The sequence below is a fragment of the Desmodus rotundus genome, chromosome 12 (assembly GCF_022682495.2).
Source record: "Desmodus rotundus isolate HL8 chromosome 12, HLdesRot8A.1, whole genome shotgun sequence".
Classification (NCBI taxonomy): Eukaryota; Metazoa; Chordata; class Mammalia; order Chiroptera; family Phyllostomidae; genus Desmodus; species Desmodus rotundus.
Genome location: NC_071398.1, coordinates 66,276,170 through 66,852,885, shown reverse-complemented (window position 1 = coordinate 66,852,885; position 576,716 = coordinate 66,276,170). Strand labels below are relative to the sequence as shown.

Sequence of the window (576,716 nt, the reverse complement as noted above, 5' to 3'; positions counted from 1 at the left end):
TATTCCATTAATATGCATTCTTTATTAACTCTTCCATATTTGGTTTCATTCTGTCATTCCTGCTTGACTTTTTAAGTTGTATGTTAACATATTACTTTTCAGTATTTAAAAAAGTTATTTAATATAAGCATTAACATTGAAGCTATACATTTTCCTCTAAGTACTTATTTAGCTATATTCCAATATTTTTGATGGATAGTATTGTCATTTTCCTTCAGTTCTACTTAGTTTCTGAGTTCTCTCATGATATCATTGCCAACTTATGTGGTATTTAAAAGTTAGTTTTTAATGTTTTTTCCTTGTGTCATTGATTTCTAAGTTATTTGAATGGTGGCTATAGCACAAAATCTATATTGCACTCCTTCTTAGAAATTATTGAGACTTGCTTATGGATTAGTATATAATCAGTTTTTAAAAACACATTTTATGTGTGCTTTAAAAAAACAGAAAATCTACTTAGATTTGTAGAGAAAATCCAACAGTATTTAACATGTTTAATCTAGGGTGGATGGACGGATAACAAGGTAAGTGAGGATCCATGGTTTTAAAACTGAACATTTTATTATAATTTTATAAAATTATAAAGTATTCAGTTTTAAATCATGGGTAATGTTACACGAAACCAACAAATGTGATCCTTAGTCAGTGTGTCAGACAGGCAGAAAGGAGGTAAAGGGGCAGGCCCCTGACCTTGAGACAGGATAATGAAAGAGCCAGAAGTTTGCAATATGGGTGGCAAGGGTTAAGGTGTGATGGACACTTGTGTGTAGCACCACCCTGACGTCAGACCTTCATGCACAATTACGATCAGCGCTTACCATGTCTTCTTAAGAGAACTTTCCTCCAGAGTCAGAAAAGCACTCTCTCCTCCTAGGCCCCCTGACTTACCTTTCCTCTAAACTCCCTTCCTCTAGTGTCTAGAATAATTTTCACTTAGCAATTAATGACTTTGTTCAATCCATCAGCACTGGTCCGAATTACATCAATCTTTTGGGCATTCAACAAAATCGGACCTGAATGAAAATAGCCTACCAAAAGAAATTTGCAGTCTGCAGAGCGGAGGAGACAAAAAGGATGGAACAAAGGACAAAGCAAAGGTTGAGGCTGACACATAGGAGAACCTTTGGAAGAAGAAACTTCAGGTCAGTTTCAGTTTATATTGGCATGGTATGAAAATGGTCCTTTTTAACCCCAAAGGAAATGTGACTCAGAGCTAGTTGTCAAAGAAGAAATTATTCTTATTCATTATACAGGGGTCATATTCTTGGTTTTCTTATTTATTCTTTGCCCTCAGTTTATGTTGAAAAGATTTTTCTTCTATGGGCCAAAGACTCATAATAATTTATCATTTTTCTCTTTAGCGTATTTTTTACCAAGGATTAAATGACACCTCCAGAGATATGGATTTGAAACCTAAGAGTAGACAGAAGCCTCGGTGCTTTATGGGAATAACTAGGGACCTTTAATCACCATAGAACTAAGGGTTAGAAAAACAGTAAGACGTGATGTCTCTTCCATGTTGGCAACCTTGAGATGTCAGCATTACCAAACAGATTCCATTCAGTCTACACTGAGCTTTTCAAATAGCTACAGTATAGGGAGCCATACAGGATGTGTGTCAGGAGAACCTTGGCTTCCATTTCCTTGGGGCTCCAAGTTCGCAGAGTCTAATTCATCTTCGACTTTGACCACTGTTTCTCATGGCTCTGCCATCCAACAGGACTGAGCTGTGTTTTGTGTTCATCTCTGTCCTTTGGACACTGAAGTGTCCACCTCATCACTGCCAGCTTGACTGGAGACGTCTCCACTGCCTTCGGAATGCCAGTGTGCATTCTGTGCACGTGGGGGTAATAAAAAGACCCATCGCTGTCGGTTGGTCGAGTTATATCTTGTCACCTAGCACAAAATGGAACCTCGAGCGCGTGAGAAACTGGGCTGCTAAACACTGGTGAACACCAGACAAGGCGCGGTGTGGGGTGCTAGAACAAAGAACAAGCACAGGAAGGTGCTGTAGATGTGGGAGCAGGCAGCAGCGAGCCATGGGGGAGCTCGAGAAGACTGTTGGGCTTGGCAGAGGTTTAAGTTAGCTTTAGGACAACTCGGAAGGCACACCTTGCCGGCTTCTCAAAATTTACTTACAACTTGGTCAGTGGAAAGAACCTCAGAGACTTCAGTTTCAGTCCCAATTTCATCATTTAGTGGGCCTGTGATGTTAAGTAAAGATTTCTGTGGAATTCTCTGCTTCCATATCTTAAAACTGGGAGAATAGAATCAACCCAGCTTACCTCACAGGATTGTCTTAAGAGTTCACTAAGATCACGTAAGTGAAGGGGCTTTGGAAACCGAAAATCATGTGCAAGAGGACCATGGTTTTGGACAGTTTATTTGTGGTTGATTCCTCAGGCTTTGTTCCTTTTTAAAGAGGTATCTTTGATAGGGAAATGGTTATATTGCTTGAGCATTGCAGAGTAAGAAATAACTGAAGAAGAGCTGTGAAACTCAATAAAAGGATGTAAACAGAAAGCGAAGAAAATGTGTTCAATGCGAGTGTCGTTTTGAATTTACTGCGTTGTGGCCTAGCATATGATCCTTGGTTCTTGTTCCACTTCGTCTTCTTGCCTATAGTTACCTGGAAAAGAGAGCTGAATTTATGAACTCTGTTCGCATATTTGTGCGTTTCTACCTTTGGGCCATCAGTTTTAGCTGCATGCATTTTGAAGTTCTGTAATTAGTTGTACATATATTTAGGTTTATTATATATTTTTGGTTAATTGACCCATTTATCATTATGAAATTTTCCTCTGTCTTTTGATAATTATCCTCTGCCTGAAATCTACTTTGTCTCACATTACTATAGCCAGCTCAGCTTTCTAATGATTAGGATTTGCATTGTGTATGTATTTATATTCCTTTTACTTTGAACCTATATGTGTCTTTATTTAAAGTGCGACTCTAATAAATGCATAGAGGTGGGTCTTGCTTGTTTCTCCAGGCTAACAGTCTGGAGAAACACTCTTTTGTTGGACTATATAGTTCACGCACACTTTGTGTAGTGGCGTGATTCAGTTTAGAGCTAGTTTACTATAGTGTTTTATTTGCTTTATCCCCTGCCTTTTTTCATTCACCGAGCAATTTCCACTGTATCATTTTCTATCATATATTGGCTTTTTATTTATATCTTTTTATTTTTAATGCTTGAACTAAGATTTAGCTTTATATAATAGTCTATTTTGAAGTAATATTATATCATTTCATATATAATGTAAGAACCTATGATAATATATATCTTGGTCCCTTTTCATCTTTGTACAATTACTGTTATGCATTATACAGGGAGGGGCAAAAACAGGCTCACAGCTGTATGTGAAACAGTTTATCCTTGCATATTATTTATTAGTCATTGTATTGCATTATATGAACAACTCTAAAGCTACTTCTGCCCACCCTGTATGTATGTATTGTATACGTGTATATATGTAAATAAATGTGTGCATGTATATATTAAAGCCCTAGAATATGTATTTTCTCTAATTAGTCAATTACCTTTTAAAGCAGTCAGGAATGAGCAATATAAAATTATTTTAGATTTACCTACATCTTTTACCATTCGGTAAATCTGTATGTGGTGCGTAGATTTGAGTTTCCATTTAATATCATCTGCTTCTCCCTAAAGAACTAACTTCCTGTAATATTTATTATAGTGTAGGCCTACTGGCCACAAATTCTCTCAGCTTTATTATGCATGTATTTTTTCACCTGCATTTTATTTATTTTTTCCCACCTGCATTTTTAAAGAATATTTTCACTAGATGTGGAATTCTGGGGTTTAACCACTTTAAAGATGTCTTCCTATTGCCTTTTGGCTTTCATTGTTTCTTTTAAGAATTTAGCAGCCATTCCTATTGTGTTGTCCTGTTTTTGAAGTTTGTTTTTTTTTTCCATGGTGGTGGGGGGACATGCTTTTAACATTTTTTCTGTTGGTCTAGCTGTGGTTTCCTTTGTATTTTTGTTCCTTGGGGATTATTAGATTTCTTAGATTTGTGGGCTTACAGTTCTCATAAAATCTGAAAAACAGCCGGTCATTATTTACATACATACATATATATTTTGCCCCAAACTCCCCTCTCCTTCTCTTCTCACCAGAATGACTAAAATTTTCAGATAGAATAACTGAAAATCTCTTTTACTGGTGGTAATAATGTAAATTGGTACAACCATGTAGGGAAAACTGGTTTCAATTATCTACTAATGCTGACATACACACCTAATTACACAAAAGTCACAGCATGTCCATATATACACCGGAAGACATGTGCAGGAATGTAAAATCCCAAATTTGGAAGTAAATAAATATAGCACAATTAATTATTATATACTATCATTACCAATACATCCAGCAATGAAAATAAACTACTACATGCAACAACATAAACAAATACTACAAAAATGATGTTGAGCCAAAGAAACCAAAAAGAAAAGAATCAAACAGTGTGAATCCTTTATATGCAGTATGAAGACAGACAAACTAAGCTACGGTGCTAGGAATCCGGGTAGCAGGAGGACGGTGAGGGCAGCGGGCACAGGAACGCTTCGTGAGTGTGTTCGCTTCGTGAAACCCCTGTAAGCTGTACTTGTGGCTGTGTATTCCTGTATGTTCTGCAGTGCACTTTTGATATGCATGTCATAGAATAATAAAAAAGGTAAAAAAAAGAAAAACTAAAATAATTAAAATTAAGACGTTAAACAAGAAATGATTGATTTCTGCTGTTCTTTGCTGATAATTCAATATTACTTTGGAAATAAAAATTATAAAAATCAAAACAGCATTAAATGATTATAATGCATAGTTCATTTTTTTCCTGTTCCTCTTCATTTTGCCTTTTTATTAATGATGTGGAAAGAAATTAAAAAATATTTGGTTCGTTTAGGCACCAAATTCTAGAGTGAGAAGACAATAAAATTTGCTCAACTTTATACATCCTGTCATCTCTGGATGGACTTTGTCCATTCTCCAAGTCCAAAATGTTTTCCCTATTTTTTAACACAGATGTAACTGGAATTTTTATTTATGCTGAAAAAGATGCAGGCAGAAGCTCGTCCAGTGGTGTGGTGCAGAGGCAAAACTGCTTCTCCCCCTCCTTCTCCCTGCCCCGACCCCACCCACCATATGCTTTGGCAGGGCCAAGGGGAACGTGGTGCTGACTGTGGAGAGAGAATATGAAGGAAATGGGGAAAAAAGAAGTTTTGTGTTTGGTAAATCAAACATATGGATAATGGAGATCTTTGAGGGATGGTGAACTCATGAGTGCTGTCTGCTGGGACTTTCAAATATCTCTTTAACGAATTCCCATATGGACACGAAACCACTTTAAATCTGTGCTCAAAATTAATTTTTAAGTGTATCGAAACTACTTTATTCTGGGTGATATACGAATGCTTTAGAGAAAGCTTAATACAGGAAGTTTCTACATTAACTGGAAAGTGATACAAAGGGGGCAAACTAATTGTTCAAGACAAAATATGAGAATGGGAGTGAAAGGCTACTTACTGCCTCTTACCTTCTGAGCAGAGAAGAAAACCAGAAAAAGAAGATGCTAACACTCTTTCTTATGGGAGTTTCCCCCTGTTAGCTGGGAAAGAAGAAAATGGGCAGAGAAGGAAGGCAAGAATACTAAGGAATTCCAGGGCTCGGCATGAACGGGGCCCATGAAACAGCTCTCACTGGTGAGCCAAAACTCACTGCTCTTGGGTATTAAAACAACTTTGATCCAAACTCACCCCAAGCTATTCTAAAGTCCCTAAGACATCATACACCACAGGAGAGCTGAGACAAGGATTTTATTCAAGCCGTTGTTGGAGGTTTAGAATGCCAATTACTTTATGCCCTCAGCTCCTAAAATCAATTGTTTATAAATATAGAACATGCAAGAATCAAAGTATCAGCTATAAAAATGGAAGTAAGTGCCTAATAACTCCTATAGGACAAGATTCCCAGGCAACTCTAACTTGGAAAACAAAGGTGGGACCTCAGGACCAAATAGCTTCCTGCTACTTCAGTTGGATCTTGAGACTTATCTTGGCAAGAAGTAGGTCTGAAAGATGGATCTGAGTCAAATTCCCCAGGAAGATTATAGACCCACCTTTAAAAACCCAGTCACAAAATTCAGAATGTGAGAAATTGCTGCTGGACTCCAGGCAAATGCCATTGGGTACTTAAGCATGGCGGCGGGATGAAGGAGAGAGCCCCATGCCCTTCCTGACCATTGGGTTCTCTGGGAAGCAGGCACTGAGATGGAGTGAGGAGTAAAGGTGCGCGGGGAAGTGAAAGTTATGAAACAAAAAGGGAGGCTGGGTTGGTGAGGGAGTTATCAAAGCACAATGCACACCTTACAAAAGTCTGTACTGGACCAACAGGGAGATGTGTGACAAAGGTTGGCCATCACGCTACTTTGAGCAGAGATGGCTAGGGCCTTATACCACCAACTTGTTCAGTCATTGCCTGGGTGCCATTCTGAGGGGTCTCAGCCCCTGGTAACCATATCCTTCTCAGATTGCTTTATTGCAGCTGTCTGGTCACAGTTACAGTTGGGCATAGGAGTGTCACCTGAATCACCTGAGCTTCACTCATATGCCATTCTTCCCTGTCCCCATTGTGTTACAACAATCCTACCTCATCCTGCTGATTAGGGCCAAGTAGCCCCTACTGTTCTTGCTCCTGGTCCCTGAACAAAGGATCCCCAAGTGTTCAGGTAGCAGCTGTAGGTTGCACTTCCTTTGGGGACCAGGACATTTGATCCTGCAGAGCCCAGGGTTGCAGGGGTGGGAAGCACAAAGTGGCTGCTTGGTGGTGGTAAGTGAGGGCCCGTGGTTCATGGACCCATGTAAACTTCTGGTTGGGGCCAGAGTACCATGGAGGCGCCCTGGTCCAGCAGCAGTATCTTTTGTAGGTCATTCCACTGCTCTGCCAGGCTGGTAGTTTCCAGGTAGTACAGTATGTGAAAGGCCAGTAGAACCATGGTCACAGACCCATACCAACCCTTCCTTGGGTGGAGAGGGTGTTCCCCAGTCAGGCCCTATAATGTGGGGGATTCATGCCTATGGACTAAGCATTGTGTAAGCTCTATATAGTAATGTTTGTTGCACCAACCAAGCCCCCCAGAATAGATGTCTATTACTGCTGGCTCTTTTAAGATAGGAGGGACCTGATTTTTCTTTGCTGAATTGGACTGTCTTAATCCTGAGCTACTATTTGAAACTGTCTATTATCTGATTTTCAAATTTTCTTGAAGTGGCTGGTTGGTTTCTTTGAAGAATAGTGGTAATCTGAGGTCCCAACATTGCTCTCTTTTGCTGACAAGGTAGAAATTTAGAGGCAGGTGTAACTAAATTGGACTTTGTAGATGGCTGTTTGCACTGATTCATGCATTGCCTTTATCTTTGCCACCATGGCCACTTTGTTTGTGTGCCTACCACAAACAGCACCAGGGTGGCTGCTGACCAAGTCTGCCTGACATCGGCAGGCCAAATCTTTTTGCCTACTTTGTTGGTTAGAGCCTCTTCTAATGGCTGTTAACACAGAACAGTGATCACACTCATGTCCACTTGCACATGTCCATTCATACTCCTCAGCCTCAAGCCTCCTTGTTTTAATCTTTGTCCAGTCTTCTTTCTTTCAGGCCCCTGGATAGCTGATCAGGCTACGCACCACTGCTGATTAGTCCATATAATTATAACTTAGGGACACCTTTCCTCCCACCAAAGCAGATGACTGGTGCATCATTTAAGCTCAGTCTGTTGTTTTCTGTGTCCTTCACTGGTGCCTGAGGAGATAGTTGGTTGATCTTGTCTTGAGCCTGGGCCTCTTAATGCTGGTATTTGCTGAGGTGCAACTGCTTGAACATAACCTTTTTAGAGCATGATGCTGCGCTCCACAGTTCCTACCACAGCTTTGGATAATGTTTCCTGTCACTCATTCTACCCCCAGCCTCTTCTGATTTGGGGGCACCTTGAGAGGCCAAAGAATTGCATCTGACTTCACTACACCATGTGTAAGTGTGAAGGGCCCTTTTAAGCTGTCCACTGGCCTACCCACCTGGACATCTTTCTCACATATTTCCGAGCCACTCTCTGGGCATCACCATTTTTCTCTGTGTTATTGTGCTAAATACAGCTCTTTTCCACAGGGCTTACAAAATACTCTCTGCCTGTGCCCTGCGAAGTATAGAACTGAGCCCTCCTCCCTCTGCAAACCTCTGAGATTTCCCCACAAATATATGTGGATGTTTCCCTACCATGTCTTCCCTCAAGGTTCAGCTGTGCAAGGAAGGGTAAACAGGTGAGAACTCTGACTCCTGCTTCTCCCTCTCTCTTCTCCAGCCAAGCACTATTGGAAAAAACTTCCCTTTCTCTATATATTATTGATCATAATAAAAGTGAGTATTCCAAGATTTATTTTTGAACTATACAGGTAGCTTTGGGGATTAAGAATCTCTTTGTTCTCAAAGCCTGACTCTCAAGATTATTCACTCCCCATGGACTAGACAAGAGCCGGCTTTGAGGTTGGGAGCAGAAGAATGAACTATTCGGTTTGCATCTCTGCTTTAACAATGTGGCTGGGAAAGGAACTAACCAACTGCAATAAAGTGGAAAAGATAAAAATCACAATAGTTGTGATATTGTGAGTTACAAGAAATATGTAGTTGGTCTTCCTCCACAAGACCTGGTTTACAGCTCCAAATACCCTTGGAATTCCCGAAGTGTTGAGAGCAGTAATAGTGTCTTCTGTTATGTCAACGAACACATGGACATTTTGGGAGAGTGGAGCCTGTGGAGAAGGACATGAAAGCTCCAAACCTTTTCCCCATAACTTTCCCTGCGCATCTCTTCCATCTGGCTGTTCTGAGATATATTCATTTACAGTAATGTAGTAATATGTTTCTCTGCGTTCTGTGAGCTGCTCTAGCACATTAGTTGAACCCAAGGAGGAGGTTGTGGGAACCTCTGATTTAAGCCAGTTGGTCAGAAGTACAAGTAACAACCTGGACTTGTGACTGCCGTCTGAAATTGGGGCGGTGGGCAGCCTTATAAGAGTGAACTCTTAACCTGTGGAATTTGAAGCTGTCTCTGGTTAGGCAGTGTCTCAATTGAGTAGAATTGTCTGACACCCTGCTGGTGTTTGAGAATTGCTGATTGGTGTGGGGAAAACCCCATAATCATGTTGGAAATTCAGTCTCAGAATACCAAAAGAATAGTATTTTATCTCCTACTTAGCCAATAATTTACAGTTTTCCTCTTCTGACATACAGTAGCACCCCCACCAAAGTCCATGGGGAATTTGTTCCAAAAGTCCCAGGGGATGCCTGAAACCAGGGATTCTATGGAGCCCTATATAGACTATGTTTTTCCGATATGTACTTATCTATGATAAAGTTTATTTAAAATTTTTTTCTGGATGATGAAAAACTGCCAGATGGATCCCTTGCTTTGCTTAATCCCTGGATCATTTGGACACCTGCTGCCTCTGCTGGTACTTGCCACTGGGAGTCCTCTGGCCAAGAGGACTGCCAAGGTCCATTTGTCACAGCATGGCCCATTATCATCCAAGCTCAGTGCAGGTGCCTGTGCTAAAACATAACTACTGGCATTGCCCATAAGGCTCCTGTTAAGCTAGAAAACATTTATGGAATCTGTTCCCAACATTTTATTATTTAAAAAAATTCTGTTTAGATCTATTGGTTGCCCTTTGTCCACAATTTGCCAGTCTCTCTGCTAAGAACTCATTTTGCAATCTCAGTCTGGCTGCATTCTCTGGGGCCACGAGGGAGGATAAAGTGAGTGAGCTGAAGAAAATCAGCCCTACCTTGCCTTTCCTGCTCTGACCTTACAGTTCAGTTCTAGCACCTAGACTCCCAATACCTACTATGACCCAGTAGGTATTGGGCTCTGATACCCAATACCTACTATGTGTCCCGATCCAGGGGCAGGTGGGTAAGCACAGGAGTCACTTGTGGCTTTGCTGCCATGTGCCTTTGGGGATGCTTGAGAGGCCCCTTATGTTCACTTTATATTTTTACAGTGCTTTTACACCCATTGCCTCACTCGGCTCTCAGAATAGTCTTATTGAAATCTACCTATTTTATATTTCAAATTTATTTTTAATGGAACTGGGCCTGGAACAAAGGTCTTATAACTCCAGTATCAGTGTTTTTTATTTTTAAGCAACATTTATTTTCTCCCATAACATAAACCTGTTCTGTAATCTCACTATTTCAATGACAACCATTGCTAATATTTAGGAATTTCTAATCTATGTGTATAACTTTTTACATCGTCGAGGCCATTCTGTATATAAAACTTGGCATCCTGAAAGTTTACATTGAATGGTTTGGAAGGTTTTCTTTTCTTTTTTCTTTTTCTTTTTCACATTGTCACATGTTGATTTTCATCCTCGTGTTAAATTGATCTTAAGACTAAGCTATACATTTCAAATCCCTTTAAAACAAAACAAGAGGGCAGAGATGGGGGCAACAGAATCCCCGAGGTGTAGCAGAGACAGTTCCATATCTCTGCCGTGAACTATTGAGGCAGCACATTCCCGAGTCAGGCCCCTTGCCCCAGGCATTATACAGACCAGAGCAGAGTTTGTAAGTGGGCACCTGGGACTCCTTGGTTCAGGCACAGTCTTATTCTGTTCCTGGACTAGGCTAAATTCAGATCTCACAGTCGTCCGTGCAGACAAAGATCTGTAGCAGAACCCACACGGCTACTCTAGGGCAGCGAATGGTGCGGTACATGAGACAACTACGTACAGCAGAGAACACCCCCCCCCCCATCCCAAGCCTAAAAGTCTCCATATCCTTTGTCCCTGAATTCCCACTGTTGGTCATTCTTTTAAATTAGGGAATTAAAGACCTTTGTTTTAATGCAAATGTATCTTTTGGGTAAACCATTACTCACTTGGAGTTACCACTGGGATTAATGCCTAGTGCATAATGAAGACCTAGCTCATTATAGCAGGCCAGGTCTAAGGTTCTATGACCAGGACCTGGATACCTAGACGTAGAAGAAGGGATGGTAGGGAACAAAGTGTGGGTACTGCAGGGAGGCTCTGCTGGGAAGCCATGACCACATGAACACACTGGGTACCCAGAAGTGCTGGAAGAAGAGGGCAGGGACACTGAGAACAGCCTTCACCATTGAGAATCTTGAGGAATAAAGACACAGTTCACAGACCAGTGAAGAGCCAGGCTATTTCATGCTTAGAAAAACTAAGTTACTGGCTATGTATTCTCGACCTCATAACAGTTCCATCTGTGGGTGAAACAGAAAGCTTTCCTTGGGAGCAGCAGTAAGGTTCAGCCATGGCCCAGGGCCCAGACCACTGGGCAGAGGTCCTTCCTGTTGGGAGAGTCACATTCTCCTGTTATTTGTGACAGCCGCAGGACCCACAGGCTGCCTGCAATGTGCAGACTGCATAATTCAGCATGAACGTTGCCAACAATTTTTGGCCTCAGCTTTTTAACTGGTTTTCATTTAGCAACCATTTCAAATTTTTCCAGGACACTTCATGTTTTAATGAAGAAAAATTAAGTGACCTTTAGTCAACTTGGCAAAAGAGAGGGTGGGTGACAGTGGTCCAGAATAGTAATTAATAAGGCCTACTATTACCATTAAAACCCCCAGAGCAGACATTGGCAGTTTATTCCCATGTAGTTGGAAAGAGGAGAACGTTCTGTCCTTGGAGATGACAGTTGTTCATACTCATCAAGTCATGAAGCTATGCAACCATTCGCGAATGTAGAAGCAAGGCTTCTGATGGTGACAAAGGGAGCAGCGTAGCCACTGAGTGAATTAAGGCCCCAAACTGGGGTTTAATCCCCACTCCTGTGCAACACAGCTTCCACCACAGGCTCTCATGGGGTACATAAATATTGGGTAGGACTGGCCACATAATCAAGTACATGAATGAACTGTAAATTGGTTCGACATACCTCATTACATTGTTGACCCAACCATGACCTTCTAACCACAGGTAGCGCTACCCAAACCTCCTGCCCACCATAATTCTAAGAGAAAATGTGTACCAGCCTTTTGGGAAATTAGCTTTCCAGTCACATGTAGGGATTTATTCGCTATCCTAGAAGAAGGTTCCACAAGACAACAGAATCTTCACAAGCTGACAACATGGTTGTCCTATTCTTGTCATGGGCCTTCCATCCCAGGGCAGTGACCATCACAGGATGCCCACAGGTCTGTGGTAGGGGCCTGATCTTGCATGAGAAGAAAACATTCAGCCATCTTTCAGCTTTTGCCCCTCAAGACTCCAGTGAGGACATGTCCCCCTGCCCTCTCCACCTGATTCATCAGGTGTACAACGGATATATGGTCCAGTTCCCACTCAAGTGAGAGCGTGGGGGCCACCACAAAGGATGGCTCACCTTTTGCTCCATTACACGCATCTGCCGGAAATGGACTTTTTGGCACATGGCATAGTTTTGCTCTCTACATTCAACCTCTTTAATTCCAACTCAGATACTGTGGTCCAATTCACTTGGTAGTTTCACTTTGAAGAAAAACAAAGCAGGAGCTTTTAAGTTTCTTTACAATTCTATGTTTATAACCTAGTGTTCTCAACTGCTTTGCAAAGATGTATGAAGTATTTTGATCACATGTGATAAAGCAAGTATTATTAAAGACTGTGAAGATATCAAGCCCCATATGCCTAACAGAGAGGATCGCCTTGAACCAGATAGTAAGCATTCGAAAATTATGTTAATGATACTTGGTTAACATGACCTAGAAATAAGTTTGATGAATTAAAACTAAGTTGAGGGTGGCATAGGTAAATGAGGTACTGATCTCCTCCCACAACCACATCAAGATTAGAACTAAACTACAGAAAAAACACCATTCAGAACTGTCTGAAATCTAGCTAGATGGAATTCCTACAACTAGATAATTAAAGAAGAAACCCACATTGAGAATGGTAGGAGGGGTGGAGACTCAGAATGGGCTGGTCCCACACCCACATGTGGTGGATAAAAATGGAGAGGGATAACACTAGAACAAGGGGTCCCAGCCCCACACTAGGCCACCCCAGTCCAGGTTTCCAGTGTCGGGGAAGAGAAGTCCCCATAACTTCTGACTGTAAAAACCAGCGGGATTGGGGCTGAAGGAGGTGGAGATGATCTGAAATCCCAGACAGTTCTTTTTAGAGGGCCTGTGCACAGACTTACTCTGGACTCCCTCTCTCTGAGCTCCAGTGCTTGAAAGGTACCAGAGACATATGGTGGGGAAGTGAATTATCTGGGATGAGGGCAAAAGCTGGGAGGAGAGTTTCCTCCCAGACAGAAGGACAGGCAGAGGCCATTGTTCCTTTGATGAGCCCTCCCCACCACAGAGCCAGCAGGCAGGTGTCATATCTGAGACTCCATCAGCTTAGTTCACACTATTTGCCTTTGCACCACCCTGGTGATTCCCTGAAGCCCCATCCCACCAAACTCTCAGGCCCACACAAGCTGTTTCCAGTGGCTTTCCCATATTAATGGCCTGTCTTGGCTTATGCTTCAGACTTCCTAAAATGTCTCAAACACACAGCAGCTGGCCTCTGTGTGACCCATACCTCTTGATAAGTGGCCCCAGCCCTGGCACTAGCAGAGCTGGTTTTGGTTCACAGGTTGGCCTTGCCTGGGAGCCTCCAAACCCAACACAAGTAGAAGCCATCTGCAGATCATTTTTTTTAGCTCATGCCAGCGGGGCCTGGGAAGAACGCAGCTGGTGGCTGACCTTGGCCTGAACCTCTCAGGAGGCCCTACAGCCAGCACACCCAGTGGACAGCTACAGAGCACACTAAAGCACCATCACCCAACCACCTCCACAAATAACACACACAAGGGGCAAACTGAAGTAAGTCTTGCTCTGTAAAGTGGGCCCCTGCACAGCTGATCCTCTGTGGTGGTCAGAGGTTGGTCATGGCAGCCAGTCCTGCAGCTAATTGGCCTGGGGATAAATCCTTCCCATTGATGTGCTGAGAGCAATCAAAGCTCACCTACAAGAGGAGGGTGTACACAGCCCACACGGGGGGTTGCACCTCAAGGACCCCAGCTTGGCTGATGGGGGAAGAGGCCATGCTACTAGACCTTACGGAGCATCTACTACCTTACACCACTCTACCAAGCCTGGGAGATGTAGCAGCAATACCTAATAGATAGAAACAAATACAGGGATGCTGCCAAAATGAGAAGACAAAGAAACATGTCCCAAATGAAAGAACAAAACTCCAGAAAAAGAACTAAACAAAGTGGAGACAAGCAATCTACTACATGCAGTCATTGGTTATAAGAATGCTCAGTGAACTTAGTGAGAACCTAAACAGCATTATAAAAGACCAATCAGAAATGAAGGATACACTAACTGAAATGAAGAATAATTTATAGGGAATAAACAGTGGAGTAGATGAAGCCTAGGATCAAATCAGTGATTTGGAATATAAAGAAACACAAAGCACCCAATCAGAACAGCAAAAAGAAAAAATGATTTTTGAAAATGGGGATAGTATAAGGAGCCTCTGAGACAACTTTAAGCACACGAACATTTGCATCACTGGAGTGCTGGAAGGGGAAGAGAGAGAGCAAGTCTAGGAAGTGTAGAGAGCCCTAAACAAGATGTACCCAAAGAGGCCCACACCAAGACACATCATAAGTAAAATGCCAAAGGTTAAAGGCAAAGAGAAAAATCTTAAAAGCAGCAAAAAAAAAAGCAGTTGGTTACCTACCTACAAGGGAGCTCCCATAAGAATGTCAGATAATTTTTCAACAGAAACCATGGAGGCCAGATGGGATTGACAAGAAACAGTCAAAGCAGTGAAAAGCAAGGACCCATATGCAAGATCACTCCACCCAGCAATGCTGTCATTTGGAATAGAAGGACAAATACCAAGCTTCCCAGACAAGAAAAAGCTAAAGGAATTTATCACCATCAAACCAGTATTATATGAAATATTAAAGGGTCTTAAGAAGAAGGAGAAGAAAAACAGATAAAAATATGAACAATAAATACATATCTATCAACAATTGAATCTAAAAAACAAAATAAGCTGATCAGAAGCAGACTCAGATACAGAGAACATTTTGACAGCTGCCAGACGGGGGGAGGGCCTGAGGGGGACGGGTGGAAATGTGAAGAGGTTGAGAAGTACAAATTGATTGTTGCAGATAGTCATGGGGATGTAAAGTGCAGCTTAGGGAATACTGGCAGTGATATTCTGATAACTACGTGTGGTGTCAGATGGGTGCAAGATTCATCAAGATGATCACTTAGTAAGTTACTAATGTCTGTTCACTGGGGTGTACACCTGAAACTAATATAATAATGTATGTCAACTGTAACTGAAAAATTAAAAAAAGTGATTTAAATAAATAAAAATAAAATGTTTATCAAGGGGGAAAAAGCTGCAAGACTTATTCGCTGGGGTATTTGAGACACTGCTATGCGGCCTATGTCCTCAGTTTGGCTCAAATAAACTCTTACCAAAACAAATTTTTTTAACTAGCTTTAGTGTGTAAAAACTTATGCTACTATGATGGTTATTGTCAGAAACCAAATATTTGAGGTTCTCCCTCCGAGCACATAGAAAACTTTGACAAGTAAAATTTTAGACTAATGTTACTTCTGGGGAGGATTTTTAAGAGCTGGGTGCGGTATGTCACCTCTGCTTGTCCCTTTCTCATGGGTGAAAAGCAATGCTCCAGGTAGAGGCTCCTCCATCATTCTTGTCCTGCAGTGAGTATGATGCCAAGAGCACCAGCCAACACATGATAGGTATGTGTGAGAAAAAGAAATAAATATTTGTTGGTGTAGGTCATTGGATTTTGAAGATGTTACTACCGCATCACCGGACTTGTCCTGACTGGCACAGCTACTTAAATTGTATTTTGTAGGTATGAGTGCAGAACAGATAGGAAAAAGAGGCAGAGCATCTGGGTTTGGGTTTTGTTGGCATCATAAGACAGTGTACTTGCAATGAAGAACACATGTTGGTCTGCCCACTCCCCCGTTGGCTTAGCAGCTAACTCAAAGAATCACTTAAGCTAAGCTGGCTGTGACAATGACGGAAGAGGAGGAGTGATTTAGCAGGATTTATTGCTTCCTGGTGTTATTGTTATGGTCTGATATTGAGTAGCTTTGTGTGTGTGGGAGAGAAAGAAGGAACAGAATGTTGGATTGCATTAAATGTTGGATCACATTTAATATATTTTATTATGCAAAAAGCACAACCATCTATAGCACCAAAAATATTTATTGAGCATTATGTAAAAGACAATAATGTAGAAAATGGTTAATACTTATTTTAAAGGTTCCTATACCACAGAAGAGTATAAAGAAGAAAATGCAGTTAGTCAAAACCCACCATCCAGAGGTAACCCTGCTTACATGTCAGTGAACGTCCTTCCACACATCTCTCTATACATATATACAAGTGTGCAAAGATGTTTTACATAAATGGGAATGTGCTATTCAAGTCACATCCATTTAATTGAATCCGATATGCACAGTTCTAGGAACTGAGAAGCAGGTAGAGCAACCCCTCTCTGTCCTGAAGCTCACTGTTGAGGTGAAAAGATAGACATTCAACAAGAATTTTCAAGGGAAGTTAGTATTGTAATGTGAAAAGTCCAGGGTGCTGTGCATATTGCAAGGGTTTTACTTAACCTAAGGTATAAGGGATGATTTCCTGAGGAAGTGATTATGTTATAAAATGATTTTTATTTTATTCCACTTGTCAACATGACTCTACAGTATAATTTCAGAGGTGGCATAATATTTTATTGTATGAAATCATGTATGTACTCTAATTTGTTTGCAATTCCTTGTTAGTGGGCATTCAGTTAGTGTCCTTTTTTTATTTCTTATATACAGTGCTGCGATGGAAGTCTTTCTGTACGCATTTTTCCCTTATATTTCTTTAGGCTAAAGAGAGAGAAATGAGAGCATTAGATTAGAAGTCATACAGATTTTCTATTTATGTTGTACATATGTATATGTACATATACACATTATATATGTATTATACATTGCTAAATTATATAAACACATGTGCATATAAATGTCTACACATTATAAACATCAAATATAGATATTGTTTTACTGCCTACAGAAACGTACCAATCTATATTCTCAACATTAATGCTTAGGAATGACAATTTCCCAATTTCTGGGAAACTGAAGAAATCTAATTCATTAAATTGTTCTGTAAAGTTTGCCAGCATTATAGATGGGAAAACTTACATTTTGTTTGCATTTCCTTAATCATCATGAGGCTAAATATTGAATGTGTTGAACAGAATGGAGATACCCTAATTAGACACACATAAGCCAGAGAGTGGGATGTAAACTTAGGAAAATTCAGGGGGCTTCGGCATTAGTAAAGTTTGTAGGAGCACAATGGTATGAGGTGCACTGAGACCTCTTCTCTACGGAAGAGGACGGGTTGTCGCATCTTAAACCCTCCATTACTAAGAAAGAGGCACAGTGTTTGGTAGTCTGCTTTCACATCAGAGTGTAGTGTGTATCATCCTTGGGAGTAATGTCAACCCAGCGATTTTAGCCAGTGTGCTGTGGCGCATTGGTGTGCTGCAACAGTTTTTGAAACATGCAGTTCCTGACCTCTTTTCCCTTGGACGTCAAATAAAAAAAATAAAAACAGCCAAGCAACAATAGCCATCCAGTGTGAATGAATCAAAATTATACCTATTTTTTGTCTGATCGGTAAAAAATATATTTTTTGGTGTGTTGCAGAATTTTAGTAATCAGTTTATGTGTGCCATGAGGTTTCAAAGGTTGGAAAGTGTTGTTTTAACCCATTTATAAGATGACTCAGAAGGATATTAGTTTTGCATATGGCCCAGAGTAAGAAAAGTCTCCGTAGCAGGTCTTCTTGAAGCTTGGGCCATAAGGCCCAGCAGAGACAATAGTGCTAGAGGCACTTCAGGTAAAGGTCAGGGCACTGGATAAAGATGCCGTGGGCAGCCTCCAGTCATGTGCCCTGGGGGATCTTCAGGGCAGACCCTAGAATTCTCAAATCATGCCTGTGCAACAGACATCACCACTATTTGATAAACAGCTATGGACCTTGATAGAGACTGAGAGCTTGACCATGGGACAGCAAGGAACTATGTGACCAGAACTTTTTTGCCATTATCTAGGTGTCTTCAGATCCACCAAGTAGTCAAGAGAGAGCAACAACACTCCACCGTGCAGTGGAATGGAGCCCCCAGCAGTGGGCCCCAGAGGGTCGAGAAGGCGCACGTAAATTGCACAAACAAATGGTTCAACGCTCCCAAGGCCCCAGGACTCCTCTCTCTTGACTCTGGCCTCGTGGTGGTGGTGATGCCGATCTTTGCAACCAGTACAAAAAGGAGGGAAGGTCTCAGGCTCACCGGTGAGTTGGTACAACACAGAAATGTGGTCACACCACAGCTGCCCTCAGTGGGTGTCTCAAAAGTAGTGGTGAAGGAAGCCGGCCCCGCATTCACAACCGCAGGGTCTACACTTGGTGGTTGAACTTGTATGGAAGAAGGGGTGGCCTGAGGTTTAGCTTTCATGGACTCTGGAGCTGTGTGACAAGCGGCGTCAGTGGTTGGTCCAGAGTCTGAAAGGAGCAAAATTTAAAAATACGAGATCTGGAATTCTGGGGAAGAGGCATGCGCTTGGGCGTATGGGATTGGGCTACAGGAGCAATTCTGGGCAGCAATGTCTCCTAGGATGTGAAGCGTAAGTCCTGAAGGTTTGGAGGGGAAGGCGGTAAAGGAGGGAATTTTACTCTCAGCAGCCTCTCTCACCAATAGATCTTTCGGCACTGGCTTGAATTTCCTTGTTGCTCAGGGTTGACTGACTCAGAAAGCATTCTCTCAAAGCACCACTGGAGGAAAGAAGAGCTTCAGCTCACTTCTTCCCCTCTTCCCAAGGCTGTTTTGGCCCCTCTTCCCAAGGCTTCTGTCCCCAGGGCATTCTCCCAAGGCATTTCTAACAGTTTTAAGATAGTTGCTAAAATGCATCTTCTTTGTGGTTTCTGTGATTTCTAGAGGGTTGATTTAGGGGCAAAAACCAGTCTCTTTCTAGCCCACCATCTACCTGAATCACTGTCCTCAGTTTCCACAGCAATGAGACAGGGGTTAAAGAAAGTGCATAGGAAAAAAGTTAAAGAAAAGAAAGAAAGCTGGGAGGGCTATGGGGAAAAGAAAAGGATGCTGAAAGAATAGAGAGAATACATATAGTTCCAGGAATTTCCCTGTATTTGTGGTTCAAGTTCAAGTCATTGCCTGACTTCATTGGAACAAATTAGGTCCAGTTTCCCAAATCCAGTCTCCATGGCCATATGAATGACAAGTAATCACCAGATCATTTCTTCCACAACCACTGGGGCATTAATCTTGAAATCCTAAGCTAGACTCAGAAATGTGTGAAATAGTGGGGGAGGGGATGTTGTCTGCACGATTTCAAGGTCTGAGATTTCCCAGAAGGTACAGAATGTGCTCTTTCTATTATTCCCATGACTTGAAGCTGATACTTTCAGGTATTTTTTGATAAATAGAGCTCTGGTTGTTGTCATAAAATTAAATATTTTAACTATTTTGCTTTCTTCTTTATCCTTTCCTATATACAGCCTTGGGAGCTCACACCAGGCAAGTGTTTTGATTTCACTGTTAGTGTGTAGGATTTCATTGTTGTCATTACTGTGTTTATCACATTCCTCTGGTTTATGGGGCATTAGCATTCCACCAAAAAAAATATAAATTCTGAAATGCAAGGTAAATCAGTGGGCTAGATATCCTAGAAGCCCCTCTGCTCACCCCAGCACACATGGGAGGCCTCTCCCATCTGGCCAAACCTAGCAGCTGAAAATCACCCCTGGGGCTTCCCACTCCTGTCAATCACAGCATCCTGCTGTGAACACCATGCAGCCCTTCCTCTCCCACCGGCCCTCGGGCTGGCAGAACAAGTAACCACATGGGCTCTGGTCCACACTGCTAAGGCCCGTGACATTCCTGGAGATAGCAATGAATCAGTGCACGTCACCGCTACAGCATCTCTGCTCTGCCCAGAGTCCTTCATCCCAGAGGGTCCCCAAATATTTTGCAAGCCGATACCTTGTCCAAGCTGTGAATAAGCCTCTAACTTCATCCACCACGGGAACCCAGGCACAGCACCTTGGTAGTGGAATGCAGCAGCTGTTCTGCAGCCGCACCACAATCCCATGGACCTCCGTTTGGGCCAGGAAGCCAAGAGGAATACCATATCCAATTGAAAGGACAGGGGGGAATTTCAGGAGGTAAAATTCACTGAGCTAAACTTGGAAGCTGGCCAGGACACCTGGTGAACACCCTTCCTTTCTCTCCCCAGAAAGCAGGGGTCCTTCTGACCACCAACGGCCTGACTCTAAGCTCTATCCACTGCCCCCCAGACACCCAGCAGTGTGTCTAAGACTAATTCTAAACTCTAAATAACATGAGGGAGTAACAGTAAATAGTGTGAAAACTAAGGGCATATCACCTCACACCTGCCGAGCTTAGCTAATGTCACCTTAGAAGGAATAGAAACAGTACTAAGGTACACAGAGAAGGCATGAAAAACAACCAGAGCATCTAGTATTACTTCCTGCCTGACATTAGAGGGACACACAAATCTAAGGAAGTACCCAGCGTTTATGGATTGTAGTCTGAAAGGTGGTCACAGGGCCATGCTCTAAGCTTTGAAGACTCCATTCAAATGAAATATTAAGTAATTCACCACACCAATGATTTCAGCTAAAAGCAATAAGGTAAGTCTTTATGGGTGAACTGTTCAAAGACATGTTCAATTAAACAACGATAAAAGCATTATTACTGCTACTATCATAATACTAATAGCGATAATACTAAATGATATTACTATGTGCGAAGTACTCTATGCAGCACTTCACATGAATGAGTAGTCCTCCCAATAACTCTCTAAAATAAGTCTTATCAATCCCCATTTTACATGCGTGTAAACTGAAGAACCAAGAAGTTAGGTACTTTGGCCAGGGTGACACAGACAAAAAGTGGTGTCCCCAGGATGTGACCTCAAGCAGTCCAACCCCCACCACTATGCATGCTGTCACCCTACCCTGCACTGTCCTCCCTGCGGTACCCCATGTGAATTTAAAAAGAGCCAGATGACATCGCAAGAATGAGACACTGTGGTCCCAGAGAGGTACCATATACAGAATGCAGACATGAAGTCAGTTTTAGTTGGGAACGTGTAGGGGCAATTATTCCCTCCAAAACCTTTATGGAACATCCACGAAGTGCCCGGTGCTGGGCTAGAAACAATGGTGAGTAAGACGGACATGGCGCTGGGTTTGCTGGCACTTGCAGGTCAGCAGACATCCATAACGACCCCCACTTCCTTCGGCAACGTTCTTCTGAGGCCCCTTTAAGGCAAACTTGCCATAATACCTAAAAAGCAACTTCTAGAATGGAATTTTCAACTGTTTGGAATTGCCTACTCAGTTATTCACTTGGGGACCATGAATTACTTGTATCTCAATCAAAGTACATATACGTATACTTCAAAGAATATCTTGGAGGGAAATAAAAAGTAATATACGGGAAAGTACTTTAGGAGCACTTACTGGCTGGCATGGGAACAATATAATTTATATACAGGATACATCATTGCTTGATGGATTTGTAACCTCTTCCAAATGACACATGCCTTTTGTGATGATTAATTTTAAGTGCCAAGTTTGGTACCCAGATATTTGGTCAAACATTATTCTCCATGTCTGTGAAAGTATCTTCCCGATGAAATTCACAGTTAAATCAGCAGACTTTGGGTAAGGCAGATTGCCCTCCGTAACATGAGAAGGCTTCATTCACTCAGTTTAAGACCTTCATAGACAAAGATCGACACCCCCAAGGAAGAAGGAAGTTTGCCAGCAGGCTGCCTTTAGTCTGGAGCTCCAACATCCGCTCTCGCCTGGGTCTCCAGCCTGCTGGCTTACCTTGGATAGTTTGGGCTTGCCAACCCGTACAGTGATGTGAGCCAGTTCCTTAAAATAAATCTGTTTCTCTCTCCACACACACTGCACACGCGGTGCACACACAAGTGCACACCCTGCTGGTTCTGTTTCCATGGAGAAGCCTGGCTAGTACATCATTTAACGGCCTCTAACCATCCTCCCTTCTGCCTCTCCCTCCAAAAACCTTTGCGTGCGAGTTTCAGGCAGCAGAGCGAGCTGACCAAGAATACATCCTCAGTCAGGAGGCCTTACTGAATGAATACGTCTTAAATGACTGAACTGGGGCCACTGCGGAGTTTTGCAAGTCAGCCGTTAGGACTCTGAGATGCGGTAGAAGGCGCAGGCAGTGTGAGAAACAACCCAGGGACCACTAGTGGAAGCAAGTCCTAGGAGGACTAGGAATCTCAAGTCCTACCTCAGGGCTGTGCAAGTGTCAGAGGCAGGCCTGGGGCATGGACCCAGTCTGGAGAGAGCAGCTGCAAGTCTGGAATGTGGCTGATGGGTTAGGAATGGAATATGGGTGGAAAAGGGGAAGTAAGTCTGACTCCTGGGTTCAGGGCCTCAGTGGGTAAATGATGCTCTTTACTGAGATGGGAGCACTGGGGAGAAACAATGAATAATATTCTGGGGGAAATCATGAATGCTATTTTGAACACATCAGTTTGAAGTGAGAATATCAAGCAGCACATTGTATTTGTCTGAGCTCAGGGAAGAGGTCAAAGCCAGAGGTAAGAAGTTAGAAATCCTTAGTTACCAGTTTTCACTCAAAATCACGGGTTGGAGATGATCACCTGTGCTTCTCAACACCAGCTGCACATTAAAAAAATGCTCTGAAGAGGATCGAGGAACTATTGTCACCCTGGGGCCCATCCAGAGTCAAGAAATCAGAATCTCTGATCTAAGGCACTGGGTTGATTGTCTGTTTATTTAAGTTCTCCCCATGATCCCGCTGAGCAACCAGGGTTGAGAACACCAGGAAAAAGAAGGCAGTAGGTCCAAATATGTTTGGAGCCGGGGCAGCGGGGGGAGGGGGGAGAACCTTATAAGAATAAAGGTTGAGATTCTCGAGGTGAAAATTTGAAATTATGTTTGGGATATTTCAAAGACACTAACAAACCCAGAGAATGTTTAAGAAATAAAATATTTTAGACTTTGGAAAGTGCCTCCTTCCCTGGCTATTCTGTGAACTCCTTCACCTCCTTACCCTCTCATACGTTTCTCCCAAGGCTCTGCTCTCTACCCCTTCTATCCTCCCTCTGCAGACAATCCCTGGGATGGACATCCACACTCTTGCAAATATCCAAGGCCAATACCAGCTTTGGATCTCCAGGCCAGATCTTCCCCCGATCTCTGGAATCACATGTCCAGTTGCTACTAGACTTCTCCATCTGGATATTTTCCAGCAGTCAAACACTGATCATAGCTTCTCCCAACAATGCACCCGCCACCCTTGCTGCCACCGCTGCCATCTCCCTTCCTTGGCTGTGGCTTTTGCATCCGGGTATCCACCCGAGACAAAGATGTAGAGCTGCGGGCATCAATCCAGACCTCTTCCTCTCCCTCACCTGCATAACTAATCAGCCCAAAGTTATATTCATTTTCCTCTAAACTCTCTCTTTCCCTCTTGTTTTACATCTCCTTTTGAATTTATTGTGAATTTGTATGATAATTTATAAGAAAAAACACATTTCTATTTGTTATTTTTTTCTCTTGAGAAATGCTTATTTATATAAATTTCAATGTTAGAAAATATGTGACCATCAATTTCATTGATTAGAGTGGGCACTTAGAATGTTGTTGATTGCCTGCCTTTCCCATTGTTTTCATAGGAAACCTTTTGCCTCTTTTCAGCCCTCTCTTTCCCACCTCTAACTTAGGTCCCCATTATTTTTCTCCTTCATCACTCTTGCTCCAGCCTTGCCCCATTCTGCCGCATCCTTGACAGGGCCACCAGAACACCTAAAGGAAGGCTCTGATGCCTCGGTCAGAACCCTTCAGTCACACCTCAGTGCCCGGAAGGCCACATGGAAACCCCTGCCTGTAGTATCGCCTCCCCCTTGGCCGCCTCCTTGTTCTGCCTGGTTTTTCACCCATTCACTACGCTGTCCAGACTCACATTTTCAGCCTCAGACGTAGTGAATTAGTTGTGCTGCTCCAGGGTTGTCCTCTACCTCTGTAGCCTCTGAGGCTTAGCACGTAGTGGCCTCTGCCAGAACGGCTCCTACTTTTTTACAGCGAGCCAGGCTCTCACGATCGGCTCCCTGTGAAACCTTCTGGACTCCTCCCGGGGCCGCCTCCTCCCAACTTGCTGTAATATATTTTATGGATCTACATCAAAATAATTACCCTTATGATGTATATTATGTCTGTATCTATTCTTTTTCTCTTAAAGAGGGCCTCCAAGTTACATATGCTTTAGGCACCACAAAATATTTGTAGCCAAATCCGCTAGCAGTGGTATCTTGTACATATCAGATGCTCAGTACATATTTGTTGGGTATTAGATGAATTAATCAAATTATAACTTCTCTTTTATTGGAAGAGAGAACTCAGTATGGCCTAGTAAAAACGTGGAACTAGAGAAATATGGATTTGGGTTAGGACTCTATCACTTCCTGGCTGTGTGATGATTTGGAGAAGGTTTGTTAGCTTTAGTTGTACAATGAGGGGAACGATAATGCTTAACATATAGAAATAGTCTTAACATTCTGCCCGACATACTTCGAAGATGCAGTAAATGTTAGAACTTACTTACATTGGAAAAGGTTTAAACAAATAGCCAAATATTTTATACAGAATGTTTATATTTCTAAGATGGGTATTAACTATCATGATATAATATTTCTAATATATAAAAATGAGAATGATTTTTTAAACTCTGTCTTTATATTCCTCATTAGAAAGCAGTTACCTGGTAGGGCTGTGGCTTTCTCACAGTTAATCCTAATGGTAGCACTTTGCATACCACGAAAGCTTAATACATACTAACTGATGGCAGCGATCAGCCTAGAGAGAACTATGGTAAAAAATCAACCCATACAGACTTACTCCAGTACCAGCCACCCACACTCCATGTTTCAAATGGATAATTGCATTTAATAGCTGTTAGAATTTGTTCTGTCATCGTTAATTGTGTTTGTTCAGTTTCTGCCACAAATACTACTTCACTGAAATACATGTCCAAACAAATTATTTCCCTGAACCTAGCAGCTTAAGTTGTCTAATGTGTAAGACTGACTATTTGCAATGCAGGATTCCAAAGACATCAAATTGTGTGGAGTCACTGAGTAGAGCACAGCTTCCCACCATTTCCGGTTATGGGGCGTGTGTGTGCCGACACCTGTGTCATTTCCTGTGTGTGTCTTGACAGGAAGAGTATTCAGAAGCACTTGTGTAGACAGAGGCCTGATCTCCCATGAGTTAGTGGCCAGTTTTCACGTTTCTGCCCAGTCGGGTGTGGCCACTTGGACCACCTGCTGCCAGGCTGTGTGTGAATGGTTGGCCTCAGTGGGCACCTGACTGTTCTAGATTCTGAACTAGTCCTGTGTATGCGTATGTGGCCAGCTCTGTCCCTTGTATTCCTGCTTTCACCTTGTGGACCCTTTCACTGCTCACACCAGCTTCTCTTGAAAGCTACATCTTGAGGTATTGAGCTTTTCGTACTATATCCCTCACTAAATGTACACATTTACACAATTTAGCCATTCTTCATCTGTATTTATCCTTCAAGAAGTAACTTGGATCATGGCCAGTCCTCAGGGAAGAATCCAAGAAACTTTTCTTCCCATTCATTCATTCATTCATCATACCAAAGATAAAAACTCTCTTTTCTTGGAATTTACTTCATCTGTTAGGATTTCCATGCATTCCCCATATAGCCAATAATTTATTCACGAGCATTTTCTGCTGCCACCACATGTCAGGCACTGTGTAAGACTCTTGAGTGTCTAAAAATTAATATCCCATTTATGCTCTGAGAAGTGTTTCAATTATTAAAGATACAGACATGTATAAAAATAACTGTACTGCAATTGGAAAACAAACAACTGAGTGACTGATGCTAATTATTTCCTTCAAGGTTTATGTGAGGAAAGTGTATATTTGGACAACTGAGATCACTCCTGCCGATATTCATTTTTTCATTTTCATTCTGTGCATGGGATGGTCCCAGGCAGGGCACAGGGGAGAAAAAGGAAGCAGCCAGACCAGGCCTATACCTGATAAAATCACCCCACCAACCCTACTGTTCCCACTAAAAGAGGGCACAACTTCCCAAACACTTTGCATGGTACATGTCTCCTTAACTTAGAAGGTCTTGACCACAGTCTCATTGGACATGCACCTGCCCTCTCTCCTATCCCCACTCCTCCTCACCCGGTCAAGCTGCTCTTGCAGTACGTGACCATGCCTGGCCTGGAGCACTTACCACGTCGCTTACAGACCTGTGGTCACGGGTCAGCAAAGGAGCAAAAGGGGAAACGCTCTGAGGCTTGGTCCCAAAGGTAGGATTTCTCCCTTCTGTACCTCAAACTTTCATGAATTCATTTATTAAAAGGCTCGGATAAATTGTCCTTTGCAAGTCAATCCAGTCTTAACTCACTTTCAAAGACAATTCCAACAAACATCTCAAAGGCATCAGGAGCCACATGTGTCTGCAGAGATTACCCACAACTTAAGATCAGTGACAAGCGCACACAGAGCCACACTGCCAGCTTCAGGGCTGCATCCAGGCTAGGCGCAGTAGTACTAATGCAGAACTTTGAAACACACTCCCTGTTCCTTGGGGGAAATGCCAGTTCCTCTTGGAAGAGGGAAGTCAGCTGTCAAATGCCCTAGCAGCATGAATATTCTTACTTCAGACAACTCTGGCAAAATGACACATGCCGGAAAGGTGGAACTGATTTTAGACTATATTTACTATATCGAAGGAACTCTCTGCTCCTTGAAAAACATCGTACCATAAATATTTGTGATTCATCAACCAAGGGCTTGGGACACCCTAGTATGTGGTGGTCATGATTCTATGGCCAGGTGTATCTTGAAAATTTATGAGTGAGAAAGACACTGGAAAAGATGCAAAAGAGAAAACTCCCTTCTTAAATGATGGACACAAAGAAATTTCCACATTGAATCTCCATTGACCGTGTGCAGACAGGCTGGCTGGGGCACCTGGTGAAACCGGTCAGCCCTGCAGCCAGCCGTGTGTCCAATAGCACAGAGAGACCGCGGTTGCTCCCACGGCAGTTTTCACAGGACCCACTTGGACGCCTCACAGAATCGTCCAGTCAGGCAAACCCCAGCATAGTGAGCAACTTCTCTCTTACCCTCTTACATTATTAACCAGTGTTAATAATGTATGTAGCACGGATAGCGATCCCACGGCAGGAATGTGCAGAGAGGACAGAGGGGTGAACAGACAGGAGAGCAGTTCTGTGCGGCAGGACAGGTGCTGGAATAGAGCTGGGGGGTGATGATGCAGGAGGGCAGGGAGAAGAGACCAGTGACACCAGAAGCCCACAGAAAAGCCTCAAAGGCAATGTTCTCAAAAGAAAGATGTAAGCTTTTCGGGAAGATTAAGGAGCACAGAAAGGCCTGGTGAAAATTTCTAGTCGCATATAGCATAGAAATGACGGCAGATAAAACAGGACAGATTTTAGGTTAAACCATAAGAAGTAGCTTCTAGTCAACCATTTCTGGCCTACAATAACTTTGATTCTGAGAAAGAAAGATCTGGTAGGGCCATGCTATAGGCTTTAGACTGTATCCTACGGGAAATGGGGAGCAAACTGAGGGGTTTTTTAAGTCAGAAAAACATGCATGGAATTGTTTTATAGTAAGACTGCTCTGGAGGAAATTTGGCACAGGGACTGGAGTAGGAAGAAGCTGGTGCCAGGAAGGCCCATAATGAGGTAAGGACAGCCTGAGAAAGAACAGGAAGGAGACAGAGAGTCAGTTAATGGGGCCAGAGTAACAGTCCCGTCCTCTCCCCTGCTTTATGTTACGAGGAACTAACTTCTTTCTTGGTCTCCGTTGCTGACTAGCTTCCACATAGGTTGGGCTAAGGAGAGGCACTGGAGGAAGACTGGAGAATGAGAGGGGAGAGGAAGCTGGGGCCATTGTTCTTCGGGCCCTGGGAGGGACAGTGGCCTCCTGCTTTTGTTAAATGTGCCTGTCCTGCTTCTCAGCTCTTCTGTTATCTAGTTAAGCTGTGTCCTGAATTACATTCCCTCTGCTAGGTATATGTGAAGTGGTGTCTGTTTTCCTGACTGGACAAGTAGGAGACTTGATACAAAAGAGAACGTTAATACCAAGGAGAATGTCCAAGAATTAATGACCACGGGCACGGAGGTAAAGGAGAAGGCGGCAGTAAGAACAGCCCTGATTTTCGTAGTAGTGAGACCCAGTATGAAAAACAGGGCTAGCAAATACTCACTGAGAGTGGGAATGTGCAAGGAACCATTCCAAATGCTTTACATGTAGTAATTCATTTAGTCCTTATGATAACTCTATGAGGTAGAAGCTTAATAATATACAATTTTATACGTCATAAAAAACCAAGGCCTAAAGACTAAGTAATTTATTTATGATCTTGAATTAGTAAATGGCAGATGGCATAGCGGTCAATAACCTAAAAAAAGAGGATGGAGATAAAAGGGATCAGACAGTGAATTCATATCTGAGCATGTGGTGTATGAGGTACTTGCTGAACCCCTAAGTCTGGATCTTCTGTGGTTATAAATATAGTCTGTTATTCGAGAGGCAGATTAAAGTTGGAGGTATGAGCCATTGTCGTATACCTAAGCACTGAAGCTATAGAATGTCAGGTAGAAAAAGATGCCCCCAAAAGGCCTAAAACTTTAGCAGTGAATATTGTGTAAATGAGGCAGAGGAACTGGCCGATGCTTTCAAACGCAGAGGCTGTGGACAAGATGACCGTCAATAAGATGCTTCCCAAATCACCACGCTATGCTGCTCTGATGTAGTCCCCAAATTTCCCTGTTGCATCACTAACTTTTCACCACTTAATAAATTACAGTGGGAGTTTCTTGGCTGCACTGACTGTGTATATTTCTACCAGTCAATCAAACAACAAGTATTTACTAAGCTCTTGGTAAATGGCTAGCTATATATTAAGTCCTAAAGGGGATTGGAGAGAAACCTGAGACACTATCTCTTCCCTGAAGAACTTCACACAGGCAGATTTGTCAGATATTCTGGACCCCTTGCCTATGACTTCACTTGAAGCACCACACACACTGAGAGGCTCAGCCAATAGTCATAGGTTTTAAATGACAAGGAGGTAACGGAAATTCTTACACACTTTTAAAAACTCTCAGTTTGACAATAATTTAGGGTATTTTAAAGATGTCTAAAACTTCTTATGTAGCCTTAAGAAACGTCTTTGTTGCTAAAGGATATAAGTCATAAGATGAGGTCATTCATTTAACATTGATAGAGTGTTCCCCACATTAAGACAATGGGATAGAACCTATGGATACAAAAAGGGGTAAAACTTAGTTCCTGCCTTATTGATGTCTCCTGAGAATGACACAGAATAAAAGCAATGTTTATGAGGCAGGATGTAAAGTGCTGCAATGGGCTGCTTATTAGCTGCTGCTGGAAGGAACCCCAGAAAGCCCCTCACTCAGCCTGGGAGGGGGATAGCAGGACCGCATGCAAGACAAGGTGGAGCTGAAGCTAAGTGTTGGGAGACAAGTAAGAATTCCCTGGAGAAGAGGGTAAGAGAGAAGGAAACACGCTCGTGGCATGAAGGTGTGAGAGCGTGTTGGTTGCTCAGGAGCTGTGCGTAAGTCAGAGCAGCTAGAGAGAAAGGAGAGTGCAGGATGTCACAAGTGGCAAGTCTGGAAAGTTTTGGGGAGATCACAACTGAAGGTCCAAGTTAGTCATGCGGAGGGGCTTTCATTCCGTCCCCACAGCAGAGAGATGAGCCGCTGAGGGATTTTAATTGGGGGGAAATGAAACAATGATTCCTAATAAAATCATTTCGGTGGTGTACGGAGAATGTATTTGCTGGAGGTTGTACAAGGTAGGAGGAAGTGGATTGTGAGACCAAGGCAGCACTTACGAGGCAGTTGCAGAGATTCAGGCAAGAAATTATGACTGTAATGTCCTCAAATCAGCCAAGAATCCCGTTATGATGACCTTTGGTTCAGAGGTGTAAACAGGAGGAATTTATTGTCTCTATCTTTCTTTTTTAATGATTATTATTTGATGTAGGTTATAACCCTTCCTGGAACAGTTCACTAAGACCCCCAGAAAGAGGCAGCTATTAAAATTAAGCTGAGTGAGATGGAAAGTGGGGCTGTAAAAACTCCACCGCAGCCACCTGGAAACAGAAAACGTTAGGTTTGTGAGTCCTGGCAGGCGGCATGGGAAGGAACCCGGTGCTTGCAGGGAAAGAAAAGGGACCCTGAGCTGCATTCTTTTTATTTGGAGTTTTCCATTTTAACCTTAAAGTGAGAGGAGTTAGGAGAGTATGGAAAGGGTCAACATCTGCCTTTCCTAATTCTAGGAATAAAAACTTTAAAACTCCTTTGTAGTCAGTAAAGGCACTGCATGATCATGGAGTTGGAAACAAAATTTCAAAGCCAATACTGTTAAAATATATTTTTTGACAAGGTAAAATCATGACTCTCAGGCAAATATAAAATGAGCATTTGTCAAAGATTTTATTTAGGTCATTAATTAATGGGGGAACCAGCAGGATCTAAAATCGGTCTTAAGCTTATTTGAGAAGTTGAGTACCTATAAGCAATTTAATAAAGTGATGAGTTATGTTTCTGATCCAAGGTGGTTGAGGAGTAAGTGGAAGCTACACTAACCTCCTCCCAAGACCAATCTGGAATTACAACTAAATTGCACAGAAATCATCCAGAATAACCAACTGAGCAAGCACTACCTGGAGAGAAGCCTTGTTAACCATGGACAGACAGAGGAAACCACTTCACCACAAGACTGGTAGGAAGTGCAGAGGAGGCGTGAGAGGGCTGGCTGTGCTCCCACAGGTGGCAACTGAAGTTCCAGAGGGATATTTCAGTAGCCAGGGGGTTCCCCCTGAGAAATGTGGGGTCTAAATCCCAAGCTAGGCTTCCCAGCCTACAGCACCAGAGCTGGGAAGGAACCCAGATAACATCCAGCTATGAAAGGAAGCAAGGGTTCCCTTGGCCAGGGGGAGATGGCTGGAGACACAGAGAGCATATTAAAGGGCCAACACACAAAATTTCATTTGTAGCCACTTACCCTGGACTCCAACAGAGGGAGGACAGAGTGGACTAGTGACACTTGAGGAGAGCCTGGGGTTGGTGGCCCTGGGGAGAGAATGGAAGGAACAGTGACCAGGATCCCTGTGCTGAGTCATTTTCCATAGGGAAGGAGCCATCTGTCTAAGGCAGACCACTCCTCTCCTGAATGGCATAAGCCTGAGGGGAAGTGACAGCCCTGCCTGCAGGAATTACTCTTCCTCACCCTGTGGTGCTTAAGCCAGGCCCCTGATCACAGCTTGATTAGATTAGCAGCTGATTGGTTTAACAGCTGATTAATTTATCAGCTAAGGTGGAAAATGCAAAGCAGCCAAAATGGGAAGTAGCACCCCAAATGAAAGAACAAGAAAATTCTCCAGAAGAACTAGCTGAAATGGAGGCCAGCAATTTATCAGATAGAGAGCTTAGAGTAATGATTATATGGATACTCAACAGCATGAGAAGATAGAAACCATAGGAAAGGACTAGTCAGAAATAAAAATGCAATATCTGAAATAAGTAATACACTGGAAGTAATAAACAGTAGGTTAGATGAAGCAGAGGATTGAATCAGTGTTTGGGGAGACAAGGTAGAAAAATAACTCCCAGGTAGAGCCACGAAAAAAGAATTTAAAAAGATAAGGAGAGCTTAAGAAACATTTTGGACAACACGAAGTATAACAACATCCATATCACAGGAATACCAGAAGAGGGTGAGCAAAGGATTGAAAACCAAATTTAAGAAATAATGACCAAAAACTTCCTTAATCTGGTGAAGGAAAAAGTCAAGTCTAGGAAGCTCAGAGAATCCCAAACAAGTTGGACTCAAAAGAGGCCTACACCAAGACACATCATAATTAAAATGATAAGACTTAAAGACAAGGAAAGAATCCTAAAAGCCATAAAAGAAAAGCAGGTAGTAACCTACAAGGAGCACCAATTAGACTGGCATCTGATTACTCAATAGAAACATTTCAGGCCAGAAGGGTGTGGCATGAAATATTCACGGTGATGCAAGTACTTACAACCAAGGCTACTTTACCCAGCAAAACTATCATTTAAAATGGAAGGAGAAATAAGGAGTTTCCCAGACAACAAAAACCATAAGAAGTTTGTTAACCCAAAAGCACTACTGCAACAAATGTTAAAGGGCTTGCTTTAAGAAGAAGAAAAAGAAAAAGCACTTGATAAAAACAATGAAGTGGCACTACATATGTATCTATCAACAAGCACCTTAAATGTAAATGCCTTAAATGCTCTGACCAAAAGACATAGGGCAGCTGAATGGATAAGAAAACAAGACCCATATATATGCTGCCTCCAAGAGACCCATGTCAGATCAAAAGATACACACAAACTAAAAGTAAAGGGTTGGAAAAAGATATTTCATGCGAATGGAAAAGAAACAATAGCTTGGGTAACAGTACTTATATCCAACAAAAGAGACTTTAAACCAAGGCTGTAATAAGAGACAAAGAAGGACACTACATAATGATAAAGGGAATAATCCAACAAGAGGATGTAACCCTAGTAAACATTTATGCATCTAACATAGGAACACCTAAATATGTAAAGTGAATCTTGACAGACATAAAAGGGAGACATTTCTGTTGAGAAATATAGTCATAGTTGGGGATTTTAACACCCCATTGACTTCAATGAATAGATCTTTCAGGCAGAAAATCAACAAGGAGACAATGGCCTTAAATGACACACTAGATCAAATGGATTTAATGGATATCTTCAGAGCATTTTACCACAAAGCAGCAGAATATACATACTTTTCAATGGCACATAGAACGTTTTCTAGGATAGACCACATGTTAGGACACAAAACAAGTCTCAATAAATTTAAGGAGATTGAAATCATATCAAGCAGCTTCTCTGATCACAATGCTGTGAAACTAGAAATCAGTCACAAGAAGTACACTGGAAAGCAGCAAAGACATGGAAGCTTAATAACATGTTATTAAACAATGAATGGGTCAACAATGAGATCAAGGAAGAAATCAAAAGATACTTTGAAACAAATGGCAATAAGGACACAGCAAACCAAGTCTGTGGAACACTGGAAAAGCAATCCTAAGAGGAAGATTTATAGCATTACAGGCCTATCTCAAAAAAGAAGAAAAACCTCAAATAATGATCTGAATTCACACTTAAAGGAACTTGAAAAAGAACAACAAAGCCCAAAGTGAGTAAAAGGAAGGAAATGATAAAGATCAAAGCAGAAATAAATGAAATAGAGTCTAAAAAATGATACAAAAGATCAGTGAATCCAAAAACTAGTTCTTTGAAAAGATAAACAAGATTGACAAACCTGTAACCAGACTCATCAAGAAAAGAAGAGAAAGGACCCAAATAAGTAAAATCAGAAATGAAAGAGAAATACAACTGACACCAGAGAAATACAAAGGATTGTAAGAAAATATTATGAACAACTATATGCCAGCAAAGTGGACAACCTGGATGAAATGGATAAATTCCTATAAACATATAATCTTCCCAAATTAAATCAGGAGGAATCAGAGAATCTGTGTAGACAGATTACACCTAATGAAATTGAAGCAATAATCAAAAAACTACCAACAAACAAAGCCCTGGACCAGATGGCTTCACAGTTGAATTTTACCAAACATTCCGAGAAGAAGTAATAACTTTCCTTCTCAAACTATTTCATAAAATTCAAGAGGAGGGAAGGCTCCCAAATTCATTTTACAAGGCCAACATTATCCTAATTCCAAAACCAGCTAAAGATACTAGAAAGAAACAAAATTACAGGCTAATATCCCTGATGAATATAGATGCTAAAGTCATCAACACAATATTAGCAAACTGAATACAGTAATGCATCAAAAAGATCATACACCATGATCAAGTGGGATTTATTCTGGGAATGCAAGATTGATACAACATTTGCAAATCAATAAATGTGATTCACCACATAAACAAAGTAAAGGATAAAAACCACATGATCATATCAATAGATACAGAAAAAGCATTTGATAAAATCCAACAGCCATTTATGATTTAAAAAACTCTGAGCAAAGCGGGAATAGAGGGAACATACCTGAATGTAGTAAAAGCCATATATGACAGATCCACAGCCAACATCATACTCAATGGGCAAAAACTACAGGTACTTCCTTTAAGATTGGGAATAAGACAGGGATGTCCCCTTTCACCTCTCTTATTCAACATAGTACTGGAAGTCCTAGCCACAGCAATCAGACAAGACGAAGAAATAAAAGGCATCCAAATTGGAAAGGAGGAAATAAAACTGTCTTTATTTGCAAATGACATGCTACTGTACATAGAGAACCCCAAAGATTCCACCAAGAAACTGCTAGAACAGATAAGTAAATTCAGCAAAGTAGCAGGATACAAAATTAATATCCAGAAATTAATTTGTTTTTATATGCCAATAATGAACTAACAGAAAGGGAAATTAAGAAAACAATCTCATTCACAATTGCTTCGAAAGAATAAAATACCTAGGAATAAACCTAACCAAGGATGTAACAGACCTTTGAAGAAGATACAAATAAGTGGAAACACATAATATGTTCATGGATGGGAAGAATTAACATCATTAAAATGTCCATACTGCCCAAAGCAATCTGTAGATTCAACACAATTCCTATCAAGATTCCAATGACGTATTTCACAGAACTAGGACAAATATTTCAAAAATTTATATGGAACCACAAAAGGCCCCACGTAGGAACAGCAATCTAAACAAAAGAAGAACAAAGGTGGAGGAATCACACTACCTAATATTCAAACTATACTACAAGGCCATAGTAATCCAAACAGCCTGGTACTGGCATAAAACAGACATGTAGATCAATGGAACAGAATAAAAAGCCCAGAAATAAACCCACACCTTTATTGTCAATTAATATTTGACAGAGGAAGCAAGCACATATAATGGGCTAAAGATAGTTTATTCAATAAATGGTGTTGGGAACATTGGTACAGATACATGCAGAAAAATGAACTAGACCACCTTCTTACACCACACACAAGAATAAATTCAAAATGGATCAAAGACTTAAAATATTAGACCCAAAACCATAAAAATCCTAAAAGAAAACATAGGCAGCAAAACCTTGGACATTGCTCATAGAAATTTTTTATCAGATATATCTCCCCAAGCAAGGGAAGTAAAAGAAAAAAATAAACGGGACTATGTGAAACTAAAAAGTTTTTCACAGTAAAGGAAATCATCATCAAAATAAAAAGACAACCCACAGAATGGAGTACATATCCACTGATACATCTGACAAAGGATTAATATCCAAAATTTATAAAGTACTTAGAAAAAGAAAAAAAAAAAAACCCGAACAACCCAATTAAAAAACAGGCAAAGGAGCTGAGTAGACACTTCTCCAAAGAGGATATTCAGATGGCAAATATACATATGAAATATGCTCAAATCACTAATCATCAGAGAAATGCAAATTAAAACCACAATGAGATACCATCTCACACCTGTCAGCATGGCTATCATCAATGAATCAATACACACGAAGTGTTGGCAAGGATGTGGAGAAAGGGGAACCCTTTTGCACTGTTGGTGGGAATGCAGACTGGTGCAGTCACTGTGGAAAGCAGCATAACTCGAAAAATTAAAAATGGATCTGCCTTTTGATCCAGCGATCCCACTTCTGGGAATATATCCAAAGGAACGCAAAACACTAATTCGAAAGAACATAAGCACCCCTATATTCCCTGCAGCGTTATTTATAATCACCAAGATATGGAAGCAGCCCAAGTGTCCATCAGTCGATGAGTGGATAAAACAACTGTGGGATATTTACACAATGGAATTTTACTTGGCCATAAAAAAGAAGAAAATTTTACCCTTTGCAACAGTATGGATGGACCTGGAGAACATTATGCTAAGTGAAATAAGCCAGTCAGACAAATACCATATGATTTCACTCATGTGATATCTAATGAACAAACTGAACTAACAAGCAAAACAGAGACAGACTCGTAGATGGAGAGCAGATGACAGCTAGTGTGGTAGGAGAGAAATTAGGGGGTGAGGAGGTTGGGCAAAAAGGAAAAAGGACTCATGGACATGGACAACAGTGGGGTGATTGCTGGGGAAGGGGTATATGGGGACTAAATACAAAAAAGAAAAAATACAAAAAAAAAAAACCCCAAGGGGAAAAAAAAGTGATGAATTACATACAAAATGGGTTATTGTCCAAAAGGTCTATAAACATTTTGGTTGTATGTTCCATGAGATAGTAATTATTTGCATCTTTACTTGGACAAATATTTCCATGGTCACCTTTGCTCCTAAAGACTTGTAAAATATACAGTCAATAGAAAGTCACACCCAGCACGGCCGTGAGAGAACATCCTGTAATTAGAGGCCTGTTTCCAATTGTTGGGTATTTTTTCTGACCATAGATAGAGCTTTTGGTAAGAAAGGAACTTTATATCTAGCATGCAGGAAACTATGGGAACAAAATGAAGTTTGGACATAAAAAATTATTGTCACACCAGTAGAAAAATGGGTTAAAACCGACAAGTCCAAATAGAAGAGATAAAAATGACAAATTGACATACTAAAACAGTTCCTCTAACAAGGAGTTTAAGAAATGCTAATAAGGTATCCGATTTCCCAAACAAGTTAGTAACATAGGTTTAAGTGATGATATACAATGTTAACAAAACCTAGGGAAATAAACATTTCCATAATCCGTATATTGGAGTATAAATTGAGAGTATAGCCTCCTGGCTCATAGTCCAGTCCTTAGGGTTCTTGTTCATTGTATATTGTGCTACAAATCCCTGCTCGAGAGTAGAAAAATGGCAAGGATAGAACCCAGGGAACTTGCACTCCTCTCCTACAACATGCAGCTTGTTCTGCGGCTGCCATTGTATTACCCCCAAGTCCATAAGGCAGAGCGGTCCCCAGAGCACCATTGTTGGCTCCCACCAAAGAAAAGTTGTTTAGCTGCACAGCTCTGGGGAGCCGGTGCTGAAAATGCTCACAGAAGGGGAGAAGTTTGCCTCGCCTTGGAATTAGGAGGCTGGTGCCCTCTCCTTGGGTCCGTCACTTTGTTTTGTGCCCTTTTGCCTTATGGCAGCCCCACTCCCCAGTTCTGTCTCCCTTCTCACCCTAGTCTCTTCTCATATCCCTCCCGCCCCTACCCCTCACACACACAAATACACACGCACATGGGTCATTCTCTCCTAGCAGCCCTTTTCTAGCAGATCTGAGCCATTCATTCCCATGCTGTTTCCTGATTTGTGTTGGTACTTGCAAGGGTGTTTGCATTTCAAAAGAAAACTTCTGTTTCACACATATCGGGCAATATGTAACTCAAGGCTCTGCTGTTAGAACCCCAAACTTTCGTTGGATGGGAAGGAAAAAACAGATCAGACTGACAGAGGAAGTCAGTGCTTTGATGGGGCCAAACACACGCGGGCTGTATTTTCAGATATATGTGGCACAGTTGAGGAACTCGAAATTGAATCATTTTGTCTTTAGGGTACTTGGCTCCTGGGCCTTCGTGACCAGACTTTAACATCAGGCAAACACCATTCGTTAAGCATAACTAAGGAGGGCTTACTGTTTTCTGTGATCACGTTGAATCCTCAGTACACTCAGATGAATGAAGGCTCATGTACGTGGTCCTTGGAACTCAGAATGCTATGAAATCTAGTATCAGTGAATTCTAAATAATACTATAAGAAGAAACATAGCAAAGATAACATTTATTAAATGCTTCCGTACGTTCTGGATACCATTCTAAATACTTTACATGTGTTTACATGTGTCATCCCCAGCTTGGACCACAGAAAAACAACACTATAAGGCATATACTATTACTATTCCCATTTTACAGAAAACTAAAGTTAAGAAACTTGCCCCAAATCATCACACAACTGGTAGATGGCAACGCATTCTATCATTAATAGAAATCTGTCTACCTACCTACCTACCTACTGAGGCCAACAGGTGGAGGAAGGTGTTCCTGTCTGGTGGTGCAAGGGAATCTGCAGATAATAGTGTTACCCTAATGGTGATTAGTAGACTCACAATTCAGTGCTCACAGAAGAAGCATTTCTGCTTTATTTTGTCTCCCTCTCACCCAGCTGTTTAGTGCAAATTTGTTGCCATTGCCGTGTTTACTCTGCCCCTTTGCCAACAAATGCAGTTTGGAGGTGAGTGATTCTGTTTGAAGTGACAGCGCCCAGGGTTGCCCTTTGCAGGAGCACTGCTGGCATCAGCTCTGAGCCTCCGGTGTACCTGCAGAGCTCCAGGCAGAGCTGAGCAGTGCGAGCACCAGCAGTCTTGCCCCCAGACTGTCCAGGGGCAGCATCTGAGAAGTGCGATCCGGCAGTTGGCAAACCTTCCACGAGCATCCCAGCAGAATCCCCAGCAATAAATCGTGGCCCTCTGACAAGTCCAAAGACTGCCAGACTGGCTCAGAGTAGGCCGAGACAAATACTCCTGACTCTTTCAGACTGTAAAAAGGGAAACTCTGATGTCATTGGCAGACAGGCTCTGGCAAGAGAGGACCAGTTGTGGCGGTTGGTGCTTCCCATTGTTACGTAGTTGCAATCTGTTCTGTTCCTAAGTTCGGAGTATCTTGAAGCAACGTGCACAAGCTAGTCATGTGGGTTTCCACTGTCTTCAAAGTCAAGAACCTGGAAGAATTGCTTGTGTTAGGTGAGCTTTGAGCATTGGTCCTTGCTTCTTTTCCAGAAAAATTTTTTTTTTCCCCAGAGCAGCTTGCTACAATTTCTTCAAGAGAATAGCTAGTTTAGCCTGTGAATTTTTTAATTTGTAAAGGTATTAATGGTTAAAGGACAGGGAAAGGGAGAAACAGAGAGGTAGGGTAGTTTTACAAATGAGTTTTCATGGCTTCCAGGTGTTTCAGGATCAAAGTGATTGCATTGTTTTCATGCATTGAAACAAATGCAAGTTTAATTTCTGTGATGATTTTCTCCTTCAGTTTGTCTCATGCCACCAAGCACCAAAGGAGATCAGAGATAGCTGGGACACCAGCGATTCTTGTGGAACAGGAAGGAATAAAGAAATTCTGATCTAGAGCGATGGGGGGCAAAATGGGGACAACTGTAGTTAAACAATTTTTTAAAAAGAGAAAGAAATTCTGATTTGGATACTGGAGTGGTCCAGAGAAGGAGATCCTAGATTCTCTGTAAATCATCAAGAAGGAAAGAGAGGATCACCCATCCTGAATGATTTAGACATTCATTTGAATCAGATTTTCTCTCCAGATAAATCCCAAGGTTTTTGTTCTGCAATTCTAAGTCTCCTGTTGCCGGTTTGCTTGTCTGTTTCTTTCACTGTAGCAAAGCTTCATGCCTTCTAGTCTTCTGTTCTCATTTCCACGTGAAAACTATTACTCTACAAAGCTGAGTAATCTTACATTTCACATTCACCAAAGTATCCCTACCCCTTTTTATAATGTATATCTCCCTGAAGGTTCTTTTTATTTCCTGTAACTTGCCAGAAAGAAGAAGAAAGAAGCATTGGCTTTCTCTAAGCTTAGTGTCATATGAATTCACCTGAATTTGAAACAGTGACCATGATAATTCATACTTTCGTACCGCCCTAGAAAGAAGAGACCTTGTGTTAGTTTATATGCTAACACAAGAATGCCTTAAACAACTCTGTATACTTAAGAAATCAACTGACGATGGTGACATCCTTAAATTGCGTATCAAAATCAATAAAATCTAAGACCAGCATTTCCTATCTACTAACATTAGCATTTTTACACTAAATCAACATTTTTACACTAACTGCCCTGTTTTCTGAAGTTAGAGAGCAAAGTGCTCTAGTTAGTCAGAGGTACTATTTAAAAGAAATCGTATTATATGCTATCTGGATCATCGATTTTCAAGAAATTGCAGTACAACAGAATGCTCTTAATAGCAGCACTAGACTGAAAAATCTAATTTTTATTGTTATGGCAAAGGTAACTTGGGATCTTTTAGTATCTCAAAGTCGTTATGATGAATTTAGCTAGCATCTCGCTCTGGCTAGTGGGTAGAAAATCTTCTAGTCAGTCAGAAGACCAGAGGTCAGACCTAGCTTGGCCAACTAGCAACACTACCGGGTAAGCTCTGCCCCTTCTGGGCCTTCACTTCCTGAGCTGTAAAACAAGAGGGTTAGACTAGACATCCCTTAGGTCCTCTCTAGCTCTAAGAGTCTCTGCCTATGTTACCATCATATACTGGGAGATGTGATTGTTTAATAAGTTTCCAGCTAATGGAATGCCATGCTACCTAAACACTACTTTAAAACCCAAAGATCATAACGTATGTAACCTCTTAAAAATAAATCATTAACAATAATAATAGAAAAACATCTACAAACTTGAAAGCCAAAATGCTTTGAAACATGTCTTGAATCAAAGACTGTGTCTACACAATATCCAGATTTCCTGTTTGGGGAGGGGGAGGAAATTGTGTTCAACATCTAGTGTTTACACACACAATTGAAAATTAAATTTACCAGCATCCAAGGAAACCCAGGTTGCGGAAGGCATTGAACGAGAGATGCTGTTACGATCATCCCTGGAGAAGCAGAAGATCAGTCTAGATGCCCATTCGGATGAGTTATGATGGTAATTAAGCAAAAGACTGAAGCAGTCAGACTGCAGAGGATCTTAGGGATCACCAAACCCAGCCCTGGCTGTAACAGATTTTGGTGGCTGCTGTCTACAAAGGTAGAGCTTTCATTCGTTTTATTTAATAAGCATATAAACAGAAAGTATCATTCTAGTGCTTTACATATACTAAACCATTCTTATGGTAACCGTATACACCAACACTACTGTGATCTCCTTTGTACACATGAGAAAACTGAGGCGCCAAAATATTTAGCCACTTGCCAAGGTCACAGAGTTAGTAAGTGGCAGAGTTCAAACTTGAACACAGTACTAGAGTTTAGCTTATGACCACGGTAATGTGTTCTGACAGAGGGAAAACAGTCTGCAGTAACTTCCCAACAGACTTCAGTGCTAAGAGGCTGTGAAAATGTCTTGAGGCCACTGATGGCCATGACCTTTACCCCAGGAGTTAACAACAGACAGGGGTCAATTAAGCGTATGAATCGACCATTGTTCACCAAAAAACAAAGTGAATAAGTAAAATGGGTAGCTCCATGTTAGAAATATCATGTATTAAGTCAGAAAAAGAAAAACTAATTGTAATATTGCAAAAGATAATTTTTAAATAAGAAGAAAATAATAAGACACAGAGAATAGTTCTAGCAGGATCCAAAGAGAGTATAGACAGTATAATATAGTTATTTCCTAGAAACCTTTTTTTATCCCAGACCTGGTCTGTCCAAGACACAGCACAGAAACTAGAGGCTCAGCTGGTGTAAGTTCACACGGGGAAGAGCACAAGGTGAGAGAAGGGCCACAGAGTGACCTGCAGCTCTGCTCTTTCTAAATGTGGGCCTTCCACAGGTCTCCCGAGCCCCCTGGACCTCTGTGTCCACAGCTTTGTCCTCAGGGACAATGGCATTAGCCGTCACGAGCATCTACCTCACAGCTGTGCACTCCGAGGACAACGGTGCTCACCCTGCTTCCACTAGAAGTAGTCCGAGGCTCTGCCTTACCCGCAAATGGATCAGAGATAACTTGTACAGGGTCTGCATCGACATTTACTCGGTCAATAAAAGCTTCACACAAATATGAGGTGATAATTACAATAATGGAATTACTGAACTTCTTCTCAAATAAGCTTAACAACAACTCCTTTTCTGTTTATCTTGGAGGCCACTACAGTAATAACCCAGATCACGTCAGCCTTTTGTGGGACGATGTTGTTCAGTTCCCCACCCTCAAACACATCTTCACCAAGCTGTTCTCTTTTCCCCTCAACCCTGGTAAAGCCAGCTGCGTGCAGAACTGGTAAGCTCAGGAAAAGTGACTGTACTTCTGTGGCTACATTATTGATTGTCCAAAGATCCTGCATTTGCTGGCCAACCAGCATATTTGTATGATGCTCTACAATGTGAAAAAACAGAATTCTGAAATATATGATTCCATTTTGATAACATAGGAATTTTTTAAAACAGGTAAAATATAGTGAATTTTACCTTTTACTGTATTTTATCTTTGAAGAATGCAATGTCTGGAGAGGTTAAGTGATTTTCCCAGACTGTTTTATGTCATCTCAGTCTGACTGACTTGGCATGGAAAACCTCCCCCACCAAACCCATCAAACCCCCTGCTCCCCAAGGACAGCAAGGGCAGGGCAACGCAGAGCCAACGTGACGAAATGAAAGTCCCCAGGTGCCAGAAAGGATGAGAGAATTTCTTGATTTTCTTAAATCAAAGAAGTGGTGCCCATGCAGAGGGGCTCACAGGGAAAGTCGTGGGGAGATGCCCACAGAGGAGGGGAGTCCAGGAGTCTGGCCCCGGAGGGGGTGCAGCAAGGAAGTTCTAAATTCCCTTGGAACTGTAGGTAGAAAATATATGAGAACTGAAAATCCAGGCTTACATAGTACGTGGGTATGAGGTTCGTGGGTCCCTTTGGCTAGTTACCCAAAACTGAAAAAGTGACCTGAAAACCTGAGTCCAGGGAAATCATAAGGCCCCCACACATTAGTATATCAGAGTATTCCCACATGCCCAGACACACACAACTCCAAGAGAAAACGTTTTGTGCTGAAGATGATGCTAAAGTATAACAATTACGTGAAACAGCATTCCGGAGAGACCGCAGACACTACAAGAGGGAGCACCTGCGCACCAAGAGCTAGAGATAATACAACCACCTGAGAGAAACCGTGTCTACAGTGTTTACACATATAAAGAAATAAACGTAGAAGCGGGATATATTTAAAGGAAAGAAAGAAAAGGTAGATTTGAGAAATAAGCAAATGGAATTCTATAAATGAAAAATATAGTCACTGGTATGAAAAGCTGAATATATGGTTTAAATAACAACTAGATACAGCTAAAGATATAGTGAATTAGAAAGCAAATCTAAAATCTAACGCGATTGGATCACATAACTACTAAAAGACAAAAGTCATGAAATCGATTTTAAGAAACAGGTTAAATGCTGTTTCCTAGAGACAAAGTTAAAGCAAATCTAAAAATAATATTGCTATGATACAGAAACTCATCAAGGAAGGAGTAATGGAATGGAAAATATAAAAGAGAACAAAAAGAAAGAATTGAAATTTTGTTTTGTTATCTGAGTTCCCAAAGAAGAAAAGAAGAGAGAATGAAGAGAAAACTTTGGAGAAGATCATCAATATGATTTTTCCGAATTGAAGAAAGCTGTGATTCCATAGATTGTAGAAGCACACGGAGTTTTGAACAAGATAAAAAAATAAATAAATCCACATCTAGACGTGTTTCTGTAGTGAAACTTCAGAGCATTAAAACCCTCAAAAGGTATCAGAGAGAAACAACAGGTCACTTACACAGGGGCCGCAGCAGAATGTGCCTCAGCAGCAGTAGGTGCAAGCTGGAAGTGTAACAAAAATCTTAAAGGGACTGAGGAAAGTCGGTGCACCAGGAATTCTGTAAGTAGCTCAGACATCCTTAAAGAATGACAAAAATGACTGTATTTACTACTCTAAGACCCATGTTAAGAAAATTATGGAAAGATATACATTAGCAAAATGAAAATTTAGGGTGGAAGGAAAGAAAGAGTAGAAAAACAAGATGTAAAAATAAATACAGAAATTAGTAAACATGCTGTTAAATATAAATATTTGTTGCCTATTTAAAAAATGATAATGACCATAGGGGTCAGGTTTAAATCAATTCCCAATTAAAATTTTAGGCAATAATAATACAAAAGAGTGAAACTGTACTGAATCCTTCTGTCGTTTAGAAACAGATAAAGATATTGGTTAACTTTAATATGCACTTTAAAAGTGTCCTGGCATGAATGTGTCAAATACATGTATCCATTCTGCCGTTGCTAGACATTTAGGTTGTTTCCAGGTTGGAGCTGCTAGGAATAACACCGCTATCCACATCCTTGTGCATTTCTTTGGTACACGTATTACACTATATGGCGGTGGAAATAAATAAAATGCAGCAATTCACAACAAATTGATCTCATAAGTAAGAATATATGCTGTATGATCCCATTTTTTAAAAAAGTGCTAAAATCAGCCAACCTAGTTTATTGTTTTGTTGGAAGTTACAACAGTGGTTATCTTGGCGGGGGAAGGAAGAGGTAGTGACTGGGAGGGACTTCAAGGGGTGGTAAAGAGAGCTACTGAAAGACTAAAGTTATGCAATTGATTTTAAGAAACTAGCTACATGCTGTTTACAAGAGGCACAGTTAAATACACAGATGGTTCAAAACTAAGGATAGGATATATATTTGCTTTCTATTGTCATTGTAACAAATTACCACTTAGTTTCCTTTAAACTTAGTGACTTAAAGGAGAACAACTGTATTATCTGACAGTTTGGTAGGTTAGGAGTCCAAGGTGGGTCTCATCTAGCTAAAATAGAGCTGTGAGCAGGGCTACACCCCTTTCTTGAGGCCCCTGGCCTCTGCCAGCTTCTAGAGGCTGCCCACGTTCCTTGGGTTGTGCCCACCTTTCCCACCCTCAAAGAGAGCAACATGGATTTAGCACTTTTCATATCCCATCTTTCTGACCTTACGTACTTCTGTCATTACATCTCTTTCAACTCTCTTCTTTGGCCTCCCCTTTCTGCTTTGAAAGATCATTGTAATTACATTACCCAGGATAATCTCCCTATTTCAAGGTCATCTGGTTAGCAACCTCCACTCCATCTGCCCCCTTAGTTTCCCTTTGCAGGGTCCTATAACACACGCACAGGTTCCAGGCATTAGGACGTGGACATCTTTGGGGGATCGTTACTCTGCCTGCCACAGATGTACCTGGCAAAGAGTCACCAGCGAAAGCTGGTGTAGTGGTAGTGATATCCGGCATAGTAGTATTTGTCAAAGTACATTAGCAGAGAAAGGGATAAACTACTTAGTGATAAAATCTGCCAAGAAGAGGTACAAACCTAATTGGTACGATAAGAATTAAAGCCAGGACTTGGGCCCTCATTTTGTGCCTGCTGGTCCACCCTTCCCACTAACAAACCCGCTGAAGAACACAGACCACTAGAAGGTTCTACTTGAAGCCCACTGTTCAAGTGCTGGTAAGTTTCTTGCCCCAAATGAAAATAATAATTATGACCTAGACCACAGGGCTATTGTAAGAAATACCTTAGGTTTGAGGCGTACTGCAGCTATCATATAAATGTTAAATAAAAATAATATTTCCTGTATCCTTACTAGGGTTGGGCAAATCCAGATGTATATTGTACTTTTCACATATTTCAAAATATTTTCAAATGTTTTGGTTTGGGTTCAATAAAAACCTCAAGAACATTTTGCCAAGTGCTTTTTCCATTAATTATTCAATCCATTTGTATTTCAAGGGAAATTCAGTCCACATGTTTCTAATTCATTTAGCACTAACTCATCAAAATATTGTTTCTTCCAATGCTATTTTCTGTCCAAAAGGCTTTTCAAGCCATCTCCTCCTTTTTTATTTCTTAGAAACAAAAAGATACAGTTTCCCCAAGGCAAACCCTAGTAAACTGCCAGAAAGTTTACTAAACATTGCATGTAGAACTCTTTGAGTTTGAAAGTCTTCTGTCAATCTGTCTTGGTCCTTGTCACCTCTCTCAGCTACTCTCTGGCTTCCTTGCCTTTTCCTTTCCTTTGACCAGGGTGGCTTTGCTCACACTGACCCGCTGCAGATCCGGGATTTCTGTCACCAAGGTCCACAGGCCTGCAGACACCTTAATCCTCTTATTAAACCCCTGCCCCTTAATAAAAACTGTCCAAGGCTGGGGCCAGTGAGAAAACGCATTTGTACTGCCTTCCCAAATACTCTCATGGGATCTGTGGCTAGTCCTAAAAATAGGTACATTAAAAAAATCTGTCCCTAGCCCAGTGTTGATTGGATCGTTGTTGCGTACACCAAAACAGTGCAGGTTCTGTCCCTGGTTGGGGCACATGTGGGAGGCAACCGATCAAAGTTTCTCTCTCACATCACTGTCTCTCTCTCTCTCTCTCTCTCTCTCTCTCTCTCTCTCTCTCTCTCTCTGTCTAAAAATCAGTAAAACATACCTTTGGTCCCTGACTGGTGTGGCTCACTGGGTTGGTGTCATCCCACAAACTGAAAGGTCACTGGCTCACTCCCAGTCAGGGCACATGCCTGGGTTGCAGGCCAGGCCCGCGTGTGGGGGAGTGCGAGAGGCAGTTGATTGGTCTGGTACACTGATGTTTCTCTCCCTCTCTTTCTCCCTCCCTCCCTCTTTCTCTAAAAAGTAAATAAATAAAATCTTTTTTTAAAAAAAGCAAAAAACATGTCCTCAGGTGAGAATTAAAACCAAAACGCTTTTTAAGTGTGTACTTGTGTGTGATGTCTTATTCGTGATTAAAGTTGTCTTAACTCGAGAGTGCCCAAAGTGTGAGGCACTCACTAGTGTGTTCATTGTGAATGCTCCAGAAACAGCACGTGCTTCAGGGAGCATGCTTGCCAGAAGAGTTTTAACCTGAATCTAATCATGAGGAGATTGTGGAACATTCTACAAGACAACTTCTCTGGACCCTTCAAACATGCCAATGTTATAAAAGACAAATGAACGCCCTCAGGGAACTCTTCTAGAGTAAAGGAAATTAAAGAGACCCGATAACTAAGTGTAACATGTCACACTTGGTTGGATTCTGCAGTTTAGAAAAATATAAGACAATTATAAAACAATTGGAGAAATTTGAATATGTTGCATCTCTTGGGTATGAAATATAGTTATATCAACGTGTTCATATATACATACACAGATATGGTATACACATATGTACATTTTGTGTCTATATGAATATACATGCAAGAGAGTAAATATAGGAAATGTTAACACTTGGTAAATCTACATAGACCTACCCACACACAGACACCCACCCCCATGACGATATGTGTATATACACCCTTGCACATACACCCATACACACCCATGTACCCACACGCACACACAGAGGAAGTGTCAGTAGAACCCTCTCTGCAAATTTGGACAAATCCATTGCAAACCAGAATTCAGTTTGCCCTTCCTGAAAGCATAAATGTTTAGATCTTTGAGGTTAACTTTCACAACACGATGGCAAGTTTAATATGCAGAAACATTAGCTATTGATAATAATGTTGCAAATAAGTACCACTGCTGTGTGTATGAGCAGACTTTGTAAAAGGAATACCCAGTGGTTCATGGAGTGATGGGCTTTTGAAAATCTAAGGGCCACCTAGTTTTCATCAGATGTGCAGAAAAAGCTTTAAGAGATTTTCAAAGTGCCTTAAGTACTAATTGAGTATTTTGTTTATTAAGAGAAGCCTCCAGCCCATCATTGCTAATAATGCCTGTGGCACTTTATACCAAGAAATTCACAGTAGCCAGAAGTCCTGCAATAAAAGGGAAGTCTTTTCATCAGTTACACACACTAGGTGTTAACATGTGTAGAGGCTGCTCCTTGAGAAGCTCAGCACACTGGAAAGATATTTAAATGATCGCTGTATGAGCCAGGAAAAGGAAAGAAAGATAGAGGAAAGCTAGCTGGCCGAGCGGTGACTGGGCTCATGCACTTGAAAGATTGCAGCAGGCGGCCCCCCAGAGGACGGAAGGAGAACTGACCACGCCTTCCAACTAGCCTCAACAACGCGACTCTTGTTTTGGAAGGGGATTTGGGACATCACTGGTTTATGGGACACAATTGTACACCAGGTGGTCCTAGTTAGGTGAGAGATTTTGTGTAAAAATAATCCTGCTTTGGCTTTATTCAGCACAATAAAGCCACTAAGACGTTTTCCCAGATGAAGTATTTCTACAGACACATTCAAAATGTTAATCCCCGTTTTTATATGCATTTTTCATGACTCCTAAGAAGTTTACCAGGTTGGGAAATTTGCAAAAATTGGTCCCTTGACAAAGTCCTGGGATGCATTTCACCACAACAGATTTATTTTCGCATGAGCCCAGAGTACTTTCATAACATCCCTGACTGTGGACATCACACAGAGGATCAGATGCTGTTATCCTAACCTCCCAGATGAAGGCCAGGGGCTCACAGAGACCTTTAAAGGTTATCAAATTCTGAGCCAGTGTTGTGCCTTTGTCCAGAATGTTATCTATGCCGAAAACTGTAATGCAGATTTCTATTAATGAAACCAGTAGTGGGCAGTTTTATTATACAAGTACAAAATAAAACAATGCACATTATGCCAAAGATGAATACGTGAATAACACTATCGTACAGTTCTTGCTGTGTGGAACAGTCAGCTGAGCCCCCAGCATTTTTGAAGTGTCTGCAGAATCTTCACTGAAAGAGAAAAACATGAATTCAGGAGAGCTTTGCTCTTTCACAGCTTGCTATAATAGAAAGAATTCAGACTTGGATTTGAATTCTAAAGTCACCATTATTATTTATGTGACCTTGAGAAATGTCATTTAGTCTCTGAGCTTTACCCCCTTCCTCACCTGTGAGATGTTCTGCACTGTGACCTCGCTGTTTTTATGCAGAGTGAGACATCTTTTGGTTGCTCCCATTTAATTAAATTAATTAATCCTTATCCTAACACAGTAGAGTTCACCTACCTGTCCTGGCCTAGAATAGAAATGCATACTCTCTTCTCTATTTCAAGTGCCCGTCACCCCATGAGTATATATGAGTATTTTAGGTGCAGCCAAAGAATGAAACTACAGCTTTGTCCATGTCCTATACCACATTAGTAAAAGTGTCAGGCAACAGTACATATGATTAATGCTGTTGAAATAGGCAGGAAATTATTCAGGTGGATTCAATCAACCCAGCCAAACATATAGGTAGCTTATTAAAATTTAGACAAAAGTCTACAGGCACTTAATACATAACGATGACTCTAGGCCTAAATTAAGAGCACTCCCCGCCCCCCCCCCCCCCCCGAGCCCCCCAGCCCCTCCAACTCACTGCCTGGAAGCCACCACTCTTCTTACAGCTAGAATTATTGACCTGAATTTCAGCTTTTTTTTTCCTCTCTGAAAGTAAGACACGTGACCTTTCTAAGCCCCCAACCCAAAGCCCTTGCTGAAACACTGTGCTATTGAGTTTGCCCTTGAGGCTGTCTCTTAGCCAAGCAAAGGCAATGTGAAATTGACGTGCTGCTTATTCTCAGCGACACCCTCAGACCTCTGAGCTCCCACGCTGATGGGGGTTTCGGAGAAAAAGAGGCACAATGTGGATGTAATGGGGCAGGGGAAGGTAGTTCTCTAGACAAAGGATCGTGCACCTGGCTCACAGGGGTGAAACTACACCTTAGGTATTTAAAGCCGTCATTGAACACAACACAAGGTGAAGTGCTTTTCGAAGTGAAACATATCTGGGTTACTATTTTTGCAGCAGGAAGTACGACTTCTTTCCTTCCTGCTCTTTAGGGTCACGACACCTAAGTTTAGGAGAGACAGGTCTTCTTTGGTGACTTACCCCAGCCTGAAATTCCCTCAGTTACCATGAAGCCATTCACGCCGTTTAATATCAGCCCAGAAAGATTGTAACGTGGCAGTAAAAGTTCTGTTTCACGCCCCAGTTCCACGACTTACCAGCCATGGGACCCTACTGATAATAAAATGACCTGTCTGCAGAGAGTGCCTCCCATTGAAAGAATAGCAGGTGTGTTTGTGGTATATAGATACATATGACTAACGATCTTAGCCAGAAAAGTAACCACAAGACCAATAGCAGCGGTATTAATTGACACATCTATTGTAGACTCTGGGTAAGTGTGAGGGAGAGACGCAACCCAGTGCTGTGGGAAATGCAAACGCGTTCCAGTCCCAGTTCTGCTATTAGAACTGCCTAGGTCTCCATTGTTCTCATCAGTAAAATGATATCAGACTAGATCAGCATTTTCCAGAGTGTGCTCCTTGGAGCAGTTTGTATGTGTTTTGCATTCCTACCCTTATTCCCACCTCCACAAACATGATCAATCTGTGGTGAAGTTCAGTTGAAAACAATCTTCTGTACCAATTTATCTTGTGAACATTCAAAAGGGGTCTTTATTATTTAGCATTTCCCAGAATTACTGTCCCACCAAATTATCTCTGGACCAGAAGGGAACAAGTATGTAACCAGCAGCATACTGTTATCTGTCCTAGAGTGAGACTTTCTAAACTGAGTTTACTGTAGCATTATTTGGTGGCTCGATTTTCTGAGAGCAGAAAATGGGCAGCTTCAGCCTACTGCATTAGCTATTTTCTCCTCAGTTAATAGCAAGTTCTACCCTCCAGGCTGCCATTTGGCTGCAGAGGGCTCCCTGAGTCATTCACCAATTGTCTCCACTAAAAATAGGGCGTGTCATGTGGACCGACCAGCAGCAACAGGGAGCGCGACCTTATTTAACTTTGCACACTTGCCCCGTAAGCTGCTTTCTCCTGGGTGTCTTTGAGAAGCCCAGCGAGACCTAGAAACTAATCTGGGTAGGACAGATATGACTCATTTTCAAGAAAGGCAGGAAAAGGCTTTTCAAAAGAGAAAGAAGCACCACCTCTCCCTATACAAGGCTTGTAGGAAATGGTGGGAGGGGAAGTCAGGTTGTCCAGGGAATATTTTTCTTACCGATGTGTTTTGTTTTGTTTTCAAACTCTGAAGGAGTTGATACGGCAGAAGCCAAATGCAACTCCTTCATAAGACAGGGTGGTGGCCCCAGAGGTGCGGAAGAAGGGGGACTTTAGACCTCGCTGTCATATCTAAACTTCTGCCCCAGTTTTACTGACTTGTTGAGTGGCTGTGGTCCAGTCACCTACTTCAGTGTGTTCTTGTGAGCACGCTCACAGTGCGATTTTAAAGTATGAAAGTAGCACAAGCTCAGCCTACAAACTTTAGGAAAAAATAACATAATACCACCATCTGAGCACTGGGATTATTTTGCGCATGTCTCTCTAGTCAGCTATAAATGTGTCATTTGTTTATGTAATTGTAACTCATGTATAAAAAATTTTTCATTCAACTTATTTCATTTATATTATTTTATAAGCTTTCCCCTAGGATGTTACCAAACCTCACATCATTTTTTAATGACTATCTAAAATGTTTTCACTTTATTTACTTAACTATTTCTTTATTGCAGGAATTTTAGTTGCTTTAGATTTAAATTACTCTGCAATAAACATCTTAGTGAAATTGTCTTTTTCTGGATAACTTTAAGATAAATTCATGGGTATGAAATCACTGAACTATTTAGGGACCTTGAGATAAAACACAAAATTGCACCCTGAACTGGTTGGGTCATTGTGTTCTCATCAGTGTTAATAGCACTTAGTTCTTAACATTTACCAAAAAAAAAAAAAAAAGTGTTTTTACTAACCTAAAAGTATCTTTGTATTTATTGTCATTTCTTTATTAACTTTGGAAATCAGGCCCAAACCCTTTCACTGTAAAAACGGAGTTCTCCGACAAGCATGCTTTCTCCTTAACAGTATTTTAATAATTTGCAAGTTGGTAGACCCAGTGCTCTGACCCGGAGGTCAAAGTCAGGCCTCAAGTTACAGGGCCATCAATCAAGGAAAGCTCCGCTCCAGGTTGCAGCCCTGCCCCCTGCCAGAAGAGAAACAGAAATCCTTCTTTTCAAAGATTGCCCTGGGTTCCCAGCTCGGCTTTACACAACCACTATTTTCCTGAGGTTGGTGTCTCTCTCTGCACTTGTTATAACCCTTCAGTTCTGTGTGCTAACTTTCAGGGCAAATCTATTTGGGACCAGATAATGCGATCGGCCTTGTAGATTCAAAAATGAGTAAGACACAGGCTTGCTTGGCAAGTTTAAATCCAGCACAGTGCTTCTCAAACCTGGCTGAGATATACTCATCTGGGTAACTTTTGAAATAGAAGTTTCCTGGATTCACCTCAGACCTACCCTGTCTGGAGTCTCAGGCTTCCGCATTTCTAACGAGCGCCCTGAGGTAAGCCGGGCCCAGGCACCAAGAGCCTAGAGTCGGCTTCTGGGCGGTGTTCTCAGGACGACAAAGTTACGATTTAGGAAGCAAGAACGTAAACAAGCAATTGACTGGGGAAGGATAAGTGAAGTGAAGGAGGAAGTGAGCTTAACCCTGGAGGAGCAACTGATCCCATCAGAAAGAAGAGCAGATTACACAAAGCCTATCAAACACTGTTACTTTCCAGAGAAAACATCCCCTTCAAGATAAAGTATCAAGGCAAAGGTGGTACTTCTTACTCTGCTCTAGTACAAAGAGCCCTGGGCTTACCTTTTACCTAATTTACTGAAATTGCCTGCCTTTGATGGCTTCCCTCCACCTACAGTCCAGCCTCCTGAAGTATATGTAAGTGGGCTCCCCATTGCCACCAAATAAACCCCACCTTCTTTACCTGACAGTCTAGGTCCTTGTCAGCTCTCCCCAGACTACCTTCCCCTCTTACAATGACGAAATCAGTGCGAGTGTTCCTGGGTAAGTTTTCCTTCACAAACGGTGCACCCTGCATTCCGGCCCCTCAGTCTAAGCCTCAGTTTCTAAAGGTGCCCACAGACTGCCATCCCGATGCACACCATTGTTAGTGTCATCCTGGCCACCAGGAATGCCACCTCCCATCTCTCCAAGCCAAGTGTCTCTCGGCCATCCCCCTTTTAATTTTTCCTACCGCTGTTAGCTGTCATGGATTATTTCTCTGTGCTGTGGGCTCTAATGAAAGTCTTACATGCACAGTTTTACAAACACATCATGAGTTAGTTATGCCCGTTTTTTCAGAAAAGGCAAATAAAGGTTAGTGAGATTAAATAGAATATGCGAGTTTACCTAGCTAACGGGGCAGAGGATGGAACCAAACCCAAATTTAATAACAAAGCCCAAACCGTAATGATAATTCTTCTTTGCTACCCCATCCCCTAAGATGTCCCATTGCTTGTGATTTGAGAATCACCACGTTCTACCTGTGTCGCAGCTAATTCTAAATGAATCGGGCTCCATCTTTGGGAAGCATTTTCTCAAAGGCAGAGATTCTAACAGGAGATTAGTACTTAGTATTCCCTGAAATGCTTAAGTTCTGTCTTTCAATAAGTTCTTGGCGAATGTATGGAAACACAGATTAATATAGTCATAGTCTCACTAAAGAACTCTTGCTATGCAATATAATAATTAACTTTTTCTATAGAGTATCATTATTATATGCCTTGTTTATTATACTGACTCAGACACTAGATGTTTACCCTCAAAATATGTCCAAGCCCACAGGCAGAGTCTCAGACCAGAGTCAGCTTGCAAGCGCTTGTTCGTCTTACCCCTCAACACCAGCATTATGAAAGGTCCCACTGGATTAGCACTTAAAATGTCATACATTTAAAGCACTTGAACAATTTTTTAAAAGGGGTCTTGGCTATGATACCACATACATTATATTAATAAATAGGAAAATAACTCTATAACCACATGTGAATATTATCTACTACCAACACTGCAATGAAATTTTTTTAAAAGAAATACATTCTCTCTTCCAAATTAAGGACCCACATTTCACCTTCTGCAGGTCAGATGCAGGCCTTCAAAGGTGTAAGACAGTAGAATCCCCCGGCATTTCAGGGTCATCTCATCCTCAGTGTGATCACCGACCCCGTGTTCTCCCGAGCGCAAAGTTCTGAAGTGCTTTTGAATTTTGTGTAGTGTGTCTCTGAACCTTAAATGTTACATTTCTTTTGTAAGAAAATAATTGAGAGGGTCCATTAAAAAAACAAGAGTCAGACATCAAAGGCAAAGAAAATTACATCAGTACAAGGGTTTCTTACAAAGAGAACACTGCTGGGGCCACGAAGGGGTTAACCCTGAGTCACTCCCCTACCACCTCGCCTAGCAGCCTCCCAGATACCATTCAGCTGTTGAAAAGTATCTGTCAACAAAACTATTACTGTCTTTCCTGGGATCAACACTATGTCCTGGACCCTCAAGGTCAGCAGAGCGGCCTTCGGAGCAAGGAGAGGCGACAGGCAGAAAGCTAGGAAGACCAGTGAAACCCCAAGTGATGCTGGCAGGTGGAGGGCCTTCCCCAAATGCTGCAAATTCTCGAGGAAAAGATAGGGCCCAGAGGGTGGAGGCTGCCCAGCAAGATCAACACTATTTCCCCACCCTCAGGCCCTTCTCTGGAGCAGCCTCAGTCCTGGTCTCCTTCTGTCTCTCTTCTCTCTCCGTGCCCCACCTCATACCTCCGTTCACAGTTAGGAAGGAGAGCTGTCCGGAGCCGCAAATGGCGGGACTTACGATAACGAACGTATTGGCTGCTCATTACAGAACAGTCACTACCCATCCAGTGCTGTGTTACACCCTTTCTATAAGTCATCTTCATGCAAAAAATAAAAATAATACAAAATAAAAAACACCCTCTAAGGTAGGTTCTGTCAGTTTACAGATGAGGAAATCAGAGAGGTTAAGTAAAAAGTTGTTAAGCTAATAGAGAGTGGAGTCAGAATCTGAACCAAATCCTAACCCAAGTCCATACATTTAGTGAGTATGCTTTCTGCCTTTTTAAAATTCTCTTCCACTGTGGGAGGCTCTAACACAGGCACCTGCGGTGTCCTGGGATTGCTCACAAGGCAGATGTGCGTCACTGGAAAGTTGCAATCCAGAGAGGCCTTCCAAGTCCGCGCATGGCTGCTGGGGGATGTCAGTTATACAGTTTCTCTGACAGGCCGTCTCTCAGTGGTCCTCGAAATCCTGAAAAATGTGCCACGTTTGACTTCATGATCTGTCTAAATAAATTTAGGTGGAAATATTCATTAATGCTGTTAATATCAAAAATTGGAGGGGGATTACCTTCTGTTTTAAAATCAGGGTATTGGTTGCATTATGGAATACATTGGAATACGAGGTCTGTCCAGAAGGTATCCAGCCATGTAATACAAAAAAATAGACACATTTATTGAAGAAGATGCAGGATAAAAGAAACATTGTACATGGGACAACGACTTCACAGTGGGCACCTTGGGACCTCACACAGTTCTCCCAATCGCCATCAGCTGCCCCATCGTATTTTCCTGAATCTCATTGGTGGTCTGAAATCTCTTCCCTTTCAAAGGTGATTTTAGTTTGGGGAAAAGCCAGAAATCACAGGCTCCAAATCTATAGAGGGCCTGAGTCACCTGGGTGATTTGATATTTTGCCAAAAAAACTCTGCATGGGACGTGATGCATGAGCAGGCGTGTTGTCGTGATCAAACTGCCAGTCACCAGTTGCCCATGGCTGCGGCCTCCTGGATCATCCGAATAGTCTCTGCAGAGGAGTGTTCAAGCTTAGTGCAAAGTTTGACGCAGATCCGTTGCTCTGCTCGCTCAGTCATTTTGAACGCACAGCCACACAGTACACGTGCTCACCCAGTGGCACCTACCGCCCCCACTGACTAGTACACTGAAGTCATCACTGGTCATACGTGCACATTCCAGTCCACTCTCCTTGGCTGCCAAGTCATGTCAAGGTCACACAAACTGTTCTCATTATATTAACATTAGCTGGATTTTTTCTGGACAGACCTCATACTATAAATTTATTAAAAACAAAATTATGGAAAAAACAGATTGTTATGGAAATACATTCATGATATATTGTGATCAAAAGCGTTTAAAAATAGCATATAAATACAATTACATTTAAATGCATATGTGTATCTTGTATTTATATGATATATACGTACTAATAAAAATGGGTGGATGTAGAATTTATGACTGTAGAATCCTAAAGTCTCTTGGTTGGAGGACTGTTGGAGCGTTGTGGCCCATCCCAACATCCAGATGGAACAGACCCAGCCTCTGATCCAGGGCTTTTCCCGTCAGGGAGTTTGTTAACACCTGCTTCGCCCAGCTTCAGGGAATGTACGGTGCGTATAGTTTACGGAATCTCCTGTCTGCACAACACAGGCCTTTGTCACCGGCTTTCATAGACAAGGAGGGCAAATTTGATTCTTAGAAATGGTTCACTACTAGGAAGCCAATTTATTCTGTAACTTTTTCTTCAGGGGGAAGATGTCATATAAATCCAACGAAGTATAATGCTTATGAACTAATTTGAGCTGCTCCCAGTCACTAGCAATAAAAGTTCCAACATCTATAACCAACATCAGAATCTGTAACTAGTTCTGATAACTGCCTCCAAAAAGCTTTATTTGTTTGTATCAGTGGCATATCTGGGAAATCCTGCCGGTGGAGGTCAGGCTCCACAGGAGAAAAAGAAGGCAAAAGCGTGACACTCACTGTGTTGTACGGGAACCCCAAGCTGAGCCGCTTCTTCAGGGTGCCCTTGAATTTTCTAAGCTGTGCTCTTGCCTTACGGCCTGTGTGTTTCCAAGCTCTGTGGCGGGGCTTCGGCCAAAGTCAGGAGGTTTTCCTAAAACTGCCTATCCATGTGATGAGACAGAATTTAATTTGGAGTAGCAAGTTACCCATAGAGAGAAAGTGTGTGTGTGTGTTTGGGGAGAGGGGGTGTCAGTGCATGTAATTAATTGACTCATTCATTCATCTCCGTGCCAAGACTTCGGCTCGTTGCTAAGCAACAGAGCACAAGACCAACAGCTCCTCACTGCGTGGAGGTCCCAGTCCAGCGGGATCAGCACTGCGCCGGCGAAGGCCTAGAGGATGGGATGATACATCCAGGGCAAAAGGAGGTCATGTTCGTATTCCAGAAAGAGTAAAGACTGTGTAAAAGAGCAGTAACCTGAAGTAACAGCAGCATAAGCAGAAGTTCGGCCTCGTTGGGAGAGAGGAGCTAGTCAGCTAAGTAAAGATCAGATTATGACAATTCTTCTAGGCCAAACTTGACATCTGGATTTTATGTTCAAGCAAGACAAAACTAATTGGCAAAACAGTGTAATATAGTGGTTAAGACCCTCAATTTCAAAATCAGTTTCTGGGTTTGAAAACTATTTCTACCCTTACTATTATCTTGAACCACATAAAAGTACCAATATTCAACCACTTCTGACCTTCCAAATGGCAATTTTATATGGTTCAACCTAATAAAAAATAGAAGAATTGGTTCTTGTCTCTGAAGAACTCAGCTGCAGCCTGCCGAGGTCCCATTCGTTACAGCAGGGAGTGAGAGAGCCCATGAGGAGTCTAGCCAAGGACAGGGGTGGTCTGCTGACTCCTGGGAGCAGATGGCACCTGCCGTGGCTGCAGCACAGGGCAGGTGGGCCACATGCGGGGAAGTGCTGACCTCCAACTTCCACTCGGTGTCCCCAAGCCCCTCTGCTGCAGTGCCTGCCTGCGTCTCCTCTCCCTGGTTTGGTCAGACAATGTGTGACTCACAGGCCCCACTGCTACGACACCTCTCAGCCATCTGACCTTGCCGGAGGAATCTCTGGCAAACAAGGCCCAGGGCACACACTCTTTTTTCTTTCTCTTGCTCATCTGCTCCCTTTCTTTGGCTCAGGAGTCTGCCTCTCTGGTAAGGCAGGGATGAGCTCTCTGAATTGTGTTTATTTGTTGGCGCTCTGGTGTGAAAGCGCTCCCCGTCAACTGCATATTAATCTTGTCAGCAGTCTGTATCTGTTTTCCTCTGCCTCCCTCCCCTGGCCTAATTTATGGCTTTCCTTTCCCTGCTCCCTATTGTCGCAATGGCAGGGAACGCTCTGTCGTGGGTGCTCAGGCCTCAGACAGGAGCGAGCCCCGTCCTTATCAGATGAGCTGCGGAGTGATGCAAAATCCTGCAATTTGTGTGGCAGGGCTAAAATTAGACCGGGCCTGTCCGTTCACCGACGTCCTACCACGTGCTACATGCTGCACTGAGCCCTCCCGGCAGACAGCAGAGCCGGGAAAGCTGGTCCCCGTTTCCTAGCAGAGAAGGCGCATGGGACAGCGGGCAAACGACGCAGCCAGCATGTACACTTTAACCGCTGAACCCCAGATATTTATAGCACAGACCTGAGTTCAGACAAGATGGGCTTAACGTCCAGGTCCAGTCCTTTCCATTTGTGTGAGTTCTCAGGTGTCTGTTTGCAGTGAACATGTCAGTTACTCTTCTCTAAACCTAAGTTTCTTTATTTTAAAAACCAGTGTAACGGTATCTACTCCATAGAGTAGTTATGTGAATTACATGATAGAATGTACCTTAGCTCTTGTTGAATATAATATGTGGCAAATACTATGCACTCAATTTATGAGATACATTTTTATGTATTGCTATTTAAAAGGAGAAGGGAGGGAGAAGAAAGGGAAGGAAAAGAAACTCATAAATGGTGAACTTGTATAATTAGGGAAGAGTTCATGATAACATTTTTGAAGCCCTGCCAATTAACCTTGAACCATATGTTAATACTGGTCCTTATATAATGAGACCCTTAGCAACAAGGGGTACGTTTGAAATCTTGATAAAACCTTAAATTAAGTGAGGCTGCCTCACCCTGACACCACCTTTGGAATAAGACTGGGACTCAGACATTTCATGGACTAAATCCTCAGGTGCTGTCTTTAAAAGACTGTGTACCCTGACCTGGAATTTCTTTGTGAAGTTAAGTGGCCAAAATGAGCTGTCATGAGCTAAATCTGATTCCACGCCAGAATTATGGCTGCTCTTATTTTCAAGGTCAACCTGGGGCTATTTTTCTAGTCCTCCTCTATGGCAGAGGTCATCATCACAGCCCTGAATTAGACTCGGCCTACTGTGAGTGCTTTGGTTTTGTTGTAGCAAAAGAGTAGCCCAATGTGTTACAGAATAAAACCTCACACCTAAGCCCCTTCCAGAAAACTGGTGTTCCATCCCCGCCAAGTAGCAATTCCAAGCTGAGGTTCATGATTATTCTGTGGAATGCCCCTTTATCTCAGTGTTTTTTGTGAACTTCTTACAGACCATATGCCTTGAATTCTGATATGCCTTGAATTTGATACTTCTCAATTTAGAAAGTTTAAAAAGTCTCCCTGTACGCGGTGGACAGAGGGAGTGAGACAGATGGCTAAGCTTTGCATAACCTGCCTCTCCCTGGCCTTTCAGATTGTTGTCCCTCTTGCTTTGCATGCTCGCCACCCCCAGCTGGCTAACGTCCACTCATCCTTCAGGTCTCAGAGGTATTTTGGTTGGGGAAGCCTATGCTGACCCACTCGGTCCTCCTGAGCGCCCTCTGCTTGACTGCACTTTATCTTAATTTCTCATTCGTCTCTTTCCCCAGTGGTGGCAGGACCCTGCATGTCATATTCATTGCGTTCTGCTGCCTGGCCTTTGCCGTGTACTCACTGAGGACAAGAGGGGGGAGAAGGATCCAGTGTGACTGGATACACAGTGACCTGGCCTAGGCAAAAGCAAAGGCAACAACTTCTTCACGTTCTGGGCCTGGAATGCTAACACCACGTGGCGGTGCCCTGCATGCAGGAGAAGCCCCCGGATCAGGATTCGGAGCGTGGGCCCCATTGGCGGTGAAGTGAGGGGCTTTTGAAGTTTATTTCTTTGTTGTACGTTTAGCACTAATCTTAGGTTGCTCCTAACTTGCATTGTAGCTTATCTCCAATCCTGAGACTACAAGTCTTATTTTGATTTCTTGCCAAGATTTTAGTCTCAAAAATTATCATTCTTTTTTGATCCAGTTTCCACTATGGCTAGGACTTTTGACACAGACAAATAAGATATATGATAATATGATATGTAATTTTTTGGATGCTGTTGGAAAGGAGCATTTGAGAAATAAATGCCCGGAAATAGATACAATTAAGAAACACTCAAACTCAAAATTCAATCAGTGTCCCTCTCTCTCTGTCTCTCTCTCACGTGCACAGAATACACTCAGACACTCGCAGTCAGAGTGGCAATGGACTGGCATCACAGGAAGGACCGAGAGAGGCAGACATCTAGTTTCAAACTTACTAACTTCATGCTTCTGAGCAAATTACTTGATCGCACAGGGTCTGGATTCCATCATCTATAAAATTGGGGTAATTCCCTGGCCAGATGGCTCAGTTAGTTAAAGCATCATCCTGAACACCAAGGCTACAAGTTCAATCCCCAGTCAGGGCACGTACAAGAATCAACTAATGAATGCATGAATAAGTGGGACAACAAATCAATGTCCCTTTCCCTCCTTCCCACCCCCCCATTAATAAATACAAAAAAAAGTAAAATTTTTAAAAAATTGGGGTCATAATCAATTTTTTAAAAACTGGTGGCCTTTTCATCACACCTAGCCAAACACACAGCAACACTGTCTCTTCCAAACTCTCAGCTCCAGGGATTGTTGGCCTGCCTAAGTCTCCCTGAGCCATAGAGACGGATAGTCTGCCCCTTTCCTCCTCTCAGCCAAGGCCGCTAGAGTCCTCGGAGAGCTGGGCCCTGTTTTCTGAGAACCTCCCTCCTAATTTCCTATACCCTCCAGGAGGAACCTGTCAGGCTCAGTTGATTTTAATCTATCCTGCTGCATATCTGTCTATATAAATATTTACAAAGGTGAAACTGTACAAATTTGAACCCCACTCTTTTATTTAACATGGCAAAAACATCCTGCATCTTTAAAAGTTTTTGGTAAATTTTATTTTTATGATAGCATAATATTTCACCCCACGAAGGCTCAAAATGTACTCAGTGTTTCTCTGATGCTGAATATCCAGGTGGTTCCCACCCTTTCATTTACTTCTGATATACTTAACCAAATAGTGTGCTCACCTAGGAAAAGGAGGGAAGTTCTGTGAGGGGCTTGTCCCTGGCCAGGCCTCGGTCTCCCTGCTCCCAGCCCTCGCAGGTCCCTGAAGAATGTGTGGCCCAGATGTCTGATCGCAGCCCACAGATACAAGGACAGACAGACGAGGTGTTGTATAGCGTTTCTTTCTGCTCAGAGTATGATGAGAAAAGCAGAGGAAGTGTCTGTCCCCCCAGTGAAAGCGCCGAGACTTTCCCCTGAGGACGGCAACCCCCACCCAGGTCCAAACAGGTCAGTCCCTTTAGGCGTTGAGCACGTGTGCCTTTCTGGTCCCTCCCCACCCCTGCGTCCCTTAGCTTACGCTGTTCCTCTCTGTCTGAGGCCCCCTTCTCTCCACTCCCTACCTACCCCTTCTTGAGGTTCCCCCCGCTTTTTATGCAGCTCCTTGACTCTCTTTCTAGTGTGCTAGTCCTCACCTTAATCTGGCTTCTTCAAACTCTTAGGAAAAGCAGAAAATCAAAACTTTGTACGCAGTTGTCCTATGCAATCTTCATATAGGATTCTCTTACCTCTCGACCTAGTTTACAAGCACCTTCTGGTAAAGAAGGTCACCTTAACTTTTTTATAAATCCTGCAGCTACCGTGGTATGATGTGATAACTGAGGAGTCTGTAGGTTGCAAAGACCAAGTGTGCTGGTGGGTCTGAAGATGTGTGAGAATAAGGACATATTAATCCAGGGACATACAAGTGGGAAACCAATCCCGGAAGATAAGGGTGTCAGAAGGAGGAGGAGAGGCAGGAGCTCTGCAAGGCTCTGCAAGCGGGGAGGTGAGTAGACAGGCGCAGTTAGAGATATTTGGTATCAGGTAGCAGGAAACTGAGGAAATACACCAAGTATTTCCTTGGCCATGGCCAATAGGGGGCATTGGGATGTCAGGCCCTAGCAACCTGGTGGATGATGGCAGCATGGGGCCAGGCTGAGCTTCAGTCCAGAAACTGCCTAAGAAGTACCCCGGCTTACTTGGGGACAGTACCTCAACAGAACCTTTCCCACTAGAGGTTAGAGATTCCTCATTTTGAAAAGCGAGAACTACTGCCTGTCCAGGGAGCTCAGCTGGTTAGAGTGTCAACCCAAACACCAAGGTTGCAGGTTCAATCCCTGGTCAGGGTACTTACAAGAAGCAACCAGTGAATGCATCAATGAGTGGAACGACAAGTTGATGTCTTTTTCTCTCTTGCTCTCTCTCAAATGAATTTCAAAAAAATTTTTAAAAGAGGGAGAGTCACTAAGGCAAGTTCTAGTATCTGCTTTGGCCCAGGCCAGAATTTATCACAAGTATGGAGCGAGGTCTCACCTACAGAGGAGCCCTTAGTAGGAAATGTTACATTTAGGGAGTTTCCATGGAAGGGAGGGGTAGGCAAGCCACTGTTGCTATTCACATACTAGGTACTCAATAAATTATTATTGCCTGATTAACAAATAAGTATTTCTGCTGTTTTCCTCTTCTTCTCCCTCTTCTTCTTTTTTTTTTTTTTTTGTAGTTGTAGTTATTGTTGACATGATGATGGGGACTGTTTCCCCAGAGCCTTGAAATCCCGATGGAGGGGACAGTTAAGAATGGATGTAGGAGTGGGAGGGGGGCGGGAAGGATGACAAAAGAGAGGTCCTTAAGTAGAGCTAAAACCCCAGGCTCCAATTGCCTTCCTGTTGGGACCCGTAGACACCACAGCAAGAAAAGCAGTGCCACAGACAGGAATGTGGCAAGCTGGCTTTTGAGACCGCCAGGAGGGGCTAACCTTCTGAATGTGGATGCTAAAATAATATTGGCATTAACTCGCTAGACTTGACACAGTAATACCAAGCTCCTGTGCCCCAGCCCGGTGCTTCTAACCCAGCCACAGAGTCTCTGCCGAGAACAAGAGGGCCGTGAAATAAACACAAATGCGTACGTTCCAAGCAGGAGAGGGTTTCCCAAGGAACACAGCTGACTCAGGTACTAAGTGGTGAGTGCCCTGAGCCTACCGCCCTGCCACAAGAGCCAAGGGTCATTTGGTGAAGTGAAGAGACCCCCAAATTAAAATAATTAAATAAGTCAAGCAGGCCACAGTCACCCGGTGTGATTTGCTGCCACCAGGGAAATCCAAGTCAGACACTGTACCGGAGTCTGGAGACAACGGGGTCATTTCAAGACCATTCCTTGCATTCGTCTCAGGTCAAAAGAGGATAAAGACCAGAGTAATGAGGCTGAAGTTTCAGAACACGATGTGATTACGACAGTGCTCGCCCTGCCATGTGCAACCCTGGCGGCTGGCACTGGGCGCCATGAGATTCCCTCCCCAGGCATGCGGGTCCTTCACCACGTGAGAGACTGATGGGGACGTCCCCACAGAGTGACCTAGTACTCTGTGTCCTCATTAAGTCAGGATGGAGTGCAGTAGGCCCCTTCCCATCAGCAGAAAGGAAGGCTCATCCAGCCGCCAGGGCAGCTGCAAGGCACTGAATGGGGCAAAACAAGGAGGTCCGATGTGTGATTTAAAATAGCCTCCTTTCAAATTCCTTGAACAAATTAGGAGTGGTTCTGGCCCAGATCTCTCTCTGCCAGGAGCAGTAGAGGGAGACAATTAAAAAAATGAAGCCTGCTAATCCTACCCAGAACTGCCCAAGACTACTTTGGGCCGGGACACACATGCTCAGCCTTCAGAGATGCATGCGGGTGCATTTTGTTAATCCTCATCACTGCGTGTCAGGGATAGCTGATCTCTGACTAAAAATAGTGTGAGGACAGCCATACCAGCCATTTGGGGCTGAACTGAGGACACAGTGGAAAACTTGACAACAGCACAGTAGAACCTTCCTGGCTCAAGGCCACAGGCTCAAGGGCAAGAGTGCTGGGTTCATTCGCTGGGGAAGCTTGATTGACAGGCTCGCCTCCCATGAGTGAGGTTCAATGGTTGTAATCTTCTCATATTATTGGGCACCTTCTGAGTGCAGGGCAAAGTGCTGGGAACGGGGGATGTAATGGTATAAGGCATGGTTCTCCCCTGGAGAAAGCTTACAGCCGAGTGATATTTAAGAAGGATATGAAACATAAAACAAAAACAATTCTGCTTCACTTCACTGACTTCGGTCTGAAACTGTCTCCAGCACCCACAGTAACAGAGAAGGATATCGAAACTGTAAGAGCAGAGGTTCGAGTCCATTCTTAGCACGGATACGATTCTTCGGTTGGAGAGAGAAAGGGGCAGAAAGAGGCCTTAAGGTCACATTTCCCAGTTTATTCAAATACTTACATGTAGTTAGTGTCAGGTATGCTGGTACTTCTTTCTGTATGCCAAGGAAATGCCTGCCACCAGACATTAACTTTTTAAATGATAGAATCGGTTAATCTCAGGGGTTTTCTGCTACATGATTATCACGTGCCTACTGTAATCCTGACACCATGCCATGAATCTTTCTGAAGATCGCCTTAACACTCGTTACAGTGGTCTTGCCCAGAGTGTTTTTAGTAGAAGAGTACTTCTCCGGAAAATTGCTACATGTTCTCCAGAAAGCCACGTGCTCTGTGCTTTTAGAGCACAAGGTTTCCGGGGGCACCCCGTCTCCTTCAGAGTTCCCCGCATGACTGACAGTGAGCACGGCATTCGCTTCACTTCTTAGAATGCGCGATGCTGGGTTCTTGGACAAAGCATCTGCTGGCACTTTCACCCCTCTTACTGGATTCAGGCTGTAAGTGTGATAACAACCTACGTGAACAAGTTCAAATTCAATTAAATGAAAACATGGCGCATTTCGGCTCAAACATCATAGGTGAGCTGTACTGACGAGTGCGCGCGACTCCATCTTCGTGATGTCGGGTTGCTGACAGCGTTTAGCCTCAGCCCTGCCTGAATGCATGAACCCTTGTCTGGGCCCCACCACCCCGGCCCCCTATTTTGGCCTGTGAGAGCTCACCTATGAAAAGCACTTAAAATGGCTCCTGGCACATTGTAAGTGCTTCGGAGGTGTCGGCCGTCACGACTGTCATGAGTGCTGTCCTTGTTTTGATGGTCTTCTCACTGGAGAAGAGGACTGGATATCCCACCCCCCTGCCCGCACAGGTGCTTGTGGCTGTCACTTCTGCCCTGTGCCGATCCCGGAAGGGGCCCAGAGTGATTCACTTTTCCCTAAAGAGGAATCCCTTATATTAGATATGGCTGCTTACTCATTCATCTTGTGGACAAAAAATTCCTAAACAAGGGAGGCTTGGAAACAAGGACCTAACTTCACGTCGTCAGCCCCTCAGTGAAACCTTTCCTAATTTGCCCACGTAAAGTTCATCCGAAATAAATACCACTTCCAGTGTGGTCCTGTGGCCCTCACCTCATTAAAGCCTTTGCCCCACTGTGCTGGAGTCTTCATATACTTTGTTGTTCCCCCCAACCTGTGAGCTTCTTATGGGCAGGAACTGTGCTGGCTCATTTCTGTATGCCCTTCCTTTCTGCACTGTGGAGGAGGGCAAAACATCACTTCCTGAACTTTCACAACAGAAGGAATTAAGCGTAAGTATAAGAGTACATGGGAGCTCCCCAAATCAAGAGCCAACAGAATTTACCAGTATTAATGAAAACCTGAGAAACCAGGAACTATTATGCACCGCTGTGGAAACTACAATATATCCTGGTACAAAGCATTTTGGAGGGTAATTGGGAAATCTATGTCAAAAGCTGCAGATGCTCCTTGATCCTGTTATTCTGCATCCAACCATTTAATCCAAGGACATAAGGGATCTTCAGCATGGATAGAGAATTCATGGGAATGATGACAAGATAAGATGGAGTGAAAAATGCAGTCTCCCCATTGGTGAGCTCCCAGAATCATATGCACATGTAAGTTATGACTCCGAGGCTAAAGTTTTGTTAAAATTGTGGTAAACAACTATTGGAGTTTGGTAGAAGAAACTCCCATCATTCTGTGTAGAGAAATAAGCCCCATGTTGGTGGGCCGCTCAGTCTTTTCTTTTACGCTTCCATGTTGGTGCTGAGGTGGGTGTTGACAGCTGCATTAGAAGCAGAGGTCTGTAAGATCCAGTTGCTTTTGAATGTCTGGCAAACGAATGGACCGCCCTTCCAAAGAGATCAACCCAAGCCCTGGCTGGCACATGCAGTTCAACCATCAAGTGAGTGAATTAACCAGACCTTCAACTTTAGGTTAGCCATCTCGCTGGTAAACTCGGATCAGCCACCCAACCATTCATTGCTCTGTGATTGCCTGTCATAGAGGCACTGGAAAATGATAATGTTTATTCACCTGGGGCCAATTAAATCATGGTGTCCCATAAGTGTAGTGATGGGGTAAGTTTCCAGGTAAGAGGCATCAACGATACGTATTAAAATTCACTTTACTTACCATGCTTCTCAAATATTAAAAGGCACAGAGGGGCCAAGATGATCAGTTCTATATGCTTGTTGCCTGGACAAAAGGCGAATTTACAGCTCTGAATAATGTCAAATTGTATTTGCCTGTCATCAAAATTGGCCCCGGAGGAAGGCGCACATCAGAAGGTGTCAGCACCCCACCTCAGAGGACTGCCAGCTGCCCGGGATGAAGAGAGAAGATGAAAACTCCTCCAAGAACAGTGCTTTCCACTTTCTTTGGTGTTCCATCTGGAAAACCTCAAAACATTTGACAAATTTAATTATATATCTATAATTATGTTTTGCACTAGGTTCCTTACAAAAAAGGAAATGAACGTTTATTGAGTGCTTCCCTTATGCTGTTTGACATAGCTAACAGGATGCTAACATGGAACTTGATGCGCAGAGCCCAAGAAACAACTGATTCCAATTTGCACAGTTGGCAAAGCAGAGGTTAAAACCTAGGTTGAGTCATCTAGGACTCAATCACTCACCTACATCAAGGATTAAAAAGTTAAGAGGTATATGTTTGAAGAGCTTGTCTTTGGAGAGAGCAGTACTGTGTGTCTCCTACCCTGCTCTCTAAGGGAGAGGGGGATGGGAGTACCACCTCTGAAACCCAAATCTAGAGAGAGGGATTTTGAAGAAAACAAAACAAGATCTTAATATAATTCCTACGAACTTTGGGGGACATAATGGTATGGTGTTTGAGCTACATCTGAGGAATACAACTGAACAGAAAGCCTGGCTGAAACAGTAGACGGTGTAGCAGGGGAACTGACTACGCTGCCAGAATCAGGGCAAAGGCTCCGGGTGTTCCTGTGAACCAGATTGGCAAGAACCGCCTGGAAGGGCCAGAGGACCTCAACAGCAGGGAAGCTGGAGGTAGACCACCGGGTGCCTGGTGGCTGCACAAGAAGTCAACTGCTAATACACAGGAAGGAACTTGAAACGAGAGAACCCTAGCAATGGCTGCAGGTGGGGTCACCAAAAAATTTCTAGGAGCACCTAGAAGAGGAAGAATCAGCTAAATATCTGCCAGGTCCAGACACTTCTGACTCCAGACCACCCCAGATTTTCCATTTCCCCTACCTCTGCCTTGCGAAAATCAGAAGCCCTAATTAGAAAGTAAGAAGGCTAATAAGGAAAAAGAAAAGTAGCCTATGGTACCAAAGAAAGTGTGACCACACACTTTCTGTGCAAAGAGGAACTAGATGCAGAAGAGTAGAAGCATCAAGTTTAAATAAGGTTTGGCTGTGATTATTATATGGATTATTATATGTGATTATCTACATCTTTAAATTCCTGAATTGAAACTATCTTTGTGACTTTAAAGATGTAGCATGTATGTTACCTGAGAGCGACCAGGAAAGTAATGGGATATGATAGGGTGAAAAATGCCCCTCACAAGGACGTTCACACCCTAATCCCCAGAACTAGTGCATGTGTTATCCTAAGTAGCAAAAAGGACTTTGTATGTGTAAGTTAAAAATCTTGAAATGGGAAGATTGCCCTAGAGTTTCCAGGTTGGCCCAATGCAATCATAAGGGTCCTTACAAGGGGAAGGAAGGCGGGGGGAGGGGGGGTGTCACAGATACAGAAGGCAAAGTGATCAGGGAAGCAGAGGGATAGAGGAGACATGAGGAGATGCTGACTTTGAACTAGAGGGTGGGACTGTGAGCCAAGGAACTCAGGCAGCCTCTGGGAGTCATGAAAAAGTAAGGAAACAGATTTTCCCTTAGAGCTTAAAAGGAACACAGCCCTGCTGACCCATTTTAGGACTTCTAACCTCCAGAAGTATAACATACTCAAAGTGTTCAAAGCCATCAAGGCTGAGGTAATTTATGACAGCAGCCACAGCCAACTAATGTGTGGTATTGGTTCACGTTTCCGTGGAGGGGAAAGGGGAAGCTGTCTCACTGATTAAAATTAAAGGGACAGCAAGAAACAAGGGGCAGGGGGGAAGGTCACGTTATGATTTTATATCTCACAAGGCAAGCTTGTTCATGGTTATACTTTGTTATCTTAACTAATAATCACAATAATTTTATGATGAGCTATTATAATCCCCTTTTAGATCGAAGAAACTGAACATCAGAGGTTAAGAAACTTGCCTAAGGTGACACAGTAGGCAAGTGAGGCCAGAGCAGGAAAGGAGCCGGAACCGGTGACAGGGCAGCTGGCACGGCCCTCTCCTCTCCTGGGCTGCACCTCCTGCTCCTTTTTCGTGGCTCCACGGCCTCTCTATGTGCTCTCATGTCCAGTGGGTCCTAAACGAAGCACCTTCCATACATTGTGTGCCCCTGAATGTTCGAGTTCCCCAAGATTCAAAGCCTGGCTTCTCCTAGTTAACCAACCTCCTTGATACCCTGGAGCTGATGGTGTCCCAAGTCGAGCTCCTGTTGTGACCACTCATGGCTGGGCTGCATTTGCCAGGATGCCTCCCTGATTCGATCTTTCTGAAAAGAACTGACCAGTTAGGAATCAGGCCGCCATGTGGACCTACTTCCTCAGACTTCTAATTGAACCCTGCCCCCATTTTCCCAGTCTTCCCTTGGGATTACCTTAGGCTGGTCTGCTCATCTCATTGCTTAACCCTGCGGTTGCCACAGGTCGTGAATTTAACCTGTCCTGTCCAGAATGAAGCTCAGAGATAAAAAGAAAAGACTGAAAAAAAATGAACAGTATCAGTGTACCTTGTTGAAAATTGGGGGAGTGATGGCTGTGTTCACGATCCTGGTTGTCGTGACGGTTTCATGGTTGAATTCATACACAAAAACTTTAAAAATGGGACACTTTAAATATGTGCTCTTATTTTGTAAACTATACCTCAATGAAGCTGAAAAAATGAAAAAAGGAATATATTCCATGGTACGTTCAACACTGGTCCTCCTGTTTCCTCCTTTCCCGGCAGGTGCCCCGCCCTTAGGACTGGCAGCGAGGTCCCAGCTGTGCGCTGGCTCTCCTCCCAGCCTTTCCCACTGCAGAGACCCTGCAGCGGGCCCTAGCTCCCTTCAGCTCCAGCAGCAGGGACTGGGCCAGGAACAAATTGAACACTCCTCAGCACGCTGCTATGCATATAAAATAAAAATCGATCAAAACATCATCACAGAAATTTCCAAAAGCTGTAATGAATTACTGTAAACATTATAAATAGTTGTTAAAATCAAGTAAATCTTGTTAATTCGCAATTTGTAAATTAGCCATTCTGCACATCGGTTTTCAGGGAATTGTCTTTTGGTAAATTGACACAGAGCTGCCTGACATCACCATCTTTCCTTCCTCGAGGGAAACAGATGGGCTAAAGGGCATTGCTCTTGCATAACAAACCTAAAAACGTGTGTGCCTAGGGGACAGACTGTGCCTGTGTAAAGGAGAAGAGAATATATAATTGTTTGCAACATTCTCTTAGAAATTATGCTTTTTGATTTTTTGAAGTTTATGTCTTTAAAGCTGTGGCTAGAGAGCCAGACAAAGTATAGAAATTCACAATTCAACAGAATAGTATGAGTTCGGGCCCAAGCTAAATGTAAAGACATTAAAATGTCTTTAGAATTATGACCAGAAGTGGACAAGAAGATAAAAAGAATTCAGAATTCAAATACACATCAAATAAATTAATTAATCGAAAACAGTGTGGGTGGGGTTTTAGAATTCTGTCTACCTAAATCAGGTAATAAACTTTGAGTTTGGTTACAGGAGATCTAGGGGAAAGGCTATGTTACAGGAGACGAAATCTGTTTCATCTAAGGATAGGTTCTTGGAGTCCCCGTTTGAGTCGCGGGCCCTGAAGGAGGCCCAGCAGTCCGTCCTTGCCCGTGGAGGGATCACTGCCATGGACTAGTGCAGAGGTCCACGTCCTGGTCTCATTTCTACTTGAAAAGCAACTGTAACTTACTCTCGTATGTTTCCACCCAATCAGTGTGAATCTCCCAAGGTGGTAAAACGATGTCTTGTAGTTTGTTCTTGATCATCTTGGGTACCAGTGGAATTTTCCTAGATATTTACAGCCCCAAGTCCTGTATTCTTGCCTTGGATCTGACCCAAAATGAGACCTCGGCTTGCATAAGATAGAGAAACTGTTCTTCATCGTAATGAAGGTGCCTTTTCAATCTTAGGGACAATTAGAATTTAAGGTAGAAATGGTGAAGTTAATCAACACATATTAGAATATTTTAAATTATGTTTAGGAATATGTATTCTAAAGTAGTAACATTTTTAACAATAAATGTCCACACTGTCATCGACAGTTTACAAAAGCAAATGCCAGTCTTGTTAAACTTTTCACAAAATGGTAGATTAAAGATAAATCAAGCTATGGTATTACTTTATTATTCTGCCAGGAGATTTTTGGGACTAATACAGCTAACAACCTTGTAAATCTAATTAAAGAAATAGCTATAGATCGAGAAAAGGTCATACAATTATCATGAAAATGAAAAACCAGCAATTTCATACAATTATCATGAAAATGAAAAACCAGTAGGCACGCATAAGCTGTCTTATTCACATCCTCCAACAGGGTGTTCAGAAAAAATTCACAGTAGCATAATGTAACAGAGTGGCATGCTGACCCAGAAAGCCAATGGACCACTGTTATTACCCAACCGATTTGGTAAATACCTTGTAATATTAAAAAAAATGCTGAAATGAAACCACAGCTAGTGATTTCACAAGTTGAAAAGGCTGATGTGACAACAACCACAAAGGCCTGAACTTTGAAGTTTGTCAATGGGAGCGCTTACACAGCAGAAGTTAGCAAAAACGGTGGCTGCTTAAAGAAAGTAGTTTGCTGGAGTCCGCTGCAAAGTCATCTACTGAAGTGCCACGAGCGTTCCGTATCTCCTTCACGAATCCTGCGGCAAAGAGCCTTCTATCACTCAACTGTAGCTGTGATTTTAACATGTGTGTACATGCCAAGAAAGCAGGCATAGATCAATAGGCAGAAGCAATTTCATTATCTTGAAATCCCGTTATACAGCTCCATTCCTACATGAATAAATCAAAAGAAAAAATCTCAAACAATAGGGAAAAACAGTAAGTGATTGCAAAAATATTAGAAATAAAATTAGAAACAAGAACACCTTGAGTCTGCTTCTGAAAATATTCAGAAAGCATCTTCAAACAGTACACGAAGCTTCAGTTGAGGAATGCTTCGACAGACTGTCATCATTACTAGCCACAGCTTCAAGTACAGGAGTGAGAAAAGGTACGTTTTCATCATAGTTACTATTAGAAAGATAGAAAATCATTCTAACATGAACTTGCTAAGAAAACGTTTGGCCTGTCCTCTGACCTTCGTCAATAGTGTGTACCTGTTCGGTGGCACCAATGAGCAGCGTTGCCTCGAGCGTCACCTTAACAGCTGACATCTGCGAGAATGGGCTATTCTTACAATATAATGTCAGACTTTTAAATGTAACCACCAACATTGTTTCTTATCATTTAGAATTAGTATTTATACTTATTAAAATCAAATCCAGAGTAATTTGCGCATATTTTATAACAATTGTTCTTGTGCATACAGAAAAAGGAAAATGTAAGCGAAATAAATTGCCACCCATGACTTCCTGAGTCCAGCTCCTCTACATCACTTTTTGTTCACATCTTCCCAGGCAATATCGTCTTCTGTGCCATCAAGACTATGTATATGCAGCCCTGGAGCATTGTCCCATAGACTGAAAGGTTGCAGGTTCGATTCCAAGTCAGGACACATACGTAGGTTGCAGGCATGAAACATCCGTTTGTCAGAAAACTCCCTGCTGACTGAACAGAAGAGCATCGCGGTACACTCTTTTAAGAACTACTGCATATGTGTGCCCTTTCACATATATAAAACCCTCGCCCGAGGACATACTTTCAGTTCTTGTTTTTAGAGAGGAAGGGAATGGGAGGGGGAAAGAGAGAGAGATCAATGTGAGAGAGAAACATCGATCAGCGCCTCCCATATGCACCCCGATCAGGGATTGAACCCACAACCTTTTGGAGTATGGGACAATCTTTTCCAAGGATCTGGCAACATCTCCTCCTTCCAGTACTTGCAAAGTGAGAGGCAACTTTTTGTACATATCTTCCTAACAAATATAATGCTCTTTTCATCTTCTTGTGGGCATAAACCAATAATAGTGTAAATGATACATTATAATAATTTTAGAAATTTTTCAATTTATTCTTATCCCAAAAGTCAATTTTATGATGGCAACATTTTGACTTAAGCCTTGATTATAACCAGATTTTTGTTTTAACTCCTGAGCATTTGGCATTTTATCAAAACGTGTGTTTGGCACAGCTCTGTCTTTTAGGGACACTCCTATTAGCCACTTCCCGCACTCTCTTTTCTTTATTCCTAAAAATAACATCACTAGGTTAAGGTCCTACCCGCCCCCCTCAACTCCCCTCACCCCAGCCTCAAGGGTGAGCATGATGGGTCTTGAGAAGCCCCATCCCCCTTGCCAGTGATGGGTTCAGAAATTTAAATAGTCCCTAATTCTAGCCAATGAAAAATGAGAAAGGATTGGCTGCAACTTTGGGGAAATTTTTTTCTTTTGTCTTAAAAGAAAGCCAGAGGAGGTCTTTTCTTCTCTCTGCCACTCGGTATGAAAAGGAAAGTAGACCCAACCACTACCAGCAGCCATTTCATTGCCGTGAAAGAAGCTGGAGTTAAAACCGCCAAGGCCCGTCATTCAGGGGAGGAGAATGCCCAGGATTGGTGCTGACAACACTGAGCCATTGGATGAACCAACTTGGAAATCCGCTCCAGCATTCGGCTTGCATTTATGTGAGCCGATGTATTTTCTTAAACAATCCGCAGATCTTAAGGTCCTGTGCCTGAACACATTCTAATCAACCTAAACCCGTTATTTTTGATTGGTCAGAATGAAACTTTGGACTCAGTCCCTTCCTGGATTCCCAGACACTAGGGAAAAATTGAAATTATCAGCAAGACAAATCAAAAATTTATCTGAGGCTTTCTCTGGTTTTAGCAAAATGAGATCTAGCAGACATCTGGTTTGCTGAATTCTGCCATCAGTATTTTTGTCTTGGCTCTGCCAATGGGATGATTTGATTCAATATAGCAAATTAGTCACCCAGGGTGATAGGCTTGGCCTACGCATGCTTTGAATTTGAGAAGCTGACTTTATCTTCGCCTCGGCGGAACCCTTGTTTGCATTCTGCTGCAAGTCGTTGTGGCTCTGACTCTAGCGATGCCTGTGTAGCGTAAACACTTGTCTGAGGTGATGCTGACTTAACAGCTTTCAGATTTAAAAGCTTTAAGTTTTTCCTTGGAAAAATTAGCTTTTACTTTCTGATTATATTTGAGGCAAACATTTTTATGATTGGAAGAATTTTTGGTTCTCTTGTTTCTTTTCCTGCGTTCTTGGTTTCTCTCTCTTGTCATTTCCTAAAGCAAACAGTCACTGATTTTCAGCTACGAGTCAGACCTTCATTGGGTGAAGGTGATTAAGACCCATTACCTGCCCTCCAAGCCCTCAGGCCTAGAGGAGAGTGCCGTGCCCCGCAGCAGAAGGGCGTGAGCCCCGTGCGGCAGCGGGGAGGGCGCAACAATTCTTCCTGACCCCCTCTGTAAGTGCACTTTCCATAAGTCCCTTAACTCCAGCTTTAAGGTGCTGTGACAAATATTGTGACTGAGGGCTTACTTAAATATTGTCCCCCGTCTCACACCATTTTCATTAAACGGAGCTCAGTTTCTTTTAGACAATCTCAAAAATGGCTTCTGCAAAAGAAATGACATGAACACTTAATAGGGATTTTGATTCCGTCTTGAAAAAGATCTCCCGGGCTGTCTTTGGTCTTCTTCCAGAGGTTGGGAGGGTGGGGGGTGTGGAGGATGGAAATAAAGTAGAAAGTGGTCTGAGAAATCTGAAACTCCGAGTCTTTGTGCTTCCTAAATCAATCTCATAGAAATGGACCTCTCCACTTGATGGACTCTCCCGTGTCCTTTTCCCTGCTCTCTCCTCACAGGTGAAAACAATGAGAGGCAAGTTCCTCCTCTCTCTTAATGTAGGCAAAGACAATGTCTGATTTTCTTCTGCCCTATTTTCAAAGTTTCAGCCACTGAAATAAAGATGCAACATCTCACTTTCTGTTCTGTATAAAAGTGCACAAAAGCAAATTACTCTTGCTGGTAAAACCTTATTATTTTGACAGTCATAATGGAGTGACACTCTTGTTTTAATAAGAACCATATATCTTGTCCTGGTAAATGCCCTGGCCTCCCAAATCCTTTGAGCTTTAACATCAACTCATTCTTAGTTGCTCTTGTAAAATGAGTGCTATGCTTTATGCTGCCTCACCTCCTATTATGTGTACCTGTCCCTAATTGCAGTAACATTTTCTAGCTAGGAGGGAGCAGTCTGTCCAATACGCAAGCTTTCCTAGCCTGATGGTGGTGACCACCTCACACAAGGGGACCCATTGCTTGCTTTGGAAAGGTGTGACAATCTGCTGATCCAGCATAAGCGTGTGTATAGGAAGCAGGAAGGAGTGAGCATAGGTTGCAGATCGCCCTGGTGGGTACAGAAGACCAGATTGATCAGGGGCTTTGGATGCTGGAGAGGGTGTATCCTTATAGCTTCTGACCTCCTGGGACTAAGATGACCTTCTGAACCGAGAAGCAAATCGCGAGTTCCCCTAACTGCGTAGAGGATGAGAAGAAGAAGAAGAAGAAAAAAAAAAAAAGAACACAGCCAACATGAATAAATCCTGCACTATGTGACAAGGACAGTATTAGACATTTTCATGTCTTTTTAACCTTCGGGGACTCCAAGGGATCCAAAATGCCTCCTAGCTAGTGTGACTGGCAGAACTGCGAATCAACCCAGAGCCTTCTGCCACCAGACCTACCTCTCAATCGGCCTTCCGAAAGTGCAGCTCTCTGTGCTTCCCCTTCTCCTGAACCTCGGGCAGCCCTGCTTTTCCAGACCCTGCAAGTGTGGAGCCGATGACATAATCACGCGGTGGTGTCCGCGGGACTCTTACAGGGGGATTAGCTATTATCTACAAATCGGGGACTAGTACTGTTTTATCAGCTTGGGAGTGTTTTCAATTAATTTGTAATTAAATAAAGGAAGCAATTTGCTGGGTCTTGAAGGAGTCAGGGCCGAGGAAGGCTTATCTCATCAGCCTTCAGCTGTGCATTCCCCCGCTGGCCGCTCAGTGTTTAGATCACAGCAGAGATAATACGATCTGACCTATAGGAGTAATTCAATCAAACATCAATATTTTCCTTCCTTTAACCCACGGTGCTGGGATGACTGGAGAAATCTGCCTGCCGTGGCCGCCAGCACGAGCCCCTCAGGAGCTACACCTTTGGCCTTACTGTTCTCTCAGCTATTCCCGCCAAAAAGCCTGACCACGTCAGAAGTGACGGAACCAGTTTTGTCTGGAGGGAAGACTAGTGGCCTTCATGGGTTCAAGCGTGCTTTAAATATCCCTAGATCTAGATTTTTTACATACTGTGTTGGTCTCTTTCCAGCTGTGGTCTGATACAATCCCTTCCCAATCATCTTGCGAAGTAGGCGCTGATATTCCCATTTTACTGGATGAGCAAATTTGGGTTAGTTGGTGGCTGAGCCAGTAACAGTACCTAGTTCTGGAGCACAGTTAGGGCCCAGAGTTCCTCCACCTCCCCGCTCATCCCAGGCTTATGCAGGCTGTGAAAAGGGAAGATGTGGCTGGTTCATCCACATAGCCAGAGGCTATGTGGCCATTTCATTATAGGCCTTCCTTTTATTTATAGTATCTTAGTCATCATCCAGGCATCTGCAGGACCTGGCACAGATATTTCAGTAAATATATGCTAAATAATAAAAATAATAATGGCAACAAGAACAACAAATTCAAACCTCATTGCTTACCAGGTTCCAGGGTGAGCAATAAATGTTTAACTCATGAAAGCCTCCTAAAAATGCTATGAGGTAGATGTCTATTTTTATACCTATGTTACATGTGATGAAATATAGTGACAAAGGAGTTCATCAATGTATCCAAGGTTATACTGTTGGGATGGAATTGGATCTCAAAGGCAGGAAAGAAGCATTTGTCTGTAACAGAGGTCTCTGAAGTGGAGTATTACTAGAAGTATTACAATTTATCATTATATTTATTATTTATCTAAAAGGTATTATATTGATTATCTTTAAAATCCCCACTAGTAGTAGAGATATTTTTTGACCTTGGCTCCTACAGTTCTGGTGTCAGTTATGAGATGTGAAGATTCTTCCCACATACCAAATAATTCTTCGAAGCCTAGGTGTCCTACAATCCAACCCACTTCTAACACTGTCTACCTGGAGACAGCATACGATCCCAGAGACTAAAGGTTCACTCAGTCCCACAAGACCACACCCCTCCTCACCCTCACAAGTAAGTCCAGGTTATACCTGTGCTCTGACCTTCTGGTTCTAACTAGCCCCTCCTTGGGTTTGATTAATTCACTAGAGCAGCTCAGAGAACTCAGAGAAATATCTCACTTACTGGATTATGCTTTATTATAAGAACATATAGCTCAGGAACAGCAAGATGGAAGAGATGCACAGGGCAGGGTATGGGGAGAGGGTGCAGAGCTTCCCTGCGCTCCCCTAGCATGCTGCTCCCCCAGATCGGCATGTGTTCGCCAACCTGGAAGCTCTCAGAGCCCTGTCCTTTCAGATTCTCGTGGAGATGTTTTTACCTAGGCACGATTGATGAAGTCATTGGCCACTGGTATTGAAATCCATATTCAGCCCCTCTCCCCTCCCCAGGTAGGAGTGGGGCCCTCCAATCGCATGGTTGGTCCCACTGGCAACCAGCCCTCATCCTTCAGAGGTTTTCAAAAGTCACCTTATTAACATAACAAGTTTTGCCCACTTCAGGATGCTGTTCAAACTGTTTGAAAGTTTCTCTGATGTCCGGCGAAAAGGAATGCTCTTCTCTTTTTAACTCCCATGAGAGTTGACCTATGCTCCTTCTTGGGACATATTTCACCTTCTATGGGGGCTATTGATGTGTCAGGCTAATTTTACTTACCTTGGAGTCTGTGCATCACTCACATTTATATTCCTTAGACTTCCTATCACAATGCCTGGCTCATGGTGGGAAGCCAAGTAATGAATAAATGATCCCGAGATGTCTGGAGACCTCCTTCTGCCAAAGGGGTGTTTAAAGTTGATGGCATTTCCTAGCGGAGGTAGTCGAGCTGCAGTGTTTCTCTTTCCCCAGCTGCTGGCTTATGTGGTACTAAGTCCCCAGCTGGGGACAGCTGTGCCAGTTGGTACCAGCTGAGCATCCAGCTACATCCATAGAATGAAAACGCCTGGCCAGGGGTGGGGCTCGTCTTCCTGACTACTAACTTTGCCTTAAGTCACTTAACCCTGGGAAGTCTACCCATATTTCTCAGGCTTCTGGGTGGGCTTTGGGGCATTAGTACCACTTGTTAGCTACAGTCTGCAGAAGTGCTTTGGTCTTGTTTCCTTTGTTCCCTCAGTAAGGGAGGTCCTGGGTCTCTGGGCCCTTGGATTTTCTGGATTCTCTGCAGACAGGTTGGTGTCATGAAGAGTACAATGGGAACTCCCATTATAGCAAAGAATTATTGCTTGTCTAGTTAAACTCTGCCCTGTTCTGAAAGAATTTTAGGAAGGCTACAGAAGGCATCTAATACAAATGTGCTTTTAAAGTGAGAACATTTTGGGGAGGGGAAAAACATGTAGAACCAACTACAGTGACTAATGTGGATGATGATCGATCTAGAACATGAAGTCCGTGAGGTCTTGTGGATTTGCTGCAGGTGCGTGCAGATCTGACTCTGGCCTTCCTAGAAACCTGAGAAAAACAAGGGCAAGGTGATCAATTACAGAAATCACACGTCTGTAAGATAAGAGCAAACCTGTTGCTTAAGAGGAGCACCTCTCCAAGAAGATGCCCTAAGAAGTTTTCTTCTGCTCACTCTCTGAAATATCATGCATGATGTAGACAGCAGTGCCCTTAAGAATGTTGAGCCACAATAGCAGAGGCTGGGCCTGGTCTGAATCTGATGGAAGGCAGAGTCTCCACATTATAGGGGGATGCTGTGGAGACCAGCTGTGTCCTCCTGCTCCTTACAACTCCAGCCCAACAGACATTTCTAGGGCTGCTGCTCAGTGGCAGCCAGGGGTAAAGGAGCCAGACAACAGCAGAATGTCCTGACACCTAGCAAGGCTGTGGCCCTGGCCCAAAGACAAGAGGAGCTCGGTGAAAAGCTCGGCTACCACTGGAACCAGAAACCCAGTGAGATTCAAAGGTACACCTGGAACCGGTGAGGTCGGGAAGTCTTCTGAGAACCGGTGAACTTCTTTTGTAGTTACTGCAGACATTACTCATGTTGATGCTGAGACCCTAAAGGTTATTCTGGGGACCCACAACTACAGCCTCAACAGAGCACTCTGGCCTTTTCTCCAGACGGAGGCGCATTCTCGTCACACAGAGGAACAGGGGTCTCCTTGGTGAGGGAAAAACAAACTGACAGTCGTTGTTATTCTTTGAAGCATATTCGGAAGTCTCCAAGTGGTAGGAACTAGCATAAAATTAGGAAAGGAAATTACGTTATGAATTACTTTCCCAGAGAGGAACTGATAGCTCTCTTTAATGATTAAGAGTGGAGACCACTGCGTAAAGAACAAAAAAGTTGGTAGCGTTATGTGATACTTAGTATGCGCCAGCACCTGTACCAAGGGTCGGTTGTGCAGTCCTAGGAAATGCGTAGCTCTGCAACCGTGAGTGATGGGAGATAGGTTCGGGCTTAGTATAAGGAGATTTTTTTAAATAATTGAAGCTGCAGAAGGGCTCTTTTAGAAGGTGGAGCTGTCTGGGTAAAGGCTGTCAGCCACGGGTCAGGAAGTCATGCATCAGTGAAAAACTCAGCCTGCATACCGTTCAAGGTCCTTTTCCAGTATGATGTTCAGTGAGTCTCTGAAAAGTGTGATGCTCCTACCCAGTTGTCAAAGGGACATTGGTTACCATCTATACTTTCTCTTCCTTAGTTGATGGGCTTGTGCTACCCCAGACACACTCCCTGAATGGACTCAGTGTCATGAAACCAAGAGCTGGGAACCAGAGGACAGGACAGAAATAACGGGTGTATGTGTGGGTGGAATCTATATCTTTCAAGGGTGGACAGAATAAGACCGTCTCTTAATACAGCCATAGTGTCATTACTTCCCCCAACAAACACTGAGCGCCTGTGTCATACATAAACTGGGTGATGGTGGACAAAGAATGGGATGTGTATCAGTGTTGGAAAGCTCACAGTCTAGCAGGGGCAGTGGAGAAGCTCGGCCAAAGCCATCGGGGCCATACAGCTGGGTCTGGGGTAAGGCTATGACTTCACATAGCCTTCCCGTGGATACTCACATGATGCTCCACATTCAAGAATCTCATTCGTGTTAGCAAAACCCACTTTCTCTTTTCAAAGAGAAAGAGGGAACAGGAAGCACAGGGTCCCTGGCCCGGCCTTTGTGGCCGGAGCAGTGTGAAGGAGGCAGAGTGGTGAGAAATGAGGCCAGAGAGACGACTGGGCCAGATTGCAGGAACCTTGCAAGACTTTCATCCTGAATGAGATCAGCAACCACTGGAGGGGTTCGAGCAGAGCAGAACTCCCTAGACTGTATTACTGAAGGATGCCTCTGTGGCATCTGCGACCACTGCTTTGTGTATTCACTGTAAGCAGGTAAGGGTAGGAGCAGCGAGTGTGGTCAGTAATGGCTTGGGATAAGTCTGATGAGACTCGGGGAGGTTAGGGTGGCCCTCGTTAAGAAAGAGCACAAAGGACTGGGCATGCAAATGACCAGGGTGGCTTCAAGAAAACTGGCCTGGTAGTGGGGATGGGAGGGAGAAAGGCATTCAAGCTGGGAACCCGGAGATGGTGTTTCTTGAAGGTGGGCCATAAAGCGCCTGCATTTCAATCACTAGTGGAGGTTGTTAAAATACAGATTCCTGGGTTTCTGACCAGATACACAGAATGAGAATCTTGCCACAGCCTTTGTGAGGTCCTTACGAGTTTTTTCTTTGGAATGAAAAGTTTGGGAATCACAAAGAATGGAAGTCCTTAAAACCAAAATCCACAGAGTACCTATTGATGTAAATTTCAAGTCCAAAGAGAACGGATAGGTGAGCATCAGAGTTTTTTTCCCCTCTAAAGTAATAGTATTTACTGGTAATGCTAGAATCTGCCATTTTGGCTTGTACATTAAGTGCTCCATACAGTGCGAAGTGATGTACCTCTGTGTCGGGGAAAGTTATGTCTAGGAAAATGCTCTGGTAGTCACCACCCCAACCCCACTCTTACCACTCTCAAGATGAGTGGGCCCTAAGAGGAGGCCTTAGCTTGCTGCATGGGGCCTTGGGTAGGGAGCTGCCGATCAGATGCTGAGAAGGTGGGCAGTGCTCTGTGTAAGAACAGGGTGGAGAGAAACCCGGGGATGGTCCGTGGTTGCGCTGGAGCCTCAGCTGAGAGTAGGAGCCAGGGAGGCAAGGGAGACACGGCCCTAAGGGGGGCTGGAGAATGAGGAAAGAAGAAGCCGCAAGGGCCCAGAGGGGAACTCTCAGGAATTGGCCGAGATGTTTAAATAGGATTTCACGAAGCGTCGTCAAATAGTCTGTGCTGTAAACTCTCTTCCCCACCACCTCCGCCGGTATGTTTTTACCATTGTCGCCTATTGGATCTGTTTTGAGGATGCAGTGACGTGCCAGGTTCTGCTGTGAGGGGGCACAAGAACGGGCTGCACCCCCACCAACTAGTTACACTAACAGCAGTGTCACAGGGATCGCCAACTCTGCCACCCAAGGCTGTCCTGCTCGCCTGTACACCCTCTCCCACATGAGTCCCTTGTGGCTGTTACACGATCTGTGTGGTGATTTTATGTATCGTCTTGGTGTTTTCCAGGCAGAGGATCTGGAATTAGAGTGACCTTTTGCCCACAGCAGCTGCTGATTTATCACAGGATCTGTTAGAGTCCCGTCCAGATGTTGATGTTCCTGACATGAAACCATTTAATTTGAAATTGGCTCAGCTGGAAAATTAGGTTAAGAGTTTTTATAGTCGCAGTACAAGGCAGAAATTTTACCCTTTTCTATAAACCCAAGGTGCCAGTGGTACATACCAACCACAATGCAAAGACATTTCAGTTCTGGATGGGGTCGTGTTACACTGTACCTGGAGAAAAGCTAAAAGGTGGGAGGAAAATCCAGTTGTTCTTACCTGGGGAGGCACCAAAGAATGGCTGCCAGAAGTTGTAAAGAGACTGCAGATGTGTGGGGGCCTCGGCTGAGCTCAGGTAAGAAAAGGGGGCATCCCCCAGCATGGAGAGGGAGCACGTACGTACATTTGCTGCTTGGCCCTGCCCTGCGCACCAGGACCGCTGCTGCTGGCCACGGCCTGCCAGGTCACACTTTCCATCAGGAGGTGGTCTGGGCGCCTGTCAGAGTCCCTGACCTGTTCCGTGCTGTGTAAAAGTTTCAGAGCCCTCACCTTGTCCTGGAGCCCCGCCAGGAGAAGCTGGGTGGCAGCGGCGGCTGCTGTGAGGAGCAGTTAACTGCGCCGGATGGAGACATTACTCAAGTTTCTGTTCGCCATCAGAGAGCCAGGCCTCTGAGGGGAAACAGAGACCCCGGTGGAAGCCACCTAGCTGTGGCTGGTGAGGGCCCTCCCTCCTTGGTGGTGTGTGCCACACTCCAGGCAGAGCCGGGGCTCAGGGGTGGGGGGGCTCAAGGAGCCACAGCCCCCTGGCTTGGTGCTTTAAGAGAAACACAAACAAGCCGGGACACCTTCGGGGAGGAGCCTCAGACCTCATGAGAGGATGGACAGAGGTAGCTGCAGAAGAGAAGCCCTGGCTGAGATTCAGGACAGGCGAGGGGTGAAGGGTAAAGGATGTGATAAATCATTTCAAATACCAGTGATATAAAAAGACAGCCTGACTTGTTCTGTGGGCCAAGGGGGAAGTCAGGGTTCAGCAAACAGAAGCCACAGAGAGGTAGATTCTTAGGAAAATTTTAAAAAATAGTAATAAGGCCATTCCCTGTCTCTAGAACTGGTTGGATTCCTTCTCAAACAAATGTGCCAATCAGGAGCCACTTCAAGCATTGGATGGGGGTTGTTTTTTCAAATACCTTTAAAGCCCCTCAAATCTATAATCCTAGACTCAGGTCTAGTCTTAAAATGTTGTCTGCTTTTATGTGAAACTTCCTATGCCTCACTCCAGTCACTTGATAAATTAACGATAAATAAAACTCTTCACTGGAATATTGAGAGAATGCGAAAGGCACCATGTATTCAAAGTTTCAAATCTTCCAGAATTACAATTAATGTTTAAATGCAAAATATGTATTTTTCAGTTGATTTCATCCAGGGAAGAGTTAGGCAAATTCTGTAAACAAAGAACTGGATACCACGGCTATTTTGAAATATTCACCACAATTCTACAGCCAAGGAAAAGTCAAGTTCCTGGTTTTTTCTCCCTTAAATTTTTTGCATCTGGATTTATTTTTGCTGGGATAGAGGCCCACTTCCTAACCCACAGTTCTTTACAGTAACAAGCCCATAGCCTGCACCCAGGACAAGTGACTTCATCCTGGTCATCCCAGCTAGTGAGTCAGAGGTTCTTATCACACAGGGGTTGACTCTACCAGAAACTGCCACTCCTCTCGGCTATTGCAGAGTCGAGCTGCATCGTCACCCACTAAAGCACTACGATGCACATGTTGACGGTAGGGGGCCTCACTCATCATCCTGATGCACCATCCGCACTTGGCCAACACCTGCATTTGGTGGAGACACATCTGAGTAGTTCAGCTGGATTTTTTTGCTTTTTCATTTGCATGTTCGGGTATCTTGTAGACCCAGACTCAGTCAATACTTGGAGAGAAAACTTGGCACAAAAAATTCAGAATGACAATGCTAGGATAACTGTCTAAAAAGAGTAAAGATTTTTCATTTATGATCATTGTGTTCGAGAAGACACTGGAAATGTTTTTTAAATAAGTCAGCAAATGATGACCAGGCAACAGAAAATACTGCACCAGACTCCGATCTCTTGCACAAATCAGGCAACAGATGGTAAATTAGGAAACCATAAAAATGGTCCAAAGGAAGATGAATTATAAATAAGTTTGGTGGGTATTTGGAAATCAGGAATGCACAAAGATTAGCAGAAAACAATCAGCTTATATTTTTGAAGGCTAATGAAGAATGGAGAGGAATCCAGGAATTTGGCTAAAAACAAATACTATGAGACCGACCTGGGAACAGAGGAAAGGGATTGTGAACAACATTATTCATTAGAGCACGGCCCTGTGACTGCTGGGGATGGACAAGCCCCACCCACCCTGCAGGCCTCGGGGAGGCTCCTGAAAAGGGAGAGGGCGGCAGGGCACCGTGAATGCATCTCGCTGAGAGTGAGATTCTTGGGCTTGAGAATTACATTGGTATCATAGTCGTGCAGCTCTACTCAGAGCAAGGAAATTGAACATTATTTCTTCTTCACTTTTCCCATCTCCTTGCCCTCCCTACCCTATCTCCTTAGGAAGATTCTCTATGTACCCTCTCTCTCCTGGTCTGGAAGATGGGAACCTTCGTACTGGTTTCTTCCAGAACCTGCCTTACCAACTGCACACTCTGGGCTTGTTCCTTCATCTGTAAAACAGCGGCGTTGAATAATGTTACGTTGATAATAGCATCCAAATATAAGATGTTGAAATTCAGAAGAACTAAGCAATAATAACATGAAGAAGCAGCATTTGAATTTTTAAGTGAATTTGCTGAGTGACGTTTCTGACTGAAAGACAAGGGCTGCCTAGGATGTGAGTGCCATCATTAGGACCAGGCATCAGGCTGGGCAGTAATGCACAACGAGACAGGGGCAAAGTATTAGACCCAGTGTTCTTTAAGAAAGATGAGTGGAACATGCAGATGGTACCACGCTAGGAGAAGCAGACCCCAGTGTGGGCAGGCAGTGCACACATGAATGACATTAAGAGATTATAGCAATATGGGTGGAAAATAATGAGATGGGATTCAACATTGAAAAATGCAAAGTAATGCATTTGGGAGCAAGTAACCAGAAACACATGAGTTTGCAGTGTTTTGTGGCGAGAGAATTAGCCGGAGACAGAATCATCGTGCCGGTGCACGGAAGATGGATGTTCTCTGCACCCCGAGGAGAGGCCGCACTTGGAATTCTGCGTCGAAGCGTCTCCCTTTGAAAGTAAGGGATGAGAAAGAAAAATGAAGAAGAGGTCAGGAAAGTGCAAACCTAATAATTAGGTAATTGAATATGGTTGATGTAAGGTGAAGATTTTACAATTTCATAGAATGGGTTGGCTGGTATTAGGCTGTGATACAAACATAGAACATTGTGAGTCCCACTTTCTAAACTGTTGTGGAATCAAAGAAATAAGGAGAGGGTCTTAGAAACCTACTTCATCCCTCCCCCGTTTTTTCAAATAAACCAAGACTCAAACAGTTCAAAAAAGGGTGCAGTTGATTAAAGTAATGTCCCAAGCAATAGAAGTAAATATGAAACCTCAGAGCCTCTTGGTTATTAAGCCCTTAACCCAGTAATCTCTGAATGTGGCACCACTTTTGATGTCCTCTTGTCTTTGAGCAACAGTCTGTCTTTGCTCTGGCCCCTTTCCCTCAGGTCCCTCCCCCGTCTTCCTCTCTCTGATGAGGATGCTTTCGCCCCCCTCCCCCACTTCTCCACCTATAACACGTACCCCTCCTTCATCTCCCAGGGGAGGTCTGGGAGAAAGTCACCTTCGCCTTCGGAAATTTCTCTCCTTTGATCAGAATTCATTTGCCCTCCTGTCTTTTCTCTTGGGCCTTTTAATTTTAAAATTTACTAAGGCAATGATCGTATTGTATTGCAAGCCCATACGTCTACATCTGGTGGGAGGGCCGTGACTCAGGAATCTTTGCGTCCCCATGGTTTGTCACAAGACCTGGCAGAAACAAAGAACTTTTCATTGAATGTTAAGTGAGTGAAATGTTCCGTTTTCTCTCTGTCACTCACTTCCTAAACTTCTATACGTCTCAAGGCAGAGAGGGATTTGGGGAAGTGATGCCTGTGGTGTCTTTATACCGTCATGTGCTGGGGTTAAAGGGCGACATCACTGGCCCCCTGAGACACTTGACACTTTATCAGAGCAGCAGTTCTTTGCAGAAGCCAGGTCTACCCGGCCCCTCAGAATGGAGGCACTGTCACAGCCGCACACTCGACTGGCCGGGCCTGTCGTTCCGCTTCCACTCCCGTGCGCTTGGCGCACCACTGCATGCCGCAGTCTAGTGCCCCACCAAAGCGGCACTCCTGGTGAGATAGGGGGAGCTGCTGGACAGCGAGAGTAACTGGCATTCTTTTACTGTCCTTTGTATCGTGAATCTCAAGGTCATGATTGACAATTTGATTCCAAAGCTCCTTTCTCATGTGACATCTTCAGCGAGCCATTTTTTATGGAGAGCACTCCGAGATATGTTGAGCTTCCTGGCTCATGATCGTGCCCCTGCTCCTTGTAGTGATAGAAACAGCCAATGCTTACCCTGAGTCGGACACTATTGCAATTCTTTGTGTGTTAGCTCACTTAATGCTCACAACTGGGTTAGACATAATTATTATCCCCACTTTACAGATGACAAAATTGAGGTATAGAGAGCTAAGAAATTTGCCTGTGATCAGACAGCTAATACGTGGCAGAAGCAGAGTTCAGGCCCACGCCTTCTGACTCCGGTGCTCTGAATCTCGGGCTAAGATCCCACTCCCTGTCGCTGTCATCCACGTTGACCTCTGGGTGCAACTGAATGAGTCCACGCCCTTACAGAGTGCAAACCCTTGAACAGCCAACACCCTTCTGAGGCCTCGCTTCTCTGAATCTTCCAAGTTTTCAACAATTCTTCAAAGGACAAGGTCTAAGATTCTTTTACTTTCTTGACGATTGGCCTCTGTGCCACCTTTGTGATTTTGTGTCCTGGATGAGTTCAGGTCGCAGAAGTTGCCCAGCTACCCTGATGTGGTTCGACACCACTAAGGAGAGCAAACTCTCACCTCTCTCTGGAAACACGTCAGATTTCTGTGTGTGTTTGAGGTACCCAGACTGAGCCGTTGGCCCACGTGTAACTAATGATGGTGATAACGCAAATCCAAGCTCTGCAAAGCCTGGGTTTGAAGACTATTTCATGAGATCCTTTTATAAGTGACAAGAACAATTAATAAGTAAAGACTGGCCTCAGCTAAAAACGTGCCCACTTTGGCAAATCTGCAAATATGGTGTGGGCCTCACCCATTTCCTACGCCCCATGTTCACAGTCAGGACCCTTCACTGCCCGGCTGGCAGCTGCAGCCCCCTTCCAAGGAGGGATCGTGAGGCAACACCAGTGACAGGCTAGGAAGCGAGCTTTAGTCAGAGGAGCTGTTTGTGTTGTTCCCATTAGAAGCAGGACGGGACAGAAGACAAGAGAAGGGAAGAAGACGTGTGTACAGCCAAATGGACGCTTGGAAACATAGCTCTCTCGTTCCATTGGAAACACTCAGTTAAGAAGAGCAGACCACGGGAGGCCATCACCTGGACAAAGCAGTCGGGCCTCCACCTGAACGGGAATTTCCTCACTTGACAGATGGGGATTGAGTGTCTGTTAGCTCACATTTTTCCTCTAATTACTAATTATACCAGAGAAAGGGGCTTTATGGCTGGAGTCCTGGAAATGTGAAATTTGATCAGCAGAGATTTGCAGTAAAGATTGAAGATTGATGTGTGACGTCAGACAGCTGGCAAAGGGGCCCATCGAGCCAAGAGGCCAGCAGCTGCTCACGGCGGATTTGAGAGGGTTGGGGGAGGACCCAGGAAGGTGGGGGATCAGCAAAGGATCTGGGAGGAGAGAAGATGAACCATGTTAACAATTTTGCTTCCCCCTCCTCCTCTTTCTTTCATTTCAGATAAGAACATATTAAGCCTCTGAGTTTGAGGCAGTAGCCAACAGGTGGCAAGGCCTCTCTCCCTGCATAGAAGGCAGCTGCTGGAAGTGGGGAAGGGTGCCAGGAAGAGGGAGCTTCAGGTGGGAATCTGCACTGAGCAATTAACCTTCATCATGAAATGCACCCCACTCCACTCCCACCACTCACAAAGGAAACCACAGCCCCAAGGGTCATACACTCAGAGTGTTCCCTGGAGCCGTGATGCTAAAAGGGTGGGTAGTCGGGGACCAGCTGCAGCATTGTCCACTGCCCTTCCGGTTGGTGATGCAGATTCCTGGCCCTCACCCCAGGCCTCCAATCTCTGCCAGTGGGGTGGTCCACCTCAACAGTTACTTCCTGTCACATCATCCCATTTATTTTCTTCTTCACACATAAACCCCTATCCTTTTTATGTATATCTTTTTATTTCTTATTCTTGTTTATTCTATTACAGTTGTCCCAATTTTTCCCCCTTTTCCCTCCTCCACGCAGCCCTCCCACCTTATCTATTTTTTCTCTGTCTTACCCATGCTGGCATATGTTCCAAAGTAGCAGGGACTAACTGCTCAGAACAGTATCGTACACATAGAAGGGGCTTAATAAATATGTGTTGGGTGAATGAGTAGGCGAATTGGAGAGAGAGAGGAGAAAGGAAGGAGATTTGGAATGCCTGCGCTGGTGAATAAGCCAAGCTGAGCCTCATTCCTGTGCTTTAGGGTCCACAGGCAGTGAGTCAGGGTGCAGCCAACGGAGAGGGAGGCTGCTCCCCACTGGGGGTAAAACAACAACAGTGAGAGACTGAGGATGTTCTGCAAGCAATGAGCCCTTAATGAACTCACACACAGCAGTCTCAGGCAGGGGAGCATCTCGCCACAGCCAAACCCATAGACCCCACCATCACCCAGGTAGAGAGTATGGCCCACCCCCATGTACCTTTTAATTCAGAAAAGCCTTTAATGCACACCTGTCCTTAACCTGACCATCAGACGTCAATCCGAGGCCAGCATTCTCGCCCCTAACTCGAGGGGCACAGAAGTTAAGGTCCTAAGAGTAATGACAACATGCTGCAGGTCACAAAACAGGAAGGGCAGGAAAAAGCCCCTCTGCCTCATAAGCCAACAGTATCTTCCAACTCAACTGCTTTCTCCATATTCTTTGATGCTTATCTCGAAGCCGGGATGCTTTTCAAATGGGCGAGGAGGGGAGATGCTGGCATTACACTATTTTGAGTTACGCACATTTTCATATTGTATTAATCTGCTTGTGACTATTTTTTCTGCTTTTATACAAAAAGTTGTTAATACTGACAGTGCTGTCGATGGAGATGACGGGAGCACTCACAAACGCAGCGTATTAAATGGAACAGCTTTCTTCTGTGAGCATTCTTACATAAGCATTTCTTTCTTGAGCATTTTCTAAGAAAATGCTTTCTTAGAACCGTGTCCATTAGATAAGTCTTTAAAATCCCCGCTACCATTTCATGAAGATTGTCTCCTGTTTGAGATCTTACATACCGTGTGAGTTAGAGAATCGTAGGATGCAAGATCTAGCTCTGCAGAATCGTGTGATCTAAGCTCTCCCCTCCTTACCACGTCACAATCAAGGAAGGAGAGGCCGAGGGTCTCACAGGGTCTGGGACACAGTGGGGCCAGCATTCCATTTCTTGCTTGCAAGACTTCCTGGGAACCCTAGTGCCCCTCATAAATTTGAGTGCTGTGGCAGGGCCTTGCTGGCGTCACATGATCTTTGTCCTTCCCCCCTACTGACTGATTGGACACCATAACCCTGAGGCTTTTGACTGCCTTCGAAATGTCTGCACTTTGCCACTTTACTTGCATGCCCTTGATGCTCAGGGCAGCTGTGCCCATACAGAGGCCACCAGTGCTGTGGCAGGCACAGGTTCATGAGGACGAGGAGGGAACCCTCACTGGGAACAGCGTTTAGAGCTACCCGAGCAGCTGAGTAAGAAAGGCCTCCCACTGTAATGGTGGGAGAAGGAGGTCCCGGCCTCGCTTTGGGGGAGGTGGGGGTGATGCCATCTCCTTCGGCACTGCCCAGGTCGCCCCCACCACAGCTCTGAGAGCCATCGCTTCTGCCAGCTGTGGCAGTCCCAGCATCAGCATGAGCCAGGAGAGAAGAGCGGCTGTGAGTGGGTCTTCTGCCCCCATTTGCCAAGGGAAGAAAGATTCCCTGGCATAGGGCAGAGAAGCCATCCAAAGTCCTAAGACTAACGTGGCATCATTTTTCTGGTGGGGCTTGAGAGCTTTGGAATTCATGGAGAGGCTGGGCTCCCAGGTCCACTGGTTTCTGTATCTGCTCTCAATATATTTCTGAGACTCAAAGATGATAGAGCAACTATGTCTGTCTTTCCCCCTTCCACGCAGGGCCCTCCTCGTTCCTCAGCATTAGCTCATTGATAAGTACCGCTAGGATGCCCTGCCAGGCTGCCCTGTGTCGTCTCCCAGAGGCAGCTGAGGGTCCTTCCTTTATGCTCCTGTTGCACCCCGCACACCCCTTAGTGACAGTCCCGTCCCGTGGGGTTCTAGTTATTTACTTTAAAAGTCTGCTCCTTCAGTAGGCTGTGCTCCTCTCCAGGGCACGGGGCTGGGGCGTTTTTTCTTTTCTTAATCTTTGTAGATCCTTCCCCTCCCCATTCGTCTGCCATCTGCCCCACCGCAAGTCCAGTTTTAAAGACTGGCACATCAAAGATCCTGGAAGAACAGAGAAGAGAAAACAAAAGGGACAGTTGAGGGGATTACCCAAGTCACTCGGCAATTCAGCATCAGAGCGCTGACACCCAGCGCAGTGCCCGGCTCCAAACGAGGCTGTCGTCATGCTTATTTCACTGTCCACGATGAGTGACATGTAGTTTTAAGAATGATTTTACTACGAAAGAAATGAAGAACATACAGCCCAGGCCAGATAATTCTTAAGTATGATTAGACGACAGCTTACAGGCTCCATCTATGCTTTAAATCAGGATCATTTTCAGGTCTAATGGGAATTACATGGTGGCTTTGGCTTCACAGGGCAGGAACTCGAGCTAATCAGCCTCGGGAATGCCACCATCTGAGATGCCAAGGCAGAAACAAAAGAATGCAATCGATTAAGAGTCTCCCTTCAAGAACGTTCCAAGGCTGGGAGGCTGCTGAGATGAGATGGGACTGGAATCCTAGCCACAGGCTTAATTGCTTTGGAAGAGGCCACAGCTGTTGCTGCTGGAAGAACAGGGTAAAATCCTGTTTTCTTACTTTTAACGTTTTGCCGACCTTGTTTCCAGGCTGCCTGGTACCCATGCCTGTCCTAAATGGCTTTGCCTTTAGTGTCCCATGTCTTATTTTTGCTTTTCATTATATCTCCAGAACTTGATTCAGGTAGTATCTAAAATATGGCACATGCTCAATAAATATCTGTTTGATTAATGAATTAAGCCACCAAAGTAGAGCTTCAGTAGGAAATGATAGCTCTCTGTCACACAAGAGAGATGCCCCTTCCCTTTTTCAACTACGATTCCCCTTGGCCATTTCACTAGAATGTAGGAACACGAAGAAAGGAGAAATGGTGTGAAAAACATTTTAATTTTGTCCACGCTATGACTATGTCTACTCGTATTTTCCCATTTATATTCCACAACCAAATCAACATTGGGGGGGCAGGTAGGGGCACTGTTTTATTTTGTTCTGTTTTTGCGACTACAATGACAACCAATTTCTGAATAATTAATGACTTGCCACACATCTGCAACCTCCTCTGGCCTTTGGCATAGCTGAAGTGACCTAAGGCCTCGCGGAAGAGCGGCACCAATGGACTTTGCCAGAAGCTGGGCCCCTGGGGTAAGAACCAGAGACTTATTGGCTTAAGTGGTGTTAAGCAGCGCCTAAGAGCGGAAAATGAAAGGAAATAGAATCCCCTCAGAGAATCAAGTATAGCTAGGCCTCGTCCTAAAATAAAGAGGCCAAACAGGCCTGGGTGGCAGAGGCTTAATCCTCAAACCTGTTCGACCCTTCGATTTCACTTCAGTTTCCAAACACTTGTTTCTACCTTCTAGCTGTAACCTTAGACCCAAACATGTTTGAAGACTTTAAGCAATCTAGGTCTGTTCACTTTATCTTGGAGAGTAAGTGGGCATTCTGTATGAATTTCACAAATATGAGCAATGGAAAAGCCCAGCGAGTTAATCCCATGACTAACCACCATCAGTCCTTCTTATGTCTCCCAAATTAGAATTTCTTCTAGTATCCCCTTATTTTTCAAAGTCACAACCTTAGGGCTGCACATAGATATTTTTTTTAACATTTTACTTACTACAGCCAAGGGGTTACTCTATTCCTAGGAGTATGTTTAGGTTCTTTCCACATTCTACGTATTGTTTTTCCTTTGTTCGTGAGCCTTGGATCATTAGGAACTTAGTGTTTCTAAACCCATTGATAGCTAACTCATTGGTCACTTGGTGTACCCGTTGATGTCCACCAAGCAATGTAATATATCTTATTAAGTGTGATTTGCCTGTTTGCTAAGGATATGCAAACCAGAATACTAGAAGGTTCGACATTCAAAAAGTATGACATCTGAGTGGGTTTCTGCAAAATTTCTCTCCTGCTCTTCCTACCCTTCCTCTGCACTTGCAGCAATAACTTAGAGTCTATTTTGTCCAATCTACCTCAAGTTATTTACTAAAATGTGGGTGTGGTATTTTAGGTTTAAAGCCACCATTCAGAACCTAGCGCGAAGACACAGCTGCAGGCGGGTATCTACCAGGTGTGCGGAGAACTGTGTCAGCTCGTCGCCCAGGGCCGGGGTCTCCGCAGACGGGAGGAAGTGCTGTTCGGCAGAACAGTCCGGGAAGCGAGGTCGAAGCAGATTGAAGTAAACTACTCCTAAAGCCTTGATTCTCCTCTCTTTTGAAGGCGGGAATAAATTTGGTTTCCTGCATCCAGGTGGTCCTCAGATGTTCTAAATTAAAACGTAGTGAGAATGGGTTTTTCATAACTCTGCCCTGACCAGTCTCCCAGGGTCTTAGACCCTGCGCTGTGTTTCCGCGCAGTCCACCCAATGGAACTACAGAGTCAAGCGGCACCGTGGAAGCACAATTTCTTTCCCCTTGTTGGAAATAGGCCAAGATTGTGAATGTTAATCACCCAATTCTTGTAAAAGGTACCTCGGGGCCTTTAATAAGCACGAACGGCCGGAGTCTCAGTTTTACACTTCATCTGTGGGGCTTTGCCAGAGGGAGGTGGCAGCTCTAAACCAGTATTTACACAATACCCCAGACCAGAAGTAGAAAGTCAGAGCCTGCAGTTGTTGATCTCGGAGACTTGCAACTTGATGAGAGATGGGCTTTGAGCAATGGTTTTCCATGGCTTTTGAGGTCAAGTCTAAAAATCAAAGATTTCAGCCAACAAATCCCTGTCTTTAAATATCTTCCCTGCCAGCTCCATGGTCTTTACCCCCATAGGGCTGCTGCCGAGGATTGGGGCTTCCCAGCTGAGCTCCCGTCTCAGGAACATCAGCTTCCTTTCCTTTCGCTCTCTGCCTACCTGGAACACACTGATGGCAACAAGTTTGGGTCTTTATCTCTCTAACTTACATTATTGCAGGTGGGGGAATGATAGGGGTACAGCCTCTACAGATAAACAGAATAAATATGGATTTTAACTTCGTTCTACTTAATTGTGTATCTCAAACAAGGAGGTTAAGCTTGCGGAACTTAAATTTTGTCATCTATAAAATGCATCTGAAGTATACAATCATATAATTATTACTAGGATCAATTGACAAAAACTTAGTGGTGGGCTTTGTAAATTACAAAGTATGCTATAACTGTAAGCTATTAATATTAAAGCCATTTATTATTGTTGCTTATTATGCAGAGGACTTCTAGAAGGGTATATTTTTAAGGGAGGAATTCTAACATTCTAACATTCTAACATAATAACAATTTCTATGGTTATTATGTCCAAGGAAAGAACAGGGACCACTGTTGCCCCTGCAGCGCTCAGAGGAACAGGGGACACCACTGTCTTCACTCCAGGGGAGCATTTAGAGGAAGAAGTAAAATACTCTTGTGTTGTTGGTGAAGTGATGGCAAAAACATTATTTATGCATTATAATAAACATTTTAAAATAATTTTATTCACCAAAAAGATGGCCACAAATTATTAATTCCCTTTAACAAAGAATAATCAAAGTCAGCAAAAATTTTCTTCATGAACCACAGATTTTTCCTACTGTATTGAGTTTTAAATGGGAGTTTAGCAGATTGGTTAATATTAATGCTAAAAAAAAGCAATGCAACCCTAAGGTTTTTCTTTTTAAATACAGCTTTATTGAGGTATAATTAATATACAAAAACCTATATAGATTAAATGTATACAATTTGATGACTTTGGACATCTGTGTACAACTTTGGCAAATAAGTGGTGGAAAATAAGGGGAAGAGGTTTGAACTGAGTTTTTCAATAAAAAGACAGAATGGTTGCAGATGGTGAGCAGTCCTGGGGCTAACTCCCTAGGCTTTCATCACTGATATTTGTGAAGTTTGTACCAAACGTACGTTTTCCCTCTAAAGGTAAAACTGACCAATATATATTGGTTTTGTTTCCATTAACAGTAGTTTTTGAGCAGTACCTCTTAGAAAATGTCTAGTATTTTGTTATCCCGTGTTTTATAACTTCTTCATTTTTTGATGAACTCCCTAACTTAACACGCTCCTGCAAGTCACTCTGCAGAGAGTTTTCACCAGGCCTACAAAAACGACGTGCACACCACTCGGTCTGTTTTGGCCTCATGTTCACCTGTGCCGCTTGCTCCTCCTCCTCCTACCAATTTCTACTTCTCTTTCCAGTTGTATTTTCATCACACATCTGAATAAAAGTGAGCATTTCTCTATAAAACATTCTCTATAATCAGCCATAGTAAAACAAAGTCATGAAGAACTGGAAATTAGTGTGGAAAACTTTGAGCAGCAAGATGAGGCTTGGACCACAGGGGATGCCAGGGGGAGATGCTGAGGTACGACTAGAATGTAGGTGTATTTGAAGAAAGAACTTTTAGGGGATTCCTTTGAATTAGATGTGATATATGATTGAAAGAGAAGAAAGAAACATAACCCCCTGAGGTTTTTCCCTGAGAAAACCGCAACAAAATTTTTGAGATGAGGAAGAATGTAGGAGGAGTAAGTTTGGAGGGCAGTCCAAAATTTAAGAGCTCTGCTTTGAGCAAGTCGAGCTCAGAATCCCCACTGGCATTTGCATAGAGAAATCTGTTGTTCAGGGAGCAGCCTGAGCTCCAGCTACAAACTTGGGAGTCACCAGCGTGGAGATGGCTTTCGTGGCCAAGACACTAGGATGAGATTTTCCCTAAGACTGAATATAGTCAGAGAAAAAATCTAAGGACTGAGCTGCGGAAACCCTAACCAAAAACAAAAGTGAAAAAAAAAACCCACATAAAATGAGTGACTAGACAGAAACCAGAGTAATCAAAGCATAAATAATAAATAAATAAATAAATAAGTCCCAGGAGCTGAAAGAAGTCTTCCAAAAGATACCGTGTCAGATATGCTGAAAGTGAGTGAGATGTGGTTTGAGAAGAACCCACTTAACCTGCACTGTGAGGTCACCGCTGAACTTAGACAAGGCTTTTTGATGGAGTGTTGGGGCAGAAAGCCCAGCTCGAGTTGGTTCAGAGTCTGTGGGGAGAGTAGGTGGAGCCCGTGAATTAAGGTAACTCTTTGAGGAGCTTTCCCATAACAGCAGCCGAGCCAGAAGGCAACGGAAGGCCAAGGCAGGGTTTTGTTTTGTTTTTAACAACACAATACTGTAATGTAGCCTTTTTGCAATACTGTATACAGCTGATGTGAATAGTTCAATAGAAAGGAAAAAGTTGATGATCTAGGAAAAATATGAAAGATTCAGGAGAGATGCTCTATTAGCTTGCTAGGGCTGCCATAACAAAGTAGCACAGACCCAAATGGCTGAAACAACAGAAATTTATTTCCTCAAAGTTCTGGAGGCCAGAAGTCGGAGATCAAGGTGTCAGCTGGGTCGGTTTCTGCTGAGAATCTCTGTTGTTGGCTTGTAAATGGTCACCTTCTTCTACTCTCTTCACATGATCTTCCCTCCGTGCCCGTCTGTGTCCCGATCTCCTCTTATAAGGACACCAGTCATATGGATTCGGCTCCATCCATATGACATCACTTAACCTTAGTTACCTTTCTGAAGACCTAATTTCCAAATATGGTCACTTTCTGAGGTACTGGTGGTTAATACTTCAACATATGAATTTTGGAGAGTCACAATTCAAGCCATAGCAGATGCTCTTGGATAGGGAAGAGGGGATGAACTCAAGAGCCTGTGTGAAAGGTCTTAGCACGTTCCTAACAAGAGGATGGAAGGGAGAAAATATGAGAACAGAGTACATGGTTTCCTAGGTTTAGTGTTTTCCCAGGTGAGCGGCCAACAGGGAGTTTGGAGGAGGTGTTGGAGGTTTGAGAAGAAAGGAAAAGAGGTAAAGAGTCAACTGGGAGAGTGGGAGAGTGGCCGGTAAGGGAAGTAGAGTAGACTTCCCGGGCCCACTAGCGCCCACCTAGAGGGAGTGGCTGCGGCTTTAATATGAGACCAATCCATAAGGTTATGTGGTTTTTCTCTCCAGCATTTTCAGCTGCTTGAGAATCATAGGGAGTAGACAGCGATTTGGGTTTAATTAGAGTTGTGGTTTTACCAGATGTATATATGGTGGAGGGAGGGATGGATGAGAGAGTTGAGTATGTGTTCAAGGTGTTGGTTACAATGATGAAGCATGGAATCAAAGGCAGTAGGGGGAACAGTGAGATGAGGAAGGATGACTGTTAGTGAAAATGGCGTAGAAGCAATACATTGTAACTTCCTGTGGAGCTGGGCAACAGTTGGAAACAGGAGAGCTGATAGAATGTGTTGAAAAGATAGGATAGGAAGTGCTAGTCATGGAAGGGAATCTTGAAACGACATCAGGAGCAGCTGGGAATGACTGAACTGCGAGGACAACTGGTTTAGTAAGAGTAGGAGTCAAAGAACAGCTTGTTTAGGGCATTAATTGCCCTGAAGAAGTTGAAAATGTCATGAATTATTACAGAGTGTTTTTAAAGGGTTGAGGGGCGCATCAGCAAGGTGCTAAAATAGTCAAGGAATACAGAGGAGTGACCTAGAGTCTGTAGCTACTGAAACAAGAAAGGACCTTGGACAGTAGAGCCTGAGAGCAGGAACTGACCGTGAGCTTGGTGCGGGAGGGGGAGGAAGGGGGAGAGGAGGGTATGGGAGAGCCTGTGAAGGGTAGCGAGCGAAGAGTACAAGAGTACGGAACACCCCAGGCACAGACACGTCCTCTGGGAAGCCAGAGAGGAGAGTGAAGGGGTTGAGGATAAGAGGATTTTTGCTGAGTACAGACAGTGTTCCGGGGGGTGTGGTGACTGCGCCTGGCACTGGGTCAGTCTAGGAGGGGAAGAGAGTCTGGTGACCAGGAGTGGCCTGGGCGTCCTGGGCCTCCTGACTGTCGGAGGTCCAGGGGTGTGGGCCCAGAAGGGGCAGGTCCGGACAGTCTCTAACACGGAGGTGGGCTGTGGCTGTGTTTGGGGTGGAATGTGGGGGAATGCTTGACAAGTGCTTCTGGAGTTTAATCCACTTTCAAATATTAGTCTGTCAGTAGAGAATCCTTTCTGATTCTCTCCCTAAAGAAAGGAGTGCACATCTATAGAGCCCAAAATGGCCCAAATCAAGAGTTAATTTTTCTAAAACCCTTGGCTCCCATAGATTCTAGAACCTGCAATTGAGCAACTATAGCTATTTAGCATACCCTGTGGGGGGTTCAGAAACACTAATGAGTCTTTTTTGCTTTCACTGAGTTTATATTTTAGCAGGATATACAAGAACACAAAATAAGCATCTAAGTACTTGCACTTTCCCCCTTTTGGGGGGCCGGGGTGACAGGCACTGGAGTGGCTCGGAGGATGTAGCCTCGAGTGGATAGTCAGGCCATGGACAGTTAAGAGAATTGTAGGTGCGTACTCTGAATGCAGGTATTTGAATGATGTTCCCACATTGTCCCAAGTGTGCAGTGTTTAACAATGCACTGCATGCAAATACATAATGAATGAGCATGCTTCTTGTGCCCCCCTCAAGCCCCAGGAAACAGACTGGTGTGGCGTGATCACTCACCTGCAGTCACTTTGGGGACACACTCCTGCACTTCTCTGGAACTCACAGAAGATACTGGAAGTGTCAGAACTGAAACTCAAGATAGGAGCCTTGACTGTTTAGCACCAATAAAGGCAGCTCATCTCTGCCCTCACTCACCCCTCCCCAAGCCGGGTCCGTGGAAGGTGCTGTGTACTTCATGCAAATGCCCACGTCAGCCGCTCTTCGTGGAGCACCCCTGTCTGTGTGAGCGATGGGCAGAAATGCTACCCTCTCCCTCCCAGCAGGCTGACCCATCCCTCAGCACCGCTGGTGTGGGGCTGCCCCCTGGAGGTCTGAGAGAGCCTGTTCCTTAAACACAAGCCTGAGGGTCTGACAACACTAGAGGCATTTGAGATGTTGAAGCTGCGGCAGATTAACTGATGGTCAAGTCTAGATCATCCCTTTCTTGGTGGCACTTACAGAACATCTACTGCAGATGAGACAATGAACTCAGCATTCATTATCCACAAGTGGTTTGCTTCCTGACCACAGTAACTAACCTGTTAATCCCAATATACCTGAATTGAGGAAATAAAGTATCCAAAGTAGCTTCTCAACTTTCTGGTGCTGTAACAATGATTGCATTTAAATCCGGCAATCCTCTGACCTTTCTGTTCTCAGGCAAATGCTGCTGTCACCAAGTAACAGTCTGTACATAATCAATTTCCATTCCTTATCACTGCCCCCCCCCCCCGACTACTCACAGTGGGGTCAAGCGGTGCATGATCCTGGCAGGGTACCTGCTGAGCATCAGGAACGAGCTTGTGAGGCAGAGAGAGCGAATGTTGTTGAGTGTGACCAGGAGAGGTTATCTCACCACGGTGGACGACCTGTGCAGTTTGGGGATGGGGGGAGTTCTCCTCATCCCAGCTTCTTTCTGTTGATAGACACAGGAGTCAGTCAAGCGCACTATAAAGAGGTGATCACAGTATGTTATTAATTAGGGGGAAAAGAAGATTACAAAGCCATCTGATAACATCTTAGTAAATAAAAATATGTGTCTACACCTAGAAAAGCCGTTATGTTGGAGTAGTGGTGATTTTCTCTGGTTCGTAGGATGACGACTGATTTTTATTTTCCCCAAGAAAATCAATTAAAAGTAAGAAAATAAAAAGAAAGCACAACACTCTTAGAGTCCTAGGAGGCAGATTCCAGTTCTTCTCCATCGGCGAATTTAAAATCAAAACACGCACTGAAGCAAAGGGAAGAACGAGGCGCTGGCCTGTAACTGGTGTGTGTGAGGTTCCTGCTCCCCTGCAGAGAAAAAAAAAATGATTAAAGCTTTGTTATCATTTCTTTTTTAAGCAACAAGCATATTCTTGAAGCAGTTTTGAAATACCTAAAATTTTATTTGTTTTTTAAGATGTAAGTTCCTGGACTCAATTTCATATTGACTAAGCTGAAAGTTGTCCAAACTCCTTTGAAAAAGACATGGAAGGATGAGGGCCGTACCACTTTCGGAGGGAGGTTTTCCTTCTCAGTGGAGCTAAATGGTATTTCCAAAATATCTGGCTGGATCTTAAAAGTCACTCATGACAGGTGATAATGAATTGCATATTGAGTTTTGCCAGAAATTTTAATGGCATTGGCATACAGAGACACAGCATCACCAAAGTGTGTATGTGCAGGGGACTGGAACACAGACAGAGGGCTCCATAAATTAAATGTGATGTTGCATAGCCCTTTTTAACTAAACAAAGTAGGTGTGGAAATTATTTTAAGTTAAAATTTATTTCTGCGCAAAATAAAAACCAGTCCCTGTGTGTATAAATGGGACAAGAAAGCAGAATTTAAGATCATGTGTAGGCCTAATTGGACTTCAAAAGAAAAAAAATAGACATTTTCGTATTAAAAGGAAAAACTTAAGCATTGTAATTTTAAATATTTTAAGTATGGTCTATATACAAAACAATAATGACCCTAATGACAACAACAATTACACGCACCGTCAAATGGGAACGTTGCCAGTGGGTAGCTTTGAATTGGATAAATTGATCTGTGCGTCTCATTTTAAACTTAACGTAGTTGTCTCTATTAAAAGGCCAGACTCTTTCAACCACTGCTAATATGACCGGAGAGAGAAGAAACTGAGGGTAGGTGAGGAACTTCATTGATTTGGAGTGAAATTAAACCCTCACATTTCAGACAATCGCAATTTGTTTGAAATATCAGCTTTGTTCTACCCTCTGGAGCAGAAGTGACAAACCAACTGACCGTGGATCAAATTAGGCCCAAAGCAGCTTTACTTTGGTCGACACTCTGCATTTTGTTTTATTTTGTATTGGTCTTGCTGTGGTCGTGGTTGTGCTCCTATTTTTAAGACTTTTTAAATGCCCCAACAAGAGTCATACTCCGCATCAGCTTATCTACAGACCAGCTATCGTCCTTGCAGACTGGCTCACACATTTGTAGTAACTGTTTGGCTTCTGTGGGCATTTTTATTAGTTTGTTTTATTTTGGTTTTGTTTTGATCTCTACCCCAGAGCAGTTCTTTTCTTACACTGGGACCAGCCTTGCTTCCCGCAAACCGGAATAGGGTAAAGGTTAGCGGCAAGTTGCAAGTGTGAAGGTTAGCCTCTTTTAGAAAACGTCCACCTCACAGGCACACACACGTGTCCATGTGCATGTGAGCCTGTGTGCATTCCTGTGCACACGTAGATGATGTGTACACATTAAAAATGCGTTTCTCACTGTGACTGTAGTCCAAAAAGTCCGGAAAACACTACCGTAGAGTATTTCAGAAGGATTAAGATCTTCATTAAGATTGCATTCAATCTACACATTTCACAAAAAGTAATTTATTCCGCGAATTATATTCCACAAGTGCAGATTATATGCATTCTACAAATAGTTATTTTCTACTCTGTGTGCTAAGAATTTTTCAAATTCTTCTGCCTTCAAGGAGCTTGCGTTGGTAATGTTTAGCATATACTCTTAAAAGATTTAATCGCTTACAACATCCTTTAGTTCTTTAGTCTTCCCTGGTTCAAGTTCTACCCACTTCCTATTCACCTTCCCTATCCACTCTTTCTTGATCACCCTGGCTGAAAGTGAAGAATTCCTTCTCTTACTGCCAGCCTCAGTGACTGCAGAGAGAAGATTCAGCAATTATATATGACTTTGTGGCATTTCATCTGTTGTTTTGATGAATGAGTTTAGTGGTGTTGATGAGCACAAATGAAAACCTAAGTATTGACAGCATTTTCCTACCCTTACCTGCCGAGGAGGCTCCTTTGTTGCATTGCGATATCATCGGTCCTTTAACGTGCCAAGGACAGACACAAGCCAAGGTGCAGAACATAAAAAGCAGAGAGAATGCTGTGGGCCATGCTGTGTAAGGAAAGGTGTTATTACATCCTGAGAATACAAGAAAACATCCACACAGTGGGGGCAAAGAGGGTGAGAAAGAGGGGCTTAAGTAGGAGAACCAGGTGATCTAGAGTTTGGTAGAGAGAGACAAATAAAGGAGGGTTTAAGAATTTGTCTCTCCTTTGGCTACCTACTCAAGAGACCTTCAGTCAAATGCTTTATGGAGTCATTTTGGGGGTCTGAGGACACTGCCCTGAGCCTCTAGGCACCTGAATTTACTTGGATTACAACTACATTATTTAATACTTCTCAGGACAGCACTGAGCCTTCCCAATCAGATTGTGACTTGTGAAGAAGTTGTTTTAGAGTCTTTTTCCTTACCCCTGGCTCTGAGCTTGAAGGACTCTCTGAAGGGCCTTTCCCCCTCTCCGCAGTGAGGACTCAGTGCATTGGAAGGCAGTTCTCAAGCTATGCAAAGTTCAGGGTTTGGGCATTTTGTCACCTTTGAAATCATTAGAAGAAAGGCATCACACCTGTGCACTTGTTGTATAACGTGCCCGTAAGGATTTAGATTCGAGAGATGTCCTGCCGCAGCAGGCACTCCACCCTTTCCTATCCCGCAGTATGTCAAAGAAAACGAATAGATTTGCATTTGCGATCAATAAATCCAAAAGTCCTCTTATGATTCTGTCCAATTCTCTGACCTCACCCTTGAAGGTCTATAACTGCATCTTGCGTGGCATCAGACAGAATCACGCCGGGAACAAGGCCCTTCCACTGCTCCCTGCATTAACAGTGGCACGTCCCACAGTCATGCTAACTGTGCAGTCCCATGGACACACAGCTGAGTGTACACAACAGCATTCAACGTCTCAACTAATCACCACGTGTAGCCTACCCGCTCAGGAACAGCTTTTCACCCTGTCCGTGCAACGCCATGTGGGAAAATCTCAGAGAGACACACTTATTTCCACGCCTAAGGAAACTGTTCTCCCGTCGACAGCATCCGACGCTTGGCGTTTCTGTCTTGAAGCCCTCTTCTGTGATGCCCTTTATCAACGTGAGCATCAGCTAAATCCATTGTAATCGTTTGTTGTTCAAATGATGTTTCTTGCAGGATATCTTTTTATATGAACTGACACCTCTGGACAATTAACTTCCATTTCTATAAGCTGCTTTCATTATGCAGCATGAGCCAGTCACCGGGATAATAATGGGCTTTCCTTTGATGTACCTCAGTCCGCACATCTGCTTCTGCTCCTCTACCAGATGTTCGTATTTATTTATATTCCCTGCTTAAGTTTTTGAGATACTTCTGCCCTGGGGAAAGACGTATTAGTACAATAAACTGTATTACACAGAATGTCAAAATAATTAGTGTGTTCACAAAATTAAACACAACCACCTCAATCAACAAAAAACTGATATGATTCTAGATTTTTCTTAAATGCACACTTAAAATGAGCTCTTAAATCTTTTCTCAATTTATATTTTAGGCTTTAGGAGTATTAAAGTATCCTTTGGCACAATGCAAAGTGGTCTGTTAAAAAATGTTTCATTTCTGCAAATTGTCTAACATGATCAACCCAGTTGTATTTATCTGTGATCATCTAGTGCCTATAACTATATCTGAACCACCTCTAAGATTATTTCCATAGCAAATAATTCTAGTCGTTTATATGTATTGAGCACTTACCGTGTGTCAGGCACATGATGTGTATTTTACAAACATCTCGCTGGGCCCTCACAACAACCCGTGAGGCAGTGCCTTTATAGTCCCCTCGTGCACATGAGGAAACTGAGGCTCCGTGAGGGTACAGATCTGGTAAATGACAGAGCAAGAAACCAAGCCTGGAATTGCCGAGCTCTCTCCGAACGTCTGTGCCCCACCTCTTCGATATCAAATGGATGATTTTACCTGTAAATCAGACATATGGTAATACACGTCACACAGCAGGAAATAAATACCTGCCACACCTCCACGTATGGACTTGCTTTCGGTTAATTTGTGGAATTTCAGGTAGAGGGAGGCGAGCTGGTGGAGAGCTAGATAGGAAATGGCCAGGAGCTGTCCCCCAGGGTGCAGTTTCTCAAGCCTGGACACACTCACTCTGGGGACAAAGTGGTACTTTTCCCGGAGTATTAGTTTTTCCTTAAGAATAAATAGTTTAAAACAATAATTTTATTAAACAAACTTGGATATATTATGGAATGAATTTAAAAATCCATTGAATTTTTTAAAGTAGGAGTTCTAGAAGCTTCCCCCTCCTGGGAGCCGGGCGCATCCTTCCCCCTGTGTTCAGGGCGCACTGACCCACAGGGGTAGGTGCAGAGACGCCCTGGAAAAGTCTTCGGCAGATGCCGCTGGGTGGGGCATTTCACTCTGGCCACAGTTTGGAAAATGGGTGTGAAAGAAGCAAGACCAGAGGCAGAGAGAAAGTTAGAAAACCTCATAATAAGGGCAAAACACAGGTGAAGGATAAAAAGCAGCACACTTGGCTGTTCCGCACACACGTGCACACACCCTGCAAAATCAAGATGTAAAAGATTTAAAGGGCACGCATCCAAATATCTCCTCCCACTCCCACCCCCCTCTCTTCTTCACATTAAACATTGGCCACATCGGCATGTGCTGGGCCTGGTTCGCTCATTCCACCTGCCCGACACGGCAGAGCCCCTGCAGCAATGACCCTGGCTATGGCTAAACATTTGCACGCCCCGGGGCAGTTTGCCATGGTCGTTTGGTTACAGTCAGTCGGGTTTCTGGGCAGCTCCTGAAGAAGCCCGAGGTGTCTGTACAGGGGCACTCTCTGTAGTCAGGGGCTGTGTTTGGAGAAGGAGGGCTCCAGGGAGGGAAGGAATGTTGTGTTTTTTCTTCCCCTCTTTCAGCTGACAATTGTCGCTTCAGGATGTAGTGACTTCCACTGGTGCAAGAGATTTATTACTGACTTCCTGGAGAAAGCAGTTTTCTCTCAAGTCTGAACATTTAGACAGGGGCATCCAAAAAAGTCACCAGTTTTCGGCTTTTGTTATTTAGAGGGGAAGAGAAATTTCAGACTGCCCAGTTTCCCCTCTGCCGAGGAATGAGCAGTGATGTGCTCCCCAAAACTACAAGGCAGAGAGGGCCCGGGCCCCTGTGCTCTTCTCTGCAACGAGAGCACAGGGCCACCACTTCAACAACTGTCCCTCTAACGACAAACTAACGCAAATTCTTTAGCGACTGGAATCCATTGCAGCAAAGGCACGATGACACCACGTACATGTCCTACCCTCCCTGACATCCCAATGGTGGCTCCACAGGTGTGCTTTTATTTTGTAAGGGTTTGCTGAAGAGGGGTCAGGGGCTGTCAGCACCCCCTAAGACCCTTTTCTCAGTCGGCCTTCCTTCCTGGGGCAATTTCATCCATTCCCATAGCGCTCCTTATCACTCATCGGAGACAGCCCACCAAGGCGTATTCACATCCATGTCACCCTGCCGAGCACCGACCCGCACAGCAACCACCTGAAAGACTTTGGATTTCAAACTCCGCAAGTCAAAGCCTGAGCTCATCTTCTTCACCCCAACCCTGTTCATTCTGGAGTGTTCTGTATCCCAGTGACCAGCACTGACTTTCTCAAACCAGAAACCCTGAGCTCCCTACGTCTCTCTTTCTCAACCCCCCCGTCATTCAGTCAGCCACCAGTTCCGGGTGGTTCAGAGTCGTCGACACTTCTAGGAGCAGCTGTTGGGTTGACTTCCCTTCATCCCACCTCCAACACCACCCTCTGGTCTGTCTGCCTCAGTCTTTGTCTCGCTCTAATCCCCTGCTCCTGTCTCCGCAGTGCTGCCCGAGGGAACATTCCAAAAAGCATGCCTAGTCCTTCCATTCCCTTAAAAACAACAACGACGACAACAAAACTTCCCTGATATATAACCTGAGGAGAAAGTTTAAATACCATTTTTTAAATGTTTGTTTATTTTTTTAGAGAGAGGACAAGGGAAGGAGAAAGAGAGGGGAGACACAGTGATGTGAGAGAGGGACATCGATCAGTTGCCTCTTGTACATGTCCTGACCAGGACCAGAGCTGCGACTCAGGCGTGTGACCTGACTGGGAGACAAACGTGACCTTTCACTTTTCAGGACAAGCCCAACCCACTGAGCACACCGGTCAGGACACTTCTCAAGACACCTTATGAGCCGGCCATTTACCTCTCCCCTTTCACATGCAGAACTTTACATTTATCCCAAATGCAGAATACTGAGGCATCTCCAGTTTCCTGAAGTCCTGTCCCTTGCCCTTAAGCCTTTGCACATGCCCTTCCTTTGCCTAGATCAGTCTTCACCGGCTCCCTGGCGGCTAAACTGAAGCATTCTGTGCTGTACTCACGGCCCGGGTCTAGGGCAGCGCCCGTGTGTGGCCCCGAGAGCCAGCCCTGATCAGATCCCCACTGCGGGTGCCTCTCTCGCCTCACCCTAGTCCAGCCCTCCGTGTCCCCAGCGTCATCCTGATCCCTGCCCTCTTCTCCCCTCAGAGTGGGTTCGCTGCCTACCCTGCGTCCTCCGTCTGTGACCACTGTTTCCCTCTACTGTGGCATTTTTTTCTGCTGTATTGCAATTGGCTTTTTACTTCTTTTTCTTCCCCATTAAACTATAATATCTTTGAAGGCAGGAATCTTTAATTAACTGTCCTTGTCATGGTGCTTGATACCTCGTGGGCAATTAATGTGTATTGCAGAAATGAATATACTTTCCCTTCTGCACGATTCTACATACCTCTAGAATCCAAGAAAGTTTGACTTGGGAGGGACCCCGTTAATCATCAGGTTGGACCCCTCATTTTAAAAATGAAGAAACTGAGGTCAAGAAGGTTAGGGCAAGACTGTGTCTCAGAGTGACATGAGCTGGAACAGCATCTTAGTACCTTATTTTTAGTAGATATCAGCTGCCAGTGTAATGAAACTTAAGCTATTCACCAATGATATTTAATATTCAAGCCAAATAACGTAATACGTCAATCAAAATGATTTTATAACTCCTTATAAAAGAAAACAAATCAGGTTTTTATGAGATATTTTTCACAAGTTGGTATGTAAGTGCCCACCACCACCAGACCACCCACATTTCACAGTTGAAACAACTGGGAAAGTGCCAGAAAGAGTAAGTAGAAATGCAACTGTAAAGAAGAGTGTTTACTAATTTGTGATACTACGTAGCTAAGCAAGACCTTTCCCTCAACTTCTACAGAGCAAGGGACAGGTGGGATCGCCAGTGTCTTGGTCGCTTCTCCTCTGTAAAGTCCTTAGAGCCAGGACTATTGGAAGGAGTGGGGTTGCCATGAGGGTGCAGTCAAGGTAAGGAGTTTTGTACATAGTACTTACTTAGGTATGTGGAAATACACGTATTATATTAAGAATTAGATCTTTCATGTTTGGGTCCCTGAAGTAAATATACTAAAAACCATTTAATAAAATGATAATTCACTAGGCTTTGAATTTATCCAACTCCCAACAAAATCAAATTTCAATCTATTCATTTCGTACTTATGGGAAAAGATAGTGATAAGAATAGGGGAAGAAATGCATGGGAAATACTTTTTAATGATAAAACAGAATGCCGGAGGGGAGAGAAAGAATGCTGAATTGAGTGCCCCCTCCAGGTGCCATGCTGGCAGGTAGCAAAGCCAGAATGAAAATTGCCTTATCAGCCGCTCTGCTTGGAAATCTGGAAGGCACGGAGCCCCCGAGGTGTGGTCGACCAAAAGTAGAAGACGGCTGGCATTCTATCTTATGCAAAGGTGACTTGGAATAAAATGAGCTCAGAATTCTGATGTTTAGGATATGCTGGCAAAAACATTGTTTTGACCGCCGATAATATGATTTGGAGGAAACCAATTAAGGGCTTTAAGAGATTTTTATTTACTGACGATCCTCCAGTCCTATTCCTCACTCTCACCTGTGCCTGTCTGTCTACGGACACTTGACTATTTCCCAGAGGTGTGCTGCTAAATATTTAATGACCAGTTTTCTGGTGGCAGCGGGGAGAATGGTGATTTGTAGCATTTGCCAATTTCTGTGGTGTAAATACTCCCCTGGTGGCCAATTATAGTTACCAAGGTGACGTCACAAGATGTGCCGGATCACCTCTTCAAAGCCAGTCGGAGCCAGCTCCAGCATGCTGCTGCTGGAAACCCTGAGACTCCTTGATCTAAAGAGAATTCTTCCTGCCACTCCTGCCAGAGCAGGTTTTAGACTTCCCCTGCACCTAACACAAATTCTTCTGCGTTTGTCTTGATTAGTTCGGTTATGCTGTATAACAAATTAGCCCTGAAATCCAGTGGCTTTAAAACCGCAAAGGTTTCTATTTCCTTCATGATACGTGTCCAGCATAGGTCCATGCGGGGAGGGCACTCGCTTAGCAAAGTGACTCAGATCCCAGACTGATGGAGCCTCACCCTCTGGAAAGTGCTGGCGGCAGGGAGGGCGAGCCCAGAGATTTGCATGTGGCTTTGTTCACCATTTCAGCTCACATTTCATTAGTCAGGACGAGTCTTGTGGCCCCACGTCAAAGCAAGAGATCCGGCAAGTGTGGGGGAGCAGAAGGAATGTTGAGTGAGCGGTCTCATCCCGCAGGGGTCATTTCGGCAGGCAAGTTCGTTTCCTAACTGTTTGGGCATAACAAGGGACCGAGCAGGGTTGAGGAGAGATAAAAGACCTGACTCTGCCCGCCTTAGGAAAGCAGCAGCTCAGCAAAAGCTTCCAACGGCAATGTTTTTAACTTACACTCAATATTAGGGTGCCAAACCAGTCGTTCTTCTCTGGCTTAGAAGGAGATTTTTAGCTCAACAGAAATCCCAGGAAGGCTTTTCTCTGGTCCTCTTTGCCACACTTGGGCGATGCAACAAGTTGTTATGAACTTGCTTGTCCAAAAACAATAAACTAGTAATTTGAAGTTTTTCTGCCTGAGTCTCAAGCCCAGAGCCCACTTCCAGGAGCGTCGCACATTCCTGGGGGCCACGGCCCTCGGAGTCCAAGTGCCTTTGAGACAGGGGATGTCTAAGACCGGGGTGACTGTGGGCTCCCAGGGACTTTTGCCAGCAGCACAGCATTTCATTTCAATTCAACAAATGCGTACTTTGTGCCCAGGGAGGGCCAGGTGTGCCGGCTAGTCTATTCTGAAAGCCTCTATTCTGAAGGCAAAACTGTGAGTCCAGGGCTCGGGAAGTGTGCTGAGATCGGTAGCAGAAGCGTATGACTGCAACCCTAACTCAGCCCCTCATTGATTACAGGCCCCGGACAGCCCTCTCAACCCCTCTCATCTCCCCTTCCTGTCTGCGCACAGAAGGCATCGGACTAGTTTCTACACTTCCTTTGTGAAGCCTTTAGGGCTCCATTTGCCTTAGAGGAGAGACGCTGGGGGTCAGGGCCCCAGGACCCCGTTCTCACTCCCAGCCAGAGCAGATGTACGGAATTTTTCACGTATGAGATTTTAGAGCAGATTTATGTTTTGGTTTTTCAGAGGGGTGCCATTGCCTCAAAAGAGCTGCTTTTAAGAAAAGGTTTCTAATACTTTTTTTTTTTTTAAGTTTTAAAACCACTGGACTAATCTGACTACCCTGGGAGAGGTGGAGAAGAGAATATGGGACTTCCTGTCCCAGCAAGGAAGGCTGCCCTGGCTCAGATGCCAGCACTGGGACACTGCCCTTCCTCCCAGAGACTGAGCCGGGCTGCCAGCCCTCCACACTGCCCAGGCTTCTAGACTTGCAGCCCAAGACAAGTCTCCCCACCCAGCCCAGCTGGCATGTTGCACAAACGCCCAGGCTAAGTAAGCAGCGGGCTGAGTTACGCGGGTGGCAGGACTTCCCTGAAACCAAGGCAGAGAGGACCGCAGTCTGCATGGAGAACATGTGGTTTGGAATATTTCCACAGAATATTAAATCATACAAGAATTTTCACTCATCTTCATCGTGGAGGTCACAACATGACTCCCCTCTAATGAATTCTTTATATTGGCAGCTCTTGTGTTTTTCTCCCTTCCTCCCCTGGTTCCTTCCTCATTTCCACCTCTACCTCCTCCCCGCCTTGCTGTGAGCAGCCCTCGCTCCTTTTGTCTCTGTTCGGGAACATGTGGTAATACTTTTCCTTGATTTAGGCCTTGCGTTTGGTCTACACCTGGGTAGGCCTTCAAGTATCGGCCCAGCAGGCGGGGCAGCGAGGTCGTGCTGCAGAAGTCCTCCGTGTGCATACCGCGCGCACTCCTTGCGGGCATGCCGGCCTCTCCTCCCTCTCCCAGCCATGCAGGGCCCTCCACATGTGGCTCCCACAGATAGGCTGGTGGACTGTGCAAGGTTCTCAGGATGCAGTTTCAGAACGTGATATCCCTCCCCAGGATGTTCCTCTTCATCTTCATGAAGCAGAGAGTTAACTTCAAAAAGCCTGCAGCCTCAAAAGGGAAAGAACAAAGAAAGGGACAGGGAGAGAGTGAGAGAGAGAGAATTAGAGGAAAGGACTCGTTTGTACTGGAAACGCTTCCTGTGGCAAACACTATCGTCACACTCTGGACAAGTCAATATCATTTCCAACTTATAAGTCAGAAAATGAGGCCCAGAGAAGTCAAGTGATGTGCTCAAGGTCACAGAGCCAAGTGGCAGAACCGAGATTGAAGGGCAGATCATATTCGCGCCCAGTGCTCTCTCTGATTACCAAGCCATGGTTTTTGGTTTGGTTTTTGGAGCTGCCCACAGTACCATAACGATAAATAAACCCAGGGACTGTGCCAGGTGCCCTAGAGACATTCCTTCCTTTTTACAGTAGCCCAGCAAGGTGGCTTCTACAGAAATGGAGCTCAGAAAGGTTGAGTTGCCGAAGGTCACATAGCCAAATGCAGACATGATCTTGATGCTTTCTGCCCCAAATCTATCAGTCACTTTTGAAGACTCTCAAGGATAAAAGCTCTCTGGAGCTTTCCATGCTTTCAAATACAGCATCCTCAGCTTCACACACCAGGCACATTGCGATCTAGTCCCTGCCCACCTTTCTTTCTGCCCCCCTAGGGACACCAATCTCTCCTGCCATACAGAACCCTGGGAACCCTAAGTTCTGTTCCCTCTTCCCATCGTCAGGTACCTTTAGCTTTCTACTGCTCGGCTGCGGCCCCTCTTCTGGGCAGCACCCCACCCCCACATGTCCCACCCAAAAATCGTTGTAACTCCCAGTCTTCTTGCTCTTGCAGAACCTAATGAATATCTAAAGCGAAGCACTGACCACATCGTGGTATAACTGTGGAGTCAGCTGTTGCCACCACCAGATCCTACGCTCCTTGAAGGTATAGAACAAACTTAGTATAACCTTACATACCCAAAGCTCACCATAACATCAAAACAAAGGAGGGCTCCAGAAGTTTGTTCAATGAATGAAAGAATGAGAAAACTAGAAAAGGAAAGGAAAGGGAAAGAATGAGGGTAGTAAGGAGAGACATTAAGAACTGAGCCCAGGTCTTTCTGATTCCAAAATAGACGAGACTCCAACATCTGCTACTTCACCCAAGACGCTCCCCACTCTAGTAGCGATGTGACTCTACTCTCGTTCTCCCTTCCCCCTTCACTCGGGCACTGAGATCCCGGTCCTGTGCTTCGGCTCTGACGGCAGCCCACCTGCTCTGCTCATATCACCAAGTCGCTCCCTTCTAGGGTGTTCCACAAGACTTCTCTCCTCTCTGTTTTTCTCATTAAATCCTCACAAGTCAATAGAGTTCATTTAACAAAAGCAAACAAAAAATAGAGTCTGAAATTGCTAAAGGACAATTACTAAAGGGCTCACAAATGCCCTCTTCAAATAAAGATTTAGGGGTTAATGGGATTTGCATCCAAAAAATGACCCAATAGAACTTTTGCCCTTCAGATTATTTTATGGAATATAGTTTTACATAGTCTGTAGAATCTACCTTGCAAAAAAAGAGTCAATCTGTTACATTTTAATAATAAACTGCCCCCTTTAAATCAGTTTCACTGCATATTTAAAGAATGTCTGTGCAGGATGCACAGACACACACAGCAGTGTGATTATGGCCAGAGGGAAGGGCGGAGCAGGGGCTGGATGGAGGTGGGCAAAGTGGGGAGAAATTCGGACATCTGTAATAGTGTCAACAATAAAAATAAAAAGTTAAAAAAGTATGTATTATGGCAGGTTTATAGATATAAATATGTAAAATGAAGAAAATAAAAATAACCCATCCTCATACCATTCAGAGACAATCACTGTTATTTTGCCTTGTATCCTTCCCTTTTATCTATGCATATGTAATTAGACAAGAATGGCTAGTTTTTACGCCATAAGTGCCGTGAGCTTGCACCATTCGATGCATTTTATATGGATAGATTGGCCTTGTTATTATCTCCACTTAACACGCGGGGCAGCTGAGCTGAGACACACACAGATCTAGCAGAGCTGGGATTTGAACAAAGCAGCCTAACTCCTGAGGCTGTGCTGTTAACCCCTTAGTCCCTATGATATACTGCTTTGCAGACACATAAACCTGGATCAGACTGTGTAAACTGTGTTGGTAACTTGCTTTTTGTAGTAAATATACCTTGAACAGTTTTCGTGTACTTCAACACTCTCCTGAAACATCATTTTAATAAGTGTGCAGTATTTCATCATATTGATGTGCCCTTATTAATCCATCCATTTCCTGTTGATAGAAATTTAGATTATTTTCCAGCCTGCTATAATCACACTGTGAGGAACAACATTAGAACTGATTTTTATTCACAACTTAGAATTGAAATCACTTGGCCAAAAGATTTTTAAAAAATTACACATATCCACCATCCACACTCTCCTCTCCAATGTAGCTCAGATGTGAATGGAATGTGTCTCAGTTGTTCTTTGGAGATGTCCAGCAGAACGGCTTGCGGTCGGAGGCTTTTCTGCCTAGTTCTTCCCTGTTCTTAGAGCTGATCAGGATAAACGGAGAAAACGCCTCCTAAGCCAGGCATGTGTTGTTCTCAAAGGTTGTCCAGATAATTCTCCTTGGACCGCAGCCACCACCTGCTGCCTGGGCGCAGGCCTCCCTCAGCCTCTCTCCTCTGTCAACGCCACATCAGAATGAGTTATCATTTGCAGGTCAGCAGTTGGTCTCACCAACGTAGGGGCCCTTCCCATTCGGAATTCCTACCACAGGAATTGGAACTGCAACAGGGAGGAGGAGGCTCAGAAAGTTCTCCACGGAGTGTGCAGAAGAGAGTAAAGCCACTCCTTAGATGTCAGAGAACCTCACTTCGGATAGTTGGAAAAAAGGAGAAACAAAACAGCAAAGTACGGCTTCAGTGTTTATTAGCACAGCGAGGATAGCGGGCAAACCCTTCGAAAGCTAACGAAAATGGGGAAAAAAGGAATTTAGAAAATAACACATGACACAGCACCTTTAAAAAGAGCTCAGCAAATACAGCTGAGGTGGCTGGTATCCTGTTAATTCTCTGCCAGACCACCCTGTCGTAAGTTTCGGAGCCTCCTCATCTGGACACCACACGTGGAATGATGAGTAATTCTCCGACACATTCATTCAAGCGTGTTTTATTGAGTCCCTAAAACTAACTAATTTACCAAGCACTTTATAGTTTATAGAACTCTGTTCATCCACATTATCACATTTTATCCCCCCAACAGCACGGGGGGTAGTTATTGTTGCTTGCTGTTTGTGCGTTAACCAGGCTGACAAACACTGAGTAGCTCACCCAACGCACACACAGTGCGATGCTTCCTTTTATGTGTCAGCTTGGCGGGGTCAGATATTTGGTTAAACATTATTTCTGGATGTGCCTGTGAGGGTGTTTCTGGAAGAGATTAGCATTTGAATTGGTAGACTGAGTGAGGCAGATCACTCTCCTCAATGTGGGTGGGCCTCTTCCAATCTGCTGAGCGCTTGAATGGAACAAAACAGCAGAAGAAGGACCGATTTGCCCTGTCTGCCTGACGGAGCTGGGACTCTGGTCTCCTGCTCTCAGGACACCATTTTGTCCGGTTCTTAGACCTTCAGACTTGGACTGGAACTACACATGGTGGATCGTGGGGTTTCTCAGCCTCCATAGTCATTGGCTCCGAGAGCCAATCCTTATAATAAATATGTGTGTCCGATTGTTTCTGTTTCTCGGGAGAACCCTGGCTGATGCGCATAGCCAGAGCAGGAATTTGAACATGGGCCTCCTGAGACTCCACATCCTCTGGCAGCCAGTAAATGCAAGACCCTTCCAGAAAGGCGGACATGAAACACCAGGGTCATTAGGAGAGTGTGTAAAAGTCCAAGGGGGAGGAAGTGGCCTTTCTGTGCTTGGGACCAAGGCTCCAGCAGTCAAGAAGCATACAGAAAGCTCCGGGTCTACTGTGTGCCCAATACTTACCTAGGCACATTGGAAACAAAAAGAGAAGTAGAATATGTCTGGGATATTCTTCCTCTAAGCCTGTACCCTATTAACATACATGAAACAATATGGAAAAGGAAGTTGTTAGTGTTGGCCAGAATATTTAACGAAGCTTTCCTGGAGGAAGCAAGGCTTGATCTAAGAAAACTTGGATAGGAGAAGGGATCATTTCAATGGAGGACTGTAATGATCAAAAGCAGGGAAATAACGACTACCTGTGATGTTTTGGGGGGATGAGGAAGAAGGTGGGAAGACCTATTCAAAGACAAGCATATGTATGAAAAAGAAGTACATGTATAAAAAAAAGAAGAAGAAAAGAGGGCGGGTGGAATGAGACCAGATTATAAGACCTAGAAAGCAAACAAAACCCACCCCTTTCACAAAGATTTGCTGAGTGTATCATTCTGAGCACTAGGGATGAATAAATGTTAGTAAAACATGGCATCTTCTCTTTAGAAGTGTGTTGCTCCTAGTCTTGGGAATTCGGATTCTATACTATAGGCAATAGGAGTTATGAAAGGTTTTTGAGTAGGGGGATGACAACATGAAAGTTTCTCTTTAGATTTGTATCATTTCTTAACCGGGAAACAGAGGAGAAATGGGAAGGCAACAGAAATGTCACAAACCCACCCATGGTGGCAGAGTGATTCTTGTGATAGTCCTCAGGGCCAGCACTATTTTCAAAAAGAAATCTGTATGAAAGAGCTCTGGTGTGAGTGGTAGGCACTAGCTTTCATGGAGAGAACCCAATGTACAGGACACACAAGGAAGCAGGGTGAGGGGCAGGACAAGCTGTGGGGGGGGAGGGTCCCAACACGAGAAGGAGGCATTGTTATCCAGAATCTGGACAAGGCAAGAGCCCAGGAATGGGGAAATAAGACAGAAACCCTGATACTAGAATCAGGGAACAGGGCAGACATCAGAACCAGGGACAAGGCAAAAGATTGGTGTTGGAATTGGAGACAGAGTCAGACATCCCAGGAGCAGGACTGTCCATCACGGCTGAGCCTGCGGGTAGAGGCCGACGGGTTAGAAAGCCTAACGGGATTCAGACTGGGGGGGGGGGTGCAAACCCATCCTGAGGCACATCTCTAAAATTGTCTAAGGGAAACCTCTAGAATCTGGTTTAACACCAACTACCTGTATTTATTTTAACATACTCTTTGTGCTAATCACACTGGTCTCATCAATTTACCCCCTCCCAGCCTACCCCAACTGACCTACATACCACACGCACACACCCCTGCCCACAGACTTTTCCTTTTTGAGGTGTTGCCTGCGCTAACTCTCTTACCTGTAATAACTGCTCTTTTCATCCAAGTCCATTCCAGCTTTTCTCTGAAATTGCTAGGGTTTGAGGGTTCCTTTCTCTGAGCAGAAGACAGCTTCGCCTGGTCCTCCCATTGATCAGTCTTTACTGTCATAGCTTGGAGAACATTTTATAGGCTTCAATGTCCCTCACTCATTTTTGTTACTTCCTATTTGGTGATTTGGAAAATACCCATTGCTTCTCCTTTGCTGGGCTGATGAAGGGAAAGGACTCTTTCTTTCCTAACATTGAATCAGCTTCAACAGCAGAGAAATAGCATAAAGGTGCCAATGGGTGTGAGTGGTGGATAGAGGAGATAGACTATGAGAGGTTTCCATCTAATACAGCACTTGAACCGGGAGCATTCGTGCCTAGGACAAAATGATAGGGAAAACAGCCATGGGTGTTTTATATGTGTGAGTTGGTGTTTAACAGAGATTGTCAGCATACACATTTTACAAGTTACTGATGAAATCTATTTATAAGGATGATAATAACAATGATGATGATGATGAAAATGAAAACCATAATGGCTACCATTTTTTGATGTTTAGATGTGTCAAGCTCTATGAGAATGTTGATTTTATGGAAGCTTCTTATACGCAGCTGTTGGTACCATGGACTACATGGTATTCTTCAGAGTATAGGTGGGAATAATTGCAGAAGCGAGAGTCAGTAGTTTTGACTACTGTTTTGGTGACCAGTACCCCTCTGCTGACTCACAAAGCAGTCTCCTTGTTGTAACTACCGATAATAGTTTGCATTTTTATTTAATCATAGTCATGGCGACAACATGCAGTGCATCGGGAGGGATGAGTAGCTCTTGGTTCCAGAGCCACACATTTTGTGCCGGACATTTTAGCGGAACGTAATAGTCCGAGTGGCTGCAACACCAGGCTGCAGCACACGTATTTAGTTCAGCTTGAACCCCAATCAGTAGGTGTAGGTTGTGTGAAGTACATGCCATCTGCCACCTTAAGGCTCCAATGAGAATGAAAAAGGTGGGTAGAGTAGAAAGCAAATTCTACTTTACCTACAACTGGGAACGCTCTGGGTTTTAACCTAACGGGTTTGGAAAATATCTCTCCCTTTTCCTTTCCTGGGTTGCTGAATAGAATTTAATAAGTATAAAACTATTCTTATTATACTTGTGGTTTTCAAGCAGATTATTTTAAGAACAGACCCTTCTACCTTAGCATTTCGCTGGGCATTGGAAATGTAACTCATTGAGAAAAGTCGGGTATTTTTTGGCTGAGGGAGTTTGACGGGAAGTTGAATATAAAGATCTTCCATTGCTCCATATTGTCACTGGATATAAATGCAGGGAGTAGAGAGGGCTGCAGTTATAAACGGACCCTGGATCAAGCCAGATTTGACTTCCCTTACTGAACCAAAGAAAATCTGAACAAGCTCCCAGACATCTTTCCATCTGGTTGCCACAACTAGCCTTTCTGTTCTGAAAATCTAAGCCCTGGTACCTTCCTCCTCTTGATCTTCATGCTTCCCTCTTCTGCTCTCTCCCACTTCAAGATGCTCCAGGAATGCAATGCACAGAGTCGTTATACTGCCATCAGCCCACGCCATATGTTTCCATCCACCAAACGCCTCCTAAATATTTCTTAGTGCATCGTTCATCTCCCAAAGGCAGCGTAGGGCCCCGTACATCAGGAAGACAGAGTAAATCCAGGGTGTGGTTCCATTCGAGTCTGCATTTTATATCTACACCGTTCACCCAGCAAGCGATTTTGTACAGTCTGTTCCTATTAATGTAAGACCTTTGACCAGAGGATTTCCCATGCTCTGCACATGTTCTCAGTGTCCCTCTCATGCGGTAGACGATGTGTTTGATGGCCATGATGGTTATTCCACGCTTGGAAGATTTATCGGTCTCACTCTTGGAGGATCCTTCTGTTGTGTTTTTGGCTTACCCTATTTTTCAAAGTCCTTGGGGCTGGAGGTTAGAGTAAAGGACGTTAACTTTGGCTCTTCCTGAGAATATCCCCATGGTCATATTTTGCCACCTTATATGGGTTCTCTTTCTTATATCAAGTGTTTATATCATTGCAAAGGTTTAGTTCATTTTGAGCATATACAAGCAAAAAATAAATATCAATTTAAGAAAAATAAATTCATAAAACATATTCACATAAAAATGATCCTTCCTAAAAGATATAAATACACATGAGGCTGTGTATGGTAAAACAATTACCACACATCCACCAACTGTTCAGACAGGAATCCTTAAGTGTGGCGGGTAATTAATTTAAAATGAAAGAGGTTACACCATCATCTCATTGTTTCATTTGGAAAGCTGCCTTATCTAGGATAGACGTTATTTGAATGAACCTAGATTATAAAGTTTATGCTTCTGACAGTATAGTATGATACACTAAATACAATGACCAACCTTCTCCTTTAAAAGACTAAAATTCTGACTATAATTGTTTGAAAATATGCTATCAAGCTGTCAAGAATGTAAGAGAATCCTTAAAGACCAAAAACAAAGTAAAGGCAGGAGACCGGAAAGGTAAGGAAGCACCAAAGTGACCGCGAACTTGTCCTTTAACAGTCACGTGAGGAATAGAGTGACTGGAGATAAACCCCAGAGAAGTGCACCATGGATGGCATAGAGAGCCCAAATGTGTGCACGCATAAATCCCACTCCACGGAGGGGGACATGAAGAAATTTGCCTGTCCTAGCCTTGGAAGAGGGTGACAACTAAATCTCCTGAGACTTCAAAACCATAAGACCATCCTCACAAGTTTGTAGGTTTGTGATTCACAAAACTTCAAATCGAGAATTAGCATACAATTAGATGTGAGATAGAGATGCCTTCAATCCAGGCCTGAAATACTTCATTACTATAAATTCAAAGAAAAGAACAATAACAAAATGCACAAGGAAGCAATGCCCTATGAGCGAGACCAGAAACAACAAAGGTATATTCAGGCACACTTAATACTTCAAATGGTAGAATTGTCAGGAAGAATATGCAATAAGTATGTCTATTATCTTAAAAGAAATAGAAGCAAGTATTTAATAGATCAAGGAATAAGGCACTAAAAATATGACATTGAAAAAAATCACATACGTGTACCAGGGCTGAAATTAAAGAAGAAAGAAAGAAATGTTAAACAGCAAGATAGGCATGGGGGGAGAGAGACCTAATGAAATAGAAGATAAATATGAATGAATTACAGAAAATTCAGTTTGGAGAAACAGAAGATATGAAAAATAGAACAAGTAATAAGTGTGAGGACAGAATGAGAAAATCAAGCATACACCTGGAGTTTCCAATGAAACGATAAAAGATGCGAAACACAGCCACTGAGAAAATCCGTAGCTAGATATCGGTACCTCGTAGTGAAACTATGGAAAACCACAGAGCGGCAGAAGAGCCTGATGAAATCAGAGAGAGCGCGATGGCGACATGCAGAGGAGCAACAAACAACTTACTGTGGACAACCATGGGAGCCAGATAATTGGAGAGTGATTTCTTCAACGTTGTGTGAGAGAGTGTCAGCTTTGAACTGTGTGCCAAATGAAATTCTTTCAAGAACTTAATAACATGAAGCCTTTTTCATACAAATGAAATCTAAAATATTTTATTTCCAACAGACTATCACTAAACTAAGTTATACGGTTGAGCTGAAAAAAAAAGGGGAAATTATACAAGAGGAAAGGTTTGAAATTAAAGAGAAAATGATGAGCAAAGAATAATGCAAATAGTGGAAAAATACTTGTTTCTTTTGGGGGGCAGGAAGGAGACTGATAATTTAAGTATACATGTTAAAGTTTCCAAGGTAACCTTTAATAGAATGTAAATGGAACATATAACTTACAAACTAGTAGAAGGTAAAAATGAAAAAATAAACAAAAGCCTCAAAATTTTGTTGAAAAAACAGTCAAATCACAAGAAAGAAGAAAACAACCCAGATATCTGAAGAAGCAGGAAAAAGTACAAAATAATATGGTAGAATCAAGCCAAATAAATTGATAATGATGATGAGTGTAAATGTGCTCTAAAATTTAAGACAAAGACTTTGAGACTGAATTGTAAAACTAATTATTTGCTACTAAAGGATACAAAAAGGTTGAGAAGGATGAAAATAGATAAACCAGTTGGACACTATTCAAAAGGAAAGGCTGAGTAGCCTTATTATCATAAATAATAGACTTGAAGGTAAAAATCATTCTTCAGAAGAGAATCACTACTCAACGATAGAAAATTTCTTATCTCTAATAATGTGATAATTATGAACTTGTATGAATCGAATGACACAACTTCAACAGACAAGGCAAAACTTGGTACTAAGTATAAATATATAAATCTACCTTCAAGGGAAGAGGCTTTAAGATCTTTCTAAATAATTGATAGATTAACTGGGCAAAAGATCTATACACATATTTTTAAAAAATTAATAATACAAGATCAGCCTTATATCTATTCATAGGACATTGCTTAAACAATTGAGGAATACTCATTCATTTTAAGTACATAAAACATTTCCAAAAATTTCACACACACATGGATATTAAGTGTGGGTCAATAAATTTCAAATAATAAACATTGTGTAGAGCAAATTAACCATAATACAGTTAAGTTAAAAATGAATATTGAAGAGATAAGTAGAAAAAATCCGCATATTTGGAAATATAAAATCACATTTCTAATAGCTTATGGGTCAAAAAGAAATTGCCATGGAAATTAGAAAATATAAGGTAGTAATAATAAAGTACTACTTATCAAAACTTGTGGTATAAGGCTAAAATAATAATCAGAGGGTAATAGGAGAGATTAAATGATTATATTAGCAAAGAAAAAAGGCTAAAATTAATGTACTAAGCATCCAACTTTATAAATTTGAGAACAGAATACAACATAGAAAATAGAAAGAAATAACAAAGATAAGAACAAAAATAAAATAAAATACAAAAAAAAGCATACAATAGACAGGATCAAAAAACCCAAAGTTACTCTTAGAAAACACTAATACAATTGGCAAATCTCTGGAAAAAATTATTCAAGAGAAAAAGAAAGAAGGCATACATCCACAGCCTTTAGAAAGAAGGAGTGGATATAATTACATTCCTTCAGAGATAAAAGTGGTAATGGGAGGCCGGTAAAACAACTTTATGTCATTAATTTTAAAACAAAAAAATGGAAAAATTTTAGAAAACTTTAACTGGTTTAACTAACTCAAAAATAACTAAAAAGTCTAAAGAATATTAAAACCATTAAGGAAATAAATTTAGTAGTTGTATATTTTTTTTACCTAAAGCAACCAACCAAACAAACCACCTGACCCACGCAGTGTTGTGGGTGGTCTCTTCCAAATAATCCAGGAACTGATCACTACAATGTGAGACGAACTCATCAGCAAACAAAAAAAGAGGAAATACTGCCTGATTCATTCTGTAGGCTAGTAACACCGTTGTGGTCAAAACAAAGCCAAGACAGTGTGAAAAACACAATTACAACTGAAATTTCTTCATGGACAGACATAATTTTAGCTTTCCTTAAGCAGTGAGAAGGATTGGGTTGAATTTAACTTAAAAAGTTGAAATATTTACTAAACGTAACAATATATAAAAATGCCAAGGAATTTTATCTTCAGTTAACAGCAGAGAAAGTCACTAAAAGCTGAGGCCCTGTGAAGTTTTGCATCCGGAGAGATTCTCTATGTGTATGGGAGAGTAACTCAAGGCCTCCTTCCCTGACAAATCAGGTGAATAGACCATGCAGGGCCTCCTCTCTGGTGCTCCATACAAATTCATATGTTTGTAGCCATCATAAGGTGTAGACAAAGCACCTTAGTAATAACCTCACCGTTCTTCAAGGAATTCTATAATCAAATAGGCGGAAGAGCTTTAGAATGTGCCATGCAAATGGCCGGTAGTAATACGGTTATCAAATGTCCCAGGCACTTTTCTGCTGGAGTGTGTTTTGATGAGATGAAAAACCCCAGAGGTCAAGGGTTTGAGGGAAGAGGGAAATGCACGGTTGATAGAAGGTAGTCTTGGAAGTGGGGGGATGGAGGGTAGTGGGAGAAAAAGCAGAGATGTGAAAATAGACTGCTTTGTAAAAACAGACTGTTTGGAGTGGTGTCGATCCTTGGTAGTACCAAATAACTAAAGGAAGAAATTAAACTGAAATGAATTCTAAGCCATATGACAGTAGAGATGGCATCACCATGTTCTGAGCTTAAGGCCTGCCATATAATAATAGACAATAAACGTAGTCGAATAAGTTTTTTTGGTAACTTTTCTGTAAACCTACAACTACTTTAAAATAAAAAGGTTATTTAAAAAATATCAGTGAACTTATATTAAGGGCATAGTATATGTCGTGAACTGTTCCGAGCAGTTATATCTACTAAATATTCAATATTTTAACCTTCACCACCACCCTAGAGAGTAAAGATGATTGTCTTCGTCTCAAAAAGAAACCAAAGCAAGGGGGTTAAGTAATTTGCGTGAGGTTGTCACACAGCCAGCAAGGAGGTGGGACAAGGAAGTGAACCCAGGAGAAAGAATTTTGTCTTCTTAATATAAGATGGTCTCTGGAAGCGCCTCTCGGCCCTGTGATTTGATGCTCTGATTTTTAATAAGTCTCTGTTGTGTTGAGAAATGAGTATATGGCAAATTGTGGACTTGGGAAACTATGATAATAAATAAATTAATAGGGTTTCAAACTTCTACTTGAGTCAAGGGGGAGGGAGAAGAGATTATGAGTATAAATGTGAGTAACTCAAGCTTTATAAAAACAATCTCAATAAAATGAGGAATTTACTTAGCGGGATAAATTGGCAATGACCATTACCCAAAAGTATAGTGAGGAAAATGGCCACACTCTAAAGGATTAAGACGGCTGGCTCAGGTGAAGTGCATAGTGTTATGCAAAAATAATCATAAAAGTTTTAAAATGTGAATGATGGATGAATTGTATAACTTGATTGCGAACAAAAATAGAAGCCTAGAGACTGTAGCCAGCCAAAGGGGGACAAACCCGCGGGAGAATGGGAAGGTGCTGCGTGCACAGAAAAAAAAGTGAGGCCCAACAATCAAATCATAGACAAAGAATGAGGTTTTGTTTTCCTTAATATAGTAGAGAGTTGAAATATAAGAAGGAGTCAGTGAAGCCATTATTTTGGTAGGTGAGGTTAGAAGCAGTTGGCTCCCACGAAGGAAATGGTGGAAGACCTGAATAGATTCATTCAGAAATGCAACAAGGCGGAAAAAGCAGCCTCTTACTTGACCTTTAGAAGCAGTGTTTGTTCCGCTGATTGACTTGTGTCGTGGCTGAACGTGCTTTAATTTTGAATATTTTCTTATCATCTTCCTTTTCTTCCTTAATGTCTGACTCCAAGTGCATTTTCCCTCCTCCTATTCTTTGCTTACATCCATTATGTCAGCCATAAGGTGGAACTTTATGGCACTTTTCCGAGAATGCGTAGTCAGAAGGTGACAGAAGCGGAGTGGGGGCCTTTTCGTTAATACTGCAGCCCCCCCTCCTTTCTCAGACTTCACATCTTCACAAAACACGAAGTACATTTCAATAAGACAGTTTCTTCCCTGTTATATTTTTACTAGAAAGAATCTTTAGGTTTCACTGAAATCCTCTCAAATTTTTAAAACATAAAAGATGCCAATGTTATAAATATTTTTATACTTCACATAAAAGCCAATGCTTATGGATATCTTTAAAAAAATATGTCAAATAAAATGCACATAGTAAAACTTTGGTGTAATAGGTCTGATTTTCAAAGAATTCACTGCATATCAAAGTATTAGAAAATGTAATTTTAAAACCAATTTGCTCTTGTTAAATTAATCTATCTTCCTTCTTTTTTAATTTATTGGTTTTTGGTGGTGGGAGAAACATTGATTTGTTGTTCCACTTATTTATGCGTTCATTGGTTGATTCTAAAGATTAGCCTATTAGGCCCTGACCAATGTGGCTCCTTTGGTTGGAGCGTCATCTGGAAACTGAAAGGTTATATGTGGGTTTGATTCCCGGTCCCAGCACATAGGAGGCAACCAACCACTGTTTCTCTCTCACATCAGTGTTTCTCTCTCTCCCTTCCTCTCTCCCTTTCTCTTTCTGAAAGCAATTTTAAAAAATCCTCAAGTGAGGATTAGAAAAATAATTTAAAAATTGCATATTGGGGTTCTCCAGAGAAACAGAACCAATAGGCTGTACAGATATAGAGAAAGATTTATTTTGAGGGATTGACTCACGAGACTGTAGACCAAGAAGTCCCCCACTCTGCTGTCTGCAAACTGCAGGCCCAGGAAAGCCAGGGGTGTAGCTCCAGTCAAAACCCCAAGGCCTTAAAAGTTTTTTAAAAGATGAAAAAAAAAAAAACCAAACCCAAGGCCTGAGAACCAAGGGAGGCAGCTGTGTAAGTCCCAGGCTGCGTCCAAAGGACTGAGTGAGAACCAGGAGCTCTGATGTCCAAGAGTAGAAGAACGCGGATGTCCCAGGTCAGCCAGAGGACATTTGAAGGGCAGAAGAAACCTGAGAAAGCCATTTAAATGTTAATGGATGGTTTTCAGAGTACAGTCTTTCACCTCATTGGTTAAGTTTATTCCTAGGTGTTTTATTCTTTTTGGTGCAATTGTAGATAGGATTGTTTTCCTTGTATATAGAAATGCAACAGATTTCTGTATATTAATTTTATGTTCTGAAACTTTACTGAATTTTTTTTTTTTGGTAATGTCTTTCATTTGGTATCAGGGTAATGCTGGCCTCATAAAATGAGTGTGGAAGCATACCTTTCTCTTCAATTTTTTTGAATAATGTGAGAAGGATAGATGTTAACTCTTTTTAAATGTTTGGTAGAGTTCTGCTGTGAAGCTGTCTGGTCCTGGACCTTTGTGGGGAGTTTTTTGAATTCTGATTCAGTTTAATTGCTAGTAATTGATCTACTTAGATTTCTGTTTCTTCATGATTCAGTTTTATAAGTTTTCTTTTTTTTTTTTTAGGAATTTATCCATTTCTTCTAGATTGACCAATTTGTTGGTATGTAACTGTTCATAGTAGTCTCTAATGATTTTTGTATTTCTATAGTATCAGTTGTAACTTCTCTTTCATTTATGATTTTACTTATTTGGGCCCTCTATTTTTTCTTCATGAATCTGGCTAAGGGATTAGCAATTTTGTTTATCTTTTCAAGAACTGGCTCTTAGTTTAATTGACCTTTTCTGTAGTATTTTTGTCTGTATTTCATTTATTCCTGGGCTGATTGTTATTATTTTCTTCCTTATACTAACTTTGGCCTTTATTGACTTCTTCTAATTCCTTTCGGTATAAAATTTTGTGTTTGAGATTTTTCTTGTTTCTTGAAGTAGGCTTGACTCTCATGAATGAAGTCTCTCTTGGGACTGCTTTCGCTGCATCTCAGAGATGTTGGCACATTCTGTCTTAATATGCATTTGTCTCAAGGTATTTTTTAATTTCCTCTCTGTTGACCCATTGGTGGTATAATAGCATGTTGTTTAGTCTCTATATGTTTGTGTTTTTTCCAGTTTTTTTTCTCGTCATTGATTTCTAGTTTCATCCTGATGTGGTCAGAAACGGTGCTTGATATGATATCAGTCTTCTTAAATTTGTTGATACTTCTTTTGTGACCTAATGTGTGGTCTATTCTGTAAAACGTTCTATGTGCATTTGAAAATAATATGTACTCTGCCGATTGGGGGGTGGAATTTCTGGAAATGCCTGTTAAACCATCTGATCAAATGTGTCATTTAAGGCTACTGTTTCTTGTTGTTTTCTGTCTGGATAATCTACCCATTGATGTAAATAGTGTATTAAAGTCCCCTACTATTATTGTATTGCTGTCAATTTCTCTTTTTATATATGTTAATATTTGCTTTATGTATTAGGTGTTTATAGTTGGGGCACAAAAATATTTACAAATGTTATACCTCTTGTTGATATGGATAAACACATAATCTACGAGTTTGAAATATGCAAGGAAAGGAAGTAGATTAGTCCCACTGAACAATATCCCTTTTCAGAAAGTAGAACACTATAGAATCCTGCAGGTAGTCTTAATTTGGGCTCGTTAATGCCAGAATATTTCATAAAAATTGGAAGGCAGCGAAAGCAAAATTAATTCATGGACACATGAACTGGAATACATCTGATAGAAAAAAGTAAGCATTTTTATTTGCACTTAATATTTACAATGTCATAGTCAGACACAAACTTCCTGGGAAGTCATTCTGACACCTTCCTAGTGGTGCCCTGCATCTTTAAAGACATTTTGGTCGTCAGAGGGTCAGGCTGGGAAAGAGGAAGAGAGAGGTCGAGGAAGGAGTAAGAAGAGTAGCAGACACCACTCTCTGTCGTGCCAGGTTACTGGTTCCTCAAAGCCCCGTTACCCGTCATCTTTTCTCCCCAAAAGATTGCCCCACGGTCTGGCATAACGTGCTTTGGTGGAGGTTCACCTCAACAATAGCTTTTGAACCTTGTACACAGTTAAAAGAAAGTCATCATTTAACATAGCACAATTTATAAGAAACAGACATCTGATAAAACATTAAGAAATCAAACATTTATCTAAGCATTTAGAGAAATGGCTTATCATAAGTTATGGATTTTGAAATAGTCCCCAAAGGATTTAAGACAAATCCCTATACTGAAGACATTTAAAATTAGATTCAAAGAAAAACTTGAGTGAGAGAACACCAGAGTGAAAACTCCCACACTAACAAATATGAAACAGATGAATTTTAGCTTTTTCTATTTTTAATATGTACAACTGTTATTTTTTCTGATTTGTTAAAAAAGTGGACTTGGTATTCTAAACTCTTGGCCACCAATAACATAAAATAACATAAAAATTAAATCAACAGCACTTAATAATGGTTCCAGAGACCCACAGACATGTGACAGGAAGTTCAAGGCCAAAACTATAAACTGCAAATATTACTTTTATCATTGACAGAAACAGAGGGTAGCTAGGGAAGTTCTTCTTTAGAAAGTGATACACTCCCAGGCTCCCCACAGTTCACGGGGGAGCATGAGCTGCAAGCGCTGCAGCCGATTTTAATTGCCATGGTGATGCATAGGGAGAGATGTGATATCTGGAGTAACTGGCTTCTAAACAATGAGGGGCTTTAAAGATTAAAGTCAACACTTTAAATTGCACTCACAACGGAATAGGAAGCTAATGCTGACCGTAGAATGCAGGTGTAATATTCTCCATATGTTTTGGACCTTGTAGCTGAAAGAGATCAAGCTGTCTGCATCACCTACAATAAACATTCAAGGACAGCGCATTATGACATTTTATTTTGAAGGTTAGAAACACAAAAATCCTGACGGTAAATAGCACAAACATACGGTGAAAGGTGTTCTTAGATGTAGGACGCCAATCTAAGAAATCACACTGAACAGCTGTGAGGCCTTCTCAGACAAAGGCAAGCGGATTGCTGCAGCTAAATGTACTTTGAGTACTTGAAATCTTGGCCTAGAAGTGAATTGGTCCAGTCAATTGGTCCACATCAATAACTCCTGATGTTACCTGATAATAGTAGAAATCTGGATGCATCAATCGCTGGCTAGACCTTTTCAGGTATGAGAAATAAGGCCTTAAACAGCACACCTGCATAAGAGTTCACCAAACACAATTAAGAGTAAAGTAAAAACTTGAAAGAAACCTAATTCAGTAATCATAGTATACTAAAGAACACAGCGCACCCCTAACAGTAGACAGTCCTTGGTGAGCTAAACAACATTAAATGCAAAATCTTACTGGAACAGCAAAGTCAAACAGACGAGGAATAAGCCTACCAACGTGAAAGAAAATTCTCCAAATAGTATAGTTTTGTTTTAGCCAGTGACATATGGGAAAATTTATGTAGTAAAGTATATGCTTATAAAGTTTCAACTTATATTTAGTGAGGGAAACAATTTATTATACCAAAAAAGCATAAATGTATGACAGATGGTAATGCTTTTTTTCCCTATTCTTGGCAGGGTCTCTTTTTAGCTGAATGGCACTCACTTCTTAAAACTATGACCATTGTCATTCACACCTATTTTCTGAGATTAAACAGACCAATTCTATGATGAAACCGCCTATAAATTTGGTTACTGTATAATGTCTTCCCATTTTGTACCATAAATTATCGAGTACCACTTTCCCTAGTATAATGAAAAAGGCCAAACCTGGGCAAAAAGCATTATGTAATAAAATCCTTATTTTAAATTCTCTAAATCAATTTTTGAAAACCTTCTATGTTTAAATTTATTCTAGTAGGACCTTACAAAGGAAATTCTAAAAGATTATACTGGAAATATACTTTTCTATCCTGAATCTTTAGTTTTGGCTTTTAAAATGTTCTATTCCTTTAAATCACTTGCTAAATTATAATTTATGTATATAGGTGCCTAGGTGATAGGCCTTGGTTCATCCTCTGAAAAATAGGCAACATTTTTAATAAGTGTGATATAAGCAGACTAGTTTATTGTATTACTTTATTATGCAAACTACTTATTCAAATAACATATTTACTTACTTGATAAAGAGTTTAAAGAATGTACCGAATAAGATGGAAGGCCAGGTGAAGGGTACAATCGGGGGGGGGGGGTAGTACTGGACACCCATCTCCCGAAAGGCACAGATTAGATCTGTGAGTCTGTCACAGTAGGAGTCAGCACTGAGCCCTACTTGAAAGTGACAAGGTTGTTTTCTGAGATGTATTAAGCTGATTCTCAAATGATAACAATCAAAAATGTTAGGTCATGTAGAGTAACTAGCTGCTATAACAAATCTCAATCTTTCAGCAACTAAAGAGAATAAAAGTTTATTTCTCATCCAATTAAAAATCCCAAGCAAATGCCTTTGGTGCAGAAAGCAGGATGCAGCTTGGCGGAAAGGGTTCTCTATGCCACAGAAATCAGACAGGGACCCAAGGCTTTCAGTGTCCCAGTGTCCGGACAGATGGGGAAGAGCATGGACAATGCCTGGGAGGTGTTGTCATAGGCCAGCCTTGGTTGTAGCCATATAGCTGCTCTGTCCCACCAGCCAGAATTCAGTCACATGTTCACATGTGAGGATAAGGAAGGTTGAAAAATGTCTGACTCTCATCATAGGAGGAAAGAAAATCAAATAATTATGAAACAGCTAGTCAGTTCTTGCCACAATGTCCCATTTTATTGCTATCAAAATTGGGGTTGGAGGGTTGTCACTTATAAGATGTAATTAGTGGCACTTTCTCTACAAGATAAAATAACACTTAATTTTCCTTTTTTTCCTTATTCTATTTTTTCTTCTTTGTTTCTCTTTCTTATCTGCAACCTATTTTATTAATCATCTGCTAGTGATTTGGCTGAACTGACTATACATAATATGTTTATTTTGAAATATACATTTGCATTCAAGAAGAAAATTAGTAACATAGTATGACATACCGGTACATAAACATCTAGTTAAATTTTTTTATAAAACATAACTGGAAGGCCAAGAAATTTTTTACTGCTTTTCTAATAAAAATGCAGGACTTCTTTCCCAAACAGTTTAAACCTATGAGAATAATTATGGTCAAAATTCAGAATGATGTAATCACTGATTACTTATTTTTGTCTGTAAGGGATTAATCTTTGTGTGCAAGCTGTAATCCAAAGACAATTTTCATCTTACAAAGAAAAGTTTAGTGAAGAACAAAATTTGGGAGAAAACCCTACGATAATGAATGGGTGGCAGTCTTTGCTGTGGAGACCCTCAGGAAAACCTGTTCCTAGGACCCTCCCTCTGGCTTCACCATGCATCAGAAATTTTCTTCTCAAATTTGTCTCATTGCAATAAAACATAAAAGTGAGCCTAGCCCCAAAGGGGGCATCTGTTACTTTGGAAGGCCTGAAACAGAGGTCGGTGGTGGTGTAGAGGTTCAGCACCCGGGGTTTGGGACTCGGATAATAACTGGATTCTGATCCGGCGCCCTCAGTCATACCCTGTGGGGCTTGGAATAAGGTTGTTGTAAGAATTATTCGATATGGCTGTGTTGTACGGGATGTAACCGGTGCTCAAGAAATGAGAGCTGTTGTTTCTAGAATTATTAGTACTAACATCCTTTTGGGGACTGTCTGGCCAGGGTATTTGATATTTGGGAGTGCCTGGTGGGAACAGGAAGTCTCTGCTTACCAGGGCTACAGGGCAGTTAAAAGAACTGGGTCCGATTAGGCAGAGTAGAAGATTTAGAAAGACGCTAACCTCCTCTGCAGTTACGTAAAGATCTCATAGAGGAGTGATTGGACCCTGGGAGGCAGAACCTAGGCTAAAGCAGAGGCTGGAGGTTGGGGAGGCAAATGTGGCTTCACCAAAAGAAGCATTGTGGGCAGAGGAGAGCAGATAAGGAAACGCAAGGGCTGCCTCCTGACGGGTCAGTTTTCGATTCTAGGTTTCCCAGGATCGGGTGGAGAGGTCGTGGACAAGATTCCAGGGGGTTGAGTTTCTAGACGATGCCTCGGACCAGAGAAGGCAGAGGGTCCAAGTGAGTAAAGAAAGTAGCCTGACCAACGCGCGTCCTCTCTCCTCCACTGGCCCAGGTCTCCTGCTGCAAAACCCTGAGATTTAACCAGAGGGCTGGGGGTCCCAGTTTGGAATTATCCCGCGGTTGCTATGGCGACTGAAGCGGTGGACCGGAAGAGTCTGACCTGGCTTGGGGGAGGGGAGATCCGTTCGTTCAGGAGCTAGGCGTGGCTTCGGTTACTATGGCAGCGGGGACGCTTAGTCCGGGCCTGATCCCAATTTAGAGGCCAATGCTCTTCTGTCCTTTTCATGGCACCCAAGAAAGAGAAAGGTGGGTCCACGAGCACCAATTCTAAGCCATGGGAACCGTCGCTCATCGCTGCACCCTTCAATCAGGTGAGCCCGGAGCCCTGTAAGTCCTCTCTACCCCCGGCAATGCCCGGTCCGGGTCAGACTCCGCAGGCCCCGCCGCGGGGCTCGCACGCCCTTCCAGACGCCGCAGCTGACCCCTCGGAAAACCTGTCCTTGATACCTCTCCCCCGGGGCCTGGTCGTTCAGCTCGCAAAACGACCCAGAGTCCCATCCGCAGGGAGTGCTTGACAGTGTTGAGCGTTGAGGAAGAAAGAAGGGGGCTCCCAGGGGAGTCAGCGAGGTTTCAAACGGTTTCAAACGGCGGCGTGTGGTGGGGAAGAGAGGAGCTGTTGCTGACACTTGGGGTCCGTCAGCGAAGTCGTCCAGGTGGCACTCCACAGTTGTCCGGGAGTTGTCTTTATGAGCCGTTCACTTCCTCCTGGTATCTCCTGGAGGACGTAGACCCTGTCAAATCACCTGTTGCCTGGTTTATTAAGGTTTTAATAAATGCTGGGTGAAAACAGGTATGGAGTGCCTAAGATAGCGGTATTTAATGCAAGTGAGCCTTCTGCAAATAGGAAACAATGACTTTCTTCTGTGACGCGCTGATACCACGACATCAAAGTTTTGATGTAGGAGATCAGAGTGATCGGGGTTGGCCGCTAGACTCATAGATGCCACCGGGACACCAGGCAGTCTATAACCCATCCACCATGTGGCCGCATCCCAGAACTGACCAGCCCCCCACCCCTCCAGTGAGCTGGGCAACCCACTAGCTCTAGTCACCTGCCGCTGGGAATCCACTTCAACACTGAATTGTTCGTAAGTCCAGGATAGCATTTGGAAGGAGGAAGGTTGGTTTTGGGAATCCCAGCCTGCCATTCCAACTTATTTTTTCTCCAACTGGAAAAAATATTTTTTATTTGGGGGGTGTGTGCACTAGAGAGTTAGTACCTAAAGACTCGTGACGGCTCTTGAGACACTTCTACCTATTTGTTCCTACTTTGCACTATAATGGTTTCATTCTCTATGGACAGTAATTCTGTCTGATACGTAGTCCCACCCGATGAAGGCTTTCATGGAAGTAGTTAAGACAACTGCTGATGCTGACATGACATCGTGTAATTGTTAGTCACTTCTCTAACTCCAGGAATGGAGGGTGTCAACTCAGTAACTCCCCTTTATAGTCTCAAATTCTCAAAGATGTTTTCCAAAACACTCTGTGAAAGCACTCTCCTTTGCTTTTATAAGTCAGCACTAGCCAAAATAATTTTCCCCCATTTTTCTTTGAGATTGTATAGGCCAAGTTTGGGCTTGGAGCGAACATTTCTGCTTGAGTTATAAACTGCCGCACGGCGGAGTTTGATGGAGGTGCTGACACCGCATCAGCTTCAGTGTTGCAAATGTGCAGCTATAATTTTCCTGGTTGAATGGAAAACCTAAAGGCACTATTTTTCCTTATGGCTTGAAAACCTGAAATAATATTCAGCCTTCTTCCTCCTGCTCAAACAATATAATTTCAATAAATCTTATATATTAATAGAAAGAATCTGAACTCAAATAAGATGCAGTTTTAACTACAAAGAGTGAACGCTTCAATTTGTTGGGATCCCTGGGTTTGTGCTGCAGGGGAGGACAACTGCCCTCCACGTCGGTTCTTTTTTTTTTTTTTTCATCTTGGTTTCACGTCTGACCCAAGAGGAAAATTCCCAGATTTACCCAGCCGGCCAATGCCCAGAGGCATGCCCTAACCACCAGAGCAAGAGACTCTGGATGGGGGTTAAAGATGACTGTAGATGTGTGAATTCCTTACCCACAGGACTTAGAAAAGTGCTTTGCACATGGTGGGTGCTCAAAACAATATTATTGCTTCAGTTCCCAGGAAGTTTCTTTTCATATAGTTGCTACTCACATGTAAATTGTGCTCCAGTATGTGTGTGCTACTGAGTGTGTGTGTGTGTGTTGGGGGTAGAAGAGAGGGAGTTCCTACCTCCCAGTCCTCCATGAGCCAGTTTTTAGAATTAACTGATCAAGTAATTCGAATCAGGATTCATTTTGAACTCATGTTCCTATCGAGTTGCACTGGAGTTTAAAGAAAATCAGTAAGTTCACAATTTGCTTTTAGTGATTTTACCTTGTGTTACTATTTTGTCCTTCCAGACGGGAATAATTGCCCATTTTTTAGTATATTTTAGTTGGTTCTAAAACATTAAGTGGTAGCCAATAATACAAGTCTGTCTGTTCCTAAGCACTAAATGATCGTAGACTAGAGGTCAGGAAGATTAATGGGGGCTGGGGGAGTCAGGAAGTGCGTGGTGAAGTCACTGCCTTTAGCTGGGTCCTAAAGAATGGGAGGGATTTGAGCAGGGAGAATGAAGGGGATGATTATTTTAAGTAAGGAGACTAATATGGTCCTTAAACAAATCTGGCACTTAAATTGAGAAAGAAAAAAAATGTAGATCAGACCGCTTCTCGGTGTACAGTGCCCCTAAACTCTGTCAGTGAGTGGTCATCTACTCACTTGGCTATGCGTATACCATCTGCCAAAAGATCTAGCTTATTCATGTATGTGAAATATCACACCTCCAGTTAGATGAAGAGAAAATATTTAGATACTTTGGCAATAAGATTATCAAAATAGATCTTAGTGTGGGTTTGTATGTGACTTGCACGTTCTATTTATGATCTCCAGCAAGCAGCATTAGAAAGTTAAAGATGCTTAAGTGTCCTATAAATTAAAATCTTTTTATGCAGCTTTCAAGGTATCCTCTGATGGCCACAGTGAGAGGAAGAGATGGAGACATTTAGGTCTAAGAGTTTTTTATAGCGGTAAAATATACACAAAATAATTTTTACCACTTCAAACATTTTAAAGCATACTAAGTACGTTCACATTGTGGGTGACCATCACCCCCGTCATCTCTAGAACGCATCTACCCTGACGCAACTATTCCCATTAAATGATTCCCCATACCTCCCTCCCCTCAGCCCCTGGCAGCCAGCGTCCTGAGCGCTCGGCTCCTCCAGGGACAGCGCGTGCGTGTAGCCGCACAGTGTTCGTCTCCCTGGGACTGGCTTATTTCCTTCAGCACGACGTCCTGAAAGTTTAGTCACGCTGTAGCATGTATTCGAATTTTTTGTTTTTAATGCCGGATAATATTCCATCTTGTGTATAGACCACAATTTATTTCTTCATTTATCGTCCGTCGATGGACACATGGATTGCTTCCAACCCTTGGTTTTTGTGTTTTCCCAGTGTTTCCATGGGGAGCGGAGGGGCCGAAGCTTCCCGGTCTGCACTTTTCTCCAGCTTGATTCACAAGTCACGCTGCCGTTACCCTGAGCGTACAAAATATCTCTTTGAGTCCCTGCTTCCAGTTTCATGGATGTATATCCAGAAGTGGAACTGCTGGATCATATAGTAATTCTATGTTTAATTTTTTGAGGACCTGCCATGCCATTTTTCACAGTGGCTGTACCATTTTATATTTTGACCAGCGATGCACAAAGGTTCCAATTTCTTCATATCCTTATGAACATTTTTAATATTCTGGGTTTCTGCATACTATATTATATATAACAGCCATCCTAATGAGTGCGAAGGGGTATTTAATTATGGTTTTGATTTGCAGTCTTTAATTATTAGTGATAATCATCTTTTGATGTTTTTCTTGGCCATTTGTATATCTTCTTTTGCCCTTTTTAAATTAAAAAAAATTGGTTTTTATTGTCGAATATAGGAGTTCTTTATATATTCTGGAAATTACTTGCCTATCAGGCATATGATTTGAAAATATTTTCTCCTGTTCTATAGGTTACCTTTTCATTCCATTAGCAGTCCTTTCATGTATAATTTTTTATTTTGATTGAGTTTAATTTATCTAATTTTTCTTTTGTTGCCTGTGCATTTGGTGCCATTGCCCAACCCAGTGTCGTTAAGCTTTTCTCCTATGTTCTCTTCTGAGAGTTTTATAGTTCTATGCCTTACATCTAGATGTTTGGTCCATTTTGAGTTGTTTATCGTATGTGATGTGAGGCGAGGGTTCAACTTTATTTTTTGCATGTGGATATCCACCTTTCCCAGCACCAACCGTTGAAAAGACTCCTTTCTCCATTGCATGGAGAAAAGGTGGGGCAAGGGAGATTAAAAGTGCCATGAATTTTTCTTCCATATCAAACGTGGCTTTTTCTTGACTAGGCGTTTGCTCGGTTGCTTTAGAGCACTGACTGCTTTCAAAGCTCCTATAGAGTTATTTTAGTCAGTCTTTAGTTCTTCTAATATTCCCATGGGGGCCAGAAGGCCCAGAGCTTCCTAGTCTGGCATCTTGCTGGTGTCACTGTGGTCCAAGAGATTTTGTAATCAACTCTGATTTTCCATTTCTTCCAGGCCTATTGTATGACAGGTAATGCTCGGTCAGGGGAGATTAGTAGAAGCTTTGTTTGTGACAATTTAAAACTTCTCTCTAGAATTATTCAAACAACATACGTATACTTTCTAGGAGCTTACAGATTGCCCAAGGTCTGTCCCTAAATAACGTCACATGGCTTCAAAATAAGTGAGCTCTATGTTTGTACTGGACTTTTGTGTTACGGTCAGAACTTACACGCCATCACGGGCGAGGGGGACCTCACAATGTTATCTACGTTAAGTGACAGCAATGACAGCAGCATGGAGCGTATTCAGAAGACAGACACAAATCCTTTTTTTTCTTTAAGATATCATTGGCTTTTGTCCTCAGATGTCTTCTTCAGAATTCCAGGGTTCCCCAAAGTTTTGTTTGGTCGATTTAGATATAACACAGGTTGAGTCTGGTTGGGGATTTTGCTAATTTTAGTGTTAAATGTTTTCATATTGTAAGATTATCTGAGGATAGTTATTTCTTTTCATTTGTTTTTAGTCTAAGGTCTTATCTTCATTTGTAGCAAAAAGGCAGCCATAACTTGTGAGACCAACCACTGGCATAGCAATTATTCTCTTTCCTTACTGTGACCCACCACAGGAAACATTAAAAAGAAACAGAAAAAAAGTTCATGACAATCCACACACCCTTTAACTTCCCCAGCCTCACTATTCCAACGCACTAATTTCACTTTGTAATGATGATTTCAGGTCCCTAAGGGACTGGACACTCTTTACTTCTTGATTAAGCCTTCAAATCTTCTTTAACATAAATGTGTACATATTTGAAATATTATAAATCAAACTATAATATGTGAGGGGAAATCTATTATATAAGGTCTTTACTGAGACTCATGAGGTCTTCTAATTTCTTTATTTTTATTATCAATGTGTTTCCTCTTTTTCAAAAATAATAATAATATTTGCATCAAAGACACAAATCGATGTTGTACCTAGCAGGGCTTCCCTTTACACAGCTCAGTGGTGCCGATTCCCAGGGCATCTGGGCCAGCTTGTCCCTCTTGTGAAACTGAGGATCCACGTACTTCAAGGTCTGGCCCAAAGGCATGGAGTGGTTTTGGGAAAGGCCATAGATTTTCTCACTAGTCCCTCCTTCTTCCTTAACAGAACTATTAAGTTATGATATAGCAATGATAGCATTTTTTATAAATCTTGCCATAAAACAAAATTTTATATATCTAATCTTGTATCAATCCCCAAAACAATGTTAATAGATAGGGATTATTAGAGTAGAACAAGTTATTTAAGGACTGTCTATAAAAAAGCTATTTATTAGTACTTTTTAAGAAAATATTTATTTGCTTATTTCTTAGAGAGATAGGAAAGGAAGAAGAGAGAGAGGGAGAGAGACATCGATTTGAGAGAAACATCGATCGCTTGCCTCTCAAGTGCACCCCATCCACATGTACCCCATTCAGGGACCAACCCACATCCTAGGCATGTGCCCTGACCAGGAATCCAACCAGCGACCTCCAGCCCCCTGGACAATGCCCAGCCAGCTGAGCCACACTGGCATGGGCCGATTGGTACTTAAATTGCAGATCAAAGTGTTGTTGAAAACCAGTAAATAAATACGGAAGTGTGCTTACTTTACCTGAAACTAGACTTCACCCTTGTACCTGTCATCCTCTGGCTCTCATAGGCGGTATTTAGGAGAGACAGGCCATAGCATTTTCTTTTTATATTCAACTTTTTGGCTTCTTTCTGCAATCACTTAAGCAAGACAAATAGAAACATTTGATTTTTAATTGAATTTATTGGGGTGACATTCGTTCACAAAGCCATACAGTTTTCAAATATGTTGGAGTGTCCTGGTTAGAACAAGAAATTTTTCCTATCTCCAGAAATAGTTCAGAAAAGTGATTTCCACTACCTGGAAGTGTGGCTACATGTTCTGGTCTGGCCTGCCAAAACTGGGCTCATCAAAGTCTCGGACCGCCTCTGCCTTCCAGCTTCCGGGGGTCAGGCACACGTTTCTCAGAGTCGCGGAAGCTCATCTGTGAGTCAAAGGTCACCTGTGAATCATTCAGTCGGCCTCGAAGTCCTCTGGAATTTTTCCTTTATTGTTTTCTCATTTCTGTCTCTTCTCTGTTCCCATGTCTTGCCTGCACTGTAGCCCAGGCCTCCGTTTTTTGATCCCTGAAATTTTACCTGCGTCCCGTAACTATCCTCACTATAGAATCATCTACTCCTGTGTATCAAAGCAATGGCCAGCTCATCTTTCTGAAACACTGCTCACACCGTGCTCACTCCCAGCTCACAGACTCCCAGTGACCACCTGCAGTCTCAAACTGCAATCATCTGGCTGCTTCACCTTCTTTAGTCCGGCCCTATCCAAGCATCAGATTGAATTGCCACAGGCAGTCGCCTCACTGGGGCACAGACACAGGAAGGCTGCTAGCGAAAGTCCCGTGCTGGGACCTAGCACAGCTGTCTGCTGAAGTCTGATTCAGAACTGAACAAAGGGGGACCTGGAGCTCCGTTCTTACCTTCTCGGAGCCCGGTTCTCCCCCGTCAGATGCAGATATTACGATCCCCCTCAAAGGCTTGCTGTGAAGATTCAAACCTCGTCACAGCAGATGCAGAGGGTAACTGTGACCGTGTCCTGAAGGGAGCTGTGCAGACACCATTTCTCTTCTCAGACGGTCCTCTGCCAGCCAGGCAAGTGACAGTTCTTTAAAAGACTTCATGGTTTCTCCTTATACTTCACTTGAGGGATAATATCTTTCTTTTATTAAAAGCAGCTTAGCGACAATAGCTGAGTTGTGCACATTTGAAATAGAGTTTCCTTGGACTTCTTGAACAAAGCCTGTAATTCTTATGAAGGTTTGGAAATTGGATAAGGGTTCAAGATAGGTATTGCTGAAATGTTAATGTCCCAAACCTCTTAAATAAATAAAGTTATAAAATATATAGATACTAGGATGATGATAAACTGAGTCTAAGTAGGTCTTTATGGGGAAAATGTTCAACTGAATTGAAGTGCTTGAACCATTATAAATGTAGTTTATCAAAAAGGGAAATACATTTTATTGGACAGAGCCCTTGAACAATTTTTGCGAGGCAGTGAAGGATTTTTCGACTTTTTTGATCTTGAACAGTAAGCTATTTCTCATGTTAATGTGTATTTAAGACTTACTGGAAATACTTATAATATGAGCTGAAGACTGATGTCTGGCAGCAAGTGCATTTCTGAACCTGGGTTGGTTTCTATTACTGTATTTTCTGAAATATGCTTTCATTGATATTTACAAAACAAATTGCCAGTTCACACAAAGGTTGTTTTAATAAAAGCCAATGAAAACAACTGAGTTGCTAGGAAGAATGTTAAGAGGGAAATGGACTTTTCTTAACCTCATGTTATAATTTCTCTTTTTGGACAAAAGTGTATTATTTGAATGAGTTTGGAACCAAACAGAATTAGTATGTCAAAATATCTACCTAGACGTTATATGTGATCATTTTTATTGAAAACGAAACATATTAAATGTAAGTAAAATGTGAGCGTTGCCAATACAAGTTTGGCAACGTCGGAGGAAAATGTTAGGTAAGAAATGATGAGTGCTGCGCGTGTTTCAACCCCAGCTCTAGAAGCCGTCATTGGCTCCCAGTCACTCAAAAGACAAAGTCCAAGATGTTCTGCTTGGCTTTATGGCCCTGCCTAATTTGGCCTTTTTCTGCCCATCCATCTTTATCTCGGTCTACTCCAATTGAATAATCTCTGTGGTATCCCCAAACACACACTGACTGTACCCACAACGTTTCCTGGCCCGAAGCTCTCCCAGGCTCCACCTGACTCCTCATTAAAGTCCTCCCCTGTATCTTCCAAGAAAGGAGCTCAGGTCACACCATTCTGAGCCTCCCTGACTTGTCTCCTTCCTAAACTACTTCAGCGATTGTTCTCTTTAGCACCGTCCTCCTTTGGGCTGTGGTCCAACAATTGCTGAGTTGTCTACTATACCTCTGCAACTTCCTAGAGGGAAGCAAAGTTTAATACTTCTAACTCTCTCCCTCCTGGTCAGAACACCCAATAGTGATAAGCACGTAGTGGCCCACTGAGTTAAATGCACTGACTGTCTTTTACCCTCCCAGCCTGTTTTTTACCCTCCTGGCCTGTTTTCTCTTGAGCTGCAGACTTAGTCCCACCCCATCGGTCCTCGGAACTTAAATTGAAGAAAATCCCAAAACCTTAGTTTCTGCATCCAGAAAAAAGGCATAGTGGTCACACCTCCTGGACCTGTATTTTAAAGGTTGTTGAGAGGATTTAAGGCATCTGACACATAGTATCTCAGGCTTCACACCTCCAAACCCAAGCCCCAGATTCTCGCCTTCACACCTGCTCTTCGCCAAGTCTTCACCTTCTCATTGAACGGTGTCGCCAGTCACCCAGCAAGTCACTGGGACCCATAACATTGCATTCACTGTGTTTCCTCCTTTTCTGCACCCCATTATCAAGTTTTAGCTAATCTTGTTGGTTCCATCTAAAGTCTGTGCTTCTTGGCACCACCCCTATTGCTACACCCTAATCCAGGCCTCTGCCATCTCTTGCCTAAACTACAAGTAGCTCAAGAGCTTCAGAACTGAGTCTCTTTCTCCCATTCTTGCTGCCTAGTGTCTGGTCACCATGCAGCAGCCAGAGTGGTTATTTTAATGCACGCGACTTAGAGTAAACTCCAAGTGCTCATCATGCTTTTCAGGCCCCGTGTGCGCTGGCCTCTGCCAACCGCTCGGACTTCATCTCGAATCTCCCAGGGCTCACCCTTTCCCTCAGTCCTTTGTAACCACGCTGGCCTTTTGGCTGATCTTCAAATCTGCCAGAAAGCGCATTGCCACGTTAGAGCCTTTGTTCTTGCTGTGCCCTCTGCCCAGAATGACCCTCCCCAAGGTAGTTGCTCTCTCCCTTCCTAAATGATCCTGTTCAAAATACCCCCTTCCCTGACCACTCTATTTAAACTACACCATCCCCCACCGTCCACTTACCCCGATTGGGTGCCTGATCTTCTACTTTACATTTATCTCATCATTGCCTCTTCCCCTCCGTGTGAGGAAGCTGCGGGAGGGCAGGGATGTACCTGGCTCACAGATCGATTGCCAGCACCTGGCACAGGGAGGGGCTCAGATAACACTGCTGGAGGGAGGACTAGTAGGCACTCAATGAGGAGGAGCTCTTAGTACTTAGAATCACTAATTAGCATTATTACCACATTTTTGGAATGGTATGAAAATCAAATAAAGTACATGAGAGAATGTGGGACACCATCTGGCCTGATATAAAGGTTTATAATAATGACAATTACTCTTTTATATGTCATAAGGTTGCTACACATTCTTCAACCTCAACATGGTCAAAACAGTACTACCCTGCTCACTGAAGCTAGAAATCATCCTTGAAACTTCTCTTCTATTACGAAATTGACCAGAGATTGCTATTACTTCTACCTCTCTAATTTAGTTTCTTTTTTTCACATCCCATAATTTCTAATACCAACAGCCTTCTGTTGAATACCTTCAACAGAAGGATGAATACCTTCATCCAGGGGTGGGAAATGGTTGGGGGGACTGGGATTCGGTGAAGACAGCTGTGTATGTGCGGAATAGGACAGAGGGGGAGGGGAGGAAGGAACTGAACACGGAGCAGGAGGGATGGGGGCATTGAAGGCACAAAGTGGTAAAAGAGGTCAAAGCAGCGTGGGCCATGTTTTCTAGTCCAAAAGGGAAGGGATCAGAATCTCTTCCTCAGCCCAAGAAAAAGGACCCAGTTATTAAGACGGGTGAAGAATGTATCAAGGTGGAAATGTGAAAGGGGGAGGAAGCTACACGAGAAAGTCTTGCTCTTCTCAGGGGGCAGAGAAGCCACTGCGCAGACGGAAAGTGGATGAGGAGGAGACACAGACGGAGGACTCCTTCCACTGTTACTCAAGTGGCATCTGCCCGTGAGACTTCCTAAGACCCAGGGAGAGACGCTGTCTGGTCAGATGCCTGTCACCTTACATTATGACTATTCATACCTCTCTTTCCCCTACTGGATGGTGGGTCTTTTCAGAGCAGACTTCTTTCCAATACTCGTTTAAAATGCAGAAGAGCACAGAGGGTAATGTAACAAGTACATTTGTGAAAATGTGAACTTTTTTTCATTAATGTTTAACAATTGCTCATTTAAAAAGTATATAAACACCATAAAAAATTGAAGAACACTGTTCTCATCTCGTTCTGTGTCGCATTCGTTTCTCCCCCTTCCCAGAGGCAAACGCTGTCACGAATTCCATGATTCCACGCACGTCCTCTCGGCTCTAGGTACTGGCCGGCCAAACCCCGCGTGGTGCTTTCCATAAAATATAGACACGTTTTTGTTTCATTTTCACCAGTGACTTTATTGACTGGATATTTCAAGTGTGTCAGCTATCTCCCACATGCTATAATGGTGATCGTTCTCAATTAATGTCTTGATTTGATTGCTATCAATTTCAACTGGTGGTCTACCCAACTGTGGAGCATCGTCCAGCAAGAAATTTCTAGCACGAAACTTCACAGACCACTTTTGACATGTTCATAAGTCACAGGACCTTCTCTGTACATCTTTTTTTGTGCATCAGTTGCATTTTTACCTTTCTTGAAATAATAAAGCATACTATGCAGAAAATGTTGTGTATTTTCTTCCATCTTCAACGTTAAAATGGCTACACAAAAATTCACCAATTTTGATGTTTTTTTTTAAATGCACGCTGCTGATATGACGGCTGTCACCATACAATCTAACAAAATTGTTTCAAATGAAGTTAAAGACAACTAAGAGCCACTAGAGCCATCTTACAGAAAAAACCAGACTAACCTGTTGGCCAACCCCCTGTCTGTTCATCCACATCCATGAACAATGCATTGCTTCCTGTGTGATTTCTGAAACGTACACAAAGGTGCTACGATCACACTTACCAATTCTGCAGTTTGTCTTTTTCATTCAGACTTAGTTTTGGGGGTCTACCCACGGTGAGGTGAGCAGATGTAGTTCATGTCCTTTCGTTGCCCTTATCCTAGTCATCTTTGCATTCTCCATTTCTAGGGTAGCACATACAACATAGACACGCACATAGTAAACATTAATTATTAGTGGATAAATTGGGGCAAACAATATAATAGAAACGGATACTTTGTACAGTGCTTTGTAGCTATGAAATACTTTCACCTATAATGTTTTCACTTTTATTCGTGGATTTTCTTCTGCAAGCTGGTGCTGTTTAAGGATAGCTATTATGCCTCATGCCTATGTATTCTATTTCTGAGCCCATTTCAATGTTTGGAACATAGTAGCTCCTCAGTAAATACTGGTTTGAATGAATGAATGACTCTCTGCCGTAAGTATTATTTGCTAAGGTCCAGATTCTGAATACTTGTGTTCCCAAGATCGTGTGGTTGGAATCAGGACTGATAATCAGGTTTCCTGATACGAAATCCAGTGCTCTTTCCATGGCACCATTGAAAGAGCTACTGTAAGGACTGTATTCGGGAACCAATGGGAGAAGGGTAATTGTGTTAATTACTGCCCTGATGTAACCAATAAATAGACTCCACGTAGTTGTTTAATTGGAGAAAATTAATAACCACAACCAGACCTAGGGCTTGAAATATATCATAACCATAAACGTGGAATACTCTGTCACGTGGTTCTGACATGAGGGTCCCCCTGTGAAGGGGACACATGAACCACATGAGCCATGAGGGTGTTCAGGACTGCAGGAGTGACGGGAGGAGCGGGAGGCAGTTTCCCACAAAAGGACCTGCTCTTGCTGAGGCCCTTCCAGTTCCTTTTGAGGACATATGCCACTCCTGGCCTGGCTACAGTGACACTGTCCCTCCTGGCTCTCCTCTCTCTCGCCTTCTCTTTGCCTCCTGAGAACCACCCCCCCCCCCCCGAAACAGTGACAGTTCAGAGGAAAGCTGAGGAAAAGGACAAGCACCCTCAGAAAGATTACAGGGTCTGCCCCAGCCACCCCCCGCCCGCCCTCCAATCTGCCCTCCTGCTAGGGTTGGTTGCTCTGAATCCGCACTTTTACCCTTCACTTGCGGATCTGGGGGCCTTCTCCCAGCTTCCTCTCTCGGAGGCAGGCCTCACTGCCTCTTGCCTCCTTGGAACAACCCTGGGTGCTGAGCATCTGGAAGAGTCAGGATGGCTGCACGGAACCAGCTCTGGAGAGCATCCCGTCCCAACTCCCTGAAGGGCCCGTCAGAGCAACTGATAAGAAGTAGCCCGCACAGGAAAAGTTCTTTTTTTTATTGTTGACACTATTACAGATGTCCCCCATTTCTCTCCCCTTTGCCCGCCTTCACCACACTGCTGTCTGTGTCCCTGGGCTATGCTTATACTTCTTCGGCTAATCTCTCCACCTTCTTTTAATTTGAAGTAAGTTTGTTTGCTTTCAAACACCCTTAGTCGTTTGTGTGTATTCTTTACCACGTGTTACACCATAGATCTTTAACTGCAGTAATTTAATAAATGCTTGTTGAGTTAAAGTGCTCCTTTTCTTGTTGAACTGAAGCGGGGTACAGATTTCCCTTCACACTGCTTGCTCTGTGTGCTCTCAAAGTCTTTCTGAGGCACCGCAGGGGGTGTTTGGAGACACCCCCCCACACTCCCTACTGGCATGACCCACACTGGGGGCTCTAGGTGAGCTGACACTGCCCGGTCATCCTTGGATACCCATTCGTTCCCGCACCCTAATTTGGAGGCCGTGGCTTTAGACCTAAAAAAATCAGATGAGGCCGTCAGACAGCTGTTTGTCCTGCGTCCAGGTAATAGAGACCATACAGGAGATGCAATTGGATACCAAAATACCGACATTTCTTGGACATTTTACTGCATTTGCGGGAGACAGGATAGAGTACTTGTAATCAGGAGAGTCCTGTATGCTTGTGGTCGTCAGAAGAATCCCTGCGTATTCTGCACTCGGTCATCACGGTGCAGACACGAAACTCTGCCAGTCGCTGTGTAGCAAACCCAGGATTAGTGAGGACACCTGTGTAAATTGCAAGAAAAACGAACTGTCCATGAGACATAATTAACCCAGCAGCGGCTATGAGGATGGAGGGCTCATTAGAAAGAGTACTGGTTGATTATTTTGTTTCTCCTGGGTAGGCCTAGTGCCAGGCTGTACAAATTCATGGACCACCCCGCAATACTTAGTGGGTAAATGACATTTAAATTAGAGAAAGGAAGGTAGAAAAAAGTCTACAGTAGAGTAACTAGTGAGATAATATTGAGACTTGAAAATAGATCTTAATTTTAGTGTTGAAGATAGTAACGCAACCCTTGAGGGGACTGGAGGAAGGCACAAGAGGGTCTCATGTTTGAGAAAGGACTTGATGAAAGGTTGTAGCCTTTAATATCTGATGATGAAAAGAGATCTTTCTTTCGGGTGAGCCCCTGATTCCAATTTTACATTTGTGGAGCAATTAGCAGGACTCCGCTTGGCTTTGCTTGGTCTCCTCTGTTCGAAGAATGCCTCTGATATGTAATATTTGTTTGAAAACCCAAAGAAGCTTGTTTCCTTTTGAGGTTTGCCTTACTTTTTATGTTCTGAAGTTCATTTTGGACCTCAGATTTTGCTCCCAGCAATAAAACTGGTTGGATTGTACTAACATAATGGAGCCCATAATTTTAGCCAACTCTTGGGGGTGGGGAGATAGTTAAGGTGTGTCGTGGTTTCTGTGGTTTCTCTGTGGAGTAGAATTCCCTACAAAGCTTTTCCATGTGGTGTTTTAATAGCTGTCTTAAAACTCTCTGATGCATGGAGCAAAACTGAATTAGGCTCGTGTGCTGGGTTGGTGGGTTGGGCCAAGGACTCTGAAAAGCGAAAAGAAAAACAAACAGCCTAAGCTCAGAGGTTAACCTGTCCAAAGGAGACCCTCAGGACATCTCCAAATGCAAAATTAAAGAAGTAATCACCTGTTTTGACCCATTTCGCAGAACATTCTAAGGGAAATTAGAATATTTTTGCATATATTAATACTTTACTTTTGTATGGAGCTTTCATTTTTTTAACTTTAACTTTTTATTTTTAATTATATTTTATTGATTATGTTATTACAGTTGTCCCAGGTTTTTTCCCTGTGCCCCTTCCACCCACCATGCTCCCTCCCTCAGGCAATCCCCCCACCATTGTTCATGTCCTTGGGTCATGCGTCTAAGTTCGTTGGCTCCCCCATTTCCTATGCTGTACTTTGCATCCTCATGGCTATTCTGTAACTACCTATTTGTACTAGTTAGTCCCCTCCTCTTTACCCATCCCCCCACCCCCCGTCCGACAACCATCAAAACGCTCTCCGTATCCATAACTCTGTCTCTGTTCTTGTTTTCTTAGTTTGTTTTTTAGATTCATATGTTGATAGATATGTATTTATTGCCATTTTATTGTTCATAGTTTTGATCTTCTTTTTCGTAATTAAGTCCCTTTAACATTTCATTAATAATGGTTGGGTGATGATGAACTCCTTTAGTTATTTTTTTCTTGTCTAGGAAGCTCATTTCTGACTGGGTCTTTTTTATGCTGCTGAGGTCCTCACTAAGTTCCTTGAGCATCCTTACAACCAGTGTTTTGACCTCTGCATCTGATAGATAGCTTCTCTCCCTTTCACTTGGTTCTTTTTCTGGAGTTTTGATCTGTTCTCGGGCCGTGTCATTCGTCTTCTCATTTTGGCAGCCTCCCTGTGTTTGTTTCTATGCATTAGGCAGAGCTGCTGTGACTCCCCGTCTTGGTAGTGTGGCCTAATGTAGTAGGTGTCCTGTAGGGTCCAGTGGCACAGCCTCCCCTATCACCCAAGCTGCATACTTGAGGTGTGCCCTTCGTGTGGACTGAGTACATTCTCCTCTTGTAGTTGAGCCTTGATTGCTGTTCCAGGTTAATGGGAAGGATTTACCCAGGCCGTCCAGCTGTAAGGACTGGCTGTGACCACTGACCACCAACCTCCGCCCTCCATGGAGGATCAGCTGTGCAGGGGCAGGGTGGTGGTGCTCTGATGTGGTCTGTAGCTGTCTACTGGGTGCACAGGCTCTGGGGTCTCTTGGGTGGTGCAGGCCAAGGTCATCCCTCACCTGTGTTCTGCCTGGGGCCACCCTGCATGAGCTATAAGGCAGTCTGAGATGGCTGCTACTTGTGCTGGGCTTGGAGATTCCCAGAAGAAGCCAAGCTGTGAATCTAGGCTGGCTACTGCTAGTGCCAGGCCTGGGGCCACTTAGCAAGAGGTGCAGGGGATGAAGGCTCGCTGAGGCTGGCTGTTGCTGGTTTGGTAGGATTTAGGAAGTTGTGAAGCATGAGCCAGTCAGTGATGGTTGTTCTATATGTTAGTTGTAATTTTGATGTGGTTTTGCAAGGGGCCGAGTTGTGTTTACCTATGCTGCCATCTTGACTGGAAGACTCTGCATGGAGCTTTCAATTTACAAAATGAATCTATGTATGTTTGCTAACTAGAGCCCTGCAAACCCATTGGAAGGTTGTATTATTACATCCACTTTTATAAACGAGAAAACTAAGTCACCACGATAGCTCCAAGTTTATCTGGGTAAGAAACTACAGAGGCAGAATTGGATATCACTTCAGAGTTCTTCATCTTTACACCCAAACTCCAATAATTTTAACTAGTGGCCACATTTTATATTTGTGAAGACAAGGAAAGCCAGCGGGGAGTGTGCGCATGCACAGTAACGACGCTTGCAGACTGCCGAGTCCTCGCTGGTGGCCATCAGACTCTGCCACTTGTCTACGCATCGGAGGATGCACTCTTTCTTCAGTTCAGATGCTCACCGAGTCCCAGACGTGGTTCCTTCCAAAGTCCTGAGTGCGGCTGACAAAATGCCACATGCCTTGTTTGCATTCCTGTCCTGAGCGTGTGTAAAAATTCTCTTTACTGTGTAGTTGGGGCTGCTAAGGCCAAGAAACATCTATTGAATGCTGCGACAGGCCCGGCACACGGGGAGTCGGAGCTTGTCTAGGTGGTGTGATGCCGAGGAGCCTTTTCCGCCGGCCCCGCCCACTGCCCACCAGGGTGTCCCTTTGAGTTACACAGCTTGGAGGGAAAAACACTTTTAAAGTTTTTACTTTTTAACTTTACTAACACTTGGGTGTGTATTTATTTATCCAGTTACCACTAGGGCTCTGGGCTGAATAGGAGGGGAAGATAGTAAACTGTACTCGGTCCAAGAGAAGGGGACGGTGGACTCTGGAAAGTCCTGTGAGGCGTCCTGGGGGGCGAGCATAGCAAGCTGCAGGCCGGGAAGAGGGGTGCGCTAAGGCTCTCCATCAGAAGTGAACTTCACCCGCTTTGCTTTTGTTTTTAAGAACTAGCCCTGCCTGGCATCTGTATTTTAGATCTGGATCTATAAAATTAACCAGATTGATTCTCACAACCCAGACAACAAACACCTGATCCACGTCCTTTATCCCAAAGCCAAGTAAACAGGTCCCCTGTCCTCCGTGCGGCAGCCTCAGAGCTCGCGCCGCTCAGTCAGCCCTGCGCTTCTCCTCCGGCTCTGATAGACACCCCTTCGCAGCGCCATAGGTGGGTGTCTGCACAGACCTGTGCCAGGTGCAAAATGACTTAAACGTCCCTCCTGCCACACGCGCACGTCCGCTCCCAGAGCGCTGCACGTTAGGTTCCTGTGGAATCGTAGACGTCCCGGGCTCAGCATCTCTGCCCTCTCTTCCAAACACCTAAAGTATTTTAGAAATATGTCAGTTAACAAGTTTATCAATATCAAAGAGAAAATTATTTTACAAATTGACTGTTATTCAAAGTAATGTTTGCTTTTTCATGACGCACCTGTTGATATTCTATGTCAAGTTTTTCTCGATTCACCCAGAAAAGCGCTCCACACTTGACCCAGCTGTATGAAACAACCCTGTTTGGACTAACAAGACCCGAGCTGCCCTCCCCCCACCAGTGATATCCATGACAAGGGCTATGACTATTGTTAGCTATGGTGCTCAGAAAGGCTTTCTTTGTCATTTTGCATAACAGTCGCAGGAGCTAGGTACTGTCAATATCCTCATTTGTACACAAAGAACAGAGAAGTTAAGTAACTTGCCCCAGGACACACAGCTGGTGAGCTAAGAATCAAATCCAGGCAGTCTATCTCCTAAACCCAGACTCTCAATCACTATGCCTTAGTAACCTGTGCTTTTCCAAAGGGCCACCAGATTATGAGGGGGCCTTGTCACCGGTGGCCATGGTGCTCAGACTCCGTGTGGGGAGGGAGAGCCTTGCAGTGCATGGGCCCTGCCCCTCCCACAGCAGCCTCTCTTCTACCTTGTCACCTGCTTTTCCCAGAGCCCATTTTGAAGGGTAGTCTTTCAGGCTGGGTCACACCGGAAACTTCCCCAGCAAATTCAAACAGCGCACTGCTGCACGCTGTCTGTGGGGGAGGGGTGCCGCAGGCAGAGAGCACCTGCTTGGCCCTCAGGGTCTTCTCAGAGGCAGTGTCTCAGACACACGGGCCTTCCCGGGGTGGGGGCTGCAACGTGCTGGTGAATGTTGAACAGCCTGTTCTCTCTAGCGGAGCGCTCTGATTTGGGAGTTTAAATGCCCCACCATGGCAAGTTCAGCCCCTGGACCCGCCCTAGACACTAGACCCTAGACCTCAACCACTCATTTTTTGTGTGGCTCCACTCTGGCTCCTTTCCCACACTGCCCTGATATTCTTCCACCATAAAACCAAGCTCATATGAATTTCAGAAGCACCTTGAAAGAGAAAGGAATCATAGAATCTGCAGCCTGCAGGCCATAGGTGGGAAGGAAGAGGGAGGAGCCACCAAAGTCTGTCTTGCTGGGGGAGGGGAGAAAAAGGAAGGAGGAAAGAGATGAGAGGAGGAATGGTTTTCTAGGCGATGCGTGTGTGTCTGTGTGCCTTTGGCTTTTCCACTAGGATCTGCTGCCTTCCCTTAGCGTCCGGTTACTCGCCCGAGTCCCTCCCAGGAAGCCTAGCAGAGGCAAGGGTGCAGGGCCTAACCCCCCAGGGCCTTGTCACTGACTCCTGGTAACAACATGTCAGAGCAGATACAGTCTGTTCTCCTGAAGGACTTCAGGGCTGTGGCCTGTGCACCCCGCACAGTTTGCTGATCTGCTACATTCTAGCACTTTACTATTCCCAGGGTCAAAACCCTCAGTGTCCAAGCTTATGCTCTGTTGCTTTCAGATATCAATCAAGAGATATTTAGCAGAGAGCCCTGCTAGGCACCATAAGGTGCAAAAGCATATAAAACATAATTTCTGGCCTAAAGAGCTTATGATTTAGTTCAGAAAATGGGACGGCCATGTGAGCCAGTTCCTCAGTACTGAGTATTTACCACAGAACGATGATAACGTGTCAGACTGCAGCAGTCCTCCCTTACCGGGAGTCCTGCTTTCTGTGGTTTCCGTTACCCACGGGCATCTGTGGTCCAAAAATAGGAAATGGAAAATTCCAGAAATAAGCAATTCCTAAGCTTTAAATTGCGTGCCATTCCGAGTGGTGCCATGAAATTCTGTGTTGCCGCACGCTTCCCTGCCTGGGACATGAATCCTTCCCTGGCCAGTGCGTCCACGCTGGGCGCGCCACCTGCCCGTGAGCCGATTGAGGAGGAGCTGTCTGGGTTCAGATTGACAGCCCCGGGATCCCAGTGCTTGTGTCCAATTACCTTATTTTATTTAATAACAGCCCAAAGCCGTTCCCATAATCTTTATTGTAGTGTAGTATTACACCGTTCTGTTTTATTATTGTCATTGGTGATGTCTTACTGTGCCCGATTTACACGTTAAACCTTACCACAGGTGTGTGTGCACGGGGAAGACATACTGCATACAGGGTGTGATCTGTGCACAGTTTCACACCCCCCCGGGGGTAAGGAGGGTCTAAGGTATAGGCTCTATAATGAGTTGTGATGAGTCCGTAATTAGAGGAGAATCTATAATAAGAACTTGTTTAGTAAAGACAGTAAAAGGAATTAAACAATGGCATATCCTGGTCATTTGTATTGGTCTGGTTATTACATAACAAGGTGTACTCATTTTTAAACTTCTATTTCCAATTTATTTTACAGTTAGAATTCCTCTTTAACAAATACAATTATAACAGCAGCCAGTTCTAATAAAAATGTAATAAATACTTCAGTGTAATAAAAATACTTTTTCTGCTGGCCAACAGCCCACACTGACACCCCTTTTCCGATGGAGATCCAAGAGTCCTTTTGAAGGATAAACCCTGTATGAGAAAGACATTCGCGAACCCCTGTCTGTGGGGCAGCAAATCCACTCAACACAAAGCCCATCCTCTCAGCAGAGCGTCGATGACAAAAAGTCCAGGCTTGCCTAGCTGCACAGTGTTAGATGGCTCTCAATGAAACAGGACTTCTTCAATGCATTGATTTTACTTGAGGCTTCACTCCATCTCCTTTCTCCAAAGAGAGGTGCTGACCACCGTGGGTCAGCTCATCAGGCCCAGGCCGGTCCCGAGCAGAGGACTGTGGGACTCCCGTCTCCACCCGCTGGGGCGGAGGCAGCCGGGCAGCTCCTGTCCTGCCGTTGCTGTCCCCGAACCAGCTGGTACTGGTACTACGAGAAGGAAGCAGTCTTGATCCCATCACCCAAAGCTCCTTGTCAGTGGTTTTTGAAAGGGCTTCTGTAATGATATTAGAAAATAGGAATGCCTAAATGAAATTTGGAGAATCTGCAACATATGAAAAATAGTGATAAACCTGGCCTGCCTCTGTCTCTGGGACGGGCTTACACGAGACAGCCAGGCTCTGCGCGTTTACAGGAATACTTCCTGGCCTTAGGAGACTAGTATGTAAGTGTTTGGCTTCAGACGCCCTCCTGTCAGGCTTCAAATTAGGTGAGACTGGTAAAGTAAATAAAAGGTAATGGATTGTGTCCATACATGACTTCATTCCGTCCTCGGAATGACTTTATCAATACCGACGAGAGGGCAAGACTCGGCAGTAACCGAGGACAGCAGACGCCTCCCGGCCCTGGAGACCGACTATTTCCTGAGTGTCTGAGGTGCGCCAGACTAAAGCCCTCTTCCTTCACCCTTGGACACAGCCAGTGCGGTTCCCCTCCAACGACCAATGTTTTCTTTCTCCAGGCTTATGCTACTCATTACGCCCAAACTTTCTGAACCATCTTCAACAAATTCGCCCACGGGCAGGAGCCCTGCAGGGCTCAGGCGTGTGAGGAATCCAGTGTCCACACCCTGCCTTTGTGTCTCCTCCACAGTCAACCTTTGTTTTCCCCAAACTACGTTTCTCTTGCTGCCCGGCGAACTCAAATTTTAGGACTTCATTGTGTAAATGTACCCTAGTTTTTGGATCCACTCATTTGCTGATGGGCACTTAGGTTGCTTCCAGTACTTGGCTATTGTAAATCGTGCTGCTATGAACATTGGGGTGCATAGGTTCTTTTGGATGGGTGTTTCAGGGCTCTTAGGGTATAACCCCAGCAGCGGAATTGCTGGGTTTACAGGAACTACTATAAAGGACCCATGGACAAAATCAAGGGGGAGGGTGGAGGTGGGGGAGGGAGATGGGTTCAGCTGGGGTGGGGTGGAGGAATGGGGAGAAAATGCAGACAACTGTAATTGAATAACAATAAAAATTTTAAAAAAATTTAGGACTTCAACTGCGTGTTCATGGGGTATGAACAGAGGGGTATTTTTAATAATCCTTTGCCAAAATCTACTTTGTGTCCAATGTTTTTCCAAAGATGTTTCTATTTTTGCAACTGCTGCCAGTTAGTGGAGATTTGGACCCTACGTCTACCGTGAACAACTGAGAGAAAGCGTCAGAAATTACATTTGCAGAGCGTCCTTTCATTAGACACAGAAAACCACTTGCTCTTCCTGGAGCAAACAGCCTGCGTTCCCTGGCGTCCCGCTGCCCCCTAGTGCAGCAGGCCGGTGAGCGCGTCCTCCTCCGCAGACGGTCGTTTGCAGTGCTCTGTCCCGGCAGTCGTCCTGGCCAGGTGGTGAGACGCTAATTCAGCACTCCAGCAGAGTCCTGCAGGGGTCAGATAAATCCGATGTCTGCAGCAGGAGTTTGATGGGCTAGAGAGCGCAGGTGGGAAACCGAGCCTCAGCAGACGTCTTCGTATCCCTTCCAATGGACAGATGGGGTCTAGCTCCCCGGCAGGGCTCAGAAAGAGCTCTGGACCCGAACACACCTAGACCTGCTCTAACCCAGGGGAAGTGCCGCACGGTGACCGCCATGTGTCAGAGGACCAGGTCTTGTATTAACAAGGGTTCTAGGGCAAAGTAACAGGATGACTAGGCTTTGAGAGAAGGAACCTTGGGAAATTCCCTTAACCTCTCAGAGTCTTTGTAAAGCTATCATATATAAAAAAGCAATCTTATGGTGTTTTAAGGATTTAATACATAATCTGTTTCTGAAGGTTTATACACTTCGGTACGTGATATAAATCTTCATCTATTACGTTTACTGTGGCTGAAGTAGCCATTAGATGCAATTTAAGGATTACAGAAAGGCATTCTGACCCCGACGGCTTGCTCTCAAAATTGTTCTGAAATGATCACAAAATTGCAAGCCAGTATGTGGTCTCCATGCGGTTTTTGCCAAAATGACTTTTAACAAGATTTTTAACTTCGTAGGGTCTCTGTTTTTCCATCTATAAAGTATTAATGCACCTATTTAAAGAGATTACTTAGGGATTTAATGAGATAACATATGCCTGGCACATGGCATTTTTCAATAATTGTTAGTTCCTTCCTCCTCTCTTCCTTTTCTTTCCGGTCTGAAATAGTCAACACCTGCCTTCGACACCAGACACGGATGGGGAGATGCTGGACTAGGATGCCCTTTTTCTGAATCGTCTTCAAAAGAGCTGAGAGCAGCCCTTTCCGGTCACCGTTAACGTTCACATATTGGCAAGGAATTTGCAGTAGGGCGTGGGGTTAGAGAGAGAAGTGGTCGTTGAAGTCCTCAGTGTCCGGACGTGTGTGGAGGTATTGCCCGTTCGAAAACCACGTGCACTTCATTGTGAGAACGAAGGAGATTTTCCCCCCTTCAGTGACGATCACGGTTGGGCACGCGGCTGCGGGCAGACAAGAGAAAAGCTTCCAACGCGGGAAAGTTCACCGTGACGATGGAATGTTTTTCTAAAGCATACCTTTTAAATACTACACCTACTTTTCAGAATCAAAATATTTAAAAAGCAGATGCTCAGTCTTCCTAGGGTGAATTTGCAAACGACAACAATAAATAAAACAAGAACAGGTTTTAAATTCACCATAACAGAGGGAAACAGAGCCACACCCACACGCAAGAGCACCCTCGGTCAGTAAAATATCCATTTTTGTGCTTTTACGTGCGGTTGTTATTTGGTGATAGCATTGAAAATTGGTGGGTTTTGTTAGGTTGTGGGGGAGTTTCCCTGGAGAGAAGTCAGAGGCGTTTGGTGACAGTGACTGCATGGTGGTAAGGAAGCACTGGCGCTACGGTCTTTTCTCCTGCACACCCCAGTTCTGTCACTGCCCTGATAGTGACGCGGGCAGAAGCCAGAGAGAACCACGTAAAATTATGTATTTCATTAAATTTGGGTGACATCTTGTCAAATCATCTTAGACATTGTTTTAGAATCCACCAAGGGGGTGGATTCTAAATCTCTAGAGGGAAGCAGCTATTGCCCTGCTCAACCCCTTTATTTTATAAAAGGGGAAACTGAGGCCTAGAGAGCTCCCGTGGCTGGAGTGCCCCCCTCGTTACTACCTCTCTTGTCTAATGTCTGTATCATGTCTGCTCGGTCCGTCTCCCCAGAGACTGTTGGAGTTCAAAAGCACTAGACCCGGTTTGCAGGTTGGATCTATAGTAGGTAGTCCAGTAAATTCCATTCTTAATCTCCTCCACAGAGTTGCTCCTTCCTAGCAGAAATTATAATTGTAACAGAGAGAAAGGAATTACGGAATAAGAATATTATCTTTAGTAACATTTCTTTTAATTATTTGATGCAAAATTTCATGTCCAAATTTCATATTTTAGCCTATTTCTTGGGAGTGGAAAGAACTCATTTGTGAATTAACAATCAGATTCTCTTTTTGCATTAGGAGAAAAAGATGTATTCTAGTAGTTCTGTGCTTTACAAAAACTTCAAGGATTGTATTTTTTACCTATTATAAAATCCCATTTGGCAACCAGTCAGCACTACCCAACATTTAGCAAATATTTCTTGAGCTCCTACTGTGTTCCTAGCACTATTTAGACTCTTAGGTGTATCAGGGAACAAAACAAAGATTTCTGCTTTTGTGATTATATCTTAATGTATATTTTGCAACATATGAATGAACTATTGATTTTCTACACCAAATTATTCTTGGACAGCATTCTAGTGAAAGGGCATCATTTTTAAAAACTGCCTTCCTTAAACATGAAAGGCCTACTTTCTCAAGAAAATAGCTTTTTGGTCAAGCTGCTTTGAAATTTGGCACAATACTGCCGCCTGGCGGCTACTTGAATCAGGAACCCACATAGGATCAACTTTTTCAGGCAAGGTTCACAGGGAAAATTATCCTATTTTTCAGTAGAAGCCTTTGACACACAGTGACCTAGCCAGGAGTATTAGAAGTGTAATTCCTTATGGTTTTGTAACAGAACGACTGGAAGGGCTCCATCGCTTTTGTTGTTGGAAACCAGGTTGAGGACGATCTTCTCATTCGAGCCCTCACGCTCGCAGTCCAGGTGCCGCAGCGGAAGCTCTTCAGTCTGATATCGTGGAAAGACGTTCTCCGCCAGGTACTGTCCCTCCCGCTCCCAAGCCCCTTGAAGATTTTTTTTCTTAAAATAATAAGATAAAATAATATATAAAACTATCCTATTCTTGGGGGACTTGGTAAATTTTGGTGGATTTTTTTAAACACTTAGCTAGACTAATTTGAATCGTTTAATCTGAAAGAATTATATTTTGTCCTCAAATTTTGCTCATTCAATATTCATTCACTCAACCAAAATTTCTGAAGCCATGTCAGGCTCCATGGGGAATTATTTCACGAAAGATTCAACAAAATAAAAGACAAAACTATTTGATGTCCCAGGGCAGCCTGACTAGGAAGAGAACGTAAGTCTACTGAGAACCGTAGCTGTCAGAGGTCAGAGGGGCAGATGACCCAGCCGAGTCCTGTCAGGTGGCACCTGCTTGTGCAGTAGTGGGAGCCGACCACAGTGACTCAAGCATTTCACCCTATCGATGACTAGCGCTTCCTTGCCGGGTTCCCCAACCCCTCCAGTCACCTAGGTGCTTGAAAGTTACATACACCTGAGTATTCTTGATGCACGCCCTTCCTTCTCCGTAGAGATCAACTTACTTTTCTTACAGATTGATGAAGCAAACGCACTCTTTGGAACCACCTCTAAAAAGGCAAAGAACGTCGTGGGCAGTAGCGCTCCCTTATATTACGAGGTGAGTGTCTTTATTGAAGAAATTTTTGTTTTAGAAAATGTAATCCGTTCTTTAAGAGCAAAGTCCCGTTTCTCATTGGAGCTGTTTGTTCCTGATGATGGGCACTTAAAAAACCTGCCCCCCCTTGTAATTAAGTTCCTCTCTAGGAGTCAAATTGTCCTAGATTGTCTCTACCACCAGTGCATCTAAAGGAAGAGCATAAATCAGAAGTTTTTATATGCAAGACTGCTTGGTCGGGCTTTTTCATGGTAGTTGTTGACTGTGTGATAGTATGAAAGGGGGTCGTATTATTAGTGTATTAAAAAGTATTACTTTTACCAGAGAAACAGTGTAAAAGTGCCCCCAAAGTGTTTCCTGGACAAGACGGAGCCGCAGCTGAAATAATTTTCTGTCTGTCTGTGAACTTGGTGCACATTCCACACCCTACTTTCGTCAGTGAGAAAATGACGGTGATGTTCAGGTCGACGGTCCCTTCCACTTCTGGCAGGTGCCTAGCGCCACAGGCTGGGGTGGCGGATGGTGGGTTTGTGCACAGGACTGGGAGCGCCATGCTCATACGGGAGGACTTCCTTCACCCCAGCTTGTTAAAGGGAACCTAACTTACAGCTTACAAGAAACTATAAAAAGTCCAGGGATTAATTAGAATATCACTTACAATTTGTCAGGACTGTTTTATGGCTGTGCAGACCAAAAACATAAGGATTTTCGGATCTTTATAAGACGAACTTGTCTGCACTTTATCTCGGTGATGACTAATAAAGTTTCTGTACGTCTCGGGTCTTGGATGATTTCATACCGGCCTCTGTAGTGTTGCCCGCGTACTTACTCCCTGAACAAGTTCCATTGGATCTACTTATGATGGACAATACTGTGGGTTTTATAGCACTAACTCTTGCTACTCTATCTTTGAAAACTCATCTGTGCTGCTAGTTAAATAACATGCCTACCGTCTTTTGTTATAATGTTCGGAGTGTGTGTGCTCCAGTTGATGCATTAGGTGATACCTGGATTTAAATTATTGGAAGTTTTCTTCTGAAGTAGCCATAGAAACCCATGTCCAGTTTGCAGGCCTGGGATCACTTAGTCCCCCAATGGACTCCTTCTTCTTCAAAATGCTCAGCAAAAATCAGAGATGATGACAGGCCAAATTTGAGGTCTGATCTGGACAGGCATTTTGACTTAAATGTGGGATAGCCAGTGTTCAAATTCAGAATTCAGGTTAAACAAAGAAGAAGAAGCCATTTCTCTCCAGTATGTGCTGTGACTCTGGGTTGCCTGTCCTTCCCTCGGGGGAAGTCCGTTTCACACCGGGCTCTGCCACATTCTTCCAGTGGAGCTTCTGGGCGGTCAGCCTCCCACACCCCTTGCATCCCCCTTCTGTTTAGAATGGTCCCAGAAGAAAAGGGAAGGCAGGATGAGCGGCACCACCAAAACTGGACCGTGGGTGCAGCAAATGTGCATTAACATCAATCACTGGGGCAAAAACGTGTAAAAACAAAATCAAATTCAGGCTCTTGGGCAGACCAGTCAAAGATAGAATGCAGATCTGGAGGAGAGGGGCACATCTGCGATCTCAGCCCCTCCACACGTAGGACCTGGTCAGGACCTCTGTCGCCTGACACCGCATCCCAGATGAATTGAAAAGCTGTGGGTGGTGCCTCCTGCGGGCCCTGAGGTAGCTGTGAGTGGTGACCTTGACGGAGGCCCAGAAGCTAAGCTTTTCTGAGATCTCTGGACTTGGAAGGCATGTGCACAGTCTGCTCCTGAGTTTGTTTCTGCTTCGAGTCGCCCATGGTCTGCAGTAAGCTGCCACAGGTGGACTCCTCGGGAGCCTGTTTAGGAAGTCTTGTATTTTCTTTCTCAAAGGAAACTGCAAGGGGAAAGAAAGATGCCCTAACAAAGTCGCTTATGTTACATGGGAAGTTCATAGCGTTGTTTCCTTTTAGACCTCCACTTCGACGAGAGAGCTCAAACTAGATGTCGTAAAATCCATGCACTTCCATTTACTTCTGCTTGCAGAGACCCTCGTTGGCCTAGATCTGAACCTAGCCGTTCTTACTTTAAACACAGCTCTAACCAGTTCGGCTTTCTGCTAGCCTAGCCTGCAGCCAATTAGGAGGAATAGCGAATTAGAGTGAAACTCCACTATAGTGCAGTTCATCCACGAGTAGTAAAACAGCGTCAGAACCACATTACTTACTTCCAGTAACGACGTGAAATGAAATGTCTGGGCCGGCAAAGAGCACATTCCTAAATGGTTTGCTCAGGCTTTCGCTCGGACGGCTCGGTGCTGTGTACACACAGCCTCCTTCCTGAAATTGGGTAGTTTCCCCGTAAACTCGAGAATTTCGTCCAGCCATGATATTGTATATATGAGAGTCTTTATTTACAAATCAGAGTTCTTTGAAAACCTGCCTAGATTCGTGCGAATGTAATTCCATGGAGACACTGCTATAGCCCGTTCATTCACTTTCTCTTTTTGGAAACCACGTTTTGCTCTTGCAAGAACTACCCTAGGGACTCGCGGGGAAATAAAAAGAGAATAATCATCTTTAGTCCCAGGAATGTTAACTATTTCTTTATTATATTATTATTATTATTTGATGAGAATGAAGATAGTGATGATCTCAGGCACTGGCATTACATATAAGTACAACTTCTGGCATGTAATCCTTTTTGAGGACGTGCACATGTATGAAAATGGACACAGATATAGCCTGTATCACATAGTGATCAGTTTCACCCGATAGCGGTATTTTACCACATACAGAACAAGAATACTCTTGTCCAAGCACTAGAGTCAGACACCGTCTGGGTGATGGAGGGGGGGATATGAATATTATAAAGACTGTAAGCTCAAGAAGGTTAAGGACTAGTTAAGAAAAAATAAAAGGAAAAAATATAAGCCTGCTACATAGTAGGTATTCAACCAATGTTTGTTAAATGAGTGAATAGCCCAGTGCAGCAAATAGCCCGTGAAGTCCTGGGGGGCAGATGGAGTGCCACAGGCATTCCAGGGCAGGTGAGATCACTGTTGGGGGGGGCACGCGTGCGGGAGAGCTGTGCGCAGAAGGCAGCATTGCGAGGGCGGGGAAAGGGGTCCTGATCATTTTGATCTTTTAAATACATTATCCCAACTAACCCAGAAACACTTGTAAAAGGAAATACAAATATCTTCATTTTACAGATGGGGAAATGGGAGCAAGAGAAGGTAGAAAGTCTGCTAATTAGAAAATGGAAGAACTTGGATTTAACCGGAGTTACATACATTGCCTCAAGTTTTTCCACTTCACCACAAACCCAATACTATTTCACTGGCCTCAAAGCTATTCAGCCCTGGAGGGGTGGGTCTGGGCACTCCGATGTGGGAGGGGCATTCTATCGGGCTAGGACATGGCAGTGGGAGAATGATGGGTACGTGCTAAACCATAGTTACGTGGTACAAATATACTAAATAGCAAAGGTAAATGCTGTGCCTATCTTAATTTTAACTTTAAAATCCTGGAGGGGGAGACCTGAGAAAACATTTCAAACACTGGCAAAAATACACGCTGTAAGATTCATGCCTGGAACATAAATGTGTTTGCTGAGTATACACGAGTGTCTGTCTGTCTGTCTGTCTGTGTTTCATGGCCCACACGCAGAATCTGACCCGCTCGTGGCAGGTGTACTCAGTCCGACCGAAACTGAAACAGGGAAATACCAACGGCCGTTCAGAGCCAACTGCAGCGGCCCCCGTGGGAAATGCCTGCGTGCACTGCACACGCACGCCTGTGATTGAATCTGACACCCAGCAGATGAGCCTTATGAGAGAGACGTACAGATCTGGGACTTGGACATTGTGGTTTTGATAAATCAGAAGGAAAAGAAACTGCCAACTCGGTAGGGCTTTGTTTATCCCATTTACCTGGAATCGAATTCAGCTTTCTCAAAAGCTTTAGGTTCCACTCCACGGTTGTCTTATTTCATGGCGGTGACATTGTGCCTCCCTATCTGGAAGCCCTCCATCCACACACGGACCAGTGTGTGCCTGCCTGTTTGTGACTTATTCAGAACAGACAGATTAGGTCACCACAAAAACAAAAAACTGAAAGCCTGAAGAAACGAAAAGGGCCTGTGGTGTAGAGGTTTTATGCCCCAGTCGGTGGTCACTCATTAAGAAAAAGTAAAGCACCTGAACAGTCCTGAAGATCATGTGACATAGCGCAGTTTCCAAATGCAAATCAGTACTCATCTTCCTCAGTACTTCTGCCAGTAAAACATAAAACTCTGTTTCTAACTGACATACTTTAATTAAAGTATTTCTATGGGCCTTTCTATTGAGAGATCATTAAGTGTGAAAAGCTTTTTCCATTATTAGGTTTGAGAATAATGGATCAAACGCAGTTAAAGAAAGACATAGGAGGCACAGTTAATAGCATCAGATGTAATTAGTTTCACCGCATCTCTGAGACACTTGGCTAGTACATTGGATTAGAATCCCCAGATGTAATAGTTCCATTTTTGGTCTCTCTTCATGGGTGTGTGGACATATTTCTCAGCTCTTTCCCTAACATGTATTCATAATAACCCACAAGTCAGAACACAGAATTGATTATAATCTGCTTGCTGCCCCTTTCCAGATTACTAATATAAAACTTATTCCTTAAACAGTGCCTTAAATTAAAAGCCTATTCAATAAAATTGTAAGCCCTTATTTTGGGGGGTGGCCGTTGTCAAAATGAGAAAGGAGAAACTCGTGCCTCAGAGATAGAAACAAATGATATGGGAAAACATTTAAGAGGTTTGAAGTTATTAAAATGGCAGATCTACTGGGAACAGCAGGAGCAATATGTCACGGAAGAAACGAAGGAAAAGGGAGACAGGAAGCATTCTCTGGCCTTTTCAATCCTGCGTTTTAAAACAAAACAAAAAAAATTCAGGACGAATTGGAAGGTAGCCAACCTAATGCCGTTATTTCATAGAGCTTGGGGACACACCAGGAAATTACAGGCCAGTTAGTTTAACTTCACTTGTGGGGAAAGTATTAAAAACTGCTGCAGGAGATCAAGTCAAAGGATGCTTAGGAAAGCACAGCTTGATTAAGGCAAGCCTGGCCGACGTGGTTTGGGGAAAGGGAAGGTCATGTCTTAGGAACTTGTTGAAATTCTTTGAAGCTATTATGGCCCGTACAGTCTTCAAAGAGTACAGCGAGGCCCAGGATCTGTGTGTCTTTTTCGTGCGCACCAACCCTTCAGGGATGCTTGCAGAACATGGCCCACATCAGGGCCTGGGTGCTCCGGGGTGAGAAACTACTATCAAAATAGCAGAAAAGAACCTCTGAAGGAACATTTATAAAGCTGGAACCAATTAATACAACTTGATATTTATAAATGTAAAATAATGACTTGGAACAAAATTTAGGAATATTGAGCTAGTACAAAGAAGTGCTACACTGGGACTGTAAAAACAATGTAGGGGTTATTGTTCCAAAATCAGCGCTTTGGAGGCATTTCTCACCCAAAGAAGGGAAGGTGAGACATCAGAGCAGGAGAAGCGGGTATAGGGTTCAAGGTTATGAAGGATGGCGGCCGAGTGAACAGATGGGAAAAGAGCAGTCTAACATGTTAATGCCCTGAGCCTCCAGGGCTCTGGAGGAGGACAGAGCCGCCTGGCAGAGAAGGCCAAGTCCGGGCTAGCAACTGAGGGGGCAGAAGGTCAGGGCTCTGTTGCTTTGGGAGTGGGCTCCCGGGGCCCGAATGTTTGTCTCTCAGATCTGAAACTTGGAGTTCTGTTTTCAAAGAGAAGCACAACTCAGGCAGAGGCATTCAGAGACACCCCAATGTTGCCCCCAGCTCTTTTCTGCCCCGGGGCACAGGCAGCTGGCCAGGAGGTGGGGGGTAGTCCCTGGGGAGCACTGGTATCCCAAGCTAAGGAGCCTGGGATTCAGCAGCAGGAAATGCGAGGACTGGGGTGCTGACTAGGACACGGGGTCAACGTGAGAACTGCTGGGCAAGCAGGAAGCTAGTCCAGAGTTCCAGGACACAGGTATCAGTGGAGAAGCAGAGACAGCAATGAAGCCAGGCTCAGCCAATGAGGAGCAGCCGCCAGGCGAGATGCTAGTGGTCAAAGGCACTGACCCCAACCAGACTGCCCGGGCTCTTCCCCCGATTCTGCTACTTGCCAGCTGTGGAACCTCGGACAGGTAGCAGAACCCTGCTGCTCCTCAGTGTGCTCTTTGTGAAGTCAGTATTGCTGATAGCACCTCCCTTAGAAAGCTGAGTGATGATTAAATGAGATAGTAAATACAAAGTACTTAGCCTGCTACCTGGCATAGAGTACGTGTCCAATTAAGTTTAACTATTGTTAATGAATATTATTAAATAATTAATATTGAAATAATGGTTAATGTTATCGTTTTAAAAATTCTATTCAGTTATGGTAAATGTTGGAGTTTTTTCATGGAAGCATGAAAGAACTAGAAACTTCTATGATTGGGTTTTTTATTGTTGATTTTTACTGTGGTAAAAACATAAAATTTACCATCTTAACTATTTCTAAGTGTACAGTTAGTAGTGTTAAATACATTCACATTGTTGGACAATCAGCCAGTCTCTGCAACTTTTCATCTTACAAACCGAAACGCTACGCTCAGGAAAACAACAGCTCCCCCTCCCTGCCTTCCGCCCCTGCCCCCCACTGTCCTACTCCCCGTTCCTATGACCTGGACAACTCTGGATGCCTCATGTAAGCGGAATCACAAAACATCTGTCTTTTTATGGCTGGCTTTTATTACTTCACATGTCTCCAAGATGCATCCATATCGTAGCATGTGTCCGAACGTCCTTCCTTTTCAAGGCTGAGTAGTATTCCATCACACGCTCAGTCCACATTTTGTCTGCCCATTCAACCACTGATGGGCACATGGGTTGTGAACAGTGTTGCCATGAATATGGCTGCAAATTATGAGCAGATTTTTCACTAAGTGAAATATAATTAATAAAGATAAGCTAACAGTTAAGTGAGTCAGGGAAGAATGAAAGGAAAATCAATGGTCAAGGGTGTCTGGACTACTCCACTATGCTAGTCTTCATGACCGTGGTGGAGACTGACATACATTCTTTTCTCTTATGTCGTTAATGAGTAAGTATGACTGAGTACAAGGGATGAACAGTAGTAGTAGTAACCACTTCTAAAATAAATAATTATAATAACAAAATCTCACATTTAGACAGCAAGATGGACTTCACATCCACTTTCCCATTACATCCTCACACCCTCATGTGAGGCAGGCAGAACAGCTGGTAGTATCTCTGCGGTGTCAGTGGGGAAGCGGAAACCTAGCAACCCAGCAGTGGTTCCGTCACCAGCCTCAGCGGAGATGGCCCTCAGCCCTCCTGGTGGTCCAGGGCTGGCTCTCTACCTCAGAAGGCAGGCCTCCGTCATCAGGAAGTCAGCCCTGTCCATTCATTCATTTCTCACAAGATAGTTTCAGATGATTTATGGATAAAAATGTCTATTTTGTTAAATATACATTTAATTTAAATTATGCACATTAAAAATAAAATTGGAATCCTAACTTGCAGTCTCCCTTTGTGGCTTAGGATAGGGCTAAATTATTTTTTAAAACTTGGTTTGCGGTCAATGTAGAGGAAAATATTAGGTTCTAGTACAGGTGATACATAGCTTTGACTAAGCCAAGAGATAATCACTAGGGAATGCTTTATTTTTATGCATTCCACAAATATTTGACTACTTGTCTGTTATGTACCAAATCTATGGTTGAATTTATCTTGGTGGATAAAACAGATTTCCCCACTATCACGGAGTTTACATTTGAATGGGGAAGGCAGGCAAAGAGCAAAAATTAAACATGATAATTGTTTTATTTTATTTATTTTATTTATTTATTTATTTTTAATTTTAATTTTTTATTGTTATTCCATTACAGTTGTGTGCCTTTTCTCCCCATCCCTCCACCCCACCCCAGCCAAACCCCCCTCCCTCCCCCACCTCCACCCTCCCCCTTGATTTTGTCCAAGGGGACAGTGAGGAGAGGGGATTACAGGAACTACTATAAAGGACACATGATAATTGTTTTAAATCAGAGAAAATTATAGGGGAAAATGCTTTAGACTAAGGATTTGGAGGTAAACTGAAAGACCAAAAGAGCCAACCAGAAAGCGGGGGGGGGGGGAATATTCAGGCAGAGGAAACAGAGTGTGGCAAGAGCCCCGGGGCAGGGGGGGTGAGATGCCATCCTGGTGGAAGAGCGTGAAAAGGCCCCGGGTGCCGGGACGCAGAGCACAAGGAGAGAGAGGCGGGCAGAGGCCAGCTCTGTAGGGATTGGTGTGTGTCCACTAAGAAAAAGTTTACATTTTCACTTCACAGGAAATGGGAAGCCATTAGGGCTTTTGAAGGGGAGACTGACACAATCTGAGTTTATACATTTTTTTTCTTGCTGCTGAATGAAGAATAAATTGGGATGTTGGCAGGAGTCAAACGTGGAAGTGAGGAGACCAGTTTAGGAGGCCATTGGAGCGTCCAGCTTCCAAGTATGTTCAGGAAGAAGAATCGGCAGAATGATGCTGATGTGAGGGGTGAGGACTGAGGGAGAAGAAGGTATCAGGAGTGACTCCAAAGTTCTGGCCTGAGACACTGAGAGAACGTGTTACAGAACTGAAGGGTGCTCTACTCAGAAATGAGATATGGCTATTACAAGGTGGTCTTATTTACTTTCAGCAAGTAGAGGACACAGGCATTCATATCCAAAGCTCTGCCTCTCCCAAGGGAGGCTTGGCCCTTTGCTTATGGACAGTGTGGACAATCACAGGTTGGTTTCAGTTGGCTGCACTTGTTAGGTGGGCCGCTCTAAAGCTCATCCTGTTTACGGCTGGCCTACAAAACACTGCTGCATTGTAATGTTTATCAAGACTAGGATTTAGTAAGAATGGACCAGACCTCGAGACCCTTATTCTACCTAACAAAAACATTTTGGATGTAGGGGAGACTGGTGGAGATTAAATTCGAAGGAACTTTGGAAGTACAGTTAAATTAAGTTTAAGTACAGTTAAGTACTTTGGGATCAGTTAAATCTGATGTTGAGCGATGTATAAGAGGAGATGTCAAAAAGGAAGTCAGATTTTTTTAGGATTTCTCATTTTTTTGTATCCTTCTGTGCCTGGCTCAGTGCTGGTACATAATAAGTATCAAAGAAGTATTTGTTGTCTGAAAGGGTTAATTTATTCTGGGAGGACTAGTGAGAGTTACTGGTCAAGACTACAGGCAGCAGACAGTGACCGTTTCAACACTACTAGTTCAATAGTACTTCCTGGGACTAGTAGTTTTCGTCCCTTCCATTCTTCCTTTATTGGTTCCATATTCTACACAGTGGTTTTCTAACTGTGGCTGAAAACCCATTGTTTTACAATGAAATTTAATTGGTTGCAGCTGTGTGTATGTGTGTGGTTTGTGATGTAAACTTTTTTTTTTTTTTGCTATAAATATAGGTCCAAAAGAGCTGGAAAAACCAATGCCCTATAATCCTCTAAATCTATTTGGTGTTATCTTCCCATTGCATTTCTCCTCTTTCAGTCGCTCACCCAACCCTGGACGAGGGGATCCGGAGACCCTCACCCCAGCTCGCCCACCCTCAGCAGACATTTCCTGAGTGTGTGGCACGTGCCGGGAGTCTAGTTAGACTGGGCATCTCTGCCCTCAAGAGCTCATAGTCGATAATTTTATAAACAATATGTTTGCTTCCTGCTACTTTATGACATTTTAATACCTTATAGCAAGTTTGATACAGAAGTTGTATATTTAACTCCCAGTTATAACTGAGTCTGTTCTTCATTGAGCCCTGGGGCTGACCTCACTCATCGTTCATAACTTGCAGCCGAAGGGGTAGCGGTCCCCAGACAGGGCGTGTTGGAAGGAAGAGCACGGGAGGGCCGAACACTCCACACAGCAGTCAGAGATGCGACAAAGGCGTGGACGGCCTTGTTTCCTTAGGCAGAAAGTGTAGCTGAAATGGAAATATGGCAACAGTTTTCATGCCTCTTCATGTTTTTAATGTGGTCTCTATTTCTGAAATTCTAACACCTCAGTCTTTGGTTGCAAGGAGAGGAAGAAGAAACACCAGACTAAACCTGGGGGACTTGACCTTCAGAAACTCATTTCTGTTTATGGAAGAGCTACCGCGCATAGTGACTACTTACTAAATAGTAACGTGAATGACTGAATTTCAGGCAGAGGCTTATGTATTAAAACCCATCCATTCTTCTATTTCACAAACATGATGGGCCCAAAACAACAACATCGAACTTATTAGTGGCATCATAATATAAGTTCACTGAAGTACAGTCTCTCTATGGCTTTAAGAAATATATAAAAATATATCATTACAAGTTTAGTAGTTTGAGACGTAGGAAGCAAATACTACAAAAATACTTACCCAGAAAAAAGTGAAATTGTTCAATAAACCCCTTCTTTTAGAATTTCGTATTTCAGCTTCCTGCTCAGTTTGAATCACCATGCCCATAACCGTGGGACACCCGTAGAACTCCGTGGGCGAGCAAGGCCAGCAGGCTGCCCTGTACTGCGCCGAACCCTCCATGACTAATGAGTTTATCATTATGCTGATTTCCCTTTCTCAAGGATTTTTATGAAAAAACAAAATCACTTCAGCTTATTCATTCATCAGGAAATGTATAATTAGATCATATTTATCAGAAGGAACATGTCGTTATTTGTTATTTTCAAGCCTTAGTTTCATTTATGTCTGGAGCTGAGAGAAGCAGGGCAGTCTGAACACGCCCCGCAGCCGCGGGCCACTGCCGACAGTGTGTGGCCTTTCCGAGGAGCCAGTCTCGTATCGCATTCTCCAAGATTCACTTTACGAATGTGATTGAGGGAAAGAAAGAAAGAAAAAAACAAAAAAGGATGGCTCCTATCTGAATGTAATGCAAGGGGCAAATATATTACTTTTTGAAGCTAATAAAATTTCAAGGATGACAGCAAATTTCTGATTTGCTTTTCCTCCAGTAAAATGTCTGCTTTGAATTACCCAGAAAAAATTCTTCTTCCTGCCAACTTGTTTCAATTCCCTGTGCAAACCCGTCCACAGAACATTGTCAGGGGGTTCCTGTGGAGGTGCGTTTGGGAATCGTCAGTCACTGGAGGAACACACACGTTTTCTCCCTCTTTTGGAGCAGGCCGAGGAAAGTGGATTGGATAGTGAGGTTCGTGCATGGTGCTTGCCCTTTCTTTCCTGAAAGCGGAGACAAGTATTAGTCACCCGATGGGAAAGAGTCTTTCGGTCTCACCCCGGGCTAGTGTCCCGCTTTATGTGTGCAGGCCCGCCCTGTGTGTAGGCGGAGCCGACAATGGCTGTGTGATGTGATTTAAGAGGTGCTGGAAATCCTGCCTGTCCAAAAATAGCCTCCACACCCCGCCGATTGAGTTCAGGCACAGTGTCCATAAAACCCTGGTTTAAATGAAATGAGACTGCATTTTTCAGAATGTTAACCCATTATATCCACTACCCTCTCAGCACACGTCTATTTGGCAGAGATAGAAGCGGGACCTTGAAGGCCTGCCTGTGCGGACGGGGAGAGTGGAGAAGCTGTTGGCAAGGCCCAAGGCGTAAGGTGGCGATGCAAGTCACGGAAGCAATTCTGCGTAACCACGAGTGAGCCTGTTGAAACTAAACCACTTCCATATTCATCAGCCAGCCAGCCACTCTTTTTCTGAACCGTGTTTTATGGAACATGACATGTTCTCAAACAGGCGATACTCTTCACTGGGGCCCTTAAAGAAAACAAGAATAACAACATCAACTTACATTGGCAAGGTTCTTCTAGGAATACAAAATACTTTCATGCACCATGTCCGCCTGGCGAGGCTGACTTCCCCACCCCACTATTCCCCATCCCACTCTTCTCAGGGTCCCCGAGAGCTGACTGCCTGCCCACCGCCTGCAGCTGAGGCGCGGCCCCTGCAGTCAAGGAGTGGGCAGTTAAGTGCCACCTGCTTAACAATTCATCTAAACCGAAGGGCGAGTCCCGCCAGTCTTCTCCGGTGGAATTGCTGAGGAAGTGTTTCCCTTCTCTGAAAGTTTCTGAAAGAACTGATCCAAACCCAGGCTTCTGCGGGCGTGCATTTATTCAGCCTCAGAAATTCAGGTTAGGTGTTATCAGTCATTCCCTGGGCAAAAAAAATCCCCCACCTAGAATACTGACTGCCTTGCACAAAGCTGTAAAACACAACAAGAACAAAAAATTTAGATGGGAAAAGTAAAAATGTGAACTGGCAGAAAGTAACTTGAATATTTCCCAGAAGGCTTTGGGAGCCAGGGATGTTTGACCGGTGACAGGAAGTAGGGCTAGCCCTGACCAGGCTTTATGCAGCAACTGTGCCGTCCAAGATTTCTGCATCGTGGCTCACCGCCCATTACTCTATCCCTGAGCACCCCCACCCCCACTCCTGTAGCCATTCAGATGAGCCTCGGTTTCACAGGGACTCTAGCTCATTCCTTTTTAGCCACCGGAGCACTAATTCACTTTACACTCCTTTTGCCACAAGTGCAAAGTACACCAAGTTGAACAGAATTCTGTAAAATTAAGACTTAGATGTTTTCATCTACCAGCCAAAGAGCCCTGTTCAAATGCTATTTCTTTTATGAAATCTTGGAATTCCCTAGAGAAACTCCGTCTTGCTGTGTTATGTTGTGGTGGTTTGTGTCTGCCTCCCCGTCCTTCACAGCGCAGGGCGTGGGCTCCAGGGCCGTGTGTTACTCATCGCGAAAGCCCCAGGGCTCTGGGCTAGCAGGCCCAAGCTGTCCCGGTCCCGTTTCCCATCAGTTAAAAAATAATTGAGCATTTGTTCCATGTACATTGTGTGTATACACAGCAAGAGAGAGAGAAAAACGTACAGGAGTACAAACATATTACCAATGTCATAGAGCATCCTCCAAAAATAAAAACTAGAAAGGACAAAATAAGGGTAAGTATAATCAGGAGTTCTGATGTTTCCCCCATCCTGGTGGGCAGTCCTGTGCATGCCAGGGCTGAACAACGAAGACCTAAGTCATTGATTTCAGCATATAGGAGACACAGGGTGAACGTTTGTGAAACGGGCAAAAGAGTGAATGAAACCTCTCCTATCCATACAGTCTTTTTGGCACATTCAGCACATCCCACGACACCAGTCACTTTTCCAGCTGGTGAACCGGCACTTCTGCTTTCCCAGCCGTGGAGCTCACTGGCTTGACGGGAGCAGGGCTGGCTGGATGTCACCTGCCCGTCACAGGGTGCCCTTCACGAGGGACACCCGCACAAAGTTTGTGAAGGTCTGTGTGTTTGTGTGCTGATGTTTTTCATTTGGCACGGATTTGACGGGTAGTCTACCATGTGATGGGTAATCACAAAGTTAAGTCCAGCCTTCACCCTGGGAAACATATGGAAATGAGCGACTCTGTTAGCATAGGGTGACAAAGAAGCTTTAAGCGGTGCAACAAGGACACAGAGCGGTGCCTAAAGCTTTCTGAAGTTTTTAGGGAATGGTTTTAGGGAAATGGCTTGAAAGCTGAATGGGAAATTTATGAAGTAATGAAGGAGGGAGAGATCTAGGCAAAGAACTCAGCCGTGGCAAAATCAGGCAGACGCGAGATGGCACAGCATGACCAAGGAACTCCCAATGGTGGGCATCCTCAAGTGTAGGCAGGAAAGTGGAAGGAGCATCCAGGGCTGAGCCTGGACAGGTGCATCGAGGGCAGGTCCTAAAGGGCTTGGTCTGCCCTGCTTAGGGGCGAACAGCTTGGTCCTTTGGGTTTTGGAGCCATTGAGGAATGCAGAGCTGGAAAGTAATATGAGTGGCATGGGATTCAAATCCGTGTGCAGGAAGAATTCTGTTCATTGCTGTATAGCATTTCTATTGTATATATAATTTACTACCTGTTTTGTTATAAAAATAAGAGATGTTCATTTTAGAAAATTTGGGAACTATAGAAAGAGTATAGCCCATATACTAGGAGGAACTTAAGTGTCTATAAAATATTCCGCCATTCAGAGATGTATTCAATATGCTTTTAAAAAATAAGAATTATATATTATATATGCTGTCACGTCATTTCTACAATATTATTATGTTAGCCTTTTTCTAAATCCATGTCCAGTGTCTATATAATAGAAAACATGGCCCTATCCAGTAATTCACTTGGCCACTCCCACTTCGGTAAATTAAGACTGTTTACCAATTGTTATAACCCTGATTATTTCCTTATGAAAAAATTCCAGAAACGGAATTACTCAGTCAAAGTATATAAACCTTTTTAAAGCTCTTGACACATATTGTCAAAATGCACCGGAGACCCCTTGTGCCGATCTGCATCCCTCTTGATGCTTCGGATGTGACCACGCCCTCTCCAACTTTGTGTTTGTTATCTTTGTCGATCTGATAAGCAAAAATTGTAAGCTTGTAACATTTTTATTGGCTGTGTTTTCTGAGCATGGAATTGATTACAGTGAAGCGATCATATAATTTTGTTTGCGGATTCCTCCTCGTAATGGGTGGGGATGCTTTATTGTCTAAATTCGGCCTGGGAAATATCATCCGCTTTAAGTGATTTCAGGTATCAGGCGCTGTGAGCAACACAAAAAGGAGGAAGCCGTCAGGTCCCTGCACAGACTCTGGGAGGGCGGCAGGCCGGGGCACCTGAGCCAGAATGCCAGTGAGCGAACACCTGGCTAGCCGGTGGGTGGGGCCTTGGTGGAAGTGGCAGTGAGGCCGGGGCCCTGGGACCCAGGGACCCGGGACCAGCTGTCCCAGTTCAGGAAACCCGGGAAGGTTGATATGAAAGGCTCTTCCGGTGTGAGCCCTCTCAGCTTCTGGCCTCTTCGTGGCCCCTTGTGCCCACGGCACACTGCCAATCACCTGGAAGGCTCACTAAAAGTGCCAGTACCGCATCTCAGCCACGGTGATGGGGATCGGGGCATCTCAGGGGAGTCCAGGAACAAGCACCCAGGTACTTGTGAGCCTGCACTTTGAGAAACAGAGTCACACGTGTACCCACCCACATGCTGCTCAGGGGGCAAGCCAAGGGGTCATCCTCCTTCAGGATGAGCTGTCCTCTGCGCCCCCTCGCCACCCACCCAGACCCGGACTGTGGCTCCTTCTGTTCTCACCCCTTCTCACTCCCTCCGGGCCCAGGGTTCATTCATTCATTCATCATTTCTTTCACTGTTGAGCACTTATGCTAGGCACTGTTCTGGGTGCCGGAGCGACAGACACGAACCTGCCCTCAAGGGACCCTGTCCTGGGGTCCCTTCTCCAGTTTGCTGAGTTCTCCCAAAGTGACAGTGGTCTGCGAAGGATCACAAAGTGCTCATGGTTTGCTCGTTCGCCTGCTCTTCAAAGTAGAAGGTGCTGCCTGCACACCCACATCTTCGTCTATGGCCGCTGGGGAAATTAGAATACCTCCCGGTAACCACACCTGCCTCTAGAGCTAGGAGCAAATGCCAATCAAAGCTGGAGGGGGAGGAGCAGAGCCTATGCTCTGTAATACTGTTCAAAGGTTTGAGGTTTGCTGTGGGTCACCAAGACATCCAAAAAAGCCTGAGATTTTGCCGCACATGAGCAGACTCTTATCTGTTTTGAACTCTCTGTGTCTCTTTACTGTCAATAGAAAATCTGAATTCCTATAATATGTCATTCAAGCCCCTGGTGGCCTCACCCCTGGTTACCTCTCCAGTGTTAACTGTCCCTCAATCCTCCCCCCACCACCATTCCTGTCTCCCAGTCCCCCACCCTGTGCCTCCAACCACTTTCCAATTTCAGGAATATGCCACTGTGTCTGGCCTCAATCCCTCAGCCAGGGAGGCTGCCTTTCCTCTCTCTTTCCTCTGCCCCCACCCTGTTTCACACCACCTGGCCTCCACCAGGAACACTGCTGTGGGTGCTTCGAGCCCCACTCGGCAGTAACACCTGCAGCAGACTGTGGCGGGCTCTCCCAGATTGGATGGGGCGCCCCCCAGGCACACCAGCATTGGGCAGGGCACAGGGGTCTGCAGGGGCTGCTCTTCACACATTGTGGTTGGCCTGCCCCCTCACCGGGAGCTGGCTGTGGGCAGGGGCTGTGGCCGTTGTCTCTGACACTCTAGTGTGGGGAATGCAGTGGGTGCTCTGTGCAAGTCGGATGAGTGAATGGCACAGGGGACCTTACACTGCGGGCCCCACAAATTCATAGCCAGGAATGGCTCCGTCTCAGCAGCTGGGTGGAGAAAGGAGAGCATCCCCTGGATCATGCCACAAGGGCAGCCCAGCTGCACAACGCGTCTCAGAGGGGGATGCACCACCTGGACAGTGCAGCCCAGAGGGCCAGCCCCCTCAGGCTGACCCCAGCCCACCAGAAAGTGCCAGCGTGGGTGAGGTACAGCAGCAGGGGTCCAGGCATGAGAAAATCTGCAATCAAGCAGCGTAAAACTTGGTTCACAATGGCTGACCGATTTAATTCATATTAGGGTGACCCTCTATTGGTCACCCTAGTGTCAGTATGTAAATGACCTTTTCCATAGTTCTTAAACTCAAGGGTATTTAAGGATCCTTAGAATGCTTGTTAAAACTTTGTCCTCCTAGGCCCTCACCTCCAGAGGTTGGTTTGGGGGAGATCCCAGGCAATCTGTATCTCTTACTGGGGTCCAGGGTGCTGGGGCAGGTGGTCCACAGGGCACACCAGAGAAGCACGCGTGGGAGACGATCCGGCATCGTGTGCCCGTGAAGGGCTTTCCCGGTAGCAGCCAGGAGGTGCCAATATCCTGTGCATCGATCCCCTTTACAGTCAAAGGGTCAGAGATACGGGAAGGACAGGGAGACTCGGACAACAGGCCCTCTTCATGGGACAGGTTGGGAGTAGGCTGAAAATGAGGAGGCAACAACAGCCTTGCGGAACACCACCCACAAGCGAGCTAGAGAAACCCTGCAACTTTCTCATAATTGTGGAAGAACCGAGCATTTGAGGAAAAGGAGACGGCTGACACCCTGCGTATGGCAGGTCCTCAAATGATGTCGTTTCATCCAGTGTAGTTTCGTTATGATGCCGTTGAGGAAAAAAAATTTCCAGCCAGGGCCAGGTCTGCGTGGAGCATGTATGTTCTCCCTGTGTCTGTGCGGCTTTTCTCCAGGTGCTCCACTTTCCTTCCACATCCCAAAGGTGTGTGCGGGAGGTGTGTCAGCGCAGCTCAGCCGTGCCAGTCGGAGGGAGTGTGGGTGGCTGTGGGTGCACCCCCCGATGGGAGGGGCAGGCTGCCCAGGGCTGGTGCCTCCTGGAGTCTCAGTGACTGCACTGGACTGAGGCAGGATTTTAGGAGAACGATCTAGGATCGAAGGAGGAGAAGACCAGAAAATGGAGGTGGCCGCCAGCTAGAGTTGCTCAGTTCTAAGATACTTGCTCAGGCCAGGGCACAAGAGACAGAGGGAGCGATAAGGGAGGTAAATTTCTACCTCTACCCTCTTGGGGATCTCTATGGCTGTGCCTAAAAATTAAAATGGCACGGGACAGATTAATAGGAGAGGAGTGTACATGTTTATGTAAGTTCCGCGTGATGCTGGAGCCCTTATAAGAAAATGAAGACCCCTAAGGAAATGGCAAAATCTATAGGCCTTGATATTAGGTTGAACAGAGAGAGGGAACGTGGAAAAGTCATCTGTATTTTGCCGTGTATAATGTGCAGCCACATTTTTAGCCCAAACTTTCAGGGAAAAAATCATTCATTTTAATTTTTCAATTCAATTTTTTATTTATGTATATGTAGAAACAAAACTGATTATCATATTCCAGGGCATTGTTTTACATATGGATATCATAATTGCTTTCTAGAGTTACACTTTTAATGCATAAGCATAAATAAAAGAATTAAAAAACATTTATATAAATATGGAATTAGTACTACCCATGTGTAATGAGCAACCTTATTTTTCCCTCAAAAATGTGAGCAAAAAAATGCACATTATATGTGGCAAAATATGGTAACTTACGTTGAGAGGCTAAAAGAAGAATTATTTTAACAAGGTCTGTTTGTATAAAACTCTCTTAGCTCGTCCTTGATGATGATAACATTAATTTCCTCTGGCATGGGGGGGGTATTCTCACATGGACATTTTTACCTCCTGTTTTCATGAAGGCACAGGGAGATGAAAACGTCGTTCTTGCCCTGGCCGGTGTGGCTCAGTTGGCTGGCGCATCGTCCTGTAACCGGGAGGTTGTGAGGTGGATTCAGGTCAGGGCACTTACCCGGATTGCAGGTCCAGTCCCTGATCTGGGCACGCACTGGAGGCAGCCAACTGGTGCTTCTCTCTCGCATCCGTATTTCCGTCCTTCCCTCTCTCCCTTCCTCGCACTGTAAAGGCTATGAAAAAAGATGTCCTTCGGTGAGGATAAGAAAAAAAAATGCCCTCCGCATCTGCTGTTTTTTAAGTGCTTTTAGCTCTAAATAATCCTTATGCCAAAGTGTCATATTTGCAGGAAGTCCATTCTGCCACCTGTCACAGCTATTAACATTGAATGTTCTGAGTCTAGGTCCTCACAAGGTCGCAGGAGAAAGAAGTTCAGCCATTTAGAGTCGAGGCATAAAGTAAGGACAAAGTCAGTAAGTGTGGCAAGAGTATTTAAACACAAAAATTTGAGCTGAACGCTCTCCATCCCTCCAGCTGAGACGAGGATTGGGTATGGAGACTGGGCAGGGGCTGGGGCATTGGATGGGAGCTCAGTAGCTTCGCTAAAGGGTGGAAAGGCTATTACTGCAAGGCAAGGGAATAGGGCAATGAGGAGCAGGACTCTGGAACCAGGTAGCTGGGTTCAAATCGCATCTCTACTACCTGCTTTGTGGTCACCGGGCCTCATTTCTTTATATAAAACGGGGTGATAAAGAGCACGCACCTCGAAGGGAAGGTGAGAGTTAAGTGAGCTAGAATGTGGAAAGGCGATCCTTAGGTCAGTTTAGTGTGGTGGTTGGAACGCCGCCGTCCGGTACAGCGTGTGCTCTGTGACCTTCTGTGCCTCACGTAGACTGAGAACCTCCCCCGACCTGCACTCTGCTCCCGGAGCTTCGCAACTGTGGCTGTGAACGTTTGCAACCCCCTTCCAGCCAAACAGCCAGTACCTCCAAGGACACCGTTCTAACACTTAATGAATGAGCGACTGTGCTGAGTATCGACATATGCTGGGGATCCTGTGAGGGGATTTAGAAGATGAGTCCAAAAAAATTAAATTAAAAAAAAAAGAAGATGAGTCAAATCAGGGTCTGAACTTCTGAGCTCCTAAAGGAGACAAACCCTGTACTCAAATGATTCCAATAGGAAAGAGTTAAACCCCTTAGGCAAGATTTTCAAAAGTTGTTGGGTTGTTCAGTTGCAGTGTTCACCAGCTAACAGAACTGAGAAGGGCTTCAGAGGAGTGGGAACATGTTGGGACTCAGGAAAAGATCTGAATTAAGGGAAAAGGTGGTAAGAAAAGAGATTGCCGTGATAGAGTTGTGTGTCGCTGTCGCACACCTAAAGCTAAGACACATCTGAACTTTCCGTATAATTCTTCCGTATATTATCACGTTCTGCTTTATGTGCCTTTATGGATTTTCAGGTATGTACAAAAGCTAAAATGCTACTTAATAAAAAGGGAAGCTTTGCTTTTTCCTTCTTTGGAAGAATAATCCCAACAAATGTTTCTCAAATAGAGGCCTGTCCTTTTTGACATGTGCGTGTTAGATGCTCAAAATGCACATCTCCTTTGGGGAAACTCATGATATTTCAAATTAGACACGTCTGTTAAAGCATGGATCTGTTCTACCTTCCATGTATTTGTTATTGTTGCTTCTGAAACTTCCTTACAGCCCCAAAGAGGTCTTAATCCCTGTCAAATGTTATTATGTTACCAACTTTTATGTAGTCTTGAAAGGGGTTGTTTATTTAGTTTCAGTGACTCCTTGTTACTGCCAAATATTATTTCATTTCAGCACAGATGTAAGAGGTCCAATGACTGGAATTATTTTACAGCCCTGACATTGTCGAGAGATGGATACCAGTTTAATTATGGACAGCTGAAAACGATCTAGGAGTCACCTGCTCTGGGTATTTATCATCATTACGAAGTTCTCACCAAGCTGCGGTCTGGGCACTTTTTATAACGTTCCATTTGCGTTAGACACACAGTGTGGTCTGCACGGGGCCTGTATCCTCGGCCGCCTTCAGATTCGTACACAGACAGCTTAATGTCGCTGCATTACTCTCCTTTCCTCAGCTCCAAGCGAGAAAACGCGTTTCAGTCACTCCCATTCTTTGTCTTCCCTCTTTTTCTGTCTCCATTGCCTTCTCTCGCTGCTACCTTCCCCGCCCAGCTGTTTCTCCGATATGCCTCATTGGAAATTATTCATTACGCAGAGAAGGGGAATTGCATAGACTGGACGTAAAAGACCAGGTAATGCAGAGACTGCAGTATTGCTGGCACTCTGCATATAAATGCAGAAGGAGCGACGGACGGACAAGAGTGGATGGGACAGGAAAGGGAGGCTGTGGAACTGCAGGACACTCTTCACAGAATTCCTCCATCTCACCTTTTGGAAGAAACTAAGAATAGCAAAATTCCTCCTTCTCTACCCCTCCCATGATACACTGCACCATTAAAAAAACGTTTTTACATTTTCTCTTTTTGTCTCTGCTTTTCCTAAGTGGACCCTGGTCTCTCCTTGGTAGAGTGGAGAAAGGGTTAGGGGAAAGAAGCCGTGGCTACCACCCCCTGCCCGCCCAGGCGCCCTTGCTCCAGCCCTTTTCTCTTCCCCTGACCTGGGCTGTCAGGCCTGCGGGAGCGCCTCGTCTGCCCTGGCTGGAAGGCTCATCGTAGTGAGTAAGAGCTCATTGTAGTGAGGGTTTCGGTCCTGTGTTGTTCACCGTACTGAGTCATCTTATGTGTTGTTCCATTCGCTTCTCAAAAGTCTTGTGAGACCAGCACTGCTCATGTCTCTCTGTAGACCAGTGGCTCTCAGCCAGGGGTGAGTTTGTCCCCCAGGAACATTTGTCAGGGTCTGGAGGTGCCATTGGTGTACAGAGCTGTAGAAGCCAGGGGTGCGCCAAACATCCTGTGATGCACAGGAAAAGCTCCTACAACAGGGAATTAGCTGACTCAAAACGTCAGTCGAGCCACTGCTGGAAACCCTGCCGTGGGCGGAAAAGCTGAGGTTTGCAGGGAGTAAGCAGCCTGCCCAGGCGACCCGGGGAGGAGACTGGGATACAGATGCAGCCGTGCGTTTGCGTGATGTTGCACAGAAGTGGTCCTGGCATTGGAGCTGCTGCATCACCCCTGCAGCCCAGCAGCTACGGATCCCCAGCACGAGTCTTTCCACGTGAGGGGTCCTTCTCAGTCGTTTTTAATCCGGCCTTCCGGCCTTTTCATCCAGTGTGCAGAGTCAGGCTCGTCTGCAGCAGGCCCTGTACTCGGAACTCTGAAAGCTGTATAAGGTACCCTCACTGGGGCACTAGTTCCTCTGATGTCTGTAGGCCGTGAGCAGACACGGCCCATACAGCGGCCAAATACGTACATAAATAAGGTTCTGCCCAAGAAACAAACTCGGAAGGTGGCACATCTAGTCACGCGGTTTACTTCGATGAATAAATTATACATATTTAATCTGACACGTGCTTAACAACAAACATAATACCTTGTATTCCTCAGGATAATTAGGTAGAAATGCTAGTCGGCGTTATTACTTTGAAGGTGCTGATCACAAATGTTAATATTCTTCTTCCCTTTTTAGTAATTTCTCAATATCCACGAGCTCAGTTTTGGTGGTGTTTTTATATGCCGAATATCTTTTAGTAATCTTAACCATCCCCACAAGCAGCCGCACACGTAAACGCACATACTCCTGTGCACACCTGCACATACAGACACGTGCACAGGTGTGCGCGTGCACACAGTCACACACCTGCGGGTCAGAAGCATTTTGTTCAGCCTTGTGCTCGTCTGGACTGAGTCACGGTTACAGACTTTGCTTCCATTCGCTGGCATCTTTACATATCCGAACCAACCCTGAGTCATGGACCCAAGGTAATGGGGTAAATATGAGCTCATAATTTGTGCATTAATACAGCTACTGTGCAAACGCCATGGACCCCACCCTCCCCCAAGGAGGGCCCTGAAACCAACCGGTTAATTTTAGGAGACTGGTACTATTTGGGGCTTCTGAAGGGAAAGTCTTCCTTCAGCCCATCCCTCTCCATCACCTTTCCCTTCTCTGCCTCACACAACCACACCTTCCCCTCTCTTCCATCACCTGTTCCAGGCAAAAGAAATGCAGATCCAAAGTCTTTACTCTTCCTCAGAACGCACCTGGGATAAATGAACAGCAAATCGAGCAGTGTCCAAGCTGTTCCATGTGCCTCCTTTGTAATCCGAACGGGGAACCTGGGCCCCTCCGGGAAGGCCGCCTGTCTATCTTACTACCGATCCATCATGCACACACACACATGCACACAAACATATGTGTTTGTGTGTACAAATGTATACACACACTTGCACATGCACACTCACTTGGTTTCTAGTCTGTGGAGCAATTCTAAATTTAGTCCAGGCAGATGCCATGCTTACTGCAACAATGTGGGGAGGAACCGCACAGAGGAGGGATGGGCGAGGGGAAGGGAGGCACCCGTGTCTGCGGGTGGGCCTGACACCCAGGCAAGGAAAGAATTTGGCTTCTTCGGCCTCTTTTTGTTGGACCAGATCATTAGCTGGTGAGTATGGCCTAAGTCTTTGAGCCAAGTAAGTGATAAAGACGGAAATATATTTTTACTTCTTAGTGTGCTCAGAATCATGAACTTCCTAACAGAAGAAGGACATCCACCCCCAAAATGAGATCTTCACAGTGGGGCCTCTGCTGCACTCTTTGAAGCTCGATTTCCTCCTACCAGTCTCTCCCGGTAGAGCACGCCTCCGGAAGCTCGGCCTGGGCCATCCGGCCCTGGCAGGCCCTCGGCGTGGCCTGAGCGGGGCCAGGAGACTCACACAGGGCTGGCCGGGCAGCAGTTTTTCTCCATTTTAATGAGTCTCACTTGCCCATAAGACTCTTTTTTTTCTTAAGTTTCTGACTCATGCCAGGCTAATTTATTTGTTTTTGTGGCTTGATGAACACCAGGGTTTTAACCCACTTAGGACTGTTTTTCTGCCTGGTTCTACAAGCTTGGGTTTTTGTCTGATTACTCCCCAACCCTGACCAGCTCACTGCTCCCATTTTCTCTTGCAGACTTCACCCTCCTTACATCTACAGCCCCTGTCGGTTTGCCTCCCCAAACACACACGCACACAGACACACAGATACACACACAGAGACACACAGATACATCACACAGACTCACAGGTACACACAGAGACTCACAGACACACAGAGAGACACAGATGCATCACACAGACTCACAGATGCACACACAGACTCACAGATGCATCACACAGACTCACAGATACACACACAGACTCACAGGCACACACACAGAGACACAGATACACACAGATACACACACAGAGACACAGATACACACACAGACTCACAGGTACACACACAGACTCACACACACACACACACACACACAGAGACACAGATACACATACGTGCAGACTCATAGATACATCACACAGACACAGATACACACACAGACTCACAGGTACACACACAGACTCACAGGTACACACACACAGACACATATACACACAGAGAGAGACACAGATACATCACACAGACTGACAGATACAGAGACACAGATACACGCACAGACTCACAGGTACACACACACAGACACATATACACACAGAGAGAGACACAGATACATCACACAGACTGACAGATACAGAGACACAGATACACACACAGACTCACAGGTACACACACAGACACATATACACACAGAGAGAGACACAGATACATCACACAGACTCACAGATACACACACAGAGACACAGATACACACACAGACTCACAGGTACACACACAGACTCACACACAGAGACACAGATACACACACGTGCAGACTCACAGATACATCACACAGACACAGATACACAGAGACACACCGATGCACACATACACATTGACTAGATACTAAACGAGTAATGCTAACTATGCTGGAAGGTTAAAAATTTGGTTATTATTTCAATTAATACAAGTAAGGCAAAGGAGGGGAATCCTTTCTGAAATGTTGCGTGAAATCTATTTTCTCTTAAATTCTGTCTCTTCTGTAGTTCTTTTGTTTTCGTTCCTCAAAGACTTAGGCTTCAAACAAAGGTCCTCTAAGGATTTGTTTTTCATCTGAGTCCAAACTACTAGCTCCTGATTGGGTGACAGTGTGGATTATGAAGTGTGAGAAGAAAGAATTTTCAGTAGAAATTATGTTTCTGCCTCTCCTGGGGATGACCTAAATACCATACAAATTGTCAGTCTCAGATTCTGAGTTGAGCAAGCCTTTCATTTCCATTAATGAGCCCAAGGTTCACTCTGCCGACCGCTTTGGGGGGGACACAGAAAGAAAAGGCCTGTGTGGGAGTCGCAGAGCGACCCTGGGGAAGGACACCTTGCGCTGCTTTTGCCGTGGCTGACCGGGCCTGCCGAGGGCGTGCCCGCCTTCCGGTGGCTGTGGTGCCGGCTCAGAGTCTGTCTGCTCTGGCCGCCCTCAGGCTGTTCGGGCAGGCAGGACCGTCCTGTCCCTTGTCAGTGCTGCCTCATGCTGCCACCACTCTGACCCTGTGTCCCCGTGTCAAGAGAACTGGTTCCCCGCTTTTCCAGCAACACTCCCCTGCACTGATCTCCCCCTTTCGCTGCAGGGTACCACCGTGGCTTCGATGCCACACCAGGCTTTTGGTTTAAACCCAGCTCCCTACAGACGGTTTAGATGAACCAGAGAAAACCTTTATGGCCAGCAAATACCTTTCTCTTGGGACGTTTTGTTGTGCTTTCGGTGCATTTAACACAGTGAGGTAACACTCAAAGACTCATAGAGACAGGGGGATAGAGAGCAACTCCAGAGACATCCCATCCATCACCACGACACCAGGCAGGCTTCACCGAAACCAGCCCAGACGTAGGTAACTACTCTGTTTTCACAGGTCATCAGGAAAACAGGCTCCTCGCCACCCCTGGGTGACCCATCCCAGTGCTGACTTCCCTTCAATGCCGTCATTGTGTTTGTGTCTTGGAGGAACACCCCTGCTAGGCCCCCGTGAGCCTTAAAAACCCAAATTTGTGTATTTTGAGCCGGATGGCACAACGCAGCCTGATTGTCAGCGCACTCTTCAGCTGGTTTTGAAAGGGCCATTTTAAACCAAACACATCTACCCATGGGCTGGACCCAATCCAACAGCTTCCATTTCCCGGTAAACGTGCGACTGTTCGTTCCCTTAGGGTTCTCTTCCCCCTTGAATCTGGTCCTCGTTAGCTGGTGAGGTTGTGCAGGTGGACCTTTATGTTTTCCCGCTCCCAGAAGCCACGGCCATCACGTCCCTCCCCCTAAGTCGTGTTGCAGAAGGACTGCTATAAAAGCAAGTAGCTCCGTGTTCACGGAGGGCGTTTGCCTGGATGCACACAAAGCCTTCTGATGCCGGGTTTGGTCCTTCGGCTTCAAAGGAGCCCTTTCCCCGGCTTTGCCCTTCTGTGATGCATCGCAGGAAACCCTGCTAGAGTCTCGAAGAGGCCCGGTTACATTTTGGCCTGTGCTACTCTACGGAGCCTTCTGTAGTTAGAAGCAAATCAGCCATCTCCCTTTCTTTCAGCTGTTTCCCTTGGCCAAGTGGAAAGTCGTAAGGAACCAGCTTGGTCAGGAAAGCGCTGAGCGAGCGCTGGTACGAATCTCAGACAGACGCAGCTCGATGAGTTGCAGTGTGCGCTGTCATTGTCTGGGACGCAGGGGCTGAAATTGACACCATATGCGCCAGGAGGAGTAATTGCTCCAAGGGGGGAGAAAGGCAACATGTCAGAACATTTTAGTAACACCTCATTCATCCTGGGGTTATAAATAAACCTGGTGCTCGCTTAAAAACAAAAGTCAGAAAATGCTTTGACTAGACTACTTTTGTGACAGTGCTTCCGCTGGAGGTGAGCTTTCCTAGGGAGACAACGTGAATAAGAGAAACACGTAGCAACATTTTATGGTCTATTTTACGTGATTTTATTTTTTTTGCAGTAAATAAAGTGGTTATAGAGCTCCAAGGAAAAGGGCCCAGATGTTCGAGCGTTGTGTGACATTTAGGGGAAACGAGCTGTAAAAAGTGGAGTCACAAAGCAGGCTGTCAGTGCCACACATCTGGACAGTACAGCCGTGTGTTCCCAGTGGCTGTCGTCACCCCGAGAAAACTCAATAACCTCATTTCACCCCAATTAGGCTGCACACCGACAGGATCCGCACGAAGCTGCAGGGGGGAGGGGCCGGACTCTCAGATGGTGCCTCCGTGTCAAGCATCTTTTATCTTTCATCTGCCGCTGGACACTAAGAAATAAATGACCGCTCACATAGCCATTTCCATGATGATAACCCCCACCGAGTTTGTGATGCGCTGATGAGTCAGAGGTTGACAGCTGGGACTGTGTGCCACGCTGCACAACGGGCCTTCTGTGGCACCACACTGCCCGTCTGTCACCCTGTCACAGAGCCCCGCCCACCTTCCCCTGCCCACTTTGGAGGGTCTGACCCTAGCACCCTTGCGCGAAGCCCCCCTGCCTTATTGGGAAAAGAAGTTAATTTCCAGACAACCCAATTTATTTAGAGTAGAGAATAAATGCCCCTCTCTGTGGGGCTAGGCCATTTTTCCCCTAATTTTTTTGGCCAGCAGTGAGGCACCTTTGCAGTAAGACAAATATTACAAAACCAAATACCATTTCATCTTTTCATCACTGACAGGCTGTGCCAATGGTTGTAAAATGCCACCTTTCCTAATAATTGTGTTTCTCCGTAGGTGTTACTAGCAGCAAAAGCAATTATGGACAATGGAGAGAAATTAACCTTACCACTGATAGGGAAACTCTTGAAGTTTCAACTTCTCCAGATTAAATTTAAGGACCAACAGCGGCGGGAAAACGAAAAGAAGGTACCGTACCCTGGTGGGTTCCCTAAAGACCGCGAGCAGCGGGTGCAGCGGGCTGGGTTGCTCCAAGACGGTTCCTCTCCTCGCCAGCCTGCCACGGAGTGCTGCCCAGCAGCTAGCCCTTCGTCTCGGCTTCTTGGGGGAAAGGCTATCTATCCAAGGCTCCGCTGGAGTAACTATATTTTCTCAAAGACAAACACATTAAAAATAAGTTCCCTCGTGTAGAAATATGACAATATTCAGGGCCTGTGCCTGAGGTTACTTGTACAGCAGTCTATTTATATGCTAGCAACAAAGAAGGGGACTGAGGAGAGACAGCGAGTCAGAAGTGAATGTAAAAGCTGGGAAACCCCACAAAGTCAAGGTCCTATTTGAAATAGTTTACATGATATTCACTAGGAGTGCTGATTAAAATAATGGGCTGCATCTGCACCTTCGTCATAATCTATTTCAGCAGCAATCCATCGCGTCTATTTCCATAGAAAATCGCGTCTATTACACACTGAGGATTTCTTCATGTGTAGACTTTTCACTTAATTAGCCTATGGAAATCAATCTGTGTGTTTTCCAAAGATTCAGATTTTCATCTGAAAAATACTTTAAAGTACTTTTAGCAAGGCGATGCCAACTTAAATCCATTTGCTATTACCATTACTCAAAATGAGAGACATTTTTCTTCTTTTTCAAGTCATGCTGAAGTATTTTGGGAAAGTCAAATGCTCCTGTGTGTCCATGTGTAACATGTGCGTGTGTGCCTGTGCGTGTTGGAAATGCATTCACATGTAAGTTGTTCCTTCGTGCCCCTAAGGGGAAGAGGTAAACCCAATTCTTGGAGGAAGAGAGAGAAAGTGATCATGTCCCGATCACACCTTCTTCACTTCGGTAAGACCCCCAAGTCTGGCTTTCCTGTCTGAGTTGGTGTCTTGGCGGGATCATTGTAAGAACAAACTAATAATGCCACCTTATATTTGCAATACCGGGCTTTATGCTTTTCAAAGAGGTTTCCCACGGAGCACCTTATTGACGCGGCAGGTATTGTCCCCAGAGGAAAATTCCACTCGTGCGAACACGGGCGATGCTACAGTTTTCCATCTGTTGAAGCACTTTCCCTCCTGTGCGGGAGACTCGCACCTTCAACACTCAGGGCCGCTGAGACTTGGCAGAAGAAAAATTGGAAAATTGGAAACTATAGAAATATCTTTTCTTGCCCTTTTAAATTCCAGCATCACATGGGACTCTGAATTAGGAAATGTAGTCTGTGAGTCCTGGAAAATCCCCGAACCTTCTGCTGGCTTTGTGCTTCCTCACGGCGCCGACAAGTAGACCTAAGAGGCCAACGACTGTCAGGGCACTTACCGGCCTGCCGCCTATTCTAAGTCAGGGATTGTCCGTAAGAGGTTTTAGGTTCAAGGTCACAGGTTTCAAGGAACAATAAGTGGAATATCCTGGAAGCTCCAAGGAAAGTTTTTAAACTAGCAATGAGCAACAGTATGAAAATATTTCTTCACTGTTTTGCTCAGCATTTCTTTGGAATGTGAACTGTAATAATACAGTTATAATATTCTGAAGATATAGAAATAATCTTGATTTGTTGAAAATTGAAGAGTCCTAAGGAACTGGGGCTTGCATTTAGGTTTATTTCTATATCACATGTAATATATAAGTAGTATTTGCTACAAGAACTCTGTGCAGCAGAGAGCCAGCAATTGCACGGACTAGTTTGATGTCTTCGTTAGGTCAGGTTCCCAAACACCAACCCCAAGCCCCTGTGTTGCAACCTTGTGAGTAAGTGATGAGACCCAACTGGAATGGGGTGCTTTCCAGAAGATGCTCTGGGTAAAAGCAAGGCTAAGGGAATTGTTTGGGGGGTGATGTAATCTGTGTTCATTTCAGCAACGCTGCCCAACCGGCCAGTCGGAACAATCAGCGTTGAAGCTGGTCAGCCAGGGAGTTTGGCAGAAAGCGAAATAAGTATAAAGTATGTGAAACTGACACCATACCGTGCATTAGAACTTTAAAAAAGAAAAGAGGACTTTACCCAATCTCCTTCTCTTTTCTAAACCAAGGGTAAGATTCTGAAATTCCTGCAAGGGGAGAACCTGTCCCTTCAGCATTTTAACATCAACATGAAATCTTTGTGGATTTTTTTTTCAAATGCTAATTACAGTGCCTACATCTGTACATTTTCTGAATTGTATTTTTTTAGATGAATGCTTAAAAAATAGCCACAGCAGTAATTATAGCAAATACTAGGGAGAAGCTGTGGACAAAAATTAATATAATTCAGACCCTGTTCTTTTTCAAAGAAACAAATAAAATGTATCACTATATTTTGATCCTGTTTTATTAAAACTTTTTTTGAAAGTAAATGGTAAACAACATCGTTTCAATTGCCAAATGCAGTAAAAACATCATTTTTTAGATTCCACTAATTTTAATAATTTATAACACTTTAGTCTGGGCTATGCTTAACAGTGCATTTGCTTTGACCACAAGGAAGTTAGCTGGCTAAAGAATATTATAAAAAATACTACACGAGGAGATATTTCTTAGAAGAACCGTTTTGACTTTAGCACATGAATTTCTGGAAGGCAAATGCCTGCCTCTAATTGCAAACAAATTGAATATATTTGAAAACTTTATCTATTTGGAAATACCTTATTAATTACTTCTAAATATGCATATTACGGAGAAAATATACTATATTTCTTTAAACATATTTTAGCATTGCAGAACTTCTGAAAATGACCCGTTTACAATTAATCTCAAATTAGATTTTATTGTATCTTAAAATCTGAATGAGAGTGTTTTACTTAAAAATGAATTTTTCTTACACACATCATTATCTCAGCATTTATTCCGCATTTTTAGTTCTTCATGATCAATCTGTTGTTAATTAACATTTATTGAAACAAACATTTAGAGGAACAATGTAGCAGGCACGTGTTCATTAGAATTTTAAAATAATTTACTTGGTTTCTATTCTGATCCCTGTTTTCATTTAGCCATTATCTGAATATTATAGCATCATTTACATGTTTCCTTCTTTTTAACCCTAACTTTTATGTTATATGTTAATTGTAAACATTTATTTAAAACCAAAATACTTCATTTGTTCATTTGTTTATTTTGATTCATTTCAATCAAAATATTTAAACTATATTAAGAATTCAACTAGAAGAAAATATTTAATCATCTGTAATAGATGAAAATGGCTGTAATACAAAAAAATTAACAATTTAAATAATCGGTCGAACTAAATCCAGTTTTTTGTGCCTCTGAGTTTAGTCAGATTCAGAATATTTGAATAGAGTTTTGGAAAAGATACAAATATATTCTAGTTGTGCTTTTAATGTGTGAATTCAAGTAACCAGTCCCTATTTTCTTGGATATTTTTAGCATGTCTTTTGTGGGAAAGCAGAACAGTTCTTTCTGGCTTACATGCTTAGTACAAGTTGCCTTATTTTACGAGGTACTTGAATTGAAGAGAAGGAAGGTATGCGTTAAAAGCTCTGGGGAGATAGTATTGGTTAACTTTTCTTAAAATGACTCAAAATTAAAAGCACCTGAATTTGACAAGCTGTCCTAAAGGAACCAGGGCCAAGTCAGGCCTGTTCCGTAGGAGCCACAAAGAGAAATCAGGGTGACGTTCACACACGTTTCCCAGCTTACTCCAGTTGAAACCCCGAAACACTGGAAGCTGGCCAGTGTACTGTGTGTGTGTGTGTGTGTGTGTGTGTGTGTGTGTGTGTAAAGAAAGCCATAGGGACGTACCAGGAAATTACAGGCTGGTTAGTTTTGATTCAGTTGTGGTTAAAATCTTCGGACACTATTTTAAGAAATCAAGCAGAGGAAGAGCAGGAACTTAGTCGAGAGGGACCCATGTGGTTTCAGGAAAGGAACAACTTGCCTCACCGACTGGATGGAATTCTTTAAGGCTACATTATCGAAATGAGGTTACCGCCAACGAAACCGTTGGATCTACAGAACTACCAAATTCAACAGCTCGGGGTAAATAATGAATGCCTCCCTGCCTGGCAAATCCGTAAAATAAAATAGTGCTTTCCTAATTGGGATGCTTTTAATTAATGAAAACTTTTTAGGACTTCATGAAAAATGTGCAGAAACACATTTAAACTTGAATAGTATTTTACAATACAAATAGATACAATTACAGCAGCTAATAATAATAATTAGCTACCATTATTGATTGATTGGTGCTATACTAAGCTCTTTATATATATGCTATATCATTTAACATGTAAAATGAATTTATGAGGTACAGAGTATTATTCCCAGTTTGCAGATGGGGAAACTGAGGGTGTGAAAAGTTAGGTCACGTTCCCAGGGCTGAATAGCTGCTCAGACGTGGAGCTGGAATTCAAACCTGAAACTGTCAGACTCTAAAGACCACGTTCCTAACCACAGTACCTGCCCACCCCCCCAGTGTGTCTCAGTATCTGCGCTCAATGGCCCTCTCGGCTCCAAACCCGCAGAGCGCCTGCCCAGAGGTGTTTTCCCTGTGAGAGCAAAGCTTTGCAAGTGATTCACCAACAGCCGGCTGGTCCCACTAATTAATTACAAGCATACAGCATCCCAAGGTTAGTGCAGAGACAGGTCACGGAAAGTAACGAAGCTCACCAAAGATAAAGACCACTGAGCAACCAACCACCAATTTCCGAGGAATCCTGACTTCATTTCCAGTCCTGCCCACTGCCCAGAAATGACCTGGTGTCTGGGGGAATCTCTTAGAGCTAGACTTCCTAAGATTTCTCCAAATTTCCTTGCCCCTTCTCCCTGTCATTCTGGCCATTGAGGTAGAACAGCAATTTTCAACTTGTGTGCCGCAAGAATTTTTAAAACGTGTAGTACATGACTATTTAGTCAGGGGCACTGACCTCTTTCCCCTTAGTCTGACAAATGATATAATGACACCAGCCAGCACAACAATGGCCATGTGATGTGACTGAAACAAAATCATACCCATCTTTTGTCAGATTGACAAAACAATATTTTTGGGTATGCCACAGAATTTTAGTGATTAGTTTATGTGTGCCACGAGATGGGAAAGGTTGAAATCCACTGAGGTAGACTAACTTGGCTGAACCGGTGCTAAAGCCCCTGAATGACAGAGGACCCTGCTGGAGACAGACAGCGCACCCGCCGCCTCAACACCGCGCAGCAGGGCACGCTGCACTCTGGTTCTGCGGGTGAGGACCGCACCCTGGAGACAGCCTGGCGGCGCCCCAGGGCCTTCTGCAGGGTTCTCAGCATCACATCATGTGGTCGAGTGAACCTAATAAAGTCCTAGGTTTGTGTTTTCTCCACCACACAGCTGCTGTCTAGAAAAGCAAGCTCCTAACTCAGTCCCACCCATTATTTTCCTTATTTAAATTATATTTGATTGATTTTGCTCTTACAGTTGACCTGACTTTCCCCATTGCCCCCCTCCACCCAGCACCCCCCACTCCTTCAGGCAATCCCCCCACCATTGTTCATATCCATGGGTATAAGTTCTTATAATTTCCTATACTGTACTTTATATCCCCATGGCTATTCTGTAACTACCTATTTGTACTTCTTAATCCCCCCACCTCTTCCCCTACTCACCCAAACGCCCCTCCCATCTGGCAACCATCAAAGCATTCTATCCATGAGTCTGTCTCTGTTCTTCTTCTTGGCTTAGTTTGTTTTTTCGATTCAGCTGTTGATACATATGTGTTTGTTGTCACTTTATTGTTCACAGTTTTGATCTTTTTCTTAACTAAGTCCCTTTAACATTTCATATAATAATGTTTTGGTGATGATGAACTCCTTCAGCTTTTTCATGTCTGGGAAGCTCTTTGTCTGTCCTTAGATTCTAAATGACAGCTTTGCTGGACAGAGTAATCTAGGTTGCAGGTCCTTGCTTTTCATTACTTTGAATATTCCTTGCCTATCCCTTCTAGCCTGCAAAGTTTCTTTTGAGAAATAAGCTGACAGTCTTATGGGAACGCCTTTGTAAGTGACTAACTGCTTTTCTCTTGCTACTTTTAAGATTCTCTCTTTATCTTTAACCTTTGGCATTTTAAGTATGACGTGTCGTGTAGTTGAGCTTTGATTACTGTTGGCAGGTCAATGGGAGGGATTTACCCAGGCCAGTCAGCTGTAAGGACTGGCTTTGACCAATGACCATCAACTTCTGCCCTCTGTGGAGGATCAGCTGTGCAGGGACAGGGTGGTGGTGCTCCAACGTGGTCTGTAGCTGCCCACTGGATATACAGGCCATGGGGTTTCCCAGGTAGTGCAGACCAAGGTCAGCCTTCACCTGTGTTTTGCCCAGGGCCACCCTGCCTGGGCTATAAAGCAATCTGAGATGGCTGCTACTTGTGCTGGGCTTGGAGATTCCTAGGTGAAGCCAAGCTGTGAATCTAGGCTGGCTGCTGCTAGTGCCAGGCCTGGGGACACTTAGCCAGAGGTATTGGGGACTGGGAGCTCACTGTGGGCAGCTGTTGCTTGTTTGAGAGGATTTAGGAAGTTGTGAAGCATGAGCCAAGATGAGTCATTCATATAGAAAAGTCTCTGTTAACAGCTTGGGTGGGCCCATAAGTTGGGTGGAATGGAGTCTCTAGGAATCTCCAGGGTGGGGCAAACAGTGTTAGCCAGGTTGATGGAGTCTCAGATATGGCACCTGCCTGCCAGCTCTGTGGTTCTGTAGGGGGAGGGTTCAGAAAAGGGACAATGGCCTCTGTCCCCTAGCTCTCGCATTGGTGTCAGACACTTCAGTTCCTCCCTGTATGCCATTGGTGCCTTTTAAGGTGCTACCCCAGTGCTGGAGCCCAGAGGGAGTGAGTCTGAATAGGTGAGTCCATGTGTGGGTTCTTTAAGAGGAACTGCTTGGAACTCCAGAAGTTTCTTCCACTGACTCAATCCTGGCTGGGTTTTGCAGCCAGAAGTTATGGGGACTTATCTTCTTGGCACTGGAACCTGGAGCCTAGTGTGGGGCAGGGACTCCTTGCTTCCGAGACATCCCTCCTGAATATTTGTCCACCACATGTGGATGTGGGACCAGCCCATTCTGTGTCTCCATCCCTCCTTCCATTCCGGATGAATGTGGTTTCTTTAATTCCACAGTTATCAGATTCCATTCAAGTCAATTTCTGATGGTTTTGAGTGATGGTTGTTCTACAATTTAGTTGTAATTTTGATGTGGTTGGGCAAGGAAACAAGCATGTTTACCTATGCCGCCATCTTGACTGGAAGTCCCCTTTATATTTTTTATTTGTCAGGGAAGTGAGGAGAGCAGAGCAGAGGAGAAAGAATAAATATAAAATATAGAAAAGGTAAAACAAAATGTTCATAATACCATAAGCCTATCAACAATTTGGTGTAGTTCTTTGTCCTTTCTGTGGATTTGTTTCCTTACAGGACTGCAATCATTGTAAAAAAAATGTTATTAAAAGAATTTTTACTCCTTGCGACAGATTTACATCTATTATGTGATTGTCTGCTGACTACCGTAATTCCTCTATTGTTGAACATTTTGGTTATTTCCATATTTTTTTCATGAAAACAATCTTGTGAAGTATAACTTTATAATATAAAATTCTCCATATTTTGGATCATTTCCCCAGAATAGGTTTATAGAAATTGATTAATTGGCCCCGAGATGTCCCCATAACCTTATGCTTTCAATGTAGGTTCTAGCACCATTTAGACCTTGCTCTCCATTAAAATAAAAATAGCCGCTGGTCAAATGAACTTGTAAATCACTGTGTTAAGTCTTAAGACTTAATAGCACTTTAGCTGCTTATAGATGGGGAGCTTTGGGAAAATAAGTGTGTTTTAATCTGCTATCTTTCAAACTTATCTGGCGCCATGTATTTCTTTCAGCCCACGCACTGTTCTCTCACCTGTGACTGGTAGCCTAGGTTGTTTGCCAGACAGAGAAATATTGTGAAAGAGAACCGGAGCAGCGCTCAGGAGACAGACCCCGCGTTTCATGAGCCAAGTACTAACGGAATGGCTGAGGCACATGACCGCCTTGAGCGTGGTTTTCAGTCTGTGTCCCTAACGATGTCGTGTGGGGGTCTCATGAGAGAACACATAAAACACAAAATTGCACACAGACACGGAGAGGCACTGTAACTAAAATAATAAGGTGGAGTAGAGCTGCTTACCACTTGTCCCACTGACCTTTACCTCCGTTCACTGTGAGGAGTAACAGAATGGGCACCCACTACAGTATTTGAAGGAATATCAGGACATTTGAATTTTGACATCAAGGAGCCATTTAGAAATAAAATACACTTTAAAATATTTGAAGTATCAAAATAATTAGGTTGCCGTGTTTCAGACAGGGAGAATTTGTATTTTTCCCTTTGAAAAGTGAGACTAACAAGGTTACAGAATCTAAATAGGTATCATTTGATACTCAGCTGAGTATGTGAAATGCTGACAGTATTTTTGGTTTTGCTGAGACAAGAGCCCCACATCTAGCTTGACTGGTTAGGAAATCTCTGCCTGCCCAAGGCCTTCTCACAGTCGGAGACTCCCAGATGCTTTTTGTGCACAATGCATCTTAGATGAAATGTACTCTGTAATGAACTGGACTCTCCCTTCATGTGCTGGGCAGTATGTGGTCCCCAAACATGGTAGAAAGAGGGGCCTTTTGGATACATCCCTCCTAAATTTTTGTTTAAAATTGGCAAGAGTTGCCTCTGAGTTCTTTAAGTTGCTTGAGCAGATCGGCACCGAATAAATAGGAGCACAAGTGCTACATTATCCAGAAATAAAACAGGCCAAAGAGGAAGTTGGGATAAACAAATTCTAGTTTATGATTTAGGAGGGGGCCGACTTTTGAATATTCAGCTAATCAGGTTCACTTCGCCCTTTCCTGCCCCCAAATCCCAAAATGTAAGCCCATGTGGGGAGGGGCTTATTCAGAACGAGAGAATAGAGGAATGGAGAAGAAGATGGGAGGTAATTTTTTTTGTGCTTGGGGCTTGGTAGAAAAGGATATTTTTTACCTTTGGACCAAAGTAGAATTCTAAAGGTCAAGCAGTCAATCATGGTCCAGAACCGAAAGGTCAAAGAGACTGGTTCAGCTAAGTATGGAGGGCGGGAGGAGTGAGGGACAGGAGGGAAGGAGGTGGACCACCACTCGAGTCAGCCATGGGGAAGCAGAAGGCACTGGGGAGGGCAAAGAACACGTTCAGAAATCTGCCCGGACTTCTCTGCCTGGCTCTGGCTCCCGGGCGAACCCAGGTGCTTGCCTCTGTGCCTGTTTCCTACCACACAGCAGCGGTCCCAGCCTTTTTGGCACCAGGACCAGTTTCATGGAAGATGAACCCAGGGGTGGGAGGATGGTTTTGGGATGACTCAGTTGCATTGCATTCGAGCTCACCCCTGCTGTGCAGCCCGCAGACTGGGGACCCTGCCATACAGTGTCTGCGCCAGGCCCTCTCGCAGTGGGACGATCCCGATGCTACCACCCAGTGCGGGCACAGGTGCTCTCCCCGGGGCCTTCTTCACACAGGAAGACTCCTTGAAATCCTACCCGCTGCAGGCGCAGGCATCACCGTTCAATGGCAAACACAGAACACTTAAGTCATGTAGAGAGAGCAATAACAATTATGTAAAACAGATGCACAAACATAATTTGAAAGAATGCATTAAATATCATCTTTCACTCTTCTTCTTTGGATGGTGGAATTATGGTGGTTTTTTTAAGTTTTCTATGTTTTCCCAAATTTTCAAGAATGATTATTTTTATAATTTAAAAACAAAGTTACTTAAAGAAGTGAATCAGCATTTGCAAGTATTTTAAAAATACTTTTGTGAAAGAAGGGAGGTAAATATTTCAGTTATTGGAAATTAGTTTAAAAGATGCTTTTCTCCAGTCTACCACAGGGGGAGAGAGGAGAGAGGGAGATCGGGCGCAGAGCAGTAAGAGTAGCTGAGTGAGTGGTGGGCTGCAGAGAAACTCAGCAGCATCCCGCAGAGGGGTGGTTCAGCTACTGGGAAGCCAGGCATGCTAGGGAAGGGAGGCAGACAGGCATGGGGAGGGAGGTGAGAGCGCATCACAGACAGAGACTAACAGGAGAACCATAGACATACATGAGTTTAGGGTTTGCATAAACCACAGCTGTGTGTCCGAGGGCAAACTGTGTGTCCTAATGGATGCAATGGGAATAAAATTCCCCGTTGTAGGTTGCTTGGTGAGAACAAATGAGAGATGGTGATGTCTCGAAAGCACACGACACAGCTAGTCTCTGCTAACTTTCTGCTCGTTTTGAAGTTTTGGTTGTGATCAGCCTTGCTCGTTCCAGGATCCCAAGAGGAGGCGGGACAGGCTCCTTCCCCTCCTGGGCTCACTCTGTTCGCTGGGTGCCAGAGCAGCATGTCTTCCGTTCTCCTTGTCTCTGATGCCTTACAACAGAGGCTTTCAAATTTGATTTCATGACCTCAGGAAAATACGGAGGCCGTCTGTGTTGTTGCTACAATAATTTATTTAGTTATTTTTGTTTCCAATTTTGTTGAATGTGGAAAAAATAATATGTGCGTATTCTGGACCTTGGGCATGGGCACCTTGTGATCAGTACTGCTGCATCATTTCAGTGAGCGTAATGCATACGTAATGCATGCATCCGTATTCACAATGCAACCGAAGTGAAAGTGCAATTACATTATGAAATAACGTACAAACAGTTCAGCAACTGGCCCTGACCTGTGCCCCTCAGTTAGCTGGGCGTCGTCCTACAAAGCGAGAGGTTGCTGGTTCGATTCCCTGTCAGGGCACATGCCTAGATCGTGGGCTCAGTCTCTGGTTGGGGTGCATATGAGAGGCAACTAATTGATGTTTCTGTCCCTCTCTCCCTTTCTTCTCCTCTCTCTAACAATAGATAAGTAACATCTTTTAAAAAAAGGTTTCAGAAATTGTTTGAAAAGAGAAATGGTGAGAAAATTGGGTCTTTACGTGGTACTTGGCAATCTGAGCATGCCTCTGAGCAGCGTGTAAAGAATTAGCATTGCCAACTGATACTTGGTTGTTCTCGTCTTTGGATGTGTCAATTAGCAGCCACTGATTAAGTCTATACATTTTTAAGTAGCATTATAATAAAAATAACTTGTTGGTGCTAGGTTCCCAAAAGTATCTTTTAACCTTTAAAAATAGTCTGTACACTACTTAAACTATGAAAACTTTATCAAGGAGATTTTAGACAAGCTGCTTTTTATTTTTCACATCCTAACATTGTTTTGTTAAGAACCCACCTATCTCTAACAGTCAGAGAGTACCCTCGGGTTAGGCTACTGATGTACCCAAGTTCCTGCCTCCACAGTGTGCTCAGAATCCCCCCTGCCCCCTCCCGCCGCCCAAGGTGCTGTGCTGGGCCGCGCCTGGCTCTCCTGCAGGATGAGTTCCCTTCCAGGAGGTTGTGTATGTGAGCAGTCTGGCATCCACCCCTCCCCTCCTGCTTAGATGGGCCTCATCACCACGCAGGCTCAGCCTGGGATCTCCACTGCCCTGGCCTGCGGATGGAACAGAGGAGTAAACAAGCCCCGGAGTGAAATAAACAGGGAATTCACCTGGCAGTAGAAAAGCCATTGCTTGCTCACTGTATGATTGTATTCTCTCTTTCCAGGTGAAAGAAGACAGATTTAAGATAGAAAAGGATAAAGGGAAGGCAAAAACTCCCAAGGAGAAGAAGGCCTTGAGTGCCAACGCTGCCAAAGGAAAAGGAAAGGATCAGCCCGAGGCGAGCGCAGCAGTGAAAAAGACAACCCAGCTGAAACGGCGGGGAGAAGAGGATGAGACCAAAGTTTACATCGGTCAGTGCGGTGCGCCTCCTGTGGGCTTCCCTTCACTTCTTGCTGTATCACCCACAAAGTACCTGGAGAAGTCATTCCAATAACTAGGCTTAATCTTCCCCAGCCTTTTCACTCGGTATAAAACCACCGATCACATGCTACCCACGACCCCCTAGTAGAAAAATATTTCTATTTTTGCAGTTCACTGATGTTTTCAGCGCATATTCATTTAGCACCTGTCTCGTTATGGGCGCGCTGACACAGTACACAAAAACGGTGAAGCAATGAGCTGGCTGTGGCACCAGGGAGCTTCCTCTCTTCTTGGGAACATTTTTAAAAGTTGCACGTAATTATAAGGCAATGTAAAAAGGTGATTATTGTCATGAGTGAAATTCAGTAGCAATAAAAGGAGACCAGTTGACGTGGGACTCGTGCAGACTACGCAGCTTCCTGACCCCAGTTTCTCCCACTACCAGTTTGTCTCAGAGCTGCCAGGCTCTTCTTTCCTTTGAGATTGTTGATGTAAAAATGACTTATATGAGGCAGCTATGCGTAATTCATTGCCGCTTCCCACGAACGCAAGCGGGGCTCCCCGTTACTGGCTGCGTCGCGTCGAAATGAAATGACAGGCCGTCCGAGGCTCTACCAGGCACTCCCCTTCTGGGCGCGAAGTGCCCTGGATGCGCTAGACTCGGGGGCAAGTACGTCATGGATGCCACACGCGATGTCAACGCTGATGTGTTTAGTGATAGAGTAACAACCATTACTTGAGAATTAAAAGGGTGCGCATCTGCCGCCCTCTTTGACAACTGATCTTAGCAGGCCACTGTGGGATTTAAGGGGTTCAGGTGCCAGCTACTCTTCATAATCGCCGCATGACCCCTCCTGAGCATTCGCACCTTAGTGGCATAAACACACAGGATACTTTGGTAGGGAGCATGCCCATATTCAATATTTCCCTCTCCTGTAAACACCTCGACTTATAAAATTCTGCAAAGCTGCGGCTACTCGTAATTCAGGAGTAAATCCAGATGTTGCTCAAAAGAGATTAGAAGCAAAAAGAAAAAAAAAATTACAGCCTAAACATTTTTTTTTCTTATATGAAAACCCAAGCACACATTTTCCATGACCACAGGCCCCGTGTATGTTTGTCCTCCTATTACGCCCGTCTCATTTGCGAAAGTGATTTAATATTTTGTAAAATGGCCACAGCCTTCTTACTGGAAGGGCAGTAATGAAAACCAGTCAACACGGCTGCATTCCAGTCAACTGGACTGCTTTTGGCAAGCCAGACGGATTATAAACGCATGCATAATGTATACAGCCATTGAACTGGCTGAGTGCAACCTGTTCTCTTTTAAAGTGACGACCCCTCTTCTTTATGGTATTTTGCACAGACGATGAGCCAGATGATGGTGCCCAACATTACATTATAGTCGTGGGCTTCAACAGTCCTCAGCTATTAGCGATTATGACTGAGCTTGGCATCCCCATAAGCAGCGTGATTAAAATATCTTCCGAGAATTACGAACCTCTGCAGACACACCTGGCAGCCGTTAGCCAGCAGCAGGAAGTTTTTCTTCAGCCAGAAGGTATGCAGTCTGCTACACAACTTACTGAGTCCTTCAGTATTACCCACGGTCCTTAAAGTACAAATACAGTTTTCTGTCCAAAACGTAGTCATACAATACGTACGTTATTAAATCCTTTCGAGACTTTGATTCGCTTTTCATTCCGCTTGCCCTAGCCAGGTGTTGTAAATTTCGCAAATTAAAATCACATTCTGTGTGTCTGTCCCTGTGTAGAACACAGAACGTAGACTGCAGGTCAGAAGACCCTGTCGTCCACCTACATTTCTCATGAACATTCGACCTGTGGCTTTTCCCTAAAGCGTGGGGTGGGTAGATCAACTATGGAGATAATCCATTTTTTCAGAAACCACAGTAACCGAGTGGCCCAAGGGGGAGCATAGCCTTGGACGCTCACTCTGCTTTGCTCCTGGTTTATCATGACTGGTCAGAAAGGGCGCCTTATCTTCTGGGCCCGAAGGCAGCAGGCTGCGGGATGAAGTCCCCACCACACCACCATCCAGCCGCTGGAGACTGGAGGTCTTTGTCCACGGGCGCCGGGCTGGACCAGCTCGGCGGAGGGAACACAGTGCTGCCTCGTGCTTCAGGTGATAGGACTGCGGTTTGGTGTGCAAGCCTGTGTGACCTACAAGTTCAAGCTCTCTCTGCCATCCGCTGTTACTTTTATTGTTATTTATTAATAATATCATTTGCACAGTGTTTTGTAACTCATGCAGCCACATCCCGATTCCTATAACACTTCATTCTTAAAGTTCCTGTCCCAAGTAAGAAACTGCTACCAGCATTAATAGTAATAGCCATCATTTATTGGGCACGTGCCTCGACACCAGGCTCAGTACTAAGGGCTTTACTGTAATGGTGCATGCGCGTTTTCACAGCCACCCTCAGCAATGCATTTAATTTCCATGTTACCAAAGAAGACTCTCAGCCCAGACGCAGCTATTAAGTAAGAGTAGAGATTCAAACCCATGTACTTCTACCTCAACGATAGTTGTAACGTTTAGTAGCTTATCATTGAAGCCAGTGGGAAAATGCTGCATAAACTTCATGGTCTCTCTATAAAAATTATTTAATATATTAAAATAAATAATAGGAAAATAGTCTTTACAGTAGACTAGTGAGATCTGGGTAGTAGAACCTACTTAACTATTGATGTGATAAACATACATATTTCAAAGTGTCAAGTGTAACTTTATGGGAAACTGTCATTGTTTTACAGTCAGAGCACAAATGTCCAGAGCAGCCAGTAGCTATTTGAATGTGACTGAGGTTAACAGAAGCATAAATCAGTGACCCAGTTTCCTCTGAGTCATGTGGGAAAGGAGAACTCAATCAACTGGCTTGCTAACCAGTTATGCAGCAAATAGACACCAAGCTGGTCCAAAAGTGATTTGGCAGCAAACCTGTTCCTATACAGGTGCAACGTAAGAGTGATGACACACTGAATATATTAGCTCCCAAAATATGTAACCTTATCATAATCTTTCTGGGCCTTGACTGTGAAGTGAAGGGGTTGGGACCAGCTCATGTTTAATACCAATTTCAGGCATAAAATCTTCTGATTTCATAATCATATAGTCCGGGTCCCAAGTTTTCTCAAAACTACATACTTTAATTTGCATTTCCTGGTACCGTGTTAGACATCTTGTAATGCATATGACTCACCATGTCCGCTTAGAGTGGGAAGAAATACAGCACGCTCTCATTTTGTAGTATAAACCTGTTGCTATTATTAGATATAGAAGCTGAGAAATTGAAGAAAGAGAATGCCATGAAAGAACTTGCCATTTTCTGGAAGTACTTGGAACCAATCCTGAATAATGAGAAACCTGAAACAAATCTCTTTGATGTTGCTCGGCTGGAACACGTGGTGAAGGCAGCCGCCTTTCCTTCCAACTGGTCGGACGGCAAGATGCTGGTCAGTGCCCGCAGTAACTGCAGCTGGGGGCGTGCGTGTGGGACACTGGGGTTCTGTCGTCTTCCCCATTCATTCCTTCCACAGATATTCATTGACCACTGACTGGAGATCAGGGTTTCTGCCAGGCTCCCTTCTCCTCAAGACGATCACATTGAATGCCCAGTAACGGTTATAGCCTGATTCTATAGCTCTTAGTACTTGAGTTCCTGACAGAGAATAAGCTGTATATGAAGATAAAGGATGATAATTCTTTTATTTGGTGACGTGCGGCTTTCTTTCTACCTTAATGTTCTAGGCAGTAAAGTCTTTATATTAATTGGGAAAATAGTAAATTTTACAGTTTGTCAAATTACATTCTTTCTTTTTTATATGTTAGTTCAAAACATTTTTTCTAGGACCTTGCTTTTATTGCCAAAACTGTATTTTTAATATATTTGGCCAACAGGGCTGTCCCAATAGGATGACTTGACCCCAGCCCAGCAATCAGCGGGCATTTTCTAAGCGCACTCATTGGCCCCGGCTACTGAGGTGCTTGCAGAGGCAAGACCAAGCATGGAACAGAGGGGCAGCGCTCAAGGCACCCCACTCGTAGGTGCTCTGTTAGGGGAAACACACCCTAAGTTGCCTATCAATTCAGAAAAAAGTAGACGTGGGATGCTTTGAAAAGTAGCAGATGCTAGCTAGCTACATGAGGGTGTTCTTAAAAACTACTTATCCCGAGTACTGGGAAGATACCCAAGCATCCCTGTTACAAAGCAACCTCTCAGGTCTCTTTCTGGTTTACCACCTTCCCCCACAAACAGAGGCCGCAGGAGTGTTGGATCCCCTGCAGGGCGATGCACTTCAGCATCAGGGGAACTCAACTGAAAGCCCGGTCCTGGGAGGGACCCCATCAAGTGAGTGCTCTGAAGGGAGCTGGGCAGTCAGGGCAGAGGAGGTGCATGAGTGTCTGTGGACAGTGGCTGTGGACAGCTGCCTAGAAAAAGAAAAAAACACTGAGGGCAGTGAGCCAGAGGATATGCTGCCCATGGCCGTGGGTTGGAGCATGACATTTTTTCATTGTAAGAGTCCCTGACTCTCTCACCTTAGATAGATGTGCGCCTGGTAAAGTAAGTGACAAACACGGAGGAGGGAGGCCCAGATTGGAACCTCCGAAGATGGGCAGGACTTGGGTGAGCAGCGATGCACAGATCGGTTTGAGTTAGAAAGACTGCCAACAAAAGGCATGAGCTACCACCATGTAGAAACAGAACCCTTAAGTCTGATACCTTGCCAACGGTAAGAATATATATGAGATTTGTCCTACGCTTGAAAAATGGAGCTGACCATAGAAAAGCTGTCGCCGAGGGCAGAATTTGTTCTAGGCAGAACTGGTCCCTCCAGACTCCTTCGACTCAGCTTCTTTCCACCCCTTCCTCTGGATGTCTTTATCTCTCCGGTGTTGTCTTTACTCTTCTGCCTTCGAAACCTGAATTCTCAGAAAGGAATCCACTGCCATCCGTCCTTTAAAGCTTCATGTAAAATTGGGTCAAAATGGTTCCCTATCCCAAAGACACTGGCATTCCAAGTAAAGGAGCACAACGACTATCCCGTCCTATGGTGTTGGAATTCCAGATTACACACGGCAAGTGTGAGCTGTGTCTGAGCAAGGGGCCGTCTCCCTAGGATCCTGAAATCCTACCTCAAAGCCACCTTTCTGCCTCTCCAATAGACCGGCTCTTCTCCTAAGTATGTAAAATCTATGCCTAACAGGAACCCACATCCACAAATCTATGTTTTAGGGAAATGATTCTCCTCTCCTCTGGGCCAAGGGCCGGCTGCATACCCCGTCAGGAACTTGTGTACATTTTTGGTTCGGCGGGGCATAGGAAATGCAGCCATGTAACTCCTAAACCATAATTCAGAGGAGGCAACAAAAAGGGTCTCGAAGGCAGCCTCAACCCAAGTACATTTTGCTGCTGCTCTAGCTAGGGCTCTCTTCTGTGTGTCCTGTCTGATCCCCAGGCATAGGCTGGGGAGAGTTGAAATGTATTGCTCGCAAGGTATGGTACGTCTCACTGCATCATCAGCACGTGAATGTGAACAGCAGGGTGTACAATCGCACCTTCCTAAGACCCCGCACCATTCCCAGCATTCTCCTTGCTGCGCCCTTGTTCACAGTTTTCAGTTCATCAAAAGATTTCAATCACTCCATTTTTAAAGTGGGTATGCCTATATTTTCCTTTTAAAAATGCAAAGAACAGTTTCAATGACAACTATCAGAAAGTTTATTTAATGTTGAAAAGATATGATCAGCTTAGTTGAAATACTGGTTCTGGTGGAACAGTCCTGACTTTGGAACTAAAGGATTAACATCTAGGCTGTGTAGTGGGAACATGCATGTAACTGTCAGGAATGAAAACAGACACCTGTCCGAGGGGCCGCTTGCGGCCATGGTGCCCAACTGGACACACTAATCTTCCATCAGCCAATTTTCAAGTATCTATTCAGCATCTTCTTATTGCCAGGGCTGTGGTCTCTAGTCTTTTAGAGCCCCGGCATGCCTCTACAGGGCGAGTGAGGGAGGAAAGCCTGGAAAAGCAGGTCAGTAGTTGAGTTGGGCTCCACAAGAAAAGGCCATTGGATTTAATATGGAAGACCAAAGTTCATTTGAAACTAGGATCGCTTACGAAACAGCAAAGTAATAAATCTACTTCCAGTAGTAGACTAGATACGGGGTGTCGCACTCTCAGCTATGTCTGTAAGTTGATAATGGCCTTGTTTCCGAGGCAGGAGCCAGCCAAGGAGTCTTCTTCCTCTCTGGAAGAAGGAAAGCATTAGTACCTTTGGCTGCAAACAGGCAGGCTGTATTTCTGCTGAACCAAGGTAACGAAAGCTTTACATCAAATACATGCCCATCACGAAGTGCTAACTGCTCGTGTTAGACATCTGCAACATCTCAAGTTAAGACCTTGGTTGCTGAAATAATTTGCTGGCTTTTAGCATATGATTTGCTGTTTGATTTAAAAATAAGTTAACTAGTTAAGCTAAGGGATCATTGGGCAGAAGTTTTACTATATTTCTTAAACTACAAACAAACAAAAACATGTTTCAATGCCAGACATTGGGCAAAGAACACCAGGTGGAAGCTTACCCACAGAAAGCTCAGTGTCGGAGTAGGCACATGGAGGCCAGCCCGCCAGCTATGAAGATGGACAGAGTGAGGCCCTTCCCTGGACTCTGGGTGGAAGGAGACTCACTGGCCCCTCAGAAGCCATCTCACACTGCCTCACCTCCTCAACTCACATAGAGGATGAGCCTATGTAATCCTCCTTTGCTTTTAAGCCGACAGGCCTGGCAATAACAGTGCCTCTCTACTGCTAGAAATGAAAGCCCAGGTAACAGAAGAATCTGATTTATAGCTTACTTGCCAGATCATAAAACTTGTGGGTATTATAGGAGCAGTAGTCTTTTGAGATTTCTTAGGGTTTTTTCCCCTTAAGTTAGCTCAGGTGGAAGAAAGAAGGAGCAGCAGGGAGGAAAGGAGGGAATACTGACTGCCTGTATACTGCAGCGTACTTGCGTGAATGGTATTAAAGCTGAGCGGGTGCTTCCTATTGTGCTTCTTGCACAGCCAACCAAGAAATCATCTGTAGCTGGTCTTGGGCCGAGAAATCGAAATTACCTCTCTAATGTGTTGTTGTAGGAATTGAGATACCTAGAAAACAAGCCACACTGCTGAAACTAAGGAATGGGGCGCTTTTCACGTAGTTGAAGCGTTCGTTAGGCTCTTACATTATTAGGTAGGCCTAAGGCCCTCCAAAGGCTGGTGAACAAGAAGAGCAAGAAGGGTTCAACAAACAAAGACTCGGTCACCACAGCAGGGATTCCGTGGTTACAGAAGTGCTTCCCTGTAAGAAGTGATAGGCTTAACAGTGAGATGTCCCCTCTCACCTGTCAGAATGGCTATCATCAATGAACCAACAAACATCCAGTGCTGGCGAGGATGTGGAGAAAAGGGAGCCCTCGCGCACTGCTGGTAGGAGTGCAGACTTGTGCGGCCACTGTAGAAACCAATATGGAGCTTCCTCAAAAAATTAAAAATGGAACTGCCTTATGACCAGCAATTGGACTTCTGGGTATATATCTAAAGAAACCCAAAATGCTAAAAAAAAAGAATGATATCTTAGCCATTTGTGACAGCATGGACGGACCTAAGGGTATTCTGCTCAGTGAAATAGGTCGGTCAGTCAAACGCAAATACCATATGATTTCACTTATGTGTGGAAACTACAGAACAAAACAAACAAAATAGAAATAGACTCATAGACACAGAGAACACACTGATGGTTGCCAGAGGGGTGGGGGATGGGGGTCCGGGTGGAAAAGGTGAAGGGGTTAAGAAGTTTGCATTAGCCCTGTCTGGGTTACTCAGTCGGTTTGAGCATCGCCCCCATACGCCAAGGTTGCAGGTTCCATCCCCAGTCAGGGCACACACATGAAGCAACCAGTGAGTGCGTGAGTAAGTGGAACAACAAATCGATGTTTCCCTCTCTCTCTCTCTTTCTCTCAAATCAATTTTTAAAAAGTACAAATTGGTATTCACAAAATAGTCATGGGGATGTAAAGTACAGCTTCTGGAATATAGTCAATAATATTGGAATAACTATGTAGGGTGCCAGGTGGGCACTGGAAATATCTGGCTGAACACTTTGTAAAGTATTTGATTGTCTAACCACTATGCTGTACACCTGAAACTAATACAAAATAATAATGAATGTAAATGTAATTGAAAAAGAAAATATTTTAAAGTCATAGGTTTAGCTGTTAAGGTAAATACACACCATATATCTGATTCCACCAATATGAAACTAATTAATTTTCATTAATTCTGTCACCTGTAGCTGGAATTGGGCACCGGCATTTTTGAAAATATTGCCTGTCTGATGTACGACAGCCTGGATTGGAAGAGGCAGCACGAGCACTATTTGGAAAGCATGCAGCTCATTAACGTCCCACAAATGGTTAGTGAGAAGCCTACCTTAGAAGCCCTGGTGACTTCTGAGGTAGGCATGTGCTCGAATGTCTTTCGTGGACTGAATGATTAACCAAACAACTTAATTTTCACATTTATGAAACATATGAAGAAAAGCCTCATATAAGTAGTTTGTAGCAAGGTCATTATTCTGCCTGCTGGGATTTAGTAAGTGAGGATGGGAACGAGGAAAGGCCCCCAGGGACAGTGGGGAAGGGCACCGATGTGGTGGGGGCTTTACAAAGCTCCCAATTTCCTGCCACGCGAGGGGGTGCCACGGTTCCAGCCCACTGTGCGAGAAGTGATGTCTGGGACAGGGAGGGCCCTCGGGAAGTTCCCCGAGAGTCTGTCAGCTCCTACCACGGGCTCGCCCTGTGCAGGGTCCTGGAGGTGACGAGCAAGACTCATCCCCGCCCTCCTCCCTGAGGCTAACTTTCAAAGGGGACAACGGGTCAAGTTCAGGTCGAGAGCAGTTTCCACACCGCAGGATGAGCGGATGAGCGCTGGGAGAACAGTCAGTCAGCTCGGAGGCGGGAGCAACAGGACCTGGCCCCTGTGCGGGTCCGGGAGGAGCAGGCGGGGCGCAGGGGGTCAGGGCACCCTTGCCAGGCGTGGAAAGCGGTGTGGCGAAGGCCGAGGAGGAACGGCCAAGGGGAAAGCCTGCTGGGGCCAAGGAGCCAATGGGTATTCCCAGGAAGGGGGCGAAGGTGTGCGAAGACACGGAGGGCAAAGAAAGGGTGCTGGGGCCACGCCAGGATGCACGTGGTCCGTGCTCCCGTGCCACGTGGGCACCGCGCGGAGCAACCTTAGGCCCTGACCTCCTGCGGAGTCAGCTTCCCGCGAAGGTGGCAGGAACCACTGAGGTTCCACGAGGGAGAAGGGCGTGATTCCGGGTCACCGGGCGGGGGGCGGGGGACCCTCTGGACTCGGGGCGCCCCCGCCCCATCGCAGTCCCCGAGGCCTGCCTGAGCCCATTGGACCAGCACATGAGGAAGGCGGCTCCGGGCCGGCCCTCTCAGGTGTGTGTGTAATTCCTCTTCTTTCAGACGCCACAGTCGGCGGCTCTCGGCGCAGCGAAGAAGAAAGCACCAAACGGGGACCCGCAGGCGCCGCCCTCAGGCACGTGTGACACCCGCCGGGCCGGGCTGGGCTCCGGGAAGAGTGGCTGCCCTCGGGGGGCCTTCCGCACCCCGCCTCGGGGCCTGCAGTCACCGCTGCGGGGTCGCAGTGTGGACTGGAGGGTGAGCGTTAGGGAAAGGATGGGGACTGCATCCTGACTGAGCCCCGAGGTTTTGTCTCCTCTGCAGTGGCCTCCGTCACCGCCACTGAGGCCGACATGCGCTATTACAATGACTTGCTGAGTCCGATTCCAGAAGAATTCGTCTCTGTGCCCCTGATTCTGCACTGCATGCTGGAGCAGGTAGGGGGGTACCCTCGCGCTAGTCACTTCGTCTCTCTCTGCGTCCGTGGTCTTAAAAACTATTTAAAATTACATACATAACACCGGAATGCATTCTCCTGTACAAAGATCAGACCATTTTAGAGAAAACTTAAGTTTTCTTTGATCGTCACCTGCAGTGCCCTGCCTTTTGCTGCGCTCTGGAATAGCTTCTGTAACGTTCCCTGAAGTTTTAGCAAACAAGTCCTTAAAACCGCCTTCTGTATTTTAATGAAGAGAAAGAGGAGTGGGACAGGCGGGAGGCTTAGTTAATGGTCTTTAACGATCCTTTAAAATTTCTTTTATTCCTATAGAGACTTAAGAGTTTTCTATTCCTGAGGCCAGCTGTAGTCATTAGTAATTTTTTTTAGAAATATGTCCATTTTATTTGTGCTTTGAATATCATGCAAAGTTCTGTATTCGCTTCTATGCATTTCTAAGTCTCCTTCCTGCCCGTTCGTGTCCCTTTTCAATGACGGATGTCACGCCCTCTCTTTTCGGTACCACAGTGGCCGGCGTATCTATTGTATTGGCCTTTTCAGAGAACCAGCATTAGCTTCATCGATCAACTCCTTTTTACTTTTTATTTTACTACCTTTTTCATGTATCTGTATAATTTCCTTCTGCTTTCTTTGGGCTTAGTTTGTATTTCATTTTGACTGAAACCTTATTTACTTTTAGTCTGTTTTGCTTCCCATAAGGGTGCACGTTGCCATCTATTTCTTTGGCTACATCCTGACACTTTCAGTATATTCCATTCTAAATCTTCTATTTTTATTGCCATTTTTACAGCTAAGTTTACTGCGTTAAGGTTAGTAAGCCGGGTATGCATGTCACAACAAGTGCTTTTTTAATTTCCTGGCTTACGGAGGGGCCTGGTATACACACTCACTTCTTGTCAATGTTCTGTATGTACTATTTAACAATTTCTTATTAGTCAACTCCTTTAATCCTTCGAACAACCCTATGAAACAGGAACTAGTTTTACTCCTTAACTTTACGGATAAGGAAACTGAGGCATCAAAAGGTTAAGTAACTTGTCCAGGTAGTAAGTGGTAGAAGCCGCTTTTGAAACTAGTCGGCATGAGTGGAAAGGTGTTTCGAGAGCCTTGCTTTGCCGCCTTCCTCCCGCGGTTCCTGATAAGCAGTCTGATGTCAGTTCCATACTGTCTCCTTTGTAGATGGTCAGGTTTTCTTCCTGGCAGCTCTTAGAATTTTCTCTTTGTAATTGGTAACACAAGGCTATGTCTAGCTATGGCTTTGTTTGATTTATCATTGTCTTCAAGATATAAAAAATCATAACCTGGTTTCTGATCACATTCCGAGTGAAATCAAAAGTCCTGACACTGGTCCATGAAGACACTGCAGCTGTGGTTGTGGGCCCCGCGTGTCATCGCATTTCTTGTTCCCACCCAGCCCCTCCCCCAACACACGCTCGCTGCCCCCTATGCACAGAAGCCTTCTGGGTTTTCCTCATCCACACTACCTAACTCCACCCAGTTCTTCACTCCTCCTTCTCCTCTTGGCCAGTCTGGCTCCCGCCTGCCTGCCTGGTGGATTTTCCTTGTCGCTCTGTGCCCAGTGGAAGTGGCAGCCCTTAACTGGGCTTCCTCTGATGGCTTGGTCTAAGGAAGGCGTTCTCTACGGCATCACCTCGTGCTGTTTTCTGGTCAACAACCACTCTTTTAAAGAAACACCTACTTGCTTTGTGTCTCACCTTTGTCCTATGACTGGGAATGTACGTTCCATGCACGCAGGGACTTAACTAGTCCTGCGTATTGTTGTGTGCTCAGCACGCACTGCCAACACCCAAACCACAGTAGACACGGAATATTTATTTGCTGAAATAAATTGTATTTTAAAATATTATTTCTCCTACTGGTTTATCCTTATTGTCATTAGATGGATGTTAGAATTTCTGGTTTTTCCTTCTTGTCTTTTGATTTTTCTTTCAATTTTATCATTTGGGGAATTCCAGCTTAACTTCCAACTAATTCATTCTTCAGTGGAGTCCAGTCTGCTATTGAGGTTTTGTTTCAAAAGTAATGTTTTTAATTTACAAATTCTCTAATTTCTTTTTTTAACTACCTGTTGTTGTTCTTACATCATGCACATAACACATTCCTTTATCTCTCTGAGTATTAAAATATTTAAAGTTCTTTTCAGATATATCACCTCTGGTACCCCCAGTACACATTTGTATGTCTGTTGACTGCTTTAATTTTCTACCCAATTAGGTAATAAGCACACTCGTGTTTGCCTTTAATTGCCCCATAAGGTTTTTGGGAGACCAATAATTTTATGTATCAATAAAGTTATAAAGGCTTAAACACCCGATACAGCTTGCAGCATCATCATTTTATTTATCTTCGTTTTCCTTATATTATTCAACTAAACTCAAAGCAACAAACATTTATTAGCCATCTCCTATATTCCAGCACCAAGGGAGCTCAGTGCCAGACACATAGAAGGCCCCCAATAGTAGTTACACGCTGGCTGAATAAATGCTCAGTGATGATAGGGTGGGAAAATGGAAGTGTAAGAGGAATGCGATGGGATTTTACAGGACAGGGTATTAGAGTTTCACATGTCAGACATGGAACAGTCTTTTAAAATATATATTTTATTGATTATTCTATTACAGTTGTCCCATTTTTTCTCCCCTTTGTTCCCCTCTACCCCGTGCCCCCTTTCCACCAACATTCCTGCATCTTGTTCATGTCCATGGGTCATACATGTAAGTTCTTTGGCTTCTTTATTTTCCATACTATTCTTTTTTTTTTTTTTTTTAGTTTTTTTCCCACTCATCTCTTCTCAGGTCTCTCTCTCTTTTTTTTTTTTAATTTTTATTGTTATTCAATTACAGTTGTATGCCTTCTCTCCCCATCCCTCCACCCCACCCCAGCTGAACCCACCTCCCTCCCCCACCTTCACCCTCCCCCTTGCTTTTGTCCATGTGTCCTTTATAGTAGTTCCTGTACTCCCCTCTTCCCACTGTCCCCCCCCCCGGCTATTGTTAGATTGTTCTTAACTTCAATGTCTCTGGTTATATTTTATTTGCTTTTTTCTTCTATTGATTATGTTCCAGTTAAAGGTGAGATCATATGGTATTTGTCCCTCACCGCCTGGCTTATTTCACTTAGCATAATGCTCTCCAGTTCCATCCATGCTGTCACAAAGGGTATAAGGTCCTTCTTTCTCTCTGCTGCGTAGAATTCCATTGTGTAAATATACCATAGTTTTTGGATCCACTCGTTTGCTGATGGGCACTTAGGTTGCTTCCAGTACTTGGCTATTGTAAATTGTGCTGCTATGAACATTGGGGTGCACAGGTTCTTTTGGATGGGTGTTTCAGGTTTCTTAGGGTATAATTCTAGCAGCGGAATTGCTGGGTCAAAGGGCAGTTCCATTTTTAGTTTTCTGAGGAAATTCCATACTGTTTTCCACAGTGGCCTCACCAGTCTGCATTCCCACCAACAGTGCACTAGGGTTCCCTTTTCTCCGCATCCTCTCCAACATTTGTTTGTGGATTTGTTTATGTTGACCACTCTAATAACTAGTGTGAGATGGTACCTCATTGTGGTTTTAATTTGCATCTCTCTGATGGCTAGTGATGCTGAGCATCTTTTCATATGTCTCTGGGCCCTCTGTATGTCTTCCTTGGAGAAGTGTCTGTTCAAGTCCTTTGCCCATTTTTTAATTGGGTTGTTTGTCTTCCTGGAGTGGAGTCGTGGGAGTTCTTTATATATTTTGGAGATCAGGCCCTTGTCTGAGGTATCATTAGCAAATATGTTTTCCCATACTGTTGGTTCTCTTTGTAATTTGGTGCTGTTTTCTTTAGCCATGCAGAAGCTTTTTATTTTGATGAGGTCCCATTTGTTTATTCTTTCCTTTATGTCCCTTGCTTTAAGGGATGTGTCTGTGAGGATGTTGCTGCATGGAATGTCTGAGATTTTCCTGCCAATGTTTTCCTCAAGGACTTTTATGGTGTTACAACTTATATTTAAGTCTTTTATCCATCTTGAGTTTATTTTCGTGCATGGCGTAAGTTGGTGATCAAGTTTCATTTTTTTGCATGAAGCTGTCTTTCCATACTATTCTTAACCTCCCCCTGTCTATTTTGTACCTACCATTGATGCTTCTTAGTCCCTGTACCTTTCCCCCCTCCCCCTCCCTGCTGATAACCCTCCACGTGATCTCCATTTCTGTGATTCTATTCCTGTTCTAATTGTTTGTTTAGTTCATTTTTGGTTTTGGTTTTGTTTTTTTAGATTCAGTTGTGGGTTTGTTGTCATTTTACTGTTTGTATCTTTTATCTTCTTTTTCTTAGATAAGTCCCTTTAACATTTCATGTAATAAGGGCTTGGTGATAATGAACTCCTTTAACTTGACCTTATCTGAGAAGCACTTTATCTGCCCTTCCATTCTAAATGAAAGCTTTGCTGGATAGAGTAATCTTGGATGTAGGTCCTTGCCTTTCATGATTTCAAATACTTCTTTCCAGCCCCTTCTTGCCTGCAAGGTTTCTTTTGAGAAATCAGCTGACAATCTTATGGTCACTTCTTTGTAGGTAACTGTCTCCTTTTCTCTTGCTGCTTTCAAGATTCTCTCCTTATCTTTCATCTTGGCTAATGTAATTATGATGTGCCTTGGTGTGTCCTCCTTGGGTCCAACTTCTTTGGGACTCTCTGAGCTTCCTGGGCTTCCTAGGAGTCTATTTCCTTTGCCAGATTGAGGAAGTTCTCCTTTATTATGTTTTCAATTTTTTGTTCTTCCTCCTCTCTTTCTGGCACCCCTATGATTCAGATGTTGGAATGTTTAAAATTCTCCCAGAGGTTCCTAAGCCTCTCCTTGTGTTTTTGAATTCTTGTTTCTTCATTCTGTTCTGATTGAATGTTTATTTCTTCCTTCTGGTCCAAACCATTGATTTGAGTCCCAGTTTCCTTCCTGTCACTCTTGGCTTTCTGTACATTTTCCTTTATTTCACTTCATAGCTTTCACTTTTTCCTCTATTTTGCGATCATACGCAACCAATTCTGTGAGCATCCTGATTACCAGTGTTTTGAACTCTGCATCTGATAGGTTGGCTTTCGCTGCATTGCTTAGTTGTATTTTTTCTGGAGCTTTGATCTGTTCTTTCATTTGGGCCATATATTTTTTGTCTTGTCGTACCTGTTACGTTGTAAGGGGCAGACCCTTAGGTGTTCACCAGGGCAGGGTAACCCACTTGGCTGTGTTGTGATGCTGTCTGTGGGGAAGGAGTCAGAGAGGGAACAATGACACTTGCTCCACCCTCTGCTGGTTTTCAGTCACTTCCCCAACTACCCACAAGCAAATTGGGCCTTTCTGATGCTGATTCCCAGGTGGGTGGGTTTGTGTACATTCTAGGACCCTGTAGTTCTCTCCAAAGAACTCTCCTCTGAGGCTGGGAGTTTCTTCCACCACCACAACCCCCATAGGTGTTTTCAGTCAGAGGTTTGAGGCTTTATTTCCCCACACTGGAGCCCTGGGTTGTGTAGTCTGTGTCACTCCCCAGTTGTTCCTCCCGGTTTATTTGCACGTGAATGTGGGACTGTCCCCTCTGCCAGCCACCGCCTTGCCTCCAGTGCTCTCCGCCCAGCTGCCCATCTCCGCCCCTCCCACTGGTCTGGATGAATGTTTCTTCTTTAACTCCTTGGTTGTCAGACTTATATACAGTTGAATTTTCTGGTACTTCTGGGTTTTTTTTGTTTTTAAATTTGTTGTCCTTCTTTTGGTTGTGTGAGGAGGCACAGTGTATCTACCTATACCTCCATCTTGGCTAGAAAAGATGGAACAGTTTTGAATGGTCTTTTGTGATTGGAGTGGGTCCAAGAGCTGGATGAAAAGTAGAAAGTAGAGGCGTGAGTTACTTTTCTGAAAATAAGGAGTTGGCAGAAGGTGGAGGATGAGACTATTTTGTTGTCAGTCTACAGCAGTAGTTCTCAACAGAGGGTGATTTGTCTCACAAAGACATTTGGCAACGTCTGGAGATATTTTGGTTATCACAGCTTGAGGGGTTCTCCTGGCATCAAGTAAGCAGAGGCCAGGGGTGGTGCTACACTTCCTGTAGTGCACGAAATAGCCCCACGACCACTGGTGTAGTTCACGGTGTCTTCAGTTTGAAGGCTGGGGAGCCCTGCAGAGGGGTGTGCAGTCACAGAGGATGACCGTGGGGTCTGAGGGGAAGAGAAAGGCTGTATGTGAGGTGCTTATCTTGATTATATTTCAACTTCTTTTGTTTACCAAGTACGTTGAACGAGGCATGTAATCTTTCTGACCCTCACTCTCCATGTGCAGCGGACTATTACCCTTTACCGACTTCACCTTTTCTATCTTAAAGGAAGATTGAGGACGTGACCTAACCCCAGTTCCTCCCACTCAGTAGCCTGGGGCCTGAGCCAGTCACCTAACTTCACTCCTGCTGGTTTCTCTCTCTGTAAGATGGAAACCAATACCTACTCCACCCACAGCATTGCTGTGGGGCTTAAATGAGACAGTGTATGTGAGGATGTAGCAAATGGTGCCGGGCATGTGGTTGGCATGCAGTAAGTACTTATTGAACCTGAGGGTGTGCAAGCATTCTTTTTTTTTAAGCAAAAGAGTAAGTCATTAAGAAAAACTATATTGTTATTTTGATTTCTATCATAGTAAATTTTCTTCTTTACCATTTGTATTTTGTTGTCCTAATACGTGTATTAAAGTTATACCTACTCTAATGCATGGATTGCAAACACTTTTCCCTTTTTTTGGTGGTCACTGGTCATGACACTGCCACTTCATAGGAACACTGCATTTCATTGGTGGAAACTGCCGTGTTTTTACTAAGAACAGTGGAGATGCATGAATATCAATACAGAGCTGACCATTAAACCACTTCCTCCCAACGCTTTACCTCAACAGGTTGTGGCAACGGAAAAAGACCTTGTGCCACCCAGTCTGGTGGAGCCACCCCCCAGAGCAGACGGGCTGGACCACAGAATCGCAGCGCACATTGTGTCCCTCCTGCCCTCGCTCTGTCTCACCGAGGGGGAGAAAAAGGTCAGATGGTGGGAGGTGGCCAGAGTGCTCGCGTGTTGCGAGAAAGTGTGGGTTCTCTCTTTAAATCGATACTATCTCAATTTGAATAGAATCTCCATAAAATATTTTTATGTGAAGAAGAAAGCAAAAGCAAAGCAGCTCCCAAAGGCCCGCTGCTGCTGAACTACCATGACGCGCTTGCCCATAAGAAGTACGCACTGAAGGTAATAATAACCCGTTACCTTGAGGATGGCTGACACAAGAAAGCCCGTTTGCAATTGTTCACTTAAAGAAATCTTAATTTGATAGCTTTACCATTGCTGACGGTAATGTACAAAATGAATACCTATTTGCAGAGTGAGATCTCAGAAAGTGGAAATGGATAAGGGAGAAAGTATATCAGCAAAGAAAACTTTCCTAATTATAGTGGTCCAATAAACCATTAAATTGATTGTGACTACACCACATTTTCATTAAAACTTTATAGTGATTTGCCTTAAATATCTGCTAATATGAAAAAACTAGTGGAGGCCACAAAAGACTCTCAGGAGGGAGAGATGAATATATATGAGACTTTGGCTGTTTGTCACCGCGAATGAAGAATCTGTCATTTCTATGCACCAGGAACCTCTGGCAAAGTGAGAACTAGCTTTTTTGACCCTCAGCAAAATACCAATAGTTTGTCTTCCCCAATTACCAGTGATTTCCCCTGTTCCCAAATAATGAGAGGGCAGGTATTATGTTTTGCCTTCTCCATATGCATGAGGCGCTTGACAGCTGACTCGAATGTCTTCCGTCATGCTGCTCTTTTTCATCAGGACCAAAAGGATTTTGACCCAGTTCAAATTGAGCAGGAGATGCAGGCCAAGCTGCCACTGTGGGAATTCCTTGAGTTCCCTCTGCCCCCACCTTGGAACAGCACTAAACGTCTGGCTGCAATTCATGAGCTCATGCACTTTTGTACAAATGGTGAGTGCGTTGCCTTGTCTTAGCTTCCATTCATTCATCTATGGTCGTGTGTGCCCCTTAAGATTACACCCAAAAGAATTTTGATGGTTGAAAGACCTTTCGGAGGCTGAGGGTGGTGGGTATTTTGGTTGACTAAAATGTTCTTATCTTGACTCATGCTATTAGCCATACGATGATAGCTGCAATGCTTCACCTTCACCTTGCTGTACTGGCTGTTCTCTCCACTGTGCTTCCTGCTCCCCGTCCCCCGATGCCATACCCCCTCACTGACGTCACTGGTGATGGGGTGGTAACCCTCCCCTAGTTAGGGGGGTAGGTGAGTGAGAGAGCCCCTGCCAGTGCTGCTGAGAGCATGTTGATTCCAGGTAAGCTCTTCTCCCGACAAGAAGGGCCATTTTAAGCTCTTAGAGGACGGTGCAAAGAAGTGCCATTAAGAATATTAAAATCAGCTTCTCATTGCAGAATTCACTGGAATTTTATGTGCCAGACAGTCATTCCCTAGAACCAATTCTATTCGCACTTTGAGGCAGTGGGCAGATGCATTCTTACTTGTAGGAAGGAATAAGAAATTACACAGACGTCTTTATTTGACAGGAAAGTATTTGGCCTAGAAAAGAAAACAGCATGTACAGATTCTTCCTTCTCTTTCTTTTCCAACTCTAAGCAAATTACAAAATACTTTATATGGACTTACATAATTAGTTGTTAATACCTACCTCCTACCCCTATACCTTAGACTTCAGAAGTTCAAGAACTAAATCTTTTCTTTGAGGCTCAGGCACCTATGAGAAAGCCTAATACATAGAAAACAAAAATGAAGAGCAAGTGAGGGAGTGAGTGGACAGATAGTTACACTTATGGGTAAAGGAATAAATATGCAAATGAATAGAGCTCTCGGAAAGCTGGTAACCTTTGAAGTGCAATTATGGAAAGTACAGCACCAGCCAAGTAGGTGGAAAGAGGCCTTTCCTGAGTGTTTACGAAGAGGAAAGCCATTGAACACAACAGCATATGTTAGACACGAGTGAGTGATTTTTCGGTTTTAAATTGCAATAGCAGCAAGGGTGCTTTTGTTCAAAAAGGCTAAGCTTTAACCATGTTCAACCAATAGGGTACCCTGGAAAGTCCACGTGAATTCCTCTGGACACATAATATTTATTAAGCTATGAAGTAGTTCGGGAGCATTATCTTGACAAATTACATCTCGATTGTGTAGCTTTCTTATTATTTGGTACCTTGGTGGTAGATCGTGGAGCCCATGTTGGTCAGGGCAATGCTCGTCCTGGTGTGCGCCTCCCTCGTCCTTCTGGTGGGCACACCCCCGGCTGCCCCTGTCAGCCTGTCCCCAGCGGTAAGACGAGCACCTTGTAGCGCAGGTCCTGCTTTCTTACAGAGCCCCTGAGCTGGAACGAAGTAGAAAGAGCCTTCAAAGTGTTTACTTTTGAGAGCCTGAAACTCTCTGAGGTCGATGAAGAAGGGAAACTAAAGCCTTCTAAGAAAATGTGTGGGACCGAGTCCGAGACGATCAACATACCGTGGGACAACCCTGCCAGGTTTGCTAAGCAAATAAGGCAACAGCGCATGACCAAACTGAGCAGCCGAGAGGCCAGACACCAAACAGGTACACTGCCTGGAGGGAGCAGAAGACATTCTTGTACTTTGTGCTTGTCGATATTTCTAGTATTGTAGCTCATGAATCCTCTTTACACTGATTAGATACTACTGAAGCCAAAGACAGAATTTTATTTATGGATCAGAGTTTGTCAACATCTGTGCAAGATAATGAGCCAAATAAAGACCCTTCAGATCCCGGTCAGCCTGATGCTGACAATACGAAGAATTCTGACCCAGATAACGAGAAACCGTTAGACCCTGAGGACAGAGAGCTGTCAGAGCAGCAGGGGGCCAGCTTGGAGACGCAGCTGCCTACGGAGTCTCCGGGTAAGCAAGCGTGCGCGAGCGTGCGCAGATGCTGTGAAGTATGTATGAGAAGCCAAAAAAGTGGTTCATGATGCATTATTTAAATTCCTCTCTCTTTCTATTGAAAAATCGTTTAATGTGGAAGTTACTTGGGTAGTTAAACTTTGTTGCTGACTGCTGCTCTTCAGTAAATCCTCTTTATTTCAACCCTTGTTTTTCAAAATATCCTAAAGCCTCTTAGTCCACTCTTACCTTAGTAAATGTAGTGCATTTTTAAATACTTAAACATATAATTATGAATTACATAATTACAACTTAATTAAACATAATCCAAATTTTTACCATTAGCATTTCTCAGGGTTATCGTGATTATGGGGAAAATTTGTTTCAGAGCGACTTGCAAGAACATGATGAACTGCCCAGCCCTTTATTCAGAGTCACCGCTCCATGAACGCTGATTCGTCCCTCTCCTCCTTAGGGCTCGGGTGATTACCCTCCTTCTAGAATATAACATCATGAACGTTGTCATATTCGGAGGTAGGAAAGTACAGAAAAATATTAGGCTAAGTTTTTTTTCGGCTATTGTACAAATAGCTGCCAGATTAATTACTTCAAATACAGCTCTATTATTTCCCTGTTCATACCACGCGGCGGCTCCCTACGCCCCGCAGAATTGAACCCGGCTCCTTGGGCTGCTTTATACACTTCTCCCGTGGTACCAAATTACTCCTCCGAAACCCTTCCCACTTTTCCCTTTTGCTCACTCATCCCATGCTCTACTCAAACAGAATTGAGGCCCTATTTTCTCTACACAGCCTGATTTTTTCAATTTGGGGGCCTTTCCCCCACAAAATCCTCCACCTAGAGTTCTCTTTTGATTACGTTCAGGTTTCAACAGCACCTCCCTGAAGCTTTGTTGGATGTGTCCACCTGGAAATGCCTCCTTAGCATTTCCGTGGTCACGATTAGTCTGCAGCTCCTCTATGGCATCAGCTGTCACTTCCTACCGTTTGTTACAGTTGTTCATGTGCCTGCGTCCAAGCCTCTGTAACACTATCGCTTCTTAAAGGTCATAAGTAAGTTTATCTTAAAAACATTAACCAGCCCTGGCCAGTGTGGCTCAGTTGGTTGGAGCGTCATCCAGTAGACCAGGAGTCGCAAGTTCATTTCCTTTTCAGGGCATGTGCCTGGGTTGTGGGTTCAGTCCCTGGTCGGGAAAAGTGCAGGATGCAACCAATATCTATTTCTCTCTCTCTCTCCCTCCCCTCCCCCTCCCTTTCTCTCTGGGATAAAAGAAGATTAACCATATACTAGAACATAAACAAAGTCTCAACACATTTCCACAGTATCACAACTGCAGAATATATGCTGAGACCTCAGTAAAATTATGGAATTAGAAAATTAGAAAAAAAAGAGAAAATCCCCAAATTTTTAAATTATGACATGTACTTCTATATAACATCTACATTAAAGAAAAAGCCACAATAGAAATTAGGAAATATTTTGAACTGAATGATAATTAAAATACTGAATATCAAAATTTGTATAATGCAGTTATACTCAGAGATTTAAATAAATATATTTTAATGATATATTTAAATAAATACATTTTTAAAAGATAGCTAAAAGTTAATTAGCTAAACATTAAACATCAACCTCAAATAGTTAACAATTAAAATAAATTCAAATAAAGTAGAAGGAAGAAAATAAATCCATGACATAGAAAATATAGATGCAATAAGGAAGAACAAAAAACACAAAAGTTTGGTTCTTTGAAAAGACTTAAAATTGATATTTTATAAAAGGCTGATCACAAAAAAGAAAAGCATGTATAACCATACTAGGAATAAAACTATAACAGAAATAAAGAAACTGACATCCCTTTAATTCTACAGAAATTTATAAAAGAGTAAGAGGATATGAACAGCCCAACTCCACTAAATCTAAAAGTGAAATGAGAATGTTATGAGAAAAGTGTATCTTACCAAGAATGACTCAAAAAGAAATAGGAAACGTGAATAGTCTTGTCATCATTTAAATAAGTTAAATCAATAATTAAAAATGTTCTCAAATAGGACATGCCAAACCCAAATGAGCTCCTTTACTAGTAATAAAACTTAAAAAAATAATTTTAATCTTAATGAAAATAATTCCAGGAAATAAAAAGAGGCATTCTCCCCTACTTTTTTTTTTATGAAGCTAGCATCAACCTTATAATACAATCATTAAGATGGTACAACAACAATAAAAAAATCAAACTTACTCATGAACATAAATGCAAAAATCCTGAATAAAGTGTAGGTAAACTGATCTGGCAAAAGGGTAGTGCCACATCACAAACAATTTGTGTTTTTATAACAGGAGTAGAAGCAAAAACATACATTGTAAAAATACATAATTTGTCAGTATAACTTACTAATTAGCACATTAATGAGAAAAATAACAATCATCTCAATAAACGCAGGAAAAGCACTTAAAATTCTGTAGCAATTTATGAAAACCTTTTTAGCAAACTAGCAATAGGAGGAAAATTACTCTACACTTTAAAGATTTTTTAAATTACAACAAACATTATATATCAAGATGAAAGGTTGAAAGATTTTTCTTGAGATCAGGGGCTATCCACAATAAACACATGTATTTAATATCACATTGGAGATGCTAGCTAACTCAGTAACGCAAGAAAAAGAGGTAAAAGTATAAATACTGTGTTTGTAGAAACCCAAAGTAACCCCCACACAAAAACCAGGATTCGTATGGAAACTTACTAAGGACGGCGTGGTTGTGGAAGGGCACGCAGAAGACATCTGCTGTGCTGGGGCTGTTCTGTATGGTTATTCATTCTCCTGAGTGTTTATGTTCTGTACACGCTTCTGTGTGTGTTATGTTTCGTAAACTTTTTAGCATTAGGAAAGTAAGTGGCCACTGCCACAAGAGAACAGGTGTTATAGGTCAGTGTTGACTGAATGGTCAACTGCACATGTTCATTCACCTAGACGAGGGCAGAAGAGGAAGTCATCAATGGAGTAAAATTGGGGGAAATTACTTGAGTACGGCTCTGCTATATTCTGAGCACTATGCTAAGGTGTTTTACATCTGTTAACTAATACTCTATACAAACATCAAGCCTATGAGAAAAGATACTATTATCCCAGTTCTAGAGACAAGGAAATGAAGCCACAGAGGGGTTAAGTAACTTGTGCAACAGAGGGCTGATTCCAAACCAAAGCTTTCCTCGCAGTGACTTACGGCTTTCTCGGTTCTGGAAATTCCTTGTGATGCACCTGATGGTTTGCCATGTCCATAGTCTCTTCTTCGTGCTGATGCTTGTCCTGATCTTGTTACCTTGGGGTCTTCCTTCCTTTCTTCCCATCAGGGTCGATTCCCTATTTCTCCTTTCTAACTATGCTTATCTGTTAGCCCAGCTCACAAAAAAATTAAGCCAAATAAGTTAATCAGGGATGTTATGGCATTAGTTCATCCTAGGGGAATATAAGCATGTGGCAGATAAGTCACTTTGAATTAGTATGAGCCAGAATAAGCCAAGAGAGATATAAGACCTCAGGGTTTTTTTCTTTGTTTTGTTTGTTTTGTTTTGCTTCCCCACCCCGCCTCTTTGGAGCAACTGGTATATAATTTTCCTCAGGCAACTTTTGCCACCTGGTGGTCAAACCATGTAAATTGGCATTCTGGATCCTGGTGGAAAGTAGACAGTTACGGCAACTTCCTAAAGTATTGGGGCTGAAAATTATCAGTGTATCTCGAGGCTGAGCGATCCTGAGAGCTGAACCCATGACTTGTAAGGGACTCTACATGGTATGTGTTGGCCCACCTCAAGGAACTGTTCCATTTGAATGGGGGAGGGCAATGGAAGCTTAGTGCCTTTCTGTGGCTGTTGTGTATGAGAGAACTTTTTGTTGTTATGATCTTGCATTTTTCCCTCAACTATGAATCACACTCCCAAAGCAGCCACTTTAAATCTTTTTAAACACAGCAGAAATTGTTCATGTATTTCCTGCACAACTATCTTAGCACCAAATACATATAAAAACCTGTTCCTGGACATGAAGGGCTGAATATTTGTGCTTTTCTTAACCAAACACTGGGTTTCCATCTGAGACTGGTTTTGAACTTGACAGGGCCTATTGGATATTTATGAAAAACCTGAGAGTTGATAACCGTGAGGCTATAGGTTTAGATGTGCCCTTTGTGCTTGTTGGGTGTTTTTTTAATAAAGTAACTGCTTTGCAGAGGGATCTTGTTATCTCTAAAGTAAAACAGATTAGGAAAGCTGTTTTTCAAAGGGATGGGAACGCATCCATTTCCAGATGTGTCAAAAACTACTGAATCACACTGTCAAAGGGTTATGCAGTTGAAGGCAGAAATCAAAAAGAAAGAAGAAATGATTTTTGCTCTATTATGAAATAAAGAGTTCAGATTAGTTTGAGAACGTCCTTTCATTTGACCAAATAACTGATGCACAGTTTTTCTAAGAACATGTTTTCTAAACGCAAGACTTTCTCTGCTGGATCCTTAATCACAGAAGGGAATATCAAATCTCCCGGAAATCTGGCAGACCGCAGAAGAGAGTAATTTTTATTCCACAGATTTCATATCAATTGCTTCAAGGACACATGGGACATCATGGTCTAGTCCGAGTTAGAGTTGGCCTGAGTTTTCTCTTGAGTGGATGTATTTAAATGAATACTGAACTGAACTGACTTTATAGTTGTACTCTACACCCGAATGGAACATTCGTTCTGGCACCGCCAGCGGCCCAGGGCAAAATGGAGCTAGTAGGGACAATGTGAGTAGCTATGCTCCTAGCAGAAGGAAGAACATCGTCGCCTCCTTGTTAGACATATCGACTCCCTCCGGAAGCCCAGATACGGTTCTCTTTGCCACAGATCGTATGCTTACCCCAGACTAAGCTTTTGTTGTAGGGTTTCTTCCACATTTCTGTTCGCTGTACATACATTGCCAGTTTCACTATATGACATAGATTCAATTCAATTATATATATATTTGCTGAGTTCCTACCATGCGCTGGGCACTCGGGGTATACGTAGGGAGAATATGATGAAGTTCTTACTCCCTGGGAATTCACATGGGAGGCGGCGAGACAGACAGAAACAGACAGTGTCAGGCAATGACAAGCGTTCTGGTTAAACATAAAGCAAGGTATGAGGCAGGGGCTTTGGAGGAGGTAACGCTGGGCAACAACACGAATGAAGTAAGAGTGTGAAACAGACGAATATTTCAAAGCAAAACACACCAGACAGAGAAGAGCGCGTGCAAAACCCTCCAGACCCAGGGAGCCGGCCAGTGAGCCTGGAGGGGAATGAACAGGAGGGAGGGGAAGGAGATGCGTTTGGAGAGAGAAGCTGGAGCCCATTCGTAAATTACTTTATAGGCATTAATTTTCTAATATTCTAAGGGTGATAAAACGTCAAGTTGGCCCAGTGACTGAGCAGCACCACAATCATCTCATCAGACTCATATCCTGTTCCATTTCTTTAGTCAGACTTGGAATATGCCACATACTCTGTCCATCTCTCTATTAGAGAGTCACAATCACAGGAGCATATCACAAATTCTGAGATGCTCACAGTAAAGATGCTTGTTTGTCCATGTTAAACTAGTTCATCATGGAACTCTTTTTTTCTACGTGACATTTGTAGCTGTAGGAATTACGGAAGCATGGTGATGCAGAAATCAGCAGCATGAATCTGTCCTTTCCCTGCCCCTTGTAGGGCTTTTTGCTCCGTAGCCAAGGATCACGTGTCAATCCCAGCCATCGTATAAGGGCACTCTGGGCACGAGGAGGGCTAGTGTGCGTGGTCCCTAGGGTCCGTCGTATGGTTCCGTGGAGTCCAGCTACCCATTCATTTACTCATGTAACTAACCCTTGTTAAACTCCATCTATAAATCTACAGGTGCTCACTAAAAGGTTTTTATATGCATGAATGATTAATGAACGGAAGAAGAGGTTGCAGGTCAGGGGAACTGTGGTGCTTTCTAACTGGAGGTGCATTTACCTGGTAGTTCGCCTTTCCATACCCCCCGCGCCCCGACCTAATCTGTCACTCACAGGGTAGGACGCACCGAAGTCTGAAAGGGCTCTGTGATCGTCGTCAGCCTGACAAGACAGGCAGTGTGTACGAAGCATCGACATCATTTAATCAGCAAATATTTGCAACTTGTAGAGGCAAAGGTGCATGGACATGATGATACAGTCTGAAGTCCGCGTACCTGATGTGAGTTAGGGACGTACAGGAAACGGGGTTCTTTTCAAAGGGTTTCAGTATAACTTTTCTAGATAGACACTGATTTAGAGTTATTGACACAAACACCTTTTGGGAGGCATGAAACATGCCTTTCAGGAATCACCTTTTCAGCACAGAAACATAGATCCTATGAGCAACAAAAAGGCACAGCCCTGACAAAGGCAAGAACAAAGCCCAAACGCAACTGGATGTTGGTGTCTTTGATTTACAGAGCAGACCACGAACAATGAGATCAAAGACGAAACAGTCACAAAGGCTGATTCTCTTGAAAAGGTAAGAAATTATTTTCCTAAAAGTGTAGAGACAAGTAAGCTTATAGGAGAAAACCGTGACCCAGAATAAGAAACATATATTTAAAAAAAAAAAAAAAGATGCTTGGCAGGAGAATGCAGATGCCAGAGAAGGAGAGAGATTATTCAGACAGCCCAGACCAGCTCCAGCTGGAGAGAAAGGAGTTAACTTCCAAGCCCCATGCTCCTCTCTAGACAGTGTGGCTTGGCAGCCTCACAAACACCTGCTGACCATACAGCCGTGTAGAACTAATACTGTCTTGAAGTGAGTTCAGAAAACCTGCCTGTAATTGCTAACAGGATTCCAAAGAGTATAACCTAACAATAAAAATATTTAGATTATGTTGCCCATAAAAAAAAAGGCAAAGGCATACTCTTCCTGGCAGCAGGTCTCCTAAAATGTTGCCATATGGAATTATGCATATGCAGATCCCCCAATTAGGCGGAGTGCATGCTGGCTAGTCGAGGAAGTCCAAGAGGGCCCCGTCCACAAATTACGGCTGAAATTGGATTCCTATGATTTTTCAGAAACCCAGGAAGACGGCTGTGGAAGCGGAGTTGGAGGACATACAGAAGACGCAGCGGCGCAGTTTGATGGACTGGAGCTTCACGGAGCATTTTAAACCGAAAGTCCTGCGGCAGGTGTGAATGGCCTGTGGTTTAGAACAGTTCTCCCCGAGTCACTCTCACCTCTAATTAGATCGATATCCCCCTTTACTTCAGCCACAAAATGCATTTATTCTCAGATCGAGCTGCACATGCCCAGGAAACCTCCAAAACAGTTTAAAATGTACTTTCCAAAAGGATGTCTCTATCAAATATTTGAAGGAAAAGAGAAATGTACGTGCCTGGTGCACATATTTTCTTTAGAAAAAGAAAGTAAGGCGTTCTTGGGAAGCAGCCTCATTTCCCCCGTATTGCCTGTCAGTTCTGTTCAGTTCTCTCTGACTTTCAGAGTATTTTCTGAGTCAATGAACAGGGCAGTGGAGCCTGCAATAGTAAACATTTGTTGAGCACCTGCCATATGCCGGACGATGGTTAATAAGTATTTTAGCTCATTTAATCCTCTCAATAATTCTCCGAGGTGGAAACTATTTAAATGGTAGGAAACTGAGGCACCTCGACCGGTAGTAACTCGTCTGTGGTCACGTGGCTGGTAAGTGGGAGCAGCAGGGTGTGAACTGGAGAAATCCGCCCTCGACCTCGTGTGCTTAGCCCCTATGGTAACAGTAGCCCCAAAGCGGACTCCTTCGGTTGCTGTTACATTCTACGCAAAAAGCCAGTACTCTTTTTTTGTTGCCTGTTTAATTTCAACTTTACTTTTATCAAAGTTTTACATCCATATTTTTAAAGCCAGAAAGTTTTATAAAGAATCCTATGAAAAATAGCAGGCCCCTTCCATTCCCACACCTACATTCCCAGACGTAAAAATCTTCAAGCTATTTACCTTTTTCTTTTGTTACTTCACTCAGCTATCTCTAAATAACAAGTGTATTTTGTTTAGTTTCTGTTTTAGTTCGGGGCATTAGCATCAACTGACTCCCTGTTGAAAGAACAGCTCGGCCCACCTCGCCCAACACACCGCCCACCCGCCGCCCGTGCGCACTGTCTCGTAGGCCCCTAGCACTAGCTGAACACCAGCACTTCCCTCGTCTTTCCCTGACACCGCTAACTTGGCCGGAGTTTTTGGTCGGATCTATATCAGTATTTATTTTATCTCAATTGTACACTTGTTATTTACAGTTGAACTGGGTAGTTTTGTATGGTTGCTACATTTCCTTTTCTGACACAATTTCTATTTTTCCTGGAGTTCATTTTCCCATTTTTTTTTCATGTGTTTACTATGCATTTATCGCTACTCATCCCCAAACCCTCTACCAAAGAGTAAATCTCCTATAATACATTCACACCTAACAGGTATGCTGTCAGTTTTACTGTCGAAGCGATGTCTCTCCCATATGCTCGGAACTCCTGCTCGCCCTCCAGGCCTGCCGTGCGGCTGTGCTCTGCGAGCTCCCTTCATTGCGCCGCCCCGGCCCCATCCTCTGCCTCTCCTTCCAGCTAGATACCCTGTTTCCCGCATCCCAAGTTGTCCTGTTTCTTGGGCTACTCTCTTTCTAGGAGACCACCTCTTCCAGTTGCTTCTTTAGTTAAGATATGTAGCAGGTAAATTATTGGGGCACTGGATGTTTGAGAACATCTCAATTCTACCCTTACATTTGACGGACAGTTCGGCGTTATGTGAAATGCTAAGATAAAAAGTATTCTCCCTCAAAACTTTGAAGGTAGTCCTCAGTGGTATTCTAGCTTCCCGAATTCTTCTTCAGAAAATTCATTGAAATTCTGATCCCAAGTCAGTGGTTCGAGTCGGTTGTTTTCCTTCTCTGTGGAAGGTTGTAAGATTGTCTCTTGGTTCCGATGGTCTGGATGTCCTGTTGGTGTCCCTTGGTGTGGTCCTGTTCCCAAGGATTGCACTGGTGAGCCCACATTCTGGGAAGTGTTCTATAACCCTTTCTCTGACAGTCTTCCCCCTTCATTTGTTCCACTCTTTCTTCCTGTAACTACTGTGATTCTGGTGCTGGACTTCGTGAACCGAACCTGCAATTTCATTATCTTTTCCTTCCTGGTTTCCAACACTTTGTCTTTTCGTTCTGGGGATATGGCTCAGCTTTCATCTAGGTCTCCTACTGAGTCTTCCAGCTCTGGTATCATCATTTTAATTTGCTAAAGTTCTATTTATACTTTTATATTACCTTTTTATAGCATCCTGTTCACGTTCCCCAAAACCATATCTCCTCTTATCTCTATGAGGATATTAAAGTCCTTTGAAGTCTTAGTGTTTTATTCCTGCATTGTCTCATTTTCCTCAAATTTGGGGGGGGGGGTTGGATTTATTTTTTGTCTCTACTTTTCACATCAGAGAGCAATATCTCATGATTTCTGCCTCTTTGTTCATATGAATCACGAGACATTAAGAGATGCCAGGAAGTGCTGCATGAGCCTGGGGGTGAGTTGTCAAGAACTGGACTTCACTGTGGGAGACTGGGCCACGTGCTTTCCTTGAGAGACCCATCAATATAAAAAAGTGCTAAAAAAACATAGGCAATTTTTATATTGATTATGTATTGAAATGATAATATTTTTAAATGTCTACTGTAAAATTTAATATTACATGTGGCTCCCATTTGTGGCTCGTCTTACATTTCTACTGACCAATGCTGAATTGGACTTTACATAATTCCTTTTTTCTGTAGTATATCGCTCCGTCAGCGGTGCCTAGGGCCCCTCTTCTTAGAATCCACCGGGTCACCTTCTGGAGGTAAGTCCTCCCTTCTTCTGTTCAGGAGGTAGATGGGCAGGCACCTGAGGCTGCTCAGAGCTGTCAAGGGCTTCTGGGAGCCCAAAGGCCTTCTTAAAAAGACTTTAAACTGCTCTTCCTCTTTTCAGTGCCACTTTCAGAGGTACGCAGTGCTGCCATTTTCTGAGCCTTTCTGCATTTGTACACGCACATAAGGTTGCTTCTGGTCTCTCCTAAAATTAATATGAGGGTTTGCCTTTCTGTTTTCTCCTGAGTGAGTTACCACTTATCCCTCTGGTTTCCAGCTTCTCAAATGTTGTGGCCTTTGTCTCCAATCCCATGGCCTTCCACTTTGTGATATTAAAAACAAATAATCCTACTGGGTCTTTTTTAGTGAGGTGTTAGGGCACGCGTGTGTTTAAGCTCCCATCTTTAACTGGAAGTTCATTTCAGACCTCACTGCATTTCAGCTGGGCTCTGACCTCGCCCTCCATGAACTGCACTCCCAAGGTCACCAATAATTGTCCTGCCACGTGAACAGACACTCACCTTTCTTTGCCTTTTCAACCTTTCGACAGCATCACAGAGCACTTTCTCGTGAAAACAGTCTCCACTCTTGGTTTCCAAGACACTGTACTGTATTGCTCATTTGGAATTTTGGTAAATGTCCCTCCACCTAACATGTAAATATTGAAGTCTTCAAGTCTCAGCTCCGAACTGTCTTCTTTCTTCTGTAAAGCTCCTTGTAATGGTTTCATTTATTATATATGACTTCATGCTAATGGCTCCTAAAATTTTATCTTCAAAACTATTTCTCTCTCAGTGGACTGGTGGTTGCCAGCGTGGACCAGGGGGAAGTGAGAGAGGTAAAGGGGTGAAGTACAAACTGGTAGTACAAAATACTCCTGGGATATACAGTGCAGCACAGGTTACTGGAGATAGCAGGGGGAAACTTTGAAAGTATGATTGTGTACTGCTGTGCTGTACAACTGACATCAGTACAAAGTAATATTGCGAGTAAATTTTTACTGCATTATTGGGGTGGTGTTGGTTAATAAAATAATACAGATTTCAGGTGTACAGTTCTATAATACATCTGTGCATTGTATTGTGTGGTCATACCCCAAGTCAAGTCCCCTTCCATCTTCTTTATCCCCCTTGGACCCTCTCATTCCTCCCTGCCCTTCCCACTTTCCTTTCCATAATCCCCATCCCAACGCCCCATACTGTCTTTATGAGTTTGTTTGTTTGTTTTTTCTTAATCCTTTTAGACCCAGACCCACAACCCCCTCCCCTCTGACAGCTGTCAGTCTGCTCTCTTTCTGAGAGTCTGTTTCTATTTTGTTTGTTAGTTTGTTTTGTTTATTAGATTCTACATGTGAGTGAAATCATATGGTACTTGTCTTTCTCCGACTGGCTTATTTCACTTAGCATAGCGTTCTCTAGGACCATCCATGCTGCCACAAGGGTAAGATTTCCTTCTTTTTTATGGCCTAGTAGCATTCCATTGTATAACTGTACCACAATTACTTTATCCACTCATCTGTGATGGGCACTTGGGCTGCTTCCAAATCTTGACTGCAATGAACATAAGGATGCATTTATTCTTTCAAATTAGTGTTTCTGGTTTCTTCGGGTATATTCCCAGATGTGGAATCGCTGGGTCATAAGGCAATTCCATTTTTAATTTTTTGAGGTAACTCCATACTGCTTTCCACAGCGGCTGCACCGGTCTGCATTCCCACCCACAGTGCGTGAGGGTTCCCTTTTCTCTGCATCCTCGCCAGCACTTGCTCTTTGTTGATCTATTGACAATGGCCATTCTGACAGGTGTGAGGTGGTATCTCATTGTGGTTTTAAGTTGCGTTTCTCTGATTAGTGATGTTGAGCATTTTTTCATATGCCTGTTGGCCATCTTTATGTCCTCTTTGGAGAAATGTCTACTCAGGTCCTTTACCCATTTTTTAATTGGATTGAAATCATTGTTGGTTGTATAAGTTGAGTCGTATAAGTTCTTTATGTATTTTGGATATTAAACCCTTATCAGATGTATCATTGATGAATACATCCTCCCATTTATTGGGTTATCTTTTCATTTTATTGATGGTTTTCTTTGCTGTGCAAAAACATTTTAGTTTGATGTAGTCCCATTTGTTTATTTTTTCTTTTGTTTCCCTTGCTCAAGGCAATATACCAGAAAACATACTGCTACGAGAAATATCCGATATTGTACTGCCTTTATTTTCTTCTAGGATTTTTATGGATTTAATTCTAACATTTAAGTCTTTAATCCATTTTGAGTTTATTCTTGCGTGTGGTGTAAAAAGGTGGTCCAGTTTCACTTTTTGCATGCATCTGTCCAATTTTTCAGACACCATTTATTGAATAGACTATCTTTACCCCAATGTATGTTTTTGCCTCCTTTGTCAGATATTAATTGACCATAAAGGCATGGGTTTGTTTCTGGGCTCTCTGTTCTGTTCCATTGATCTATGTGTCTATTCTTATGCCAGCACCAGGCTGTTTTGATTAGTATGGGCTTGTAGTACAGTTTGATATCAGGTAGTGTGATTCTTCCCACTTGGTTCTTCTTTCTTAAGATTGCTGTGGCTATTTGGAGTCTTTTGTGGTTCTATATACATTTTTGGCATATTCTAGTTCTCTGAAATATACTGTTGGCATCTTGATGGTAATTGTATTGAATGTGTAGATTGCTTTGGTTAGTATGGACATTTCAATGGTATATCTTCCTAACCATGAATATGGTATATGATTCTACTTCTTTGTATCTACTTCTTTGTATCTTCTTACATTTTTTTCTTCAGTGTCTTATAATTTTTCAACCACAAGTCTTTTACATCCTTGGTTAAATTTATTCCTAGCTATTTTTTGAAGCCATTGTGAATGGGATTCTTTTCTTAGTTTCTTTTTCTGATAGTTCATTACTGGTGTATAAAAATGCAACTGAGCCCTGGTCAGTGTGGCTCAGTTGGTTGGAGCATCGTCCAGTAGACTGAAGGGTTGTGGGTTGGATTCTCAGTCAGGGCACAGATCTACTTTGTGTCTCATTTGGGGCATGTAAGAGAAGGCAGCCAGTCATCAATATTTCTCTCTCTCTCTCCCCGCCTCACCGCCCCCCTCTCTAAAAGCAATGAAAAATGTCCTTGGGTGAGTATAAAAAAAGAATCCTCTAAAAACCTGCAACTGATTCCTGATTTTTTTTTTATCCTGCTACTTTACTGAATTCATTTATGAGTTTTAGTAGTTTGTTTGTTTGTTTGTTTTTAGAGAGAAGGGAAGGGAGGGGAAAAAGAGAGGGAGAGAAACATTGATAGGAGAGAGAAACATCAATTGGTTGCCTCTCATATGGGCCCTAACTGGGGACTGAACCCCAAACCTAGGCATATGCCCTGACCGGGAATCAAATCTGCAACCTCATAGTGTGTAGGACAGTGTTCCACCCAACCCAGTCACCTGGCCAGGGCACAGTAGGAACTCTTTTCATGGGCCATCGGCAAGGTTGGTACAAAAATCCATAAACGTGATATACCACACAAATCCAATGAAGGATAAAAGTGAGTAGAAAATGGCACCATTAACCAAAAGGCCAAGAGTCATTCTTTACTTGAGCTTTTCCTTTGCCTCACATGGCTGACCCATCACCAGGCTTTGAGCAGTGCACCTCAAAAGACAGCTTCAAGCTCTTCATAAGCTGCACTGCTGCTCCTTGAAGCCAACTACCATCTTCTCTCATCAACCTGCTTCCACGCTTGCCCTGCTCTGCATATCAGATGCCCCATCAACCTCGCCTCCTGGGAACACCTCTCAGAGCTTCCGAATGATACAAAAATCTGAATCAGATTTTAGAGGGCAACCTTATGTATCTTTCATTTTCGTTTTCCTAGACCCTACACAGTGCCAGGCACATAGTAGGTGTTTATTTTTAAAGAAAGAATTAACTAATCAGTTAGTGAGACCCACAGTACTAATCAGAATAATAGGGAAAAGCCAAAGTCTGAACAAGGAGAAGGAAGATGTGATATGAAAACGAAACATTGACCGTGAGCTGCTGTGGCTCAGAGGCCCAGTGCTGTGGGAAAATGCAGATCACAGAGCTCTTTAATGGGAGGAGCGGTACATGTTCATCAGCAGTGAACACACTGTTTGTTTGGGGGATTGAAGTCAAAGGAATCTGCCTTTCCAAAAAATTTAAGTAATGGATAGTGCCCTACATTAAAAAAAAATCAGTGTGAAAATACTGACTACTTGTGTATTTTTTATGACAGCAAAAGTAAAACAGTTTTTTCCTAAAGTAATATGCAATTAATTCCATGCCTTTGCATCATCCAAACAGCAGAGAACTGAAAGCTGCCTATGCCAGATCGGCACTGAAAATGAAAACAAACGAAACCCCACAGCTGTCTGTTTTCTAGGGACATAATTCCCCGTGTTGATTGGCAGGAAAAGGAAGCAGGCCCACTGCACCCCTCGACCGGGGGCTGTCATCGCAGTGTGTGCCGCGGGCAGAACGTTTTGGGAAAGACCAGGGTTAGGAGCCAGGTAGAAACAACATGTATCAGAAAGACCGCTCACCTTGTTTCTCCGTAGCACAGCCCGGTGTAGTAGAGGGCGGTCTGTGGAGCCCTGAACAGTAGTAACATTTAGAGTCAAAAACGGCTGTGAGCCCAGGCGCAGGGACTCAGGAACTCTGTGTCCTTGGACAAATCTCTTATCTTTCCTCGCCCCCAATTTATGCTAGAAAATGAAAAAATAACCATACCTATTTATCTGGGGTTTTTAAAGGGTGATAAAATGAGAAGATCTATTCTATATGAAGGCATAGAAACTATTAAATCTGTTCAGCTTAATTATTAGCTCTCAGCCTTAATGAAAAACACTTGAGCAAATGCCTCTGTGTTTAGAGCCTAGTATTTGTTTTTCTATAAGAACTACCAAAATGCTCCAAAAATATCTACCACTTACGCTCTCGCCTCGACTAACAGTGTGGAGATAAGGGGGGAAAGAGCAGGGGACAGAGAAATGCTCTACAAGGAGGCCCTTCTCTTGGGGTAAAATAGCACAGCAATGCAATTATTTTTTATTTTCAGGTTCTCCAAGAAGCCAATCAGCAATACAAGTGCATCGATTCCTATTACCACACCCAAGACAACTCCTTACTTTTAGTCTTTCACAACCCAATGAACATGCAACGCCTGCACTGTGAGCCTTGGAGTATCGCTCTTCACTCCAATGTTGGATTCAGGTAACCAGCGTAGCTAGTTGGGTTATCTTAGTTCCGTTAGGTTGTTAGTTACTTGCTTGGATTTTATTTCCTTAGCCTCAGCTGCGGGGTTCAGCCCACCACGTGCATGTGTGTGGTACTGTAGGTTCAGCTCAGCTCGTTGTGTTGAGTATCTGAAGCGAGTCGGGCACTGGGGTAAGTGCTGAAACGATACCCCTAAAGAAGACGTCATTCCTGGGCCCCCTGAGTCTGGTGGAAATGTTTCTACCTGGGATTGGATTTATTTAGACCGCAGTAAAACCGCCTCTGAAAGATTCCAAGTAAGGGCTACAGAGCATGACACTGTGCTTGCTGCTCTGGGACAGCTCCACTTGGTCTGGGCAAGACTCACGAGTAGCGCAAGTGAGTGGCCTGTCTGCACAGCGGCCAGGTTCCCAGCACAGCGAAACCTCTAGGAATCAGCGCTATGTTGTCTCCCGAGTCCCTTAGTTATTTCTTTAGTGTGCTAAAACTTTGCTGCCTCTTTTTATTAACAACAAGGGCATTTTGTTACTTTTAGTGCTGGTTAATGTATGTCCAGTATTTGTTATTTGCATAGTGTTGTTTTAGTCAGAAGGGATACAGAAAGAGAGAGAGAATGGACTCACAGAGTCACTGGGGAGACAGGTTGTGTGCGGGTGCACGCACGCACACACACACACACAGGAGTACGCCTTCCGAAGCTGTAAAATTGTTTTTAGTTAAGGCACACAGTAGGTGTACTGAGCTAACATCTTGAACAATTAACCTGTGTTTTTCTATGTTTTATCTTCTGTTGCCCATAACAATACATTTTGTTTATCCTCAAATCTTTTTCGCTGACTGGGACTCCCAGTGCAACCTGGAGAAGGCGTCCCTCGTTGCCTCAAACGTTTAATGTTTAGCCGTCAAGTGTGTGTTTGCTGTGGGGTTTGTGTCCGTGCTGCCTGTCAGCCCCTCCTGTTCCTGCTTTGCTGTGAGCTCTCCATCGCGATTGGTTGTTCAGTCATATCAAATGGTTTTCCGGCATCAGAATAGGTGTTCATATATTTTTCCTTTAATCTATGAAGGTGCTGAATTTCATTAATACCTATTCTATTGTTCAGCCAACTTTGTATTCCTGGGAAAAGTATAATTTGTTATATTACCTTTTTAATAAATTGCTGCATTTGCTTTGCTAATATACTGATTAGAATATTTGCATCTATATTCATGGGCAAGATTCAGCTATAATTTTTCCGTCTTCAAATGTTCTCATCTGGCTTGGGGAATGTTCTCCCTTTTTTTTTTTTAATTTTCTGAAAGCATTTATGCAAGACTAAGATATATGTCGGCATTTGGTAAAACCTGCAGATAAAGATATCTAGACCTGGGAAGATGTACAATTATTGATTCCATTTCTGTCGTGGTTGCTAGACTCTCCGGTTTTTCCATTTATTTTTGAATTAGGTTTGATAATTTATATTTTTCTAGGAATTTTACCATTTCACCAGTACTCGAAGTTATTGGCATAAAATTGATTATGACATTCTTTTGCATCTATTTGTATTTCTTTTAACTCCTAATGGTCTTAATCTGTGATTTCTCTATATTTTCCTGAATCAATCCTGCCAAAGATTTACCAATTTTGTTAATATTTTTAAAAAATCAACTTCTGTTTTTGATCCTTTTTCCTTTCATTTAATTACGATCTCATCTTCATTATCCTTATTATTTTTTCTCTTTTAATTTCTTTGGATTATTCTAATGTCCTTTAACTAACTTCTTAAAAGTTTATGTCAAGAATTTGAGTTGGATTTTGTTTTGGGTTTTTTGTTGTTGTTGTTTGTTTTATAAACGTTTAAGACAAAACCTCTTTATAAATACCACCTCAGCAGCACTACAAAATATCTACTGACAGTGTTTTTACTGTCTTTTACTTCTAGTTTCCATTGTATTTTCCTATTTAACCCATGAATTACATAGAAATGTGGGTTTTGATTTCAGATTTTGGCTGTGCATTGCATTTGTTATATAGTTTATCATTTGAAGACGCCATAGTCAGGTAACATGTTCTGTGGACTCTGAGTTTGCTGAGATTTGCTGTATTGTTCAGTAGGTGGTCCATTTGTATAAATGCTCCATTTCACATAAGAAAGTATATCATCCAGTTTCTGACTTTTGAAAACTTGGTCAATGGATGAGAAAAATTATTTTTGTAAAACTCACAATGTGATGGTAAATTTATCAATTTCTTCCTATAATTTTATAAGTATTTAACATCATGCATGTTTGAGTTTATGTACCAAACAATGCAAAAATAGAATTGTTATGTCTTTCTGATTGAGCTTTTATCATTATGCAATATTTCTCTTTACCTCTACAATTCCGTTTGCTTTCAAAGTAATTTTGTTTGGTATCGTTATATCTGTGCAGACTTCATCATATGTATTTTGTCTGATAGTGATAAACTACATAAACCTTTTTATTTAATATTTTATCTGGTATATCCTTTTCTATCCATTTACTTTTTGTCTATCCAGGGTCCATCCATGTCATCACAAATGACAGTATTTCATCTTTTCTTATGACTGAGCAGTATTCCATACTATATGTGGCCCACATCTTTGTCCAGTGCTCTGTAAAAGGACACCTTGGTTGTCTCCATGTCTTGGACACCGTAAATAATGCTGCAATGACCTCAGGGGTTAAAATGGCAATTATCAACTAGAGAGGTAATGACAAGTGTTGGAGAGGTTATGGAGAAAAAGGAATCCCCATTTGCTGTTGTTGGGAGTGTCTACCGGTACAGCCACTATGGAAAACAGTATGGAGGTTCCTCAGAAAAACTAAAAATAGAGTTACCATATGACCCAGCAATCCCTCTTCTGGGTATCTACCCGAAAAATTCAAAAATGCTTATTCACAAAGATATATTATTACTTGCTTTAAAAGCCAGGGTTTGTGTAACTTAATATATAGTACCATTTTATCTTCCCTTCTTCCTAAAGTAAGGGCTTTAAAAGTTCCAGTGGTGAGGATCTTTGCTAATAAAATCAGGTTTGTTTATTAAAAATATTTGCATTTTAACCTTACTCATTAACGATAATTTTGCTCAGGCTATAGTTCTTGATTGACAGTTAAATTCTTTTAAGGACATTGAAAAATATCATCCCACTGTCTTCTGAATGACTTCGAAGCCTTTAAGACGTAGACATCAGAGAAACCACTAACGAAAAGACAGCCTCCTGAACGGGAGAAGATTCTCACCAATGATACATCTGGTAGGAGGTTAATAGTCAAAATTTATAAAGAACTTACACAACTTAACACCAAAACTCCCCAAACAATCCAACCACAAAATGGGCAGAGGATCTAAAGAGACATTTCTCCAAGGAGGACATACAGATGGACGATAGACATATGGAAAGATGCTCACAGTCACTAGTCATCAGAGAAATGCAAATTAAAACCACAATGAGATGTCACCTCCCACCTGTCAAATGGCCATCGTCAATAGATCAACAAACAACAAATGCTGATGAGGATGTGGAGAAAAGGGAACCCTCGTGTCCAATTATTGGGATTGCAAATTGGTGCAGCCACTATGAAAACAGTATAGGACATCCTCAAAAAATTAAAAATAGAACTACCCTTTGACCCAGCAATTCCACCTTTCCATATTTATCAGAAGAAACTTAAAACACTAATTCAAAAAGACATATGCATCCCTGTGTTCAGTGCAGCGTTATTTACAATAGCCAAGATATGGAAGCAGCCTAAGTGCCCATCAACAGATGGTTGGATAAAGAAGATGTGGTACATATGTACAACAGAGCATTACGTGGCCATAAAAAAGAACGAGATCTTTTGTGACAACACAGATGGACCTAGAGGGAGTTATGCTAAGCGAAATAGGTCAGAGAAAGACAAATACTATATTACAGATTGCAAATGAGTGTTGCCAGATGGGAGGGATGTTGGGGCCTGGGTGAAGAGGTGAAGGGATTGAGAAGTACAACTTGGTAGTTACGGACTCATCATGGTATAGGAAGTGTAGCATAGGGAATATATGGTGTCAGGTGGATACTAGAATTACCCGGAGGATCACTTCATAAATTATATAATTGTTCAACCAGCATGCTGCTGTACACCTGAAACTAATATAAAATAATACTGAACGCCAGCGGTAATTGAACAATAAAAAGGAAAAAAGAAAACACATGTCAACATCATCATTAATGGGAAATGGTACAAGCATGCTCTGTAAATTAGATACAGGACAGAGAGAACCATTATCAGCACTTTGATGCAACATTTAGTGAAGGTCTAATTCAGCAAAATAAATTCATAAAAATACTTTAAAGGTGTAAGATTGAAAAGGAAGGGAGGAAAATGTCATTTTGACAGTTGAGGTTATTATCTACACAGGAAAGTTTCAAAACAGTGTACTAAAATATGAATTAATGGAAGGAGTTGCCTGCAGACCGTGTTTCCTAACTGCACATTTGTGCACCACAAGAAATGGTTAGAGACGGTCTTGCTTAAAGAAGGAAAAGATAGCACTGACGGGAGAAGCAAAAGCGGTAGGAAAGCCAAGCCCTAGGCTTTCTTACGTGCCCTCACCGAAGGAAAGCCGTACCTTTGCCATTCCTCGTCCAGGGAAAAATGGGAGCCATGCTTTGCTTCAGGTTTCACGAATGAAGCAGTAAAACCCAGTATATTGATTTATCACCTAGATTTTATAACTTAGTAAGAGAGCTAAGTAACTTATATCTATACAGTTTCTATCTCTCACTGTTCCATAAGATGTATTCCATGATTTACTTCTCAGTGGTTTTTGTAATATTCTTCCAAATGCTTTTTTTATGACCCGATTCTTCAGTGCAGCATGGGTGTGGGTTCAGGTTAAGAACCAGACTTGTGCAGTGCACTCGGCTTCAATCCCATTCTGTGTTCACTCAGCCACAGAACAGAATGCAGAACAGGAAACAGAGCATGGCCGGCACCTTCCTCTCGTCAAGAGGCTGAGCAGCTACCCCCATGCACTGCTTTCTTGCTTCCCTCATCCACACAGTTGTGCGTGGCCGGGGAACCCCGGTACTGGGGCTCCCCTTCACCCAGAGAAGCCACAGCCTCAGTTTCCCACCAAGACTGTATGCCAACTCTCAGCTGCCTCATTGAGATGCATGCCCACATCTGGGCTGCACAGCACAGCACAAAGCAGAACATTCCCGGTTCATCTCCACTCTGTAGTTTCCAAACAAATAAGCAGTACTGTCAGACGTTGGCCTGCAAGGTTGTTTTCCAAGGTCCTGTTGCTAACCCTTTGCTCACACTTGTAGAAGCTTACATAACGGCGTATTATCTTGTGAAAGGTGAGAACACTCCACATGGAAAGCCTTTCGGAGTTAGTGGTTTTCTAGGGGCTGAAGGGCAGGGCCCAACAGGAGAGGTGGGATTGGGAAAGGAGGGAGAATCAGTTGTTTACAGCCTTTCCGGTTCTTCCACAGTTCATCCTCCATTCAGGTTTTCTACTTCTTTTTCCATTGCTTTTGGTAATTTATATTTTTCCCTGGGGCCATGCATGACTTTTAGATTTTCCAGTCTATTGGGATGAAGTTGAACAAAGTATTCTCATAATAAACATCCATCTCTGCAATATGTATTAATGCCTGTCTTCATGATTATACCCTTGGCTGTCTCTCCTTTCTCTTCTGCGTGTGCACCGTGTGTGCAAATATATTCTTGAAGCCATATTTTTAGAAGCATCCCTCTTTAATGGATTGCAACTTTCATCAACATGAGAAAACGTCCCTCTGTGTTCCCTTTAATGCTTTTCATTTAGAATTTAACCATGTTTGGTATTAACAATGTTGGAAATTCTCTTTTATATAAGAATCTACTGATATAACTTTCTCAATCATTTTACATGTCAACTAGGGATTGTTTTACTATATTAAAGAAAAATTGACTGAAGTAATTAAACTAATAAGAGGATTATTTTCCTCCTGTAGCAAGAAATCTGGAGGTGGGCAGTGTGTCTCGGGGACAGCGCAGCTCTCCGCAGAGGTCAAGGCCTGAGACGTCTTCTGGTTTCCTAGCCAGCCATTTGCCCCCCTCCCCCGCCCTATTTTTCTGCATCGTTTTGATTTGTGGATATATGTCTTTTAAACATCAGCTTGAATTTATTCAGCCACTCTGAGAGCCTCTGTGTTTTAAAAGATTGTAATAGTAATTACAACATTATTAAAGAACTTTAAATTTTAAATAATTAAATCTGTTCACCTTTATTTTTATTGATAACGTGTTTGACCTTGTTCTTACCATTTAATTATATAAATATATTTCCATTATAGGATTAATCCCTTTTATTCTTTCTGTTAGTTTATTCTTAGCTTGTGATTTTTTTAAAGTTATACATTCTATTTATATTCTTCTAGAGGTTGCACTTAACCTTCTTCAATCACATATTTAAACTTTTTATATTATAGTCAGAGCTAATGAGTATTAATATCATTTTGCAGAAAAATTTTTAAATTTTAACATATTTTCACTTACTCCCAACACGTCTTCTACCTACCATTTTGAAATTTTCTAGAAATTTTGTTTCCAATTGTAAAGTAGTAGTTTTCATCACAAATAAATAGCATAAATAGTTATTTACATTTAATTATAAATTGTACTTTTTTCTCAGCCCTCTTTTTTATATCCCATGTTGTCTTCTTTATTGGATTGATTTTTTTAATGCAGCTGGGATACATTTGTGGATAATTCTTTCAAAAAGTATCTGGGTGGCAGACTTTCTAAATCACGGCATGCCAAAATATCTTTATTCTCTCATCTTATTTGAATACTGATTCCGTTGTATACGTGTGTCTGTGTTTCCCAACCACCCATCAGTAGTAAGGATTCTGGGGTTTGGGTGAAATGCAGATTCATTGAAAGGTTCTACGCAGAAGAGAGACACACTCTAACTTAATGAAAAGGGTCTCTCTAGTTGCTGTGTTGGAAATAGATTGTCGGGTGTCAAGAGTAGGGACAGGGAAACCAGTTGGAAGGGTATTGCCTCGATCCTAGCGAGAGGTGATAGTGGCTCAGACCAGGAAGACAGATAGTAGTAAAGGAAGTGAGAGCGATCACATTTGGAATACATGTTTTTAAAAATTATTTGGATTGTTTGACAGCAGAAGGAGTGTAATAAAATGAGACTGGTCAAGGGTAATTTCCTGTTCAAGTGGAAGTGTAGACTTGCCATCAGCTCAGATGCGAAGCTCAGGGCTTAGAAGGGCATTCTGCAGTGGAAGATCAGGAGTTCTTTTGGGACGCGTTGAGTCTGCGGTGTCTTTTACCCTCCAGAGGACGATGTTGAGTACCAATAATTTATAGTCTCCAGTGCTCAGTTTAGTTCTTAAAAGGGATCAAGGATTAAGGAAAATTGTGAAGCAATCTAAGAGTAGAATCCATCTAGCTTTACTTTCCAAACTTTAGGCCTTCTTTTTACACAATTGACAATAACCTTATCGTCAAACATAAGTATTTCAACTTATTTCTTAGTTTAATATAATTACAGTAATCAGTATAAATAGGATGAATGGATTTGGGAACAGAGATGGCTGAGGCCTGGTAAGCAACAGCTTTCTGATGGGACCATGAACATAGGAGCGCCACAGGGCATGGTCCTCAGGGTGCGGGTGCTCACAAAGCCAGTAAATTTTATAGCAAGACTGGAGCATTTCAGTTAATCCAGCAAGTCAATTAGCTGATGGCCAATTAAAAGAGTTTCTATGGTGCCCTGGCCATGTGGCTAGGTCAGTTGGAGCGTCATCCCATCATCCCATCCACCAAAAGGTTGCAGGTTTGATTCCCAGTCAGGACACACACTAGCATGTGGATTTGATCCCTGGTCAGGGCACAGATGAGAGGCAACCAATCGATCTCTCTCTCCATCTCTCTCTCTCTGTCTCTCACTCCCTCACCCTCTCCACCCTCCCTGCCTCTCTCTCTAAAATCAATAAACATACACTCGGGTGAGGATATTTTTTTTAAAAAAGGAGGGTTTTTTTACAGTATAAAATTTCCCTAAAAAGAGATTGTACCATAAAAACTCACCAACTCGTGAGGAAATGAATAGACAGATTGTGTACACATTGTATTTGTGTTAATAAAACCATAAAATTCTGCCAAAAAAACCTCTCGCCAACTCACAGTGTTTAGAGTGACTTTTTCTCCAAACTGTCGTCCACACTTGGTGTTATCAAATGTTTTAATCCTCGACTTGGGTCTTTAATTGTGGATGAGGTTTGCATTTTCCATATTCTCCCTGGGTCTTCGTGTTTGACTACTTCCTACAAAATACGCCCAGGATGTTTCTGAGTCTCTTACACTTGTTACATGGCAACTTAGGGTCAGTTCATTTTGAAAAGTTCATTTGCTCCATCAGTATCTTACGTATTTATTGACTTTAACTAATAATAACTCAATTGCCACTTGCTCTTCTTTTCTTTTTTAAGGAATTTTTTGGAACTTGTTTCAGAATCCATCCAAGACTGGATCGTAAAAGAAGAAGCTATCTATCAGGAATCTAAAATGGCCCAGGAAATCTCTAGGGCCAAGGGCGAGCTGGAACTGAAATCTCCTGGTAGTGTCAAAATTGTTTCTCCTAGGAAAACGTATTCTGTTCAAAAGTCTGAAAGTAAGTAAGCTGTTGAACTTACACAAGTCCGAAGACATTCTCTTACTTCTTAATTGAAATAAGACTGAGTATATTAGCATTAAAAGCATTGCCTACTAAACTTCCGTGACTCTTCACTTCCTCTAAAATAGAATAGCTGCATTGCACATATGATGGGATCATACTACATGGAATGTTGACCCCACTCCCTGCCGGGTCTGGAAGCTTAGATTTGTTGTGTAGATCAAATGTGATGTTAGGGAAATGCCAAATGTCTTTATTTTGGTAGGATTAACAGGTTCAGCTATCTAGGATTTGTTGACAATATACGAGATCAATTCAGTCGGGTTTTCTCCATTTGAATAATCATAGATTCCAAAAGTGAGGTTAAAACCAGACTCCCTTAGAAGAGCAAACAGAAGAGTCCCAAGCCTAACTGGGGGTCGGAATCTGAAATTACAGGGAAAGGGACTCTTGAGAGCCTGTGGCAGGGACTTGACAGGGTGGTGGATCAAGCATATCCTTGTTTTTGTTGTTGATTTCCATGGCTTTGATGCGTCAGGGGAAAGGAGAGGAGGGTGACCAAGAGGAAAGATTCTTGATTCAATATAACAGTGAGGTAATTAGTCTAGAAGATAAGCATATTTCACTGGGTTTGTGCAAAGAGAATGGACTCCATGTTGATAATATTCATTATGTCCAATGGCCAAAGTTGAGAGTGATTTCTTATAAACAAGCAAAGCTACCTAATTTCCAAAGCTTTTGCAACCTCATTAATTACCAGAGGAATTTGTGCTTCGTTTGACTGTAAAATAAAACTTAGCAGACCAAGTCGATGATCAATCATTAGTCTCTGTCCACCAAAATGGTTATACAATAAATCTCCTCATTAGCTGGGCCTTCCCCCGATGGGGCTCAGCAGGAGGGCACTAAGTATAATAATGGAGCAATGGATGGGACAATATAAAAAAGAGAGGTAGGGCCACCCTCTCCCGGTTGTTTCTGGACCCGGTTGTTCTGGAACAACAGCCAAGGTTGTTTTCTTGCCTATTAGCAAGAAAAAAATTGTGGATTGACCACTTTTTCTTTATTCTGAGGCTGAACAGAGCTAGAAGCCAAGAAAAATCCAGAAAATGGCCAATTTGGGGTGGAATACACCCTGTAGGTATTGCATTTAATTTGAGTACTCTTAGGTCAGGAAAGATGTGAACCTTCCAAACAGAATGGCTACAATGACAAGAGAAGGCCTCCAGTATGGAAGGAAACTTTAGATTTGTCCTCTGTGGTCTCAAGGGGTTAAACTAGGATTAATTAGTTCAAGTTCTAGGGAGAGAGTCCAGTTCAATAAAAGCTTTCAAGTCTCAACATTCAGAGAATGGAACACGCTGCCTCCAGTGGCAGTGAGCTGCTCACTCCAGAGGGGCTCAGGCCCACCAAAGGCTGGGGAGGCGCCAAGGAAGAACGCAGAGAGGAATGAATGGGGAGCTGAGCTGACAGCCTGCGATACCCCCCACGACCCAGACATTTGGTCCTTCGTACAACTTTATTTTTGGAATTACTAAGAGGATTAATTTTCTCTGGTTACAGGTAACAAAATCCTGAGCAAACCAGAGACAACAGATCAGGAAAAGGAAGAAGAGAAGGAGAAAATGTCTTTCATTTTAAAAGGCTCTCTCAAGGTAAAAATCCAAGGAAAGACAGGCGACAGTCATCACAGGTTCACAATATTTGGGGTGATCATTTGTGTGGTGTCAGAGGAAATGATCTTTTTGCTAAACGTTCAGTAATCATCGAATCTGTAGTGGAAGGACAGTCTCTCCACCAAGCTGCCTCCTCTCCCGGACGATAAGCCTTCAAAGGAAGCCGTGTCATTCACTTTTATGTAACCAAACTGCAGGGCAGTGCCCCATGCAAATTTGGCCCGCTCTCTGTTTCTGTGGCAGGTGTTAGTTTTTGTTTGTATGCTTTTAATTGGAATTTTTAGTATAAGAAAACATACGCTTTTTATAATAAATCAAAATTACCCTGACTCCCCTAAACCCTTGAGATAAGAAATATTTACAATTCCCTATTTTCTATGCTCATGCAGCATGCACGCACAGACATAAAGGAGGTTTTCAGTTGTTCGGTTTTGGTTTAGATTTGGTATGGCGTTTTTGACCCTGCCATGTGCTTTTTTCTCTTAGCAACATACCATGAGTATCACTTTCAGACAATATGTAGAGATCTAACTTATTTTCATAGCAATGTTAGTCTATAATTTGGATGTACCCTAACTTATTAAATAATTGCCTTATTAGTAAATATCATTTATGTTTCTATGTAAAAATAGTTAACTTTTATGTAGTCAAACAATCATTTTTGGCCAAAATTTAAACGACACAAAAGACATTTTGACAAATACCCCACTGCTTGGTGGGGTGTAAATGAGCACGTCCACTTTGGAAAACTGGACGTATCTGCTAAAGCTAAACATACGATTTCTCCTTAACCTAACAGCTCCACCCCTAAGTGTACACCTGATAGAAAAGAATGCATGTGTGCACCAAGACACAGGGACAAAGTCCTCCTTCCAACATTCTGTTATCTGTTTGCTTTTTCAATTGTTTCATTGACTATGCTGTTACAGTTGACTTGGTTTTTCCCTCTTTGCCCCCTCCACCCAGCAACCCCAACTCCCTCAGGCAATCTCCCCACCATTGTTCATGTCCCTGGGTCATGCGTATAAGTTCTTTGGCTCCTCCATTTCCTACACTGTGCTCTACATCCCCATGGCTATTTGTACTTCTTGATCCCCTCACCTCTTCACCATTCCCCTACACCCCCTTCCCATCTGGCAACCATCCAAATGCTCTCTGTATCCATGAGTCTGTCTCTGTTCTTCTTGTTTGCTTACTGTGTTTTTTAGATTTAGTTGTTGATAGATATGTATTTATTGCCATTTTATTGTGCATAGTGTTGATCCTTCTCTTTTTCTTAAATAAGCCCCTTTAACATTTCATATAATAATGGTTTGGTGATGATGAACTCCTTTAGCTTTTTCTTGTCTGGGAAACTCTTCATCTGCTCTTCAATTCTAAATGATAGCTTTGCTGGATACAGCAATCTTGGCTGTAGGTCCCTGCTTTTCATGACTTTGAATATTTCTTACCAATCCCTTTAAGCCTGCAAAGTTTCTTTTGAGAAATCAGCTGACTGTCTTATGGGAACTCCCCTATAGGTAATACATTTCTTTTCTTTTGCTGATTTTAAGATTCTCTCTTTATCTTTAAACTTTGTTATTTTAATTATGATGTGTCTTGGAGTGGGCCTCTTTGTATCCATCTTGTTTGGGATTCTCTGTGCTTCCTGGACTTGCATGTCTATTTCCTTCACCAAATTAGAGAAGTTTTCTTTCATTATTTTTTTCAAATGGGTTTCTAATTTCTTGCTCTTTTTCTTTTCCTTCTGGCACCCCTACAATGCAAATGTTAGAATGCTTGAAGTTGTCCCAGAGGCTGTTTATACTATCCTCATTTTTGGGGGGGGGGATTTTTTCTTCTCGTTATTCTGATTGGTGGTTTTTTGCTTCCTTATGTTCCAAATCATTGATTTGATTCTCAGCTTAATCCACTCTACTGTTGTTTACCTGTAAATTGTTCTTTATTTAACTTAGTACATCCTTCATTTCTGACTGGATATTTTTTATGCTGCTGAGGTCCTCACTAAGTTCCTTGAGCATCCTTATAACCAGTTTTTTGCACTCTGCATCTGATAGATTGTTTATCTCCATTTCGTTTAGCTCTTTTTCTGGAGTCTTGATCTGTTCTTTCATTTGGGCCATGTTTCCTTGTCTCCTCATTTTGGCAGCCTCCCTGTGTCTGTTTCTATGTATTAGGTAGAGCTGCTTTGACTCTGTGTCATTGTAGTGTGGCCCAGTGTAGTAGGCATCCTGTACCTGCTACAGTGGCACGGTCTGCCCTATCACCCAAGCTGGGTGCTCCAGGTGCACCCTTCATGTGGGCTGAGTACACCCTCCTCTTGTAGTTGAGCCTTGGTTGCTATTTGCAGATCAATGGGAGGGATTTACGTGAGCCAAGTCAGCTGCAAGGATTGGCTGCAATCTCTGACCATCAACTTCTGCCCTCCATGGAAGATCAGCTGTGCAGGGGCGGGATGGTGGTGCTCTGATGTGGTCTGTAGCTGTCCATTGGGTGTCCTGGCCCTGGGGTTTCCTGGGTGGTACAGGCCAAGGTCAGCCTCCACCTCTGTTTTCCCTGTAAAGCAATCTGTGATGGTTGCTACTTGTGCTGGGCTTGGAGATTCCCAGGCAGACCCAAGCTGTGAACCTAAGCTGTCTGCTGCTACTGCAGGGCCTGGGGCTCACTGAAGCCAGCTGTTGCTTGTTTAACAGGATTTAGGAAGTTGTGAAACAGGAGCCAAGACCAGCCATTCATATGGAAAAGCAGTCTGTGTGGGTCTGTAAATTGGGTGGGGTGGAGTCTCTGGGGAATCTTCAAGGTGGGTCAAACTGTTTTAGCTAGATTGTTGGAATCTCAGATGTGGTTCTAGATTGCCGGCTCTGTAGTTTTGTGAGGGGAGAGTTTAGAAAAGGGATGATGGCCTCTGGTCTCTTTGATGCCAGACACTTCAGTTTCTCCCAGTGTGCTGGTGCCTTTCTAGCTGCTACTCCAGTCTGGAACTCAGAGGCAGTGAGTCTGAGTAGGTGAGTCGGTGTGTGGGTTCTTTAAGAGGAACTGCATGGGGCTCCAGCAGTTTCTTCTACTGATTCAATCCCTGCTGGTTTTTGCAGCCAGAAGTGGGGACTTATCTTCCTGGCACTGAAACACTGAGCTGGGCTCCTGGTGTGAGATTGAGACTTCTCGCTCCCTAGATATCCCTCCTGAATATTTATCTACCACACGTGGGTGTGGGACCAGCCCATTCTGTGTTTGCACCCTTCCTACCAGTCTGAACGGATGTGGTTTCTTTAATTCTGAAGTTGTCAGAATTCCATTCACCTCGACTTCTGATGGTTTTGAGTGATGGTGATTCTATATTTTAGTTGTAATTTTGATGTGGTTTTTGTAAAGAGGTGAGCCATATCTGCCTATGCCTTGACCGGAGGTATGTAGCATTATTTTTAATTCTCCCAAGTCAGAAATACTCAAATATTTATCCTCCTAGTGTGTTTAGTCACGTGGTGAAGTACTATGCAGCTCTGGAAATGAATGACCTATGGAGATATACAGATGAATCTCACAAACATTGTGTTAAGCAAAAGAAGAGAGTCAAAAGAATATGTGCATTATGTATAATTTTATTTACATAAAGTTTCAAAGCAGCCAAAGTAACCTGAAGTTTTACAAGTTAGGATAGTGTTTGCCCTCGGGGCAGTGGATGGGAAGCTGGAGATGGTCCGATTCTTGACCTGGTGGTGGTACCAGGTAGTGTTTTCTTGGTGGAGATTCAACACTCTCCACGTAGGTTTTATGCCCTTTTTGTATGGATGTTATAGCTTACAAAAAGAGTTTTTAATCATGTCACCTTTGTCCTGACTGGCATGGGCCAGTGGGTTGGGTGTCGTCCCACAAACCGAAAGGTCACTGGTTCAATTCCCAGTCAGGGCACATGCTTGGGTTTCAAGCCAGATCCCCAGTTGAGGGCGTGTGAGAGGCAACCAGTCAATGTTTCTCTCACACATTGATGTTTCTCTCCTTCTCTTTCTCTCTCCCTTCCCCTCTCTCTAAAAATAAATAAAGTGTTAAAAAAAACTTTTAAAAAATTCAGTAAGTAAATCTGTCACCTTTTTATGGTTTCAGGACTTTCATGTTTTGGGCTCCGCCCTGAGATTACATGCTAACTTTCCTGTACTCAGAATATCTTCATAGACACACTTTTCATATTCAGATACCTAATCTTTGAGATTCATTTTTTATAGTATGATATAAGTGTCTTTCTTTGCTATATAGTACTTGATTTTGTGCCTTGACCCCCAAAACCTAAAATACTTACTATCTGGCCCTTGAAAGGAAAGGTTGGGATGCAAACATTCCATTTCTATTTTACTCTTGGTTTCTCTATGAATTCAACTTATATCTATAATTTAATGAAGTCTAAACTTAGTGAAATACCTCTACTTTCTTCCGGCACAAGGAACTATTAAAATTATTTAAAATTTGGTTTTACTCTCCCAATTTTTTAAAGTTTTATCTTGATTTTTCTTCCCCCAAATTACACATTATTATTGTCAATATTTTATATAGTCAGTGTTATTTAGAGTTATCCCATACTGATCATTTGTTTGGTTGAGCATTTTTCTCACATCTTATGCCTTTAGGACTTCCTGTAGTAGGAATTTTTTTCCTATAAAACCTCAGTTTTCATTTATCTGGAAAATGGCTTTATTTTACTCTTACTCATTAAGCATGATTTTCTTTAATAAAGTTCTTGGCTGGCTCTTTTATGTACTCTTTTTTTTTTTAAGATTTTACTTATTTTAAGAGAGAGGGGAAGGGAGGGAGAAAGAGAAGGAGAGAAACAGCGATGTGGGGTTGCCTCTCGCTCCCCCCATACTGGGACCTGGCCCGCAACCCGGGCATGTGCCCCGACTGGGAATTGAACCAGAGACCCTTTGCGTCACAGTTTGGTGCTCAATCCACTGAGCCACACCAGTCAGGGCTTTTATGCTCTCTTAATACCCTCAAGGTATTGTTCCACATTTTTCTGGCTGACTTTATAGCTGTTAATAAATTAATTGCCAAACTAATGTGTTATTCCTTTACAGACATAACTGTCTTTTCTCTGTAGTTGTTTAAAACACTCAGTGGTGTTCTGGTAAATGTTCTGTAAGACCAAGATGTGTGTATGTGTGTGTATGAGTTTATTCTAAATTTTACTGATACATAGTATGTATAGCACACAACTGACAAGTAATAAAGCACACAATGCTCCTTGGTGTAAATTCCATTTAGTTGCTTGATTCTCATAGAGATTGACTTTTACTAAGCTCTTGTGTCCTTAGCCAACCTACAGTACAATCAACACACAGTATAGTTCTAATATGAACGTTGATTAATGTTTTTATTGACATGAACAAGGCAAAAGTGCACAACAAAGGGATATAGCTCACTGATTTATCAATGACATAAGCGACTTCTTACCTGAATCAGGTAATAGTTGTTTTTTTTTAATTAATTAATTTATTTATTTTTATAAATTATTTTATTGTTGTTCAATTACAGTTGTCTGCATTTACCCCCCATCACTCCCCTCTCACCCCAGCCACCCCCACCTCCCTCCCCTGCTTCAACCCCCTTGGTTTTGTCCATGTGTCCTTTATAGTTGTTCCTGAAAACCCTTCCCCCACTTCCCCCCATTATCCCTACCCACCTCCCCTCTATTTATTGTCAGATTGTTCTTAATTTCAACATCTCGTTATATTTTTCTTGCTTATTTGTTTTGTTGATTACGTTCCAGTTAAAGGTGAGATCATATGGTACTTGTCCCTCACTACCTGGCTTATTTCACTTAGCACAATGCTCTCCAGTTCCATCCATGCTGTCGCAAAGGGTAGGAGCTTCTTCTTTCTTCCTGCTGCGTAGTATTTCATTGTGTAAATGTATCAGGTAATAGTTTTAAATATTGGAAAAATATTTCCTCAATTTTTTGTGCGAGCTACAATGTAATAGCTCCAAACGTGACTCACTTTCAAATTTAATCTGAATTATTAATTTGTTCTCCATCACTTTCTTAGATAATCAATAGTCAGTCCCTGACTCGTAGCATTTACTGATACCTGTAGTGTAGATACTGCCACATGGCTGCTTTCAGCTACCACTATGATCTCACTGAATAGAGTTGGAAGCACATCATTATATTGTATTTCTATGATATAGATACAATGGACAGAACCTCAAGAGCATAGATAATAGTGAAATGTAGCAAAATAATTAGGAAGGTGGTAAGTTTTAAGTATTTATTGCCTGTGTTTTAATATATTCTTTAATTGTGTGTTTATGAAGTGTAATTTTTAATAATGGCGGCAGCTAGCAACCAGCTTGCAAAATTCCTGAAAATTTTAATAATAAAAATTTTCACATCCGTATGAGCTGGGTCCAGAACACCGCTGTTACTTTCTGCTTTTGATTCCTGGCCTTTCTGAAGGTTAGAGTTAGTGTCTTCCATCCGCTCTGTGAACTGGCTTTGCTGTTCGCTCTTGCAAAACTGCCCTTTGAAAACTTCTATTCAGTTTCCAAGCCGGCTTTCAGACTCATCTTGTTATTTTGATATGCTCTTGTTTCTTACACTTTTGGTGCCTCCTTTTCTTTATTTAAGCATATTAAAATATTTATCTTATATTTGATAATTTTAGTATCTGTAGGCTTTGCAGATATAATTTCAGTTTGTTTCTTCTTCAGGTTCTTGCTTTTGTCTTATTTTGTCATGTTGAGTGATTTTCATTTGTAAGCTGATACCAACCCCCAACCAACATTTTCAGTGTAAAGTTTTCAGGTCATGTACATCTTGACCACACATCTGTGTGGCATCCGGCTTGCAGTTAGGAGTTCTCAGGGGAGCTTCCTCCCCGAACCCCCACCCACATTAACTCAGGGCCAGGGAAGCAGGCTAAAATCCATAGTCTTCCTCTATGGGGCAAGATTTTTTCTAGTTCATCCAATTAAGGGGTCATTTTTAAAAAATACCTCATCTATTCAGAGGTCTCTGATCTGATCTCCCAGATTATGTCTCTAGTCCTCATAACCCTTGGAAAACCAAGTTCTAAGCTGCAAGGATGGGGAGATGCCCATGGGAAACTGCTCTCTTCGGTGCTCACCTCCCTCACTGAATTAGTGCTTCCACATATCTTTTACTGGGCTGCCAGCCCTGCTCTGCATTACAATGAGGATTTTTATATTTTACCCATGATTTAAAATGTATTTTGCCAGGAATGTTTCTTTGGACATCTGGTCTACCATATTCCTGATTAACCATGTTTAGCACCTAAATTGGGGATTAGACTAATGTTGAAAAGTATAGGAGGCAGGGAGACCAGCTAAGGGGCTGATGCAGCAGTTCAGGCCAGAGATAAAGAGACCTGAACTAAAGGCAATTGCAACAGAGAGTGTGAGAAGCTGAAGAGAGATCTCGGAAGAGAATTGGCAGGGTTTAATACACAGAAGTTGGGGGAGGGAAAGAGACTCCGAATGATACTGAGGTTTCTAGTTCAGTATTTTGATTTGTCAGATATCACTTACAAAAATCATGTTAAATATTCTCCAGAATGGGCCTGAATGGGATATAATTTCTTTCAAAGTCCTGTTCCAACTTGTAATGTGTTCACAGGCCTGGAAAGAAGAACAAGACCCACTGGCAGAAGAGGAACGCTTAAAGGAAGACAAAAAAGCAGAGAAGAAGAGTAAGGAAAGCAGTAAAAGGAAAGGCAAAGAAAAGGTAGAGAGAGAGGAGAGTGGAAAAGTGAAGAAAAAATCTGTTTTCCAGGAGAAACCTAGAGAAGAGCAAATAAAGTTCTCAGAAACGTCAGAGGAGCCCCTCCCGGAGCCGGAAGCTGAGAGAGTGTACCCGGTAAAGTCAGCTTCCGAAAAAGCTTTATTGGGTGGTTGGTAACGGTTTGGGGGAAAAGCCAGCTTCCGTGGAAACATTCGGTGCCCAGTCTTTACTGCCACCACCAAAAGCCTTGGGGTTTCTACTCATCCAGTTGGCCTCAGACCCATACTCCACCCTCAGCTGCCTGGGCCCTTCTTTGTAGCCAGTCTCCAGACCAGAGCGCCCTCGGGCTAGATTTTCCTGGTGTCAGGAAGCTGGGTTACTGAGGGCAGGAAAGATGGAAATTTGATACAAAAACACTTACAGGTTTATGTAAATAAGTAACTGGGACAGGTCAAAGGTTGGCTTTATCTGCCTCAGAGGACAGGGCCTGAGTACTTTCAGTTGCCTCTCCGTAGGCACCTGTGGTTTTTGCTCCTGTGCTTTTGTAACAACTTCCCTTCGCCCACCTGTCCCTCAAGCAGTTTTATGAGTAAAACCTCATGGGGGAAAAAGAAACACAAGCAGGCTTCGTCCTTCCTAGCTACCCCTCCAAGACCGTTGTTTCAAGCTTTAGCACACAGCAGAGTCACTTGGCACTCTATTAGCAACACTTAGTAAAAAAAAAGTCTTTAACGTTTTCCTGTGTTAAAGTGAAAATACTGCTCCATGTATCAGTTCGCTTTAAACGGAAAATTAACAGCCAACGACAGCGAAATTGATTTCTTCTCACACTGCCTTGGCAGTGGCGCAGTGATTTGATTTTTCTCTGGGTTCGAGCGTGCCCCAGTGAGCAGTTTAAAATCATGGGCCGCCTTTAACTCCGGCTGCCATGGTAACATGACAGGGGGTGCCGAAGAGAACACAGGCACCGGTCTCTGAGTCTGCGGTGACAGACAGACCATTCGGCAGAAACCAAGCTTATAGCAACCGTAAGCGATTCAGGCCGATGACACCAAGCTTTTTGCCGTTTGTCAATTCCAGTTCCACACTCAAAGCATGATGTTTTCTCTTCTAGTTTCGTGGATACAATATGGGAAATATACCCATCCAAATCTCAGGGACAAATTATTACCTGTATCCTTCGGATGGAGGACAGATTGAAGTAGAAAAGACAACATTTGAAAAAGGTACATTTTGAAAGCAGCCAGCTGATGGCTTGGAAGCTCTTTAACCACTTCAGATCCCCCTGGGCCTCTGAACTCCTGAGTGTGCTCGGTGAGAGTGGTAGCGCGCCCCCTACGACTCGTTTACGCACCACCCTGGACACTGTCGACGCCACATTCTGTTGTCATCCTCTCTGCAAAGTCCAGGCCACGCCCCCCACCACACCCCGCCCCGAGAGGTTAGCTGGGACACACAAGCAGAAAGTTCCAGTTGTTAAAATGTGAAAATATTTCCGCGTCATTGGGAAATAGTATAATAGTAACTATGATAACCAAATAGTTAATCATGTTAATTACAACACATAGTGTTTGTTGTCCCGGAAGCCAAGCACATGCTGGGCGTTTAGAGCAGATTTCCTGTGTAGACTCTGGAGCACAGGGCCTGGGGCCTGCTGCCCATACCCAGTGATTTAGCGATAGAGAAGCTGCCCCTGGATTCAGGGGCCTTTAAGAGAGAGGGGCAGGTGAGCTGAGGAGGACCCAGTCTGGAAAACCTTAAGAAAGTGCTTCATCCTTCTCAGGGAAGTACAGCTGTGGCCTCAGGGAACCTGTCAGAGGCACCTCACAGGGCTGACCTTTTCACTGTGCTTTGGACATCCCTCAGGGGCGTTGGAGGACCTGGGCTGTACTTGAAGGTTGTTGTCTGGTGGGGAGCAGTGGTCTCTGAGAGCTGTGGAGAGGTCCGTCTGGAAGGATGTGAGCAGGACCCTGTTTAATGTCCACAAGATTATGCACCCCAGCAAGGGTCCACATGGGCTCCTCCCACCCCCACACTCCGCCCCAGACACCAGCCAGCCCCTTCTCACTCCCTAGCCTTCCCTCTACCTCCTTCCCCCTCTCTGAAACCTTTCTTCTTCCTTCCCTCCTTCCTTCCTTCCTTCCCTTCTTCCCTCCTTCCTTCCCTCCCTTCCTTCCTTCCTCCCCTCCCTTCCTTCCTTCCTTCCTTGCTTCCTTGCTTCCTTCCTTTCCTTCCTTTCCTTCTTTCATCTAACGACTCAATTTAATGGAAATCGTTGCAAGAGTTAGATGCTATTCCCCGTGTGAAACCATGACCCGCGTGGCCACATCGCTAGGCAGTAACTGCCACTATCACATAAAGGGTCACACCAATGATTTTTAAAGCAAAAGTCCTGCAAATTATTCACGTTATTTAAAGAATGGTTTGTGGTACACGTCAAATGCCAGACTGTATTATTATATAAGGTTTGTTTATTTAAAGCGGGAAAGAGATTTTTATTAATATATAATTATGCATGTTTGTTTATACTATCATATGTGTTAGTACTTAATATTTTGATATCATCTCTGGTATAGTGTATAATTACTAGTAATTAAAATGCAGCACAGAATCACATAACTGAGAAAAACACTGGACTCAAGTTTTGTAACGGTATTTGCCGTAGTATTTTCGATAATTCTTTCTAACTCTTACCAAGATTTGCATATGCATGCAATGTGTATGTTTCAGATGGTGCACAGTAAATACAGTGTTTTTATCCTAATTCTATCAGTTTTGAGAGATGACAGTTCAATCAAACTGGATTTAAAAAAGAAGAAAAAAGCCAAGAGAAGAGACAAACAATGAGTCAGAACACTAGAAGAGAGAATGTATTGTTAGGAAAACTGTTACTAACAATAATAACTACTGTAACTAATGTTGATAAGGTGCAAAACCCTTTCACAATGCCTATATCCTGTGATTAAAGTCGAGAGCTGCTATACGTTAATCTCCGCTGATTTACCTTCTCTGCTGGGACTTGATTTGAGATGTGAATACAGAGGCTGCAAATGCCTCCCTGATCCACCTGCCCCTTATTCCCGACTCCACCATCACTGTATTCCTTTAGGCATCTTTCTAGAAAAATGGTGACATCCCTAGGCATTCCTATTTCCTGGTGTGGATTCTGTGCTGCGTTATTTCGATGTCTTGTCAAGGAGCTTAATGGAGCATCATATCAGCTCATCTTCTATCCCATGATCCTTCCCCAGGCTCAACTTTTGTCAAAGTGAAAGTGAAAAAGGACAAACACAATTTTATAATTCATTTAAAAGACCCTAAGAAAATTGTGAAAAAGGAAAAAGAAGAAGAGGATTATTCTTCAGAAGACGAAGAAGGAGAAAGAGAGGGAGAACAAAATATTGAAACAGGTAGGCAGAGGCATGTCTGTGGCAGTGAGTGTTCACACGTAAGTGGTGTGTCCCACCACCTGACAAAAATGCACACGTGTCCCTCAGGTAGCATGTGATTTTCCCATGTGCTGACTGAAGCGTTCTGCCATTCTGGTTATATACATTTTTCCTAATGTAATGTGTATATACATTATATACGTAGTCCGTCTATTGGGGGCTACTTACTTGATTTTGTCCCCTCTGGACACCCAGCTTTTGATCCCAGTTGTCATAGGGAGCCTGGCCATCTGTATCTAGCAAGACTGAGTTGGCCATGTCCGTTCTGGCCTGAGCTGCGTTTTATGCACTTGTATTAGGTACGCAGTAATTGACTCCTCCTGAAGGTTTAACTTCTCTCCAATATTCATTGCAAAGGAAGGGTTCCTATCTATGTTCTCTCCATTACTTAGTTATCCCTGTAGTATCAAATTTCTTAAGTTGTAAGGACAAGAGAAAAATCCTAAATTTGGCCATGTGAGTCTCTACCTGCCGGTAGATGAGGCTCCGGAGTGGGAGTCCATTGATTGGACAGCATGAAACTTCCTGGTAATACCATCGAACATCGCTAGGCAACACCTGAAGGGGCAATTAATTGCTTCTTGCCCAATGTGATGTGGGTTATACCTGAGAAGGAGATGAGTGAATTAATAAATGTTTTACACTCAAGTTAGTAATAAGAACAATAACTAAATCTTGCTAACAAATTTAGTTGTGGTCACAGTATTTTTTCAAACTCAAGAACACAATGTTTGACAAGTTTGAATATACCCAAGCACTTAAAACAGAAATTTTTAAATTACTTTTCCTTGTTTTCCTTTATATAAAAATATAGGATTTATTACAAAATGTTAGGAAATACAGGAATATTTAAAGACGATAACAATGGACAATAACTCTACCACTCCGGTGGTAAGCACTACTCGTGATGCGTTTCTTTATCATCATGAGTGTTTTTATTAATTAAATATTCTTTGAAAACAAGCTTTTTAAATGATTTTGTATTAATTCATTGGCATACTATAATGTACTTAATCATATTCATGTTTTTACATATCTAGCTGATCTCCACTTTGCACTGAGTTTTGCTTACATTTCTTTTTTAATAAAATGGAAATGTCCTTGATTTGATTTTGTTTTTCAGAAGAGTCAAATGCGGAGCATAAAGCTGTCAGCAAGTTTGGATCCTTTTCCGCCACCTTGGAAAATGGAATCTGCCTCTCAATAAGTTACTACGGACCTAGTGGAACCGTGCCAGGTGACAAAGCCACAACAGAAAGGACGCGTGTCCCGTTACCCAGGGAGCCCGCCCATCCCCAGTCTGCTCACGTGTGGACAAACCCGTTCTGATTTAACGCCCTTCATTTCCTGAAGGGCGGGCATGCATGTCAGTATGTATGTGTGTGTGTGTGTACGTGTGTGTGTACACATACATGCATATGTAATCTTTCATACGTAGAAAATAACAGTTCTTTGGGAAAGCTTTCATTCTGTAGAATCTTACGATTACACTGACACACAGGATCGCATACACACACATATATCTTCTGGTCGTCTTCGTTAACTAGCCTGCGAAAACAAGTCCGATGGTGCCAAAGAAAGCATGATTTGCCAAGGAATCCTTTTGGTCTTCTACAGAATAACATTTTTATGAATCCTGCGATTATACAACTACTTGGTGTGCTTTAGAACATTAGTCTTAAAGGAGATATTCATTGGACATCTTGAAAGATTTCTTTACCCCACTTTTAACAAACAAATTCTCCAACTGGAAGCTATTTGCTTACAAACCACAGAATAATATGTCTCTTTACCAAGAACTAATTAGGAAATCTTGTGGGTTTCCATGCATTTTATAGAAATCTAACCACAACAGATTTAAAATCAAAAGACAATCCCTGTGCTGTGTAGCCTGGGCAGCGTGTGGATCGCGGGGATTCAGGGACCCCCCTACTGGGGCCTCCAGTTCTGCAGAGGCCCACGCCCACGGGCGGTCGCAGTCCTGTGTCTTACTTTGTGCCAAACGCTGTAGTACTGTAGTGAGCTCGACAGTCCACTGAATTTGTGGGTATTTTGTTTTGGGGGGGGTTTGTCTTTTAGCTTTGTATTTGATTTGTTTTTAAACTGGCACTTGGAGAAGTCATTTGGTGCCTAACAGATTATGTATTAAAATTCATTATCACACATAGTCACTAAAAAATCCTATCCCCTCTGAACATAGGTTGTCATGATTTTAAATGAAAATATTTACATTCTATCGACTAGCTGCTATTTCCTGATTTTCTTATTCTTTATTTAATCTTTAATAAGTTAATAAGCAATCATTTCATCTGAAACAAATGTTGCTAATTTCAGGTTATAAGTACTGCATTGGAAACTGTTTCTAGTGTGGATAATAAGTAATGGTTTACTTGATGTGTATTTAAAAAGTTGGAGGCATTAGTCTTTGTAAAACATATATTATACATTCCTTAAAGATGCATATAATACTAATATTTGAGAACTTTTACACACTAATGGCTAAGCAGATTTCCAGTTCAGTTCTCTGCCCTTCATTGACTGTACACGGTCCTCTAGAGCTTATTCACCTCGCCAAACCGAAGCTTCATGCGCACTGATCCGTCACTGCCCACTTACCTCTCCCCACAGCCCCTGGCAGCCACCGTTCCACTGCGGTGAAATTAGACTACTTTAGACACTTTATATAAGAGGAATAGTGCCGCATTTGTTTTTCTGTGACTGTTTTATTTCAGCATAATGTCCTCAAGGATCATCCGTGTTGCCACATATTGCAGAGTTTTCTTCTTTCTAAAAACTGAATCATATGTCTGTAGCACATTTTATGTATCTAACCATCTGTCGATGGATATTTAGGTTGTTTCCACATCTTGGCTTCCCTGTTCTTTTCGTGCCTTTTAGCTCCTCGAATGAACTATGCTTCCCCTTATCTATTACACACCACTCGTGCTGTGCCTCTTGCTCACACCACTTTGCCCTGCTAGGCACGCCACCGCTTTCAGCAATTACACTTCCTCTCACGCTGCACGTCTCTCGGCTTACAGGCTACTTGCTGTGAGAAGTGCTTCCCAGATCCAGCGGCAGTAGCTTGGGTTTTTGTGAACCCAACTAGCTAGTGTGAATTGGGTTTTTGGAGGTGAGAATTGCACAGGCAAAGGATCGAAGGCAGGGAATTCTAGACGCCTGGAATAGTGTGCACGAAGTTTAGTAGTTTAAAAGCACAACACCTTTATGGAAAGGCAGCCTGTGCCACACAGCCTGGGTGTAGCTTGCAGGGAGGCGTTTTGTGTTAGGTGACCTTTCTTTGGGTTCCTATGGTGCTCTGTACCTCCCCTGGCACAGACTTAACACACAGCGTTGGACCAGAGGGCTTCTTCATCCGAACTGCCCATTGCACTATAAGCTCCTTGTAGTCTCACTCATTATTGGCTACTCAATTCATGGTACATAGTAGTAGCTACTCAATAAATATTTACCAAATAAGTAAATGAATGGGACGAGAGGGAGGAGTTTCCAGCGGCCTGTGACTGGTTGCCATTCACTTATTTACAAGCTGTAGTTCGTATGGGTCAGGCACCTTGCTGGCATGGAGCCACTAAGATGAATAAAACCATGCAACCACTACTCAAAAGAATTCTATGCCTAGTGGGAAAAGAAAACAGAGAGAAAGAACTGCCATTTCTAAGTGGTAGAAATTACATATAAACAGAGTACTGGGAACAGCTAGAAAATACTTCAGACAGAAGGTAGAGCATCTGAGATGGAATTTTAGGGAGGACTGGGAATTATCCAGACAAAGCAACAAGGAAAGGGAATTCTAGACAGTAAGAAGCATTTGTATAAATACTCAATTATGTAAAAGCATGGCGTCTGTACAGACAAGTAAGAAGTTGAGTGACTGGAGCGAAAGAAGGTGAACTCTGTGTGCCCTGTGTAAGTAGTGAGTGGCAGAGGTCTTTAAGTAAGGGACAGGAAGTGACATGATCGGCTTTTATTTTAGGAACAACTTTAGTAACCATTCAGAAGGTACCCTGAAGTGGTGGTATTGGAGGTGCCATGATACCAGTTAGGAAACCACTGCAGAAAGTTAGCAAAAGAAAATGAGAATCTGAGCTCAGATGCTAGGATTAGATCGGAGAGGCATGATTTGAGAGAAATCTCTGAGGGCTTGGCGACTGGTTGGATGTATTGAGTGAGTCAAAAAGAGGAAATGCAAATGATGTCAATGTCTAGCATGGAAACCAGGTGCATGATTGGTCATGGCGTGAACTGAGAGTGAGCACGTGAGAACGTAAGCCTGGCTGGGGAGAGGAGTTTGAAATGTCTCCAGCATCTCCTCCAGGGGGAGATGTCTGAAAGCAGTTGGAAATACGGATCGGGGGGCTGAGAAAAGCAAGGTCATGCCTTGACATGTACATTTTGAGATGTCATGAGCTTGTAGGTGACAGTTGGAGCCCCAGGCGTGAAGGAGATCACCCAGATCTGATACAGCTCGTGCAAGGGCTCAGCCTGGGCTGTGCGTTGCAGTCACCTGTGACGTTTCGCAAATATAAACACCTGGGCCTCCTTCCCAGAGAGTCTGCTTCAGTAGGTTAAGGTGGAGACCTGAGCATGTGCTGTTTGTTTGTTTGTCTGTTTGTCTGTGTCCATGAGTAGTTATCATGGACAGCCAGAGTCAAGGACATCTGTTGTATAAGGATAAGGGGAACCCCCTGGCACCTAGCAACATCTAACAGCTTGACAAAAGAGGAAGACTCAGGAGAGGAGACTAAGGGGAAAGGAGGTCCAGGTGGGAGTGTCGGCCTGCAGCCCAGAGGGGAACACAGCTCGAGATGCAAAGCGCTCAGAGGCTCCGACGTGACGGCCCCACAGATCAGCTCTCCTTGTAGAATTCTGACCATTTCTTAAAGCCCAGATAGAATTGATTTTCTACAAGAAAACTTCTTTTATCATCTCAGCTAGAAATTATCTCTTTTCTGAATTTCCTTGTCTGTATCCCTTGTATTCATGTTTGATATGTTCTTGTATTGAAGCTATTTGAGTACAGATCTTATTTTGACTATTTCAGCTCCATAAGGTATTTTATATTTTATATATTTTTTATTTTTTCCCACTGCTCTGAATAGTTTGTATATAAGAGTCTCTTAATAAATACAGCTCAGTTAAATGAAGAGACAGTTACTGCTCTGTCCTTGGGAGTTTGCAATCTAGATGCGAAGGAGAGAACATTCAAAATAACGACTCCATCAAATACATCATTACATTAAGTACCTCAGATGTTTTCTCTACAATCCTGATTTTCAAATCAAATACATTTCACCTGACATCCGTCCAACTGATAAATCATATTCAGCAAGGTGAAAATTGTTGCCAACTTGTATAAATGTTTGAGATGTAAATTTTATTTAACAAACATATCAAGTATGGATGTCTAATCTCCTCGGTTTCTCCTTACAGAGGATAAGGACCCTAATTTGGAAGCCATGTTGAATATCCCATCAGCGCTTCTTCCGACAGTAATTCCTGTTATAGCGCCTGTTCCTCAAGCCAAAGGGAAAGGGAAAACAAAAGGCAAAGAAAAACCCAAAGAATCTCTTAAAGAGGAGGAACACCCAAAGGAAGAAGAAAAAAAGGTGACTGGACCTTGCCATGGATTCTAAACTCCACTTTTCAATGTCGGCTCTTTAAAAATCACAGGTTCTATCAGCAGGGTTATTATAGCACCTACATTTTATTGTACAGATGCCTTAACATTCCTTGAAGCTTCAGTTATGAGTAAACAGGAGTAGGATTCCCATGCCAGGAGACATATTGTCATAGACAGACTGTCTCAGGTCACTCAATCTAACCGCAGAATGACTAATTCCACCTGGTCTTTCCTTCCCGGGTTCTTGGGTGGTCTTTGCTTTTGGCTGGTAGAGTTCTACCATTCCTGATTTTAAATAATGTATTCAGTTCCATAGAGATAAACGATTAGAAGAGGAGAATCTCTAAATAGTGGGAACATTTCCATCTGACATACTTGGACTCAGATATTGATGAGCTAAGAATTAGCAAGATGAAGGGCCACCCACTTCTGGCGAGAGAGGAGCCCACCCTGTCTCTCCATCCCTTCACCAAACACACACACACACACACACACACACTGTGCCTTAGCCATTTTCCTAGTGGGAAAACAGATCAAATCAGGTTCCAAAAGAAGGAAAAGAGGAAACCACTGGCCCCCTTTCCCCTCTCGGCATTTACTGCTGCAGTTCTGCAGGGGGCACTGTGGCCACATACAAATTTATTAGAGGAGTTGTGTTAGCAAGTGATCAGGAGCTTGGATTTCAGACCCCGGCCATTTAAAAATCATGGAGTCTGAATGTTACTTAGCCCCTTCTCCATATGTACGTGGCTACACTAGGTAAGCTTTCTCAAGCTAGGGCATTTGACCCTTGTTAAGTGAAACTGTTCAAGTGTTGAACAGAATAATCCCAGGCAATCCGGTAGTTTGGCTGAAAGCAATTTGATGGTAAACCAATTGGTTCACCCAACATTTTTTAAACTGGTTTTGTGTGTGATGATGGAGGACGTGTCTTTGAGCATTATTATTCCCTCTTCAGAATTTTATAAGGTTTTTCCTCTTCATTTTGCTTTGTGTTTTTAATTGACTTTCAGCTAACCAGATTTTATTCTCTGTTAGTAACAAAGACAGAACAACCTAAATGGTCAGAAATAAAAGACTGGTTAGAATAAACTGAAAATCCAGCGATGGGGGATCAGTTGGAATGATTTCAGAGGCGAACGAAAGAGAGCCAAGCGGGAAAACGGAGATGGTTATCATTAGGGACTGGCCACGGGCTCCACAGCGACTTTCTTTCTGGAGCCCACATAACCGAGCATGGTGTGCAGGCCTCACTAGCATAAAGTTAACTAGTGTTTTTAAGTAGACACACCCAAACCCTCATCAGTTTATAAATAACTGTTTAATTGTTATTTTCTTTAATTTTTAATTAATACAAAAGCAACGTGCACTCATTAGCATAAGGTATCCCAATAGCGTAATGTCTGCAGCCTTCAGACGGCAAGAGTCCTTTGCACAAGAGGGTGGGGGACATGAGGCTGCCCTCACACCTCCCTGCACATGCAGACAGAGCATCTTTCAAGGCCTCATTCAAGCCCCAAATCCTCCAGGATGTTTTCCTAATTACTGTCATAAACTTTGATAGCCCCCTTTTCTGAGGGGAGATGTGCCCACCGCGTGGCCCTGCTCTCTGACTGCGTCACGTGGCCGTGTGCCCTTCCACTAGCAGGGCATAAACTGCAGCAAGGGCGCAGCCGTTTTTACGGGCTCCCTCGCAGGGCCCGCTACTCCTGGGCAAGTCATATCCGATGCCCTCGCCAAGTGCTTGCTCAGGCATAGTACATCAATAACTCATTCATGAAGGGTGAGCAGTTACTCACACATTAAATTATTTACAGGAGGAAGTAGAACCAGAACCTGTTGTACAAGAGACTGTTTTTGTTCCCACCTTCCAAAACCTCAACGTGTCCTGCCCCAATGGGCTCCTGGTGACCTTCATTGGGCATGAGTCGACAGGTGAGTGCGACCTGGGGTCGGGCAGGGGCAGGGGGCAAAAAGTCATATTGAAAATAGTCAAGTCACCGTTGACATGGTGTACTTTCCTGACAATTAAACATACTTGTTGTCAATAATGAACACAATAGGCTAGTAATAATAATAGTAACCACTTTTTGAGCGCTTACCTCTGGGCTAGGCACTTACTTAATAACTTACCGTATATGACAAAACACAACTGCTGTAAGCTAAGTCCTAGTAATTCCTTTTTACAAAATGAAGAAATTGAGGCTTCAGGAGGTTCAGTGACTTGCCCAAGACCCTCAAGTCCTAAGTGGCAGAAATCTTTCCTGGGTGACTGTGGACGAGTCATGGCCCGTGTCCCCCCGAATTTCTTCATTTATAAAACAATGTCATATACTACACAGGCTGCTAATAAGTATTAAGTGAGAAAATACTTTCTAATCTGGAACGTAGTGTTCCAGCCTTAGGTTTTTGTCTTTGGTCGGTGGTGGTAGTAGTGACTGTTTGTCCAGCAGAAGCAAATGGTTGAGCACAGGAACCTGATTCAAGTCCCAGCTCTGCCACTTACTGGCTGTGCGACCTTGGAGAAGTTACAACCCTTCCCAAACTCCCTCCTTTCATCTGAAACTCTGGGAAATACAGGTGCCTGCCTTAAAGGGTTGTTGACGTGGGCTAATAAATGAAATACACACACAAAGCATTTAACATGTGGAAATATCTCAATAAATGTGTCTTATTTCTGCCACTTGAGGAGGTATCATAAAAGGCCTTCAATCCAAAATAATTTCCCACCAACTTGATCTAGCCCTTGAAATTCTACCATCACAGGTTAATAAACTACTTTATAAATTGAGAAGAGGAAATTATTCAATGAACAGAAACCTGGCAGCTACAGTGTGCCATGAAGTCTCAATAATACTACTTTCCTTTGAATGTAATATGTACTTTTCTCCTTGATTGCCACTTTAAGAGCAGCACCCTGAGAAAAATCTGGATTTGGTTGGAGATGCAGGGATTACATGAACTCTGAAGGATGATGCGTGATTTAGGAAGGGCAGGCCTGAGAGAGTGACTTCCCTGGGGCTCTGGGCAACCAGGGGACACTAGGGCAGCAATGGGGGCAGCAGGGGGTGAGAGCTTTCTCGCAGCCTTTCCAAAGGGAGCATCTGAAACAGCATACGTCGGCTGCTTTCCTCTGCCCGCCCTGAGGTGTCCTGGCCTTCATTAGAGAGGGTGGCTTACACACGGAGAAGGTGCCTAGGAAGTGCGTGCTTGCAGGGACCTTACTTACCACATCTGACTGTGGCAAAGGCAGCCAAGAGCCAGGACCGGGGCTGTCAGTCATAGGTGGGAACGGCCCAATTGCTCACATGTAGACCAAAGAATGAAAGGGAGCTGAGCAGGAGGATAAAATCCCGGCCACCCTGCATTGCCCGGTTCATAGTAAGGCTTTTTTTTTTCCTTTAAGATAAATATGTCATCGATGAGGAACCCACTCGGGACCTAATGATCCGACAGAGCTACCCCCAGAGGGGGAAGCACTACGAGTTCTACAGACCGCTGATGCCCCCGGCAGAGCAGGAGGCCTCGAGAGTCATCACCAGTCAGGGCACTGTGGTCAAGTACATGCTGGATGGATCCACACAGGTGAGGGCGCAAGTGGGAGAAATTACTCTTTCCTGCTGCGAAGTGAAATACAGAAGTGATGGGTAAGGAACAGTATTGTGATGGAGAAGAGGATAAGCTCATTTGAAAATGGAATGACGGTTGAAAATGACAGGTAAAAATAGCATAGTTAGAAGAAACACGTCGCGTCTATGCCATACAGGACGCAGACACACTTACCGTGTACGTATGACCCACGACTGCTTACTGAGCACCGGTTACCTCCTCTCCCTCTCAAAGCACCTTAAGCAATAGAAAAATACTTCTAAATAATAAATTCGCGACAGTACTAAAGAACAACAAACTGGATCTCCAGTGGACCAGAAGATTAGGAGAGTTCCTAGGAAATTCAAGTCAGATGAGATCCAACCGATGGAGAAACAAATGCAGAGTCTAAAACGTATTCTTAAAAACCCGCAGCGAAATTAAAACTGGGAGTTTTAACGCAGCCGTTTCACAGATGGAGCTCTGCGCTCAGAAATCAGGGTGGTGCCCCGGTGACTCACTACTACCTGGGGGTGGGAACCCGAAACTGTTCTACCGGGTGCCATGTGCCTGCTCCATCCCTCCCAGCTGTCACAGGGCAGGGGCTCCTCTGTGCAGACTGCGTGCCAGGAGTGGGTCGGAGTTCTGGGTGAGAGACAGGACCATGCACCCGAGAACCATCAGCTCGGGAGAGAAACCAACCCCAGGAAAGCAAAGCACAACATCCAATAAATTAAATGAATGGCATCTCAAAGTAAGAGTAAATAGCTTAACTAAAAAAACTTGAAAGTAAGTGAAAGTAATATACGCAGAGACTTGAGAGGTTCCCAGTCCATAAAATAACAGTTTTTAAAAGTTGCCATGGGAAAAAAATCAAGAGTTGTTAGAGACTAAAAATGGAGGACGGGGAAGGAGAGGAAGGTAGGAGACATGGAGAAGAGGTCTCTGTGATAGGATTCCCATAGGAAGAAAATAGTGACAATAATGAAAGAAATAAGCTGGTGAATGTTCCTAGGGCTTAAAAAGTAAAATAGTTCAGGTTAAACAGGACAACTAAGTGCCAATCAGGAGAGATACTAACTGTTGACAGATTACCGTATTTTTCAGACTATAAGACGCCCCCCCCCACCATATTTGGGAGGGAAATGGGGGTGTGTCTTATAGTCTGAATGCAGCTTACCTGGCTCGCTGGACAGGGGCAGGAGAGGCGGCATTAGAGCAGGGTTTTTTCCCTATTTTTCTCCTCTAAAACCTAGGTGCATCTTATGGTTCAGTGTGTCTTATAGTCCAAAAACCACGGTATTTCAATGTGTCTAGTACAGCTTTAGGACTGTGTAGGTAGGCACCCCCAAAAGCTTCCTGAGGAAACCAGTTACCTACAAAAGAATTAAGATAGATATTGGACTTCTTAGTAGCCACACTGGCGGTTCGTGTCCTGTTCATTGGGAGTCTATAAATACTGATCCTGGGTAGACTGTATATTGACAATGCCTCTAGATACTGTACATACTAGGTAGATACTGATAGAAACTAAAGATTTAAGTGTGTGATACAGTTTTAAATGTAGTCATTAGAAAAACTGAAACAGTGGATAATTTCCCAGTTACCACAGGGGAAGGGTGAATGAGGAAAAAACATAAAACAAGTCAATCTAATTAAGAAACAGGAAATGAGAACAAATAGCGTAGAAGGTAAATGGAAAAAGTGATATTTTTATGCTGGTTTTTAAGCTTTTGCCTCTGAGCTCCAAGTCGACCCTTTTGTCCTACACTTTATGATGCTGAGTCTGGAAGTGTGCAAAGGCACTTCTTTGGTCCTTTTTAACGTATTTCAGTTTAGTGCACCATGTTCATTGTTAACCAGGCTCTTCCCTGCTTCTGAGAACGCTGGGCTTGTGCTTGTCCTTCAGATCCTGTTTGCAGACGGCGCCGTGAGCAGCAGTCCGGACTCTGGGCCCGTGCGTACTCCTGCAGACGTACCCGCCAGCCGCCCCAGTGGAGACCTGATGGACTCCGTCGCTCAGCAAAAACCAGAGAGAGTGCCGTCGGAGACTGTCCTCACAAAGAAAGGTAACCACCACCGAAGGAAGCCTCTCTGCAGTGGAGCTCAGAGATCACGTGCTTAATAAGGGTTCGACGTCGTCATTATTGCTCGTCTTTTATGAAGCAAGAATAAGGAACATGTTCTTGCGTCATTGTGTACGCCCGTGCAGCCTTAGCTCTGTAAACCTATTTTCGTCCAGCCCTCCATTAAATCAGCTAATGCTCATTTCAGTCCTGTGAAGTATGCATATTTTAATAATCCCAATTTATAGGTGAGGAAATTGAGACAAAGAGACGTTAAGAAACCTACTTGAGGCCTCTCAGCTAGTAAGTGGTAGAGCTGGGACTTGAGTCTGAGCAGCTGCCCCCTAACACACTCTCTTTCATACATTACGCATTTAGCCCAGTTTCTCACAGGCCTGTCATGATCTGAGGCGGAGACTTGGTCTTTTCTGCCAGTTTCACAGAGAAGTCTCACCACAGTGCCCTGTCGCCTCGTGTGGAAGCAAAGTGCCTTCCTTTCTTGCTAACTCACAATTCCGTAAGGTAGATTTTCCTTCGGTAGTAGCAGGAGGCCCCTGGTGGAGAGAACGGAAGCATTCCCCACAGCTTTCCAAGCTCCCCAGCTCCGGGCTCCCTCCCTTGCCGCCTCCAGGACTGGGCGTGCTGGTGGTGGTGTAGCCCCTTGTCGAATTGCCCAAACTGGCTCCAGAGGGCTCCTGCTTCCAGCATTGTGTGCCCAATTTCTTTATGGCCCTTCCATCAGGGGTGATGTGTTTACTTCTTCTTTTTTAACTAACAGACTTTTTAAAGGCAAGCTTAATTTTACAGAAAAAAAAAAAGAGCTGAAAGCACAGTACAGAGAATTCCCATATACTTCCTCTCTTCCTGGCTCCGCTGTCCCTGTGTCTAAGGTTTTGAAAGTGTTACATTTGTTAAAATTGATGAACCAATATTGATACATTGTTATGAAGTCAAGTTCACTTTTTGTGTGTGCAGTTCTGTGAGTTCTCACAAAAGCGTAATGTCACGAACCCACCTAGAGTATCACACAGAAAGAACAGTTTTGTCACCTTAACTAGCCCCTGTGCTCCACTTACTCATTCTTCTCTTCTCCCCCACCCTGAACCACCCCCAATCTTGTTCCTTCAGTTTTGCCTCTTCCAGAAGGTCATGCAATGGGAACCCTGTATGTAGTCTATACCCTTTTCAGATTGGCTTGCTTCACTCAGTGACTACAGTTAAGATTCCCCCATAGCTTTTCATGGCTCGATAGCACGTTTATTTTAACTAATAAAATAACACTCCGCTGCGTAGGTGTGCGGCAGCTCGCTGACCCACTCACCGCTTGAGGGATGTACAGAGCGAGGCAAAAGTAATTTTGCAGGTGTCCGCATGGAAACTAACACAACACGGCAGAAACAGTACCACAAGAATAAACTCTGCGTTTCTCGTACGCACAACTGCAGACCTACTTTGGCCGCACCCTGTATCAGTTGCTTCTAGTTGTTTTTTGGGGGGAGAGCATGATATGGTAGATTTATCGTTAATATTTAAAAAACCTCCCATTGTTTTCCATACCGGTTGGACCAATTTACATGGCCACCAACAGTCTTTACGGGCCCTCTTTTCTTGGTTGGTTCCAGTTTTTTGGCAATTGTCACGAAGCTGCTTTTAAACATTTGTCTGCGGGTTTTTGTGTGAATATGTTTTCAGTTCATTTAAATAAATACCTGAGAGCAAATTCCATGTATAAGTCCAGCATGTAAGAAAGGCCAGACTGCCTTTCAAAGTGGCTGTACCACTTTTGCCTTCCCACCAGCAATGGATGAGAGTTCCTGTTGCCCCACCTCCTTGGCAGCATTTGAGGATGTCAGCTGTTGTGGGTTTTAGCCGTTCCCATGGGTGTGTAGCAGTATCTCATTGTTGTTTTAACGTTAATCCTAAATGATATGCTTATTTACCACCTACATATCATCTTCGGTGAGGTGTCTGTTGATACATTTTGCCCATTTTTAAATTGCTCTCTTAGATGCATCCACTTTTAGGGGTTGTATTTCACCAGTGCTTTCAAAACCTGCCGTGAAAGGACCAACCCTACCCAACACCCCAGGCGCATTCCTAGCCTTTCCTCTTTAATTCATTCAGGGGCTGGCTTTGTTCATCTTAGATACTGCCCACACCAGTATCCCCTGGGACGGGACCCTGTCCTTGGGGGGACGGCCTGTTGGGAAATTGTGAGGTCTGTGGACACCTCCATTTACCTGTTCATTTCAGTTGCTCTTCTACGTCTGTGCGTGTAGACTGGCTTTTGGCTCTACTTTTGGTAGTTCAGTTGGAGTTTGAGGGTTTGAGGGTTTGCCTAGTTTTTCTACAAATGTAATTTTACAACTCTGCAATGACTTTTTACTCTAGGATTTTGGGGGCTCTATCTTGCCTATTTTGTTATAGTGATACCAGATGTTGTTTAATACTTTGCCAGCATGACTTTTCCACACTTCACTTTACTTTCTATGGTTTGTGTTTAACTGCATCTCCTGTGAGCAGCATACAGGTAGATATTTTAAAAATTCACTCTGACAAAGTTATCTCTTAACTGGAGGTTTTAGTGTATTTCTTGTATAACAGATATTTTCTGAATATGTCTTTATGTTGTTCTCATTCTTGAAAGATAATTTCAGTAGGTATAGAATTCTAGGTTTACAGGTCTTTTCTTTTTACACATTGACCATGATTCTCCATATTCTTCTTACGTTCTGTGTTGTTGTGGAAAAGTTGGCAGTCGGTCTGCTTGTTGCTTTGAAGATAATCTTAGTGCTTTCAAAATAGTTTCATTAAAATCTCAGTATAATTTAAGTTGTAGATTTCTTTTTATTTACCCAAGTAAGAATACATTGGTCTTCTTGAATCTGCAGATTATTATTTTTCATTGATTCTGAAAAGTTCTCAATAATTATCTCTTCAAATAATGTTTCTGATCCTTTTTTTCTCTTCTAAAATTCCATTTAAACATATATGAGAGTTTTTAAACCTTTCCTTCATTGCTTTTACCACTTTGGCTCTCTGAGCTTCATTCTAAGTAATTTGTGTAGGTCTATCCATCTTGTCTTCTTTTAGTGCTCTAGAAATACATGCGTGTCCAAAATGAATCTCACAGCAATGGAAAGTCTTAGCTGGATGTATCTGTCTCCTTTGGTTCCCACCATTGGTTGAGTCTTCTTCTTAGGCCAAGATTCATGCCCTAATACCTATTTCATGGTATGAAACTGAAGCATCTTTCTGGTTAACAATCCTTTTCTCTCTTTGCTTGCAAATTGTTTCTGGGTCTAAGTTTACTTTGATGGAGGCTTGGTAACACTGGCAAATCTTACCTATAGATTACTCACTGTTGTTCATACAAATAAACTAAATAAATCTATCCTGATAGAGAATTAGAAGCATTATTCACAGAGTTTCGTGAGGATGTCTTCAGTTATGTTTTCCTGTTCCACGTGGGTGGTGGCAGGGATGGGGGGTATGTATCAGGTGATTATCAACATAGTAATTAAACTGTGCAAGTCCTCTGCCCTGATGAGAGGCCAAGGAAATACCCGGTTGGTAAGGTTCTTCAGATTCAGGACTGAAGAAAGATGGTTTCTATCTATGACTTAAAAAGTGACAAACTTGGGGGAATGGAAGGTTAAAAATCTAGTCAAATGCTAGAGTCCAGTAAGTCAAAAGGAGTCCAAAAGTTTGACAGATACATGAGAAGAAAAAGTAGGCTTTAAAACCACAGCCCAGCCATGGCCAGGTAGTTTAGTTGCTTGAAGCATTGTCCCGTACACCAAAAACCTGTGGGTTTGATCCCCTGTCAGGGCACATACCTAGGTTGTGGGTTTGATCCCCAGTCAGGGCTCATACAGGAGGCAACCGATTGATGTTTCAATATTTCCCTGTCTCTCTCTCTCTCTCTCTCCCTCCCCACCCCCTTCCTCTCTGTCTAAAATCAATAAACATATCCTCAGGTAAGGATTTAAAATAAAATGTAATAAAATAAAAACCATAGTACAAAACCAAAAATCTGGGATCCAGGGAAATACAGGCAAGACTCAGAGGTGTACAGAAATTGGCCAGAATAGGTATTATGTCATAGAGAGTGAACTGTCTATACGAATGTGTACGTTTGGAAGGAAGTGATGAGAATCCAGCCAAGGTTCAGGTGCCAAGATTAAGATACTCATAACCTGGTATTTTTATCATTAGAGAAATAATATACTTGATGAATACTGCTTACAATTTTTATGCAACAGTGTCTTTACACTGAGTCAAAACAGCGAGCGATTTATATAATTGATATTATAGTTATATTGTTGTGTTTGATTCTGCTTGAACTTCCACAGGCAAAAGTCACAAAAATCAGTCAACAGCGTTACATAAGAATGAAATCCATGAGCCTCCCATAGACGTAGTTCAGACGACGGCTCCCGTGGAGATTCACGCAGGCACCTGGTTCACAACCACACCGGGAGGAGACCGGATAGGCACCAGAGGGTCAGCAAGGATGGTAGACTTGGCCCCGTTTTTGTCCTTTCAGTCCACGGACCCTGTCACCGGAACGGTATGGCCAACTACTGTGTATTGCACAATTTCTTAAGTCACTGGAATTCAGAAACAGCACATAGAAGAGCGCTGGGCAAATAATAAATTTCCGATAACAATTTTTAAGCAGTCAGTAGTGGGTTGGTGGATGGATGGGTGAATGGATGGATCCATCCCCCCAAAACTGAAAGCGTTTTGTGGCTTATTTGACCAGCATAGAATATCATGAAATACTACTCTTTGAAATGAAAGACAGGTCACGAATTTTCAGTGCTACTCTAGGACATGTATGATTAATGATGTCATATGTTTCCTTGTGTTGAATGCATTTGTGTACACATCTTACCCCCTGGAAATAAGGGCTGTGCCTTATTCCTGTTGCTTTGTGTGCACCTGATGTGAGTGGCAGGAATTTGCTTATGATCTCGACTTCAAAGAACTTACAGTATATGTAAGGAGATTCTCCCGTAAAAACTCAAGAACACCACAGAGCAATTGTACGAAAGATTTTATTTGTGGCATAAAACTAAGTGACAAATGAGTGGTATAGAAAATAGTGGTTTTGTTAGGACGTGAAATTGAAACTCTGGGAGTGAATAACAACACCTTCTATATGCCAGACTCTCTGTTAGGGATTTTGCATACATTATCTCATTGGTCCTTCTACCAATGAATAATGTCACACAGATGAGGAAATTGGGTCTCTCAAGTTACGTGACGTGGTCAAGAGCACACCGTGGGAGGCAGGATTAGAGCCAATTGTTGGTGACTGAACACAGAACCCTTTCCATTCCTCAGCTGGTCTTCTAACCTCTTAGTGGGGCTTTGATGAGTACGACTTATAATATTCATCCCTCTGAGTCCCCCCTCTGAGTCCAAACAAAACAAAGGATTTCCTAAGTGCCTTATTATCTGTTTTCTGGACTGCCTACCCATTTGTAACCATTTGTAACATGATGCGCGTCAGAAGCAAAATGTCTGCTGCCGTTGAGATCAATTACGTCATCTAACCAAATGTGTTTTCCTTTCTTCTTCCGTCTGTTTCTGAGATAATGTCATAATCTCTTAGTTTGTTTGCTAGTTAAGTGTTTTTGTGAGTCTCAAAGTATGTATTATCTCAGGAAGGCTTCTGGGTCACCTCAGGTAACTCACTTTAATTTAGTCACTGATGTAGTTATTTGGTTCAAAATGCCAAATTTATTAAGATTTCTTAATTAATAACTTTCCACTTCTCTCATTGATACCTGTCGCCATTATGGAAGCATGAACCAACCTCCAAGACTCTGGATTCAGGCATGAATTAAATATCAGACACCTGGCACAGTACTCATGACAGTGACAATGACAATGATGGTATTTCCCGAGCACTCCCTGTGTGCCAGGCCCTGTTCTCCGTGCTTTTCACGTACTAACTCATTTAATTCTCACAACAAGCTATTGTTTCCATTCTATAGATGAGGCCACTAAACTACCGAGAGGTTAAGAAGTTTTTCCAGGATCACACAGCAAGTGGTACAGTTAGAATGCGGACCCCGGGGTTGCATCCCCGATCCCACATGCCGAGCCACCTATGCAAATGAGGGCCAAGGAACTAACATGATCACATGAAACAAAATTGAAAATGGAGTTTTTCACAACACCTGCCATGAAGCGTCAGGTTTTAGAGGAGTGGGCCCTGCCCTTGCGGTGAGGCAGACCTGGGTGTGTGCCCCAGGTGCACACCTTCCCGGATGGATGGCCATGGACAAGTTTCTCACCTGGGCTTCCTTATTCATAAAGAGGAGATGATGGCCATCACCTGAAATAATTGGGAAAATTAATACCAGACTCAGCTCTATCAGGTGTTCAGTACATATTCTTGCTATTGTGTTCTTACCACCCCTAGGAATGACTATCCCACCCTATAATGACCAGAAAATGTCGATGTTATGAGACGTTGCGAAATGCTTGAGTAATTCTAATTAATAACATGTAAGTATCTATGAGGTCTGTCCAGAAGGTATCTAGCCCTGTCATGTGAAAGATGAAGACATTTATTGAAGAAGATACAAGATATAAGAGACACTGTACATAGGACAATGATGCCTCTGTCCCCTTTAAAGCAGGCGCTTTGGGACCTCACACAGTTCTCCTAGTCGCCATCAGCTCCCTATCATATTTTCCTGAATCTCATCGACAGTTTGAAATCTCTTCCCTTTCAAAGGTGATTTTAGATTAGGGAAAACCCAGAAGTCACAGGCCCCAAATCTGGGCTGTAGGGGAGCCGCGTCACCTGGGTGATTTGAGGTTTTGCCAAAATACTCTGCACGAGACGTGATGCGTGAGGCAAGATGCAGGCACGTTGTCATGACGAAGCTGCCAATCGTCAGTCGCCCACAGCTGCAGCCTTCGGAATCATCCACATAGTCTCTGCAGAGGGAGGTTCAAGCTTACCACAAAATTTGATGCAGATTTGTGGCTCTACTCGCTCAGTCATTTTGAATGTGATGGCCACGCAGTACACATGCTCACTCATTGACATCTACCACCCCCACTGACTAGTACAGTGAGGTCGACATTGTCCACACATGTGCACTCCAGTCCACTCTCCTTGGCTGCCAGGTTACATCCATGCCGCGCAAACTGTTCTCTTATATTAACAATGGCTGGGCTTTTTCTCTTGCATACTAGATAAAGAGCTAGTATTAATCATTGCTAACTCAGTGGCTGAATAAGTGCTTACCAGTGCTTTCATTTAATCATATAACATCCCTGAAGAAGACACTAATGTTGGCTCCATTTTGCAGATGAAGAAACTAGATCACAGAGAGGTTAAGCAACTTGCCTAAGTCGCCAAGCCATCTGTGAAGGCAGGATTTGAACTTGGGTAGCTTAACTCCAGAGTGCATGCTCTTAGTCACTACTTTCTACAGCGGTATGTGTCTTGATACACACCTGGCTGAGAGTGCCAATGACAAGAACCTAAACTAACGATCAGCCCACATTTCTCTCTTAAGTATAGTGATTTTGACCTCTGTAAAAATAAGAAGGTAATTATCACCTGCTCTCAATAGCCCTAGACATGTGAGTCAAAAGTAGCTAGCAAGCTCAATGTCGTATCCATCTGGCTCTTCGGTGAATAATGTGGCCCTTTCCGTTAGGACAGTATAAGCTCTGCGATACTCAGTGGTTAAACTGTGCATCATATAATTTGCAATATTCTTGTTGCTGGTTGGGCTGTCTGGAGGCAAACATGAGATGGAGTTTTGGGTGCAAGATGTTTATTAGGGATACCATCCATGAATGGAAGGGGGAGGAAGAGGGAGAAGCTGAGCTGCGGTGCAGACCTGACCCGACAAAGCCCCGGTCAACCTGCAGGAGCCCAGGAGCCAGGGTCTCCGGTCTCAGTGTCCCAAGTCTGGTGACAGGAGCCCCTGCCTCGCTCACTCACTGGACACGGCTGCCCTGGAACGAGGTGTCAGGCAAAGCATTTCTCTGCCACTCAGGCAGACGCTGAAGGAGCTGAGGTCTGGTTGCTGGCTGCTCCCCACAGCTGGGGAGCAAATCCTTTCTTGAAGGGACACCTGGGCCACGCATCTCCATGTCTGACACGCACACACTCCCCTGGGGGGTTACAGCTTTGCTGGTCAGCCATTAGTACAGTACATACTTAAGGCCTGATTGTTCTTTCAGATCGAAGCACTTGCCAGTACGAACTAAATTTTTCCTGTGACTCCTACTGGATTCCACATACTTGAAACCCTTCAGTATGCTTTGTCCCCTGTGGGGTGAAGGCTGAAGTCCTTAATGTGGCTTCAGGCCCTCCCCAGTTTTGTCCCTCGCCTTCCAGCCCGGCCTCCCACCACTCTCCCCACTGCGCCCTGGCCTCCTCGGCATCCGGCACGCCGTTCACCTGCGCTGCTGCTCTCCACCTCCATGGACACCAACCCACGCCCTGGCATTACTTCCTCGGAGGGGGGCCAGGCTGCCCCACAGTGCTCACTGTGGACACAGTGGTCCCTCCAGTGGCTCCATCAGCAACTTCTTCATGACCGTCCTTCCCTTGGTCGGTAACCACTAGAGAATGGGGAAGTCAGCTTTGGTCCCGGTCATCATGGCATCCCTAGCACTTCTCACAGTTCGCAACACAGAGGTAGCCCTCTGGAAACCTGCGTTCAGCAGACTTGCCTTGGGACCGACCCGGAAATCCTGGGCTGACAGAGTGGCTGTCTGTTGGCTTCCTGTCTTGGGTGACACAGTTTTCCCCTTTTCGGACCATCTCTCCATTTTCCACAGTAATCCACGCCACTAGAGCAGAAGGGATTATGGGTTAAAACTGACAGACTACCAGCACACAGTTGGCTTTCACCTCCACTGCATTTCCAGCTTTAGGGAAGGACACAAGTCAGGAAAGCAGTGTGTTCAGTGCAGCAGCCTCCCCCACCGGGAGGCCCAGCAACAACCCCCAGGCCCAGGCAGGGCGCGTGGGGCATGTGGGGCTGTCACAGGCAGGACCGTACGAGTGCACGGATCAGCCCAACTCAGAGAAGCCACTGCCTCTGTGCCCCACAACCTGCATGCTCTGTACTGATGGCACGAAGCTGACTCCTGTTCACCAGCCCACATAGCCCACCAGGCAGCCTCTGCAGGCCACGGTCACCTTAAACCTCTAGCTTCCAAGGATCCACGACGATGCTTCGCAGGAGCATCAGACAGCCAGACAGCCTTAATCCAACCCCAGCCCTGGCACCAAGTTTCTTGACATCTCTATGCCTAAATTTCCTCGTTCACAAAACAGGGGTGTCGTTGCCCATCTCCCAGGGTTGTAAAGGTTGGATCAGACCAAGCAGATGCAAAGAAACTTTCACCCGTAACCAGGAAGCAGACTCCGATGGTATTCCATGGAGTATGAAATAAGCACCCTTGGGCTCAACCACCTGACCGGACGGTCACGCTCCGCCTTTGTGTGTCCAGGTCATGACAACTCGAGAGGACAAAGTGGTCATTGTCGAAAAGAAGGACGGCACTCGGATAGTGGATCACGCCGACGGCACCAGAATCACGACCTTTTATCAAGCGTACGCAGATTGCATCACTCCTCCTCATGAAAAGAGTAAGTTTTCTTCGAGTGCGTGACGTTCTATGTCTTTAGAATAAGGTAGGTAGAGGGTAACAGCGCTAGTTGGTGCATGGACAGTAATAGTGGCTTCTCCACTTTCACCACTGAAACCTATGGTCTGAATTGGCAGCAACTGTAAGTTAGTAATCATGACTCAGCAGTCCTGGACATTAGCTCTCAGACCCATATTTTTTTTATTCTCAAGGAATGAAATTTGCATAGAATAGGTGGCCTTAGATAGCTCCCCTTCGATTCTGAGCCCCACTATCAGAAGGGTGGTCTGAGAGAAGGGCAGGCTGCAGCTGCTAAATAATGGGCACCTGTTCGAGGAGTTAAGGGCCTGCCAGAATTCCTGACCTAAATTTGAATGAGATTTTTAGAGAAAAATTTCTCCCTGGCTCCCTTTTCTTTCATTCCAGCATTTGTTTAGTGCATTAAATGTTTCATTACCAAACTAAGTGCAACAAAATTGGCTAGTGAGTGGGGAAAAAGGAATTCGCATATCACTCTAAGAGGCACTTGGGAGGGCAATTGAAAAATACTAGGGAACGAGACAGGTACCTGCTGTGTGATGCACCGGCCCCCTTCCGGGTAGATCTGTAAGACATCACACACTTGTGCAGGGAAACAGGTGCGGGGCGCCACTTGCAATGCTGAGTAAATATGAAAATGGTGGGAAAGCATAAACGTCCATCGACAGCAGAACAGGAAAATAAAACGTGGTCGATACTTACAAGTGGACACTATGTGGCCGTTACAAGGGAAGAAGTACACATGCCTATGTACACATGCACATGTATGTCAAGATGGCTGAAGGTCTCAAAACAAGGCTCAGTGTACAAAAACTGGTACAGAATGGTGCGCAGTAGTAATATATAATCTGTGCCAATTTAAAGCACGCAAAATACGATACGTTGTTTTTAGTACTCATTTATATAAGCGTGTACAAATGGATTGCCAGAGAAGGCAGTAAACCCAGAATAAATTCATAGGTACATATTAAACACATTGAAGTAAATGTAGCAGAATAGTAACAAGCAGAAATTTTGATTGGTGAGTATATGAGTAGTTAAATTATACTTTATGCTTTTCCAGATATTTTCTGTTTCTCAAAATAAAAAGGGTAGTGAGAACGAAACAGCACACTACAGTAAGTCAGAAAGGTTCTCCGGAAGGACTGCTCCGTGTTGACGGGGTGGGGGGGTGGTGCACAGTGCACCCCGGCCTGTGGAGTGAGCACTCAGCACTGGGTCTGGACTGCCCGTCCAGCAGCAGGGAGACAGGAGCAAAGTCAGCAGGCAGCGCGTTTGCCAACGGGCGTCCTCTCAGCTCTGCTTGCTGTGCCTTTGCCCACAGCCAAAGGTCCTCACACCGTCACCAGGCAGGTGAAATGCATGCGGATAGAAAGCTCACACTATGCCACTGTCATCACCAACTGCGAGGACAGTAGCTGCTGCGCCACCTTTGGGGACGGGACGTCTATTATTGCAAAGCCGCAGGGCACATACCAGGTAGGTCTTGGGCGGAAGATGGGGACTGCCGAAGGTAAGGGTCCGTGGGACTACGGAAACCCACTCCTCTGGGCAGCGCACTCGCCTGCCAAGTGGCCGGCTGTTTCTCATCTCATCCAATCATAGAACAGGCTTCTCAATCTCGTTTTATGTATTCACCTTTTGACAGCCCGCTGCAGAAAAACATTGTCCTGCTTGTCATGCGGTGCTTCGGTATTTTCAGATCAAGGCGACAAAACAAGGCACCGTGGGCGTTAGAAGCACTCAGGTGGCCTGGCCTGTGCCCACCACCCAGCTTCACCTCCTGCCACCTTTACTCTCATTCTCACTCCACCGTCCTGCCCACCTCCAGCCCAGCCCCACTCTACTAATACCCTCACAGGACAGGAGGGACGGAATGGCCCTGGGAGGGCAGCTTGCCCAGCTGAAGCAATGCTTCATCCTTGGAGGGTTGAGAGAGCTCTGTTAGCACTCCCCTCCCTCCTTGTGTCAAACACGGCCACCTGGCATCAGCCTGCAGTCCCTCTAGTCTTAGAAGGACTTGTCTTCCACTTGCTGGAGAAGGGACACAAGTGCCAGGATGTCACATAAGGCCACAGGATACTGAGAGCTCAAAGGCAGAAGACGGTGGACAAAGACCTCAGTGACAAGCATTTGTTACTGTGACAGCTGCTGAAGCCAGTTTATCCCTCTCGTCTCTCCTGATAACGTTGCCTCGACCCCTGTTCATGCAGTGTGGAGTGCTACGGGGCAAGGAAGGTGTGCAAGTGAGAAATGCTTTGGAGAAGGGGGTGCAGTGTTTCTGGGCAGCACTCAGAGTGTGCATTTCAGGCAGACAGGCGGCATTCGTATTCCAGTGCCGCGCGTCCTGCCAGATGTCATACGCGTCTCCTAAGACTCTGAGATGCGGCCAGCGCTTAGCTTACTGTTAGCACAGCCCCAAACACTAATGGTTCCACCCACTAGGGCCCAGGAATTTTAGCACCAGTGACGGCTACCACAGAGGGGAGAGACAAAACAGGAAAGAGCTCCAGCGTGGAGACACTCAGTGTCTGCCACCTTGTGTAGCCACTTGTCCCTTCCAGGTTGGCCCAATCTCCTGAAACAGTTCAAGAAAAGATTGGAAGGCCGATCGCTCCTGGTTGGAAAATGCACAGACTTAGTTCCCAACAGAAGAAGAAAAACCTCAACATAAGTGTATCAACACCTGTTTTATAATTTTCTAGTTGTACAGAGCTGGAAAAGTGGCGTTCACAAATGCCTTCCGCCTGTCCTGTTTGGTCGGTCTCAGCACCGGAGTAGTGTCAGTGGGCTGGGCTGCAGGAAGTGTGTAAGAGAGGGAGGTAGGGCTTGGTACTGGCCACTGCTGTGCCTTGGCAGCAGCAGGAACATCATTCAAAACATTGAAGAGGAGGTAGGTACAACAATTATTATTGTCCATGATTATGATGTGTCACAAGTAGGTTTCCCACGAGCGGAATGAGGACAAAGGAGAGCTTCTAAATGCATTTGTCCCAAAGGCTTTTGACCCTCCTGGAGGTGGGGCCAAGTGTGCTTACTTCAGTTAAAATATGTTTCATTATTTTATAGTAAATATCTGAAATAAAAAGGCACAAGGCAGTTACTTGAAAGAAATATTAAAGTGAATTGATAAAATAATTTTATCCCGGGTTTATCTTGGGTTTTCTTCCTGAGAACACAGTTTGTGGCAGAGATCTGTGGATAATTTTTTTCCTAAAATGATTTTCCAAATCCCTCAAATCGAACAAGGAATTTTAAGGAATTTATCTCCTTCTGACACCCTTCCAGGTGTTACCTCCAAACACAGGCTGTCTTTATATCGATAAGGACTGTTCAGCCATATATTGCCATGAATCGAGCAGTGAAATATACCATCCTTTCCAAAGGCGTGAGCAGCTGAGAGCTTGCACGTACATCATGAAGCACACGTCGGAGGTTGTCTGTGAGGTCCTGGATCCCCAGGGAAACACCTTTCAGGTGAGGTGCATCATTGGTACGGAGAGAGAGGCTGTGCCTTTGCTTGCCTGATACTTCACACGACAGACCCTCCCTGTAGCTTTTTACCTTCGCTGCTCTGGGGTGAGTTATCTGCCTCCTGCCAAAACTGTGGCAAACGGTAATGACTGTCAACATCTTTGATTCTCAAGTTCACTTCCATAGGTGACAGCAAGCCCAGCTATTGGGATGGTAGGAACGCAAAAGCCAAATAATTAATTAGAGTAGAAGGGGAGGAGAGAAGAAACAGTGCTGAGCATCTATAAATAATGCTGACGCAAAAGAATAGTGGGAGAATGTCGGTGACCAGGTTAAAGTGGGACATCAGGCGAGTGTGCTTGGCTAGGCAGAGACTCCGTGGTGAGAATTTGTTGCTGAGGGCTCTGGCGGGGTGGAAGACGGGGAGGAGGGGAGCCCGGAGAGGTGCTCAGCTGCACGGGGTAGAGCTCTACCTTCTGCTTCCCTGTCCCTCACAACCACAGCTACCCTCCTGCCTCTGGGCCAGGCATTGGCAAATCACAGCCATTTGTTTATATGGGCTCGTGAGCTAAAAATGGTTTTTACATTTTTAAATGGGTGGGAAAAAAGTGAAAAAGAGAGGACAACACGTATTTCACAACACATAAAACTGACAGGAAAGTCCACTGTGACGTAAAGCTTCACTGGAGCGCAGCCCTGCCCACGGGTTCGCACGTTGTCCCTGGCTGCCTGGCGTGCAATGGCAGAGGCGAGCTGTCACGACGGGGACCGATGGCCCACAAACCCTCAAGTTCTTACTCTCTGGCCCTTGGGAAAAAAAAAGTTGGCCAGCCTCTCCTCTAGGCACTTACCTTTTTTTTTTTTCTTTAACTCCTCACCCAAGGGGGCAAGGGGGTTGTGAAGCTAATTTTTAGATTTGGAACCGTACCCCAAGTCCCCAACTTTGTTCTGGTATGTAGGCAAGCCCTGTCCAGCTTACTTTTCTGTACTAATCAAATAAGGCTCTTTGCAGCACGAGTTCAGGCTGCTCACAAATGTCAGTCTGCAACGAATTGAAACCCTCCAGGTTGAACCACGTGGCTCATCCAGGCCAAGCGTTCTTCTAGGCTTTCAGGCTCTTCTTGGCCATCCTCTGCAGTGGTCTTCCAGCCTGGACCGCACTGCTTCCCGGAGAAACCCAGGCCATATCCGGACGGTGGGAATGGCGAGCGCCTTTCTTCCCGTGTCGATGCCAAATTGGTTTTCCTAGGCCGTCCGTCCATGAGTCAACCCTGTGTTTGTGCTGCATCATGTAAACCTCTTCCATGCTGTCCCTCTTTCAGTACCTCTAGGCAAATGTCACGTGAGCAGCCTTTCCTCCAGGTTGAAATTCCCAGTTCCTTGAACTAATCCTCAGAAGGTTTGGACCCCCTGCCATCCTAGTCCCCTTCCTTGGGGTATTCTGGACTTTTTCCAGTTTGTTTTCACAGTCTAGGTGTGGCTCGTGAGGGGGGAGGGGATGTGCACGAACAGGTTTGCATTTTGAAGCGATCTATACTTAGCGATACCTTACAAGTAAGTGGCTGTCCCTGATTTTCTAAGAATACCAAAAGCCACCTGCTTTCTCAAATGGAATCAGCAGAAATGTAAGCTCTATGGCATTTTTTTTTTTTTACTTGCTTATATACTTTGTCCCTTAGGTCATGGCTGATGGTAGCGTATCAACTATGCTACCTGAAAATGGTTTGGAAGATGACTTGAATGCAATCCCTGAAGGCTACGACAGCTTATCATCTGCTCACCTTCAAAAGAATCACCTGCAAATCTATGGTGAACACGTCCCCAGGTAATAGGGTCAAAATAATACCAGGACTTTTAATTCCGAGTTCAAGGAGCATTTTAACTGAATTCTTCAAGTGATTAGGTTTTTATTTCTTCAAATAGGTTTTTTGTTGTCTATGCCGATGGATCAGGAGTGGAGCTCCTTCGAGACAGTGACATAGAAGAATACCTGTCCTTGGCGTGTGGGGGACCAACCACGGTGGTTCTGCAGGAGCCCGTGCAGGAGCAGCCAGGTAGGGAGGCTGGGCATCTGGAGCTCACTGGGTCCCCTCACCACCCCTCGTCCTCTTGACCTGGCCACGCCCGAGTCTTCTCCATTTTTTTCCCCTTTGCTCGCTTTTCAATCCTACTTCCCACCTGGCCCTGTCAGCCCGTTTATGCAGTTATTTGTGCTTACACCAAGTTTTGTCTGAGCATCAACCTGTGTAAACTGCAGACGAGTCCCTCTCCTACCTGTAAAGTAGGTTTGTATGTGTTTAAGTATGTTAGGTATGTACCTCGGTTCCTATTTAAATGCTTGTTTACCAAATTCACTTATTAGGTTGAGTAGTTTTTTGGTGGAATCTATAGGATTTTCTATGTACACTATCATGTCATCTGCAAACAATGACAGTTTTGCCTCCTCCTTCCCAATTTGGATGCCTTTTATTTCCCCGTCTGATTGCTGTGGCTAGGACTTCCAATACTATGTTGACTAGGAGTGGTGAAAGCGGACATCCTTGCCTTGTTCCTGATCTTAGTGGGAAAACTCTAAGTTTTTGCCTGTTGAGTATGATGTTGGCTGTAGGTGTGTCATATATGGCCTTTATTCTGTTGAGGAATGCTTCCTCTGTTCCCACTTTGCTGAGTGTTATTATCATAAATGGGTGCTGTACCTCATCAAATGTTTTTTCAGTATCTATTGCTATGATTATGTGATTTTTGTCTTTCTAAACGCTTGTTTAATCTTGGTAGGAAAAGAGAATGAAAAGTGAGATATCTCGGATAAGTTCATTTTTTCGTCATTTTGAAGGTGTTGCCTTAATGAATTTAATAAGAAGAGTACATTTTTTGTGCGAGTTAAGGAGCCAACCTGGAATATAGGATAAGTTTTATGATGTATTCATTGGACATTTATATTATTTTAATCAATTTCAAAGAAATCTTTATGTCACTAAAGGTTAGAGATGCATGTTCCATTGAGTAAGAACCGTCAGCATATCTACTCTGTGTATTTAAACATAGACATAAACTTGCATATTATCTGTATGCCGGACTGGTACGCTAGATCTGCATTCATGTGTGTGTGTTGTCAATTTTTCTCTGGTTGGTGGGATATATTTTGTGCTCACTTATGCATACGCCTGCATCTCTGTGCACTTACGTGCTCTAATGTGTCAGCGCACACACACCAGATGAAATAGGCCTTGCTCTTCGTGAACAGAAGAGCAGGGCACTCTCACTGGTTGTACAGTGCATGTGTGAAGCTGGGTGAGAATAAGAATTCAAACTGCGTTAACGAGCATCTACTTGAAAGCCCACCATGCGCCAGACACTGGCTGGGGGCTAGGGACACGGTGGTGAGATACGAGAGTGTGCATGGGCCCTGCTCTCAGAGAGCTTAATGTTGAATGAGAGAGAGATGCATAAATTATACAGTCACACAAATAACCATATGATTATAAGTTGGCGTGAGGTCTACAAAGGAAAGGAAAACTAGAAGGCTTCCCTGAAGACACTGGAGCCAAGAGCTGGTGGATAAGTGGGAATTAGTTAAGGCAGGAGGGAGAGCTCTCTTGGAAGAAAGAATGAAAAGCAGGAAGCATGAAGCACTGGAGAAGGTGGATCAGGGCGGGGCGGAGGAGGGGCTGGGGGAGACCATCGCACCTGAAGCACAGAAGGGAGAATGGTGCAAGTTGAGGCAGGGGTGAGAAAATGTTAAGGACTCAGTGTTATCCTGTGAGTAACAGGAAGTCAACAGAGAGTTTAAATCACAGTTGAACGTAATCAGCCGCCCTGACTGCTGGGAAGCTCCACTCACAGAGCAGACCTGGGTGGAAAAGCCAGTCCTCGCGCAGTCCAGAGCAGGATCTCTCCAAGGCAAATGATCTAAGGAGGTGGGGACAGCGGCGAGGGAAGAAGAGGATGAGCTCCGGAGCCTTTCGTGGTGGGCCGGACAGGGCAAGGACGTGCTTTCTGGAGGACAGAGAGACGTCAGCGAATACTTTCAGGTGGTGTCAGCCCAGTCTCTAGTGTTACAGTGACCAAAAGCCTCCCCTTTCTTTTTAGCTCTTCAGGCCCTTTAGCATAATCGCTGGGTCTCGCTTTTCAAAAAGTGCTTGTCGAGTTTAGTGAATACTCACTGAAATTTTCAGAATATTTTTGATAGAGAAATCACTTTCTGATAACTCTCTTTGAACCAGGCACCCTCAGCATCACTGTCCTTCACCCTTTTCATGAAGCATCGCCTTGGCTAATGAAGAAAGAATTGGACACGATCGTCCCTCCCAATCTGCAGTCGCGGACGTGGGAGACCTTTCCCGCAGTGGAGGTAGAAGGTGTCTTGCTGAAAAGTCACCACAGTTGCACATCCATCCACTCGTGAACCAGAGTCTCAGATCTCCTGTATAGCCACATATTTTCATTCTTGTGTAAATTACGAGTGGGCTTAGGGAATCTTATATATGAAGACCTTAACATTGTAGATTTTAGATACACCTGACTAGCGAATCTGTTTTGGTTCTTTTATCCCACATTGCAGGCTTGAACATCTTCTTGTGATACAAACACACCCACCCTGAGTGACCTTTGCTGTCATGGAGTCACTGACACCACGCAGAACAGAACTCTTCCCTTCTCTTGTTCCTCATGTGCTAGTTTCAGCACACAGTTTGGGCCTTTCACTCTTTCTTTTGTCTTAACTTCTTAATTCACAAATTGAGCTCATAAGAATAATCGAAAGAATTGGTTATACACAGGGATTTGCAACTATTGTATAAAATAATTAACATTAGAGAAGCCCCACCTACAGTTTTTTTTTAAAGAATGAAAGAAAATATCTTGAGTAAGAATCATAACATCCCAAATCTTGAAAGATTTGCCATTTCATTTTGCATAAAGAAATTTATGTAATATGTCCAGAATATCGCATGATGTTAAATTATTAGTTAGTGAAGGTAGTGATGAGATGATCAGGGAGTGATACTGGTGTTAAGCGAGGAAGCTGATGTTTGAATTATGATGATTTTTGCTTTCCTACGCAATTTTGTAACAGCAGGGGTACATTGTTATCTTAAGTGTAATGAACACTTAAGGTAACAAAGACCTCCTAGCCCTGTATTTTAGTTTGGCGACTATAATCAATGGGGTGAATGAAGAAGGTCTGAATCCTAGTCCCAACTATACCACCTATTAAGGAGGGATTTGGGACAAGTCACATGGGACCCCTACTTCCTTATCTAAAATATGGAAATGCCGCGCCAAATGGCTCACTAGTAAGGTAATATATCCAAGTTGAAAGTACTGCATAATGACAAATAATATGTCACATGGGAGATTAATAAAGGAAGTTCAGTCTCTTCCTCTGCAACTCCTGTAGCTATGACCACGCCCAGTGGGAGTGGCCCAGCCCAGCCAGGCCCCCAGGGGTTATCACTGACCTGGCACTGGACACTGAGGAGCAATTTAAAATGAAGCACATCAGACACACTGCAGGACACGGGGCCTCAAACCACACCACTCCCGAGAACACAGAGGACGGAGTCCACTCAAAGGCAGGTACTCCTGCTCGAGAGATCCTGGGAAGACTCTGGAGACACGCTCGGTCTCGTGTGAGCTCCAAGTCCACTCAGCTCGATGGGCGATTTCTCTCTCAAAGAATCTTTCTAGGTCAAAATATGCACGGGACCAGAAAGTTGATGGCTGTTTAATTCCCAGCGTCTCGGGCTCCCTGTGGGCATCAAAGGACCGTCACATGCACGCGGCATGAGCTGGGCTGCAGCTACATGGCCACAGCATAGTGCTGCGTAGCACACGCCCTCCAGGGTCTCAGAATGTCCAGGCTCTCGGTCACACGCATGAAGGGGAAAGCCCGCCCAGTTCTGTTACCATTTTGTCTCGTATTTGCGAAAGTTTTCCAGAGCACGCATCGCTTATTTTTTTCACCGCTGCATTCCCTAACAAGTTGTTCCTGTCCTAGTGTCTACATGAAAAGCTCTCAGTTAAAAAAAACTCAGGCTGCTTTGGCCGTGGTTTTGCTTTGTTTTGTTAACAGAAGAAAACTCCAGGACCTCCGTTCGGCACTCATATTTGGAAGGGCTTTTACAATGGGGCCAAACAGCTAGTGAGCGCCCCAGCCCCTCTACTCAAGAGCCCCAGCGTGCTGCAGATACGCCAGTTCATCCAGCACGAGGTCATAACGAATGAGGGGAGACTGAAGCTACAGACCTCCCTTAAGGTAATGGACTCCCGCGAACCTTACCCAGAAGAATCGGGAGCAGGGCGACCCATCCCCTTGGTTTCTTGAGGAGCCTGAATTGGATAATGTAACCAATATCTATGTAATGTAACCCACGAGTGCCAGTCTTCCAGAGGGTAGGAAGTGGAGCGGTAGAAAATACTGCATGATTCCCATGAGGTATTGGAATATTGAGACCCCAAGGACGTTGAGAAAATAAGTAACTTTGATTGTTATAGAGTCATGCTTCCTCATTATACAGAAAACTAGCCTAGTGACCTCTGGGAAAAGGTAGAACCGCACATTAATCTGAAACGTGTCCATGGAAGAAAAATATTGTAGGCTTCTTAAAATGGCCTAAGAACTTGTCCGGATTTACTTAATTGTGTAATCATATCTGTAACAACTCACTGGCTAACTTGTTAACTCCTTCAGGACAGGGACCAAATGTGGTCTGACTGTGCTTATGTGCTCAGCACCTGGCAGAGAGCAGGGGACCATTACTTGTGGAAATAGATCAAATGAAGGTGGGAAAAGTAAAGTATATTCCCCTTGGAAGCAAAGGCATGCTTAAGCACCTTACATTCAGTAATAAAATCATAAAGACTGTCCCTGGAAAGGGCTCTAGAAATCTTCTAACCCAACTCTGTCCATTTTCTTGATGAGGACACTGGGGCACAGAGTTAGCGACCAGGCCTCTCTGAAGTCCTCAGACAGTTCTAATATCCTGTGGCCCTTCAGGCTGTGCTTGGGAGTTTTCAGGTCTTTGCTTGCTAGAATATTAAAGAAAAGGCTTTCCAGATTGCCTGACCAGGCACTGTGGCTGTTGACCCTCGCGAACTTATATATTCTTAATCTTCCTGTGATATTCCAAGTTGATGTTGACTGATTGGGTGTCTCTGTGCCTTATTTCTCATTTTTATTGATCTCTTTTCTTCTGCTGATTTAGGATTACATCAACCATATCCTGAAGAAAGAAGATGAGGTGCGGGACATGGCGGTGAAGGACTCCAGAACGGAGGAGGAGAGGGGCAGTGCTGCGGACCTGCTCAAGCTGGTGATGGTGAGGCGGGAGCGCGCCCACGCCGGCGTCTGGGCTGTCGTGTCAGTGCTGGGTGCTCCCGGACACAAACGGTCAGGGAGTGGCTCCTGCCACTTCTGGGAAGCGTTTTCTCCCTCCTTATAATTTCTTCTTTCTGTGGAAATTGGATTCCTTATACGTTGAATTTTCCAAATTTTGTTAGGTTCTTCCTTAAGCCATAAGTAACTCTGGAGGCACTTCAGTAAAAGCTTTCATTCCATTCAGAGAAACTGGCCATTCTTTGAAATGCTGAATGAGTTAATGAATGAAATAGGAAGAAGAAAAAGGAGTTTCTGAACGTTAAAATGATTTCTAGTTTTAGAAATTTGTTAAGTGAAAGGAATGACTAAAAAAATCAAATAAGATTCGTAGTGGCATTACAATTATTCATTTTATAGTAATTTTCATAAAAGATCAAGTTGAGCACTTAAAGAATGCTTCTAAACAAAGTGAGTTTTGTGTGTAACATATCATCATCATTAAGAGATTTTGTCTTTATTTCAGTCTTTCCCTAAGACGGAAGAAAGTACAAAAAGTCATGTTACTGAAGGTAAGTACATTTAATATTTTTCTGCAAAATGCTTACAGATTTCAAAGGAACAATCTTAAATACACTTCTCAGCCACTCCCGCATTGAGAGCGAAGTGCTGTGTATGTGTTTCTGTTGTTATGTTGGCCATGGTGCGTTGTAATTATTTGCTGATATCATTTTTTCTGCCTGAATTGTGGGATTCTTGAAAACTGTGATTGCCTCTGATTCATCTTTAACTTTCATCTTTTGAATAAAAAGGTAGGCGTTTGGCTTTGACCTTAACTTGTACTTAGAACATCACTAAGGTACAGGAAGGGAAGAACCAAGCAGCCTGCACTGTCCCGGCAACACTCACACCCTCACGGAGAGCTTTCGGGCAACGGCGCAGCCACCCCCAAACCCTGCCCTGTTTCACGCTGCGTGGCTCAAGCAGTCTCCTCTTGGAAAACACTCTCGTTCAAGCGCATTTGTTGGAACATGCGCAGCTCTGACAAAGCCGGTTACATGGTTTCCCGGTCCACAGCAGACACGCAACAGAGGACTTGGTGGTTTGGGGTTTCCTTTTCTTTCCTGTTTTGGCCACGTGACCAAGTTCGGAAACCGGCAGCCTGGGGTTCATTCACTGCGCAGATGTGTTTTGTGTGTCCCCCACAATGTTGGCTTGCACAGTTTTTGTTTATCTGAATTTTTCTTTGCTTGAAATATCACTTTACCCTACATACTGACAAGGGCCTGAAGACGATTAGCAGCCACCCCTGTACCGTGACCGTGAACTGAAGAATCCATCACACACACCCCCATCGCCTCCCAGTCCTTCCACTCTGTCGCTCTTCAACCTGGGCAGCCCCTTATGTTGAGGTTGCCAGATCTAGCAAACAAAAATAGAGAAGGCCAGTTAGATTTGAACTTTAGATAAGCAACGAGTAATTCTGTGGTATAAGTATTTGGGACCCACTTATACTGAAAGAATTACTTTTTTATCGGAAATTCAAATTTCATTTTGATGCCCTACACTTCATCTGGTAACCCTACCTTGTAGCACTGGAATTCGTAACCTCTGGCACGAGGAAACAGTCACCGGAGAGGTAAATCACTAGGTTGCCCCAAAGTGCAGGACAAATTAACATACACATACAAACAAACAGATGCTGGAGTCAAACAGGGTCTTGGACACTTACAGCTGCCCCTGACCTACGTCAGTGGTGACCCTAAGTCAGGCGTCCCGCAGTGTTCCCTGAAACGCCGCTCTCTGAGACGGCTCCACCCCAAGTGAGTTTGTGGCAAAATAAGTGAGGATAATGCTGCATACTGCCCTGTTTCCCTAGCCGAATATGCATTAACTACGGGAGCACGCAGAGGGGTCTAGGCAGTGAGACATATTTAACCTTGTATGAATCAGGGCTTCCCAAGCTCGCGTGGCCATGAAAGCTTGTTTCCCTTCTTAGCCTCCTGCTCGCACCCACCGAGGCCCAGGTCTGCAGAATGAGCTCTGAGAGTCACTTCCCGAATGATCGAAAGATCATTGCATTATAGTCATATCCTTAGATTTACACCCTTATTTAAAAAAATTTTTTTTCAATAAAACAGGTAATTTTTTTTTTAAGTTCTGGTGCTTCAGATAAGAAGAAATTCAGTTCGGTTGACGCTGATTTCCCCGATGAAGTGTCGCTACACCTCACATTTTGTTCTCCAGCAGGGTACTGCGGACAAGTTTCCTGCCTCGTTACAGCTTGATTGCGGAAATTCTGCTAAACACTGGAAGGGTTAAAGATGGGCTCTCAGAAAGCACCTCGAATGAGTAACTGGGTGTTACTTGCGTGCTGTGTGGTAAAGCTAACCGCGCCTGTTTTTACAGTTGCAGCCCACCTAACCGACGTCTTCAGGCAGTCCGTGGCTACAGCTCCAGAAGATCTGCCAGACACGTTCGGGGCAGACTTCTTTGAAAAGAAGTGGAAGTAAGCTGACCTGCTAATGCGTCCCGCATAGCGTGCAAGGGTTGCATACAGGGACTGCGAATGGAGAGGTGGGCGTGTCCCGGGTGCCGGTGACCACATCCGGGGGTTCTCAGCCTGGCATCTGCCACACTGTCCCCGAGTCGTCGCAGTTGGTGGTTCCTTCGCTGTGTGTAAGCTGAGAGCGTTGCCCCCCCCACTTTTGGAAGCGTGTGCCTTTGTTTGTTCATTCACTGATCCAAGTGAGCGGGTGAGGCATGCCCGTGATGGGAAACGCTTCAGGCTGGGAGCTGGGTACAGAGAGTGACAGATAACACAACTTGGCCAGCACCAACTTGGAGCTTGTAGGGTGGCACCAGGAAGAGCCAGTGAACAAGTCGGCACATGGGTAGACCATGACAGGTTGGGAGAAATGCCCCGGAAGGTTCACCTGGGGCGAAAGAAGAAAAAAGGCCAATGGGGACCTATTTTATGACTTCAAACATAGGGCAGCTTGGAAGGGGGCAACTTTTAGAGAAAAGGAGAAATGTGCCTTCAGACACTCAGACTTGTACTGGGGGCAGCCAGATATCCGAGAGGGCCTGCTGGGTGCCAGTGAGGCTCCTGGCTCGGGAAGGAAGTTACCCGAGTTGGGGCCAATGAAGATGACAGAGAAAGAGCCAGCTGTGTGGAAAGTCAGCAAAGCACCCGCCTTACCCTTTTCAGCCATACTTCTCTTTCCTTTCACGTAGGCATACAGAAACAGGAAAGCACTGGAAAGAAAAACTAGCTCAAAAGAGGTAATTCTACCCTGAAGTAAGAGGAAGCACATGGAAAAGCCCAGTCCTGTGGGTTCTTAGAGTCCTAGGGGAGGATGGGTGGGAGGGCCTACCCCCAGGCTCCCTACTGTCATCCAGTCTCCTCTGCATTTCTCCCCGGGGGGCCACGCCGCTTTTGTATGAGGACGTCCGTGTCCTTTGAGGATGCCCATTTGACTGTCAGGTAGATATTCTCCCTCTCATAAGTAAGAAAGCTCCCTGTGCTTCGGTGGTATTAATATACTAATAAATATTCCAGAACTTAATGCAGAGCGTAGTCATAAACATTCAAGGATTCTTCTCACTCACTTGAGGAGTGCACTCCAAACGGAATGTGCTTTGGTTTCCTTCAGTCCCAGCTCACGCTTCCAGCCCCAACTCTCTTGCTGTACAGAGAGGAAGCCAGAGAGAGGGACCGGGTCTGGCAGTGTGTACGGTACTGCTGCACACATTCGCAGGGCTCCTCTCCACAGTGACCCCCCCGGGGCGATGATGCTTCTTCACACGCAGTCTGGGGTGCCTTGTGGAGTGTGCAGGAGAAGTGGTGAGGCCCCAAGGCTCATGGCCCACCCCGCATACAAGGCCAAACTGCAAGGTATATACTGTGTCACAGAACATCCCTGGAGGGATTTCCAAAAGGCTGGTGACACTGATTGCCTGTGGGGAAGGACACTGGCAGGTTAGGGGACAGTGTTCCACACTCTTCAGTACTTTTTGAATTGTGCACATAGGCATGTGTTATTTATTCAAAGTTTTTAGAATTCTGAAACACTAAAATTTTAAATTTTAACCAATAGGCAGGTGACAGCAAGGCAATGAAAGTTTTTGGAGAAGAAAGTGAAACGCATAATTCAGTGTGTGTCCTAGAAAGACAGGTGGTGGCAGCACGGAAAATGGGCTGGGGAGGGGGCAAGGAAGGAGAACGTCTCAAGGAAATGGGAGGCGGCCAGCACGTGTCAGATGCTGTGGGAGGGTCAGAAAGGAGAACGGAAAGAAGAGTTTGGGTTTATCGCCTGGAAGGTTTATTGATCTCTTTTGAGAGAACAGTTTTAGGAGAGTGATAGGCATAGCTAGACTGCCATAGGTGGATGAGTAAATTCAGCGAGGCAGTAGTGAGAAATCGCAGTTGTTTAAATAAGATATTTCGGTGCCACCAGTATTTCCAGAGAGGCCGTCCGGTACGAGACAGAGCGCCGGTCTTAGGGCCAGCAGACCCGGGGTCTGTGCCGCCTTGATTGCTTGCACACTGAGCCATGCTGGCTGGGCGTTGCACTTCAGGAATTCAGTTTGCTTATCTGTAAAATGAGGATCGTTGGGTTGCCTAAGGTCTAAGGTCAGCTCACGTGTCGGGTGACTCATGGCCGACTACCGCGTGTACGTTGCGAGATCGCAGGCTTTGGAGGCGGGCAGCCTGGGCTTTAATTCAGACTTCACCTCTCACGGGTTAGTGATTTAGAGTAGGCTGCATAACCTCTCTGGGCCTTGATTTCCCTGACCAGTACAATGGGGATCATAATAGTGACTCAGAGCTACTGCACAGGAAGGTTAAGTGTAAGAACCCTGCCAGGTTTCTGGCGTGCAGTGAGCACTTAAAATCGAGACTACTTCCGACTGGAGTAGGTTCAGCTCCATTTAACAGATAGGCCCCAAATCAGTGCTTTTACAAGAAATAGTTTGGCTTTTTTGGTTCTTAACCTAAAAGAGAAGTCAGAAGTGGGTGGTCCATGGCAGATAGCGAGTGCCACATCATCAGAAACTCAGATTCCGCCGTCTTTTTATCTGTTTCATCCTTATTGGCATGTGATTTCCATCCTCAGAGTCCCTTCATGGTTCCAAAATGCTGCAGCTACAGCCATTTCATCCGTATTTCAGGAAGTAGGAAGAGACGGGGCAAGGGCCCAGGGCACACCGCCCAGCGGAGTGGGCCCTCTTCAAAAGCTGTCTGGAGTCCCACCCAGTGACTTGAGTTTGCTTCTCATTGGAGGTTACACATATGTATCGACTGGAATATTGCCTCCCCAATCTAGGGTTCTGGTTTTGGAAAGACAACTGGCAGGATTATCATGATTACTTTTATTTCACTTCGTAATCACTGATCATGTTATTCATAAACATTGACTAGAGTTGTAGTTTTTGTTTTTGCTACCACTGCTACTGAAATTAGGAAAATTAATAGAATCTAGCTGGCTTTTAAACCATGTGGCTTTTGGTCTTTTGAGATCAACTGCAAAATCAAACTACCACCTGGCACCATTATTTTCTATCTTATATGGAAGTTTGATTTCTAAGTAGGAAATGTGACTGATTCTAGAAGAAGCAGAAAGTGAACCAAAACATACTGACAAAAAAATGTCTGACAAGCTCGTTCGTACCAGCTTTACTGTTAGTGTTTACTGTTAGTGATCCCATTTTCTGTGGGATTTAGAGCTAAAACACGTGCAGATAGCGTTGTGAAATATTTGTGTCTTCTTTTGCATCCTTACGGACATATCGACCAGGAAGGAAATTGAAAATACACACAACCGTTTGATGAACATTAGGGAGAAAGCAATACCACCCTACTTCAAATCTGACTTGAGCAACTTATGTCAGTCTCAGGTAACTGAATGTAATTAACAGCTATTGAATAAGTGTCTTTTTAAAAGTTGATACATTTCATAGATTAGTATATGATGTACATTTCCTGAAGCTGTTTCTTTTCTACATCAAACTCACTAACTCTCCCATAGTCTCCAAATCCATATCCTCACAAGTGTATGAGAATGCTGATTTCAGGTCCTGCACATAAGTAGAAGTTCTCTACCAATGTATTACTAGCCCTCTATCTCCCTGCCTTGAATTATCACTGTTGATTGGCCGTATCCCATCTATTTTAAGCCCTTTTCATGTCGAATTCTCCCTATTGATGATTATCCTCTGATAAATCCCATTTTTATTAAAGTTTTTATTTCATTAAAATTCCCTTACCCATCGGCTACTGAGATAGCACAAAGATATTACAAGCTCATGCAGGCTCATAGAGGCAAAGCACTCCTCTCCTTTTCTGTGAACCATTGAAACTCTCAAGCAAAGTGAATTATTTTCATGTGTTCAGAACTCCACGGTATTATGAAAACTCCAGATGCTATTATTAACCAGAGGCTGCCCGAGAACGAATTATAGGAAATTTGACTAATTAACAAAATGTAGAATTGAGTTAATCAGCCCTTTGAAAAACTTTCAGTTTGCAAGAATTTATTTCCAGGGCCTAAAAAAAAGACTTTTTTTAAAAAAGAGTTTATTTATTTTTAGAAAGAGAGGAAGGGAGGGAGGGAGAGAGGGAGAGAAACATCAGTGTGTGGTTGACTCTCACATGCCCCCTACTGGGGATCTGGCCTGCAACCCACACACGTGCCCTGACTGGGAATTGAACTGGTGACTCTTTGGCTTGAAGTCCAGCACTCAATCCACTGAGCCACACCAGCCAGGGCAAAAACGACTTTGACCATTGTTCATGAGCTTGACATGCTGTGACAGTTGATTCCCAGCCATGAGCCAGTCTAAAGTAATTCTTTTGGTTTTTTCTTTAAGTTTCATTATCTGAATACCCTTTCCAAAAACTTGCCTCCTTTTCCAAAGAAAGGTGAAGATGGAAACAAAACAGCTTTTCAAAACAGGTGTGATCTTCAACCAGGTACTGTGTTCACGCAGCTCTTATCCCTGTCAACATGCTTACGTGAAGAATCCCAAAGCGTGCCCTCTCAGACCATAACTAGTTCCTACCACCTCTCTCCTTTCTTCGGCCTCAGTAACGGCTACGGATATAACACGCTGTGACCTGTATGTTAGTCTCGTCTGACCATGAGGAAAACAGGATGTAACTAAAATTTAGTTGTCACCCTGTATGCTTAAATTTTATCTAAAAGATAAAATTCAGAAGACCTGGCTGATTTGAAAAGGAGGTAATGAAAGGTGGTTGGAGAACAGGGCATTCTCAAGGTCTCAAAGCATCACCTCACGTATACCTACCAACTATAAGGAGGAAAACGCGCCTTTCCAGTGTGGAGGAGTGGCGGCCTCCACTTTCTCCAAGTGATCAAACTTCTGCTGACTGTGAGACAACCTAGCATGCGTGCTTTCTCATACAATGCAATATGAAGTATATGAAGGAGATTTCTTGCCCAAAATCCTTAACCTGAATTTAATCGACAGGAAACCACCGGACAAATCCAGAATGTAGACATGGTGTAAGACAAGGGGCCTAGACTCTTCAGAAAGTCAGTATTAGTAAAAGAAAAAGATAGGGCGATTGTTCTATATTAAAAGAGGCTAAAGAGGCATGAAAACTGTATGCAATGCCTGAACTTTGGATGCTGGGTTGGGGAAAAGCCGCTGAAAAGATATTGTGGAGCAGCGGCACTTGTTTGACTGGGGACTCTACACTAGTGGGCGCTGTGGCGTCACTGCGAGTTTTCCCGGGTGTGGCGATGGGCTGTGGGTATGTGGGAGGATCTCTTCATTTCAAGAGATGCCTGTTGAAGAATTTAGGGATAAAATAACAGTTAGTGCTTCTCTCTATATGCTGGGCAGTTAAAATACCCAGGTAGAGGAATTTTCTCCTGTACAATACAAATCAGAAAGTCAGCTGCCTGGAAGGAAAACAGCCCAAGAAAATATCTAATAAGCACAGTCTGCAAAGGCAAGATTAAGGCTGGAACAAGGGCTTGTAAATGCAGTGTGGGGAGTCCGGGGTGAAGGCTGATGGTGCTTGTGCTGCTACCTGCACGCTGGACAGGCAGCTCTCACCCCTCAGGCCTACGCTGCCCTGGGAGGGGGCGAGGCTTCTGCTTTCCTGCACAGTCCTGCAGGCAGCCACCACCGTTCAGCCAGGCTGGCCCAAGTCGCAGATATATTTATCTGAAATTGGTTTTATATTTCACTCATTTCTTAGAGGGTACATTTTAATACAGAATTAATCTTCACAGTAATGAATGCATTTAAGATTGGAAGCTTTTGTAGCCCTGACTGGTATAGCTCCATGGGCTGGATGTTGTCTTGCAAAGCAAAAGGTCTTCTGTTCGATTCCCCATCTAGGCACATGCCTGGGTTACAGGTTCAGTCCCTAGGTGGGGCGTGTATGAGAGGCAACCAATCGATGTTTTTCTGTCTCTCACATTGATGTTTCTCATGTTCTCACCCTCCCTATCTCCCTCCTTTCCCCTTTCTCTCAAAAAAAAAAAAAAATCTCCCTTTAAAAAAAAAAATCGCATTGCAGTTACTCTTGCCAGATAAAAGTAGGCCAAGTTACTTGGTCTCTACTCCATAGCCCAACAAGAAAACCACTACTATGTAGTCGTTGGGCCCCGAAAGAACCAGCCAGCTCCCGGGGGCATGAGCCTTGCAGACCCTGCCCTGTTTGTTAATAACAAACGCTGCGTCACAGAGGGAGAATCATTGCCTCCGAAAAGCCTCCCTCTATTTAGTCTCCCCAAAGTGTGGGGGTGGGGGGAGTACCTTGTTCATTGTAAAGAACACAAACATAGTAGTCATTGTGTCCTTCTCCAGAATGTCACTTTTATAATATGTTTTGGGTTTTCCAGATCCCCAGCCAAAAGCAGTTTTAGAACAGGATTCCTCAAATACGCCTAGTCTTCCGAAACGGCAGCGTTCTGTGGTTACCAAGGAGTCCACTGACCAGAAGCAAACTGAAAATTTAACAAACTCCTCCGCAGGTATGGCAGTCGTTGGCTTTACCTCATTGTTTCTCAGAACTGAGCGTTACGCCTTTTCGGAGTATGGGCAATGGTGCTGGGGGCTGAAGGTGTGGTTGCTGGTTCTAGAGAAATTTCAGAGTGTCGTGGGCCCTGGAGCTATGAACTTGGGAAGGCTTCCTAGCACAATGTGGATGCTTTGGCAGGTGGGTTGATACGTTGGGTTTGGGAAGACGAAGGGGTCTGATTGCCAAGGCGTGGATATAATGATAGAATATATAATCCGTCCCAGAGAAACGGGAAAGCGGGACGAGAAAGAGGTGATGACTGTTGAAGGTGAGAGTTGGTTAGTTAGAGGTCGCAGTGGGGTCCAATAACTGCGTGTCGAATACGATAGAGTAACGAGCTGGAAGAACAGGGGTGGCGGTCTGGAGAGGGAAGCTTGAAGCGAGAGTGTGAAGGTGGTAAAACTGGGTGCTGGCAAGGTCAAAGGCATGGCCGTGGGAGTTTCTGAGGTGGAGAAGAGGTCAAGACGAAGACAGGGGATGATCGAGAATCAGAGAGGACAGGGTGGTGTCACAAGAGAGATGGAGTGGCAGGCCATCCCAGGTGTCAAGGTCTCCAGTGAGTCAAGGGGGTGACTGAGAGGTCGGTAAGTGACAACTACTCAGGGTCGTCATCAGTGATACCGTCTGATGGCATGAGCTTCAAAGGAAGGGAGGTTTGAAGGAGGAAAACCATTTTGAAGTGAGGACACCTGATGTACTCCCAGGTTCAGGACACAACAGTGTGACTCCACCATGAGGTAAGTTAATTTTGATATAAACAGCAATGTTTAAAGAAGCCATAGGAAGAGATTAACACAAGCTGTGGGGGAAGCTTTCTGGGAGACATGGTCTTGAAGAATAAGTAGGGTTTCACAGATTTTAAGTCATAAGACTGGATCGCATGAGACGGCCCTCATCTGACTTGAGGAAGCTGAAACCTAGAGAGCGCCAAGTGGGTCGAAAGTCCCACAGCAACTTTGTGATTGAGCCAGGGCTAGAAAATGAATTTTTCGACTCCGAATTCTCTGCATTTTATTACCCTGCCTTCCAGATGTAGGGAAGAGAAAAGACCGAATATTTTAAATGAAAAAAGAAAAAAGGATGTATTGAGAAGCCTGAAGGTGGAAATGGAGGGAAAGAGCAGGAAACCAGCATGAGTAGGTCAAAGTGTTCTTCGTAGTGGTACAAGATAACATTTGGGAAGTATAGTAGAGTCAGCTGGAGGAGGTTGGGATTTTGTAAAATAAAATTGTGCCTGTTGGTGTGGGCTGGGGTAACACCGCCTAAGTCCTGCAGGGGGCTGAAGCATCCCGTTGGGGGGCTGCGGGCCAGCCGGCACAGCCTCTGCCCCAGACTGTGCACAGGAGGAGCTGGGGGCGGCAGCGAGGCCCGAGGTCTGACTGTACTCATCTCCCATCTCCACGTGGGCTCCAGCACATGAGTTGGAGAGCTCGACAAAGCAGCCATGGGAAATCAGCGCATGCTACAAACGGTACAACCCAGGGCAGCTTTTCTACAGAGAGGCAGTTGTTAAAATTCTACCGGTACACCTCCAGCTGCAGGTGTGTTCTAGGGCCCACAGGAAGCACAAGCCACCGCCTGGGCCAGCCATTCTCATCGCAGAGGGCAGTGCTCCGGAGGCGGAGGTGAGGGGAGCGGGCGCCTCTGCCTCCACGCCCGAGTCCCAGTCCCAGCAAGCCCTGTGGCGGAGCTCAAAGTCAATAGGGCGGAGAAATATACCCCACCTACACGGAAGGCAGGCTCAGAAAGAAAGAAAGTAAAGCCATACCCTGAGAGGAAGTAAACAAGTTACTGTGTGTAAATGCTACAGTCTGTCTAGGCACTGACACAGGGAACCCTTACAGGGACTTCAGGTGGATCAGGTCCAGCAGTAATACTCAGATGCTGCCACCAGGGGGAGCGTCCCAGTTGTGCAGATAGCCACCGCATCAGCAGGTGACCAGCCCCTGCTCCAAGGCCCTCCAGGCCTCCCACCTTCAACCTCCAATTCCCGGGGTGAAACCCATGGGATAATAACCCGTCTGCACTGTAGGAGGCAGTACGGTGCCAAGCTTCACTGAGAGCGGAGGCGCTACCTGGCTCCTGGTAGAATAGCTGTGGAACTTCAGGCACACTGTTTAACCCCTCCATCCTTCCCGGTCCTCTTCTGTAAAGGGGAAATCATGGCATAAATATCCATCACAGGGTTGTGCAGATTAAACTGGTTAGTATGTGTAAAATGCTTAGAGCGGTGCCTGGCACATGATAAATTCTGTATCAGCATTTACTATTAATGATAATAGTATGAGCAATTAATTAGTACCATTGGACTGGTAAAAGCAGAGGGCAGCGGGAAAAGAGGAAGACCAAGTGTGAGATGGACGGACTCCGTGAAAGAGTCCATGGGCCTGAGTCTACAGGAGCTGAGCAGGGCTGCGGAGGACAGGACACTGTGGACGCCCCTCGGTCACAGGCTCCCCAGGAGTCGGAGCCCACTCCACAGCACGTACACACACACAGTGCAGACTGGTAAAATGCATTCACATAAAACAGCAACATGCGGTAAGAACACAAACAAAAAGCTACATCAGGCCGTTAGAATGGCTGCCCGTGCAGGAAATGGCGACCGAAGGGAGCTAACACTTCAAACCACTGGTCACCGAGCACCATCCCGAGATTCTGACTGTGTTCTGGTCTGAAAGAGGGCTTGTATGGCACGTGGCCTGGGGATCTCTACTTTCCAGAATTAGCCCCGGAGATTACGATGCACAGGTGGATTGGGGACACACGGGGTGGCTGTGTAGGACAAACTCACTACTCCTACAGATCACTTTTGTGACCAGAGGTGTGCGTGTCTTTCCCATACTAAGCAATTCTGTGACACCAGCTAGATGCCCAACCATCCAGCTCAAGTCTGACACTAACCAGAGTTAGCACAAACCCTACAGGGGAAGGGCTCAGTCTCCCAAGGCTGTCCCTTCCCTCCAGATGCTGATCACAAGTCCAGGCTGTCACCTGTGCTTTTGACCAACCAGCTATAAATTGGAGTCCCCATCCCCCTTTAGGAGTTCGATAATTTGCCAGAACAGCTTACAGAACTCATACATTATTGTATAAGAAGGGATATGACAAGAGGCACAGATGAAGAGGTACGCAGGGTGGGGTCTGGCAGTGTCCAGCACAGGAGCTTCTGCCCCCATGGAGTTGGGTGTCCTCCCTCTCAGCACACAGCTGTGTTCACCAACCCAAAAGCTCCCCGGACCCTGCACCGTAGGGACTTTATGGAGGCTTCATTACGTAGGCATGATCCACCGTGAACTCAGTCTCCACCTCCTCTCCCCTTCCCAGGGGGCGGGGTGGGGCTGAAAGCTCCAAGCTTCTAATCATGGCTTGGTCTTTCTGCTGGCTGGCCCCATCCTGAAGCCATCCAGGAGCCCACCCAGAGTCCTCTCATTAGATCAAAAGATAGTCCTGTCACCCAGAAAATTCCAAGGGATTCAGGGATGCTGTGTCAGGAACCTGGGCCAAAGCACAAATATTGGAACAAAAGATGCTTCTAGGCTCTGGTCACTGAGGAAACCACTAAGGTTTTAGGAGCTCTGTCCCAGGGACCAGGGGCAGAGACCAATATATATTTTTCTGCCATCTCACACGAGGAAAAGGAGCGTGTTCCTTGTGGGTCTGAGACACCTGGGTGCACGTTCCAGCCCTGACACTTCTTTCAGTGTCCGGGAGAAGTTATTTAACTCTAGTGTCCTCGTCTGTGGAAAGGGGGCACGACTGTTACACTAGTCAGGTCTCCTCCACTGGTAACCGAAAGAACTGACACACAGACTCCTTGAACACCACCAAAGGGGGTCTTCCTGGAGCTCAAAGCCGAACCCCAGGAAAGTGGAGATGGTGCTGGGCCGGGATGCCTGGGTGCCCCGGCTCCGCAGGAGTGAGTTGGTGTCTGACTGCCACGTCTCTGGGTGCCTCCCTGCCTCCATCCTGCCCTACCGCTGCTGGTCCCTGTTTGGCCTTATCCTCTCCTACAAAGGACAGGCTCTGTCCGTGACTGTAGAGGTCCAAGATTCTGATTCTTCCAGATCCCTAACCCCGTTGGCAAGGTGGGCCTATCCCTGTCAGCTTCAGTGGGAATATTCCGGCAAAAGGCCTGCGTTGGCTTTGCCCAGCTCATGTCCCGTCGTCATGGCTGGGCCAGGGATGTCGTGGCTCCAGGAATGCATGTGGTAGGAGTGGGGGGGGAGGGGGCGGGCGATGGGGAGAGTGCTGAGCACACAAAGGTTGTGGTTACCACAACCCTCCGCTCAGAGGGTTTCATGGGAACTAAGTGAGATGCTGTATGTAAAATATACATGTGGCGCTTGCCTGCAGATAGTGGACGCTCACATACTGGCCCCTGCCCTTTCCTGTCTTGATGATTCTTGAACGCAAGAGTGGAGGTTCAACTATGACGGTCTAAAATACAATTCCTGTTCCAACCTCCTGGGTGTTCGGAGAAGTACAAACAGCTGCAGCTGTGTGGATTATCTACTCTTGCTTACTCCTCGCCGAGTTTAGTGATCTGAGGATTTAATTCTCTGGCTTAATTCACCTGTACTTACAACCGCTTTTTAGAACTATAAGCATAGTAGGTGAACCAAAGAAATTGTCAGGATTGTGCCCTCACTAGTTTTAAGGCTGGTGTGGCTTAGTGGATTGAGCACCGGCCTGCATGCGAACCAAAGCGTCACCGGTTTGATTCCCAGCCAGGGCTCGTGCCTGGGTTGCCGGCCAGGTCTCCAGTAGTGGGTACACCAGAGGCAACCACACATTGATGTTTCTCTCCCTCTCTTTCTCCTTCCCTTCCTGTCTCTAAAAAATAAATAAATAAAATCTTTACCAAAAAAAAAAAAGAAACCTTTCAGAACAAACGTTTTCTTCTGCTGTACCTTGTTGATTGAATGGCAAGGACCCTGAAGATCTCAGTGTAAGTTCAGTTCATCGAAGGCAAGTCACTCAGCTTCTTAGGCTCTGGTTTTTCTCATTTATTTAGAAAAGGCGATGCTAACGGCATCGACCCTGCCATCTCGTAGAGCTGCTGCGAGGACCAGCGTTGGGTAAAATCTCTTCGTAAAGTGACAAGATAGAACACTGGAATCCATGCGGAAGCCTTTGCTCCTTTAAACAAGCTCTTTAAAAAGGAAAGAGGGTTTCCCAAGTTGCCTTATGTTCTTCGTACTCCAGGGTGACCTCGGAAGTTTGGAATGAAACCCCCACGTGGTAACCTCAACTTTCTCTCTAGCAGAACCAGAACCGTGTGTGCCCGTGAAAATCCCCACCCAGTCGCTGCTGCAGGACGTGGCAGGACAAGCAAGGAAGGAGAAAGTGAGGCTACCTCACTATTTGCTGAGCTCCAAGCCCAAGTCTGTGCCTCTCCCAAAGGTAAGACAGACGTGCGGACAAGCTTCCCAGAGCCAGGCAGCCTTCGCCTTTCCGGTGATCCCGGTTCGCTGAGTGTGTGGTGGCAGATGCCCTGTGCTGCTGTTCGCTGTGCGCACCCCTCACCACGCAGGCCGTTAGGCCACACAGAGATACACCAAGTGGTGCTTTGCCGGAGCCGGCTCATACGGGCCCACTGGAGGGGCTTTAGGAGCCAGCTGCGAGACCACTGGGAGCTTGAAATCAGCCCGATCCGGTGTGCTTACACCACAGAAATCCACAAATGCTGTCAGTCAGGGCTTCCTCGGCGAGCCGGTTTTACCAGCACGGTCCCAGCTACGTTGTCATTGGCCGTCCTCCTCGTGGCTGCACGCACGGCCCGTTCACTTCCTGTCTCGCCTTGCCCCAAACCCCTGTACTTCAGCCCCGGTGGGTTTCTAGTTGTTTCGTTCCAGCTCCTTCCTTCCTTAGAGCCTCTGAGCTTAAGACTCCATCTCAGCTCTGTTGGGAAGCCTTCCTCGGGCCCAGCAGGCAAGCTTTGGTGTAATCCTTCGACACTCTCGGGGCACCCTGTGTTCCTTGTCCTTACGGAATCTGCTGCAGTGTGTGTGACTGGCGTGTAGAGGAGTGCTTCTCAAACTCTGATGTGCCCATGAATCTTGTTAAAATACAGGTACTGACCAGGTCTGGTATGGGGGCCTGGATTCTGCAGCTGGGACAAGCCCCCAGGTGACCTGAGTGCTGCGTGCCTGGGGCATACCAAGGGCCCGGGGCAGTAGTTCTCAGAATGGGGTCACCTGACCCAGCAGCACTGGCCACACTCGAGACCTTGTTATAAATGCAAATCCAGGGCCCCATCCCTGATTTCCTGATTGAGAAACTCTGGGCTTGGAGTCAAGTTGGGGCTTAGAGACCCCTCCAGGTGGTTCTGATGGGAGCTGAGGCTTCATAGTCCCTGGCACAGAGGAAAGAGCTCGAACTTTAGACTCTGGCACTCTTGAGTGAAACCCGACTCTGCCTCTTAACCACCTGAGCAAACGCTCTGGCTTTCAGTTCTTTACAAACCTGAGCTGCTTTAGCCTCAGAATGAAGGCTGAAGTACTTCCTTACCATGGTGTTGTAAGGATTACAGGAGACTATAAATGTTCGTTTTCTCCTCCCAGACAAGCGGTTATTTTTTTCTGGAGACAGAGCATTTTTCTCATCTTGGGAACACCAACTAGAACCATTTTATTTTGTTAGTGCTTTTTCCTTCATGCACAGGTGCAGGATTCTGTTGGAGGAAGAGTGAAAACCTCCTCTGTTGCCTCTGCTGCCATTAACAACGCAAACTCTTCCCCTTTTGGCTTCCATCTTCTCCCTCCATCCGTGAAGTTCGGGGTGCTGAAAGAAGGGCACACCTATGAAGCCACTGTCAAGCTCAAGAACGTTGGCGTGGACTTCTGCAGGTGAGGCCAAAGCTCCCAGTGTCCGTCCCGGTCCCCTTCTCCTACTCGGTGACTCGTCTGGTTACCTGCATCCGTGAACGTTATCCAATTCAACTGCAGTTATATTCATTCACTCATTTACTTGCTAATTCATCCATCGGTTCATTCATTCATTCTTCAACACATCAGTATTTATCAAGCCTCAGCTGTCAGTAGGTACCTTTTTTGCCCTCCCATTAATCATTATTCATACTTTGGTAGAAGCAACTTCAGGCCTGATTTGCTCTAGCAAAAAAAAAAAAAAAAAAAGTAGGAGTGTTATAATAATTAACACGTAAAAGTCTACTTCTCAAATCCTCCACCAACTATGATATCAGCTGACATGTTTTTACTTTATGAGCTATGAATGATTTAAATTACATTATTTCTGCATAATTGAAGCCAAAAGAAAAAACTTAACCTGAATGGCTGGGTTCGTTTTGGCTCTGAAGGTCAGACTTGGGATTGGTAACAAACTTCTTGAACTTCTTGACTCACCGTCCGCACTCCCAGTTGAAAATGCACTGTACCCGGCATTCGGTGACAAGGAAGAGAGCCAGTCCTTCAGTCCAGATCGGGACCAATGGAAGTTTAAAGCTCATAGAGACTACCTACCGCAAAGGACAAATCGAGTAACTTGTTTTAAGCTCCAGTGGGGTAGAGGGCGGGGCTGGACTCGGGCCCAAGGGGCCGTCCACTGCAGGTGCCCGCTGGCCGCACAGCTGTCATGCCCACTGTGTGTGGGAGCCAGTCCTTCCCGGGCTCCTGTACCGTGTGTCCATGCCACACCACTCCCAGGTACACCGACTCCTCTGTCCCGCCTCCACTTCAACTAAAGCTTACCTGGGGGGGGTGCCCCATAAACATGGAACAAGTGTTTATTGCAATTGCAGTTATTCTCAGTGGGAGTGGCTCGTCCTTTAAGAAGGGCTGTGATTCTGGACTCAGGTTTGGAAAGACATGGAGAAAAGCTACAGGAGCATCTGACTGCAAAGCTCAGTGTTCCTTTTCAGTTGAGGCAAATCCCCCTCAGGAATTGTATTGGCCTCCTCGGAAACAGCCTGATGAGGGCCCCAGGCCGCCAGATCAGACACTGTGTTTTCAGGTTGCTGGCAACAAGTGGGTGGGGAGAAAGAGACAGTCAACCTGGAGCTAATAAAACCCATCTATGTAGATCCCGCCTGCCCAGTATGGAATTCCAGTTCTGGAGTTTCACTCCTCAGCCCGCCCAAGCTAGCCGCTGTGGGGCAGACAGCAGCTGATGGTCGCAGGTGCGGGGTTGGGATCGATTTCCAGGTGGGCTTTCCTTGGCATTTTAATTCACGCCAGGCCTTCAGCCTTCCGGCAGAACCCACAGATGGGGGGGCGGGAAGGGGATCAATAGGCAGCATGTGGGAGCACGGGGCTGTTCAAGTTCTCCAGCTCTCCTGTTTCTCTGCTCCCCAAACGTGCATGCCCCATACCCGCCAGACACCCCCCCACCCAGCCCGGCCCAGGGGCACAGCCACATCCGTAACAAAGGGCGGAGCTCGGGCTGCAGTCTGTCTGACGCTGATGAGAACTGTTGGGAAGGCGGTTGTGAAATGGGCTCGGGAGGCTTCTCCCCATTGGGTATTTGGTGGTTTTTCTAATGATATGGATCCCTCCCCCCTCAATGGCATGAATATTAGCACCTTCCTGATTTTATAACTTCCCGTTCATTCCTTGTTTGTGTTTTCATTACGGCATAAACTGACTCCCATTTTTCTGCCTGGTAGGTTTCGGGTGAAGCAGCCCCCACCCAGCACAGGACTGAAAGTGACCTACAAACCCGGGCCTGTAAGTCCTGCGGGTTACCTGTCGGGGGTCTGTGTGGGTTTACATCGACGGGGTCCCACCCGTTCAGTTTAAACCGTGTATAAGCCTCATTCTCCTAGTGTCACAAGCACAAGCTTCCTGGCATTGATGCTGCTTCATGTACTAACCAGGAGACAGGCCTTGTGTGTAAACAAAGTTACACTTGCAGCTATGGAAACATTTCGGAAGTTCACTGCACTTGTCCTGATACTACACTTACGTATAATTGTAGTAAAAATGCCCTTGTAATAACTAAATACGATTTCACATGCACTTGGGAAGCTGATTACCTAAAGATACCCTGTAACACATCCTTCTGCACAGTGAAAAATCCTTTGGAAAAATAAACATTCGATTCTTTATATTTTTATGTAAATCTGACTTGTTCTCTTGGTATTTGCCAGGGAATGTAAGAATATATAAATATATTTAATATACTAAGAGATAGTATATTAAAACTCATTAACTGCCTCATTTCTCTGAAGATCTCTGAAAACACAAATGTTAAAATGTCAATCTCTTCTGACTTTGAGACATCCCAGAGAACGGGATGTTTAGTACGCCGTGTGTTGCCACTTACTTTAAATTATGATTTCAGAAACATACTGTAATGAAATCCCATTTGGAAAGCCTAACATTCCATCCTTGGTCAGCGCTCCGTCCCGCTGTGTTACCGCTCCTTTCGTTCCCGGGCAGGCTCTGAGTTCCGCCCTCGTACCACCGGGAGTGCCGGCTGCGGGGCCAAGACAGGTGTCAGACAGGAGAGGGACATGCAGCAGGCACTCCGAGGGGCATGAGGGAGGAAGTCTGGTAGACCCAGGAACTGTCAGCATGGTGGGGACGTGCGTGGGCTCACAGGGGCGTGGAGCAAGGGCGCCCAGGCCTGTGACCAGCACGGGAGTCCCAGGCTGTCACGTGCAGGCGCTGGAGGGCTGGCTTGGGTTAGTGCAAAGTCACTTGGCTCCCTGTCGTGACTGCCACCCGGCAGCTCAGAGATGCCGAGAAACTAACTGATCCCGTGTGCCCTGTTTTCCTGGGCCAGGAGAGGAGCTCGGACCGGATCATTTCGTAGCCCTCCTCCAGCTCCGATACAGTAGTATGCAGGCTGCAATTCCAAACAAGTACATTTGGGGATTAGACCCACCCGTTCCGTGAGTCCCTCTCCGCAGCGACTTATCACCGTGCTGTGTCGAGATTTCAGAACCCTCACAACATAAAGGAAGAACCAGAGTCAGAGCAAGCACTTCTCCCACTGTTCTGAAGTCTGCAAGTCTTTTTCACTTACAGTAGGGATTATGCCAAATGCCAAAGTGACTGTTGCATCGGCCTTGTGGGTGCTAAAAACCCAGCGTGTACTCTCTGAAGCTCATTCTATATTTAGGTTGTTTTTGTTTTTCTTTTTGATGGTAGGTTTTGGCTGTGGCCAAAAAAACATAATCTACAGACTTCTCCAAATGTAAAGCTAGCCACTGTTCAGCTTGGCGGCTTGCCAGCACTGAACGAAACTGCTCGAAGCCCAGGCAGACCTGCGCGGTGGCAGCACTCCAGCCCCCTGGTGCAGAAGGCCGTGGCCTGGGCACTGTGGGCTGCTGGGCTCCGGCGTGCAGGGCCCCTTTCTCAGAAACAGCCTCGGAGCCCCTCCGGGATGCATGCCTTCGCAGGCATATCGCGGAAAGAACTGAAACGTTTTCAATTCTATTATTTTAAAAATTAGGTGGAAGAAAAAATTATTCATGTCTTACTGCTTTCCATGTGGTGGTTTCTGACTTATTTCCCAGATCCCTGTTCTCAAGTCTGATTTTCACCCCACCCCACGGAGAGACAGCCTCGGAACACAAACAGCTAACTCTGTTTCCTGGCTGGTATTCTTTCCAAGGGACAAGGCGAGAAGCCCATTCCTTGCTGTTTCGTTTTCATTACGTATCAGCTTTCTTCTTTATTGGCACAAATGTCTTCCATGTAGCTCTCAGACCTAAGCAGCTCGGCATTCAATTCTGCCTCCCTCTCCTGGCTTTGTCTCATCACAGGTGCTGCATAAGGAATACTGGAGACCACGGCAGGGCAGGGCGCAGGTGTAGGATTCACCGTCTCTTACACTTACATTTGCCTCAGACTAACTGTATCTTTATCTAAGGAGGCCAAGAGGGGAACCCCACTACTGACATTCAGGATGCAGCACAACTACCGGCACTCCGGAAGTTTGCCCTCGGCGTCCCCTCCGGAGCCCTGGCATTTAGTCCCCTTACACCACCTCCTAAATAGCACCTGGTTTTCTCTCTCAGCACTTATTCTGCGCCCCGTTTGCTCAGCGGAATTCTGCCTCTCGAACCTACACAGTAGTTCTCCCAAATGCCGTAACAGTGATCATCCATTTGTGCGAATTTATGGGTGGGGAAGCCCGATTAGAGTTTCAGTACCTTGCCCAACTGGGTGTGAAAACCAGGATTTGACCTCAGGGGTGCCTGACCCCAAGCTGCGCTGTGTCCCACAGGTGGCAGCCGGTCTGCAGGTGGAACTGAAAGTGGAGCTGTACGCCATGGTGCTGGGTGGGGACAGCGCCAAGGGGTCGACGCACATCTCGCACAACGTTGAGATCATGACCGAGCACGACGTCCTGTTCTTGCCCGTGGAAGCGAATATCCTTTAAAGTCCGGCCCGAGCTGTCACACGCAGTGCGACAACCACACGCGAGCCCGGGGAACACGGAAGGCAGACGCTGTTTTCTAACCCCCACACCCTCACTCCACAGCTTCATTAATTCTATTTTCGAAAGCACAGAGTCTTCATTCACCTGTCAGCACCTAGCAAAGTGTGCCAGACGCACGGTACCTGCGCAGTACCTGCGAGTTGAATTAATGCCAGTGTTACTGCCTGTCTGCGGGCTATCAGATGAGAATTGTTTCTAAAGCAAGCCTTTGTCATCAAGAAAACTTATAGTCTTGTTGAGGGACAGGAGATACTTTACTATGAAGTCTGAGTGGACGGTCACTAAATTGTGCATACACACTTACCTTCATACCGGTGTCACGCGTGTAGCTTTCACACAGGTATCGAGTACCTGTTACATGCAGGGCACTGTGTGAAGTATTTTGTCATGTATAAAAAAGAAAATCGGACTCTATCTTAGAACATGTCATCTAGAGCAGAAGTCCTCACCCTTGACTCCTACAGTATTCTGTGCTCCAGGGACACGAATCGCGTACTACAGTACTTCGTGTTATGTATCTATCGGAGTCGTATGGAATGCAGAGACTTCTGACGAAAGGAGACTGACACCAGAAAGAATAAACCCACAGCAATAGGAAAGCGCCAGGTGTTTGGGAGGGTCATGGGGGGGTTCGGTTTGTTGAGAATTTAGGGAGTATTAGGAAACACAGTGGCGGAGTTGGTTGGAATCAGTGTGTAGAAGATTCTGAGTTCTTGGTGCAACTTCATTAAATAAGCAGCAGCGAATCACTGAAGATGTGATGTGGTGGGGATAGAATGCGCGTGTCTTTATAAACATGAGCCAGTGTTACAGTGCAGGATGTGTCGAAGGAGACGAGCGACTGGACAGGCAAAGAACCACTGGGAGGCTGCGTCACTGGGCCAGGCGCGAGGACAAGAACTCCAGTGTGGCGGCAGCTGCCATGGAAGAGGGACTTGGACGAAAGACACCTGGTGGGGGGAACTGTAAAATCTGAAGAAAGAGGATGTAAAAGGCCAACTCCAAGGTTGTGGGCTCAGGTAACAACTGTGGATATGCAGGACGGGGTCTCAGTGGGAGTCAGAGCTGGAGACGGAATTTTAAGCATCATCTATAAGGTATGGGAAAGGAATGGAAATTTGGGGTTTGTTTAGGGAGCAGCAGAAAGAAGGGGAGGCAATGCAGACAGAACAAGCAATTAGAAAACCATGAAGTATCTCAGAAGAGACAGAATTTCAAGGAAAGTATGGACAGCTGACAGATGCCATAGCAATGTCAGGGAGAACTCACATTTAAACAGGACTGCGAGATTTGGCTGGGCCAGGCACTAAAGTGCAAAAGATAAAGAATGGCAGCTCCCTGGCCAAGTAGCTCAGTTGACTAGCGTGTCACCCCAGTACTCCAAGGTTGCAGGTTCAATCCCTGGTCAGGGCACATACAAAACAATCAATGAATGCCTCAATAAGTGGAACAACAAACTGGTATTTCTCTCTCCTTTCCTGTCTCTAAAAATCAATAAAAAACACATGTTAAACAAAAAAGGTGACTGGGTGTTACAAAGGCAGAGATACTGAGTGGAGATAAGGAAAACTATTACTAAAGGGAAGAGCAATCGAAATGGTGCCTCAGAGCACCAGGTTTTGAGTTTGGTGTGGAGACTTATGTTTGTAGGCTGAAGGGAACGGATCAGCAGACAGGCATTAAAAATGGGAATGAGAAGAAGAGACAAGCCGCAGTAGCTGAAAGTCGGCAAGAGAATGACCAGGAACAGAGCTGAAGCGTAACTCCGGGCAGGATGAGGGAAGAGTTCGGATACAGCCGTCTGGAGGTGAAGGAAACATTCAGGGAACTGGTGTTAGATGACCTTCCTTTCAACAGAAAGGGAGTTGAATTCATTTGTTCACTTATTCTTTCAAAGATAATGCTAGGGAGGTGTCTGAGGTGCCACACACTGTCCTAGGCCCTGGACAATGAACAACCAAGACAAAAGCCCCTGGCCTTATGCAGCTTACATTCCAGCGGGAGGACAGATAATTCACACGTACGTCGACGCGGACTATGCTGGTGCTGAGGACAATGCAGAGAAATGTAGAGGAGGAAAGGGAGGGTGTAGGGAGCGTTCGGGAGGTTTGCAGTTTGCAGTGGAGTGGCCAGGAAAGGCCTCACTGGGGACGTGGTGTGTGTGTGCGTGTGAGAGAGAGAGAGAGAGAGAGAGAGCGAGCGAGCGCGGGCGCCCTGGGGATGGGGTCGCTCTTCAGTGACTAAAGCAAGCTAACTGAGGAGCCCCCTGGAAATTACACCGGGCCCTCTCACGTCCTCTTCACACAGGTTAGCAGGTGCTGATCTAGACTATCTGAATCCCACTGCTGATCACAGCCACGAGGTCATTTAGCGTTTGTGCTGTAAAATTCCTGTTTCCTTGCTTATAGACTAAAGGCCAACTGTCAGGCGCAGAGAGACGGGACAGAGTTTTATTAGGTCTTTCATCTACTTCCCGTGTCAATGATAGTTCGCAGCCCGTCTCTGCCCCTGTGCCCCCCAAAACCATGAAATCTGTATGTTGACGTGGTTGTGGGGGCCTGGTCCCAGGGACTGAGGGCTCCTCTGGACAGGCACAGAAATGGGCACCAGGGGGACAGAAGTAGGTCCGGGAGATCAATACCCGTCCTCCATCCCCGAAGCCCGAGCACCCAGAATTGCATTAAACAGGAAGGTACCTAAAACTGCGCTGACGACGCTAGAACAGAGGGCTGACTTCTGAAATGTCATGCGCGGTGCATGCAAATCACTTGGTCCCGAACTCAGTCCTTAACGAGTACTGCACCAGTCTTAACAAGCAGCAATTATGATAAGAGACCAAAAGACCTTCCTGAGGGGAAGTTTACGTCCGTGGTCCAGAGAATGAAAGCAGTTCCCTCCCCTGCCCTTGGACTCTTCATGTCCCGGAAGGTCTCTCCTCAGTAGGTCCGGTGAGTATGGAATCATTTTCAACCATTCACACCCGAGGCCTCAGACCTCGTATCTGCTCTCTTCTTATAGCCGGAAACCAATGAGCCACTGAGCCTGGTGGAGTGAAAATGATGGTTTTTAACAACTACAATAGCTACTCCTCTGTATACAGCTAATCCTCATACTACCTGTAAGACAGACACTATTTTTTCCCTTTTACAAGTAAGGAAACAGAGGTCTGGAGAGTCTTAAGTAGAAGTGAAATCTAACCTATTTCAATGCGGTTCTGAAGTTCACTCTTTTAAGCGCTGTGTTCAGTGCGGAGCTGACTTTCCGAAAAGCAGGGGCCACGTGAGCTGGTGGTTCTCTGGCGTTCTGGACACAAGATTCCTTGTACTTTCTTACAGTTACAGAGGGTCCCAAGGAGCTCTTGCTATGCCCTATCTGTCACACCTACCAAATTAGAATTAACACTGGGGAAAAGTTTGAAGTTTATGTAAAACCATTAACATACAGATTTTAACTGAAAGATAAAAACCCAGTTTTGCAAATGTCATTTCTGCTCTATATTCCACTTGTCGCCCTGTCATACATCACACAGCCTGCAGGAGGCGCTGCTGTACTGCACGCTCAAGAGAGAAACAGGCCCGCACACTGGGGGACAGTTTCCTCGCACTGCCTGCCCAGACTGAGAGCGCCACTAGATTTCTTAGGGATGAGACATGACAGGCCATTGGCCCCTGAGAACCAACTTCATACCAAGTATACCGAGTACTTAACCTCCAGCCAGGAAATCTCCGAACTGTTAAGCATTATCTTCTTTACATGGACACACACACACACACACACACACACACACACACTCACACTCTTAACAAAGCTTAGATGTAATACTTCTAATAAACTCTTCATGAGGCTTGTCTTTGTGGCAGTACAGTAGGTAACATCACGTTATTTCCAAGAGATGTTACTCATTAAATGGTTTCTGCAGTAAGCGTTGAACAGCCAGGGGCCCCTAGTGAGCCAGTAAATGCCTTAATGACCAAAAATCTGCTTGGCTTACAATTTACTTTGCAACTCACTGGTTAACCTCAATCCTGTAGGGTTGTGGAGTTTCAAGGATTTCGACCAAAAGTTATAGCTGAGTGTACTTATTACGCACACCATTTCCGTCTATCAGGACTCCCCTTGTCTTCGGTTAGCACAGCACTTAGCAGGCAGACACACCCACACGGCCCCTGGCACTGCTGATCTGGGATGGTGGCCAAGCCGTGGGAGACAGGCAGAGGGCCCTCCCGGAATCTGGTTTGGGGACTAAGGGAGACAGGCAGAGGGCCCTCCCGGAATCTGGTTTGGGGACTATCAGAATGTTCACGGGAACGCTGCAATTCTTCACATTCTGATGAACAGCTCCAAGCAGCAAGCATGACGTCGATTCAGCCTGTTTGCTCAGGAATTAGGGTAACCTCAAGGATTGAGGAACAAACGCCTCTCCCTGGTGGCAGGAACAGCTGCCTAAGGAAAAGGCCGGCTCTTCCGACTGGAACGCACCTAGAATCCATGGCATCGCCCACTGTCTCACCTTCTCCCAGTCAGGCCTCAGGAACTCCACACCAGGTTCGCTTTCCTCTTACACTGCCCCCAACCCCCCAATACCACCATCGCCACGCTCCTCACCTCACCTGAGCGTCTGTGTTCCGCTCAGGAACAAAACAGACTCATGGCGTAGGCCAGCAAGCCAGCCCCAGGGGCTGCTGCTCAGGGACCGGGCAACAAGGCAGATCACTAGCGACCCAGCAACGCAAATGGGAAGGGTGAGTTCACAGAAGGGCGAAAACTACTGACACTGACCCAAGAAGGTGCAGAAAATCTGAACAGAACTGGAACAAGGAGGTTCAATCAGTGATTTGAAAATGTCCCACGAAGAAAAGTCCAGGCCCGAAGGTATGTCTCAGTTTCTTCTCAAACACACCCAGCTCCCCGGACGGCTGCTGCCCAACACACACCACCTACGTTGTGCATCCATCACCCAGAAGCCCAGCAAGGCATCTCAGCTCGACTCCACTTGCGTTAGAAACAACTCTTTTATTGAGAAAAGCATACACAACTAGCCAGTAGCATATTTTATACACAGATGTAACAACCTGCAGGAGGTCAAGTTTAAGGAGGCTGCTCTAGGTCACTTGTGGCCCTTTTCAGCTCTCCCCGTCGTCCATGGCTGCATTTCTGGGCAGAGGACACCCAACTGTGCACCTGACTGTGTCAGTAGGGCACAGAGTGACAACTAACCAACAAATATGTCATAAATAAGATAAACTTTTTATCTTATGGGAAGATGAATGGTAATTTTAACTACTGAAACACATGCCTAGTTAAAAAAAAAATTCTTTGCTTCCTGCTAGAATACAACAGAAACAACTCCTGAAAGGCTCAAGCTTCGAGGGCGCAGAAGAAATTTTAAACTAATCATGGCTTAAGTCCAAGAAACGGAGCCCACAGGCCCACGCTGGAATTCCCCGAGGGAAAGCTGGGCCCACCTGCTGGACCTTCGGCAGCACAGCAAGCTGTTGCTCGGTCACTTTTAAGTTGACACGGACCCGACTGCTGCTTAGTTTGGAAGTCCTTCTAAAGAAAAGTAGGAAAAGGCTCCACATTTCAGCTCTACGTCAGTGTTAAAATTAGCTTCTCCCTCTTTTTCCTCTTCCTCTTCTTCTCTTCCAAGTGGCTGGTAGCATCAGCAAAAAACATAACTTCACTTTTCGCCTCGCATTCCCTCTTGAGATACTCAAGACCCGCCATGTTGAAGCCAATAACATCCTGGGGAGGAGCGCGGGGAAGAGTGAACACACGTCTCACTCCTGTCCGGCACCCCAGCGCACGTGAGCGGGACCAAGGCCTCGGGTCCGGTCGGTGCCACCCAACACCGGGCACAGCACACGCAGCGTTTCCCCCTCGCTGCTGTGTCTCTACAGACCTACTTACCCGGACTTGGCTGACTTTTGCAATAGTCGTTTCCTTTAATTTTTCAATCACTGGCACCAGCATTTGGTTGCTAGTGATCTGCCCAAAGTGAATCCTTACAGAAAAAGAAAACAGCCGTGTTACCAAGAGGGGTAGGGGGCTGGCTCTACTTACCCTTTCTGGAAACATCAAATAGACGCAATCTCAAAATTTAAAAATAGAAGATTTATTTACCGTATCATGGGGGTTAGAAAAGCTTCTGACAAAAAAAGCTAAAGAAAAATTTCCCCTACTGTTTAGTGCCCTCTGACGACATTTAAAAAAGTACCATCCTGGACCTTCTCACACGTTCAAATACTGACCTAGAGCCCGAGACGCCCTCGTGCCCTCTCAACCTCCGCGTTCGCCTCGCCCTCGACGGGGCCCTGCCAGGTGTACCCGTGAGGCGGTGCCCGCCTACAACCCTCTGACGTGCTGGCGGTCACGGCGTTTCTCTGAGGGTGAGTGACCTGACCCAACGGCACACGCGGCAGAGCAGTAAGAAATTATGAGTAATCCTGCTGAGTCCTCACTACTTGCCTCAAATTCTAAATATGGAGACTGAACAATACCTTGTTCTTCTTTTGCTAATATCTGGAGAGAATAAAAGGGTTAAGGATCACGAAAATAAGCCAATTCATCAACTTCACTAAATACGCCTGTTTTGTTTGTTTTTTAGTTTTTGGGTATTGGCTGACCAGTTTTTATTCTGCCCCCCTAACAGCATTTTGAGGAATGCTCAGTTCGTCTCTTTTCCTGTTCTCCGTTATAACAGCTTGAGATTGAGGGGCAGAGGGTGGGAGACAATAATAAATTCTTAAGCCTTTATAAATATATTCTTCCCCATTACATAGGAGCAAGAATTCTTTGAATTTCAGAATATCATCTCATGAACTATTGTCCGATTTAGTTCCTTCTATGAATGTCCTCCGTTTGCATTTGTACCTACAAAGACCTGGGAAGTAAATCCCCTATTCCTGAAAAGGCTAGGAGGAAGACAACACAAAACCATTAGCTTAAACTAAACGATTATAAAAAAACAACAAAAGAGGCAAACCAGCCATTCAGTAACAGGCTTTCAGCAAACTGACTGGAACCAAAGTTACTGCATCAGACTGCAGCCTGGAGACCCAGGACTGGGGACGTGTCCCCGAGCAATGGGATACTACCTCGTACGTATTGCTTGTTTAAGGGCAAGAATGATTCCAAAGGATGAGAAACAACATGTCAGGCAGCACTGACATTCTGTAACAGTCTCCGAAACTGAAACATCAGATTTCTTTTTTTTTTTAAATCCTCAACTGAGGACATGCTTTATTAATTTTAAAGAGACAAGAAGGGGTAGAGAGAGAGAGAGATGTGAGAGAGAAACAGCGATTGTGCCTCCAGTATGCGCCCTGACTGGGGATCGAACCCACAACCTTTTCGTGTATGGGACGACACTCTGACCAACTGAGCCACCCAGCCAGGGCCCACCAGATCTCTTTATCCCAAAGCGGAGACAGCTTCTGTTAGGGTTCAGCTAGAGCAGTTCTACTGAGCAGACGTGGTGCATTTTGGGAAAGGACGTTACCTGAGGAGAAAGAAGAGGCACCTACACAGAAGTTCAACATCAGAGCCCAGCTGGAGGAATTCATTGAAGAGTCTGAGGATGTCGGGGACGTAAGAGAAAGGCAGCACGAGCAGGGATTCCTCCAGCTCACTGAAGGGAAAAACAGAGACGTTAAAAATGCCACATTCCTTGACGTGGTCAATTTGCAAATCTCTCCTATTTCTTCCTACTCCTCTTATTTAACACATCTTATCCATTCAGAATTACATTAAATAGTCGTCCATTTCTAGACGGTTCTCTTTCCAATATTTCGTTTTTCACACTGAATACTGTCATCGATTGGACACATTTGGTCCCTGGCGTGGTGGGGGATCTAACTAACGTTTGTTCTCCCGGACACCGTTTCTCCAACCCTCTATGAAGCTTCTGTCCTCAATGGCTCTTCGCCTCCGTTTACTGAGTCGTCCTATGCAGCGTCTGTTTCACGGCTGCTCAGTCTGTTTGGATGATCACTGATTCTGACAACCATCCTGGGATATTTTAATTTTGCCCGTTTACAGGGTTGGTTGTTTGTTTTTAAATCTAGGAGGACAGCTCCTTTTTGTGGTTCTGGTTCTGGTTTTACTTTTCTTGAACCAGCTCTAGTATCATCTCAACAGTTCCAAGAGGGTTTCAGTTGGAATCACAAACCTGTAAATTAGGGTTAAGAAAAACTAAAGCTTGGAAACTAAAGCATTGAAACCTTCCCATCTAGGAATGCACTGTTCATCCATGAATCTACATTTCCCCAGTGAAGGTTCATCATTACTCAGGCAGGCCCTGTTTACCACTCGTAAGGGATGCATTCAGATATTGTAGGTCAAACGCACAAATAAAAGCAAAAGTTAAGTCGCAAATAAAAAACATTCCAAAAATATGTGACAAAAGATACTTAAAAATTCTTAAGTACCAGTAAAAGAAACTACTTAAGCACAAGAAATGAAAAGTAATAGAAGTTTACAGGAAAAATACAAATGGCTAACCAATAAAAAGTTTTAACTTTGTCAATAATCAAAAGAAATGAAAATAATACAGAACAACCTTCTGCCTCTCAAACTGACATAGAATGTTTAAAACCCTGGTAGAAATCAGCACGAGCACTCTGGAGAAGTAATTTAGCAACACGAGCCTTTGAAAAGCTCGCTTCCGCCTGCTGATCAGTCATTGGACGGCTGGAGCTTCCATCTTAGGAAACATAACAATGGCAAAGATTTCTATGTTAAGGTGTTCACTGACGCAATAGTAACAATAGCAAAAATAAATGCAACATCCAGTAGTAATTATTTGTGCAATGGAATACTGTTAATTAGTTCAGTGATATGTTCTTGAAGGACAACGTCGGCAAATGCTCCATAACAGCCTGTGACGAAGGACAGACACAACGTTGTCTACAACATCCCAGCTGCACACGCACAGAGGACAAGCCCGAGGAAGTGCGCTGGGAGAAATGTCAACTTGGTGCTTCTGACGGAGTCGCAGAGGATGTCGTGACCTGCAGCATGAAGTGGCACCACCCTTCATCTGCCCTTAGAAGTAGAACCCCTAGCTCTACTTCAAAAAGAATGCTGCGATGAGTTATTTTCCATCAAAATTCTGACATGGTTAAACCTATTAAGGATGATAACCATCCGTTATAATTTCTCCTTCTCTCACATTCAGATACACACTCAACAAACGTTGTTAGCTGACAAATGACAGCAACTGTGCACGGAAACTCACCTGGACTTGATTCCTTTAAAAATCTCCAGCACGTAAGCAGAAGGCTGTCCAGGAAGGAAAGGCATTAGTGACACGCCGGCCTGGCTTCTACCGAACTCCCTAATTCTGTCTCCTAAGAGCTGGGACCCACCTCTCTCTCACAAGACTGTGCTCTAAAGTGGCGAGACACACACGGGCCTCGCATGGGTCGGGTCTGGGTTCACGCCCAGCTCCGCCACTTACCAGCTACGTCACCTTCTGTCTGTAAGTCAGGCCGCTCTCCTAACTATACCACGAAGATGCCCTGACTCAGATGAGCCCAGCAGAGAGTGAGACATGCAGGCAGAGTACTCAGTCCCTGGCCATTGCTGGTGGCACGCGCTGTCCCATCAGTCTCCCCTCTCCTTCCTCTGACTATGTCACCTTTCCCTCCCACACCTTCAGAGTTCATTTAGACGAACAGAATCCTCAGAGGGCTCTGGGACACTGAGCATGAATAAGCACTAGAAAACAGAGGAACGCCAGCCCAAAAAAAGACGACTTGGAAGTGGAAGTTACACTAACATGTTCCTTTTGAAATTCAAAATACTCTAGAAGATACCACTCTTTAAGAGGGATTTTTAATGAGAAAGTATTACCTCCTCTCTTACCCCTAAGAGTAACCTTTGAATAACCAAGGGGACATCCTACTCACAGAGATATTGCCATAAGCCATCAGGATGGGGTTGGTGGGAAGAAGAACCTATGAAGAAATTATTAAATCCAGGCATTAGAAAGGAGACTTTGATAGTGCTTGTCACAGGCAGGGCGATAAATAGTATTTTACATTTTGAAAAAAGAAAAGACTGACCCCCAAACTAAAGAACCATCAGGCCTTTTAGTTTTGATAGAGCTTACGAATGCATTTGGGGCAGGTTTCATCCGGAAGTCTGAAATGGTTACCCCGCCTTCAGAACCAGAGTAGGAGCGTGAGTGCCTACTCAGCGCCATAAAATAATCCTCTCGATCTACACTTTCCCATCCTTCCCTTGTCAGTACGGCCACGCTTCCTCTCTCCCACACATCCTCACTACCGTCTTTCTAGTGTTTGTTTGTTTTAGAAAGATTTCTGTTACATTTTCCTCACTTCCTGATCTGAGTTCACTAGAAAGTCACAGAGATTGTCTGTCTGCAGACGTCTCCCAGAGCGTAACTCACAGGGCGCCTCACCTCTTTCCCTGCAGCTTTACAGATGGCTCTGTGCTCCTGCATTTTCACAGTCTCCTCTCGGTGGAGTTCAATAGCCTCCATGATCCTCTCAGCCTACAGGACAAGGACAAAGGACAGAAGTCATCACAACACACGCCTTCGTCCCAGAGCCCCCAAGGGCCTGATTAGCTAATCCGCAAATGGCCCACCAGGTTTAATAAAGATAGGCCGAGAGTGGCAAGCTGCATTTGCAGACGTCTCTGGTCTTTCTTCTCTTTTCAATCTTCGGGGGGGACGAGGTGTTCTGGATTCAGGTAAGAATGGATGTGGACCCCTCGGGGACGGCAGCTCCCAGGACATCAGAAAGGTGCTACTTTCAGGAGCTCAAGCTTTCCTGGAAACCGTGCCCTGGACATGGAGCTCACTTGGTTAGAGCCTCGTCCTGAGATTACACCAGGGTTGAGAGTTCGCTCCCCAGTCAAGGCACGTGCTCCCCCCCCCCCCCGCCCCCTAAAAATAAAGCAGCCTCATGCTGATCAACAGATTCAGTACCAGCACCTTCTTGGTTACAAAGAAGGGAGATAGGTTTTGATCCCCATATATCCCCATTTAAAAATTCAGCCAACATTTTGCCACCAAAGGACGATTTGGTTGATAAAGGCTTTTACTAAAAAGTTCAGATCCTACAAAAAAAAAAAAATCAACTTACTGCTTTGACTGTTTCAATAGTTTTCTTTCCAGTAAAGTAATTTTCTCCTGGAGTCTCCCCCGGAACCTGCCAGAAACAGAGATCCTTGAATCATGTTGTTGACAAGCATTAAAGGGTCAAGAAATTAATCTTAAGTCACCCACAAAAGAACAGGCCCTATTATTGTATACTGCGTTATCAGCTGTTACTCGCTGAGGACTGAGGAGGTGCCAGCCCCATGTATTTTACACGTTAGTATAAGACTGTTCTCCTCTACAAACGTTCAGAAACAACACGTAACTCCTCATTACTCTCCTGATTGGTATTTTTGTTCTACAGTGGAAATAATTCCCTGAAATCTCCTTAAAAAAAAAAAAGAAAACGAAAGGAAAAAAGCCAGAATGTAGTTGAACAGGAAGGATTTACTCAGATTCTCTCCCATAAAGACTTTGGAATCTGGCGCAATTCTAATTCCATCAGAAATTCTTGAAATCATGGTAAATTCCAGTAATTACAGGGCACAATCCCAGGACCCCAAAAGATTTACTTACTGCTGGTTGGTCTTCTTTGGCCACACTCTCCTCATATTCTGCTTCCCTTTGCTGTCAAGAGACAGAAAGAAGTTAATTAGGAAGAAAAACCGTGGTCTCTACGCGAAGTGAAAGGAGAATGGGACGGTGAGAAGCTGCTTCTTTAGACCACAGTCGCTGTGGCAAGTGTCTGCCCGGCTGCTGAATGGTGGCGGCAGCACCGGAAGCATCTCCTGGATCCTCCCCCTGGACTCGGCACTCACTGAGGTGTGACGGCACCAGACAGAACACTCTGGTTGGGACAGCACGTCAGACACCCAACCAGCCTGCCTGTCACCAGGCCGAGAGTCCTTACCATCTCCCTCTCGTCCTCAAGAATAAGAGGCTCCCTGGTCCTCTCCCAAAGCCGCAGAGACTTATCATGGGACGAGGACACGACATAGTCTCCATTGGGGCTCACAGCCAAGCACCATATTTCCTGGTGGTGTCCCTGACGAGGAAACAAACACCAAACGCCTGAGTCGGAACGTTACTCACAGACTGCCGCCTGCTTACACTGGAGAGACCAGCACTTGGTCTTCAAAGCAGTTCCTAAGGACCGAGCAAGCCAACAGGCAAGAGGTTACCTCCAGAGTCTGAATGTGCTCAAATGTGTCCGCATCCCACTGCTTGACCTTACGGTCTTTCCCGGCGGTGAAGAAGAGGTGAGACTTGGGGACAAACTGGAGGTGCATCACACTGAAAAGTGGGAGAGGTATTCAAGTGTCATCCAACTGCACGTCACTAAAAAGAGTCTTACACATATGAATAGATCTTAAATAGCTAGTTCTAGAGTGTCTTCTTTATACTTTAGAATTTTAAAGGTATGACTGCCTGAGAACACTAAGTAGACACAGAGGCTCAAGGGAAGGGATGCCGGCGCCTCAAAGGGAGGTCTGAAAGGACGGCACGCACCTGTCATCGTGTGCAAAGAGAGACTTGTGGCAGTCCCCGAAGTCCATCCCCCAGATTTTCACATTCCTGTCGGCAGAGCCCGTCGCTATTAGTGCCCCGTCCTGTGAGGCAGAGAGGTGACTGTCACTTGACTATGCGGAACTCTATAAAGTAGATACAGAAAAGCTAACCGGAACATTCACCCATTTCTGTCCAAAAGTAATTTCATTTCTCTACAAAGACCACATGCTTTCTTGCTGTTATGTACAGATCTACTTAAAAGCTTGTGAGAGAAAGCAAGAAGTCTGCGACTGAACTGTTTCTACCTGCCGCAGGGTGGGGTTGTGTTTTGACAGGGGTTATCTGTCTACTTTGTTGAGTAGGTGGGAAAAAGAATTTCTGCCACAGGATTTGGAGGGAGAGCGGAAGAGGGAAAGAAAGGAAAGAAAGAGGCTGGGAATGAGTGTACAAGAATGTTAGGATCTAGCCTTTCAACCCATGCTCCCAGCACTATTTCTCTTCCTGTTCCTATTTCAATGCCTAGTTTAAATGCTTGTGAACATAAGGAAATTGGAAATACCTTTAACACCAACTTACTCCGTTCATGCACTGACACAGACAGCGTTTCAATACAGACTGCCACCCCCAATCATAACTAGACGCTGCAGAAGTACGATTCTGGCCTAGAGATAAAGGTTGCACAGTGCAAAGTACCACAGACGTCCAAATACAAAGACTCCTCACCTTTCTTCAAAGCGAAGGGTGCTGCCTTTTTAAAGTCTTTATATTTTAGGGTACTCTCAATTTTAGCATTTTAGACAAAAGACTATCTGGGGAATCCACAACAGGGGGCTTGTTACGAGGATTAATTTAGGTATTTGTGAAAATATTCTGAAAGCATTAAATAAACATATGTAACAAGTATGATTATAATGTTTTCATCTTGGGGGGCAGAGAAAGATACACAACGGAATGAAAAAACTCTTAAATGAAGATGCCCAGCCAAGAGCTAAGAAAATGCTTTTGAAAAACAACTGGTTACTGAGATGCTATTGAAATTTTACTTACGTAAGAGATGTCCATGCATATGACGGGCAGTTTGTGTCCATACAGTGAGAGGAAAAACTAAACGTTAGAACAGGAAAGAACATAAGTAATTCACGTTTGTCTATAAAATGCAGGCACAGTTTTTACTGCATGTGAATCTAAAGCACAAGGCTCGCACTGCCGTGGTTGCTGTATGTGCTTGTTTTCAACGAAGACGCCCGCTGAGGGCAGCCTGCACCTGCGTCTCACACACAGCCCCGCGTGCCCCCGACAGGGACGCAACGATCTGGTGGGCAGGGAGGCCCGGGCGCCCACTGCCCCGGGCAGGACACAGCCGGGATGCTGCTCCGCGACCTGTCCCGGAAAAGCCCCCGGGGCACTACTTCACACAGTTCCCAGGTTCAGTCCAGCCCCATGACTCTCGGGGCTGGGGCCCAGAAAGCTGCCTTTCTAGGGCGAGCCAAACGAACCCTGCGTACAGCCACATGTGCAGTCACTGGCCAGGACACCCAGTGCTGCTCTTGGAAACACTGGCTCGGACGGGATTTTCTGCCCACATGAAATGCAACTTGCTTTAAACAGAAGTTATAAACCAAAGGATTCTTTTAAATCTCTGGCATCCCTGGTGCACCCACACTGTTTTGATCCCATACAAATTTTCAGAAATATATTCCTGCTGGGCACAGTCAAGGCCACTTCCTTATACTCTCAGTCAGGGGGGAGAACATATTCACAGGCATGGCCACTGTACCTTCAAGGAGTCAACATAGAAAACTTTCACAGTGCAGTCGAGCAAAGACACGGCCAGCAGCTTTTGGTCGGGGGAGAAGCGGACACACAGAACATCTTCGTCCAGCTGCAGCGTCCGGGTTTGCTTCACGGAGAGTCTGGAATCACAGAGATCACCCAGACAAATTCCCAAAAGCTCTCTGGGGCTCACCAGAAACAGACAAGCCAGCAGTGCATGCAGGGGGCCCCACCTCCATGCCAGGAAAAACGTCCCCTCACCTCTTCTGGGGACTGTTTCCATCTTTCACCAACTCAAAGTCCCAGAACTTGACAGCTTTATCTGCACCGCCTGTCACAAAGCCACGCTGAGAACCAAATAACGCTTCAGTTAGAAGTATTTTAGTACAGAAACTTGAGTAAGACACATCAAAGTAGTATAAAGGACCACTTGTATTTAATGTCGTGGGGTAAAGGTTAAGAGAAGCGTGGTTTCTAACCCCTTCCATTCTCTCTTGGAGCTGCTGCAAGGGGCCATATTTGAGAATCCCTAGTGGACACTAACGCAGACGGATGAAACGTGTGAGACGTTCCAGTTAGACCTTCGTTCAGTGTCAGGAAGGAAGAATCGTGAACACTGGGACGTGGGGGGGATGGCTTGCTGCACGTAAGAGGACAACAGCAGCAAAGCGGACTGACGAATACCCAGACTGGATAGTCCACATTGTTCAAATTAGTCTCGTCACACTGTAGCGTGAGCATCAAGTTATCTAGAAGCCGGAGGCAGAAAACCGGATCTCAAGTGTCTACCGTCTGTCTGCCATTTCAGGGATGGGTAACACAGGAAACGGCCTTACGATGATCCTCGCTGTTGCCGTGGAAATAAAGACTACCCAGGTTCTCAAGTCACTGTAAAATAACAGTAAGTGACCTTCCGAGGGATGTGAAAATACTTTGGAAGAGATAGCCCACTGTCCAAAGGCAAGGTACTACTACTTATGTTTTAAGTGCTGTTCCGTTCTGACCCCAAAAGCATTACCCACTCTAAATTCCAGATTCCATTTTTCTCCAAAAGTAATGTCTACTTTCAATGAATGAAGGTTCTCCACCTTGGAGCATATTCAAATGAACCACCTCTTAAGGTATTTTCAAAAAATACCTCAAAACGCGCTGAGCAACTGCACCGTTATGGGGCCAAGTGCCGTCTCAGGGCGACCCCTTCGAAGGGAAGCCCGCGAATGACTTGTCAGGGCTGACACTTGCTGAGACGCAGCAGACTCACACGTCACAGATGAGCGGACTAACGGGAGCAGGAAAGTCTACTCTACGCTCTGCAGCCCAAGGAAATAGCTCCTCTGAGAAGCAGCATGAGCCACTGGCAAAAGTCACGAAGCTACGGAATCTGGTGTCACGTGTACGATGATCAGAGAAGCCGAACAACGGTTCGTTTCTCAGTGGCAGCCGTTCGTACTGTGCGGCCTGTGGCGTGGCGTCACACCGGAAATCTAAAGGTTAGACAAAGCGCAGCTTCCTGTAGAGCAGCCCCCAGCGAACTCTGTTAGGCAGCAGCAAAACCTGACAGAAGAAAGGGGAGAAGCAGCCAGGGGGTCACGCTGGCTTAGTTACCTGGTCTGGGGAGAGACACAGGGACCACAGAGCCCCGTCATGCGCGTCTGCCGCCTCCAGCAGAGCTCCGGAGGCCAAGTCGTACAGCTGCAGCTTCCCCGTCTGTGGGAGACACGAAGGGGCACAGCCCTGCCGCACTATCCTGCCACCCCCACGGTTCCTGCCGACCTGGTCCTCCCCACGCAGCGGCCCTGTGGCCCCGTGACCGGGCACTTAGGGAATGCACTCCACGTTCCGTGCCGTGACATCCCAGATGGGAGAGCCAAGTTATCCCCGGCAGGGCTACCGTGCTGCACGACTATGGGACCGTACCACCCATAGCACCAGACTCCTGCTGTTTTCACTGGCTCCCCAACTTCAAAAGGGAAATCCGCAGCCACAGGCAAATCAGAGTAAACATCACAGCAAACGGCAAACCTAACAACCTTTAATCAGTCCTTTCAGTGGACTGCCCTTGAAGGTACCTGGCTTCCCCAGCTCTTCTCCATCTAGTTCTGGTGTCCTCCTTTCCCTTGCACTGACAGTGAGGAACGGCAACCCACCAATAATGCCTGGGAGGGCAGCAAACCCTAGCCCCGCAAAGTCGCCATATTAAAGCAATGGGCCGGGCTGCTCCGAGGTCCCGCGTGTGCAGTGGAAGAGTGTGAGGCAGAAGACTGGAGTCCCTGGCTTGCCTCTTTCCTTCCCAGCCCAGTGACTGTCAGTGAACTCATTTTTATGAGCCTGTTTCATGCTTTTTAAAGCTGTAAAAACCAACCTCCCCACACAGTGGTGGGGATTAAATGAGGTAAGGTGCGTTAGCTGCGTAGCACAGAGGCCGGGCTGGGGATGGCATGTATTTTGGCCACATGGCAGTCTCCAAAGCAAACGGTCTCCCAAGCGCAAACAGCAGATGAACATTTGTTGCAAGAATGAATGAAAAATAAGGGAAATTTTTCATTGAAATTTAACATTCTTCCCCTGACACTGATGCTAGGATGTCTCCAGCTTCCTTTACACTTTGTGCTGGGCAGCAGCTACCTACTGTGATACGATGAAACGATCGTGCACGCATGGCACTGGATTACGGAGGTAAAAATGACCAATATTTGCAAAGCACTTTTCAAAACATTCCATAGACCTTACTCCATTTTATTCTCACCCTTATTCATTGCTACTTAAGGTACAAGCTCTTATTAGCAACTTGCTGTGAGCTAGGTTCTGCACTAAGTGCTTGGCATCCTGGGTGGTAGATTATTTACATAATTTTACATAAGGAAACCAAGGCTCACAGGATTAAGTAACTTGTCCAATGGTCTCAGAGCCAGTGTGTGGAAGGGCTGGGATTCTGGCCCAGGGAGGAACGCACTGTCAAAAGAAGTGTCATTATCCCATTGCATAGGTAAGGAAACTCACTAAGAGAAGTTACATGACTTGCTACAAATTATCCACTTCGTAAAGGAGAGACTCTGACTCCAAATCCATGTCTGCTCATTCCCACATGGCTATCTCCCAATCTGACCAGCAGCCGGGATGAGGACCTGGTCAGCTTTTACCCAATGCTTTCATCTGCTAGGTACTCAATGCATTTTACCACTGTTCTTCTCAAAACACAATTACACGTGTGCTCAACAAGGATGCACAGAAGGCTGACCACTGAATGTCAGTGACAGTTCTCTCAGGGTCGTGGCTGTAATTGTCTTAAAAATAGAGAAAACAAAACCTAAAAAAAAAAAACCCTTAAAAAAGGCACAATAAACTAACATCATGTTATCCAGCTCGAATACATTTCCAATATGCTAAAAAAAAATAAACGATTTCCCAAGCATCTTTAAGAATATTGAGTAGAAAAGACGCCAAAATCCAGGAAAAAGTCTGTTTACCTTTGTTCCTATGACCACCTGCCGATCGCCAGGCACGAAGAGCGAGCAGAGCGCGTACTCACAGGCCATCGTCCGGATGCACTGCAGCGTGGCCCTGCGAGGCAGAGGAGCAAACACTAGCGTGGGAGGGGAACCTGCCTCCCCATCTGAGAGGTCGGGCGTGTGCGCAGTGCGCACGTAGCCACGAAAAGAGATCGACACGAGAGGGGACAAAGGCTGACCAACCCCTGCCTCACGCCCGTTACCGTCAAGGGAGAGAATGTTAAATGGTGCCGAACCTTGTTTCCATTGCGGGGGCCTCCTAACCCCACGGAACAGAGATTGCACTGCCGCAGGCAGAGAAAGCACCTGCCCGGCCACTGCATGGAATAAGTGAGCCCAGAGGACTGCCAGTCAATTAGCTTATTAGTGTACATTCCCTACAAGGGATATACATATACCCCTTCATCACATTGGACCATGCAAGTCACCCATTCAACAAACACGTATCAAATGCCCACTTCATTCATCAAACATTTACTGAGCACTGGAATCTCGTAAAGCTTAACATTCTTTAGGAATGAGACAAGCAAATGCTGGTACATCAGGTGATAGCAGGCACTACGGAGAAACACAATGTGGGGTGGGGGGGGACCAGGCAGAGTGCCAGGGTGGGGGGAGCGCAGCCGACTGCCATGCAGTGTGGATGCTCGGGAGAAGATGGTTCCAGGCAGGAAGGGCAGGGACCACAGAAGCCATGACACAGGCAGGCTCTTGTTGCATTGAAGGGATGACAAAACGGCTGGGGTGGCTCCACGGGAGCAGAAGGAGCAGCCGTGAGAGAGAAGTCTGGGAGGACTTCAGCTTTTAGTTGGAGTGAGAGGGAGCTACTGGAAGTGGTGTGACTTCCGTTATAGAAAGACCGCCTGGCTGCTGTGCTGAGAACAGCTTACAGAGGGACGGGTAAGGAAGCGATCCCAACCCAGACGAGAGATGTTGGTCCTGGGAACCGGCAGTGCAGGTGGTAAGAAGTGGCTGGATTCCGGATTAAGTTTCGGAGGTAAAGTGGATAGGATCTGCTCATGAATTGGACATGGGTTGTGAGAGAGGATCAGGAATGGCTACAAGGATTTGGGCCGGAACAACTAGAAGGGAGTAATTACGTACTAATGAGACAGGACAGTGAGAAGCTAGGAAAAGTCCTGGGTGAGTGGAATGGGGAAACTGAGGTAAGAAAATTAAACAAGGCCAAACGGTTTGAGCAATTTATAGCCAGCTGGTGAATCGCTAGACCTTATTTCCCCTAACCAAGGACAGCTGAGTGAATGGTTTACCCCCCTCCCCTCCCTGACCAGAGACTATACAGCCTCCCTGGCCACAAACCACAGGGTCGGGGAGAGAGGAAGGCTGACAAAGGAGCCAGCTCGGGAAGGAGCTGCGTGACTCCACTCTCAGGTCCGTCCCCCCCCCATCCAGAGCTACAGCACGTCTGTGCTCCCCCTAGGAATCACTCCTCCCAGATTCCCACGTTTCCCCTGTATAAACTTGCTTCTGGAAGCTCAAGGGAAGGTGGCGGTTAGGGTTTTTACCCACCACCTTCTCAGACTGCTGGCCTCTGATAGTAATAAAAGCCAATTATAATCCAATCCCTGTCTCTGCTTCCTGGCTGAACGGTGACAGACAGCAGGAGCCCCAGAATTGGGCGCCCCCAGTTTCACTAAGATGGGGAGGTCCATAGGAACAGCGGGTGGGAAGGCTGTTGAAGAAACGAAGACCAGAAGTACGGTTTGGGACATGTAAAAATTTGAGGTGCCTACTAGACCTCCAAGTGGTGATCCAACAAAGGATTTGGGTGAGTGAGCCCAATGTTCAAGGAGAGGCTAGTAGGGCCGGCGGTACAAATGGACGCGCCGTCGGCACAAGGAAAGCCCACGCCTAGAGATCGCAGGGCCAGTACAGACAGAAAAGGTCCCAACACTCTCCCCTGAAGCGTTCCGACACTCAAGGGAAGAAGGGTCCAGAAAAGACAGAACAGCCACAAGAGGAAGCAACGAACATTAAAGAAGTGTCTCCAAGGGGAGAAGTCATCAGTTCGTGCAGAGTGTCGAACGCAGCTCTGGGTCACTGGGTTCAGGAACAAGGTCACTGCCGAGGCCACCAGAGTGGCTTTGACGCAAAGCTGAGGATAAAAGCCAGATGGAGCGGATGAAGCCAGAGTGGAGAAAAGCAACCAGAGTTGGGGAGCTGATTGGAGAGAGATGAGGATGAGACAGGGCTGCTGCTCCCGTTAAGCCGGGAGCTGCCACGGCCTGCCTGTGAGCTGATGCGAAGATCCCACAGGAAGGGAAAATACCGATGCAGGAGGAGGAAAATGCTAGAACGGGAGATGAGAAAGAACCTCACACACAAATTACGATTGATTTGTTAGGGGCTCCAACACAGTGCTACGAGGAAGGGCAGATTTATGTGGATGCAGATGCAGCTAAGTTGGAAGATGTAATGGGGGCATATGAGCGTTTTCTGAAGGATCCCATTTTCCAGTGAAGCAGGAAGCAAGGCCACCAGCCTCAAGGTGCTTGGGAAAGAGTGTGAAATAGCCACCTCGCAAAGGGAGGAGTGGAGGATTACGGTGAAGTTACTGGACATCATGAGAAGCCTGCCTGAATTTAAAAAGTAGGCAGTATGTTTGTTTTTCTCCAGCCAAGTACAGCTACAAGCTTCAGACGTGGAATAAGTTTGAATTTTTTTGTACGAAATAAAAAGGCAGCTTTTCCTAAACTCCACAGGCCCACGCTCAAAATGCACTGAAGATGTATTTTGAGGGAACTGTATTTAAGGCCTTAAAAAAACATTAATAACTAGCCATGAAGAGTATGAAAAACTGAGTGGAAGGGAAGAACACGGCTGGGTACAGCTATGGGAAGTGTCGTTTCACGAACCTGTTCCAAATCTTAATGGAGTCGGCTGCTGCGGAAAGGATGGCGATGTTGTCCGAGCTGAACGACAAAGTCCGCACGTCGCTGCGATGGCCCCCGAGCGTTATCCTGCTTGTCCTCACAGCCTGGGCAGTAGGCGCTGAGGGATTCAGCGAATATAATTCCACCAAGTTGTTCTGTAGCAGGAAGACAGCCTTTAACTCCCCTTGAGGTGAATGAATCAGGTCGAAGGATCTACACGAGAAAATATTCATTAATGTCTCAGCTACCGTCTTAGCTCACAAGGTTAACTTTTTCTGGGAAAAAGGCTTTGTGACATCCTCAATCCACAAGACGTTTGGACAAGTCTAAAGAATTTTACACACGGTGCTCGAGTACGGAGAAGAGTTAAGTTAAATAAATCTGAGTGTGGAACTGGATCTCCCACACACCTTGCTTTTGTGCATCTTTTCTAAGGGACCTTAACGCCTTTCGGAGTATGAGGCATACGACTTTCTTTTTAACTGGCCGCAGGAGAGTAGTAAACAGACAGGTAACAGGTGTCATGGCAAAGCAACCACGAGAGGACGAGTCAGTGGTTCGGGGCGAGGGCGGCAGGAGCCGAGCTGACACGGCGTCCCACGATCCCTGTCCCCAAACACGTACTTCGTGCAGACCGCTTACGAAGGGCATGAAAAGCCCGCAGAGGCCTGCAGCTGACCGCCCTGCAGTACTCCAGAGCTCTCGGACCCCCCGCATGCCGCGTTCTCACTCACTTGATTTTGGCAGCAGTTTTGATACTAGTCACCCGTTGGATTTCATCCTGCAGAGTCATTTCAACACTGACTTCCTGGTCTTCCTCCTCCCCTTTGCCAGAATTTAACCTAGAGGGAGAAAAAGACAGTCATGCTACCACTCTTCTAGAAGGAGCTTTGCTATTACTCGAGTCACGTTCTGGTGGAGACCAAAAATCGGTGTGATCTTGGAGGGTCACTAACCACACAGGATCACCGTGAGCATTAACACGCAGTGTACGTAGAAATGCTTTGTGAACGACAGCGTCATAAATACAGTGTTATTCCATTGAAGGGGTATTCTCACCGAATGGATTCTGAATGCAACAGCCCATTCAATTTCCTGGGACAAATCTTTGTTTTGAAGTATTCCACAGAAGTATTTCTGGTCAATTTTCTAACTTCAGAAAATCCATTAACCTGCACTTAACAATGCAATCCCGTCACATAAACCAGAGATTCCAAGAGTTGCCAAGTCAGACAACTTTTTATTTCTTTGAGACCTGATGAATTCCAGCCACTGAGGAAGTGATTTCTATGCTCACAATGACCTGTTTCAGGGTTATACCACCGCTGAACTTCAATTACGTAACCGTCCAACCAGCCTTTCTTCTCACAGTCCCAAGGGTCAGCGTTAGGACAGACTGCCGTCCCTGGGACACACAGCCAACCTCCGAGAGTTAAAGCACTCAGAAGCTGTTTTTGAAAATCTCTGCGGTCTTTCTGGTTCGGTGTGGCTCTGAGTTCAAGACCCAGGAGGGCACTGGCTGTGACGCTGCACGACACAGTATAAATGTAAAGCCTGGACTACCAGCATGCCACACGCTCTCCAGCTTTTAACGTAATTGGTAAGAGTAAATATTTCCTTAACAAACCCACAGTCTTTCCATGAGTGCTGTAAGGCGCAGAAGACTTTATTGTTAGTAGGTGGTAAGGAAACATACTTGGCTTTCTTCCTAGCTTTCTTCATCTTCCTATCCATTTTCTTCTGAATCTCCTCTTTGGAAAGGATACAGAACACTTCCAGCACAGAATTGGTTCCCTAGAAAGACAAAAGGCTGATGTAGTCAGGGATGGGCACTTTGTAATTTCGCTCTTTCCCAGTGAGAACCAAACTGTACCAAGTCTCCCCCCACCCCGTCACTGGTTGTAGCGCCTTGCACAGCTCGGTCTCCCGAGCTCCCCGCCTCCTCAGTGATGGGGGTGGACACCGCCACCTACTGACAGCACTGATCTGAAGACTCAGTAAGAGTTAGCGCTTCTAAACCACTTAGAAAAGCTAGTATCTAGTAAGTGGTTGCTAATAAGAACAATTACAGCAATTATTATTGTCGTTATGCTCTTAGGAGCCAGGGATTGTAGGTCCACACAGGATCACGTAATGGTTTCTTAACAAAAGAAACATTCATCTCCACACTGCCCACAGGAAAGGACAAGTCTCTGATGGGCACGGTCCAGTCCCTGTTATTTTCTCCCACGTCTGGTACGCACGTGGCAAGCGAGAATCCTGCCTGTCCTGTCGGTGGCGAGGTTCACGACTCTGTCCCTTCCTTCCCGCATGATGGACCCAACTTTTCTGCAGGTGAGGATGCGCTGCAGAAGGGGCGACACACGAAGGTTAGTGTAAGTTCTGCCGAGCCTCTGCAAAGGTGCGGTTCCAAGAAATGCAGACACAAATACCCCCTACGAGGACGACGAGAACTCCAAATTCAGTTACATTTTCACCCTTCCCACCACTCAGCTCAATGACAGATAAGAAACAAAGACGAGTTACATCCTCGGGAGCTGCGTCCGTCCCGAGCGTGCCATCCTCTGCCTCCCGCAGGTCCTGAACTCCAGCGGAAGACCCCTTGATCTTCTTGGGCTCCGGTTCTTCTGGATCTTCCATCTGTTTTATAAAAATGGGAAAATCTGAAAACAATGTGCCCAGGAGGTGACTCTTAACCCTAATGACTTAAAGACCTGTCCTGCGGGCGACTAATAACTTCCCCGGAGCGATCTCTCTGATCAGACCTCTCAGGGGAAGGACATTTATCAGAACATGTTAAAAACTGACTAACGAACACTGTTCACTATGCCATCTCCAGTGACTTTCCAGAGTTTATAAGGACTACTGTTCAGCAACAAGGAGACAAAAGGAAGATCGACTCTTCATTAACTTTAAAACCTCCTCAGGTGAAAGATCTACTGTATTCTAGAGGGCAAGGTTTTAACTGGCACTCAGGACTGCAAAGGCACTGCGGGAGAGGTTACGTTCTCTCCTTAAATAAAGAAAAAATAAGCCTGCTAACGCAGAAGCTACTGGAATGGCTACCGGACACACCACACCCCGAACTGCAGCTAACACTAAGGGGCGTAACCGCTTCTCCTCACAAAATCTTTGAGGATCTGAGAAAAAGCGGGATTTGTACATTTACAAACGCACAAATTTTACATAGATTTTTGGTTGAGGGGAAAGGGTCACAGGTATCTGAACTCCACTCTAGGTACCCAAAGGTCCAGAAATATCAGGTTAAGAATCCCATGAACTAAAACATTAGCATCACCAGAAGCTACACGCCCAAAGCTATCCTCCTGAGCCCATGGAGTGCAGAATGAAGTTTCTTTGAAGGTGGCAGGTTATCGATATGACGGTACTTCTGTAGTACCCATGATGCCACGTGATGGACTCAAAGATTACACCTCTAAAGTCAATGAGCCTCTAAACCTGCTGAACCAAGACAGGCACCTGGGTACCCAATCGGAAATAAGTAATTACCTCCTGCAGGTAGGCGATGTCCCAAGCCCTCAGCTCACTGTCGGAGGCTCCCGTGATGAGTCGCTTTTCTTCCGACACCAGAACCAACCCCCACACCTACAGAGTATGAACAGATTCAAGTAACACGACTTCTAAGACTCCAGGATGTACGACGTCACAGCCCGAGTTTCAGTATATGGTAGTGAAATCTCTCTGGCATTTGCAGCAGCTAGGATGAAGGCAACCCTTTCAGCGCGTACCAAGAGGAGCTCCACTGTTACGAAGGAAAAATGGCCCGTGGTAAAACTGTCGTCCGTATGACGAGACGTTCCTCTGCACGTCCCTGTCCTTAAGTTTACAGAATGGCTGCTCAGCATAAAGCCCAACGAGAGCCCACTCCATGAAGATTTTTAAGTCTCGTCCCTCTTTGCCTCGCAAGTAAATGGCGCTCCATTCACGCCTGTTACATAACGCTCGGCCTCAAATACGGCAAAACTGAACAGTAAGATAGCAACACCGTTGCAAATCGACAGTCAGAGAATCTAACTGGCTCTTTCTCCTCGCGTGCTGCAGGTATGTTTTGGAAAGCCTGGTATGAACAAAGCGCATAGTAGGACGCACAGGTGGATTATACTTCATGCTCTCTGCTGAAGAGACCTATGTTCAGGTCACTAGTATAAGGACTACCATTTGCACATTTACAGATTAAAAACTTAGCCAAGGCCAATTTTTAGTAAATGACAGTATCCACTCCGATGGCTGGCGCTTCCTCCACCACATTGACTTCTGTCTCTCAAAACCGGCAGGACGACTCTGGCAGCCACGAGAGGACCAGAGAGGAAACCAGCCTTTCCTGGGCCTCGCCCTCCCTTCCCCGGCCCGGAGCCTGCCGTACCTCAGTTCGGTGGCCCACCATTGTTTTGAAGCAGTGCTGGGTATCAAGGTCCCACCACTTCACCACGGTGTCTTTCCCACTGAAAGAAGACAAAGGCAACACTCACATTAGGACTAAAGTAACAGGGAGGTCGAGGTCTCACTCGTAGCCTTGAAAAGATAACACCCAGCAATAATGCCCAATGTTGCTATTCCACCCAGGGTTTCCTTTATAAAGGATCTGATGTGGCCATGTAGGCAGATAATGCAATGTTCCACCGGCAAACACAAAACTAACTTGGCCTGTTGCTGTCACCCATCATCATCATCACCCATCATCATCGTCACAGACGGCTGCACACTGTCTAACACAGACACTCCGCAGACCTCACCTGCTCCCGTGTCTCCCGGGTCGTCAGGCCCCACGTCCTGAAAATGCCACCTCTGTGACGCCAGAGCCCTCATTCCTTCCACTGCATTTCTGGACACATCCTGGATGTAAGTCCTACTGCCTGAATTATTTTAACGGCTCCTCAACTGGTCTCTCGGCCCATTCCTGTTCCCTCGCCACACCCGGTACTCTCAGATAACCTCAACTTGCTGGGTTTACACTAGTTCACGGTTCTCTACAGACTCAAAATCAGGCTCTTCGGCACTATTCTCAAAACCTCCCATTAAAGAGGGAGCCAATTCCCTCTTTAAAACCCTCTCCGACGAGTTCCCCTAGAAAACAGCTGGATGCGAAGCTGTTATGTCTTTACCTGCTAACTAGCAGATTCTTTTCTCGTAGGAACAAGGCTTGTGTGACCGCATCCTTGTGCCCCTTCAGACGGTAGAGGCCACTTTCATTGATCACGTCCCACACAATTACATCTGTGTCCTAAAGGGATCGAACAACACGGAAGAATTTTCTTCATCACCTAAGGCCTGACCATGGGATGTAACGTTTTTGTTACAAAGGCAATCTAGAGTCCTTGTAGGAAATTTGGAAAGCAGAGAGGAGAGTACAGAGGAAATAAATTCCAGTTAATTCTGCCTTCTGGGTACAGTGACCACAGGCATTTTGTTTTATATTGTTCCAGGATTTGTGTATACCGGCCTGCTGGAAGGCCCGCTTCAGAGTGCTTGGTAGGGTACCAATATGGGTGTAATGATGTATACTCAGTTCTAATTTGAACACTGCACCTAAAATGTCATAGGGCGTGCGTGAGTGTGATATTGTTATGTTACGGAATTCCATGCTTATGGTTTTGTGATAAAAAACAGGGGGCGTTACTTGTGCTGGTCCCTATATACCCAGGTTGCTGCTTTCCCAGTAGAAAACTGGCACCAAGCTATTCCTGTGATTATAAAACCTTCTCCCCTTTTCCATTTAGTATATTTCCATTTTTCATGTCCTACCAGGCTGCTCTTATTTTTCATCCCCAATAATCCTAAGGATATGACATAATTTATTTAATTTTCTTTCTGTTTTAGCCATTTAGGTAGTTTCCAATACTCCACCATTATAAACATGTGAAACTGACCATTCTTGCACATAAATCTTTGTGTATATCTCTGACCAGAATAAATACTCTGAGGGGCAATTCTCCAGTGAAAAGGTATCTCTATTTCGCAGGTTTGTAACTCACACCATCAAGGTCCTCCCCAGAAAGGCGGTGCTGGCCTCTAAGTCCACCGGGGTGTGGATGGCAGAGCCCCGTTTCCCATTCCATCCGCTCTGAGCATTACCCATTTCTCAAAAATCACAGCCAATTTCACACGTTAAAAATGCTGTCTCAGTCTTTACTGCACCTGAACTTCTGAATAGCGGTGAGAAATCCTGTACCTGATCTACGGCCACGACTGGCCACCTGCACCCCTGTAGCTGCTAAGCCATGACTTCCGTCTACCTTTGGGTCTTATTTTTCACCTGATTAAGTTCTTAAGAGACAAATGACATTAATCCTTCCTTTTGATACTGAAAATATTATATACGTTCCCTTTTTCTTTGTCCTTTACCCGCCTCCCTGCCGCCGTTTTATTGCGAACAAAGTGGCTGACACCACTGGATGAGTTTCGGGGTGCAGCACAGTGGTTTGACGTGCACAGGCTGCGAAATGATGACCGAACAGGTGGGGCTGACACCTGTCTTCTCACAGAGAGACAATAAAAAAAAAAAGGAAAAATGTTTTCTCCCCGTGATGAGAACTCTTAGGATTCCCTACATATTTTCTGAACAACTGCCCCACACATTTTCAAATGTACAGATGCTCTAATTTAAGTATTCATACCCATCGATCTTTTTTCCTTTACAGTGTCTTCCTTTGCTGATACACTTGAAGTCCTTTGCCACCTTGGGATCAGGCGAATATTTACTTACCTATCTTCTAGTTTACTTAAAACACTTCTTGCTCCTACATACTATTTGTCTTTAATCTGTGGCTCATTTTAGTGCATGGAATGAGGTAAAGCTTTAACTTAAATATCCCCCCACATAGTCAGCCAATTGTCTGAGTAATGTTTTGTAAGTTATCCATCATTTTGCTATTCATCAGAAATATCATCTCTAAAATACACTAATTAGGAATAGAAAAGTAGATTTGTTTCTGAGACTCTCATAAGGTTGCAATAACCTATTTTTGTATCAATACCAATTTTTGTATCAGATTAGAATGACATGTTTTAAATTATGACCTCATAATGCATTTTAACACATGAAATCTTCTAAAAGAATCTAACCCTGGGGGAAAAAAAAACAAAACTAAACTAAAACCCTCTTTTATTAGTCTCCTTTCCCAAAATTCTGGTGTTTCTGACTCTTTTTTTATATGTGCTTCTAAATCATTTGATCACATTCTAAACACAAGAACCTGTCGGGATATTCATTTAAATTGCTTTCACTGTACAAGTTAATTAGAAAACACCAGCATCTTTTCAATGCTTTGTCTCCACATTCAAGGACAGGGTTCGTGCCTCTACTCAAGCCTTCTGTTACATTCTTCAGTTCAGCTTCCCAGTATTTTTCTGTCATTTAATATGCAATTGTAAGTGGAATCTTTTACATTATATTTTCTAACTTTGAGATATAGGAAAGCTGCCCATCTTACCAAACTCAACGGAAAAGAATTCTCATTCTGTCCCTCCTTTTCCCGCCTGGTTTTTCCGCGTGTGCAGTTTGGGTAGCAGTCCCCACGCGCAGCACTCGCCGTGCCCCCACAGTTAACAGGCTCCCATCGGGTAATGTGACAGGAAGCACAAAACCCCAATGCAGACCCGCCCTTCTCTCTCTGCCTTGACCACCACCCCTGTTCCGTGCATGACGTGCCCATCGTTTCCCCGACAGGTTCTGTGAACGCCCCACGTAAGCACAGGCCTTGCACTCCCTTACTAGAGCTCAGTCTGGGCATCTGATAAAAGGTCTCACCTTGGACCCCGAAGCCAGCCTGCCTCCTAGCTGATCATACTTCAGGGAAGTGATGGCTGCTTTATGTCCATTGAAGGTCACGTTTCCCTCCCCGCTCAGGAGACTGAAGATTCGAATAGACCCATCCTCATAGCCCACAGCCAAGTGCAGCCCGTCTGGGGAGGGGCACAGGCACGTGACTTCCTGTTTCAGCCCCTGAAGGATGAGGATCTGAAATCACAGAATCAAAAAAAGAGTACGGGAGTTAAGTGAGTCACCAAGGGGAAAGTGTGGGAATAATCAGGCTCCATAAAACTAAAAGCACCAATAACTCCAAATCACTCTTATAAATGAAACTCTGCAATCCATCTGAAGTTCTTTAATGTAGGAATTACTGTTTATAGTGGGCAATGAAAACACTCAAGGAAAAGTAAGATTACTTTACCTGAAGCTCTACATTAGCATAATACATGCAAAAATTCCCCAGTCAATGGAAAGAATTACTAAATCCTTATCCTATGTCAACACGAAATGATTTTCCATAAAGGATTATAAACACAGCCTTGCATTAACATGGCCTCATCTGGTAAGAAACCAACCTACAAGGCACCAGAGTACTACCACGTTGTATCCCCAAAGGACTCTGTGTAGCAACAAGTATCAAAGTATTAACCTCTCGGGAGCCACAGTGAGCGGGCAAGATCAAAACGCCTGTGTGCAGTTTGGCAGAAGTGGTAGGTTTATGGAATTTAGAACCGCACAGAGCATCAAAGGCTAGTTTAACAACCCTGGGCCTCATCTGTATAAGTAAGAAAAAGATTCAGTCAACAGAGCAGAGAACTATTCCTTCTAATGCCTCAATTTTATGACTGGTTGTGCAGGGAAGTAGAAGCTGAAAATAGAGAAGTGGTAAATTAGGGACAGACGTGTGGGGAATAACAATTACAAATAACAACCTGTAAATATCGCTACAAATAGATACCTAAGAAGTAAGCTCTTCTTTGGTTGTGGTTTTCAGAATTTAGTGTAGAAGGACACCAGAGAACCTGATACCGGCTACCTAGACCCACACCACCCCCCCTTCCCCCGATGTCCCTCCTAGGGGCACACACCTAAAAAACCTGTGCCTGATAAATTGGAGCGCTCCCTCTTCTGCCTCTCCACCCTCACACACCCCTACGTCAACACGGACCCAGGGGGTTTCTGGCTTACCTTCTCTCCTTTCCTTAGGTCCCAGACAAAAACATGTTCACAGGCGGGCACTGCCACATAGCGTCCTTTTTCACCGCGAAGTGTCACAAAGACGATATTGCCTTTTTGGCTGCCGATAAGGCCAAAGACCGCACTGGCAACATAGCGCAGGTACTGCTTGGTGAGACCCATGTCAAAAGGTCGGAAACTGCAGGTGAGGAGGCTGCGCAGGCAAAGGAAGAAGACTCAGTTCTTTGGGCACCTTGGTTCTGCTAGACTAGCAAACACCAATTGTCTATCATGTGGTTAACTTGTACAAATCATGACATAAAATACCTGAACATCTTAATGTTTAATTCACTGACGATTCAACATGCGATCCCTCGGTCATCGAGCTGCACACCCATCACGCTGCCACGGCCCTCTCACAGACACCTGACATTCGGCCTCCCTGCAGCCGAACAGTTAGCTTCTGCCCATTCGACCCCCATCTAAGGTTTTACACTGACACTGAGGGCCTGAGACTGAAAATACGCATCAGTGAACATTTATGTAAACTCACTAATTAGGCACGGTTGTGGATGCTAGAGACACGGGAAAACAAAACCTGACCTTGTGGCACTCACGTTCTAGCACAGTGGTTCTCAAACCCTAGCAAGTATCCAGATCTTCTGGGGGCTTCTTAAAACAGATGGCAGGGACCCAGAGCCCCCTCCCCTCCCCAAAGTCTATGCCGATTTAGAAGGTCTAGGGGGGACCTCAAAGATGCTTTTTGGTTCCTCGCTTTGAGATCTACTGTCCTAGTATAGCCCTACTATTTCCAAGTCAGGGTTGCCACCTCCCCTTGGCACAGAAAATGGTACCGCACTTGGCACGCTATCTTTGAAAGATGCCGTAGTTCTTGCACTAAATCAAATTCGCTGAAAACAATGGTTATGGATAAGGAAGGCAATACATGAAGGAGACAGCAAGCAAGCCCACCTGCTCTAGATTCGGAGAAGGGAAGAGCAGGCCTCCTTTTTCTTATCATAGGAACCAACATAAAGCCAGTGAAAAACCGAGGAGATAATATCAGCAAGGTGGTAATCCTCTTCACCTAGGCCCTCTGATGGGTGCTTTCCCAATTCACCTTACCCCTTCACTGCAGTTGTTCCTCGTGATGGTCCCTGGCTGTCTACCAAGTCTTCCCACAGCACTTCCCTTGGACTCGTTATATAGCCTCCACCCAGGGAGTACCACATCTCTTTCCAGTTCTGCCCACGTCTGTGACTACTAATTACACATCCCCATTCGAATACTTTGCAGCATCACACTGAACATGTCTAAAACCAAACCTACCTTGCTTCCTGAATCCCTCTTACTTTTTTGTGACTTTAAGAGATGGAAACCTCCTAGCCACTCAGGCTTAAAACATTGTAGAAACTGTTGGCTCATTAACAAAAAATATTATCATAGCAGCCAAGACTTAACGAGTGCTTACTACAGATGCTTCATAACTTACAGTGGGGGGGAAATCCCAATATACCCATTGAAAGTTGAAAGTATTGTACAGTGAAGACGCATTTAATACGCCTAACCTACCAAACATCACAGCACAGCCCAGCCTTCCTTAAATGTGCTCAGAACACTGACATTAGCCTCTGCGTGGGCACAACTGGTAGTTTACCTTTGTGATCACGTGGCTGACAGGGAGCTGCAGCCCACTGGCACTGCCCAGCTCACGAGAGGACCATCTGGCGTATATTTAGTTAATCTGGGAAAAGATCAAAATTCAAAATTCAAAGTACAGTTTCTACTGAATGTGTATCATCTTTGCACCATGGTAACGTGGAAAAAGCCTAAGTCAGGACTGTCTGTATATGGTAACTGGTATGTAACTGAGTAAACATACACAGTTGTTTAGTTACACATAGCAATTTGTTCATTAAGTGGGTTACTAACATATGTAAAGCACTTAGAAAAACACCTAGCACCTTGTAAATGTAAGTACAAAAAAATTCTTCATCACAACCTTCAAGGTAGGTACCATTCTTACCCACATTTTACAGACCAGGACGCTAGGCAGAGAGCGAAACAGCTAGCACGAATACATTTAGTTGAGTTTTAAGTGACAAAGCCAGATTCCAATCCAGTCCACCTCCAAAATTTCTTCTTTTAACCACTAAGCTAAGCTGCTTCTCTTTTCCTCTGTCCTCTATTGTCAGAAACTTCCACCTAGTGGATTGTTTCTCTGAAGTGGGATCCTTTTGCCTCTTTCCACTTTCTGTTCTAACCCTTTTTATCACTGAGCTCCTGCACTAGTTTTCCATCTAGCACCTCCACCGGCATGTTTTTTACTCTCTTCATTTAAAAGTCATAATACTGCCCTGGCTGGTGTAGCTCTGTGGATTGAGCGTGGGCCATGGACCAAAGGATCCCTGATTCGATTCCCAGTCAGGGCACATGCCTGGGTTGCAGGCTAGGTCCCCAATACAGGGTACGCAAGAGGCAACCACACGTTGATATTTCTTTCTCCTTCTCTCCCCTCTCTCTGAAAATGAATAAAATCTTTTTTAAAAAAGTGGCACAGGCACCTCAGTGGCTTGATTTTAGGTATAAGAGTCATAATACTACCATCCTAACCTTTTCGCATGCACTGTTCCTACCCCCAAACCCTTGAAAAGGCTAAATTGTTTGCAGTTTCCAAGAACTCATCCTACCTATCCCTCTTTATTCTCTCATCAACCTAGTTGGTTTCCGTCCTTGTCCTGCCACCTTGCCTTCGTATTGTTCCTGTCACCTAAAACAACAAGCATTCTCCCGTCTACCTATTTTAATCAACGTTATCCCGAGGCCCACTTCCTTCGGGGCTGGTCCAATTCTCACAGCCTTTTCCAATGCCTCCATACTCATCTTCCATACAACTTGGCACCGATCACTTGTTTCCTGGGCACCGATCTCCACGCCTTTTGGCGAGAGCTCACGACCTAACCTTTTCCGGCAACCCTACCATCCCTGCTTCCTAACAAAGCCCCCCAAAACATGTTGCTTCCATGATGCACCGAAGGGCTGGGGCGTGGTAACAGAGGTATCAGACGTCCCTAAACTGAGTCCTCATCAGGAGAGGGTGAGAGGGATTCTGCACACCGACGACGCTGCCGGAGCATCCTCAGGTGGGCTAGTGCACGAGTGGGGTCTGGCGGCACCACTCCGCACGCGCCAGCCCCGGGGCGTACGCGGGCGGCCTCCAGGTATGGAGGTGGGGTGCGCAATCGGCCAGGTATCCCTCCACCCCAGGGACCGACGCCAATTCCCACCGCCGCCTCGTCCGCTGCGGTCACCACGAGGGCCTCAGCAAGGACCAGCAAACGAGAGTAGCGGAGCAAAGACGATGGGACACCGCGCTTCCCTGGACTCACCTCTGTCACCACGAGGCTCCCAGACGTTCGGACCCGCCCACCGGACCCACCCCTTCCGGTACCGCTCCGGGACCCTCTTCCGCCCCGGCGTTTGCTGAGCCTCCAAGGCGGAAATAACGTAAGATCCAGACTCTGATTGGCGAGCGCCGACTGGGGAACGGAAGTCAGTGTTTCGCAGTCGTGAGATCTTGCAGCTGGTTGCTCCAGCTTCCTGGCACTTTGACTCTCCCTACCCGCCGTGCTTTCGGAAGGGTTGTTGGGAATGCCGCTCGGCCGCTTTCTAAGAGGAGCTTAACCCGCCTCGCCTGCCGCGCGGATGGGACCGCCGGAGGGCTGTGAGAGGCGGGACACAGGCGGGGAGGGGAGGCGGGGCCGAGCGGGCTGGGGGCGCGGCGGGAGGCGCAGGGGCTGGGTCCCGGCTGGGTTCGCGGGCTAGGGGTCGGGGGTCGGGTCAGTTCTCTCGGTTCTCTGGAGGAAGGAGTCTGCCGCGTCTTTCCCCAGCTGTTGGGTTTTTCTCGCTCTAGGTGCTGTCGGGGACGTGTTATCCTGGAGAAGAGAGAGGGTAGGCAGACTTGGGCACAGGAACAGTGGTGCTGGAGTCGCGGGAGAGGCGCGCGCCCTGGGGTGTAGGTGAAATAGAGCGTCGGAAGCGCTGCTGGTTATGGTGTCAGAGTGGCGTCTGTGTTGCCGCCGGGGTAGACTGGGCGTTCCTTGAACCGGGAGCAGCTCGAGTCAGGGCTGGGTGGGCGACGAGCCCTGCGTGCCGAGTTGTCTGCATCCCCGCAGTCCCTGGAGTGCCATTGGTCTGGCTTTGTGTTTTCACTCCCTGACCGCTTGAGGGGGAAGTGACCAGAGCTGATTCCTCCTTGCTCCGCAGTTGAGGCTTAGGTGCTCTGTTACCGAGTAGGAATTACCTTGTCTCTCTCGCGGTTCTGTCCACTCTCGGGCTGCATAGAAGTGTACAGAAATGAGCCCTGATGTCTGTAGCTGTGGAAAATGAAACCTAACGCGTATGCTATACAAAAGAAATAAGCCTCTGTTTTCTCTTATTGAACAAGATGTCTGCAGCTAGCCTAGAAATTAGACTTTTATCTACATTATCTGATTTTCTTCAGAAGTTTCTTGAGTTTTTAAGGCATATTCAGCTAGTCTTCCATATTCAAGAAAATTGCAATAGTAAAGAATGGATATCATGAAACTGTAGATGGATATAGCAGTATAGATGTTTTGAAACAAGATTGCTGTGGGTTGGATGAATGTGAAGAAATTGTGACAGTCTGTTATTTCAAAAAGTTTGGTGGGAAAGGGAACATTGAGGTTTGTATGTCAATATGCAGTATAGGTGCTGTGCATTGTATTATTATAGAGAAAAAATGTTTGCTTCAGTAGAAAACTTACTCGCCTGGATACTAACTAGATGACACCCCTTGGATCATCTGATTCTAAGAAAGCTATCTTACAACTGTATAAGTTGTAGGTAACTAAGGTCAATACTAATTTTTGTAATTTTTGTCTAAGCATGCAAATTTTGCCCTCTTAGAGGCTCAGCGGAAGTTTTACTACTTTGTACATTCATTTTGATATTCCTGACTTATTAAATGTACCCAACTTTGGGATTGCCTTTATCTCTCATCTGCCTGATTCTCTTGTGAGTTAAATAAAATTTTGAATATATATTCATTTTTATATTTGAATGAGTTATGATTTTACCTTAAAAATTCTCTTATGTCAAATATTATAGGAAAGGACAACTACAAGTGGAAAAAGTATTTTAATAAAAGTTGTTATAAGAGCAACGGTGATTGAGTGCTAAGATTATGCATTTTATAAAGTTCCCAATACACACACTACACAAGGGTATCACCCTGGTTTCTTATTTGTTTTCAGTTTCTCAGGGTATTGATACTTACAATTGGAAATAGTAATAAAGCTCTTTTAATGTGAACGCGGTACGACTAACGCACCATTATAGCATGTGCTTTGGATGCTGTTGAATGATGGTGTGAAATTTGACCTGAGCCACTGACGTGCCTTAGAAATGGTTTTGTCGTGCAATGTTTATTGTTGACATGTTTGAACACTTGTTTGCTTTTCCATTATTTTCATTTGCATGGAATGACTTAAATGTAATAGATCTGATGTCGGGGTAGGGGTATTGTGCACAAATAACTAATGGACCCTGAAGTTTTAAGTAGTGAAATACAAAAAGGTAAAGAATGTTAACCCTGTCATTTATGCAGAAGCAGTGGAATTGAGCCGGTCAAAAGCAAGGACGACTCTCTTTGTAGTTTTATCCAGCCCTGTCTAATCGGTATAAGGATTTTGAAGAAGGAGTGAACAGATTTAAAGTTCTTGTTTTCCAGTGGAAAATGATACTGTTTTCTTTTTATCCAGACAACAATCAGGTTGTTTTGAGACAGCGATCCAAGGTACGCTGCTTAATTCTATTCAGTCCTTTAAAAAATTTTTTTCTTTAAGAGAGAGTGAGAGAGAGAAAGAAAAACATCAACTCTGTTGTTCCTCCTGGCCAGGGTTTGAACCTGCAGCCTTGGTATATCAGCATGACGCTCTAACTAACTGAGCTACCCAGCCAGGGCTCTGTTCAGTCTTGAACAATAAAAATCTAATCTCGCTAGCCAATCCAGTTATTCATGTAAAACACTGTTTAGAGGGACTTCTTAAACTAAAAGATGACAAAATATTTTTTTAAATGAGGACTTAAACTAAAAGATGGCAAGCCTGAGAAGAAAGAGAAGCTACAGTGTATTAGAGCCATTTGCACTCCTCTGTACTGCAGTTACTAAGGATACGTGATGTCTGTAGGTCTCCGTCCACGGAGGTACCGATAACCCCTAAGACAGCATGGCTCCAGAAGGATGTGCGACCCATTTGGGAATCTTCTTTGTTCCATGTAGACTTTTTGATCCTGGGACAGAAGTGCCTTTTTTTTTTTTTTTTTTTTTTTTTTTTTAGTATTAAGGTTTAGTGTTTGCTTATGAACCTGTTTAAAGCACAGAACTGATTGGTTGATTTTCAGTGGAAAATCTCACTCCTCATTTATGCAAAATTCTGGCTATAGCCATAGCTTACTGGAGCCTTCCCCTCCTCCACTCGCCCTCCTCGCCTGAGCCCTCTGCGTCTTCCCATCACTGGGATTCCCAATCTGAGTCTGGGAGCCCTCTCAAAGTTATTTGCAAGTCTGTGCTTTATGAGCTCATGTCCTCACATTTTGGGTGGTGACAGGGTCTTTTTCACTCTTGTGATTTTCAACGGGGTCTGTGACCCCAAGAATGTTAAAAATCGCAATTCCTTAGGGACCAGGAATCAGATTTTCCTGCCTAGCTTGGCTTTGGGGCTCCATTTGCTTAATTGCCAAGGTGTGTGTATTGGGGTAGGGGAGATTTAAATTTCTTCTTGGTTGGAAAAGTACATTTCTGTTTAGCTGGAGCTGAAAAAGAATTCCCCCTTGGTTAACTGCCAGGGCTCTGTCCAAACAATGCCCTTGAACTCTGCCCCGCGATAAGCCCCCCCCTCCACTGTCTCATGGGTCACGATGGCTTTTAAGGTCTGGGAAGAAGACCCGACACATTCTACTGACAGGATGAGTTTGGAGATGAAGAAGCAGCCCCGTGTGTACTGTCAAAGAAGATAATAGCGTTTCAGGGAGGGAACAATCTATAGTTACGTACAGCTGAAAGTTGCTTAGCTCTTGGATTTGGCATTTGGGGACTTGCTGTTTGTTGGTTGTGAAAGGGCAGTTTTAGCATTGTTATAGAGATGGAAGCAAAACTGCAGGGGGTTGTTGAATAAATGGAAGAGAAGGAAGTGGAGCTGTAAAAACAGATTGCCTTTCAAAAGTTAAGTGGAGACAACAGGAGTTTACATTTCTGAAGAATGGGGTAGGGAAAATTGTTGAGTAGGCGGACTGAAGGTTAGGAGAGATGAAGCTGGGAAGGAGACTTGAGCTTCCATTCTCCCAGAGACCTAGTCAAGTGGAAAATGAGCGCAGACCGTGTTTGTCCCCTGCTCAGCCCACGTGTAGTTCAAGTCTGAATATTCGTGAACAGGTCAGCAGAACTGGTGGTGCCTCCAATTTCAAAGGCTGACTGAGTGGACTAAATACAAACTTCTGGATAGAATCAGTTTATTTCAAAGTAATGTCAGAGGAGTACATGATGTCGAAAAGCACCCTGTCAAGTTTTATCCTGGTGTGGACAGAGCAGGCAGTTGGACTGGCGTGAGCGGAGGAGTGAGAGGCCGGGAGCAGAATGTTCCCGGGGCAGGAAGTCCTGGGTCCCTATCAAGAGGCAAAACCAGAAAAGCAACTGTTAAGGCTAGGACCTCAGCCCCAGGGTGGCCTTTCCTCTCCTGGCATGTCTTTAGTTTAGACCCCCTTAGAGGAGGAACAGGGAGGGCTGTGAACACCACTCACTTAGTTAAGCATTAAGCCCTCAGGACAGTGAGGTCCTGATCAGCATTGAATAATCCTAGGAACAAAGTTTTGGTTAAACTCAGGGGACATTTAGGCCGTAGTTTTGTTTCAATTTGAGGCCCAGGAAAGAAGCAAAAGCAGAGGAAGTGACCCCATGGCTGACATCAGCATTAGACGCAATGATCAGCGACCCCTACCCTTGTGCCCACCAATCAGTAGAGACCAGACCCTGAAAGGACACATCTGGAAAGCTGATGAATGTTCTATTGAGATCCTCCCCTGAGAACTCCCCTAAAATTTCCTGCTTTTAGAAAACAAATAGAAACCCTGAAGGCAAGGAACCCAGTGCACGGGCTTGTGCGTTCAGGCTCTCTCTCTCTCTCTCTCTCTCTCTCTCTCTCTCTCTCACCTGTGCCTTTCCCCCCTTGCTTTCCTTAGGCATGTATCTTTGGCTTGCTTTCTCCTTAGCTCCAGGGGCCCTTCTTTTGCCCCTATAATTTGTTTCCTGCGTCCACACAGCCCAGCTGGCTCCCTTCTGCCTCTGTGACTTTCTTTCTAAAAGGGCTAAATAAACCTCTTTCACTAGAGTCTTGGCGCTGAATTGAATTCTCTTATCTGAATTCAAGGACCAAGGTCCAACTCCGACATTAACAGTGTAATCTACAGGCCCTTCCTGAAAGTTACATAGCTGACTGTTTCCTACCACACAGCGCTGGCACAGGAATTAGCATCGTGTCAGATCTGTGGCTCCTTCCCTTGTCTGCAGTGTTAGAATCCCGTGTCTTCAGCAGGAAACACCTAGGCATTCAGTGTAGAAGGTCATGTTTGTTCTCCTTGGCTCTTAACAACAGACTCGAGGATCAGAGAGAAAAATTCTCAGGAAGTTCACATGCCAGCTTTTATTCCCTGGTCACCTCTCACGTATGTTCCGTGTTACTGGCAACCTCCAATTTACGAAACCCACTAACCACTTCCCAGTCCTGTTCCTCCCCTTTCAGTAGCTGATCCTTTCTGATCTTTTCTTCGTGAATTACTTTCTCCACTTGGCTTTGAGGCTACTGTCCTTTCCCGGTGTCCTTTCCCTTCTTATCAGTCCTTCCACATGTCATTTTTTGACTTGTCCTCATTCCAACCTCTAAATTCTGCTTTAGGACTCAGTCCTTGGATCTTATATCCGTTTGCGTTTTCTCTCTTGGTGATTTTGTCCAGTTCCCAAAGCTTTAAATACTATGTATATGCCAGGAGCTCCAGATTAATGTCTTTAGCCTGATCTCTCCTCTGAGCTCCAGCCTCATATAGTCAGTTGCATGTTTGACATAAATACTTGGCCATTTAATGGGCATCTCACACTTAACACATGCAAAAAGCATAAAAGGAAAAATATGTTGATTATCACTCTGCCCCACAACCTTCTCCAGCCTCCCCCTTCTCTGTAAATATCATGATCATCTACTCAGTTGCTCAAGCAAGAAATCTAGGAGTTATCTTTGATTCTGTTCGTTTCCCTCACCTTTCATATTCATTTAGCAAATCTCGTTGACTCTACCCTTAAAATATATTCCAAATCCAACCCTTTCTGGCCCCCTACCTCACCGTCTTAAATACAATAGATTACTGCGATTGTTTTCTGCTGGTCTCTGCTCTTACTCTTGGCCCCTGGCATGCTCTTCAGAAGTTATTTATATTAACTCATTATTTCCATCAAGGTACACTTCCCTTATATTTACAGGAAGATCTGAACTTGTTATTCTGGAATACGAACGGCATCATCTGGCCTGTCCCTCTCTCAGCCACCTCCTCACCCACCACTCCTTACCTAGCTCATTCTCCTCCAGCCACACCAACCCCTGTGCTCTTCCTGGAGTGGCTCAAGCTCCCTCCTGCCCTTTTGGCCTTTGCACTTGCTGTTTCCTCTGCCTGAGACACCCACCGGTGCTTCACAGGGCTTGCTCTCTCACCAGTTCAGCTCTCTACTCCTACTATGGCCGCTTCTCTCCCAGTACTCCTTCCCTGCAGTCGTTCTGATAACATGGCTGTTGTGCTTGTTTGATTGTGGTTTACCAGTTCTTCTCTGGGGGCACAACCTCGCTAAGGGCACGGACTTGCTCTTCTTACTTAACCGGTACATCCCCAGTGCCTACAATGCCTGACGCATAAAAGACACAGAGATTTGTTGAATGAATGAATCTGCCATTTTACTGAAATAGCTCTCTGGACTATTGGCAAGTGAAGCATCCTTTTCTCGTGTTGAATCTCTCATGGCCTCTCTGAAGTACTTGACACCATGTGTCTTCCTGTCACTGTTCTCTTTTAATTTCTACATTTCTGTACAACTAACCTGTGGCCACATCAGTGTCTCATACGCCACATCCTACAAGTTGTTGCGTCCTGTTAATTCTTTCTTGGTATATTGTGTCTCTCAAATCCATCCTTTCTCCATCTCCTTCTGTACTTAGTGCAAAGCTTTAGATCTCTTACTGGAAGTAAACCCCTGCCTCTATTTTGTCTTACTCAGTGTAGCGTCTGTACTATCATTAGACTGAACTCCTTCAATTGTGCGCATCACTTACCTTTGTCTGTCTCGCAGCACCTAGCACTTTCCCCGTAAAAGCAGACACTCAGTGAGTGTTGGATGAGTAGACTGTGTTTCTGGAAAGGACTGGCGGACGTGTGATCATTTTAATGGCTGTAATTCTCTGGAAATAGTTTGCGCTTGAATAGTCTGTCTTTCTTCCTGTTTTAAAAATGCTGGAAAAGATAGAAAGAAAAAATTCCTTGTTGCACGTTTATTTTTATGGAGGATTTGCGTGACTGTAACGCCACACTGCTTTTAGAGCTGTGCTTTCACGGTGGAGTTTTGTTATTTGCTCTGATAGAAGTAAAGTGGTGCCTGCGCTTCTTTGTTAAAGCCGTTGTTTCTTCTCTCTTAAGCAAGTCTCCAGTGAATGCTGAATTGCCGAGGAATTTGGGAAAAGACCAGCTGAAGTTCCCATTCCATGGATCCCTTGGGAGCCCCTTCCCAGTTTGTGGATGTGGATACACTGCCGAGCTGGGGTGACTCTTGCGAAGATGAATTAAACGCTTCTGATGCTGCAGCTGACACAGGCGCTATTAGATCACCGTTTCTGTACAACAAGAACATCAACGGGAAAGTGGTTCTTTGGTAATTCTTTGATTAAATCACGTCACGATATGATCATACTTTCTCGGAGCTTCTTCCTAAGGTCTTCTTCCTCGGAGTTTCTTCTAAGCTTGTTTTGTAAGCCCTAGCAGTTTCGAAATACTGCTTTGCACGGACAGATGCGGCTCTGTGAGGTATAATTGACGTACAATAAACTACACCTATTTAAAGGGCGCAATTTGGTAGATTTTGACATAGGCATATACCCATGAACCCATCACCACAGTCAAGAGAGTGAAAATATTTATCTCCCCCCCCCCTTTTTCCGTGTGGTCCTTTGTGATCCCCTCCCTGCCCTTCCCTGCGGCTGCCTCCCCAGGCAGCCATTGCTCTGTCACTGTAGGCTAGTTTGCACGTTCTCGAGTTTTATACAAAGAGAATCATGTACTCTTTTTTAGTCTGGCCTCTCTTATTCAGCATATTTGAAAGTTCGTCCGTGTTGTCAAATGTATTAGTAGTAATACATTCATCTTTATCAAAAGCTTTATTAAGATAAATTCACTGATTTAAATTGTATGAGTCAATGGTAAGTATGTCACAAGGTTGTGTGACCATCACCACGGTCAATTGTAGACCATTTTCGTCAACCAAAAGTTCCATTATCATCGGCTGTCACTCCCCCCACCTGCAGTCCCCCTCCACGCACACACAGTCCATCTCCAGCCAGCAGCTAATCTTTCTTTGTAGATTTTCCTATTCTGGACATTTAATGTAATTGAGTCGACGGTACTCACTGTAATATCTTGTTTCATGGGCAGTTACAGCAATATTCCCCCGTATGGGCATACCACATTCAGTTTATCAGTTCTTTCGCTGACGGCCATTTGTGGTGTTTCTGCTTTCGGCCATTCGGAATAGGAACCGGCCACTTCTGGCATTATAAGCATTCTGTTACAGTGAGACATATATGAAGTAAGCAAAGGAATAGTATGGTTTTGTTAGTTTTAGGGTTGTAACAATTGCATTAAAATTCACCTAGGGTGCCATCTCTTTCTGAGTTAGGAACAACTGTTTTTCTGCTATTGCTTAAGCATGTGAGCTAGCAAAACCAGTGTTGTGAAGGGAGTGAGGGTAGAATATTTTGACTTTTTAAAAATTTATTTCAGAAAGAAAGAGGAACAGAGAAACATCTGTTTGTTGTTCCACTTACGTGTGTGCTCATTGGTCGATTCCCTATATGTGCCCTGACCAGGGATCGAACCCTCAACCTTGGCTCATCCAGATGACGCTCCAGCCAGCTGAGCCACCTGGCCAGAAACTAGCTTTCTTGTCTCCCTCCTTGTGCCCACACTTGCTCTTTATTTGTTGCCTCAGGAAAGGAGATGTGGCATTACTGAGCTGCACAGCCATTGTGAACACCAGCAATGAGAACCTGACAGACAAGAACCCTGTGTCAGAAAGCATCTTCATGCTGGCAGGGCCCGATTTGAAGGAGGAGCTCCAGAAACTTAAAGGTAAGTGAGATTTCTCAGGTGTTTATTGCCTAGGAAACATTTGTTTTGATACTAAAAGAAGCATATTTTGCATTTTATGTGAGAAAATTATGGAGATGTAGTTGTTTTGCTGTTGTTGTTAAAACTAAAAACAGCTTTTGAAAATTCCGCAGTGTGTTAGAAGCTGAACACTGAGACTTTACTCTCAGGAAAACGCCTCTGTCATGTTCTTGAATTTTGAAATGACAATCTTTGCAGCCAGTTAGATCTTTGGTAGCATTTTCCTGTCTATATATTTTCTTGCGTTGATAGGCCATGTATAACAACTTACCCTTGGTCTAAACAGAAAATTGTGTGTGTGTGTAATCTGATAGCGATAGAGAATTTTTATATACCTCCTGGACCTGGGTATTGCACTTTTGAAATGAAATTGACTTATTGATAAATTGAAAGTATATCGCAAGAGCCAAACATACTCTCGATTATTTTTGTACTTGTTCCTGTTTTTTTTTTAACCATAGCATTCTTCTGCTGGGAATATTTCTTTAGAAATGGGAACAGGAAGAGTCCTGTGGGTTCAGAATCAAGTTTACCTTTTTTTGCATTTATTTTCTTAAATTACCACCCAGCAACCTTTGGTTACTGTCATTTGAGCCCAAATGGAATGTTGTGAAGTTGAGTCGCCCGATTCCATAAAGAGGGCCTGTGAAATACAGCAGTGGCTCTTCAGGTGTGAACAGCAGATCCCGCCTGTGTGCGGTCTTGAGTCACTTGATCTCAACTATTCAATAATGACATCTGCTTTCTAACTTCTGAAGAAACTGGAATTTGAATAGGGCTACTTGCAACGCTGGCTCCGTGAAAGAGGGACTGGAGAGAGAAGGACCGCATTATCTGGTCGAGAAACTGAATTTTGACTGTGAGGGCAGAAGTGGGGAGAAAGCCTTCCATCAAACTAAAAACGTGATACCATGGAGAACATGTAGAAATTAGAAAATGTATTAGAGGTAATGCCCAGAAGGTTTTTGATAAAAGTAACAGAGAAGTTGGTCTGGAAAAATTCCTGATGGTGTGTGTGTGTTTTATCCGTAAGTCCAACCTTAGAGTTGGACTTATGGGTAAAAAAAGAAGATGATAAAATTTAATACAGGTGCACAAATAAAAAACCTTAATATTGGACAGTATGTGTTTGAGAGTCTTCGAGCTGGGGTTCGTACTATAATTCTGCGATTACCAGCTGTAACGCCAGACCACTTGCTTTACCTCTGCGCCCGAGTCTCCTTGCCTCCAAAGAGGGGGTGTGATGACGGTCGCTGCCTCACAGACATTCACACGGCGGTTCTAGCGACACTTCATAGTGCTTGTCTGAGTCAGTAATCTTGTTAAGATCTTGAAGTTACGTTTTTCTGAAAGCTATCATTCCATCCACGTTCACTAGCAGGTAGTCTTCTATAAAGTAAAGCCTTTCCTCGTAACCTGACTTTATGTGGCTTACTCTGAATTAGAGTTTCTGTTCGAGGGGCAGGGCTAATACTTGATTCTTGTCATTACTATTTTTCAAAATAAAGAATTGGTTTGTAGCTCCCTGAGATGGTGCCAAGTGAGTGTTCCCTTCCTTCCTCCCTCCCTCCCTCCCTCCCTTCCTTCCTTCCCGTCATTTTGTGCTTATAGTTTTTTATCGGTAATGCACACAATGTAAAAGTCAAAGAATTTTATGTCCAAGTGTCTGAAGGGAAGCAACACTTCTTTGCCTTTCCTTCCCTACCTTGATCCCTGCCCTCCAGGAGCAAATGCCTCACCTTTAGGTTCCATATCTTACTTGCCATCTATTGCTAAATAATATGCTAAAACTGATACAGATTTTTTCCCTGTTTTTTATAATCTGTTGACTTATTATTGTGGAAATTAAAGATTAAATTCTCTTTCATTCTTTCCCCTCTTTTACATATACATACACCACTCACACATATTCTTTCCCCTTCGCCACCTTCCCAAATTAGTCTGTCAACTTTTTATGAAATTAATACTTAGCATTAATGTTGTGACTGTGTAAATATTGCTCACTGCTGATTAGAAAATAGATCAACATTCCCTTTTCAGTTATTTTTCCTCTAGATATCTGTCAATTTGATTATTTAATTATCAGTTACATATTGACAATTATATATTACCTGCCATTGATTTGATCCAAAGCTTTGTCACTATAAACTCCCTCTCAGTGAAGCCAAACACTTCTGTTTATCTTCCAGCTCAGTTTTTCCTTGGTAAGGTCCCTCCTGGAGCCTCCCCATCCTCTCTTCTCTGGAGTGCGCTTTCTCTCCCTGCTGCTCAGTTATCATCCCAGGAAGCCCATTTTCTCTCTAATGGATTAGATTTTCTAACCCCAGAATTTTCTAGGCTTTATGCCTTTCTCTTTTTTGATGTACTCCTTTATTTTCTGTGAATCAGCCTACCAGACATTTCTGAGAAAGGAGCAAAGTCAATGAGCTCTTACTTCTACCTTCATACTTAATTGGCTGTTTGATTAGAAATAGAATTCTAAGTTAGAAATTCATTTTAGGTTTTTGAAGATATTGCTCCATTGTTTTCTATTTTCATTTTTGCTCTTGGAATATCGTGCCATGTGTTACTCTTATTATTTTTTCTTAGCACACTACCAATCGCTCCTCTGGAACCTTTACGATCTCATCTGTATTTCTGATGTTCTCTTAATTTCGCAGTGATTTCCCTGGGTGTTTGGTATAGTTTGGGCATTCTGTGGACTCTGAGTCTAGAAGCTCGTATCTTTCAGTTTTGGAAGTTTTTTTTGTTTTATTTGTTTAATAATTTCCTTCCCTCTGTGTTCTCTGTTCTCTCTTTGAAGAAATCCTTTTGAATGTTGTACCTCCTTGTGTATTCCTTCTCATATCTATTATGTCTTACTTTCCATCATTTTTCCACTTGGCTACAGCAGTTATTATGTAAGTGCGTTTTCCTGTTCTCTGAATATTCCTTTTTATGTAACATTCTGGTGGTGTGTCTCTGAGAGTAGTAGCGATTATGGTGTTGGGAATTTTTTGGTTTGTTTTAAAGTTTCCTTCACTTCATTGTCTATTTTTTGAGCATGTCTCCTCCCCTCCCCCACCCTGTGTTAGAAGTTCCCTCCCTTCCTGGTGATCCCTGAGTGTCAGCTGTTTTAAGAGGGAGGAACTGAGAAGCTCAAGGGAAGCTTTGTGTGCATGGGCGTGGTTTTTGCCTGGTGGCTCTTGAAGTATATGACGCACAGGAGCCCGTTGTTTTGTAGCGGAACCTCCCTCCGTTCTCAGAATCTGTAGGTCCTTCGGTTTGGGCCTCTTTGTTTTCTGGAAAGGACGCTTCCAGGGATGTAGGCGTGAGTGTCTGCATTTGGAAGTCAATGTGGAGCAGAGATGTAGAGTTAATCACATTTGAGTGTTACATTTTAACTGAAACACCTCTTTTCACCTGTGCCTGGGGTTCTGGCTGGAGTCCAGACTCCAGTTCACATCTCCAGAGAGTTAACAGTCCTGCCGCTCTGGTGGGCGAGTGTCGGTCTCCTTGCTGTGCTGGCTGCGGGGGAGCTTGTTACAGATTTGAGCGTTCTCTTGCATATTTTAACTCGGCCTTTTCTCCTCAGTCCCACTTTACACCGTAGCCTTTGGAAGCACTGAGGACCTCCACCTTCTGAGCCTTTTCAGTAGTACCAACCACAGTAGCCAGCGCGTGTGCACTCTGCACGCATTGACTCATTTAGTGCTGTGAGGTGAGTGCTGCTAGGACCCCATTAAATAGGAAATCAAGGCAGAACGAGGCCAAGCACCTGCCCAAAGTGTCACAGCAGGAACGCATCCAGCTCCGGGTTTGAATGGAAGCAGTCGGTCGGTCTGTCAAAAAGAAGACACCTTCAGAAGGGTGCAGACCACCTTTCTTCACGCTGGCCACTCCTTTCCCGTGGGCCCTTAGGTTTCTCTGCGTTGCGAAATCAGTTACTTCCAGCTCATGGGCTCTACCTTCCAGAATTTTGACGGTGCTTACCAGCTTCAGGGTCTCTCCCATTCTTTTTGTCCCTGTTTCCATACCTGTTATATTGCTTCACTGTCCTTTCGGGAGCAGGTAAGTGTTAGTGTTCAACCCATATTTTTGATAGAAATTTCTTAGCATTCTTAATACTTTCTGTTAAATGCATTGTTCTGTTGATGTCTTTCTAACACCACCATGACTGAAATGTGCCCCTTTGTTCCCAGGTTGCCGGACGGGGGAAGCCAAATTGACAAAAGGGTTTCATTTAGCTGCCCGGTTCATCATTCACACAGTGGGGCCGAAGTACAAGAGCCGCTACCGCACCGCCGCAGAGAGCTCCCTGTACAGCTGCTACAGAAACGTCCTTCAGCTGGCAAAGTACGGCATCCTCGTCTCCTGGGTGTAGCGTGCCACGCACCGTTTAAGGCCCTGGCTTTAAAAGGAGACCTAGCTATGCAAGTCGAATTTTGAGGAATTTGGACAATTTTGGAGGACCCTGAAAATAGAGTTAATTCTCTTCTCAAACTTAGCAGAATAAAAGGAATGGCTTTGTATGACTTGAGAAATTAACTTATTCCCATTTCACTCAGTCTTTATTTGGAATTGCCCCCAAATGGTGAAATTAAATTATATATTAATATGATTATTAAATACTACAATTGAGTTAACTATTGCTGTAGATTTGGTGGAGGGACAGGGAAGGAGAAGTTAAGCTGCATTTTCAAATGAGCTGTGTATTGCGAGTGTTTGTAATTTCTGTTTTCTGTTTGATTGCAGAGAGCAGTCGATGTCTTCTGTTGGGTTCTGTGTCGTCAATTCTGCAAAACGAGGCTACCCTTTAGAGGACGCCACACACATAGCACTTCGTGAGTAACAGGGGAGGCGCTGTGCGAAAATGGGCGCAGCACCTCACATGTGGGGTTGGGGTGCTGCACATAAATTGAGTCTTAAATTTATTTTATCCCTAGTGAGATAGTTATCACCAAAGAAGATTTGTTATCCGATCGTGGCCCCTGGAGGGAAGCTCGCACTGACAAAGTACAGAGCCCTCAGCGTACCTTCTTGTGTTGACATTTTTATCCATTTGAGTAAAGGCTTGGAAGATTCGCCTATTAAATTTGAAAATGATACCAAGCTAAGGAGTATGGTCAGTGCATTGGGCATTTGAGTCATAATTCTTAAGAATCTTAACAGGCTGGAGCAGTGAAATCAAAACAGATTTTACAGTGTCAGACTCACATAGCACTTCGCAGTGTAAACCACGGCCGCGTTCACGTGTGGTGTTTGAATACGTGAAACTCTGCAGTTAGGCTTAAAAAAAGGCTGAGCTCAACCGTTGTGCGCGGGAATGTCAACATGTAATGTAAAAAGTTCATGTTCCACTTGAGGGCGTCCGTGATCTCACTGTGCCGCGTGCAGGTTTATGTCGCATCTGGAGTTTTGCGTGTAGCTGTGCATTTCACACCCCGTGAGACCCCGGCAGACGGGAAGCTGATGGTTGGAAACACTAGCGGCATCGCTCCTAAAGAAGAGCGCGCTGTGGCGCCGGTGCAGCCAGCCCGTCCTCAGCTGTCTGCAGGGGTCTCGTTGTGGACTCGGTCTACGCTGCATTGTCACAGCAGCAGTCCTCAACCTCCCTGTGAGCGTCATGAAGTCCCCTGGGGTCTAAAGAGAGAAAGCTGGGGACCCTTTCCCCGGAGGAATGTATGTGCGAGTGGAATTTACAGGCTGTTTCAGGAAGTTCTCGGACCCTTGTAAGGATTGTAGAGGAGGTCCCCTAGAGTAGAAGGCAGGTGCAAGGCCAAGTGATAAGGAAGGAGATACTTGGTTCCATTTGAGCTAAGACTCTGTAATGTTAAGGTGTTTTTAGTGAACTTGCTATCACTGGAATGTTCATACAGAGGCTAAAGGACCGTTATTTTCCAGATATTCCTCATTTGGGAGGGAAACTATACTAGATGATCTTTAAGACGCCTTTTTATCTCTAGAATTCAATGATGAAGAGCTGTAAGTCTTAATATCCACCAAAACATTACAGATATTTGCATATATAAAATTATTATTATAAAGCCTAGAATTTAGGCTGAGGGCATGTTCAGTTTTAAATAGTCTTGTTTAATAATAAGCTATTTTTAAAACTAAGATCCTTATTGTTCAAGGATTTTATAGTAAATTTATATATTTTGTAATTAGAGGGTATTTATATGCATTCTATTAGACCGAGCAGAGATTTCATCATTTTATTTCATGTTTACAATGCTTCAGTAGGTCAAGAATGCTTTACATATGGTACTTGCTAAAAAAAATAGGTATTTTAAAAAGGGGATAAAGGAATTACTTTCACTGCCTCAACAACACTGTGTTTTAGGTAGTGTGGTATCCATTTTACAAATAAAAAGAGACTGAGAACTTTATTATGTTCTCAGGCTTATTCAGACTTGAAACATTATCCAGGCTTTTTGACTCTCAGGCTTAGTAACCTGTTCCTTATGCTCGCGTTACCGCTGCTTCGGTGGGAAACTGCTGTGTTGAAGCTCGCCTGCAGGGGTTCTAAGTGGCGCAGAGTTCCAAAGCAGAGTTCCTGACTTTATATAACATACAGCTTCCTGGTGGACTTTTGCCAGGTCTGGACATCCTCTAATCTCTCTTATCCCTTGCTCTGATATCTCATAGCTTGAGCTAAGCCTTCCTTTATGTTTCCATTTCTTATAAAGTAATCATGTAGTTAGGTAAAAAGGCAGCATCATTTTATTAAAAAAAAAAAAAAAAAAAAGCTCTGCAGTATAATCAACTATCTGTCATTGAGTCCTACTTTCTATTTGTTTCGTAATTTTTAAAGTTTAGCCCTGGCTGGTGTGGTTCAGTGGATTGAGTGCTAGCCTGCAAACTTAAAGGTCGCCAGTCCCATTCCAGTCAGGGCACTTGCCTGGGCTGCAGGCCAGGTCCCCAGTTGGGATATGCACGAGGCAACTGATCCATGTTTCTCTCGCAGACCAGCGTTTCTCTCCCACTCTTTCTCCCTTCTTTCCCCACTCTCTAAAAATAAATAAAAATAAAATCTTAAAAAAAATAATAATTTGCCAAGTTTAAAAGGTTAAAGGTTATCCCACAACTGATTTTCATAGGCCATTATTGTGCTATTTTTCAAGGCAGTAAGTATTTGCTCCCAAATAAAATTGTTCTTCTTTAGGCACAGGTTAAAATTACTAGCAGCTCTCTCCATTACCTGAAACATCAAATTGGAATATTTATCCATCTCTAGATATGAAGACCTAAAAAACACATTGATATATTTTCCACTTTGAGTCAGATTTCAACCCCAGCATGGGACAGCTAGAAAGTGAGACTTCCAAGGTTTTTTATTGTCCCTGTGGGTTTTGTTTTCTGCTCTCTGTGGCTTTTACATTCACAAACTTAACTGGAATCTGTACGAATATAAATCTATTAGTCTAAGAGTATTGTATGCTAACAGAAAAATACAATTTAGCTACCTATTCTAAAAATGGTAACTAGTATTAATAGTGTATAATAGGACCAGAAAGACTGACTCCTTTTTTGAAGAGAGAGATTAAGGATTTTTATAGTTGGTTTTCATCAGATTTTAATGTTTATGTTCAATTTTTAGGTACTTAATTTGTAAAACAGTTTGCTTTGTACTGGCATACAGAAAATAGTGTATTGATTTTAAACTTTTTGAAGCCAAGTGATCAAGTACATTTGTAATAAAAGTCAATGATCTATTAATAAATAATAATAATAATAAATAAAAAGACTCTGAAAAAGGGAGTCAAGAAGTCAGGGTTTTAGTCCCAGTTCTACCAGTCTGACTCTAGGTCTGTGGCCCCAGATAAATGACTTGCTGAAGGACCGTGGAAGTGTCTGCTTGGAGCAGTAATTGTAGCCACAGCAGATAAAGATCAACAGCAGCAATAAGGGACTTTCGTGAAACAGTTTCTAGGAATTTAGTGCAAGAAATGTAAAGCTTTAAGATGGACAAGTTAACGTATATTTTATAAGGCCTATTCAGCTTATTACACCTTAAATATAATAGCAAAGATATAATTAATCTCATTAAAAAACACACACTCAGATAATTGTGCCCTTTGCTCACATACTTTCTGAGCATTTGAGAAATAAACAGCTTGTAATCTCTTGTAGCAGATATGGGCCAAGAACAAATCTAATGATGTAACTCCGAGTCCTTAGTACCACAACCTTTATTTCTTATTAAGCTCTTACAGAAATTCCTTTTGTTTGAAACCCAAAGTACAATAGAATCTTCTTGATAGATGAATGGAGACTATGTATCTTTTTATTCTTGGCGCATGTGCAGTTCAGTTCTTCTCCAGAAGGAGCCTAAAGAAACATCTGCATGGAAACAAATTTGTCAGATTATTTATTCAGTCAACAAAACTTGGAATGCCTACTATGTGCTAGGCCCAGTACTGTACAGAAGAGGGCCCAGTGGTGAGGAAAAAAAGACGGTGTTTGCTCTTGTTGTGTTTCCAGGTTGGGAATTTTAATGTCCCAGATGTCCTCTCTCCAGCTAAAGGGTTTTCTCTAAAAGTTAGGCACTTGACATCCTTGTTGGTTGCCGAGGGTAGTACACAGATAAAACCTTGGAAGGAGAAGCGTGGTGGCAGGTGGTACTACAGCCTTCTAGCCATGACATCACTTATTTTACCTCTTTATGCAGAATTACTTCCTGAATGCACTCTGCTGAGGGAATTCAGTTTAATTACTATTTGGCATTGTGTTATGTCTTCCAAAGGATATCCTACAGTTACATGCTGCGAAATTATTATGTGTAAACATTAAAACTTGGCGTCAGAGTAAATAGAAGGAAATCCCCTTTTGAAAGTTTATTTAAATAATTTTTTTAAATAGAGGAATTCAGGCAGAAATGAAACAAGAATTTGTCACCTGACAGAGAGAGAAGTATGAATGTTTGTTCAGTCCTTCAGCAAATGGGTCTGCTCCATTAGGTTCTCAAGATGCAGTGGTGAGCAGGGCAGACAGTGTGGAGGTAACCAGAGTCGTACGGTGTTAATGCAGTTACCAGTTACTTTTGAATGATTGTTCACTGAGCCCTCCAGTGTGCTAGGCTCCGGTAATGTCAGTGTAACATGCATTCTTGTATTGTATGTATAATGTAAAACGGCCTTGAAAAAGCTCACAGTCCAAGTTGTGCTGTGAGAAGTTCACGAATGGGGGGCTGTCAAAGCATTGCAGGAGGAGCAGAAGAGGGGTGGAGCTGTGCACCAAGGAGGGCTTTGACTGGGCCTTGCAAAATGAGGAGGAGTTCACTAAGAGAACACCATGGCGGGTGAGTGGTAGTCTGGTGACAGGTAACCATGCACACAGAGGTAGGGTAGCGTAAAAGTAAGTGGCGTGTTGGGAGTGCGGCAAAGCCGATTGGGCTACAGCGTACGGCATGTGGGGGGAAGCGGGACAAGGGGCGCAGGAGGGGGGCTGGTTAGTTGAGGTCACTGTGTGAAGAGCCCTGCTGGGACTCTGGGTCTTAACCTACAAGCAGTGAAGAGCCATCCAAGTGTTCAGTAAGGAGGACAGCAGAAGAGAACTCAGCAGCTGTGAACGTGTAGAGACAAGAGCAAACAGTTAAGTGCTTACTGCCAAAGTCTTGGTGAGCCTTCAGAGCAGCTGGAAGAGAGAAAGCACAGATGTTAGAAGTATTAGCAATAGACTTTATAGGACATGAAAATCATTGAAAATGCCAATGAAGGAAGAGGTGAAGAAAGTGCCAAAAAGTTCAGAATTCTAGCTTGGGAGAGTGGATGGATATTTCTGTGTAACCGAAATAAGGAATACAGCTAAAGGAGCAGGTTTTGGGGAAAAGATGTTGGGATCAGGTTTGGACTCGCTGAGTTTGAGTATTCTGGATCATGTGGGCATTATGCCCAGTAGGTGTTAGGGAATTCAGGTTTTTTGTTCAGAAAAACAATATACAGGTTTGAGAGCCATCAGCATTTGGGGTGGTACCTAACCAGCAAATCAGTGAGTGAAAGAGAATATATATATCAAGAAAATAAAAAATGTGGAGGACAGAACCCTGGAGGACAGCATTTTTAAAAGGTGAGTTGTGGACATTTCTAGAAGTAAAGCTAGAGAGCTGGAGCTCCAGTAAGTGAAGGTCTGAGAAAAGACCATCAGGTCTCATTTGTTAGGGAGTTGGCCACGAAGAATCTGGCTACCACAGAAATTAAGAAAAGTGTAATTCACCTTTGGTTTGGTGGGATTTGGGCAGGAATGAAGGGCTGAGTAGGACACCGAATAATGGCACTGAATGAGTGGAAAGACACTTGTGCTGGATCATTCTGGCCAGAGAGAGCGGCCACAGGGGATAAAAGGAAAATACTAGACCAGGGAAGACTGGAGTCAGCACCTTCTATGACCAGGCGCTGTTCTGGACACTGGCAGTGAAGCAGTAAAGCAAACCAAGCCCTTGCTGTTGTGGAGCTTCCTTTCCAGTGGATTGGGGGGTTGGGGGTGCGAGGCGGGGAGCACGGACCATCAGCAAGAATCTCCACGGAATGGATGCAGGAGCCGCTCTGGAGGAGAGCAGATCCGGGAAGGCTTGTTGGCTCGGGAAGTCTGGGCAGGCTCTGCAGATAGGTGTCAGTGAGCAGAGACCTGAATGAGATGAGGGGTGACCACGGCAAAAATAAAACTTTGAAGGGTTTGATTTTTCTTCATACATAAGGACCTTTTTCTATTGAATAATCTTTCTATTTTTTTTCCTTAGGCACTGTAAGGAGATTCCTAGAGATTCATGGGGAAACTATTGAAAAAGTAGTATTTGCTGTCTCTGAACTGGAAGAGGTATTTTGCTAGTTATGTTTCATTGTTTAAGTCTTACAGAACAATATTCATTATGAATTAGAGATGCAGAAATCTTTAACACAATATTAGCAAACTGAATCCAGCAACATATAAAAGGGTTCTATACCATCACCAAGTGGGATTTAGCTCAGGAATGTAAGGTTGGTTCAGCGTAAAAAAATCAATCAATGTAATGCACCATAGTAACAGAATAATAGAATAATAATAGAAAAAAAAGATAAAACCACGTGATCATCTCAGTAGATGCAGAAAAAACACTGGACCAAATCTAACACCCTTTGGTGAAAAAAACGCTCAGCAAACTAGGAGTAGAAGGGAACTTCCTTACCCTGACAAAGGGCACAGAGGAGAGACCCACAGGGGATACTGAGAGCTCTTGGCAGAACAGCAGGAGAAGACAGAATGTGCCTGCCGCCGGTGCTCTCCAGCATCCTACTGCTTCTGCCCAGGGTGTGCCGGCCGCAAGAAGGAGAAAGCACCCAGACTGGAGAGAAAGAAATAAAGCTGTTTCTCTTTGCAGGTCAGATGTTCTTGTATGTAAAAATACTAATTAAGTCTACAAAAATACTAGGAGAATAGCATTCAGAAGCGTTAACAGGACACAAAATCAACATAAAAGTAAATGGTGTTTTCTATACTAATCAACTTCCCAAGCGTTTGTGGACTTTTGCTGGGTCCACCCCCTGGCCAGGCAATCCCTTTTGCGTTTAGACTGAGAGACCCCTAAGGTCAAGCCCCTCAGCACCTCCCCCTGCGCCATTTTGACTTCCGTTGTTGCGCACGTGCTTCCCCGCGACCTCCCAACAACTGGTACTTTAGCAGGGAAGAGAGGGGCGTTAACCCTTGGCAGGGCAGTGCTGTGACCCCTGCCTCTACCTTCTGGGGAAGCACACCAGCTTATGCTCCCCAGCACACTAAGCTCAACAATGTCCACTTCCCTTTGCTTCCTTACTTAGTAATAATGAGCGAACTGTCCACAGTAACAGTTCTACAGGTCAACAAAATCTCTATCAAAATCCCAACTGACTTTTAGTAGAAATTAACAAATTGATCCTAAATTTCACATGGTGTGCAAGGGACCCAGAATAGTGAAAAAAAAAAAAAAAAAAACCCTTGGAGAGGGGAGAGGTTGGAGAATTCCTGCTTGACCTGTTTGGAAACTTGCTCAGAGCCCTGGACCACGTGGCACTGGTGTGAGAGTGGACGTGGAGCAGTGGGGTGGAGTGTTCGACAAGACGGCCGGGACGGACAGTTCGGTGCGGAAACAGTAGCCTAGCAACAAACGGTACTGCAGCGGTTGGGTTTCTGCATGTAAAACAAAGAAGGTGGACCGCCGCCTCACATCATACACAGGCGTCAACTGCTGGGTACAGGCCTTACGCATAAGAGCTGAAACAGTAAAACCGGTAGAAGAAAACAGGTATAAACATAGGTATAAATCTTCATGACCTCGGGTTAAGTGATGGTTTCTTACATATGACCTCAAAAGCACAAGCAGGCAAAATAACATAAATCAATTGGTCACTCATAATTCACAATAAGAGGATAACCCAATTTTAAAATGGGCTAAAGTTGTCATTTACGCAGAGGAGTTGAAAATTTACGTCCTCACAGAAACTACAAAGCGTGTTTATAACGGCTTCACTCGTGTTTGCCAAAGCTGGGAAGTGAGCAGAGCATCCCTCAGCGGGTGAGTGGTAAATAAAATGCTCATGTCTGCGCCGCGGCATGTGGTCCAGCGCTAAAAACAATTGTATTGAGCCATAAAAAGGTAAGGCAGAAACTTAGATGTATATTACTGAGTGAAAGAAGCCAATCCGAAAAGGCTACGTACCAGGATTCCAACTGTGTGACGTTCCTGGAAAAGGCAAAACTCTGAAGACATAAAAGGACCAGGGGTTGGGGGTGAGGGAGAGGCGAGTGGGCAGAGCAGAGCGGATTTCAGAGCAGTGGGGGTGCTCCGCATGGGACTGTGGCGAGGGATGCAGGTCCTTGTACATTTGTGCAGACCTAGAGAACATGCGCCACCAAGGCCGGACGTCATTTACACCGTGGGAGGTCAGATGCAGCGCGGTAGGTTCATCAGTTGTAACAAACGTACCACCCTGGTGGCTGCAGATGTGCTTGGACAGGGATGTAGGAAATCTCTATACCTGCTCAGTTCTGTTTGAACCTTAAACTGCTCTAAAAAAATCGTTTTGAAAAAAATGGTCAGCAGTTTTAAGTAGACATTACTCCAGAAAAAATACACAGATGACCAATAAGTACATGGAAAGATGCTCCACAACATTAACAATTAGGAAAATGCAAGTGAAAATAACGTCACATCCACTGGTGTGGCTATAATTACATAGTAATGTGCGGGTGAGGATGTGGAGAAATGAGACCCTTCACACGTACCGAGCGATAACGTGAAGTCATGCAGCTGCTTTGGAAAACAGTCTGGGAGTTTGTCAAAAAGTTGAACTTCAAAAAAATTTCCACTCAGGTATGTCCACACAAACACTTGGACATGAAATACAGGTGTGGGCAAAAGTAGGTTTCCAGTTGTTCGTATGGAAAACGATACAATAATTAGCCCTGGCTGGCGTGGCTCAGTGGATTGAGCACCGGACAGTGAAGCAAAGGGTCACCAGTTCGATTCCCAGTCTAGGGCACATGCCTGGGTCGTGGGCCACGTCAGGCCCTGAGTAGGGGGTGCGTGAGAGGCAACCACACATTCATGTTTCTCTCCCTCTCTGCCTCCCTTCCCCTCTGTCTAAAAATAATTAAATCTTTAAAAACAATAAACTTAAAAAAAATTTATGATGCTGAAAAGGGAACAGGAAGAATAAGGGCACTAAATGCCTATAATGTGTCATGGATTCGTAAATGAGTCCAGTGAGCCAGCCCGCAGGGAAGTTACAAGATAGAATGAGTTTCACTTTAATTTGTTTTTTCAAAAGAAAAATTTACCTTTGTTCTTTGGGAAACCTCAAAAGAAGAATAAAAGTCTTAGAATAGTAATTCTTCACAAAGAGTTAGAAGCATTAAAAAAAAAAAAAAACCCTCAGAAACTAAACTGGGTCAACATACCCTGATGGCTCAGTGAGGACCGAGGAGGTAGCCTCTGAGCCAAATCCTGGGAGACAGTTGTCGTCAGTCAGGTGAAGGATGGGGAAGGGGACTGGAGGGGCAGAACCCCCCAGTCCAGGCCCTGTGCCCTGGGTTGCCAGGGCAGGAGTCTTGTTTCACGAGCTGAGGACATCCTGGTCTGTAACAGAGCTGATGGAGGGTCCCAGGCAGCATCCGGTCTGAGCCTGGAGGAGGGAAGATGCTTGATGGAGGCCGTCTTCACAGTGTTTGAACAGCACTGAGCACCGCGGGCGCCTGCGCTGTTACTTTGAGGTTTACCACAGTACGTCTTGCTTTTCTGACACAGGCTACTTACCAAAAGCTGCTACCTCTGTACTTCCCAAGGTCGTTGAAGGAGGAGAGGCGATCACTGCTGTACCTGCCTGCAGATATTGGGAACGCAGAAGGGGAGCCTGTGGTGCCTGAACGGCAGATTCGGATAAGTGAGAAACCCGGGGCCCCGGAGGGTGAGTTCTACCTTTTTTAATCGCCCTCTGAAAGCAACCGAAGGGACTGATCACCGCGGAAGCGGGGAGTACAGCTAGACCTGGGGGAAGCTGTCTACTAGAGTGGCACGAAGGCGAAGACCAACTTCGATGTTTTTGGAGTCTTACTCACGTTAAGATTAACTCTTTAAATTAAACAGTAAATAAGTGCACCCACATGTATAATGTCAAGTCTGTGTTAGGTGACAGAAATTCAGAGGTGGCCGACTGTAACAGCATTGCTACCCTCGTGAAGTTTATAGTTTCGTTCAGGACACTGTTGAGACAGTGGTCACGTATATTAGCATCTAAAATTTTCAACAGCTTCAGCAGTGTCCTTGAAAGCCATACCTGACGTTGAATTCTAAGACAAGAATACTGTAACTATTCACTTCGTTTCTTCAGGTTCCATAGTCACGTAGATTGAAACGGTAGAGCACAGTAGGATGGGAGGCCTTCCGAACCTGTCCTGTGTGACAGTTTGTGCCGATCCTCAAGGGTATATATGTTTGAGGTTATAAATCACTTCTGCAGAGACAGCCACAGGCTTCAGTGCTGGAAATTGATCTCAAAATTCATCAGCTTAGGAATCACGTAGTGATGAGCATCACGTTCACATTTCCAGAAGGCTACTCATCTCCTTTCAGTTACCAGTGCACAGACTTCAGTCAGACAGAGGGAGTTCTAAATGGTGTGGCATCAGGTAATGTGTCGGAACCAGGCTTTGCTGGAGGGGCACCCGTGTCCTCTAGCGAGCCTCCAGTAGAGCACTCCCTGGGATGCCGCCCAGAGTCCTGTGCAAATCCTCGTAGTTGTGGTCACCACTATAGGATGTAATTTTCCCGAAGTGCACAAAATGTATTTTACATGGCAAGGAGTAATGAACAGCAACACTGATCGGAGATGGCATTGCCGGGCAGTAGATGAGACTAGTCATTAGCCAAAGGTTCCTGTCTGCTCACCGTTCTCAAAGAGTGATTTATTTGCATCTGAATCTCGGGAAATATCGTCACTTCATAGATACAAGCCCTGGTGTTCATACATACTTTCATTAGAATGTTAACTTTGCTAAAAATAGATGTAAAGTCAGCTTTACTTGCGGGATTGAAAGAAGATTCATGGATATTTTTTAATAAAAGCAGACTCTTCTAAGCTGTGGGCGTGTCAGGGCCTGGAGCAGTGAAGCAGGTGTGAGGCAGTCCCAGCTGGGTGGCCCTCCAGGCTGAGCTTTCAGGCCTCCGGTGGTCCCAGGGGTTTTGTTTGTTTTGCTTAAAAAAAAAAATTATTTTAACAGATCTGGTAAGGCAGTGGGGCACACACTAAGTACGGCATGATCCATGAGTGACCATAGGGATAAATCAGAAAGTGAACTTACTTACTCCTGTGAGAACTGTCATTGTTACGGACCAGCATGGAGGCATGACCTGTGTTGAGAACTAGGATGCTGGATCAGAATTCGCACATTCCTTGTGATTGGGGTTATACCCTGCAGTCCACGTCCATCCTGCCTTCCTCACAGTTACCTGACTTTGGGGCTGATGTTTATGTACCGACCAATCAGGTGCTCCCTCCTTAGACAGTTCTGGATAAGTCACCCCAGACATGTGTTGGTTTGCTTCATCATTTCCGTTCTTCAAATGCCTAAATCCGATCTCACTTTCGTTCTCGAAATATGGCCTTAGTCCCCTTTTGGGTTGGCTCACAGTCGTCCCTGCTGCGCGTTCACAACCTATTTGTACCTTCACTGTCAAGTGTTGTCCTAAGCTCTCGCTGTATTGATGGTGTTTCTGTTGCAGACGACCAAGAAGAGGAGGATGAAGGCTTGGGAGTTGATCTCTCTTTCATTGGCTCTCATGCTTTTGCTCGAATGGAAGGAGATATTGATAAGCAGAGAAGACTGATCCTTCAGGGACAGTTGTCAGAGGCAGCCCTGCAGAAGCAGCATCAGAGAAAGTAAGGCAAACCCCTCTGGCCCGAAAGGCACAGGAGAGGAAAGTGCCTGCATCTGCTGAATGGTCTGTGTATATAACATGTTCCCATTTATTCCTCGTGACCGTCCCATGAGGACGATACTGTCCCCGTTTTGCAGGTGTGGAAATTCAGAGTTAATTTATCAGGGGTCACAGTTGAATGTGCTGAAGCTGGTGTTCTGACGCATTTCTGATTGCAGAGCTCCTGCTCCTTCTCCTACAATTGTAGCATTTCTGGGTGAGGCTCTGTTGCAAAACTTGAAACTGGGAAAGGGCAGACTTACAAAGTTTTCACCTAGCTTTACTATGTTCATAATTAAAACATAATCTCCAGTTTAATTAAATTTAAAAGAGCTTTATTTCTCCTCAGTTTATCCAAAGGGCCTTACAGAGCCATTCCATTTCTTTCAGGCATTTTCTAAAGCAAGTCTGAGTAAATCCTTTCTGAAACATAAGCAAAAGCAGCTTTTGTACTTACTTACGAGTAAGCTTTTTCCCAAGGATCCATGGTTCTTGGAAACCTAGCTGCTTTACAAAAAAATTTTAAAGGAAGGAAAAATTCATGAACTATAAATGGTCAGTATCATCCCTTACCTCGTTGGGTTGGTTGAGGGGACCACATCTCACACGATTGTGAACGTTAGATGAGATGATGTCACAAGCTTATTAGCACAGCACCTGGTGCTCAGCAAGCTCTTCAAATTGGTCACTGCTATTCTCTTCAGTACTGAGCAAATTGTGGTCACTTTTACCTTTGAGTTTTGCTACTTGGCATCTTTGCACTAGAATACTCTCATCCTTCGATTCCTGTGTATTGTCCAGGTTTCAGCTCAGAAGGAATGGCTTCTAGAAACTTGCCACGCTGGAGACAAGTTGGAACAGATGGAATAGATGCCCCCTCCTCTATGCTTTTTCAGACTGCTTAACCAAAGCCTAGCACTTACCCACTGTGTTTAAGGGTGTGTGGCTGTTGTCAGTCTCCGTCTACACAGTGGAGTTGGACTAGGTGATCTCTGGAATCCCTTAGAGTTAGAATTTCATGTCTCCTGAGTTCCTGGTCTTCACTTTATAATGATTTAATTTTTATAAACAAAAGCAAAGTAGCCACTAGGGGGCACCAATAAACAGATTTTCCAAAGGCAATCACACTCTCAAATGCAGTTTCAGTGATTTCTAAACCTGGCCATGTGTAACAATCATCTGGCAAACACTGTTGTTTAAACACAGTGACTGGGGCCCTGGCGGGTGTGGTTCAGCTGGTTGGAGCATCATCGCATAACCGAGAGTTTGCGGGTTCGATGCCCAGTCAGGGCTCATAGCTAGGTTATGGGTTTGATCTCCAGCTGGGCTTGTGATCCCTGGTCTGGGCACATATAGGAGGCAACCAATCAATGCTTCTCTCTCTCATTGATGTTTCTGTCTCTTCTTTCCTCTCTCTAAACGCAATGAAAAAAATGTCCTTGAGAGAGGGAAAAAAATTAAGTGCAGTGATTGGGCCATCTCTCACATGATTGGGACTGTGATATCGACGCATATTTTAAAGCTTTTTCACACCGTGATTCATGCTCTGCTAGATGTGGGTACCCCTTTTGGTCTAGGGCAGTAGATCTCAAACTGTTTGGTCTCAGGGCCCCAGAGAGCTTTTGTTCACCTGGATTATTTATAGCTACCAGTATTTGTCATATGAGAGATTCTTTATTAATTCACTGAAAAATAACCCATCATGTTTATATGAAACATAACTTTTTTTAAATTAGGGAGAAGACTGGCACTGTTTTACATTTTTTGCAAATTTGCAATATTTGGCTTAGTAGAAGACAGCTGGATTCTTGTGCTAGCATTCAAACTACAGCAATAAGTTCTTTTGGGTGAAGTTCATAAAGAAAATTGACCTCAGATATATAATTGGCAAAGAGAAGAGTATTTCAATAGCCTTTTCAAATAATTGGGGATATTATTCTTTGATATTCCACTATAGCTTGATAAATAGTTCCTTAAAGTTTAGTTGTAATGTGTAGTCTTAAATCATGAGTTTTTGTATTTTGTTATATTAAAATGTGTTGTTCAATCTTGCACTTTGAATGGATTTTATAATAGGAATTTAGAGCATGAAATTTATAACATGATGCATTGGTCTTTTGAAAAGTAGTGATTCACTGAATTAATCAGATCTTCCAAATATTAACACCTTTTACTACACAATAGCAAAGATTATATTTGTTAATATCACCACTGATATCATCAGAAAAGTCTTTAACTATTAGGCACTGTAAGCTTCTGGCAATAGAGACAAATTTTCCAAAATTATGTTTTTTTAAAGCTCAAGTTTTACCATTGTCAATAAATGCTGTTAGGTTTTTATTCTTGAGGTGCCAGGGTCGGTTTATTCATTTTTGACAAATCATCTGCCAGCTCCTTGTGTGGACACACCACACTTTGTCTGCCAGTCGTTATTTGAAGAAAAACAATGATTCGTGAAAAAAAACAACTAGTTCCGCTTGCAAGTCAGCCCCGTAGAGCTTTCCTTCCAGAAGACTTCACACTTCAGTAAGCCGAAGTCCTTCATGTGTTTTCCCATTTTGTGACACATTAATAGTAAACAGATGTGTTCCCAAGGGTTGATTTAATAAAATTAATAATTCTTACCCCCTCATCAAAGACATTCTTAAAAGGAACTGGCGTTTTTGTTCTGCGCCTCTTTTGGCAGCGCAGGGCCCCGTGACTGCTCGCCCACGGGGCCTGCGCCCCGACTCCTGTGAAGCACCCACAGCTTCCCCCGCGGCTGCTGCTGCTGCACTGTCAGTGCAGACGCCCACCCAGTGGAGAAGGCAAGGGGTGTTTCAGTATTATCATGAAAGTAGTTTCCACCTCGCAACCCCCTGGAGAAAGGCTCAGCACCACGGACCCCACTTTGAGAAACACTGGGGTGTGGTCTCTCCCCAGTACTTCAGAACTGAAAGGCATTCTGGGAATCATCTGGTGCAGGGCTCCCAAGGGGGGCACAGTCTCTGAGCATCAGAGTCTCTGGAGTGCTTGCTTAAAATGCGTAGGCCCAACGCCAAATTTCCTGAACTAGAACCTCTGTGGGAAGGGCTCAGAACCTTTCTTCTAAAGTTTCTTAGGTGATTCTTTTCGTGTCCTGAGTCACTGGTCTAGTTTGAGCTTCTCCCTTCACCAAGAGCCAGTCGATCCCCAAGAGCAGGGGATCAGTTGCTGCCCAGAGTCAGGGCTCACTGAGGAAGAGCCTTCCAGGTGGCGCCTGCCGCACGCCTCACCTTCCCACCGCGGTCCTCAGCCCACTGCCCTGAACCAGCGGTGGGGATGTTGGGAAAGAACTAGAGATACTTGTTTTCATAAACCAAGAGCTGAGTTGTTACCACCTTTCTGAAATCAGGCCCCCCCCCCCCGCCCCCGCCTCTGCCACACACACACACCCTGCATAACTTTTTCATTTTTCCACGCGTGGTACAGGAATTTTTTAACTTTGTGTTTGAACTGGCTGAGTATTCATCTGTCTGTGTCTCTCCTTTTAATGCAGAAAATTTAAAAATAATTACAAGTTCAAGCAAGTGTTAAAAGGAGTCTGTATTCATTGAGTCCATGCTTGCTGGAAAGGCGTCCTCAGCAAAGGGGTAGGTTCTAGGAAGGAACAGGAAAGCAGCGTCTAAGCATTGTCCTTCCCAGTCAAGGGCCTTGGTGTTGGGATTCGAGTTTGTTACACAGTTGAAAGCACTAGATATTTATTTACTCTGTCCAAGGCAGTATTCTAGATCCTGAAACATACAGAGATACATAAGGTAGTCCCTGTCTTCTGGAAATGCATGAGTGACCACACCATGGACAGATGTCGGGCATATGCTCTGAGCAGCGGTCAGGCTGGTGTGTGTATCCAGTCAGCACGCGTTTGCAGGCCTGGGGACGAGCCGGCCTGTCTCCCAAAGCCTGAGCCAAGAAACGGCTGGGTGCCCCGCCATGCACGTCCCTTGCGTGATAAGCAACTTCTGAATGGAACGATTTTCAGATTCCCCAGCCACGTGGCCAGTGTCTGTGTGATCAAAGGCCTCTGCGTCGCGGCAGACTTCACAGTAGGAAGAGCAGCTCAGGAGTGCGAGCCAGGGAGTCAGACCCTCTCGGAGGCTGGGAGACCACAGCTGTTTTTTCAATGTTACTGAGTTATTTGCCCTTTTTAGTTGTCATTCTCACGGTGTTCAGTGGAGTTTTCCAGAGGCTGCTTCACACGTGATGTCACAGTGGATTGAATGCAGAAGCACATGTGGGACTCCGGCACGAATTAATGTGCAAAAGTGCAAAAGGGCACCCCTTCTCCCTAGAGTTCTGCATAACTTATGTTTGCTTAATTGGTTTTTACTGTTTTAAAATGAATAATAACTTTTTGAAATTTCTGTCTTTATTTCTAACATGGTAAATATTGGGGGACATAAGTGATATAAACATAAAAGGGTCCAGAGACCGAAAAGGTTGAGAAGTAATGGCTAGTTCTTCAGTAGCTTATGGTGCAACCGAGCTGTAAGCCCTGCCTGCTCTGCCACGTGGTGGATGTTTAAGGCTGCAGGCCGTACTTTCTGAAATTTATTTCTCCTAGTCTTTTTCAATCAGGCTTTTATCTACATAAAAGAATCTGGTTTCTGCTGATGATGTTCGTTGGTCAGCTTGAGCCAACGACGCATTCGTTTCTGAGGCAGTCAGTCAGTCTTCAGTGAGTGGTGTCTTTTTGAGAGCCTTCGGTTCTTCGTCGAACAAAACAAGTTCCCGTGGATGGGCTGCGTCAGATCATTCCTTTCATAGCATTGCCTTGCAACATCAGTGTCTTGGGGACATAATTATTTTTAACATCTGAAAAAAAGTAGACATATTGTTTAATTACTTATTAGCATTTCCAAGTCTTCTATTAAGTTGTGACACTAATTTGGGCGTATCATATGGTAGAAGTTAGCTTCCTTACAAAAATTAGGAAGCGGTCTATTTTTTTCAAAAGGTGCAGCTTTTAAAACTCTTAAGTTATTTTATAGTAACCCTTTTTCTTTTTTGAGTGTTACTTGGTTGGCATAAGATCCAGTTGCCTACAACTCTTCCATCATTTCTCACAGTAAAAACTTTATCTCACTCATGTTTAAATATTTATTGAGCTCTTACTAACGTGCTAAGTGCTGTGCCAGAAGTGTAGTAAAGGAGCATGCGAGACAGGCACAGCCCCAGCCCTCGCGGAGCTGAGGGTACTGCAGAGGGAGAAATGTTAAACTAATCATTGCAGGAGTAATGTATTTAAGTTACAGGGTGCAATTAGGATATTTGACAAGAGTTTTACCCAAGTCCAATGTAGGACAGTTAGTTGCATGAGGTCAGGGAGAGCTAATTAATTCCAAACCCAAAATTTTCCCTGGGCTATTGGTTGTACACAAATTGGTTAGTTATTGCTCTTCTAAGAGTAATTTAGCTTAAATTTTCTTCATCATTCAACTGTGCAGGTAGATGGGAGCTGATTACCTGGAAGAAATTGCCTTGTGTTAGCTTTGTGACGGCAGCATCCAGCCTTAGTTGATTGCAGCCTATTGAGAAACTATTTACTCGGTATTTTTTTTTTAAGATTTTATTTATTTTTAGACAGGAGGTAAGGAAGAGAGAAAGAGAGGGAGAGAGAAACATGAATGTGTGGTTGCCTCTCACACGCCCCCTACTGGGGGCCTGATGTGGCTCACAACCCAGGCATGTGTCCTGACTGGGAATCTAACCGGCAACCCCTTGGTTCGCAGGCAAGCACTCAGTCCACTGAGCCACACCAGCCAGGGGAAGGACTTAAATTTTTAAAATTAAAACTCATGGAAGAAATTATAGGTTTGTATCTTTCATATCTTGGAGAAAGGACAGGTTTCATAAGCTCTAAAAAGCATTGACTAAAAAAGAAAAACTAGTTTTGACTATATTAAAATTAAGAACATTAGAAAGTGGAGCAATGAAGGTTAAAGAAAGTGAAAAACAAGTTACAGAGTGGGAATACTTGACAACACACGTAACTGGAAAGTGATGAGTATCAAGGATACGTACAGAATGCTTGTGAATAAGTGAGAAAAGAAGAAATAGCGTAATAGGGAAATGGACAAGCGATATGAACAGATCTCACAGAAGAGGAAAACACGGTCAGCGGACGTGAACGGGGTCTCCACATCGTTAGAGACCAAGGAAATGCTGTGCCATTTCAGACCGGACCGATTGGCCATCACCTGCCAACACCGAGTGTGGAAGAGGACGTCGGTTCACAGGATCTTCCGCTCTTTGCTCGTAGGAGAATAAATTGCTACGATACCTTGGGAAAGAGATTTGGCCTTACCTCTTAAAACTGAACACACCGTATAACCACACGGCTCCGCCCCTGCGTATCTCCCCGAGAGAAATCTTGCCCATGTGAACCAGGAGACGCGAGACAAGCTGATTTCAGCACTGGTCACAGTGGCAAAAACCTGGGGACAGCCCAAGTGCCCATCAGCAGGAGAGTGAATTTTAAAAAGCTGCAGTTTTCGGATAGTATAAATACACTATATAAATACACTATAACATACATAGTAGTCAAAATGAATGAACAGCATTGACAACCAACAATATACATGAATCTCAGTAATATAATAAGTCAAAGCGTAAGATCCAAAGGTTACATAAGTATGATCAGCTTTTTTTCTTTTATGAATAGTTAATAGCAACCAGAAAACTGTTGGGGAGTACATATAGACGACTTAAAATGACATAAAAAAGAAAGCAAGAGAAGGATGAGCTTATTGGAGGGCGCTACCTTCTGTTCTGGGTGGTAGGCTTTGGAGTGCTATTAATTAAAAATAATTAGTTTCTTTAAAGAGAACCGTGCCCATACTAGTGACTGAGAGTGTTTTCCACCAAACGTGATTAGCTCTATTTTGTGCACTTGAATTCCAGTTTAAAAATTTTTTCAGAGCTCGTTGAACACATAGCTACTGAGTGTCAGGAGCTACCCTAGAGATTTGCCGGAAATAAAGAAACAAGACACGTTCCCCAGTAGCAGACATTGCAACAAAGGGATAGGGCCCTGGGCCAGTGTTTGTTACAAAGAGGGGGGCGTCCAGTAGTCAGTCCCACCACAGGCCTGGACCTTGATGCTCCTCTGCCCGCTCCCCCCACCCCCTTCCACCCCCAGCCCTGCCATACACACTTGATTGAGAGAGTGTTTGGATGTCTGGTGGGTTGCTTGTCTCATTCTTATTACAGCTTTAAATTGTCTTTCTAATATGTGTATCCCATATATTCAATTTTAAAGCTCTTCGAAACCAAGGGCCTTTTACTATTATTCCCAGGCCTCCAAAATACCTTGAATAATACTCATGTCTATCTAATTCCACACAGATGAGGCCCTGCTATGATTCAGGCATCGCATTTGTGCTGCAGATCTCTGAAAGTGAGCCAGTGAATACGGGGAGTGTAGAAATTAACAGTTACTTATCAGATTCCCGTTCCATGTTTTGTGCCAGGGCTGGTGGTGCTCAGGAGACACTTCAGATGTATTACTCTGTTCAGTCTCGTTGTGGAGCAGCCTACTCATGAAGCAACTGGAAAACAGTGTCGTTGAGATTTGGTGTAAATAACCTAGGGAGCGACTCGGTGGAAGTGGAAATACAGAGTAGTGCTTACACGCAGGAAGGACTGCATTGCCCATGGGTCTTGACTCGCAGATTGTGTCTGAAACCAAAATTTAAAGCTGTTGTCCTTGACTTTTCAATTGGCACACCTGGGTAAGCTTCCACACGTAAAAAGGCAGACTAGAACGATGCCGCCCATACCAGGTGTGTTGTGCGCAAGCAGTAACGGTTTCTGTGACACTGGTGGGCATGTCACTTGTTGATCACAATCCATATGTAATAGGCTTCCTATTAAATATCCGTAGTTGTGTGGTTGGACTGTGTAGCCAAGAGGTGTCCTGCATGAACACCACTTTGCAGGAAACTGAGGTGATTTTACACTAAGGCTGCACGAAAAGTGGTAGGATTAGAACCCAAGTCACTCCTCGCCTGGTTTAGTTTTTTTACATTAGGAGATGTTGCCATTTGTGGCCTAGATGCTTCCAGGTTGCTTTTCATACATTTAGGTGCCTTGAAAGCTTTTTTTCACAGTCAGGTAAGAGGCACTTTGGATTTTAAGAAATCAGTGTGAAATAGAAACAGTACTGAACTTCCCAGAAATTCGGAGGCCTGAGTGCTGCTTCGAATTCAGCTCTGCCATTGATTGGCTGGTAACTCCGAGGTTAACTGAGGTTTTCCAGGCCATTCCCCCGTCTGAGATCTTTTGCATCTCTTTCAGCGTTGATATCCTCTCGGCCGTAGACAAACTGCATCCCTCTGCGATCTGGTATAGGGGTATATGAGCACCACTAGTTGGATTAGCCCATCACTAAAGATGCCTGGAATTCACGGAAAAACTCACCTAGTTCCTTTGTGTTCCCATGTGACCGGTACATGATCTTCCGAAAAGTAAACTGGAGGCCACCGGCCATGTCTTTTCCCTGTAATACTGCCGATACCAATCACGCAATAAGTAAATCTTTGTTGAATGAGCGAACATCTGTTTCATAGAACTGCTATGACTTTAGGCTTTCTCTCTGCATGTTTCTAGCAGAGGAAAGTAACAGTATTTAAAAACAGTGATAGGTTGAGAACTTGGCATCTGAGGCATTTATATGAGTGTCTTTCTTTGACCATAAAGGATTTCTTACCTACATATGAACATCATCTCTTCCCAGCAGTTCATTTGTGTTTATTGTATCGATGATACATGGTAGAGGTTCTGCATGCTTTCAAGGCCTCTTTAGCTCCTTCCTCATTGTCATCCAGCATTAGTCTTCTTTAGGAACAGGGAGAGAGAAAAACAGGTCTCAACTGCTAATTTAACGTTCAAGCGTTTGTTACAATTGTATGTTTTATTTCTCTAGTTACAATCGCTGGTTATGTCAAGCACGGTCTGAGGATCTGTCTGATATCGCTTCTCTGAAAGCCTTATATCAAACAGGTGAGCTTGAGGACATGGTGACCTACCCTTTTGCTGATTAAGGACCCTACCGGGCACACTAGTAGAGACTTCATTTCTCTCGGATCCTGTCCATTTTACCTATGAATGAAGTGTTTTTGTACTAATGAAGATAGAACTTTATACGTTTTTCAGCTGGTAGTTCTATGTTGGCCAACTTCACTTCTTCTTAATGTTCTTTTTCTTATCTTTAAAATTTTTTTTCTGCCTTCAAAAGTACCATGTACTTGCTACACAAAATTCAAATACTACGTAAATAGGTAATGGAGACTGAAAGTTCTCAGACTCCCATTGTTTCTACAGTATCTTTTTTCCAGACAATAGTTATTAATTTTCCCTTTTGAGTTCCATTTAATATTTCCTGGGTCATCAATGTTACTAAAAGTTGTAGTAAGTTTAACAAAAAGATATTTGAAAAAAGACCTTTGCCCCGCAACCTGACCTAGGCCTCTCCCTGACTCAGCGCCTGGAGAGGCCGTGTCTTAACAGGGCGGCCGTTCGAACCCCCGGGGGAGCGAGGAAGCGCGAGGAAGCGGTGTTCTCCACGCAGTGAAGGAATGAAATGTGCAAAGATGAAATGTGCAAACCTTGTGCTTCTGGTTTTCAGTCTCCTACACTCGTGTAGGCTGTTTGTATGAGATTAGTGCCCAGGACAGAGAACACTGTGGGAATGGAGTTCCTGGGCCCTGACTGCATCTCCTGCTTGCAGGTGTGGACAACTGCGGTCGCACGGTGATGGTGGTCGTTGGGAGGAACATTCCCGTGACGCTGATAGACATGGACAAGGTGAGCTGTGAGAGGCTCTGTCTGAGACAATGTCGGTGTAGAAGGAAGTGCCCCATCTGCTGTGTGTGATGCACTCCCTTGCATGCTGCGCACCCACGGTTCTGGCCCAGACCTTCAGGGAGAAAATCTTTCATTTTCATTTTTCATTCAATTTGTTTATTATATTTAGATATTTGTTTTCTGTATTATAAAGGAATTTTAGCATTTGTTTTTAAACATAGTATGGTACAAGAAATTCTGTGTAACACTTATAAAACAGAAGAATAGATAGAAGGTATTTTAGGTATTACTCATGTATAATGTGCATCCTTATTTTCCCCTCAAAAATTAGGGGGAGAAAAGTGTGCATTATACTTGGCAAAATACAGTAAGTGAATTTGGAATCAGGGCTTAGGGTGTGAGATGATTGTGCATTTCTGGCAGAGTAGCAGCCTGGGGTTCTGCAAATCTGCACATATCATTTCAGTAAGTTAGGGCTTTGGTTTTGCTCTGTGGGAGAAACAAAAATACTGGAATGCCGTAACGTGATCTCCAAAAACGCATCTGCTTGGTTTTGGAGATCATGTAACTGGCAAATTTTTGGTTGGAATCGGTCTGCATTATCATTGTACTAAGAATCCAAGTCTGCCTTTCTTAAAAAATGAAAGGGAAAAAGAGAGAGTGGGAGGGAGGGCGGAAGGGAGAGAGGAAAGAAAGGAGGAAGGCAAGGGAGGAAGGAAGGAATTTGTCTGAAGAAGCCAGAGATGTAGATAACCCAAGATGTCAAGATTCCATAATCCCTTCATTTGGAGGGATGGAAATAAATGATTTATAAAAGAAGAAATTGTATTACTGGTAAATAAAAATATAAAAAGTTTCAATATGATGATTAATCCAGAAAAAGTGAATTCAAATGATTTACCTTTTTTCGCCTCCAAAATTAGCCAGAACTTCTAAATGACTGTGATCAAGGACACATTGACAGTGAAAGCGGTCGCCCCCATTGACCCAGCGATTCCATTCCCAGGACTCTGCACTAAGGAAATAATCCAAAGTACGGAAGCAGCCGTAGGCCCTGAAACTGCCCCGATTGGAATGCTCAGGCAAGGGACCGTTGAAGTCACAGGATAAATATGGAGAGCTTCCTAGAACATCAGTTTATCAGTTTTATTAGAAACTGACTGCACAGGAGCAGAATCACATGTGATTCTTAACCATAGTGAAAAAAAAAAGTGTGGACATAAAAATGTAAAAATTACATACAATTTTAAGGTATAACACAGTTGCCCAAAAGCAGATAATTGCTTCTGGCTAAGCCCATGGAATCCTGGTCACTGGTTAAAAAAAAATTGTCAAAAGATGAACTTGGCATGTTACCCACAGGCTGGTTGGTAGCACAAAATTATAACTTAAATTCATAACAGGTAATTACGGCTCATCCACGCGTGGAATGATCTGTGGCCCTTAGGAAGTATGGTTGTAGAGGCAGGTACTGTGGAGAAATGTTTACAGTGTGACATCAATACGATAAAAAGCAGTACCTGAAATTGTATGTGCACCGAGTGTTCTAATGCATTAAAGATAAAAACTCAAAGTGCATATCTGAGAGTGGATTTCATGGTTTGGGGGAAATTTGTTTTCTACATTATTCTGTCACATAGCTGTATTTCTTTATCATGAAAAATACTTTAAGTTAAAGATGGGGAATTTGAAGCTAAAAATAAGCACCTTAATTGTCCTGGGAGGAGGGGTTGGAGAGTGGATAGAAAGGACCAAAAGCAAACTGGTAAGAGGAGAAATAAAATTATATAATAATAAAAATACATACACACAAAGGGAAAACTCACCTGAGTTTTTATGTGTGTGTGTGTGTATGTATGTATGTATTTATTTATTTATTTAGTAGTAGTAAGTTTCTGCTTGTGGTTATTTTGTGTTAATAATAATCAGTATAACATTTATTCTTATTATTAATAATGTGATTGATACCAACAAAACCATAGGTCCCTGCACTTGCTGTCAGTGTGCACTTCCATGGTGTTCTGGACACTCACAATGTCATTTAATGTAAAATAATGAGCTGTATCTTGAGGTCAGACCAGGCAGCAGTTGGAGAGATGCTGTGTTTTCTTAGCGCCCCCTCTCTCGTGGTAGCAGCTGGGTCCTGATCCAGGTTTACCCAGTCGTGTGAATGCCAAGGACTCCCTGAGGCGGGGCTGGGAAATAGGTGTTTGATAGTAATCTTGCAGTCGTTACCTCCTAGCTTCCTCCTCACCGGAGTTGATGGCTACACCCCGGGTCACGCTGGCCCTGCCCATATCTCCTGTCTGTTTTGTCTGTGTTTGTCTTACACGTTATCTTTGTGAATGCGGAGTATTTCTCTAGCCAGTCTGGGTCACATTAAACTGGAGTCTTTCCAAGCCCTACAAATGCCGCCCGGCCCATTGCCAGCCACTGGCTGAACCTGGTCTCATTGTCATCATTCAGGTCAGCGTGAAAGATGCTGAGAAAATGAGCCCTCCAAGTGAGCCGGGTGCAGCATCACCTCCAATAATATCCTTTTATAGTGATTCTTCATTACAAGAGCCATGAGCCTCTGTCTCGGCAGAGACTGCAAAGGCTCTCATTGAATTCAAGAATGATTAAAAGTCTAGCAATGCTACGTCTAGTGATTTTGATGTCATCCTAGAGAGAGTAAACCTGGTAGTTGGCTGAAGAACTCTTTTGAGTCCATGAAGAGGTATTGGAGAGGATAAAGACCGATTATTCTCCTCCATCACTTAGAACAAGACAAAAAGGGATCATTCCATAGCGTTCATGAGAATTATGAAGCGGTGGCATGATTCACTCTCCTGAAGAGCTTTTTAAAGAGAACTGGTGCGCATCAGAGTGAAATGTCCATCTGCAATGCCTGGGGCATAGACCAGATTAATCTCCTGGATATTTCCTCTCTCCCTGCCTCTGGGAAACAGACTGCTGTTAAGAATGATCTTTACCTTCACTGCTCTTTCTCCTCCAGGCTCTCTTGTATTTCATCCACGTGATGGATCACATCGTTGTGAAGGAATACGTGTTAGTGTATTTCCACACGCTGACCAGCGAGTACAATCACCTGGACTCCGACTTCCTGAAGAAGCTCTGTGATGTCGTTGATGTCAAGTGAGTCATTTTGCCAGTTACGGAGGGGGCACAGCGTCTTTCTCCTCTAGTGGAAGCAGGAGCAAGCATTGCTGTGTACTCCGCGGAAGTGTATTTCATGTACCAAAGACCTTTACCATTCGTAGTTTAGATATTTTAATAATAGTAGGTGCTCCTTAACTCCACCTTACCACACTTAAGTAAATTCAGTGTGAACTTCTGTTTGCTTTTGAACACCTTGAAAACCGTTTGGGGCATTGCCATCCTTTATATATAAAATAACAAAAATACTGCCTTCCGTTTATACGGTGCTACACTTATCAAAATGCATTTATAAACATTATTTCACTTCTCTAACGGCCTGTGATTTTGTTCATTCATAATCCGATCCCAGGGATTCCAGCGCCATGTAAGAAAAAGTACGTCATAAATTTGTTTGTTAGATAGGAATTTAGTGTCCTTCCTGTAGCAGATAAATGTAAGTATAATCTACATTTGAAAGATGGGAAAACATGGACATTCGGGAAGGCGAGGCGGATTGCTCAAGGTCTCACAACATTAAATGCAGAATTTGGACTTGAACCTGAGCTACTGACTTGGAGCCAGAACATTATTTTCATTAAACCATATATCTCTTGAAATGGTAGTGGAACTCTTAACCAGAATACATAGACACCCCACTACAGCAAAGATAAAATACTCTGCTTTAACATTCTCCTCGTTAGTAGAATGTCTAAATAAAAACAGCAGTCTTCCCCCGTAGTTGTTTCATTACTGCTAGCGTCACAACGTCCTCACGGCTCGCACCGCAAACCTGCAGTGCAGTTAGTGTACAAAGAAGGCAAATCACGGAAAATTTTCATCTGCAGATCTCCTCCCCTTAAACCTCATCTTTAATTAGAAATGTCAAAGCTTTCCTTACCTGGTAGACATCTTTTTGGCTTACTCCGAATGTGGGTTTTATAAGGAAGCTTCACTCCTTTGTAATTCTGCCTGTGCTGCTCCCCGGCTCTTTCCCTGTGAGCAGGCTCCACTGTGAAATGAAGAGCTTGTGCTGCTTCTCTGAAGTCCTCTCCAGTTGACCTTCCGTGACCCAGTGGTGACTGATAGGCTGTGGGAATAAGTTCAGGCACACTGGGAGAGGCTAGACAGCGTAGTGGGTGAGAGTGTGGTTCTGGAGCCAGACTGCCTGGGTTCAGTTTCTGCCTCTACCAGTTGATGCCTGGGTAACCTTGGAAGGTGAAAGTGGAGACAGTGTTAGTACTCAGTTCATAGAATTGTTATGAGAATTGAGTATAAAGCCTTCATACAATTTCTGGGACATAGGAAACTCCCTGTATTGTTGTAATATGGTCATTGAAACTTTTAATTTCTAATTTTTGCTATAATTTTAAGTGGTTTTACTGGTGTTTAATTTATAACCTGATCCCAGAGATTTTAGGCTCATGTAAAAAAATGGCATACAATACAATAAATGTTTGTTAAATATGAATTTCCTTTGTCCTACCTGTAGGTGGCTTTGTTACAGCCAAGAAAAACAGTATCTCCTATGAAACAGACACTGTAAATAATGAAATGTTCTCTGAATTGTTTTTGACATTTCACGTAAAATTCAATATGTAAACTAGAGCTGTTTAAAAACTTTTTTTTTCCTCTGTGAATATATGTACTCAAGGAATTAATTGTCCATAATGGTGATGGTTTTACACATGACTTACACTGACCCTTTTTTTAATTTTAAATCAGGTACAAGAGGAATTTGAAGGCTGTTTATTTTGTTCATCCAACGTTTCGTTCAAAGGTACAGTATTTTTCTTTTTAGCTAAATCTTGAATTTAAGTGCACTGCATGCCAGCATATTAAGATATATTTCAACATCTTCATTCTTTCTGACACCATTGTGACTGCCAATTTCTTTGTTTACTCTTGCTCGTTAAGTGAGCTCAAGCGTGGTCCTGATGTTGGTCCCATGTAATTCTGGCATCTTAGTAGATGACCCTCACGAGCTGTCGGCCTCTCAGCCTTCGCTTCTTCATGCTCTTTGTTCATCCAGGCTTTGCTCGTGTTGTTGGTACAGAATTCACTTTCCTGCCGCTGCTTGCGGCCAGCTCTTACTTGTCCTCCAGATCTCGGCTCAACAATTACTTTCCATAGAAAACCTTCCCTGACCAACCCTGCGACTAGCAGGTGTGCCTTCATTGGACCCCCTTAAGATGGTCTAGTCTTCTGTCATTATGTCTTTAATTCAGATTACTTGTTTAATTTTCTGCCTTATTTGTTAGCTTGCGAGACCCATGAGAGCTGGAGGGTAGCCTTCCGGCTCACAGCTCTGTTCCGCTGGCTAACCCTGCATCCTGATGTCATTGAGACATCTAGTGCTTTGGTCCTTGTACTCTTCTGAAAATGTCATCTCTTTTTAAATTTTTTTTTCTATTCAGCCTAAAACCCATATTCCATCATTTCAGCTACTCTTGTCCATGCCTAAATAACCTATGACCTGTCACCCTTTCATCACGTCTGCCCATTAAAAAGTTTTAATGTTGAGACATTCCAGCAGTCAGCTTTCGTCACTCCGGTAGTGGAGTAGCTGAGCACTGACGGAGAAACCCTGGAACCACGGGGTTCGGGACCGACGAGCACGCTCACGGGGCTCTCACTGCCGCAGGTCCTGCGATACTTCACTTGACAGTGCCCCAGCGCGCTGTCTGCTCCCCCAAACCGCCCCCACCAGCAGCGGCTCACTCCAACCGAAGGTCTTAACGAGAACACAGAAAACCTCAGTGAGGAGCTCCCTGTCTCCTCCCTCCCACCCCCAACTTGCCTGCCGTTTGTTCCACCATTACCGCCTTTCTCTCCGTCACAGAAATGTGTCTTCTCAACGAAGGGCCGTCCCTCTCCCTGCGCAAGTGGCAAAGGCAGGATTTGAACCCAGGCATTTTAATTCCAGCGCCTGCACTCCTAACTCCAGGATGCATTTCTGTTTCCTCAGGAACCTCTCTTCAGCAATTACCCTCTTTCTCCTCTCCCACTTCTCTGGATATAACTCACTAACTTTTAAATGTGCTAAAGTCTCTCCTCTTTACAACCACCAAAATTTTTTTTTATCATTATTATATTTGTTTCCATCACCATGTAGTCCCCTTATGTCCCCCTCCCGCAGCCTGAAGTTTTTTAGTGTCATCTGTGTCCTGTGCCCACCATCTCCATTTTTCAGACACCTGAAATTACTGCGTCTGGTTCGAATCCCACTGTGGCAGCCAAAGCTGCTCACACCAGAATCACCGGTCATCTCTGTTACTAAACCCGGTAGACACTTTTCTGTTCTTGTCTAACCTGTTCCCCTGTAGCCTTAACCACCATCAATGAGTTCTTCCTCAAAACACTGCCTTGGCTGCTTTGAAACCTACCTTGCCTGGTTTCTCTCCTACTTCTAGCTGCTCCTTCTCAGTCTCCTTTGCTGTCCCCTCTTTCTCTGCTCAGCCTTTGAGTGTTAGTGTTCCCAGGTCCTCTGCCCACTTCTTCCATTCAGTATCTTTTTTCGTGTCTGCGTCTTCAGCAGCCCTCCAGGACATATCCAGTCCCCAAGCATGTGTCAGGGGAGGCAGTGGAGGCTAGTGTTTAAAAGCACAGGCTTGAAATTGATATAACGTGGGTTCCAGTCCCGCCCAGCTCTACCAGTTACCCACTTCCCATCTCAGGCAAGTTATGTAGCCTCTCTGTGCTTTAATTTCATCTTATATAAAATGGGAATGGGAATAGTGCGCACCTTGTTAGAGTTGTCGGAAGGAAGAAGTTAACATGTTAAGTGCTTCGAACAGTAGCTGACGCCGATTGAGCACTCAGTGTGAGCTGTTGTCATCGTTCCTGCACTGGACCTGCATGCTGAAACACTGATTAGAGAGCATCACTTAGATGTCCTACAGGCCTCCACAGCACGTCCTCCTTCCTCCCGCCTTCACTCCCAAACTGCTTTTTATATTCCCTTTCTTAGTAACCGGGACCCCTGCCTACCCAGGTGCCTGAGCCAGAAACCAGAGAGGCACCCTGGGGTCCTTTCCCTACCTCACCCCTTACCAGATTGCGTCAGTTCTGTGTGGTTATTACTGTCCCAATTCATGCCTCCGTCTTCAGGCCTAGTGACGTTTTCTTACAAAGTTAATGTAAGAAGCCTAGAGCATTTACTACAGGGTTCTTTGCAAAAGTTTGCCAAGGCCTGGCCTTAGGCAAAAAGAAAAAAGAATCTGTGTATTTGTGGGGTTTAGAGGGAAAAAAATGACTTATTTTGTTATTAAAACTCAGGACTTAGTGATTTGTTGATACGGAGGAATGAGAGAAAGGACTGTGTCATCCGTGACTCCCAGGTGGCATCAGATGTAGGGATCACAGGTCGGGAAATACACTTGAGAGTCAACATCACGTAAACTGAGCTTTTCAGATGTGCTAATGAATAAAGTCGCAGACAGACCTCGATAGAGCAAAGAGGACAATTGAAGACAGGGCCCTGGCATCAGGGAAGAGGACTGGGAAGTAAATAACATAAAAATCAACAGGAAAACCAAGATTTGACTAATGCTGTGGGAGCCAGTGGATGGGAAGAGCATCAAAGACAGTAGAAATAGTCATTATTTTCGAGCACTGTGGAGAAATTAAGTAGTGAAAAGTCCTCCTATTTCATGATTAAGAGATGAGTGAAGACGGCCATGAGATAATGTTTTCCACTTCGGGATTTCTCAACAGAATTATTGTTGAGTTTCTCATGCAAGTATCACCTTTACAATTGGCCTGAAGTGTTTTAAGTAATTAAAAATTACCAATTTCCTGTTGGTGCCTCAGTGTTAGTACAGCACAGTAAGTTCTAATCAAATGCTTCAGCAGCACTGCTTGGCCAGGCCAACAAAGAAAAGTATAGGTTGTGAGGTCAATGAAGTGAAGGACCTTCCTTCTCTTTATTCCATTAAGTTTTGATTGTGTGGTCTTACTAGCTAATGTATATCATTAGCTTTTCTACCCAGTGTTCTGTTAAAGCTCAGCAGGGTTGTTTTATTTATAACACTTGAGGATGTAGCACTTGACTCTTTCCACAATCTCAGCATCCATTTCTTTTTGTTCGGCTAGTAGCTACTGAAATGTTTCCTTTAATGTGGACAAACAGAAGGATTAGCTTGATCTTCAGTCTGTCTTCACAATAATGTCTTATCTCCTCACTTCACTCAGTATTGTACTAGACTTTGTAGACAGTATACTATGGCAAGAAAAAGACACAAAATGCATCTAGATTTAAAAAGGAATAAATACAACTGTCTTTATTCACAGAAGACGTGATCGTCTATGTAGAAAACCCCCTGGTATCCTCAGAAAAGCTACTAGAACTAATCAGTAAATTTCATCCAGGTTTCAGGGTTTAATATCACTATTCAAAAACTAATTATATATTAGCAATGAGCAATCAGATTGAAATTTAAAAGGCGATATAATTCACATTAACATCAAAAATCTAAGTTCTTAGGGGTAAATATGACAAAAGATGTGAAAGACTTACATGCTGTAGAAGTTGTGTGCACTGAACACACTGGTGAGAGATGCAAAAGGAGGCCCGAGTGAATGAAGACTTATTCTCTATTTGTGGATTAGAAGAATTAATACTGTTAAATTGTCAACTCTTGCTAAACCCATACACTCAGTTCAGTCTCAACCAAAATGTTAGTAGGGCTCTTCTGTAGAAATGGACACGTCAAAATGCAAAGCATCTAAAAAAGCAAAACAAAGCTAGAGGACCAACACTACCTGCCTTCAAAGCTTACTCTAAAGCTGTAGCTCTCAAGGCCTTGAGACGCTGGCATACAGACAGACAAACGGATCAGTGGCGAGGACTAGAGAATCCAGGAATAGTCTCGTGTGTCTGTATGGGTGACTGATTCTTGACAAAAGGGCGGAGGTAGGTCAGTGGGGAAAGGATGGTCTGTCCAGCAATCGACAGTGGAGCAACTGGATGTCTGCCTGCGGGGAAAGGAACATTGTCACATCACGTCATTCACTATTGTACTAGACTTTGTAGACGGTATAATATGGCGAGAAAAAGAAGCAAAGCTTGCATCACGTACAGTTCAGTGAAAATGAATTAAAGACCTAAATGTAAAGCTTAAACTGTTAAACTTATAGAGGGAAATGTAGGAGAGCAAGCTTTGCAGAGACTCCTTAGATCCAATGCCAAAAGTATAGTTCATAAAAAAAATTGAACTTTATCAAAGTTAGAAGCTTTGCCCTTATAAAGATAGTTATAAGAATGAAAAGATAAGCCACAGCCAGAGAGAGAAATCTTAATAAAACATTTGTCTGATAAAGGACTTGCCTTTAAAATATATAAAGAAATCTCAAAAGTCAATAGTAAGGAAACAACTCGGTTTAGAAATGGACAAAAGGTTTGTATAAACACATCAATAAAGAAAATATACCGATGGCAAATAAGCACATGAAAAAGTTTTCAAGAGAATTAGTGAACAGGAAAGTGCAGATTAAAGCAAAGCGAGGTTCCTACTAGAATGGCTACCCTGGCGAAGACTAGCCATACCAGATGCTGGGAGAGCGTGGAGGAGAGTCTCATGCAACGCTGATGAGAACAGACAACATCAGAGAGACTCTGGAGCACGTTCTGGCAGTTCGTTTAAAGAGCTAACCATACACCTGCTATGTGGCCCAGCCTTTCCACTCCTAGGCACTTACCCGAGACAAATGAAAGCACGCCCACACAAATGCTCATACGGCTTTATTTTGATAGCCGAAATCTGGAACAACCCATGTGCCCGTCACTGGGACAGCTGATACAACTGCGGTGTAACTATAATCGAATACTAATCAGCAATAAAAAAGAATGAGCTATTGATATATTCAGCAACACGAATGAATCTCTAAATAATTATGCTGAGTAAAAGAAGCCAGACAAAAAATTTTACGTAGCAAATTATTCCATTCATACAAAATTCTAGGGAATACAAACTAATGTGTAATTACTGAAAGCAGAGCAGTGGTTACCTGCGGACAGGGAGTAGGGGCGGGAGGGAGGAGTTGCAAAGGATGACCAGGACCTTTGGGAGTGATGGGTGTCTTCAGTTTCTTCATTATAATAATGGTTTCATGGGTGTTAACCTATGTCAAATTGTAACAAGTTGTATACTTTCGATATGTGCAGTTCATTGTATGCCAGTTATATGTTTTTTAAAATACTACATTGAGATACTGCTAGATTGGCTAAAACTTAAAAGACCAACAATACCAAAATTGCCAGCATGTGGAGCAGCTAGAATTCTCCTGCATTATAAGTGGGAATGTGAAATTATGCAACCATTTTAAAAAATGTTATGACAGTTTCTTAAAAACTAAATATATATCTAGTCCGTGACCCAGCAGCTTCACTGCTAGGTATTTATTCAAGTGAAATGAAAACATGTGCACATAAAAAAGACCTCGACGAGAACGTTTATAGCAGCTCTAGTTTCCAACAGCCCAGATGTCCGTCAATAGGATTAGAACTAATTAAACTCTGGTATATTCTCATGGTGCAATATTTCTTGGCAATAAAAGAGAACACACTACTGATACATATAATGGCATGAAAGAATCTTAAACATTATGGCGTGTGGAAGAAGCCTTATATGAAAGAGTCATACCATGGGATTCCATTTATGAGAGATTCTAAAGCCGGCAAAACTAATCCATGGTAGAAAAAAAATTAAAATAGTGTTTGCCTCTGGGGAGAGGGGCCCAAGGGAACTTCCCGGGGTGATAGACATGTTTTGTGTCTTGATAGGAGTTCTGCTTCCACAGTGCGTGCATTTGTGTGAAGAGCAAAGTGCACTTAAAATCTGTGCATTTCACTGAATGCAAATGTTAAGGCAAAGAAAATGAACAAATACTGAACTGCAGTTAAAAATACAAATGCTGTGTTTGGGGACAGTTCACTGATGTCTGCAGTTTCCTTTGAAAGGCAGCACAGAGGGGGAGTGGATTAACAGATGGTCAGAGGGCCGGGAAGATAATGTGGTAATGAAAGCGTTAATATTGTCTGAGAGTGATTCTACTCGTGGCTCTACGATTCTACAGAAATGTTTGAACACTTTCATGTTTTTAATGAAAAAGAAAAAACTTGTACTCCTGTCCCAAATTCAGGCTTATCACAAGAGTGTTCCTTTGTACTAACCTGAAAATATGTAGCCACTTTTGCTAAGATCGAACTTTAACCCCTCCGCCCCCACACTGGAGTCAGTACATGTCTGTCCTTGATGTGACATCAGTTGGTGGACATGACCAGAAAGCTCAGCGGTAGAGTCCCTAGCCTTGGTCGTCAGGGCTCAGGAAGGCTCCAGATGGCAGTCAGTACGCATGCCAGGCTGGGCGCCAGGGCACCAGGTCTGTAAGGTGGAAGCCATCGCGTTACCTCTCCACGATATTTTGGGACGGGGAAATGAGGGAGGATTGAGAGAATAAAACCCGTGTGCAGTGTAGTGAAATCCACTGTTATTTTATGCTACATCAGAAACTATAAATGGAGTGTTTCTAATTGTAACAAGTTGAAATCTAGGGATAATAAAACAATCGAATCACGCTGTTTTGATTCCCATCCTCCTCAGATCTTTTCCAGGCCACTCCACCCAGAGTGGCAGTTGACGGCTCATATAAATCAGTGCTCTTTTTCTTCTTTGAAACTTACTAATAGAATGCAAACTAAGAGAATTTAAACCCGCTGTTGATTCTGGCTCTAGTGGGTTACCGAGTACACCATTACTGTGTGAACCATCTTTTCCTACTTTATATTGTTCATGATCCTGTGTTCTTGGCTTTATATCTGTAAGTCATCCCATGAAATAATTTCTAGCATTCACAAACTGTCACAACAGTCCTCAAATTTTCAACTTTCTGCAGTTCTTAAAATCGCGGATACTAAGAACTGCAGTCTGCCTAGCTAAATGTGTCTGTGTAACTCACACATAAGGGAAGAGGGAAAGCCGCTCTGTGTAAAACTGGAACGGAAGAGGTGAAGACAGTGCTCTTGGGTCTCCCTGAGCAGAAAACGCTTCTGTCTACTTAGAGTCGTTTTCTCCTGCTGACCCCTGAAGGATGTGAAGGAGCTAATGGGAGACAGTGGGACAGAAAAGGAGACCTTCCCTTTCAAGGATCGTACGCCTAAGGTCCCTGCCTGGTCTTCCCCGACCCACTCCGCCATTTGGATGTCCCATTCCCACCCCACCCCGTGCCTGCATGTGGCAGCCTTTTCATGCACTTCTGGGACTAAGAATCATTTAAAATCATTGAAATCTAACTTGCTCGTTTTGCACGTAAAGAAACTGTCTCAGATTGAAGTACAATTTATTTCTATTGTAGAACGAAGGAATGTTAGACCATCCCTAAACAGTAAGTCCAGAAAGTCTTATTCCTTCACTTGTTAACTCTTCCAACACGTACGGAATTCCTTTTGATGCTGGCCATTAGTGAGGCCCTGTGAATCGGCCACTGAGTCAGACCGTCCCCACACCGGGGAGTTTATAGTCCACCGAGAGAGTCGGGTAATGCAACGCAGAATGTTAAGTAGGCGATAGTACGAGTGAACACAGTGTTGCAGGAATACTTGGAGGGAGCTCCTTTCCTAGCTTTCGGTGGAGGATGGTCAGGAAAGCTCCCTCACTGAGATGAGTTCTGGTCTGAGCCCTGAAGGACAGTTACCCAGGCAGAGAATCGAGGAAAAGGTGTCAGAGCTGAGAGCAGCGTCCAGAAAGGTCCTGAGGTACGAGACGGTGGCACAAAGATTCCCTGTGTGACCTAGCTCTGTGATCTCACACCGTTTCCCGAGTAGCACACTTCCTGGGGTGTAATAGGTGTTCACACTTTTTCTTTGGGCCCATCACTACATTTAGTACATTTTCCCTTAGGTGGTTGCGCTCACGCTAATAATCCAGCTCCTCTGTTGGACTCTAAGTGCCTTTTTGAGGAATGGCTGAATTTCCACTGCCCTGTGTCCCCCACAGCCGGGCCCCGTGCTTGGCACACAGTGGGTGACCAGTCGATGCTAACTCCCTGCACAGAGGCATCCCCTAACGCATCCACGAGGGGCTTCTCCGTTCTCACTCTACAGTCTCATTTTGTTAAGCTCGTCCTAGAAACTTTAAAATGGCCATGGTTTCTTTATAGCTGTTACTGGTTCATGGGCCGTCTCCCTGGCTGGTCGGAGAGCTCCTCATCCGGAATTTGCACTAATCTAGTTTGCAGAACTTTGTATCAGTTGATACATATATTGATGCATGTGTTTTAAAAAATGGTGTAATCTGATTTTTGATCTGTAATTAAGTGACTTTAATTTGATTTGAATTAACTCTCTTGGTTCTAGCAAGGCTACATACCTCCCTTTATTCCCCCCTCCCTCCAAATAAATGGTGCAGTGGGAAGGGAGAGGGTACGGAGGATAATGTTAGTATTTGAGGCCGTATACCAGTCTTGTAGTGTAGCCAAACCAGAACAGTGACCCAGGCCATAAAAGTCAGTATTAAATAGGCCTTATCTTCATTCTCTCCTCATCAGAATGCATGGTTCTGTCTGTACCTTATCAAACTATTTTTCTGTGATTATCTGCTGGGGAAATAATAGGAATGAATGTAAGTAACTGAACTACCAGGAAGTAGGAACAAGTGCCCTAAACGAGATGTAAACATCAGGTTGTATGAACTCATTGGAGGGGCTAATGTGTTTGGAGCTGGAAGGGAAAACTAGTGATGAGGATGAGTCTCTCCTGAGCCTGCAAGTTTGGACGGGATTCTGATAAAGATGAGTTCCGTGCTGTCTGTTACTCCAGGAGCCTTTTCTCATAAGTAGGTATGAAAAAAGTGTGTCACATGGGGGCGGGGGTGGAATCTGTGAGTGTTTGGACCGACCACTGAAGAACGCAACAGGGTGTCAATGAGAAATTAGCGAGATCAGTGGCATCAGTGGCAAGTGCCCAGAGTGGCACGGATTCATAATGTACCCAGCTATGCATTTGGAGGGTACCGTGCCAGTGCCCTGAGAATTCATGTGCGTTACCTTTATGTGAATACAAGTTACACACTTACATATAACAAGACGGCTCATGTTACCTTGCGTCTGATTCGCGCCCCGGGGTTACCTTCTTCTCTGCTCTGTACTTTCTTCTGTATTCCACATGTATAAATGCAGATTTATATTTGTAAAAATAAAGGGGGGGTTGCAGCAGTATTGTGCCCGCCTCATAGAACTGTTGTATACGCTCCTGGTACACGTCCAGTTATGATCCCCAGTTTGGGTAGATGGATAATTGCAAGTTCTAGCTGTTACCCGGTGTGTGTTAGTATGGTTTGCTGTCGAGAATTCTTTCTTCTTTCGGAACCAACAAGTGTTGCAGACCAGCTCGTACCGAGGGATTGCGTGTTGTGCGGTGAAATGAGCAAAGGGGGCGCCACATCCACAGAGATTCGCTTTGACAAAGAGACTGCGAGCTGTCAACTGAGGAATAAATGTCCTAAATATTGGCGGAAATTTCCTTCCCAGCCTCATTTGAAAAAATGAAGAGAGTTTGTGAGATTTGGAGATTTGACACTTTCAGGGTCCCCGTGCATCAGTTCTCCGACCCGGCGTGCTGTGGCGTGGCCACGCAACACCCAGTGCGGGGCGTCACTGCGCTGCCCGCGTGGGGGCACAGAGAGACCGAGTGGGGACAGAGCTTCGTGAGACAGAGCTCTTCACCACATTCCCTAGCAGTCGTTACGCTAGTGCGTTTCTTTTTTGTGATGCTGGCCATAATCAACTAGGCTAATTGCACAATTCGCTGGTGGACAACACCCTGCACTTTGAAAAACACAGCTTATTACAAGAGTTTCTGGCATCAACTGCAGTTTTGAAATACAGCTTTTATCTGTTATCAGTTCTCAAAATCATGTTTGTATTTCTACCCTGACCACTGGCTTACCTTATTTTCTCTTCTATTAATCAGGTATCAACATGGTTTTTTACCACCTTTTCTGTCTCAGGACTGAAGGACAAGGTCCACCACGTGGACAGCCTCCACCAGCTATTCTCTGCCATCTCACCTGAGCAGATTGACTTTCCTCCCTTTGTCCTTGAGTACGATGCCAGGGTGAGTACCCGGAGTTCTCCCCGCCCTGCTGCAGGGTCCTAACTAGTCTGCGGAGCGGCGCTTAGCAGTACCACATCCTTCTAAGGTGATACTAATGCAGTTAGTGTGTTCTAGTGAACTGGGTTGTATCATTTAACATTCTTTTTCTACAGTAACTTTAGGAAAAGACTTTATCCTAAAAGAGGGCTTTTTCGCCAGTAAACTTTTCAACGGCAGGTTTTTCTGCCACAATTTTCAAGCCAGTCCTTGTTTGTGTTGTGAGTCATTGACCACCTTTCAAACAGTGCCTCTGCTCGCTCTTCTTAAGATCACATGGCTTTTTGTCTAGTAAAGAGAACCAGAAGAATATACTGGTGTCCGTTTTCATATTAATTATAAACCAAGTAGGCTATCTTAGTAGTCTTTTACACTACTAAAAATTTCATTTTGCTAAAAGCTTGTATAATGTTTTTAAGAGTATCCACCAACAATTAGTATGATTACTTATAGGTGCATTTATGAGTCGGTTACTTAAACACTAAGGAAGGACTACTCTTGCATTTCGTAGTAGCTCTGTTCCACTGTGTTTATTCACCCTATCACTTCAGTAGTTAAAACAAAACACAAAAAGGAAGTAACATGTTTGGCCAAGAGATCATCAGTCTTCTTATTTAATTATTGCTGATTACATATATTTATGCATGGATCAGGAAATATATTTGAAGATTATATTAACTTCAAAATGAATTATTCTTCCCTATTGTACATCATGAATACAGTAAAATAAATATCCTACAATACATTTTCTCTGTAATTTCTTAACTTCAGCTGTGATTTCTGTTCTCTTATGTGAAGAGCAAAGTATTTCATGTGTTCCGATGGCGAATGAAACCTCATGTCTGGCCTTCGCACAGAGAGGGCTTGGGATGGGAGCCGCTGAGTCACAGATACAAAGGCTGTTGAATCTCTGGACGGGAAGAACCTCAGTTCGTAATATTGCAGGTTGCTGCAGCAGGAAGTGGCCTTACTGCTACTCTTTTGGACTGTACATGTCACTTTTCTTAATGTTTCAAAAAATGGATAGCAGGACATGTGAAAGGCTCAGAAAGACATTTTGATAACAAAATTTGACATGACAATTCAAAGCTAGTATCTGGATTTATAATTCATTTTCTGGGGTATAAATGTATGAGTTGGACTGTACTAGTTAGAAAACCCAAAGGATTGTTTTTTTAAGCCAACACATTTCTATATACTTAGGAGCCTAAGAAGCAGGATTTCATTAAATATTAACACACAATTAAGGTTGGTTTGTTTCTCTGTTTTGTTTGTGTATTTATTTTAGGTTTTTGTTATATTTTGTATCAAATGCAGGCCTAATTAATATAATTGATCAAAATTAAATACAATAATCTATACTGTGTATAGCCCTTGGGCCATTGAATCGCCTCTCTGTCCCTGTACTAGAGCTTTCTAAAATTGAGGTAGTAGACCCTCGACATGTAAAGGCCAAAGAGAGGAATGTGAAGAGGGGAGGCACACAAGACAGTGTCCAGAGGGGACTAGAAAGGATGGCAGAGGGCAGGTTCTCGGGGCTGGAGCTCTGTGTGCTGCGCTGTGGCACAGCTGACCCCGGACAGTGCGAGGGCAGGGCACCGAGGCCTCACACCACTGAAAGCCACAGGTAACGGTTGCCTCCCCGCGTAAGAGCCTGCTATTTACTGAACGCCTTACTGATGACATAAACAGTCAATAAACAATTTTTGTATGTTATATGCATTATATACTATATCCTTACAATCAAGTAAGCTAAAGAAAGGGAAATGTTACTAAGAAAATCATAAGAAAGAGAAAATACATTGATAGTACAGGTGATACCATAAGTTTACATTGTCTGTTTATGAGGAATTGATAAATTATCTCTCTTGTCAGTATTGTCTTATTGGATACAAAGCACTGTAGATGGTATGAGTGTTACTAACACGAGACACCATAAAGGAAAAGCTAATGTGAAAAAGATTCACATTTATGTGCAGGGGGAACGATTCATGCATTGACAACACAGAAGCAGCACTGTTTTTGCTTTCTGGTAGATTAGTGCAGTCAACCCTTGCTTTACAGTAGCCTAGCGTATATGCTCGTGAGTGAATCGTTATAAAAACCTGGTGGCATACGGTATTACCGTCATATTCATCATGCATGTTGGAAACCTTTTTACATTTTTAAAGCCTGTGATGTTGGTTGACGCACAGTTTCTCCAGTTAAGAGAGAGGCGTATCGTATGGCGGTGTAATTCCTTGAAAGTAAAGTTATAAAGCAGCGTGAAGACTAACACAACTTTACATTAAATATCACTCGCCTATGCCTGTGTAAATACAGGTTATTCGCCTCCATACAAGTCTCACACACAATATTCTCCCTGATGAATATGCAGGTGGTGATGGTGGTGATGGTGGCGAAGACGCGAAACATCTCATACAGCTCTCGCCGTTCAGTAAATAGGTTTTCCCACGAAGATACACATACACAACAGATAAAGTTACTAGCTGTACGCCATGAAGATTATTTACTGTTCGTTACATGGAAGTGGATCATGATACAGATCTTCACCCTCATCATTTTCTCGTCAAGTGGGCTGACGAGGAAGAGGAGGGTTGGCCCTGCCAGTAGCAGAGGTAGCAGAGACAGAAGAGGCGGAGGAGGCAGAGGTGGACAGGGAGGCAGGAGAAGCGGGCATACTCAGTGTAACTGTGGAAGTACGCGTACGTCGTGATTTCTGCCTTTTTTTCTTTTTCATTTCTCTAAAAGTGTTTCTGCGTGGTTCCAATCCCTCTTCCACTGTTTGCTTTCGTCTTGGCGCCAGTGTCCTAGAAGGGTCTGTGTTGTAAGAGATCAGAAGCAGTCTGGACTAGTCAGGATCCTTGTGCCGGGTTGGCTAACGCCAGCTTGTTTTCCAACATTGCTTCCTCTACGTCTGCTTCCTCCTGGTCCAGCACCGGTTTGGAAGCACTCATCTCCTTCACTTCGTCTTCTGTGATTTTTCCTGGTGTGACGTCTGTTCGCACATCAGTTTCTCCAAGATCCCTGTCTTGAAGCCTTTCACCCCAACCCCCGCCCTTTGCCACACCCACAGTCACAATCACTGGGTTGGCTCTGTTGGAAATCTGACCTCGTGCATCTGGACAGAGTTTTCTGCAGCAGGAATGTATTGTTTTGGGCTTGATGGCTCTCCCGGCTTTTTCTGTAACAACAGTGGCATCTTCCATGGCCTAATCCTTGCAGACTTTCACGGTGTTCCCTCCACCAGGGTTTTCTTCCAGGCTGCTGACAATCCTTTCCATAGAGTACGGTGTGTACTGACCTTAAAGGTCCTTATGAGCCCTGGTCTAGAGCCTGCCATGGAGATGATGTGTTTGGGAGCAAGCCGACCACTAGACGCCTTCGGTGTTGAACTCATGGGTTCTGGGTGGCCAGGGGCTCTGTCCAATATCAGAACGTGCAAAGGCAATTCTGGCAAGGTACCTTCTGACTTCAGGGGAAAGGCATCGGTGGATCCAGCCTAGAAAACGGGTTCTCCTTGTCCAGGTCCCCTTTGTGTTCGACCCAGAGGCCGGCACCTGGTGTTTATCTCCGCTCTCCCAGTCCCAGGGCTTAGCAGCTCTGTAGACAAGGGCGGTTCTGCCTTGCACAGAGCCGTGAGCCTGCCCATCCGCCTTTGGTCCTGGTGCGCGAGTTTCGTCACCACTAATGCAGGTCCTCTGTGGCATTTTTTCCAGAACAGGGCTACTTGTGTCTGCACTAAAAACCTGTTCGGGCAGACACCTTTTCTCCTCCATGATTTTATTAATGGCATCTGGGAACTCATTTGCTGCCTCTCTGGCTGCGGAAGCTGCTTCTCCTGTTGTTATGACATTTTTAAGGCCAAACCGTTTTCCTAAAATTATCAAATCATCCTTTGCTGGCACTAAATCCCCCAGCTTTAGATCCTTGACCTTCCTTATGTTTCGTCATATGGTGACTGAGCTTTTGCTTCAGTCACACTAGAGCTGGTAGGTGTGCCTTCCTTAAGCAGTCCTGCAGCCACACAAAGGCTGCACTTTCAAAAGGAGCGGAAAATGTGTGTTTCACAAAACTGCAGGGTTTTCCATCTGCTGGCACAGCTGCAGCGACGGCTTCACACATTTCCTTTTCCTTTTTCACAGTGGTCCTCACACCGCATTCATTTATCGTGGAAACGGTGGGCAGCCACCGAGGCAGACCTCCATCTGTGGTCCACACCCAGCCCTCCAGCTTTTTCTCGGAGTGTCGTGACTTTGCTTCGTGGGCGCACTTGCAGTGTCAGTAGTGGCGCTCCGTGGGGTCGCATTCAGGGCCTGCAGCCTGGTGCTAAATGTGAAACGTTCCCAAGAATCCTTCGGGTTCACCGTTAACTGCGGTACACGACTTCCCGGAGAGACAGACCAGACCGCTCACGCGGGATGGTGGGAGGTGATGGGGTCAGACAGCGTGTCAGGCAGGTGTTTGCCACATTTGAACTCACCACAATGGCAACAGGAGGTGGTTACAAAATTGTTACATTATTACTGTGTAATTTTATGCAGTTATGATTTAACACTACATCTTCACATTTGTTTACATTTCTCTCAAGTGGGGCCGTGGGCTGTTAGTGTTCATGTGCACAAGTTTCGGTAAATTTTAACTTTATGTGTATTTTATGGTAACAAATCATAAAAATAGACTTAGTATGTATATGTATTTGCATTTGTGATATACCTAACTTTTTGATATTTTTAATATTTCTAAGCTACATGGTTTATCTGCAAGTGTTTCCAAATTGTTGCAAATCTCCAAAAAAAATTTTTTTTAATCTGCATATAAGCACACCCACGCAGGTCAAACCCCTGTTGTTGAAAAGGCAGTAGAACTCTGGCTTTGCAGTCGGTGGGGGACATTCTGCAAGGGAGAGCTGCTGTTATAGTCCGGTTAAGGGCGATGGCTGAAGAAACGGCACAGAACAACTAGTGGGGGAGGAGAAGACCGCAGGCCGGGAGATGGGTAAGAAGCGGAGAGAATGCCGGAGGAGAAGTGAGACTAGGCAAGGGCAGCGGTAATGATTGTGGCAAGGATTTGAATATCTTAGAGACATTTAGAACTAGGCATTTGAGGAAATAAAACCCACAGCATCTGGGAGCTGAGCAGCCATTAGGGGGATGAAGAAGGGAAGATATCTGCAGTGACCCTCAAAGTTTCTGGAGTGGGAGGTTGGTGGGCGGAGCTCTCAGCACCCCAGAAAGGCAGTTTGGAGGGGGTGGGGCATGTGGAGGGGAGAGACAGACAGCGTGTTCAGTCCGTGACACGCTGGGTCTGCAGTGCCGGTGCGGCACTGAGGTGGAGGACCAGGGAGTGGTTGGATAGTGCCTTATAAGGAAGCCTTTTCCTTTGCAAGGAAGAAATGATTAGAGAGGAGGAGATAAGTACGGGGTTGGTTAATTTTGTTATCATGTTCGATTATGCCTTGCACATAGTATGTTCTTTACTTCGTGAAGACATGGTGCTGTGTTGGCTGTTGGCCAGTTTCACCGGGCTTCTATTTGCCTGGGTCTCATGTGGCTTAGAATAGAGACGTAAGTTTCATGGGGTTAGAAGAAACTTTTGAAGGTGATTAGAAGGTAAATTTTTATTTATCTACATCACAGTGGTACTGAGACCATTTCAGAAGGAGCTACGAGTGAGCAGCCTTAGGAATATAGTCAAAGAGGAGAGAACACAAACCTGGTACCATTCTTCACATTTCTATTATTGTTTCCAGAAATGGAGAAAATATTTGATTCTGAGTAGTCTTTTTGTACAATGTGAGACTAATATAAAAAGCTCTATTTCGTATCCTTCAGATGGCTTTGCCTTCCTTACTTTATCACAATTTAATGTAGATATGAAAAACCTTGAAAAATATGGTAGTGGATAGAATGGAGAAATCTTAAAGCTGGATAGGGAACCATTTCTTTTTAGATGAACTTCAGAATAGATTTTTCTCTTCAGCGTGTTTTGTAAGCATACTTAGGGTATAGGAGTGGTGAGTGTAACAGATCTTGATAGGAAATTCTAAAATATAGAATAAAGTTTTCATTAATTTTTTTTCAAGTATTCTGGAATGTAGCCAATCCTAGGAACTTTTTTTTTAATTAAAAAAAAAATTTTTTTTGATGCCTGGTCAGATTTATTAGGAGAAAATAAGTTTTTTTAGAGATCCTCTTGTTTCCTGGTTATGGACCTGGGATGAATTCCTGCTCCAGGGCTCTGAAGAAGCTTTTGACTCACTCAGCCACTCAGCACTCAACTGCCCACTGTGGTCAAGACTGGGTATATGTAATGCTCCTAATAACTCATGTAAATATGCCATAAAGCAGTGCCATTTTTATCCTGCCTCTCATTCTCTGTTCCTAGCGACTATCTCACATTAATGCCACACGTTTTCTGTTTAAGGTTTACTGAAAAATGGGTTATTTGTCAAAGAAATGCTTTCCTTAAAAATGAGAAATGAATCATCGATCTCATAAATACAGTCTAGGGTCCATCTACTATAGAGTTACTGCTTTGGTTTTTGTTAAGATGCAGTGAGCCAAAATGAGGTCAGGAGTCTTCCCTGACGCTGATTCGGTGCTCTCCACACTTGGCACTAAAGTGCTGGCATTTATAATCAATGACTCTCCCTCTTGGTCGTGAACTGAATGCCCTGAGAACCGTGACGGTGACAAACCTTGACGTTCAGGCATGTTACGGAGAAGACTCCTTTCTGTCACAGTTATTAAATTCCTCAGTGGTCATTCAGTTTATTTGGTAACTCTATTAAGACTCAGCACACAGGAAGATAACTCAGTCTAACAAAAGTGAACCTGGGCGTCATATTCAAATAGCCGTGGATTTAAGCTCAGGTTCTTCTGGTTACCAGCCAGGTGACCTGCGGTGAGTTACACACCTGTGTGAACCTTGGTTTCCTTTTCTGTAAAACAGGAGTGTCACCTACCTCATGGCATTCTGTGAGGACAGAGGGGTAAGAAAAGAAAAATCCTGATGAGGTTTCCAGCATATAGACCATTCAGTAAGTAGTACTGCTATTAAACAATGATGCCCCGATCGCTGCTCCCTGCGGCCTGCCATCCCAGACCGGTTCCAGCGGAGCTGCTCCAGGGGCCGCGGGCCTGCTGAGCCCCGGCCTGTGCCAGACACTCCACATACACTGCGTCACCGACTGTGAACCCTTTCCGTCACATTCCCAGTCACAGCGATCTTATGACCCCGTGTTCTTGTCTGTCTTTCTCCCCACAGGAAAATGGGCCTTACTATACATCTTATCCCCCATCACCGGATTTGTGACCGGCCACCCTCAGTGCTCCTGGTGTCCAAGGACTTCACTTTCTCCCGGACCTCTGCCTGTTGAAGCGATCCTCGTTTTTGCTGTACAGACCCAGAGAGCCTTTTGTCCCCCGCTCTCTGGTATTTTTTTATCGACTGTATATTTTCTGGCACACAAGCAATCTGAAAACGGTAGACCATTCTGAATTGCACACTTATTTTCAATTTGTATATTTGTATCAAATGAAGATGTTCATTTTTAGAGGGTTGTCAATAGAAATTGGGGAGCAGCTTTCGAGTCTCTTTGGTTTCCTGCAAGGACACTGTGTTCTCCATTAGATAAGCCACCAGTACTGGCCCCATCGTCTCTCTCACACTGCACGCTGCCTCTGTGTACTTAAGTGTTTCTCAAAATACATAGAACCAGTGCACGCTGACCGGATGCATCGTTTGCTTCAGATCCTGGGTTATGAACCCTGTTCATGCAGATAATGTGGTTATGATCAAAGAGCACCATTGGGGACCAAGGATGTGGAAATGTATCTGATCAGAGGCATCCAAATCAGTAGCAAAGTAGAGGTCTTAGAATTTCGCTGCACCGTTAAGACAGAGTTTTAAGAACTGAAGTTCCTTGGAGCACATGATTGTTAAGAATATTCTGGTCTCAACAGTGGGGGAAACAGGAGGATGGTGGGCGTCTCCAGCCTCTTCCCCGCACTCATGGGAGATCTGGTCTCCTTACTCTAAAGGACTGCGCGTGTTAGTGCTCCGAGGTGAGGGCATCTCCTACCACTCGATCGGTGAGCCTCTGGGGAGGGAGCTGTCTTCCAGAGTCCTGGGCCATCCTGTTTGGCTGCAGAGCAGCCCACTCGACGGACTCAACCTCCTTGCCTACGTCAGTGTGGGAGAAAACCCTAGGCCACTTGTGTCCCTCAGGCTCTGTTTGTGCCTTGGCTTGCTTGTGAATAACACTTAGGGTTATGCCCCCTGCCTCACAGGAGTATCACGAGGGTAGCATGTAGAAAGGGCGTTCGATGTCCTTGGATGAAGAGGCTGGGGGAGTTTGTATGGTGGGGTGTCTTTAGTCGGCTTTGTCAGTGACAACAAATGCACTTGAGGGAGTGCTCCGAGCCACTCCTCCTGTCCCTGGCACCTTTGGAGTGATTTTTTTCCCCTTGGGACAAGAGCTAGAGTGAAATCTCAACCTGGAGGACCTCCTTCCCGCTTTGTCCAGAATTCCTCTGGCCTCCTCCTCCCCCAGCGCTACACTTTAACAAGAGGCATCTGTTCGCCGTTTCAAGCATTTCTTCTTGAATTAAGGTCAAACCATTATCATTTCCATCTGGGTGTCTTCATATTCCTTTTCATTCTACACCCACCCATCTCCTTCACCCCAGCATGTTCTTGGCATTTTGGAGAAGAAAAGGTAGAAGTCTTCTGTTCAAAGCACTCAGGATTGCTGCTTCCAAGGGTCCTATTCCCTGTTCCCAAATTACTTCTTAAGTGGAAGTAAAAGAAATACTCCTCTTTGTTGATGGTAGAGAAATCCCCTACAGTTGTGTTAACTGCCTCCTGTATTCTCCCATGTAAACAGCAAGGGGCTAGACATTACTCAGATGAGCACTCTTCCACCTGTAATGGACACATTTTCCTCCTGTAGGAAATAAAAGCCCCTTGTTCCTTACATGCTCACTTGTCAAGGACTCCTGATGGCTCAGGTCCTCGGGTCCAGTGGGCCGGTCAGGTGGCTGGCATTACGCATCCTCTCATACAGTCTGTCTTTAACCCCTCGAGCCTCGAGCCTTAAAGATCTGAAAAGTTAGCGTCATCTCCAGGCAATTGGTAGGTCATGGTCGAGGTTCCTTTTCCCTAGGAGCAGTTACAAAAATATGCCAACTTTGCTTTGTTAGAGCTGGACTTGGCTACCTCACATTGGCACCTGGCCTGAATCATTTCCTCTATAGAAACAGAGGCTGCGAGCTACTTTGCCATTTGAAAGGAAGCAAATTTATACATACAACTGCTTCTAGGCAATAATTTTGAAAGGATGTTCCCTTTGCTATGTGTATAGCAACGTATTAATGCTTAGCGGCACAGCAGGTGTCGTCTATACCGAGACTCTCGTTCGATCGATGTCCTAGGGTATAAAGGTGGTGTAGGACTGCGTATACATCAGCTGCATTTCATAATTTAGTGGAGACTAAAGGTAAGGGCTGCCCTTCTCATTGGAACGAAATCTGGTGCGGACCCAAGTTCGCGCTCTTAGAGCTGTCTAAAGTGGCATGTAAGGAGGTTTCACAGTGTACTCAGGTCCTCGGAGTGGAACGGGTGGGCTTGATGTGGAAGTGATTAAGTAATGCTCAGTACTAGCTGCCTCGGTCACACTGCCGGTCGCCTGGACAGCACACGCCATGTTCAGGGACACGGAGTATGAGAGGGTGGCTGGGTGGGGGCGACCGCCAGCATCTGGTGTTCATCAGAGCACCACCGAGCCCTCAATTCAGTTCACCTTCACTCATGCCAAATACTGGTCGAACGGAGGAAACCACTTACAAAATATTAGGTTATTTCATTAAATCATGCAAGTCAGAATCGGGTTTCTAAAACAAGCACATTTCTTACTTCAGCGTATATCTGGATTCTTCAGCTCGTCTGTATCCAAGTTTCTTGATGGCAACATGAACCTCTTGAAAAAAGCTTAGTCTTTATTAGACTCTTAAAGACCAAAGAGGTTCACCTTTTTAGGATTTTCTTTAATATATATCATTTCATTGGCTGGTGCTCTTTTTTTTTTTTTTTTTTTTTTAAGGACACTCCATCTCTAGTAGTTTGAGAGTAATCAAGATTTTCACGATATTTTTGGTGAGAAAAATGGATGTAGGTTTTTTATAAAATACCTGAAATCAAAGGATTAAAATATCTCCTATTTGTAGAGATGGATGAGTATAATCACTTTAGTAGAAAAATGGTTAGTCTATTTCTACCTGTTTTCTATTTGTTGAGATACTGTTTAATGAATTCAAGCTAGGTAATGCTTTAAATTTTTCTTTGCAACAGTTAATAGGAAAGCGATAAAGCATAGTTTCAGTGCTAGCTAAAAACTGCTTTTTATGTTTCCCTTGATACGTTGCTCATGTATTTATGTATATAGAGTTTAAATTGCTTAATATATAAACAGGAATTATTAGAATTTGAAGTGGCCCTGGCTGGAGTGGCTCAATGGATTGAGTGCCGGCCTGTGAACCAAAGGGTCACCTGTTCGATTCCCAGTCAGGGCACATGCCTGGGTTGCAGGCCAGGTCCCCAGTAGGGGGTGTGTGAGAGGCAACCACATGTTGATGTTTCTCTCCCTCTCTTTCTCCCTCCCTTCCCCTCTCTCTAAAAATAAATAAATAAAATCTTTTTCAAAAGTAGAATGTGAAGTAGTACGAAGAGAATTATGTGGCTCTAGGAGCAGTGGACTGATTGTATTAAGGACCAAAAGGACGACAAGAGAATGTATAAAACTCTAAAATGAGTGCTGGCCAGTGAGTTTCAGATTGTGCTTCTCTTAAGTTATTGTCATCACAATTAACATGCATGAGAGTTTTTTTGTTTTTGTTTTTGTTTTTAGCTGTACTGGCAATTTTGTTATACGCCTCAGGGTACATTCTGAGGCATTCTGATAGATTCTTGTCTTGTGATTGCCTGAGACCAGGAGGATAAAAGAGGGTTCTACCTGTAATCTAGGTCATATCAAGAAATAAATAAACTCAGATTACAAGCACTGCCTAGTAGGCCTAACCATACACACACAATAATCTGCTTCGCTTTACATTCTCTGAATGTGACTTTCTGTGGCCCCAATGTGGAGAAAACAGCAATAAATTTTTGATTCTACCTAAATTGCCCTTTAATGGTATCAAGGTCATTTTAGATATTAGTGGCTCTCTTGCATATTAGTTGACTTTGTTTTCTGTTTCCAAGAACAGTATCTTTGAATCTTAAGCACAGCATGCCTTAAATGGACAGAACTACTGAGTTCAAGAAGAAAACATATTCTGTAGGTGAACTACACTAACAAAATCATAGCTGCTGAATGTGAGCTAATATTTTTGTTTAACAGTTAAAACTAATACATTTTATGTACACAATCACACATTTTAAAAATGTGTTTCGCCCTGGCCAGTGTGGCTCAGTTGGTTGGAGCATCGTCCCATAAACTGAGAGGTCACGGTTCAGTTCCCAGTCAGGGCACACGCCTAGGCTGCGAGTTGGCCCCTGGTCGGGGCACGTGGGAGAATCAGCCAATCGATGTGTCTGTCTCACAGCAGTGTTTTCTCCCTCTCTCTCCCTTCCCCTCTCTCTAACATCAATAAGCGTGTCCTCGGGTGATGGTTAATATGTTTCATTAGTGCAAGCACGTGGTCATCGTAAACTGATCCAGGAGTTGGTCAGACCAGTTTGTGTGGACCAAAACATTTAAGTTAGAGCTTAATATACATGAGTGATTGTAATTGTTCTTGGGCATAGGAAACCAAAACGTGTTTTGATGGACATGATTTTAAGATTTAGGTATTCAAAATTCAGAAAGCTTTTGCGAATATTTTTTACTTAAAAATACACGTTAGTCTTTCTGAGTTGAAAGTTAGACCCCTTTTCAAGAGGTTCCCGCTCTGCAAACACGGCCTATGAAGAACCAGTATTAAACCGATCGTGTTTGTATGGAATTCCAGAGGACAGTCCTCCGCCATGTACGCCTGGCATTTCTCCAGTCACCAGAGTTAACCAGCAGAGTAGCGCATGCACTGCGAGTTTACCAAAAACCTCCTCTTTGGAGATCTAAAGTAGTGCTGCTCCGACCTTAATGTGCGTGCATTATGTCAGCTGGGGGTATATTAAAACGCAGCTTTTGATACAGTAGGTCTTCAAGGCGAGCCTGGATTCTAACAAGCTCTTACGTGACGTTAATGCCCCTGCTTCCAAGACCACACTTAGCAAGAAAGCTCCTGGACTGTGGAGCTGCCTTACTTCCCCTGTTCTGAGGCAAAGACCAAACTGTCGCTGTAATTCCTTCCATGGGCTGGGTACTCACACACTGATGATCTCATGCCCTCTTCCCGTGAACCCTGTGCGGTGGGTGGTGGCAGAGGTGGTGTGACCTACTGGAGCCCCACACGCACAGCCGGTGCAGTGTAGAGCCGTGCTTCTCAAACTTGAATACGGAAATACTCCCTTAGCTCCTCAGTTTGTTCCCTAAGTGTATGTAAACATAAAGCTGCATATAGATAGATGCCTTCTGCTTGTAGCTCTTGCACAAGCCTAAAACCGAAAGTTTACAGATCAGTCGTAAACAAAATTAGGAAACTGGTGAAACTCAAAATAACACTGATGAAGTACGATGGATGACGACGCTTTGCCAAGACAAAACTCACGTGACCACGGTGCTGCGTGCCACAGCGAAAGTTCTTCTGAGTTCAGCATGAGTTCAGCATGCGTGTATTATCATGTGCTGTGGTGCTGGCTCAGTTCTCCCACTATTTTTCTCTGTTCAGACTGTTGCTGTCATTTGCTGGGCACACAGTGATGTCATTTGGTCTTCATCTGGCTTGGAAGCATCGTTCCCTGTTAAGTCAGCCTCTGTTCTGCGTAAGCCTTCCGCGACTAAAGCAGAACCCGCACTCCCGTGCTGGTGAACACAAATGCAAACTAGGCACTGAAGCGTCCTGGTAGTGCTTGATTTTAAAGCATTTATCCGGGTAATTCAGAACATGAATATTAATTAATTTTTTAAACTTTTATCAACATGGAAAAATACCTAATTCTCATAGCAAATTCATGGATTCCCCTCCCCAAAACACACACGCTTATGTCCCTCCCTCCCTCTTTCTCCCCACAAGAATTTTTTAAATTTTAGTCAAATTTATTGGAATGACATAGGTTAGTAAAATTCTATAGGCTTCAAGTATAGAATATGTGATACATGATCTGTACATCACGTGTGTTTACCACCCACAGTCCAATGTCCCTCCATCCCCATATTTTAGACCCCCTTTACTCTTTCCTCCTCCACAGCCCCCTCCCTTCTCGTAACCACCATACTGTTCATGTCTGTGAGTTTGTTCACTTGTTGCTTTCAGCTTCATATCCCACGTTTGAGTGAAATCGTAGGGTCCTTGAATCTTCTGATTTGCTTCACTTAGCGTGATGTTCTCAGGATCCATCCACGTTGTCGCAAGGGGCAGCGCTTCATCTTACAGCTGTGGAATGCTGCATGGTGCGTGTGCACCGCGCCTGTTTCCAGGCCTCTGTCACAGCACACGCCAATCGTCTCCATGTCTTGGCCACTGTAAGTAATGCTGCCGTGAACATAGCGGGGCATACTTCCTTACAAATACATGTTCTCAAGTATTTCCGGTAGGTAGCCAGAAGACCCCCACAAGGACTTGTCCGGGCGGCTAGCCACATTGATGCTTTGGCTTCTCGCCTGTCCAGCTTCAGACCTTGGGCGTGCTTCTCAGCCTTCTCTGAGCCTCAGTATTTTCCAATGTTCTTATTTCCAAGGGATGATAATACTCATTGCATAATTGAGAGAAATAAATGCAAAAGTGTTCATGAAGCATGCATAAGTATTTATAAATGGTAACTACGATTGCTTTGATTTGAAATAATAGCTAACGGTCGACTTCTGGCCAAGATGGAGGCATACTAGATAGGCTTTGCTTCCTCGCACAACCAAAAGAAGGACGACGACAAATTTAAAAACAAAAAACAACCAGAAGTGCCAGAAAATCAGACTGTATGGAACTCCGGCAGCTAAGGAGTTAAAGAAATATTCAACCAGACCTGTAGGAGGGACAGAGATGGGCAGCTAGGGTGGAGAGGACTCGCAGCAAGGCCTGGATAGAGCCGGTGGACTGGGCGGGCAAGGAGGCTGCTGGTGGAGGGAAAGGGGAGGGAGAAAAATGGGACAACTGCAATAGCATAATCAAAATATAATTTAAAAAAAGAAAATAACTTGAACTGAAGTAGGGCTCATAACCTACATCAAAAAACAGACTGCTGAAATAGAGATAATCAGGTAGATTTGGGCCTTACCTGTAAATGTGAAGCCAGAACCATTGTCTTATGCTGGGATCTAGGATGAGGCTCGGAAGAATCCCGTGTCTTCTATCTTGATAGCCCACATGTATGGATGGAAAGGCATTACACTCCAAGACCTTATAGACGGGAAAAGAAGCTGGATGGAAAAAGAATCAATAATATTCACGATATAGATTATCACCGTGCTCCTACATAAAATGGCATAGAGGGAAATACTTTTAAAACAGAGCTGAATAGAATTCAATGTCAGCCTCATTTCAGGTGTTTCTACTACTTTAATAATCTATGCAAATATAGTAACTACAGAAAAAAAGTGATTTCAATACATACTATTCTTGTTTAAGAAAATAACTGAGTTTATTTTCTCCCATCACCCAATGAGAGAAAAAACAAAGCCATAAAAAGTCCAGCCTGCAGGTGTGCTTGTTCATTTTTCAGAACTCTAGAATTTACTTTAGAAAACTAGGAAAAGACAGAAGACTTACTAAATAGCTATTTTAAAAAACAGTTAAAGCATTTTTTTCAGATGTATTTCACAGGTAAAATTTAAGATGTTTGCATACTATTTCTCAGAACTATCAAGGACAATCAGGATAATACAGGTTGGGGAAAAGTTCTTTTTCTGCAAAAACTATATCAAGATTCAGGGAGAATTTCATGTTCTCATTAGTTACAGATCATAAATGTCAAAGATAATGTACAAATTGAACCTAATGGTCCTAATATCCATTACTGTACCACAACCCAGCATGACAACCTATTAATAAAATTTATATTTATTTTGTGTCAGTATGATTATTAGCACATTCATACAACTATTAAAAGTAACCTTGGTCATTTCCCCTCCACAGAAACATTAATTTTATAATAAAATTGAGAAAATATAATTTAAGATCACAAAACTTACACACAACTGATACTGATGATCTATATTAAATTATTTTCACATGAGCTTTGGACTCAGCCTTGGATTTGAATCCTGATTCTACCATTGAATATATAAAATAATATAAAGAGCTTAGCAAAACATTAGCAATTATTTCTTTTTTAAGGATATGTTATTGATTTTGCTATTACAGTTGTCCCACTTTTTCCTCCCCTTTATTCCCCTCTGCCCTGTACCCCCCTTCCTACCACCACTCCCCCACCTTAGTTTATGTCCATGGGTCATACATATATAAGTTATTTGGCTTCTCCATTTCCCATACTGTTCTTAACTTCCCCCTGTCTATTTTGTACCTACCAATTATGCTTCTTATTCCCTGTATCTTTTCCCCAACTCTGCCGCCTCCCCACTGATAACCCTCCATGTGATCTCTATTTCTCTGAATCTGTTCCTGTTCTAGTTGTTTGCTTAGTTTGTTTTTGTTTTTGTTTTGTTTTAGGTTCAGTTGATAGTTGTGAATTTCTTGTCATTTTACTGTTCATATTTTTTTATCTTCTTTTTCTTAGATAAGACCCTTTAACATTTCACATAAAAGGGTTTGGTGATGATGAACTCTAACTTGACTTATATGAGAAGCACTTTATCTGCCCTTCCTTTCTAAATGATAGTTTGCTGGATAGTCATCTTGGATGTAGGTCCTTGCTTTTCATGATTTCAAATACTTCTTTCCAGCCCCTTCTTGCCTGAAACGTTTCTTTTCAGAAATCTGCTGATAGTCTTATGGGAACTCCTTTGTAGGTAACTGTCTCCTTTTCTCTTGCTGCTTTTAAGATTCTCTCCTTATCTTTAATCTTGGGTAATGTAATTATGATGTGCCTTGGTGTGTGCTTCCTTGGGTCCAACTTTTTGGGGACTCTGAGCTTCCTGGACTTTCTGGAAGTCTATTTCCTTTGCCAAATTGGGGAACCTCTCCTTCATTATTTTTTCAAATAAGTTTTCAATTTCTTGCTTCCTCTTCTCCTTCTGGCATCCCTATGATTCGGATGTTTTAACAGTTAAAGTTGTCCCAAAAGTTCCTAAGCCTCTCCTCATTGTTTTGAATTCTTGTTTCTTCATTCTGTTCTGGTTGAATGTTTATGTCTTCATTCTGTTCCAAACTGTTGATTTGAGTCCCAGTTTCCTTCCCTTCACTGTTGGTTCCCTGTACATTTTCCTTTATTTCACTTCATAGCCTTCACTTTTTTCTCTATTTTGCAACCATACTCAACCATTTCTGTGAGCATCCTGATTACCAGTGTTTTGAACTGTGCGTCTGATAGATTGGCTATCTCTTCATCGCTTAGTTCTTTTTCTGGAGTTTTGATCTGTTCTTTCATTTGGGCCATATTTCTTTGTCTCAGCGCACCTGTTACATTGTAAGGGGTGGAGCCTTAGTTATTTGCCAGGGCGGGGCAGCCCAAGTCAGTGTGTTGTGGTGCTGTCTGTGGTGGTGGAGTCTGATAGGAAACAACGTGGCTTACCTGGCTGTCCATTGGCTTTTAGTCACTTCCCCCAGTATCTACCATCAAAGTGGTCCCTTCTGGTGCTGATTCCTGGGTGAGTGGTTTGTGTATATTCTAGGACCCTGTGAGTGTCTCCAATGGACTCTTCTGTGAGACTGGGAGTTTCTCCTGCCACTGCAACCGTCACAGTTTTTTTCAGTCATAGGTTTTGAGGCTTTAGTTTCCTGCACTGGAACCCTGGGTTGCACGGTCCGTCTTGCTCCCCAGTTGTCCCTCCTGGTTTATCCGTGCACTAATGTGGGACTGCCAGCTGCTGCTTTGCTGAGCACCCTCTCCACCCTGGCTTCCTGTCTCCGCCCCTCCTACCAATCTGAATGAATGTTTCTTCTTTAACTTCCTTGTGTGTAGGACTTCCATACAGTTTGGTTTTCTGGCAGTTCTGGTTATTTTTTGTTTTTAAATTTGTTGTCCTTTTGATTGTGCGAGGAAGCAAAGTGTATCTACCTATGCCTCCATCTTGGCTGGAAGTTCTCATTTTTTCAAATAGATTTCCAATTTCTTGCTCTTTCTCTTCTCCTTCTGGCACCCCAATGATGTGAATATTAGACTTCTTGAAGTTGTTCCAGAGGCTACTTATATGATCCTCATTTTTTTGGATTCTTGTTTCTTGTTCTGATTGGTTGTGGGGTTTTTTGCTTCCTTATGTTCCAAACCATTGATTTGATTCTCAGCTTCATCCACTCTGTTGTTTCCCTGTAAATTGTTCTTTATTTAAATTAGTATATCCTTTTTTCCGACTGAATCCTTTTTTATGCCGCTGAGGTCCTCACTAAGTTCCTTGAGCATCCTTACAACCAGTGTTTTGACCTCTACATCTGATAGATCGCTTATCTCCATTTCATTTACCTCTTTTTCTGGAGTTTCAATCTGTTCTTTCATTGGGGCATGTTTCTTTGTCTCCTAGTTTCAGCAGCCTCCCTGTGTTTGTTTCTATGTATTAGATAGAGCTGCTTTGACTCCATGTCTTGGTAGTGTGGCCTTAGTAGTGACACTTGGTAGTCAGTGTCCTGTAGGGTCTGTCCCGATAGGGCAGAGCCCTATCACCCAAGCTGGATACTCGAGGTGCACCCTTCATGTGGGCTAAGTACATTCTCCTCTTGTAGTTGAGCCTTGATTGCTGTTGACTGGTCAATGGGAGGGATTTATCCAGGCGAGTCAGCTGCAAGGACTGGCTGTAACCACTGACCACAAACCTCCACCCTCCGTGGAGGATCAACTGTGCAGGGGCAGGGTGGTGGTGCTCCAACATGGCCTGTAGCTGCCCACTGGATGCACAGGCTCTGGGGTTTCCCACATGGTGCAAGGCAAGATCAGCCCCCAACCTGTGTTTTTCCCAGGACCACCCTGCCTGGGCTATAAAGTAATCTGTGATGGCTGCTACTTGTGCTGGGCTTGGAGATTCCCAGGAGAAGCCAAGCTGTGGATCTAGGCTGACTGCTGCCAGTGCTGGTCCTCAGGCTCATTGAGGCCAGCTGTTGCTTGTTTGATAGGATTTAGGAAGTTGTGAAGCATGAGCCAAGACCAGCCATTCGTATGGAAAAGCAGCTTGGATGGGTCCATAAGTTGGGTGGGGTGGAATCTCAGGGGATCTCCAGGGCCGGGCAAACAATATTAGCCAGGCTGATGGAGTCTTAGATATGGCACCAGCTTGCTGGCTCTGTGGGGGTGGGTTCAGAAAAGGGACAACAGCCTCTGTTTGCCTTGATACCAGACACTTCACTTCCTCCCTGTATGCTGCCAGTTCCTTTCAAGCTGCTATCCCAGTGCTAGAGCTGAGCAAGAGTGAGTCTGAGTAGGTAAGTTCGTGTGTGAGTTCTTTAAGAGGAAGGGGGGCTCCAGCATTTTCTTCCACTGACTCAATCCCCACTGGTTTTTGCAGCCAGAAGTTGTGGGGACTTATCTTCCTGGCACTAGAACCCTGGGCTGGGGGATTAGTGTGGGTCTGGGACTCCTCACTCCTGAGATCCCTCCCAAATTTTTATCCACCACACTTGGATGTGGGATAGCCTGTTCCACATCTGTGCCCCTCCTACCAGTCTGGATGGATGTGATTTCTTTGATTCCATAGTTGTCAGACTTCCATTCAACTTGATTTCTGATGGTTCTGAGTGATGGTTGTCCTATATTTTAGTTGTAATTTTGATGTGGTTGTGGGAGGAAGTGAACATGTCTGCATATGCCACCATCTTGACCAGAAGTCCACTTCAAGTTATTTTCCTCTTTCTTTTATTAAATACAGATAAGACTGGTTTATAACTTCTCCTTTACTACTTGAATGAAATGGCCTCAGGTCTTTTGCTTGTTTAACATCCAAATTTATTCCTTATAAGTTGGTTTCATATTTGATTCTTTCATTATCTGGTGTTTTCATGTTGAAATGCTTGTTATAAATAGCATTGATTTTTTTTAAGCATTGTGTTTAGGTGGACCCTTATCTATGAACTTTATTTCTAATAGTAAAGTAGGTATTAAAATTGACTGTGAAGGGGGCATTAGTTCTCAAACAGCTGAGAACCACTCAACCCTCTCATTTCACAGATGAAGAAATGGAGGCCCAGGCCAGCAAGGTGGCTGGGGTGCGTCACCAGACAACATAGATTCCCGGTGGCTTCAGGCTGACCTTACCTCCTGTCACTAGAGCCCTTTGGTGGAGCTGTGTTTGCACAGCTGCTTGACTTGGACATTCTCTCTTTTGTCCTCTAAAGAAGGGTTAGTTTTTTAAATGTATTACTCATTGCTTATTTTTTATTTAAGTTGCACTTGCTCAGCCAAGTTCCAAGGGAGGTCCAGAGTTCAGTAATCAGCAGGAGAGGTGATCAGTCATCATTCCAGGGATGAAAACACGAGGCACATGTTAGAGATTTAAGACTTTGTTTTATACCCAGCTATCCATTCATTGTCCCACCTCTCAAATAAAAATTTCTTGTTCCAGCAACATTGAACAAGAAGGCAGCATTTCAAACCACCTCTTTGGAAACCAAGCGCCATTGAGAACATGCTTATCTGAGAGTGATGAGGTAACACCACCTGGCAGACCACGGACAGGCAGTGCTGCCCTATCAAGGGCCAAGAGTGTGCACCAGGGTGGGCGCGGCACTGAAATGACAGAGGTTCTTGCAGGAGAAACTCGATTCCCATCCATGAGCCTATTTTTCTGTCCTTTACTTTTATAGCCCAGAAATTCTCTCCTTCCCTTGTTCCTAGATCCATAAGCAGGATCACAACACAAAGAAACTCTGCCCTTAGTAGCAAAGTTGGTAAGGATTGTGCACTAGCCAGAGCGGTGCTTTCTGCTGCGGCAAACTGAACATACATAGTGGCTTAAACACAGCAGACAGGTATTTCCCACATGAAGTCTAAGCAGATGTTGCTGATGAGAAGAGCTCTTGCCCTGATTGGTGTGGCTCAGTGGTTTGGGAAGCATCCCATGGAGCAAAAGGTTGCCGGTTCGATTCCTGGTCAGAGCACACATCTGGGTTGTGGGTCAGGTCCCCCTGAGGTCAGGGCATGTATGAAAGGCAACCGATTGATGTTTGTCTCTCTTTCTCCCTCTTCCCCTCTCTCTAAAAATAAATAAATAATCTCTTTTTTAAAAGAGAGAGAGAAGCAGCTCTTCTCCAACTCTTGATCCAGAGACCTAAATGCCTACCGTTTTGTGGCTCCTCTATCTTTTCCTGGTTTTCAAAGTCTCTGTGCTGTTCCCCTCAGGCTGGCAGAGGGGACAGAACGTGGAGGACGTCACAGGAGGTTTTTACCATCTAGCCCTGCGGTGCACACACCACTTCCCTCCGTATTCCATCCTCTGGGACTCAGTCATCTGGGAGGCCAGGGAATGTGGACCTGGGAAGAGGAGGACAGAAATTTTGTGCCCAGCCTTCTGCAAGAATCCAGTGTACAAGAACTGGGAAAAAAAAATGGTCAAAGATACATTCCAGCCACATAGAAAGAAATTACTGTGGAATGAAAGAAATCCTCCGCCCGAGATAGATCAAAGGTCAAAGAGGGGAACTGGCACAGGATCACAGCTGTGCCTGGAGCAGAAGCCCATGACATAGCTTCGGACATGCCTGGAACCTGAACCCACTGGCACCCAGAGCTCCCTCAGCAGGAGTGCGCAAACTCAGAAGCTGACGGCAGAGATGCCCTTTACTCAGCCGATAACCTTACTACCCAAAGTCAAGTCTGTGCATCAAGAGCATTGACCTGTTAGAGCTGCGGGCTCTTGGGCCCCGCCCAGAACTACAGAGCCAGACAGCATTGTATCAAGGCTTCTGATTTGTACCCACAGGAAGGTTTGGGAGCCACCCTGTAATCCTGGCTCTGGCACTTAGGGAAGCGTGATGTTCGATTGCGTCATCTCTCTGCCCCTCCACTTCTGCGTCTGTAAAATGGGAGGCAATTGGACATTGGGGTGTCTCTCTAGAGGTAGTGTACACAGATGTTAAACAACACCCGACACTCAGTGAGCATCGGCCATTGTCACAGGCTAAGTGTTTACCTTTTAAAATAACTGAGGCGGTGCAGGTTTGGAACTGTGACCATTTGGGCTCATCCTCTCTCAACCGCATGTCACATTAAGGACTTTTGGCTCTTTGAAATGGCCTTGAGATGTTTTTTTAAATTCACATGTTTAAGTGTTTGTTCCTTGCAAATGAGCAGGCACAGGAAAGTAACAAAGTCAGTAAATGGTGTTTGTCCCAGCAAGTCCTCCCAGACAGCAGCCGTAATTTCAGTCAACAAACGACCAAGTTATAAACTGGACTGCATACAGTCCACTAGTTTGCTGAACCTGGAGACACATTAACTGCTTCATGGGCTTTAATCATAACCTGTGGTAACCTAGGTTCGTCGAAATAGCCAAAACAGGATAATTTACATCAAATGATTTTATCCAATCAGAAAATAACGTGGTTTTCAACCGTCTTGGAAGTGGATTTTAGTGTATCATCTTACTGCCTCAAACCAGGTATATCATCTTGGTGCCTCATTTAGTAAGTATAACACATGCATGTTAACGTTACTTTTCACTTTACATAGTGATTTACATAAATTAGTATCTCAGGCTCATCCTTTTCATACTGTTTCTCTTCATCCTTTGTGCTCGGTAGAGAAAGCTCTCAAAGGTCGGGCTGACTCTGTACCACACAAAGAACGCAGTGTAAGTCCGTCGTGAGTATCAGCTCTCTTGACTAGGACCTCTTTGTCTTCAAGGAAATTCCAATTTTAAATTTCCAGCTTAATTACTGTATATGGACTGATGTCATGGTGGTTTACTTTAGGCTCATCAAATTCTTTAAAGCTGGGTAAGAAATTGAAAGGACTTAATTCCTGTGGCCTTTACACAAGGAAAGAAACCAACCCAGCACCATTCACATTTGAGTGCAAATAGGAATAGGGCACAAAATTTAACCTGAATTGTTACAATAAACCATACCATTGGTTGGTTAGGATCATGAATCAGTGGGAGCTTTTCAAATTGAGGGAACTCCTTCCTGTTTCCTACTCAAAATTTGTATACTCTCCGATGCACTCAGACCCTGCTTCTTTCCAGTGCAGGGCGCAGTGCACGTATGTTTTGACAAGGGAAGTTCGGACGTGCCGCACAGACGTTTTCTTCGTGCAGCGCTCAGGACAAGGCCAGCACTGAGTGGTGTGAGCGTTTTCTGGTGGGGTCCATCTTTTTTTTTTGGGGGGGGGGGGTCCAGCAATAGAGTTTTATTTATTTACTTTATTTATTTATTATTTATTTTTTATTGTTGTTCAATTACAGTGGTCTGCATTTTCTCCCCACCTCTCCACCCCACCCCAGCCAAACCCACCTCCCTCCCTCACCTCCACCCTCCCCCTTGATTTTGTCCACGTGTCCTTTATAGTAGTTCCTGTAATCCCCTCTCCCCACCATGCCCTCCCCACTCCCCTCTGGCTATTGTTAGATTGCTCTTAACTTCAATGTCTCTGGTTCTATTTTGTTTGCTTTTTTCTCTTGTTGATTATGTTCCAGTTAAAGGTGAGATCATATGGTATTTGTCCCTCACTGCCTGGCTTATTTCACTTAGCATAATGCTCTCCTGTTCCATCCATGCCATTGCAAAGGGTATAAGCTCCTTCTTTCTCTCTGCTGCGTAGAATTCCATTGTGTAAATGTACCATAGTTTTTTGATCCACTCATTTGCTGATGGGCACATCTTGTTGATAAGGAAAAAGCTGTCCTAACAAATTCAGTTTCGAGCCTCCCTTAACCCCCATGAGAATTTCACAAGAAGTGGGAAAAAGACAACAGTCCCAGTTTTTAGTTCATAGTGGCATGGCACAGTGTAAGACCACTCTGCATCTAGGGGCTTTTTTGTTTGTTTGTTTAAGATTTTATTTATTTATTTTTAGAGAGACGGGGAGGGAGAGAGAAAGAGAGGGAGAGAAACATCAATGTGTGGTTGCCTCTCACATGCTCCATACTGGGGACCTGGCCCACAAGCCAGGGAATCGAACCGGTGACCCTTTGGTTCGCAGGCTGGCACTCAATCCGGTGAGCCACACCAGCCAGCGCTGTTTTGTTTTGGTTTTATGTTTATAATAATTTATTGTGATATGTACCAAAATCAAATTATAATATCCTACATTATATTTTTTCAATATAGAAACTCCTAAGACACATGCCTATGTCTATTAGTCTTACGGAGTATGTCATTTTTTGGTTTGTTATTTTTGGTTTTCTCCTTCCTTTTTTTCGTGGCTTTGTTGAGATGAAATGCATGCATTACAGAATTGATTCATTTGAAGTGTATGGTTGGTGTTTCTGGTGTAGTCTCAAAATTGTACAGCCAAAGTTGTACTGTCCACTTCTAGAATGTTTCAGTACCCTAAAAGGAAGTGCTCCTTAAGAGTCAGTGAGCCACTCTCCTCCCCCACCCTCCCGTGTCTGGCTATCCCTGCGGTGTGTCCTCCCTTCTAAGACACTCCTCTGTGTTGCCTCAGACGAGTGCAGGCCCAGATCATCGTTCCAGATCGCTGCTAGAACGATGGGTCAGTACCCACTTGTTGCATGAATGAACACCCACACGAGTCTCTAGCCGTGGGTGCAGCCAGGGAGTAATTCAAAGGGCAGCAGGATAGGTGTCAAAAGACTGGATTCAAATCCTCACTAGCCACATTGCTCTGGGTTCCGAATCAGCCCTCCTGTGCCTCCGTTTCCACAGCTATAAAACGTGGATAGCGATCTGTACTTCACAGGATGGTTCTGAGAATCACTTGAGAACACGTGGTCGCAGCATATTTAATACTTGCTTGTCAATGGCAGAGAACCCCCTAGGTTGATGACCAGGGGAACTGCGTAGCAGATAGTCCCCCTGCTCACCATCCTGGGGGTTCAGAGGCATAGCACTTTCCCGTGCCCGCATCTCCTCAGCATCCTTCCTCAGAGAAGAGAATTCTAGAATACAGCTACTTCCTTTGCCTTACCTCATACCCGCTGCCTCTCCTGTTCCCGCCGAGAGCTGCTTCTCCCCCAGGGGATGCCGATTCTCACTGTGGGGCCCACACGTCCTACAGAGAAGCAGGCACCGTCCATGGGCTGTGAAGCACCCTCCTCCTGGGGCGGGTTGCCCACCCCTCCTCCCTTGCTCCTTTCCTTCGCAGCGGCTGCAAAAACCCCCTCTGGGTGAAACCCCCTCCAAGAAGGCGTGCTGCCCACCTTAGGCTCCTGGCAGCCTGGGCCGGATCCCTGGGTCTCAGAGAAACTAGGGACGTATCTGTCTTTTTCTCTCCTATAGCTGTCACCTTCCCTGTCCCCAGAGTTGCCTTAGCAGATTTGCTATGCCTGCATTGTACAGAAACAGTTTCTACCCAATAGCAGTGAAACAATAGCTATCATTTACAGGATAAATATATCATAAATATATTGTCTCTAAGCCTTACAATAACTTTGCAAGCTAGGTATTTTTCTTATTTTACAGAAGTAAAAAGACAAGCCACAAGATAATATTAGGGAATAGGCTTTGGGAAGGGGAGACGATTGGGTCATTCTGCCTACACAGAGCTGCTCACTTGAAGTAGAAGATTGCGCTATCCGTTAGGCGGCATCGGTCTCTCCTGGAGAACCACCCGCTGCGATTGGAATCACAGCTCAGCAGCTGGCTAGCTTTGCGACCTTGGACATGTTTCCTGACCTCTTTGATTTCTGGCTCTCTCCTAGGTGAAGAGTATTTCTCTTAGAATTGTAAGGAGCAAATGACTTAATACTTCTGAAATTCTTATAAATGTTAGCTATTGCCTCATTTAAATATTCTAATTGTTACGATCAAAGTGTCTGACACTGTGGATTTCTCAGATACACTCACAGCTCCCTAATTTTAAACAATGTCACATTAGCAGTTCAGAAGACATATGACTGCATTTAGTGTGTCTTTCCTTCAAGAGAAAACGACATTTAAACGAGGGGTTGGCAACCGTTTTGGTTGAGAGCTGAGACAGTAAATATCTCAGGCTCTTCAGGCCGCACGGTCTCTTGCCGCATCGAGTCAAGCACGCTGCTGTAGCCATGGACAGTTCTCGAGCAAATGGGTGTGCCTTTATTTAAGAAAACAGATATTTAAATTTCAGACAATTTTCAAGAATACCAGACTGCTAACTCTCCTTGTTGTCAGCTGTCTAAAACTGTAAAAGAGAACAAAACAAAACACTAACCTGGAGGGCCATATAAAAACAGGCAGTGGCTCGGCAACTCCCGTGTTTCATAACTCAGTGACTCTTTGAGGCTGATGAATCCCCTAAAGTCCTGATTCGGGCAAAACAGTGAGGGGGAGGAAATGCAGGCCAGTCACTCCGCCATGCAGCCCGGACCGTGGCTGCTCATCGCTCCGTGGCCTAACGATTCACGCCGCCCCTTTGAGCCTTGACCTTATTATCGACAAAAATGAAGCAGGGGCACCTCTCTGACCTACACCTACTTCCTGGTGAAGGGAGTGTAACAATCATTATCGTTATTGAACTCTTTGTGCTAGATTTTTGCAGTATTTCAATTCTAATCCTCTTATTCCCACTTTACATAGGAAGTAATAGAGAATCAGAGAGGAAGGTACGGTGCTCGAGGTGACAGTGCCAAGACCTAAACCCAGGTGTCTGGCTCGCCCTTCCACACACCCTGTCAATGGAAGGCAGACCCCACCATAGCAGGGCCTCCCGGGACACGCCCTGTGCTGTCCCGGCGCCCAGACAAGCACCTGATGGAGCTCTCCTGGAATAAGTGTTTGTTGAATGAATGAATGAGTGAATTTTTCTGTTATGCCAGAAGTTCTTCTTTTCTTGGGTCAGGGATGCCTTTGAGAAACAATTTAAAATTCTGGACCCTCTCCAGATCAGCCATCTCTAACAGAAAAACCTTGCATTGGGCATTTGGTCAGCTGTGGAAAGAAGGAGCTCTTCACAGACTCTGAATAACGCGAGTTAGGATTCTATTTACAAGCGTAGAAATGGGATCCGGAGGCATCTTGTTCCTTTCCTGTTTTCCCACTCAGGCTCTTGGGCATGTGTTTAAAACTCTTGAGTCCCTTAAAAGTCACTTTCTTAAAAATTACTACTTAAAAATGACCTTTATCAGATCCAGGTGGCATGGAAAGTGGGAAGCTGCGGCCCATTAAGATTATCCTGCAATGTTTGTCTTTGAGAAATACAGCCGGGAGCCGTCGGCGCTTCACACCGGACCTGCGTCCAGAGCACCGCTCACAACCCCGTGCTGCGGCCTCTGCTTCCCCCCTCGCCTCCTGTCGGGGGAAGAGAGGGGGCATTCATCTCCAGACGTGATGAAACGCAGACGCTGCTGACGGTTAGTCTTTCCTCCTGTAGAGCATCTGCTGTGTACTTGGCCCGATCGTTTACCTCAGGACCTTGAGATCGTGACTCACCCACATAAATAGTACGAGTAGGGATATTTTGTTTTCACAGAATGTCATAAAAACAAAATCTGCTGTTTATGGAGACTTAGAAAACATGAAGGTACCGCCTTTGCCTACTACTCCCTTCCCACTTTCTTTTACTGCACTCTCCCTGCCACCCCCACCAAAAGAAAAAAAAGTCCCATTCTAAAACCCGAGTATTTTCCTCCGCTGCTCCTGGGACAAGCCACTCTATCCACATTTTGCTCCTGTCACGTCGATTGATTTTTCCCCATGGCACTGTTACTGGGGCTCATATTCAGCCACATCAATTGTGGAAAGCACTTACATACTTCCACGTGAATGGGCAAATAGCTGCTACGCTGAGCCCTCAAATGCCTTTGCTACCCTACTCCTCCGGCACTTTCCGTGGATCTGCCCACAGTCCAGCAACCAAAGGGTTAATGCCTCCTGCCCTTCCAGGACCCTCCTCCAAGACTATGGGCAACATCTCTCCTGATGGGTCTGTGCCAGTGCACCTATTCATTGCCATAAAACTTCATTCATATATATACGGTTTATGTGAATGGCCAAGAGCAAGCTCTAGAAGCAGCAGAGCCTCTTTGGGGAGCGACTTGATGATTCATAGGAGCAGGGCAGACATGAGTTAAGTGGCTCCTGAGAGCATCCTTTTTGTAGTCAGCCAAAGGATCTCTCCTTCAGTTCACAGCCTTGCTTCACACCATTAACTCAATACTTTGCCTTCTTCCAGGAAAGGTGGATATAAGGGAGGATTGGGTTTCAGGTCCCAACTGCCTCATAATCACCAAATAATAGACCTGGAAGCAGAAGCTAGTCAGTCATCTTCCATTAAGCCGGCAAGGCCTGGAAGCCCCGGGGAAGCCTCTGGGATGAGGTCTTCTTGCTGAGGAGTTTGTGCAGTCTTTGGGGACGAGGAGGCTGAATCACCTAGAATAACTCACACGAGCTGTGAAGCCTACGTATGAAGCCAGAGCTGCTGCTGTCTACCCTGACACCTGGGCCTCTGCTCACACAGGAGAGAAAGAGTGAGCACTTGTGAAGGCTCAATACCCACCAACGGAGCTTCTCACAGGTAGGGCTCACCCGCACACACCTGGGCATCAGCGTGTCTTCCTTGCTGGGCCAGGAGACAGAAGAAACCCGTGTGTGTCACGTGATCTCAGCAGAACCCAAAACTCAGTGTGGCGCATCCTGAAGGATTCTTTAGCACTAACTGCCTTTCCTTAATCGCCACCTGTGACCGTCTCTGAACTCTTCCTGAAGCGGTTTCCAGCCTGTGCCATGTCTTCTCTAATTTTACTCTGTGATCTATAATCTTCTATTTGTTCTCAATTTGCCTTTTCCGTGGTTCAAGGAGTACTTGCAACAGTAGCATTTTACACACTCCCCCCCGCCCCACCACTGTGCTCCTGTCTTTATTAACCATCACGGAAGAATGTAGCTCTTCTCCAGCCCCACGCTCCTGGGGGGCTGTTACCCGCTTGGGAAGCACCAACCACCTTTCTGGGTCCGTGACTGTTCTTAATCGCACCAAACAGGTTCCGGGTTGTCTTCCTCCAGACAGCAGCACTGAGGTGGAATGAGTGATGCTCCACCTCCTCAGCTCTGGCTCTGTAAGTCATTTTCCTTTTATGGTCTCTTGGGTACCACGTGCTCTGCATTTTTGTTCTCTGTTGATCTCACTGTTTACAATGGCTCCCAGTGGCGTGCTGAAGCACGAGCCAGTGCTCCCCAAAGCAAGAAGGCTGCCGTGTGCCTTGTGGGGGACATAAGCACGTTAGGTAAGCTTCACCCAGGCGTGAGCTATGATGCTATTGACCATGAGCTCGGTGTTAATGATCGACAATATATATTACGCAGCATCTTTGAACGGCAGCACATATAAAACAAAGTTATGGTTTGACGAGATGAAAATGTTGTGGCCTGCCCTGGCTGGTGTGGCTCAGTGGATTGAGCACGGCCTGCGAACTGAAGGGTCCTGGTTCGATTCCCAGTCAGGGCACATGACTGGGTTGTGGCCAGGTCCCCAGTAGGGGGTGCACGAGTGGCAACCACACAGGGATGTTTCTCTCCCTGTCTTTCTCGTTGCTTTCCCCTCTCTCTAAACAAACAAATAAAATCTTTTAAAAAAAGAAAGAAAATGTCATGGTCTGAGGCTTGAAGGAACCTCATCTTGTATTTCTCCTAGGAGAAATGTTTGACTATTCACTAATTTAGTGCTCGCAGCAACTTTATAGAACATAACTGCTGCAAATAATATGAACTGGCTGTTGTTGTGAGCAACTGAACCCACACCGCTGTGTTTGTCCCCTGAAGAGTTAACAGACACAGGTTTGCCGCCTGCTCAGAGAGAGCTTGTTGGGCAGCTGCTGTGCACTGGGCTCTAGAGACACAGCCTTGCACAAAAAGGTCCTCAATTGCATGCATCTGGAATAGCCTGGTAGGAGATAACACATTTGAAAAATTCCTTGCAAACATGTAGGACAAGTGTGAATCTGTACGGACAAAATCCTTAGCTTGGGGGAACAGGGAAATGTCCGTTCTGCTGGCTCCTGCCCACCTCAGTCCTTCTCCATCTGCACTAAAATGTACTCAGCTGCCTGCAAGCTCCCCTTCCCTCAGTCCTGCCTCCAGGGAGAGTCTCAATAGGAAACACGTTGGTAGGTCCTTCTCCACCCCTCAGCAATGTCTGCAGAAAGCCTAGTCCAAGTGTTGCAAAAAGGTTATGTTCTGGGTGCTAACTGACCACAGCTGCTTTTATCACTGTAATGAGAATGGCCGTGACCTTCTGGGCTGAGCAGGAAAAGTGCTGAAATCTAATAGTAACAGCTGGTGTGCCCTGTATTTGCCTAATTCTCTGTGGCTGCCATATGGTGATATATACATATATATATGGTGATACACACACACACACTTATGGAGAAAATAAATGTTAGATAAGCTTCATTCTGGCATGAGTTATGGTATATGGACCATGAGCTCAGTAGCAATGAACTAACAATATATGGCACATACATGCATACATATATGGTGATGCATACATATCTACATACCGTGAGATTATATATACTTTCTACTTAATCAGGGCTAGGCCAGGATTCTGGATTCTCTTGCTGTGTGTACATTTTACTACTTTCCATATCATTCTGATAATCTTTCTTGTCCAGAACCTTCTGGGTTGTATTCTGCAGTCTTTCTTTAAATACTAATATCTGCCCTTTGACCTCATTTTGGGACCACATACCCATTCTCGGAGGGGAGCCAACAGCTGCCGCCTTGTATCTGTGACAGTTCAGTCCCTCTTGGCCCTCCCAGCAGGGTGTCGTCAGCAGAAGGCCAGTCCGTGACTCGTGGGACCTCGCTTTCATCTAGGTCCTTTCTCTCACGCTGGCCTGTATCATCATCCCTCTGCTGTGCAACCCGGGCTAGTGTGGGACCCCTGCGGTCGCCTGCAGACCGACGACCTTCCTGCCGCTAATTTCAGAGATTTATTTGTCACTGTAAGCAGCTGCTCGAAGTTCAAGCTTCAAAGTGTAGAATCTTCAGCAGTTGCATTTCTATGGCTGCAGGCATTTCTCTGCCTGTTTGCTACAACACTTGGGAAATCCTGGCCGTAATGACACGCGCCAATCTTCATCAATTCTGCAAATAGGCCTTTGGATGCCACCTGCTGCAAAATACTGTCTTCTCATTGCTGCAGTTACAAAAGGAGTTTTATTAACCTTCCGTGTGGGATTTGGGGAAAGACCACCTGCCACCTAGGCTGTACACTGCAGCAGGGCCAGCTACTCAACACCTGTTTTGCACACCACAGGATCCACACTGCTGAGCACAACATCTGCCTGAAATGTGTATTCTTTTCACTCACTGATTGAGCTAAGCATCACCTGAGACTCTCGCTTGAGTTATAGTTACTTCTGGGCATGACATTATAAATATGTACTCCCTGACCACACTACGTAAATAGCCTAAAACAGCCTCCTTATTGTTGGAGGTATGGGCAGTATTGAACATTTCACACCCATTTTTATGTTTTTCTTGACTTTATATTGTAATATTACCACGGAAAAGAATTAGGCATGCATCTATAAAACCGTGCATTAAAGAGGAGGCAGCAAAATCAATGTCTTGCCCTGGTTTAAATATCTAAGTACCTAAATGACTTTTGGTATTGAGTGAGTTATTTATAAAGGAGATTGAAAGGATGGACATATTTTTACCAACAATGCATTTTTTGGCAAGTGGGAGAGTGCCTGTCCCAGTTTAGAAAGAAGGCTTAATAGTGTGCTATGTGTTAGGAGTTGAAGATTTGTTTTCTTCTTTTTCTTCTTGTCTCCCGTGTTCAAAGCACTTCATTTGGTGGAGTTTACAGAAAGAACACAAGCTCTGAAGTTAGAAGACCCGGGTTTGAACCCCACCTTCTCAGTTTTCTTACCTATCTGGCATTTGTCTCTAGGCTTCATTCTCTTCTTATAATTTATTACCCCATAATGTAGCTGAAGGTAAATTGTAAACTATGAAGAACAATATATAACTTATAAAGTATCATCATCAACACATCTTTTATAAATCAAGATGACTGACCCCTGGACTCTGGGTATTATAAGGATTTACCAGAATTACATCTTTTATAATAGGCTTGGCCTCTGCCTGCCCAAGTCTAACACAACAGATGTAAGGACTTCGCCAAGACAAATTCCTGAAAAGAACACAATGCAACAAAACAGCTCACAGAGTCCTGTGAGTTTTGGTCAACGATTACATTCTGCTGCAGTGTTAGCAACGGTTGGCAACCAACCTGGAGATGAAGGAAAGAAGTGATGAAAATGTCAAGATTCCTCAAACAGATATGCCATGGAATGAGTTGGAGTGGACCGGGATGTTGTGTTCAGCAATAAAGGCCGGGACACTTGGCCACCTCCTTCCTAAATTGTTATCTCATTTGATGAACCTCAATTTGCTGTGAAGTATTGAAAACAAACACATTCCATCAGAGAGTCGTTGGTGAGTCCTGACCTTTCTTCTGCGTGACCTGTGGAGTGGACAGGAATATTATACTGTACTTTCTTGTCTTGTGTTTTAATGTCTGTTTCCAAATAAACATTTGGGATACGCAGTGTGACCGCTGCAGTGGAGCATTTAAGGAGACTTGAATTTTAATTGAACTGGAGGCTATTCCAAAAAGGCTACATGGCAATCACTCTGCACAGGATGTCTGTATCTGGTCATAGTTCTAATGAGCCTTGCAGAGACCTTGCAGAGATTTTCCAGAGAGAATCATAATTGAGGTATGGTGAACTCCACTGAGTTTTTTAACATGTCTGTGAGCATTCCTATGGGCACTCCTAAGTTGAATGTTTTAAACTCTCTTAGCTCCAGGTGTGAGGAAGGCACACTGGAAAAGAAAATGCATGTTCTCCATATGTCCCGCAGGAAATTTTATTGACAGAAATCTGAGTCCAGCCCACTACATGGTTCCCCAAGCACTTTCTCCCGCTGGGAAAACCAAGAGGCTCTGAAATCTTTTCTCAACCTCTTAGGAGAAAAACTGATATTCTGACCCATGTTTTCAGGTTCTTACTGCTGGCACACTCCCCCTGTCATCCGTATACACATAAGCACACTTGAAAAATGGCTATGTGCAATAGAAAAGAAGAAAAACTAGTATCAACAAACCAACTGGGGGACTGGGGGAAGGAGGAGGAAGGGAAAGGAACTAGTAAGAAATTGAAGAAGGCAGATGGAAATGGGTTACAAGGGAGAAAAAGTTTTCCTGAACAACATGCTGTGTCAGAAGATGGCTGTGGCCACATCAAAGAAAAACTTCTGACAGCTCCCTGTCTTCCCAGGGCTCACTGATCATAGGATCCACATCAATGAGTTTGGGGGAAGAAGTGCAGGTATAGGGTCACATTTCTGAGCACCCCTAATTTTGCTCCACAGTCCTTTGAGCTTGCTAAAACGGTGTTCCCACCTTTTGTATTTAGAATAATCAGAACTGGATCCAAGATGGTAGCAGGGCAGGTGGAAGGTGCACTTACCTCCTCACAGGACGAAACTGGAATTACAACTAAATTATAGATCATCCTGAATAAACAACTGAAGACTAGCTGAAGGGAAGTCTTATAACCAAGGATTTACAGAAGAAGCCACATCGAGACCTCTCCAATCGGTTGCCCAGGGCCAGTCACAAGCAGCGTCTGACATTGACCAGCAGAGTCACTCCAGAGGCTCAGAACCAACACACTCGGTGGCCCACTTCAGACAACATTAGAGCAGGATCCAGTAAGATTCAAAAGTGATATATTTAAAAGGAGATCTGATCAGGCTCCACCCTGCTTAGGCGACTTCTGTGTCATGTGGTCAGCAACCGCACAGCAGCTCACACGCCATCGTCAGGGTTGAGCCTCACAGTCAGCCTGGAGGTCGACCCCACACAAACGAGCCAATACCAATCAAGACTCAATTACAACAGGAGGGCCCATGTAACCCACAGGTTACCCACAGGACAGGTTACTGTCCTGGGTGCTCCAGGACAGTCCTACAGGACACCGACTACATAAGGCCACCCTACCAGAACCGGGAGTCGTAGATCTATGTAATTCCTAGAAACAAACAAAAACCACTCAGCCAAAAGGGGGAGAAAAAGAAACGTGCCCCAAATGAAAGAACAGGAGAAATCTATAGAGAAAAAGAGATGAGTAAAATGGAAGCAAGCCAATTTATCAGATACAGAATTCAAAGTAATGGTTTAAGGATGCTCAACAGCATGAAAAAGGACATCAAAACCATAAAAAAGAACCAGTCAGAAATAAAGAATACAATAAAGAATGAAATGAAGAATACACTGAAAGGAATAAACAGTAGGTAGGATAAAGCAGAGGATTGAATCAGTGATTTGAAACAAGGTAGAAAAAAGTACCATATCAGAGATGCAACAAGAAAAAAGAATTTTAAAAATGAGGATAGTTTAAGGGACCTTTGGGGCAACATGAAGCATAATAACATTTGCATCATAGGGATACCAGAAAGAGAAGGAAAAGCACCAGGGATTAAGAACCTATTTGGAGAAATCATAACCAAAAACTTCCCTAACCCACAGAAGGAAAACGCTACACAAGTCCAGGAAGCAGCGAGTCCCAAGCAAGATAAACCTCAAAAAAGTCCACACCAAGACACATCATGATTAGGTCTGGCCACCCAAGATAGAGGCATAGGTAGAAATGCTTCGCTTCCTTGCACAACCAAAAGAAGGATAACTACCAATTTAAAAACAAACACAAACAGAACTGCCAGAAAAATCAAAGTGCATGAAAGTTTGACAACCAAGGATTTAAAGAAGAAACATTCAGCCAGACTGGTAAGAGGGGTGGAGATGGGAAGCTGGGGTGGGAGGATGTGCAGCAAAGCAGTGGACAGGGCAGGTGAGGTAGTGGCTGGCAGATGGGATTTTCCACATTCGCGTGCAGATAAACCAGGAGGAACAACTGGGGAGCCAGACAAACTGCAACCCAGGGTTCCAGAACAGGAAACTAAAGCCTCAAAATCCCTGGCTGCAAAAACCTGTGGGAGTTTCAGTGGCAGGAGAAACTCCCAGCCTCACAGGAGAGTCCACTGGAGAGACCCAGGGGATCCTAGAATATACACAAGCCCACCTATTTGGGAATCAGCTCCTGAAATGTCACGATCTGCTTGTGGGAAGCAAGGGAAGTGATGTAAAGTGGACTAGAGCCAAGCAAGTGAGCAAGTGGCATTGTTCCTTCTCTGACCCCTCCCCCACATACAGCACCACAATGCAGTGAAGTGGGTTGCCCCACCCTGATAAATACCTAAGGCTCCACCCCTTATAACATAACTGATGTGCTGAAACAAAGAAGCATTCACCCAGATGAAAGAACAGATCAAAACTCCAGAAATAGAACTAAGTGACAAGGAGATAGCCAACCTATTAGATGCAGAGTTCAAAACACTGGTAATCAGATGTTCACGGAAATGATTGAGTTTGGTCGCAAAATAAAGGAAGAAATGAAGCCTATACAAAGTGAAATAAAGCAAAATATACAGGGAACCAACAGTGAAGGGAAGGAAACTGGGACTCAAGTCAACAATTTGGAACAAATGGAAGAAATAAACATCCAACTGGAACAGAATAAAGAAATTAGAATTCAAAAAATAAGAAGAGACTGAGGAACCTCTGGGACAACTTCAACTATTCCAATATCCAAATCATAGGGGTGCCAGAAGGAGAAGAGAAAGAGCAAAAAATTGAAAACTTATTTGAACAAATAATGAAGGAGAACTTCCCCAATCTGGCAAAGGATATAGACATGTAAGTCCAGTATGCTCAGAGAGTCCCAAAGAAGTTGGATCCAAGCAGAAACACACTAAGACACATCATAACCAAATTACCCAAGATTAAAGATGAGGAGAGAATCTTAAAAGCAGCAAGAGGAAAGGAGACAGTTATCTACAAAGGAGTTCCCATAAGACTATCAGCTGATTTCTCAAAAGAAACCTTACAGGCAAGAAGGTGCTGGAAAGAAGTATTTGAAGTCAGGAAAGGCAAGGACCTACATCCAAGATGACTCTATCCAGCAAAGCTATCATTTAGAATGGAAGGGCAGATAAAGTGCTTCCTAGATAAGGTCAAGTTAAAGGAGTTCATCATCACCAAGCTCTTATTATGTGAAATGTTAAAGGGACTTATCTAAGAAAATAAAGATGATCAAAACTATGAACAGTAAAATGACAACAAACTCAAAACTATCAACAACTGAACCCAAAAAACAAAAACTAGCAAACAACTAAAGCAGGAACAGAATCACAGAAATGGAGATCACGTGGAGGGTTATCAGTGGGGATGGGGAGTGGGGGAATGTGGGATAAGGGTACAGGGAATAAGAAGCATAATTGGTAGGCACAAAATAGATGGGGAGGTTAAGAATAGTATAGGAAATGGAGAAGCCAAGAACTTGTATGTACAACACATGGACATGAACTAAGGGGGGAGATGCTGGAGGGTGGGAGGGTGCCGGGTAGAGGGGGATAATGGGGAGAAAAAATTGGGACAACTGTTATAGCATAATCAATAAAATATACTTAATAAAAAGATACATCATAATTAAAATGGCAAAAGTTAAAGAGAATCTTAAAAGCAGCAAGAGAAAGACAGTCATCTATAAGGGAGCTCTCATAAGACTATCAGCTGATTTCTCAACAGATGCATTTCAGGCCAGAAGGGAGTGGCATAAAATATTCAAAGTGATGAAAAGGAAGGACCTAAACCAAGACTGTTTTAACCATCAACATTATTATTTAAACTTGAAGGAGAAATAAAGACCTTCCCAGACAAGAAGAAGCTAAAGGAGTTTGTTACCACCAAACCAGTATTACAAGAAATGTTAAAGGGCCTACTTGAAGAAGGAGAAGGAGGAGGAGGAGAAGAGGAAGAAAAAACAGAGGAATAGTTAAAAGGACAAAATAATAATAAGTACCTATCAATAATCACTTTAAATGTAAATGGCTTAAATGCTCCAATCAAAAGATATAGGTTAGCTGAATGGGCAAATAAACAAGACCCTGGGACTTCCAGCCAAGATGGAGGCATAGGTAGACACTGCCTCCTAGCACAACCAAAAGGACAACAACAATTTAAAAACAAAAAACAACCAGAACTGACAGAAAATCAAACTGTATGGAAGTCTGACAACCAAGGAGATAAAGAATACACATTCATCCAGGCCGGTAGGAGGGGGGTAGACGCGCAGCTGGGCAGAGAGGACTCGTGGCAAGACAGCAGCTGGCGGACCCAGCAATGCCGCAGATTGTGTTGCAGGGTGGGCTAGGCTGCAGCTGACAGGCAAGGAGCAGCTGGTGGATCCCGCGAGGTGGTGGCTGGCAGACGCTGTGGTCCCACATTTGTGCACAGATAACCAGGAGTAACGGTGGGGGAGTGAAACAGACCACCCAACCCAGGGCTCCAGTGCAGGGAAATAAAGCCTCAAACCACTGATTGAAAACCCTTTGGGGGTTGAGGCGACAGCAGGAGAAACTCCCAGCCTCACAGGACAGTTTGTTGGAGAGACCCACAGGGTCTCAGAATGTACACAAACCCACCCACATGGGAATCAGCACCAGAAGGGCCCACTTTGCTTGTGGGTAGTGGGGGAAGTGACTGAAAGCCGGCAGATAGCAGAGCAAGCGCCGTTCTTCCCTCTCGGACCCCTCCCCCACGTACAGCTAGGTGGGTTGCCCTGCCCGAGTGAATACCTAAGGATCCGCCCCTTTATGCAACAGGAGCGCCAAGACAAAAAAAAAAAAAAGGCCCAAATGACCAAATGAAAGAACAGATCAAAGCTCCAGAAAAAATACAACTAAGCAATGAAGAGATAGCCAACCTATCACATGCACAGTTCAAAACACTGATAATCAGATGCTCACAGAATTGGTTGAATTTGGTTCCAAATTAGATGAAAAAACGAAGGCTAGGCTAAGTGAAATAAAGGAAAATGTACAGGGAACCAATAGTGACGGGAAGGAAACCAGAACTCAAATCAATGGTGTGGACCAGAAGGAACAAAGAAACATCCAACCAGAAAAGAATGAAGAAACAAGAATTCAAAAAAACGAGGAGAGGCTTAGAAACCTCCAGCATATCTTGAAACGTTCCAACATCCGAATTATAGGGGTATCAGAAGGAGAAAAGGAAGAGCAACAAATTGAAAACTTATTTGAAAAAATAATGAAGGAGAACTTCCCCAATCTGGCAAAGGAAATAGACTTTCAGGAAGTCCAGGAAGCTCAGGGAGTCCCAAAGAAGTTGGACCCAAGGAGGAACACACCAAGGCACATCATAATTACATTACCCAAGATTAAAGATAAGGAAAGAATCTTACAAGCAGCAAGAGAAAAGGTCACAGTTACCTACTAAGGAGTTCCCATAAGACTGTCAGCTGATTTCTCAAAAGAGACCTTACAGGCAAGAAAGGGCTGGCAAGAAGTATTCCAAGTCATGAAAGGCAAGGACCTACATCCAAGATTGCTCTATCCAGCAAAGCTTTCATTTAGAATGGAAGGGCAGATAAAGTGCTTCCCAGATAAGGTCAAGTTAAAGGACTTCATCATCACCAACCCCTTATTATGTGAAATGTTAAAGAGATTTATCTAAGAAAAAGAAGATAAAAAATATGAACAGTAAAATGACAGCAAACTTACAGTTAATAACACCCACACCTAAAACAAAAAGAAAAGCAAACTAAGCAAACAACTAGAACAGGAACAGAATCACAGAAATGGAGATCACATGGAGGGTTATCAACAGGGGAGTGGGAGGGGGAGAGAGGGGGGAAAGGTACAGAGAATAAGTAGCACAAGTGGTAGGTAGAAAATAGGGGGAGGGTAAGAATAGTATAGGAAATGCAGAAGCCAAAGAACTTATATGTATGACCCATGGACATGAACTAAAGGGGGGGGGGGATGTGGGTGGGAGGGGAGTGAAAGGGGGAAAATGGGACAACTGTAATAAATCATCAATAAAATATATTTAAAAAAAAACAAGACCCGTGTGTGTGTGTGTGTGTGTGCTGTCTACAAGAGACCCATCTCAGAATGAAAGATGTGCACAGACTGAAAGCAAAGAGATGGAAAAAGGTATTTCATGCAAATGGAAAGGAAAAAAACCCTGAAGTAGCAATACTCGTATCTGACAAAATAGACATTAAAACAAAGGCTATTGTAAGAGACAAAAAAGGACACTATATAATGATAAAGGGAGAGACCTAACAAGAGGCTGTTTACAACCACTGTAAACATCATGCACCCAACACAGGAGAACCTAAATATGTACAGCAAAGCCTGAGGGACATAAAGGGAGATAGTAGTACAGCCATAAAGGGGGGACTTTAACACCCCACTGACATCAGTGGATAGAACTTCCAGACAGACAATCAATAAGGAAATGGCAGCCTTAAATGCAAACTAGATCAGATGGATTTAATTGGTATCTTCAAAGCATTTTATCCCATTCTTTTCCAGTGCACATGGAATGTTTTCTAGGATAAACTACATGTTAGGACACAAAACAAGTCTCAGTAAAATTAAGAAGACTGAAATCATATCAAGCATCTTCTCTGACCATAATGGTATGAAACTAGAAATCAATCACAAGAAGAAAACTGTAAAACACACAAAGACGTGGGAGCTAAATAACATGTTACTCACCAATGAACGTGTCAACAATGAGATCAAGGGAGAAATCAGAAGATACCTTGAAACAAATGAAAATGAGAGCACAACCACCCCAAATCTATGGAGCACAGGGAAAACAGTTCTGAGAGGGAAATTCATATCATTGTAGACTCATCTCAACAAATTAGAAAAATCTCAAATAAACAATCTAACTTTATACTTAAAGAATATTGAAAAAAAACAACAAGCCAAACCCAAAGTAATAGAAGACAGGAAATAATAAAGATCAGAGCAGAAATAAATGAAATAGAGCCTAAACACCCATGCAAAGGATCAATGAAACCAAAAGCTGCTTCTTTGAAAAGATAAACAAGATAGACAAACCTTTAACCAGACTCAGCAAGAAAAAAAGAGAGGACCCAAATACATAAAATCAGAAACAAAAGAGGAGAAGGAACCCCTGACACCATAGAAATACAAAAGATTGTAAGAAAATATTACAAACTATTTGCCAACAAATTGGACAACCTGGGAGAAATGGACAAATTCCTAGAAACATACAGTTTTTCAAAACTGAGTCAAGAAGAATCAGAGAATCTGAATAGGCAGACTAACAACTAGTGAAATTGAAGTAGTAATAAAACAACTCCCAACAAACAAGTGTCCTGGACTGGATGGCTTCACAGGTGAATTTTACCAAACATTCAAAGAAGAACTGACCTTTCCTCAAATTATTCCAAACAATTCAAGAAGAAGGAAGACTCACAAGCACATTTTACATGGCCAGCATTATCCTAGTTCCAAAACCAGATAAAGACACTACAAAAAAATATTATAGACCAATATCCCTCATGAACATAGATGCAAAATCTCTCAACAGAATTTTAGCAAAACAAAGCCATCAATGCATTAAAAGGATCATACACCATTTTCATGTGGGATTTGTTCCTTGGATGCAAGGCTGGTACAATATCTGCAAATCAATAAATGAGATACACCACATAAACAAAATGAAGGATAAAAACCATATGATCATATCCATAGATGCAGAAAAAAGCATTTGATAAAATTCAGTGTCCACTTATGAAAAAGGTCTCTGTAAATTGGAAATAGAAAGGACATACTTGAATGTAATAAAAACCCTATATGACAAATCCATGGCCAACATCATACTCAACGGGCAAAAACTACATTTCCCTTAAGATTGGAAAGAAGACAGGAATGTCCCCTTTCACCTCTCTTATTCAACACAGTACTAGAAGTCCTAGCCACAGCAATCAGACAAAAAGAAGAAATAAAAGGCATCCAAACTGGAAAGGGAGAAGTAAAACTGTCATTATTTGCAGATGACATGATACTATATAGACAGAACCCTAAAGATTCCACCAAGAAACTACTAGAACTGAGAAATGAATTCAGTAAAGTGACAGGATACAAAATAAATATCCAGACATCAGTTGCATTTTTATACACCAATAATGAAAGGGAAACTAAGATAACAATCCCATTCACAATGGCTTCAAAAAATATCTAGGAATAAATATAACCAAGGATGTAAAAGAGCTGTACTCAGAAAATTATCAGACATTGGAAAAGAAATTAAAGAAGATACAAATAAGTGGAAGCATATACTATGTTCGTGGATAAGAATTAATATCATTAAGATGTTCAAACTACCCAAGCCACCTGTAGATTTAATGCAATTTCTATCAGGATACCAATGGTGTAATTTATAGAACTAGAACAAATATTCCAAAAATTTGTATGGAACCACAAAACACCCCAAACAGCCAGAGCAGCCTTGAAAGAGAAGAACAAAGTTGGAGGAATCACGCTACCTGCTACCCAACTATACACTACAAGGCCATAGTGATCAAAATAGTGTGGTGCTGGCATGGAAACAGACATGCAGATCGATGGAAAAGAATAGGGGGCCCAGAACACACCCATGCCTTATGGGCAATTAATATTTGACCAGAGGCAAAAACATACAACGGGGTAAAGACAGTCTATTCAATAAATGGTGTTGGGAAAAGTGGACAGATATGTGCAAGAAGTGAAACTAGACCGCCTTCTTACAGCATACACAAGAATAAACTTAAAATGGATTGAGGACTAAATGTTAGACACAAAACCATAAAAATCCTAGAAGAAAACACAGGCAGTAAAATATCACACATTTCTCATAGCCGTATTTTTTCTTAGATATCACCTCGGGCAAGGGAAACAAAAGCAAGAATAAACAAATGGGACTACATCAAACTAAAAAGTTTTTTTCACAGCAAAGGAAACCAAGAACAAAACGAAGAGTTAACCTGCTGAGTGGGAGAATGTATTCGCCAATGATGCATCTGGTAAGTGGTTAATATCAGAAATTTATAAAGACCTTATGAAACCCAAACAGCAACAATCCAAAGGACCTGAAAGACACTTCTCCAAAGTGGACATACAGATGGCCAATAGGCATATGAAAGGATACTTAATGTACTAATCATCATAAAGATTCCAATTAAAACCACGATGAGATATCACCTCACACCTGTCAGAATGGCCATCATCAGTAAATCAAAAACAAGTGTTGGTGAGGATGTGGAGAAAAGGCAACCTTCATGCACTGTTGGTGGGAATGCAGACTGGTGCAACCACTGTGGAAAACAGTACTGAGTTACATCAAAAGATTAAAAATGGATCTGCCTTTTGACCTAGTGATCCCGCTTCTGGGAATATATCTGAAGAAACCTAAAACACTAATTCAAAAGAGTACGTGCACCCCTATGTTCATTGCAGTGTTATTTACAATCGCCAAGGTATGGAAGCAGCCCAAGTGTCCATCAGTAGATGAGTAGATAAAAAAGCTGTGGTATATTTACATAATGGGATACTATTCAGCCGCAAAAAAGAAGGAAATCTTACCCTTTGCAACAGCATGGATGGACCTGGAGAGTATTATACTAAGTGAAATAAGCCAGAGAAATACAAGTACCATATGATTTCACTCATGTTTGTAATCTAATGAACCAAATAAACTAACAAACAAAATAGAAACAAACTCATAGACAGAGAACAGACAGACAACTGTCAGAGGAGACGGGGTTTGCGGGGGTGCGTGAAAAAGAGAAGGGATTAACCCCCCCCCAAAAAAAGCACCGTCATAGACACACACAACAGCACTGCGATTGCCAGAGGGAAGGCGGTGAGAGGGTACAGGAGGGCACACGGAGGGTAGATGGTGATGGCAGCAGACTTGACTTGGGGTGGTGAACGCACAAAGAACACACAGATAATGTATTATAGAACTGTGCACCCAAAACCTACAAAATTGTATAAATGTATTAACCACTGCCACCCCAATAAATTCAACTAAATAAATGAGTAAATAAAACCAGTGCACAGTGATAAGCTCAGGGGGAGGCTGCAGGAGTGTGGTGCGGTAAATAATCACAGCCAGTATGTATAATCCCTGCCCACGTGCCAGGCATCATCCTAAATATATTAACACATTTGATTCTCCCAACAACTGTGTGAGGCTTGAGCTTCTATCACCCCCATTCCACAGTTGAAGATATTGAGGCACAAAGAGAATTTAGTCCCAGAGTCCCAGGAGTGACAGGGCCAGGAGTTGAACCTGGCATTGAAGCCTCCAGGCCTCCAATTTCCCAACTAAGAGTGAGAGACCGTCACTTCCCTGAGGACACCCTGTGAGCTGGTGGTGGGAGTGCTGGGCATTCGGCTTTATGGCACCAGTGTGGGCGTTGAAGTGTTTGATGTCGAGCTTTAAACAAAGAATATGCTGGCAATCAAATGGGAATGTAAGCTCGACCGTGGACCTATTTTGCCCTATCGTTTAACATTTGCCCTTCATATGACAAGACTGGTCTTGGTCACCACCCAAATAACTGCATGTCCCCGTGTGAAACTATAGGCATTCTCCTGTGGCAACGTGGAAAAGAATGTTCTTGATATGGAGAGGCGAGGTTCCAGAGTCCAGTGTGCAGTTAGTCTGGGGAAAAAATGCATTTTGCACAATAATACTTGGGGTCACTTTTTATTCTCTTTTGATAATTTCCAGATGTGCCTTGACCAAATTAACCAGAAAGATGATTTGCTCTTTATTTCAGCCCCATTTGCTCCAGCAGAGACTGGACCCTTAGTCCCACAGTTCTGTGTTGAATGTCGGTCGATAGGAGTGAAGCTGAACCGCAACACATGGTTTCCATCATCTTTCGTTTCCTGTGTTCATTTCCATGTAACGTGTGAAAAGGCCTTTCGCCCCGACCTCGGATTGTGGCAGCATGGCCCCAGCCGATTTCTGCAGCTGTGTCTCTTTCCCACGACTCGTTCTTTCCTTTCCCTCCAAAGAAGCAGGGCTGAGTCTCACCCAGAGCTTCTCCAGCTCGTGGAATTGACGCCGTTCCTGAGTAGCCTTTCAGCGCTGTCATAGACCCTGACCTCATGAAACTGTCGCCAACTCCCCTGCCCTCATGGTCTGCCCCTGCTCTGAACTTGATCCCAGTGTAAGGCCCTGAGCCTTACCCTCCCTTGTAGAAGAGTCACGTGTGTTCTTGTCTCAGGCCCCACACCCCCGCTGACAGGGAAGAGTGTGTCTTACCTATCCCTGTGCTGTCGGTGCGGCTGAGCCTGACACCTTTCTCAAACAGCGTGATTTGGGTTGTGTTTGGGTCCCACTGTGGTGACAGGCCATAGATGTCCAATATTAACCAGGGGAGGGACCTTAGAGAGTAACGAGCATCAGCTCTTATTTTACAGAGCAGAAAACTGAGATGTGCAGCTGCCAACCACCCAAGGTCACTGGCAAAACGGTGACGGAGCCAGGTCACCGACGCCCTGCAAACTACCGCCGTCTGAAATGTGGAGGAGAGCGCACACTCAGGAGAGAACATTTGTGGCCTGTGAAATGATATGGGTTGTTTATATCCTAATGGGAATAACAGAGCAGAGGGGAAAACTGATGGCACCGTGACTGCGGGGGGGAGGTGTGGAGGGTGTGGGAGGGGGCGGTCCCAGGGCACAGAGGACTTAGAAGATACCCGGACAGTTTACCCAGGGCGACAGAGGGGACACTGAGAATGTGGCTATAGGTGTCGGTTTGTTGGTAGATATCAAGAGCATGTGGAAGTTTCCCCTGAACTTTTCTGTGTTTTCTATTGAATAAGATACGGTTTCCAACTGCAAATGAGGAGGAGGGGAAAGTAGGGGAGGGTTGAATTGAGAGGAGACACGAGTTCAGACGAGTGGGAAGAGGAATCGAGGAGGAAATTTTAATATGGTTGTCGACAGCCCTGGCTGGTGTGGCTCAGTTGGTTGAAGTGTCATCTGGTAACCAAAGGGTTGCAGGTTCGATTCCCTGTCAGGGCACATACCTGGGTTGCAGGTATGATCCCCGGTCCAGGTCCGGGCACGTATGGGAGGCAATCCATCAATGCTTCCCTCTCACATCGATGTTTCTCTCTCTGTCCTGTCCTCTCTCTCTAAATGCGATGAAAAAAATGTCCTCAGGTGAGGATTAAAAAGTTTAAATATGTTTGTGGACAGCGCTTACCACTGGAGGTTGGTGAGGAAGCAGGCTCTCTCAGTGCAGATGCGATTGACCTTTGGGGCAGGCATTTGCTGGGCATTTAGCATTCCTGGCCCTTGATAAAACCCCTTAATAACTGTAATGATCAAAAATGCTCCCACTGCATGTCCAAGCACCCCCAGAACCGCCCGTTCCTGACTGGGAAGCACGGGAGGCCAGCGACAGGCGGCATGCTTTTCTTCAGTCACATTCAGCTACTGTTCCAGCTGGCAGGGAGCAGGTGGCCATGTGGATTTATGAGTATCAGCGTTTGACAGGAGACAGGGGCGGAGGAACTGAGGGTGTATGTAATGGAGCGATTGTACCAGTCAGATTTTCTGGACAACAGAATTTCCCCTGCTGGCCCAAGGCAGCTCAGGGCCACCACGGCGGTGGAGACCTTCCGTTCATGGACATTTGGACATGTGTCCAACTTATGGCTATTATACATAAAAGGCTGTGGACATTCTGATACCTATTTTTGGGTGGACATTTCTCTTAGGAATATACCCAGGGAAGACTTGATGGGTCATGGGGAAAACATATAGTTTACTCTCAAAAGACGCTGCTCATGTCTTTAGAAGTTTAAACACACACTTACCTATGACTAGCCATTCCATGCCAAGTGTTTACCTGAGAGAAGATAAGGCGTGTGTCCACACGAAGACTTAGCCCCTGAATGTTCAGAGCAGCTTCATTTCCAATGGCAAAGAAACTGGAAACAAGCCAGACGCTCACCTGCAGGCGAACGGACTAACAAGTGCGGTGCATCCGTACGATGGGGCGCCACGACTGAGCCCCGAGCACTGTTGATAGACACACAGGGTGGATGAATGTCACAATCACTGTCTGAGCGAAAGAGGCTAGAAACAAATTACATACCCGGTGATTCCACGCATACAAAATTCCAGAAAAGGTAAACGAATCCGTAGTGAGGGAAAGTCCATCGGTGTTTGTCTGAGGATGGGGTGGTGGGGATACAAAAGGCCCAGGGGAGCTTCTGGGGGCGGTGACCCGTGCATTTTCTTGCCGGTGGTAATTGTTTCCTGGGTGCACACACGTCAAAACATCCAAGTACACTCATGAAATATGTACATGAATTCTATCTCGAGGCTGTTAAAAAATAAAAAACCTACTGAACGGTTTTCCAAAACAGTTGGACCAATAAATACTCCACCTGCAACAGGTGAGGATTCTCGTTGTAGACACACCTCCGCCTGCGTTTGACCTGAACAGTCCTTGAACTGCGGTGGCCGTGTGGTGGGGTCACATTAGGGTTTTAGTTGGCATTTTCCTGATCCAAGCACACTGAGTACCTTCCCATCGGCTTGTGCACCATTTCAATATCCTTTTGTTAAGTGCCTTTTTCAGGTGCTTTCCCCTTGTTCTATGGGATCCTAGTCTTTTCCTTCTGATTTGTTGCTCTCGATGTACGTATCCTGGGCGAGTCCCCTGTCAGGAGGGGGTAGGGAGAGAGAACACAATTACTGTCTCCTCGTCTGTCCCTTGCCTTTTCACTCTTTCAATTTTGTCTTTTTATGAGTGCTTCTTCATTTTAATGGCATCCAATTTCTCTTGTTTAGTGGTTTTTATATCTTATTTTAAAATTTTTTGCTTACCTAAAATCATAGAGATATTCTCCTGTTGTTTTCTTCTGAAAGCTTATTGTTTTAGTGTTCATAATCAGGCCATGGGCCATCACAATTTGGGGGGTGGTGAGTGGTATGAAATCTTTTTTATTTCAATAGATTTTAACTGACCCAGCACCACCAGCTGAAAGACCCTCCTCCTCTGCGCGAACTGGAGCGGCGCCCTAGCCACAGTCAGACGCCGCATGCTAACTGTTTCCTATGCCTTGCTTATAGTTTATTCCGCCGTGTTCACTGACTGTGAATCGAGACTGTGCTGATGTCATCAAATAGCTAAGACCAGAGGGTCTCTTTTCTATGCTCTGAAAAATAGGGACCTCCGAGGTTATTTGTTCCAAATACAGTACAAATGCTTGAAATACTTAAGTCTGTAAAGCCATCTGCCTCAGTCCATGTCCCATCAAGAAAACAGAAAACGCTCAGAGTGTTTCCAAAGGGAAGAATTAGTTACACACGGATGGGAAGAGTCAAAAAGCTGAGTGAGTGAAATTAACAGTAGTGGGAAATCACCGAGACCCCTGACCTGGAGGGAGCTAAGGAAGGAAGAGGGGCGACCGGAGTTGGACGGCCGCAGTCAGGAGGTGGAGGCTGCAATTCCATTGGTTGCCCAAAGGATGACACCCTGGCTTCCCCCCGACCCCACCCCCCGCCCCTTGCCCCCTGTGCACCTCTCAGTGCCTCCCACTGCGTCAGTGTGCCAGCAGCCAGAGGACGCAGGAGCCTGGAAGCCCAGAGTGTCTGCCCCCCAAGGGTGGTTAACGCCTAAGCAGGGCAAGGGCCCAGAGTGGATCCCAGGGCAGAAGGCTCAGGACCGGCAGCCCTCCTGAGCCCAGACCCTCTTTTTAGGGTTAATAATCAGTTTTTCTTCAAATTCTTGGGTCAATTTTGTTATCTACATTTTCTAAGAAAACCATTTATTTCACTGAGGTTTTGAAATGATCAGTTATGTTAATCATGTGTTATATTTTACCATTTAAAATCTTTTCTATATTTATAGTTAATTCCCCTTTCTGAGTCCTAATTTTGTGTATCCTTGAGGTTCCATATTTTCCTGCACTTATGACTATTGCCTGGGGACAGGAAACGTCACTTAACGTGTGCCTCGGACCCCTCCATGTCCTTTCACTGGGGAGTAGTAGGTCTAGAAGCTAACTCAGTTCAGGATCGGTTATTTGGCACGAGTCCTTCACAGGCGGTGGGTGAGCCTCCAGCAGGCACGTGTAAATATCAGCATCCTTGGCGTCGACAGCCCTCGACCCACCGACACAATAAGCGCTGAAAACGCTGATGGAATTTATCAAGCCTTGTGTGTCAGACGGGAGACTTCTACAGCAAGGAACCGCCCCTCCTCGCTAGCTGGTCGTTCTGGACCGTCTTTTGACTTCCATTGCCACCATTTCAAACATCTGGCTCTCTTCTCTCGGATGCCGAGCTTTATTGTCAAGGCATGGACCTCAGGCCTTGGGCCTCAGGATTTTTGCAGAGACGCTCATGTAACTTCTAATTCTTTTTTCTTTTTTCTTTTTTTTTTTTCATATATAGCACAAGTTCAAAAGATGCCAGAGGGCATAAAGTAAAAAAAAAAAAAAGTCTTCCTCCTCTGTCTCTGTCATTCAGTTCCCTCCCTGGAGGCAGTCATTGCTACAAGTTTCTTATGGTAGCTTCCAGAAACATTGAAACCATGCACACACACCCCCCCCCACACACACACACGAATGATAAAATGACAAAGCAGATGGGGCAGAATGCTACCAATATGCGAGTCTGGGTAAAGGGTGTATAGGTATTCTTTCACTGTTTATTTTTACAACATTTCTAGGTTTTATAGTATTTTAAGTAAAAAGGAATATGCATATTACATAGCCTGTATTCTTTTTGTTTATTAATTCAAATGGAACTACACACACCATGTTGTCCGTCTCTTTTTCATTAAACAGTGTATCTTGAAGGTCTGTGCGTGTTAGAGAGATGACTCATTCTTTTTAAAGATTGCTGCATTGTATGGGATTATAGTGCACTCTAATTTATTTAAATGACAGCATACAGCTGGACATTTATGTTCTTTTAGGTCCATTGATCCTATAAAAATGCTGCAGTGAATGCCCGTTACGCGGGTGCTCCGTCGTGTATGAGTGTATCTGTGGGATGAATGCCCAGAGGTGAAACCGCCACATGTAAGGGTGTGTGGACTTCTACTTTTAATTGGAATCACCCAGTTGTCCTCCCTGGAAGACAGTCCCACGTGCACTTCCACTGTGTTAGAGAGTGCTGGCTTCCTCACGCGCCTAGCAACCCGATGTGTTAAGACAGAATTCTGATCATTTTCAATCTGATTTTTGACAACACTGAATTTCTTTGTAGTTTCAACTTGCATCTCCTTTTTGTTTAAAAAAATTCTCTATATTTTCTTTTCTGTGAACTGTCAGTTTAACATCCTCACCAACTCTGTTGGGTTACGAGCTCTTTTTAGTTACCTTGTAGGAGGTCTTTGTATGTTAAGGAGGTTAGCTTCTTGTCTGTGACATAACAATTTTGAGGTAGAAATAATAACCTCACAACAATCTGATTCAACACTATCACGTTACCAATTTAAAAGCTGATTTCAGGATGTTAAATGCCTTGCAAAACTGCAGCCTGGGAGTTTTGACTCCTAGTTTAGTAATTTTTACACTGTACCTCGCCACCCTCAAAACAGAAAGAACCACTACCTGTCCTCTCAGAGGGTTTAAGCATTGCATTGCGATTCCAGGACTTTGGCAGTGACCATGGGCACCATGGCCCCATTATTCCTCTCTAATTGGCTTAGGGACACATCTCCCTTCCCAACTTAATTGGCACTTTTTGGACTCGACAGACTTGTCTTCACCACATGTCTTACTCTCCATAAGCAAAGTGACCTCTTGACTTTCCCCACAGTTAGCCCTTCAACTCAGACTCGGTGAGCTCTTGTTAGATGCACACCACTGCATTGGGCAAGATCAGAGATAAAAAGGAAGTAGGAAATTTAACCTCTGCCTTGTGAACAGTCCACTTGAGGAGACAAAGCAAACACCGAATTTATCCGAAAAGTTATGGCTAACGCTCAGGGCATACAAATTAAGCCAGTGATTCCATGGCTGTGTGTCCATCAGGAAAGGACTTCTGCAAGTGAAGTTTCTACTTCGGATCTAGAAATAAGTGATGCATATAGATTATAACGATATACAGTGCTTTCTGGATCTCAGAGAGCGTCGCAGGCATCATCTCTTCTCATCTGAATGGTGATCCCTTTTTCTTCATCGTGTACACGAATAAACCACAGAATGACAGAGAGACCAGAGGACTCGTTCAGACAGCTGAGAAGGGGCCTGGACTTCTCTCTCCAGGTCCTGCGATCCACTACACTGTACTGCTTCGGTCTGGCAGAGCATGAGAAAGGAGGAGGGAGTGTGTTCAGAGGGAATGAGCCGCAGATTCGACTTCATTTAAGAGGCCCTGTGGTATGCTGAGAAGACTATAATTTTGGAGCCAGACTAGGGTTGAATTTGTCTTGGTGTTTACAAGTTGTGACCTTGGCAAGTTGCTTACCCTCCAAACCTGCATTTTCTTAACTGAAAAATGGCAATAACATCTACCCTTTAAGGTTGCCTGATAAGCAGTAGGCGTCTGATAAATGGCAGCTACTTTAGCTGGTAGTGGGCCCGAGGGAGACTGTGGCTTGGTTTTTCTCTTGCGTATGTTATTCATTGACTGGTTGAAGCACGCAGGGTGTGGAGCAGAAGAGGCAAAAAACCAAAGGCCATTGGGCCCTGGGGAAAAGCACTACAGTGTTCCTCAGGCTCTTCTTCCTGCCCACTGCCCCAGCAGGAAGATTTTTGTAAATGTAGGGAAGGACTTCCAGAGAGGAGTTGAGAGATTCTTCATTCTCTGGATGCAACCCTACTTGGCATAGCACATGATATGATGTATATATGAAGTGCACCGAAAATTGTTAAAGCGAGCTCTTGGCTTGATGGAAGTGTGGCCTTGACTTTGCTTTTGCCACTTTCTGGGTCTATGTTCTTAAGTGAATGAGTTGACTTCGCTACTCCAGGGTCACCTGTGAAGTGGGTCTGGTAATCCCTCCATTCCAGGATTTCCAAGGATCAAATAAGATAATTCAATTAACAGATGTTAATATAATACTTGCTGTGATAGGTTTACGTGTCAGTGTGCAAGCTGTTTTCAGGTGAGATTAAAGTTAAAATAGGTGAACTTTGAATAAGCAGATTGCCTGCCATAGTATGGGAGGGTCTCACTCGATCAAGTGAAGGCCTGAATAGAATGAAAAGATGAGCCTCCCTGAGCAGGAGGGAATCCTCCGGCAGACTGCCTTCAGGCTTCATCTGCACCATCGCCTCTCCTGGTCTCCAGCCTGCTGCTGGCCTACACTGCAGATTTTGGACTGGCCAGCCTCCATAATCACGTGAGCCAATCACTTACAATAAGTGTCAAGACAGACAGGGAGAGAGAGAGAGAGAGGGAAGTGGAGAGAGAGAGAGAGAGGGAGGGAAAGGGAGGGAGAGAGGGAGAAAGAGTCCTATTTGTCTCTTTCTCTGGAGAACCCTGACTAATATACCTACTATGAGTCAAGCACTATTTTAGACTATGAGAATATAGTTTTGAAGGAGACAGGCAAGTCTCTCAAGGAATGAATATTCATGTCTGATGGGTATCAGAAAATAAATTGGCAAACAAGGCCATATTAGGTAGTGCTATGAATAAAATATAAAACAGGATGTGGTAGGAGCTGGGTACAGCTCCTTTGGATCCAGCGGATCTGGGCGGAGCGTATTGTAGACAGGGGAGTGCAAAGGTCTCAGGAGAGAGCCCAGTGTGTTGGACAGAGGGGAGGGGTGTCGCTGTGCCTGGGAACAGAGCAGGTGAGCCAAAAGGGGTAGGAGATGAAGGAGGTGAGCTTGCAAGGCCCACTGGGGGGCCTCGCATTCTCAAGGTAAAGAATTCGAATTTTACCCTAAGTGCAATGGGAAGCCATTGAAGGGTCTTTTGCCAGCCCATGGCACTGTCTGATTTAGACACACACAGATATGCACGCACACATTTTTTTGAATTGAGGTGAAATGCACGTAACAACAATTAGCAGTTCTAAAGTGAACATTTCAGTGACATTTTGTACATTCATGTTGTTGTGCATTCACCACCAACTATATTTTCAAAGATCGTTCTGGCAGCTGTGTGGAAAGGGGTGGTGCGGGCATGAGAGAGCTGGGGAAGAAACGCGTCTGAAGGCTGATGCTGAAGGGATGATGGTGTCGAGGGTGGTGGCAGAAAGGATGGCAGACAGATCTATGGGGCGTTTATTGATTATTTATTTATGTATTTATTATTTACTTTATCCTCACCTGAGGACATGCTCATTGATTTTAGAGAGAGGGGGAAGGAGGGAGAGAAACATCGATGTGAGAGGGAAACATTGATTAGTTGCCTCCTACAGGCACCCAGACCAGGGACCAAACCCACAACCTAGGCGTGGGCCGTTACCAGGAATTGGACCTGCGATCTGTCAGGTCTATGGGTTGATGCTCTAACCAACTGAACCACACCAGCCAGAGTGGGACATATTTTGAGGAAAAGGCAACAGAACTTTCAAATGCAGCCTGTGAGGGAAAAAAACATAATGTTTATGGAAGCACTTTGTCAACTTAGCCAACTGTGAAATGTTTTCATCATCATCAGCGGGATCTGAGAGAGAAGGAGCCGAACCCAATTGTCTCTGCAGGCCCCTCAGTCCTGAGATCCTCTGATGCTTTAAGGATGCGTGAACTGCCTTTGAGGGAAAAGGGAAGATTTATTGGAAGATTTTCCTGATCCCACACATGGCCTGAGTGCTCCCAGGGGACGGTTCCAGAGCCCTGTCTGACCAAGTGCTTGGGGAGGGCGGCAAGGCCAGCAGGCTACGTCACGGCCTGGAGGCGAGCATGGGAACTGACAGGCCTGGGTTCAGCATCCCAGACACTGAACTCTTGAGAAGGAAGTGCCCTGACGCCTGGGCCCTCGGATCTCCACAATGTCCAGTAAAAACAGACTGGGTGGCAAGGTCCTGGGTCAGAGCAGGGCGACATTTCCAGCCTCGCAGCCCCACGCGACTGCCTCTTGCTGGTGCCGAGCTTCCTCAGAAGGTGGCAACACTCTCCCCAGGATCCCAGGGGGCCGGAGGCTTGACAGAACGGGACCCAGATCATGTTTGGGGGGGCCAGAGTCTTCTAGAAAGACCCTCTCTGAAAGACTTCTTCCCTCCCTCCCTCTCCTGCTTAGAAGAGCTTGCCACAAATCCAAGTCTGTTTGGTTTCTGCTCCTCATCTTCTCCTCTGGAAAATAGTGACCTCTTCCCCACAGAAGATTTAGCTTTAGATAATTTGGCCTCAAATGGGCTGGGAAGGCTCTTCCTTATCAGGATGCTTCTCCCTAAGCCAATAAAGAAGCTGAATGAACTCTATTAACTCTTTAAAGTCACCTGAGAAACAATGCCCCTATGTGATAGCTTGTGAAATCGTTCTTCTAGCTGAGAGAACCATCAGCCTTTACCTACCACTAAAGCTGCAGTTCTCAAAGCGTGGACTCCAGGCCAACAGCATCAGCCTCTGCATCACCTAGAACATGTTGGAAATGCACATTCTCAGGTCCGGCCCCTGACCTACTGAATGAGAAACTCGGGGGGGTGGGACCCAGCCACCTGGGTTTTCACAAGTCTTCCCAGAGGTTCTGATGCACGCTCAATGTTGAGAAGCACTGCCTTAGAGAAAAATGGGGACCCACAGAAACTCTGAGCAGAGAAAGCAGGTGGTCACCTCATCGTAGGATGGACGAAGGAGGAAAGGGGGACTTGTCCTAGAAGAGGAAGAGGACAGGTAACTTTTTGGTCTCTCTGGGTTCTCCCTCCTTTCCATGGGGAAGCTCAGATCTTTTTCCCCTTGAATTGCTGTCATTTCCCAGAAGTTCTAGCTGCTCACCAGTTCTTATATTATTGAGTGACTTTGAACAACTCTGTGTGTTTATATAAATCTGGTCAGTACATACAGTAAAAGGCATATGACTCTAAGTGCATTAAGTGCTAAAGAGACCTCAAAGAGAGTGTGACTTAGCTGGGGTTCCCTGGAAGCAGATGTTTTCTTGGGTGCGCTTCCACAGAGGTACCTACAATGACTAGTCAAAGGGAGAAACACCCTGAATATGGTTGGAACTGAGGCCTTGGGCAATCCTACAGGGAGCTCCGGAGCTGGGAGAGCTTTCAGGATTACGTGCAATTGAAGCAAGAGGGCCTGACCTTTATATCACCGCGTTAGCCAACCACTGGCTGTGAGCCACCCAGGGAGGGGCCTTATTCTTGGGCCAGCCAGTTCTCTGCCAAGGGCATTGTCTAGTAAAGGACACAGCTGTGAGCCATTGGGAACTGGGTGCATCAACCCTGAAGATGGGATTTGGAGAGAATATAAATGTATTCTCTAAAGACCGTGTTTCAGATTTGGGGGTAGGTGGTAGGGTCAGAAAAATTTACTTGCTGAAAATAAAAACAAAACACCCCAAGACTCAGCATTATAAGAATCAGATCCCGAAAGGTGTGTTGATGATGAGGCTAGGCTACTTACCGTCTCTACTAAATACTCGCAGATCTAGTGAAGGGGATCGTGGTGGATGCCGAAGCTTTCCAACAGCTGTGCTGAGGCCCGCTGGTGGGCAACAATGAGTCACGGATAAGGGAGGGGGCTTTTACCTCCTTGGAAACTTAGGGTGGCATGACAGGACTTGGGCTGACTGGAGCCCCTGTGTCAGGTCGCCCCAGGGGGACTGCAGACATTGCTATTCTGTTTGGTGCACCGTGTTCAAAAGGTCGAGAAGCACTAGCTTGTAAAGAAAGGTGCTATCTACTCAGTCATACCCTATTATGTCCAAGGCAACGCTGCCTCACAGATAGAGGGGGCCTTTGTGAATTTACACAAAATGCTTGTGCTTCCCAGGCACGTGTCAGAGTGGGAGCCCTCGAATTCTGAGGACCAGCACTGTTCATCCAGAAACGTGTCCAGAGTGCAGAAGGGCAGTTCATCCCGGTTCTCCCGAATGATGAGATGCCCCTTAAGAACAAGAACGCTCTTGAAGCTTTGCTCTGTTTTTGTCCACATGGAGAACAGCTGCTTTATGTTTTAGTGTCTCCCATGGGCTTATCTTCACGCGCACTCAGGGAGAGCGCTGGGCACCAGCGATCCTACCTGACACTCGTCATTGACAAGATCCCTCTTATTATCATTCAGGATCTTTTCTAGAGACTCAGCTGTCTGTAGCCTGCTTGTCTATGAGGAACTGATGGAATGAAGTTCTCAAACCAGCAAAGCCGAGTGCCAACCTTTGGCGATCCTGGTGACGGGTAAGGAGACCCCGGGGCGATTCTCTCTCCCAGCAGCACTTTGGCATGAGTACACCAAGAAAACAGCTCACACAGAAGGGACTGGCCATGGGAGAAGCCATACTTTGCCACAGGACACAAGAGTTCTGAGGTTATGCTGTCTGCACAGAGTGGGACAGAGTTTGAGAAGCCTTGGTAACATCACCTGATGAATGACCATGGCTGCCTCCCCATGGGGATAGCCGAGTCCTGTGGCAGGAACGCTCCGGTGCACGCTCGGTAGCTTTCGGTCAGAGGGGCAGCTGGAGGGAGACTCTCGAACTTGCTCGTCTCATGTTCCATCTCTCACCTTTTGGTAGGCCAAAAACAATAGGTGTTTTCCCTGTGTGGTCATGAGCTTTGATCCAAAATCTTGGGCAACCTGGCCCCACAGCTGTCCCAGGATCAGATCTCAGGTGGATTTCAAGCTGGGCTTGCCTACCCACAGGGCCAGAGAAATACAGTCCTCTGGATCGACTTTCTGAGGAGAGAGGCAAGACGTCGTCATGGCCCGAAAACCTAGCACCTGCGCCTTGGCTGGGGGACTCCCCACTGCCCCTCACCCCCTTACCTGGCAGGGTTAGTCTCTAACACTAGGGCAAGGTGCACCAACTCCCTCCTGGGTGGCACCAGGGAGGTTTTTCTGATGGAGCTGGTCTGGGCCGGTCTGGCCAATGTTTCACCTGCATTGTTGGCTTAGGGAACAATGAGCTGAGGGCTACAGATGCAGAAAGGGGAGACAGTCAGGCCTGGCCACTGACATTCAGCCCAAGTCCCTCTCTCTGAGGAATGTTCTCTGGGCCTGTGCCAACCAACTTTGGGCAGAGAGGTGTCATCTCTGTTTCTCCCAAGTCCCCTCCCTAGTGCTGTGGAGAAGCCAGCTGACCTCTGGCATCTCCTTCTCATTGTGCTTTAACACAATGCCAACGGGCTCCACCCTCTTCCTGCTGGGAGATGGAGTGGCCACTGCCAAAGGCCTTGTCTTTCTCAACCACAGGCCCAGAGCATCCAGGGGCCTCCCGCTCCCCAGGTCCCACCCGTGCCCTGGGTTCCCCAGCACACTGCCACAGGGTTGCGGCATCACAGATGGAGGGGGGCTGTGTGAATTTCCACAAAATTGCACCATGCCAGAGTGCCCTCCAATTCTGAGAACCAGCACTTTTTATCTGAAAACATCCAGACTTGGACACTGACTCAACCACAAGCTGTTGCTCTCATCTCTGTCTCCGTGTTCTCCTTTCTTAGGACAGGAACAACGACCTCTTCACTTCGCCATGCCCCGTGGCACCTGATGCGGTACTGCTCACAGAGGCAGGTCTCAGCACCCACAGAACAGCACAGTCACTCCCACGGTGAGGTCTGGTAGATGAACAAGGAACGGCATGCATGAGAAAATGCCTTAATAAATGTTTATGAACGCCCAGGTGCCGCCGACCGGTTGAGTTGGAGAGCTGAGGTTGAGAATCGGATCCTGCAGTAGCAGCTGGGAGATGCAGAATCAGCAAGTCCTGTGCCCACTCACACACCCTGTCCTCTCCCATTACCCAACATTACGATGAGACAAGGACACAGGAAATGTGAAGGGCAGCCTCAGGAGATGAAAAGATGTCATGAAAGGGGCCCCGTAGTCTGTGGAGGAAGCTGTGCGCCCCTTCACCCTGCTGCTCTGGCCATCTGGAGTGTGACTTGGGCAAGGTTTTCATGGATGGCCTTTGAGGCTCAGGTCTTTCAGAGCTTCACCTGGCAGGGCCGCATTTCTCTCCCACCCATCACTGTCCCCCTGAGTCACCACCCAAGTCCTCCTCCTATCATCATAGGGGGGAGGCCTTCCCAAGCCTGAGGCTGACAGTGATACTAATTTGCAGGCCACCCTGTCCATGTTCAGCGGCTTTGGTTGCTCCTTGGGGTCAGTGTGAAGGCCCCCTGTTTGGAGGCAGCTCCTGTCTCCTTCCTGTTGTCTTCTCCACGTGTGGTCCTGGGTCTCCTCCTTGCAAAACACACACCAGCCAACTGCCTCTGGCTTCCAGATTCATGAGCCCATGGTAAGCTCTCACCAGCTGCCCTAGAAGCACTCCCTCAGCTTGGGGAAGCAACTCAGTCTCTGTCTTTGTCAACAAAGATTCTGAATATTATCTCTGCAAGTCTCAGTCTCAAATAGAATAGGGACGTGTAGTAAGAGTAATAGAAATATGACAGAAAAATCTGTATAAAGGGTAATATTTACAGCCAAGGGTCCTTATATTCTGTGGACTGACCAGGTATACTAGTCAAGGCAAAAGTAGCTTCTATAATAAGCAAATCTCCCAACTCTCAGTAGCATAACTAGAATAACTTTATTTCTTGATCTCATCGATCCCAGTCAGGTGTTTGATGGGTGGCCTCCCATGTGATGATTCATGGACTGGTGCTCCCTCTTGGAGGCTCAGCTGAATCACCCCTGATTGCAGGAGAGGGAAGGGGGAGGTAGAGGAGAAATACCCACCTCACACTCACTTTGGCCTGTAAATGACACAGCATTTCTGCTCACCCCGCAGTGAAGACCAGTCTACCTGGCCCACGTGGCTGTACATATGCACATGAGGAGGTGAGAAATGTGGCTCCAGCCGGAGAGCCCTCTGAGAGACCTCATGGTTATGAGAGGGGTCTCCGAGAATCAGCTGGCCGCCCCTGACGCAAAGTGACGATTGGCAGGGGCCGCGGGAATACATCCCCCCCGTGGAAGAAAACCGTGGAACTTCACTAAGCTTACTTGTGCAGCATATGGGTGCCGAGCAAGTCAGTGGATGAGAAAGCGTTGTAGTAGTGAAGAAAATGCCTGCAGGGGGCACCTTAACGCTCACCGGGATATAAACGGCTGATCATCGTTTGCCTGTGTTACCCCAGAGGGATTTACAGTTACTCCAAAGGAGTCTCCAGAAGAGGCTCGGAGCCAGAGGGCTGGGGTTTTTATGGGACTTTCTCTATACCCTTTGATTCGTGTCCACTTAACAACAATAGAAAAGGGAAGAAGAAAAGGAAACATTTGTTATCCTCAGCAATTCACAGAGATTATTTAAATTAATCCTCTCTTCAGCCCTTTGAGTTCATTATTAATATGCTCATCTTAAAGGTGAGGGGAATATAGTTCAGGGTGGTCAGTGAGTTGCCTAAAGTCACTGACAGCTAGAATGTGTCAGGGCAGGGACACAGGGTTCAGGTCATCAGACTCTAAAGGCCACCTTAGGCACTTTGCCATTCTCCTCGGCCTGTGTACAACTCTGATGAAGGTGGGGAAGAGAAGGCTCTCCCAAGGCCACGCAGCCATGGTGTGCTTCCTCTCAGAGTAATATTGGCTCAGAATTCCTAACTGGGATCCACGTGCCCCTTGCATCCCTCTGCCTCAAGTCCTCACGTGGGCTCCCTGAGGACGCTACACAACTCGAGCATCCTCGGGAGGACCTGTCCTTTGTCACTGTGCTGATTGCCACTTCCGAAGTCATCCCATGCACAGACCCCTCCGTATTGTCAACAGCAAACAGAGGAGAATCCTCAACAGTCTGAGAAGCAGAAACATGTGAAAGGAGAAATGGCTGAGTACTAGCTCCCACCCTCTTGGAGAACGTGGCAGTCCTGGGGACTTAGTGCTTGCAAAGATGCGCCTTGCAGCCATGGGGGCAGGAGCAGGTCTGGAAAGAGTCTCTGCCCTGTGGCACCTCTAGGTACACCATCTGCTTGACTTCTGTTGAAAGGAAATTTCTGTCAGTGAGTTCACAGGGGGTGGGAAGGAGTGCAAGAGCTGAGATGGCAGAAAGAATGGTCCAGGTCTTTTTACCCCCCCAAACCATGGGCCAGCTGAGGGTTTGGCCCAGCTTCAACTGCTGGGAGATGTCATCTGTGTCCCAGAAAAAAAATGGTCCCCCCCACCCCGTCCCAGTCCCAGGAAAAGAGTATTGGCTAAAGCAGAGGTCCCCACCCACCAACCTGTCTGATTCCCCACCCCCACCAACTTCTTCCCAACCCTCTTTCTGTCCCACTGTCTCAAATTCATGTGGCAGAGTCCCTTTATCGCCAAGCATTTTGATTTTTCCTTTAACTCTCCCTCGTGCCACTGACCAGTCCCTCCTCCTTTTGCTCCCCTCAGCCAGATGGCCTTGGGAGCTTTGACCTGTCTTTGACCTACAGCCTTCCAGGCCAACCATCCTCAGCCTCATTCCCCAGAGGAACCAAGAACATTCCAATAACCTGCCACAATACAGAAATACCATTTCTGTAATGACAGCCTTTTGTGGATCTAACTCAGAGGTCAGCAAACGACATGGCCCACAGGTCAAATCCAGCCCACCGTTCTGTAAGGACAGTTTTATTGAAACAGAGTCACACCCATTCATTTGCGTAGTGTCTGGGCTACTGTGTGGTTCAATGACAGAGCCGAGTAGTTGTGACAGAGCCTGCAAGGTCGGCAAAAAGCCCAAGATTTGCAGATTCTGACCTAGAACATCCCCTGCCTAATCTTAAGGCTTTTTGGAATAAGGTCGCATGGTTGTTTGCTATGAGGAAGTGGCTCCTGGGTGTTCTCTGCCGAAGTTGCTCCAGCCTCTGAAGGACATTAGTGAGTGCCTTACCACAGAAAGTTGGTAACAGAAGAAGACACAACTGCCGTCTTGCACCCACAGACCAGCATAGCTGCCCTAATAGTGAAGAGGATATTCTTGCTCCAGGAGAGAGAGCTGAGGGTGGAGGTCTTACCTGGGGTTAGAACAGGGTAGCAATTACCTCGACAGAGCCCTTCAATCTTCTCACCCCTCTCTCAGTGGGAACCTCTGGGTGCCACAGGGAAAGAAACAAAAGGGCCATCCATTAACACAAACCTGTGACTTTTGTCTAAAGTGAGACATGTTGACTAGTGCCATACCAGGTTCCCACAACCCTTTGATGACCAAGTCTAGTCAAGGGTCCGTGACTTCTCCTTGCTCCCTTTTCCTTTCATTTCACAATGAAACTACTTGAGTCACGAATAGTCCACCCCTCCACCCTCAGACAACTGGCCATTTGGTGGTAGGGTCATTTTAATTTGGGGCTTGATAATAATGTTGTTGTTGTAAGAAATATCCAACTGTAGAGAATTTTTATGAGTTTATTTGAGCCAAACTGATGACAATTCCCAGGATGCAAATTCTCAACAGATTGAAACAATGCTCTGAAGAATGGCAGTTTTACAGCTTCTTTTGCCACATTAGATCAAAGTAGGAGATGTAAGAGGGGTTACGTGAGATCCATTGGTAGTAAATTAGGGAGGCGGGGGAAAGCAAAGTGGAGAAATCTCTGCAATTGGCTAGAGTAAAACAGAGAGACGCACACTTCTTTTACATTGGTGGGTACAGGAGAGTTAACAATTAGCATTCACAGCATGTGGAGCTAGTATTTGGGCAACAAGATAATAATGAGGGGTTCTGTGGCCTTGTGCTCGACACGGTGTGTGTACTTTAAGGGGTCTGGAAAAAGGGGGTTACTCTGACGTTATAAGGGTATGTTACCTTAGATGCAGAAAGACAGTAAAGAGACAGAGCCACTAAGACTGACTTTTGTCGAGGAAGCTACAGGCCTAGGACCTGACTACCTGCCAGCACCTGCTTTCAGTTGGGAAATTTTATGTTCAGACCATCCTATGTGGTTACTTTTGATCTTGGAGTTTGTACGGACCACCATGGAGGCCTCCGCGAGCTTGTCAGGTTTAGTATGTGGCCCCTTTTTCATCTACAATATCAGTAATGATACAATTGACTCTACTATTCTCTTATTCTGCCAGAAATTATGTACTTTACCTCATGTATGGCAACTTGGTTGACTCAAATAATGCTGGATTCCATCCATCACTGTCACATCAAGGCCTGCCCCCCACCCCACCAGTGACTATCCCTGTGGTGGTTTGGACTCTGCCCAGCCTCTGACAACAGGGTCCAGATCACCTGGGGCTCCTCTAGTCCTGCTCTGGAAGCACCTCTGAGGCGCTGTAGTATTCAGGTGTCTTGGAGCTTCCCCCAATGCGGGCTGAAGCTGCACGGCAACTTAAAACAGGCCTTCCTTATCATGGCTCTGGAAATTGCCTCTGAACGGCTACACCACTCTGCATGTTCAATTCTAAGAGCATGATGGGCACCAGGCCTTCCCTGGGGCTCCACTTTCTTTACCATCCTTGACCTTGATGGGAACTGTGGGTCAGGGTCCTTGGGAGAAGCCTCACTGCTCCTTTCTGATGACACACTGTCTTTAGAACCGCTCCGCTACTATTGCAGCAGCGCCTCGGACTCCTGGGATTGCCATGGCTTTACCTGTTCATTCGAAGAACAGTGCTGAGCACCTTCTACATGGACAGAGTGGAGAGGACGCAGTCCCAACTTCCGAGGAGACGGCAGGCTAGGTGGGGGAGAGACAAAACCATGTGACAGACATTGAGCCCTGTGTGCTATGGGAACTTGGACTTGGAAGTGATGGTTCAGGAAGATTTCCCAACAGGGATGATGTTGAGATGCATTTTGAAGGATAAGGAGGAGCCAGGCAAAGGGATCTAGGATAGGCATAGAGTTATAGGTAGGAGGAGCAACTTACAGATTGACTGAAGGCATAGGACAGAGTTAGAGGTCCGAAAAAAACTTACCTCCGTTTTCCTTGTCTTACAGGGCCTGCAGATGCACCTCGAGTGCCCATGGAGACCCTACCAGGAGTCTAGCATGGCAGGTGACAGTTTCCCCGTGGGAACTCAGACCAGCCCCCACCTGGTGTTGTACCACGTGGCCCTATTCCTTCCTCCTCCTAATGCCCCTGGCAAAGACTGTGGGTCCACCTAACCCCAGCATGGGTTGGCCCTTCTATTAACTAAGGGCTATTTTTCTATACTACTTCAATGAATTTGACTATCTTAATGTAAGGAAACAAGTCTTAAAATGCCTTTTTGTTACCTTTTCCAGAAGCTCCATATCATCTAGACCACCAGCCTACTGTACTGAACTAGAAAAAGCTAGACTCACCCACCCCCACCCCCACCATCACCAGCAAGCACCATGTACGGAACCTTGGTAATGTTCATTAGACTCTACTGGGCCCTACACTATTCTTACACAACTGCTTGAAAATTGTGACTTTTCCTGTCATCGCATAGCTTTCACTTGAGAAAGGTGTAAAGAAGTCTGAGACCCCTGTCCCGGTTCTCAGAGGGAGAAAACATCTAAAACAAATCTGGGATTTGTGCTTGGCCTTATGGTTTCCATGAGGTTTGCTTAATTGATACCAGCAACATCTGGAACTGGGAGTGTGTCTTGTCATATTGCAATAAGGGGAAGTTCCCTTGGCCGGGTTTCCCTGCAGGAAGAGGCCCAGGAGGCGGAGCAGCAAAGCGGGTGCAAGGGGGTCGGAGGGCAGAGCCTGTGACTTCGTCTAAGGAGGGGGCAGCAGCTCCATTGGCTTACGGCAAGGCCCCGCGTAGAGAACCACCACCGAGAGCAGGTCCTTTGCACTGTCTGCCCCTTAACCAGCCTGTTCCGTTCTTCCTTCAGCCTCCTCACTCTTTCTTCACTCCTAGGCTCTAAGAGCTCTTCAGCTCTGAGTCAGGTTGCTAACTCCTAACTCCAAATCTATCCCCCAACTTCCTGTCCAAAGATTTCTGACTATCACTATATTTTTTTTAAAAAGCCCCAGTGTGCAGAGGGACAAATGCAGGGAATGTCAAAGTGAAATCAGTTTTAAAACAATAGGGCAAGGGTGACTACATTTCCTGTCATAAAAATTCCTTCACAGTTATTATGATCATATTTGGATAGTAAAAGTAATATTTCTTCTTTCTTTCTTTCTCCCTCCAGATTTTTGAGTCTGCTGTATTGCCAGTCTGTGATTAATTGGGCGAGGGTTACATGCTAATTGCTTAAGGCTCACTACCTGCAGGAGCAACTGTTCTTGTGAGAAGGCTTCCTGGAGTCAACTGATCACCAAATAGTGTCCTCTACTGTCACCTCAGTAGCACGGTTGAGAGTGTGGGGGGTGGGGCAGGTAGATGGTCCCCGAATCTTAACAGCCGGTAAAGGCCTTGATGGTCATCTAGTAACACCGTCCTTCCACCCAGTGGTGGAATCAAATCACCCAGAACCGCTTCATCACCTCCACTCCTGGGAACTCACGTCCGTGTGAGACGGCCCTTCAGCTTGCGGGTGGTCTTGTTAGCGAGGTCTCCCCCATTTTGCCGGAAGAAAATCTGCCTTCCCGAAAATTCCTTTTACCAAAGCAAGTTAGATCCTTTGGAGCTGTAATATGTCTAATCCCTTTCCCATGTGAGAGTAGATTTAATACTTAAAAGTAGCCCTCACACTCCAAGGTTCTTCTTCTCTAAGAAAAAAAAAAATCCTAAAATCCTTTCAGCCCTTCCTGGTGTGACTCATACAGAGTCCTCCACTTAAGAGTGTCTGTAGTTGGTCAACATCCCTCTTCAAATATGGTGCCCAAACTGGGCCTGAACTCCCGGTACATTCTAGCCATTTGCAAAGTAGAGTGTGATTCTTACAGCTCTTTTAGTGGCCCTTGGAGGCCAGTTCCTCGTGTTGAACTTGGAGCAAATAGTCCAGCACTCCTCCTGTCTCTGCCTCTCCCCAGCCCTTTATCAGACAAACTGCTGCTATTCAGCTCTTCCTCCAGATCCTGTGGTTCCAAGTGTGTTTTCAGCCTCAGCTGAGGGCTTCGTTTTTAACCTATGCACCTTCTATCTTGTTCAAGCCTTTCTCAGTCTTGGTTCTGCACCCCGTGTATTAGCTCTCCCTCCACATTATTTCGGGTCTGCCTTCGGAGACCGAGGGGCCAGGGACAGCTGGTTTGTACCTCCATTCAGGCTGACACTGACCAATATCCTTTGGGTTGTTCAATCAACAACAAATGCCTGTTATTCTACTATTTTGATAGCACTCTATCTTGGTCTCAAGAGCAAATGAGTTACTTTATCAGAAGCCTTGTGAAGGCCATGTTATACTATTTTCATGCCTTCTCTAGTCATGTTTCAAGTCCAATTACCTAATAACAATAGGAAATCACATTTATCAGTAACTCCTGGAGCTCCTGGCAGCCACATGAATCTTTTCTAATTGCCACTGTGTCATCTATTAGCAGTTTGAGACAGGAATCAACATTAATTTTTTAGATCTACCTTTCCCGGCTTCTAAATGATCAACTATCTTCAATTTACTTTCATGTCTCTTATATGATACCCTAAAGATTTTTAACAACCACACCTGCAAATTCTTTTAACATTCTAGGAAAGAATTCATCTGGCTTGGAAATTCAGCTCATTTATGTTGGCTCGAAACTGTCTCTTCGGCTCCTGGCTGATCTCCGCCCTTCACTTCTTTAGTGTTTTAAATGTTTGCCTCTATTGTCTTTAGTATAATACTTGGTGCATTCAGGAGTATTTATCACAAGTATGCAAACTATAAACAGATTATATATACTTACACAATAATGCATAATAATATGAGTACCCGGAAACCCTCAAACCAGTATAAAATCTAGAGCTTTACCAATAACTTGAGGCTTTCTATTTGTTCTTCCAGTGTCATCTCCTGCCTCCTCCTCCCCCCCACTTAGATAAAGGACTATCAGAATTTTAGATTATTCTCTGTTTAAAAATAATAGCAGACAACTGTAACTGAACAACAATAAAATAATTGAAAAATTGAAAAAAATAAAAATAAAAATAAATAAATAAATATAATAGTTTTGTCATTAATATAAATATATGCTTAAACAAGATATTATTTATTTTTATTTGACCTCGAGCTTTCGGAAAATATTACACTTTACACAGTCTTCTGGGACTGCCCTCCTTCCACTCAATTACGTTCAAAGGAGCCATCCACACGGCAGGTAGCCGCGGTGCATTCACACTCACTGCCGGATGGAACATTGGATTGTTAGAATGATTTATTTATCTATTCTTCTGCTAAGGGACAAGTGGTGGTTTTAAAAACATGTTTGCAAATTTTTTGACTCTCCTCTTATCAGAAGGTAATTGACCTACCTTCCTTTGCAGAGGGGCTGATTATAGTAACTTGCCTTTGATGAATATATTTGGTGAATGCAGCAAAAGTGATACATTTTGATTTCTGTAGGTAAGTCAAAAGTTGTTTCTTACATAATTTTCTCTCTCCCTCTTTTTCTCCCTATTTTCTTCTCTCTGGTGCTCTCTCTCTCTCTCTCTCTGTCTCTCTCTCTTACTCCCTCCTTCTTTCCCCCTTCTAGTTGGAACCCCCCCAGTATTCTACGAGGAAGCCACACTGTCACCAGAAAAGTCTCTCACAGGTGCAGTGGAGCAGCACTGAATGAGGTCCCCGCAAACAGCCAACACCAACCACCGGCACGGGAGTGAGTGCACCGTCAGGTGATGCCAGCCCCTAGTCCTCCAGCCACCCACGCTGACTCCTGGTGGAGAGAGACTAGCTGGCCCCTCTAAGCCCGGCTAAAATTTCAGGCTCACGTTGTCATTTTAAGCCACTCACCTTTGAGGTTGTTACACAGTCAAGGATGACTAGAAAATGACCCTTAGGTGGTAGTCAGCTTTTTGCTCTTACAGACAGTGCCACTATGGACGTCCTGACACTTGTCTCCTCACACACAAGAGCAGGACCAGAGAGTCACAAAGCCACAGGGTTAGTACAGGTTCAGCTAATAAGAAGAGTCAAATTATTTTTCAAAGTCGTTGCCTCATTCTTTACTCCCTCAGTATGTGGTTTGTGTTTCCACTTTCTTTTATTTCTTTCATTGTTTTTTGATCAAGAAAACATTTTAATTTTAATGGAATTGTTTCTCTTATAGTTAGTGCATTTTATCTTGCTTAAGACATTTTATTAAGCGGGAGGGATTGGTACTTACAGAATAGTCACAGGGATGCAAAGTACAGCACAGGGAATATAGTCAACAATGTTCTAATAACTATGTATGGCGTCGGGTGGGCACTAGTTTTACCAGGGTGATGACTTCGTAAGTCGAATTACTATGTTGTACATCTGAAATTAATACAATATTGTGTGTCAACTCTAATTGAAAAATAAAAAATTATTAAAAAGGAGACAGTCTTTCTTATCCCAAGATCAGAAAAACATTCTCCATATTTTATTTTGCATTTTTAAAATTTCTCCTTTCATATTTCATTTCATTATACATCTAGAAATGATTTCATGTCTGGAGTACGTTGGGGACCCAGTTTAACTTTTTTTTCTATGTGAATAATTAACTCTCCCAGTACCATTTGTTGAATAGTCCTTCTTTTCCACACAGTTTTGTGATGCCATCTACCCTTAAAATGGATTAATGTTCCATATATGTGTAAGCTTATTTCTATTTTTATCTACCAATCAATTTATCGATTTGTCTATTTCTATAACTTTATAACAGGTCTCAGTATGTGATAGGGCAAGGATCCCAGTGTATTTTCTCTCTCATTCCTTTGCTCTTATATGTACCTTTTAGAATAAGCTCGTTGTGTTCCAAACCATTTGGAAGTGTGATGAAAATACCATGGAATCGATCAGCTTGGAGATACTTGACATATTGATGGTATTGAATGCTTCTATTTATGAACAAAGAAATCTCTCCATTTATTAGTCTCCTTTTTCCAATAAAAATTTTAAATTTCTGCAGATATCTTACACATTTTCTGTTAAATTTATCTTTAAGTACCTCTTTTTACTGTTATTACAATGCTTACTTTTTAAAATTATTGTTTTTGCTGCATAAAAATACAAATTTATCTTTTTGCTTGATCTTTTAGCCAGTCACCTTGCTAAATTGCTTTATTATTTCTAATACTGTTGTTTGGGATTTTCAGTGTAAACATAGTATCTGGAAATATATATGTTCTTTCTTTTTTTTCCTATCTTATATCTCTAGCTATTCTTGTTGTCTTACCAGTACAATTTTGAATAGAAATCTTAATGGTGGACATCTTTATTTTCTTTCTAATTTTAAAGGTAATGCCTCTAACATTCCTTATTAAGAATGATGCTTGATGTAAGTTTTTTGGTAGATAGTCTTTATTAGAGTAAAGATGTTTCATTTTATTCATGTAATTTACTAAGAATTTGTATCATGAAATAGGTGTGGAATTCTATAAAATCTTTTTTTAAAAAAGGTTTACTGAGGTATAATTTACATACAATAAAATTTACCTTTTAGAATACATAGTTCAATGAATTTTAACAAATATATGCAGTCATATAACCACTATTCCAATTGACATGTAGATCAATTCTATCACCTTAAGAAAATCCTTCACATCCCTCCGAGGTAAATCCTTTTGTGTTCTCTTAAAAAAAAAAAAAACCTGATGGATTTAATTTTTTTATATTTTATTTAAGATTTTTGTATTTAAATCCATGAGTGATTTTGTACTTTTATTTTAATCTTTTTATTTGGTTTTGGTATTGAGATTATTCTGGCTTCAGAGGATTTGGGGGGGGGGGGAATGTTCTTTTTTTTTCTATTTTGTAGAAGGGCTTCTGTAAGATTGGAATTCTCTGTTCCTTGAAAACTTGGTAGACTTCACTTGTACAACTGTAGGTTCTGCTATTTTATTTATTGAAAGAATTTTAAATGATGTTTCAATTTATGTCATAAGGTTAGGATTATTAAGGCTTTCTATTTCTTCTAGAGTCAGTTTTAAGTTCTAGCATTTTCCATTTTGTCTGCATTTCAAATTTATTGGCATAAAGTTGTTCACATTCTTTTCTTTTTAATCACTGTTGTATGTACTATTGCTTCATTGTGCATTTTTCTTTCCTATCAATATTAATAGAGGTTTAGCAATTTTATCAGCCTTCTCAAAGCTTTAACTTTTGGCTTTATTAATGCTCTCTAATGTTTCTTTGTTTCCTATTCCACTGATTTCTACCTTTATCTTCATTATCTCTTGCCTTACTTTGTATTTATTTTCTTGTTATTTTTCTAACTTCTTATGCTCATTACATTTAAGGGTTCTTTTTTTCAAAATAAATATTTTAGTTATAAATTACCTTCCAAGGTCTGCTTTAACTGAATGCCACAAGTTTTGATACATATTATTTTAATTATTATTCATATCTAAGTAAATTAATATCTAATAAGATTTGATCTTTGACCCATGATTTATATAGAAGGGTGTTTTTAAATTTTTTTCTTTTAAATATATTTTATTGATTAAAATATTACTATTTTAAGCCTAAGCCTATTACAGTTGTCCCATTTCCCCCCCTTTATTCCCCTCTGCCCTGCACACCTCCTCCCATCCACATTCCCCCCCACCTTTAGTTCATGTCTATGGTCATTAATATAAGTTCTTTGGCTTCTCCATTTCCTATACTATTCTTAACCTCCCCCTGTCTATTTTGTACCTACCAATTATGCTTCTTATTCCTTGTATCTTTTCCCCCATTCTCCCCCCCTCCACCTCCCCACTGATAACCCTCCGTGTGATCTCTATTTCTGTGATTCTGTTCCTGTTTTAGCTGTTTGCTTAGTTTGTTTTGTTATTGGGGGTTTTTTTAGGTTCAATTGTTGATAGTTGTGATTTGCTTTCATTTTACTGTTTATAGTTTTGATCATCTTCTTTTTCTTAGATAAATCCCTTTAACATTTCACATAATAAGGGCTTGGTGATGATGAACTCCTTTAACTTGACCTTATCTAGAAAGCACTTTATATGCCCTTCTATCATAAATGATAGCTTTGTTGGACAGAGTAATCTTGGATGTAGGTCCTTGCTGTTCATGACTTTGAATACTTCTTTCCAGGCCCTTCTTGCCTATAAGGTTTCTTTTGAGAAATCAGCTGATAGTCTTATGGGAACTCCTTTGTAGGTAACTGTTTCCTTTTCTCTTGCTGCTTTTAAGATTCTCTCCTTATCTTTAATCTTGGATAATTTAATTATGATGTGCCTTGGTGTGTGCTTCCTTGGGTCCAACTTCTTTGGGACTCTCTGAGCTTCCAGGACTTCCTGGAAGTCTCTTTCCTTTGCCAGATTGGGGAATTTTTCCTTCATTATTTGTTCAAATAAGTTTTCAATTTGTTGCTCTTCCTCTTCTCCTTCTGGCACCCCTATGACTCAGATGTTGGAATGTTTAAAGTTGTCCCAGAGGTTCCTAAGCCTCTCTTGATTTTTTGAATTCTTGTTTCTTCATTCTGTTCTGGTTGAATGTTTCTTTCTTCCTTCTGGTCCACACCGTTGATCTGAGTCCCAGTTTCCTTTCTATCACTGTTGGTTCCCTGTGCATTTTCCTTTATTTCAGTTTTCATAGCCTTCACTTTTTCCTCTATTTTTTTACCCTACTCAACCATTTCTGTGAGCATCCTGATTACCAGTGTTTTGAACTGTGCATCTGATAGATTGGGTATCTCTTCATCATTTAGTTGTATTTTCTCTGGAGCTTTCATCTGTTCTTTCATTTGGGCCATTTTTTTTGTCTTTGCACACCTGTTATGTAGTTTGAGGCAGAGCCAGGGCAGGGCAATCCACGTTGCTGTATGTGGGGGAGAGCTCTGAGAGGGAACAATGCCACTCGCTCAGCTCTCAGCCAGCTTTCAGTCACTTCCCCTACTACCCACAAGCAAATTGGGCCCTTCTGTTGATGACTCCCTGGTGGGTGTGTTTGTGTACGTTCTAGGACCCTGTGGGTCTCTCCAATGAACTCTCCTGTGAGGCTGAGAGTTTCTCCCACTGCCAAAACACCTACAGGTTTTTTCAGTCAGAGGTTTGAGGCTTTATTTCCCCACACTGGAACCCTGGGTTGCTTGGTCTGTCACACTCTCCAGTTGTTCCTCCCAGTTTATCCACACGCAAATGTGGGACTGCCTGCTCTGCCAGCTGCCACTGCCCCAGTCCTCCAGCTGTCTTCCCAGGAGTCCTCTCCACCCTGACTGCCCATCTCTCCCCCTCCTATAGGCCTGGATGAATGTTTCTTCTTTAACCCCTTGGTTGTCAGACTTCCATAGAGTTCAATTTTCTGTACATACAGTTCTGGTTTCTGTTTTTAAATTTGTTGTTGTCCTTCTTTTGGTTGTGTGAGGAGGCACAGTGTATCTACCTATGCCTCCATCTTGGCCGGAAGTCCTAAATTTTCAGATACATGAGGACTTTTAATCATTTTTAATCTCCCAACTAATTACACTCTGGTCAGAGAATGTGCTCTTTGTATACCACTTTTTAAATTTACTTCAACTTGCTTTGCATGATTATGATCAGTTTTTCTGAATGTTGTGAAGATGATTGTCTAGTCATGAGGAACAGAGTTTATATATTACATCATATTACATGTATATTGCACATTATGTATTATATAGGTATTTCTCTGGAGGACCCTGACTAATGCAGAATACTAGTAGTCATAATTCCAGAAGCAGGAGCCTCTTAAACAGCTTCTTAACCATTTCAACCCTGTTATTTGGATCATTTTCTTAAGGAAAGGATGAAATCAATAAGTGCTCATCTGCTATGTTTGTTCTGTAACAATGCTGACTGAATATGTTGTAGATTTGGGTTATGCAGCATTTTTGTTGCCCAAAGCACCATTTGCTAATTATTTTCCATCCCCAATTGAGTTCCTCTCAAATTACCACAGTAGCTGTTGTGCCAGCTTTTCTCTGGTGCCTTTAACACCCCAGGCTCCTTTCTCGCAGCCAATAGCCTCACCATCTACTTTACACTCAAACAGTAAAGTTCCCTTCATCCTTCATCCACACTTCTGTCCTGTCTCATAGGAAGTGCTGACTCTACTTGCCTTCTTGATCTCTCCCATTCCTGTTTTCTCCTGCCTGTGCTCTTAGTTATCCTTTCTTCAGTCTCTGTCTTTCTGCTACTTTCTTCCTTTCATTACACAAACATTGTGATATGGTCTTAATCCTATAACCATCCAACTTCAACCCACTCTGTTACTTCCTTTACCCCTTCACATACACAGATAGAAATGACTTCTCAATTTTTATTAGACTCTGGGTATCTTGGCATTCCTTCTTGGTTTCCTTACCCCTGCCTACACTTCTGAAAATAGTCCATTCATTAAAATTGCTTTAATTTGAATATCTGAGTGAAATTCTCTCTTCTTCTATGACTCTGTCTGGCACAACAGCTACAGACCTTGGATGAGTTGTTCAACTACCCTGAACACCAGACTCTTAATATGTAAAATATGTATAATATTATATGGTTTCTTGTAAAGGTTAAATAAATGGAAACAAGTGAGATCATAGCTCAGTAAATTCTAGTGATGATTATTATGGCTTACAATCTATATTCTTCCTCTTCTACTGAAATTGCACTTTCAAAAGTCACTATTCACCAAATCCATTGACATACCTACTTAGGTGGGGAAGTGCTTTAAGAAGTTATTGGAAAAATATAAATAAGAGAAATTGAGTACCTGAACTGATGAAATCATTAGAAGCAGATTCAAAAACAGAAAGATATTACAGTATATATATGAGAATATTCGTGGTGAACACTTCACAGAGTTAACCTCATCAGTCCACTCCCACCCACCTGGCACAGGTGTCCCGTGTGGGTCTGTGCTGCAGCCTTCCCTGACCACACAGACAAGATGGGCTTATCCCCGCTGACCGGATCTGGAATTATTGTTTTTTCTTTTTTTTGATGACAGGTTTATTGAGGTATAATTGATATACAATGAATAGCCCCTATACAAAATAGGTAGCTTGATGTGTTTTTTTTTTTAATTTAATTGTGGTGAGGTACACATAACAAAATTTACTGTTTTAACCATTTTCAAGTGTATAGTTCAGTAGTGTTATGTATATTTATATTGTTGTGCAACCAATCTCTAGAACGCTTCCTCTTGAAAAACTGAAACTCTGAACCCATCAACAATGACTCCTGTGTCTTAGGTCATTCAGGCTTTTATAACAAAAATACCGTAGAGTGAGATGGATCAAACAACAAACATTTATTTCTTATAGTTCTGGAGACTGGAAAGTCCAAGATCAAGACACTAGCAGATTCAGTGTCTGGTGACAGCCCCCTTCCTGGTTTCTAGAGGGCTGTCCTGCCACTGTGCCCTCACATGGTAGAGAGAGCTCCCTGAATCTCCTACATAAGGGCGCTAATCCCACTCATCGGGGCTCCACCCTCATGACCCAATCATCTCCCAAAGGTAGCATTTTCTGATACCATCACATTGGAGGTTAGGATTCCAACATGAATTTTGGAGGGACACAACCATTCAGCTTGTAACACTCCATTTCCCTCTCCCCACAACCCCTAGCAACCACCATTCCATTTTCTGTTTACGAATCTGACTAGATACCTGATACATGTGCACCTGTACAGTATTTGTCTTTCTGTGGCTGGCTTATCTCACTTAGCATATTGTCCTCAAGGTGCATTTACATTGTAGCATGCATCAGAATTCCCTTCTTCTTTAAAGCTGACTAACATTCCATGGCGTGTATATCCCACTTTTTGTTTATCCATTCATCTGTAGACGAATACTTGAGTTGCTTCTGCCTTCTGTAGCATGTTTGAGTTAGCACATATTTGCTCCTGTCCTTAGTCTAGCTTGACCTTTGCTAACAAGGCAGAGCATATATCATCCGACAGACCCTCGAGAAGAACTTACTAAAATACCGTGCTAATCTCTTACTGCCTACTTACTGTGCTCATTTGCTAGATCTGGGGGTGTCGGTCCTCAGTAACCTTGAACTCTCTTGTTGAGATGAGTCTCACTGTCACTAGTGTGATAGTGCTGGCCTCAGGAAACCCCTCTGAGACCACTCTCAGCTTAGCTCGTGCTCTTCCACACCAGTTTCTTTGAAGAGCTGGTAGACACTTTGTGATGAGGCCTTTCGGGGTCAAATTAACCCCCCTTTCCACTGAGAGTGGGCAGGCTCCATTATTTCAGAGCTGTCATGCTTTCTTCTTCACCAAAGTGATACATGGCTTAGTACATTTCCTTTTAATTAATAATGACTCGGGATATTTTTATTTCTCTGGATGCGTCCTTCTCATCAGCAGTTGTTATGATTCACTTGGGAAAGCAAACTAAAAATTTATGCTGGTCATAAATGTTTGAAAAGAAGCCACTTCATACTCCAAGATAGGAAATCATAGGCTTGCCATGTGGATGGTCTATTTGAGGGCTCTTGATTTTGCAATAAATACACATCCAATCCAGTCAGGGTGAGCAGGATTTGTACGCATGTAGGTGAGACCACATGTGAGCTCATCCCTGCAGAACCCTGCTGGCCACTCCTTGCTGGACTGGGGGACTGTGTTAGAGTCACATGATCACCCCAAACAAGCCAAGTTGGTTTGGATTTTTAGGTCTTGACTTCCTTGGGGTTTATACCATCCTAAAAGAATGTAAATTCTAAATTCTATGATAATAGGAGCTTATATAATGCCACACACGAGAGTACATTTCATATTCCACTGATCCAAGTTTAACTGGAGTACCTAGTAATTTTGAATTGCATGACTAAACCAGCTGTCCTGCTGTGAACCTACCCCTTGCAGCCCTCTGTGTGGGTGGAGTGCAAGAGTGTCCTTCTCTGAGCAGGGAGGAGGCCCAGATGTCCTGGAGGAAGTAAGGACTTTACAAATAGAAGGAAACAAAAGGAAGAATTGTATAAGTCTCCTCTAGAGGACTCAGCTGAACCGGAAGGTCGGGAAATGCCTGAAGCTACCATCGCTGAGGCAACAGCAAGAATGAAATTTTACTGCAAGTCTCTGAAGGACTTGATTTAGAAACCTTTGAAAAGGTCAGAACTGATGTAAGCGGGGCCAAGGCTTCCACCCAAGACAGATGAGGGGTCTGACCTACAAAGAATGTGGTGAGGCTGCTCTGCCCACACTGCTGCAGCTGGCTTGGGTGCCGCAGGCAAAGTCTCCTTCCTAAAGACTCAAAAGTCTCCTACACTTATATCACCTTTGTAATGTTTCCCAATACGCAGTACACCCTGGTCTGCCTCGTTGCTTAATCATTTGACTTTCATTCTCTCTCCTTAAAAGAGAGGCATTCTCTTTTTCCCCTGAAAAAGATCTGTGGATAGGCTGGGTTTGCCCTTGTTGGCTTCAATCTGGAGCAAATGTGTCTTAATCTCCCAGTTCCTGATTTGACAAGAACATTAGGAAGACAAAAAAAAAAAAAAAAAAAAAAAAGCAAAAACAAACAAGCAAACAAAAAACCATGAAAACTTTACCTGGATGAGCTGACTGGTACAAGAGAACGAGGCAGAGTACTCTCTACCCCAACCCCCGTGACCAAATTTAAATCTTGTTATAAAACTCTTATTGCCTCCAGAATACATGGGTGTAATAAATACTTGTAAGATGTCACTGGTCTGGTTTTGTAACCTGTAGTGAGAACATATTTATGGCAATGGTCCAAGGCATGGTTCTGCTTGGAAGACGTCTTGGAAATACAGACACAGTGCCTGGGAGGCCGCCTTTCACAGCTCTGAAGTTCTGGGGTCATTGCCTTGACCTGCTCACACTTCCTATATAGGCCATTTGTTTCAATTATGAAATTAAATAATGAGAACATATTTTGCCACTAACACTACTCAAAATTTGTATCAACTGGTGGGCTCTGATTCTTGCCAATTAGTTTAACTGCACAGGTTTGAATCCAACTCTGTGAAACAAAGGCATAATCTATTACACTTTATAAATGGATAATCTTCTGTAGATCCTTAGCTTGTCTAATACATCAGACAAGTTGCATGAAAGTTTACTCTTCAGCAAACTGTAGGTCTTGGTTTATCAATCTGATGCTTTACGAGGTGGGCAGAACCTGTGAAAAGTAACATAAGCCTGTTTTCAGACCACCATCCGCTGTTGCCTTGACCACCACCACGGTGCTGGTCTCCACACAGCAGCCAGAGTTGATTTTTCTACAACTCATGTTTGATTATGTCATCCCTCCGCTTGAAATCCTTCAGTATTTCCCATTGCCCTCAGGAGAAAGTCCAAACTCAGTATGGGGTTTCAGAAGAACAACCCAACCGGCTTAGCCAAATATCCTTTGGCCTATGCACAAGTTTCAACTAAACTAAGCATTCTCTAGGACACACATGCTAAACAGAAAGGTGATTGACTTGTTTTCTGGGTGATATTGATCCCAGAGAAGGAAGTGGCACACTCCTTGTTACCCTTGTTCCCTTGGCTACCAGGCCAGGGTCAAGTGCTGTCAAGGTCTGGGCATTCTTTAAGTAGATCAGCTGCAGGATCTCCAGTGTCCATCCTAGGAGGACTAGGGAAGTGGGGCTGATACAGGGCACAACCCAAATAGGACGTATGTTATACCAATAAGCAAGAGCCTGGTCTGTGTCCAGGCTGAGGTCGGACTTGCATCGTGTTCCCCTTTTCTGTTTCCACTGTCCTGCAGCAGGACTAGGTCTTTTCTGGGCCTGCTTCTCTGAGGCCGAACCCTCACCTGTGGGCTTTATCTCTCACTGGCTCCTTTCCTTACAAAGCATCACGTTTCGTCTGTGCCTGAGCAGCCACCGTATAGGGGCCACTTGATGCCACATGGAAGATGAGTTCAGCTTTACCTGCTCATTCTTGTTTCTTCTTCTAAGAGAAACAAGAAATCTAATTTTCTGTGGGTGTTGTTTTAGCATGCTTAATTTTTTAAAAATCACCGCGTGGGTTGATGAGAGCACATCTCTAGACCACTGTTGGCCTGCAGGCCACACATGGACAAGCTCTGCATCCTCCCTGGAGGTGAAGCGAGGGTAACTTGGTGGCTTGTTATCACGCTGGACATGGCTGGCGCAGGGTCAGCTCTTCTGCCTGCACAGGCAGGCCCTGCGCCTGACTCAAGGCAGGGCAGTTTATTTCACGACACTGTTTGCTTCGTTTCGCTCCTCCCTGCAGAGCCTCTTCCTGGTGCCCATAGTCTCCCTCCCCTTCCCTTTCTTTCCTCTCACATGTCTTCTCAGACCAAGACCATGGAGACGCCTCACCTGCCTAGGCTTCCTGGTTCTTCTCTACCGGAACGCTGATCCCTCCTTCCTCAGGACGAGGAATTATTTCTACAGGTGCAGGAGAGCGATGTCAGTAGATAGTATTGCCACTAAACCCATCATTTGTCACTCCTTAAAAATTCCTTTGATTCTGATCTCTTTTAACATAAAATAAGTAGCCTCCCTAAATTTCCAGTGCTTCAAATTTGGAATTCTTGATAATGCAGCTACCTAATACAAGGCACACCTGAAGAGTAGGACCAGGAAACCAGATGAGTCCCTCTCTGGCAGAGGAGCTGTGGCCATGGCTTGAATTACAGCTCACATATCTGGCCTGTCCAATTGGAAACACAAAAGTTAGATATGTATCACGATGACATAACATTATTTTTCCAAAATAAACACAGGCTATTTGTTCCATCTGGATCTTATTTGTGGTTTTTCTATTTTGTTCTTGGTCAGCACCCCCAGGCCACCCTCCCAGACTGAGCATCTTATAAAGCTGAGAAAGGGTTTTCCATACACCAACCCTGCACACACACACACACACACACACACACACACCACAGGTCCTGATGGCTTTCCTAGTGAATTACACTAAACAACGAAGGCAAACATAATATCAATTGGTGCAAAATCTCCCAGAAAATAGAAGAGGAGGGAATACTCACTAATTCATGATTTAAGGCCAGTATTACAATGATACAAAACCAGTAAAAGACATTTTAGTGATACGTACCAATATTCCACATGAATACAGATGGAAAATTCCTTAAAAAATTTTAACAAGTGTAAAAAAATGATGATATAACTTAAATTTATGACGTTCATCCCAGGATTGGGAAGTTCACTTAATATTTGAAAATCAATCAATACAATCCACCATATTAGCAAAAAAAGTCCATGTTTTTATCTCAATACATGCAGAGGATGCATTTGGGGAAAACATAGCCTCCACTTAGGATTAAAACTCTCAGAAACTAGAACTAGGAGAGAACATTCTCAGCTTGATAAGGGGCATCTGCAAAAACTTACAGCCAAACATCATACTTCATGGTGAAAGACTGAATGCTTTCCGCTTGAAGTTGAGAAAAAGGTAGGAATGTCTACTCTTACTTCTTCTCTTCAGTATCGTAGTGGAGATCCTATCCAGTGCAATAAGAGAGGAAAAAGAAATCAAAGACATAGAGTTGGGAAGACAGTATAAAACCACCTTTATTCACTAATTGCATGATCGTTTATGTACAAAACCCCAAAGAATCTACAAAAAGCTACTAGAACAAATTGAGATCAACAAGTTTGTAGGATATAAGGTTAATTTACAAAAATCAGTTGCATTTCCAAATACTATAAATAAAACTCAAATTGAAATTAAACTGCCATTTATAATAACATCCAAATATGAAATAAGGAATAAATCTGACACAAGATGTGTAGATCTCTATACTTCAAACTATTAAACATTGCTAAGCAAAACTAAATAATTGAAGAGATATGCAGGATGCGGGGACTCAATGTTATGAAAATATCCATTTTCACCAAATTGATCTATAAGAATCAACACCATTGCAAACAAAATCCCAGTACAATTTGTTGTAGATATTGACAAACTGATTCAAAAATTGATATACATGTATCAAATCAACATGTTGTACACCTTAAACTTAAATAATGTTAAATGTCAAATATACTGCAATAAAAATCATTTTTAAATTGATATGCAACACTTTTCTTCTCCACATCTTTGCCCCTAACCTGGACCACAAGTTTTGTTAGTTTTTATTTTCTCCTTTCCTTTTTATTTTCTGTTCTATGGGAGTCCTGCATCTTCCTCTTCTTCTCCCCAAGGGATGATCTGCCCTCTGCTTTCCCTAGAACCATAATGGCGGCTGCAAAGAAACATGATTATGTGAAATTAGAAATTTAAAAATACATTCATTTATCAGTTTCAAAATATTTTCCCCATGAAAAGGAATGTTTAAAAATACAGAAGGGGCTGTCTTGGAAGAGGCTGAACACAGCCTGGAAACATTTAAGAGAAACTGAACTATCTTCATAGAACTCACTCATAGAACACTTACCATGACCCAGACACTGGGAATACAAGTGGCAAATGAGACAGATGTGGTCTTCTATCCTCATGAATCTTAAAATTTAGAAGCATGTCCAGGATTCCATTGAGATTTAAACTAGGTGACCCCAAAGTTCTCTTCTAGGAGTTTATGAATGCATGTTTCTGGGACAAAAAAAAATGCAACAAAACAGACCTTTGTCTTCTAATAAGGCAAATGCTTCTCTTGTGCCCTCTCTGTTGGGAGCTTATGGTGGTAGACTTAGTACAAAGAATAAAGAACCCCAAAACCTATGAAAACATCCCTCTAGCCTAAAACAAAAGAATTTGCCTGACTCTCTCATAAATCAAATCCATCTTGTATATGAGAGCTCTGGTGGACCTCTGCCAGAGAGAAAATTCAAACACATGGTCTCAGGCCATTCTTACCCCCGGGAAAGCATGGAAGGGACTCTATCAGAAAATGCAAACCCACTTCCAGGAAAGTCCACCTTCTGGCATTGTCCCCTTCCCCTGGCCCTGGGTGCTGCTTCAAGGGAATAAGGCAGTGGTGAGCCAACCTAAGCCAGAGTGAGCAGATGGCCTGGCATTCTGGGAACATTCTAGGCATATTCCTCCAAGAATTCCACAGAATGAGGGACCATTCCAGGAAAACAAGGAGTTGGGACTAGACTCACGGCTTAGGCTGATAGACCAGCAAAAAGTTCCCCAGAGCAGACTGGCTAGAGTCAGGCTGGAGAAGACAGCTGGCTTCTCCTGAAAATGGATCAGCTTGATTCACCCACCTTATTGGACACAACCGAAGCTGCCCCGCAGGTCTGCCGGCCAAAGGCCTGTGCAGCTCTGATATCTGGGAGCAGGCCTAAAGTGTTTAAGGAAGTGAACAGGCACCAGATCATCACCCATTAAACAGTGTTGCTCAAAGTGCTCTTTTGCAGCCTTTTGTAGCTTTTCTCATGTGTTGTCTTCTTCTTGGGAGGTTCTCTGCCTTCCGTCCTGTTGAAGCCCCACTTTTCTTTGCAGGGTTATTTTAATCGCTATTCCTTCATGAAGCTTTCTGGAATTCCATGAGCTCTAAGTGATCTCTCTTCTCATAGTATTCTATATGCTCTGATAGCAAATGTTATACCTTATATTACAGCATTTTGTAAAAATTAAATTCCAAGTACCTTATACACAGAGATCATATCTAATTCTTCTTTTACATCTCAGCCTGCTCTTAAAGCAGGATGCATTTCCACCCCCCAACCCCGCCCCCCACCCACCTGCATAAGCCCGTGGTAGGATTAAGAAAAGCTTGGGGGAATGGAGTAGAGAAAACTCTTTATAACAGTCAATGGGAACAGTCAGAATCTTGCCATTCTCAGAGGCCAAGACAAGGTCTCTCCAACTGTCTCTAGGAGGCCAACTGCGGCCCTTTCTGTCCCAATAGGCTAAAAAGTTAGGAAACGAAATTCACACTCGGTGATGCCTAATTCACCCTGAATTGTTGGGAAATATGCAGTTCCATCTAAGTGAATTTTGCAGATCCCTGGAGCTTACTTATTAGAGTCCAAAAATTTTTTAATGATTTAGAAAACACACTTTTCTAGAGGCGTTTAGAATGTCACTGGAGAAGTCCAAGCGAGATCGGTTACAGTGGTTGTATCCATGGAGGAGAACTTGGAGACTATGGAATAGAAGAGGGAGGAAACTACTTTTCACTACGTACCCTTCTGTACCTTTTGAATTTTGAGTGATGTGCATCTATTACCTACTAATTTAAAACTAATGGCACACTTCCTTAATTCCTTAAATATAGTTGCTAACCCAAATTTAACTTTTCTTTCTGAATTACAGTCATCATTATTATTTTATTGTCTTGTTCCTAAACAGCGTTCCAACAGAGGGCATTAAGTTGCAGAGTTAGGGAGTCATTCGCCCCCACACTAAATGGCTCCCACAGCTCTCAGCCTCCAGGGGTTTGGGGCTGAGTTTACTTTTTGGATTTTCTATCTCTTCCTTGGCAGCTCTCAGCTTTTTGTTGTTGTTCTAGGGACTCCCTACAGCGGCCACTATCCTTTCTTCCGATTTGTTCATTTGTTCTGATGTGACTTAGAAGTCAAATGATCATGGATGATGAATAGGATTCATTAAGTGAAAATGGGAAGAATAGAATTCCAGGAGTTTACAAAAACTGCTATCAGCTGTGTGGACTGTGGTTTTGATCAAGTGGATTGCTTTGAACAGTGTTCTAATCTAGCGCCAGGTTTACTTCCCTCTCACCTAAAACCACACAGTCTGAGCCTGCAGATAGCTGGACCTCATGCAAGGTGGGCCTAATGTTACCTGCCAGAGGCAAAGCCTAGGAAAACTAGGAAGAACCCATATCCTGCTGTCCATGGAAGAGACAGGAAAACTACTAAGGTAACACCTAGGAACTCAGAGAATGATGAAGATTGGTGTCATTCAATATGTGGACTTCATGACATCTTTTGGGGCCTCTCTGTGGCTTTTCTGCTTATTTCTGGGTTTTGTTTTAGATTTTTGCTTTTTTTTTTTTGCTTATTTTAGATACTGAGTGACTAGACAAGTGGTTTCCAGGTAAGTAAAGTTACAATTAATGTCATCATTGAAATTATTCATTTCTCTTTTTATCTGAATGAGGTTAAAAAAAATCCTAGACAATTAACCGGCAACACAGATTAAGCAACAGTCACTCCAAATTCAGAATAAGCCACACCTCTGTTAATGCTCAAATCGGTTACCAACCACAGAACACTGAGCATCACTAGCCTGGGTAAAAGTATACAAAGTTTCAGAAATTATTGGGGATCTACAAAGAGAGTTGAAAATCAAAGGCAGGGAATGACCACAAATATAGTGTTAATGATCAAAAAAGAAAGCTAATTGTGGAACTTACTGGCCAGTGAACTGGATAGTCCTAGTAATAAAACAGATGTTAACAGTGAAAATCCATCAACATCTGGAAAGGATAAAGTCACAAAGGATTTATGGAAAGGAGCGAGTTCAAGAGTCTTGAGCAGAAGAGAAAACCAGAGCAAGGCCAGGTCTTTAGCAAAGGATTTGGAACTGGGTAAAGGGTTTTTCTCCTCAGCCTGCCACGCCACTTCTGCCCTAAGCCCAGTTCAGATAGCTTTGGATGAGAACATGGTCACACGGCCGGTACAACTGGCGGGGCCATCATAAGTGAAGGATAATGATATAAATACCCAGCAACAGCTCCAGTGAGGGGAGTAGGGGGCTGAGGGCGCTTCCCCAAAGAACAGGATCCAGTCTGGTTTTATTTAACATCTTTGCTAATGATTTAAAAGCAGAAACAAACAAATGTCAAGCAAATGTCAAAAACACATCCCCTGTAGATAAGGTGCCCACACCCACCAGCAAGGAGTTTACCCGACAGGCCCGAGAGCGATTACCACAGGGGGTGGAAAACATCTAGGTCGGAGCAGGCTAGAAAGCCACCTGAAACAAATCCAGCCACCCCCGAGGGTGGTGGGGACAAGAGAGAGAGGGGAGTTGGCGGGATCCGAAGTCAGGGTGGCCAACGGCAGTCACAGGGAACCCGTAACGTTTAACGACGTGACATGGAGATGAGGAAGCCCAACAGGACAGAGGCCCCATTTGTAAATGTCTGACTGTGGTTCAACAAATGGGAAATGGTAACGGACCCGCTTATTTGGGGGTTCGGGGAGAGAAAGACGGGTAGGAGGGTGCCGATGGGCGTTAGATGTTGACCCAGCACGTTCAAGTCCTAGGGGCGTCTGTCTCTGCACTCCTGGGCCAGCCCCCTAGAAGGTTTGAAGTCCCATAACCCAGTACAGAACCTGACACATAGCAGAGGCTCAGTGACTATGGGGCCAAGGAAGGAAGCTCTGTAGAATTGTCAGTATAGCTGAGATCATTGGGTGAAATGGGGGGAGGGTCGCCGCTAAAGACCCTTCCAGCTTTGAGATCTGGGGACTCTGCAACCAGAAGGGAAAATGCCAGAAGCAGACAGGTGTTTAAGCCAACAGTGATGGCTGTCCACCGCCTGCTCTGGGGCCCCTCCGACCTATGAACGTGAAACTGGGGTGCATCTGCTACTCCTTCTGGTTCTGCTACTCCTACTCTTGACTTTGGCTAAGTGATGGGTCACCTCGGAGCAAACCTTACTTCCCTGTGCACCTGCCCCCACCTGTTCTAACTCTGTCCAGGAAGGACCCCACCTCGAATCATTGCTTTCCCTAATTGTTGAACTCCACGTTAGCAGCTCAGAGGAAAAACTCAAACCCCTTGTTCTGACATGCAACACTAAATCCCTCGGACCACAAAACCCGTTGTGTAGCTGTCTCTAGACTCGCTAGACCAGGGCTTCTCAGACTTTAATGTGCATAAAAATCCTCTGCGGAGGGAGACTATGCACTTCTAACAAGCTCCCACGTAACACCCATGGTGTCCCGCAGACCACGTGTCTGGAGAGCAAGGCTCCCCGGCGGCAGTGTCCAAACGAGCCTTCTGCAGAGGTGGAAGTGTTCTCTACCTGCCCCGCCTGGACAGGGGCCACCTGTGGCTGGCGACGAATACCAGCCTGGCTCATGAACTGACTTTTCAGTTCTCTTTCATCTTAATTTAAATGTAAATAGCCACATGTGGCCAGTGGCTCCTCTGTTAGCACAGCTCGAAAGCAATTCCGATGCACATGAAATTTTGAGAAGCCCTGGTCTGGAGAAAACCAGGTCATGTATTTCCCCCCCCCAATAAACCATCAGGCATGGAGGCATCTGGGCTGCACAGCTCCGCGCGGTCAGCTGGGTTGACAACCAGTTTGACTGCAAACACGTGTTTAGTTTCTATGGTGGTTACTTTCATTACAAAATTGTACTCCACTTACAGAAATTTAATAAAAAGATGATAAAACATTTAAATGAAGAAATGAAAAGATTCGCTACATTTGAGTTTTGCTAAACAGTTTTATGGAGTTACAGTTGATGCATAATACGCTGCGTATAAGAGTGTGTAGAATCTGACAGTTCTGGCGTATCTCGTGACTACAACCCAGATAATGAACATGTGTATCACGCCCAAAGTCTTCTCACACCCTTTGTAGTCAATCCCTCTATCCTGCATTGCCTCCTCTTGCTCACTGACCTCCCCTCTTCCCTATACCTTAGTTTGCCTTCCCTAGAATTTTCCATCAGTGAAACCGTACAGTGTGCGTGGGTGTATTTGCTTGGCTTCTTTTATCGGCATCATTATTTTGAGATTCATCGGTATTGTTGCGCGCATCAGTGGCTCATGCCTTTTTATTGCCGAGTCGTGTACCACGATTTGTTTACCCATCCACCTGTTGATGGGTATTCTGTTGGCCTCAGTTTGGGGCTGTTACAAACAGTGCTGCTATGCCCGTTTGTAAACAAGTCTGTGGGCCCGCGTCCTGATGCTTGAGCTTCCCGAGCCTCATACTAAATTTGTTTTGCCTGGATTATTTCAGCTGCTTCCCAACTCTTGTTTCTTACCCCTCCCAACCCGTTGCCACATAGCAACCAGAGCTGTATTAAAAGATTATGTCCCTCCTCTGCTTAAAATGCCTCAGTGTGTTTAGAAGAAAAACAAATCCCAATTTCTTACAGTGGCTTAGAAGAATGTTTGAAGTAGTTGCCCTACAGCTTCATCTCCTGTGCAGATCTAAATGCACATATCTTTCCTCAATTTCTCTAATATGCTAAAAAAAAAACCTTCCTTTTTTAGGGCCTTTCTCCTTGGTAATTCCTTTTCTAGAATGCTCTCACCCGTGTAGTAGACACTGTATTTGTTCTTCAACATCCTTCCTCTCCTCTCCCAAGTGGGTAGCAGTCCTCTGCGTAAGGCTGGGCTTTCCTCGGTGTCAGCGGTCAGGACCAACTAAGTCCTTCTTCTCATTGTAAATAGGCCCAAGCAATCAGCATGACATTCCCTCGGCCACAGGGGTTAGCTCAAGAATGGCCCAATTAGTGCAGAACTCGGGACTTTGATTGCACGAGCGTGGAGAGGTGCTTTCTCTCTGCCCCTGGGTGGGAATAGAGAAGCCTGAGGCTGGCCCAGCTGCTGTGAGTGGACAGCCTGCAACCAGCCTGCGGTCAAAGCAGACGCGCGGAGGAGGGCAGAGCCGAGGCCGTTCCAGAGAGATGAACCTGATCGAATTGATCCTGAAGTCAGAATGCTTTCGGACTTTTCAGCTATGGGAACAAAAAAATTTCCCTTTGTTTTTTAAGCCAGTTGGGGTTACTTTAATGTGCCTAATGATGTTGTTTTGCAAAAATGCAATTGTCACTGGGAACATAAATATGTTAACTACTGCTATGGCGTGGGCTTTTTTTTTTGCATTAGCGTAACTTTAGTGCTGTTGTGTTCCTTCTGCTGTATTCTCTATTCAGACTACTGTGAACCTCAGTTCTTGCAGCGGGCATTCAGCTTTCATCAGTGACAGGCTTCATTCATGCATCAAGTCTCCGTTTCTTTCTCTCCTTATTAGCAATTCAAGGTGGGCTCCGCGCTGTCTCTGATCTGTGTACAAATACAGACACAGATGTGGGCACCAGACTGTTCTGTGGACTTGGCCATCAGGGGTCAGCATGGTGACTCCGAATATGCCTATACTTGTTAAGTTATCAACAAAATAAACACAGCATTGGAAAATCTTCAAAGAGAACTTATGTGCCCTCAAGAGGATTCTCAGGCCTGTGGACCATGTGTTGGGAAGCACTCAGGATTCACCGTGAGAGACCCGGGTCTGAGCCCTGGCCCCTGCTTCCTGTTCTGTGATCCTGGACGGAGATTTTCCTACTCCGGAGCCTCGGTTTCCTCACCTCTAACAGGGAGATTGAGTCACTTGGAAAACTTTTATGAGGTATCTGCTGTGGGCCTTCCTTCTCAACTTCAGAGTCGTTTTGAGGATCATGTGAGATTATTTAGTACAAAGCATTGAGCAAGGCAAAAGTTAGTGTTTTTTTTTTTCCTTGCACTTATCTCTCCCCGTCTGAGTCAGACAAGCTCCTCTGCACCCTTTCAGATGTGTCCTGGAGGTTGTGCTCACATCTCACTTACGTGTTTCCGTGGCACCCTCTCCATCCACCTAACAGGCCCGCTGTCTGTTTACCTGGCTGCCTCTCCTCCCTGGCCCAGAGACGGGCCAGGTCGGGGCCCGTGCCTGGTACGCAGGGAGGAGACCAAGTGGATGTTTACTAACAAGTGAAACTGCAGGTTGCCCGTGAGGAAGATGAGGTTGGAGAAGACAGGGCAAGTAAGTCAGGTGTTCCTTCCCCGCTCGAGGATTCCGTCCAAGTGGGGCTCTGCTGGCACTGCCCACTGCTGGCCTCTACCACAGCTCACGTGTCAGTCCCTCAAATCAGAGCAATCACGGGCAGAGCAAAGCATGCGTTGGTTCTGTAAACCATGACTGACTCGGAGCTTCATATCCCCAAGAACTTCCCTGGGAGTGATTGGAAAAGTTAAGACTGCTTTCATCTTTGGGGCCACCCATCCCTGTTTCAAGGTTTGATACAGCGACAAGGGTGGCTCCCTGGCTGTTTTAAGGACCACTGAAAGAGCATGCTCCTGGGCTGGCTTCATCTACTGAGAGGAGGAAGGCTGGAGGACTGGGCTAGCAGTAGCCATCCCAGGAAAGGAAGAAGGGTTGGACATGGGGAGCGGGCTTGGTCTGTGGAATTTCGCTGGCCTGGTCCCGGAACTGGGGTGGGGTAGGGGAGGGAGAGAGAGAGCAGCCACTCCACACTTTGCTGAGCCCAGATGGCAGGTCCGTGAGAGCCACTTAATTGTCCACAGAGAGAGGACATCCCACTTTGGCAGAAGACATAAGCTAATCAGAAGCAGCCCCCATCTCTCTTTCCTTCCTCCTTCCCTCCCTCTGTGCATTCCGTTTGATGGGGACAAGGAGGGGCTCCAGGACTTTGAAGCCTGACCATGCTACCCAACTCAAGGAGCTTTTTCCATTGGGAGCGGGTAGGGGAGTTCTTCTGTGTGCCCGCCTTGGCCAGGCTCTCCCACGAGCTCTCAGCAAGCCCAGCTCTTCCTACTCCCAGGAAGAAATCTTTCTGTCTTTGTGCCAGAGACCTCATGCCAGGGATGCTTGGAGAAAAAAGGAAGAGGGAGTTGAGACAGCTCCGAGTTTCAGAGGTAAACACGTAAGGGTGCCTGTGAAATCATTCAGGGCTGGACCATTTCCTAGCGTGACTCTACTGTGTAATAGCTGCATGACCCCAGGGAAGTCCATGCAAAATGGACTTAGTTTACTCCCCTGCAGAATGGAGGCTGAGAGACCTGCCTGATAGAACATTGTGCAGTAATGGATGCGATGCCTGGCGCACATCAGGACTCGAGAGGGGCAACTCTGTTTCTCTCCCAGGCTGATGGGATGCTCACGTCAAAGCTTACGCCCAACCTTGTAGTTCTCTGCCCACGGCTGTTGTTGCTTAGTATGTGTATTCTCTTCTCCCACCTCCTTTGCTATCTAGTTCCTGTTGTCTTTTGACCGTGTCAATCATAGTCTTATTGTTCCTATGATTTTTATTGTAAAGTCTTGAAAGTCCATTCTGCATTAGTGCTGGGTATAAAACAATCGTTCGTATGTAGTTATGTATTTATTTGTGTATATGCACATACATGTGTATACATATTTGCAAAATGTAAAATACATGCAAGCACAATGCAGGAGGAGCACACATACGCGTGGCTTTGTCACAGAACAGGACGAACCCACAGCAGGTTTTGTGGCCCCAGGTGGTCTTCTGAAACAAGTTGCATGTAAATGCTCAGCTTGCACCGAGAATCCGATTTGAATGCACTTGTTTGGGCATTCAGCAGCTGGCAGGTGTTTCCACAGGCCTCCAGCCCTGTCCCGGGCTCTTCTCCATTAACTGTGGCCCTGGGGCTCCCCACCCCCATCCACTTCTCAGAAAGGATGTGGCGGGAGAGCCTCCTCCCTTCTCTTTGAATTATTTTTTATTGATTTTTTAGAGACAGAGAGAAGGGAGGAAGGGGGAGAAAGAGAGAGATACGTTGACTTGTTCCACCTACTCACGTGCTCATTGGTTGATTCTTGCTTGTGCTCTGACTGGAGATCACACCGCACCCTCGCCTCCCTTTCTGCCTGAAGTATCCAGCCCCTATGTACCCCCAGAGTATCACTAGCCACATGTTGTCATTGCTAAGGGATCCGTTTGAAGGCTGAATGTGTGTTGGGGGGTGGGGAGAATGTACCCTCCTCTCTTTTCTCTGGCTGAGCCACATATTCCCACATAAACTGTTCCCACCCTGCCAAAGCCTGGGACGCTGGTTTTAAGCACACCCCCAAGGCATCCACCAAGTCGAGTCTTCTGAATTCAACAGCAGCAGCCTGCCAAAGCCAGTGTGGCAGGGGTGGAACCAGATTACACTGGCCTGGCCTGGCCTTGGAGTCACCAGAGCAAGGTCCCATTCCTGTCCCAGCTCCCACAAAGTACGTGCTCTCAGAGAAGCCCCTGGGCACGTCCTAAGTCCACTGCTTCCTCAACTTTCACATCAGTGGGAAGAATACTAAGATGCCTCCCAGGCTGCATCCAGATGCCAGACTTCCCGGGGAAATGGCGCATGGCCACTAGGTGGCAGTACTCGGAAGGACACGGAATTGGAAGCCCTGCCACTGGTGGAGGGCTGGGAAGCTCCTGGCTTCTAGAAGCCCAGGTGCAGCCTGAGGAGGAAGCTGACCAGGTCACTCACTCAGGTGGTCCCCACACATTCACAGAGCACCAGCATTTGGTCCTCTCCTCCTGCCCTTTGCCTCCCTGCACCTCCTGCTGCGCCCCAGGAAGAGGTGCACACCCCTCTTCCTCCCTCCCTGGGCAAACACCTCCTCAGCCTTAGAACTCAGCTGCAACAGGTCTCTTTGACACGTTTATTCTTGTCACCTCTGTCTCTGCCACCTTTTAAAGCACACCTTGGCCACGACACTTACCCCTGCAGAGAGCGACCACTCCCCTGCCTAGCTCCATCACTGGATTACAAAGTCCTTGAGGGCGGAGACCAGGTCTTCTCCTCCTTTTCCCCCTGGCCCGGCGGCCGGTGGCCACCCTCGGTGGGGTCGGGACAGTATGTTTGCATTCCGGAAGAACTAATTTATGAATAGAGTCTGAGAAGACCAAATTAATCTTTTTCTTCATGCTTTTGATCTTCATGGACAAGGACAATGGGGGGGGCAGGACTGAATGTGGGAGGGGGGTGGGCAGGGCAGGGGAGAGCAGTGGGGGGAAAATGGGGACAACTGTAAGTGAACAATTTTTAAAATTTTAAAAAGGAGTGATTCCTTTTTTTAATTTGATCCAGAAGCGTTACTTCGGGGGGATATGAAGCTCCATTAGTGATGGAGCTCTTGGTTCAAACAACAACCCGTGACCACCGAATACATAAAACACATGAACGCTGGGCTTCATGAGCCAAAGCTGGACGGGGAGGCCCGGAGCCGAACCTGCTCCTGCCTCCACCACCCCTGGCTCACGGGGCACGTCCACAACCCCAGGGCTTGGCAAACGTAGCTGGATAGACACTCCCCTGATGGTAGTGATCACTTCTATTTATCTCCAGCTCATAAAAGAGATGAATGACTTGGGAAGAACTGCATCCTTGGGGCAGGAATCCTGATCCTATCTTCACACAACCTTGGCAAACAGTACACACGCAGGGGACGTGTGATTGATTCCATGGAGTTGAGTTGAATTAAAATGACAGCCTTTGAGGCCAAGTATTGCTTTAGAAGTTGGAGAGAGCTGGCTTTGCCAAGGTAGATGGGGGAAGGTGGGGAAGTAGATGGCTGTCCGGATAATGACCTCTGTCCTGAACTAATTCATTGTGATCTCTGAGTCAGAGGGGGCTGGGGGTGGCCATGCAGAACTGGATGGCACAGTTTCTGTCTCTGAATGGCCCACCTGGCTCGGCGTATGGCAGTGTACATACAAAAAGATCAGTAAATCATTGTCACACTGAAGACTAACACTGAAGGGCCCTCCTCTAGCACTGGGACGGCAGGGCTGCTGTGACAGTGACGGGAGCTCACTCCAGCGTGGCCATTACCAGAGAGGGCCCCTTACATCGGCCTTTCTCTTCAAACTCTCCCCATCTGATGGTTCCTCTCCTCTTCATATGAATGTGTTCAGGTATCTCGATGTTTCCTTTTCCAATGGAAAACATTTTTAAATTCTTTAAAAAATTCTCTCTACCCATTATCTCTTCAAGTCTGTTCTTTCCTTCACAGCCAAGCCTCTCGAGAGCAGCCTATGTCCTGTCTCTACTTCCTCACCCCCACCGACCCCTCAGCCCACTGCAATCTGGCTCGTGTCCTGCCCACTCCACGGACACTGCTCTGGACCAGATCAAAAACTGCCTTTTTGGACGTTTATCTGCTGGCAGGCGTTTTCAGAGGCCTCCAGCCCTGTCCTCGGGCTCTTCTCCTTTGTCTGTGGGCCTGGGGCTCCCCACCCCGTTCCATTTCTCAGAAAGAATGTAGCTGGACAGCCCTGTCCCTTTCTGTCTTTAAAGTGTCCAGTCTCCACCCACCCCCAGGACATCACTGTGTCCAGTACTTGGACACTATCGGCTTCCTGCTTGAAACCTTTGCCCTTCCTGACCATTCCTGACCACTCCCCTGCTCTGTTTCTTACTTCTCTGGGTATTTCTTCCCTACTCTCTTCTTGGTTTCCTCTCACCTGGTCCTCCACCTTGGGTTCATCTTTCCCCACCTACTCTCCCTGGGCTGTCTCATCTGCCCTTCGTCCACTACCAGCCTTACCCGTTATGTTATCATTGGCACTAGTAGTAGGTCCTTTTGCTCATTTCCTGTATTCAACCCATAGCAAAATCACTCTACTGCCTATGAAAACTCAAATCCACTTCCCCTCCTCCATCCTCTTGCTATTCTTAGTTTCTCATCTCTTGGTGATAGCGGCCGCTGCCCTGGCTGGGAAGCTCCTGGTTATGGTGTTGTCCCGATACGCCAAGGCTGCGGGCACAATCCCCGGTCAGCGCACATCCAAGGAACCACCAGTGAATGCATCAATAAGTGGAACACCAAACTGATGTTTCTCTCTCTCCCCCACTTCCTCTCTCACTCTAAAATCAATCAATAAAAGTTTTTTTTAAAAAGGTATCTGCCACTGATCTCTCTGTCAGCTTCGATTTTATGATGCCACAGTTCTAAAATGGAATTCAGAGCATGTTACTCTCTTGACTCAACTTCGCTGCAATGTCCTTGTAACTTGTAACCTGCAGGAGAACATCCAAGCTCGTTAACGAGACCCTTTTACAAGGCTGTTGTCATTCAAGGTCTACCGTGACCTGGACCTCTCTCTACCTCTCCAGCCTCCACCCACCTCCCTTTATTCTGAAATTCAAATTCATCATTAGAGAAATGTTGAATTGTTCCAAGATTCCACTATGACCTCTTGCAGATGTTCTATTTCTTCAGAAGGAAAAAGAACCTCCTTCTTACCTGTACTTCTCACCTATACTTCCATCTGTCCCTCAAAACTCAGCTCAGCCATCACCACTCCTGAGGAGCTTTCTCGGGCCCTCCTCAGTGTGGGTAGGTGCCTCTCCCAGGCTTTCCAGAGCAGCCTGTGCTCGCTTCTGTCTTAGCAACCCTGAAACTGTATCGGAGTTGTGTACTTGATGCCATCTCCATACACTATACTCTGCAAGCTTGTGGGCTTCTTTAAGGACAGTGGCTTTTTAGAGACATTTCAGGCCCTGACTGGTGTGGCTCAGTGGGTTCGGTGTCATCCCGCAAAGTGAAACGTCTCCGCTTGGATTCCTGGTCAGGGCACGTGCCCGGGTTGTGAGCCAGGTCCCCTGTTTAGGGGTGTGTACGAGAGGCAACGGATCGATGTCTCTCTCCCTCCCTTCCCCTCTCTTTGAAAGTAAATAAGTAAAATCTTTAAAAAAAATAAAATTAAAATATTTCTGTCTCCCCAGTATTTACCATAGTATCTGAAATTACTCAGTAATAAATTAATACCTGGAATAAATTAATGCCAACAACAGCACTGATACTAATTTCTTCTTTGTGGGTATAATTTGTGGCTATAGAATCCCATTTTGAAAGTCACCACTATTTAGAATTCGGCACAGCAGGCAGGCCCATCCCTTACGGCTATAACTTGGGACGTGACGTGGCCCTTTTCTCCCAAAGCCCCTCTCACATTTCTATCACCAACCCTTTCCCCTCCGATGGTGAAAACAAGGTCCAGTGTGTTACTGCTGTTGCTAAAACACTCACCCTCCCCGGCGGAGTAGACACTTCCCAGATGAAAGGGGTTTGCAGCGGAGTTCAGAGCACATACCTCCCAACCATGTCTGTTATCTCAGCTTCTGACTGGCTTTTAAATGTAGGGAAATACCACTGACGTTCCTCCTCTGGCTAGGCACGCTGTGGTGCATTGCCACACTATCTCCCCTGTTTCTCTCTCCATGCACTGTCAAATAATTGCCCCATCCCTGTGTGTACAGCCTTCTAGTGCATTGCTCCTCAGAGGGCTGCCCTGGGAGAAATGTTTTTGTACCCTCAAAATCCTGTGCTCCCTTCTTTCTGGTTTCTCTACATCAAGGAGAAAGTAGGTAAGCCAATTCCCTCATTTCACTAATGAGAAAGAAAACTTATGCCCACGGAGATAAAATGACTTGCCCAGTAGAAGTAATAATAAAGCTTAAATTTATTATGCGTTTACTATGCTAAGCCCGTTATATGTGTATATTACCTCATTTTGTCCTCACAACAACCCTATGAAGGAAGTATTGTTGGGAGACCTAGTTCGCAGATGAGGAAATTGAGGCTTGGGGAGGTGAATCACCATGTCCAAAGCCACATGGCTAGTAAGAAGCTGACTCAGGAGTCATGGCTGTCACTACAAGCTCTGCTTCCTAGTACTACAAGGGTGCTCATTTCCCCAAGGTTTAAAATACACTTCGCTTTTTTTCAATGACAGTTTGCAGTCAATATTATTTTGTATTGGGATCAGGCGTACGGCACGGTGGGCAGACAACCGTATACCTTACGAAACGTGTCCCCTGACATTTCCAGCACCCACCTGGCACCGTACGTAGTTATTGAAATACTGACTCTATCTCCAGTGCCGTGCTTTCCATCCCCATGTTTTATTTTTATTTCTGATTGTTCTTCACTTGGCAATAGCTAAAGAATGCTGGCCAAATAGTTAAAGGGCTCCACAGTGCATAAACTCGCCAGTGTACCCCAACTGTCTATTTTAAACATTGAGATTTGTACGTAATTCAAGTTGCCTGCACTGCGAGGCCGGGTTCTCACGCACTGACGTTCTTAGAACTAGACACACCTGCCTTAGAAACAAACAGTCCAGGAGATAGGAAGCACTATTTGTAATTAAATGGAAAATTCCCCCATGGCTGTGAAGTTCAGTCAAGAAAGAACTGATTAAGCCAAGTAAAGAGAGTACTATTAGTCCTTTTCATGAAAACTCTTTGTTTGCCCAAGTCAACGAGTTGCCATTTCTGAACAGAAGTCAAACACCTGTTGCTTCAGAAAGGAAAACTTCAGACCTGGCTCTTTCGAGCTATTGCTGATAAGGCTGACCATGAAAAGCTTCCAAAAATTGACATCTGGGCCCAAAACTTTATCTTCCCCACTGCTTATTTTCTTTATCTCTATGTGTACCTTAGCTGGAAAGGTAAACTGTGACTCCAGCCCAGAACTCACTCCCCTCTATTTCTGGAAGGAGCATTGGCTTGGGTGTGGCTGCGCTAGATAAACAATGAGGTCCACTCCCTGCCCTGCTCCCCTACCCTGCCACCGCCCCCACCTTGGCCTGATCAGCCTCGATCTCTAGAGGAAGGCGGGATGGGGTGGCTCCTCTCTGGTCCCCCTCCTCCCATGCTCTGGTCAAGTGGCCTGTCACTTGCATTCTGTGGACACTCCTCTCTCTCCAGCAGCAATGATTGCTCAGAGAAAAGTCATCTGTATAAACTAGCGAATGTCCAGGCTCAGGCCGGGTGTGGCAGCCGGGCTGAATCTGTCTCCTCATAGGCCCCTTGACCATGCTCTCCTGTCATCTAGGGTGGGGGTCTTAAGCAAACCACCTAACATATTAATCTGACTGACCCTTTGCCCGCCTACAGATGGTGCCCCATCACCTGTAGCTGCCTCAGCCCCAGTAGGTTTTTCATCCACCTCCAGCTAGAGACCAAGGTTCACCTGGAGTCTGTATTTTTAAACAACCTTCCTAGGTAGAGTGACCAACCGTCCTGGTTTACCTGGAACTGAGAGGTTTCCCAGGAAGTGGGACTTTCAGTGCCAAAACTGGGGAGGTCCTGGCCAAATGGGGATGAATTGGTCAGCCTATTTCGGGGTGATTATGGTTTACAGCCAGAGTCGGGTCACATGGGCCCAGAGGCCAATTCAGCCTACCGCCTGTTTTTGTGAATAAAGTTTTCTTAGAACATAGGCATGCTCATTTATTTACATATTGTTTATGGCTGTTTTTATGCTACAGTAGCAGAGTTGAGTTGTGACTGAGATCTTAAAATGTGAAATATGTATTATTTGTCCCTTTACAAAAAACATTTACTTGACTCCTGATTTGCAAGATGAAATCCAACTATCCAAACCCTTCATCATGAGCCAGCTGCCTTCCTCTCCAGCCTCATCTGGACTCATTCTCCCTTCCCTCTGATGATCCAGTCCTACTATCTATTTATAGCTCCAGAAAAGGGTTTTCTCTTTTATTTATCTCTTTTTCCCCCCACATGCTGCTGCTTCTAACATGAATACCCTTCTTCCTCACTCTGCTCGGCTAATTGCTTTTGGTCCACTGGAACATAGCTCCTTCTCCAGGAAATCTTCCCTGACTTCCCCCCATCCCACCCCCAGGTTCTCCTGCAGGTGGACCTCCTGTGCACACCCCTAGCATTGCTGATTTGCTTGTTGGTGTCTTCCAGTGGGTTACCTCGGGATCCTTCAGGGAGAACTCTGGGGCACGTTCACTTTTATACCTCCATCCTTTCGTTTGACTTCTATCATGGAAGAAACCTAGTAAATCTTTATTAAATTATGAATCTATAAAATAACTATAAGAATTTCCCAGGAAATTTTTCTGTATGTGTGTCTTAGCTAGAAACTTCGATTGTGACTCCAGCCCAGGACTCAAAACTCTTCCTCTCTGGAAGACACACAGGTCTGGGTGTGGTTGGACCCCCCCCCGCCCCCACCATGGCCTGATGAGCTCTGCTTTGGGGAGGGAGGAGGGCATGTGGATATGATATTCCCTCCAATGTGGAAATGGATGGTAGGTATTGACCAGGAGAGAGAGCTTTTGTGAGTATAGTTTTCTGAATCACAATAAAAGTTGGGTCACAATAAAATCTGAGGGGATTTTTCTTTTCTGAGAATAACTTTTGTTTTCTTGGAAAACTCAAGGGGAAATATGGGAATCCCCTTTGCTTTCCTATATTTTTTTGACTTTTCCCCAGGCCCGCTTGTCTCCATCTATACCAGATGTGATAGCTTTCTAGATTAAACTGAGTTATGTTTTATGGCTCTAAATTAATACAATGGCTTTAGATCAGAAATGACATCCAAAAAGTACTTGAAAGCATAGCCATTTTCCCCAAAAGTTTGTCTTTTCTTTTAAGAGGATTTTTGTTTTGGTCAGTCACTTTTATATTTTCAGAAGCTTTACTTCTCCAGATGAATGATTCTACTCCCAGAAATGGGGAAGGAATCCTGAGTGCAGCTCCGCTCAGATGGCTGGGTACCCATTTGCTGTGACTTTGCCGGGGAAACCAAGCAGCCTCCTCGAGGTGCTGCATGGCCAGTGGGCGGAGAGGAGCCTGGGAAGCTACACAAAGGGCAAGGCAAGCCAGGACCAACCCTGGAGCCCGGGCCACTCAGAGTTATCACACAGATCAACCAGCAGCACCAAAGGGAGCGAGGCCAGCATGAGATGGATTTGTAGACCTTGACGTCACACTCCTCTGAAAAGTGGGTTTGGCAAGAGTTGGCAATCAGCTAATGTCCGGGCTGCTGACTTTGCCCTCTGGACCTTTTGTTCCCACAGCTCCTGTGTGACAGACCAGCCCTCCCTCTCCACATGGCACAAGCCTGAGATAGAAAGGAAGCCTGGAATGTGGGAAGACCACGTTGCTGGAGTTCTGGCCTGAGCTTGCCCAAGATGTTGGACCCAGGGCAAGTTTTGTACCTTCTCAACCTCTGACCCTGATCATTCTGCTGCAAATGGGCATAATAGTTTCTACCCCAGATGGCTAAAGCTTCAATGAGATCACATATGGAAAAGTTTTAAACGTCTAGTGCATGTCAGATGCCTTCAGGCAGTCTTGGGTGGAGAACACATTGATCTGAACAGAGAGACAGAGTCTCTAAGTGGGAAGCTCTGCCTTGCTCTGGGGGGCACTGATCTGCCAAAGAGGTCAAGGATGCTAGACTCAGTCTCATAACTCCTCCTTCCCCCAAACCTAGCACTAGACTTCTTGGCCAGTGGCTCTTGGGGCCCAGCTGGAAACCAGGAATCAAGCAGACCTGAGGACCACTGGACAGCTCTGGACCTAGGCCACTCTCCAGGGCGGTTCCTCGGAGGCCTGTCCTCCATCATCAGGCCTCTCCCACATTTCACGTTCCCGGGAGGACCCAAAACTTCCAATGTTCCCTAGGATCTGTGGCTGCCCAAATCAGATCTCCAGTGTGTGTCCTCCCTTTTAAGCTGGAGACAGTCCCCATATTTGCTGGAAATCTCTAGTGTCCTGAGGATACATGGGCACCCCAAACTCATGTCCAAAACTTAACTCATGTTCTTCCTCCCTATACCAACTCCTCTCCATGTGTTCCCAGTGTGAGTCACCGCTATCATCCTCCTCCCTCCTGGCAAAGCCAAAAATGTGGAGCCATCCTAAGCCTCCTCCCTTTCTGGTCCCCCTTCTTATCTAGTCAACCACAGGGTCATTTATTCAGTCATCGATTCAACAAATATTTATTGAGTGCCGGCTATGGCTGCACTGTGTGTTGGATAAAAAATAATGAACAAAATAAATGTGGTTTCTATCCACTATGGAGAGACAGGCATACAATTTCACACATACTTATAAATTCCGATCAGTGTTCAGAAGGAAAAACTTAGAGTGTTTTAAGGAGTGTAACAGGAGGACCAAATTTAGATTGGGAGGTCAAGGAAAGCACACTGAGGAGTCTTTCAATCACAAATAACAGAAACTCAACTTGAAGCAGTCTAAGCAAAAAGGAGGGATTGACTGAAAAGATATTGGGGTGACTCAAGAAGCAAGGAAAAGCTGACATCCAGGCTTGGAGCAGCTCCGAGGAGGGGTGACGAGGCTGTAGACTGGCCCACCATCGGAACTCCCTGCCCCTCCTCCTTTTCCTCTTCCTCTTCCCCATGTCTCTCTGAGTTAGTCTCATTCTCTCCTGCTCCATAAGGGTTTCTGCACACAGCAGAGAACAACCAAGTAGCTCTTGGACCCAGGGGCAAGGGAGCCTGCCTTCCTTACTGCCTCCAGGTAGGAAAACCTGGGGAAAGGATGCAGAGTGACCAGAGCCATGGATACTATAGAGTTGATCCGGCCAGGGTCCGTGCCCACCTCTGTAGCCAGTGAGGGCTGTTGCCTAAAGAAGAAAAAGTACAGGGAGGGGTGGTTATCAGAAGACTTTTTTGAGGAGGAAATATTTAAAGTGATAGGAAACCTAAAAGATAAATAAGATTTAACCAGGTAATAAGTGAAGAAAGAACACAGTAAATAAAGGAAAGATCATTCATTCATTCATTTATGTAGCAAATTTTTACTGACTATTTACACATCCCTGGAATACAGTGGTAAATACTATGATGAATATTACAATAGAACTGAGAAAAAGAAAAATATAACCCCTGCCCTCTTGGAGTTTACAGGAGGAGTTAGGCAGGGTCAATGACCTCTCGGAGGACTACAGGAAGGTCCCAGTGCCTGCAGGGTAATGAATGATGAGATTAGCAGTGCAGGGTAAACTGGAGAGGAAAGAAGCCTGGAGCATTCAGATCCACAGAGGCCATGCCAAGGTTTGGATTGTTCTCATAGCACAGAGCAAGGTCACTGAAGGGACACCGAAGAGGAACACGATCTTGTTTATATTTCTAAATATCACTTTGTCAAAGGGATTGTAAAGGAACAAAAGTTTAAGGGCACCTGTTAGAAGACTTGCTGTAGGTCAGGCAAGAAAGGATGGTAGTTTAAACTAAAAAGATAAGAGGGCGAAAAGAAATATCTGAGGCACAGTAGCTCCCTCTTATCCACCAGAGATATGTTTCAAGAGCCCCAGTGAATGCCTAAACTGCAGGAAGTATTGGATCCTACATACGTGGTCTGTCCGGAAAAAGTCCAGCCATGGTTAATGTAACGAGAACAGTTTACACAGTGATGTAACCTGGCAGCCAAGGAGAATGGACTGGAATGCACATGTGTGAACAGGGATGACCTCACTGTACTTGTCAGTGGGAGCAGTAGACACTGTTGAGTGAGCATGCGTACTGTGAGACCATCACATTCAAAATGACTGAGTAAGACTCATCATATTTTGCATTAAGCTTAAACATTCCTCCATGGAAACTATTCGGATGATTCAGAAGGCTGCAGCTATGGGCAACTGGTGATTGGCAGCTTCTACATGACAACGTGCCTGCTCATGCATCACATCTTGTGCAGAGTGTTTTGGTAAAACATCAAAGCACCCAGGTGATTCAGCCCCCCTGCAGCCCAAGTTTGGTGCCATACAACTTTTGGCTTTTCCCAAAACTAAAATCACCTTTGAAAGGGAAGAGATTTCAGACCATCAGTGAGATTCAGGAAAATATGATGGGGCAGCTGATGGCAATTGGGAGAACTGTGTGAGGTCCCAAGGTGCCTACTTTGAAGGAGACTGAGGCATCATTGTACTGTTACAATGTTTCTTGCATCTTCTTCAATAAATGTCTCTATTTTTCCTATTACATGGCTGGATACCTCTGGACAGACCTCATATACTATATTTTTTCCTATGCATACATACCTATGATAAAGTTTAATTTACAAGTGAGGTACGGTAAGAGATTAACAACAGTAACTAATAACAAAATAAAACAATTATAACAATACACTAAAATCAAAGTTATGTGAATATTGTCCCTTTCTTCCTCGCAAAGTCCCTTTTTGTGCTGTCCTCACCTTTTCGCTCAGAGGAAGCACTGACGGCCTCTCTTTGCCATGTCGGAATTGCCAGCATCAATCACTTCTTGTGCTTTGGGGCCGTCGTTAAGTAAAATCAGGGTGACCTGACCACAGCACCGTGACACCACATGACTGACCTGACAACTGACAGGGCCGCTCAGGGACTGACAGGCAGGTAGTGTAGGCAGCGCAGATACGCTGGACAAAGGGATGACTCACGTCCTGGGTGGGATGCAGCACTACGATGCCAGGTCTCATCATGCTACTCGGATGGCGTGCAACTGAACACTAACGGGCTGTTTACTTCTGGAGTTTCCCGTTTAACAATTTTGGACCGCAGTTGACCGTGGGTAACTGAAACCACGGAAAGCAAAACCGTGGATAAGGGAGGAACTACCGTATATCTAGGAGCTAGAGTGAATAATGCCTGGTTATAGATTGCATGTGGGAGATGAAAGAGAGGGAGGAGATTAGATGACTCCCAGATTTCTGCTTTAAGTAACTGAGCGGTTAAGGTGCCTTTTACTGAGATGGGAAATCTGCAGGAAGATTACATTAGAGGAAGGAAGATGAGTTAGTTCTGAACATGTTCAGTTTGAGATGCCTCGGTGACCGATAAACAAAATAGCAAGTTAGCAGGTGTGTGTGTCGTTCAGAAGGCACAGGAAGACGAGGAAGGGGGACTTCAGTAAGAAGAGTGTGGAGTGAAAGAGGAGGCCTAGGAGTGAAGTGCTGGGGAATCTCATCATGTAGAGAACAGACAGATGTGAAGAAAACCAGCATCTGGGAAGAAGCGATCCAACACTACAGAAGTGATTGGCGATGTCAATGCAACTGAACTCAAACAATGACTTAAAAATGTCTTTTGAACTTAGTACTACAGAGGTCGTTGGAGGCCTCAACCAGAACCATTTCGGGGGAGGGGGGAGGGGGTGGAGAGAGTGAATGGGACCCTTTACACTCGGGGTAAATAAAGGCACCTGCTCCTGCTCAGCCGGCCCGCGGTCGTGCTGGCAGTCATGATCACTGAAACAGGGAAAGAAAAATAAATAGAAGGAGTGTGAAGTTTAAAGGAAGAAACAAACTGATTATTATTTGCAGTTGACGTCATTATCTACACGGAAAACTGATAAAAATGTACTAATTACTGGGATGAAAAAAATTTAGCAAGGTGACTTGATATTAGATTAATATACAAAAGTCTATTGCATTTTCCTATCCAGCCCAAATAGAAATAATAATTTTTAAAGTTAATATCTATAATAGCAACAACAACAACAACCATTCAAAACAGAAGGTACCCAAACATATGTAAGATCTTTGTGGGAAAATACCATAAAATTTTACTGAAAGACAATAAGATCCAAATGAGTGGATCTTGTTAATGATAAAAATATTAGAAAAATGTCCATTTTTCTAACAGATACTTGCTCTACCTTAAAAGGAGATTTAAAGGTAAAATAAAATGGACACAGACGCAGGTGTACATGTCAGTGTGGTGGCAGACAATCAATAACAGTCCTTAAAACTCCAAGTGATCGCAAACACCTCCCTTTTCACAGTCCGCTTAGAATCTTCTTCCCCTCCTGTATTCAGCAAAACCCCAGGCAGACCTGGTTGGCCCTGCGTTTGCTGACCTTCACAAACAGAATCATTCATTCCCACTTATGAGCTGCTTGTGAATCTTCTGCTTACTTCAATAGGCGCTTGGGACACAGAGCATTCTAACAATGGGTTTATATGTCTACCTCAAGCTAGGCTTTCAACAGCAAGTTCATGTCTCAGGAAATGATCAGAAAGAAAGGTCGGCTATGGAGTTCTTTCAAGGCCTGAGTTCTTAACAAACATCTTTTGAATAACAGAATACTGTTATTCATTCCCCCATGGTAGGGGGATTCTGAGCAGATCATTTATTCTGTTCCTCCTCCACCATCCTGACCTGGTTCCGGGAGACTCAGAACAGCCTGAGAACCGGAGGGCCTGGGTGTTGGCAGCCCAGGCACAGAGGCATGCCAGGCATGGAAGCCGCAGGATGTCCTGCTTCAAAGCCAGGTGCTCCGGTGCCTCTTAATACCAAACAGACTGCTCGGACAAGGATCATCTTCTTCCTCAAAGGCCCGCTGGCCTTCACAAAGGATTCCTTTCTTAAAGGAGTGACCAGGCCATTGTTCCCTGATTGCTAACTACGTAAAGGAGAGGTTGGGCCTGGCAGGGAATTTAGAGGCAGAATTCCAGGAACTGTTGTTGAGTTAGCGTAAATCAGAAATGCAGGAAAGAAATCTCTGAGATAGCAGCATTAAGCAATGAGGGAACATGATTATTTCCAGCTAAGTTTTCAGCAAACCCATGAATTTTATCAAGACAGAGGCACTGGCATACCCTCTAATGCTTTTACAGCATGAATTCTGTATTTATGTAATACCCTTGCCTTCCACTCTGAGGGCAGTTTGTAATCTCCTTGAGGACAGCGACATGATTTATAAAACTATGCATCTACACAGAGCTTAGCCCATAATAGAACACGCTGAGGACAAGCTGATGGGTGAATGAGTGAAGCAGAAGGTACATATAAGGATAAAAACCTTATATTCAAGTAAGAGGAGAAGGTCCTCCCAGGCATTTCCGATAGCCTGTTCTGGTATCACTTTCTTAAAGGTGTAGTGGAAATCAAAACATATACTGGGCATTTTACCTTGAAATGGTCCTACAGAGGCTCTCTGTGCACAGGTTTCCAAGGTCTGGGACACAGCCGACAATTGAGAGGCTGAGCAAAAAACCGCCCTCCAGAGGGATAATAAGATCTGTGTTTATAAAGCAAACATCCCTCAGCATCCACTTGTGCCAGGTTATTGTTGAGTCCCTGGAGGGGAGCCATCGAGGTGCCCTCACAGGAACCTGCGATCCGATTGGGGAAACCAACACGCACGAAGGTAAAGCCACAAAGGGACAGAAGCGGAAACTGGGAACGCAGAGCGAGAGCTGAGCTTGTACCTCCCAGCCTTGGCCTTCCAAAACGGCCCCAGTATTTGGAAAAACTGAGGAAGGGTCTACCTGGAGGGAAGAGAGCGGAGCAGGTGGAGAGGCCACAGTTTTCTCTTACTTCGTTAGTGTTTTCATGCTACATTTTATGTCAGATATGTGGATGTGGCTGAAATAGGGAGGAGGGACTCATAATGAGACGAACAGCAACATGCTTCCCAGCTCTGCTGACACTTCCGAGGGATGCCCTCTTTCCACTCTCCCAGCTGTTTCTTCAGGCCACAACACCTGCTCCTCCCGCTAATTCTCACTTCGTAAATCCAGAACAGGATCCACTGACTTTCTGCTTCCCTAGAGCAGCGTGTGAGTCCCCGGGTCCACCTTCGCCTATCTAGACATTCTGATAGAGCTGTCGGTATTGAAGTTCCTCCAAGGTTAAGTTCCTTAAACAAAATACATGCCTTTATTTCTTTCCCAGCTAATCGTGGCAACCTCAAAAGAGACGGAAGGCAGGTTCATGAAGTGATTGCTTACATGGAGGGCCACAGCAAATCCTCCCAGACCAGCAGGAGGACGGGCTGTCTCCACCCTCAGGTCTGGAGGGGCGAGAAGAGAGAAGGGTGTCGTTCTCTGAGCCCCAGAGCTGGAGCCATGCACATGGGGTGCCCCTCAGGAGCTGTGCTGAGGAGGACTATGGTGGTGCCAGAATTACAGCAAGGCCAGGAGGGAACGGTGGTGAGAAATGCTGTGTCCTTGCCTTCTACTCTCCCGGTGCCCCCGGCTGAGCCCAGAGGGAAGCCAGAAGGAGCAGGATGCAGGAATTGCAGTCTGCTGAGGTCAGCTTCCTGGGGGACAAAGCAGAGCAGGAAAGGGCGGGAAAGGATCTAAAGAGGGAGGGGCAAGGGGAAAGTAACCCATGCGATCTTTGCATCAACTCTGTGAAGGGAAGGCAGCGGGCACCATTCTCCCCATTTTCCAGGTAAGAAAAAGCGAGGCTCGGAAAGCTCACAGGAACCTAGAGAGGGCACAGGCTGGAGACACACCTCTGCAGAGGTCTGACTCCCAAGTCTCGCACGTCGTGATTTTCCATCACCCAGGCCCGAGCTCCGTACCTGAACATGCCACCCAGCCCAGGTCGGCGCACTGGCGCCCACGGTCCGTGCCCACTCTGCTGGTCATTCAGCACGCCCTTACTGAGCACTAGGCTCTGGGGTAAAAAGCCAGACTGAGCATCGTATCCTCCTTTTCTGCCCCCAAGCCTCCCTCATCTCCTCCCCAGCCCTTCCTCACCCCCATTTTTAGCCGATGACCTCGCTTCATGTTTTACTGAACAAACGGAAGTCTAGAGAAACAACTGTCCTCTCGCCACCACCCAGTTTTCAACGCCCTCTCCCTCCTCCTCCCATTGGAATGGAAGGTGTGTCTCTTCTGCTACAGGAGACCCTCCGTACAGCGTGGGCTGTGGTCCCAGTCCCTTTTCTCTTTCTTCCCCACCATTAACCTGTCTCTGCTGGATCATTCTTATCAGCATGTATCTCTCTCACTGTAAACTTCTCTCTTGGCCCCATGGTTGCCTCCAGCAACTACTCCATATCCCCGGCCCCTTTACACCACACTTCTTTGCTGGCTGTTGGTTTGACCCCAGGATCACGGGCGGAGTTAATCCCATCGTCATTTCAGGCCCCTCTGTGGTTATGGTTCTGAGCGAGGTGCTGTCCCGCTGCTAAGCCACAAGGCTGCCTGGCTGCTCTTTTCTTCTGAAGATGATGACCAAAGTGTCACTGGTTTTTGTAAAGCAATCTTGTTCCTGACGGCCTGGCCGAATTCTCTCCGCAGTTGTAATGCTTGTTGATTCTGTTGCTTTTGTCTGTGCAGGAAATCCAGTCTTCTACACAGAGTGGTGGTTTCATTTCTTCCTTTCCAACCTAAGCCTGCTCTTCCTTTGTCCTTCTTTAAGGGGTTGGTGAGGGTCTCCAGTTCCATGTCAAACAACGGTGATAGGGGGCCTCTGGTCTTATTCCTGATCTTAAAGAAAATGTAGCCTAAGTTATTCGATTAAGTATAACATTAACATTGTATACTAATTAAGTACAATAGTAACAATTTATACTAATATGCTATATAGTATATATTTGGTATATGTAATATTAAGATTTGGGTACATAAGTTTCACCAACTTAAAGAAAAATTCTTTTCTTACTTTTTTTTGGATTTAACAGTTTATTATGATTTATAAGTGTCATTTAAAAACATCGGTCCATTAAATCATGAAAAAGTAGGTATGCAAAAGTTTGCAAAAGAAAACATATTTTAAACATGTTTCAGTACAGTGATTATCTGAAATTCCAGACTTTTCAGTCACTGCATTATTATGCTACGGCAGCTAAGGAATCCTTAACTTCAGGTGGAGTGAGTCTCCTAAATCCAGTTTCATTGCAGATTCCAACTTCTATGCATTTAGGAAAATAACTCTGATAGAGTTTTATAACATTGAACCATTCTTGCATCCTTGAGAGAAATCATATTTGTTTACTATGGTGTCCTTTTTTCCCTAATACACTGTTGTATTTGTTTTCCTAAGATTTTATTTAGGATTTACACATCTATATTCGAGGTGAAATAGGCCTATATTTTTATCTTCCTGAACTATTCCAGTCCAGTGGGAGAAACGAGATTACACCAGCCTCACGGCAGAAGTTTTCACTCAAGTTCTATCGTCCGGAACTTATCTAAGATAGGAATTATCTGGTAAAATTCAAATGGGGAACCACCTGAACATGGGGCTTTTTTAGGAGAGACCTTTGTTATCATTTCATTTTATTTAGTGCTTATCGATCTATTCAAATTTCAATTTATCTATTTACCAATTTTTGTGATTTATATTTTTCTAGAAATGTTTTCATTTCACCTAGATTTTCAAATACATTAGCATAGAATTTTCATAATGCACTTGTCTTAGTCAGCGTGGGCTGCTATCACAAAATACCACAGACTCAGTGGCTTAAATGGCCACATTTTCTCACAGTTCTGGAGGCCGGGGAGTCCAAGATCAAGGTGCCAGCAGATTTAGTTCTCGGCTCGTAGACAGCTACCTTCTCACAGTGTGCTCACTCTCCTCTGGGTGGGGACGGAGGGTGGGGGTGGAGGGAGAGAAGGAGGGAGGGGGAGGGGGAGAAAAATAGGTAGTGCTTGCACTCTGGTGTCTCTGACTCTTTTTACAAGGGCCCTAATCCCATCCCGTCTCGGGGGTCCACCCTCATGCCCTCATATAACCCTAATCACCTCCCAAACACCCTACCTCCAAATACCATCACTTTGGGGGTTGTATGGGTGTGGGTGCGGGGAAGGCTCGCACATTTAGTCCATAACTATACTGTAACATTTCTGTTATATCTACTTAATTTTTCTGTATTGTGTTTACTTGTGTATTATCTTTTTTTTTCCTTGATCTGTCCTAACAGAGGCCGATCTTACTAACCTTTTGATAGAAACAGGTTTTAGTTCACTAATCTCCTTCGACGTTGGAGTTGTTCCTGCTACATCACTGGTTCTGCTCGGTTTTCAGCATTTGCTGCTCTTACTTCTTTGACACTGGCTCTGTCGCTGCCCGTCTAGTTTTTTGAGTTGGTGGCTTCCCTCGCTTGTTTTCAGTCTTTCTTGCATTCTGATAAATGCGTTTTGAATGACACATTTACCTTTAAGTTCCCCCAGGGTCTTCATTGTCATTCCGTTCTAATTACTTTGTTATTTCTCTACAGGGGTGTCAAACTCATTTTCACCGGGGGCCACATCAGCCTCATGGTTGCCTTCAAAGGGCCGAGTGTAATTTCAACTCCTTAACAGTTAAGGAGTAGTTACATTTATACGGTCCTAAAATTATTTTGACCCTTTGAAGGCAACCGCAAGGCTGATGTGGCCCCCGGTGAAAATGAGTTTGACACTCCTATACTTAGGAGTTAGTTTTTAACCCAATTGATGCTCTTTAGTTTCAGGCATATAGGTGTGTGAAAACACCCTTTTGTTATCTACGTCTAATTTCCTTTCTTATGTTAGCGGACACAGTCTGAATGACAGTGATTCTTTTGGCTTCTTTAATGACTTAGTACACGGGCAGGTTTGTAAATGGTCCATGTATACTCAAAACGAAGAGCGTGCTATCAAACACTTCACACAGTGGATGGCAAAGCCCGAATGTGGGCAGGCCTTAGCCCCCCTTATCCTCGCCAGCAGGGAAAGCAGGCTTCCTGAAGGCTGCAGAGCTGGGCTCAGTTGGCGCCTGGCATCCCTTTTGCTGTTATAGCTCTCCAAACTTCTGGGGGCGGGGTTCACGTCTTCAGTAGAGGTTAGAGGTCAGAGAGCAGAGTACAAGAGAAGAGAAGACCCAGGCTTAAATTCTGGGTTTCTGACTGTTCTCCATTCGGCCCCTACTCACTCACAACCTCCAGCAAGTTCCTTTACCTCTCCAAGCCTGTGTTCGGAACTATAAAACGGGGATAATTGTGTCTGCCCAACATAAATCCCAGGCTGTTATGGGTCCCAAGGGAGGAACCGTGTGTGAAAAAACAGAAATGCTGCCAAAGGCTCTGTCGGCATCTATGGGTTTCAGGCTCTGAGACTAAGAGGAGCTACACAGGTTTGAGACGCCGACTGGTGGAGACAGGCCTGACGATGGAGCTCGGGGGCTTTTTTTGGGTTTGAGGGCATCTACTCCCTTCCCTCTTGTTGTGGGTTTGGGTCTGCTCAGCTATGCTGAGTAAGGGCCTCTTTGAATGATTATCTTGTTTGGGAGGTGTTTTATTTAATGAAGTGTAAGCTGAACTGGGATTTAGCTGTTAATGTTTCCGATTTTTTACAATTGCTGTAAGAATTTTATAAGTAGTCTTACAATAATATTCCCTCCCTAAGTCTGTAAGAGCAGCCCAATATTCAGTTTCAAGCCTTCTGTTTATCTACGTCTGGGGCAAGTGGGGGAGGGAAGGAGGGAGGGGAAGAGAGAGAGAGAATGTGAACATGATTGAGTCTTTGTGGAACTTCTGGAGGTAAAACTTCATTCATATCAGGCTGAGCCCAGGCAAATTCTTAGGCTCTGCAGAGGAAAGGGGAACAGAAGACCGGGCCCAGAAATCTCAGCAGGAAGTTGAGGGCATCGGCCCATCCCACTTATGAAGTAAAAAATGGACTCAGGAACGTGCTCCCGACATGGGATTATCAGATTTAACAAATAAAAATGCAGGCTTTTCATCACTTTGAATACTTCTTACCAGCCCCTTCTTGCCTGCACAGTTTCGTTTGAGAAATCAGCTGACAGTCTTATGGGAACTCCTTTGTACATCACTCTCTGCTTTTCTCTTGCTGCTTTTAAGATTCTCTATTTTTAACCTTTGGAATTTTTACTGTGATGTGTCTTGGTGACGGCCTCTTTGGGTCCAACTTGTTTGTGACTCTCTGTGCTTCCTGGACTTGTACGTCTATTTCATTTTGCCTCTACTCAGCAAAGCTATCATTTAGAATGGACAGGCAGATAAAGTGCTTCCCAGACACGCTAAAGCTAAAGGAGCTCATCTTCACCAAGCCGTTATTACATGAAATGTTAAAGGGACTTATTTAAGAAAAAGAAGAAGATAAAAACTATGAGCATTAAAAAGACAACAAATTCACAACGATCAACAATGGCATCTAAAAAACAAAAACAAAAAAAAAACTAAGCAAACAACTAGAACAGGAACAGAATCATAGGTATGGAGATGATTTGGAGGGTTATCAGCTGGGAGGGGAAGGAGGAGAATGGTGGAAAAGGTGCAGGGATTAAAAAGCATAAATGGTAGGTACAGAATAGACGGGGAGCTTAAGAACAGTATAGGAAATGAAGAAGCCAAAGAACTTATATGCACAACCCACAGACATGAACTAAGGGGGGCATTGCTGGAGGGAAGGGGGTACTGGGTACTGGGCAGAGAGGGCAAAGGGGGAAAAATTGGGACAATGGTAATAACATAATCAATAAAATATACTTTAAAAATGCAGGCTACCCAGTAAAACTTGAATTTCATATAAACAACAAACACTTTTTAGTAGGAGGGTGACCCCAGCAATGTTAGAGCATCCCATGGTTTCTCCGGCCACGTCCTTGCAGGGCCCCGGGAGCTGCTGGCAAGCCCACTTAGCACTCACGGAAGCCACAGAACCACAGAACTGCCTGGCCTGCTGAAGTTTACTTCACAGCCTGGGTGTCTGAGAGTCAGTCCCGGGTCACACATGACCTCTGTGTTGGCTGTGTGGATGTGCACAGAGCCCCGCTGGGGAAGTAAACCAGAGTAAACAGCTCTGCGCTGCAGGAGAAAAGGAAGTTTTCCAGAAGGAGATGAGAGGAGAGGATGCTGGCTTCTGCTTTTACGAGAAGGGCGCGCCCAGTGTGTAGACCTTGGCTCCCTGGCCTCTCACGTGTTTTCCTTGGAGGGACATGCGGACAAGCTCTGCTTTATGGCATGTCTGCTCGCTAGAGAAATGGAAGCTTTTCTCCCCCAGAGGAGCGTTTTATAGAGTGGCTTCAGTCCTCTACACAGTAAATGTGTCTTTTGCCCCCCATGAAAGGAAAAGGAGTCCAAGCTGGAGAGCAGACAGCGGGCCGCCTGCCCAAGGGCTTTGGACGCAGCAGGTCACTGAGCCAAGCAGTCTCCCTGATCCTGGATGGGGAGGACCCTGCCGGGATTCCAGTACTTCCAGACCCCAGTGATCCAGCAAGGAATGACAATAAAAATTCCTGATACTTCAAAGCTTGTGAAGTGTTTTCATAGGCATTCTCATTAGGCCCTTCTCACAGGTGTGAAGCAGGGAGGCCTGAGAAGGGAAGGAGGCACAGCTTCCCTGGGATTAGGAGGCTGCTGAGGAACGGAGCCCGGACTCAACTCCAGGTGTCTGGACCTCAGTCCAGAGATCTTTCCAAGGCGGTCAGAGGCCTTGTTGTTCCTTCCAGGTGCTTGGAGGGTCACGGACAACCTCCGAGCACGGTGACCAGCTGTCTGGTTGGCTCAGGGACCACAGCCTCCCCAGGATGCAGGGCTGTCAGTGCTAAAACCAAGGCAGCCCTGGGCAAACTGGGATGGCTGGTCACCCCATCATGTACCAGCAGGGGCTCTCTCCTCCAGATGGGGGTCACCTGAGCCAGGCCCTTCCACCTGGAACCCCTGCTTTCCCCGTGTTCTCTTCCACCCCCCATGCACTTAGCTCCTCAGCACCCTTCAGACCTCCTGACAGCACTGGGGAGGCCTCCTCCTCCAGGAGCACCCTGCTCTCCCTAAGAATGAGCACTCCCGACGTGTAATGACTCCATCACAGGATTTTGTGCTGAATTTGCTTGTTTATTTGCCTGTCTCTTCCCTCGAAGGCAACACTGTGAGGCCAGGGGCTGCATCTTCACGCATTAATGAATGCAACAAACACCGACGGACTTCCTGCCCACGTGCGTCGGGCACCAGGGGAGGCGGTGACCATGGAGACAAGTGCAGTCCCGCCCCGTGGAGCCTGTGGTCGGTTGGGTGAGACAGACGTTAATCAAACACCCATACCAGTGAAAGCAAAATGACAGCCGTGGCAGGAACTGTTTGTCTTGACTACCATGGTTTGAGAACCACCCAGGAGCCATGTCCGACATTGGGAGAGCTTAGGATGGGGGGACCAGAGAGGCCGGGGTGTCAAAGAGGCTTCTCCTGAGGAAGTGACGGTGGAAGGAAGATTCCAAGGCCAAGAAGAGGTGAACTGGGAACAGGGGCAAGACCCAGAGAGAGCTGTAGGCAGAGGAAGCAGCCTGTTCCCCTCATTTCAGGAGAGAAGACAGAACTTTCTGGCAAAGGTTCTCAATGGGGGTGATTTTGCCCCCCCTCCCCCGACATGCGGCCATGCCTGGAAATATATGTATATTTTGTCACAGCTTAGGGGGAGGGTTGCTACTGACATGTAGTAGGGAGAAGTCAGAAGTGGTGCCAAACACCCTACAGGGCCCAGGACAACCCCCTGCAAGAGCGACCTCCGAACTTTTCCATCCCACGGCACACGGAAACTAGCCACTAAATCCTGCAGCACACCAAAAAGTGTATTTGTTTGCTGTTCTGAACAAGCATCGGTATGATTTGATTCATTCACACCAGACAGATATTACTGTGTTGGTTGTTGCCATGCTTTTTTTAATTTGACGATCTAAGGGAAGAGAGGTCAGGGCCCCTGACTAAACAGTCAGGCACTGCATGTTGCAAAAGTCCTTGCAGCACCGGTTGAAAATCGCTGCCCTACGACGAAGAGCGGTCTGGCTTGCAATGTCGGTGTCGTCCCCGTTGGCAGAGCAGAGAGCCCAGGGGGATGGGGCGTGAGCGGAGGCTGGACCCGCCGCAGGCCTTGAGAGCGTGGCGATGTGGTCAGACGAGGGTGTGGAAAGATCAGCTGAGCTGCGTGAGAAACAGACAAGAGTGGAGGGAGGCGGGGAGACCAAGTCTGGATGACTGCGGAGGTCCCGTTGACAGACGCTGCTGGCTTGGGCCAGGGCTTTGACGATAAGGAGGGAGAGCGCTGGATTGCTTGGCCACTGAGAAGGTAGTGTACGTGGAGGAGAAGGGGCTAGCAGAGCCAGCGACACAGGTGGTGATGATAGCACACGCGATCCCACCCGCATTAGCTCATCCAACCTCACAGTCCCTGAGGAAACCGAGGCACAGAAAGTAGGCTAATACACTCAACTAAGGGGCTTGCCTGGTGGCTCTGGTACTTCCCACGCTGCCCTACGGCTCTCTGTTGGCTCTCTGAATAATCGTGCAGGCCACTCAGCAGGGAGCCCGGGGCGGGGACCACGCTGGGCCAGGGCCCGTGAGCTCTCCTTTGAACGTGCTGAGTGTGAGGTCCAGGAAGAGGGCTGGATGCACGGTCTGAAGCCCATAACCTAGTTCTATGCCTGCCCCATAACAGGGGCTGAGGGAACAGCTCTTGAATGAGCCAGTGGCTGAACGAATTGGTTAAAAACTAACATTGACTGAGCTTCGCTATTTTTCAAGGCACGGTGCTGGGTGCTAGGCGTACTGGGACAACTCAAACACACAGTCCCTGGAAAAAACACAAGAACTTGAAGGAACCGAACTCTGCGCAGCCCCAGCCTTAAGCTCTTCCTCTCTCTCCTGCCTCACCTGAGGGCCTAGGGGGGTAAATCTTTGGGCGGAGGAAACTCTTTGGGCTTCCCAGACTCTGGGAGGCCAAATTCAGTTGTCAGGATGTCTCTAGTCAATTAGCAACAGACCATCAAATAGAATCAAAACACCTGAGGGGTGTGTGCGCGCACACACGGACCATTCCCCACTCGCTCTTCCCACCGGGACCTCTGGGGGTCGCTCTTCACACCCCAAATCCTGCCACTGCTTCCTTTGTGCTCTGGAAGCATAAAACGAGGGGCTCAGCCCGAGACGTGGAAAAGCAGCTCTGTAACACTTCTGCCTTATTTTGTGTGGCCACCACAGGGTAGGGAGCTGGGTAGTGGGCCCCACTTTGCTCCGCAGGGAGCCCCAGGGCTCAGCTGTTTCCTGCAGTGATGAGCCATCAGCCTGCTTGGGGGCGGGTTCCACCTGGGCGGGCTGTTTTCTCCTCTTATTGGAATGGGAGCCTCAGGTCCAGCTGCATCATTTGCAGGGCTCAGTGCAAAATGAACATGCAGGCCACTTGTTCAAAAATGATTAAGTTTCAAGATGGCAACAGCAGAGCATTAAACCAAGTGCAGGGCCCTTCTCAGCCCGGGGCCCTCTCGGCACCCTGAAGTGCCCTGGGTGCCTTCGGAGCCTGGGGTGGGCATGTGGGCAAGCTAGGCTCAGCAGGCCTGGAGTGTGGCTCCCCCAAGTTCTACCCCTGCCACTCCCCTTGTGGGAGTGGACACAGGACGGGGCTGACTCAGGTCCCAGGAGGCACAGAACCATCCCAGTGACAAAGTCAGCAGCAGCCACGGCAGACCACAGGAGCAGCCCCCTTTTTCCTGCAGTGGGACAGAAAAAGTGGCCGCCAAGGAGGAGGAGACTGGCCCTTCTCCACTCCCCCAGCTTCCCACACCAAGTCCCAATACCCAAGGGCACTTCTCCACCTTCCTCCCTCCTACCTCAAGCTAACTGGACTTTCTTACCCCAAAGTGTTGCCCTTGCTGTCCATTTTCCCTTCTTTATTTCATTAATCGAACAATACTTCTTGAGTGTCTCCTATGTGCCTGGCACAGCTCTAGGCCCTAGGGAGGCAGTGCCATGAACTGACGCAGCCCTACTGGTTAAAGTACTGGAAGGCGCCTCTGCCAGTTGGATGGGATAGCTGCTCCCTAAGTGGTCCTCCATCTCCCCTCTCCCCCATCCCAGGTCCTGGCCACGCCAGCCCTTTCCCCAGTCCCCCACCCACCCTGCCGCCAGACCTCCCCAAAGACCTGCTTTGCTGTCAGAGTTGGACCCTTCCCAACTACCTATGGGTGTCCACTGATACCAGGTGATGGAAGACAGGAGAGAGGAGGAAGCCAGACAAAGAAGAATTACGAACTTTTCCTTGGCCCCCAGAGATGCATGCGGAGTGGGTGCTGTGGAGTCTGTATAGGCCTATATAGACAGCCATCCACCGATTACTGAGATTCCTAAGATTCCTCAGGTATTTTCAAACTTGGGATAAATTTACAGATTAAAAGGTTATCCGATGGTTTTTCAAAAAGGGCCAACCAGAGAAGGGCTTCATTAACATGCTCCTGGCCTTCTCTGCCATGACAGCTCCCAGGCGAAGGGGGATTCCGGTCTTCCTACGCGCGAGTCAAAGGCTCATCAATCCTCCGTCCCCACCACCACTTCCATCTTCGGAGAAAGGCAATACTCGCCCACTGCGCCCTTTCTACTTGTCTGACTGTAAACTATTCCCCAGCAAAGGGAGGCCTTTTCAGTTCATTTGCAGAACTTCTCATTCACTGTGTTAATTAAGGAGAAAGCCGGTCAGAATATCTTTAAGTAGTTTTCTTCCCTTCCAGCTCCTGGACGAAAACAAATCTCCCAGGGGTCTCAGGCCCCTCCCTCTCTGGTCCTTCCTGCTCCCAGTGGCCTGCCAGGTGCTGCGGGTCCTGCCCTCAAACCCCTCTTCTCTCCCCTCCGCCCCTCCTCTCCGCTGCTGTTTCCTGGTGAGCCTCCGAGCTGGCCTCCTGTTTTCCTGTCTCTTCTCCTCCACAGCGGCATCGTCGTCCTCAGTACAGACACGGTCATCTTTATTCAGTGCCTACAGTCAGAAGTGGCCTAGTAAATGCTCACCAACTCTGAATCTGATTTTTCCATCGTCTTATTCAGAACTTCACAGACCTCCCTGGACTTTACAAACGACCTCTGAACTCTTTGGCCTGCCCCTGGAGGCCCTCCCTAATCTGGCCCAGCCCACCTGTTAGTGTCACCCCTCCTGCACCTTCCTTTCCTGTCCCACGGAGGACAGCTTCTGCTGCTCCCCTGCTTCTGGTCCTTTGTTCACGCTCCTCTCTCTCTGCATGCAATGCTCTGCCCCCAAACGCTGCCTCTTCTGCAAGACCAAGCTCAGTGCCACCTCCTCCGGGAAGCTGTTCCTGATCCTGGGCAGCCAGATATACCCTTTCCTTCCTCTCCTCTCACTTAGTACTTACTTCGCTCTTTCTTGTGTAGCACTTCCTGTCATTTAAATACATGTCGCCTTCGACTGTGCACACTTGGAGAGTAGTAACTGGGTCTTCCTTCAACAGCGCACGGAAGGTGCACAGCCGGGTGACTGGCACTCACAGGTATTCCGCCGATGTGAGCCTCCCCTTTTTCGTCAAGCTTTTTCTAAGACAACCGCTAAAATCTCCGCGGTATGACTGCTTCTCCTGAGAGACCCAGGGATTTCACGACTGCGTCTTTCTGCTTATTTTAGGGACGGTGGCCTGAGGGAGCAGAACACGTCAGCCCTCAGTGATTTTAGAAAACTTGTTTACTTCTTCATTTTTTCCCAAATAGAAAGACTCCAATAAGATAGAAGTGTATTGTCCTTTCATGTAAGGACCTGCTGGTGGCCAGGTGGTTGAGGACAGGTGGGACGCTACTCTCTGAGACCAGCCAGGAGCCCAGGTCCTCTTGGCCTCATTGCTTTGATATTGCCCAGGTGAACTGAAGTTTACCCATCAGCCCCACAACCACATCTATTTCCAGTTCCCAGGAAGGCGGAGGAGCGAAGAAATGGCTCCCTTAGCAAGGGCTTCCCCTCAAAGCTGCACACATCACTTTCCTTCCGATCCTACCCACCAGAACTTAGTCACGTGACCACATGTAGCTGCGAGGGAGGCGCAGAGATGTTTGCCAGCCCTGAGTAGCTGATTCTTCCATTGGTTTTTGCTACATCTATTTCACAAGTTGTTGCAAAGATTAAATGCAAAGATTGGGAAAGCACCCAACACTATGTGTAGCGAAATCAGTATTTATTCCCTCCTAATTTGTCTCAGTGTTTCCTACTTGCCTAGCAGCCTTGCACACAGCAAGCTCTCACTGTATTTTTGATGACTGAATGCTTGTGAAGGAGCTCCTTTTGAAGGCCTGCCACTTCTAACTAGATAAAAACCATTTGTAAGTTGCTTATTTATTGCTGTTGTATGGAAGCTTGCTGCTAAAGTCATTTACAGATTAATGGATAAAGAGCTCTGTCTACATCAACAATTTGCCAAACTAATGGAATTATGCTAAGTACTCCTAAGCCTTAAAGATTCCCAAATGAAGAGGACTAACATAATTAAGGATTTGTGGCTTAGGGTGTGATTGCTGGACTCCCTTTTATGCGAACCTCTGCTATTTCTCTGGAGAGCAGACAGCACAAGCCGGGACCCAGCCAGCCCTTGCATTCTTCCGTGTGAGCACCCAGGCAGAGGACACAGACAGAGGACAGAGAAGTGGACGAGTCAGAGAGTGGGGGTCGGGTCTGCTCTTCTGGAGGTCCCAGGAGAACTGAGTGGGACAGTGGAGGGCTCCAGCCGCTGGTTATGATGGCCGTAACTCCCGGAGCAAAGCACAGGGACAAAGGTCCGCACCAGGTCAGAAGTGAGCAGCCCCCCCTCCCCCCGCCCCGCAGGAGTACCTGGGGCTCCATCCCCCATGCTAAGCAGCCTGGAATTCAGGGGCTGTCGGTCTGAGCCTGTTGCTTCAGTCAGTGCAGTCTCAGAATCCTTTGCGGGGAAGTTCTTAAGCAGTGACTCAGCGCATGGCTTCAAGTGTCCAGGAATTGTCACGAAAAGCAATCCTCAGAACTCTGGAAAACTGAGCCGACTGACCTAAATACGAAAGCAACTTCTGGGTGTCTGGAGGGAAGCAACTACTGTTTCACTAGACACATGGTCAGAGGAAGCGCTGGAAACCTGCGACCCCACCCCGGAGAAAACCCGGGGGAGTGCAGGGCAGCCCACCTGGGGGGCTGGGTCAGGGGCCCGTGTGACTGTGGCCAGCCAGTCAGCACCATCAGCACGGTCCTGGTTCCCAGGGCTCCCCTGGTGACTCCCTCTCTCTCTCCTCCTCTCCTCCTCTAGCGGGGGGCGACTCCCCACTCCCTCTTCTGATTCCTTCAAAGTTGCTGTGTTACTGTCTCCTTGAAACCTCAGAATTTCTATACTAAAATATTGGATTCTGTATTGGATTCTATACTAAAATATTGAAATTAGATTCTGTGTAATCATATGTGTGCACACACACACGTAGAGCGAGTCTCAGGGGAGAGTCCGGGGAGAGGGAAGCTTGGAGCTGGGAGGGGACAGGGCCGGGAGACTGCTGGCCTGCAGCGTGAGTCTCCTCTTCCAGTTTTGCTTTTTTTCAGACAGCAATGCTTTGAGTGCCCTGGGACAACCGGCTGTAAGCGAACAGCAAACTCAGTCCCAGAAACCTTCCCTCTACAGGCCTAAGTTCAAAGCTAAGGTCTTAATATGATTCCACTAGGCATTGGTCTGAAATCACTAAAAAGCAAGGTCAGAAGTTGATGTTTTAGGCTCTTGAATTACACCCCCACTTTGCATTTATGACCTCACTGGGTTTCAGGGAGAAGCAGAGTCCTGGCGATGGAAACCGTGATGTATAGGAGGAAGCAGACAAAGGGCGAACCTCGGCCTTCAAGCCCCTCTGAACCATTCCTCACTGCTCCCCGCTCCCACCAACTGGAGGGAACTAACCACCCACCCTCCGGGGCTCCACTGCTGGCAAGGCCCACTCTGTGGCAAGCATTTAAACCTGGAGAGGGTTATGTAGGATTAACGTAGAGAAGAAAGAAGTTATACACGAGGACAGGCTAAGGAACACTGCTGCGAGACCCTGTATTGGTTTGGACTTTGAGGACAGCGTATGTTGTTAGTGGCTTCCTTTGCTACGTAATCCATGGTCAGAAGACTAGCAGACGGGATCCCAGTATAACTAGAGAAGGAGCAGAGACCCCTTGGCTATCTAGACTCAGAGAGCGTGGCTCCGTGGCATCGCCTTGGATGCAGTGGCTGGTGTAACTCCGAATGTCCGTGAGCACGTTGAACACACGGGCGGAAGTGCACTCTGTGTGTGTGTTTTACGCTAAGCAGCTGAGCAGGGGGGCGGAATAGACACCATGTGGAGCAGTTGCCTGAGTCACAGCGGTGCCCGCTTCTCCAAGTACAGCCCCTAAAAGTCTGGTGTGCCCGTGAAGCCTTTGTCTCTATCACAACCTCCCACCCACCAACTCCCTCCTCCAGCACCACGATAGCTGGATGCAGTGAGGCGCCAAAGCTCGGGCAAGGGGAGAGGTCCTCCCTGGGCGCAGGCAATAAGGAAGTCTGTATGGAATTAAAGGCAATAATATAACCAACTACAAGTCAATCTGCTTTTTATTACTGCCATGTGCCGGCAATTATAAACAATGTCCATGATCAAGAACCCCTTCCTGACAAAATCTTCTGTTGGTCTAAGTTCTAAACAATTGCTACATTACTGTTGTGTTTTAATAGTATGTACGGAAGCTTCAAATTAGCACGGGTTTATTATTTACCTCCATAACTGGTTTTCTGCATGGAAGTTAACCGGAAAACTCCCAGTTATTCGGTCACACCCCGGTACACAGACTCAACCACCCAGCTTGTCTGAAGTAACTTCTTACCGGTTGGGAATCGGTCCAGCTCACTTTGCAGGCCCAGCCCTGCAGCGCTGCACACCCTTTTGTCCAAACTGTAGATTCAAAACCAGCGAGCTCGGGTTACTTTAATTCTGTCGCATCTTGAGTGCCGGGAGAGAAGGGGCTGGTCTCACGTGATGGAAGAAATCAGAGGGCGGTGTTGACACGTCTTGGTCATTGTCACCAAGAACCGGACGTGGTATAAAGCCATGTGCCACCCCACAGTGACAACGTTCGCTCTTGTTCACACGCTAACTCTAATTTCTGCGAAACAAAAACGCTGGGAGATTTCACTAAAAATGATTAAGGTGTTTGGTGAAATTTCCATTTTATTAGAAACTTTTCAACTATGTCCAATTTGAAAGCTCCTGGAATTCATACCTGAGGCACAGATGTGAATGGGATTGCAAATTCCTTGAATTTATTGTGAAATGGGATTTGGGAGAATCTTCACTAAATTCATTCTGATCTTTAAAACTTTTCCTATTTATTTTCTATATTCATATGAGAGAAGTTTTTTAAAAATTAAAATTAATAAGAAGTGTTGCTCGGTCAACTATGAGCAAAGATAGATGGGCCTGTCTTACTATATTGCCTATTGAACATAAAATGCAAATATTAATTTTTGACACAATTATTTACAAGTTTACAAAAGTTACAACTTGAAAACAAATATGAAATGTTACTGATGACAGACCAATATGCAAGTACAAATTTATTTTCCTCTTTTCCAAAAAATACAGCAATGTAATAGAGTGCTGTTTCATTACTTTTTCCATTCACGATCTTGCAATAGGTGTTTTATTTTCTACCTTACTTTTTAATTTACATTTTATTGATAATACTACACACACAAATTCAATAATAAACTTTTTTCACTGTGCTTCTTTTATGCCATTATTATTATTACCTGTATTTCATGATTATTACTGAAAGTAACTTTGTTGGAGAGGCTATTAAAGACAATGGTCCCCTCCAAGCATCTGATATGCAAGGTAAACCGCTAACTGGTTGATCTAAGGCGAATAACTGACTGGACCAGGACCAGTTGGTCCTTCTGGGAGTGGGACCCGTGGCTGCGAGGGCCATGGGGGTCAGAGACAGCGGAGCTAAATTGGGTTCTGGACGGCACCGCTGAGTCCAAGTGTGTGAAGAGCTCTGGAGCTCGGGAGCTGCCCTGCTCTGCCCTTCCCGCAGCATCCTTGCATCTCGTAAGAGACCCCAGCTGCATTCCAATGAACCCCCTGCACCTGCAGAGGTGGGGGTGGGGTCTACTCCAGGGAGAGCTGTCTTCGTTTCCCACCCTTCCGCCTGGGGACCCAAACCAAGGTCTTTTCTCTGCCCAGTACGCTGGACAGAAATAGAACAAGACTGAGCTCGATAAAGCAGAGCAGAAACTGGGCTGTGCCCAGGGAATGGAGAAGCGGGAGAGCTCATGCGCTAAGGACACCCTCTCCCCGTGCAGATTCCTTCTGGCGTACGGGTTACTCCTCAGTTGCCCTCGGCCCTTTTGGCTCGAGGCCCGCAACCACCTTGGTTTTTGCTCTGGGCACCTTGGTCTTTTTGCCCCGCCCTCTTCGTTTTGCAATGGGGAATCCTTTGTAGTCCTGTAAGCAAGCACAGCTCCTGACGTAGTTTGGGTGTTGGGAAACAATAGGATCTTTTGGATGATAGCCTGGTGACATTTTTACACAAGACAGGGGCCAAAGGTAGAGGAGGAATGGAAAGACGGGACAGGCGCTGCCAGCCAGAGGATTTGAAACATAAACACCTGCCCCTGCTTCCCTGCTCACTCTGCTCCCAGCTCTGGGGCTCCTCCTTAACAGGGGGTTCAGATGATGGGCCTGCCTGTGGGAGGATCCCACAGAGCTCCCAGCTGGATTTCCCCTCTCTATCCCTCTGCCCTGCTCCCCAGCCCCCCAGGCTTACCTGCCACAGAGAGGATCCCCTCTGCTTTATCTGGGGGCTGGAGGGGAGGAGAAGGGAACAAGCATTTTATGTGGGACATCCCATGTGACCTGGCAGGAACCATGTGTGGCAGGGATGGTTTGCTTCATTCTTACAGGGCAGTGAAGGGCTTTATTCCGCCTCCTGCTCTGGTGTCTGCAAAAAGCGCATACTCGGCTGGCCCGTCTTTGGGGCCTTGTTTTCTGCAGGAGAAGCAGCAGGGATAGAAAGCCAGCCACTGCTGGTCGCTGAACACAAGATGCCGGAGGAAGGCTCTATTTTCATACTAAACCTGGTTTCCTGGTGGGCACGCAAATTGTTGCCTGTTAAAATAGCAACTCTGGCCAAAAAAAAAAAAAAAGTGTCCAATCTGCTTAGATGTGCATCACATTAGGAGCTAGCCTTGCAATTAAGCCAACCAACTGTTTCTAATGAGCTGGAAACAAAACTCCCTTTAAAGCTACCAGCCTTCGGTCTAGAACCATAGACACAACTCAAAACATGGGGTGGGAAACAAAGCTTCGTCCTGTCTTTGGCTCATCTCAGCCCTGCCGGCCCTCCAGGAGTCCTCCCTCAAGAAGAGGAGAGAGACACCGCTCTCAGAATGTTTCCTGGACAGCCCCAGACCGTCTGTTTCTTTGGCAGTTGGGCAGTGTGGTTAAAATACCCAGATACCCCGGCTTACTTCAGGCCCCAGCCATCTCACACATGGGTGTCCGGTTCAGGTGGACCAGGGCTTAAAAAAATGCCAAAGCCTTCAGAAATGCCTTCAAATCTTCAAATACTTAGAAGCCACAGGTACTTATTGGACACCAGCAGCCACACTGACATCACGAGCCAGACTGTAGGGCAAAGAGAGAAAACCTTTGGTGAGGCAGCCGTGGCCAGGTATTAACCAGCCCGATGCCTCCATGCACCTAACAACGGCTGGAAGTTATCCATTCCTTTGACCTTCACTCGGCACCCATCGACTGAGCACCCAGGGTGCAGTGATGTGCAGTAGGATGGTGCAGACAGCATGAGACGGGGCATCCCCAGACAGGGAGATAAGCAGTGCATCAGACGTGGGGGCTGTAAGGAGGAGGAGGAGGCGCCACCCCGTCTGGGATATGTTGTTTACTGGGAGGACAAAGAAGCAAACGGCAGCTGCGTTGAGTGGGTTGGGCTGGAGGAAAAGATTCTCGCATGGGACTGCCAGGTAGGTGGGTTAGGCAGAGGGTCCCTTGCAGACAGGAAGGACTATGGAGTTGTCACAGGGTCCAGCCCCAGGGAACAGAGAGTGCCCATGAGCCCAAAAGCACTTGAGCAGGGCCCAGTTCTCCACCTACTCGGGCTGAGGTACAAGGAGCCCTGCGTGGGGCAAACTCAAAGCCTCCTCCACCGAGGATGTCCCGTCATCCCATGGGTCGGAACTCACCTTTGGCACTCTTTTCACTGAGCCCCACATCTGTAAGTGGGTGCCACCAGTTTCTCTGCGCCCAAGATCTTGCTTGGGCCCTAAAGTCAGACACACCTGGCTTCAGATTCCCTTTTTCTTTTTTTTAATCCTCACCTGAGGGTATGTTCATTGATTTTAGGGAGAGAGAAAGAGAAATATCGATGTGAGAGAGAAACATCAATCAGTTGCCTCCTGCATGTGTCCCAACCAGGGATTGAACCCACAACCTACGGATGTTTCCTGACTGGGGATCCAACCCGAAAACCTTTGGTGTACAGGACAATGCTCCAACCAACTGAGCCACCCGTCCAGGGCTGGCTTCAGATTTTCGCCCTGCCTCTTACTGGCTGTACGCACCTCACACAGTTTAGTGACTCCTCCGGATTGTCTGTCTCATTGTCAGCAAAACGGCGTGATGTCTAACTCGGAGGGCACTGGAAGAACTAAATGAGAGCTGGCACATATGGTGCTATCATGGAGTGGTCCATAGGATTCTCCCTTAGGAAAAGGGCTTTGCAAACTATAAAGGCCAAGGCAAGTTAGTTACTATGATTTTTGTTCAATGTAAGCTCCACAAGAGCAGGGATTTTTGTCTGTTTTGTCCACAGTCGTACCTCCAGGGTCTAATACAGTGCCTGGCACACAGGAGGCACTCAGGAACACCTGCCATGTAGATGAATGAGTGCTAGCCCAGAAGGAGGCATACAAAGTGAGAACTCAGCAGGCAGAAGTGAGCGCCTCCTTCACTTGGCCAGGACTGGAAGCTGCAGCCCCACATGGGGCAGTCTCCCATCCCCTGCATGTCTACCAGCTCATGGGGCGGGGGGTGCAGCCCTGGCTGCCTCTCTGGGGCTCAGTCCAGCCCCAAGACCTAACCCTGCCAGGACCCTCTCTGGCTCAGCTGCAGGTTGGGTGGCACACGCGTGTCCCTCCCTACTCCATCCAAGCCGGTTCCAGTAACCACCTGCAGGTGGGGACTATTTTGGATCTGAGGGTATCAGGAGCTTAAAAGAGCCAGTCTTAGAAGTTGTGGCTGAGCCATGGCCAGAGAGTACTGGGTTCTCTCCCCACGTCTACAACTGGGGCCTGAAATAGCCATGAGGCTAAAGACAACCTCGGAATAGCTTTTGGCTTCACCACAATCCCAGGCTGGCGCACAGCATGTACCCAGGAGGTGCTGACTAGGCAGCTCAAGGCGTGGGAAAGTCCTTTGGGGAGAAATAATGAAAATCACAATACAAAAGCCAGGCTTGTCCTTGTTTGGGGAGCAGTGACAGCATCTTCAGTGACTCCAGTGGGTGGTGGCCAGTGTGGGAGGTCATGGAGCTAGCAGTGTGGCCACAGCTGGGGATGCTCAGCACCGGAGGGCCCTGAGGTGGGAGCTCCTGAACGTCCAGGAGGGTCTCAAGCGTGTCCCACTCACCAGGATGTGGCCCACCGGGCCTTGAATCGCAGCGCCGCGTGTGCCAGGCACGGCCGCGCCTCTCCAGGGCATTATCCCCCTGCGTTCTCACCTCGAGTCTGAGCAAAGGGCACTGTCATTCCCATCGCACAGGTGAGAGCGCTGAGGCTGCCAGGCCTTAAGGAATTTGGCTCGGTTAGTAAGTAGTAGAATGGGGATTTGAACACTGGTCTGTGTGACTCCAACGTGCATTTTAGCTGGGGCTGCACAAATGAGAAGTGGTCTGACCCGACCTCGTGAGAGGGGCCCGGGCAGTGAGGAGGACATGATTCCAGCCCTCAGGTGTCAGAGAACCCTCGAGCCCTCTGGGAGTGCCGGCCATGCCTCCCTCTCCTGCACCAATGCTTTAGCAGGGACGGAGGCAGGCCGGAGAATCCAAAGCTTTCTGGCACCTTCTGGTCTGAACCCTGCTCCTGGGGCAGGCACCCCCTCGCTAGCATCCTTGAGAGGTGGGAGCTGCAGGCAGGTGGGGTCCAGAAGGAGACAAGAAGTCAGGAGTCTTCCCTCCACCCCGCAGGGCTCACACCACTCTCTGCTTCTGCCTTTGGAGTCCCTTCCTTTCCGCCCCAATCGCCTACTCCAGGCGGATCACATCCCCCTCCCAGGGCTGAGACTCTTCCCCAAGGATGGGCACCCGCCACTTTTCAACAATAACCAGGGTGCCCAAGGGAGGAAGGGTCAGGCGAGAGAGAGCTCAGACGTAACCACACCCTGGGTTGTCCTAGCCCCCGTTCCTGACCTGCCGCCCAAGACCCTCCACCAGCCACCATACCGACATCTGCTGCTGCCGGCCTCCGTTCCCTTACCCTCTCAGGCAGAAACTCTACCAAGACCTGTACTAAGGTGGCCCCTGAGGAAGGTGTGGAGAGGAGACTACCACAAGGGGGCAGTGTGGAGCAAAACCCCCACCTGCCATCTCACCAAGAGCATTTTTTCACTTCCTCCAAGTCCCAGGCGCCTTCGGACGTATTCCTGGGGATCCGCGAGCTCTGCATGGAGAATCTTGACATTCATTGTATTAATTCCCATGATAAGTTAAGTATACACATATTCGGAATCACCCACAATGCCTTATAACTGAGGACTGTCTTTGACTTTTGACAGTTTGTAACGGTTCTTTAATCAGCATAAACACACGAGTAGAGAGCAGAGACACATGCACTATGGAAATGACGTGCTTGTCCCGCGGGAAGGCGGTGATACCGCCTCCATCGCGGCGAGGCTCCGCACTTCTGTCCCCTGGGGTGCAGTATAGGGCGAGCCAGGTGCAAAGGTCCTGAGTCATCTGGTGAGAGGCATCGACCCTCACTCAGCCAGACCGCCTCCTCCACCCCAGTCCGTTGGACTTCTTGGGCTTTATTTGCTGTGTTTCTTTGATATTTAATCTGCACATTTTACTTTAGTTTAGGGTTGTATGATTTGGCAGTTTATACCTATTTTTATGTGTGTACACATTTAAGTAACATTATAAAACGCAACTTAAGTCAACAGTGGTAGACTGCGAACATTTTTTCTTGTAACTTAGGTGCAGAACATCATCAAACGCACGCCTGGCGGAGGCTCGCACGGCACTTGGAGTCGGGAGGATGGGATAAGATGGCTCAGGTGGTGGACAAGGATGTGCCCTCCGTGGAAGAGGTGGAGGCCGGTGATGTCACGGGGCAACCTTTGGACTTGGAGTCAGAAGAAATGAGCTCCAATCTGGGTTTGGCCTCTTTGTGGTCGCCAGTTCACTTCTCTGGGCCACAGCTTTGTTGGCATACGAGCTTCTACTTCTGAAGTTGGGGCTGCCCAGTGAGCTTCTCATCCTCAAGCTCCACTCCTCTCTGCTGCCCCCTGAGCTGGGGGTCAGGGGCTGCTGGAGGATGAGAAGGTGTTTCAGTGGGACATGGCCTTGGGTCACACAGACCTGCTTGGTGTGTCCGGCTGCTGCTGGCCCCCAGAACCCCCTCCAATTGAACCACTGGTTACTCTTTGGTGAGACCATTAGGAGGGGTCAGGGGCAATTAAGCATCTGTCCATGACAGGCCCCTGTTAGAAAGAGGCCAAGCTGGCCCGTGCTGGCTCGGACCGCCCGTGCCCATTGGCATGCCCAATACACACAGACCCATCAGACCAGAGATGCCGCAGACCTGGAGTGAGACATTGGGGAACCGACTTCTTTTCAAGGCCAGGAATAAGGCCGATGTCACCTGGGGCTTCATTGCTCCAGGATAAGGTTCCCTCTGATGCTGGTAAGATGGTCCAGTACCCCGCCCCTCCCCCCCATCCCTGCTTCTTCAGGTTCAGGTTCCTTATCAGCATCAATAATAAGCATTTTTACAGTTTATAAAAGATGTTCACGTATATTATCACATTTGATCGCCAGAATAGAGAACTCTGGGAGGAAGAACCCATGACACAGAAAATAAGGTGTCTGAAAACACAGTTAGGAAGTGGCTACTGGAGACCAAGATCCAGCCATCTGGGCCCACAGCCCTGGCTGTTCCCACCACACCTGCTGTTTTCACTCACGCTGGCGCTGCCGTCGGGACACCTAAAATCTCAGGGTCCAGGGACTAACCTCCCAAGGTAACCATAGGAGACCGGGACGCATCTCGGAGTCACCTAGCACACTCTCACATGATGCTCACTGGCTTGGTTTGAACAGCAGAGAAGAAAGTTGGGGAGATGTGGCCACAGTTTCTGCCCATCCTCTCGCTTGTCACTGTGGACGTTCCTTGAAGAGAACAAACATCTTCATTCTACCACAGGTATTCAATCCTTTTCAAGAGGGAAGGGCTGTGGGTAGGAGGCTTAAGCATGAGACAATAGACACTAGAGAAGGGAGGAAGGAAGCAGGCGAGATATTAAACTTGGCCCCCTTCACAGTTAGTTGCCTTGAGTTTGTAAAATGCACATGACCTGAGGAACTGGGCACATTGGCGATTCTTGAACCCTTTATTTAAAAACAAAGAAACCTCCTTTTAAAGTGAAATCTCACTTGGAAACCCCATACTTAGGCAAAAACAAGCAGAGATTCTCTTATTAACGAGGAAGGGTGGGGAGGCCTGGAGTAGCACCCACGGTCCCCCAAGCCACCCCCTCCTTCTAGGGCCCCTAACGGCACAGGGGAGCACAGTTTGAGAACCAGCTGGCTAGCTAATTTTCTAGCTGGGTTCCGGGAAGACAGGGATGAATAGCAAGCACCCCGGGCCCAGCCACGAGCTTTCGGGTCATTTCAACAGCAGGTGCTGGGGCTGGGACAGAGGGCGGGCTGGATGCTCTGGGAGCAACGGGGAGTGGCCTACCCTGGACCATCTCAGGGAGGGGTGGCGCTGGCACACCTTTCAGAACACTTTTGTAAAACAAAAATGAAAAACATTTCAATAAAAAGCTCTACTGATGTTCAAAGATAAAATCACTTTCTCGAGGTCACTGCCAGAATGGTTTGTGTCGTGGAGGCAACCAGGACACTTGAGGGTCAAACAGCGATGTTGTGTGCAGAGCACGGGGGACTGCTGCCGTGTCTGGCCACGGTGCCCACCACCGCCTGGGAGTACGTGCGTCTCCCGGAAGGCACATCGCCGCTGGGCCCACCAGAGGCATGGCTGTGCCAAGTGTCGGTGTGTGACAGGGACAGCAACGTATCCCCAAGCCACCCAAGACCGAAGTCCACCCCCCTCCACCGTCGCCTCACCCCTCTTAGTCTCAGACATCAGATTCCCCTCCCTTCTCCCCTACCCTGCGCCCCACTTCTTTTCTCTCCAGCTACCTGGGTCTCTATGTCTCTCTTTCCCTCCTTCCCTCCCTCCAAAACCCCTTCCAAATCTAGAATATTTAATGCAGAAGCACCACAGGATATGGTTAAGGAAAGAAAAAGCAGCTTACAAAACAGTAGGTACTGTATCATTCCTTATTTATTTGTAAAGTGAGATTATTGGGAGGCAGTGCCTCTTCCCTACCTGAGTTCAGGGAAACATTGAGAAATGCAACCCAGGGGAGTGCAGCCCGTGGGGAGGCTGGTGCCCGTGGGCAGGGGTGGATGTCGCCCCAGCGAACCCAGCTTAATCTGCCCGATTCCCCAAGCTCATCAGTCACTCTTCCTCCGGGGCAGGCTCAGGCAGTGCGATGGGAGAAGTCCAGGGCCCTTGCCCTTAGCCAGCTCCCTCCTCAGGAGAAAACACCAAAGCAGCCCTCAGCGCCCTCAGTTAACCTGCACTACTAATGACCTGCACGAAGATCAAAGCAGAGGCCTGATGGATGCCTGGTCCAGCAAGCTAGCTGCAAAGATGTGCAGAGCCTCTCTCTGTGAGGTCAGGAGAGGGGTCCTAAGCTCGCTTCCACCCCAGGCATCAGAGTTCAGTGCCCGCTTCCAACCTCCAGTCCCTGGGCTCCTGTGGGACCACAGATGGGCTCAGAAGGGGGAGGCGTGCTCACGTTTTTCTGGGAGGATGACCCAGTTTCCCGGGATTTTGGAGCGGGACTCAAAGCCTCCAAATTATTAAGAACCACGGTTCCCAAAGCTGAAGGAACTGGGATGTTTTGTTGGAAGACCTGTTCTCATATGTTTGAATGGCAGCCATGGGAAAGAAGGCAACTGCTGAGTGGCTTCCCAGGGGCCAGTTGGAAGCAATGACAGAATTTCAGGAAGGCCAAGCTCAGCTCACTGTAAGGAACAGCTCTTTGAGTGATGTGACCATACAGTAGGCTGCTGCCTCAAACAGTGACTTCCTCGTCACCGAAGTATTTAGTCAATGGCTGTCCGTGCCGTTGGGGAGCCAGATGGACTAGACTGGTGGCCTCGTGGGTCTTGTCCCGCTCTCAATTGGACTGGCTGCAGGGTGGCTGTGGCTTCCGAGGCCCTCTCAGATGAAAAAGCGAGGGAAGAGGCGTAGTTTCGCTGTGCCTTTGAGGGGTAGGGAGAAAACCTTGGTGTGGGGATGTGTGAGCGGATTGCCCGTCGATGGAACAGAGCATCTTCAACCAAGTCTGGAGCCTCGGAGCTCAAGTCTTCAGGACCGGGGATGGGCCAGGGGGGTGGCCCGGGGCAGAGCTGGACGTCCCCGACTTTGTCCTGCTTATGGCGGTGGGCTACATCTACACCCCTGTGCCTGGGAACCACAGAATCTGTCCTTGCTTGTGCTTTTAAGGCGGATTTTTCTCTTCTATATTCTGTGTGATATAATGTGAAGCGTTGACGGATTTTCTCCAAAATTATTTTTGAAACATACATACGAAAATGATCAGTTATGTTTATTCAGTTATTTATAGGTTAACTATTTTTTTAAAAGGCCTTCCAGGGGTGTCCAACCTTTGGGCATCTCTGGGCCACACTGGAATAAGAAGAGTTGTCTTGGGCCACACATTAAATATGCAAACACTAACAAAAACTGATGAGCAAAGCAAAGGTTTTAAGTAAATTTATGATTTTGTGTTGGGTCACATTCATAGCCATCCTGGGCCTCATGAGGCCCAGAATCCACAGGTGGGACACCCCTGGATCACATGGAAAACACCATTCTTCTAGAAAAACGGGTGCTGGAATTTCCAGAACCAACCAGTACCGATCACGCATTCACCACCTCAGGTCGTGTTGGCAGCTGGTTTGCAGCCAATGATTTCTGACGCAGCTTCTACGTCTTGCCTTCCGATTTGAACACATGTTTATTTTCTATTTAGTCAAAATTCATTGTGGAAAAAATACAATACAATAAAATAAATTCACTGCATCCTTTTTTGTGCCACAGACATTTGTTTCTTATGGATCTGTGGCTTATAAGAGGAAAATTTTACATGAAAAACGGGGTCATATGGTTCCCGACCTGCCTGAACCAAATAGGCAAATAGACACAGGACTTCAAAGGGAAGGCGGACACCGTGGCCTTTGATTGCTACAAAAACGTCGGAGGAGTGCAACTGTGGATGAAACAATGTATTGGGAGCAGCCTAATCAGAATTATGAGAGGACTATCACACATTTGTTCACAGGGGCAAACATCGCCTCTTATCCTGGTTTCTTGTATTTGCGAAGTCGCCACACCCTCGCTGGCCATCTGGAGGGAGCTGGCAACTCTCTAACTGGCAGAGTCAGCCCTGGCAGCCGGAGAGCCCCGCGGGCAGAACAGAGCACGCCTCAGCGGCTCGGCGCTGCGATTGGCTCCTCAGAGAGCAGCCAGGGCTGGCCTTTCCGCCAGGGGACCTGCAAGGGACTGCCACTGAGCTGAGCCCTCATGATAGAGGGGACCCGAAGCTGGGGAACTGGGCCCTGGCCAGAGGAGCTCGGGTGGGCAGCAGATCTAGCCACCAGGCCCTACGTTTCCTGGAGAAGGTGGAGCGGGAGTCCTGCCTCCAGGCTGGAGCAGTGGTGGGTGCCGTCCCAGCAGCGAGGGGCTGAGTCCCAGGGTGCAGGCTAGCCAGGGTCACGGGGCGGGGAGGGAGCCCAGGGGAAGTAAAGGCAAGGGGGACCTGTCAGCTTCCTTTTCTTGTCTGGGTGGGATCTTCTGGCTGGAAGCTCACGAGAGCTCTGTCCCCTTGGGGGGCTGCAGCTGCTGAAGGGGAAACCTAGCCTTGGCCTTGGTAGTGACCAGCGCCCATCCGTCCACGATCTCCTGACTAGACAATGCTTCAACTTCCCTCATTCTCTTACAACTCTAGGGCAAGACAATCCTTTGTTATCCTAGTTTTGCTGCTCCGACTGTGGGGGCTGGCTTAAGGTCACACAGCTCCTAAGGCACATTGACTTTGCATTTGGATCTTCCAACTCAGAAGTCCAAACTCTTTTCAATAGCCACGCCATCTTGCCCACATGCCCCGGAGAGGCCTGATATGCACCCTGAGTTCATAAAGGACGTCACTGTTTGCTAACTGCTTTGTAAATCCTGGTGTCCTTTAGTGAGACATGTTGTCACGATGTCTGTGGCTCAGGAGGCCTGAACAACTGGGCCAGAGGCACACAGCAAAGTCGATCCAAGTGTGTCCGCCTGCTCTGGGGAATCCCGAAGAATCTTCTCAGAAGGCAAAGGGTTTAACAAACTTCCGCCTCTGCTGTGCCACGTGTAACCCAGCTCCCATATTGGGGGAAATGCTTCTTATTTCCGGAGGCAAAAACGCAGCCAGTAAGTGTGGCATCTTGGAGGCTGAGCAGGGGCCTCACAAGGGTAAGGCTGACCCTGACGACTGTCCAGCGTGGGCAGGTGCCTCTTCCTGCACGGTCTTCGGACCATGGCGCTTCGCGGATGAGAAGGATGGAAGTGATTGCCCAGCTCAACGTAAGGCCAAAGCAAAAATCGAAAATATTTTCATTTTCTTAAAGGATAACGTGTGTCCATTAGATCATTCAGTTTTATGAAGAAAGTGGATGAGCAGCTACTTTTATTGTTGTTATTTTTTGAGTGGGAACAAAAAGGCTGAGGAAAGCAAAACTTATTCACTAAAGGAACTCCTAAGGGAGGTGACTCATGACGTAACCCCCATGGCTGTGGGGGTGACAGAAGTGGCACTGGATTTGCGGCCCAACGATGTGGGCTGTGTGATCTTGGCAAGTCAGTTACCCTCTCTGAGCCTCAACATCCTGCTCCACAGACACGGCAGCTTTTCAGGGAGCGACACTGATGAGTCCATGACACACGGTTTGCTCCAGGGGAAAGGCCAGAGAGTCCCATCACGGCCACCCAGGGTACCTGGTTCTCAGTGTTCCAGCACTTGTCCCAGCCTGGCGGAACTTCCTGCTGGCCTCGCTGAGTCTCTCCTAGTCACGTAGTGGTTCTCGGTGAACGTCTTGTGAAGGAATGAATGAAAGAATGAATCGACAAATCTAAAAATGCAAGGCGGACAGACTTTGGCATCGCTTTTCTTTTTTCTTTCACAGAGATGTATACGTGAATCACAGTACAAAGAAACTCGTTTTCCAAGCTCCTGGGTCATAGCTAGAAATCTAAAATTAAGGAAGGGCAGACCGCCAGTCACCAGTGGCGCCAAGACTTAAGCACTCTTGCATCCCTGCTCCTTGGCACAAGGAGCTTTGACCCTGAGGTCTGCTTTCTCCCCCAGCATTTCCACGATGCCCACCGCACTGAGTCCTCCGAGATGCTCCAGGTGGATACTGGAGAGCAGGCCGCAATGACCCTCGACCTGGCGGGGACCTTGATCCCCTGCCCCTCCATTCTGTCTCACAGGTCAGGAAACGGAGGTGCAGGAAGGAGAGCGACTTGCTTTGGGCCCTCCAGCAACCTGGTCAACGAGCCCAGGCCGTAGCTCAGGTGCCCAACAGGGAGCCCAGAACTGTCACCCGGCCATGTTCCCAGAAGGCGTGAGGCGGTGCACAGAGGCCATGGGTCTCCATGGCGCAGAGGTTTGGCCCTAAATGGGGGGATGGTACCATGACCCAGTGGCACACAGAATTCATGTGAGTTCAGGAAACATTTACTGGGCATCTGTCATGTGCCAGGGGCAGGGTGTATAAGGTAAAATAGGGGGGTTCACAACCCCCTATTGCTCACCTGGGGCAGGCCACTTCGGATTAGGCGTCCTACACTGCATTTTGTGTCCACTCCCCTCCAGCCTGCTGACTGTCTCGTCCTGTGTCCCCAGGGCTTCCCACTCCGTTCTTCAGACCTCCCGCTTGAAGAGCCACTCTTCTCCTCCCTGGGGTTGTCCCTGTTGTCCCACTTCCCCTCTGGGCCATGGCAGCAGCAGCAGGGGCTTTCTCCTGGCCCCCAAGAGCCATGGAAGAGGACAGCTATGGAAGAGAAGGTCATAACCTTGTGACTCTGGGGACAGGGCCGGCCTCTGCACTTCCCTTCTGCCTGGCAGCTCCCCAGGTTTTAAACTGGAAGGTTCCCTTTCACCCCATTGTCCTGTGGCCCTCAGGCGACTGTGGCTTAGAGGTGAGAGGCAGCTGGGCACCCAGGCATCCGTGTGCCCCAGGCCACCAGTTTCCAAGGGACGAATGGGACACAAACAGCCAGTCAGCCCTGTGTCCAGACTGAAGAAAATAGAAAGTGCCAGGAGAGGACCCGGAGGCGGGGGCAGGGCAGAGCGAGGGGAAGTGTCTGGTACTGCTCGCTCCAAGTCCACACCAGGTTCTGTGAGAGGCTGGAAGTACTCTGAGCTGGGCAGGGCCCCCAGTCAGCCGGCCAACCCCCTTGCGTCACAGGGGGAGAACCAGAGCCCAGAGCGGGGAGCAAACCCCAGGGAGCTGCACAGCTCGGTAGAGACAGGGAAGGCCTGGGACCTGCAGAGCCTATACTCTAGCAAACGTGCTGGGACCTGCTACCTGGGCCTCTGGGACCATGGCCTTCAGCCCCTAAAGTGCCCCCATTCTACCATTAATGGAAATGCAGCATTTCCGAGGGCACTTCAGAAGTTGGAACCCAGTTGGTCCTGATCCAAAAATGTGTCCAAACCCAGTGTTTGACCGCGGTCAGGCCAGTCTGCTTCAGGAGCTTCCGCTGAGTCCCGACCAGAGCACAGGACTGTTTGGCCCAGGAAGGGCACAGGAGAGGATGTGACCAGCCTCTGAGGGTCCCAGACGTGAGCTGTTCAGTCAGGGCGACCAGCTTTACAACCTGAGCACAGGCCGAGGCCTTGCAGGAAGAGGCAGCCTGGAGCAGGCATCCCCCCTCCCCCCATGCTGCTACACCAGCAGTTTGTGAAAGGAGGAACCTCACTCAGATCACTGATTTCAAGCCCCTCCCCCTCCCCAATATGGTAACAACCATCCATTCTGCGCCGGGACCGGAATGGAATGAAAGCAAACAAAGAGAAGTCCCTGGGTTTCCATCCCAGCGGTGGTGTTGCTGAGCTGTGCAGCCGCCAGCCAGCCTCTTCGCTTCTCTGGGCCTCCTGTTTCTCATTTGTTGATGGAAGGGTGGTCTGCAGAGCGCTCAGGTCCTTGCAGCCCCAGGACCCCGACTTGTCCAAACTCAGGGAAGACCTGCTCACACCTGCCCAGCCCGGGGCTTCCTCTGTGGCACTGTCCCAGAGATTCTGCCCGCCGGGACCGTCACCCCTGGAGCTGAAGGATGACTCCACTGAACAGCAGGGAAAGCAGCCTGTAAGGAGAAGCAGCTTCCTCTTCTCCTTCTTCTTCCTCTTCTTCCTCATCCCCCCCTCCTCCTCCTACTGTCCCTCATCATGTTACTTAAGGAACACACAGGCCTTGGTGGCACTGAGCTAACCAAAATTAAACCAACTTTCTCTGTGGGGCGAATACTTCGTTTTTATTACATCTCAATGGCCTCGACAAAGAAACCACTTGGTTTTGGTTGCTGAGGAATTCTGTGTCTGATTCTGTGTATTTGCCCCTCATTCTTACCACTGAAACTCTTCCCGGCGCCCAAGGTATGAGCCTGCACTTTACTTTGCAGATGTGTCGTTGAGTGCGCCCCACGCTGTCCTGCTCAGGCTCCCCCGCAGGGGACCAGCGTGCAAACCTACACGAGAACCCTGGTCATTAGAGTAGCTTAGCTTCCACTTCCTTAAACAAAAGTCTAACTTCTTTCCCCTTATGACTCCTCAGCCCTGACGATTGAGACGCAACAGTTAGGAGCTGGACTCCTTCTCCTGATACAGTCGCGTGGTTCAGTGGCAGACACCCTCCTCTGCCTGCCCGGCATCTGACGCACCGGAAGCAGTCTTTGCAGAGCACAGCACCAGGGCCGCACAGCTCTTTCAGGAAGACCTGGACTTGCCTTCACCAGAACCTTCTGCCCCTCCCCTCCCTCCGCCTCTGTCCTGGGTACCAGGTATGAGTCAGCACTGGTCACCAAATTGCTAGGCAACGACCAACCAGAAAACCTCAGCGACACTCTCAAGGCTCCTGAGGCCGGAGCTCAGGAGTGAACACTGTCACTTTGGCCTCGGGCTACAGCCACGGGAGTAGGGAAACACAGCGCGTTTCAGGGAGGAACCCCAAAGTTACGGGGAAAGGGCTTGGAGACAGGGAGGGGTAGAGAATTGGGGCCACTGATGACATCAACCTGCCACCCCTCAACTCCTCCCCAGTCAGCAGAACCCACCCCCCTGCATCTTCAACTGCTCCTCCTCCCCTGACACAACGCACAACGTGCTCAGATCTCTCCTATCTTACAAAAACGTGTTACATATTCCCGTAAGCACATTTATCACCTGACTGTATCTCCCTCCCCCCATTCTTTAGCGACTTCATCCTAAGAAGGAACGTATACGAACTATAGAAGTGTATATATAATATAGAAAGATAAAATACAGACTAGTGCTGCTCATAACAGTGAAACTGAAGGCAATATAAACTGTAAAAGAGGAGGGGGAATTTGGCAAACTGGTACATGTGATGGGTGGACGTTTATATACAGTCCTTAAAAATGGGTATGAAAACTATCCAATAATATTTTAAAAGCCGTATGATATCAAGTTAATTGAAAAATAGACCACACATACAAGCTGATTATAATTATGTTAAAACAACCATAACATGTGAGACGGATGAAAAATGAATAAAGCCTGTGGACCGTGCAAAGGCGCATTTCCTGGCTTTGACCTCGCACTAGACTGAGGGGAGACACTGCTGTCGGGGAGAAACGGCTGGAGAGAACACGGGACCTCTGTTCTGCCTTTCCACCTCCTGCTAATTCATAATTGTTTCAAAATGAGAAGTTTTTTAAAGCCCCCAAACTTACACAGAAACGAAAAGCCTGACAAATGAAACAGTTATATTATGTGATAAAAATGGGAGTGATTTTCTTCTCTTTTTTCCCCCGAAGTTTTCATTTTTTAAGGTCAGTATGTCAAAATGGAAGGGAAATTCCCACAGTATTTTTAAGAAAAAACATCCTAGATTCCCTCAACTGGGTCTGTGCTCCCTCCAATCCCAGTGTCCCCCACGGCCTCCCGTAGTGGATCTTTCTAGCACTTTCCTGAACCATCTGCCGGCCACACAGTACACTCCCCGAGGCCATCTCCTCTGCCTGCCTAGTGCCCAGACCAGGGCTTCATACACACTTACTCATCTACCAACTACTGTGTCTGCCGGGCCCTGGGCATCCGGAACCGATCACGTCAAGGCGTGTGGAAGAGCGCCTGCCTCCAAAGGGCTCACAGGCCCCGGCAGGTGTGTGTTCAATCCAGCGCAGCGAAGCCCCCTGCAGGCTCGCACAGAGGGCGGTGGGAGCCAGCTGCAGTCAGGTTACAAGATGGCCTCACCGAAACGCTGACTCCTGGGCTGGGCCAGGGGGCAAAGAAGAGGAGGTTAGGTGGCCAGCTCAGGGGCGTGTTTTCCAGGAAAAGGACAACACCGGACAAGGACATGGAGAAGCAGAAGAGCGTGGTGGTGCACAGGGCATTTCAAATCCGTCCTTGTCATCCTGCAGATGTTTTCAATATAAATATTTGAAATTGGAATTACGTAAACATCAATGAATATTGGTTAAGAAAATATGTTCCAGCAAGAAATCTGTTGAGTCCATTCATTTCATTTGTTAATTTTTCTATGCAATGCAGTTAAATCACTTCTTTTTTTCCTTACTTTTGTCTGACCAGAGTTATTCATGCCATCTATTCTTTTTCTTTTATTTCACAGTGCACAGCAAAGGTTTCATTCATTGATTTGCTTACTCAGTTCACATCCAATCATGCTGATTAAAGCTCAGCCATCATGAGGCACACACCTTTATTTTCCCAGCTTTGACTTTCCTGGGTCAAATTTTATATATAGTAATGTGTTCTAGGAGATCTTATTTTGTTATTTTTTGGGTTAAAAAACAATTTTCCCAAGCACGATGTTTGCCCTGGTCACTTTTATGCTGCTTTGATTTTTTTCTACCAGGAATATAAATGGAGCCAACCACTGAGTATTTTTGTTCCTTAGATTGCCTTAGATTTCTTGTTTTGTTCCTTAGAGAATACCAAGTGAATTTGTAAGATACTCAGAGAGACGGATGGAGGGGAAAACGCCCAAGAGGCGGCACTCACAGAGACGTGACTGCCCAGCCCACACCCACGTCCCACCGTCTCCTCTTGTACGGAGGAGAAAGCTCACCAACGTTTAAAGGAAGACAAGAAAACCCTGCTCCCTCTCAAGTACCACTCCCAAAGTCTAACACACAGTAGAAAGTTACCAGACGTGTGAAGAAGCAGAAAAATGCAAACTGCTGTCAAGAGGAAAAGCAGTAAGTTTCCAATGGAAACTTTTAAACAGGGGGAAAGGTATCTGCTGTATATTTCAGAAGCACCACTCTGGTAGCCAGTGTCCTGAGGACCACTGACAAAGGACTGGCCTACAAAGGGACAGTGTGTCCTGTTAGCAGAATCTCCTAGTGGCTCCAAGGGAAGGTGATAAAGAAAAAGACCGAAGTTCTGCAGATGTGTGAGTTTCATGGTTACACTAAGATCACAAAATGTCAGAGCTGAAAAAAATCTTAGAGAGCACCCTATCTACCTCCTCTCGTCATATAGGAAGGCACTAGGACTCCGAGAGGATACGTACATTTCCTAAGATCCCACTGACGTTTCCAAGGTGAGCCAGGACTAGAGCCGACGCCTCCTACCTTTCCTGCGTCACATGGCCTCCCTGTGACTGCCTTGTGCTACAGCAAGTTCTCTGATACAGCTAACCATATGCCTTCCTACAGGGGGAATCCCAACCATCGTTTCTAAGACAACACCAAAGTATCATTTCTTCTTTCTGGCCTCACCTACAAGGAGGAGGTTCCCAGGACACTGTCAGACGGTGACAGACAGTCGTCACACACCAGGCACTAGTGCCCACTCACGGGAGAGGCTTCTGAGACTACATTTCTAGAAATGTGTTTGAAATTCGCGCCTGGAACTCTTTAGCTCTTGCCCAGAAGCACCACGCTGAGGCTGTGGCTTTGGTCCATGGTAGTGCCCAGTGAACGTCATCTGGGAAAAAGGAAACCGCATCCTGTGACCTCACTTAGCACGCGTAAATGAGGTGGTCAGTGACACAGGGCATCGAGTGAAGGATCGCAGTGGATGGACCACGCCCTCTTCCTGACCCTGGGGACGAACACAAGGTGCCAACAGTGGCTCTGCAGGGCTGTCCTTCCCGAGACAGCCACCACCCCCACCCTCAGCCCATCCCTGGTGGCCCTGGCCCGATCTCTCAGGAAATACTTACAAAGGGCTTGGCGTGTCTGACAACGAAATGGACTCTTTCCTACAGAAGTAAGTCCCTTCCTCGTCCTTACCACTGTTCAAGCCCGGGGTCTCCAGGGCCAGATGACCAGGGGATTCAGTCCCATTGGGTCTCACGACCCTTCCCTGAGGGCCCACTGCTGGCTGGGACTTGGTCCTGCTGCTCAGGGCAGGGTGCTAAAAGGACCAGAGGGACCCGGGTGGGGGTTGTCCACGACCCCTAAGTCTCCTCCCCACTCGACAACGGATGGCATTCCCTGTTGGCTACAGAGGGAAAGAGTCTCACGTTTACTAAGCAGTCCCTACGGGCCAGGGAGGTAGAATTGGTTTCATGCATGTCACAGTATTTAATCCTAACCACAGCCCTGTGAAGCAAGCATCCTCCTGTCCCCTGTTTTTGCTAATCAGAAGCCTCCAGATGTTAGTGTGGGCAGCTAGTCAGGTAGGTATTAACGAAAGAGAAGGAAGAAAGCTGGCTAAACCTGATTAAGCCTGGAAGCTTCCAGACACGCCTGGGGACAGCCGCATCCTCCGCCAAAGCAAGCAGGAAGAAGCGGCTTTCTAATCTCCCTGAGGACAACCAGTGCACGTCCCCAGATTACCAGGGGGAAGGAGGACCCGTGGAGGGGGAGACCCCTCTGAGGACGCATGCGCAGCAGATGCCAAGGTGGTGGGCGGGGTAGGGGCGGAGTCTAGTCTGGGAAAATCTGGGGAAGGATCAGCTAGGAGAAGCTATGGAACTGGGGGATGCAGGAAAGGGAGTGGATAGAGGGAGGGCCTAGCCCAAACCAGGAAGAATTAGGAAGAAGAAAGGAAATGTAGGGGAAACTTGAAAAGGGCCCGAGGTTCAGTTTTGTTCGTTCGTGTGTTCTGTCCCCCCTTTAGCAGCCATGGGGGCTGGAGCCCCCCGCGAGTCCTGGCCGCAGCGCCGTCGAGCCTTGGTGGTGGGCGTGCAGATGCGGAGACGAGACACGGAGAAGTTCTGCCTCTCTGGATCCTGGGCCTCCTGGGCTTGGTGAGGGCAGGTGCGGGTCTGAGGCCCCAGAGGATGGACTTCTGCAGCCAGACGGAGCTGAGCCGCAGGGTTTGGGATGAGACGTGGGACACCCAGGGGCGGTCCTTTGTTTTCACTTCAATAAACCTTGCCACAATTGCTCACGTGCTTCTAGGCGTGGGTCCCCCAAGATGCTTTCCTTGTGACTCCATGGAAGACTCCCATTTCCACTGGCAACACAGAGGTCAAGTGTTGGCCCAGGGTCTTGCAGCTCACGACCAAGATCCCTTTGCCTTCAAAGGCCTGCTCCCGCTGCCACCTCACCGAAGTACAAGGGGGACAAGCCCCTGGGGAAGCTTCCAGGCCCTTGTGAATTTGTAATTGATGTATTCCTGGCCTGTACCTGGCACATGCATAATGGAGGAAGACTTGGAAAACAAAAATATGTTAATGAGAAGTAGCAGCTACTTGTGTATTTCCAACCCACATGTTGTGGGTGATTGAAATCTTTACAAACCAACCATGGCAGAAAGTCAGAAATCAGGATAGCAGCCTAGGGCGTGTGCGAGGGTGTGTGTGAGTGCGTGTGCGTGTGAGTGTGCATGTGTGCCCACTCAGATATGGGCAGGAGCGTCAGCCTGTGTGAGGATGGTCTCTCCACACACAAGGGGTGTGTGTGTGTGTGTGTGTGTTTGTGTGTGACTGGGCAAGCACACTTCGATAGGTAAACAATTTATTTCACTTTTCAGAGCACAAAAAACAAAACAAAAACTCCTGTTTTTAGTTACAAAGATCTGTGTGCCTGCCAATGTTAACTTTTTCTGGGGTCTCAGACCATTTATTTAACCCTTTGGAAGAGCGTGCAGTGGCAAACTTTGGATTTGACGAACCGAGCACGAGGAGACACACAGGACTTACCTAAATGAGGAGAAACGCTTGCTAGTTGGCCTCTCTAGAAATCCTTATCTAGGGATTGCAGGCGTTGAGGCCACGCCAACCAGGCCTGCCCAGTGGGCTTAAGGTGGGGCTGGGGGAGGGGGGAGGGAGACAAGCAGGTAGATTTCAAGCCAGAGGACTGTCTGCCTTCCTTATCTGTTCCTTCTGGAATGGCCAGAATTTAGTAAGACCCAGAGGGCAACCAGCTCTTTTACAAATACCATATGATCTCACCTTTAACTGGAACATAATAAATAGAAAAAAAAAAAGGAAACAAAATATAACCAGAGACATTGAAGTTAAGAACAATCTAACAATGGACAGAGGGGAGTGGGGAGGGGACAGTGAGGAGAGGGGATTACAGGAACTATAAAGGACACATGGACAAAATCAAGGGGGAGGGTGGAGGTGGGGGAGGGAGGTGGGACTGGCTGGGGTGGGGTGGAGGGATGGGGAGAAAAGGCACACAATTGTGATTGAATAGCAATAAAAAATTAAAATTTAAAAAAAAAGTGCTGCAAGTCCTCCACTCGAGTACACAGGAGTGAAGAGAAGAGCTTACTGGCCCATCAAAGCTGCCAGCATCCCCAGAGGGAACCAAGCAGCCTGCGGTACAGTGTGGAGAAGGGCCCCCTGTCAGGACTCATGGCCTGGAGTAAGGATTTCTGCAAAGGGCTGAGCAAGAAGGCCCTGGCTGAGGACTTCCTTATCCAAACCCTCAGCAACCCTGGAAGCATGCTGGTGACCTGTGGCAGGACTTCTCTGGCTCCCCTGAGCAGGGAGGCACCTTGGTGGCCCTCAACCCAGCAGAGAGGGGGCCTCCATGTGTCCTCAGCACACAGCACACTGCTCAGCCCACAGAACAGGCCCAACAGCTGTTGAATGAATGAAGGCATCTCACCCCCCTACTTGCTGCTTTGCCCTACAGTAAGATTTCCTGGGATTGCTCAAAAGACAGTGGTCCCTTTTGACCCTCCAAGCCACCAAAGGAAGTGTGGGTTCTACTGGACAGTCAAGAGGAGAGAGTTCTAGGTGGATTAAATTGAACTCCACAAACATTTGTCGAGCGTGCACGACACTGCACGTGGGGGCCACGGAGCAGGGGAACACCAGTGAGTGTAGACATCGTTAGTGTGTGGCGTGCCCAGGATGGTCATCCATAATTGATCGCAGCCTCTTTCCAGCAGGACCAGAGGAGGCCTAAGGACTGTCTCAGCAAAGCCACCCAGGCCGCCACTACCTGGGACCAGAACTGGCACTCAAATGGAAGCTGCTCACTGTGCTGGTGGTGACTGTGCCCGGGCCGGGTTTCTGTACCAAATTCAGTAAATAAAGCGCACACGAAAAGCTCCTGACCTGGGAAACCTGTAACTGGGGTGAAAGCAAACACCTGGGAGGATGAGGGGCCCCTTCCTTCCTGCCCCCTGTCCTCAGCCACCTGTTGCATGGTGTGGAGAGCAAGGTGCTTTTCAGCTCAGGAAACCCCAGTCGTGCCCACAGAACCACAAGAAACACTGAGGTTCTAATCCAGCAACAATCCCCCCTCCCACGCACCCCCCCCCCCCTCCCCGCCCTCCACCCCCGCCCACACACACACACTGCACAGTAAGATTCAGCTCCTGCAAGGCCAGCTTCCGTCTTCCTCCTGTCAGGGCCCTGAGTCCCCTCTCCTAGGCCCTTCATTCTAGACTGAAGCCCATGCACCTCCCCCTTCCCCTACACCTCCAGCAGCCCCCCAGCAGCCCACCCTCTCCAGTCTCACTCTACAAGCAGCCCAGCTCCAGTGACCTTCCTGAAGGCTGTTGGGTGTGAGACGGGAAACTCCACACCAAGCCGCCCCAGGGACTCATTGCCAGCCATTCTTCTCCTGGCAAAGCTCAGCGTCCCCAGAGACGGTCTGGTTGGGAACACAAGCCCTCGGCAGTATCTTCAGTTCCTGGAGTGTGCATGGCAGGGCTCCGGGCAGCCCGGGACGCATGCCAAGAGCATCCTCCTAGAGGACCTGGCATTACCAACAGGGAGCCCCAAGGGCTGCAAGGAGGAGGTGCCGGTGCATCACCACTGCCCCAAACACTTGTTGTATCTTCCCCAAACGTGCAGTAAGCCCCTGCCTGGGGCACACGGCTCACGTTTTGCAGCAGGGACAGTCTTGCTGGGGAAGGAGGCTGTCCACACAAAGGGATAAATCCAGTCCAACAGCTCCCGGGCTGGGGGCTGAGCCAACAGCACACACGCTCCCCAGACAACCCAAGTGCCGGGAAGCCTGCTGAAAGATGAAGTTAAGTTAGCTCAGATTGTGAACTGAGTCATATCTCAGTTCAATGGACTCATATGGTTGGTATGTGTTACACTCGCCTTGAAAAGCTAAATTGAGGAAAGATTTTTCTATTTTGTTTTTTAAAAGGCAGTAAAACCTTTTATGTTTTAAGTGAAGGTTCCATTACACATGTCAAGAGTTCGAGTGTTTGCCTGAACAGTAACATTCAGGCCACCAGAGTGTGTGGTCCAGACTTTTCGGAATGACGTCACAGACTCAGCGAGGGAGCGCTGCAAAAACAAGTGGGGGTTTGCATGGCTTCCTCCACACCTGAGCCAAGTTGCCAACTCACACAAGCTTCAGCTGCTCCCCTCTGACTCCCAGTACAGACACTGAGCCACTGGGATCATAGGACAGGATGGACAAACAGCCAGGTCCATCTGCCCGTGGGGAAGCCAGATGTTCCTGTCGTCTAAGAGAACCCCATCCCCCCGAGGGTCAGTCCGGCAGGGCACGTAGGCTGTACAAACGGCTCTGAAAGCCTGTCACTGGAGGTTTCTCTGCCTGTGCTGAGTGGGTCCTGCCGTGCCCCTGCCATCGCTTGGACAATCCCAGCCAGAATTCTGGTCTTAGCTTAAAGTCACTTCTTCCGGGGAGTCCTCCTGGGCCCCCATCACTCATCACATTGGGAACCCCGGGCTCAAATGAGGGCAGGGACTTGTCTGTCTACCTTGCCAATGCTCAGCACAGGGTCTACTACAAGGCAGGGGTTGAAAACACATCCTGTGAGTGAGTGAGTGAATGAATGAATGAACGAATGAATGAATGAACAAATGAGCAAGCGAGCAGACCAGTCCCTGAGCATGAGTCACTCTCCTGACTTCAGGCATAAGATTCTCAGTGGCCAGGCACCTGGGGGCTCCTCGCGAACATGGGCCTTCCCACACGCATTTTTTCTCCCATATGGAGCAAACGCAAATGAAAATCTGCTCAAACAGGCAGGCCCAGCATTCTTCTAGAACAGGGACAGGCAAACCACAGCCGACAAAATACAGTTTCACGGAGCCCTGCTCAGCCATTCACGTATGTCTGGCTCCTTCTGCACCCTGTCAGCAGGGTTCAGTACTTGCAACACCATCAGTCTGGCTGGCAAAGCCTTAAATATTCACTATCCAGCCCTTCGCAGAAAGGGTGCGAGCCCCACTTTGGAGCCTCCGAGCAGGTGAGGATCAGAAGGTACCTCCGGGACAAGCCGAGGTGGAGGAGCAGGGACACAGGGGTGGCGGAGAGGCCAGTGGCCTGGAGATGCCTGGGTGGGAGGGGGGTCATGAAAGCGCAGCAGGGCAGTGGGGCTGGGAAGGTCAGAAGAGAGGCTCTGAGCCCAGGAGGAGCCCCTGAAACCCCCGCGTGGGCGAGAAGTGTGGGGCTTTGGTCTAAGACACACCTGGCTGGGCCCTGCTGCACGGTGGTAGACAGGGGCCTCGAGGCCTCTTCATCTTTAAAACAGAAACTGCCTGCAGCACAAGGTTTTTGTGAGAATGACATGAAATGACAGGCAAAGTGGCTCTTGGAGCTAATTTGGTACACAGTTGCCAAGCTGGTTTTTCTGGGATCCAGGTTCAAACCCAGGCTCCGCCTCTTACTAACTCTGGGGTCTTGGGAGACACTCAGCCCCGTGGGCCTGTGTTCTCACCTCTCACCCAAGGAAGGACGGTCCCCAGAGAGGGTCTGCTGTAAGTAGGTCAGTGCCCAGCACAGAACCTGGCACCCCGGAGGTTTGCTTTGCTGTTACTGGAAGTGGTGGAGCACAGACCCCCACCTGTGGCAGGTGCTCAGTACCCGATTTCCTTCCCTCTTTCCTCCTGCACGTGGTCGGGACCTGGTGCCGGGAGCTCCTGCGCTGGCCCAGCTAACAACCGGCTGTGGGACGCTGGGCAGCCCCAGGGGCCTCTCGACACCACTACCATTGGCTGATCCATTGAGGGGGTTGGTCGGATGGAGTGTTTCCAAACTCTCCTGGCCAGAAAAGTCTCTCGGGCGCCTCCTAACACACCCAGCCTCCCCGGCCTCTCCCTTAGGCATTCTGGCCCTGGAGCCCTGCAGTGGAGCCCAGGCTGGACTTTGTCATTTAAATAAGTATCTCAGGACATTCAGGTCATCCAGCTGCTTTGGGCCATACTGGGCTCTGTTAGACTGTGAGAGTTCTGCACACTTTGGTCCCACAACCCATGGTGTGTGTGTGTGTGTGTGTGTGTGTGTGTGTGTGTGTGTGTGTGAGAGAGAGAGAGAGAGAGAGAGAGAGAGAGAGAGAGAGAGAGAGAGAGTGCCCATGTCTTTGGGGCTCATGATCTGTCAGCCGGGCATTCCATTTCAAAAAGATATTAGGTTTGTCAGCTTTCGAGAATTAGCCGACGTGTGATCATTTTGATGCCCCGAAGCCAGCGTGCGGATGTGACAGTTTGTCACTGTCTCTGACTCATGTTTGCCTTCCTCCAGACCTCTGCCCCTCTGAGAAGGGCACTAGGCCAGGGCCTGCAGCTGGGGCGGGTCCCCATCAGCCATCCCCCAAAGGTGTACTTTCATGAGTTTCTAGAAAACTCGCCATTCTTCCAGCCCTCTCCTCACAGGCCAGGGCTCCAGAAGGCCGGGTTTGAGCGAGGCGAGCATAAGCAGCCTGAAGTGGAGCCCAGAGGCAGGGGCCCAGTGCCAGAGGCAACAGGCAGAGCTGAGGGGGTGGCGAAGAGAACGTGGCTTCGACATCAGACGGCCTGAGCCTGAATCCAGATCTGTCCCTGACAGTCACATGCTTTGGCGCGAGTCGCTGTGCATGGCCGCCTCTCAGCTGCCTCATCTGTAAATCCCTCCCGCACACGGTTGTGGGGAGGGTCAATGAGACCATGAGTGAGCTATTTTGTAAGTGACAAAACTGCCCCCCAGCCCTGGGCCACCTCCACACGCCACTATTTTCCAGTTCTCTTGAAAGCTGCACCTGCAGACCCCTAAGTTTCTAGTGACTAGATCTAGTTTTTCTTAGCCCCTTGGAAATGTGGAGATGCAAATAGCTGCACACCTGGAGAGTCGTTTAAGTTATTCTCGTTTCTCCAGCCCTGTGTTCGACCTCAGCAAGAAGGCTTTGACTCCCTAGGGCCTGAGTGCACAGCCCGGGGGTCTGTCGAGATGGGGGAGGCCCGGAGGGTGATGGAGCCCACCGGGACCAGGGAGACGGGGATGGATGGCCTGGGCTGTGCCCTGTGTGCTGATAGATGTCTGTGTGCGTTTGTGTTCGTGTTTGTGACTGCGAACCTGAATCTGCCCTTGGTGTGAGTGTGTGTGTGTGTGTGTGTGTGTTCATGTGGTGTCTGTGTCCACGTGTGAGCTCCTGCAGGACAGCCACTTTCAACCTCTTCATCTCTCGGAGCACATAAACCAATTACTAAACTTCGGTGGCACACCAAAAACTATTTTTTGCTGATCTGACAAAAAAATTGGTGTAACTCTGATTCATTCTTCACACCGGATGGCTATTTATTGTGTTGGCTGCTGTCATTTTTTTATCTGACGATCTAAGGGAAGAGAGGTCAGGGCCCCTGACTAAAGAGTCAGGTGTTGCGTGTTGTAAAAATCCTTGCGGCGCGCCCGCCCGCTGAAAGTGCTGCGGTGGCGTATTTGTGCTCCAGAGGCAGACTTGCCACGGGCGTAACGATGGTGTTGGACTTACTACTCACTGCCTTGAAGCCCAAGCACTGAAAATGCCAGGCCGTGGTTCTGATTCTGACTGTCCCCTCCCAGCTCCTGCCCATCAGGTCACAAGTGGGGGCTGTGAGCCCTCTGGGTGAGCGGGCCTCCCTGCATGTGCTCCCCTCCTCCACCACGGCCCTCACCTCCTCCAAGTCCTCTTCACTGTCCCAAGGCCTCCCACATGCACCGTTCCGGTGAATCCTTCCCGTGAACTTGCACAGACCCTAGAGTAGGAGTGAAAATTGCCAGAGCTGAAGGAGATCTTAGATACGAGGTTCACCGTCCACACTGCTGATGAGAAAACTCTGAAACCCAGGGGGGTCAAGGGACCAATCCCAGGTCGCACAGCCAGTTGTAGATGCTTATTTCTCATTTATTCGTGGACAAGCATTCATTGAGTTTCTACAACGTGCCTGGAGCTGGATGACCGGGGAGGTGAGGCCAGAGGGTCACAGGAGACTTCAGGAAGTGACATTTAAGCTGGGGGAGGGAGGATGAGGAGGACTCAGGCAGATGATGGGTCGGTGGGCGGAGTGTCCCAAGCAGGTGAAACGCCACAGGGACCGGCCCTGTGGTTGGAAGGAGCTTGGCATGTTTGAGGGCATGAGAGGCACTCAGTGAGGATGGACAGGTAAGGGGAAGCCTGTGCACCCCCATCATGGGCTGCAGCCTAGCTTACAGGCATCAGGCCTCTTCCCAGAGACAGGACGTCACCACAGTGCAGGGGTGGACAAGAGAAGGCCAGCCTCCCTGACCTGCATGCGCAACAGTGCGGGGCATGTGTGGGTCTCTCCTGGGGAGGGCTCCCTACCCTCTCTCTCACCCAATAGGTGCTTCCTTCTTCTGCAAAAGGAGGGAACCATCACTGCCTCCGCACTCCCCCCACCTCACCCCCCACCAACCAGTACACACAAGGTTTCCCATGACCCCGCCTCCTGGTATTCCCGTCCTTGTTTAATCCTCTCCCCTGAGCATGGGCGGGACTTGCCTCTAACCAACAGAACACTGCAAAGGCGATGGGAAGCCATCGCTATGATTAGATTGCATTAACTCACTTTGTTCTTGCTAGAGGATCCCTTCTAGTGTCTCCTTGGCTTGCATGCTTCTGTGAAGCGAGTGGCAACTGTAGGGGGGCTCCACATCCAAGGAACTGAGGGTGGTCTCTAGCTGACAGGCAGTGAGGAGCCGAGGCCCTCAGTCCAACAACCCGCAAGGAACTGAATTCTACCAGCAACCAGAAAGTGAGCTCGGAAGTGGATTCCTCTCCGATCAGGCCTCAGAAGAGACCCCAGCCCCAGCTAAGGGCTTGACTGCCACCTTGGAAGGGACCCTGAAGCACAGGCCCTCACTGCACTGTGCTGACTCCTGAGCCCCAGGAACTGTGAGGTAACCTGTGTTGTTTTCAGGGGCTAATTCGTGCTAATTTATCCCATGGCAATGGGAAGGGAGTACATTTACATTCTCTTCTCCTGTGTGACCAAATGGAGGTGAGTGCTCCCTGCTGTAAGCGGGGATGCACAACAAACAGGGGTGCATGCACCCCCACTGGACCGCCCATCTTACCGGCCTCTCCTGCATATCTCCCCTCAAACCACCTATTCCATCATTCCCTGAACCTACATGTTCTCTGCTTAGAATATCCCCCCTTCTCTTAACCCATGAACTCCCCTTTTATCTATTTTCTCCCTATAGAAACTTATTCTGGACTAGCTAAATGACACCTCCTCCATGAAACCCTCCGAGATTGATCCCCACCGTGGGGTTTCACGTCTCACTATCTATTCCTCCACCCTGCACCACCTACCATACCCTGCGGTCGCCTGCACACAGTGATCCACACCTCACCTTCTCATTTTACACCCAGGGCATATTAAGTCCCAGGGATGCAATAAATGTGTGCTGAATTTAGGAATGTGAACTATTCTCAGCCAAGCACATGTCTACCACCAGGAGCAGCGCGGCCAGCGAGGGGGCTCTGGGGCCATCCTGAGTAGAGGACAAGGCTTTGCTGTCATCGTGGTGGCCCACTTGGAAAGGGTTATCATATGATACTTGCGGCCTTGGGAAGAACCACCTCACGGGAGAGCAGGTCTGGGGGGATGAAAGGCCCTTTTGTTGTGTCAGAGCCAGGACGGTTTGGGATACGCCAGTCAGCCTGCAGGAGAGCAGAGGGTGGGGGCGGGGACGGTGAGGAGGGCAGAGGCCAGCGAGAGAGTGGGACTGGGGGCCACAGAGGGACAGGGACCGGACTGCGAGAAATCCCAGCGGGGCGAAGGCCGGGAATGGGATGCCGAGCGTTCACCTTGAAGTTGCTGGCATTGCTGTTAGAGTTGCTAGACTTATTATTTTTTTTAATTGGGGGACATATCATGAAAAAAGTTATTGTTTGAAATTAAAATTTAACTGGGTATTCTGGGTATTACCCAGATATATGTCTGCTCTGATAGAACTCTCTCCTCCTATCAACTTCCAGCTGAGGCGACAGTTAGCACTGTGCTTCGCGCAGTTTGGGTGTCTTGTGGAATCACGTGCGGGGATGGATTTGGGCTGTGGGACCGGGGGTGGGGGGGGGGCACAGGATAGGGACAGCACGAGGATGAGAGGCAGTCCATGAACCGAATGCGTTCAGTGGAATCAGGAGCTGAGAGTCAGATGTGACCCCAAAGGGTCATCTTGGGGAATCCTAGGAGGGGCTTACAGCTTGTCTCAGGCAGAGAGCCCTGTCTAGGCAACCCTTAGAGCTCAAGGGAGGGAGTGACCCCGCGACGCCTGCGTGTTCTTAGGGCCCCTGGAGAGCTCCGATGGAGCCGGAGGGGATGCATTCTCTTCCCGTCCGTCCCTCACCTCCACTGGGAGAATTTTAGATTCTGGACCCACAATAAAGCAGAAATATTTTTATGTTTTTAGATTTTATTTATTTAATTTTAGACAGAGGGGAAAGGAGGGAGAAAGAGAGGGAGAGAAATATCAATGTGCGGTTGCCTCTCGCGTGCCCCCCACTGGGGACCCAGCTGGCAACCCAGGCGTGAGAGGCGGGGAGGTGCAGAAGTGTCAGGGGAGAGGTTCACTGACAGCCTCAAAGGCGTTGAGAAAGCCCCAGTGGGCTTTAACACATGAGGAAGAGGGGCTGGGGTTTCACCAGGTTCATGAGACCCCCCCGAGGTGGAGAAAGTGTGGGGGGAGGGGGCTCAGCACTCCCCTCCCAGCTGTAAGTAGGCCTTGATGGGGCTGCTGGACCCCCCCCAAGCCCTGGCTGGCTGCCCAGAGCAGCCCCTCCACACCCCAGCGCTAGATCGGAGACCTCTGCTGGGGCCGAATCCTTCGGGAAGCAGCTGTGTGGCACCCTCACTATAACCCGTGGTCAGTGTGTCCAGTCTTGGCTCTGGGCTCCCAGAGAAGTACCGAGTACACCCAGTGAGAGGCCTGGCACGCGCAGCCCTGGGGCCCTGTGAAGCTGAGGGCTTTGGGGAGAGACCAAGCTACAGAGTCTGCGGCCACACTCTGCAGCCTGCAGTGTGAGGTCCCACTCGGAGTTCAAGCCTCATTTCCAGGTACCCCCTTACTCCACCTACCCCACCCCCACCCACTCCACCCACAACGGACATCTCATTCTCGTCTGCACAGCCGGCACTAGCCGCAGCTCACGGTTTTCTGCAGCGTAGCAGTGTTAGGAGGAAGCTGCGCCTTCTCTAACGCTCCTCTCTTCAAGAGGTGGAGCCTGAGGCCCCTTCCCTTCCGCGTGGGCTGGATTGGAACATGTGACTTCAGCGACTAGGTCCTAAAATGCACGGTGGCTCTCTGTGTGTTCTCTCTCTCATCACTCACTGTCAAAGACACCTGACATGTCTCGGAAACAGTCAAGATGCTGATGGAGAGGCCCGTGGGTGAGGACCTGACGCCTCCAGCCAACAGCCCTGGAGGTGTGAAGGCTCCCACCTGCTGCGCATGTGACTGCGTGGAAGCAGTTCTCCCACCTCAGTGAAGCCTCCAGCCACCTGCAGGCCCAGAGGGCATCCTGAGGGGGATCTCAGGAGAGACTTGGGGCCAGACCCACCCAGCTAATCCACCTGGCCAAGGCACTTCCGAATTCCCGTCCCACAGGTGTAAGATAGTAAGCGTTGTTCTGAGCTGTTAAGTTTAGGGTACTGCGTTATGTGGCAATAGGTAACATATACACCTGCTCTTTCCGAGACTTAAATACAGGCCCCTTCTCCACCTGGCAAGTGTTTCCTCCCTCTTCAAAACGCCGTGTAAATGCCCCTCCCTCTGCATCGCTGTCTGCGTGCTCGAGGCCCAGGGCGCTGCTGCTTCGCCTGGACATGGGTATATGAGTGCCCGTCTCAGCCCTTACTGTACTGAGTTACAGCGATCTGCTTATTGTCTCTCCCTCATCGGAATCAGAGTTCCTTGGGGGATTACGTTTTATTCACATTTATTTCACCAACGCCTACTGAAATGGTAACACTCAATATCCAATGGCTTAATTTAATCAATCAATGCAGAGACTGCATAGCATGGCACCCTCTTTTTTTAAATTTATGAAAAAAATTGATCGGAGAAACAGAGTTGATTTGCTATACTATTTACTAATTGATGGTGTTGCTAACATCTTTACACGGCTTTCATATTTTACAGGTCATTCCTAGCTTAGTGGACGGGGGTCTGTTGGTTGTCTCTTTGGTCCGGGGACGGGGAGGAGGGACACTGTGACAGGGAGGTCATTTAGACCTGAGCTGTCCACTCACTACATTAGTCACTGGCCACATACGACTGTTAGGCTGAAATCAGAATTTCTGAGTCACACCAGCCCCATTTTACACACTCCAGAGTCTCACGCGACTAGCGCACCATACTGGACAGAGCAGATGCACAAGCTTCTATACCCGCTGTAAGTGCTGTGGGCTGGGCTGCTGCGGAAGGCTCTAGAGGTGTATCACCGATGGCAGAGTGAGGAGGGTCCAAGCTGAAGCAATGGCAGTGACATGGAGGGGACACATCTCTCCAAGACACAATGTGACTCAGGGGGACGAGAGGTGGTGCATTTAGGAGCCTTCTAGGTTTCTCCTCAAAATGGGTGCATGGTAAAGCCACTCACTATTATAGTACATGTAGGAGAAGAGGCAGGATTTGGGGAAAAGGGGTAACATCAGGCTTGGACCCAGTGAGAGAGAGAGGGAGGTGAAACTGGACAGGCGGGTGGCACCGGGGAGGCCGCTGGGTGTTGGACCGTGCCCTGCGAGTCGGTGTGGAAGGAGCGGGTGGTAGCCCTGAGTGGGGGCTGGAGCCAGACATGGGGTGAGGGCACTCGGGAGAGCAGGCGGCAGGAGACGTCCGGGCAGCATCCGAGCCCGGGGCAGCACTGGCATCAGGGCAGGGTATCAGACTGTGGGTGAGTCACAAACAGAGTAAGTATCCCCAGCATCAAAAGTATTACTGAAACTATGAATGCGCTGTGCATACAATTTCAGTAAACGTCTTTCCCTGCAACTTTCTTGTGGATGTGCCCACCTGTGCGTATGTGTACGAAGTTGCAAGGTAAATTGTATTTCCGAGCTGTGGTCCAATTAGTTTGAATGTCACCGATTTCTAAAATGAGCACCACAGACCATCACATGGGACATGGGAACTGGGACAGTGTCCTTTGGCTCACTGTGTCTCGAAATCCTGGCGTATAGGAGTCACTCCATCAGGCATATTGCAGAGAGGAATGAAGCTAAAGGGTAAGAGATAAGAGAGGAATAACCCGGTGTCAGATGTCAGTGGTTTGGCAACTTGGAGGTGCATAGGTTACACCAGTGCCCCACACCCCTCACCTCCTACCCACACATGCTCCCAGCCCAGCAGAAAACCTGTGGGGGATGCTATCACCATCTACGCAACAGGATCACATGCAGCCTCCGAGAGGGGGAGCTAGCCCTGGGAGAGGTCGGTGGGGGCGTCAGGGAGGCTGCGGGCCCTCAGGATGTGGTCAAGGGCAGTCTAGGCCTCCTGTGTATTCATGATGCTTACTTACCAAATCCTGCAGAGGTCTGTGACAAGTAGAAGCCCTCACGACCGTCCACCTGACTGCACAAGGGAACGGAGCTGTGGCTGGGGCACAGTGACTGAGGGGGTTGGCGCGTCATTTGAACAGGAAAGGCTGGGGCATCCGGGCTGGGGTAGGCAGAAGACAGTGAGCAAAATTCCAGTGTGCCAAATGCAAGTGACTGGTAGAGGGCCAGGAAATGATGTTTGCAGCTTCTGGATGCAATTTTCACAGTATTTATAGGGCTCCTTAAAAAAAGGAATGCGGTAGAAGACAGAGGTATTGTCGTCCATCAGAGCCATCCACTCAGTGAAGTGAATCAGGCCCCAAGAGACACATACCTTATGATCTCACTTATATGTGGAACCTAAAAGACAAAATACTGAATATGTGAACAAACAAGACAGAAACAAACTCACAGATACAGAGAAGTTGGTGGTTGCCCAGATGAGGGTGGGGTTGAGGGTCTGGGTGAAAAGGCGAAGGGATTAAGAAGTACAAACCGCCCGTCACAAAAGCAGTCACAGGGGTGCCGAGTACGCGCAGGGAAGAAGTCAGGAGCGCTGGAATAACTATGCGTGCGTTCAGATAGGTACTCGACTTTTAGGGGATCACTTCGTAAGGTGCATGAATGTCTTATCACTATGCTGTACCCCAGAAACTAACATAATATTGAATGGCAACTGTAATCGAAAATAAATTTTAAAAAATATTAATGCCTGGGAAAAAAAGAAAAATGCTGTCCACTTAGGCTTTGTTACCAAGGGTCCTGCTAACTGCCCGAAGTGAGAAAGTCACTTCTGGACTTGTAAAAATATTCGATTTTATGTAAAAATCTCTCTCTTTTCTAACTCACCTTGTTCCCAAAGGGATGTTTATTTCTCTCTTCCATAAGTAGTTGCTCCTCATAAAAACTCATTAACTCCTCTTTTCTTCCATCCCCATTAGTGATCTGTGACCCCGTGTTATATTCGTCTTATCTGTACTCCAGTGAGACGGGAATTTGGAGCCGGCTCTGGAACTAGTTCTAAACTAGTTTCTGATGAGGCACCTGAGGCTCAAGAAAGGGGAATGACTTGTCCAAGGACATGAAAATGACGCCTTCAAAATCCAGTGCGAATGAAAATGTTCCATTCACCAACACGGTGGGATCTGACAAACATGCTGAATGAAAGAAGCAGGTTCTAAAAGAGTAAAATAGTGAACTCATGTCCGACGAGTTCAAAAACAGGCCAAACGAAACTACGGCACTCAGAGGTACACGCAGGTGACAAAACCACAGAGGAAGGGGAGAAAAAGAAAGAGCCCCACAGGTCAAGAGGCAAAGCCGCGCTCTGAGGAAGAGTGCAGTACCGATCTTCTCGTCCCATTGATTCCAAAATGACTTCTGAAGAGCTCCATCCTTTGGATCCACCAGTGCCATCAGGGCACTCAGAGAGGGAGCCTGTAATTTTTCTGAGAATTGAATCTTCAGGCTGTGGGCTGGGAGGCGCTTCTGCCCACGGGGAGCGGTGGGCCGCTCCGTGGCTCCGCTCCTCTGGGCGCTGCCTCAGTTTAGCTTTCTCTTGTTCCGCAGGGGTTTCAGAGCGCTGTCCTTGGGGCTCTGTGAGGCTCTGTGGGGACCTTGAGGGTCGAGGGCTCCCTGAGGGGCAGGAAGCCACTGAGCAGCACCTGTGGCCCCACATCTGGCAGCACAGCAGCTCAGCTTCCAGCTGCTTTACACACTGGGCACCCACGGGCTTCCATCGGCTTTGATGCTAAAGGAGAAATGTAGAAACCCCAGTGGCATCAATTCTCCCCAATACTAAGTACTACACATAGTATTTAGAAATACTAGAGATACGTTTCTCTAGTGTTTATCTAGAATACTTTTAAATCTCTATTCCAGAGACTATTCATGAAGACAACTTCCTTCAGGCCTCCCTCTAGACACTGGGCCCTGACATCCTGGGTTTTGCTCCCCAACCCCCTCCCTCACCCCTTCCAATGACACCTCCCCCGCTTCTGTGCTGAGGAACCAGCTGCTTTCTAGGGGCCCAGTGAACCAACTCCAGCCATGCCGGCTCACCCAGGGGTCTTCTTCTGGGAGGCGTGGCTTCTGAAAGGCGGAGTCCTCCAGTGCATGTGTGGGAGAAAGGAGTCGGGGACCCAGTGCAGCCACTATAGTCTGGGTCCCACGGGGCTGCCTGACCTAGCGTCCTTGTTCTAGACCTGTGCTGCTGCTGGGCGCCGCGGTGCTCAGGACCTCTGGCCTCCTGTCTGTCCTGCTGCCTTCTAGAATTGCAGACACAGGAGTCCTTGACTGTGCAGGCTGCCTGATCCCTGCTTGAGAGAGCTGGGCACAGGGAGGAGCAGTCACCTGACAGCTGGGAGCCAAGTGGCCAGGAGCCGAGGCCCTGGCCATCCGAGTGCAGTGCAAGGGCTGTGCTCACTGCCCAGGACAGTGGTACCGTGCGTCCGGCAGCTCGCTGGACTCCAGCACCGGCCCAGCCGCTTGCCCTTGAGAGAACAAGCAACCCCCAGAGAAGTTCGCCTGTGGTGGCTGGGACTAAGGTCAAAGTCGTAGCCAGCATGTAGTATGTAACCAAAGCAACTGTTCCTCTCGGCCTCAGTCCAGAACGTCGTTATTAAAAGCAGCTAAGACCATTTACGGACTTATTACCACATTCCAGACATTCTGCTCAGTGCTTTATGTACACATCTGGGTCAATCCAAGTCAAAACCCTACCTGCATTTTAAGTATTTTTCCCATTTCATGGAAGAGGAAACTAATACACAGAGAGGTGCGGAAGCCGTCAGCATTATTGTATCAGCACAAGTGAACTCGGATCCCAAAGGTCCCATCCAGTCCACTGACTTATCAACAGCAGCCGTGCTGCTTCGTGCTCAGGGCAAGCCCCCCGGGACGCAGCCTCCCCCCGCCCCCCGTGCACGTCAACACCCCCACAACCCACCGTGCTCCCCTGCAACCCACCATTTCCAGCTCCCTGAGCTCCCCGCCCTCACCGACCTCTCCGACCTTCCTTCTCCAGGGCACCCCCGGGGCTTGTCTCTCTGTACACTCCTGTGTAGAGCCAGCGCTAGAATGCAGGCCCTCCACGAGTCCCCAAAGATAGTTCCAATCTGAGGGGACCCCAGGACAGTTCTCAGACTCCAAGGTCCTTCTACACCTGCATCTACATTGGTGGCTACAGTCCGATATTTGATGATCCTAGTGAGATCTCTGAGTTGTCAAGAACTGATAGAATTATGCTCAGGGGTCTGTGTGCCTTGGGCAAACACTTCCTCTCCCTGTGCGTCCTCTTCTGCGAGACACTGACAGTGCTTGTACATACCTCTCACGGGGCTGTTGTGGGGATTGAATTAATTAATCCATGCAAAGCACTTAAAACAGTGCCAAACTCATTGCATTATTTTTATTATTGGTGGTGTTGGTGTCATTTTATTGCTCTTACTAAGGCAGGAAAATATGCAATGCATTTTAGAAGTAATTCTATCAAGAAGGGGAAACTTTGGAAGTGCGGGCATTCAAGGGCTAATCTGGTCTGTGAGGAGCAGGCAGGCCCAGGACCTCACAGCCTGAGCTGCAGGATAACCTGAGGGCGTAGCCCGTGAGGCCACCAGAGATAAGAGATAAAGGACCCAGGAGTCATTCTCTCGGCCTGATCTTCCTTGAATTGCCAAATAGCTCCCCTAATTAGCAATACCCCTCCTTCCAGGGACTTAAAGAGACTGAGTAACAACCAGGTGAAACTTTTTTAGTTAGAAAAACAGCATTGGTACTATAATCTTTTTCTCCCATAACTTCATTGCTCCCCAACCCCACTCCTGCTCTGGCCTCAGACACAGCCCCCATCCCAGGCTTTGTCACTGCAGGTCCCGTTCTGGGGAGGGAGTGGGTGGAGGACATGGACCCCTGGGCAGCTCCAGCACAAGTCAGCCCAACCACAGACGGCAGACTTGCGCTTGGTAGATTTTACTTCTTCCCCAACCACAAGTACTGTGGGCTCTACTATTCTGAACACGGCATGAGTAGAGATGTGTTTTTATTAATTTGGTTTAAGTCAAAAGAAACCTTTGAACCTACACAATGAGATAGAGAGCACTGGAAATGATCATTGTGTGGCTAATAAAGATTTTTCCCTTATTACGTAAATCTCTCCAAAATAAACCTTCAGGGACTATACCAAAAGGAGGTTACACATGGCAGACAAAACAGGAGCACGCATCTCTGCCTTCAGGTCAGTCCCAATGGAGATGACAAGAAAATAATAAAAAAGGCAAACATTCATAAGGACGGCTGGTGAGAGGGAGCCGCACACTTTTGGAAGTCAGGAAGCAGCTGGATGAGTAGTAACTGAGCTAGCAGACTTGAGGACGTTAAAATCAAAGCCTCAGAAAGGCTTAAAATCAGAGGCACCAGATGCCTTTGAAAGTCAGAATGCGGGCTGGACAGAAAGCTGGAGGGTCTGTGAAAAGTCTTCACTAAGAGCTGTTATCCCCCTAACTCCTTCCAAGCCCACGCTGTCTGTCCTGCCTCTCCCGCTGGAAGAGGGGAGGTGACCTGGCAAAGCTCTGGATTTGGGGCTATCAACCACAGCCAAGGGGATGCCTGAGCCACCATTCTGAAAGCAGAGATTAAGTGCAAATGCACGCACTTTACCGTGATCCAGGCTGGTACCTCCAGACACACATTTGGCTTAAAGATTCCTTTTGGGAAAACCGACCAGCCCAAGAGAAAATGCCTATAGATATCCACAGGGCGGGGTGGAGGGGGGGCCTCCCGACAAAGCGTAGCTGAGGATCTGCCTAATCCCCGGAGAGGATGCTGGGAGGCTGGGAGTGAGCCTCCTGCAGGACTAGAGATTCTTGTGAATATTTAAGTGTCTCGTTTCAAAATAAGGGTGATGGCCAAGAGTTGAGTACCTTCTGAAGAAAGCCTCCAACCTATAGAATGAAAGACGGAGTGAAACACGTGACCAGAGGCAAGGAGCCGGGAGAAAGAGGGCACAAGGGGCAGGAGAAAGTGTCAGCAAAACGCTGAAACCACATGCTAGAGTGGCAGAAGAGGTTGCATCTGAGACAGGAAAGGGGAGCAGAGACAGGAGTGTTTTTAGAAGAACTTTTAAAAGTTAAAAACTTGATAGCCAAAATTAAAAACTCAATGGAAAGTTTAAAAAGTATGATCAGGATATCATTCAGAAAGTTAAAGAGAAAGAGAGACATGGGAGGAGGGAGAGATGAAAGGAGGAAGGGAGGGAGGGAGATTCTGAGATTGATTTTGATTGAAAACCAGAGAGAAACAATAACATTAGAGTATCAGCCCTGAAGGTCCAATATCTGAATAATAAAAATCTAGAGAGAGAAAAGGTGGAAAACATTTTAAAGGGACAATAAAGGAAAGGACCAAACGAAGGACGTGGTTTTTAGACGAAAATGACCCATGCAGTGCCCGGCAGAGTGAGTGTAAACACACCCACAGGGAATTTCAGGAACCCGAAAGTGAAGAGAGGACCATAAAGGGGCCGGGAAGGGGGACAGGTCACACAAAGGACAAGCAGCCAATGTGTCATCAGCCTTCTCAACAGTGATACTAGAAATTAGGGATCAATGAAAAATGCCTCAACATCTTAAAGGAAGTCGACTGCCATCCTAGAAGTTATGTCCCGCTGAACCCAACTGCATGAGGGGCAGCAGAGCTGCCACAGGCCTACACGCAGCCTGTGCTCTTAGTCCACCCTGATTTGCGGGGCTGGTGGGGCTGGCGGGGATGGCGGGGCTGGTGGTGTGGCTGGACGCTGGTCTTCCAGGTGACAGCAGACATCCTTGAGAAATACAGGGTTAGACACATCCTGTGGCGTTCACTCCGAGGCAGCTTCCGCTTAAGGTGGGGCTGCGAGGGTGTGGAGTGCTTTGGGCAGTGTGTCTGGTGAGGGAGAGAAGGGAGCTGAGCTGGAAGGGATGGAGGAGACTGAGAGTGTTCCAGCACACACGCCACAGGCTCAGGAGTCTACTGACCAATCTGTAAGGTGATTTTGGGTGATGCTCACATTTGCAAAGGGCTCTACAACTGTTCAGTGCCCAAGGTCAGGTGTACACCCTGTCACTGCCTGCCGTCTGGACCACTGCGGCAGCCTTCCCATGGGTCTCCCTGACACCAGTCTCACCCCTGCCCCTCCACCCTCCACCCTCCACACAGTGACTACAGGGGCCTTTCTCCAACCCAAACCTGGGGGTGTCACTCACCTGCTTAGGAGTCTGCGATGGCTTCCTCTTGTCCCTCCCCACTCCCAAGACCTCGGGCAGCCAAACTGACTCACCCAGCTCCAAAGTGCCTCTGTTGTGGGCTCTTCCCAGCCACTCTCTCCTAGTGAGACCCTGATATTGTCCTCCACTGTTTCAGTCCCGTCCACAGTGTGACATTTGTGTGTTTTTATGCAGCATTCCCCAGGGGTCCGCGAGCCCCTCACGGGCAGGGACGGCTTCTGGTTGGTCGTTGACTCTCCAGGCCCGGCATGGTGGCTGGCACGCGGTAGGCCCTCCTCCTCATGCCCTTACTGCACAGTGTTGACGTGTCCCCCCCCACCCCCCGCCATGAGAGGGCTGGGCTCAGAGGAAGGCCCCAGGTGCACTCCTGTAACCACCTGAGCAAGGGTCCCACGTCTCGGCTGGGCACTGGCGTCCTTTACAGCTTTTCTACGTCGCAGGGGTCATTGTGCCATTAGGCTCCGCATGGAGCTGTGGGCTAAGACCCCCGCAGATGGGCTAGTCCAGCGCCTGCAGTTTGCAGATGAGGAGACTGAGGCCGAGCGAGCGCCGGTGCCTTGCCTAGAACTGCATGGCAGAGCAGGACATGGTCTCCTGGCCTCCAGGCCTGTGTCCCGCTGGTCTCACCCTGTGTGTGATGGGACCAGTGGGACAGGGGTGACTGCTCTACGCACAAGGTGAGCACTTCACCGCTCTGTCTTCTCCACTCACCACCGTGGAAGTTTTGGCGGGGGGCTGTGTGGGTGGGCGCATGGGAGGTAGGCGGGCACGGTGACTCGAGGCCGAAGCCGAGGGTGAGGGCCTGAGAGGGATTCTGGGAACAGGCTGACTTGGCTGAAGCAGGGATCAGAATGCAGAAAGGGGGAAACGCAGGCTGCGGGGACCTCGGGGGGTACTGCCCCCGCCGCCATAGGGGTCTGCCCTTGATTTAGGAGTGCCTCGGCCAGTAGTGTTCGGGTGTGTCTTATCTACACAGGGAACTGTCTCAGAAGATGTAAAAATGGAAGGGAAGGTCCTGGATAAAGGGCAGCAGGGAATCGGTCCTTGGATTCTGTGATCTGACCCCAGGAAGGGTCAAAAGGTCAGAGAGGGGGCCTTGGCGTAGTGGTGACAGTAATCTTGGGTCCCATGAGTGGAGGCTGAGGTATGGAGCCAGGCCAGCCGGGCTGGTGTGGACTGGAGCCTCTGGGCCCAGGCCACCTAGGGGAGTGTCAGGAGCCAGGGCTCTGGACGTTGTCCTTGGTTACAATTCTCATTCTTTCTGTAGTTATTTTCATTTTGTTCTCCTTTAACATTTAGTAAATTGTCTTTTTAAAAATCCAGCTTGCCTTGACTGGCTCCCGGGAACCGGGGGTGCTTCATGGTGCCCCTGTGGGGGGTTCTGGGGGCCGTCAGCAAGGGAGGGGCAGCCCCGGTCCAGTGGAGTAGCCGGGTCCCAGAATGAGGGCCTAGAGGGGCAGGGACAGCTGCTGGGCCACGTACCCTTCCCACTGGAAGAGCCCCTCATGATCAGAACCCGCCAGGGCAGGGGACTTTACTGTGGGGAGGGAAAGTCTCCTACCAGCGCCCTCTGGGCAAACTCCAATGCTGGGACCCGGTTTGCTGTACAAACCACAGACCCCCTTGATTTTAGTGCCATTCAGTACACAGTCCCTCCCAGGCACAACGATTTCTTTTTTCAAAATCTGAAGTAAAATGCAATGGTTTAACAACAGCCAAGTTAAACCATGAAAACCAAAGCATCTTTCTGCCCTCTGATCTCATAGTCTAAGAAAACGGCAGGCAGGTGGGCTTGTTTCATTGAATCCGTGTGGGCAATCCTTTAAAAATTCAAGTCGATTCTAACTGTAGACATTCGGCCGATTGGGCTGATGCTTCTGGTCACCTTTTTTTCTTGCTGAAAACTGTGACACGTGATCCCAGGTCCCAGTATTTCCAAGTATTCTGACACCCCCGGGATGTCGTCTTCTGAGTCCGGGCCCCATTTTCCAGCTCAAGGGCCCTCCGTAGGTCCCTGCTCCCCTGGGGCAGCTCCTTAATCTACGGCTGTGGTGTCCAAAGTCCAGACAACGATTTGGGAACAAGTCCCTGGCCCTGCCCAGATGTTAGGATGAGAATGTTAGGGTAAGATCCTGTGACTCTGCGTGTTTAACTAGCACCGCAGGTGATTTCAATCAGGCAACCAGAGGACAAAAAGGAGGATCACTATTTACTGGTCTGTTTACACACGCACGCACGCATGCACACACACACACACGGGCTCTCATTTCTTAGCCATCCACTTAGGACAAGGGTCTTACTACCATTATCTCCTTTAATCCTTATACCAACCATAGCAGTAAGCGTCCCCTTTTTTATGGCCAAGGAAACAGAGAGGTTAAACAGCTTACCCCAGACCACAGAGGTGGGACACAGCGGTACAAAGTCCATCGGACCTCTCTGCCCTCACCCACCTCCCCTCTCACTGCCCGTTCCCTCCCACGAGGGAGCTTAGTGCCCTCCACATACTTTCTTCATGGCTTCAGCCTTCTTGGCTGATGCTTGCCATGGTTGGGCCTCTCTCGCTAGGGCCCCTCCGCCCCCTTGTCCCCTGAACGCCTGAGTGGCCTGCAGAAGCACACTGATTTTGTTAGCACCCTCCTGTCCCCTCCTAGACTCAGGAGGGAGAACATCCACAGTTTCCATATTTACAGCCTCCATCTTGCTCCAGCATCTGCTAAGCCAGGCCTTTGTTTCTCTAAACCTCTGCCGGCCTGCGTGCCTGCTACCGGACAGACACTGAGCTCGGGGGCGGGGAGGGGTGGGCTGGTGGGCAGACCCTGCTGGACATGCCCAGCCTGGGAGGACAGTCACTGACTGACTTTTGAACAGCCCCAGCCCCCCTATGAGAAGTAGTAGAGACCTCTGGCATCTGGGAGTCAGCCTCCAGGACACCTGTGGTGCAGGCTTGCTAGTGGAGGGCCTGGGTGTCACGGGCAGGAGGAATGCATTGGACAAAACACTGAGGATTATGACTTGAAAATCCCAAGCAAAGTGTCCCAAGTTCTTTGGGAGGAGTCTTAAGGGGCAGAGCCAGCCTGCCTAGGAGGAGGTGTAATATTTGGGGGCGCTATAAAGAACAGAGACGGGGAGTCTGCCCTTGCTGGGAACATAGAAGAAATGGTGATGGGAAGAGGAGCTTCCCCGTGGCCAAGAGGGATGGTGGGAGGTGGGCAGAGAGGACCGTCCGGGGCCGAGGGCCGTGATGCCCAGGTGGCTGGAACCTCCAGGCCCAGCTCCAGAGTCCTGCGGGTGGGTGCAACAGGCAGCCACACCCGGACCCTGCGGACTCGGGAGCCAGCAGGTACCAGGACCTGCAGTCAGTCCCGTCTGGCTGAGGAGGGTGGTGTGGAAGGGGCGGACAAGAAAGAGGAGGGCTTCACTGTGAAGTGGCCCGTCTCCCAGATGAAGACCGGCAAACCTGTCCCATGCTTTATCATGTACGGCCTGCAAGTGACGATAGATTGTCCACATTAAATGGTTGGGAAAATCAAAATAGTTTATTTTACGATACATGAAAATGACAAAGTTCAAATTTTAGTGTCTCTAAATAAAGTTTTGTTGGAACACAGTCATGCCAATTTACTGACGTACTTCAGTACCTACAGCTGTTTCTGTGAGAACAGCCGGTTCCCATGCCAGGACAGAGACTGCACAGCCTAAACCACTGGCTCTTTGGTCCTTTCAGAAAAAGATCCCTGACTCTTGAGCTAGAAGAACCCCTAACATGTCCCCAGTAAGTTATGTATCAAACTGGGCTCTGCAGTGGCCGGATCTGAAACTCACCCAAGCTGCCCCTGCGTGGCTGCGCAGTGTCCACCTGCCTCGGCCACAGGCCCTGGTGCTGACGCTGCTAGAAGTCACTGAACGCTCTCCGGGCCGGGGAGGCACTTGTCTGGCCAAGAAAACATGTGTGGGGGAATGCGAACGAACGTGTCAAACCCCAGGCAGGCAAAGCCCCAGCTCTGGGGACTCTAGGTCCCCCTGGGGATGGGGTGGGGGCTGCCTTGGGGCTCAGGCTGGGGAGGAACGTCTGACACAGCAGCTTTGGAGAGAGAAACGCCCCTTCCCTGGGAAGTTCTCTTTGTTTATCAGCACGGTGATGAGAAATGTGCACATCCCAGCAAAACCCGCAGGGCACACACTTGCAAAGAGCCTGCCACACTGGCGCAGGAGGGTTCTGGGCCGGGGACAGGGAAGTTGTCCAGTGAGACAACAAAGTGACTTCCTTGCACAGTGAGTGCCCTGTCGCCCCCAGAATGGTGTCTCTCAGTCTCTGCTTGCCCCCAGCATGGTGTAGAGGGGGAGTCGTCTCAAGTTCGGGGGAGCTATGTGAGTCTGGAGGAAGGCTAATGGGTTTTAGTGGGAATTATGAGGACATTACAGCCCACAGGCCAATGGGCGATGGGGCGGGCTGCCAGGACGGAGTGCTGGCCAGAGCCCCAGGTGCCCAGCTCAGCCACTGGGCGTGGTCCGCAGCATCTCACTCCAGGTATGGCATTTTGCAGCCCAGGCTGTGTGGGCTGCAGCATGTCGCTTAACCTCTCTGAGCCTTGGGTCCTTGCCTGTTACGTGGGAGGGAGTAGGGGGGAAACTGCTGCCACGTAACTTGGCAGAGCTGCTGTGAGCCCTGGCGGTAGTATAGGCGACACCCTTAACTGGCCTCGCAGGTTCCGATAGATTACAGCCAATGCTGCCGTGTGTTCCCTGATGTGCAACAGAGCAGAACCACCTGTGGCCCACGCATGTCAGTGCTTTTAGTGCCGATGAGTTCCCTTCGCTTCCCAAGCAGATTGTAAACTCCTGGAGGGCAGAGGATATCAAGGTTAGACACCATCTATGAGCACCTGATTTGGGGCTTGGAGACAAATACCTTGTCTCTTGAATCCTCAGCAGCCCAGGGCTGATGGGCAATGGGCACGCAGGGAGTAAGGGGGGCTGCATTTGGACGTCTGGTTCCGAAGCACCTGCTGCCCTTGCTGTCTCGGGTACTCAGCTCCCTGGAGCCCTCTTCCCCTCCGATCCCTCGTGCCCTGCTGGGTACCCAACTGGAGCTCAGGCAAGAGGCTGGAAGCATAACCCATGGGGCCTCAGAGCCCAGAACTGCAGCATCCAGTTTGACTCTGGTTTGACACTTCCCGATAGAGGGGCTGCGCCCAACTCAGCAGCAGCCACACTTCAAAGGCAGAGACTCATTTTCCTCTCGCAGTATCTAAAGGAGGACAGAAAATATGCCTGCTGAAATGCTGCCTCGGCTACCAGGGCTGGAGAGAGGGGCTCTCCCCCTGTCCCCGTGATCCTGTGAAGGCCAAGGAAATGGAGCCCTCATGGCGGGGGCGAGGCAAAAGGCACGGGACAATCAGGTGCATGGCCTGGACCTGAGAGGAGGGAAGAACCAGGGACCACAGGCCACCGTTTGCGTGGGGCCCTAAAATAGCTGGGCGGCAGAGAGGCAGCGGCTGCCCGGAGACACTGCTAGGCGCCCAAACTCGGCTCCTCCCGGCCTCCGCTCCCAAGGGCCAATGTAAAGATGATTTTTAAAAAAGCCTTTGCCTAGCTGTCGTGTTTATTTAAGGATAAGATGACCCAACTTTCACTATATTTAGCGCACGAAAACCTGCAGGTGTTTGACTCTAGGAACTGCTTTGGGTTTTGCTATTAGTTTTGGTCCCTTCCTTTCTGGGTTTCGTTGTTCTGTGGCTGGGGCAGCTGGCCTGACTCCACACAGGCCTCCCCAACTCTCTCGGCCTTCGGGGAGGGTCCATACCCCTCTGTTATGTAACCTCTGGTTCTAGGGAAAAAAGGATGCTGTTTCCATTTCGATCCTAATTTAAAATTGTATGCCAACCTCAGTCCAGTATAGGCGCCCTATGGCAGCTTAGTCACTTGGCTAAAGTTTTGTTTTTGACCAATCGGTCAACCCAGTCGCTTTGGCCTCCATTTTAACCCTCGTTTACTAACCAGAGGTCAGGAGGTGTGTCCATTCCCCTTCAGAGACGCCTGTCGGAATGTCCATGCTTGTCCTTCGGTGCCCCATCCACGTGCCACCCTGTAAAACGCACGTGGAAGGGAGGAGAGCGTGTGGCCGAGGAGCTGAAGGCCTGAGCCCCGGGGTCAGACACCCACGGCCGGTCCTGGCTCTGCAGCCACAGGACATTTGGGTTTCCTCTGGACACTGGGGGGCCCCGCCCGCGCGTTGCTGGGAGATTAAAGGCTGGTGCCCAACACGGGACCTGGAGCTGGGCGACAGTCCCCAGTCACAGCAGCAAGCCTGCAGTGGGAGCCCCACCCGCAGCCCCCACCCGAGTCACAAAGGGAAGGTTGTCTGAGAAAAGCTGCTGGCCTGTCCAAGGAATTCCTTTCCTGTGTAAGGGAAGCGGATCTATTACCAGGCAACTCAACACCCCTCCGGCCCTTGCGAGGGGCTGGCGCAACAATGGACATTTATTTGCATGGGAGTTAGGGTTGCCGTGGTGGGAGGAACAGACCTTGAGTCAGGTCATTGTGCACAGGTCTGCCTCTCAAAAGACACGTGACCTCAGGAGGCTCCAGAGTGCTCAGAGCTTCTGACCCCTCGACTGTGAAGTGCGACACCACTACCCATCGCCCGGGTTTCAGAGGCCCACAGGCTACACACACGGAGTGTGCAGTTGTTAAACCCTAAAGCCTTAGTCAAACATGAGCAATCGTCCTTCCATTTCCTCACGGCTTTAGCTTCCAACAGGCCCCTGAGCAAAGGCTCACACACAACCCGTGTCGGATGCACTAAAATTGCTCAGGGGAGTCTGGCCAAAGTCTCTGCTGTGTTCTCTCTCCCTCCCGTTCACATGCACTGCAGCTCCGGACCCCTTTCCCCCATGAGCATCTGAGAAGGCAGGTGACTTGCTTGTCACCTGGGACAAGCAAGCCTTCTCCTAGGACCACCTTTAAGAAACTGCCTACAGCACACAGCAGACTGAGTGGGGAGTTGCTTTGATGAAAAACCCTAGAGCTGATAGGCCTGAGATGCAGTCTCGGCGAGAACAGGCAGGCCGAGTGGCTGGGAGCTGGGTGAGGAATGACCTACCTGGGCATGACACTGGGCCTCCCAACACGGCCCCGCCTCCCTGGCTTTTTGACAGCGCTCACAGAAATCTGCTCTAGAGAGGGACGCTGGTCAGGTGGCCAAGAGACCTACGGTTGGTCTGCCGGGCCAGCACATTCTTCCAGATGGCATTTACCCCAGAAGAGGGACACAGGCCCATGGTAGAGGAGAGAGCATGGGACTGGGAGGCAGGAAACCCACACAGTGGCCCCAGCTCTGCTGTTGTCACTTGGGGCAGGCGGTCACTTGATCTCACCAATGTCCCCTTCAGCTTTTGAGGTGTGGCAGGTGGACCAGACACTGACCGTGGTGTCATCCAACTTCTTACTCTATTCCAGACTGGGCTGCACCCTTGGCTTGCTTCTCCTTGGCCTTGCTCCTCCCATGGGGTGCTTGGTAAGCCCTCTGAGGTCCTGTTGATGCTCTTAGCATCTTCCAGCAGACAGGAATCCCAAATGACAACCAAGTACATTACTACCCTACCCAAGTCGCTACTTGGACAGTGAAGAAGAAGAAATGGCCCAGTAATTGAAAATATATTGATACGTACAGAATCCTGGAGATACTGGTGCTGATGGCCGCACTGCTCCAATGCTGAGGCATTAATAATCAAAGGTGACTCTGGAGAAGTTCTACTACACAGCCAACGAGAAAGTCTATTGTGGCTATCAGGTGGGTGGGGAATTAGGAAGAATACACTGGAGGGTGAGGGCTGCAGCTGTGAGTAATGACCTTGTTCAGGAGGTCAAGGGCAAGTGGCCAACAGTGTCGGAGCCCAGGTGATGACTACTCATTCTGGGGAACTGGGAAGTGACACGCACATTGATCTGCACATGAATATTGGTCTGGACAAGCCTGGACTAAAATGATTTCTGGCACGGCAATGGGCATACAGCACATCCGGGTTACTATCCAGGATTCAGCATTCTAGCTGCTGGTGGCCCAGGTCCAAGTCCTCCAGGGACAAAAACACCGAGTTCAGCATCTAAAGCACCAGATCTCTGCCAGTTGGGTGGGAGGTCAGGCAGGGGAAAATGAAACACACAGGTGTTCCCAATCTGAGTGTAGAACTGATACTGCCTAGCAAGGGCACCAGCAGAAAGTGCCCTTGGGTGACGGCTCAGCTGGGTTTTGGGTGGCTCTCTGCAGGGCGGGCGCCCAGAAGGGGCTGTGTGCTCTGGAACGGGAAGGAGGCCTGCTTAGTAGCGTAGGTAAAAGGCTTGGAAGGTAGACGGGAGGCGTCTGCAAAGGACCCCTCACACTTACAAGTCTGACATCTGCCCTTGCACAGTAAGGTTTTAACGTATGAGTGCGCACAGGCACACCTGTTTCAGAAAGAGCCCTTGAGGAATCAAGGAAAACGAGGGGAGGCAAGTGAGGAGACTCATGAAAATGTCCCACGGAAGTGCTGAAGGCAACACCAAAAAGGCGCAGTCAAGGAACGCTGCAGCAGGAACCTGCAGCTGGCTCCTGGGCAAACATAACAGGGTCGTAAAATCGCTCTTTGATTTGGGCCCAATTCAGAGATCACGGAGGGGAGGAGAGAGTCACTCCAACCTGCGTGAGCAGTTCTGGATCTGAAGCCGAGCCAGCGTGAGGAGATGCTGATGACAGGCGGCGGGGGGCCGGCTGCGGGAAGGGCTTCGGGAGGCAGACAGGGTCAGTGAACACACACACTCCACAGGAGCGGTCTGGAAGAGGGCTCCACGCCCACTGGGTTCCAGAGATGCTCATCCTCACACGGAGGGGTTTGAGGAGCAGCAATGGGCAGGGGGAAGACAAGGGGGTGAAGAGTGTTTATACAAAGACATAAGCTTTTTGGTGACCGTCACGGAAAATACCACAGGAGTAAAAGCAGGTCAGCACAGAACTGAGGCCCTGGACAGGGCAGGGCTGGGGTGCGGGGGTGCGGAGGGGGTGTGAATTGGACCAGAGGAATCAGGAAGCAAGTCGGTCAGCAGGCAGGATCTACAGTCCCTCTCTATACCCTCTCCAAATGTCATCTGTCAACGACTCGAATACCTCCTGCTCACATCTAGCCTATTTTAAAATGTGAAGAGACCACGGTAGCAGTCGTGTAGAGTAAATAACCAGTTCTCTTACTGAGAGGGGTTTGGGGCCAAGGTCAAGCTGCTTAGAACCTAGCTTTCAGCACCGAATCAAACAAGACTACACGACTGAGCGTGGGCAGTAGCTGAGGGGCAGTAGCTGAGAGGCCGTGGTCAGTAACAAAGCCCAGTTTAAATGAGTTGGGCACCGTGGGGAGGAGCCCAGATAGTGAGGGAACGGTGAGCCCGAGGTGACCGTACACCCTCCAGAGACAGCACCGGCGTCGCAGAGTATCCAAGGGTGTTTTTTGATAACTGCCCACTGCCACGGAGCACCTTCCCTGAAACAGAGTAAGTTCACCATGGAAGAGACACACAAAGGAATGAACACAGTAAGGTCTCATCACTGACAAGGCAGGGTTTTTTTTTTTTTAAATATATCTTTATTTCTCAAACTCAAAGCTCTATTTCATCAAGTTCTAGTACATTTTGCATTGATAAGTGATTTTACCTGCTTCACGTAGAAGGTCAGGGACCATCACACCAAAGAGGAAACCTCACGCATCCTAGTGAATTACTATTTCAAAGGCTATGCAAATCTAGCGTAACAAAAGCTTCCAATTTAGTCTAACGAGTATCTTACTTTTGAACTGTATTAATTTGGAAGTTAATGGATAAAAAAAATCTTAATTTTCCTAAAGCAGCTATTTTTTTAAATTCATTATAAAAAAAACAAACAAACAGATGGCTTGAGTTTTCAAACGCCCACAGATCTGTGTTATTTAACGACTTCCTCTTTAGTGGATGGTCTTCTCACCTTGCTGGGCAAACACCAACGCGCACTAACCCAGGCAAAACTCCAAGCATTTTATTTTGCTGACACTTAGCCTTTTTTTTTTTTTTTTTAATAAAGTGATAGGTCAACAAGATTTAGAACTTGAACTCACAAAAAAAAAAAAAAAAAAAAAAGCATTTTCTTTCCTGATCCTCACCTTGAAGTCTCCACAAATAATCCTGAAAATTTGTCAGGTCTTTTTAAATATACCACCTTCCCCCCAAACACACACACACCCCTCCCCTGGTCCTCTGAACGAAACTGATGGAATTGGAATATGTTCCAAGGTCAGCTGTGACATTCTGGCCTCTGCCAGATTAAGGGTACGAATTTAACCTTGGCCACTGGAAGTTCTCTCACCTCATGGAATGGCCCCCCAAAGGCTTCTCCCTCATGGGGAGCCCCAGGCAGACACCCCAAGAGTCATAGCCCTGGTAGGCATTGGGGTCTTTTCTCCAACTGGATAACTATCATTTAGTTCCTGGAAGAGGATGTTTGAGCTCGGAATCCAGTTGCACACTAAAACAAGGCACTAGCCCCAGAAAGTTAACAAGGAGGAAGGTGTTCCAAAAGTTAGGAAGTTGCTTTTGAGTGGCACCACTTCCCAAAGTTAAGAAAACAGTACTAGTTCCAATCCTCACCTACCAGGAAGGTAAGGGGCCAGTGCTAGCGGGGAGGCTGAAGATTAAGCAGCTTTGGGCTTTAGCCATTTGCTCATTAATGCATCACAAAAAAAAAAAAAAAAGAACTCCACAGGTTCACACACAGCTCACTGTAACTCCAATATCCAGGGAAAAAATCAAGCTGAGAGGGGGTGGAAAACTTAAATGTCAAACCACAATAGTTACCAAATAGCAGGAACCCAGCATCTTTCCTCCTGAACTCCCCCACCTGCCAGTCCTCCAGGGTGTGGCTCATGCCATATCCCACAAGTGGTCAGCGGGAACCCTGATTTGAAGGTGTTGGTGATACGGAGTTTGGTTTCACAGTTGCAGTTACTGAGTGAGGAATAGTGTCTTATTGCCAAGGTGAGGTTTAAGGGTGAGACAGGAGCTCAGGGCCAGGAACTTAAGCGTGCACCCTCTGCCAACACAAGGGAAAAGGTACTATTTGAATCTCACTGTTGTCGACCTGATTCCACAACGCAGGTTGGGGTAACGAGCTGCACACTTGCAGAAAGCATCAGAAAACTGTTCAGAGCCCTGAAGCAAATGAGACTGCTTAAATGTATGCGAGAACTTGCACTTAAACTTTAGTGCCCTTGGCCACTGCCAAGTTTCATGTTACTCAACACAGAAAAGAACCACCACAGGACTCAGTACAGCTTCAGAGTACCTGGGGCTTGTGAGCCATGTGAAAGGCAGGTTTCAGCTAGAATTTCCAGACACCTGAAATGCAAGGTTACCTGGTCTAGTCTGAGGCAGGCAAAAGGCTCACAGAGCAGGTGGAGACACCACTAGCCCTGGGTGATATTTCAAAAGTACAGCTTTGGTCAGGGTGGCTTTTTACCCTGATGGTTCTAGAACACGCCTGCTCTCAAACTCCAGAACAGGTGGGATGCCTAAGGGCTTCAGGTGAAGAGACTGCCAAGCTGGCCATCTTGCAATGGTGGGAAAGGACTGGAGGCTGGGGACTCCCAGCATCTTCTGTGCCTCCCTCCACTCTCAAAGGACTAGTTCCAGCTAGGGGGGAAGAAAACCAGCAGAAAGAACTCCAAGGATAAACTGACATTTAATGGCCTGATGCGGTTCCGGTCCTCTCTTCATCGGGAGCCTCACGGCCCAGCCCCCCATGCCTTCCGGTGGGTGAAATCCCGACTGCCGGCGGCGAGTGCTTTTGTTGGCGGCTCCATCGAATTGCAAAGCTTTGGTTAAACAGATCTGTCATTTTTGGGCAAACATGTTGCCATCTGACCACAGTGGCAGACTTTTAAGGTCACGGATGACCATGTCATTTTCAAAGTTGGGATTCACTCTTCTTTCACTGTCCCCCTTCTAACACTGAAGCACCCTGCCCCTCCCCTCCAATGTCAAACTGGCCTTGACTCACAGCCAGTGCATTCAGATATAACAGGCTCCCAGAGAAACAAGAGCTGGTTACACTAAGAAGTAGTTTCTCTTCACCTCATATAGTACAACCTGGATACCAGCTAAGCCTTGGGGTTCAGCAAGGCCCCATCTGCTTTGAAGAGGACCAAGACACCACATTCTAGAAAAAACCCTGAAAATATAATCTTAAAAAAAGGTAAACCACTCATTTTCTATTCAGCATTTCTGCATGAAGGCAACTTCATTGCTGACTAAGGCAAGGAGGAAGCACTCACTCAGGGCTGGGGTTCGCACGGCCCCAGGAGAAATTTAAACTCAGGACCGACCATGGGCTAGATGGAATCACTGCAGAAACCAGGCTGGCTGGCAAGATTGGGTTTCTTTGCCCTGGACACCCTGAAGTGATGCTTGCTAAGAGATCACACAAAAAGTTTCAAAACACAAAATCCCTTACTTCATCTACTGGGAAAGCAACAAGCAGCCTAGAGCATTCCCATTTGCTAAGCTTGCTTTAGACTAGAGATTAATACTGTTTTCCTTCTAAAGTGCGGAATATAAACAGGTGTGGCCAAATCTACCAGCATCAGGAAGATAATTCTTCGTTCACTCAACTCACCCCCAAATACACCAGGACCGATCCCTGCAAGGTGCCTCGCTTGGCGCGGCTGCCACACGGGCCCAACCGGACGCCAGCCCTCTGCCTCACGCCGGCGCGGGGACGGCGGCTTCCATTCTAAAGCAATGTTAAGCCAAAGATATCTGCCCACGAGGGCAGATCACTCCACAGGCTGCCCAGTTTTATTGAAATTCCTGAATTCATTTGCTGTCAAAAAAAAAAAGAAAGAAAGAAAAGAAAAGAAAGCCTGGAGAAGGAAATTACTACTTTTGAACAAAACAACAAGAGAACTCAGCCCAACTGCTCCAGAAAAGCACATTGTCTGGAATGTGACCAGAATGGGTTTCCAGTGAAAACACGGGGAGACCCTTGCACGTCAGTTACTCCACTGACCCCAGACTCGGCCCAACCCTTAGTCTGAGGGACAGAAAAACAAAAGTGACGAGCTGCTGGGGGAAAGAGAAGTGTCAGTCATAAGAATTCCTTAAAGAAAAAGTGGACATTCCGGTTTCCTATTTACAATCACCCCTACCCCCACCACAATTCTAGTTTAACATTATGTTCGACGTTTTATTTTGTTTTCAATTTTCAAGTTACATTTCACGAAAAGATCTTTTTTGTTTGTTTGTTTTCCCTCTCTCAGCAATCTCACACAATTCCTCACGGGGGCACAGCATCTAAACCACAAACCCCTCCAGCCGGACCTCCGTCCGGCAGCGGCCGGCTTCGGTTTCCCGACGCAAGAAGTCCTTGGCTCTGCCGACAGGGAGTAACACGAGCAACGCAGTCCTTGGAACAAAACTGAAGTCACGGGAGCGCCCTCACGGTTGCCATTTTCTGCCTAAAACTGATGCGAGAACACAGACTATCGGCACAGCTTTCGCGTAACTGAGAGTCCCCAGCGGGCGCCAACAGGGCCTTCTCCAGGCCCCAGCAAGAAGAAACGTGGCCCCACACTTCTCACACCCTGCCTGGGCGGTTCCCCAGTCTCTGCTACCACACCGAGCTCGGACCTCCCTGTGCCCCTGTGTGGGACACTACGGGTTAGTGTCTGTCTCAGAAAGATGTGGACAGGCCGAACTTCCTACAGCTTTTTCCAAAGTGGCACTGGAACAGCGGGTCCCTTCAGGGTTGGCTCATGACACACTGTAGACCCACTCCAATGGGCACACAAAGAAACGAAAGCAGAGTCAGAGCTGAGTTCCCCTTTAAGAGGCAAACACCTACATCTAGAAGGAGGCTCCCCTACCTGAGAGCCCCTGCCCTACAGGGGTTCCCACTGTGGAAACCCTCAGGTCTCAAGGTTAGTTACAGGGCAGCCAGGTGGGGTAGGGCTGGCTGTAGGTCACTGGAGGTTGGGCAATGTAGTAGTTGTTGAAGTTGCCATCACTGACGTAAGGAGCCGGCTGGTAGTAGCAGGTGACGTTGGTGGCGCTGGGGATGATGTTTTGCTCGGCCAGCACGCGCAAGGCCAGGAGGGAGATGAGGTTCAGGGTCTGCCTCCGCTCATGCCCCATGAGGCACACGGTGCTCTCGTTCACGACCCTGCGCAGGATCATGAGGTAGTCGTACTTGCTCCTCTCTCCTTCGGCAAAGTGGTTCTGCAGGTAGGTCTCCAGCTTCCTCTGCTGCTCCAGGATGTCCGGGAAGTCGATGAAGAACCTGGAGCACATGTAACGCTCCAGAGTTTTGATTTCCTCCTGGTCTGTGGGCCTGAAGTCCCGCACGAGGAGGTTGCTGTACTTGAGCAGCCCCCCGCCCCTGATCTCCTCGGGGTTCTTGGTGGCAATCAGTCTGTTCTGCAGGTGGTCGAAGGCTTCCTCGAAGTCCCCGTACACGCTCTCCCCGATCACCGTGGGGTGGAGGTGCTCCGAGATGGGGTGGCTGGAGCAGTCGTAGAAAAAGAGCAGAGAGTCCAGGATGATCTGGAAGGAGTCCACGCTGAACTCGAACTGGCGGCGGATGGAGTCGACGAACTTCAGCTCCACGTTCCTGCCGTTCTTGTTGGAGAGGGAGATGAGGCTCCAGCGGTCGGTGTCCGTGCACACCTTCACCAGCTTCTGCACGTAGGCCTCCTTCAGCGTGACCGGGCTGATCTTGAGCTTGCTCACTCCCGCCGGCAGGAAGTTCAGCAGGGAGCACAGCACCACATCCCTGACCAGCTGGAACTCGAGCTCCGTGGGAAGAGCCACGTGGAAGATGAGGTCCAGGTCTTTGTACCCCAAGCCGTTGTCTTTGACCAAAACGTGGCCAGCAGCAGAGCCGTTCAGCCGGACGTCCTGCACTTTGATGCCTGCCTCCTCCAGCTGGCTGCGGACGGTCTGGACGATGTCCCTCAGGGTCATCTCCAAGGTTGGAAAGTTGCCTCGCCCGTGGATGGGCACGACCTCGGTCAGGACCTCATGCAGCCGGCTAACCTGGTCCCAGTTGAGCACACTGAAGGACACGCAGTCCCTGGTGCTGCTGCTCTCCTCTGCCATCGTGGGGGACGTTCTGGCCAGGGACACTGAAAGTGAGGGGGTGAGAAACAGAGTTAGGGTTCACTTCCACTGGCAAAGCAGCTCAGGGGACTCAGAGATGATGCCAATTTTTCTTTGAACCTTTTCCTGTAAATAGTGGTAAGCGGACCTACTGCTGGGTGTTGCTGTGAGGATTACATGAGTTAAATGCGTAAACAACAGTGCCTTCATGAAGTCAGGCCAAGATCCACACTTACCCTCTACCAAATCAGGCAACTTCACGATCTTGTTTTATGTACTTGTTTTGTTTCACTTGTTTGGTCTGGGGTGGGGTGGGGGAGGCAGGTTGTGTTGGTTTGTGCAACAGGAAGGAGACAAACTCATTACACCAAGTAACCTGAACACAACCTTAGTCAACAGAGGGCCTATGGGCTTTGCTAAGTTTCCTTGTTTTCTGTGAAAACCACCTCTCCTGCCCTTGGCTCCCTCCCTGCATCTTGAACTGGCTGACACCTAGGCCACATGCAGAACACAGGAGCCCCAAGAAGGGACTTCCCTCACTCTGTGACTGGATGAGTTTGCAACTCTGGACCACAGCCACCTGAGAAGAGGGAGTTGGGTCAGTCCTGTGAGCACCACGCACATCGACATCCTGTTAGCGAGAACCCACGTCCTTTTCCCGTATGGGAGTGGCCTGCCCACTGAGAGGCACTCTCGTTACCCCAGGCAGACCGAGGAGCTGTGCAAATGACAAGATTCCTGGGTTTCGAGGGGTCGGGTCGGCTCTGCAGTGGAACGACTCTGCCCTGGCAAGGAGGCCCGCAAGGCATGCGGGAAACTTCCTCAGGGGAGTCAACTTTCAACTGCAGTTTGAAAACCAGTCCCTTGAAACTACCCAAGGAGCCGAAAGCCCACACTCAGAAGTAGGAGAAAAACATCACTGCTCACGCTTGACCTGCTAGAGCCACAAAGTCACCAAAGTCACTTTCAATTAAGTTATACTTTGCAGAAAATGAAATGCAACAGATTCCCAGACATCGAAATAGCATATTAAAAAGTGCTGATGTGGTAGGGTCAAGGTGCCCGTGGACCCACAGGGGTCAAACATTAGCTGCAGGGATGAAGGGGCTGCAACACAAGGCCAAAGCTGTCCTCAGACTGCACGGTAAGCGGTCCTCCCGCCCCCTTCACCCTTCTGACTTCCTAGACACACGCCAAGTCCACCCAATGGCAGTTGCCTGTTTGGAAGCTGCTGCTTCTGGATGAACACCCAGCACACGTTGTCCTGGCGTTCGCCTTGGAGTTTCAGTCTTGGCCTGGGGGCCGGGGATCCTTGCTTTACCCACCCCGCTCAGATCGACGGGGTGGTTGTCAGTGTCGGGGAGCCCCTGTATGCAGTGAGCTGAGCTTTCCCAGAGCTGCCCACTGAGAAGGTGGGTGAGGACACAATGTATCGATACTGTGCGGTGTGTGGTAGAGAGAAACTGTGATGTGAAGGTAGAAGACCTCTTATGAGAACAGGACACAAGGTGACTGCAAGGCAACGTTAGCTCACGGCTGCAACCGAAGGGCCGAGGCAGCAGGTGGCAAGACTTGGCCATAGTCTGGCCCTCCGTGCCCTCCTCAAGCCGATCGCAGCGTCCCAGTCGCACTAGGTGAAGGGACTGAATTTGCTTGGTCGGCGATGGGAAGGTTGAGCTCCAGGAAGACCAGTCTGAGGGTGAGCGCTCCTCTGCTCACTACAGAACAGTCATGCCAACGGAGAGATAAAGTTTCCCTTCAAACCTGTTTGGACAGCATTAACAAGCCCTCAGCTACCTGGATCATCCTACCAGAGCACTAGGCTCAGGAGACCAGACAGAGTTTGCGAGGAAATACTTAATGTTTATTGTAGCTGGCATTTGGCTTCGGGTCAGATCTGAGACAGTAGTTTTCTTCCCTAATGCGCTTTGAGGACACGGTTCTCCATGGCGCCTTTCGCGATGAGCAAACAGCGCACGTGTGCCTGTCACACAGGGCACGGCCCGACCCCGCTCAAACGACCACACAAGAGGTATGGCCGGAGCTGTGCTTGGAGCCACTGCTAAGCCAGCTGTGACTTGCTGACACAGATGTCAGTCAGGTGTGCTCATCTGCCTGTGAAAACGCAAGTGGGGAGCTGCAATCCAACCAATACTCGGAATAGAAGGAACAATTAATTTTAAGAAGATCACCAGGAAGAACCTTACTCATGGTGCAGAGAATAACTGGAGGAATGGCTCTTGACTCAGGCCTTTTTTTTTTTTAAGGAATCATTAAAAAAAGTTGTGGAGAGTTATAGTCAGGAACACTCCCACCTTTGGAACAATGGTTCTTAACTTCAGAGGAGGGACACCTGAGACCAGGGGGCACCTGGAGAAAGCTATTGCTCCTCCTCCCGGGGGAGAGAAAGGACATAGACAGGAGAGTTTTCATATGTTTTTAAACCTCTGAACTTGCAGTAGGTTCAAAGTTAGAAGCTGTCTTAGGCTGAGAATTTGTAAGGTTCATGCGGGAGGAGGGGCAGGAACAGCCAGAAAGGTCGTGACAAGTAGAAATGGTGCGCATTGGCCCCCTCGGAGAGACTATGAAGCCACGATCCCGGAAACGCTGGCGTGAAAAGCAGACAAATTGGTGGAAGAGAATTTTTTAAATCTAGGAATAGAATCTATTAATAAGGGGAGTCAGTATATAATAAAGGAGCCACTTCCTAATAATAAAGGGAAAAATCATGGGACATCTGGATAGTTAATTAGATTTTAAAAAATAAGTTGTCTCCTTACTATGTGCCAAATTAAGATCTAGATGGAGGAATCAAAAACTTCAGTATAAAATATGAAACCCTAAGAGTACTAGAAAAAAACCACCATGGAATTTATAGATTTACATAGAGTAGGTATTCCTCCTCTGTACATCATATAAAACCTAAAATCCTCCCAGCTGACACATTTGCCTATAGAAAAATTAAAATATCTGCATGGTAAAAATGCCATGAAGAAGTTAGAAGACAAAGAAAAGTATTTGTAACATTAGGCAAAGTGTTCGTTTCTTTCATGAACAGCGAGCTCCCACAGATAGGAAACACTGGAACCCTGACAGAAGAAGGGTCACGGGACACGAACGGCGGCTCAGGTGTGTAACACACCCAACCTCACTTAAAGGGACAGGCAAATTAAAACCTCAGTGTGGCCTTGTCACCCATGAGACTGGCAGAGGCCCAGCAGCAGTCACCTTGGGTGCAGTGCCCGTGGGTCCTCTCTGGAGAGCAACGTGGCACTCTCGGTTTTCAGTGGCCGTACCCTTGGATAGGGCAATCCCACTTCTGGGAAGTCTGCTGTGGGCTTTGTCCCACGGGCACACCTGCAGGTATGCACAAATCTACTCAGTGGAGAAGTATTTACAAAGCCACAGGCGCCAGGGCACGCAGTTGTCCCAGGGAATGGTGACGGCCCCGTCTTGAGTGTGAAATGCTTGTTGAGATTGTGTAATGGAAAAGCAAGTGCAAAACTGTGTGCAGAAGTACAAGTCTGCACTTACACACCCACAACGTCTCTGGAAGGACACACAGCGGTTTGGCCTGCACCAAGGACCCCCTCTCGGTTGGGAGATGGGGGACAAAGGAAAATTTACTTTATCCCTTTTGAATTTAGAACCTACACACGTGTTAGTTGAGAAAAGTTAAAATCGTATTCTCCGTGTTCTGAAATCTTTCCCCTAGGAGCCTCCTACTCATCTGCTACCTTATTTAATTCTTTCAGTTCCTTTCCTGTCCCTCCCCACCACCCCCATAACCAGACGACACAACCACGTGACACAACCACGCGACACAACCACACACACCTAGAAGCTTCCCCTCCAAGCCTTGACTGCTGACCTCTGGAGGGCCGGGCAGGGGAGGGGAGACTAGTTTCTTAGAGAATGGCTTTTAGTCAAGTTTCTACTCAGGTACTGCATAAAAGATGGCGTCCACTGTTTACCAAAAACAAAACAAAACAAAACAAAACAAAACCCCCAAACTTTCAAAGTAACGGATAAGCCGTCCCATCTCGTTCCGTTCTATGTTTGTTATCCAAAAATGTTTTAGCAGTTTTGTAAGAATTGCTATTTCTCATTTCAGACATAGTATAGCCACCCATGGTGCTGGTTGTTAGCTACAGCTGCAAGAACCTCAATAAATGCAGTAAGTTTTTCAAGACTCTTAAGACATCTGTGGTTGGCTTCCTCCCTGTCAACTTCTGACACAGGCACTTCAATGGAGTTAACTTAACCTTCAGAAAAAAACAGTCCGTGTACAGGCATAGTGTGGGGTGTGACCAGCGCCGAGCCCACGGTGGGGTTTTTCATTCTCCCAGTTCGCCATGATTTAGACCTGAAGGCGCACAGTCGGGCTGAGTTCATACTCGGTCCTTAGCTCATCAGGAGAACCCGAAATGAGTTATGGATGCCTAGTATAAAGGAATTCTGTTTTCCCTCACCCATCCAATTGCAAATATCAGAAGCACATTTTCCAGTTACTTAGACACACACTGGCATTACCAATAAATCCAAGTCATAGGCCCCTAACGCGCGGAGAACACACCAGAGCTTAGTGTAACAGGCTAATTTTAATTAGCCACTGGGAATCAACGCTGACATAATCCTCACTCATTCCCAGCTCATGAAAGGCCCTGGTTAAAGGCAAGTTCTAGTTCAAAAATTCACAAAATAGTGACTAGAAAAAAATTAGTTTGATGCCTGGTAAATTTAAACTAAAGTGTTTGATTTTTCCTTTTGCTGCCTGAGAAACAGTCATCCTATTTTGTGAAAAGAGGACACTGCAAAAGGTAAGGACCATAATTTCTCACTGATCTGAACATTCAGGCACCTTTTTACGAGGGAGGGTGACCAGCTTCCTACCCAGTTCAAGCTGTTTAATCTTCTAAAACGTCTGACTCTCCATGAACGACTATCTTGGGTCGCCCCGAGTTCCTTTTCTTCTATCACCTGACGGTCCCAGAAGGGTGGGACACACACATGAGAAGAACACAGGTTTGCAGAGATAGCCACCAAAGCAAAAGGGAAAGCCGAGGGAGGCCAGGAGATTACACCAAGCTCCCGGAAGACAAGCTGACGTCTAACTTACCTTTGGCCCCTCCCCCTGCCCCACACCCCACGCCTGGGACAGAGCCACTCAGTGCAGAATGGTCTGCAAACCTGCATTTGAGCCCATTTAGGGGAGGAAAAGCCATTTCTAGTCCTGCTTCATCATTTGTCTGGATCCCAGAAACAGGAGTGACAGTGGCTAGGACATCACCAGGAGACACCAGGCAGGCGAGCAGGGCAGGCAGCAGGGGGTGAGAGTGCTGAGAGTATTGGTACCACACCCAGGTCTTGTGGTCAAATCAACACTGGCTCTTCCCGGCGACTGGTGGGACACAGGTGCCGCCCAGAGTTCCTGGTGTACGTGCAGCTGTCCCTCCAAGAAGTGGAAGACGGTAGGAACATATTGAAGTCCAGGTCTCTGATCTTCAGCATGAAAGCTCTAGAAACTCCGTGCAGAGATTTCATGGAAGTACTGCAGTTCTCTCCGCTACAGTGGCCCCCCATCCCGCCCAGAGACAAGTGAGCAACACCCTTGTCCTCTGACCCCGCTGTGGGTTTAAGAATACAGAAAAAAACTCAAACCCATGTCGGCATTCCTTTGATGGTAAACTTCCCTTTCACGGTTATTAGATGTTTACCTCAACAGCCCAGACCTTCCTGTAGCACTTTCAAGCTCAGGGTAAAAGACCCAGCCGTGGGCAATGGACCAAGCCTGGTGACAGACTCTAAGGGAGGCGTGTATACAGAGCAAAGACACCTGCTGTCCCCGGCTCCTGGCTGAGAGGGGACCCGTGCACCTGTAGCTGGCATCTTCCACATAAACTCTTCTCCTCTGTCTATAGCAGAGGACACTTTAAGCAAAAAGTTCCCTTGCATAGAGAAGCCTAGAAGTGGAAGTGGATGGCGTATGCATCACTGAATCCCACCCCACCTCTTCCCTCAGCTAGCCGAGTGAATGGAACCACAGTCTGGGTCTGTTTCTTTGCTTCCTGAAAAAGGAAGGTGTAGAGAGGCGTGTGCAAAAGCAGATGAAAGAGCACTTAGTCTGAGTCACGTCACATCAATTCCCGCTTCACTCAAGCTACGGCTGTCCCTTTCCCCCCACTGAGCAATAAGGATCAGGTCTCCAAATCCGCAGTGTCTTGGAACTGGCGACCACTTCCACCAGTTCTTGCTGCTAACAAAGTGACCTTTTCTAAAACAGAGGTTTGATCGGTCCTGTCCAGAAAGGAGAAAGCAGCCTTCGGCTAACCACGTGGCTGTGCACCTGCCTCCCCACGGCAGACACCGGACAGCGAGGCTTGAGCAACTACCCTTCCGTGTCTGTGCAGTGCAGACTCCAGCTGAGCCCAGGGCAGTGGTCATCCTCAAGGACATCAAGGTGGCTCTGAGGGCAGAGAGGCCCGGGAGAAGATAACTCGTGGCCCCCCGTGTGGCGTGGGGAATCCCATTTCCCAGTGGGGATGTGGATCAGCTGTTTCATCACTGAATATCTTACTAACAATCCTACCCACATCCTTTCCCCACGGGCTCACTCCACCACTTCCTCAGGTTCCAGCAGTATTGCCAGATGCAGAGCCCTCCAGGGGCTCCCTGTGTGGCCACAGCCACAGCCAGAAGACGCCCAATGGGACAGATATTTAGCCAGGTGTTCAGATATGAACCACCAAACTCTACCTGGCAACATCACAAATGTGAGCATTGTGGGGCCTTGTGTGGATTAACATGCTGACCCCTTCAGCATCCTTGGCATGGGAGATGCTGCGATGCCCCCTTTATAGAGGGGACAGCTGGGAACAAAGAGGATCCACAAAATAAGTGCCCAGGGACTTGCCACGGGGAAGTGGTAGAAATGGGAGTTCAGAGGCCCCCTGGAGGTGGAGACTGGAGTGTGGGGGTGGGGGAAGCGGGTAGGGCTTTGAAGACAAGCTAGTTGCTCAGGTAGTTGTAGGAAGTAGACCGCAGCAAGAGGAAGGAAAGGGGAAGAAGGTGTAAAGGCTTTTTGTAAGATGGAGGGGAAGATGTGCTAAGGTCACCTGAGAAAGGTCAGATGACCAGTGCTGAAAGCCAAGACGGAAGCACTTAGAACTAAATAACACGTGTCGGGTCAGAAGCTCTCCCCCTCACACCCATTCTGGATTTGGGGGTGTCTGCAGCTTAGCGAGCCACCAGAACTGAAGGTAATTAAGTATAGACATTCAAATAGTTAGGCTAGTGTTTGTTTTAAAGGAACAGTGGCTGGGAGATGAAGGCCTGAGGTCCTCTCCCGAGGGTGCTTCACGATGCCAGCAAGGCGGCAAGGCAGGGGTGATTTCGGGGAAAGCAAGTCCAGGAGGGGGCACCCAGGAGTGCCAGGAGCTGGGACAGTCGGCTTGCCAGCATTGGCAATGCTAGGCAAGCATTAAGAAGAAAAAAATGAAGGCACCAGAGGGAGATTTTAGGAATGGCTGATCCTTACTTATCTGGGCAACTGAGGCATACTGCTCTGCTCCCAGAATAAAGCAGCGACTGTCAGGAGTCGTGCTGGTGGCTGGATGGTCGGGAGTGTCCATCGGCTGATAAAGCAGCAGGACAGGACACTCCCTGAAGACAAGAGGGTCACTACCGGAACCTGGAAACAGATAACCCAATGGAGCAGCAGAGACAAGGTAGGTCCGTTTGCAAGAAGTGACCAGGACCCCACAGGGGAGCGCACGAGGGAGAGCTGGAACAGAACCGAGAACAGGAGCAGCCTGCCACAGGCTGGACAGGCTGGACGCCTGCCACTTTTTCACCTGCGTATAGTTCAACCCTTGAGATTCCTTCATCCTCAAGAAAAGAGCTTTGAATGGCCATGGCTTGATATATGCAGCCCCAGATAACTGGGCGGGAAGGGGAAACACCAGGGTCAAGGCGGCTTTGGCCCTCTGAACAGAAAACCTCCCTTACTCCCTGAATTCCTAGAGGGGTGAAGGCCGGAAGTTATCTAGGACCAGGGAGAAGCCTGAGCAAGCCCTCTGTCTGCGGGCTGCCAGCCCCACCAGCAGGGAAGAGGGGATGTTCCGGAGACTTCTCCACTGCCCTCAAACACGTTAAAAAGTCACTGATAGCTGAGACACACACCTGTACATGGAATAAGAAGTTTACGTTGAATGACAGCCCGAAGCAACAGAACCAGATAAAATGCCTTGTTGAAGAAAAGGACAGTGAAATACATCATATGTACTTTTCCCCAGAAGTTGTGTTTACAGTTGCCCACGCAAACACTCACAGACACATTCTACCTCTGTTCAAATAACCGCCCCCTGCGGTTAGGACCGCAGAGCTGTGCCCAGAGAAAACATTTCTAAGTTGGCGACACAACAACCCACAGATGGACTTTTCTCACTCTCGGCCCCTGATCCCGTCCAGGTCTCCTCAATCTATTTTCTCAGGGTTATCAGCATCCTCCCAGCCGCTCCGCACTGATGTTTACCAGAGCTGAAAAAGTTGGTCTGACTCCCACCGCAACTGGGAAGCTGCCTGAGCTAACGGAACAGAGGGTCCTGGACCAAAGCAAAACTTAGTGCCACCTTGCTGTGCACAGGCTTTCTGAGTTTGAGGGGCCCTCTCAAGTTCCTCCTCCCCACTGCTGCCAACATACAGTCTTCATGGTTATCAATGACCGGGCTCTGTCCACAGATACCACCCTGGGCAGACTCCAAACAGAAAGCTCATCCCGTCCGTCAAAATAGGATGCTTCAGCAAGTGTGGCTGGAGAGATAACGCGAGCGCTACAAAACAGCGTGAACCGAACGAAAACACTGGCCCCCATGTAGCAGGGGCAGCGCAGATGTTGCCGTGCTTAAAGGGATACACTGAAAGGGCTGCAAATGTAGATACTACCAAGGTCAGAACACAGACATCTTTAGATGGAAGCTGAGCAGAGAAGCCTTGATTTTTCCAAGGTGTCAGCATTATTAAGTGCTAACTACTCAACTTGAATCAGAAATAATCTTTGTTGCTACTGGGTGGTCCACTCCCTCCTACCAAACGCTTTCTAAACCAGAGATGTTACTGGTCTGAATTTATTTAGAGAGATCCCCAGAGCTGGTCCTGCTGTTTTACAGATTGACTAGACTGGGAAAATAAGACGATTTCTAGAAGGACATCATTTGCTATAAGGATGACCAAGGTTACACGCAATCCAGTGCCTAAGGGCTGACAGCCTCCTGGTTTTCTCAGGGGCTGCTTTACCACTGAACTTAGCAGCTCAGAGCTCAGAACAGGTGTCAGCTATCCAAACGAGGTCCTCAGTCCCACCAGTCTACTCACTCACAGCACCCCTGGGCCTCGCAGGAAAGGCACAAGCCACTCTCAGGTGCTTGAATGCCCTCTGCATACATCAGACACATATGCACACCCCCACTCACATATGCCTAAGCCTGAGCAGGCCCCCACTTCAGTAAGGACGCTGGTCACACACACGGCTCCACCCCGGTCTTCATCCCGCACCAACTCTTCCCCGTGGAGCTGACACTCACATGGCAGGGAGCTGAGCACGACAGCGGGCCCAGCAGTCCCTCCGACGACAGTATAAATGCTGCTAGGAACGGAAATTTGGGTAGGCGGGCAGAGTCAGGGGTGAAGGGGTGGGATCAAAGGGAAAGGGCAAAACCACAGGGTGGCACCTGTTTCTGCACCTGCAGCACCTCAGGAGGCCAAGCCACCTTGTCTTTAGAGGTGCTCCCATAGGTGGGGAGCCACACCAGGCTCACCCGCAGCTCGCTGGGGCAACCGCCATTAAGTCGGCGCGTGCCAAGAGTCATGCACTGTTGCCAGCAGGCATCGCAAAGACGCCTTTTATTTCCTGTGATAGTTTCAAATTTTAATTGTTGGAGTCCCAGCCCCGTGCCCCTCTCAGATTTTCTCTGCAGTTCTTTATTTCCTTATGATTATTCTCAACTACAAAATAATAATAATAATAATAATAATAATAACGTGCTTTGGACGAGGAATCAAAAACGCCCTGTGTTCTAGGATGAGGGCTGACTCCCAAGGTGAGTGATTACCAATGAGCTGGCCATGATGACTGACATTCCCTTCATTCTTTCAGCTATGTGAGTGCCTACTATGTTCCCAGTGCTGTTCTAGAAGCTTCTGAGACAACGCAAGACACACAGATCTCTGCCCTCGTAGAGCTTATGTCCTAGCTGACACTTTCCTGCCATCACTTCGTGTCCACACTTGCCTCCCATGGAGGTAGAGTCAGAACTTGAAGGGCAGGCGTTTTTGTTGACGGCAGAGCCCTGCGCTGCCCACTCTGCTACCCACAACCTCACGTGGCTGCTGAGCGCTAGAAACGGGGCAAATCCAAATTCGGATGACCCGTGCGTGTAAAATACACACCGGATTTCAGGGACTCAGCACAAGGAGCCAAAAGTAAAATATCTCATTCACGTTTTTGTATTGATTACAAACTGAAATGATATTTGACGTGATGGGTTAAAAAAATTAAAATTATCTTCACCTGTTTATTTTTACTTTTTAAGGTGACTACTAGAAGCCTAATTGTGGCTCTCACATTTCTATTGGATAGTGCGGGTCTAATGGCTTTATAATGATGAGAAACTGAAGCCTGAAGAGGTCAAGGTGCTGCTGGGAGCAGAACCCAGGTGTGCTCACAGCTAAGGCAGCTTAGGAGCAGGGAGCGGAGCAGTGTCGGGACCACAAAGGGCCTGGGCCCGGGGGACCCCAGGCCAGCCCTGGGCCAGCACAGGTGCTCAATGAGTGCCCACCAGCACCTCTGCTCCGGACCTGCGCCTCCGCTGTGGCCACTTACAGCCCTCCACCTGTGTGACAGGACTGGCCACGGCCGCACAGAGTCAGCAGGCCCCGGTGGTCCTCACGCCCATCTCTCCACCCTCACAAGCACGGGTCATGGATAAATGAATGGAGCATGTTTGGGGTGAGGGTAGCCAGCCAGGTGAGGTGGAGGGCTGCCCCTTCTCTGATCCTCCCAAGGGCTAAGCAAGGTGACAGCAGCTATGTCAACACTAGAGGTAGGAGCAGTTCATGATTCATGGATAATGTTCTTCTCACAGGCGTTTCCAGGGAGCTAATACACACAGAGAGAGATGGGACTTTATGTGTTCATCCAGCTAAAGATTTGAAAGAAGCAGAAACGAAGGCACAAAGCAAAACTGCAAAGACATAGTGAAGAGGAGAGGCACGGGGCAAGGGGGTCCTCAGATGGGGTAGCTCAGAAGCCACTGGGAAGGGTCCACAGGTGGACTGAAGGATGGGAGGAAGGAGCAGCATTAATTCGATCAACTATTTGAGTATGTGTTCTGTGAAGCGAGGCCGGGCAGCTGGGAAGCCTCCTCCAAGGGAGGCTGAGAATAAGCAGAAGTCAGGAAGGCTCAGGTCCTGACACCATCCTCAGCCCCTTCTAGCAGGATGGGCAGAGCCTGCGAGTCCCCGAAGGTGCTATTCCAGGAGCTTGGGGTATAGAACTGGCCCCAGGCAGGGAGAGGAGCTGACTATTCCCATCAAGCTGCTGTCTGTAGGGCCCTAAACCAGGTCAGTGATAGCAGTGGAAAACAAAAAATTAAAAAGACTCAGCAGAACTGGCCACCGAGTGCACGTGGAATGAGAAAGGCTGATCAAGCCAAGTGAGGCCAGTGTTGGGTGGATGGGCAGGGTGGGAGGGGCTGGGAGGGAGCAGGGTAACAGCTTGAGGGGTTTCAGCTGTGGGCCAATTAGTGGTCCCTGCCCCTCGGCTCCTCCAAGGCCTCTGTTTAGAAAAAGGCCAGAAGCCACCCTGCATTTTCAGCTAGGAGCTTTTGATCCCCAAAGCTCTGGCACGGTGGCCCACCAGGATGACACCTACTTAAAGGAGCCCCGCCCCCCAGAGGAATGCAGAGCGCTGTGTCCACCTAACCTCTGTGCGACAGGCCTTGCTCTAGGCACTGGGGAGGCAGCAGTGAGCACACACCCCTGCTTTTGGGGTTCACATGCTGGCGGCTTAGACAAGCGGACTGTGCCCGGAGGATCCTCAGAAGCTGCCCCAGCCCCGCCTGCATCAGAGCCCTTCCCGGGGCCTCCTTAGCACCTGGCACACAAGGCTGCCCAGGCAGCACTTAACCCCTCACTGACTCCATCCCTGTTATCCCAGAAACAAACACTTAAAGCTGGTCAGGGACCAAGACCCCAAGGGCTCTGAGACTACACACACCCTCGGGGGAGAGTTAACACTGGCAATTGTTTCTTCATACTAGTTTTAGTGTCGTTCCAAGAAGTACTGCAAACATTTCTACAGCAGGCTACAGGAGACAGCTGTCCAACACTCTACGAATTCTGAGCAGTTCATTAGGCTATTCCTTACAGAGTTGGATTATACGAAGATGCTTCCTCTAAACCATTTAAACTACAAATAGGAGCTTCCTTATAACTCAGGTAGAGACAGCATAAAGAAGTCTGAGACCAGAAGTCCCAGAAGCAGCACAAGAGGTCACCCCCACTGCTGTTCGCAGGTGGCCATAAACACACACACACTTCTCTGCCCACAGGTATCTGCTCCATCAGATACAGCGTATGCCGATGTAACACGCCACAGTCAACACCCCCTCCCCCCATGGCAGGACACGGTCTCCTACATCGCCTTGTTTCTTCGGTGACAAGACACAAAAAAGCCATGGACCTTACCTAACCAGAGTAATGTTTCATCCCAACTAACACCTCAGACTCTGCATTGCTTCCCTTAATCCCGCCCCCCCAACACAAACATGCCTAAAAAATAACAGATACAGCCCAGAGTCTGGTGTGAATCCAAGAAACCCAAACACAAGCTGAACTTAACTCCCAAAACTAGCCTTGGGCTTCTGCAACTTCTCCCAGTAACACAGAAAAGGTTTAGCAAATCCATTCAGAGCTCGTGGCTTGACATTCTTTAGTGACTGGCCTCATGCACACAACATATCCAAGAGGAAGACCAGGTACTACTTACTTGAGCAGTTAAACAAATGTCATTTTCTAATTCAGAGTCGAATGAGTCTGGTCACTGGCACTGGCAGAACAAGGGCATGACAGTCCTCTCTACGTTATCTTTACTGCCGGGCAGTTCCTTGGACTTTCAGAAGGACGAGGACTTCTGTTCTCTGGTGGGTAGTGCAGAATGTCCACAACCTGCTCCAGCCTTGAACGCTGGGAATGCGGGCTAAGAGGAGGGCTGTTGGGGGAGGGGCTGTGGGAGGAGCTTCTGCAACTCCGGCTTTCGGGAGCTACCGCTGCTCAGGCTGGGGCGAGGCACTGAGCAGGGGGAGCCACTGGTGCTGGGCTAAATCACGTTCATCTGACAGTTACCCAGCCTGAGCTCGCAGTACCACCAGCTGGGTAGGGTGGAAGAAAGGCCACGTAAAGCGTGTTGCCGCCAGCTCTACATTCACACACTAACGTTCCTTATGAAATTAGGGAACTTTGTTTTGGACAATAATTTAGAACCCTCCTGACAAAAGTTTTTTGTTTGTGTTTTTTTATGTTATGGGACTCTCCCCACAGGTACCCGAACAATCATATATGACATCATCAAAGCTTCTTTCTAAAAACTCCTTATTGAGAATAAGTGTACTCTAAAGATACGGGTGTACCTTAAAACATAAGGTTTCAGTTATCTCAAGTAAAAGCTTGACTCCAGAGATATTAAGTTTTCCATCTTCACAAACAATGGCAAAGGACAGAATTCCTGCTGGTCCAGCCCAGACCGCTTCCCTGAAAGCGAAGAGAAAAGTCAGCACTCTCCAGGCCCCACCGGACCCCCTTCAACGGCAGGGTCTCCAGCGCCAGTCTCACTGCCCCCTATAACCGCTGGGGATTTAAGACTCAGCACAGTTCTTGGTAAGCGCTGCTACCACCCGCACCTCGCTTCCTTGCCCTGATCCTTGCCAAGTTACACATGTTGAAAGGTTAGTGGAGCCAACAATGGCCACCCTCATCCCCCTGAAGGACAGCTGGGCCAAGCGCAGAGTAGGCTTCAGGAGGATTTAATAATCTTAACTTCATTTTCTGAGGAGGTTCAGGTTCCTAGCCCACCTATCCTGAATACCAACTGTCACAATACAAATGATTACAGTCTTCATAAACGCTCAGAGCAGTCGGTGCACTTGAAGCACTGCGTTGTTTGTCTGTTATAACTGCCTTTAAAAACAAACACATAAAAGTTAAAAAGCAGCAGGGCCCTACTTACGGACGCGGGCGGCCCTGCAGAAGCCTTGCTCGAACCAAAAGCAAGGGGGCAGGGGGCTGAGCCGATGCCTGCCCCGGCGGCCAGCCCTAACAGCCAGTTCTGGTGAGGGTGGGTGAAGTCCCCCCTCGCTTCGGGGTAGCGCCCTCGCTTCGGGGTAGCGCCGTTTTGTTCGGCCGCCCGCGGGCGCTGCGTTGAGGTCTGCAGGCTCCCACCTGTGCTCAGGCCCGTCACCCTCCTCCGACTCCCCGCCAGACCTTCGCGATCTGAAGTGCGACACCTCCCGGGGCAGCGGCGCTCTGAGCCACCCGCGGCACCGCTAGCCGAGTCAACTGACTGCCAGGCTTTCAGTTTACTCCGTAAGCAAGTTTCATTTCTGAAAGGGGCGGAACCAGGTCGCAGACACCATAATCCCGAGAAGTTTCCGAGAGAAGCGCAGCACACAAGCCTCGCTTAGGTCACTTCGCTGCTTGTGGTGTCCACAGTCTGGTGCGAGTCCGAGAAAAGTGAGCGGTCTGCGGGCCCTGGCACGCAGCCTGGGAAGCGCCCCTGCCCTGTCCGGCCTGGTATCAGCCCCGGACCGCCGCGTCCCCAACTGCACCTCCCCAAACCGCCGCGTTCGAATTCGCGCTGCGCGGGCCGGAGGGGGCGTACGGGCGGGTGGGAGCGCAGGTGCAAGCCCGACAGACCGTAAGCGAGGACGGGGCGGCGGACCCCGGGAGGCAGCCAGAGGCCCCATTCACGTACGACTCGGCCTCCCCGCGGTGCCCGGCCAGCGCGCAGCCCGCGGGACGCGCATCGGGAACTCGCTGAAGTTTGCCAAGCCTGGCCGAAGTCTCTGGAAAGTTGCAGCTCCCTCTAGGAGCGTCTCGCTGGCCCACAGGGGCGGAGAGTGGAGGGAGGGTGCCACTGAGGGAGCTGCGGGGGAAGGGAGCACCTGGTCCCGGCACCTGCCCGCACCACCCCTCACGCCTCCGCGCCCCGACTGGGCTCGGCGAGGACTCGAGCTCCGCTCGACCGGGACAGACCCCCGAGGGCAGAGCGCGCGGCTCTCTGGATCCGTCGCATCCTCCAGTCTTTGAAGGAGGGGACCCTGGACTCACCTGGGCGGTGGAGGAGGAGTTGACACAGTCAGGTCCTTGGCGTGGGCAGCCCCCAGCAGGAGCGGCACGGACTCTACAGCCCCCAAGCAGCTGCACCAAGTGAGCCGCAAGGCCACCGCCCCCCTCGATCTTATACCGCCTGTCCACGCCCCCGGCCGCCACCCCCGCCCCCGCCCCCGCCCCTAAGCCTGCCTCTCCGGGGAGCAAGGGGCAGGGCAGGGCGGAGCCAGCGCCCGCGGGATCCTTCCGCCTGGACGCTGACGGCGAGGGCACGGCGAAAGGTGCCCTCTGATTGGCTCCTTGGGTGAATGGTTGCCGAGAGACGAGTAAATCTTTGGGGAGGGGAGGGGCGGGGGTGCTAAACGAGGTAGCACTGCGCAGGCGCAATAGAGAGGGACTGCGTGGATACCCCCTTAACTTTGGAGTTACTGGGACTCCCTCTATTTCTACTTTTCACTACGCTCTTTTTTGCCGTTCCTATCCCATAACTTACCCCCAAGCTTTTCCCATTTCTATTCCGCTCCCTGGCAGGCTTTTTTTTTTCTTTTCCTATTTCTCTGGAAGTTTCGCGTTGGTTCTCTCCAGGACTGGGGAGTGAAACCTCCCCGCCTATCTCTGGGATGTGTTTTGAACTCAGAAAAAAATTATGGTTTCTGAGCCGCGGGAACCTTCCTGATTCCCCAAACTGGCTGGAGGTCATTGGGAAAAGGGTCAACCACATGTGTGCAGTTAGTGGGACCAAGGGCCTCACGGAATCCATCGCCAAGGCTGACAACCGCGACAGCTTCAGCCCTCTGCAGCACGTCACAGGGTCAACCGTGCCTGTTATATAACATGGGGGGGCGGGGCTTGGACACCACCCACTCATTCCATAACAAGTGGTTTAGAGTCCTGTTTCTAAATCCAGATAACCTGGGCTGGGATTTCCATTCATCTCCTGATTATCTGTAAGGCCTTGGGCGACTAACTTAACCAACCCTCCATAAATTTCCATCTCCCCACCTGCACGGTGGGACTAAAAATGGAACAGCTTTGTAGGGTTATATAAGTATTAAATAAGAAAATGGGAAGCTATTAGTGCAGTGCCTAATATAAGGTGTGTGGTAAATGTTCTGTCAAACAGTAACTTGTTGATCCATAAACATTTATTGAGCTCTTGCTGATCCTCTACTGGGTGGTGGGAGAAAAGATTACGTCCCATGTGCGGTATTTCCATGCCCGGCCCCTTCCATTCTGCCTGAAATAAATGTGGCCCTCTGTGTCTGCCAGGATGAAAAGAGTTCTCATATGTCTTCGCTGGAGAGGGGGGAAGTTCCTGGAACATCAAGGAGATAAAAGGTCGGTATGAGTGCTTGCAGCGAAAGCCACAGTGGTGTTCTATTGTTGGACATGCAATCAGGATATATGGTCTGCTTTTTGTTGCTTTATTTTTTGAGGTATAAATTCAGTAAAGTGCACAAAGGTAATGGGTACAGAATGATGAATTTCTACATGTGTGTGCACCCATGTAACTGCCACCCAGATCAAGACATTGACGGTCTCCAGCTTCCTCGTGCCCCTTCCCATTCAGCGTCCCCGAGGGTAACCACTGCTCTGGCCTCTATCACCAGAGATTACTTTTACCAATATTTGAACTTGATATGCATACATTACATAATGCATGTACTTTTGTGTCTGGCTTCTTTCACTCAATAGTGTGTCTATGAAATTCATCCATGTTGTTACATGAAACAATGGTTCATTCTTTCCCAATACTGTGTATTATTTCATTATATAAATACTCAATAATTTATGTACTCGTTCTACTGGTGGATGTTTGGGTTGCATCAAGTTTTTGCCTATCACAAAAGAAGCCACTTACAAATTATCTTTTTTTCAGTGTTGTTGAGGTATACTTGACAAATAAAAATTGTGTATGTTTAAAGTGTGCTACAAGATGTTTTGCTCTACAGAGTGAAATGATCACCACAACCAACCTCATGAGCATACCCATCGCCGCACAGTTACCTTTCGTGTGTCTGGGTGGTGAGAATGCTTAAGACCGACTCTCTTCGCCAATCTCAAGTGTACAGGGTCTGACAGGAGGAAGGCCTGCTTGCGTGTAGTTGGTAGCGTAATAATACAGGTGTGATAATTTATAATTTTAACTTGAACATTGTACCTAAAATGTCATATGGTGTGCTTGAGTGTGATATTGTTATGTTACAGAATCACATGCTTGTGATTTTGTAATAAAAGACTTTGTAATGAAAATCGGGGCATTATTTGTGCCGGGCTCTCTATAACAGTGTTTTTAGCTATAATCGCCGTGCTGTGTAGTAGGTCTCCGGAACTTATTCATCCTACGTTTATACCCAGGATTGGAATTGCAGGGTCATAGAGAATACATATATTAAGCTGTAAAGAGACTGCCAAACAGTTTTCCAAAGTGGCATAACAATTTATATTACAATTTATATCCCAGCCAGTGCTATGAGATTTCTAGTTGCTCCCCAACTTTGCCTGTGTTGGCATTGTCAGTCTGTTTACTTTAAAAGTGGGTGGGGGGTATATGCCTGGCCGGTGTGGCTCAGTTGACTGGAGCATCGTCCCATATCCAAAAGGTCACAGGTTCAATCCTCAGTCAGGCACATACCAGAGGCAACCAATCGGTGTTTCTTATATTGATCTCTCTCTCCTCCTCCTCTCTCTCTAAAAGCAATGAAAAAATGTCTTCAGTGAGGATAAATAAAAATGAAAAGGGAGGTGTGTGACTTACATGTACATTTCTCTAATAATCGATACTGTTAAGCAACTTCTCATATGCTTATTGGCCACTTTGATATCCTTTTAGTGAAGTGGCTGTTTAAGTCTTTTGCCCATTTGCAGGGAGTTGTCTGATCTATGAGTTCTTTACATATTCTGCATACCAGTCCTTTGTCCAATACATGTATTACATGCTTCTCCCAGTCTGTGGCTTTCTTTTTATTCTCTTAATGTTATCCTTTGATGAACAGAAATTCTTAATTTTAAAAAAATCTAATTTATTAATCTTATTTTTATGACTAGTGTTTTTTGTGTCCTGTTGAAGAAATCTTTGCCCAGCCTAAGGCCATGGAGGTCATCTCAGTCTTCTTCTAGCAACTTGTTTTAGCCTTTACATATAGGTCTAGGAGCCATCTCAAATTAATTTTTGGTGCAGTTTGGGGTCAACATTTATTTTTCCCACATGGATATACAATTAGCTCAGTACCATCAGCAAGTAGTTTTGTTGAATGAATTGCTGGAAGATTCCGTTGAGGGAGCAAAGTGACTGGTTACTTCAAATCCTGATTGTCCATAAAAATCCAGTATACATGATCACATTAAATTGAATACCAATGTTTATATTACATTGGCCCTTGAACTATTTCTACTTTGTCAGTACCTCATGGATACCATTAGCTCAGGTAGCCTCGGGGTAGAATGCAGGCCAGCAATTCTTACCTAGAATCTGGACTAGCGTGGTTTGGCTCCACTTTTCTTAAGTGAAATTTTGTCCAGCTTCCTGACCACTAGGCAATTTTGTGGTAGGTGGGAGGGGATAGCCTAGAACTAGAAAAGAAATTCGTTATTCATATGCGTGTATACATTTTTCTTTGGGTCCCTTTTTATTTCTGGGACATGACTTTTCTAGAATTTTGTTTCCATTTTAAAAAATACACAGTGTTCTTTCTACCTCATAAAACTGCAACAGCCTGGAGCCGGAAGGAGCCTCAGGAAGTCACCACGTACTGCCCACAGGTCACGGAACCACGTACTGAAACAGTCCTTCTGAGATTATCTGGGCCGCCTCCTTGCCAAATTCCAGCCTCTGCTGGAGCACATCCAATCAGAATGGTTTCAAGACCATTGCAGTCCGAGTGATTCTCTGCTCTGTGCCTAGGGTTGCTGAAGAAGAAAAGCTGAAGCAAAGGCAGGAAATAGTCTTTAAAAGGCAGCTTGTGCCTCACTTGTGGCCATGACCCTGAAAAAGTTCTCCATCTCAATCGAATCTTATTTTAAATACTCCGGGAAGCAAAGAAATTCTATCACTAACCATGTTTGTATGGCAAGAAAAAAAATCTTTTGCTCAGTGCCCAGTTATCCCCCTTGTTTCTTTATGTCTGGAGTTTTTGTGTTAGTCCGTCTCAAGGTGGATCACCGTGATTAAGCATTTATGAAAACACCCTGTGCTAAATATCTTATCTTTCTTAAAATGGTTTTTAAGCAAAGTTTTTATTGCTGCCTTTTGACATACAGAGAAGGGCACACGCATCAGAAGAGCACACCGCTCAATGAGTTCTCACAAACTGAACAGACCTGTGTCACTAGCATTCAGATCCAGAAAGGAAGAAGCACCGTGGCATTTTCGGGCCTGTGCACGGCCACCATGGTGGCTCTGTCTTCATTCTAGTGAGTCTCTGGTGGGCCGAGGCAGGACCAGGCTTTCCGCTTCCCATCTAGAGCTCCCATAGTAAATCCCCGTCTCCTCTTGGGCTTCTTCCAGCCACTGGTTTGGAGTGAAAAGGTGTAAGTTTTATTTGGAGCAAAGCACAGGAAGAAAGAAGCAAGGACTGGTCAGACCTGATGGGGAGGGGAGGGGGAAGTGGGCTGCACCTTTGGGGACAGTTTTATGGCAGCAGAGATGCTGGGGCGCCAGGGCATAAGGAAGGGAGGAAGATTGGGGTCCAGAAAGGGGGATGGGGAGATGGTGCACTGCCCGAGAAAAGAGGACGGATGCCAAAGATGGGTGTGTCATGAGTGATGTCACTAGACCCCCTTCCTGTCCACCTCCCCAACGGAGTCCCTGGAGGAAGTGGGTTAGGTCAGATGCCTTGTATGCCCATCAAATGACTTCCCCAGTCTGAGTCTCGGCTTCCTTATCCCAAAATGAGAATTGCTACCAGCTTCGTGGAGGTGTGTGCTGGTCAAACGAGGTAGTACGTTCATGAGCAGGTCCTGGCCCCGTGCACAAAATATCTCCCTTTGCCAACCTTGGGCCCCTTCTCAAGTTACTGTCAGCACAGCTTGCCAAGAAGCCAGTCGGAGGAGAGCAGAGGAGGGTGAATTCTCCACACCTGGCTGTGGCCACCCTCACTTCTAGGGCCCCAGATTTCTTATCTGAGGATCAACCTTTTCAAATCTCCCTTCAGGAAAAAGGGATTCTGTCAAAGTGTTAATTTGTTAACTGATCATTTCATATCTTGTGGCCCACCCCCGAGTCCACTCTGAACCTGCCTTGCATTTAGGCCCCAGGAAGTCTCTGCCAAAATGCCCGAACCTCCCAGTACTGGAGTGCATGCCTGCTGGAGGAGAGACCAGCCCCCCACCCCACACCACAGCTTGCCAGAGGACTAAGATGCCCACCTGCTAGGAAGGGCTAACCCACCTACCACATGTGCTTCTCAGGACTCAAACATTATCTTCCAGGCCTCACATCAGTCTAGATATTCAGCTGCAATT

At 45.4% G+C, this 576,716-nt stretch overlaps 4 protein-coding genes and 2 long non-coding RNA genes across 14 annotated transcripts; 2 read left to right on the top strand and 4 right to left on the bottom strand.

Annotated features, from left to right (window-relative positions):
• Positions 1-84,265: 84,265 nt before the first annotated feature.
• On the bottom strand, positions 84,266-97,665 carry LOC123480787 (uncharacterized). Its single transcript, XR_006656901.2, has 4 exons — positions 97,494-97,665; positions 89,861-90,017; positions 85,240-85,303; positions 84,266-84,559 (listed from the first exon to the last, which is right to left on the bottom strand). It is a non-coding gene; the product is annotated as an uncharacterized lncRNA (long non-coding RNA).
• A 31,611-nt stretch (positions 97,666-129,276) lies between these two features.
• SPAG17 (sperm associated antigen 17) lies at positions 129,277-312,427 on the top strand. Of its 2 annotated transcripts, none has more exons than XM_045203731.3 (49): positions 129,277-129,411; positions 153,406-153,546; positions 154,127-154,210; positions 181,164-181,295; positions 192,917-193,103; positions 194,480-194,674; positions 196,408-196,589; positions 201,473-201,592; positions 202,650-202,722; positions 202,911-203,023; positions 209,963-210,100; positions 210,190-210,303; positions 210,898-211,048; positions 212,442-212,669; positions 212,765-212,989; positions 219,467-219,528; positions 220,074-220,187; positions 227,952-228,106; positions 236,596-236,777; positions 238,344-238,435; positions 246,081-246,320; positions 247,300-247,411; positions 249,437-249,595; positions 250,758-250,871; positions 255,089-255,264; positions 257,096-257,213; positions 258,685-258,863; positions 260,776-260,935; positions 265,288-265,505; positions 270,440-270,578; positions 271,941-272,095; positions 273,905-274,093; positions 275,770-275,915; positions 276,014-276,144; positions 278,314-278,441; positions 280,164-280,346; positions 281,296-281,409; positions 281,932-281,977; positions 283,815-283,914; positions 284,643-284,690; positions 287,207-287,306; positions 288,279-288,381; positions 290,288-290,419; positions 295,736-295,872; positions 297,133-297,317; positions 299,093-299,153; positions 301,663-301,807; positions 304,682-304,826; positions 312,319-312,427. In XM_045203731.3, exons 1-48 carry the CDS (start codon positions 129,325-129,327, stop codon positions 304,819-304,821), a joined length of 6,633 nt encoding a protein of 2,210 aa, XP_045059666.2. In that variant the 5' UTR covers positions 129,277-129,324; the 3' UTR covers positions 304,822-304,826; positions 312,319-312,427. The 2 variants fall into 2 exon arrangements, with proteins under 2 accessions (XP_045059666.2, XP_024426368.2); XM_024570600.4 differs by having other exon boundaries at positions 201,473-201,634.
• LOC123480754 (uncharacterized) lies at positions 208,916-216,469 on the bottom strand. Its single transcript, XR_006656860.2, has 4 exons — positions 216,218-216,469; positions 215,737-215,960; positions 212,284-212,451; positions 208,916-209,238 (listed from the first exon to the last, which is right to left on the bottom strand). It is a non-coding gene; the product is annotated as an uncharacterized lncRNA (long non-coding RNA).
• On the bottom strand, positions 306,877-335,052 carry WDR3 (WD repeat domain 3). 2 transcript variants are annotated; one of them, XM_045203732.2, is made up of 28 exons: positions 334,968-335,052; positions 333,236-333,322; positions 331,591-331,792; positions 330,400-330,609; positions 327,755-327,873; positions 327,016-327,094; positions 326,142-326,237; positions 325,158-325,271; positions 324,875-324,976; positions 324,328-324,425; positions 323,366-323,473; positions 322,614-322,844; positions 319,696-319,789; positions 317,834-317,935; positions 316,490-316,575; positions 316,233-316,368; positions 315,503-315,559; positions 314,456-314,556; positions 314,128-314,239; positions 313,857-313,991; positions 313,523-313,573; positions 312,993-313,058; positions 312,305-312,397; positions 311,790-311,837; positions 311,117-311,160; positions 309,380-309,508; positions 307,789-307,882; positions 306,877-307,623 (listed from the first exon to the last, which is right to left on the bottom strand). In XM_045203732.2, exons 3-28 carry the CDS (start codon positions 331,759-331,761, stop codon positions 307,468-307,470), a joined length of 2,832 nt encoding a protein of 943 aa, XP_045059667.2. In that variant the 5' UTR covers positions 331,762-331,792; positions 333,236-333,322; positions 334,968-335,052; the 3' UTR covers positions 306,877-307,467. The 2 variants fall into 2 exon arrangements, with proteins under 2 accessions (XP_045059667.2, XP_053771707.1); XM_053915732.1 differs by lacking the exons at positions 306,877-307,623; positions 307,789-307,882; positions 309,380-309,508; ... (1 more) ...; positions 311,790-311,837; positions 334,968-335,052 and adding an exon at positions 334,866-334,955 and having other exon boundaries at positions 312,224-312,397.
• Positions 335,053-335,142: 90 nt separating this feature from the next.
• GDAP2 (ganglioside induced differentiation associated protein 2) lies at positions 335,143-396,773 on the top strand. Of its 4 annotated transcripts, XM_053915735.1 has the most exons (15): positions 335,143-335,302; positions 337,208-337,396; positions 342,331-342,562; positions 343,895-344,034; positions 348,255-348,408; positions 348,808-348,896; positions 354,794-354,870; positions 358,313-358,472; positions 360,287-360,443; positions 369,426-369,502; positions 370,230-370,306; positions 373,305-373,444; positions 375,170-375,224; positions 385,413-385,556; positions 392,862-396,773. In XM_053915735.1, the coding sequence occupies exons 3-15, from the start codon at positions 342,396-342,398 to the stop codon at positions 392,907-392,909; spliced, it is 1,485 nt and encodes a 494-aa protein (XP_053771710.1). In that variant the 5' UTR covers positions 335,143-335,302; positions 337,208-337,396; positions 342,331-342,395; the 3' UTR covers positions 392,910-396,773. The 4 variants fall into 4 exon arrangements, with proteins under 4 accessions (XP_053771710.1, XP_053771709.1, XP_053771708.1 ...); XM_053915734.1 differs by lacking the exon at positions 337,208-337,396 and having other exon boundaries at positions 342,335-342,562; XM_053915733.1 differs by lacking the exon at positions 337,208-337,396.
• Positions 396,774-552,575: 155,802 nt separating this feature from the next.
• Positions 552,576-571,376, bottom strand: TENT5C (terminal nucleotidyltransferase 5C). Of its 4 annotated transcripts, XM_024570100.4 has the most exons (3): positions 570,154-570,271; positions 569,558-569,678; positions 552,576-555,898 (listed from the first exon to the last, which is right to left on the bottom strand). In XM_024570100.4, exon 3 carries the CDS (start codon positions 555,870-555,872, stop codon positions 554,697-554,699), a length of 1,176 nt encoding a protein of 391 aa, XP_024425868.2. In that variant the 5' UTR covers positions 555,873-555,898; positions 569,558-569,678; positions 570,154-570,271; the 3' UTR covers positions 552,576-554,696. The 4 variants fall into 4 exon arrangements, with proteins under 4 accessions (XP_024425868.2, XP_024425867.2, XP_024425869.2 ...); XM_024570099.4 differs by lacking the exons at positions 569,558-569,678; positions 570,154-570,271 and adding an exon at positions 571,254-571,376; XM_024570101.4 differs by lacking the exons at positions 569,558-569,678; positions 570,154-570,271 and adding an exon at positions 570,366-570,473.
• Between the last annotated feature and the right edge of the window lie 5,340 nt (positions 571,377-576,716).

Bases quoted from the DNA above. Each gene is read 5' to 3' on its own strand.
- SPAG17 (XM_024570600.4), top strand. From the start codon at position 129,325: ATGGCACCCAAGAAAGAGAAAGGTGGGTCCACGAGCACCAATTCTAAG. The intron at 288,382-290,287 runs GTACTGTGTTCA...TGGGTTTTCCAG, and splicing joins CAGGTGTGATCTTCAACCAG to ATCCCCAGCCAAAAGCAGTT. The intron at 299,154-301,662 runs GTAAGTCCTGCG...TGTGTCCCACAG, and splicing joins TGACCTACAAACCCGGGCCT to GTGGCAGCCGGTCTGCAGGT.
- WDR3 (XM_045203732.2), bottom strand. From the start codon at position 331,761: ATGGGTCTCACCAAGCAGTACCTGCGCTATGTTGCCAGTGCGGTCTTT. The intron at 327,874-330,399 runs GTGAGACCTTTT...CGATCCCTTTAG, and splicing joins GGCTGGCTTCGGGGTCCAAG to GACACAGATGTAATTGTGTG. The intron at 311,838-312,304 runs GTGAGGCGCCCT...ATTTCTTCATAG, and splicing joins GTAAAGCTGCAGGGAAAGAG to GTTCTTCTTCCCACCAACCC.
- GDAP2 (XM_053915734.1), top strand. From the start codon at position 342,396: ATGGATCCCTTGGGAGCCCCTTCCCAGTTTGTGGATGTGGATACACTG. The intron at 348,897-354,793 runs GTGAGTAACAGG...TTTTTTCCTTAG, and splicing joins CGCCACACACATAGCACTTC to GCACTGTAAGGAGATTCCTA. The intron at 373,445-375,169 runs GTGAGTCATTTT...ATTTTAAATCAG, and splicing joins TGTGATGTCGTTGATGTCAA to GTACAAGAGGAATTTGAAGG.
- TENT5C (XM_024570099.4), bottom strand. From the start codon at position 555,872: ATGGCAGAGGAGAGCAGCAGCACCAGGGACTGCGTGTCCTTCAGTGTG.